The sequence below is a fragment of the Cupressus sempervirens genome, chromosome 4, assembly GCF_028749045.1.
Source record: "Cupressus sempervirens isolate cs-2001-9-10 chromosome 4, ASM2874904v1, whole genome shotgun sequence".
In the NCBI taxonomy this organism is placed as follows: Eukaryota; Viridiplantae; Streptophyta; class Pinopsida; order Cupressales; family Cupressaceae; genus Cupressus; species Cupressus sempervirens.
Window position 1 is genome coordinate 633,361,311 of NC_143121.1, and position 543,606 is coordinate 633,904,916.

Below are 543,606 nucleotides of genomic sequence, written 5' to 3' on the forward strand. Positions count from 1 at the left end.
CAAATCCGAGAAATTGGCGACACGGGGACAATGAAATTAGCAACCTTGGACGGACAAAAGATAACTCAGCCAGTTAACGGATCTAAGTTGAAACCATATCGTGTAAGGAAGTACTCCCCGGCGGTGAATCCTTCCGTGTCGTCAGTACAGCATTCCCTGGCGATGACGTCACTCAGAGGTACTGTTGTTGAGTAATGTATTCTTTAAAAAAAAATAAATAAATAAATAAATAAATAAAATAAAAAAATAAATTTTTTGCGGCCTCACAGCCCCGCGGACCCCGCGGACTTGAAGTCCCGCGGGAAGAAAGCCCCGTGGACTAAGAGTCCCGCGGGCCCCGCGGACTTAAAACCCCGCAGATCCGCAGACGGAAAACTTCCACGGCAGTAGCAAGACAGTTTGGGTGGGCATGTTGAAGAATTTGGTGAAGAATTTGACCAGCAGAAGGCCGCGGGTAGGAGAAGAATGGGTCACGGGAAGAAAAGAAAGGCCGCAGGGAGAACAGGAAGGCTGCGGGTGATGCAAAGTTAGAGGTTCAGTACTTTAAAAAAAAAAAAAAAAAAACGTCGACAGAATCAAGTTGTTCAGAATGAGTGACAGATGATGCCAAAGGGAAGGGGACGCATTCGTGGTTGCCAGAAAGAGTGCAGAATCGACAGATAATGACAGAAATGGTGTGATTTGTGCATTCCCGCGGGGGCGCTGCCCCTCGACCCCGCCGGGGGCGTTGCCCCCTGGACCCCCAATCGTGGCGGATATCAGTCGTGGGAGTCTGACTAGTTGAGAAGAGTTGAAGTTGCTGCAGGCATGGACTTTTTGTGTACCAGAGGTAGTGGGAGAAGGTGTTGGCTGTGAGGCTATCTAGGTGGATGCGTAGAGAGCTCGGGAGGAGCTGATCATCCGGTTGGAGGCAGTGCAGCGACACTTGGCTTAGGGTACCGAGGAATTGAAAACAGAGAAAGCAGCATAGGTGGCTATCAAGGTCAGCTTGAGGAGATAGTATTGTGTTAGCAAAGGCTACAGATGTAACGAGATGAATGTGGAAGTGATGTGACAAAAGTAGATTTCTCTTGTTGTAGTCACTCTGTTAATGTATTTTGTTTGTTAATTTGTCTCGGATATTTTTTCAGTCGTCAAGAGACGACTTTTCTTTTTGGGGGGGGATGGTGTTAGCCGACTGGATGGTTCCGACAGTATTTTGCATTCTGTAGTCGACGGTCTGGCGGTGTTCCTGTAGCCGACGGTCCGGCGGTGTTTCTGTAGCCGACGGTCTGGCGATGTTCCTGTAGCCGACGGTCCGGCGGTGTTTCTGTAGCCGACGGTCCAGTGGTAAATAGTTTGTAACGGATAGAACAATTGTGGCCGACAGACCCCTTCGGGAAGGTTCGGCAGTAGTATTTATATCCCGTCTGGGATCATTGTAAATGATCATTCACTTACTATTGCGAATATTATGCTACTATTCTGCTGTTACTTTCTGTATGTGTTCATTTACTTTACCTATACGGTAAACAATTCCTACCAGAGGAATGGAAGCAGCATAGAGCAGATGAGTTCCATAACCTGAGACAATACACTATGACCGTTATAGAGTATGAGCGCAAGTTCTTTGAGCTCATGCCCTTTTCAGGATTCAGTGACAACCCAACACAGTTGGCACAACATTTCATTAGAGGTTTGAACAACCGTTTAATTGGGGGTGTTAAGGTGTTTGAACCTAAAACCCTCAAGGATGCGGTACATCGAGCCGTCCTTGTAGAGCAGAGTGTGAACTCAGGACATGGGGGTTTTGTAGGAGCACCTTCAGCATCAGGATCGAAGGGTGGTCAGGGAGTAGGTGGCATTAGGAAACCTCCTTTAGGGGGTAATCAGCGACAGGAAAGAACTTATCCTCCAGCACAGAATGGTGGTGATGGTTCCAATGCTAAGAACTATCACAAGACTCATCGCAACAAGCCCAACCAATATGATCGGCCATCTCAGAGTGTTCAGTCTTATCCTAGTGGGGGTAGTTTTCAGCAGTCTAGTGCACCTAGAGTTCAGAGGAGCTTTGATGGAGAGTGTTTCACATGTGGACAACGTGGACACAAATCATCTCATTGCGCTCAAAGGAAACCACAGTTCTCGGGCCAGGGACCCGCAGCTTCAGAACCTACAGTTGGTGGCATGGGTAGAGCCCAGAGAGTGTACTCAGTGGAGTCTTATCCTCCTACAAGGGGAAAGGGTCCAATGGGACCCGCACAGTGAGTCCTTAGTTTTTCTTTTGTTGTAGGCTTCCAGGAGTAAGCCTAAGTCTAGGGGGGGTGGATGTAGTGCCTGCCCCTAAGTCGCATTTCAGTTATTCTTGCCAAACTCTTTTAGGCCATTTTTATGTTTGATAATTAGTAGCATTGTCTTGAGATTATCAGATATTGTTTTACATTCAGCTTATTATATGATGAGATTACTTGGTACTCTATATTTCATGCATGCATGATGATTATTTAGTATTTTCAGTTATCAATGATGATTAGTTAGATGGTTTATTATCACATGTGCTTTCTTATGGATACTTACCCCATACTGCATGTGTATGGTGTGCGTGGCTATTTTCTTTATGTATGATGTTTCTGATGTGGTAAGGAAGGGAGTCGTAGTCACCTGCTAGTCGGGATCTACACGATGCACCACTTCCTGCCATTGTTTGTTTATCTTAGAATATTGTGTCTGTACATGCGTGAATTTTATGCAGGGTGTAGGTACTGGGTATCGACTTCCCTGAATTGTCAAGATGAGCGTACCCTATCGCATTATCTCAATAGTAAGAGAGGGGAGATAAACTCTTAAGCCCAAATCCTAAACCCTTTAGCCGATTGTCCTAATTGATAATTAGGACAAGTATCTGAGTTAAGTACCCTCCGAATGCATCAAAGGATGTAATTTCATGATTATAACCCTTTTGTTTGATTTAGTATGTATTTTTCTATGATGGGTTTTAGTATGTTGGTTTATGAGTCCTTGGTGTACTTTCTATTAATTAAGTTTAATTAAAAAGATTAAATTAATGATTTAATTTAATGTGAATTATTATGTCACTTTAATATTTAATGGCATTTAATTAATTGAGAAATTAATTAAATAATAAGGAATTAAATTTAGAGATAAAAGCTTTAAGTCTAAATTTAGAACGTGATAATATTTAGTTAATTTAATAATAATATATTTAGAGATCATTTTTGAATAAATGCTAAATATTATTATTATTTGAGTTAATAAATATTTTATCAATTAAGTTTCTAAAATAATTTAAAAAGTGAAAATATAATTATTTAATAAAAGATGCTAGTTCGCATGACTTGTGCATAAGATTAAATATAAGAAATAAATTAAAAGATAAAATAAGAGAAAATTATAATGTTATTTTAATTTCATAAAGTGCACATGAGATTAAAGTAATTAATTAATTTAAAATAGAAGTCAAGTGGATTATTAAATAAAGTTATTTAATAATTCATTTAATGTGCATTAAAAGATAAAGCAAAGATTAATAAAAGTTAATTTGAGAGTTAACTCAGTTGAGTAAAGAGTCTTCTCGGGTGAACGCACAATTAAGTGCCCCGATTTGAGGGGAAAATTCTTTATCACAACTTGTGGGTTCATTTTAGAGGGACGGTAGATATTGGACACGATTTTGGGGGGGACCGTGTATTTTGGAGACGGAGAATTTTTGGGGAGACAACTTTTGGAAGCGAATTTCAGAAGAAGAATTCTAGGAAAGATTTTCAGAGGAAAATAATTGAAGAGGAGCAAATTCTCTCACAATTTTTCGAGGATTTCATATTAGCATCAGGACCAGGTAAGGTCTTGTGCTTTGATTGTTGATTAAATACACAATTACTCTTTCTTGTCTTCTTCGTGTTTGTGGATTGTAAATCCAAATTCTCTATGATGATAGTTTAAACTTTTCAATACAGTGAATTATTAATTGCTTGTCGATAATTTTTGTATACGTGAAGAATAGTAGAGTTATCAGAAACCCTCATTTTCTAGAATAAAGAAAATTAGAATTTAACTTGGGAAGGGTTTGGAATTAAGATTGAAAACTCGGGTGATTAAAAAAAAAATAATACTTTCTCCTTCAAAGTAAAAAAAAAAACAAAAAAAACAAAAAAAACGTATTTAATAAATTTTTTTAAATGAAGAACATTTATAAAATAATGGATATAACTAAATTTAATTTATTTTAAATAAAAAAATTTTTTTTTTAAAAAAAATGTTTTGGGAGGGGGGGGTTTTACCCCACCTACCAGCGGCTCTGCTGTCGCTGACCACAGAGTACTGCGGCAGCGGCAGTACAAAGTACTGCCCGCGGCCGCAGGCCTCTGCGACGATTTTAAATCGCAGGCAGCAGGCAATTTAACTATTAAATGTTTTTTTTTATTTTGTATTTTAAATTATTAGATATTTTAATATATATTTTTAATTAAAATTATTAAATGTTTTTAAAATTATAAACATGTTAAATTATTAAATATTTTAAATTTATTGTTATATTAAAATTAAATTATTAATATATTTAAGTTATTAAATTTTAATAAGTGTTAATTATCAAATGTTTGTTAATAGTAATAACGTCATAATTTATAATGATTGTCGATAGAGTAAGATTAATTTATTAATTAGTTTAATTAAACGAAATTTAATTAAGTCTAATTAATATACGAGAATATATAGTGGAAATCAGACATATAAATGTGACTTTAATAAAATCAAAATTATTTATATGGAAAGAATAATTATCATTACTTTAATAATTATCTATCCTTTGATTACATCTGGCAAATGTTTTAATGGGGTAATTTTATATTTAAATTTGAAAAGACGAATGGGTTTAACTATAAGGATTAAGATGTAATCTTTTAAACTTAAAAAAAATTTACACTGGGAATGGAAACTAGAAACCTTACTATAAATTAAAATATATGTGTTTTCAAGACTTGGCCAAACTGAAGAATTATCTTGTTTTTTTTTCATGTGTTGTCTATGTTTGGGGTTTGGGTGGTCCTAGAGTGTTGACCAGTTTAGGTTGTTACCAAAGGCTCGGGGTTTATGCGAATGTGATGACATGAGGATTTGTTCTTGATCTCTTTATACCTGACCTTGGTAATGTGATGCTATGCTCTATGATGGATGTGTTTACTAGTTGTTATTGTGTTCCAACCTCTTGAGAGGACTAAGGTGTTTTAAGTGATTGTTCTTGATGACGTCATGATTGTGACTTGTTTGACATAACCATTATGAGTCATTGATCAGTATTGTGTTTTAGTATTGGAATACTTTCTGGTTGCTCGTTGAAGAACCATTGGGTATTGTGACTTATCATTGATGCCTTCAGTTGCTGATAGAGAACTGTTGTGATCATTATGATTATTATTTGATGCTTTCCAGTTTCTCATGGAGAACTAATGTGATTATTGTGGCTTATTTTTTTATGCCTTCCAGTTGCTTGTATAGGACTGAGGTGATTTTGTGTTTTGTGATTTCATAAGCCTAGGGTAGGTTATCTATGTGTAGTATCGGGAAGTGGCTTGCAATGAGGGACGGGAGACCCGAAGTGGCTCTGGGGATGACTCATTGTAAGTTGTTTGTTTTAATAAGTGAAAACATCTCACCTAAATACTGACTTAAATGAACCTAATAAGATAATTGTATGTTCTCTCCCATGCCTTGAGTGCTAGTACAGGCTAGGATGGGGTAGAGAGAACGCTTGGTTATGACCTTGCATTCCATAGTATGCCGCGTCAGTACGAGAGGATACTAGTGTCCGCAGGATCAGTAGGGACCCGAGATTCCTAAGGGATTGCTCGGGTAACTTTTACATGACTTTTGCGATGACACTTTCCCGCTTGCATAGCAGGTTTCCTATGTGTCTTTGTGGTGCCTCTGGGTCCAGATGTCTATCTATGTTGGAACCTTTGAGTTAGTGTACTTTTAGGATTCCCTAGACTTAGAGAGTACTTGTGTTTTGTGTTTTGATATCTTGTTTGGGACTTGAGACTATCTCCTCAGCACAGTGGGAGTGGACCATTTAAGTTCCACGCGGTCGGGTGGTAGTGCTTTTACTCTTACCATTTGAGATCCGTCTGGTGCTACCATGGCTGGAGCTTCTTGGGATGCTTGTTCTTAAGGTTTAGGTGATGTGTTCTACTTTGGAGGATCATCTTATGCTTTATTCTAGTATGTTAGATTTCTTTATGCATATGAGGTAGTATGTTTTAGGAGTGATGTCCCTATTACTATACTACCGATGATCTCTTCGGTGACTTGGGATGTTACGCGTGGGGGATGGCTAGGGCCCATGACGGTCTAATGATGTTATTGATGGTTGGGAGGAACCACGCACTTAGATTAGTTGTGTTTTATGATAGATATTTTATCATTATGGATGTATGGATGTATCAAGTATGTTATTAGTTTCATTTATTTTACTGTACTTTGTATCGTGGATTTGAGGATGATGTATCTTTATCTTTACATATGTATATTCTTTTAAGCCTTTCATACCCTGTGACATGTACAGTGGATGATTGAGCATTCCGAATTAATTTGCCAAGAGGCATTCGGAGAAAATGTATATTATGGACATTGGACTTTCTGATTATTCTTTCATATGTATGTGGTAGTTGTTAGACTTAGAATTAATTAAATTTAAAAGTAACTCAATGTCTTGGGATCCTTAAGGAATGTAACATGTTATGTATGATTGTTGATGATTACATGTTATTGCTTCCGCTACTATGTGTTTGATGTGTATGTTATACATTCTTACTTTTGAAAAAAAAAAAAAAATGTTTAGCAAACTTAGTAAAACTTTAGGTTTATTCTTTTAGATCCCTTGGCGGGGCGTTACATTTGAATACATCAATTTGTCCCTCAAAATATCACATGTAGCAATTAGTATAAAATTTGAAGGCAAAAAAAAAGATTAATCAGATAGTAGAAAGAAAGTATGGAATTTACTACAAGATGGGCCAAACATTTGAATATTCACTGTGAAAACAAAGTCTTATCTTTAAAAAAAATTCTTTAAAAAAGAGATGTCAAAGAATATGTACCTAAGCTAAGAAGGAGAATAGATACGCGACGAAGGAGGAGCTTCACATTGAATGGTAGCACAAACTAAAAGTTAGTAACTACAAATATAAAAAATGTCCAGAACATAGAAAATTACAGAAAGAAGAAGAATGAAGGTGTTTGGAGTCTTCCATACAATGACAAAAATTATAAACTATTAATTTCATAATGAGAGTAGACATCCTTTGCTAAAGTATAATGTTGAACACCATTTTTATCCAAGGAATACATAACACACCACTCTAACTTGGAGTTTTCATTACTTGAAGAATATGAACTCTGTATAACTCTATTTTGATGTTCTTGAGAATGAAATCCCTATAACAAATACAAACCTTTTATAAAAATATATAAGGTTGTTGCAATACAATACAAATCCAATGTTGATGTGATGTGAACAAAAAAAGCCCAAATAATATTTAAAAGACAAGAAATCCATTAGGCATAATGAGCCATAGAATATAATGGAGAAAATAAAGAAAGACAACTACATTGATTTTACTTATCTCCAACCCAACCCAAAAAAACATCAAAACTTTGTGAGTATTTCAGAAAGGAAGTGTGAAATATAAAACAAGTGCCATATAATGGCTTAGTATGCCTTAGTTTTATAGTTTTTAATATAAATCTAATGTTAAAATAATAAATTTATAATAGTATATAAAATATTTTAATCAACACAAATCTTATATAATTAAATTCTATTAATATATATCATATATACTATTATAAACAAATTATAATATGAAAATAAAAATATTTTAATAATAATAATATATAATATAAGTATAGATAATTTTTTTTTAAAAATATTTTAGTTGAATGAAAAAAAAAAATTCTTAAAAACAGAATATTGAAAGTATAAACATCTAAACTTAGGCACGCATATAAGACTCAAAATGATTCACCCAATCAAATCATCAAAAAATATTTAATAGAAATTATTAGTTAAAAAACTTGCATCTAACTATGCATTTTATAATTAAATTTGAAAATGATAAATTTAAACTTGTAAAAACAATAAGTTTTAATCACCATTTAGGCATGAAATGCAATGCACAATAAAATGCATATATGAGGGAAGTTTTAATGAATATAATGCAACCATTAAGGCCAAATTAAATGTTGGTCCTTTATTTAAGCCACTTTTCTTTCAGATAACAATAAAAAAATTTCAATGGATTTTTAAAAATGTTTAAACTACTAGCAAAAATAGTAATAACCAATAAAAAAATAGCACTTAAGTGTGAAAAATATGTATTTTAATAATAATATTGACATACATTTACCATTTGGTAATGTTTTTACATTTTTGAAAAAAGTAGTAATAGTATAAATAGGGAAAAAACTATAGTCTCCTACTTATAAGGCAAGGACTAAAAAGCACAACTATAATGTAAACTATATGATATTTTGCTTGTTTTATGAAGTAGATTTGAGTTCAAGCAATGTAGACAACTAATTGAAAATGAAATTAAGTGTTTTTTCAAAGACTTTTTCTATTATTGTATTTGTCGTAGGTAATATATTATTCTAATCATTTTTACATAAGTTTGAAAATAAAATTAATTGTTTCTGTTTAGCTCTTTGTATTTTTATTTTAAATTTCTAAATTTGACTTTTAGAATGTACAAATGAGAGTTTTTTAATTTTTAAAATCAATTTAATCATTTTATTCCAATTTGATTGGTCAAATATTAGGAGTCTTATATGGACAGATTTTTAAGGCAATATTTTAGCATGCATCAAAATCAAGTTTAATTTAATGATCTTAATCAAATTTATATACTATTGTTTAAAAAAGGCTATTAACAATCATACCTAGTACTAATAATTAAAATAAGCAATAGATAAAACATATTGAATAGTGATTCAATTTAAATAATATACTAATACACTAAGATACAACTAATATAATAGTAGCATTACATTTATATTGTAAATTTGTAATTATAAATATTTTTATATTAAAAACTATTATTTATTTTGCAAAGTTCTATCTAGAAATGTTAAATATTAATCAAATATGAAATTATTAATTAATTGTACTAAACATTATCATGTTTTTGACTTTACTATCCTATTTAATTAAACTACTATAATACAAGTCACTATATGACACTTGTTTAAATACTAGTACTTGTATCTAAGTCTGAATTATTTAGTTTATTCCTTTATACATCTACATTTGAAATTACATATTTTTTGCATTAAGAAATTTTCAATAATTATATTTTTAAATATTGCATCATGATATTCAAGTACATAATAAATCAAAATAATTACTCAAAGCTTCTATCTTTTCAAGAAACTCTCAATATTCCAAAACATAGGACCATGAAACATAGAATTACTTTCTTTTCCATGAAGAGTGCACTAATCTATTCACTTATATCAAAATAATTACTCAAGCCTTTATCTTTTCAAGAAACTCTCAATATTCCAAAACATAGGGCCATGAAACATGGAATTACTTTCTTTGTCATGAAGAGTGCACTAATCTATTCACTTAATTAAGTATATAGAAAAATTTACTTGGAGGAATAAGAATAGCATATTATATTATAGAAAAATATATATAGAAACAATAAATAGCCTTAAATAAAAAATTGGAAGAAAAACTTCATTTCCCCAATCAAACTACATACACAACTTAAATTTACACAAATCCATCACACAAAAAAATCATCACATCTATCAATTAGACAAAATAAACACAACTAATCTACTAAACTTAACACATAATTAACAGAGGTTGATAAAAATATATATAATTAGTATATTCAAACTCATATCATTGCATCTAAAAAACAATTCTATATTGACAAATTTACAAATATCTCTAGTTTAACAATTTTTATATAAACAATATGACAAGAATTCCCAACAAAAAAAATTAGTATACTTCTAAGATCTACATTTTTAAAAAATTAGTATACTTCTAAGATCCACATTTTTCCTTTACCTTTAGTTACGAAATATGGACTTCATAGCCACAAAATCCAATTAAATTACCATAAAATATTCAAGATAGAAGAGCATATAATAAAGTAGGCACAACATTAACCACAAACATACACCCAACAACATCTAGAGCTAGCAAATATAAAGAAGGTGTGCACTATCACAAATAAGTACAATACCCAAAAGTAATGCTTAATTTATCAAATAAGGGAGACATTATTGATCTGTATGAGAACAAATAACAAGAAATGGGAATCTTGAAGCTAGTTGTAGGGTAACATCTTCAAGAAAAATGTACCACTTCATCAACAAGAAAACTTGGAAATAAATATCAACTCTCTAAAAAACATCACATAGACCATAACTTATCCCATTCTAATCTAGTTTAAGGAACAAAATACATATAATATAAGTGTACACCTTTAAGGAATGAAAAAAATAAAAATCAAGCATAGTGCATAACTTATGAGAAGATACATAAAGCAATATATACGAGATTCATGCTTCCACATATGGATAAAGAGTGTTTGCATTATGATGGTGAGATTGTTGTAATTGTGAAGGTTTTTGAGTGCAATCATAGGGAGTAACTTGTGTGGTTAATATTGATGGAAACTTAGTTAGGACAATCAATTAATATAATTAGTGAAGTGATGACACAATCAACAAGAAGGTTTTGTGATCGGTAGTGCAAGAAATCAACTAAGTTTAGAAGATCGGTAGATAATGTGAACATCAATTTGGTGGCAATGATGATCAAAGTGAAATTATGTAATGTGATCACATGTACATCATCAACATAGTTATTTTTTAGTACAATCATGACCACAACTCATTTGGTCAATCGGTAAGAGAGTTCATGTTGTCACAAATGCTAAGACAAATAAGAACACTTGAGTACTTGAATAACAGATAGTAGATTCTAGATCAGTGAGTGGTAAAGTGTGATAATCATTGTTGACATGATGATGAAGATTAGAGGTCATGATATGAAGAGTTGGGATTTTGGGGATTGATGGAAAAGTATAATGAAAATTTGAGATAGTGCATTGGAGAAGTCAAAACATGTTTAACTACCTTTGAAATATGACATACAGGTATTATTATTGGTAAATGTGGTCAAGGTAAAATAAGTTCTAACATTGAGGTGTGTGAATTATTTATGGTATTTGTGTGGAAAGAGTGAAATTTGAAGGAATGAAAAAAAACTAAGCAACATAAAGTAATGAATTATTCTTAAGAAGTCATGTGATGTGAAAAAGGAAGTAAATTTGAAGGGATAAGGTTGTGATCAAGGTATTGCTCAAGAAAGTAGTAGTAAGCAGTTGTAGGGTACAAAGAACAGATTGAATCTAAAAGGCAAGTAGTGCTACAACTAGATCATTTATCTTGTTGTTTCCTAGCAATATCAGCAAGAAAATCTCTTAATCGGGTGAACTTTAACATATTTTTATTTATAAATCTCTTAATTGGGTAAACTAATAGAAAGGTTTATGAAATCCCTATGTGAGGTTTATCGTAACATATCTGATTATACTTCTAGTAAGGTACAAATCACTCCTAACAGGGCAAACCCTCAAAAAGGGTTATTGTAGATCCTAGTAGGGAAAACTCGTTGTTTAGGGTGGAATGGAAGTGCTTAAATAAGATGTGTAAAATAATACTACCACTTTCAAAACATTCAACTATAAGAAAAAGAGGGTCTTCCAACCATAACTCTTAATATAACCCAAGTTAGATTAGAAAAACCTAAATAAGATGAAGGGATGCCAATACTAATTTCAAATTATATCAAGGAAGTACACAAGCAAGTCTTTTTTTTTAAAGCAAGGGATGGAGGGTAGATGACTCCAAGGAAGCATTCACTAGCCACCTTGCTAGATTACATACACACGAAAGCCATCACAAATAGGGAAGAAAAAACAATTGGTATTGATTTCAATGCAAATATGTTGAGACAATTACAATTCAATGTGTCAAGCATATGGCCTACCTAGTTGTAGCCATATACAATTGAATAACAATCAACAAGCTTAAAAGCTTGGGGTTACATAGACAAAATTATGTTATCTTTCTTCTATCTACACTACTTGGGGTAACAAAGACAAAATTATGTTATCTTTCTTCTATAGATACACTTACTCTAATCCTAGATCTCAAATATATAGCCATCAAGACCACAAGTCAGCCTGCTACGTGTATTTATTACAATATATAGGTTTTACACCAAAGGGTAAATTAGATATTGATCAATTAAGCTAACTAAGATCTACGGGCACTAAGATAGGTCCACATGTATTCTAACAAGATATCCCCACTTGCAACCAAGAAATTCCAAAAAGTGGTCTATTAAGTGTAGAAAGAGGAAAAAAAAGGGACGAGATTACAAATTGCAAAACTATGAGTATTCATGTTTCTGCAATTCAAAACTTCTATCTTTAGAATGTTTATCATCTCGTTCTAGAAACTAGACGGGAGAATACGAGCAAAAGGTGTATGATTTGAGTTGGCTCAAGGCCAAGTTTAGACGAAAAGATGAAATCTTGCAAGAAACTCGTAAGATGCTAGATTTCACAGGGAGAAATGTTATGAGTTGGAACAAATGCTCAAAGAATTTGATAATTTGAAAGTCACTCTAGATTTTGTAATTGATGATAATGGTAGAGTAATGAAACATAATGAGAATCTACTAGATCAGTTGAAGAAAGTCGATGATGAAATTGTATATTACATGTAGAAATATGATCAACTTAAATGTGAATTAGATGTTGTTGTTCAAAATAAAATGGCAATCTTCAAGGAATTAAAGAAGACTAAGAACATGTTGAAACAAAAGGAGATTGTTGAAGATGATTTTTTTTTCAATTGCCTTATTTGTATGGAGCCTTGCGTTGCTTCAGGATACCATAATACTTGGTATGTTTTCCTTTCGTCAATTCTTTGTTTTCAGTTTACGATTACTACATATACTATAATTTTAGTAATATTGTAGGGAAGACGCCTAATAATCAACAGGGCCACGATGGTGTCACTAGAATGCATTATTTTTCTTTTCTTGCATATTAACCTTACAAATAAGTGTTCACTTTTGGTCTATTGACTAATTTCATATGTATTAATAAGGTTCAATTTTATTTCCACTGAGCTTTTTTATTTACAATTGGGTTATTTGTAGACTATTAATAGAAATTTGCAGAACACTAGAATATTTGTGTATTACTATTGGAACATTTGTTCATAAGTATTGCACTGGTAATTTTGAGTGAATGGCTATTAGTGAACTAGGGTTTGCATTTTGAAATAGTTACTTTTTTACTATTCCATGTTCAACTTCTACAAATTTATCAGGGAATACCTTGAAATTAAAACCTTAGCTTCTAGTAACTAAATCCATGCAATAACAGAAAAGAATAAAGAAAAATCATCCAAATCCAACATATTGTTGGGTTATATTTGGATGCAAAATCACTTTGCTAGGGTTTTACATGTTGTATGTAACATTTTTTTTAAATTTAATTTTGGTTTTGCACCTATCATATGACATTAATTGTGAGATCATTAGGGTTTTCTAATTATGGCTTTGACCAACTTTAGCCCAGTAGGTTTTACTAGTGTTGGAGTTGTTGTGACGGATGCTCATGGCACCTCCTTTGAACAAACGGCTAAGAAAGTTTTTTTCTGAGAGTGTTTCATGAGGTAAGCCCTCTTCCCCTAATATCATCCTTAACATCAAAGAGTTTTAAAATTCATGTAGCTGGTTAGAGCACCATACCCTAATAGGGTATTTTATGGGTCACACTCCTCCTGAAAGCGTGCTCAAAGATTGGGTTGCCAAGACTTGGACTCCTCATGGAGTCCGGCTTGATGGCATTTAGAGCCTTACTCAAGGCTTTTTTTTTTCACTTTGCTAACCCTTCCCAAGCCAACATGGTTTTTAACCATGGGTCGTGGTTATTTAGGTCTTCACTACTAGTTCTCCAGCGATGGTCTCACAAATTCTCTGTGTCTAATGACAAGAAGCTTAAAGTCCCTATCTAGGTCAAGTATTTGGGGCTCGCCATACCCTACTGGAAGTTTATTCATTTTATTGCTCAAACCCTTGGAAGGGTACTTTGTGTGGATCCAAAGATTTTTTTCAATGTGCATCCTCAAAGGAGGGTTTGCATTGAAGTGGACCTTTCCCATGACCTCAAAGAATATGTGGATATTTAGGTCTGAGCACACACCTTCACTCAGAAGGTGTTTTACTTGAACATGCTAAATACTTGTTATAGATGTCAGTCAGCTAATCACAAGAGTAAAGACTACCCTCTAGATGTTCCTTACAAGACAACTCCTACTAAGGAGATGCAAGTAAAGCTTGTTGATAAGACCAAAAAGGATGAATGGACAATTGTGATGCGCAAAGGTAAGGCTTCCTTTCTGCCTAAGCATCAAGGGTCTTCTTCTTCCCAACCTTTTCTACTAATTATTCTAGTTACTACCTCTACTGTACTCATCACTTTGGTGGCTCAATCACCTATTTCAAACTCTGGTTCTCAAGGGATGGACTTGACTACGAGCGCTTCTTGACCCGCTTGGGTCCACACTCCACAAGTAGTTTCCATGGTTGTCCCTCATGGGTCCTAACCCTTGTGACATTCATGTAGCCCTAAAGTTTGTGGCGAAGAGCTTGATAGTGGCTCAGAGAAGAGGAGACTCATCTCTGTGGGAGTTTCCTCTCCTACACTTACCTCTAGTATGTTCTTGCACAACAATCTCTCCTCTCTTGGGGAAGAGGAAGATATGCAAAAGTTGTTTCCATGAATTTTCTCTAATGAAATGTGCGAGGTCTCACTAACCTCCCTCGTAAATACTATGTGCAAGATACTAGACACCAGATTGGTATCTTGAACATCCTTTGCCTCTATGAACTTAAGATTTTAGGGTTCTTACTGAATGTCGCTTGCCATGTTATTTGGCCAAACATCATTGTTTTTTCTTCCCAGCATGAAGCTAGTCGAGGTGGTGTAGTTTCTCTTCTCTCACCTCATTTGATTGCTTCTATTATTGTGCATGGTTATGACCCCATTCCATAGGATTATGTGGATTTTTTTTCCCTTTTGCAATCATTCATTATTTTTTGGATTGTTAATGTTTATGCTCCCAATGATGTTGTTGAGAGATACCAACTTTGGCATTGGATGGTAGATTCTCTTCCACCTGCCACTTGGGTAATATGGTTGAGTTGGCTTCTAATAAAGAAGGAATTATGCCATTTTGATGGACAATTGAAGAAAAAGAAGCCTAGTACTACATGCGAAATAAATTAGACCTTTTTGATCCCAATGCCCAGCATCATCATTCTAGTGGAACTTGGCATACTTGGTCTAATTTTAGAGTCAACTCTAATAGGATTTTTAAAAGGCTTGATCATACGATGATATCTGCACAATCTTTTTTTTCTTTTTCTGAAGAAAGGGAATTACCTATCATTCCTTTGTTGGATGCGACTCTATTAGATCATTTCCTCATTATCTTTACTATCACCTGGCAAACAACTTAAAGGCATCCTTCTAAAACTTACTTTTTCTCAACATGTCATTGCTGAGTCATGAACCCACAATGGCTCATATTTTGTTTGTCTGCAACTTAGAGCCTCAACCTCACACTCAATTTGGGTGGATACAGTGGTGGAATGATGCCATAAATCATATGACAAGATTTATTTGGATCTACGGTAGGCAACTTACTCTATACTAAAAGCACTTAATTATATGAAGCCACCACCAAAGATTTGTGTGCAACTTCTAATGCTCTAGCCTTGAATCCATTTGATAAGGACCAACAACTTCAACTTGCCAATCTTTGCTGTAAAAAATAAATTGCCAATAATTATGCTGCCAGGGGAGCCCAAATCAAGCCCGCCTTCACTAGCTCCAAGTTGGAGACTAGACTTCAAAAGAGTTTTTTTAGGCTCTTAGAGCTTGTCATACCTCTATGGGGATTAAAATAATCGAGGAAGGGCAATAGGTTCTTTCTAATCTTCCTAACATTCTTCAAGCCTTTGTTCATCACTACGAGAAGGTTTTCACTATCCAGGATTTCACTCTTGAGCATGAACAAGCCTTGAATGAATGCATTGTCGTTACTTCTAACCGTCTTACGGTTGAGCAACATTTTTTCTATGAGAAATTTCTTATCCTTGGTGACCTCAAGGAGACTTTATTTTCCATGGAAGATGACAAATCCCCTGAGTATGATGGGTTCCCCTGTAAAGTCTACAAAGCATTTTATGATTACATTGGGCTTGATCTTCATAAGGTGTACCTAGAATCATATCATTCCAAATCTCTAGGAAATATTATTAAAAAAGGAAACATAAATTTCATACCTAAAACTGGAGATCCAGAGGACATATGTAATTGGTGACCCATCATTGTGTTGAATGTGTCCCATAAAATTGCAGTGAAAGCCCTGGCACTCAAAATCCACCATCTATTTTCTTTGATTGTTTGTCTAGAACAAACTAGTTTTATCAAATCATGCTTCATCCTAGACAACATCATTGTTATCTGGGAAGGTATGGAATGGGCACGTAAATCTCAAAAGCAAGTTCTTTTTCTCAAAATTGACTTTACTAAAGCTTATGATCATATAGAATGGTTTTTCATTCTGGCTATGCTTTGTGCCCTCATATTCGGCCAAGTTTTACTCCAGTCTATGGAGATTTTTTTGGTGAAGATTTTGTGCGTATCACCATCACCAACAAGTAGTCTGAGGCCTTTGGATTTTTCAAATACATTCACCAAGGATTTCCTCTAGCTTCTTCTCTATATGTTCTGGTTGTCAAAGGGTTTGGTTACTTGTTGGCTTATTCCATCTCTTCTTGTTATGTTCATGGCATCTCTCTTTTGGAGTCCTTGTCTCGGCTAGTCAATGAACATTTTGTTGATGACTTGTTCCTCATCTTGATTGAGGATGAAGATAATATCAGTAATGTGCTTCAATGTTTAGAAACCTTATGATTAGTTTATACGTCTATCATTCAATGGCACAAGAGTCTTTGCTAAAGAAAATCCTTCCTCCTTGCTCCATCATGGCTTGCTCAATTCTAGTGGAGATGGATCCAAAATAGAGAATTTTTTTTCAATTTTTTGGTATCCTCTTTTCTTTTCAAGCCTTGTCGGTTGATCTCTAGAATGCCATGCTTGACAAAATTGCTAAAAAATTGGATTACTAGCTTAGCAAGCCTCTCTCACTTGCTAGCAAGTTTCAAATTTGCTCCAAAGTTTTGGCTACTACTCATCTTTATTACTCTTCGTGTTGGGCTCCCTCTAAAGCCTCATATACTAGGTTGGAAAAGCTCCTCGAAGACTTTCTCTGAGCCTTGAATGTGGAACACCATGGTTTCCACCAAGTTGCTTGGGAATATTGTTGCTTTCCCAAAGAGTTTGGTGGTATGGGCCTTATTTCCATTAAAAAACAAGGGATTTCATTGTGCGTCAAGTGGGTTCTCAGAGCCCTTACAAGGGATGAAGCCTAGAAAATCTTTTTGTAATGTTGTATCTCCTCTGGTTTCTTGCCAATAGGCCAGCGTGGAAGAGGATAGGGTTTTAGACCCTTCTCATCACCTTAGAACCTGTTCACATTCAAGGCTCCATTATGGTCAAAAGCATTTGAAGATATTAGGAAGTTGTTAAGTTGTGGATTCGTTGGGATGACAATAGCTTCAAAGATGGGCTCTCCAAAAATCATCCCAATTTATGGTGGTTAACCTTCTTTGCTATCAAGAGGGTGTGTCACATGCCAAGATTCAAGGTGTCAGTGCTCTACATTTTTTAAAACGTGGCATCAGGACGCCCAGAGATTTATTTTCTAGAGTCACCGTGAGTATGATCATCTTGGGAAGATATCCAAGTCCAATATCATTTGAATCACCCAGATCATCAAATGTTTGATTTAATGGTCTCTTCTTTTATCCTCACTAGCTTCAAAAGATAAGTATTCAATCTGTCAAGCCTTGGTGGAAGGGCTATAAATGGTATCAGTATACTCCTCTTGTCAATTACAAGCCTAAAATTTGATACTTTTGGTTGGTGCCTCACCTGCCCATGGTTGAGTCTCTCAACCACTGCTAACACCTTCAATCCCCACAACAAAATTAGAGATACTAGTTTAATATTATATGGAAATCTATTACTGAGTTGAAGATCACACATTATTCTTGGTGTTTCTTCTTCCATGACTTGCCTCTAGGACCTCAGCTTAAGCATCTGGGTATTCCTAACCCACAGTGTCCATTTAGCGAACAACCTAAGTCTTTCTTGCACATATTTTTGGTTTTGTCATAGAGTTCAACAATATTGTCTCTAGATACATGACTTCTTCAGGCCCTTTAGGCCATAGCCATTTTTTTGGCACATGGCCTTGCTTAGGGACTCCACTAGGATATCCTTTAAATGCTCTATGATTTGGCATGCTTTCAGACTAAATATTTTGTTTTCTTTATGGAAAGACAAAAATGTGCTACTTTTTACTCACACTTGTTTTCTTTATGCTTTCAGACTGATTTCTCTCATACTTTCAACTACGGTTCCTTAGTGATCTTCCTAGCAGTGATCTACCGCTACAAAAACTCTATGATCTACCTGTATCACCAACTATAGGCTCAGGTGTCACTAGCCTAGGTCCTAAATAGTGAGATGTGCATTGTGGACAGTTTGTTGCAATATGTCCAAACTGTCCATAGGAGAAACACCCTATGCCTCTACTAGAACCTTTCCCCATTGGAGGTGCACTTGACTACTGGTAAATATCTCTACTAGAAAAGGAGTGATTTCTCTATGTAGGCTAACTATTTTGATTTTGCCTAGTGCATTGCAAGTTATAGAAGTTTTGAGAATTGGAATCACCATCACCACTTTGTGCTAGAGGATAGGATCCCTTCTACTGTTGTGGTTGATGTTGTTGTCATTGTTGCCCTTGGCTTCCTTTGGGATAAGGAGGCTTCCTATTGGCACATGTTCCCCGATTGCCTTTGGACGTTGATGCTGTAGGTGCTCCCACAAAACCACAATGTCCCAAAGTGACATTTCGTTCCACAAGAATAGACCAATTTACCACATCCTTGAGATTTAGGCTAGAATACTTTTACACCCCCAATGAAATGGTTATTCAAAACCCAAATGAAATTTTGTACCATCAGTGGTGAACTGTTACTAATCCCCACATAAGTTATGAGCTCATAGAATTTACGTTCATACTTTGCCACAGTCATAGTATACCGCGTCATATTATGGAATTTGTGTGCCCTCTGCTAGTGCCACTCCTTTGGTAGGAAGAAATCACAAAAAATTTCAAAGAATAACTCCTGAGTAATAATGTTCATATCCACAACTAGTTTCTTTTCTTCAATGTTCCACCATGTAGCTGCAAAGACTTCTAGGTGTGTGATGACATACCTTGCTTAGACATTGGAGTCAAAGTCTTGCATAGTAAAACATCTACCTAAGGTAATTAACCACTACTCTGACACATATCCTGTACCTACTCCATTGAGAGGTTTGATCTTCGACCTCTATAGGTCCCTCATTTAAGCAGTCTTAGTCGACCTCTATCTATCACCGTGGAGGTCTCCCTGGGGACTCTTGGATCTTGGCCTCTCCTTATTCCCAACATGATGTGATTACTCCTGATCAACACCCCTAGGAGTAGGGAGGTGTTCTAAGATCATCTTCATCATCTATCTCAAAATAACCTCTTTTGAATCAACTTGATGTTCCCCATTTTGTTCCTTCCTATTCTCCTCCTGAATAGGACTTTTATGACCAGACTCAATCAAGCCAATATCTTTGCCTTGTCCATGACCTTTGCTATGGCCTGAGCTATGACCTCTCATTGTCAATCTAGTCCCAAATACCATCCTACAACAATATCCAAGAAAGAACAATGGAATTCCAATAGTATCAACATGGGCATACTATTGTAAAGCATAAATAGAAGAACATGTTTTGAAAATAATTCAAGATTTAGTCCAGTTTAAGTATTTAGAGGTTTAAGCATTTGAGTTTGAAGTTCAAGTGCTCAAGTTGAAAAAGATACATATAGTTGTTTAAGTATTTTTTTATGTTTAACTAGTTTTCATTTAGTGGTGTCCCAATATACCCAGAGCTCCCAATGTAGAAACTCAAGATTTGATACTAGATGTAACTATTGGTATCTCTAACCATTGTTTTCTATTAGTGCCAATCAATTAGTCATTCACAAGGAAGAGTAATATGGTTATCACTCTGACTAAGCTACTCTACATAGGCCAAGTTATACATAAGCTAGTGTGTATCGAGTAGTTCTATAGAAGCCAAGTAAGTGTATGGTCACAGGGTAATTCTCTATATGTATTAAGCTCATCAGTGACTGAGCAAGTCATCAACAATCAAGTGGATTCCAAGTATACAAGTATTAAGTGATATAGTATGTGTCGAGCACAATATATGTCAAGCATCATAAGGTTAACAAAGGTTGAGAAACATCAATGCCGAGCATTAGAAACAGTAAAGACTAAGCAATGTAGAGTTTACATAAAAGTTGGGAATGGAACAAAGTTGTAGGCAAATCGATTATCAAGCCGACTTGGAAGGTTTATTTAAGTTTTAAAGAGGTTGTTATAGAACATTTAATACTGGAAGAGGTTGGTATAGAATATTTACATGACGTGGATCACATATCCCTATGTGTATGTTCAACGATCAAGATGAAGAGGCAAAACATGGAACCATCTAGAAAACTCTTTACGAAAATCTTTAAATAATGATGATCTTAACCTAGATCATATAGTCAGAGAAGAGAAGAGTATATGTGCAAACATGGAGCATTATACAATAAAGGATTGAGAGGATCAGAAGACATTCAAGGGTTTCATTATCATCTAATAGAGAAAGTGACCTATTCATAAGAAGTGAAGTGAAAGGGAAAGATAAGTGTTATTAGACCATAAAGGAGAGGATCAGCTAGTAAGGAGAAGGCTCAAAATCATCTTCTAGAGAAAATTAAGAGTTAGGTACTGAATCAATTTTAATAGACTTGAATCAAGGTAAATCTCTTAACAAAACGATATTAACAAATCTTTGTAAATCTCCTAATAGAGTCCTTACTTAGTTGTAACTGTTAAATCCTCTAACAAGGTGAAACCTATCAATCTCTTAAGTCTTTAATAGGATAGACTCCTCACAGGGTAGATCATATTTTATGGTCAAACATTGTAACCTTAACTAGTTAACTTTATTACTACAATAGTGAAGATTTGTGGGTCTCATCCCCACCCCAATTTTACCTTCACCTTGGAGGGTTTATGGGTAACAAATATTGTGTTATGTGTTTTTACTTTCATGCATATGATTGAACTAATTTACATGTTATAACAAGTTTACATTAATAGTTTTACACGCATAAGTTTACACCTCCATAAATCAGCAGTAATGCCCAGCTAGGTAACCCATAAGAAATTAACCTAATATGTCACTAAGTTTGCCAAAAATTTCTTTTTAAAGATTAAAATAAGAGATAACACATCAGAAGCAATAACTCACATACATACAGACAATCCATAAACAAATTACATCTCTCAAGGGTTCCATGGTGTTGAGTCATATACATAAGTCTTATTAATACTAAATCTAATACATAATAAAGTCCACACATAGAATAACCATAAGCATGAATCAAATGAAATAATATACAATTACATAAGATGTCACATGGCATAATTAAAATGCATAATCATCTGATATACAAGTCACAAGGTATGAAAAGCTCAAAGAATATACAACATGAATAAATATAACATTTCATAAGATCTCCAGATAATCAAGTACAATATATTAGAATATGACCAGTGAATATAAACACAAGATCATAATGAAAGGAGCAACTGCACAAGTACATCCAGTAATGACATCCAACTGTCAGATCTCAATGGTATAAGAAACACTACCACCCAATCTCATGGAATCTAAATGGTCCACTCCCACCGTGCTAAAGAGATTATCTCAAGTACCATACATATAAAAATTCGATAGTCATAACCATCATCTAGGTCAAGGAAATCCTAATAGCAATCTATCTCAAAGGTACCAAGACACGAGTAACATCTAAACCTAGAGGCAAAAAAGACACGTAGGAAATCTACTATGTAAGTGGGCAAGTATCATCAAATCAGTCAACTCTAAGGTTACCCTAGCAACCTCTCTAGACTTCGACCCCCTAGTGATTCTATGCGGCATCAATATCCTTTTGTATAGACAAGGCATACTAATGAGGCAAGGTTTCAATCAAGCATCCTCTCTACTCCCATCCTAGCCTATACTAGAACTTGAGGCATGGGCAAGGTAAAACACTAACTCTTATTAATTCATTTTAAACTCATTTAATAAAATACTATCACTTATTAATACAACCTACAATGGGCTACCCAGGCAGCCTCTTTAGGGCTCTGGCCTCCATTGCAAGCCACTTCCCAACATGCATAAAGATAACCTACCCTAAGCTCATAGCATAAAATCTTATAAGGTCACAATGACCACATCAACACTATATAAGCAACTATAAATCAAAATATAACCATTGATCCATATCTCAACGATCAAATTACATAACCACAACATCACATACAACATCATAAAGCAATAACTACTAGGCCTATGATAAACATCCAAAATTGGTCAACATACTAAGTCAACCCCAACCCCAGTAAAATAAGCCATACATCACATTAAGTAATTACTAAGTGTAGTTTCATAGTTCATTTGGTTTGAAATTGTAAAAGTTTGATTTACAAAAAGGGTCCCAATTTTTTATTTTTTAATGTCTCATATTTGATAAAGTTTTCGAGTTCACAAAGATTTTCAAAATTCCTTTGTATTAAAAAAAAAATCATATAAAATGAAATCCCACTTAAAGAAAATAGAATTTCCTTAAAATTTCCCCAATTAAAATTGAATTACGGTTACCATTTTTTTAAAATATATACAAATTAAATGATAACTATACAACCAAAAGTTTTAATGAAATATTATTAAAATTAAATAATTATTATTAAATTATTAATAAAAATAATTACTAATTCTAATAATATAATAATATTATTATTATTAAATATTAATTATACTAATTAAAAACTATAATAAAAAATAATTTTTAAAAAAAGTAGTTTAAGGCCCATAGGCCGGCTACGATAGCAGTGAGTAGCCTTGGTTGCTTAGGTTGCTATGACTGCTAATGGTAGCCTTAGCTACCTTCATAGCCAAGCTATGTGGAGCAACAAGGGGAATGATGGAGGTCATTGCCTTTGTTTCCCTTTTTTTCTTAATATATTTTTTAAAATTAAAATCCCCTTCCCTAAAATAATACATGATGTCAATTTTTTTTATTGATTACAAAAAATTAAAGATTACCACTGTAATTTTTATTACTATGGTAATTTTTATAATATTCATTTATAAAAAAATTCCAGTATAGATCTGATAGTGAATTGTAAATAGTCAAATTTGTTAAATTAAATTATGGTTTCCTTTTCCAAACCCTATCCCAATCTTAGTTTCCTAAACATCCAATTTTCCAAGAGATTTTTCGGTTGATTTTTCTGATAGATAATCTAATAAGAAATAACCATAGTTTATCAAACAAGGGTTTCAACCAAAATCGATCTTTGAAAACATATTCATATACAAACATGGAGAAGATAGAGGGAAAATTCAAAGTAATCTACAATGATAATTTCAAAAACATTCCTACCTTGATCTGATGCAAATCAGACGAATACTCAAAAGTTGCAAGAACTCCCCTCTTTCGAAACCCTTTTCGAAAATTTGCTCCTCCAAACCTGTGTGTGGAAAAATGAGCTCTAATTTCTTAATAAAGAGCTTTCTCATTTAGGGTTTCAGTTTTACAAACACAAAAGCCTTTTCTTTTATTATTTTAATTTCATGTGCAAACTTTTTGCATTTTAATTAAAATAAACTTTATTTGATTTATTCTCTCTTGCATTTATTAAATAACAAGATGTGTTTTAAAGTATATTTATTAATTTAACTAATAATAATATTTGGAGTTCATTATTAAAATAAAACTCTTAAATTAATTATTATTAAATTAAATAAATATAATTATGCCAAATTTGGAACTTTAATTAAATATTTTTAAATTTAATTCTTTTAATTAATTAATTTATCAATTAACTAAATAATTAAAATTTGATTTTTTATTTATAATTTTTTTGTTAAATTAAATTATTTAATATTCTCTTAATTTGATTTAATTATAATTGAAAATCACAACAGACACACAAATTTAGATAAGAAACCTATCTGAAAGACAAAGTACAGATTCAAACTCAAGGGTCAAAATGTCGAATTCACATCACTTTGAAAAATTTGAAAGGGTGGATAACTCAGATACTTGTCCTACTTTCTAGGACAATTGGCTTAGGTTTAGAATTTGAACTCGAGAACTATCTCCCCTTTTTATACCATTGAGATTCGATAGCTAGATGTCGTTGATGGGTGCACTTGTGCAGTGGTTCCTTTCACTCTCATCTTGTATTTATGTTCGATGGTTATATTTTATTGTACTGTACTTGATTATTGGAGATCTTATGAGATTTTGTATTTATTCATGATGTATATTCTTTGAGCTTTAAATACCCTATGACTTGTTCAGAGGATGATTATGCATTCTGGTTATGCCATGTGGCATCTTATGTAATTGTATATTAGTTCATTGGATTTGTACTTATGGTTATTCTATGATGTGGATTTTGTTATGTATTAGATTTAGTATTGATAAAACTTTTGTATGTGATTCAACATCATGGAACCCTTAAGAAGTGCAATATGCATTATGTATTGTTTGTATGTATGTGAGTTATTGCTTCTGCTAGGTTATATCTTGTTGTTTTTATCTTTCAAAAAAAAAATTTTTGGCAAACCTAGGGACATTTTTGGTTAACTTATTTTGGGTTTCCTAACATGGTGTCGCATGTTCGGTCACTTCACATATTCTTACTGGCTGGATTTCATGTTCTCTTTTCAGACCTTTGACCTTTTCATTCATGGTATTGTTCTTCTCCAATAGATTTGCAATGGTTGCATCACTTTCACAGAAATTTCCATCATCAAGTAATCCTTGAGTATTAACTTCTTGATACAGTGTGTCATTATGTTGAATGAACATATCTTTTATCTTTCTTAGGAATTTTCTTAGTTCCTCTCTTGTTGCATCAAGTTGTTACAATATGAGTTGGATGTCAATCATTTGATTGCCAATAATATTTCCAAATTTGTAAGCCTCCATCTCCAAGATTTAAACTCTTAAGTTGATTTTCTTCTTTGAAGAGAACTCTACTCTGATACCAATTGTTGGAAGTCTTATTGGGATACAAGATACTGAAGCGGGGGGGAGGGTGGGGTGATGGTGAATCAGGATCTTCAAAACTTTTATCCTTCAAAAAAAATTGACTGTATTCACCATATTAACCATCTCATATCTAGTTTATGCATAACATAACTTGAAATATCAAATGCTGAAACAAATGCTGAAATAAATCTAGCTAAGTATCACATCCATAAAATGTAAACACACAACACAAAGGATTTGGTAACGCAAAAACCCTCTAAGGTGAATGTAAAACTAGGGTGGGGATGACACCCACAAATCTTCACTGCTATATAACAAAGTTATCCTGTTAGGACTATAATTTTGATTACTTCTGATGATCTAACCTATGAGGGGTTTTCCCTATTAAATTATTTACAATATTATTAGGTCTTACCTTGATTAAATGATTTTACACTTGCAATGAACTAAGGACTCAGTCAAGAGATTTATAAAGGTATGTTAAAGTGACTCTGTTAAGAGGTTTTCCCTAATTTAATCTGTCAAAACTGATTCAAGACTTAGTCCTTCGATCTGCACACACAATGATGATTGTGGATCTCCTCCTTCCAATCTCTAATATGGTCTCTTATCTGATATAACTTTTCTACATCCTTCACTACTTCATCAGGTTGCTAACTCTCTTTTCTTCACAACTTTCTCTTGTAGCCTCCAAAACTTAACTCCTCATAATTTTCACTATCTTCTACGATATCTCATTTTGTATATCAAAATAGAGTTTGGATTTGTCTATTTAAAGACATCTATAAAGTCTTCTAGAATAAGATTAACAATCTAGATATTTCTCTTTTTGCCTCTTCATCTGATTGGTTGTTCATCCCTCATAAGGATCAATGATCTGTGTCAAAATGCATAAAAACCTTAGTAATAAGCTCTATAATCATTAAATGTTATTTACATGTCAGCTCAAAATAGTTTACCTCAAAATTTTTACCATTCCATACATTTTTTTCACTTTGTGTGACTCGGCACATACTATCTCTAATGCTCAGTCGTAACTGTTCTACCTACTATTGCTCAACCTTAATTAGTTTTTCTTGTTCTGTATCACTCAACATTTATTTGCTCTTTCTCGTTTGGCATCAACTATACTCGGCTTATACTAAAATTACTTAGTGACTAAAGACTTGCGTAGCTCTTACAGAGCTCGACATATACATGATTATTTACAAGTCTTTACATTACTCGGCCTATAGAGTAACTTGGTCCTAGTGATGATCGACTGACTCTGCCTTATTTATGACTAAGTGTTTGACATTAATAGACTACAAAAATTAGAGAGACCAAAAATTCTTAATAATTTTGACTCATCTATATGAATCATAACTTAACAGTTGCATTGGATTTTGTGTATGTGAAATAGTAGGTTGATCTATTGATATTGTGCAGCATGAGTGTGAAGCTCTAATATGTTTACAATCACTTACTATAGTTATAGAACACATGTGGAAGTAACTAAAACAAGATCTATATATACTTTTGTTCCTATAAATGATGCATTTATCAATGAGATAGAAACCAAATGCATACATAAAATTGCACTCACCAATCTCTCAAGAATATGTTTTCTTCCAAACCATGAAAAAGGTGCCCAATCCTTCCCCATCTTGAGTATTTACAAATTCAAAGAAAGATGTAGATAGAACTAAGGGATTATATGTTCATGTAAACTATAATATAGGAATTTGCAATAAGGGATTGAGATTAAAAAAAATTGAATAAGGTCTCAAGGAGATTGAAAGACATAAGAGCAACAAATATATTAGTGTTAATGAGAAAATAGGGGCTTGATTCATGACACAACAACATTCACCAATAGCATGACAAGAAGAGAGTTTCCTAAATATAGAGGATTTCTTTTTGGCAAAATCACAACTAGTACACAAGAAGGTACTCATCTTTTAGCTCCATAGTGGGAATATTTCCCTTCAAACCTTCTTCTCTACTTTGATCTACTGAATCTAGGTTTGACAAATCAAAGCAGAGGAAGATGAATAATTTTAGATGTCCCTAATCCAAAAAATTACTGAATTTCTTGAATTCTTTTGTATTAAAGATAATGTGTCGGAAAGGCTATAGTTAAAACAAATTCTCTATTAGAAATGTTGTACAAAATAGTGTACACTCACCCTACCTCTCACTCTATATTCATATATATCTCTGTCTCTATCTTCCTCTTACACTCCATATTGAAACACATATCTATCTATCTATTTATCTATTTATCTATATATGCACATCATCTCTATCTACCCCTTTCTCATCTCTTAATGTATCCCTTATCTTGCCCACATAACCTTATCTTTAAAATAGATTTTTTTTCCCCCATGTCTCCCTCTATCTCTACTTCTTAACCGTGTGTGTGTATATATTTATGGATGTATATACCCTCTATTTCTTCCTTTCTCTTTATATCCATCACAAATTAATATATATTTGTATTTGTGTCAAATATAACATATCAAATAATTTATTTTTTTGGATAGGTAATCGGTCAAAGCCTAGATTATTTATTATTATTGTTAAGATTAATTATTACTATGTGTTAATCTCCAGTAGATTTGAACCGAAGACCTCTCGATGAGATGCTTGCAAACTACTGATGCATTGTAGGCTCGTGCCTATAACATATCAAATAATTATATATTTAAATTATTAATTATTAATTATTATTTTTTACAAATCATTTAAATTTATAGTTATTATATACCATTTTTAATCCATATTATTTATTATTTATCATTTGGCATAGTGAACCATATATTAAAAAAAAAATTAATGTTTACGTTCATTAACATATAATTCATAAGTATACATTTGAAGTAAAAAAAATATTGATAAGTAGGAGATAATTTCCATAGTAAGTCAAATTGTGATATTGCTATCAGGATTTTAACTGTGTGATTTTGAGTCAAACTCATTGACCCATTTTAACTGTGTGATTTTGCCCATTTTAACTGTGTGATTTTGAGTCAAACTCAAGTTTGACTCAAAATCACACAGTTAAAATGGGTCAATGAGTTTGACTCAAAATCACACAGTTAAAATCCTGATAGCAATATCACAAAAAAAAAAATTAAATTAAATTATTATTATATACAGAATTAATTCAACCTATTCAATTGAATAAAATTATATTTAACAATTATGATTATTTCTAAAATTTGTATAAATTCTTAATCTATCAAAAGTTTCAATTCAAATTTAATTTTCAAAGTGAATATTGTCTTAATCTAAAATATGTGATTTTAAATAAGTTAAAAATATTATAAGAGATAAACAATTTAAGTTTTAAATTCTATAAATTTATTAAGTCGATAGAATTATTTATTGTGACACACAATGACCTGAAAATTGTCATATATCATAAAATAAATTGTCAGATGTTAGATATCGGAAAATTATCTCATAACACCAAAAAAAATAGTTTGAAAAAAAAGTGGCACTTCAATGGGAGAGCCGGTAAATCAGAGATTTGGGGTATGGAGATAAAGGAAGGCTACCTGTCATTTTACGAATGCAGGGAATTGTTAGAAAAACAGATAAACAACTACCATTCTTGTGGGGTGCAAGTTCATTGGGTAGAGAGAATCAAGAAAGTATGAACAGGAAAACAGAGAAGGTTTTGGATGATATCATTGAATGGGAGGCTTCGGACTAGACATAAAAACTTCTTATTCCATATCTCTTATTATATGATGCATTCTTCACATTGAAAGCACAAGCAGGGGTTTATGGTAGCACACACCCGTCGACAAACTATCACTTCAGATGTGTTTTCCGGCCACACCATCTTCTGTAGCTATTGCACATACGAAATAGGTCAATTCGGGCTAACCAACATAAATCGATCACATGTCACCAAGTAGGGAGCATCGTAGAATAGCAGAAAATATATGAAGTGTTTCCTTCTGGAATTGGACCAGGTCAGGATCATCATTTGGACCAAACTGGGATCTGGGGTGATGATCAAGCTTTGTTGAATAATCAAATATCAATGGTCATCAATTTTCAGTCTTTCCAAGAATGGGAAAAAAGAAAAGAAAAAAGAAGCTCTGGGTGGGAGAGACGGGGACTAGAGCAGGAAGAGCTATTGCAGTAGAGGAGTTTTCTGGAGTAGTGCATCAGACCACGATATATGTCTTGATTTTTCTGATTCAGTTAGGCCTTCTATTGATGGATATCTTGCGTTAATTCACATGGGCTTCTGCAAATTCTTTCCCAATAACGTTTTGATATATCACAATTTAGCTTACATAAATCCCTGCATGTTCTTTGGCATTGATTAGATTTGATGCCGGAAAATTCTTTAGATTTCAAACATGCTTCATTACACATGTTTCTTTATTCATTCCTTCATTGTGGTGGTGGATGCTTAATAATTGTATGATTTCTTAAGAAAAGATCATTACATTTCTTCTGCTTCTACTGGAGTCCAATTTTACATGGCAACATTTTATTGATTAGGGGTAGACTGAAATTTAGTAACGATTATTAGTACTTACCATGTTGTACGTAAATAAATAAATAATGAAAGGCAGTGCTTAGTATATAAAGGATAGTACCCCTTTGTAAAATAATAGTCTCACTGAACAGGTGCGACTCCCTCTATTTACGCATATAAAAAAGAGAACAATTCATTTAGAGATATAATCGACATTTCAATTCATACCATCAAAATATAAAAACAAATCAAAAGTATAATTCAGTTGCATTACATCACTTCAGATTAGCATTGAACACACCAATTCATAAACAGGCCTAATCCAAAACTATAATTCAGAAAATAGAAATCAAGCATTACTCAATGTAGCAATCTGTCATGTGATATTAATCAACAATAGTCTAGAAAATATATCAAGTTATAATTCTTTGTAGATGAGAGAAGTTCTTCAGGCCCTTGACAAGCTAGGGATGGGTCCTTGATATTATCATTGTTGGAGTAAACAACATAATCCTTGAAATTCAATTTGTTTGCAAAATATTTCCAGAGAATTCATGATTTGATCAATTGTGGTTGTTGTGCTAAATAACTGACCTGAATATTCCTATAAATTCCTAAGCGAGATTTGAGAAAACAATTTTCATATTTTTGAATAAGTATTATTGTTTTAAAGCTAAAATAAGGAATATCTCTAAAGGGAGCATTACAAGATGCAGTTTCATCCAAATCGTTTATCTCTTAGAAGATTTCATTGTTTGGGAACTCAATTGTTGCAACTATTGAGCTGCAAGATTCTTCATGCATCAACATTCATTTTAGCAACTCTCCAAGCATATTAGGGATTGCTTAGGGATAATATTACAGATGAGGTTGATCTTATTAATGGTTGATTTCCACCTACACATTTGATTAATGAATATGATAAGGAAAAAAGTTTGCTTTCAGTGATAATTGAAAAAAAAAATACAGCATATGTTTTTATTGCTTAAACATTGCATCTTCTAATGCAAGTGCTAGTTTTAGATATATTTAAAGTATGTTATTTTATTTTGTATTTTTAAATAATTTTTTTAATATGTTAAGAAAAATGAGAAATGAAATTGATTTACATTGAAAAATGAATTTATTAAGAAATAATAATTATTGTAATGATGTTCATTCCACATTCCACACGAACAAAAATCTCCTACAATCAAAATAAAGCCTTGCATCATAGAGGCCAATGGATTAAAAAGCCCAAAAATAATGAACATGTTATCAACAATCTTATTTTTTTAATGGGAAATTGTCACCTATTACCTTCACTCATTGTTAATTTGTTTTCCAATATATTGATGTTGTCAAAATCATTTCAATTTGATGATAATTAATTTTCGTAATGTTTGAAAAATTGGAGAATATTGTAGACAAAACATGTGTATTCATATTAGCTATATCTTAAAATACAATTGAGTTTACGAAGCGGCATCTCTTTTTTACGAGTTCCCCATTGTTTCTCTCTAAATAAAATATTATATATTGAAAATATGAAACAAATCTATTCGCTCTATCCATTGAATTTGACCCTTGATTACATTATCTACCGAGTGGTGCTACATCTTCTTCAATGGTCCATACCGAGGTAGAAACTTGCAAGATGATTGTAACATATTTTTAGGTGCATAGGTTAAGAGCAATTTGTACAATTCTTGAGCATCTATAAATTGGTGAAAAGTGTTGTGAAAATATAAGTCTTTGTCTATAGATACACAAGACTAATAAATTACTACTTGTATGGAGCTTTGATTTTTTAGATTATCAAATGGACAATACTAGAAGTAAATCATTGACGGAAGAAATATAAAATATAAAATAGCAGCTTGATGGAAATAGTCTATGTTCTAGATAATTAAAAATAGTTTACATGCTAGTCTCCATAATTTTATAATTATAAATTATTTTTTTTAAAAATCATTTACAAATTAGGGTTTTATTGCTCCAATTGGAGTCCATGCCCAATGCAAAGATAGGAAAATTGACTTAGCTATACAAATATGATGCAAAGTAATTTGTAGCTTATCCACACAATGGGATCTCGCTACTTTTTGCTTTACTAAATCATCTAATGATTTTTTCTAGGAACCTTCCCAAGGTTTCCTCAAGTCTATGTTCTACATTCCCAAGGTATCCTCAGAACAATCCTAATACTTTGATTCCAAATCCACTATATTTAAACAAATTATCCCTCCAATTCACCAACATCCAAAAATGTTCCACCAACCAAGATTCCTACACACATGACTCCTTAAGGCCTTCAACTAATTGGTTTTGAAATATTCTTCCATAGGACTGATGGGTGATGTTCATATCCCAAGATTCAAACACCCTCATGAGATGACCTAGTAGACCTACTAGAATTAGGCCTCCTATTTGAGTGTTTCACCCTTAACTCTCAAGATTGTTGAAAAAACCAAAAATATTTCTACCATTCCAAGCACCCATTTGGAAGTTACAAACGATATCAAAAAATTGCATGTGGGGTTTCTTATTAGGTTAGGAAACCCTAACTAGGATTTTTTAAGGCTTATTAGGCCTTCTTGGGCAACATCTTGTTCCACTCCATTCTTGCTACCGATGCAAGAATTTATCAAACCAACACTTGTTTAGGCTTTGTACAAGTCTAAGGATTACTAATCCATCACCAAACTCTAGTAATAAATCTAGTTTGTCACTGTGATAACAACTTCACTAGCATTCCTTGGCTCAACACTACCAAGTGATTGGTCTAGGACTTACAAGTAAAAATAAAGAACCAAGTTGGACCACTACAAAACTACCAAATTTAAAACTATGCATTCTATCCTAACATCTCACGAAGCAATTTGAATTTCCAAGTGTGGAATATCAGTTTGAAGCCATTTTTGTGTCAAAAATCTAATTTGTGAGGTTTTGTGACCAGTAGCACTTCAAATGCATGGCTCTCTCAATTGATTAAAATTTTAAACCTACAATCAAGTGCAGCATAAAGCTAAAACAAAACACAACAACATTAAATTGCCAATATGACAAAATGCTCCAATGCAGTACAAATATTGTACAAAAAAGTATAGAAATAGAGAAAAAACTTCAAAAAAACTTATCTTGCTTGATTCAAGTAACTCAAAAATTAGTTTTCCAAGGCTTATATATCTTGGATCAGTTAGGACACCTTTCAACTATTTTTTGAGTTAGATGTTGCATTCTTGCAACACTTTATAGTAAGATGCAAAAGTTGTAAAGTTGCAACTTTTCAAGCAACATTTCAACTTCTTGTACACGTGATCTCAAACTTGACCAAGTGGGTCCAAAACACCTAGGAATCATCCTACCACCCTATGTAACACATGAAAAGCCTTATTTACATCAGTACACAACACTAACCACTCATGTTAGCACTAGGCCCAAAGTTACTCAAATGCAACTTTTAGGACTTGCAATCCAAAATTGAACTCCATAGGCTCAATCCAACTAGATTTGTTTTCATGGATTCTTATTACAACCAAAACACTTCAAAAAAATTAACTACATCCAACTATTCTTGAGGTGTTATTGCACCATACTCCTGGGTTATAAAGAAACTTATTTCCCATAAGTGAGCAAATCTTGCACAAATTTACCATGTTTGATGATATCTGCCTCAAACATCTAGGTGACTTTTTCTTTAGGGAGGTTAATCAATTTCACAAGGCACTCCTTGTAGACTCATTTCCTTGTTCTTTTGATCACCTTATTGTCTATAATGCTTTCTAGTTGTACAGGATTACAATGTGGTAGATATGTAACTTGGAATACTTCAATTAACTTATCTCCATAGGATTGGTTAACATTTGACATTTTGCCTCTACAAACATAAAAACCACTAACATTAAAGATGGGAGAGATTCCATTAAGGTCAGGAGATAGTTCTACCTCATAGGCATTATCTCCATACTTGTGAACAATTTTAAGGGGTCCAATCTTTTTCATGAGTAATTTGCGTGGTTGTCTTTTAGGCAATCTTTCTTTCCTCAAGTGGGCTATAACTACATATCCTAACTTAAATTTTTGTTCTCTCCTTGATTTATCTTCTTGTTCCTTGTACTTTTTTTCACTTTTTTATAGAGTCTTCTTGACTTTCTCATGGATGTCCTTTACATTTTCTGCAAAAAAAAATCCTAGTGTACTCCTCTAGTCGATAGATCTTATATCTTTGAGCTCCATGATTGTCCTAGGATGATAGCCATATACAATTTCAAAAGGGTTTTTACTAGTACTTTTATTCGCTGAGTCATTGTAAGTGTATTTTGTTTGGCCAATCACCAAGTTGTGTCAAGTTTCTCAATAGATTATCCAAAGACCTGTTCACAACTTTAGTTTGACCATATGACCATGGATGGTAAGCAGATGTAAATGCCAAGTTGGTACCTAATTTCTTCTAAAGATCTCTCCAAAAGTGCCCCATGAAATTTGAAGAAGAGGCCTACTATATAGGAAGCATCATTGACGCTCTTTCAAGGTATAAAGTGAGCTATTTTACTAAACATATCCACTAATATATAAACACTATCATATCCCCTTACTATTTTGAGAAACCCTAGCACAAAATCCATACTAAGACACCCCCAAGGCCTATTAGGTATAGTCAATGGTTGGTATAATCCTAGATTGGATGACATTCCCTTGGCTTTTTGATAAATGGAGCATTGTTCCACAAAGTGTTTGACATTATGTTGTACCTTAGACCAATAATAGAATCTAGTTATATGCTCAAGAGTCTTGCATAACCAAAATGTCCTCCTAGGATGGCTTAGTATTTCTCCTTAAATATATTCTCCCTCATGAACATTGAGGTATACATAATAATGGTCATTTGAAGAGTAAATGATCTTGCAACAAGTAGCCAACATATTCAACATGAAAGAAATTAGAAAAATTAGAGCATATTTTATGGATTTTTGAAAAATCTTTGTCCTTAGCATATAGGTCCTTTAGGGCTACTAATAACACACTCTTCAATTGGATCTCCTATATACCCCACATAGACCTACTCAAGGCATCTCTACCTTGTTTATATTCCCTTTTTTGTTCTTGATAGTAAAGGTATAAGCTTGCAAATATTCTACCATTTGAGACGCCTCTCGTTCAACTTCTCTTGTTTATTGAGTAAACTATGGGCATGGTTGTCAATGTAAACTATAAACTCCTTAGGTAAAAAATAATGCCTCTATTTCTACAAGGCTTGTGCCATTGCATATAGCCCCAAGTTATAAGTGGAATACTTCTATTTATCTTTATTTAACTTCACTGAAAAGAAATCCATAAGGTGATCTTCCTAACTTAACATTGATCATATGGCTAATTTGCTAGCATCACACTCCACTATGAAGACATTGTTGAAATCACTAATTTGCCAATGAATTCTACAAGTGCCTTGTTCATTAACCTCATAAAGGTACTAGGTGCATTTGTGAGCCCAAAAAACATCACCAACCATTCATATAAGCCCTCATTGGACTTTAAAGTTTTTTTCTACTCATCCCCTTGTCTAATCCTAATCTAATTGTGCCCTGACTTTAAGTCCTTTGAAAAGTAACATGCACCCCTTAGATAACCCATTAAGTTCTTAATTCTAGGCATGGGAAATCTATATCTTATATTGATTTTTTAATGGCTCTTGAATCAGTGTACATCCTCCATTTACCATCCTTTTTAGGTACTATGATTGTTGGAAATGCACATGGGCTCAAACTATTCCTTATAAGACCCTTGTTTAGGAGTTCTTGGACTTGCTTAGCTATCTCTTCTTTTTGGGTAGGAGTCATTTTATATGTAGCCTTGTCTGGTTGGGTGACCCCTATTATGAGATCTAATTGGTGGCTAACATCCCTCATTGGTGGCAAGTTGTCTAGTATCTGTTAGATTATGGTGACTGATCAGGAAAGTACTATACATACTTCATAATTAGTGGGGTTCGGGCCGTGGCCGACGTTGTAGCCGACATATTATGGCCGACATATGGATGACAAGTTGTAACCCTAAAACGGATAAAATACTTGTATAAAAGGGTTTAGGGTTAGGCATTTTTCATTATATTGTGATGCGAAATTGCTTCTTGCGGCAGTATTGTGTTGTAAGGGATTATGGATTGTAATCAGGTTGTAATCACTGGATTGTAATAATATTGGACTTGTTGTTTGGTGGACGTAGCCCAGGGATTGGGTGAACCATGTTAAATCTTGGTGCCTTGTGTTCATTTCTATGTGATCTATTATTTTTTGTTATTGGTTATATTTGCATTCAATTTTTTATTTCTATCTATGGTTTATCCTAACCAGTGGTATCAAAGCCTAGTTGTTTTTCAGTTATCCTCTACAGGAAAGTTTCACAATTGAGTGGGAGTATCATGGTTGCATGGGAGCGATGGCAGATGAGGGTAAGCTGAGGGTTGATAGGTTTAATGGGCAGAACTTCTAGTTATTGAAGATGCAAATGGAAGACTATATGTATTAGAAGGATTTATGGAAGCCGTTGGAAGGCAAAGCCAAGAATCAGGGAACTATGTCAGATGTTGAATGGGATCTTTTGGACAGAAAGGCACTTGGAAGCATTCAGTTATGCTTGGCACCATCAGTGGCATTTAATATTACAAAAGCAAAGACAAAAGAAGAGTTGATGAAAACCCTAGTGACACTGTATGAAAAGCCCTTCACTTCAAACAAGGTATTTCTCATTAAGTGTTTATTTAATATGAAAATGGCAGAAGGTGGATCTGTTGCTGATCATTTAAATGAGTTTAATACAATTACTAGTCAGTTATCTTCTGTGGGTATCAATTTTGATGAAGAAATTAGGGCTCTCTTTATTTTGTGTTCTTTGCCTGAAAGCTGGAATGGCTTGGTAATGGCTATGAGTAATTCTGTTCCTGGATCTAGTACCCTAAAATATGATGATGTGATCAGTGTTGTTTTGAGTGAGGAAACTCATAGGAAATCCTTAGGTGGATCTACATCAAGAAGTGCTTTGAATGCACAAAGTAGGGGCATAACACCTGAGAGAGGAAGTAACTTTGGAAATCATGGGAAATCAAGAGAAAAGTCAAAGGGGAAGAGGTCTCAATTAAGGAGACCAAATGATTGCTATACTGTGAGAAACCAGGGTACAAAAAGAAAGATTGTTGGAATCGAAAGAAAAATGAAGGAGATAAATCAGATGGAGACAAGGAGGAAAATGTGGTAAGTAACAAATCCGAAGAGGATTCTTTGCTTCTATTTTTAGAAAGTGTTGATGATTCATGGGTTTTAGATTTTGGTGCTTCATTTCATGCTACACCTCATAGAGGTTATTTCATTGATTATGTCCAAGGGGATTTTGGGCTTGTTTATTTGGAGGATAATGAACCTTATCAAATTGTTGGAAAGGGAAAAATTAAGATTAAGTTGCAGAATGGGAATCATTGGCTACTACATGAGGTAAGACATGTTCCAAGGCTGAGTAGGAATTTAATTTTAGCGGGGCAACTCGGTGATGAGGGTTGTGTAGTTACTTTTAATGATAAAAATTGGAAGGTTTCAAAAGGTTCCCTTGTAGTAGAAAAAGGTGTGAAAGTAGGCACCTTATATCTTTGTATAGGTCATATTGTTCCTTCTACTTTGATTGTTTCAGAGAAAAATGAATGTTCAGGAACAATTGTTGTAGTTGAGCAGGGAGAACAAATAGCTGCTGTAGATTCTGATACAACATTGTGGCACAATAGACTTGGGCACATGAGTGAGAAAGGTATGAAAGTACTTCACTCAAAGAAAGTTTTACCAGGTTTGAAATGTGTTAATATGGATTTCTGTGAAAGTTGTGTATATGGAAAACAAAAGAGAGTAAGTTTTGTAAAGACTAGGAAGGAAAACAAAAAGGAGAAATTAGAGCTTGTGCATACAGATGTATGGGGACTAGCTCAGGTATCTTCCCTTGGTGGCTCTCATTATTATGTTACATTTATTGATGGCACAACTAGAAAAGTATGGGTTTATTTCCTTAGACAAAAATTTGATGTATTTCAAACTTTTAAGAAATTGAAATGGTTGGTTGAAAATAAGACTGGTAAGAAATTAAAATGTCTTAGATCTGATAATGGTGGTGACTATTGTAGTCATGAATTTGAAGATTATTGCTCCACTAATTGTATTCATAGACAGAAAATTGTTCCAAGGACTCCACAGGAAAATGGAGTGGCTGAACGCATGAACAGGACTATAATGGAGTGCACAAGGAGCATGAGGTTGCATGCTTGGTTGCCCTTACACATGTGGGCGGAGGCTATCAATACTACAGTATATTTGATTAATAGAGGTCCCTCTACTCCTTTGGGTTGTGGTATTCCAGAGGAGGCATGGACTGGTAAGAAGGTGAGTTTTTCTTTTCTCAAGACCTTTGGTTGTGAAGCTTTTGCTCATATAGACTCTGAAAATAGAACCAAGCTAGAAGCTAAATCAAAGAAATGTGTCTTTGTTGGATATGGCATTAATGAATTTGGTTATGGGCTTTGGGATTTTGAAAATCATAAAATTGTTAGAAGTCAGGATGTCATATTCAATGAGAAAGGGTTGTACAAAGATCTATTGCAGCAACATGAGAAGAAAGAAGATGATTATGTAGTGCTGGATGATACTCCAAAAGCTGATGTTCCAGCCATTCCTCATGATGTGCAACGACCGCAACAAAAAATACCACACACGCCAGTGAATGTTAGACGGTCAACGAGGCAAATTAGACCTCCACAAAAATTTTCTCCCTCTTTGTATTCTAGTTTACTTACTGATGCTGGTGAACCTGAAAGTTATGATGAAGTTTTGTAGGTGATACTAAGATTCAATGGGAGTTTGCAATGAAAGATGAAATGGACTATTTGCTGAAGAATAAGACGTGGGATCTATGCAAGTTGCCTGTAGGTAAAAGGCTTTACAGAATAAGTGGGTTTACAGGTTGAAAGAAGAGGAAGGACGTCAAAAAAGGTTTAAGGCCAGGTTAGTTGTAAAAGGATTTGCACAGAAAAAGGGAATTGATTTTGATGAGATATTTTCTCCTATTGTTAAAATGACTTCTATTCGTATTGTTTTAAGTCTTGTGGCTGCTGAAGATTTGCATTTAGAGCAATTGGATATTAAAATAGCCTTTCTTCATGGTGATTTGGATAAAAAAATATATATGGCTCAACCACAAGGTTTTGAGGTCAAAGGTAAGGAGAACTTAGTGTGCAAATTGAAGAAAAGTTTATATGGCTTGAAGCAAGCACCTTGGCAATGGTATCTAAAATTTGACAGTTTTATGCATGAACATGGATATAATAGGTGTAATTCAGATTACTGTGTTTATTTTAAGAGGTTGGATGATGATAGCTACATTATTTTATGTTTATATGTTGATGATATGCTTGTAGCTAGGTCTAACATGGATCATATTAAGGGGCTAAAATGCCAGTTAGCACATGCATTTGCTATGAAGGATTTGGGGGTAGCAAAACAAATCCTTGGTATGAAGATTTGCAGAGATAGGAAGAATAGAAAATTAACACTATCTCAGGCTGATTATGTTGAGAAGGTGTTGCAATGTTTCTCTATGGAGAATGCTAAAGCTGTTAGTACACCTTTAATTGGTCATTTGAAGTTAACTAAGGAGATGTGTCATAAGACACATGAAGAGGAGGATAAGATGTCCAAGGTACCCTATGCTTCAGATGTAGGAAGCTTAATGTATGCTATGGTATGTACTAGGCCAGATATTGCACATGCAGTGGGAGTCGTTAGCAGGCATATGAGTCATCTAGGATTTGAGCATTGGAATGTTGTCAAGTGGATTCTCAGATATTTGAGAGGAACATCCAATAAATGTTTACACTTTGGGGGCTCTACTATTGATTTACAGGGCTATGTTGACTCAGATTTGGTAGGGGATATCGATACCAGGAAGAGTACTACAAGTTATGTCTATACTGTTGTTGGGGCAGCCGTGAGCTGGGTTTCTAGGTTACAAAAGATTAATGCTCTATCCACTAAAGAGGCAGAGTATGTTGCTGCTACAGAGGTAGCCAAGGAGATGATATGGCTTCAGTTCTTCTTGGAAGAATTGGGACATCCTCAGAAGGATAATTATTTGTTTACAGATAGTCAAAGTGTCATTCATCTTGCAAAGAATTCAGCTCTGCATTCTAAGACTAAACACATACAGTTGTGGTACCATTTCATTTGGTCAATTTTGGAGGATGGATAGTTAAAGCTGGAGAAGATCCATACAATTGACAATCTAGCAGATATGTTGACAAAGGTTGTAACAAGGGAGAAGTTAAACTCCTCTTCAACTTCGGTTGGTCTTTTAGACTGAACATGCATCAAAGAACAGTAAAGTCCAGGGTGGCTTGATCCAGTGGGAGCCCCATGTCACTAGTACATTTGAGACCATTTTTCGACCATTATTGGTCGAAATTTTGACCCAATTTTTGACCAAACTTCGACCAACTTTGACCAACCCATTGGTCAAAATTTTGACCAACCTTCTGGTTGGTCAAAATTTTGACCAATACGTTGGTTGAAAAACCTCAATAGCCATGTGCAAGTTCTAGCAGGAATTGGTCAAAATTTCGACCAATGAAAGAAAAAATTTTGACCGAAAAAGGTAAAAATTTCGACCAATGAAGGTAAAAAATTTTGACCAAGCAAGGTAGAAATTTTGACCAACGAGGGTTAAAAAATTTCGTGGATTAAAGGTAGAAATTTCGACCAGTGAAGGTCAAAAATTTTGACCAATGAAGGGAGAAATTTCGACCAATGAAGGTCAAAAAATTTGACCAAATAAGGTAGAAATTTCGACCAATGAAGGTCAAAAATTTTGACCAACAAAGGTAGAAATTTCTACCAACAGATAGGTGTAAATTTTTGTTCAAGCATTCTATAAAACAGTCACATGTCTTGCGTATGATATGACATTTTGCATGCATCCTGCACTCTCTCATCCGGCTGATGATGGATTACAGAGAGTGATCTGAAACCATGATGCTAAAAAAAACACACAATCAAATCCAAAACGAACTTGCATTACAAATAGATTGTGGAAATCTGATATTGTTAATTTTGCATCCATGTCTACCAGGACAAATATATGTTTAAGTCGTGATTTTCCTGGTAGACATGCATGCAATTTTACCAATATCAGATTTCCACAATCCATTTGTAGTGCAAGTTCATTTTGGATTTGATTGTGTCTTTTTTAGCATCATGGTTTTAGATCACTCTACGTAATCCATCATTAGCTGGATGAGAGAGAGTGCAGGATACATGCAAAATGTCATATCATACGCAAGGCATGTGAACTATTTTATAGAATGCCTGAAAAACATTGACAGTAACTAATATGAAAAATATATAATTAGTTATATGATTGAGACAAATCATGTACCAGTGAGTTGGTCAAAATTTTGACCAGATAAATTTTGACCAATGGGTTGGTCAAATTTGGTCAAAAATTGGGTCAAAAATTTGATCAATGAAGGTCGAAAAATGAACCCAAATGCACTAGTATGCTCACCAAGTTGACTCTTTGAGTTCGGTCATCAAGTCACCCCACCAAAGTGCCTCAACAAGGTTAATCTTTAGGTCTGCTCATCGAGCTTGCTCACCAAGGCAGCTCGCCCTGTCACATCTCTAAGTGGCCTCGCTAAGTCGGCTCACCAACTTGCCCCACCAAGTTGCCACTTTAAGTCCACTCATCATGTTAGATCACTAGGCCAGCTCCTGGCCAAGTCAGCTCGCCAAGCTAACAATTGAAGTACGCTCACCAAGTCGACTCTCTAAGTTCGCTCACCAAGTCCGCCCCCTAGGCCAACTCTCCAAGTCAGCTCACCAAGTCACCCCCACCCAGTCACCTCAACGAGTTGACTCATTAAGTCAGCTCACGAAGTCGACTCACCCAATGGTTTTACCACCTTGCCTCAGCAAGTGGGCTCACTCAGTGTGCTTACAAAGTTGCCCCATACAGTTGCTTCTCTAAGCTCGCTCACCATGTAAACTCACTTGGTTGGCACGCCAAGTTGACACTTTAAGTTTTCTCATCAAGTCACCCCACCAAAGCGCCTCATCAAGGTTAGTCTTTAAGTACACTTAGTAGGTCAGCTCACCAAGTCGCTTCGTGAATTTGCCTCAACAAGTGGCCTCGATAAGTCAGCTCACCAACTTGCACCACCAAGTTGCCACTTTAAGTCGACTCGCCATATCAGCTTGCCAAGCTGACTCCCATAGTCAGCTCGCCAAGCTGACAATTCAAGTATGCTCACCAAGTCAACTCTTTAAGTTCGCTCACCAAGTCCGCCCCCTAGGTCAACTCTCCAGGTCAGCCCACCAAGTCACCCCCACCGAGTCACCTCAATGAGTTGACTCTTTAAGTTAGCTCACCAAGTCTACTTTTCAAGTACGCACGCCAGGTCGGCTCGCCAAGCCCACCAAGTCATGTCACCAAGTTGATTGTTCGAGTACACTCACAAAGTTGACTCTTTAAGGTCGACTCGCCAAGCTAGCCTACCAATTCATGTCACCAAGTCGCCTCACCAAGTCAGCTCACCCACATGTCCCACCAAGTCCCCAAGTCTGCTCGCCAAGCCGACAATTCAAGTGCACTCACCAAGTTGACTCTTTAAGTTTTCTCACCAAGCCCATCCCCTAGGTCAACTCTCTAGGTCAGCTCACCAAGTCTATTGTTCAAGTACTCGAAGCACGCTCTGCCCCAACAATGTTTGTTATTCGAGATGTATATTCCCTGAAATACTGTACTTGCTTCCACAATGCTCATTTAACAATACCTACACCAATCAGTAGACACCAAAGAACCAACAAATTCAAAGCCAGATGTTACAAACACATTGCAGAGCTAAGTCTTATATGACAAAGCATTATCTACAAAATTTGTGTTGGCTTCGTTTAACAGAATTTGGAAAGACTTTAGCAAGAATATGATAAGGACCAGACTTTTGCAAGAATGAGACCAGACTTTGGGCTTGTCAATGAAGAATTTGATAACATAGTACTCAATGAAAAATTCCTGCAAAATATATACTTTCAAAAGAAATTTTGACCAGAAAGGCACCTGATAAGCTGAAGGTTCAAGACAAAATTTTGTAGGAAGATTAGAGCGGAAGACACCACTTTCAAGACATTCAACATGGCCTCCAATATATGTTTCACTCTCAAGTAGATGCCCATTGTAAAACTTTTCTGGTTCAGATTGATGCTTGTTGGAACAAATGATGTTTGCCTTGAATGCCTGCAAAGTTTCATACATTAATAAAAATCCAACAATAATATCATCAAAACCCTATATTATAATCACCAAAGCACTAATAATCATGTTTAAGCCTCAAAGCACCTTTCAAAAAACCTGTGAACAAAAAGGATGAAATCGCTAAAGAAAATAAACAAATTTTTCTAGAATGATAATCCGGGACTTGAAGAAAGCATTTAAGCATTATAACACTTAATAAGATCTAGCTTGGATTTAACCAATGTTGTACCAAAATAGTAGGGAACAACTAGGAATGTAATTATTTCAATAGCCATTTCATTTACAAAAAATCTTTAAAAGTATACATTATTGAATTTCAGTTTTCTAAATGTGTGAATATTCCAAAACATTGATAGATTTAAGTGACCCTAAATTAGATTGGAACAATTTATAAAAGATTTCAAGCCATTGAAAGATTAGTCACCTGAACCATAAGCAACATTTCACAAAGAGTTCCACTGCCTTTGCGTAAAACTTCATCAGGGGCATAGGGATTATTATTGCTAAATAAAAGATAAAAGGGTGTACATATGTCATGTAAAGGTAATATGTTGCAACTGCATCAAATACTAAATAGGAAGCCATTGTCTGCACAAAATAAGTATCAAAAGAACATATCATGGCACTCAAAAATGGAGAACAATGAAACCAGTACACTGACAAATAATTTAAACAAGCAATGTAAATAGCAATGCAATATTATCTTTTACTCCTACCAGTGAAATACAAAATGAGTGAATCAAGAAATCGGCATCAATATTCAAGTGTATCATTATGACTGACCTGTGGCTCTTCCATTGTAAAGCAGACCATATCCTCAGGATTTACTTCCAATGGATCATAACCATGAATGACCAAGAATAAGTCAACAGGCTGGAATGTACATAAGATATAATACAAGCAAACTAGGAAAACTTGTCCTAGGACAATTAACTGAATTGTTAAGCACTGACATAATACTTGCATATTTTTGATTCGTTGTCTACAGCTTAAAACAGGAATACATCTACTAAACAAAATACAAATTACTCAACAAATTTGAATGTGGTAGAAGAGTGATCAACAACACAATGAATCGAGTCTATAGGTTTGTGGCATTGACGACACTTGCTGGTTTGAGAATAGATTCAAAAGGAGGCCTGGTTGAGGATGCATTTCAACAGCAAGCAAGAGCGAAGACATGATGCATCCATCACTCTGATGAAAAGATTGGCAACGAATAACATGCAAACATATGCTTATTTTATAAACTTCAATGAAATCTATTTTCTCCTAATCAGATCAAAAGACTGCAAGACATCACTCAAGGCCGTAATTCAAAATGACATGTTCTAGGTACTACATTCAATATGGCATGTTCTCATTGCATGTGAAGCATGAGCTCTATACTAGGAGACGAAATCACCTCTCTAAGGGAGAACAAGTTCATCTTTCCCTCTCAACTAGTCTCCATTTTCTTGTCATATATTACTAATTTCTTCAAATATCGGTCAAGTTCAAAGATGATGTTTACAAAGCATTCAAATACGGTTACTTGACAGAGGAACAACTTATGTTCTGCTTGCAAAATTATGACATATCGTCAGGCTCAGCTCTGGTTGGGGGTATATTCCCATGTGAACATCTCAAGGACAATAGTGAGTTCATATTGATCATAAACGGTATTAGGGATTCTCTTCACCTATGTAATAGTTGTTAGTTTTTCTAAATTGTATAAAAGGTTGGTGGGCTTGTTCGGGTGGCCACCATTAGAGAGATTTTCACTAAGTTCCATGTCATTCTCACAATTCTGGACCATGTTCATCCGGTTGAGATATCAGCTACACCAGAGGCCTGGTTACCATTTACAACTCCTAAGAATTTGGTGAGGGACCAGACGGATCTTCTAGAACTTGTTCCGCAAATCTATTATATGCCTGAGCTTGCTTCTTTGTTCATTCATGTTCTCAAAGAGCTCATCTCCAAAAATATTGCTAAACATGGCTGTGGACATTGAAGTCCCCTCCAAAATCTGCAATTCTTCTAAAATTTTGAACTTGTCACCAATGTCTCATTGAAAGTACTTAATTATAACATATTTGAATCTTATGAAAAATATTTAATTATAATATATTTGTACTGCTTAAAGAAATGCATAGATAACTTCAAGGAAAGAAAATTATAATAACATAAATGCTATTACCTTGTTGCTCATCAAAAATTGCATTATGCTCTTTGTTGCCTATTAAGTTTTTAATATTGAGCTAATTGAGAAACATTATAGAAAGACAAATTCATTGTGAAGACCATTGCACCTATAAACAAAATATCAATGCACTAGCTTGGAAGCTATATTGAAAGAGAAACTGGTGATAACAATTATTCAGTTGCAGCGAAATTGAGTCATGTATGTGGGATCTGCATAATCAAGTTTGCTAACCTCATATTCTCATTCTCCATCTAAGACTTTTGTTGCCATTATTAATAAGGCCCAAAAGGTTTTTGAAAGCCAAGAAATGTCAGCCCCTAATTTCAATGCCCACGTGCATCATCATTATCTTGTGATGCAACTGGACTAGAAAAGCATATGCTTGTTTGAATCTTCCTCAACCTCTAGTTTGAAATATCTTTATCAAAGCAACAGTAACAGGACTTACCTATTTTTTATATATTTATAAATGCTCCATGGTCAAATATTTGTCATGAAAACAAGAATAAGAATAAGAAAATGCATAGTAAATATCACTATAAATCCACAATTTACAAAGGTGTTGAAGCTTCCATTGTGTACCCACGAAGCAAGCTAAACAGACTTATAGTAATAGAGATCAAATACTGCATAACTTCCTTTTGTTGTTCAGTCATCTTGATGTCACACTTCATTTCTGTGGATATTTAGTGCTAAGGCTTTTGGTACCTCTGCTGCATCTCCTGCTTGTAGTTGCTTCCAGTCTTTTTGATCTTAATAATTTTAGTCGTCTAGCTTGTCTTTTTGCTAGTTTTCTGATGGCATGTTTTTCTTGCAAACTTTGGGTTACAATTTCAATTACCTTGAGCTTCTTTATTACTTATAATTTCTACAAAATACAATGTTGGATGTTACTGTTTACTAGTTAAGTCTGCCTAGCAGTAATAACAGTATCATGACAAAGTTGATTAAAAGGTACAGTATGATGATGTGTGGCACAGTATGTTCATGTATGTTCATGTATGTTCATTTCTTGACATCTCTATTTCTCAGGCTTATCTAAGATTCTCATCTTACTCCAACAATCAATGCAGCGGGCCTTCTTAAAATGATGCTTTCCCTCATGAATAACCATAAAGTGACTGTGTGCTTTAGATAAATCGAACAGTGGATAGACATTTGTTTCTGAAAATTACCCATGCATGGGTAAACTCCAAATCGACAAAGAACGATACAACTTTGAGAAGCAACATTGATTAAAGCTCACACTAATGGTTCCTTAAATTACAATATGATGAGGTCCAGGCAAAGAACTAAACAATGTTATGGATCTTTAGTAGCCAATTGTAAAACATGAATGATGTTTTCTCTTCCTAAGTATTTCTATGGCAACACCTTAACCAAATCATAATGATTGTAGCTATCAGATCTCAATGACTGATCTATATCACCAATTTTGATGGATCTAATTGGTAGGAGTTACTTTGTGATGACCTAAAAAGAAGAGTCAAATCAAGGGAGAATCTTCTTGTGATTTTCATAAAAATAAGCTGATTTATGTTGGACTGCAATTATAGAAGGAAGAAAAAGAGAAACTAGATAGATAGAAATAGAAGAGTTGACAATGCAATCGAATAGAGCAATAGAGAAATAATAGAAGCAACAATTGAATAGCCACCTGTAGGTTTATGCATCTTTCTGGCCTTCATGGAGCATCACAAATCTTGGTGTTACTTTCATTTCATCTTGAAGCTTTTTTCTATTTGTTTGAAGCTATCCTGGGTCAATCATTTTTCTCTAAAAAATTAATGACTTGAACTAACAACTATGTAGAAACCACATATTTGTTAAAAAATAGTGCTATCATAACAAAAGCATTTTTGGTTCTAATGGGAAATTTTTCATACCCACACTTTCTTCTTCATTATGGACTTCGTTTGGTTGGTTGTTCTTTATGCAATGACTAGTGCAAGTGGCATCTTACAATGTGGAATAGTCCTATTGATCCCTAATCATGTACCCAACCTCATTGCCCCACTATGGGAAGTCCTTTTGAGAATATTAAACTATACATTCTCCTCCTAGGTGCTCTTAGCACTGCAACCAAAATGCACTGTCAAATTGTATAGTTGCACCATATTTTTTAGATTGTACCCTACTGCAAGACCTATTGATGAGCCCTAGAGATACAAGGGGCCTAGAAGGCATGATATATGTGCTCAAAGGTCATATGGACCTAAACTGATGTAATGAAGCCTTTAAAGACATTAATATATAATAAGCTCAACATTGGTGTCAAAGGACCCAATTGTCAAGAATAATGTAAAAATGGTCAAAATGACCAAATGATACAAATATGGGTGGTTAGGGTCTAGGAGTATTGGGATAATTTTTTTAAATCATAAAAATCATGATTAAGTCATTTTGATGCCTTCTCAATAGGTGGAAAGAGTGAAGCAAATTGAATACAAGCAGATGGGTTCAGAAGTTTGCAATTTTAAAATCTTGCTTCAGGAATGCAATATAGACACTAGTCACATGGTGCAGAGGATGAAGGATCTACCCACAAACTTTCAAACTCAAACATAATATGGACCCAAACCCCTATGTTTCAATGGTGTTCCCAAAAGCACACAATGCCACCAAAGACTCCAAACTTGGATTTACCTTCACCAAGTGTTTCCTCCACCTCTACACACCTTTAAAAACTTCAAACAACATGTTTCTAAGGTTTCCAAACCCACAAATCTTCGGTAGATACAAAAAAGAACAGTTTTCCCCTTTACTAGGCTATTCTCTTCTTTGGATCAGCAGACCCTATTTTCTTGATTTTTCTCTGAAAATTTCCAAAACACCAAGAAAATAAATAGGCTTTTCAGATACCCTTTTGGGATTTCTATAACATACTCAAAAATTAATATGGACTCCTTTGGAAAAATATGCCAAAAATCATGACTGTCACTATTTTTCAAGGGTAAAACATGAGGTTTTACAAAGCAACTATGCAATATACTTATCCCAACTCCACCAAATTCATAGATTCATCATATTTTGTGCCTAATTAGACAAATCCATCATCAATTTCATCCTACGAGGAATTTTGATATGAAACCCCCAAATTCAAGCCTTAAAACCCTTAAAATCAAGGGTATCACCAATCTAGGTCAAGCACACACTTCTAGGATCTAAAACTTAGGATTAAAAATCCACTCATCATGTATTCAAATAATATCAAATAAAAATTATACCTTGTTAAGCTAGATGTACGACTGCATAACACCTAGCACTCACTTGGGTACCCAAATTAGTCCTTCCAGCACTCAACTTTGCATTTCTCTCACAATAACCCGCAAATATTCACTTTTCTTGCATATTAGAGGTTATTTGGGCATGTTAGTGCTATGGGTTCCATCCCAAGAAGCAGTTAAGAGTACACATTGGATGGAACCCTCATTTCTTCATGTTAAACTAGGCAAAACTGTGACTTTCAGCGTGACTGCAGCAATAAAGATTTAAACCTGTTAATAAATGTATTAAATCTGATTCAAAGTCTCTTAATAACACTTTCCTAACATGAATGAAAGATTACACCACCAAAATATGCTTCAAATGTGCAAGAAAACTCAAAAATTTTATTCAATTCTTGGTTGTCCGTACAATTTCTATACTATTCCGTACATACCAATATAGACACTAGTCATATTAAAAGTAATTTACTTCGAGATTGAAGATGTTTGGTGATCAAATGTGTATGGGGGGATCAGTTATGAAGTGTTTATGCAATTATTTTGTTCTAGTGATATGGTTAGAGGTCCTGTTGAACAGGCCCTACATTAGTGACCCCAAAACCAAGGGTTTGGTGGCAAATGTGTTGTGTAAAGGGTAGAACCTTAAAATCTTGAAAATCTATTGTTTCTCAACCCCTAGAAGGACAATTTCACCCTTTGGAATCGTAGGGTTCAGTGGAGTTGTGGGTTGCTGTGTAAAATTGGAGAATTAGGCCTAGTGTGGATAGGCTAGGGCTATCGGATCTTGGGTATGGTCCAAAAGAGTTGATATTGAAACTTAGGGAGGATGTATAGATCCCAAAAGGGTATCTTAATCAGGTTTTAGTTTCCATATTTGTTTGGGAACTATTGGAGAGAAATCCAAATTAGTGACTGGTGAAGGCTACTAGCTTTAAGGCTAGATATGAATGTTGGGTAAGAGATTAGTTGTCCAAAATGAATGGATGGATGGAACATGGTGGAAAGGCCATGAGGAGATGATTCACAAAGGAAGAATGAAGGTTGAAGCCTTGGAAGAAGTTATGGTGTTTGGGAAACTCTAAGTGCACTTGGGGTAGCCTGGAAGGTAAGTCCTTGAGGGGACATAGGAGTAAAGAGTTGTTGCTAAATGAATGGATTTGCTATCTCATATGAAGAAGATGGATACCACACACCACCTCTGCATCATAGACTAAGAGTGCATTGCACTTGTTATGGCACTTGGGAATGTAGTTTCTTCATGTGATGCATTGGTCTTGGGGATCAATCTCGATTTGGTGTCAATGTTGGGATTTCTCAACAAGAAGTAACAGAACTGGTTGGGATTCACTGGAGTGACCTTGGAAGATATAAGGATGAAAGTTTCAGACATTTAGGTGTTATTCACCATTTTACTAGTCACTTTGTGTCCCTGTTTCATCTAGAGATTGATTGGGACAAGATTCTCAATAAGGATTGGAGCATTGATCAAATTGGTACACTTGAGATCGTTGCTTGGCAATCCTTGGTGAAGGAAGGCTCATTCCTTTAATTGTGAACTTATTGGTTGGTTGCAGACCAGCCACACCACTCTGTAGTTTTCCATAATAGTAGAGAGTTGGCAAGTTCTTCCTGGCCAAGGCGGGGAGAGTTCATAGTCTCAGATTTGTGCAGGCTTCTTCCAGCCACTTCTGAGGCAATCTAGACTGAGGCATTACTCAAAATTCATGCTAAGACTATAGGCCACTCCTATGCTTCGAATAGAGTGTTGAAATTGGTGATATCAAAATGTATTTCACAAATTCATGTTATGGGCAGCAGTAGTCATGGATCATTTTAGACCTACCACATGCGAAGTGTCCATTTTATGTTAGTTTGAGCTTCACTTGGTTTCAAGAATACTATAATATTCTCTACTTAACAAGGCCAACCACGTGAAGGTGGAAGCTCATCTAGCCTCACCCCCCTCCCCCTAACATCAATCTAAAGTACCCATTATCATCTAATTACATACTTCATTGATTCATTCATCCATTTATGAACCATAACATTCATTCAATACAATCACATAACATTCATTAATATGATATAAAATTCATTAATACACAATACTAATCAAGACTTCATTAAGACATAACAATATTCATTAACATAAGATAAAAATCAGTATTAATACGCATCATTCATACATAATTACTTAAAACAAAGTTCTTTCATTATCCAACAAGGTTTATCAAAGAAGATTTTTAAAACATCATTTCTTCTTTTTGTTTTTATGAGCTCTTTTAAGAAAAGCGCTCATAGGAGCATCCATATCTGCATCATTCTCCTCCTCTTCTAGCATGTGTAATGTCAAATTACGATGGCTCCTTCTCTTTGCAGGAGCAGGAGGCTGCTGCACTAAAGGGGGCTCTGTTGCAAGAACAAGTGAATGGGATAAATTGGCATACTCTTTTTCTTTTTTTAATTGTTACCAGTCTATAATTAAGTACTAGTACAACATAACATGCATTTTTCTTACCTGACAATGCCACATCATGTACATTAACATTTTGATCCGCCACCACGTCAAAATGTTGAACACTTGGAACATGTTCCACTCCTTCGACATGATGTTCAACATGCTCTGAAATATTCAAAAAAATATTATCATGAATGATGGATTCATTTTGAGCACTGCACATGAAATATGAGTCAATAAATTTGACTCAAATACTACACAGTTAAATCATGATAGCAATATAACAATATTTACTCTATGAGATTTGTTAGAACAAATGATTTATCAAAGTACAGAGTTGGAAATCATAATCAACTACTGATCAAAAGCTTAAAGATCCCTATTTTAAAATAATGAATATGTTTCAGCAACCAGAGATAATCTTTAAATTAGTGTTAGAGAAATAAGAACAAAACTATGTGAATGTTCCAAATCATATAATAAATTGCTTTTCCAATCTATAAACCTGATTGTCATTGCTCAAGAATACCCTAAATACATAATACAAGAAATGCAAACTACTATGATTTAATAAAAAACAAATAGCAAAGAATATATCAGCATAGAATATATGTTTGGATAAGACCATGCTTGGACAATAAATGGAAGGAGAACATTTCATATTTCTAATTGCATAATTAATTTCCAATAGCAAATTAATACCTCCACCACTATAATGCACATTATGGCCTTCCTCACGAGCAGGTTCTGTGGTAGGATATGAAGGCTGCAATAAAATGTTATGCACATTGTTATGTAGTCAATTTACGTTCAAAACTAATACCAAAAAAGAAAAGGATCAACTATTCAATTTCATTTACTTTTCATCTAACCAATTTACCTGTGAGATATCATTTGGTGAACTGGATTCTTGGGCAAGGCTTATAGATTCTTCGCGTAGGCGTGTAGCCACGACTTTATAGCCTTCCTTCAAGGCAAGTTTTCTATCTTCATCTGTGACCTCCACATTGAATTCAGTGCCCTGTATTTTTTGCTTAATATCATCAGTTTTGTATGTATGGTTTCACTAAACAAAATTGTTTGCAACATTATATTTAAAAAAATTATTTCATATCATTGCTCCTACTTACAACTCGAGACTGGAGATTCATATAGCCACCAGAGCCAAGTTTGTGTTGGCCAAACTTTTCTAGTCTTGCTTTTGTAACCACGGATGTGTCCTGCAATCTATGAACAATTTCAAACATCTTAGATTATATATTTACAAATATGAATAATTAGTGCATGATTACAATGTACTTAATACTATCATGACATACCTCTTTTTTCCCTGTGCTGCTTCATTACCTCTATCTTCACATAGCCTTTTCTCCTTTGCATCTTCTACTATTTCATTCCACTCCATTGGTGGAATCATAGCTGGATGATCGTACTTTGGGTTATCCTTAAGAGCCCTTCTATATTGATCCCTCACAGTCTTTAAATGCTTTGCTACTCTTTTGAGAAGTAGGCCATTGTCAAACATGTCTTTTCCAAATTTCTCGTCAAAAGATGTAATGAGCTGATTTTTGAATTCCACGGTTTGTAAATTCCACCTTTTTAAAAACAAATAGATTGTTAGATCAATAGCTTTAATATATTATAGTAAATGAAAGAAAAGAAAATTTATGTAGAAATGATATGAAACTACGTACCTTTTATGTATGGTGGGTCTGAATAGTCTCAATGTCATATGAAAAAGATGATCAAAGAAAACATTATTACCTACAAAAGCATAAAGGATTTATCAGTCCAAAATGAGTAATATAAAAATAAATTAAATTTACACTTTAAATAAAAACAATTTTAAAGCACCTGGAAGCTTTCGTTCTTTTAATGAAAACATAGTTTTCTTATTCAGCAATAATGTCCCTTCATATGAACCAGTACTAATCACATGAACTGCTCCAGGAAATGGATCAACTTCAGCAGTACTGCTCTTGCTAGTCTGTCAACTGAAACATCGTGACAATTAAAGTAGACACCAAATGAATTAAAGCATACTTATGGATATAATCAAATTGAAGAAATTGACTAGCAAAAATGTTTTTTCATTAGGTAGTCAGATTTGCAAAAATGCAAAAAGTTGCATATAAAAGTTGCTGACAACTTTTAAAAATGTTGCTCAGTATTGTTTAAAAGTTGTTATTGTTTGTTTTAAGTTGGGGAATGGCTACTTGGTTGTTCCAATGGTCCTATAGGCCTCTATATATATCATGTGTGATCTCAGAAGGTGAGGGAGATCAGGTTGTAGTCGATGCTTGGACAAAACGAATAAAAAACCTCTGATTTACTAGTAATTTTGCTGTTACAGTGGGTTGTACGGTTTCGTACGGTACTGTTATGATTGCTAAGTGTGTGGCTTAGTTGCAGGGGTGTTTTCATAAGTTTGTTGGCTTTGATTTGACATTAATTCAAAAAGTAGCACAAAATCTTGCCTACGTAGTACAATATATGTATGTGTGTATGTATGCCTGGTGTGTGTATGTATGTGTTTGTGTGTATGCAAGCTTTTGTAGACATCATTTAAGCACTGATATGCTACTTTTTTGTTCATCAACTTGTACAAATACATTACAAAATCTAGCAAAACAAGGTTTTACCAGTTCTAGTGGGTATAGATGAGGATGTTTGTGTGGCCCTTGTTGCCGACAATGCAGTAGGCAATAGTGGACCGACAACCGAAGGAGGAGTCTGCACGTCATCATGAGATGAGGAATACAATATTGTTAGCAAATACATTTGCAATGGATAAAGATCAAATGGGATACTAGCTAGAAATGTCCACACAAAAAAAGTAACTATTATAATGTTGATGAAAACAAACAAAGTGCTACTGACACGAAGGTTGTGCGCAATGACCATCACCATGTTCACCATGTGATGTCACAAATGGCACAAATGTCTATACAATTACAAATAAAATTAGAGATCAAGATCCATAAGATAGTATAAAATATTCATATCTATTGAACTTCTATTATTGCTTTAGTCGAATTACTGCTTACCTGCAAAGATTGGATTCTACGGCCCAATTTTGTTCTCAGTGCCTCTTTCTCCTCACTTTTGTCACCCTCGATGATAATGTTAACAAGTTCATCAGTGTATCTTTGCTTGATTTTTTGGGTGATGAACACAGGGTCAGTACTAAGGGTGATGTTATGTAGATATGAAGCCCGTATTTCATATTGCATTTGATCAGCGGTCATTCTAGCTTTTTCCTATCATTTGTGACATTAAATATCAGTAAAATTTCATCAAAACAACTCCAAATCCACAAAGAAAAGAACATAATAATACGACATATGTTTCTATATTAACATTAAAACTTACAATATTTAATGTTTACCTCTATTGAAGGTGTCTGAGATGGTGCATCCATATCGCCCTGTGAAAAAAATTAGTAAGTCTTAGAAATCAGCAGCGAAATTAAAGTAATAGACTTACCAAAAAAAAATATTAATAATAAAGTAGATTGTATATGTAAATCATTTGTCTTAAGTTAAAAATTTAGTGTAACTAATGTGTATATCTAAAAAAAAATTGACATGTTCTACTTAATGTTTATATGTGCACATATGGTTTAGAAAGAAAAGTTTGGTCGTACAAGACCCCATCATAGTTGACATTGATCCTAGCTAGACATTTCATTGATCATCATGATCTTCATCCATGTCATCATCATCATCATCATCACCATCATCGTACTTGTCACTTTGATCATCGTCGTCACCACCACCATCTTCTTTGCCATCATCACCATCTTCATTGCCATCATCATCATCTTCATCACCATCATCATCATGAGCATCATCGCCATGATCATGATCGTCATCAACATCATCATCATCATTATCACCATTATCATCAGCATGACCAAAATCATCACCATCTTCTTCATCTTCACCACTGGGTAACTGTTGTTCCTGATAATCATTTACTTCCTCTTCTGCTTCTTCAATTTCTTCTTCTTTGATCACATTATACTTTACCAACCTTCCTCTTGGGTCATGTGTAACAACAAATGACCAACCTAGTTTATGTGGAACACCAAAATAAAACACTTGCTCGCACTGGCTTGGAAGAACATAGGGCTCATCTCTAACTGGCTCAAATGACCTTGTATTAAGCATAGTAAATCCACTATCATGTTCAATAACAGTCCTATCAGGATCATTTCGATTCAGTCGTAACCTGAACCATTTGACGATAAATAGAACTATTTTTAATGAATTAAAGTCGCACTCAAGTATATCATCCAAAATTCCATAGTATCGATTTTTAGATCGTTGAGGATGTATGTCAGTTCTAGATGAAATATTGGTGACCACGAAGACAACACTTATCCCGGAATCACACGTTTTCTTCGTTTCATCTAACTTTTTTGTGCAGAATTTATAGCCATGGTAGTACATAGCTTTGTGGTGTTTGACCTGCAATTATTCAAACATATCAAGATTATTTGCATCGATCTGTGAGTTGATATTAAACTTATGTGTGATGATTAGTAATCTTATGCGTACCTTTGTATCTCTTAAGCCATATATTAGATCAAGTACCATTTGTGTAACATTGGGATCTCCATTATGATGAGCTTCTTTAACGAATGATACAACACCACCCCATGTTAATGAGTGACCATTTTCTTGAGACTGCTCAATCCATACCGTCATCCAATCAAGATTGTTTGCAATATACAAGTGTAGTGCATCCCACTCACGACCAACTATAAAGAAGACAATTACACTAGTTAGAAACAACTTATATATATATTGATGATGAATAATAATTATTAAACTACAAAAAAAAATACTTATAATTACCTCTCACCCTCCTCAATCTACCTTTCCCCCTCAGGTATAGTTGGGATCCCAAATGGAATCGACATGGATATCTGCTGCAAACTTTGGAAGATATTCAGTAATGTACACCATGGTTTGGTATATCATACATCCCTCTATCATAGAACCCTCAGGACTGCTCTTTATCGAACCAAGCCCTTCATAAATTTCAAGTGCCTCTCAACCATCCACATTGATCTAGCTTGTACAGGTCCACACAATTCAATCTCCTCAACTTGATGTATGAGGTAGTGTTCTTGAGCATTGAAAAAGGTTGGAGGTAAACACTTTTGCATTTCACACATAAGCTGTGGAATTTTTCTCTTCCAATATTTTATATCTTTTTTGTCAATTTCTTTAGATGATAACCACCTAAAAGAGATTCAACACACAAAACCACATAAACGAGATTTCAAATAAAATTATACAATGGATTTAAGAGAAAGCTACAAATCTAAGAAAAAACACTTCTAACCTCGTGTATTTTCCAAGATCATATATAACTTGTTTAATATTGTTGTCAAACTATTGTGGAAGGGATAGAGGTCGGACGAACTACAATCATTAAAAATGATCATTTCAATATATTATTAAATAATGCAATAGGTAGTACATTCAATCTTAAAAATATACTGTAAATAGAGAACATGACTTACCTTGACGAAGGTATGCCAATCATGTGTTTTCAACCCAGGCCCAAAATCACCTTTCTTTGATAGAAGAGTGCTTATATTTGCAGCAAATCTTGTTGGAAATTTTGTTTTTTTTATGACTTCTTTTAATGCATCACTCTGATGCTCCATTAATAACCAAGGAAGGGTGCTTGTATTTATGCAGTCTCCGTTGCTATTTGATTCAATGGAAGCTTTTAGTGCATGATTGGATTCATGAATGTCGGTACAAATTTTGGCAATTTTTTCTCTATCACACCTTCCATCCAACATTTTCCATAGTGTCTCTGTTACATTCTTTCCAATATGCATAGCATCAAACAAATGCGCAATTGGGAGATCGTTGTAGTACGGTAACCTACTAAATTAAGTAGGATAACTTTTCATTCCTCTAGGAAGTTGGTCATTGATGCCTTGACAACCTTCACAAGCATCAATTAGAACATTAGTAAATATAAGACAATATCAAAATACAAATTTTAAACTTCGGATGACAAATTGGATATTACCTCGACAATTTAGTCGATCATATTCCAACTTCCATAAATGAGGTGTCATTCTTCATGGCCTTGATGATGTCTCTTCTTTCCCATTGAAAAGATGTTTTTCGGAAATTCGATACCTATGATTATTGTGGAGAAAGTGTCTAAACTCATCAAACACCTGCTTTCTTAAAGTTCTCGAATGACGAGATTTCATCTTCAAACCACAAACTGGACATGCGAATTTTCCCTTTGTCTGAAGACCTACAAGATCATGTAGAAGTGGATCATGTACAATTATCATGCGCAACTTAAACATTTGATAGTAATGTGTAAGCACTATAATAGACCAAAAATATGTGATATTAACAATATAACATACCACAAAAATGAGTTAACCCAGGGGCATCATGTATTGTCCATACAAGCATTGCATGGAATTGAAATTGTCGATGTCCTATCGGTCTAGAGATGTCATACGTAGTGATGCCATTCCATAACTTCAACAACTCGTCAATTAGGGGCTCAATATACACGTTCATATCTTTCACTTGGTATTTACCTAGCAATTGAATGAACATAAACACTACATTATTATTATGACCATTTGCATGCACTATTTATAAATTAATTTAGATAACTATAAAATGATAAAAATACCTGGCACAATCATTGACAACATTATGTGCTCCCTCTTTATGGACATCCAAGGAGGAATGTTATTATTAATAACAAAAATAGACCACACCGAGTAAACAGATCTCATATCTCCATATGGATTGACACCGTCCGCTGCCAATGAAAGCTTCAAATTACGAGGTTCTTCTTTAAAGTGTGACCATGTTTCTTCTATCTCTTTAAATGCAAAACCATCGACAGGCATTCGCATAATGTCATCCTGACTTCTATTACGTGCATGGTAATCCATAAATTGTGCCAAGGTAGCGCACCTGAATAACCGTTGAAGACGTGGAATAATGGGAATGTACCAAAGAACCTTGTGAGGCACTTTTTTTGTTATTTGATCTGACCAATATCTACTACTATGACAATCAGGGCATTCTGCTGCAAATTCATTTTGTTTATGATATAGAATGTGATCATTGGGACATGCATGTATTGTTTTATACTTCATTCCAATCTGATCCATAATGTTAGATAATTCTCGGTATGAACGAGGAAAAATGTTTGATGGTGGTAACAAAAACTCACTAATCAACCTACAACAACAAATATGCATTGTTAATATAATGAATAGTAATTGTATGCTAACATTGAAGATGACAAAAATGACATACCTTAGCATACGTGACCATCTTCATCAAGTAAAGGTATATCAATACCATCTTCATCATCATTATCAGATTCGCTAGTACCATCATTGTGAGCCTCTTCATCACCTGCCCCAATACCATCTTCTTCAATCATGTCCTCTGGCACATTATCATCTTCTTCCGTGAGAGTGTTATCCTCAGCTTGGATATTCACACCTCCATGTTCCTCTAGTAGGAAATCCACATCCAGCAATGGATGAAAATCATGGCCCCCTTCAACATGACCATGTTGCCTACAATGACTCTGGGCTTTTGTGATTAGAATTCTTCAAGTCTTTAAGCCTTTACACTTCTTGCAAGGACAATAACATTTATTAGGTTTTCTTCGGAACTGAGCCCACAATGCAACCATTGTCTCATTTTTTTCAGCGTTCATATTGTCAAGCATGGTCTTTCTTCACAGGAAAATATATCTGCAAATAAATTGGACATGTTGTGATTAATGTTTATATCTGCACATATGGTTTTTCTTGATTAATGTTTTCAAATGTAACTAAAATGATCCTATAATTTCTAGAAGGTGTAGATGTTTGGTATGTATAATTTCCACATGTTCAGTTGATGGTATAAATAGCTATGTAGTTTGTACTTCTAGCCATCTTAAGCTAGGCATTACTTTCTTATGTCAATCATATTGCCTGAATTGGGCATAGCAAGTCAGCAAGAACAAGGCACATCAAAATCCTTTAAGAGCACTCAAAAGTTTTGGCACTAATTGGTGGATACTCGCTGTAACAACTTGGTCATCCATTGCTATCTAGGATCTTAGTCATCCATTACTATATCAAGAAAGATATTGGCAAATATTGTAGTTTGATGTGCACCAATATGAGGAATTAGAAGATAAGGAATCACATTAAGAAGTCAAATGATATGAAGGTATCATGTCGATACTAGTGATAAATTAATTCAATCAAATAAAACATATTCATATGGAATTATTGACTAAGACCACTCTTAAAGAGGAGAGATCCACTTTTAGAGTAGGCCTCCAATGTTCATCATTTACCTTGACATCCTAGTAGGTGCTTCTAGGTCTACCAAGACACAAAAAAATATGTTGCCATGCGTCCTCTTTTGAATCTAGAAATTTTGTATGAACCTAAGATCCACGATTGTTATTATGAAAAAAATGATGGAACGATGTGGAAGCATTGAGAAAACATTTTAACATAGCTTCTCCCCCAAAAATCTCACATTGAACCTCAAATGAAGTTTGAAAAATGTCCTCTAAAAAAATATTTGTACAAAAATAGATAAAAGAATGAAAATTTTGTCATTTAAGTGAAATGATACCACTATAACATAAATGCCTCATAAAGTCCATTTACCACTTTGTTAGGGTATTGAGTGCAAAGATGGCTTCAAAGGAAGAACTTGATGATTCAAGGTTCATCCAAAATATTAAGAAGAAGAAAATCTGCTTGGATAAAATTTTGAGTTAAGAGAATGAGGGGAGTGGCAAAGGCTTAAGCAAGTCTCCATACAGCAAAGGTAAGGCAATGGCTGCACCAAATGAAGGTGACTTTGGATCAACTGAACCATATGCCAATTGGCTTACCCTTGAAGAAGGCTTATACATTGAAGATGGAACCAGTAAGCATACAGATTTCATAGATGAGGCCAATGCTATAGAAAATAGAGGGGAGACTTCATCAAGCAGTGATGATGGATCAAATAAAAGAGTAGAAGGAAGGGAAGAATTTTTTTTTCCATGTCATATTCCAGAGGAAATCTTGACCTTGATGTTTTGCAAACTTCCTCTCCACACTGTTCCAAATGCAAATAGTTTCTACTTCATAGCAACGTACTATTTTTGGATCTGCTTACTTTCACAATCTATGGGAGTAGGGCAATGCACAAAGGTGGCTGGTGATGGAACTTTATGATGAAACTATTGGATCTTCCAAAGGTCTTGTTTTCTATGAGTCAATAGAAGACAAAGGTACAAGCAGATATTTAATGAAGACTGGAGATGTAGTGACTTGCAGTGGTGTCTAAGAGCTGGAGATGGAGGCCTATTGGCATATAGCTGTAAGAGAAATGGGAACCTTCAAGTGGTCAATCCACTGACTATGCAGTCCCATTATATTGAAGATGTAAGATTGAACAGAGAAACCAAACTTTCATATTACATAAAAGATTATAATGATGATGTGGCTATTCATCTCAACTGTGATCCCAAGACAAAAACCTATCAGGTAACCCTTATAATTGGAAATCTTTACCTTGTCAGAAGTAAGAAATGTGTTGTTCTGATTTATAAATCTGTGAATAAGAGAAGGGAAATAAGAGATGCTCCCTTCGAGAAAAGAAGGTCTTATGACTATATGCCAATTGGCTTTTTACAAGTATTTTCATGCAGAACTAGAAAATATATTGGGTTTCTAAAGATGGGACATATGTCTTTGTCTGTGATTTGAATAAAGATGGCAATATCAAGTATCTCTGGGTTCTACCGAGGACGCAAGGTAAACTGCATCAGATCTTGGGAATTTTAATGTACAATAGCAGAATTATAATGGTTTGTAGTGGTGAGACACGATATCCAAATACTCTTATTTTTAATGAGCTTGATGAGCTTGGGGAGATCTGGAGATTTAAATATGAACTAACTGTAGCTTCCAAAATTTTGTTTTTTGGAATAACTGTTGTAAATCTGTTAGCACTATCAACTTGATCTGTGGCTAATACTTCTTTAGAACTCTCATTCTACTCTAACATTAGTGAAGCAACATAAATCCCTCTAAGCTTGGCCTTTGGCGCTGCTTAAATAATAGAAGATGATGGTTCATATTATTATATGCAAAATTGGTCTTTGGTCAAGCTCCACACATTATTATTGCACCCTCATCATAGTCACCACATCAACAACACCTTTGATTTCTGAAAATACTTCTCAAATAGAGGAGTAACTGTATTGCAGATTTTGTACAGTATCACAGAAAAGTTCTAAATGCACTTATGTAGGGCCAACTTTCATGCAACATAAAATGAAGTAATGTGTAATTCGTTGTCTTAGATTCTATCATCAAGATACAGAGTTAGAATAGAATAATTTTTTTACATCAACATTTCAAATCCCATTTTGTCATTAGTATAATATAGAGTCAGAGATAAACATTTCTAGATTGACATTTTAAATCACATTCTATCGTCAGTATAACAGAGAGTTAAGGGAGAAGAATTTTTTTGCATTAACATTTCAAATCAGATGCTTGTATTGCACTAGCATAAATTGAGAATCCATCATCAGAATAATAGAGAGCTTGAAAAGAAGATATGTTTTTTAATAACTATCTAAAGCCCTATTATATAACTAGGATATTACAGGGGTTGCGAATGAGAACTTTTTGCATCAATGTTTCAATTGTATTGTATTTTCTGTGTCAATACTTTGAATCATCCTCTGATTTTTCATCCAAATAATAAAATCCTAAATAAAATAATAAATCACTTTCTTCCTCTAGTCCATCATATCATCCTTCCAAAACTATCTCATAGAATATAATCCTCTTCAAATAATGTTCCAAATTTGTCACAATCATATTAATAGTCTAATGTCTTGTTATTAAGAGATAGGAAAATATATGCTTGAACATATTGTACATTCTATTAGATAAACATCACAGAATGTTTAAAATGTAATTAGTTTTATGTATAAAAAGTAAATTAAAAGGAAGCACATAAGTAGTTGCACTACTTACAAATATTAAAAAAATACATTGCTTTTATTTGTGTAATCTTATAATCAAATTATAGGGGCCAAAGTATTTGATTTGTGTATTCATTTGCATTTCCTTATGGCTCAAAATATTTTTTGCTTCTGATTTCCTAAAACCATTGAGATGTTATCAAAGATTGTACATTTCTGCTTTCCCCTATCCAACTTATTTCTGATGGTTTGCAATGCTTGGTGGTGTGATGATTTTCTGCTCTATAAAGTAACTCATAACTGATCTCAATGCTTTCTGGTCAAAAAATTTACTGTGCTTATCATGTAATTTTTAATTGCTTTTTGCAAGATAAGTCTGCTCTATCTTTCTATCTATAATGAATGCTTGAATGCCAAACAAGAATATAGCATTTTTGATACGGACCTGTGAATGATTGATAAGTGCACAGAAATTATGGGAAGTGTGCGTTGTTGTATTGCCATGTTCCAACTGGGAAAAATGTGGTTGGCACACTACATTTTATACTAATTAATGGACCAGCTGAATGAGAGTACTTTTTAAAATTTTCTTGTCTAGGCACCAGTCTAATAGGTATCTCACGGACAATTAAGTATTATTCTCAGTACTTGAGATTAATGGAGAGTTCAATCTGGTCTGTTTTTGAGAAGGGAAAATATTTGTTTTTTCTTTAAGGCACACCTTGATTTCCATGTCCAATACAATGGTAGATAGAGCACCTGACACAGAGTACCTATTGAAAACATGTAAGGACTCTCCCTTTCTCTAATTATATAGTGTTGATCATTTTCTTGCAAAAGAAGTCTGGTCCATCTTCCACTCGATGTCGAATGCTTGAATTCCAAGTAAGTGTCGGTGCATTTTTTCTATTATTGTGGGTCTTCATAAAACTTACAAATAATCTTGATAATTACAAATGGGTGGGAGAAAAGGGAGAGACCTTCACTTCGCCTCCATGTCAGCAGGAGAAAGACAAGCAGTGTTAGGTCAAGGACACCCAAGTGACTCCTAAAGGTGAAAACCAGAAACAAGAAGAGAACTATCTCACCCTAGAGAAGCTTTAAGAAACTACAGGAGAGGCAAGAGATTATTGAACAAAGATTTGATGATGTGGCCAAGTTTGTGGTAGGGTTATGCACTCGATAACTAGGAATCTTCACCTGCTTCATGTTGAAAAATAAGGCCTCACTACTACAGTGGGGGTGGACATCACTAGTTCTATATATATGTTCTTAGCTGATGATTGGTTGTAGCTATTGTTAGACAAGCAGGAGGGAAAGGAGAAAAATTAGAAGAAATATCTCTTCTCTTCATTTGGGATTTTGTTATATGTTTTTTACTACAGCACTTGGCACAAGTGGGCTATGTTTGTGGTACTATATATCTCAAATGAAAATCTACACATCAAACAATATAAAATATTGACTAAAATCTTTATGAACTTAAGGAATTTTAAAAATTTAAATGCATGATGTGTCACTTTAATGTTTTATGGTATTTTTTCCGCTACAAATTTCATCATATCCCTAGCTAAAACAGTTTAGTAGATGACCACTATAAAACTCCCTCACCACTTTGTTAGGGTATTGAGCATAAAGATCACTTGAAGGAAGAACTCCATGATTCAAGGTTCAAGCAAATGAGAAATGTCTAGTACAAAAAAAGGCAAACATTGTATAGGGTGCATATAAATATATTCAAAACAAGGCAAGAAATGTCAATCTATAAAACAAAACTTCAACTCGCCTTTGTAACGCTGGAAAGGAGACTCTTCAACATTTCCAGCTGTTATTTGATCCTTTCACGCCGCCTTCTTTCTAAAATCTCTTTCAATGTGACGCTATTAAACCCTTTTGCCGCGTACTCCTGGCCACAAATCGCAGTGGTAGAAAATGGTTCAGTGCACGAGTCTTCTGGGTCACGTAACAATAAGATTAGGGCGGCAAACATAACATTTTTTCAATTTTTGCTTAGTGTGAGCCCGTGTTGGTCAAAATTTTGACCAACACGGGCTCATCTTTAACTAAAGCCATCACAATTCAACCAAAATTACCCCAAACTATCAGATGGTCGAAAGTTTTGGTCAAAAATTCGAGTCAAATGTACTAGTATGTAGTAGTGGTATTGCTACAAGATCAGTCTCCAAGTGGGAGATTGTTGTTTAGTGTGGAGCCTGATCAGTCCCCAAGTGGGAGATTGTTAGATTATGGTGACTGATTAGGAAAGTACTATACATACTTCATAATATGGTTGACGTTGTAGCCGACATATTATGGCCGACATGTTGTAACCCTAAAACAGATAAAAGACTTGTATAAAAGGGTTTAGGGTTAGGTATTTTTCATTATGTTGTGATGCGCAATTGCTTCTTGCGGCAGTATTGAGCTATAAGGGATTACGGATTGTAATCAAGTTGTAATCACTGGATTGTAATAATATTGGACTTGTTGTTTGGTGGATGTAGCCTAGGGATTGGGTGAACCACATTAAATCTTGGTGCCTTGTGTTCATTTCTATGTGATCTATTATTTTCTGTTATTGGTTATATTTGCATGTAGTTTTTTATTTCTTTCCATGGTTTATCCTAACAGTATCTTCTTGACCACTATATCTTTGTACTGATCAAACATTTATTATACTTTTGCAAGAACTTCAGAGCTTTCATTAGCTTTAGTCTCTATCTTAGGCTTAACCATAATGATATACCCTTATTCTCCTTCTATGTTTAGGACATTGAGGAACTCTTTCCTACTCAACATCATTACACTAGACCCCAAAAATTTATCTTCCCCTTGATTTGGTATCCATTTGAAATTTCTTATCCCCTTTTGTTAACATATAGGAATGATTTTCCCGTCATATAGCGCCTTTACATCATACTATCATGGACTCCCTAATAATAAATGGAATGCATCAATTGGAAGAATATCATGTAAAATTATATACTTATAGTCTTCCATCTCAAGTTCTACATTGGCTTAATCTACTAGGGTATGTTGACCCCTATTCAACCAAGATACCTTATATGGAGTAACATGAGGCAATTGTTTTAATTGTAATTTATCTACCATTTCTAGGGAGACAATATTTTAAGTAGACCCTAAATCCACAATGACCTTACATACCTTTTCATGGGACTTGCAAGTGGTTTTGAATAATGTCTTTATTTGAAAAGGCTCCTTGTGTTGAGGTACCTTCAAAAGGATTCTTCTAATAATCAGGTTCTCTCTATTAAGAACTAGTCTTTCTTCACCAACATATGAGTTGACACAAGAGATGTCTCCTTCTTGCACAAGATGATTTATCCTTTCACCCATGTGTGAGTAGGAATCCTTCTCTAGAAATCTTCTCATGGTGTGTCCTACTTGTCCATAATTATAGAATTTTCTAGTAAAAACTATGGCACCTCTACCTTGATTTCTAAATCTCCCTCTAGAGTTACTCCTTCCTCTATAACCTCCTCTATAAATAGTGGTGCTTCCACTACTTTCTCCACTACCCTTTGCTAAGGTATATTCTCCAATTTTACCAAATGGTCGGTTCCTACTAAAGGACCCTCTGCCTCTATATCATCTATTATCCCTTCCTCTGTGATTTTATTCTCCTCTTCATCTATGTTTGTCTTCAACCCTTAAAGACAATTGGAAGAATCTATGCATAGTATTTGGTGCCAAGATATTGAATTCATCTTGTATATTTTGCCTCAATCCATTTAGATACCTTGTCAACTTTTCTACTTCACTTTCCTACTTCTTAGACCTCAAATTGAGCTTATGAAAATTCTCTATGTAGGCATTGACTTATAGGTCTATTTTCTTGAATTTTTGCAACCTCTTATATAACTGGGCTTCATAATCTGCAGGAAAATTTTGATCTTAAGTTTTATTTACATTATTTCCCAAGAAGTTATCTTCTTTTTACTATATTGTACTCTCTCCTCTTACATGATATTCCATCAAACTAAAGTAGATCCTTTCAATCTTTATTTGGCTATAATAACTTTCTTTTCTTTTGATACCTCCTTGAGGTTAAAATGGTTGTTCATAGCATCAATCAAATCTAACAACTCTTCATTGAGATTATCATGAAACATAGGATATCCTTAAGAATGATCTTTACTAATTGATTTAGGATATCCTTAAGAATGATCTTTACTAATTGATTTAATGACATCTAATAAAACTTTTTATTCTTGTTACAACTTAGGAGACACAGTGACTTGTAATAAGGACTCTACTTCTTCTTCCTCTTCCTTGTCATCAACCACAAATCCCCATTCTGTAAACTTACCCTTCTCTTATTATTTTCTACCTTGACATCTTTCGTATGTGCTTTAAGCATTTCTTCAACTAGTTATTTCACAAACTCAACATTTAATGTTCTAGGAGGCATTGCGCCAATCTCTGATTCCTCAATGAAAATTGACTCTGTAGTGTCTGACATACACTAAGGTTTCATTTCATCTATTGTCTCTGATACCAATATGATGTAGACTGGTTTGTGGCTTCTCTTCACATTGGGGTCTCGCTACTTCTTTCTTTACTAAACTATCCAATGGTTGTCTCTACGAGCCTTCCCAAGGTCTCCTCAAGGTTGTCTCACTACATAGTTCTTTACTGAACTATCTAATGGTTGTTTGTAGGAGCCTTCCCAAGGTCTCCTCAAGGCTATGGTCTTCCTTCCCAAGGTATCCTCAAAAAAATCCTAGCACTTTGATTCCAAATAAATCTATTATTTTAGCCAATTACCCCTTAACCAAGATCCACAAATGCTCCACCAACTAGGATTCCTTCACACATTACTACTTAATTCCTTCAACTAACTAGCATTGAAACCTTTTGTTCATAGGATTGATGGGTTTTATTCATGATGCAGTGCAAGGTGGGAGAATACCCAAAGGAGATGTCCTAGCCCCTAGAAAATAACCACACAGTGGAAGCACAACAACAATGCAAGATCTAATACCAAATTATAACTCTTTATTCATAAAATAACTAATTACATGTAATGTGTTGGGTTGTAAGGCCTTCCCGGTTATGACCAAATACAAATCAAGTAATAGTTCTACAAGATCCATCAAGATCCAATCCAAACCCTAGCTATTCCAAATCCACACTCTGGTAGAAACCTCCAAGGAAGAGCTAAACTTGTGCTCACAAGCCCACCAAACAATCTCCTTATTTTCCAAGCCACAGTTACTAGCTCTTCTCAAACTTCACCCAAGATCCATGTGTAAACTACCTCACATTCGGTGCTATGTCCACACATTTAGGAAAACTTCACTCACCCAGCTACTTCATTTTCTCCATGCTTCTACTAAGAAGAGATCACACCTTTAGAGCTTGATTACAAATTCTCATATGCCTTGCTTAAATAGACACTTACCACCCAAGATGTTACAAACACAACCAATGTGGGATAAAAGGTAAATGTAACTACCTTACAACAAATATTTAACTCCCACCCAAATACAACTAAGCACCACCATGTGGCCTGAAAAATATTAAATGCATGATTTAAGGAAATTTCTGAAAACTTTTAGAATTCCACCTACACCTTGATAAATGGAATGATAACCATTTTTCTTATTTTTCTTTTTATGCCACTCATCCACCTTGGTAAACAAAAAAGCCTTTTCTCTCCATTTTTCCATTTTCTATTTTATTTAAATTATTTTTCCTCTAATTTTTGTCACTTTATCTCTCCTCCATTTTTTTTAATCAATTCATATCCCAATTTTCAAACACCCTCATGAGGTGATCTAGTAGACCTACTAGAATTAGACCTCCTTGTCAAGTTTCTCACCCTTAACTCTCAATATTGTTGAATAACCCAAAAATGTTTCTACCATTTTAAGTATCAATTTGGAAGTTACAAACATTATCAAAAAATTGGATGTGGATTTTTCTATTAGATTAAAAAACCTAAGTAGTCTTTTTATAGACTTATTAGGCCTTCCTGGACAACATCTTCGTGTTCTATTGCATTCTTGTTAACAATGTAATAAATTATCAAACCAAGACTTTTTGGGGATCTATACAAGTTTAAGGATTAATAATTCATCATCAAACTTCAAAATTCAATCTATTTTCTCACTGTGATAGCAACTACACTGGGATTTCTTGGCTCAACACTATCCAATGATCAACCTAGGACTTACAATTAAAAATAGAAAACCAAGTTGGACCAATCCAAAACTAGAAAAATTAAAAACTACAGGTTCTAATATAATATTCCACCAAACTATTTGAATTTCTAACTATGAAGTGTCACCTGTTGGAGCCATTTTTGTGGCAGAACCATGATTTGTGAGGGTTTGTGACCAATTGCACTTCAAATGCATGACTCTCTCAATTGATTGAACTTCTAAGTCTGCAATCAAGTGCAAAAGAAAGATTAAAAAAAATACAGAAACCTACAATCACCAATGTAAAAAATGCTACAATACAATATAGTAAGTGTACAGAAAAAGTGTAGAAACAAAGCAACAAATTTAGAAAATTTGTCTTGCTTGATTTACCTAACTCAAGAATTGGTTTTCCATGGCTTGCATGTGCTCTTGGATTAGTTGGTACACCTTCCAACTATGTGTAAGGTCAAATGTTGCATTCTTACAACATTTTGCAAAAAGATGCAAATTTTACAAAGTGCAAAGTTGCAACTTTGCAACTTTTCAAGTAGCATTGCAATTTCTCGTCCACATGACCTCAAAGTTGACTAAGTAGGTAAAAAATACCTAATAATCCTCAATAAAATCCTAACACTTAGATTCCAAATCAATCTATCATTTTAGCCAATTACCTCTTCAATTCACCAAGATCCACCAATGTTCCACTAACTAGGATTCCTTCACACATTACTCCTTAATTCCTTCAACTAGTTTTGAAATCCTTTGTTCATTGGATTGATGGGTTTTATTTATATCCCAAGATTCAAACACCCTCATGAGGTGACCTAGTAGACCTACTAGAATTAGGCCTCCTATTTGAGTTTTCCACCCTTAACTATCAAGATTGGTGAATAACCCAGACATATTTCTACCATTTTGAGTACCTATTTGGATGTTACAAACAATATCACAAAATTGGATGTGGGTTTTGTTGGCAATATGGCTAAGTAGGAAATTTTAGGGTTTTCATTTATGGCAACGCATATCTCAAGATGAGAAGGCACAATGTACAAATAAAGATCTCATAGTTTGATGCAATAAATTGTCTAAGTATCAGATAGTTTTGGGATGTGTAGTCTACAAATTGATATTCAACACGTGCATAGTTGAAGATAAATACTATAGAGTATCATGATGATGGGTGCAAGAGTGAAGTACAATATAGACAATACAACATCACATATAACCATTTTATTAGTAAACACAGTGAATAGAGCATAACAGAGAACATCAATAATTTGGTATTTATAGATTAATGAATTATTTTGGTGACAAAATAATTACTTAATTAATTAGGAATGACATCCTACATGTTAACCCTAAGAGGGAAAGAGTTCTTTTTGTATTATACCAAGCGTGTAAAATCTTGAAGGCTAACAGAACAAGTTTTTGTAAAATATAAGGGTATAAAGGAAAGATCAAGATATGCAAAGATGTGTAGATATGTAATGAATGATATGCAAGTGTTATGTGAACTATATGATGCAAATTCTAATGTATGATCAAAAGATTGTGAAGTATATCAGACATTAACAAGAGGCTTTTATGTCTATCTCTGTTGTATAGAAGAACTACATTGTATAATTGCATGTTTGAGCAGTGGGCTCATCTTGTTGGAAATATAAGGTAGGAAAGGTTACTGAGAGGGGAGGGGTGAATCAGGAACCAATAAAACTTTATATTACTTCACTAATTAATCCTTCATATAATATTTTGATCGAATTCCATGCATGAAAGAATGAAAACATTTAAACATTATAGGGTGGGGATGATACCCACAAGCTTTAGTACTACAGTATAAAGTTAACCTATTAAGGCTTATAATTAAATTCTTTTGATGATCTACCCTATTAGGAGCAATAAGGATTGTGAGGTCCATGTTGTTAAAGGATTTACAAACATACAATGAATTATGCACTTGGTTAAGAGATTTAGCAAAGACTGTTAAGTCTGCCTTGTTAAATGATTTGATTGATACACCTGTTAGGATGAACCAGTGGCTAATCTCTAATCTGCAACTCTAATTTGCTGGTTGAGATTCCTTGTATTGTAATGATCACCTGACTATGATAGATAAATATTTGTTGTCCCTTATACTACTTCTAGCCTTCTTTAATTCACACTTCTTCTCATCACATATTCTTCACATACATACTTGGATATGATACAATGCATTACATATATACCAATCCAAACCATAACTTATTGGAGTCAGCTACAATACCAATTTCATCATAATTCACAAAGTCGACCCAATTACTATAACTTGAAATCTAAAGACAAACTCAGTGATGTTCTAATACACAAAAAACACTGTCAATGTTTGAAAAACTTTGGCACTCGGTTGAACTTAAAACCTGATCCATAATAATCACTTCCAAGTAGCTTGAACTCTATCAGCACTGTGTGACTCAATGAACATTGAGAAACTCGATGGCAATTGAATCACTCAGTTGACACTACATGACTCGGTCAACACTAGATTCACATTGTTAACATAGTGTGCTCAATAGATACAATATAGCTTGGTTAACATACCATAGCTCGGTTAACACTATGATCTTCTTTACTTCTACTAACTAGCTCGATAGCCCCTAATATTAATGACACAAAAGATGCATATTAGATTCAGAGTACCCAAACACCTAGTTGATTATTATGAACAAGATATATGTTTCCTTGTGGACTGTGACAAGGTCCGTATTTAGGAAATTAGGCCAAGAGTGGCATGGGTAAAACCTCTTGGTTATGAGGTAAACATTGATGACACAAAAGATATCATTAAGGCTCTTGTCAATGAGCCTGTGGATCCAAAGGCACCATATTTTGGCATATATGAAGAGGCAAAGATCAACATTTCTTTGGAAATCAAGATACCTCAAGCTCTGAAGAGAGGAAGAAAGAAAGTTGAAAAGATTCAGAAGGAAAAGAAATATGGTTCCCCTCTTTTTCTCATAGAAGGAAAGGGAGATGACATTGAAGAAAAAGAAGGAGTAGAGGAACATGAAGAAGAAGAAGAAGAAGAAGAAGAAATTGCAGTGGCACGTCCAATAAAAAAGGGGAAAGTAACCATAACAAAGATAGCTACAAGGTCCTCTCTTGCATTCTTTACAAGAAGACCCGCAAAGTCAAGGAAGAAGCTCAAAATTCAAGATGAAGATGAAGAAGAAGAGTAGCAGGTAACTTTTCAGAAGTCTTCTCCTACCTTTGAAGAAAGATTGAGAAGACTCACAAAAGGAGGAGACATGACATACTACAAATATCTTAAGTATGAAGCTAGGAGTAAGGAAGAGAAAAAATATACTAAAGAATCCTTAGTGGCAAAAATGGCTAAATGGAAATACACTCCGAGTGAATTGAAAATCCAAGTTCCAGATATCATATAAAAGGCAGTTATACCTCAATGGGACAATGTTGTAGCAGTTGTGAAGGATATCAGGGAACAAACCTTGAGGAAGGTTATGCAAAATCTATCAAATAAGGAAGTGAAGGAATACTTGATAAAGCATGAACAAAAGTGAACTCCTAAGTTTAATGAATTTCTAATTTTGTCCAATAATATTGAATTTGTTGTGTAATCAAATACAAATGCATGGAAGAACATCTATGAATTGCATGTTGTAAAGACCATTGAGGAGGTTGTGAAAGTAGATGATGTTGATGATGAGGAAGATGATGATGAGAAAGATGATGAAGAGGATTAGGATGATCAAATAGTAAGTGAGGATCTTTCTAAGATTTAAGATATCCAAGATTCTAATCTTGAAAACATAGTAGCAGAGGTAATGGCCTCCCTTCCTAATTCTCTGAGAAAAACATTGGTTATATCAAGTTTGGAGAAGGATACTATCGAGTCATAGACAAATTGAGTTAAACATTGTTCCACTGATAACTCAATTGACTATTGGAGCTATCCTATCAATGGCAGTGATGAATATTGTTACTACCACTTCATCTATGAAGTAGCAGGCTCCACTCTTCACAACAAGAGGCCAGACTGAGTCACAACAAGGTATTCTAAATACTCTTACTATTGTTGCTATTTCTCAAATTAGTAATATTGTTTATGTTACTATTATTTCAATAGTAAGTGCAATGACAATTGAGGTTAACCCTCTACCAAGCACTGAAGATATGAGTAAAGGAAAGGAAATTATTCCTTCCTCTATTCCAAAGGAAAAGGGTACAAAGGTAGAAGCCTCCATTGATGAAACTAGCCTGCATGAGGATATATTTATTCCAAACTGGGATACCTCTAATCTCACTCCTGAAGAGATGGACACCCTTGGAGAGCTTTGGAAGAAAAGGAAAAAACAAAATAAGCTGAGAGTATAAAGGAAGAAGAGGAATCAAGTGCTAGAAGACATAAAAGGTATATTTGTTGATGCACTCAGTATTTAAATTGATGAAAAGAAGCCTATATTGGAACAACTTGTTGACATAGTTCACAAGTTTAATGAAGATCTCCTAACCGAGTGCATACTTCATTGTATTGTATAAATCCTTTCACAAGGTGGATCTAACTATCCTTATTGCTCCTAATAGGGCATATCACCAAAAGTGATCATTTGTAAGCCTTAATAGGTCAAATTTATACTTTAGTACTAAAGCTTGTGGGTATCATCTCCACCCTAGTTTTACTTTCTATTTGGAAGGTTTCTGGGTTACCAAACATTGTGTTTACTGTTATGAATGTTTTATTGCATTTAGTCTTACATGCAATTAGATTAGTTTAGCTTAAAGAGGATTCACTGGTGAATTAAAGTTAAAGTTTATTGGTTTCTGATTCACCCCCCCTAGTCACCTAGCCTACCATACATTTCCAATACTATAAAATTTGAGAACATGGTGAAAGTTAGTGGAAAGAAAAGAGTAAGAGGCTTACCAAATCTCCAAAACTAGAGAATGTTATGTATAAAGAATGCCAACTCGGTAAGATGACAAAGTCTTATTTTTCTTTCAAGACACACACTTCAAATGATATCTTGGAATTGGTTCTTACTGATCTATATGGTCCGATTGGTGTTGATAATTATTATGGTGACAAGTATTTCATACTGTCTATTCATGAGTAGTCAAAAATGATGACTATTCTTTTGATGAAGTTCAAATCAAATGATTGTTATATGTTCAAATGGTATAAATCTAGAGTTGAGAAAGAAATTGGAAAATCTTTGAAATGTTTAAGATTTGATAGAAGTGGTGAGCTTATGTCTATTGAATTTACTAACTTTTGTGCTTAGAATGGTATTAAGAGACAATTGTCTGCACTGAGCACCACAACAAAGTGGGATTGCTGAAAGGAGAAATAGAACAATTGTGAATTGTGCAAGAACATTAATGATTGAAAAGGAGATTTCCCAAATATTCCAAAGAGAAACAATTAGCATTTTTGTTTATACTCTCAATTGAGTTCAGTTGAAGAATGAAACAAACAATACACTCTATGAACTTTGGTATGGTCATACACCGAATGTAAATTATTTCAAAATCTTTGGAAGTAGGTGCTATATTCATAAGGATGCAAGGAATGGTAAATTTGATTATAAAGAAGATGAAGGTATATTCCTTGGTTATTCATCTAAGAGAAAACCTTAGAAGTGTTTGAACAAAGCTACTAACAAGATGATTGAAAGTGAAAATGTGAGATTTGATGAATTTGCATATAAGAATGATGTAGAAAGCAAGAGGCAACATGAAGATTACAACACATTTGTGTATATTTATAAAGAGGCACTTGACACATTACCCAAGATACAACAGAGACCCACTAAGCACCAGATAATAGCACCTAAGTTACATAATGTTTTACCCAAGCATTATATAGTTCAACCCAAGAAGGAAGCTACACCCCTACCAAGTGAAGGAATTGTTGAAAATCAAAGAACTGAACCTATATTAGTCAAATATGTGAGAAATAATCAATTTTCTAAACAAATTATTGGAGATAGAAATGTTGGAGTACAAAAATAAGTAATTTAAGATACAATACCTATTTGACTGCTGATTTTGAACCAAGAACAGTTAAGACTACATTAGATAATGGGGATTAGTTAAATACTATGAATGAGAAGATTGATCTGATTGAGAAGAACAATATCTAGACACTAGTACTGAGACAACCTAACAAGAATGTAATAGGAACCAAATGGATTTTCAGGAACAAACTAAATGAGAATCAAGAAGTGGTCAAAAATAAGGCAAGACTAGTTTGTAAAGGTTACACACAAGAAGAAGGAATAGATTATGGTGATACTTTTGCACTTGTGGAAAGATTGGAAGTAGTAAGAACATTGTTGGCTTATGATACCTATAAGGAGTTTGAGGTCTATCAAATGGATGGAAAATCTACATTTTTTAATGGGACACTCGAAGAGGAGGTATATATTGAACAACCTATAGGATTCATTGAACCTAAAAAAAAAACATGGTTTGTAAGATGAACAAGGCATTGTATGGATTGAAACCAACACTTAGAGAATAGTATGAAAGGTTACACTTGTATTTGATTAAGATTAGATTTCTAAGAAAAAGTGAAAACAATACTCTATATCTAAAAAATGAATTTGAAGATATGGTATTGATTGCTGAAATATTTTTGGATGATATTATATTTGGAGGAAATGACATGTTGTGTAAGACATTTGCTGATCAAATGAGTGCATAATTTGAAATGTCAATGTTTGGTGAGATCATTTTTTTCATTAGATTACAAGTATAGAAAAAAAAGGAAAGGTATTTTTGTGACTCAATCTAAGTATGTGAAAGAAATCTTGAAAACTTTTGGGATGGATGATTTTAAGTTAGTCGGTACACCTATAGTGACTAGAGTAAAATTATCAAAATAAGACACTTCTAGAGAGGTAAATTAGACACAATACAGATCTATGATTAGTAAATTATAAAATGTTGTGCATAGTAGACCAAATATTGCACTTATTCTTGGAATTGTTGCAAGGTTTTCATCTAACCCAAAGGAGACACACGTGACTTCTATAAAAAAATATGTTTAGATATTCAAAGGAACTGAAGACTATGACCTATGGTACAAACAAGATGTTGACTTTAATCTTAAAGTATACACAGATGTTGATTGGCTGGTAATGTTGATGACATAAAAAACACAAGTGGTGGAGCTTTCTTTTAGGAGAAAGAGTAATTATATAGACAAGCTACAAGAAAGAAAGTTATATTTCACAATCTACTTTTGAGGTTGAATATGTTCTTATTTCAATTAATTGTTCAAATATTGTATGGATTAAGCTGTTGGAAGGTATGCAAAAAGAGATAACTAAGCCTGTTACTATTTATTGTGATAATACTAGTCCAATAAATATTTCAAAAAATATAGTGATGCATTAAAAAACAAAGAACATATCAATCAAGTATATTATATGACGGAGAAGGTACAAGAAAAACAAGTGAGGATTGAATATGTGAACTCTGAAGAGAAAATTGATGAAATATTTACTAACTCATTACCCAAATATTCTTATGAGTATCTAAGAGGTAAATTGGGGGTCTTTCCCCTTTCTAAAATCCACTAGGTGAAGAGGCATGTTGCATCAATTCATAGATGAATTGTAATATGTTTGTGGAGTTGATGCAATAGTTCACACTTTAAGAGCATTTATGAAGTTGTGAAACTAATAGTGATGATGATGTATACTATACATGCAAGGTACAAGGACAACTACAAGGTTTTATAATTTTCATATTGAAATTTATAATGACCTTTGACATTGTTTTCAAAGGGGGAGAAGAGTACAAAAGAAGGATAAGTATAAGAAGATTATCAAATGAAAAATTTGAACCAAAGTGGGAGATAATTTACAAAGGGAGAAATGTTGATGAAGATTTTTGTTGTTGAAGGTACATAGTAAGTTACACAAAACCTGTTGATAAAGACAAAAAGATGAAAAGTTGTATTGTTGACAATGCATACATTTGATTATCTTATGTAATGTTGTGTAATGTAAAATCATATGTGTTTCCATCAAACCTAAAGTGGGAGATTATTATACCCAAGTGATAATGTAATTGGTCATGCTATGAATGTCTGTAAAAGAGTCATATCAATTATTATGTTATCATTGATGTCAAAGTCTTAGTTGGCTAGACATTATGCTAACTCAATAGAGTTCTATAATGATTGATGAGGAGGATTTGGTTGATGAAGAGGATTTGAATAAATTATTTTGAAGAGAGAGTCAATAAGTATGTTATACAATGAGAACATGAAGGAGTTGGAGGGTGATAATGTAATATTTGTTTGATTAGTTTACAATCATGCAATATTGTAATGTTTTGAGCTATGCAAGCTTAACTGAGTGATAAGGTTAAAGAAGGAAGACTATATTTTCCTAGTGACTATAGTGTTCACCTATCAAATGGAAAAGAAAATGGGAAATTTAGTATTGCCTAAGCAAGTTTAGTATTAATAAAGTACTAAATTACCTGAGTGAAATGTTATGTTTACCAATAAACAATTGGAAGAACAAGTTGAAGGAAATAGAATCTAAGGTTGACTTTTGATGGAAAAATGGAATGTTTGAGATGTTCAAAGGCACGAGTCAAAATTTTTTACGAGATCAATGAATGGGAAAATTTGATAAGGATATGATGATGGAGATTAAAGAAAGATAAGGAAGTGCATGAAGTTCTATGAAAGTTCTATTGTCTATGTGATTAGGTACATTGAATATAAGATTGACAATGGTGATTAAGAAAAAATAAATGGAATAATTTAGAAGCATCAAAATGACTATTTAAACAAATGTTCAAAACAACTTTTGGCTGGTAGTTGGAAGCTGATGTTGCTAATCGTATTGCTGGTTTTAATTGTTAAGTTGGTGATTGTGTGAACTTTTGAAGGAGTTAGAAGAAGATAGTTGAGCAAGAAAAATTGAACAGAGTTGAAGGGAGAAATAGAAGGAGTAAATCAGCAAGTTGAGTGAATAGAGAAAGAAGATTAGAAGAAAAATATCACACATAAACAAGAACAGAAAGGAGATATGAACAAGCAACGCAGTGCTATACCTAAACAAATTATTTTTACATTGTTACTTTCTAATCATTATAGGAAAAAATATCTTAGACCAAGTACACCTAACAAGTCTATTAAATCCTATATGGTAACATTGATTAGTGGTGTTTGCAAGTCCTTTAGAGAAGGCCACTCTTTAGAAAAGACCAAGGAGTGATAAGTTCTAGATGATATTTTGGTTAAATCCTCTAGTAAGGTCACATTAACAATGTGTTGTAACCTTTAACAAGGTTGGCTCCTAACAAATCTCACTTCAGAAGAGTAAAAATTCTTGGATTTCTAATCCCAACTGGTTTTTCACTTCATAGGGTTTCCACATTAAAATATTGGTGTTAAATATGTTGATGTTGTTATGTTGCAAGTTATTTTTATGTTATTTTCATTTTAATGCAACTCAATAAGTATATATTCATTAATAACTAAGTGGTTTTATTGTCAGACAATTATAACATAATAGTGAATGACAAGTTTGAAGTAAAGTGATTGAATATGTTAACTATGATGAAGAATGAATATACTGAGTGATTATTGATGATGTATTTGAAGTTTATTTGGTATTAAAGTTGTTTAAAGGGACTGTAGGATAATTAAACATAAATGATTCACCTCCCCCCCCCCAGTTATTTAACAGATGCTACTAAACAAATGTGTGAAGCCAAGTTTATAGATACCTGAAACTTATCAAAGGCATAGACTACTATTATAATTGATCAAACATATTGAGATAATGATATAGTAAAAATATTAGAAAAGAAAATACTTTTTTTTTACATTTAAGAAAGACAATGTTCGCTAAATATGGCTTAGTGATTTTGCTAACTAGTAAGAGTTTAAAGTATCTTAGTTTGTGATTCAATTTCCTCCATTCGTTATAAAATTTTAGCTCCTAAGTGGCTAGTTAATCAGTAGGAGTAAAAAGAAACATTCTTAATTTATCGGTAATTAGAAAGTGTATGTTTCCTTGTATTTTTGGCTCTCATGTCATAAATTTAATTAAATGTTGCAAGAAATTACTTCAAAGGCATGACAATTGAAGAGCACAAAAGATATGAATTGTTGCTGATTCAAATTTTGAACTTACTAATGGAATCAATTTAAATTCTAGATAGAATTAAGTTTTTTATTTTAGATATGGTTTGTGTCCTATGGCCAAAACCATATTCCTAATTTATTGAGAATATTTTTTGATTGGTTAAGGTTGATTCCTTGTTTAGAATCTATTTTCTATGGACAAGAGACTTCTAAATTATACACACACACACACGTGTGTGTGTGTGTGTGTGTGTGTGTGTGTGTGTGTGTGTGTGTGTGTGTGTGTGTGTGTGTGTGTGTGTGTGTGTGTGTGTGTGTGTGTGTGTGTAAAAATTTCAAACATATAATAAATAGAGATATGGTTATGAAGTATTAGAATTGATCATTATTGTGGATATATTTGTTCATGTGTTGAAACAACTTGTGTGATTAAGTATCTTCTCACCACGAGAACTAGAGGAAGGGGCCCCCTCAGAACCCAGGTGGGATTGTTCTAATTGCTTTTTTATTTATGATTCTATTTCATGATTCTTATTTGTGAATAAATCTTCATTTGGTGTGAAGTAATTCATCTTGAGTATTGAATAATTTGTTTAACAAATTTGTTATGATTTACTTTGAGTAGTGGACCTCAGATTTCATTGTGGCTATTTTACTTAAAGATTAACCTCATCATCTCTTGAAGACAATTTCTACATTTTTTTATAGCTTTATATTCCATGTTGTAATTCATATATTTTGTTGTGAAAAAATGAATCTCTTACCTTTACTATAACTCATATAATTACCTTATTCCCATGAAACTCTCAACCTCCTATCAGAATCCCATATTCCTTTCATAATTTGTAAGTTTCATGTCACTTTTCACTATTTTTCTCAATAATTGTTATCACGGGTCTCATATTTCCACCAACTATACTATCGCAACTGAGTTTACTCTATTTGTAGATTTTAATACATGTATATCAAAGCACTTAAAGAAGGAATCTCAGTACTTAATTAAGTGTGATTGTTAATTGTAAATTTTAGTATTGATATTTAATTGATTGGGTGTAATTATTAATTATGATTTCCACTATGGGTATTTCCTAGTAATTAATGTAATTTATTGCATCCATGTGTAAAGGTAGATCTCATTTTGTAAGTGTGAGTTCTATTAAGAGAGTTTTTTGGAGTGTTCATTTTGTTTCATTAGTTAAAAAGCTCTTTGATTTGATTCCTTAGTGTGTGAATTAGATTGCATCCACAAAAAATTGTCCTATTATCTTCATCCATTGAGAAAATTTCCACTATATCTCTCATTAGCTTACAAGTTCCAGATTAACACTTTTAAGGTATCCCAGTCTAGATTATATCTTAAAACAACTCATCAAAATAGACCCCAATTTTTTCCTACATTTTTTGCATCATTTTTAAGGAGATATTTTAAAGGCATAAAATCATAGTAAGTCAAGTTAGGAATAGTGCATCTTAGAGAGTATCTGATCAAGTGTCAAACTTACCTAGTTTGGTACCTTAGGTTTGTGATGTATAAATCATTTAGGTGCATGAATGGACCTATAAATAGTCAAGAAAGGTTTGTTAAGAAAGAGTTAGGAGGTATTTAAAAAACTCTCAAAACACACACAAAAAAAGGGCCATTGAACATAGAGATAAAAATCAGGGCACAAAAAGGAAACCCAAGCCCAACTCAACCAACATCAATTAGTGTTCCCCTTAGATATCTCAACAATTTCAAGAGTCTTTTGGTGCTAGTTGTAGTAAACATCCTGAAAAACCATTTAAAACTTACTATACACCTTGGGAAACCAAATTCTTCAAATATAATACCTCTATTAAGAATATACCTCACCAAATATTGCCTATCTTTAGAGGAGAAACTACTGAAGATCCTAATATGTTCATATTTGAGTTTAGTGTCATGTGTAATAGCTATGATTACCAAAGTGATGCACAAAAAACTAAAAATATTCCCATCCACATTAAAAGATGCTACATTACGATGGTTCATGAGCTTGAGGGACATTAGTACATGAGACAAAATGAAAGAATCTTTTCTAGAAAAATATCAGGAATATTGCAAAACCAAGGAAGTGTGGGATGAGATCTTTTGCATGACCCAACAAGAAGAAAAGTTTTTATAAGATTTCCTAGAATTTTTATCCTTTAGCTTAGGATGCTTGACATGCCTTGATTTAATGACTAATACTATCAAAATTCTCTTCCTTAGGGGAATTTGAGATGACACCATGGATGCCTTGAACCTAATTGGAAACGGTGACATTTCCAAACAAATTTTTATAGATATTTGTGATATTTGTAGTAACTATTATAGATCCTAGTAGTTGTGCAAGGATATTTAGGTAAGTATACTTCTTTGGGAAACACATCAGGTATAACAAAAAGAGAAATTAGTAATTCATTAGATTATATTAAAACGAATATTTTAAATCATATGGGAAAATAAATTTTTACACTCTATTCTTGCATAAAATAAGAGGAGGCAAAGTGTGCTTTGGTAATATTTTGTCCTACATATAGAAAGAAGCATGATAGTTAGGAATGTCCCTATAACAAAACTAACATCTTCTCTCTTGAAGAAGCTAGTTAAAGCTATAGTTTGAAAACTTTTCCTATAGGAACCACACATATAGAGTATTCTGAAGAACCTAAGTACTTCATAACACGTAGACGTCCTTTCTCCTATCCTACACATCCCAATATGAAAAATAATTACTCCATGTGACAACAACAATCAATGCCTTTTTTCAACCAATGTGGTGGCGGGCATGAAGACCACAACTGCCACAATCATTCTATCCACCTCCATAATCATATTCATTTACACAATACCAATCACCTCCAGTAATGATCCTATACTATCCAACATAGTAAATACTACCATCCATACCACCACCTCCTAATCAAGCATCCAATTCTTGTCAACCACATAAATCAACATCTATGCCAAGCACAACCAACACCAAATCCTAATAATAAGGTAAACCAACCTATATACAATAATGAGGTGGCCGATTATCCAACATATCCAATAAATTCTCTTGCAATCAATGGAGTTTAACTTTGGTCCAGTAAGGCCCTTCAAGGCCCAACTATTACAAAGATTGAGGATTTTCCTGATGATATTGTTGAGTCTGACAATCATAAACAAGAGCTTAAAGAACCTCATTTTCTTGAAAGACTGAAGGAACAATCACAAAAGTTCTCGAAGCCAATTTATGTATTTGATTTCATGGAAGAATTAAAGAATGTGAATATTTGAATCCCTTTGATGTAGGCAATTCAGGACGTACCAATCTATGAGAAAACTATCAAGGAACTATATGAGATAAAGTAAAAGAAGAAAGAAGATCCTAAATTTATCCAAGTCATTGGACAACTTGCAGATTTGATGCTAGGAAATATTTTTATTCCAAAGTATGCAGATCTAGGGAGTCCAATGATTAAGGTACATATCGGTGACTTAATTATTCCTAACACACTTGTAGATCTTGGGGCAACAATAAATGTCATAACTAATGGAACCAAGGAAAATTTAGATTTGAAAGGGCTTAGAGCTCCTCCCATGGTACTAAAAATGGTGTATTGATCTTTGGTAAAACCAAAAGGTGTGATTGAAGATGTTATCATTTGTATTAAATCTTGTGAGTATCCAACTAATTTTATGATATCGCAAGCTAAAATTAAGTTTGGGGTATACCCCCTCATTTTAGGAAGACCTTGGTTAGTTGTTGCTCATCCTTTTATTAACTGGAGGTCTAGAAACAAGGAAATTTCAAAGGGGGAACATACAAAGGAGTTAATTTTGTATTCTCTAGCACAACCTTTAGAAGAAACAAAAGAATCCTTGTGGGTTGACAGTGATTTGGAAGATTTTTTTGCCTATCTTGACCATCAAACAAAGTAGAGAGTTGGATGGTACTTCAGACGACACTATCATTAACCATTTATTACAAGATAATTATGAGGTTGATGATTTTGTTGAGTCAATTCTTTTTATCAATAATTCCAATAACAATTTCCCATTTGGGGACTTTTTGCTAGTAGGTACCTCATCATCAACTCAATATTTTATTACTCTATATCAGTTTTACCACACACTTGTTAGTATAGTTCATTCTTGTTGTCTAGTTCTAGTTTACCACTTCATGTTATAGAAGCTCTTATATAATCTTGTCCTAATGAAGTTATCCCTGGGAAAACACTTAAACTTAGCCCAAGTCTGAGTGAATCCCAAACTAAAGTGTTGATTGAAATGCTATGCAAATATAAAGAATCATTTACTTGGGATTATCAAGACATGTATGGTGTACATCCTTCTATATGTACTCATCATATCTATATAGACGAAGAAAGTAGATTAGTAAGGCAACTAGAAAGGAGATTAAATCCAATCCTCCAGGAAATTGTGATAGAGGAACTTCAAAAACTCCTCATAGTCAAATTTATTTATCCAATATCCAATAGCTAGTGGGTATCTCCTCTTATATTTGTACCTAAGAAGAATGGTAAATGGTGAATATGTGTTGATTATAGAGCCCTCAATAAAGCCATAAAGAAGGATCATTTCCCATTACCTTTTATTGATCAGGTTTTGGACACATTAGCTGGTAAAAAATTCTTCTCTTTTGTAGATGGATTTAGTGAATATAACCAAATTTAAATTGCCCCAAAAGACCAAGACAAAACTGCTTTCACATTCCCTTAGGGTATGTTCGCCTATAACATTTTGCCTTTTTTTTATGTAATGCTCCAACAACCTTTCAAATAGTAGTATTGAGTATTTTTGTTGATCTAATTCATTATTTTGTAGAAGCCTATATGGACAATTTTACTATGTATGGTGACACTTATGAGGAAGCTAAGGTAAATCTTAAAAATGTTCTTAAATGATGTATTGATACTAACCTTTTTCTAAGTCATGAAAAATGTCATCTTCTCATGAATGAAGGCATTGTTTTGGGTCACCATGTTTCCTCAAGAGGAATTGAAGAAAATCCCAAAAAGATTCAAATCATTCAAGATCTTCCTATATCTACTTGTTCCAAAATATTTTGTAGTTTCTTAGGGTATGCTGGTTATTATTGTCGATTTATTCAAATTTTAGTAAAATTTCCTCACCTCTCTTTGTGTTGTTAGGAAAAGATGCAGACTTCTCATAGACACCAAGATGCTAGCAAGCTTTTGAAAACATTAAAGGTATGATCATTTCTACCCAAGTGTTATGTGGGCCAAAATAGGAATTTCCTTTTCATATTCACACAGACGCATCTAGCATTACTATGAGAGTTGTCCTTGGGCAAAAAGAGGATAATATTTTCTATTATATTTATTACATAAGTAAAACATTTACTGGTGTTGAGGTAAATTATGCAATTATTAAAAAATAGTTCTTGGCTCTTGTATACACAATTAATAAGTTTCATCATTATATCACTAGTTCTACAATTTTTGTACATACTTATCATTCTTCTATTCTATTTTTGATAAATAAACTAATGGTAACTGGCTGAGTAATTCGATAGTTACATCTTTTGCAAGAATTCAATATTAACATACTTGATAAACTAGGATGTGAAAATGTTGTAGCTAACTTCCTATCCTAGTTATAAAATGAAGATGAACCCCACCCAGTTGATGATGCTTTTCTTAATGAACATTTGTTTGTGATTTCAGTTAAAAGTCCATGGTATTCTGATATTGCTAATTACCTTGTTACTTAAAAATTTCCATCTCATTGTTTGCACAAGAAAGATGAAAACTCATTGGGGTTAGTAGTTAGTATACTTGGATTAATGGTTTACTTTTTTGCACAAGTATCGATAATGTTATGTTCCTTTGTGTTACACAAGAATATTTTTTTTATGTTCACTGTGCTTGTCATTCCAAACTTTGTGGGGGGCACATTTTAGCCCAACGTACCACTAACAAAGTTTTGACTACAAGATATTATTGACCTACGTTACATAAGGATTATAAGAAGTTTGTTCAAGATTGTGACAAATGTCAACGGATGGCTCATCCTTCCCATTCTGATGAAATTTCTTTACACCCTCAATTATCTATTGTTCCATTTGAAAAATCGAGGTTAGATTTTGTAGGACCTATTAATCCTTGTTCTCAAAATAAGGAATATATCTTAGTATGCACATATTATGTTATAAAATGGGTGGAGGTAGTAGCGTTGAAACATGCTAGGGAAACAAAAGTTTCTAACTTCTTGTAATTACAATTTTTTACCAAGTATGGTAGTCCACACAAGGTTGTCATTAATCAAGGGGCACAATTCACTTCCAATTTTATCAATGCCTTGGTCCAAGAGAGTGAACTTAAGCATCACAAGTCCTCTCCTTACCATCCACAATCTAATGGGAAAGTGGAAGTGACCAATAGAGGGTTGGAAAATATTTTGACAAAGAGAGTAGCCTTTCATAAGAAAGACTAGGTTGATCATCTTCGTAAAGTTGTCTAGGCCTACTATACCATTTGGAAGACTACAACTGGGTTCACTCCATATGAGCTTTTTCATGCACAGAAACCTATTCTACCTATTGAATTTGAGATCAAGACTCTTTGTACTACTCTTGAACTTGGGATGAATCTTAGTGAAGCTCAAAAGGCCCGATTGGCTTGACTTCATTCCCTAGATAAATTACTCTAAGAAGCTCTTCACCATGCAGAAATAGTTCAACAATATCGTAAGAAATAACATAATAATTTCATCCATCCTCACACTTCCCAACTTGGTGATTGGGTATTACTCTATGACTCCCACTTCAAGGATTTCCAATGAAAGTTCCATACCCAATGGCTTGGCCCCTAGGAGATTCATATAGTTTATGATAATGGAGTTGTTTGCCTCTGTATAATGGAATCTAAACATCAAGCTCTTCTTGTGATGACCATCATCTAAAGCTATATAAACATCGTCTTTCCAAAGAGACCTTGTTTTTTGATATATCTCATGAATTCACCATTGTTCCTTTTGGCCTACTCTGTGATTAAAACCTCACAAATTCAAATTTTCAAAAAATAAAAATAAAAGGTCCAACAATAAAACAAGGTCTCTAGCATTGTTGGCCAACCATGAGTTGATTACTGGCTCACCAACTACGCTTAGATGCAATGATTTCTAATTGTGAAAATTAGGTTTCCAGTGTATCCCAATACAAGTTGAAGGGGCCACATATATGCCACTTTATGGTTTCCCTTGTTATATTTTACAATAGGATGATCTATCTTTCCTGTCGCTACTTCTTTGGGGACCCTTTCCACTTCTCTACATCATCCCAATGTAATTTATTGACCTTTGGGACACAAAACTTTCCCTCTCCTATCACTACATCCTTATCTTCTTGCACCCCTCTTCTTGACTAGTGGGACCCGTTCCATGTACATGAGTTCCAACTCTACCTCTTTTTCTTCATCCATCCATGTGGAAAAATTCATAGCACCTCATTCCATCTTTTTTTTTACACCTCCATGTGTTCAAGGAAAAATGACACTAATGATAATGATGCAAACCAGGTTAAGCAAGTTCAACACTCTCTCCCTGAGCCATTCAAAGTAAGAGAAAGAGGGGCTTCCGAGCTCAAATCTCAATAAGACCTAAGTTTGATTAACAAAAACCCCAATAGGATAAAGGGAGGCTAACACAAAATCTAGAAACTCATCAAGGAAGTATGCTAGCAAGTTCTTTTTCATGCAATATAAGAAAGAGATATGAAAAATATAGATCACATATAGCCCAATAGAGATCTGAAAGTAAATTCTTGCTAAGAAGAAGAATAAAAGATAAATTAATTATCTTGAAATGCATAGAGAAAGATGAATTTTCACTGAATAACTCACAGATCCAAACTATTTCAGAACTTCCAATCTCGGATCTCAAAATAAAATGACAAAATGAATAAAACCTAGAAATCTACTTGGAATCCAAGACTGAAGGACTGGGTTAGCTTGGGAAGACGTCCTACAACATAGCTGACATAGTCTGACAATTTGTAAGTGATAACTTCATAAAGCTCATGAACAATAGGTTTTAGATCTGTAACCCTTTTCAATGCCACCTTGCAAATAAACAGAAAGAAGAAAGATTTTGTGGTTGGGTTTGATGAGGGCTTGCCTTGATCAAGCCCTAGGTTAAGTATTTAATCATAATAGATAAATGTAAGTGTAAAGGAAATGCTTGCATGTAATAGGTCTGAATAATATCAAGTGAAAGATACAATTACGTTTGAAGATGCAATTGACTTTGATATATGATCAATTATGTAAGTGTAATATCCTCAACTCAAAGAAGCCAAAACATCATGTAAATAAATAGATCTTGGATGAATTGGAATGATGGATCTTCCCATTAGAGCCAAACTCCACTACCACCTTGAAGGAGGAAGCTTGATGCAAGGAGATGCTTGAAGAAGCTCAAAGAAGAATGCCTTGAACAATTTTGTGTATATGCATTAGCTTGTGAAGAAATGGTATGAAAATGAAGCCTCAAGCCTCCTTTTATACTATTTTTTAGGTGGGAAGACAACTCAGGCTGACTCGGGAGTTAATTAAATTAACTAACAAATTTGAGAACTTTCGAGCTCCAAACTCTAAAATCATCGTAGAATAGGTCGACCTAGTCCAAGTCAACATAGTCTAGGTCTACAGAGTCCTAGTGGACATGTCATAAGGTCATAGAAAATTCTAGTAGGTGGTGTAGATGTAACTAAGAAATAGTGAATTGAACAGGAGATATGGTCAAAAGGGTATCAAAAGGACACCTAAAAGTCCATTTCAAAAAGTGATAAATGACAAAGAATCATGAAATGGAAGAGAAGAGGAGAAAAAAAGATCGAAACCACACTAAGGAGGGATAAAATGTCTCAAAATGAAGTGTGTCCATTTTAAGATAGTACATTTAGCCTCCACTTTAGTGAGCATATGAGGCATGTTATACTCTTGGTAAAGGAAGGAGAGAAGAAAAACAATGTAACATCAAGGTGGAACATTACTAAGCTTAAGGAAATAAGACCCCAAACCAAGGATCCTAAGTTCATTCCCATGCATAAGAGCATGAAAACAATACAAAAAGAAAGCCAATGAAAAAGAAAAAAGTCAAAAAAGACACAAAAAGGTTCTTCCAACAACATCTTTTGTTTTTGTCTTCTTCAAAGAAATGGTTCTTTTTGTGGTCTCCTCAATAATGTTTGACCAATTTTTTGTATAGTCAAACTTTGCACTCGCAAAAGTAGGTACCAAAGATAACTATGTAGGTGTTATCTATCCGCACACAACTATAGAATATTTTTTTCTCTTGTTATCCTCTTCTTCTTTTGAACTAGCATAATCTACAATGTGGATTGATTCCAAATTACCATCTTCTTGGTCCTTTGTCCTATAGAGGGATCAACTTTTGCACTCACTAGTATCAATAGTGATTATGGCTCCCCCTATCATCATGGTGTCATCTTCTACTTCTAGTGCATCCTCTATATCCATCTTAGTATCTTCTTAGGGTTCATCTTCTACTACCACTACTAGAGTAGACTTTGTCATTACTTTTATTATTGCCTCCTTTATCTCCTTAACTACTTCATCATACAAGCCTCCCACTATTTTAATTTCTCTTATTTTCTTTCTCAATAGGGGCTCCAACTTCTTAAAATCCTCCATTTGATCATCATTTTTAAGGTACATAGTTTCAGAAAAAATATATTATTATCCTATTTTCTTCTCTTCCTCATTGACTCTCTTCTTCCTTATCTTTAACTTTTAATATAATTCATTTGGTATGTTCCCATGTATATGTATGAAATGTTGCTTGAAATCAATCATATACCTTTCCAATACATTCTCCTATAACCTCTTCTATATAGGATCATATAAACTATAATACTTGTTTAACTGAGTTAGATTTCCATCTTTGATTATCATTTGATTCATTTTTCTAATTTTTGGCTTCCAACTCTTTTTCTTCTTCTCATTTCTTTCTACTTGCTATGGTTGTGGTTGTGGCTATGATTGAGGCGGGGTAATTTCCCCTTATTCTCTTTAGTGTGCTCTCTTTTTCCTTTTTCTCTGTTGTCTTCCTCCCAAGAGGCATCATGTCTTTACGTTTCTTTCTAGGTCTTGAACCAGTAGCCATTTCTTTAATCCTTTTTGATCTCTTAAGTGATCTTTCTTCATTTTTATCTCCCTCCTTTTTCTTGTTTAATAGGTGCAAAGGTTATTGATGGTGAGATCCTTGATAAATGTTTCATTAAAGTTTTGCACTTGCTCCTTTACATTTTCTTCCTTCCTTTCATTACCATTTTTGTTTATTCATATATTGTTGTTTGTATTCCTCATATAGTTCATCTTTTGTGATTTCGTGCTTGGCATTCTCATGTTGTTCACTCTACAAAATCTTGTTGTATGTACCAAATTGTTGCAAATATGATATGATGTCACATTGTTTCCATATCTAGGTATGAATTGATTAGTCTGTACTCTACAATCTCTAGAAAAATGTCCAAAATTGGTGCACTTATAGCACATGATTCCATTTCTTATGAAATTTATTGCTCCAATAGCTCTACTAGCTACAAGGTTAGTACTTTCATGCATTCCATTATTTTTATATCTAGGTTTCTTACATTCATTGCTCTATGTCCATAAGAAAAACAAGTATAATAGTAACTAGAAAAGGGTTTATAATACTTACTTGTGCAGTCCTTCTTTATATGACCAAGTTCATTGCATGAAAGCACCTTCCATTAAATTGTTTCTTTACTTCCTTAGTTTGTTCAGGTTTATTAGGTTGATTAGGTACTTCCTTGTGAAGATGATCTTGTTGTTCAAGTTATTGATTCACTAGATCTAGTTCCTTAGTAACTTCAAATGCTTTAGATGATTCTCCTTTAGTATATACAATTCTTGTCTTGTCATAAATAGGTCTTTGTACTGTAATCTACTTATCAAGATTTTCAATGCTGGAATACAATGCTGCTTTGTTTGTGTAAGCTCTCCTTTAATAATATTGTTATACTTCTCAAATTTTGCATATTGTAGCTTTGTAATCAATAATTTTTTTTGCCAAACTATGGATATTATTAATAATATTTAAGCATGAATAATGATCAAACTAAAAAGTAAACATAACAGTAATACAACGCAACTCATAACACCAGTATTTGTTAACTAGGGAAATCCTAGCCAAGGGAAAACCCTAGTGCAGATGGTACACACAAAGTGATCCGCTAATCAAAAGTATCTTGTGAGAGATATTGACCATATTAGGAGTCTATTACATCTGTATAGTGTATATTTCCTTGTTAGAGGACTAAGCCTTGTTAGAAGCCTCAACCCTGTTAGGAGTTGGTCTTCCAATACAAAAGTAGAAAGCTAGGGCTACTGCTCAAACATGGATATTATTAACAATCTTTAAGTTTTCATAAATAATCAAACTAAAAAGTAAACATAACCATAATACAATGCAACTCATAACATCGTTATTTTCTAGCTAGGGAAACATCAACCAAGGGAAAACCCTAGTGGGGATGCTACCCACAAAATAATCTAGTAGTCAAAAGTATATTGCGAAAGATATTGACCCTATCAGGAGTCTATAACATCTATATAGTGTATATGTATGTGTTAGAGGACTGGGCCTTGTTAGAAGCCTCAACCCTATTAGGATTTGGTCTTGTAATAAAATAGTAGCATGCTAAGCCCACTACTCAAGCATGCATATACAATAGTACAATTTTTATACAAAAATGCATTGATACAAAAACCTTTATGAGTGTCACCTTAGGTGGCCAAATTCCTCCCTTCTTCATCTAGTCAAAGCTAAAGTTGTTTATGACTTTCTTTCTTTTGGACCTGTTATGCTTAACCACCTGAATTTTGTTTGGAATCTCTCCTTTTCCCAACTTGAATGGAAGAAGATCCTTAGTCAACTTTGGGCTAGACCTATTGAACCCAAGATTACCTACTTCCTTTGGTGGTTGCTTATTCATAAACTACCCTTCTCTAAACTTTGTGGTGGTGATCCCAACCCTTTCTCTCTTTGTACCCATCCTGAGTCTGTTAGTCGTCTCTTCTTTGAGTGCCCCTTTGCTTCTAGAGTTTGGAAATTATTTGGGTTTTGTTTGGGCTTTAAATTCTCTATTTTTAATGTTATATATGGTAAAATCTATTATGGCAGCAAGAAATTAAATGGGTTTTGGTCTATTCTTTCTTCTATTTTACTCTGGAATATTTGGAAATCTAGGAATAACAACATTTTTTAGGGGGTTGATCATATCCTTACTGAGTCTCTAAGGAAACTCATAGCTACTATATTTCCTTATAGGTAACAACAATCTTCAAGATGAAGGAGGATTAGTTTCAGGACTTTTTGAAAGCAGGAAAAGCTACCTTGTCAAAGGAGGACCTCTTTTATGGATATACCACCCTTAAAGATAAGGACGAAGGAAGTGTTGCTAGCTCGATAAAGGATGGTTTCAACATTCCTCTAACTCAGCTTCTAAAGAACATTAGAAAGGATGGACCATGGAGACCCCCCTCTAAGGATCTGGTTCTTGCTACCTCCTTCATGTCTTCCCTAGTGAGGCTCACCACATCAGAGTCGAGCGAAGAAGAAAGCGATTAATTTTGTGTTGTAATTTTGCTTCCTGTTCACCGATACTTGATGCTTCATCTGGGATAGCCTTTTTAATGGCTTACTGATTCGTCTGTTGCAGCCTTAGTTTTTTTTTTTTTTTTGGTTTGGGTATTTTTGATTTATAGGTTGATAGCATCTTGCTCTTGTTAAACTTTAGTTGTTTCTCTTTTTGACTTCTTGATATGCAATAGTAAAACTTTTCTGAGTGTGTTGATATCTTCAATATCTAATTTGTCCTTCGTAGCTCTCTTCACAAAATTGTTCATGCTTCCATACAATATTGTACTATCATTAGGTTTGCATCAATATTGATCATATAAAGTGCCTTAAAAAATATTCATGTGTTCTAATACTTGTTACGACCCCTTGTCATACTATAATATAAGGGGTCGCAAGGGCTCTTAAGTCATCTTAAATCTCATTAATGTATCCTATAACTCATTAAGAACCCTTGTGATCACTAAGATGTATGGTAAGGGGTCCTAAGAGGTCATAAGGGGTACTATAACACATTAATATGTCATAATAAAATGTTACTCTGTCCTAGCACTCCTTATGACCCCTTATGATCCCTTACCTTGCACTAATATTTTGTTTGAAAAGATCTAAACTGGCCCTAGGAGCCCTTACCATACATCTTATTTGTCTAAGGGTTGTTACGGGGTCTTGGGACATATTAATGTGTCCTAGAACCACTCAAGATCATTTAGGACATCTTATCATGCATCTTAGGGTTCATTAGGTTTGTTAAGGGGTCATTTAAATTATTAATGTGTTCAAGGACCCCTTAAGACATATTAGGACCAATTAGGATTTTTTCCAAATATTTATGCAAGGTAGTGGGTCCTAAGGGGTCCTAGGACACATTAAAGGATCCTATGACCCATTAGGACCCTAAACTCCTCTTCCTCATGTCACTCTCTCTCTCTCTCTCTCTCTCTCTCTCTCTCCGATCATCATCTTCATATATTCCCTCTCTCCCCCCCCTGCCCCCATCTATCTCTCTACCTCATAGGTGTAGGACATAAATAGAGATGAATTTAAAGAAATATAAAATGAAATTGAAAGAGAGAAGGATAGCAATAAGTAAATCAAGAGAGAGAAGGGTAGCAATAAGTAAATCAACAGAGGGGAAGATAGGCATAAATAGAAATTTTCTCTTAGAATATCTTGGACAATTTTGCACAAAGGATCAAAGAAAATAGTGAAGCCCTGCATGATGATTTATGATTTTTTAAATATCTCATTAATACATAAAATGTAAGTTTTTCATTAATTACTACTTATAACTATGTCAATTCTTGTGGGGAAAAAATGAACTTTAAAAAAAAGATTTTATAAGCAAAAGTTGTGATTAATATCAGTTTCAAAATTAATGATTCACTACGTTTTATTTTATTTTATTTTTTCATATATTATATATTACAATTACCTCATCCATATTGTAGGTCTCTTAATCACCTTTCCAATGCCTATAACAAGTCAAAATTTTGATAAGAAATGCAAATGTCATGCCCATTTTACTAAAATGTTTTTTTTTATATATATAATTTTGCAAATTAGATATCCGATCTGAAAATTGATATCCTACTTAAAAACATATTATCTAATTTCAAATCAAATATTCAATCTATAAACGAACATCTGATTTTCTTTTGTATTTGCCTCGAACATAGTATAATTCCTCATCTATTGTACTGATTTTTCCTTCAAGATTTTCCTAGGGACAATTTGTCCAAAATATTGTGTTTCTAGTATTGTATAATTTTTTCATTATTTTATTTGTCAAGTTACAATTGTGCTATTATTCAATATTTTCTTTTGAGCAATTAAAAAATCTATATCGGATAGTAGATTAATAATCAGGAAATGTAATAGAATTTTGACAAAAACAATGGTAAATAAAAAAATGAAACAAACTCTCCATGTAACAAAGAATTTTCCTTCGCCCTTCCTCACTCTTCCCTGCTATATTGAGGAAATAACCTAGTAGTCACCCAGGCTAACTTTGCACACCTATAGTTTTATATCCATATATCAAATTTTGTTGATTTTTTCAATGAACATGTAAGTGAAGAGCTTAAAGCTAACTTTCCACTTTCCCACATTTACGAAGCTCTTTGTAGAATTCATAGAGTGCGAGGTGGTCTAAAAGTGTCATTTTAAAATGTTCGCCCAAAACCCACCACTAAGACCCCCAATAGTTGCTCACCAAAAAAAAGTACTTTTGCACAAATGAACTAATCAACACCGAGAAAACTAAAAACTGAACAAAAAAAAACAACTATTGGTGTTCATGGTGATTTGTTTTAGCATGTTTGTGTGCAAGTACAAGGTTGGAAAGAAAAGGTAATAGTTAATGTGATGACATCCTGTACCAATGAAAATTAACTTATTTCCCTACTATTCAAAATTGTTATTCCCAATTTTTATTTTGTAAATTGTAAGAATTTTCCTTAGGGCAGAATTCACCCAAGACCAAGGAACTCAAACACAAGCACAATAGTAGACCAAAAAGAGTATGATTAGAATGATGATATATTCATTCAATATTAATTGATATGAAAGTACACTATGAGTGCTTGTATATAATGGCCTCTAGGATGCATAGGAATCAACAACATGATAACTCATACAACCAAACACATTTCCACCAAATATGGATTATCCTCCATTAAGCACAGGAGTAAGTGCGATGATAAGCGGATAAGCCTACAAAGGTGTAACACGTAAAATTATGTTATAGACACCATGTGTTGAATTAGAGTTTCTTACTCCAATGTTGTCAACATGACAACTCACAAGAGTACACAAACTCCTAAGAGTCTCACTTAAGAAATAATAAAATAATGCATAATAACAAAATAATGCATTAACCTAACTTATTTACACTAACACCCCCCCTTAAGTGCAACTTAGGGGAATGCACTTAAGCTTACGAAAGCTAGGATGAAATGCAAGATGGGTCCCGACTACTAGGCCATGTTAGGTACCCATGTACACAATGAAATGCAATCTCTCTGCAAACTGGGAAAGAGGGAAAACCTCATGGGAAAAACCCTCCCCCAAAAAGAGAGATGAAAAGACGAGATGCATGGATGGATGGAGTAATCAAGACCCCCCCATTATGACAAAAACCCCATAAGAGGAAAAAGTCCTCCTCATAAAAGAGAAAAAGAAGGAGACAAGGCAGTTCCCCGCCGCCCCCCCCCCCCCCCCCCCCCCCGCCCCCTTGCCCTAAATGTAGAGTGGCGATCAGTGCTAGCTGCTCCAATGTAGAAGTGGATGGTGGCTCCTTCCAATATTGTTGAAAAGAACATGTGTAAATCGAGCAAAGATGGATGTAGAGCCTGTCTCAAAGAACCATCTGTCTCCTCAAATGATAAAGAGACCTCCTGCAACTGTTGTACATAAGGATCCACAATCATATCAACCTGTGAAGATTGATCATGTAGAGAATGGACATGAGGGTCAGAGTGAGCCCTCGCAACAACTGAAGAAGCATCTTCGTCATCAAAAAGAAGATGTACATCATCAATGATGTCTTCCAAATCTGTTATGTATGACTCCACAAACAAACCTGTTCAATATCTGCTATGTAGTCATCCACTGATGCTGGAGCTAGAAGACAAGGTGTACACTGTTGTGCTAGACCTATCACTGTGGCAATATGTTCACGTAGAATTTGTTGATGTCCCTGTATTTGTCAATAGGACCCCACATATCTAAACCTATTGAAGCACTATTATTGTTGTCACAATCAGTTTCCATAATGCATGAAGTAGTCTCCTCAACAAAGAGAAGATGAATGTGATCGATGATGTCTCCCACATCTTCAATGTGAGACTCCATGAACAATGTTGCAATGGCTAGAAGGAATTCATCCCATGGAGCTGAAGTAGGAAAACATATAATTTCCTACTGCATTAAATCTGAAGCATATGTGGATGGAACTAGATTAGTAGAATCAATAGGAGTATCAGGAGGTGTGATCTTATCTAGAGTTGGACGTACCATAACAAGAGTGACTGAAGATAGAATCTCCTCAAGAAATAGAGGGACTTGTGGATCTCCATATGCTTTCCAAAGAGCCATCCAAACATCATGAGGAAAACTTGCCATAAGAAAAGCAAAAGATTCCTTACTCATACTATTATACATAAAGTGAAGAAGAAGATGAAGATATTCGAACAAAGGCGGTATCTTCGAGTATAGAGAAGGAAACACTTCCTTATGTTCTCTTAGATGAGCAATAATTAAGGCACTCCATTTCTTATAGTTCCTCGATGTCAACTTCGGTCTTATACTAGACTGACATATGTGACAAGACTCCATGAGATCAATGAATGTGTGCACCTCCCAAAATGAAGAAATAATCAATCAACCCCCCTAATGTATGATTTGGCACTTAGTGCAATAGCCGCATGCTAATTTAGGGCCTATTTCTAAAAGTAGTATTTATGTCCATATAACCTATAATCTGATTGTAGATTTGGAAAGTAGACAAAAAAATATGCACTCTAAAAAAAAAGGAACCTGATTATGTGTCCAGATGAGCCCGTACTAAGTATTTGAAGTGGCAAAAATTAGGATTTGCGAGTTGTAGAAAAATTCAGGAACGGAGATCTCAAACCACCTACACTAATGTGTAGATCACGAAATTCTACCCCAAAACAAAAAATAATTGCTCCCAAAAAAGAATTCGTATGAGGGAGATATCGCTGTTTGAAAATCACCTCTGTTGTTATTTTTCCTGAATCATTGTTGTCGTGCCTCAGAAAATCAAATGGGTCTAGATTTTGTCTCAGATATCCAATTTGGATGAAACAAAATCTGATCTAGGGGTTTTGGGACCTTTTGAATATGATGCCAATATCTGATTAGCACTTGCAAGCTCCAATCTTTGCCTGCAATAAATCTCTCCTATTGGCTTGATGGCCAATTTTTTTTTGGAAAATAATGTAGATCCAAAAAAAATAGTAGAGATTCAAATGATAAAATATGCAAATCTGAAATTTAAATTCAGAGATCTGAAATGATCATACCAATTCCACAAATCGGGTCTTTGAGTTTTGGTTTGCAAAATAAAATTTGCCTCAATTTTGACTATAGCCGAAGAGGCGAATTTATAGTCAAATTTCACTGAATCGACGTTCTAAATGAAATGGTGAGGTTTGCTTTGACTCTAGACGATCCCAATATCTGTGGATTCTCCAGATCTGGGTCGAGGTGCAGAAGCAATAATAGTCTCAAATGGCTATGTGAAGAGAATCTTCCTCAGTTCTGATACTATGTAAGAATTTGCCTTAGGGCAAAATTCACCTAAGACCAAAGAACTCAAACACAAGCACAATGGTAGACCAAAAAGAGTATGATTAGAATGATGATATATTCATTCAATATTGATTGATATGAATTGATATGAAAGTACATTAGGAGTCCATGTATATAAAGGCCTCTAAGATGCATTTAGAATGCATAGGAATCAACAATATGATAAGTCATACAACTAAGCACATGTCCACCAAACATGAGTTATCCTCCATTAAGCACAGGAGTAAGTGCGATGATGAGAGGATAAGCCTACAAAGGTGTAGCACGCAAAATTATGTTGTAGACACTATGTGTTGAATTAGAGTTGCTTATTCCAGTATTGACAACTCATAAGAGTATGCAAACTCTTAAGTGTCTCACTTAAGAAATAATAAAATAATGCATTAACTTAAGTAAACTTAAGTAAAGTGTAATAAGTAAATAATTATTTACACCAACACAAATCACAAATTTTAACACCCATCATGACTTTCACAAGCCAATGAATATGGGGCGACTTATATGCACCCGTATCAAGTGTTAAATAGTCTTAAGGACTCATATTTTCATTGAAAACGGGTGCATATAAGTTGCAATTAAACTTTCCTAATAACCTGTAGTGAAACCCAAAAAAAATTATCCCCAACATAATGTTTGACCATCCTTGATACTAGGTCATATTTCTTCGCTATCATTGTCAGTAATCGTCATTGAAGAAAACCCTAAAGGCAAATAACTTACCAATGTCGAACTCCTATACATTGCTCAGAGAAATATCAAGTTTTCTCTCTAAAAACCATTTCCAAAATATCTCTAAACCCCATAGATGTTTCAACATCTCTTAAACAATGGGCCTTGTCATAAAAACCTCACTAACCAGTAACTTATGGTTTTTCAGAACTTATTATTTTCCTTTAACAGCCTCATCAGCAGATTGTGGTAACTGTACTAGAAAATCATCATCCAGTTGCACCGTAGACTATGCGCTTTCACAATGCCCACCATGTTGAAAGCCTATTGCACTCTTTAAATTAATATAAATAACAAAGTTAACTTATAATTTTCAACAATATTACAAGGTTTGGTTCTCACAGACATATTCCTTTGTGAAAAATAGTACTACTACTGGACAATCTAGGCGACCTCTACGGTCATATTAAATGCGTTTTACACACGTAGGAGGCCAGTATCCATATTTATGAGGAAATATTGAAACCATTTAATTGTCTCTAAGGGCATAAACGGATTTGATTGCTGATATCAAGTAAACCAACTACACACTCAAAATCGCAAGCCTTGGAAGATATTATCCTGCATCGAATCTTATCACCATAATTTATCTGTACAAAAAATCTATTTCATTCATCAGATCTTTTCTGTCATACATACATTTAGCCCTTTTTGTTGTCGGTTAACTAAATTTCTCCAGGCATTCAATCATTTATCCCTCTTCTATCATAGTTTTCTTGTAGTTTGTGTGATGAGGTCGTGGGCTTCGGTTGTTTCAGGAGTTGCAGAGAATGAAGTCCCTTCGCCATTAATCAGCGAAGATTGGTTCAATGGTTTCCTTCACCCATTCAACGAAGATGGATTTTCAGCTGATTTCAAAAAAACTGAACTAAAAAGGCAACCAAGAAATACAAAAAAGCGGTCAAGTAAGCAGAGAAAGAGGAAAAACAAGGAACAAGATTACAATTTGGAAAATTATGAGTATTGTTTCAGCGATTTAAAACTTTCATCTGCAGATTGTTTATCATCTCGTGCTAGAAACTACAAGGGAAAATACGAACAAAAGGTGCATGATTTGAGTTTGCTTGAGGCCGAGTTTGGTCGAAAAGATGAAATCTTGCAAGAAACTCGTAAGATGCTTAGATTTCATAGGGAGAAGTGTTATGAGTCGGAACGAATGCTCAAAGAATTTGATAATTTGAAAGTCGCTCTGGATTTGGTTAATGATGATAATGGTAGAGTAATGAAAGAGAATGAGAAGCTATCAGATCAGCTGAAGAAAGCCGATGAGGAAATTGTATACTACATGCAGAAATCTGAGAAGCTTAGATGTGAATTAGATGCTGCTGCACAAGATAAAATGGCAGTCTCTGAGGAGTTAAAGAAGACTAAGAACATGTTGAAACAAAAGGAGATTGTTGAAGACGTTTTCGATTGCCTTATTTGCATGGAGCCTTGCGTTGCTTCAGGCTACCATAATACTTGGTATGTTGGCTTTCATCAAATCTTTCTTTTCAGTTTAAGATTAGATTATTTCATATACCAGTATGGTGTAACTAGAATGCATTATTGTTTTTGTCACAGTGATCTTTTATAACCGCTCACTTTTCATTCACTTGATTAATTTCATATATACTAATAGCAGCTCATTTGAAGTTTTTTTTTTTTCCAAAACTCTCTTTTCTTTCTGGGGAAACTACTCAGTAGCTGTTCAGATTAATTTCGGCCATCTAGTATGTTTTGTCGATTTTTTCAGTGAACTTCAGTAGAATAGTGAAGAGCTTAAGGAGAACATTTTAGCTTTTCTTCATTTACTGATCTCTCTCCCTAGAAATCATAGATGCCAGGTGGTGTAAAGATGTCATTTTAGAATGTTATGTTCACCCTCTAATAGCTGTTCACCAAAAAAAAAAAAGTATTTTTTGCACAAATGGACCCATCAGCAACAAAGAAAACTTTAAAATATCAGCTATTACTACATGTGTGATAGGCTATTAATATAAGCGCTATCATTTTGGGGGGTTTTTTATGAATGGCAATTGAGGTGTATCATTAGTTTATCATCTTTTAGCTTTTATGATTCACCATTGATCCATATGTGTACTACTACGAGAGATTTGTGGATCAATAGAATATTGTTCACCACTATTAGGACATTTGTCCATAAATAGTGGTGATTTAGAGTCAACGAGTATTTGATGAACTATTTATGAACTATTTAACTCACACAAAAAAAATTGTTCAAATTTAACATACTATTTACCATTTACTTTTCTTAGGGGAAATGACCGAGTAGCTGTTCAGGGCTTCGTGTACCTACAGTTCCTAATCTGTATGTCGAAATTTGCCCATTTCTTCGGTGAATCTCTTTAAGATAAAACTATCATTTTAAAATATTTGCCCAAAAGCCACCACCCTACCCAATAGCTGCTTACCCAAAAAATTGTACTTTTTACAAACATGGACCAATCAACAACCAAGAAAATTAAAAAATGATGAACTATTAGTACATGTGTGATTGTCTATTAGTACATGTGCAATCAGTTTTTGAACTGTCTTATTTCCCTATTTAATTGTTTTTAAATAATAATAATTGGATTAGAATTTTAGTTTGGGTTTTAAGCCTACACCCACCCATTCTTTACATTAAGGAGTTTTTATTTAATGTGAAAATTTGCAGCTCTCTTCCGTGTGGCCACTTTTTTGGCAGGTCTTGTATAGAGCAATGGATCAGTGCTAAGAAGGTTTCTAGGGTAAGATTTTTATCTTCTAAATTGTGTAAAATATATTGAATGTTTTTTTATCAATTATAATACTAACTCGTTGTTTTTGTGGTTTGAAAAATGTTTTCAGTGCCCAGTATGCCAGAAAAAAGCGTCCTTGGGAGGCATTAGAATTCACTATACATGACAGATACTGTCTGGTAATTAGAAATCCATTACTTAGTACTTGTTGTTTTCAAAGGATGCAATTATCTTTCTTACAAATTGTACTATTTACTAAATTTCAAAAAAACAAAAATACAATGAATTTTTTTGAAATTTTCAGCATTTGATCTTTATGATCTGTATATTTTGCGATCGAAAACAACAAAATTTTAGGAAAAAATTTGCTGTGTTTTCGTGTCTGAAAAAAATCATGTTTGACTTTTTTAATCTTTTGTACATTTTGTCAGCCAGTCTCGATTTGAAATATTCAAGATTCAACAAAAAGACATAACTCATGTTCCTTATTACATGATGATTTATTAATACAGAAATTAAGTCTAAAAGAATTTGAAAAAAAAAAATCTGAACGTATTTTTCTTTCTGTTTTATTATCACATTTTATAGTGAATAGAAGTCTAATAATAATGGTAAGTGACTCTTAACTATTCTATAATCATTTGGTATTTCATTATTTCAAATTTTTATACAATACAACATTGTAATAAACGATTGACTATTCTATACCTGATCGTTTGGTATTTTATTATTTCATATTTTTATGCACTAGAACATTGTAATAATGGACCATTTTGTGCAAAATTATTCTTTCGACCCACATTTTTTTATAAACAAAATCTCAGTATTAACACAGGCATTGCTATTTATTTGCAGATTTAATTGAGGGAAGTATATTACTGAGTGAAGGTCGCAATCAGACGCTAGAGGTTTTGCCAACATTTCAGTTGTCTGGAGTTGGAAATTGTTCGTTTAAATTTTCGTTGTATCATTTTACAATTATAGTTGAACTGGGACACAACGTGAACAATTAATAGCATCAAATACATTTTATGACTCCTCTCATTAATCTGTGATGTTTATTGTGTGCAAATTGTGAGAAAAAGAGCGCAAATATAGTGTAAACTATATAATATTTTGTTTGTTTTATGAAGTAGATTGGAGTTCAACAGATAAAAATCAGTGGCAATGCAGACAACTAAACAGTATAATATGTAAGAAAAAATTGAAAATAAATATATAAGAAACGTTTGAAAATGAAATTAAGTGTTTTTTTTAGACTTTTTCTATTATTTATTTGCTATAGGCAATATGCTATTGTAATCACTTTTACATAAGTTTTAAAATAAAATTAAGTGTTTTTGTTTAGCTCTTAAATTTTTTTAATTTGATTTTTATAATGTATAAATGAGAGTTTTTTAATTTATAAAATCAATTTAATCATATTTCTCCAATTTGATTGGGTCAAATATTATGAGTCTTATAGGGACGGATTTTCATGGACTAATACTCTATTATAAGGCAATATTTTAGCATGCATCAGTAAATAAATCAAGTTTAATTTAATGATCTTAATCAAATTTATATACTATTGTTTAAAAAAGGCTATTAACAATCATACCTAATACTAATAATTAAAATATGCAATAGATATTGAATAGTGATTCAATTTAAATAATATACTAATACACTAAGATACAACTAATATAATAGTAGCATTACATTTATATTGTAAATTTGTAATTATAAATATTTTTATATTACAAACTATTATTTATTTTGCAAAGTTCTATCGAAAAATGTTAAATATTAATCAAATATGAAATTATTAATTAATTATACTAAACATTATCATGTTTTTAACTTTACTATCCTATATAATTGAACTACTATAACTTAGGGAAAATACAAGTCACTATGTGACACTTGTTTAAATACTAGCACTTGTATCTAAGTCTAAATTATTTAGTTTATTCCTTTGTACATCTACATTTGAAATTACATGTTTTTTTTTATTAAGAAAATTTCAAGAATTATATTTTTAAATATTGTGTCATGATATTCAAGTACATAATAAATCAAAATAATTACTCAAGCCTCTATCTTTTCAAGAAGCTCTCCATATTCCAAAACATAAGACCATGAAACATAGAATTACTTTCTTTTCCATGAAGAGTGCACCAATCTATTCACTTAAATCAAAATAACTACTAAAGCCTTTATCTTTTCAAGAAACTCTCAATATTCCAAAACATAGGGCCATGAAACATGGAGTTACTTTCTTTGTCATGAAGAGTGCACTAATCTATTCACTTAATTAAGTATATAGAAAAATTTACTTGGGGGAATAAGACTAGCATATTATCTTATTAAAAATATATACATAAACAATAAATAGCCTATAAAATAGCCTTAAGTCAAAAATTGGAAGAAATTTTTTATTTCCCCAATCAAACTACATACACTACTTAAATTCACACAAATCCATCACACAAAAAAATTGTCACATCAATCAATTAAACAAAATAAATACAACTAATCCACTAAACTTAACACATATTTAACAGAGGTTGATAAAAATATGTATAATTAGTACATTCAAACTCATATCATTGCATCTGAAATACAATTCTATATTGACAAATTTACAAATATCTCTAGTTTAACAATTTTTATATAAACAATATGACAAGAATTTCCAACAAAAAAATTAGCATACTTCTAAAATCTACATTTTTCCTTTACCTTTAGTTATGAAATATGGACTTCATAGCCACAAAATCCAATTAAAATACCATAAAATAATCAAGATAGAAGAATATATAATAAAGTAGGCACAACATTAACCACAAGCATACACCCAACAACATCTAGAGCTAGCAAATACAAAGAAGGTGTGCACTATCACAAACAAGTACAATACCCAAAAGTAATGCTTAATTTATTGAATAAGGGAGACATTATTGATCTAAATGAGAACAAATAACAAGAAATGGGAATCTTGAAGCTAGCTAAAATTGGATCTTGAAGCTAGTTATAGAGTAACATCTTCAAAAAAAACGTACCACTTCATCAACAAGAAAACTTGGAAATAAATATCAGCTCTCTGAAAAACATCACATAAACCATAACTTATCTCATTCTAATCTAGTTTAGGGAACAAAATACATATATTATAAGTTTAAACCTCTAAGGAATGAAAAAAATAAAAATCAAGCACAATGCATAACTTATGAGAAGATACATAAAGCAATATATATGAGAGTCATGCTTCCACATATGGATAAAGAGTGTTTGCATTATGATGGTGAGATTGTTGGAATTGTGAAGGTTTCTGAGTGCAATCATAGGGAAAAAAATTTGTGGTTAATATTGATGGAAACTTAGTTAGGACAATCAGTTAACATAATCAGTGAAGTGAGGACACAATCAACAAGAAGGTTTTGTGATCGGTAATGCAAGAAATCAACTAAGTCTAGATAGAAGATTGGTAGATAATGTGAACATCAATTTGGTGGCAATGATGATCAAAGTGGAATTATGTAATGTGATCATGTGTACATCATCAACATAGTTATTTTTAAGTACAATCATGACCACAACTCATTTGGTCAATTGGTAAGAGAGTTTGTGTTGTCACAGTTGTTAAGACAAATAAGAACACTTGAGTACTTGAATAACAGATAGTGGATTCTAGATCAATGAGTGGTAAAGTGTGATAATCATTGTTGACATGGTGATGAAGACTAGAGGTCATGATATGATGAGTTGGGATTTTGGGGATCAATGGAAAAGTATAAGGCAAATTTGAGGTAGTGCATTGGAGAAGTCAAAACATGTTTAACTACCTTTGAAATATGACATACAAGTATTATAATTGGTAAATATGGTCATGGTAAAATAAGTTCTAACATTAAGATGTGTGAATTACTTATGGTATTTGTGTGGAAAGAGTGAAATTTGAAGGAATGAAAAAGATTAAGCAACATAGAGTAATGAATTATTCTTAAGAAGTCATGTGATGTGAAAAAGGAAGTAAATTTGAAGGGATAAAGTTATGATTGAGGTATTGCTCAAGAAAGTAGTAGTGAGCAGTTATAGAGTACAAAGGAAAGATTGAATCTAAAAGGCAAGTAGTGCTACAACTAGATCATTTATCTTGTTGTTTCCTAGCAATATCAACAAGAAAAACCCTTAATCGAGTGAACTTTAACATATTTTTATTTATAAACCTCTTAATTGGGTAAACTGATAGAAAGGGTTATGAAATCCTTATGTGACATTGATCGTAGCATATCCGATTATACTTCTAGTAAGGTAATTTAAATCACTCCTAATAGGGTGAACCCTCAAAAAGGGTTATTGTAGCTCCTAGTAGGGAAAAATTGTTGTTTAGGGTGGAATGGAAGCACTTAAATAAGATGTGTAAAATAATACTACCACTTTCAAAACATTCAAATATAAGAAAAAGAGGGTCTTCCAAACATAACTCTTAATACAACCCAAGTTAAATTAGGAAAACCTAAGTAAGATAAAGGGATGCCAATACTAATTTCAAATTATATCAAGGAAGTACACAAGAAAGTCTTTTTTTTTAAGCAAGGGATGGAGGGTAGATGACTCCAAGACAGCATTCACCAACCACCTTGCTAGAGTATACACAGGAAAGCCAACACAAATAGGGAAGAAATAAAAACTGGTATTGATATCAATGCAAATGTGTTGAGACAATTATAATTCAGTGTGTCAAGCATATGGCCTACCTGGTTGTAGCCGTATACAACTGACTAACAATCAACAAGCTTAAAAGCTTGGGGTTACATAGACAAAATTATGTTATCTTTCTTCTATCTACACTACTCGGGGTTACAGAGACAAAGTTATGTTATCTTTCTTCTATAGATACACTTACTCTAATCCTAGATCTCAAATATATAGCCATCAAGACCACTAGTCGGCCTACTATGTGTATTTATTACAATATACAGGTCCTACCCCAAAGAGGAAATTAGATATTGATCAATTAAGCTAACTAAGATCTACAGGCACTAAGATAGGTCCACATGTGTTCTAACAATATATCCCCACTCGCAACCAAGAAATTCCAAAAAGTAGTTTATTAAACTTGTAGAAAGAGGAAAAACAAGGGAGAAGATTACAAATTGGAAAACTATGAGTATTCATATTTCTACAATTCAAAACTTCTATCTTTAGAATGTTTATCATCTCATTCTAGAAACTACAAGGGAGAATATGAACAAAAGGTGCACATGATTTGAGAGGCTCAAGGCCAAGTTTAGATGAAAAGATGAAATCTTGCAAGAAACTAGTAAGATGCTTAGATTTCACAGGGAGAAATGTTATGAATTGGAACAAATGCTCAAAGAACTTGATAATTTGAAAGTCACTCTAGATTTTGTAATTGACGATAATGGTAGAGTAATGAAACATAATGAGAATCTACTAGATCAGTTGAAGAAAGTTGATGATGAAATTGTATATTACATGTAGAAATATGATCAACTTAAATGTGAATTAGATGTTGTTGTTCAAGATAAAATGACAGTCTCTAAGGAATTAAAGAAGACTAAGAACATGTTGAAACAAAAGGAGATTGTTGAAGATGATTTTTTTCCCGATTGCCTTATTTGTATGGAGCCTTGCGTTGCTTCAGGATACCATAATACTTGGTATGTTTACCTTTCATCAATTCTTTGTTTTCAATTTATGATTACTACATATACTAGAATTCCAGTAATATTTGTAGGGAAGACACCTAATAATCAATAGGGCAACTATGGTGTCACTAGAATGCATTATTTTTATTTTCTTGCATATTGACCTTACAAATAAGTGTTCACTTTTGGTCTATTAACTAATTTCATATGTATCAATAAGGCTCGATTTTATTTACACTTAGCTTTTTTATTTACAATTGGGTTATTTGTAGACTATTAATAGAAATTTACAAGCCACTGGAATATTTGTGTAATACTATTGGAACATTTGTTCATAAAAATGGCACTATTAATTTTGAGTGAGTGGCTATTAGTGAACTAGGGATTGCATTTTGAAATAGTTACTTTTTTACTATTTTATGTTCAACTTCTACAAATTTATCAGGGAATACCCTAGAATTAAAACATTAGCTTCTAGTAATTAAATTCATCCAATAATAGAAAAGAATAAAGAAAAATCATCCAAATTCAACATATTGTTCGATTATATCTGGATGCAAAATCACTTTGCTAGGGTTTTGTATGTTGTACACCATTTTTTTAAATTTACTTTTGGTTTCACACCTGTCATATGACATTAATTTTTGGATCATTAGTGGTTTTTAATTATGGCTTCGACCAACTTTAGCCTAGTAGGTTTTACTAGTGTTAGAGTTATTATGACGAATGCTCATGGCACCTCCTCTGAACAAATAGCCAAGAAAGTTTTTTTCTGAGAGTGTTTCATGAGGTAAGCCCTCTTCCCCTAATATAATCCTTAACATTTAAGAGATTGAAAATTCATGTAGCTGGTTAGAGCACCATACCCTAATAGGGTATTTTATGGGTCGCACTCCTCTTGAACGTGTGCTCAAAGATTGGGTTTCCAAGACTTGGACTCCTCGTGGAGTCTGACTCGATGGCATTTAGAGCCTTACTCAGGGCCTTTTTTTCACTTTGCTAACCCTTCCTAAGCCAATGTGGTTTTTAACCATGGGTCATGGTCAGTTAGGACTTCACTGCTAGTTTTCCAATGGTGCTCTCATGACTTCTCTGTGTTTAATGACAAGAAGCTTAAAGTCCCTATCTGGGTCAAGTTTTTGGGGCTCCCCATATGCTATTGGAAGTTTATTCATGTTATTGATCAAACCCTTGGAAGGGTAGTTTGTGTGGACCCAAATATTTTTTTTAATGTGCATCCTCAAAGGAGGTTTTGCATTGAGGTGAACCTTTCCCATGACCTCAAAGAATATGTGGATATTTAGGTTAGAGCACACGCCTTCACTCAGAAGGTGCTTTACTTGAACCTGTTGAATACCTATTGTAGATGTCAATTAGCTAATCACAAGAGCAAAGACTACCCTCTAGATGTGCCCCACAAGACAACTCCTACTAAGGAGATGTAGGCAAAGCCTATTGATAAGACTAAAAAGGATGAATGAAAAATCATGACGCACAAGGGTAAGGCTTTCTTTCCACCTAAGCATCAAGGATCTTCTTCTTCCCAACCTTTGCTAGAGATTATTTTGGTTACTACCTCTACTATGTTCATCACCTTGGTGGCTCAATCACCTATTTCAAACCCTAGTTCTCAAGGGATGGACTTGACTATGAGCGCTTCTCAACCTGCTTGGGTTTGCACTCCACAAGAGGTTTCCATGGTTGTCCCTCATGAGTCTCAACCCTTCCAACATTCATGTATCCCTAAAGGTCATGTTGAATACCCTGATAGTGGCTTAGAGAAGAGGAGACTCATCTCCATGGGAGTTTCCTCTCCTACACTTACCTCCAGTACATTCTTGCACAACAATCTCTCCTCTCTTGGGGAAGAGGAAGATAGGCAAGACTTATTTCCATGAATTTTCTATCATGAAATGTGCAGGGTCTCACCGACCTCCCTCATAAATACTGTGTGTGAGATACTAGACAACAGATTGGTATCCTGAACATCCTTTTCCTCTAGGAACATAAGATTTTAGGGTTCTTACTTAATGTTGCTTGCCATGTTATTTGGCCAAATAGTTATTTTTCTTCCCAGCATGAAGCTAGTCGAGGTGGTGTAGTTTCTCTTCTCTCACCTCATTTGATTACTTCTGTTATTGCTCATGGTTATGACCCCATTGCATAGGATTGTGTGGATTTTGTTGTCCTTTTGTAATCATTCTTTTTTATATTGTTAATGTTTATGCTCCCAATGATGTTTTTGAGATACCAAATTTGGCATTGGATGGTAGATTCTCTGCCACTTGCCACTTGGGGACATTAATATGGTTGAGTTGGCTTCTGAATAATAAGAAGCCTGGTACTACACATCAAATAAATTAGGCCTTTTTTATCCTTATGCCCAACGTCATCATTCTAGTGGAACTTGGCATACTTGGTCTAACTTTAGAGTTAGCTCTAATAGGATTTTTAAAAGGTTTGATCATATGATGATATCCGCACAATCTTCTTTTTCTTTTTCTAAAGAAAGGGAATTACCTATCATTCCTCTATCGAATGCGAGTTTGTCAGATCATTTCACCTTTTTTTTTACTGTTATTTGACAAACAATTCAAAGGTGTCCTAAAATTTATTTTTTTCTCAACATGTCATTGCTGAGTCATGGACCCACAATGGCTCATATTTTGTGTGTCTACAACTTAGAGCCTTAGCCTCAACTCAATTTGGGTGGATATAGTGATGGAATGATGCCATAAACCATATGACAAGATTTCTTTAGATCTATAGTAGGCAAATTACCCTATACTACAAGTTCTTAATTATATGGAGCCACCACCAAAGATTTGTGTGCAACTTCTAATGCTCTAGCCTTGAATCCATTTGATAAAGACCTACAACTTTGGCTTTCCAATCTTTGCTATAAAAAATAAATTGTCGATAATTATGCTACCAGGGGAGCCCAAATCAAGCTTGCCTTCACTAGCTCTAGGTTGGAGACCAAACGTCAAAAGAGTTTTTTTGGGCTCTTAGAGCTTGTCATACCTCTATGGGGATTAAAATAATCAAGGAAGGGCAACAATTTCTTTCTAACCTTCCTGACATTCTTCAAGCCTTTGTTCATCACTACAAGAAGGTTTTCATTATCCAAGATTTCATTCTCAAGCATGAGAAAGCCCTAAATGAATGCATTATCATTACTCCTAATCATCGTATGGTTTAGCAAAATGTTTTCTATGAGAAATTGCTTATCCCTGGTGACCTCAAGGAGGTTTTATTTTCCATGGAAGATGACAAAGCCGCTGAGTATGATGGGCTCCCCTATGAAGTCTACAAAGTGTTTTATAACTCCATTGGGCTTGATCTTCATAAGATGTACCTGGAAGCATATCATTCCAAATCTCTAGGAAATATTATTAGAAAAGGAAACATAAATTTCATACCTAAAACTAGAGATCTAGAATTGTTTTTCATTCTTGCTATGCTTTGTGCCCTCGTATTTGGCCAAGTTTTTCTCTAGTCTATGGAGATTTATTTTGGTGAAGATTTTGTGCATGTCATCATCACTGGCAAGTAGTCTGATGCCTTTGGCATTTTCAAATACATTCAATAGGGGTTTCCTCTGGCTTCTTCTCTATATGTTCTGGTTGTTGAAGGGTTTGGTTACTTGTTTGCTCATTCCATCTCTTCTTGTCGGGTTCATGGCATCTCTCTTCTGGAGCCCCTATCTCAACTAGTCAATGGACATTTTGTTGATGACTCCTTCCTCACCCTAATTAAGGATGAAGATAATATTAGTAATGTGCTTCAATGTTTGGAAACCTTATGCTTGGCTTATGGGTCTATCATTCATTGGCACAAGACTCTTTGCTACAAACAATCCTTCCTCCTTGCTTTGTTGTGGCTTGCTCAATACCAATGGAGATGGATCTAAAATGGAGAATTTTTTTTTTAATTTTTGGGTATCCCCTTTTCTTTTCAAGCCTCATTGGTTGATCTCTAGAATGCCATGCTTGACAAAATTGCTAAAAACTTGGATTATTGGCTTGCCACGCCTCTCTCACTTGCTAGCAAGTTTCAAATTTGCTCCAAAGTTTTGGTTGCTACTCATGTTTATTACTCTTCATGTCGGGCTCTCTCTAAAGCCTAATATACTAAGTTGGAAAAGCTCCTCAAAGACTTTCTCCAAACCTTGAATGTGGAACACCATGGTTTCCACTAAGTTGCTTGGGAATATTGTTGCTTTCCCAAAGAGTTTGGTGGTATGGGCCTTATTTCCATTAAAAAAAGAGGAATTTCATTGTGCGTCAAGTGGGTTCTCAAAGCCCTTTTAGGGGATGAAGCCTACAAAATCCTTCTCTAGTGTTGCATCTCCTCTGGTTTCCTGTCAATAGGCCAGCATGGGAGAGGATAGGGTTTCAGACCCTTCTCATCACCTTAGAACTTGTTCACATTCAAGGCTTCATTATGGTCAAGAGCATTTGGAAAGATTGGGAAGTTGTTAAGTTATGGATTCATTGCAATGGCAACGGCTTCAAAGATGGGCTCTCCATGAATCATCCCAATTTATGGCAATCGCCCTTCTTTGCTATCAAGGGTGTGTCACATGCCAAGATTCAAAGTGTCAGTGCTTTGCATTTTTTTAAACGTCATATCAAGATGCCCAGAGATTTATTCTCTAAAGTCACCGTGAGTATGATCATCATGGGGAGATATGTAGGTCCAATATCGTTTGACTCACCTAGACCATCAAAAGTTTGATTTAACAGTCTCTTCTTTTATCCTCACTTGCTTCAAAAGATAGGTATTCAATCTATCAAGCCTTGGTGGAAGGACTAGAAATGGTATCAGTGTACTCCTCTTGTCAATTAAAGGCCTAAAATGTGATACTTTTGGTTGGTGCCTCACCTGCCCATGGTTGAGTCTCTTAACCACCACTGACACCTTCAATCCACACAACAAAATTAGAGATACAGGTTTAATATTATATGGAAATCTATTACTAAGTTGAAGATCACACACTATTCTTGGTGTGTCCTTTTCCACAGCTTGCCTCTAGGACCTCAGCTCAAGCATCTTGGTATTCCTGACCCACAATGTCCATTTAGTGGATAACCTAAGTCTTTCTTGCACATATTTTGGTTTTGTCATAGAGCTCAACAATATTGACTTTGGATACATGAATTTTTTAGGCCCTTTAGGCCAGAGCCATTTTTTTAGCACATGGCCTTGCTTAGGGACTCCACTAGACTATCCTTCAAATATTCTATGATTTGGCATGCTTTCAGACTAAATATTTTGTTTTCTTTATGGAAAGATAGAAATGTGGTACTTTTTACTCACACTTTTTTTCCTTATGCTTTTAGACTAATCGCTCTTGTACTACTACAGTTCCTTAGTGATTTGCTTAGCGGTGATCTATGATTGCAAAAACTCTATGATCTACCTGTGTCACCAATTATAGGCTCAAATGTCACTGGCCTAGGTCTTGAATAGTGAGATGTACATTGTGGATAGTTGGTTGCAATATGTCCAAATTGTCCACAGGAGAAACACCCTATGCCTCTACCAAAACCTTTCCTTGCTAGAGGTGCACTATATCTACTAGAAAAGAAGTGATTTCTCTATGCAAGATGATTATTCTGATTTTTCCTAGTGCATTGCAAGTTACAAAAGTTTTTAGAATTGGAACCATCATCACCACTCTATGTTAGAGGATAGGATCCCTTCTATTGTTTTCGTTGTTGCCCCTAGTTTCCTTTCGGATAAGGAGGCTTCCTATTGTCGCATGTGCCCTAGTTGGCTTTGGACCCTGATGTTGAAGGTGCTCCCACAAAACCACAATGTTCCAAAGTGATATTTTGTTCCACAAGAATAAACTGATGTACCACATCCTTGAAATTTTTAGGCTAGAATACCTTTACACCCCCAATGAAATGGTTATTTAGAACCCAAATGAAATGTTGTACCATTAGTGGTGAACTGACACTGATCCCCATATAAGTCATGAGCTCATAGAATTTATGTTCGTACTTTTCTACGGTCATAGTAAACTACCTCATATTATGGAATTTGTGTGCCCTCTGCTAGTGCCACTCCTTTGGTAGGAAGTAATCACAAAACATTTCAAGGAATAACTCCTAAATAGCAATGTTCATATCCATACCCAGCTTCTTTTCTTCAATGTTCCACCATGTAGCCGTAAAGACTTCTAGGTGTGTGATGACATACCTTGCTTTGACATTGGAGTCAAAGTCTTGCATAGTAAAACATCTGTCTAAGGAAATTAACTACTACTCTACCACATATCCTATTCCTACTCTGCTGAAAGGTTTGATCTTGGACCTCTGTAGGTCCCTCATTTGAGTAGCCTTAGTCGACCTCTATCTATCACCATGGAGGTCTCCCAAAGGACTCTTGGATCTTTGTCTTTCTTCATTCCCAACATGATGTGATTACTCCTAATCAACACCCCTAGGAGGAGGTAGGCATTCTAAGATCATCCTCATCATCTATCTCAAATTAACCTCTTTTGAATCAACCTAATATTCCCCATTTTGTTCCTCCCTGTTCTCCTCCTAAACAAGACTTTCATGACCAAACTCAATCAAGCTGATATCTTTGCCTCGCCCATGACCTCGACTACAGCCTAAGCTATGACCTCTCATTGTCAATATAGTCCCAAATACCATCCTATGACAATATCCAAGAAAGAACAACGAAATGCCAATAATATCAACATGGGCATACTACTGTAAATCATAAACAGAAGATCATGTTTTGAAAACAATTCAATAATTATTCCAATTTAAGTATTTATAGGTTTAAGTATTTGAGTTTGAAGTTCAAGTGTTCAAGTTGAAAAAGATACATATAGTTGTTTAAGCTTTTTTAATGTTTAACTAGTTGTCATTTAGTGGCATTCTAATATACCCAGAGCTCCCAATGTAGAAACTCGAGATTTAATACTAGATGTAATTTTTGGTCTCTAACCATTGTTGTCTATTAGTGTCAATCAATTAGTCATTTACAAGGCAAAGTAATATGGGCATCACTCTAACTGAGCTACTCTACATAGGCCAAGTTATATATAAGCTAGTATGTATCTAGTAGTTTTATAGAAGCCGAGTAAGTGTATGGTCACAGAGTAATTCTCTATATATATCAAGCTCATCAGCAACCAAGTAAGTCATTAACGATTGAGTGGATTCCAAGTATACAAGTATTAAGTGATATAGTATGTGTCAAGCACAATATATGCCAAGCATCATAAGGTCAACAAAGGCCAAGCAACATCAATGTCAAGCATTAGAAATAGTAAAGACCAAGCAATGCAGAGTTTACAGAAAAGTTGGGAATGGAACAAAGTTTTAGGCAAATCAATTATCGGGCCAACTTGGAAGGTTTATTTAATTTTTGAAGAGGTTGTTACAGAACATTTAATACTAGAAGAGGTTGTTACAGAATATTTACATGACGTGGATCACATATCCCTATGTCTATGTTCAACAATCAAGATGAAGAGGCAAAACATGGAACCATCTAGAAAACTCTTTACAAAAATATTTAAATAGCGATGATCTTAACCTAGATTATATAGTCAGAGAAAAAAGAGTATATGTGTGAACATGGAGCATTATACTATAAAGGATTGAGAAGATCAAAAGACATTCACGGGTTTCATTATCATCTAACAGAGAAAGTGACCTATTCATAAGAAGTGAAGTGAAAGGGAAAGATAAGTGTTATCAGATCATAGAGGAGAGGATCAATTAGTAAGGAGAAGGCTCAAAATAATTTTCTAGAGAAAATTGAGAGTTAGGTACTCAATCAATTTTAATAGACTTGAATCAAGGTAAATCTCTTAACAACGTATCTTAACAAATCTTTGTAAATCTCCTAATGGAGTCTTTACTTAGTTGTAAGTGTTAAGTCCTCTAGCAAGGTGAAACCTATCAGTTTCTTAAGTCTTTAACAGGATAGACTCCTCATAAGGTAGATCATATTTTATGGTCAAACATTGTAACTTTAACTGGTTAACTTACTACAATAGTGAAGATTTGTGGGTCTCATCCCCACCCCAATTTTACTTTCACCTTGCAGGGTTTATGGGTAAAAAATATTGTGTTATGTGTTTTTACTTTCATGCATGTGATTGAACTAATTTACATGTTATAACAAGTTTACATTAATAGTTTTATATGCATAAGTTACTGATAGATGTGGATGAATTTGTGAAAAGTATAAAGTGTAATAGATTTTGATGCATCCTCTCCCTCCTCCCCCCCTAGTATCTAGTTTACACCTCCATAAATTAGTAGTAATTCCCTACTAGGTAACCCAAAAGAAATTAACCTAATATGTCACTAAGTTTGCCAAACATTTCTTTTTAAAGATTAAAACAAGAGATAACACAGTGGAAGTAATAACTCACATACATACAGACAATCCATAAACAAATTACATCTCTATAAGTTTTATTAATACCAAATCTAATACATAATAAAATCCATGCATAGAATAACCATAAGCACGAATCAAATGAAATAATATACAATTACATAAGATGCCACATGGCATAATTAAAATGTATAATCATCCAATGTACAAGTCACAGGGTATGAAAAGCTCAAAGAATACAACATGAATAAATATAACATTTCATAAGATCTCGAGATAATCAAGTACAAAATATCAGAATATGAGAACTGAATATAAACACAAGATCAGAATGAAAGGAGCAACTGCACAAGTACATCCAGTAATGACATCCAACTATCGGATCTCAATGGTATAAGAAACACTACCACCCAATCTCATGGAATCTAAATGGCCCACTCCCACTGTCCTAAGGAGATTATCTCAAGTACCATACAAATACAAATCTAATAGTCATAACCATCATCTAGGTCAAGGAAATATTGATAGCAATCTATCTCAAAAGTACTAAGACACAAGTAACATCTAAACCTAGAGGCAACAAAGAAACATAGGAAATCTACTATGTAAGTGGGAAAGTGTCATCAAATTAGTCAACTCTAAAGTTACCCTGGCAACCTCTCTAGACTCTAGCCCCCTAGTGACTCTATGTGGCATCAATATCCTTTTTTATAGACAAGGCATACTAACGAGCCAAGGTTACAACCAAGCATCCTCTCTACTCCCATCCTAGCCTATACTAGCTCTTAAGGCATGGCCAAGGTAAAACACTAACTCTTATTAATTCATTTTAAACCCATTTAATGAAATATTATCGCTTATTAATACAACCTACAATGGGCTACCCAAGCAACCTCTTTAGGGCTTTGGCCTCTATTGTAAGCCACTTCCCAACATTCATAAAGATAACCTACCCTAAGCTCATAGCATAAAATCTCATAAAATCTCATAAAGTCACAATGACTACATCAACACTATATAAGCAACTATAAATCACAATATAACTACTGATCCATATCTGAATGATCAAATTACATAACCACGACATCACATACAACATCATAAAGCAATAACCACCAAGCCTATGGTAAATATCCAAAACTGGTCAACATACTAAGTCAACCCCAACCCCAGTAAAATAAACCATACATCACGTCAAGTAATTAATAAGTGTAGTTTCATAGTTCATTTGGTTTGAAACTGTAAAAGTTTGATTTACAAAAAGGGTTCTAGTTTTAATTTCTTCAATGTCTCATATTTGTTAAAGTTTTCAAGTTCACAAAGATTTTTGAAATTCCTTTGTATAAAATAAATATTTTCATATAAAAATGAAATCCCACATAAACAAAACAAAATTTCCTTAAAATTTGTCCAATTAAAATTGAATTACAGTTATCATTTTTTAAAAATATATACAAATTAAATGATAACTATACAACAAAAACTTTTAATAAAATATTATTAAAATTAAATAATTATTATTAAATTATTATTAAAATAATATTAATTAATTTATTAATAACAATAATTACTAATTATAATAATATAATAATTATTATTAATATTAATAATATTATTAAATATTAATTATACTGATTAAAAACTATAATAAAAATTAATTTTAAAAAAGTAGTTTAAGGCCTGTAGGTGAACTATGATAGCAGTCATGCTGCTCACCACAACCTTGGTTGCTTAGGCTGCTACGACCGGTAATGGTTGTCTTGGCTGCCTTCACAACCAAGCTATGTGGAGCAACAAGGGGAACAGTGGAGGTCATTGCCTCTGTTTCCCTTTTTTTAGTTATATTTTTAAAACAAAAACCCCCTTCCCTAAAATAATACGTGATGTCAATTTTTTTATTAATTACAAAAAATAAAAGATTACCACTATAATTTTTATTACTATGGTAATTTTAATAATATTTTTTTATAAAAAAATTTCAATATAGATCTAATAGTGAAAATAATTGTAAACAGTCAAATTTGTTAAATTAAATTATGGTTTCCTTTTCCAAACCCTATCCCAATCTTAGTTTCCTAAAAATCCAATTTTCCAAGAGAGTTTTCGGTTGATTTTTCTCATAGATAATCCAATAATAAATAACCATAGTTTATCAAAAAAGGGTTTCAACCAAAATTGATCTCTGAAAACATATCCATCTACAAACACGAAGAAGATAAAGGGAAAATTCAAAGTAATTTACTGTGATAATTTCAACAACATTGCTACCTCGATCTGATGCTAACCAGATGAATGCTCAGAAGTTGCAAAAATTTCCCTCTCTCGAAATCCTATTCTAAAATTCACTCCTCGAAACCTATGTGTGGAGAAATGAGCTCTAATTTTTTAATAAAGAGCTTTCTCTTTTAGGGTTTCAGTTTTACAAACACTAAAGCCTTTTCTTTTATTATTTTAATTTCATGTGCAAACTTTTTGCATTTTAATTAAAATAAACATTATTTAATTTATTCTCTCTTGTGTTTATTAAATTACAAGACGTGTTTTAAAGTATATTTATTAATTTAACTAATAATAATATTTGGATTTCATTATTAAATTGAAATAACTAAATTAATTATTATTAAATTAAATAAATATAATTATGCCAAATTTGTAACTTTAATTAAATATTTTTAAATTTAATTCTTTTATTTAATTAATTTATCAATTAACTAAATAATTAAAATTTATTTTTTTCTTTATAGTTTTTTTGTTAAATTAAATCATTTAATATTCTCTTAATTTGATTTAATTATAATTGAAAATCACAACAGACCCACAAATCTAGATAAGAAAACGTATCTAAAGGACAAAGTATAGATTCAAACTCAAGGGTCAAAATCTCAAATTCACATCACTTTGACAAATTCAAAAGGGTGGATAACTCAGATACTTGTCCTACTTTCTAGCACAATTGGATTAGGTTTAGAATTTGGACTCAAGCACTATCTCACCTCTTTATACCATTGAGATCCGACAGCTAGATGTCATTGATGGGTGTACTTGTGCAGTTGTTCCTTTCATTCTGATCTTGTATTTATGTTTGATGGTTATATTTTGTTGTACTATACTTGATTATCAAAGATCTTATGAGATGCTATATTTATTCATGATGTATATTCTTTGAGCTTTTCATACCCTCTGACTTGTATAGAGGATGATTATTCATTCTGGTTATGCCATGTGGCATCTTATGTAATTGTATATTAGTTCATTGGATTCGTACTTATGGTTATTCTATGATGTGGATTTTGTTATGTATTAGATTTAGTATTGATAAAACTTTTGTATGTGATTCAACGTCATGGAATCCTTAAGAGATGTAATATGCATTATGTATTTTTTGTATGTATGTGAGTTATTGCTTCCACTAGGTTATCTCTTGTTGTTTTTATCTTTCAAAAAAAATGTTTGGCAAACCTAGGGACATTTTAGGTTAATTTATCTTGAGTTCCCTGGCATGGTGTTGCATGTTTGATCACTTCACATATTCTTACTGATTGGATTTCATGTTCTCTTTTCAGACCTTTGACTTTTTCATTCATGATATTGTTCTTCTCTAATAGATCTGCATTGGTTGCATCACTTTCACTGAAATTTCCATCATCAAGCAATCCTTGAGTATCAACTTCTTGATATAGTGTGTCATTGTGTTGAATGATCATATCTTTTCTCTTTCTTAGGAATTTCTTTAGTTCCTCTCTTGTTGCATCAAGTTGTTACAGTATGAGTTGGATGTCAATCAATTGATTGTCAATAATGTTTTCCAATTTGTAAGCCTCCATCTCCAAGATCTGAACTCTTAAGTTGATAGACTTCTTTGAAGAGAACTCTACTCCGATACCAATTGTTAGAAGTCTTATTGGGATACAAGATATTGAAGGGGGTGGGGGGTGGTGAATCAGGATCTTCAAAACAATTTGACTGTATTCACCATATTAACCATTTCATATCTAGTTTATGCATAACATAACTTGAAATATCAAATTCCGAAATAAATCTAGCTAAGTATCACATCCATAAAATGTAATCACACAACACAAAATATTTGGTAATGCGTGAAGGTAAAACTAGGGTGGAGATGACACCCACAGATCTTCACTATTGTAGTAACAAAGTTAGCTTGTTAGGACTATAATTTTGATTACTTCTAATGATCTATCCTATGAGGGGTTTGTCCTATTAAATTATTTACAATACTATTAGGCCTTACCTTGATTAAAGGATTCTACACTTGCAATGAAGTAAGGACTCGGTTAAGAGATTTATAAAGGTTTGTTAAAGTGACTCTATTAAGAAGTTTTCCCTTATTCAATCTATCAAAATTGATTCAATACTTAGTCCTTCAGTCTACACATACAATGATGATTATGGATCTCCTCCTCCCAATCTATGATCTGATCTCTTATCTGATATAGCTTTTTTATGTCATTCACTACTTCATTAGGTTTCTAACTCTGTTTTCTACATAACTTTCACTTGTAGCCTCCAAAACTTAACTCCTTTGCATCCTTCACATAATTTGCACTATCTTCTATGATATCTCACTCCGTATATCAAAATAGAGTTTGGATCTGTCTATTTAAAGACATCTGTAGAGTCTTCCAGAATAAGGTTAACAATCTAGATATTTCTCTTTTTGCCTTTTCATCTAATTGGTTGTTCATCCCTCATAGGGATCGATGATCTACATCAAAATGTGTAACAACCTTAGTAACAAACTCTATAATCCTTAAATGTTATTTACATGTCGGCTTAAAATAGTTTACCTCAAATTTTTTACCATTCCAAACATTTTGTTCACTTTGTATTACTCAACACATACTATCTGTAATGCTTAGTCATAATTGTTTTACCTACTATTGCTCAACCTTAACTAGTTTTCCTCATTCTATATCACTCGACATCTATGTGCTCTTTTTTGTTCGGAATTAACTGCACTCATCTTATACTGAAAGTACTCAGTGACTAAAGACTTTCTTAGCTCCTATAGAGCTCAACATATGCATGATTATTTACAAGTCTTTACATTACTTAGCCTATAGAGTAACTTGGTCGCAGTAATGACCGACTGACTCTGCCTTATTTATGACTAAGTGTTTAAAATTAATAGACTACAAAAATTAGAGAGACCAACAATTCTTAATAATTTTGACTCATCTATATGAATCATAACTTAATAGTTGCATTGGATTTTATGTATGTGAAATAGTAGATTGATCTGTTGATATTGTGCAACATGAGTGTGAAGCTCTACTATGTTTACAATCACTTACTATAGTTATGGAACACATGTGGAAGTAACTAAAACAAGATCTATATCTACTTTTGTTCCTATAAATTATGCATTTGTCAATGAGATAGAAACCAAATGCATACACAAAATTGCACTCACCAATCTCTCACGAATATTTTTTCTTGTAAACCATGAAATAGGTGCCCAATCCTTCCCCATCTTGAGTATTTACAAATTCAAAGAAAGATGTAGATAAGGGAATATATGTTCCTGTAAACTACAATATAGGAATTGGCAATAAGGGATCAGGATAGCAAAATTTGAATAAGGTCTCAAGGAGATTGAAAGACATAAGAGCAACAAATATATTGGTGTTAATGAGAAAATAGGGGGGGATGACAAGAAGAGAGTTTCCTAAATATAGAGGATTTTTTTTGCAAAATCACAACCATTACACAAGAAGGTACTCATCTTTTAGCTCCATGGTGGGAATATTTCCCTTTAGACCTTCTTCTCTACTTTGATCTACTGAATCTAGGTTTGACAAATCAAAGCAGAGGAAGATAAAATATTTTAGATGTCCCAAATCCAAAAAGTTACTTAATTGCTTGAAATTTTTTATATTAAAGATAATGTGTTGGAAAGGTTATAGTTAAAACAAATTCACTATTAGAAATGTTGTATGAAATAGTGTACACTCACTCTACCTTTCACTCTATATTCATATATATCTCTGTCTCTGTCCTCCTCTTCCATTCCATATTGAAACACATCTCTATCTATCTATCTATCTATCTATATATGCACATCATCTCTATCTACCTCTTTCTCATATCTTTATCTGTCCCTTATCTTGTCCACATAACCTTGTCTTTAAAATAGATATTTTTCTCCATGTCTCCCTCTATCTCTACTCCTTAACTGTGTGTGTATATATATGTATGTATGTATGTATATACCATCTATTTCTTCCTTTCTCTTTATATCCATCACAAATTAATATATATTTGTATTTGTGTCAAATATAACATATCAACTTCTTCTTTTTTTTGGATAGGTAATCAGTTGAAGCCTAGATTATTTATTATTCATTTATTATTATTGTTAAGATTAATTATTATTATGTGTTAATCTCAAGTAGATTTGAACCCAAGACCTTTTGATGAGATGCTCGCAAATTACCGATGCATTGTAGGCTCTTGCCTACAACATATCAAATAATTATATATTTAAATTATTATTTATTAATTTTTAAAAATTATTTAAATTTATAAGTTATTATATACCATTTTTAATCTATATTATTTATTATTTATCATTTTGCATAGTGAACCATATATAAATATTCATTTTTTATGTTTACGTTCATTAAAATATAATTCATGAGTATACATTTGAAGTAAAAAAAATATTGATAAGTAGGAGATAATTTCCATAGTAAGGTCAAATTGTGATATTGCTACCAGGATTTTAACTATGTGATTTTGAGTCAAACTCATTGACCCATGGGTCAATGAGTTTGACTCAAAATCACAAAGTTAAAATCCTGATAGCAATATCACAAAAAAAAAATATTTAAATTATTATTATTATTATTATTATTATTATTATATATATAATTAATTTAACCTATTCAATTAATTCAACCTATTCAATTGAATAATATTATATTTAACAATTATTATTATTTCTAAAATTTGTATAAATTCTTATTTTATCAAAAGTTTCAATTCAACTTTAATTTTTAAAGTGAATATTGTCTTAATCTCATATATTTGAATTTAAATAAGTAAAAAATATTATAAAAGATTTTAAAAATAAGTTTTAAATTCTATAAATTTATTAAGCCAATAGGCTTATTTATTGTGGCACACAATGGCGTGAAAATTGTCATATATCATAAAATTGTCAGATGTTAGATGTCGGAAAATTATCGTTAGCACCAAAAAAATTGTTTGAAAGAAAAGTGGCACTTAAATAGGAGAGCCAGTAAATTAGAGATTTGGGGTATGGGGATAAAGGAAGGCTACTTGTCATTTTACAAATGCAAGGAAATGTTATGAAAACAGATAAATAACTACCATTCTTGTGGGGTGCAAGTTCATTGGGTAGAGAGAATCAAGAAGTATGAACAGGAAAATGGAGAAGGTTTTGGATGATATCATTGAATGGGAGGCTCCAGACTAGACATAAAAACTTCTTATTCCATATCTTTTATTAAATGATGCATTCTTGGGTAAAAGCACAAACCTGTGTCACATTTTATAAAGAAACGGGATATCAGAATGTGACAGTTCAACATTAATGACAAAAAAAATGGTATTTGTATTTAAAATATGAAGATGATGTAAACTGATGAAATGTGTAGAATTGGATGAATTTTATGCCTATAATTTTTATAATTTTTTTGAGCAAGAATTTATTCATTTTATTTTATTTTGAAGTCCCTTTGTTAACTGTAAAAAATACAGGGTGTAGTTCCCATCAAACAAGTATATGCAAATCATCTTTTTTTGTTCTGATTTGAAAATATCTTATAGATGACATGTATAACTTGTGAACAATAAAAGAAATAATTATTTTTGATGTATATTTTCTTTGTTATAAGTACTCAAGTTTGACCTTATTAGAATCCAACAATTTTTTCCTCCCGTCAAAACTTCACTATAAAATCTATACCTCTTTAAAAAAATTACATATTCATGAAGAGGATTCTCTCCTCTAGAGATAAATATAATTTTTAAATTTTTTTGATATGATTTACTATTTTTTTTCGTTTTTGAGTGAGTATCTTCTGAAATGTTGAAATATTGACTTATAATATTTTGATATTATAATATATTATAACTAATCAAAACACTCAAAAATTTATATGATGATGATATTGAATTTGAGATCTATAAAAGGGTATTTTTATTTTTTGAAAAAAATTGAGCTTTGATAGAGAAATGAGATTTGACCAAAACAGGTTTTGGTATCATAAACAATGACATAGATCTATGCTTTTACCCTCTTCACATTGAGAGCACAAGTAGGGATTTATGGCAACACACACCCCTCAACGAACTATCTCTTTCGATGTGCTTTTTGGCCACACCATCTACTATAGCTATCACACGTACAAAATAGGTCAATTTGGGCTAACCAACATAAATCGATCACATGCCACCAAATAGGGGGCATTGTAGAATAGAAAAAAATAAAATCAAGTGTTTCCTTCTCGAATTGGACCTGGTCAAGATTGTCATTTGGACCAGATTGGGATTTGGGGTGATGATCAAGCTTTGTTGAATAATCAAATATCAATGGTCATCAACTTTCAATTTTCCCAAAAATGGAAAAAAAAAAGAAAAGAAAAAAGAAGCTCTGGGTGGGAGAGACGGGGACTAGAGCAGGAAGAGTTGTTGCAGTAGAGGAGTTTTCTAGAATAGTGCATTAGACCACGATATATGTCTTGATTTTTCTAATTTAGTTATGCCTTCTATTGATGGATATCTTGCATTAATTTACATGGGCTTCTACAAAATCTTTCCCAATAACATTTTGATAAATCACAATTTAGCTTACATAAATCCTGGCATGTTCTTTGGAATTGATTAGATTTGATGCTAGAAAAATCTTTAGATTTCAAACATGCTTCATTACTTGTGTTTCTTTATTCATTCCTTCATTGTGGTGGTGGGTGCTTAATAATTATATGATTTCTTAAGAAAAGATCATTACATTTCTTCTACTTCTGGTGGAGTCCAATTTTACATGGCAACATTTTATTGATTACAGGTAGACTAAAATTTAGTAAGGATTATTAGTAATTACCATGTTGCATGTAAATAAATAAATAATGAAAAGTAGTGCTTAGTATATGAAGGGTAGTACCCCTTAGCAAAATAATAGTCTCAATGAACAAGTGTGACTCCCTCTATTTACGCATATAAAAAGGAGAGAACAAATTATTTAGAGATATAATTGACATTTCAATTTGTACCATCAAAATATAAAAATAAATCAAAAGTATAATTCAATTGCATTACATCACTTCAGACTAGCATTGAACACACCAATTCATAAACAGGCCCAATCCAAAACTATAATTCAGAAAATAAAAGTCAAGCATCACTCAATGTAGCAATCTATCATGTGATATTAATCAACAATAGTTTGGAAAATATATCAACTTATGGATGAGAGAATTTATGGATGAGAGAATTTCTTCATGCCCTTGACAAGCTAGGGATGGGTCATTGATATTATCATTGTTGAGTAAACAACATAATCCTTGAAATTCAATTTGTTTGCAAAGCATTTCCAGAGAATTCATGATTTGATCAATTGTGGTTGTTGTGCTAAATAACTGACCTTAATATTCCTATAAATTCCTAAACAAGCTTTGAGAAAATAATTTTCATATTTTTGAATAAATATTATTGTTTTAAATCTAAAATAAGGAATATCTCTAAAGGGAGCATTACAAGATGCAGTTTCATCCAAGTCGTCTATCCCTTAGAAGATTTCATTGTTTGGGAACTCAATTGTTGAAACTATTGAGCTGCAAGATTCTTCATGCATCAACATTCATCTTAGCAACTCTTTAAGCATATTAGGGATTGCTTAGGGATAATATTATAGATGATGTTGATCTTATTAATGGTTGCTTTCCACCTACACATTTTATTAGTGAATATGATAAGAAAAAAAAGTGTGCTTTCAATGATAATTGAAAAAAAATTATAGCATATGTTTTTATCGACTTAAACATTGTATCTTCTAATGCAAGTGCTAGTTTTAGATATATTCAAATTATGTTATTTTATTTTGAATTTTCAAATTTATTTTTTAATATATTGAAAAAATTAGATATGAAATCGATTTACATTGAAAAATGAATTTATTAAGAAATAATAATTATTGTAATGATTAATTGTAACAAATTTTCACAATCCATAAAATTTTGTATTCGCTTCTGGGTGTGATTGTGTATGTTTTTTTAACATCAACGTTTCGGATCATACTCTATGATCCATCATCAGGATGATAAAGAGAGCTAAGAAACAAAATGATATGTTGTAGACCAAGCAAAGCAATAAGAGGAGAGGGAGAGGTAGGTGGGAGTGACACGCAAATCAAGAAAAACTACCCACTAAAGAGAGAGAAAAAACCCAAATAATAAGTTGAAAACTAAAACTAAAGAATTAAAATAACACTAATTAAAAACTAATAAGAGAAGAAAGGGAAACTAGCAAAAAGACACTTAAGGAAAAAAAGAAACCAAATAAAACGATAAGAAGAATACAAATTTGTCTATATAAATGTATATACAAAAAGGAAAGACAAAATAAAGAGGCAAAGGGAAGGATAGGGAGAAGGAAAGACAGAATGGAGAAAGACAATAACAAAAAGAGAGGGACAAGAAATGAATAAATAAAAATTAAAAAATTAAAATTAAAATTAAAAATTAAAAAATTAAAAATGACAATAAATTAATTAATTAAAGGGATGGAAAGACAAAAAGAGTAGGAAAAAGACCATAAAAGAGAAACCATATGTGTGTGTGTGTGTGTGTGTGTGTGTGTGTGTGTGTGTGTGTGTGTGTGTGTGTGTGTGTGTGTGTGTGTACCTTAAAAATAAAAGTCAATGCCTACAAAGGAAGCGATGGGGAAAAGGGAAAAAAGAAGAAGAAAAATTTAAAAAAATTTAAAAATTAAAAATAAGAATTAAAGAAAAGTTGAAAAAGAGGAAGAATAATAAAAATGGATAAATAAATAACTAAAAAATAAAATGAGAGAAATGGAAAAAAACTGAAAAAGATAAAGGAGGAACAAAAGGAGAAAGAAAGACAAGAAAAACCAACAAAGCAAGAAAGAGAAAAACGAGAACTGACAATTTTTTTTTCACAATATACAATAAAAGAACACAACGAACAAGATGACTAAAAACTAATAAAGATAAAACCTAGCCTATAAATCAACAGAACCACTTGAGGGAAAGGAGGGGGTGGGGAAGAACGAGGCCAAGGAAGGAAAGAGGAGGGTAGAGAGAGAAGGAGATTGGAGGCCGGAGGGAAAGGGAGGACGAGGGGGTAGGGGGGGGCAAGAAAGACGCAAGCGCTACAGAGACGAGAGAAGGAAGAGAACAGAGAAAGAAGGGGAGTCAACGGGGGGATCGATGGGGTCTATTGATGGAAGATAACAGAGGGTGCCACGCTAGGCTAAGGGCCCAACCATCATCTCGATTGAGGTTGGAAGGGTGGTTGAAAATTTCAATCGCTTCCTTCATCTTCCTCTTAAAATAGCTATCCTCTTTAGCGAGGATCTGAGTGTTCTCCAAACAAATGTGATGTTTGGTGGAGGAAGAATGCTCGGCAAGGGCCGATTTGTACACTCTATCATGCTTGATGTCAACACTATGCTCCCTAATTCTTGTGGAGAATGATCTACTCGTTTCTCCAATGTATGGAGTCCCACAAGAACAAGAAAATTTGTAGACACCCGAATCAGCGAGAGCATTTTGAGAGTCTTTGAGAGGGAGCGTTGTGCCTTCAAACCCCTTTCAACTATCAGGAATCATGTGCCCCCTCTCAAAGACTCTCGAAACACTCTCGCTGATTCGGGTGTCTACAAAGTTTCTTGTTCTTGTGGGACTTCGTACATTGGATAAATGGGTAGATCATTCTCCACAAGAATTAGGGAGCATAGTGCTGACATCAAGCATGATAGAGTGTACAAATCGGCCCTTGCCGAGCATTCTTCCTCCACCAAACATCACATTTGTTTGAAGAACACTCAGATCCTCGCTAAAGAGGATAGCTATTTTAAGAGGAAGATGAAGGAAGCGATTGAAATTTTCAACCACCCTTCCAACCTCATTTTGTTTCTTAGCTCTCTTTATCATCCTGATGATGGATCATAGAGTATGATCTGAAACGTTGATGTTAAAAAAACATACACAATCACACCCAGAAGCGAATACAGTATTGTAATGATGTTCATTCCATGTTCCACAGAACAAAAATCTCTCTACCAAAAAAATAAAGCCTCGCATCATAGAGACCAATAGATTAAAAAGCCTAAAAAATAATGAACATGTTATCAATAATCTTTTTTTTTAATGGGAAATTGTCACCTATTACCTTCACTCATTGTTAATTTGTTTACCAATATATCGATGTTGTCAAAGTCATTTCAATTTGATGATAATTAATTTTGTAATGTTTGAAAAATTGGAGAATATTGTAGACAAAACATGTGTATTCATATTAGCTATGTCTTAAAATACAATTGAGTTTACGAACTGGCATCTCTTTTTTACGAGTTCCCCATTGTTTCTCTCTAAATAAAATATTGGATATTGAAAATTTGAAACCAATCTGTTTGCTCTATCCATTGAATTTGACCCTTGATTACATTATCTACCGAGCGATGCTACATCTTCTTCAATGGTCCATACTGAGGTAGAAACTTGCAAGATGGTTGTAATGTGTTTTTGGGGTTCATAGGTTAAGAGCAATTTGCACAATTCTTGAGCATCTATAAATTGGTGAAAAGTGTTGTGAAAATATAAGTCTTTGTCTATAGATACACGAGACTAATAAATTAGTACTTGTATGGAGTTTTTATTTTTTAGATTATCAAATGGACAATACTAAGAGTAAATCATTGAAGGAAGAAATAAAAAATAAAAAATAAAAGCTTGATGGAAATTGTCTATGCTCTAGATAATTAAAAATAGTTTACATGCTAGTCTCCATAATTTTATAATTAAAAAAAATTATTTCATTTATGAATTAGGGTTGTATTGATCCATTTGGAGTTCATGCTCAATGCAAAGATAGGAAGATTGACTTAGCTATACAAATATGATGCAAAGCGACTTGTAGCTTATCTACACAATGGGGTCTCGCTACTTCTTGATTTACTAAACCATCCAATGGTTGTTTCTAGGAATCTTCCCAAGGTTTCCTCGAGTCTATGTTCTACATTCCCAAGGTATCCTCAGAACAATACTAATACTTTGATTCCAAATTAGTGATATTTAAGCCAATTACCCCTCCAATTTACCAAGATCCAAAAATGTTCCACCAACCAAGATTCCTACACACATGGCTCCTTAAGGCCTTCAACTAACTAGTTTTGAAATCTTTTTTTTCATAGGATTGATGGGTGATGTTTATATCCCAAGATTCAAACATCCTCATGAGATGACCTAGTAGACCTACTAGAATTAGGCCTCCTATTTGAGTGTTTCACCCAAGTTAACTCTCAAGATTGTTTAACAAACCAAAAATCTTTCTACCATTCCAAGCACCAATTTGGAAGTTACAAACGCTATCAAAAAATTGCATGTGGATTTTTTATTAGGTTAAGAAACCCTAGCTAGGATTTTTGAAGGCTTATTAGGCCTTCCTGGACAACATCTTATTCCACTCCATTCTTGCTACCAATGCAAGAATTTATCAAACCAACACTTGTTTAGGCTTTGTACAAGTCTAAGGATTACTAATCCATCACCAAACTCTAGTAATAAATCTAGTTTGTCACTGTGATAACAACTTCACTAGCATTCCTTGGCTCAACACTTACAAGTAAAAATAGAGAACCAAGTTGGACCATGACAAACTACCAAATTTAAAACTATACATTATATCCTAACATCTCACTAGGAAATTTTAATTTCCAAGTGTGGAATATTAGTTTGGAGCCATTTTTGTACCAAAAACCTAATTTGTGAGGGTTTGTGACCAGTTGCACTTCAAATGCATGGCTCTCTCAATTGATTAAAATTTTAAACCTACAATCACATGCAACATAAAGCTAAAACAAAACACTACAACCTTAAATTGCCAATCTGACAAAATGCTACAATGCAGTACAAATATCATACCAAAAGTATAGAAATAGAGAAAAAACTTCAAAAAACTTATCTTGCTTGATCCAAGTAACTCCAAAATCAATTTTCTAGGGCTTATATATCTTAGATAAGTTAGGACACCTTCCAAATATTTTTTGAGTTAGATGTTGCATTCTTGTGACACTTTACAGTAAGATGCAAAAGTTGTAAAGTTGCAACTTTTCAAGCAACATTGCAATTTCTTGTACATGTGACCTTAAACTTGACCAAGTGGGTCCAAAACACCTAGGAATAATCCTATCACCCTATGTAACACATGAAAAACTTTATTTACATCAGCACGCAACACTGACCACTCATGGTAGCATTAGGCCCAAAGTTACTCAAATGCAACTTGTAAGACTTGCAATCCAAAATCAAACTGTATAGGCTCAATCTAACTAGATTTTTTGTCATGGATTCTTATTACAACCAAAAAACTTCAAAAAAATTAACTACATCCAATTATTCTTGAGATGTTATTGCACCATACTCTTGGGTTATAAAGAAACTTATTTCCCATGAGTGAGCAAGACTTTTTCTTTAGGGAGGTTAATCAATTTCACAAGGCACTCCTTGTAGACTCATTTCCTTGTTCGTTTGATCACCTTATTGTCTATAATGCTTTCCAGTTGTATAGGATTACAAGGTGGTAGATAAATAACCTAGTATACTTCAATTAACTTATCTCCATAGGATTGGTTAACATTTGGCATTTTGCCTCTACAAACATAAAAAATCACTAACATTAAATATGGGAGAGATTGCATTAAGGTCAGGAGATAGTTTTGCCTCATAGGCATTATCTCCATACTTGTGAACAATTTTGAGGGGTCTAATCTTTTTCATGAGTAACTTACTTGGTTGTCTTTTAGGCAATCTTTCTTTCCTCAAGTGGGCCATAACTACATATTCTAACTTGAATTTTTGTTCTCTCCTTGATTTATCTTCTTCTTCCTTATAATTTTTTGAAATTTTTTGTAGAGTCTTCTTGACTTTCTCGTGGATGTCCTTTACATTTTCTACAAAAATTTATCCTAGTGTACTCCTCTAGTCCATAGCTCTTATATCTTTGAGCTCCATGATTGTCCTAGGATGATAGCCATATACAATTTCAAAAGGGTTTTTACCAATACTTTTATTCACTGAGTCATTGTAAGTGTATTTTGTTTGACCAATCACCAAGTCGTGTCAAGTTTCTCAATAGATTATCCAAACCTGTTCACAACTTTAGTTTGATCATATGACCATGGATGGTAAGCAGATGAAAATGCCAAGTTGGTACCTAATTTCTTCTAAAGATCTCTCCAAAAGTGCCCCATGAAATTTGAAGAAGAGGCCTACTATATAGGAAGCAACATTGGCACTCTTTCAAGGTATAAAGTGGGTTATTTTACTAAACATATCCACTACTATATAAACACTATCATATCCCCTTACTATTTTGAGAAATCCTAGCACTAAATCCATGACTGGATGACATTCCCTTGGATCTTTGATAAATTGAATATTGTTCCACAAATTTTTTGACATTATGTTGTACCTTAGACCAATAATAGAATCTAGTTATATGCTCAAGAGTCTTGTCATAACCAAAATGTCCTCCTAGGATCGCTTAGTGTTTCTCCTTAAGAATATTCTCCCTCATGGACATTGAGGTATACACAATAATGGTCATTTGAAGAGTGAACCATCTTGCAACAAGTAGCCAACATATTCAACATGAAATAAATTAGAAAAATCAGAGCATAGTTTATGGATTTTTGCAAAATCTTTGTCCTTAGCATATAGATCCTTTAGGGCTACTAATACCACGCTCTTCAATTGGATCTCCTATATACCCAACATAGACCTAATTAAGGCATCTTCTACCTTGTTCGTAGTCCCTTTCTTGTTCTTGATAGTAAAGATATAAGCTTGCAAATATTCTACCCATTTGAGATGCCTCTCATTCAACTTGTCTTGTCTATTGAGAAAATTGGGGGCATGGTTGTCAGTGTAAACTATAAACTAATTAGGTAAAAAAAATGCCTCCATTTCTTCAAGGCTTGTGCCATTGAATATAGCCCCAAGTCATATATAGAATGCTTCTATTTATCTTTATTTAACTTTTCTGAAAAGAAATCCATAAGGTGATCTTCCTAACTTAACATTGATCCTATGGCTAATTTGCTAGCATCACACTCCACTGTGAAGACATTGTTGAAATCACAAATTTCCAATGAATTCTAAAAGTGCCTCATTTGTTAACCTCATAAAGATACTAGGTGCATTTGTGAGCCAAAAAAACATCACCAACCATTCGTATAAGCCCTCATTGATCTTTAAAGATGTTTTTTACTCATCCCCTTGTCTAATCCTGATTTAATTGTGCCCTAACTTCAAGTCCTTTGAAAAGCAACATGCACCCCCTAGATAATCCATTAAGTTCTTAATTCTAGGCATGGGAAATCTATATCCTATAGTGAGTTGTTAATGGCTCTTGAATCAGTGTACATCCTCCATTTACCATCCTTTTTAGGTACTATGATTGTTGGAAATGCACATGGGCTCAAACTATTCCTTATAAGACCCTTGTCTAGGAGTTCTTGCACTTGCTTAGCTATCTCTTCTTTTTAGGTAGGAATCATTTTATATGTAGCCTTGTTTGGTTGGGTGACCCCTATTATGAGATCTATTTGGTGCCTAACGTCCTTCATTGGTGGCAAGTTGTCTAGTATCTCCTTGACCACTATATCTTTGTACTGATCAAACAAACTTTAGAGGTTTCATTAGACTTAGTCTCTATCTTAGGCTCAACCATAATGATATACCCTTGTTCCCCTTCTATGTTTAGGACCTTGAGGAACTCTTTCCCACTCAACATCATTACACTAGACCCCAAAAAATTATCTTCCCCTTGATTTGGTAACAAATATGTTTGAAATTTCTTATCCCCTTTGGTTACCATATAGGAATTATTTTCCTCAACGTACAAAGCCTTAACATCATACTATCATGGACTCCCTAATAATAAATGGAATGCAACTATTGGAAGAATATCACATAAAATTGTATCTTTAGTCTTCCATCTCAAGTTCTACATTGGCTTATTCATCTACTAGGATATGTTGACCCCTATTCAACCAAGATACCTTATATGGAGTAACATGAGGCAATCATTTTAATTGTAATTTATCTACCATTTCTAGGGAGACAATATTTTTAGTAGACCCTAAATCCACAATGACCTTACATACCTTTCCACGGGACTTGCAAGTGGTTGTGAATAATGTCTTTATTTGAGGAGGGTCCTTATGTTGAGGCACCTTTAAAAGGGTTCTTCTAATCATCAAGTTCTCTCTATTAAGAACTGGTCTTTCTTCACCAACATATGAGGTGACACAAGAGGTGTCTCCTTCTTGCAGGAGAAGATTTATCCTTTCACCCATGTGTGAGTAGGAATCCTTCTTTAGACATCTTCTCATGGTGTGTCCTACTTGTCCACAATTATAGAATTTTCTAGTAAAAACTATGGCACCTCTACCTTGATTTCTAAATCTCCCTCTAGAGTTACTCCTTCCTCTATAACCTCCTCTATGAATAGTGTCACTTCCATTTCTTTCTCCACTACCCTCTGCTAAGGTATATTCTCCATTTTTACCAAATGGTTGGTTCCTACTAAAGGACCCTCTGCCTCTATATCATCTATTATTTCTTCCTCTATGATTTTATTCTCCTCTTCATCTATGTTCAAGTCTTCAGCCCTCAAAGATAATTGGAAGAATCTATGCATAGTATCTGGTGCCAAGATATTGATTTCATCTTGTATATTTTGCCTCAACCCATTTAGATACCTTGTCATCTTTTCTACTTCACTTTCCTACTTCTTAGACCTCAAATTGAGCTTATGAAAATCCTCTATGTAGGCATTGACTTATAGGTCTCTTTTCTTGAATTTTTGCAACCACTTATATAACTAGACTTCATTATCTACAGGAAAAAAACGATCTTAAGTTTTATTTACATTATTTCCCAAGAATTTATCTTCTTTTTACTATCTTGTACTCTCTCCTCTTGCATGATATTCCACCAAACTAAAGTAGATCCTTTCAATCTTTATTTGGCTACACTAACTTTCTTGTCTTCTAATACCTCCTTGAGGTTAAAATGGTTGTTCATAGCATCAATCCAATCTAATAACTCTTCATTGAGATTACCATGAAAGATAGGATATCCTAAAGAATGATTTTACTAATTGATTTAATGACATCTAAGAAAAAAATTTATTCTTGTGACAACTTAGGAGATATAGTGACTTGTACTGAGGACTTTACTTCTTCTTCCTCTTCCTTGTCATCAGCCACCATTCTCCATTCTACAAACTTACCCTTCTCTTATTTTTTTCTACCTTGACTTCTTTCTTATGTGCTTTAAGCATTTTTTGAATTAGTTATTTCAGAAACTCAACATTTAATGTTCTAGGAGGCATTGTGCCAATCTCTAATTCCTCAATGAAAAGTGACTTTTTAGTGCCTGACATACACTAAGGTTTTATTTTATCTATTGGCTCTGATACCAATATGATGTAGACCAGTTTGTGGCTTCTCTTCACAATGGGGTCTCACTACTTCTTTCTTTATTAAACTATCCAATGGTTGTCTCTAAGAGCCTTCCCAAGGTCTCCTCAAGGTTGTCTCACTACTTAGTTCTTTACTAAACTATCCAATGGTTGTTTGTAGAAGCCTTCCCAAGGTATCCTGAAAAAAATCCTAGCACTTTGATTCCAAATCAATCTAGTATTTTAGCCAATTACCCCTTAACCAAGATCCACAAATTCTCCACCAACTAGGATTCCTTCACACATTACTACTTAATTCCTTCAACTAACTAGCATTGAAACCTTTTGTTCATAGGATTGATGGGTTTTATTCATGACATAGTGCAAGGTAGGAGAATCCCCAAAGGAGATGTCCTAGCCCCTAGCAAATAACCACACAACGGAAGCACAACAATGATGCAAGATCTGATACCAAATTACAACTCTTTATTCATAAAATAACTGATTACATATAATGTGTCAAGTTGTAAGGCCTTCTTGGTTACAACCAAATATAAATCAAGTAATAGTTCTACAAGATCCATCAAGATTCAATCCAAACCCTAGCTATTCTAGATCCACACTCTAATAGAAACCTCCAAGGAAGAACTTGTGCTCGCAAGCTCACTAAACAATCTTCTTATTTTCCAAGCCGTGGTTATTAGCTCTTCTCAAACTTTACCCAAGATCCACGTGTAAACTACCTCACATTCAGCACTATGTCCACATACTTAGGAAAGCTTCACTTACCCAATTACTTCATCTTCTCCATGCTTCTACTAAGAAGATATCACACCTTCAGAGCTTGATTACAAATGCTCATATGCTTTGCTTAAATAGACACTTACCACCCAAGATATTACAAACACAACCAATGTGGGATAAAAGGTAAATGTAACTACCTTACAACAAATATTTAACTCCCACCCAAATACAACTAAGCACCACCATGTGGCCCAAAAAATATTAAATACATGATTTAAGAAAATTTCCAAAAACTTCTAGAGTTCCACCTACACACCTCGATAAATGGAATGATAACCATTTTTCTTATTTTTCTTTTTATGCCACCCATCCACCTCGGTAACAAAAAAGCCTTTTCTCTCCATTTTTCCAGTTTCTATTTTATTTAAATTATTTTTCCTCTAATTTTTTTCACTTTCTCTCTCCTCCAATTTTTTTAATCAATTCATATCCCAATCTTCAAATACCCTCATGAGGTGACCTAGTGGACCTACTAGAATTAGGCCTCTTGGTTGAGTTTCTCACCCTTAACTCTCAAGATTGTTGAATAACACAAAAATGTCTCTACCATTTTGAGTATTAATTTGGAAGTTACAAACATTATCAAAAAATTGGATATCAATTTTTCTATTAGATTAAAAACCCTAAGTAGTCTTTTTATAGATGTATTAGGCCTTCTTGGACAACATCTTCTTGTTCTACTGCATTCTTGCTATCAATGCAATAAATTATCAAAACAACACTTTTTGGGGCTCTATACAAGTCTAAGAATTAATAATTCATCATCAAACTAAAAAATTCAATCTATTTTCTCACTGTGATAACAACCACACTAGCATTTCCTGGCTCAACACTATCCAATGATCAACCTAGGACTTACAACTAAAAATAGAAAAACCAAGTTGGACCAATCCAAAACAAGAAAAATTAAAAACTACACATTCTAATATAATATTCCACCAAACCATTTGAATTTATAACTATGAAGTTTTAGGTTGGAGCCATTTTTGTGGCAGAACCATGATTTGTGAGGGTTTGTGACCAATTGCACTTCAAATGTATGACTCTCTCAACTGATTGAACTTCTAAGCCTCCAATCAAGTGCAAAAGAAAGATAAAACAAAATATGCCAACCTACAATCACCAATGCAAAAAAATGCTACAATACAATATAGTAAGTGTACAGAAAAAGTGTAGAAACAAAGCAATAACTTTAGAAAATTTGCCTTGCTTGATTCAGCTAACTAAAGAATTGGTTTTCCAAGGTTTTTATGTGCTCTTGGACTAGTCAAGACACCTTCCAACTGTGTGTAAGGTCAAATGCTACATTCTTACAACATTTTTCAAAAAAATGCAAATTTTACAAAGTGTAAAGTTACAACTTTGCAACTTTTCAAGTAGCATTGCAATTTCTTGTTCCCGTAACCTTAAAGTTGACTAAGTAGGTACAAAACACCTAAGAATCCTCAAAATAAGCCTAACACTTAGATTCCAAATCAATCTATCATTTTAGCCAATTACTTCTTCAATTTACCAAGATTCACCAATGTTCTACTAACTAGGATTCCTTCACACATTACTCCTTAATTCCTTCAACTAACTAGTTTTGAAATCCTTTGTTCATTGGATTGATGGATTTTATTTATATCCCAAGATTCAAACACCCTCATGAGGTGACCTAGTAGACTTGCTAGAATTAGGCATCCTGTTTGAGTTTTTCACCCTTAACTCTCAAGATTGTTGAATAATCCAAACATATTTCTACCATTTTGAGTACCCATTTGGATGTTACAAACAATATCACAAAATTGGATGTGGGTTTTTTTGGAAATATGGCTAAGTAGGAAATTTTAGGGTTTTCATTTATGGCAACATATATCTTAGGATGAGAAGGCACAATGTATAGATAAAGATCTCATAGTTCGATGAAAAAAATTGTCTAAGTATCAGACAATTTTGGCATGCGCAGTCTACAAGTTGATATTCAACATGTGTGCAATTGAAGACAAATACTACATAGTATCATGATGATGGGTGCAAGAGTGCAATATGGTATAGACAATACAACATCATATATAACCATTTTATCAGTAAATGTAGTGAATAAAGCATAACAGAGAACATCAATAATTTGGTATTTACAGATTAATAAATTATATTGGTGAAAAAATATTACTTAATTATTTAGGGATGACATCCTATATGTTAACCTTAAGAGGGCAAGAGCTCATTTTGTATTATACCAAGCATGTGAAATCTTGAAAGCCGACAAGTTTTTGTAAAATATAAGGGTATAAAGGAAAGATCAAGATATGCAAAGATGTGTAGATATGTAATGAATGATATGTGAGTGTTATGTGAGCTATATGATGCAAAATCTGATGTATGATCAGAAGATTGTGAAGTATATCAAACATCAACAAGAGGTTTTTGTATCCATCTCTTTTGTATAGAAGAACTGCATTATATAATTGCATGTTTGAGCAGTGGGCTCATCTTGTTGGAAATATAAGGTAGGCAAGGTTACTGAGAGGGGAGGGGTGAATCAAAAACCAATAAAACTTTTTATTACTTCACTAATTAATCCTTCATATAATATTTTGATCTAATTGCATGTATGAAAGAATGAAAGCATTTAAACATTTATAACACTTTGACATAAGATATGATAACCCAAAAACCTTCCAATTAGAAAGTAAAACTGGGGTGGGGATGATACCCACAAGCTTTAGTACTTTAGTATAAATTTAACCTGTTAAGGCTTACAATTGACCACTTCTGATGATCTACCTTGTTAGAAGAAATAAGGGCTATGATGTACACATTGTTAAAGGATTTACAAACATACAATGAAGTATGCACTCAGTCAGGAGATTTAGCAAAGACTGTTAAGTCTACCCTATTAAAGGATTTGACTGATACACCTATTAGGATGAACCAATGGCTAATCTCTTATCTGTAACTTTGATTTGCTAGTTGAAATTCCTTCTTTTGTAATGATCACCTAACTGTGATAGATAAATATTTTTTGTCCCTTATACTGCTTGTAGCCTTCTTTAATTCACACTTCTCATCATATACTCTTCATATACATACTTGGATATGATACAGTGCATTACATATATACCAATCCAAACCATAACTTATTGAAGTTGGCTACAATACCAATTTCATCATAATTCACAAAGTCAACCGAACTACTATAACTCAAGTTCTGAAGACAAAATTGGTGATGTTCTGATACACAGAAAACACTATCAACATTTGGAAAACTTCGGCACTTGGTTGAACTTGAAGCCCGATCCATAATAATCACTTCCAAGTAGCTTGAACTCAGTCAGCACTATGTGACTTAATGAACACTGAGAAACTCGATAGCAACTGAATCCCTCAATTGGCACTGCATGACTTGGTCAACACTAGATTCACATTGTTAACATAGTGTGTTTAGTAGATATAGTATAGCTTGGTTAACATGCCATAGCTTGGTTAACACTATGATCTTCTTTACTTCTACTAACTAGCTCGTTAGCCTCTACTATGCTCAGTTTGTATTGAAATTTTTTTATGAAGCTAAGTAAACACTATGTAGGTCAGTAAACACTGCAAACTAACTCAAGTGCTTGGTAGACACTATATTCTAACTACTTGGCTCAAGAACAACTGAATCACTAGGTTAACACTACCAACTGAATGATAATGTTGGTACTAACTATAAAACTCAATAGCAATGTAACCAATTGACTAAGTGTTGAGTCACTGATAGACAAATTGACCTTAATGTCAACAATCTCCATCTTTGGCATTAGTGACAAAAAAACTGATCAAGACAAAAATATGATCATTCAAAACTATAAGTCAAAACTTTCTTTGCCATTATTTAGTGTCTTCAACTCGATTTTGACTTCCATCTACTATAGCTCGATAACATACTTTATTTTTCTAATTTTTCAAAATTGCTTTTGTAAAGGTATTTTCTGCTTATCCATACTACTATACTACTCCCCCATACATATATCTCTACTATATACATACAAATGGAGTACAATATACTTCTCCTCATTTATACATAAAATATATTCATTTCTCCCCATTTTTTGACATAAATGCCAATGGTGTATAATATATACATGTTAATACCAAAATGTGACAAGAATTCAAAATGTACCTTTAGTATTAGTACCATTGTCTTGTCCCAATTTTGTTGCAATACCTTGCTTACATGCAATGCGATCTGAACTTCTACTGATAATTCCATGTGATCAGCTATGGAGAAGTTGTTATCATGAATGAGTGTCTTTGCATGTGTAATATGTTTCTGCAATGCATACATGTTTGGAAGAATTATGCCCTGGATTTCTACAAGTGTGGCCCAAATTTTGGCTTCTTTCTTCAATAATTTTTCCTACAGATTTGTCAGATATTTGATCTTTGAATAATGTATAGAACTATGACTTGGTTTAAGTGACAACTGGTGTGCGCTTGCCTTCATATCTTCATCTATCTTGGAAATTCTATACATAACCTCCTTTGTGAAGATAGATGTGTCACTCATTTTGACAAATAGTGAAACAACATTATTAACAAAGGTTTCCTGTGAACCAAGAATATTAGCTAACTCTACTTGATCTATTGCAATTCTTTGTGCAACTTGTTCCAACACTTTGTTCTCAAATTTTATTTTAGCTCTTTGTAGCAGTTTATCTTGTCCGTTCAAGTCTTCATTATATTTATGGATAATTTTTGCTAACTAGTCCAAAATGGGTTGTTTTCCATCAACCTCAATACTCGAAGCATCAATAAATATGCTTTTAATGTCTTTGAGAACTAGATTTGTTTTATTCTTTTCTTCTCTAATATTTTTTTGCTTAGCTTTCTTCTTTAGTAGTTCGCCCATGGAATTCATTTGATCAAGGGTGAAGGTAGAGATATCCCACTTTGGAATAACTATTGTTAGGATTTGATTGAAATTATTATTGAAGAAGAGAGATTGTTTGCAAAGAGGGAAATTGTTGATAAAGAATGTTTTCAATCATTGTTTTGTCACTAATGTCAAACCTACGATTTGTTGGAATGATAATTGCTTATAAGATCTAAGTACTATCACTTAGTTGATTGATGAAGAGGATTTAATCAATAAATATATAACAAAAGCACCTAAGGGAAAGTTTAAGTTATGGTTTTGTAATGAAGTATAAGGATCAGTTAAGACAATGGTAAAATGATGCATTGATAATATACTTGAAGATATAGAGGTTGGCTACACTTAGAAACTTTGAAAGAATAAGTTGTAACAAAGCTATCTGCAAAGCTTGACTAAGTTCATTAGTGGATGCTAAGCAAGCTAGTTCATGTCGAGCAGATTATCAGTAAGTGTCAAGGAAATCCAAAATCTAGTGTTTGTTGAGTGAAATAGAAGGAGATGAGAAACCTCAAGTTCTAAGCAAGTAATAGGTGTTGAGCGTCAGTAAAAACTTAGTTGATGCCTAGTGAATCCACAATAGGTGATGAGCATCAATAAAACATAGTAGGTTCCAAGTAACATAGTATGTGCTGAGCATCAGGATTTCAACAGTGCCAAGTTGCTACATTATTTGAAAAGTCAAAGATTAACCAAATCTAAGCTAACAAGTTTGTTACCTTGAATTTTGTGAACCAAATGGAAGATAAGGACGATGAGCTAGTGGCACAAAATATTAGGTAAACCATTTTTGGGTGAATACAGTTGGATTCTTCATGATGTTTCTAGAAGGAAACAAGATTAAGGGTAGATTCATTGAATCAATCTTAATCCATTTGAACTGAAATTAAAAGTAGGAAGATTAGAGTAAGAAAAGTATTCCAAACTTCTATTTAAGGAGTTATAGTTCAAGAAGCAAGAGCGATCGTTGAAGTGGTTGGTAGGATGTCAAGGTGAAGGCATCGAGAGAGAAGAAGGAATAAAGTACAGAGACTCTACTTCGATAGGTGACCACAGAGGAGATTGCACTGGTACATTAAGCATGGAGACTCAAGGTGATGAATCTTGAAAGGAGGACAAGCTATCAGAGTTACAGTGATTGAAAGCCATGCAAATTTGAGAACTAAATCAAGATCTAAAATCTGCAAATTATGTTGTGAGTTGTATCAGATCAAAAGCCCTTATTGTTACTCTCTAACAATTGTATCAGCTAGGGTAAAATCCTATGGAATTAGGTTGGTTTAAAAACCATTTGTAAATCCTTTAATAGAGTGGCATTCCAAGTGACTGTTCTAAAGTCCTCTAACCAGGCTAATAGGTTGGTTAAATACTTTAACTAGGTCACAAATAACAATGTGTTGTAGCCTTTAACAGGGCAGGCCTTTCACAGGGTATCACTTTAGAAGAGTGAAAATTGAGTAGCATGTTACTGGTGGTTTTTCCCAAATTGGGTTTCCATGTAAATCACTATGTTATGTGTTGATTCTTCATGTGTTATTCTTGCATGTTGATTTTACAGTAACTTGCTAAGTAGGAAAGTTTAAGCTTGGATGCATGATTAGTTAAATGAGCTCACTATATTTAGTGAAAAAAATTTATTAGGACATTTGGACCTTGAATAACTGATTCACCCCCCCTCTCAGTTATTCTTAAGTATTTCTAACAATTAGTATCAGAGCCATCTACTGATTTGGTTTAAAGATACTAGAAATAGGAAGATCAAAATGTCCAAGAGAGAAGTTCCCAAGCTCAACAAAGATAACTTCATTGCATGGAAAGTTTAATGAAGCTGCACCTTGGATCAATAAGTGACCATGCACAAACCTCAATTGAAGTGGAACATGTTGATCCAGCTATACCCACTGTAGAAGATATGAAGAAAAAGAAGGATCATAATCAGGCAATGTTGGAGATTGCCTCTACCCTTAATTATGCTAAATTTGATGACATCAAGGGATGTGACTTTGCATTTAAGACGTGGAAAGCCTTGAATAATATTTATGGAGGAGATCAGAATGTTTAAAGAGAAAAAAGAGAAAGCCTCGGAGGAAACTTTGATGACATGAAAATGGATGAAGGTGAGAACAGTGCTCAATATGCCTCTAGAATGAAAGAAGTAGTAAGTGCAATAAGAAGTTTGGGTGGTCATTTAGATGATGAAACTGTCAATAAAAAATTCTTAAGAACCTTGCTCCCCATCTATGCTATTAGAGTTTCAACCATACAAGAATTAAGATGTGTATTAGGAAACACACTAACTCTTGAAGGTATAGTGAGAAGACTCACTGCATTTGAGTTGTCCAACTTTGATAAATACAGACCTGGGAATCTTGAATCTACTTTAAAGGCAAAGCTATCAATGAAAGATACTGAGGAGGTGAAACTAAAGAAGAAGAAGAAAAAGGTAAAGTATGCATCCAGTGATAGCAGCACAGATAAAGAAGATGTGGAACAATTGGAAGCACTACTGGCCAGAAGATTTCATAGAGGCAAAGGTAAATTCAAAGGTAAGCTACCCATCATATGTTTTAATTGCAATGAAGTAGGACATATTGCTTTAAGATGCACATAGAAAAAGAACTACAAAGAAGGTAACAAGAACAAGAACAGAAGAGAAGATGATAGTAGAGATTACAAAGACAAAGGCAAAAAGTGCTACGTTGTAGAAGAAGACAATTCTGATGAAAATGATGATGAGGTAGTCTATGTAGTCATGAAGGATGAATCAAATGAAGATGAGGCAATAGCACTAGTAACCTATGTGAATAAGAATGACAGATGGATCATAGATAGTGGATGCTCACATCACATGACAGGAGACAAAAGTAAGTTTGTTACCTTTACACAGTATGATGGAAATAGTGTTAGATTTGAAAATGATGCTCCATGTCTAATTAAAGGAAAAGGTTCTATTAAACTTACAGAGAAAATTTCATGTGATAATGCATAATATGTTGAAGGATTGAATTACAATCTGCTGAGTGTGTCATAGTTAGGCAATGTAGGATGCAAAGTAGAATTTGGAAACAAAATTGCTAAAATAAATGACACTGATGGAAATCTGATAGGAAAAGAAGAAAAAAGTAGGAGTAATTTGTTTTACCTAGACATGGAAGATGCATCTTTTTTATTGTTAGATTTGATGATGTGTGGCTATGCCACAAAAGGCTATGTCATGTCAACTTTGATAATCTGATTAACATCGACAAAATGAAGAAAGTCAGAGGTTTACCTAAACTGAAGAAGCATGAAAATACAATGTGCAAATAGTGTTAGCTAGGAAAGATGACCAAGTCAAGTTTCAAAAGCAAAACCTACACTTCCAAAGAAGTATTAGAGTTAGTCCATATAGATTATGTCACCGAATAGAAGTGCAAAGCTACAAAGAAGACATATATATATAATGTTGTTTGTTGATGACTACTTTAGGATGATGACTGCCATGTTCTTAAAGAAAAAATCTGATGCATTTCAAAATTTTAAGTGGTATTTAGCCAAGGTTGAGAAGGAAATAGGAAAGAGTCTAAAGTGTCTAAGATCAGACAGAGGAGGAGAGTTCACATCAAAAGAGTTTTAGACATTTTGCAATGACAAAGAAATTAAAAGACAAACATCAGCACCAAGAACTCCACCACAGAATGGCATTGCAAAGAGAAGGAATAGATCAATGATAGACTGTGCCAGAACATTAATGATGGAGAAGAATGTTGCTCTAAAGTACTAGAGAGAAGTTGTAAGTATAGTTGTCCACAACCTTAATCAAGTGCAAGACAAGAAAGGTACAAATGCAACACTTTTTGAATTATGGTATGTTCACTAGCCCAATGTAAAACATTTCAAAGTATTTGGTTGTAGATGTTATATTCTTAAAGATACTAGAAATGGAAAATTTGATGCAAAGACTGATGAAGGCATATTCCTTGGGAAGTAAAGCATATAAGTGTTTGAATACTAACACTAACAAGATTGTGGAGAGTGCAAATATAAATTTTGATGAGCATGTAGAAGTTCAAGATGATGAATCCAAGAAACTCGAAGAGTATAGATCCTTTGTATACTTCTATGAAGGAATGCTTGATGAAGAAGATGTTGCCAATCAAATTGGGAATCAGCAACAAGTTTTAGTATCAGCCGAGTCATAACCAGTGAATGCCAAGCTATATTCAAAACTTGAGTTGCAGAATGAAGATAATGCACATTTTGATTCTCAAATCAGTACATATGAAAGAGATGATGAAATACCATAAAGAAGTGTGCACAATGACTCTAAAGCTGAAAGAACAAACATGGAAACAAGAACAGAACCAAGGTTATCCAAATATATGAAAAGACATCACCCTGTAGAACAAATCATTGGTGACAAGGAAGCTAGACCAACGACAGGGAATAGACTTAGGAATGAATCATGTCTACTAAGCAGGATTGAACCCAAAATAGTGAAAGATGCACTACAAGATGATAATTGGTATAAAGCTATGGAAGAAGAGATAGATTAGATAGAGAAGAACAAGACCTGGACTTTAGTTCCAAGACCAATTGATAAAAATGTGATTGGTACCAAATGGACATTTAGCAACAAGTTAGATGAGAATGATGAGATCACAAGAAATAAGGCTAGACTAGTCTACAAAGGTTATGCACAAGAAGAAGGATTGGACTATGGGGAAACATTTGCACTTGTTGGAAGGATGGAAGGAGTTAGAAAATTACTTGCATATGTTCCTTACAAAGGTTTTAAAGTCTACCAAATCGATGTAAAGTCTACTTTTCTTGATGGTATATTGAAAGAGGAAGTCTACATCGAACAATCAAAGGGATTTGTTGATGACAACAACAAAGATATGGTTTGCAAACTATATAAAGCACTCTATGGTTTGAAAAAAGCACCTAGAGCATAGTATGAGAGACTACATGAATATCTTGTGAAGATAGGATTTGAGAGAACAGATGATAGCAACAACCTATATATCAAGGAAGAAAAATGTAAAGACATTTTGATATCTGAAATCTTTTTTGATGATATAATATTTGGAGGAAAAGATGCCCTATGCAAAAATTTTGTTGATCAAATGAAACATGAGTTTGAGATGTCAATATTTGGAGAAATAAAATTCTTTGTTGGATTGCAAGTACATCAACTAAAACATGGCATATTTGTGACCCAATCAAAATATATCAAGGAGATACTTAAGACGTTTGGCTTAGAAGATTCAAAACTAGTCAGTACACCAATGGTGACAGGAAATAACTTATCCAAGAATGATGAGTCAACTGAGGTAAATCAAACAATATATAGATCAATAATTGGAAAGTTACAATATGTTGTGCATAGTAGACCAGACATTACATGAGCTATTGGAATAGTGGCAAGATTTTCTAAAAACCCAAGAGAAAAATCATCGTATGGCAGTAAAAAGAATATTGAGGTACCTAAAAGGAACTGATGACTTTGGATTATATTACAAGAGGACTGAAAAGTTTGAATTTAGAGCCTACACTAATGCAGATTGGGGAGGTAATATTGATGACAGAAAAATCACCAATGGAAGAGCACTTTTCTTAGGTAAAAGATTGGTCACCTGGATTAGCAAAAAGCAAAGTTTTACCTCACAGTCCACAGCAGAAGCTGAGTATGTTGCTACTGCTATCAACTACACCAATATTGTATGGATCAAGCACCTGTTGAAAGGTATGAAAGAAGAGGTAACTAAACCTATCATACTCTATTATGATAACACAAGTGCCATCAACATATCAAAGAATCATATGATACATGCCAAAACAAAGCTCATTACAATTAAGTATCACTATGTAAGAGAATTGGTGGAAGACAGGCAAGTGAAGATGGAATATGTCAACTCAAAGGAACAAATTACTGACATCTTCACAAAAGCATTACCTAAAGATGCATTTGAATATCTTAGAGGTTAGTTAGGGGTAATATCCCTATCCAAGGCTGCTTGAGTAACAACAAGACTGTCCTACATCAAATGAATTGATTGCTAAAATGATACAAATTGATGCAGAGGATACTTACTTTGGGTTTTTTCCTGAACTAATCAAAGTACTAAAATTCCAAACAAGTCACAAGCAAGGTGACAAAGGGAGATATTGGAGTTCCTACAAATGTTGCACTTGCATGATAAGATGCTGAAATAATATGTTTATGGGATTGTGGTCAAAGAGGGAGAAATAGCAGAAACTCATCAATCCTATAAAATCAAATGGACAGAGGGAGAAATAGTAGCTAAGAGGTAGAAAAAAACTTATCAAAGTGGTAAGCTATAGAAAAGAGGGAGTCATATAGAAACTGATCAGACATGTAAAAGGAGAAATATAAGAGAAAGAAATAGAGCAAAGAAAGGAAACATTAGCTAAGAGGGAGAAGCAAAAGCAAAGGAATCAATCAAAGAGAGGGAGCAGAACAAAAAAGGGAGAAGACAGTTTATCGGCAAATTTTGAAAGAGAAACTTTCTTATAGAAGAATTCAAAAGGATACAAAAGTTTTATTTTTGGCATTTGATTTACTATTTTAACCTAGTTAGCATTTCGATAACTTAGTTGATCAATTTGGTTTGCCATCAATGCTAAAGAGGGAGATTGTTAGGATCTAATTGAAATCATTATTGAAGAAGAGAGATTATTTGCAAAGAGGGAGATTTTTGATAAAGAATGTTTTCAGTCATTGTTTTGTTACTGATGTCAAACCTACTATTTGTTGCAATGACAATTGCATATAAGATTCAAGTAATATCACTTAGTTGATTGATCAAGAGGATTTAATAAATAAAGATGTAACAAAAGCACCTAAGGGAAAGGTTGAGTTATGGTTTTGTAATGAAGTATAAGGATTAGTTAAGACAATGGTGAAATGATGCATTGATAATATACTTGAAGATACAAAGATTAGCTACACTTAGAAACTCTGGAAGAATAAGTTGTAACAAAGTTGTTTGCAAAGCTTGACTAAGTTCATTGGTGGATGCCAAGCAAGATAGTTCATGCTGAGCAGATTATCAGTAAGTGTTGAGCAAATACAAAATCTAGTGTGTGCTGAGTGAAACAGAAGGAGCTAAGCAACCTTAAGTGTTGAGCAAGTAATAGGTTTTGAGCATTAGTAAAAACTTAGTTGATGTCGAATGAATCCACAGTAGGTGTCGAGCACCAATAAAACATAGTAGGTGCTGAGTAACACAATATGTGTCAAGTATCAAGATTTCAATAGTGTCGAGTTGCTACATTATTTGAAAAGTCAAAGATTCACTAGATCTGAGCCAACAAGTTTGTTACCTTGAATTTTGTGAACCAGATGGAAGATAAGGATGATGAGCTGGTGGCACAAAATATTAGGTAAACCATTTTTGGGTGAATACAGGTGGATTGTTCATGATATTTCTAGAAGGAAACAAGATTAAGGGTAGATTCATTGAATCTTACCTAATCCATTCAAACTAAAATTAGAAGTGGGAAGATTAGAGCAGGAAACTATTCTAGACTTCTATTTAAGGAGTTACAAGTCAAGAAGCAAGAGTGGTTGTTAAAGTGGTTGGTAGGATGTCAAGGTGAAGGCATCAAGAGAGAAGAAGGAATAAAGTATAGAGACTCTGCTTTGATAGGTGACCATAGAGGAGATTGCACTGGTACATCGAGCATGGAGACTCAAGGAGGTGAAGCTTGAAAGGAGGACATGCTATTAAACCCGCAGTGATTGAAAGCTAGGCAAATTTGAGAACTAACTCAAGATCTAAAATCTGCAAGTTATGTTGTGAGTTGTATCAGATTAAAAGCCCTTATTGTTACTCTCTAACAATTGTATCAACTAGGGTAAAATCCTATGGACTTAGGTTGGTTTAACAACCATTTGTAAATCCTTTAACAGGGTGGCATTCCAAGTGAATTTTCTAAAGTCCTCTAACCAAGCCCACTTCTAACAGGGTGGTTAAATCCTTTAATTAGGTCACACTTAACAGTGTGTTGTAGTCTTTAACAAGGCAGGCCTTTCACAGGGCATCACTTTAGAAGAGTGAGAATTGAGTAGTATGTTATTGGTGGTTTTTCCTAAATTGGGTTTTTGATGTAAATCATTGTGTTATGTGTTGATTCTTCATGTGTTATTCTTGCATGTTGATTTTACAGTAACTTGCTAAATAGAAAAGTTTAAGCCTAGAGGCATGATTAGTTAAATGAGTTCACTATATTTAGTGAAAAAGCTTTATTAGGACATTTGGCCCTTGAATAACTGATTCACCCCCACTCTCAGTTATTCTAAAGCATTTCTAACAACTATATCCTCATCTAGATCAAGTGCTTTGACTTCTTCTTTACTCTTTTCTTTTAGAATAGTAGAAACAATTTGTTTACCCTTAAAAACTTCAGTGCTCGGTTGAGGCTGATTCTCAACTATCATTGCACTAGCTATGGATACACTTGGAATATATACAATTGTAGAAATTGATGGACTAACAACAAAAATGGCACTAACAACGAGAATACCTTGTTGCTTCTTGGTCAATCTTGATGATGGAAGACCTAGCTACTTGACAAATGAAGTGTTAGACACTTTAGTCAATGTAACATTCAGCTAAATAGATTCAAAGCTTGGTTAGGTTCTTAGTATAGTAGTGGTATCCACAACCAACTCGGTAGAAGCTATCTCTAAGCTAGATTGCGTTAAGGATGTGCTCAATGAGTGAGGTAATGAGGCTATGATTGTTGCTAGAATTGTCTCTGCATTAGTTTCCTCAATGCTTTGAATCTCTAGAAGGCTTCCTTCAGTAGCTTCCTATTCTTCCTCCTCATTATCCATATTGACATCATCTATCTCATCATCTTTTATTTTTACATCTTCATCATCCTTGTCATCAACATGTACAAAAAAATTACTAGGTCGATGCAACTTATAGATGTTCTTCCATATAGTTGTAGTTGCCTTCACCACATATTCAATGTCCCTAAACAATATCATACAAGTGTCTAACTTGAGAGTGAACTTCTTCTCATTCTTCTTCAAGGATTTCTTTATCTCCTTCTTATTGAGATTTGGCATGAGTTGCTTCAAGGTCTATTTAAAGATGTCCCTAGTAGTCTTTTGTGCATTTTCCCATCTAGGCTTTATTGCTTGCATGAGTTCAATAGGTATTTTTTGTGCAAGCTCATATGGTGAATACTTCCATTTTCCCAATTTGGTCATAATAGTATCCTCAATCTACCTTTTCTCTTCTACATTCCTTGTCTCATTCTTGAGAAATTTGAAACATGCCATGCTAGTTCCTTCTTCCATCTTCTTCAATATTTCTTGAAGTGTAGTTGTAGATCTCTTGAAATAACCTACTCGACTTCATCTTCACCTAACTTCAATTTCTTCCTGAACTCGGCTGCCCTTCTTGTGAATATAGTAGGGAATGACTTAGCAGGTCTGGTTATAATAACCTTACCTTTCTTTCTTAGAGGCTCTTCTTCCTTAGATTTGGCTACCTCTTCTTCATCAACTTCAACATCATCTTCTATATCATCACCTTTCCCCTCGGTGAGCATTAGATAAGAACTCTCTTAGTGCTTTTCAGTACTTGAGGTAGCTTGATTTCAATCTCAATTCTTACCTTTTTCTCATCATATGTACTAAAATATGTGGTTTAGGATCCATAGGCTCATTCAGTAGAGCCTCTATGATATCCTTAGTGTCATTAATGTTAACCTCATACTCTAGAGGCTTAACCCATGTCATTCTAGGTATGACTACCTGAATGTAAACTTTGTCACAATCCACCATGAAATAGACGTCATCCTTGTAATCTTCTACAAGTTTCTTAGGAATCCTAAATCTATTATGCATATTCTCTTTGAATGATTCAAAATAGTTGTCAATGATGCTATCAAAATTTTTACCCATTTCTGTTATATATTCATTGATCTGATATAAAATAGGAACATCCTTCCTCCATACAACTATACCTTTGGAAGGGAAAAATATCTTAACAAAGAAGAATAAACATGTCAAAAGAGATTTGAACTTACTTGGGTTACTCTTTGATCCTCTAATGCTTTTTGTTGAATTGGTTCAAAAACAACTTGGCAAGGTTGAAGGATAGGTTATTCTTCAGAACCTTGTATGCATGATTGATAGCTTCACATGACACGTTGTTTAACTGACTAGAGCTATAAATCTTGTGTGCAATTACATGTATGCCAAACTTTAGCTCCATGTTTTTTACTCCATTAAGCTTCATACCTATTTTGTCCCACTGAACAAGAGTCTTCTTGGTTAGTTCTTCTCGACCTAGGATTTTGGTTTTTTTAGCTTTGTTTAGCATTGGAAGCTAGTGATTCTATGAATAATTTTCTTCATAATCTAAATGGTTTGTTCCAACCATAACTAATGATTTTGAATATGGCTTAGAATATATCTAATCCATTTTATTTGAAAGTCTCTTGGCATATGTGAAATATGTGTCAAACCTTTGGTTTCTAAATGTTGATGCTTAGGTTTTAATGCACCATCCTCACACAATTCCTTGAATGCCTCATTCATCTCTAGGGTTCCAAGTTCTTGAATAGAATAGTGGTAAAAGGAATAGATGGCATGCATGAGTAATACCTTAGGCAAAATTTTAGACTATGCACTAGTTGGGTCAAGCACCTCTGTAATTGCTGGACTCAACTTGAAATTAGGTGCCTTGCAGTCAACTCCATGAACCAACATTTCAAAACCTTTCTTTGCTTTGTTTCTTGAAGATGCCATGCTCAATAGGGTTTTTGAAAATTTTGAGAATTCTTCAACAACAAATACTCGAATTGCTTAGGGGTTCTCAATTCGCTCTTCACAAATAGCTTGGAATTTGCGGTGAAACAATGCCTTTGATTTCTTCCTTTTGAAAAATTTCCTATGTTCGATCATCATTAATACTTCATACTTCATACTCACTCAGTGATAGGCTTTCCTCCACTCAACTTATTCTCTACAACTCAATAGAGTCACCATCACTCAATACGAACTACCAATTGTGTGTTTGCAACAATATGCAACCCGACCTTTCTCAGTAAGGTCTTGTGACCTAACCTTCCTCGGTATGATCTCCTACTTTTCATCATACTTGGTGAACCCTATGCATCTTAAATGATGATGTGGATCTTTCTTCTTATTAGCTAGAATTGATTTTAGATTTCTTTTTTTGAATCATAGTTCCAATGATCTCCATAAGGAACTAAGTTGAAATGGTTGAACCACCCAACTCATTTACTTGGGTGTCATGATCTTGGTTAGCATTCTCTGGAGATTTTGGTAACCACTGATGCCTCATTTTTTTTTGATATTTTCATCTTTGGCTTTCTTTTCATCTTCAATTATACCCATGTTCATACAGTTCTTGGCAAGATGTCCAAGTTCTGTACAAATAAAACACCTTTTTGTAGTATATTTTTTCCTCATGTGATGTTTCATATAGTTTTCTCCAATGTGTCAAAATTCACCATGGTAGTGACATCTACACCATGTATTGTAATCCCATCCTAATATTACTTTGACAATTTGTTCTATTGGGTTCCACTGCTTGGTTTTGCACTCTAAAGATTTATGTCCTTGTTTCTTACAATTGTGACATTTTACGTTGAATTTTTCTTTCCCATTACTCCATCATTTGTTTGATGTATGACCTATCTTACCCTAATGATTGAAAGTAATCCTTTTATTATTTTGAGCTCTTGCTGAGATGATTCACCTTCTTCTATGTATCTTATTCCAGCTTTGCCTTTGTGTCTGCACTGAATTTGTTCATTCAATTGATTCATGCTTTCCTGAGATTTCATCATTCTCTCAAGGTTTTATTTTCAATGTTGAGATCATTCTACATTCTTTCATTCTCTAATCTTAGATTCATAAGCTCTTCATTTGCATTAGTGAGTTGATCAATGAAGTCTTCTTGCTGAAGGGATAGTTGTTGAATTTCATTGTTCTTTTCTTCTATCTCTTCTTTGGCTTTGTCTTTTTCTTCCATGACTTCACATAATCTCACTGAATGGATTTCTTGTTCTCTTTTTAGCTTTATAACTTCTTCTTGAAGATTGGAATTCTTTTCTAATAGGTCTTTGATTGCTTCATCAACTTCATCTAAATTATATTTTTGGATATATCTCTTCAATTCTTTCTTCAGTGTAGAGATTGTCATTCATTTGTATTGTAGTAGAGATTGTAATTCATTTGTATTGCAAGATATTTCCTTTTTTTCAATGATTGAGAGAGTTACTCCTTTTCTTTCTTGAGTTTTCCAATGGCCAATTCAAGATCCAACTTTTCATTGTCAATAGCCTTATTTAGCTTGTATACCTCCATTTCCTTTGATATTTTCTCAAGTTGTTAAACTTTTGATGCGAGAACCAAACTACTATGATACCAATTATTGGAAATATAAGTTAGGCAAGGTTACTAAAAGGGGAGGGGTGAATCAGGAACCAATACAACTTTATCTTACTTCACCAATTAATGCTTCATATAATATTCTAATCTAATTGCATGCATGAAATAATGAAAGCATTTAAACATTCATAACACTTTGACACAAGATATGGTAACACATAAACCTTGCAAATAGAAAGTAAAACTGAGGTAGGGATGATACTCATAATTTTTAGCACTATAACATAAAGTTAACCTGTTAAAGCTTACAATTGACCACTTATGGTGATCTTCCATATTAGGAGCAATAAGTACTATGAGGTCCACCTTGTCAAAGGATTTACAAACATACAATGAAGTATGCACTCGATTACAAGATTTAGTAAAGAATATTAAGTCTACACTGTTAAAGGAATTGACTATTACACCCATTAGGATGAACTATTGGTTGATCTGTGTTCTACAACTCTGATTTGTTGGTTGAGATTCCTTGTATTGTAATGATCACTTGATTGTGATAGATAAATCTCTATTGTACATTATATTTCTTGTAGCCTTCTTTAATTTGTGCTTCTACTCATCATATACTCTTTACATACATACTTGGATATGATACAATGCATTACATATATACCAATCCAAACCATAACTTACTGGAGTTGACTACAATACCAATTTCATCATAATTCAAAAATCGGCCTAACTATTGTAACTCAAGTTTTGAAGACAAAATCGGTGATGTTCTGATACATGACAAATACTGTCAATGTTTGGAAAACTTTGGCACATGGTTTAACTTAAAGCCCGATCCATACTAATCACTTCCAAGTAGCTTGAACTCAATCAACATTGTGTGACTCAGTGAACACTGAGAAGCTCGGTAGCAATTGAATCACTTGGTTAACACTGCATGACTCGATCAACACTAGATTCACATTGTTAACACAGTGAGCTCGGTAGATATAGCATAGCATGGTTGACATACCATAGCTCAGTTAACACTATGAGCTTCTTTACTTCTACTGACTAGCTCAATAGCCTCTGCTACACTCGATTTTCATTGAACTTTGTCTTTGAAGTTAGATAAATACTATGTAGCTTGAAAAACACTACAAACTGACTCAAGTGCTTAGTAGACACTATATTCTGACTACTTGGCTCATGAACAATTGAATCGCTTGGTTAACATTGCCAACTCAATGATAAGCTCAGTAGCAATTGTAGAGCTCGGTAGCAATGTAACCAATTGACTAAGTGTTGAGTCACTGATAGACAAATTGACCTTAATGTCAATGCATCTTGCACACATTTATATTTGTATTTCCAACTCCTAACAGGGGTTGAGGCTTCTAGCAAGGCCTAGTCCTCTAACAAGGACCAAGACACTATATGTACTTCATAGACTCCTAATAGGGTCAATATCCTTAACTAGAGTCTTTTGTTTGGTAGATCATTTTGTGGGCATCATCCCTACCATGGTTTTCCCTTAGCTAGGGTTTCCCTAATTAACAAAATATGGTGTTATGAGTTCTTCTTGTGCTTATTGTTCAACATTGTTGGTTTACTTTCATATGTATGTTATAAAGTAATTAACAATATTCAATTGTGGGCAAAAATTTGTAGAATATTGATTAACACACCCCCCACCCCCCGTGTTGTTTACTGTGGAGCTTGATCAGTCCCCAAGTGGGAGATTGTTAGATTGTGGTGACTGATCAGGAAAGTACTATACATACTTCATAAATAGTGGGGTTCGGGGGGATTGTCATTGGTATGTATCTTCTCCAGCTTTAACTGTCCATCCTCCAAAATTGACCGAATAAAATGGTACCGCAACTGTATGTGTTTGGTCTTAGAATGCAGAGCTGAATTCTTAACAAGATGAATGCCACTCTGACTATCTGTGAACAAATAATTATCCTTCTGAGGATGTCCCAATTCTTCCAAGAAGAACTGAAGCCATATCATCTCTTTGGCTGCCTCTGTAGCAGCAACATACTCTGCCTCTGTAGTGGAGAGAGCATTAATCTTCTGTAACCTAGAAACCCAGCTCACGGCTGCCCCACCGACAGTAAAGACATAACCTATAGTACTCCACCTGGTATCAATATCCCCAGGAAAATCTGAGTCAACATAGCCTTGTAAATCAGTAGTAGAGCCCCCAAAGTGTAAACACTTATTGGATGTTCCTCTCAAATATCTGAGAATCCACTTGACAGCATTCCAATGCTCAAATCCTGGATGACTCATATACCTGCTAACGACTCCCACTGCATGTGCAATATCTAGCCTAGTGCATACCATAGCATACATCAAACTTCCTACAGCTGAAGCATAGGGTACCTTGGACATCTTATCCTCCTCTTCCTGTGTCTTGGAACACATCTCCTTAGTCAATTTCAAATGACCAGGTAAAGGTGTGCTGATAGCTTTAGCATTCTCCATAGAGAAACATTGCAACACCTTCTCAACATAATCAGCTTGAGATAGCGTCAATGTTCTGTCCTTCCTATCTCTGCAAATCTTCATACCAAGGATTTGTTTTGCTAACCCCAAATCCTTCATAGCAAATGCATGTGCTAATTGGCATTTCAGCCCCTTAATATGATCCACGTTAGACCCAGCTACAAGCATATCATCAACATATAAACATAAAATAATGTAGCTATCATCATCCAACCTCTTAAAATAAACACAGTAATCTGAATGACACCTATTATATCCATGCTCATGCATAAAACTGTCAGATTTCAGATACCATTTCTGAGGTGCTTGCTTCAAGCCATATAAACTTTTCTTCAATTTGCACACTAAGTTCTCCTTACCTTTGACCTCAAAACCCTGTGGTTGAGCCATATATATTTCTTCATCCAAATCACCATGAAGAAAGGCTGTTTTAACATCCATTTGCTCTAAATGAAAATCTTCAGTAGCCACAAGACTTAAAACAGTACGAATAGAAGTCATTTTAACAACAAGAGAAAATATCTCATCAAAATCAATTCCCTTTTTTTGTGCAAATCCTTTTACAACTAACCTGGCCTTAAATCTTTTCTTACCTCCTTCCTCTTCTTTCAACCTGTAAACCCATTTATTCTATAAAGCCTTTTTACCTGCAGGCAACTTGCACAAATCCCATGTCTTATTTTTCATCAAAGAGTCTATTTCATCTTTCATTGCAGACTCCCACTGAATCTTAGTATCCACCTGCACAGCTTCATCATAACTTTCAGGTTCACCAGCATCAGTAAGTAAAATAGAATACAAAGAGGGAGAAAACCTTTGTGGAGGTCTAATTTTCCTTGTTGACCGTCTAACATTCACTGGTGTGTGTGGTATTTGTTGTTGCAGTTGTTGCACATCATGAGGAATGGCTGGAACATCAGCTTTTGGAGTATCATCCAGTACTACATAATCATCTTCTTTCTTCTCATGTTGCTGCAACAGATCTTTGTACAACACTTTCTCATTGAATATGACATCCCGACTTCTAATCATTTTAAGATTTTCAAAATCCCAAAGCCTATAACCAAATTCATTAATGCCATATCCAACAAAGACACATTTCTTTGATTTAGCTTCTAGCTTGGTTCTATTTTCAGAGTCTATATGAGCAAAAGCTTCACAACCGAAGGTCTTGAGAAAAGAATAACTCACCTTCTTACCAGTCCATGCTTCCTCTGGAATACCACAGCCCAAAGGAGTAGAGGGACCTCTATTAATCAAATATATTGCAGTATTGACAGCCTCCACCCACATGTGTAAGGGCAACCCAGCACGCAACCTCATGCTCCTTGCGCGCTCCATTATAGTCTTGTTCATGCGTTCAACCACTCCATTTTCCTGTGGAGTCCTTGGAACAGTTTTTTGTCTACGAATACCATTAGTGGAGCAATAATCTTCAAATTCATGACTACAATACTCACCACCATTATCAGATCTGAGACATTTTAATTTCTTACCAGTCTCATTTTCAACCAAGCATTTCCATTTCTTAAAAGTTTGAAATACATCAGATTTATGTCTAAAGAAATAAAACCATACTTTTCTAGTTGCATCATCAATAAATGTCACATAATAATGAGAGCCACCAAGGGAAGATACCTGGACTGGTCCCCATACATCTGTATGCACAAGCTCTAATTTCTCCTTTTTGTTTTCCTTCCCTGTCTTTACAAAACTCACTCTCTTTTGTTTTCCATACACACAACTTTTATAGAAATCCATATTCACACATTTTAGACCTGGTAAAACTTTCCTTGAATGAAGTACTTTCATACCTTTCTCACTCATGTGCCCAAGTCTATTGTGCCACAGCGCTGTATCAGAATTTAGAGCAGCTATTTGTTCTCCCTGTTCAACTGCAGTAATTGTTCCTGAATATTCATTTTTCTCTGTAACAATCAAAGTAGAAGGAACAATATGACCTGTACAAAGGTATAAGGTGCCTACTTTCACACCTTTGGCTACTACAAGAGAACCTTTTGAAACCTTCCAATTTTTATCATTAAAAGTAACTACACAACCCTCATCACCGAGTTGCCCTATTGAAATTAAATTTCTACTTAGTTTTGGAACATGTCTTACCTCATGTAGTAGCCAATGATTCCCATTCTGCAACTTAATCTTAATTTTTCCCTTTCCAACAATCTGACAGGGTTCATTATCCCCCAAATAAACAAGCCCAAAATCCCCTTGGACATAATCAATGAAATAACCTCTATGAGATGTAGCATGAAATGAAGCACCAGAATCTAAAACCCATGAATCATCAACACTCTCTAAAGACAGAAGCAAAGCATCCTCTTCGGATTTGTTACTTACCACATTTGCCTCCTTGTCTCCATCTGATTTATCTCCTTCATTTTTCTTTCGATTCCAGCAATCTTTCTTTTTATGCCCTGGTTTCCCACAGTACCAGCAATCATTTGGTCCTCTCGATTGAGACCTCCTCCCCTTTGACTTTCCTCTTGATTTCCCACGATTTCCAGAGTTACTTCCTCTTTCAGTCATTCTGCCCCTGCTTTGTGCATTTAAAGCACTTCCTGATGTAGATCCACCTGAGGATTTTCTACGAGTTTCCTCACTTAAAATAACACCAATCACATCATCATATTTTAAGGTACTAGATCTAGGAATAGAATTACTCACCGCCATTACCAAGCCATTCCAGCTTTCAGGCAAAGAACACAAAATCAAGAGAGCCCTAATTTCTTCATCAAAATTGATACCCACAGAAGATAATTGACTAGTAATAGTATTAAACTCATTTAAATGATCTGCAACAGATCCACCTTCTGCCATTTTCATATTAAATAAATGCTTCATGAGAAATACCTTATTTGAAGCGGAGGGCTTTTCATACAGTGTCGCTAGGGTTTTCATCAAATCTTATGTCGTCTTTTCTTTTGTAATATTAAATGCCACCAATGGTGCCAAGCATAACCGAATGCTTCTGAGTGCCTTTCTGTCCAAAAGATCCCATTCAACCTCTGACATAGTTCCCTGATTCTTGGCTTTTCCTTCCAACGGCTTCCATAAATCCTTCTGATATAAATAGTCTTCCATTTGCATCTTCCATAACTGGAAGTTCTACCCATTAAACCTGTCAACCCTCAACTTACCCTCATCTGCCATCGCTCCCACTCAACTGTGAGACTCCCACTTAACCGTGAGACTTTCCTGCAGAGGATAACTGAAAGACAACCTTGCTCTGATACCACTTGTTAGGATAAACCACAGACAGAAATAAAAACTACATGCAAATATAACCAATAATAGAAAATAATAGAACACACAGAAATGAACACAAGGCACCAAGATTTAATGTGGTTCACCCAATCCCTAGGCTACGTCCACCAAACAGCAAGTATGATCTTATTACAATCTAGTGATTACAACCTGATTACAATCTGTAATCCCTTACAGCTCAATACCGCCGCAAGAACCAATTTCGTATCATAACATTATGAAAAATATCCAACCCTAAGCCCTTTTATACAAGTATTAAACCGCTTTAGGGTTATAACATGTCGGCCATATGTCGGCCATAATATGTCGGCTACTGCCCAAAAAAAAAAATTCAGGGTGATGCCCTGAACCCCACTATTTATGAAGTATGTACAGTACTTTCCTGATCAGTCACCACAATCTAACACCCTACTCCTCCTCAGTATTACCTATTTCTAATTGGTTTTTCTTTTAGGTTAGGAAACCTTGATTAGGTTTTTTCTAGGCTTACTAGTCCTTTCTAGACAACATCTATTTTTTCAACTCCATTCTTGCTATCAAAGCAACAAATTTTCAAACCAAAACTTGTTTGCTCTCTATACAAGTCTAAGGATTACTATTCTATTACCAAACTCTAACATTCACTCCATTTTCTCATTGTGATAACAACTTCAAAGTGATCAACCTAGGGCTTATAAGTAAAAATAGAAAACCAAGTTGGGCAAGTCCAAAACTAGAAAAATTGAAAACTACACATTCTAACCTAACATTCCACTAGGCCATTTGAATTTTTAACTATGGAATGTTAGGTAGGAACCATTTTTGTGGCAAGCCCCTTATTTGTGAGGATTTGTGACTATTTGCATTTTAACTGCATTACTCTCTTAATCAATTGAACTTCTAAACATGCAATCAAGTGAAAAATAAGCTAAAACAAAACACTACAACCTATAATCACCAATTTGACAAAATGCTACAATAAAATACATAACGGGCACGAGAAAAGTGCAAAGGTAGAGAAAAACCTTTTGAAAACTTATCTTTCTTGATTCAACTAACTCTAAAATTGGTTTTCAAGACCTATATGTGATATTAGATTAGTTGGGATACCTTCCAAATTTATGTAAAGTCAGATGTTGTATTCTTACAACATTTTGCAAAATGATTCAAATTTTGTGAAGTTTCCTTTTCAAGAAATATTGCAATTTCTTGTCAATATAACCTCAAATTTGACCAAGATGCCCCAAAATACCTAGGAATCCTCAAAAAATTTGGTATTTTAGCCAATTACCCCTTCAATTCACCAAGATCAACAAATGTTCCACCACCTAGTATTCCTTTACATGTTACTCCTTAATTCCTTCAACTAGCTATTTTTGAAACCTTTTATTCATAAGATTGATGGATTCTATTCATATCCCAAGATTTAAACACCCTGATGAGGTGGCCTAGTAGACCAACTAAAATTAGGCCTCTTGTTTGAGTTTTTCACCTTTAACTCTCAAGATTGTTGAGTAACACAAAATATTTCTACCATTATGTCTACCCATTTGAAATTTGCATACAATATCACAAAACTAGATGTACGTTTCTCTGTAAGCTTAGAAAACCCTAACTGGAATTTTTCTTGGCTTATTAGGCCTTTCCTAGACAACATCTTATTGTTTTATTCCATTCTTACTACCAATGCACCAACTTACCAAACCCACACTTATTTGGGCTCTATACAAGTTTAAGAATTGCTAATCCATCATCATACTATAGCATTCAATCCATTTTCTCACTGTGACACCAAATGTATTGGTGTTACCTAGCTCAAAACTACCAAGTGATCAACCTAGTGCTTGCAAGTAAAAATAGAAAACTATTTTGGACCAATCTATCACCTGGCTCAAAATTACCAAGTGATAAACCTAGGGCTTGCAAGTAAAAATAGAAAACTAATTTGGACCAATCTAAAACTAGAAAAATTGATAACTACACATTCTAACCTAACATTCCACCAAGCCATTTGAATTTCTAACAATGGAATGTCAAGTTGGAGCCATTTGTGTGGCAAACTCCTAAATTATGAGGATTTGTGACTAGTTGCACTTCAAATGCATGCCACTCTCAATTTATTGAACTTATAAACCTACAATCAAGTGAAAAATAAAGCTAAAACAAAACACTACAATCTACAATCACCAATTTAACAAAATGCTACAATGTAATACAAAAAGTGTATAGAAAAAGTGCAAAACATGGGAAAAACTTTTGAAAACTTGTCATGCTTGATTCAACTAACTCCAAAATTGGTTTTCCAAGGCCTATATTTGCTATTGGATCATTTGCAACATCTTCCAATTGTGTTTTAGGTCATATTTTTCATTCTTGCAACATTTTGCAAAAAGATGCAAAAGTTGCAAAGTTGTAACTTTTCAAGCAACATTGCAATTTCTTGTCCACATAACCTCAAACTTGACCAAGTGGGTCTAATACACCTAGTAATCATCCTAATACCCTATTTTAAACCCAAAAAACCTTGCTTACATTAGGACCTAACATTGGCCGCCCATGGTAGCACTAGGCCCAAAGTTGCTTAAATGCAACTTCTAGGACTTGTAATCCAAAATTGAACTCCATAGGCTCAATCTCACTATATTTCTTGCCATGGTTTCTTATTATAGCCAAAAAACTTCAAAGCACTTAACTACATCTGACTATGCTTGAGATGCCCCTACAACAAAATAAACACCTATTGCTTATATGTTTTAAGTACATGTAGTCATGAAGAAATAACAATACACATAGAAATAATACTTTATGTTAGATATATCTAATGAAATTTAATGAAAATTTTGAATTCAAATGAAAATATGTATTTTACATATGGTTTTTTGTTGAGAAGTACACCCCCCTAGTTTTCAATATTTTTGAACAATCAATAAACTATCTTTTAATTTTTATAAAGACACCAATTCTTGTTCTTTAAAAAAAAATATTATAGTCATAAACTTCATGTAGTTTTACACATTTCATTAGTTTACATCATCTTTGTAATTACCAAAAAATGGTCATCTAGACTATGAGCCCACTTTCTAGCAGTTTTGCTTTATTTATTTATCACTTATCTTTGATCAAATCATCACTTTGCTATTTATTCAATTATAACCTATGGTTTTACCACCTTATCCTAAGTCTTCTATTTAATTGAAATAATTTGCTCCCTTTTAATTAAATAAAGTCTCCAAGTTCCACTTATCCTAAGTGTGCACATCATTATTCTTATTTTTAAAATAAAATAAAAGGCTTTTTTTTTTTACACATAAGGGGCACACTTTTCCATGTGAGAGGAATATTTATTTTCAAAAAATCTTTAATTCTCCTCCACACATATTTTGCCTCTTAAAGTTAACCGTTGATCTTGATTAGGTGAGATGCTTGTGCACATGGATCACTCAAGATGCATCCTCCACCCTTGATTGTGCTTATTTTGCCTTTTAATCTCAATCATCCATTTCTCTTTAAAAAGGAGGGCTCTCTCCTCATTCTCCAACCCTTATGATTTGTATTAATGTTATGCTACAAGATTTCTAGGTGACTTTGGAAACTTTGGAGCATTCTTGAATTCATGTATCCACATCTTTGTATCCTTATAGTAGCTTCATAGTATGCTCAGTTTATCTTTCTTTTTTATGCTCTAAAATAGCTCACATAGACTAAGTAGGAAGGCTTTGTAATACCCCCATTTTGTTATCTTAGCTTTCATGTTGCACATCATATTAGTTTAGCTTGCATTGTATTGTATTCTCATTGTGGTTCTTGGATGCTAGCACTCTTGCTCTCATTTTTGAATCTCTCATTCTATGGTGCACCTTGTAAGGGTTGGATAGCTTGGTTCATTTGAAAGCCACTGTCTACTATTTTTCACCTTTGCACAACAAAGATAGAGAGCTACAATTCACCTCTTAATATGCTCTCTTCCATGGGTATTCTTGAGAACAAGGGTTTATAGAAGTGTGACAATTTTTATACACACATTTTTTTGGCACCCATTGTGGAGCTAGAACCAAGCTTCTAGCTCCATTTTCTTGTATTTCCTTTGAGTTTAGTAGCTTAATTTTCTTGTATTTTAGTCGCATTTCTCACTTCTAGTTTTTCATAACTTTTTATTGGATCTAATCAAGTGGTTTTGTAGGATTCTTGCTTTGGTTTTTAAGGCTAACCCATGTGCAAGTTGAGTTGAAGGCCAAAACCCTAGATTTTGAAAGATTTGATCACATCTTCCAAATGGATTGGTATTCAAATCTAAATTTATTTTTTCTTGTTGGTGACAGATCAGAGACGACTCGGTCCAAAATTCAATTTTTTTTGAGTTGATTTTTGTGAGTTATAATTTTTTCTTTGTTTTTCATGAAAAATTGTTTATGACTCAGTCCCAAAAATATTTTTTCTTGAAAAGCCACTTTAATATCTCTCTACTATCTTACAAAGTGAACACTCTACCTCTCTAGTTTGGACATCAATTTATCTTCACCTTATTAGCTTTTTATTTATAGTCTTGTTTATGCTTGACTTTTTATCTACCACCATGGGCTTCAAATCTTTTTCTTCCAAACCTCAACCAATTCCAAATGATCATGAGTTCCTACATGTTGCTAAAGAATTTTGAGACCTATACACTGAATGTAAAGAACTAGAATCTAGATAGATGATCTTGCTTACCTTCATCTCACTAGGCACATGATAGAAATAAAGTCTAAACTTGAGAAAAGTTTGGAGGAGAAGATGTCATCCTTACATGAATCTTCTTTAAGATCTTTACATACACATGGGTCATCTTATTCAAGGTCTACATGTTCTTCTCTAAGACATAATTGTCTTCATCTTCTAGATCTAACAACCTCTCTAGAGAGCAAGCAAGTAATACCTCCTTTGAACCTATGCCAAGATTTCATTATGGACCTACCTTTGACCAAGATGAGAATGACAAAAATGATCCTATAAATTCTATTAAGAGAACTTTTACTCCTTTGGGAGATTCATATGATATGGTTCTTAAGACCTTAGTTGCAAACAAGATCACAACTTTACCAAACTCTAGACCTTATGAACCCAAGATAAAACCTCCATGGTGGAAGGACAACCACTATTTAAAGTACCATAAACACAAAGGTCATAGTACTTCAGATTGGATAGAGTTAAAACATAAAGTCAAAGATCTTATTGATGATGGGATCATTAATGCTAGAACCTCTATGACAAGGATACTTCTCTTGGGAAAGATCATGTTGATGAACCTATGTCTAGCAATGGTTCCCTTGACACTTCCACTTCTTCCAACATGCATGAACTTCTTAAAACTTTAAATATTTCTCGCATGCCTCCATCAAACAAAGGACCTAATACTTTCCACACTAACTATGTGTACCCTCAAGGGCTACCTCTAAAAGAAACTCAAGCTAATCTTCACTTGGATACAAAGCTTTTCCACACTACTAAGAATAAAGATCGTCAACCTCCATGCATTACTATGCCTATTATGCCTACTCCATGCACTCCTTAATTCCCTCTTTATGATGCTTTTTCCTTAGAAGTGGCTCCACGTTAAGAGGACTCTCAAAAAGATGAAGCTATAAATAAAGATCAAAATCAAGCACCTTTCATCTCCTTCAAGATGTCACTCTTCCATATCCTATGTCTCACTCACATCCTAAGTATGATGAAGACACCACTTCTAATACTTCTAATGAGATTGTTTAAGATCAAGAAATATTCACTATGCCTATCCTATCCAAAAAAACACATCAAGATCAAAGTATCCCCTCTTTCTCTACTTCTCCATATCCACTTCAAATATATGCTCAAGCTTTAAATGCTCCTATCAAAGGTATTACATGCACCAAAGCTACTAATGAGTCTATTGATGTACTTGGCCATGTTGGTCACTCTAAAGATTTTGATATCCCTATCCATTATCCATTTTCATCTCCTAAGTCTATCCTTGGTCCTTATCCATCAAAGCTAAATCCTTCAAACCTTCTTTCCATATTGGGACATTATGTTCCTTCATTTCCTACATCTTCCTCTCCTAGTTTATCACCTAGATCTCCTATCATACCTCACACTACTACATTTGGAGCCAAATTATGATGACAAGTCTTCATAATTGCGATGTCTAACTGTCGAATTGGCTCCTATCGAACTTTTTCTGTTGCAAATTGTGACAAGGAGGTGATTTTTCATAGTGACGACAGATGACACTATGGTTTAAGATTCCAGTCATTCATCATAGAAGTGACATTCATCCATAAGGACTGGTTGTCATGATTATGACATTGTTGCAATGGTTATGTTGTGCAAGTGATGGCTAGCTGTTGGAACATTCGTCGTGATTGCAACGGCTAGTCAAATAATTAAAAAAAAGTTATTGTTTTTAACACATGTCTCAAAGAATTCTTCATATGACATATATTGTGGCCTTAATTTTGACTGATATGCCTCATATGTAACTTTTGTTTTAGAACACCAACATGGTTCAAAGCATTGCTACCTATGGGACACCTAATTCAAAAATTTATGTGAATTAGCCAAACAAATTAATATACGAGAAAAAGTTAATATTATTTTATTTTAAATTAAATTTTTTTAAATATTAAAATTGTTTTGGACAATAAGAAGGAAAAATATATTTTTCTCTTACAAAAGGTGAGATTTGGAAAAGGATCGAGATATCTCAATCATGAAACTATAGGATTATGTTGAGTCAAGAAAATACGCATAGAGGAAGCTACCAAATGTTGTGGAGTTTGACTTTCTCCCTACAAACTGCATTTTCTTTGAAGTTCCTAAAGCCTGCTAAATAGAGTATATAATTTGTAGTCATGATATCACATTTCATAGTTCAACATTTTTTGTAACAGTTCAAGTTGAATATTCATGATTCCATCTTTTGTATACAACTCTATGAGAGTAGTTGCAACTATCATATCATACCAAATCCATCTACTTATTTTATTTTGATGAATATTCATTCCCTATATCAAAGCTCCCATTTTGGCATAGGCATTTAGGATGACATTTTGTATAGGCATTTCATCAAATAGTTCGTGTGCCTTGTCTATGTTCTTATATTTCACATAATTGTCTATAGGTGTTGTTACTACTACAAAATCTAACATCAATAGCGCAACTTGGGCTTTGAAACTTTGGGCAAGATTCTCTAAGCTATTGGCCAATTGAATCTCATCCAATGTCTATGCAATATTTCTGCCTACTTTCTTTTCCATTTCAATTAGGATGTTAACTATGGGATCCCTTCCAAACATTATTGTATGAAGTATCATTCTAGTTCTAGGATTTTCTTAGTACAAAATGATTTATCACAAGCACTATATTGGAATCAAAAACTTTTGTAGTCTATTTGAATCTACCTAATTAAGACTAGTGTTCTAGATGGACAAGTGTGATGGCCTAGATCCAAAAACTTGAGGCAACCATTGAAGGGTTTATATGTAGCTGAGGCAACGAGACTTGAATTTTAACAAATTAGTGTTTTGCAATATGATAGGATGGTATTTTGAAATGGATAGGATTTTAGAGGCCATAGAGGTTTTCAAATATTCTTGTGAAGCTTTAGCTGACAATTTTCACTGTATGGATGATATATGTGCTATAGATACAATAGTGACACATTGAACTGCCTCTTTTTTCCTAGTCCTTATGCCCAATTTGATGCCTTCAATTACTTTTAGCTTCTCATGCACAATTTATCTAGAGTGGCTTGGATTCTCTCAGGCAGCACCTATGCTCCATGTGCTTCTTTGCACGATCTGTAAGGTTAGATATTGCTTTACACTAAGAGGCTTTTAGGGGCAACAAATCCCATGAGATGAGTTCTCTTTAACTATGAGGAAATTGTCCTATTTTTTCTTATAGAAGGTGAAATTTGTGAGAGGGAGACAAATGAGAATTGAGATTACGGTTGTAAGAAATGCATGTCAAACAGAGTATCAAAGACATGTCAAATAGAGTATCAAAGATAGTGGAAGTAGAGATCTCCATGTGTGCAATGAAATTAATTCCTTTAGTGTTACATTGAGACAATTCAAGTGTAATATCCTCCCCCACTTCTAAAATTTCATCTGCCTTATTGAATTGCTTACTTTTAGGATTCCATGCCAAATAGTTGGTTCTTTTGTTATTCATATATTGATGTTCTTCTATCCATGATAGCATAAGGATTGAAGTGAGTAAATCTTTGAAATTTGTATCCAAAATGATTTGTTACAAAACCTCTTATAGTTTTTTATGTATACATGCTACTCCAATTTAACTATAGATAGTAAATAGACATCCGCTAATTAAGAAAGAACTAATGAATGTGAATAATTGACACCATAAATTCTATGAGAGGAAGCTAGTGCATACTTTAGGAATTGTCCAAAAAGAGAGTTTTGCATAAAGCAAATCAATTGGTATTCCATTAAACTTAAATTTCATGATTGCATCTAGCACAAGCTACAACTTTGTCACTTCTAACATCTCTACTAACATTGTAAGTAGCTCAATAAAGAAATCCTCCTACATTCCCAGTATAGGGAAGGAAGGTTTTAACTTGTGAATGAAAGAGCATAGCCAAACAAATTAACTCCAGAAAATTAACTTTGTGGCTCACCTCTCAGGTTGCATGACAAGGCCCAACACAAAGTGTCACAATGTATGCATCAAGTACATGAACTTATATATAACAAGAAGTGTCAAATCAATGTAAAAGGCCTTTTTTGAGATTTTACAAGAGAGAATGATATCTAAAATAGAAGACAAAGTTACACAAAATAGATTTCTTCCGAAAAAAACATGCAACATCTTTAGTAGAGTTTGATGTTTAATAGTTTTTAAGATCATAGTTTCAAATCAATTTAAACATTATTTGTGGGACTTAAATTTGTAATGCATTTAGAATAAAATAGTATCTAAAAATGTTGCATGCTATGACATAAATAATGTGCAAAGAAAAATATGCTACATTGGATTGAATGTGACCCTAGAACATAAATTTCACTATGCAATTTGGAACCTAAAAATCTTACATTTGATGGTGATCCTGGATCTTGATTGCAATGAATGATGGGTACAATTTTAATATTCAACCACTATGGATAGAATTTATCAAATCAATTTTATTATCATTTGTGATTAAGAACATAATTTGTAGGGCTAAGCATAAATCTCATAAACTAAGAAACTATTGAAGGTCATCAACATTAAGCAATTTGATTGAATTGTTTCAACTTTCAATATTAAAAGCACATCAACAAAAACCCTCACCTTCAATCTCATTAGTATGAGCTTATATGTTATCTTAGGAGATACCGCTCTTTGTAATTATTTTTAAATATATAGAAGGACTCTATCATAGAAAAGGTGTGATAAAAAAAATCCGTATACAGGCGGATATTTACTGACTAAATTATTACTATATATAACTATAAGCTCAATTTTAGTAAACCATCATATTTCAAAATTATGAAGCTCCTACAAATGTGCATATCTATGTAAAGCTTATGCCTACTTACACTGGAATGAGATACATAATCAAATGTTAGAATATTATTTTGAGAAGAAAATGTTTAAATCAACACAAAAACAAAAAACAAAAAAACAAAAGAGAGAGATGCCTTCCTATGAAAATAAATGAATAACAAGCATAGAGAAGGAATTTAACTTACACCAAGTCGGTAGGACCCAAATGTAAATATTTTTGCATTAGCTTCATGGACAAGCTGCTCATTAAAGCCTTTCACCATGCATATCTTCTTCACCCATTTCTTAACAACCTAAAAATTTCATAATAAGAGATCAAAATATAGGCATGGCTTCTAAAATAACCCACAAATCATATTCAAAAATCCAACTTACCTGATCTAATCTACCAAGTATTTCTTCTCTACAAACAACTTCTTCTTGACTTTCATACAATCCAACATCGACAAGGATCTATCATCACATATATAATTGTCAATAGCCACATGATATTCCAAATGAATATTTTGTATTCCATTTCTAAAGTTAATTAGAACAATAACTGCATTGAAAAGATTATATTTTAAATAAGCAACCTGGGCATAATATTCACGATAAATTTATTTACAATCCTTCTCAAGCTCGGTAGTTTTGGCAATATCCAACTCAATAGGGCCCCCAAGAGATATTGGTTTTGTCACTCCTAGGTACTGAACTCTGCTCTGTGTCATTGTTTGAACAAGGCTTGCCATCGACCTTACAATAATTTATCTCTAAAATTTTATTTGGATATAAATTTATTAACTTACTAGTTTTATTCAATAAACTATTGACAAAAAAATCTCTGACACAATCTAATAAGAACAATTACAATATTCACTTTCATTATTTCAACTAATAGAATCATCTCTCTTAATGTAAAGATTTCTTTGATATGTCTAGAAATCCATCCAATCAACATAACAAAATGATACTATGATGTCTAAATTTTACAATAATAGATAGTTTCAAGAACAACTTTAAGTAAAAAGGTAGACATACATTAATGTATTTAAAATTGTATATATGTCATATTGACCAAAAACTGTCCTTTAAGAACTACTAATGTAGAATTCATTTCTAGTTTCTCAATTAGAGAGGCATGGTGCAAACCAAGAAAGTAATCTCAAGCTCCACAAAAGTAACCAAAAAAAGCCATATGGTCAACTTCTCATAACAAATCACATAAATAAGCCTAAGAAATATGAGGCAGTTCATCGCTAAGAGCTTTCTTGTGCATTTCAATTTAAAATGAGTCTATGGACAAAATTAATTTTATTCTGTATGTTAATGCAAAGAAATAAACCTATTTTACTATTTCCCTACAAAGAATAAATCTAATATCAACTTGAAAAACTTTGAAGTGAGCCACCAAAAGGTGAACTAGAAACATATGATCACCTATTTCAACCTGTAATATGAAGAAAAAAATGTTTTTAAATGATAGGTGTGACAAATTATTCATATTCATGTGGATACACGTGACAAAATATAACAAAAAAAGGGTCTAGACCTACAAGAGTGACATCATTTTCCCATCTTCTAGTGTATGTCATTTTTTTTTCTCATACAAAATAAGATTCTACCACTATGAATCAAGAATGCACATGGAACTGTGTTCTATATGCATGGACAATAGGTGGAGCTGAAAAATGCACCACATTTACATTTATTTATAAACTTATTAAGCTTTTAAAATTATATATCATCATAAACATTAGAACTCTAGCTGCTATGGCCAAGAGAATGTCCTCGTCAAGCCAGCACATAGAAAGTCTTGATTTTCTTGCATGTTGAGGATATTACCCTTGCCTATAAGAGTCAAAGTTACAATGTTCGTGATGGTCTATAACTTAAAAAACCTAATTAAAGACCTCTAACAAAAATTAAAACCTATTGCATTTTGCAGTTCTACCTGATGTTGTATGCATATGAATTGAGATTATATATTGAACTATGGCCTCCTTCTGCATTTCTTGAAACCAAGAGATTCACACAGTCAGTTGTCATGCAATCATGGGTTAATGTTGACCTTCACTTGGTTTCAAGAATAGTCTAATATTCTTTACTAATCAGGGAAAACCACGTAAAGGTGGAAGCTCATTTGGCCCCATCACACCCACCCCCTACCCTCCCAACCCCCAAACATTTAAATTCATCATTGACATATAAAATATTTAAGAAAGGATCAATCTTTAAACTACCTGGAAGTTGGGCTACTCTTAGGGGAAGTCCATCTTCATTGCTCACGAGTAATTCGTCACAATTCTTTAGTGTTCTCATACATCTAACATGGGTACGTCTAGGAATATCCTCATCGTCTCCTCCATAAAATGAATCCAATATTACAAAATAGCTACTAAGAAATAATAGTTCAAGTAAAATAAACACATGAAAAATGAGAGAGAAAAAGAGGATCTACTTACCAATAGGTGTTGCCATTACATCTATAGCCATGCTACATATTGAGTGAGTTTTATTGTTTTATTATTTGGATTCTGGAATATGTATACAGCTAGATCAATAAGCACCTTATAAAAGATCGCTTTGTACACACACACACACACACACACACACACACACACACACGTGTGTGTGTGTGTGTGTGTGTGTGTGTGTGTGTGTGTAGTTATATACGCATATACATACATGTACATACATATACAAAGATCACAAGGGTAGGACAATGAAATATAGAGATCACAAGGGCACAACAACGAAATGCAGTGATTACAAGGGAATGACAATGAAATCCTAGATCTCCATTGATCTCCACCAACATTAAGATGTAGTACCTCTCCCATTTGACTTCTGTAAGTCATCCTAATGGATGCAACCTTTTTTATCTCTCCTTGAGAAGGGATCATGATTGTGACCATGAGTAGTCTACACTTGTTGTTGTATCAGTTGCTTTGATTATGCTTTGGCTGATTTTTGAGATTATGATGTGATTTTTGGTTCACTGAGGTTTGTGTCAATGGTTACCAAGATCAATGTGGTATCATGAGGTTGTTCTGTGATTACCTTGAGATGTGTGTAGAGATTGCACTTGTGTACTATTACCGTGTTACATTGGACTAGGTTCCTATAGCAATGGTTAGTCATGTTATGACTGTGTTGGCTTATGTGTTTAAGTTCCTTTTTATGTTGTTTAAATAATCATTATTAAATGCTTAAATAATTAAAAATGGATTGTCCATGTTGGATTCATTGGTTTTGTGTTACGGATAATTACCTTGTTATATTCTAATCCGAGAGATATTTATTACTCATGTTATGTTTTACATTTGAGATGACCTGAGGGTCAGGTGTTATACCTTGATTTCAGTATCATAGTTGTTAGACTACTATGTTGTTCAGTTGATCATATTTCATGATGATGCCATTTTGAAATAACAATGTGTTTTATGATGATATCTAATTATCCAGTATTTAGACATATCTCTGATTATGTTATGTGATGGATTTAATGCTATGGTTATTTACTTCATTCCTGCATTGTTATGCTTTATTCGAATGTGAGTGATGTAAATAGATTATTTTAGTATAATTAAATAAATGGTTAAATTAGGTGGTTTAATGCATTTATTGCTTCAGCTATGTTATTATATGCAATTACACTTCGTGTTGTTTAGTGTGCATGATTTATATCCCTAGCAGTGGCACATTGAGTTAATGATCCAGCTCTTTATATTTTACCAATGTCATCCTAGTATGGTCAATGTATCCTTATTTTAATTGTTTAATTAATTCTTTTGGTGATTATTAAATTCAAACTCATTTGTATTATGTGATTAGACTAGTGAGCATGTCTGTATATTTAGAGGTTTGCATTGTCACAAAAGTTGTTTAGAAAATTTATGGGTTTTTGGGTTTTTGGGCTTTTATTTGTTTTATTTTAATTTCTAGCAACTTTTCAATAGGTGAATTCCTATTTCTAGGAATAACCTATTTTTGTTTGGGTCAATTCGAGGTTTAACTAGGTTGGCTAGTTATTTGCCCTGATCGATTATTTACTCAAGAAGTGAATAAATATCCAAAAAGGAATTTAATTCCTCACTTCTCACTTTTGAATTAGAAAGTTGGAGAGTAAAACTCAAAATCTTCTTCATGTGGATTTACTGCTTTGTTTATTGTAGGAGCTACAGGCGTGGGATTGTCACGAGATGGGGCTCATTGGATCCATTTTGGGGAGACCTTGATTGTCACGATTTTTGGCTACTTCTGCGGGATTTTTATTTTATGGTTCAGATTCCCATTTTTCCCTTTTGATTGTGAGGTAGGGCTCTCCCATTTTATTATTTCTACTCTATTTATGCTTTTTTTTTTGGTAGTCATTTGTTAGGAGGCTAAGAACTAGTGTTCTCCTCTGTTTTTGTATGCTAGCTCTACCTAGTTGGGCGGGAATGAGCATTTCCTTATTTTTCAAGTTGAGGGTTTGGGGTTTTGCACCATTATGCTGGCCATTTTTGCATACAAACTTCAAAACCAAATTTTATTTGATATTTGTGGCTTTTGTGCCCTAAGACCAAATGGGTTTTAATTTTGAAGTTTTTGAGTTTTGAGGTTTTTTTGTCTCAGTTTGTGTGTCACCCAATTTTCTTAGATTTTCTTGGCATGATGTTGGTCATGAACTTGGATTATCTGTAGGATGTCAGTCAGACCATTATTTTGTTTTTATGTTTGCATTTGGATGCATGCTACATCTGTTCTCATGACTTTGTGTTTGGTTGAGTGATTTTATACCTGGTGATATTATTTCTTTTGGACCCTTGTTATTGTTTGTGGACACTAGGATTCATGTAGAATCCATACTCCTAGATTGAGACCGATTGAGTAAGTTCATGATGTTTGGTCTTGTTGCATCATTGGGATTTGTGTAGAATCCATACTCTTAGATTGAGGTGAGTTGAGTGATTTCATGATGTATGGTTTTATTTTTTCTTGGGATTCGTGTAGAATCTATCCTCCCAAGTTTGTTTTTATAAGAGTGACATTTTTCTTGTGTTCTCATCCAGTACTTGTTTTATGATCTTTGTGATGGTGGTGTGCCACACACAAGTACGTGTGCATACATTTTTTGGGTGACTTGTGAGGTCCGATCTTCCATGGTACTTCTGAAAGTTATGATCATTGGGGTTGGGTTCAGAGGTTGCATGCCTTTAGACACTCATCATTAGATGAGCATGGGTAGGGTAGGGTAGCATATGGAGGGGGCTTCTATCTCGCAACTTGGAAATCATGGCACCATAGGTTGGTAGAGGGAGCTTTAAGTAAGTGATAACTAAATAAAATGAATGAATGGTAATAGATAATAAAAAATGTTATGTGCTTGAGCCTTCTGTTGAGGGAGTTGAATTCACACGATCTAAGCTTGGGCTTGTTGATGCCAAGAAACTCTCCATGATGTCAACCCTTTCTTAGTAGCCCATTGAGTGTTTGACTAGGACCTATAGTTTATGCATTGTCTATGTTCTTGGTTTTAGTCATAATACTGTCTGGCGTGAGTGTTAGCCATGGATGTGTTTTTTGTGTCTTTGTGGTTGGATCATTATCTCCATCAGCACAATGGGAGTGGACCTACAAGGTCCACATGGTTGGGATGCATAGCTACCCATATCGCTACTAGAGATTGGTGTACAAAGACGGTATTTTGTCTTAATGCGATCGTTGTTGGATGTTTTCACTTGATGTTTCAAGTTTCGGAGTATGCTTTCTTGTAATTTATGCTTTCATTGGAATGCTTGGATATCATGTTTAGATGATGTTAGTTTATTTGACACATTCCCATATTATGATGTTTAGCATATGATTAGATGATGTGAATTGTTTTATTAGCATATCTATTGCTTATTGGTTTAGCATGTTAGATTTCCTATTCATATGATGTTAGCATATGATAGATGATGTGGTTGATTTATGGGATTATCTAATGCTTTACTTTTAGCGCATTAGATTTCCTTAATCTTATGATGTAGCATGTTTTAGTAGTGATGTCCTCATAAGATAATACAAACGATCTAGTCAATAGTTTGGGATGTTATGCGCAGGGGATGGCTAGGATCCACGATGGTCTTATGATGCTATTGATGGTTGGGAGGAACCATGTACTTAGTTTGGTTGTTCAATTACTGCAATGTTACTTTCAGTACATCCCTTTTACTACCATGATTTAGATGGATAGATGTTCCTCTTTCTTGTTTCATGCTATCTTGTTGATTATGCACTCGAGCGTTTGTTCCTCGATCTACATGGATCTAGTACTCCCTAATGCGGAGGAAATTCATTCCTTAGCTATTTATCCTTTTGTTTTCTAACTTTTTGTTTTGGGATCTCACATGAAATTGTGCTTTCTTGTATAAGAATGCATGATATCGCGTGGTGTGATTGTTTCTTCGCATGGTATTGATCACTTTCTCGCACGAAACCCAACACCAATTTTGGATGTCTTGGATTTTTGGCCAAGTATCTTCTTGTGTTGGTTGGTGCATATCCTTGCATGAAAAATTATTTCTTCACGAGGCATGTTGCACATCTTCGCACGAAATTTTGTCTACTATTGGTCCTCGTGCGAAAAACAGGGGCATCTCCACTTGTTTTTAGGGATTGATTTTTGGTGACTCTAGTACCCATTGGGTTTACTTAATTTTCCATGTCTTGATAGATCTTAGCTTCTTAGTATTGTTGTCATTCTGGATTTCTAGTTCCTATTGTTAGTGTGTCAGTTGGTAGTGGTGTTTGGAGATTCGTTGGTTGCCAAGATTATGGTTAAGTCTTTCATTGTGATCTTTGTGATCCTTGTATGATGTTGACATGTGCATTCATACTTGTAAAAAAAAAAAAACTTGCCTTGAATTGAATCCTTGTTCCAAGGATCTTTGGGTGGGACATTACATCAGAGCTCTCCACCCTTGTTCGAAGCTCTCCACCATCTTTCGTGCTTACCTCTCCACAATCGATCAAAATAAATGGGGAATGATTAATGTCATATTTTTTTGTTTTGTTTTGTTTATAATCCACAATCCACAAGATCTCTCTGTATAGATACATACATGTATACATACATACATAGACACACACATATCTGTGTGTGTATGTATGTATATATATACATACACACACACACACACACACATACATACATTCATACATACATACATAAAGACATATATATATATATATATACACATACATACATACACACACACACATACATCTACATATGCAATGTTATTACCTTGGAAAACTATATTTGATCCTGCTAGTTGGGAACAACTAATTGTTCATTATATTGTACCTAATCTGATGATAGTTCTACAGCATTTTGTTACCAACCCAGCTGATCAACAACTAGACCAATTTAACTAGGTTATGACTTGTTTCTTTCTAAAAATATATCCTATGATATGTTTTTATAAAATTTCTTGTGAACTCTACCCAATTTTCTTGGTCTGCATTATTTTTGTGCACGATCTTGACCAATCTTGAAAACTTGAATGCTGAAATGAAAGCTATCAAGGATCAAACACCTATGCTAGAGTCACAACACAATGTGAAGTTGATTTTAGATATGGTAGAGGTCAATATTTAGAAGTTTGATCAAGATTTAAGGCATGATAGTATTTGGCAATATACTAGAAGGAGAAGGATCAACTTTAGAAAGAGACTGCATGGAAGAAACAATAGCTAGACAACATAGAGGATATTATGGGAGCATTGGATAGAATCTAGTAAAGTCTTGCGATAGTTACTATGACATTGGAATCACCTGCAAGTGTCTTTGAGAATTTGTAGTCCAAATATTGGGAGGACTACAAGTTGTGCAATTTGTCATGTATTGCATCTGCATTTGCTTTGCCATTGCTAGCTTATAAGTGTTTCAAGATTGGAAACCACTTCAAGATCCTCTGCATGGTTTATAGGTAATTTCATTATGGTAGAGGATTCTACAAGGGAATGAGCCTCATGATTATGGCATTTACATAGAAGTAGAACTTGCTTCTTCAACTCCTTACACTCAACTCTTCACTGAAGTTATTCTTCCAGTAGTGAGAATAGCTGCTACAAATTTTTGGGAGCCAAGGGACCCTGAACCTATGCTACAGTTTCTGGAGACATGGGATCTGACTTCAATACTTCATAACATTCTGGATCATATAGTGATGCCCAAATTAACAACAATTGTAGATACTTGGAATCCTCGTAGGGAGATTGTGCCAATACATGCATGGTTACATCCTTGGCTTCCATTGTTGGGCCAATGTATGGAGCCTTTATATCCAACCACTCATTATAAGTTGCAGAATGCACTTCACGCCTGACATGCAAGTAATGTATTTGCATATGCAATTTTATCACCTTGAAAATTTGTATTTAATCCTGCTGGCTAGGAACAACTACTAGTTTATTTTATTGTACCTAATTTGATGACAATTCTATAGGAATTTGTAATCAACCCAACTAATTTCAACAAGTAGACCAATTTAATTGGGTTATGGCTTGTTTCTTTCTAAAAATATCTTCTATGATATGTTTTTGTAAAATTTCTTGTGAACTCTACCCATTTTTCCTAGTCTGCATTATTTGTGTGTAGGATTTTGAGGTAAGTCACTTAGCATGGGTTGAGTGAGTTTTATTATTTTATTATTTGGATTATAGAATATGTATGTAGCTGGATCAATTTGTCTATTGTAATAAGATGTAATAAGCACCTTAAAAAAGATCTCTCTCTCTCTATATATATATACATACATATACATAAAGAGAAGCTTCTTTATATACACATACATACATATATAGACACACACATATGTGTGTATGTAGGTATATATACATAAAGAGAAGCTTCTCTAATCACTTGCTAGGGGAAATATAAAGAGATACATGTTTAGAAGGAAAAGAAAAAGAAAATTTACATAGGTGCCTCTTCTCCCCTCAAAGAAAATTGTAGAGCAAGGGCACAAAGATCACAAGGGCATGTCATGATAATGAAATCACAGAGCAAGGGCATAGAGATCACGAGGGCATGATGATGAAATAAAGAGATCACAATCAAGGGCATGGCAATAAAATACAATGATCATAAGAGCGTGATAACAAAATCCTAGATCTCCACTAATCTATGCCAAGGGCACAACAACAAAACACAAAGATCATGAGGGCAGGACAACAAAATGCATTGATCACAAAGACACAACAATGAACTATCCACCAATATTTAGAGCTCTCCATCCTTGTTCAAAGCTCTCCGCCCTCTTTTGTGTACAACTCTCCACAATTGATCAAAACAAATGGGGAATGATTTATGTCATGTTTTCTTCTTCTTTTGTTTATACTCATGTAGGCATTGCAATTGTGACACCAACATTGGTATGGTGATGACATCATGGAAAATTACAATTAAAAACATGAAAATCATGCATAAATTAGCCTGTCATCACAATTTGACCCCAAATATTATAGTGTCAAGATCAACAAAGATACACATCCTTCAACCCTTCACATCAATATTTCCATCTAAATCAGTCATATCATCCTTCTTCATTCACAAGTCTTTTGGAAGTAATTTGGATGATCAACATAAGATGAAATACAAGAATCCATTTACAAATGAAGATCACTATGTCTCATCTAATCGACATGTGAATGCAAAAAAAAGAAAAATCATTAAAAAGACCACAAAGGTCTACTAATAAAAGAACAAAATCAAAGAAAATATGGGTTCCTAAATTCATTATGAAGAAATGTGTTCTAAAGCATCCAAAGGAAAAGAATACTCTAAAGCTATATGGATTCCCAAATCTCTCTTGCAAGACTTGAATCTTGAAAACAAATCAAAGTTTACATTCAAGCTTCCAAAGGCTTCCACTCCATTTTTTTCCATACATATTCCTCAAAAGCTTTCAAAGCCTTCCATTCCATCTTCTTTCAAAAACCTTCCTTAAAAGGTTCCAAAGCCTTCCACTCCATCTTTTTCCAAAGCCCTCCTACTACCTCATATATCAAAACCTCAATCTATTTACTCAATGATTCGTCCATCATTCCAGCACCCTTCAAGGTGTTTGTCAATATTGATCTTGCCCACTTTATTGCCTATCGTTATACAATCCTTTCAAGCCTACACTTACTTGTTATCCATCCTCCTTCTATCCTTCCAAAGCCTAAAACCTTATCCATCATATACCTTTTCTACTATCTCCCTTCCATCATCCTATCAACATATTTGAGAATACCTTTCTATGGTCTTGACTTATCATGACTTATCCTTTCAATAGGAGCACTATTCAAATGGAAAAAGATTTAACTCTTTCCAACAATCCATATAAAATAAATAATAGAAAAATAAAGGAAAGTGTGCCTTGGTGAAAACCTGATCAATAGGTGCTTCGGTAGATAAAGTAAAGAGAAATAAATTCATCCTATGGTGAAAACCACTTCTTATAGGACCTTGGGAAAGTACCATGATGAAAACCTAGCAAACATGCATCATTTGTAATTTGTCCATCATCAAACTATTACCTGTTCGCTCTTTTATCTTGACAATGTTGAGTTATCCTTTAGTATTGGATATCTTATCCATCAGCTTCCCTATTGTGCTTGCTCATCCACTCATAGCCTTCATATCTAACTTCATTCTTATTGCTTTATCCTATCATTATCTTATCTGATTAACCCCTTAGTCTTGATCACACTAAGAAAAATGTTGTTCTCATAGTCCTCTTCTTATGTCAACTCTTTTATATTATATTCTTTTATGTTATCTCACTCATTAGTTTCCAATGCTTATCCTATATGCTATCTCACTTATTGGCTTTCACTACTTATCCTCTATGCTATCTTTCTTGTTGGCTTCCACTGCTTATCATACATGCTATCTCCTTTCTTGGCTTTCTTCACTTGTCCAAAACCTGATTTGTATGGTTATCTTTCCCTAGCTTGGGTATTCTTGAAGAGTTTTTTTCTTAAGGATTGCTTTCAATCACATCATATTCCTTGCCCTTCTATCTTTTCTTATCCACTAACTTTCTACTCCATCACACTCTTCACCTTTCTAGACATTGGGACAAAAATGATGTGATCTTGCTTAAGAGCTAGTAAATCCTACCAAGTGGTAAAAACCTAGAAACAAACACTACTTGGGACCCTTTAATTTATGTATATCAACATCTCCCTTTGTTCTCATGAATCCTCCATCTCATTTTTGCTTTTCCTTTCCTAGCTAGGAATTGACTCTCATTTAGGTCCAGGGGTAACAAACTACGTAGCTTATTAGAGTCTCCTTATTGTGTCGGTGTTTCTTTGGAAGCTTTCTCAACAATATTTTTCAACACTTTCCTTGAAATCAAGTGTTTCTCAACACTTATCAGACACTTTAGCTACAATCTAGGATGTTGTGATACTTCTCATTTGTAGACTTGAGTCCTAAGGAGACAATCATGAGACTTACACACATGTAGCTCAAGACTGAAAATGACTCAGATTTGTTGACTTATCTTCCTTTATGTGTTGTCTATGAAAATTTCTTTGCTAAATGTTTCCTCCCTAATAGCCTCTTCAGGATGTCATAACTAGAAGACTAGGGGCATGGGGCATGTTTACCTTTGATTTCTATTTGCGGGTGTGATTTGTTAGATCTTAGATGTCTTGAGCATTTTGCTTGACCTACCTAACATTTAGGAACTATAATGTTATATCCTTATCTTTTTTTGCAAGTGTGTGTTTATGGCCATCTTGACATTTTGTGTCTTGATGTGAGCATAATCTTGCAATATTAAACCCATAGAATCTAACTACACTAGTCATCGTAACTTTATATCTTTGATGCATAGGTTGGGTTCCCACATTCTTATCTGATATAGATCATATTCATATCCTCATAGTTATACTACTAATTATTGTATGATATTTTGATGGCCCTACTAAGGCTCAATGATAAAAACTAGGACCTAATTATATAACCATTGCAATTTCACCTTTGCATATTAGCTTGCATTTTAGGGTTCATTTTTAGCTTAGCTTTGCATTTTTAATCTTGAGAGAGTCTTCTTTATCTTTCATGGATGTGTCCACTAACTACATTCATCGCCTCTTTCTTCTTCTTGATCATGTATTCTACTTCTCTTCAATATTATCAACTTAATGCTTCTTTAATTCCTATCATCACAAGGGGTTAATCTCATCATCACATCTAATGTAATCTCTTTGGGCCCCTTATAGAACCTTTTGACCCTATTTTGACCTAATTTTTGAACTTATCAGATTTGTGCAAAAATTGTACCCATACCTAAATTTGATGTCTTGGATCCATTTTTGGGATCAAAATTAAAATATGAGCTCATCTTGCTAGTCAAAATTGTGTTCTAAAATTATTTCATCTTCTATGTAGTTAGCTAACTTTCTAAGGATTAATCTTTTGAATCTTTCTAAGGCATTCATCATTTATTCATTTCTTCATTATTTATACTCTCTTTCTATTTTATTTAATTTCATCTCTCCTGTTATTTTGACCTAATTTTGATGCCTTACCTTTCTTTGTCAAACATAGTCAAACAAGGGCATATCTTTATTTCTTGGTGGTCATACTTTGGTCATAATATCTTATTTGTCATCATAGGCCTTTCTTTATCTTGATTTGATCAGATCTAGCTTATTATTGTAGCTCCTCTATCTCATTTCAGTTTCAATCTCGAGGGGACATGAATATTCTATCATTTCTATAAATTTATTTTCTGCTATGACTATCTATTTGCTCTGACTCATTTTCTTACTTTGGCTGCTTGGCTTGGCATATTAGTGCTCATCCTGGGTATTGGTATTGTCTATTGCTCATTCATAGTGCCCAATCTTGTTGCTAATTGATTGTGTATTCAAGGTATGATAATTCTTTATGCTTCATTCTTTGGAGTCAGACTTATCCATCTACTACTTGCTTAGCTTCTTCATTCTTTGACTTAATGAGTTCCCATATCGATCGCACGCTAGTCAAAGAGGGGTAAATGTAATCACCCAAAAATGGTCATCTAGAGTATGAGCTCTTTTCTAGCATTTTTGTTTAATGTATTTATCATTTATCTTTGATCAAATCATCACTTTGCTATTTATTTGATTATAACATATGTTTTTACCACCTTATCCTAAGTCTTTTATTTAATTGAAAGAAATTGCTCCCTTTTAATTAAATAAAGTCCCCAAGTCCCACTTATCCTAAGTGTGCACATTAAAAACATTATTCCTATTTTAAAATAAAAGAAAAGGCTTTTTTGTCTACACACGAGGAGCACACTTTTCCATATGAGGAATATCTATTTAGAAAAAGGTTTGAATTCCCTTCTACACGTATTTTGCCTATTAAAGTCAACCTTTGACCTTGATTAAGTGAGATGCTTATGCACGTGGATCACCAGGACACATTCTCCACCCTTGATTATGCCTCTTTTGGCTCTTAATTTCAACCATCCATTTCTCTTTAAAAAGGAGGGCTCTCTCCTCATTCTCGAACCCTCATGCTTTGTATTAATGTTATGCTACATGATTTCTAGGTGACTTTGGAGCTTTGGAGACTTTGGAGCATTCTTGAACTCACTTCCACATCCTTGCATTCTCATAGTAGCTTCATGGCACACTTAGTTTAGCTTTCCATTCTATGCTATAGAATAGGTCACATAGACTAAGTAGGAAGGCTTTGTAATACCTTCACTTTGTTAGCTTAGCTTGCATCTTGCAAATGATATTAGATTAGCTTGCATTGCATTATATTTTCATTGTGGTTCTTCGATGCTAGCACTCTTGCTCTCATTTTTGAATCTCTTGTTCTATGGTGCACCTTGCAAGGGTTTCATAGCTTGGTTCATTTAAGAGCCACTATACTACTATTTTGCACCTTTACATGTCATAGATAGAGATCTATAAGCTGCCTCTTGAGATGCTCTCTTCCATCATGGGTATTGTTAACCTTTTCCTTTATAAAAGTGTGATGTCTAATTGTGCTTTTATCCAATCTCTATAATATAACTATCCACACTTATTAAATAAATTTATTATAAATCAATAATTTCCAAACAATTACAATTCTTAACACTCTCTAACTTTCCATAAACCATACAATTCATAATTTCTACTATATGACCTTTACATACTCTTATAAAATACCACAAAAAAATTAAAAATATTTTCCATTCCTCAAAACTTTATCATTTCATTCTCAAATTCACACCATAAAAAATTGCCCTTCCCTTTCAACACAACTATTCATCATACTTTTCAAACACGATTTCAACCATTCCTTTTAACTGCAACCTATTATACCTACTTAAACTAAACAACTTATTTATGAATTAAAGTATTATAATTGCTTAGATAATTTATTTTATAATAAACAAAGCAACCAACAACAACAAATTTTACCTATATCAAATCAAATTTGGCATATCACTTATCACTATAAACTTTATCCCATAAATCAATTACTACACACATCAATATGCTTTGGTATTTACATTGATTTATTTATAATTAATACAAAATATACACATTCACTAATTCATAACAATCTAAATATTTCACACCAAATATTGGTCACTCTTCCACACTCTACATTAAACTTTACCACACACTTAACAACACAATCCACCCCCACAAAAAAAATACATCCACTTCGACATTATGAAAATGTGAGGCTAACAAACCCTTGAAAACAAAAAATATTGGCAATTTCAAACACTAGAAAAACTGAGCTTTCCTACTTACAAATGTAGAAGAGAACACATATAATGACATCCAAACCGTCAATTTTTTTAAAAATATGTCACACATTTCAACAAATTTAGACTTCCTCTATTTTTTATTATTAGAAAATGACTTAAAAGTCTTTACATTATTTTAAATAAAATTTACAAATATTTTGACCCTGATCAAATGTGGGCACTGGAGGAAAAATAATGGGGAAGAAAATCCCTAATGTTGCCTGGTACTTTTTAGTCTCAAAAGAAATAGAGCATATTTGCCTCTGACTTTCTGCAAAGATCTTTGGAGGGGCATACCCTCCCTACCCCTGCCTTACATTCTTTTAGCATACATTTACATTTATTTCTTGGAAGGTATTCATTCCTTTGTATACTTTGTTGATTATATTAAAATGATTTTTTTAATCACTTTTTGTTTACTTCTTTGTTATGATTTAACTTCCTTTTTTGCAAAAAACTTCATCTATTGGTTTGTTACCCTTTGGTACCTCCATTATACATCTTCAAAACACTTTCATCTCACTATTTTGATTAAGTAAAAGCAGGTTTTAAAGGACCCAAAACCTATACAATAGCAGAGTTTAGGAAACAAGCAAGAGAAAAGAACTATAGAAAAGAGAAACTAAGACTAAAATGAAACAGACCTCAAACAACAAAAAAGAGGTCACAAAGGACAGTGCTGGAAAACAAAGCAAAAGTCCAGCAAAGGAACAACAACCGACCAGCTAAGGAGTGTTGATCAGATTCACCGCTTGGTCCACCAAAGAATGCATGGTTTCAGCAGCAACTTTGAGCTCGTCTTTCCTATTGGTTTCCTCAATCTTCTTCGAATGGGCCCGGGTACTCATACTTGGTCCTTGAGAATCCGCCCCCAATGGAGAATCTTGATCTTTACCCGCCTCATTCTTCTTCAAGAAGGTAAAAACATTTTCCACCATCTGCTTGAGCTGTTTGTCCATGTTGTCTAGTCTAGATTCAAGTTTTGACACCTTCCCTTGGACACTACTAATATCCTTGTCCATAAACCTCTGTTTAGCTTCCAACATAGGAATCTTATGCATCAAATTTTTAACTTCTTCAGCATTTCCTATGACCTCCGAGAGCTTGTGAATATGTTGTCCTAGAGTTCTTTCCCCTCTTGCCATTTTGGAAAATTGTTCCATTTCCTTGTTTAGCAGAAACATTTTGTGCTTTAAGATATCTATGTCCTTTCAAATAGAGCCCGGGTTGCCAAACATACCTTTAGAACACCCTAACCCACTATCACCCCCTTCAGATTTAGATCCCTGCTCATCAATATCAGCATCAGAATCATCTTTAACTTTCTTACCATTTTTATTGATCTGATACTGCGCAGGCTTCCTTTTCCTCTCCAAACGATGAGCCAAAGGCTCATCATCAGAATGCATGGACACTCTATCAACTAGAGAGCCCTTACCTTTACCTTTACTGTCTCCCCTATTTTTGATGTGCTCGCGAACAATTTCTTCAACAAAATCACTTTCCCTCTCCTGGTCAAAATCCTCCTTCTCAGTATTCTTCTTCTTTTTCTTATTGCTGCCACCAGAACCAATTTTAGGGCTAGCCAAACCTCCTTTAGCCTCATCTTGTGTATCAGAGTCATAGCCTTTTTCTTGAATACTCCCTTCCGTATCTTGATCTTCCACTTTTAAATTCCTTGGTTTCTAGATTTTTTAAGATTTGAGCATATTTATGATCAAAACCATAAGCCCTTCATGGCATACATATTCCCCAGTTGGGTCACGTTGAATGGCTTGAGTAGAAATTGCAAGAGATTGCGGCAAGTAGGAAGGAAAATTCACCCTAATATTATGTCGAAAATGGTTTGCAAGCACAAAGTGATAACCATACAATTTGGTATATCGACCATCCAAAGTTAAATATTCCATAATGATAAAGAAAATAAACTGCCACAGATGAGACATAGAAGCCGCGTTAAAGTAAGAAGTACCTATCTTAACCAAACAATTTCTTTCCTCTTCAGTTTCAACAAAATCATCAATTGCCTTGTCCAAAATCTTCCTTTCCCTGTAGAAATTCATCCCGTCCAAATCCAACCCAATAGTCTCCACAATGGTCTCAACCCTAACCTCCATCCTCTAGTTCCCGACCAAAATCGAGCCATCCTTCCAAGATTTTACAAACTGGTGCATGATAGCAGGATTATTTCCTTTAAGTCTCTCCATGTAGTTGGTAAAATTGCCATGCCTGAGGATATCCCAAACCTCTAGTTTATTCTTCCATTCTGCACAACTCGGTGGTTCAACCTATTCCCGCTTTCCCCCCCATAATATTTGCAACAAACACCCTAAATTGCTCTAACTGAAAAACCCCAAATTCTTTGTAAGATGAGGCTCTAGTTTCCTCACACTGAAGAACCCCAATCACCCTGCAATCACCACAAACAAAACACAAAAAGGTAACCCATAATCCATGCGAGCTGCCCGCATTTCCAAAAATAATAGCCCACTTCACTACAAAGAGGTAAGAATCATAATTCCCTAGTAGTGTCATTATTAAAAAAAGTTTGTTGGGATTTCCATTTGTCATGCTTGACAAACTCACGACCATCGGTAGGTAAAGTGGCATATGAATCCCATATGATTTTTTTGTCATTATAACACGCCACATTGGAAGCCCAATCGGCTAAGCCATTTGCTTCCCTATAATTATGGGAGATAATGAAATTTTGAAAAGAATTAATAATATCCCCAGCCTTAAATATAATGTTACTAATGTTCCATGATGGTTGATATATCTTCTTTAAGCAATTTATAATGTTGAGGGAATCACCTTCAATCCAAATATTGACTAGATTCAGGTCTTTGGCATACATAAGACCATAAAGAGTAGCTGAGGCTTCCACAACATGATTGGTTTGACACCCCAAAGGTATAGCCATACCACCAACAAAATCACCATTAGAATTCCTGATCACCACTCCACAACCAGCAAGGCCCGGATTCCCTTTCGAGGCCCCATCGAAGTTCAACTTAAACCAATTAGTCGGAGGACAATCCCATTTAGCACTTTCCCTTGGGTTAGGCTCCGTTGCATCTAGAATCAAGCTCCTTATATTCCAATTATTCATCACCCCCACATCCCAATCAATAGAAGGTTGCTGTCCCTTACCGCAAATTTTGATATTTTCATGCAGAAGGACCTTGATTTTATGAAAAACCTGAATAGAGTTGGATTCCACTCCTCTGAAGATCCTATCATTACATTCTTTCCAAAACCCCCAGCAAAGATAAGGAGGTATACAATCCCACAATTTAATAATCAGAGGGTTCTTAGAAGGAGCTTTCTAAGACAAAAAGAACAACTGGATATTAGCATGAGGGACCCAGTCCATATTCATTAAATCCCAAATTTGATCCCAAATCTCGGTAGTAAAGGGGCAATGGAGCATTAAATGATCCATCGATCCCTCATCATTCTTACAAAGAACACATCGATTAACAATGAAGAATCCTCTCTTCTTGAGATTATCAAGGGTTAAAATTTTATTTTGCAAAAGGATCCAAAAAAAGATATTAATTTTAGGAGTCATACCTTTTACCCAAGCCTTTGCCCAGCAGGGAACCTCATAATCTTCAAAAGAATTAGCAAAAGTTGACGAAGTAGAGTACACACCACTAGGATCCTTTTTCCAAAATAGAGCATCATCTTCATGGTTCAGACAATAAGAATTCAAGCAAATAATGAGCTTAGCAAGATTCAAATCCATGCCAAGTAAATTCACCCATGAGTCATTCTTCCAGTAATCACTAAGTAGAGTACCAAACTAAGTCTCGCACTGCTCCATAAACCCATTCCATCTTGGATCCTCATAGAGGGGGTAATCCAAAATCCAAACATCTTCCCAAAAAAGAATCTTCAACCCATTTCCAGCCTTCCATTTGACTCCTTTCCTTAAAATGTGTTTAATTTCTGAGCATTCTTCCAAATCTGAGATCCCCGTTGATCAGAATCAGAAAGAAGGAGATGTTGAAAATCAAAGTTATTCCAATTATATTTAAAATCCCAAATGTTCCTCCATTCCCCCTCTTCCTTATGCCATCTCCAAAGAAGTTTAGCCAATACAAGTTCATTCATAAAAGAAATCCTCCGAAGCCCAAGCCCTCCCTTCCCCTTGGGAATACAAACATTCTCCCAATCAATAAGAGGAAGTCTCTTTTTAGTCTCCACACCTGTCCACAAGAAAGTTTTCTGAATTTTCTCAATAGCGAGTGCAAACTTTCTCAGGATTTTAAAGACACTCAAAGCATAGAGCGGCACACTTTGGAGAATAGATTTCAAAACAATGACCTTCCCAGCCTGACTAAGGAGGGATCCCTTCCAACTAGCAAGTTTCAAGTGAATCTTGTCTATCAAAGAGTTCCAAAAAATATCAGGGGGAAATAAACCCAAAGGTAACCCCAAATAAGTTCCAGGCAAGGATCCACTTTCAAACCCAATAATCCTTTTAATCTTTAATTGTCTAGCCTCACTAACATTAATAAAATAAATCACACTTTTATTCCAATTTATGATTTGGCCAGAAGCATCCCCATAGTTAGTCAAGGCCTTCTTAATATTCCTAGCATTTCTCATCGAAGCCTCCCCCATGACAATAGAATCATCCACAAATTGCTCATGCGAGCACACTAGAGCAGAGGAGGAAGGGCTAAGACCAACAAAGTCTCCTTTAACAACCATTTTATTAATAAATCTTCCCAAGCATTCGGCCAGGATAATATAAAGAATAGGAGAAATTGGGTCTCCCTGTCTAAGGCTCCTAGAAGCCTTAAAAAAGGAGGAAGGGGAGCCATTAACCAGATTAGAAAAGGAAGCCGAAGAGATAAGCATAAAGATAATATCCTTGAATCTCTTATTAAAGCCAAACGCTTCCAAACACCTAAGGAGGAAGTTCTAGTCAACTATATCATACACTTTAGAGAGGTCAAGCTTAAGCGGAAACCCTTCCTTCTTAGATGCCACAAGAGAATGGATGTTTTCATGAACTATGATAATTGAATCTAGGATCTACCTACCAGGAACAAAGCCATTTTGCTAACTAGAAATAATAGCTAGAAGAATGGAGAGAATTCTGAGAGTCAAAACTTTGGAAATAATCTTATAAAAAGAATTGCATAAACTGATAGGCCTAAACTGATCCAAACTATCAGCACCCAACTTCTTAGGAATAAGGGCAATGAAAGTCCCATTTAATTCTCTAAGGATCTTTCTAGAGCCAAAAAATTCCTTAACACCATTACAAACATCAGGACCAATAATATGCCAATATTTATGAAAGAATAAGAGGGGAAAACCATCATGACCAAGGGCCTTATCGGCCTCAAAAGAAAAAATAGCCTTAGCAATCTCATCCGAAGAGGGAATGGAAGTCAAGACTGAGTTCTGAGCTTCAAAAATACTGGAAGGAATATTGTCCAAGAATATTTGCTGCTTTTCCATATTCAAGTTTGGGTCACACTGCAACAAGCTACCAAAGAACACCCTAGCCTCCCTTGTAATGACATCTTCATTATTAGTCATACCATTAGCCGCCATGAGTTTGGATATTCTATTAGCCATCTCATGCTTCAAGGTAGTCATATGAAAAAACTTGGTGTTTCTGTCACCTTCTTTAAGAAAATTTTTTCGAGAACGCTGTCTCCAAAAGGTCTCCTCCTTAGAAATGAGATCATGAAGTTCAACTAGTTTATTGCTTTCTTCTTCCCTAGAGACCATCTCATAGCCATAAGCTTGAATCTTATTTTGAATGTCTTTAAGCTCCTCCACTATCTTGGTTTTGTTTTGAAAGATATTACCAAAAGTAGTTTTATTCCAGATTTTAATGTGTTTCTTGACATTTTTTAGTTTGGCCGCCACTCTAAACATGGTTGTACCCTCGACATCAATATTCCACCACTCCTGAATGAGGATCTCCAAATTAGGATGAAGGGTCCACATTTTTTCAAATCTGAAAGGGTAATTCTTTTTAAAAGTAAAAGGGTCAGCAACAAAGAAAATTGGAAAGTGATCAGAGCCCACCAGAACCTGAGCATTAAGAGAGCATTCAAACTTCAAAATCCATTCATTGTTGATAAGGGCCCGATCTAGTGTAACTTGAATAAGCTCCTTGCCAGCTCTTCTATTCGTCCATGTATACTCAACCCCATGTAAGTCAAGGTCATGAAGCATATGGGAGTCAATCAAGTGCATAAGATCTAATCTATTGTCCAAAATGGACTGATTACCTCCCCTTTTTTCAGATTCCTTTAAAGCGGTCTTAAAATCCCCAATCACCAACCAGTTATCCTCAGCAAAAAGCTTTCTTTGATTAGAAATTTCTTCCCACAAAGATTTCCTCCCCCATTTAGTATTATGGGTGTAAACATTAGTGAGAACCCAACTAAAATTATCCTTAGAAATAACAAAACACACATTCATCATATTTCTATTTTGATAAATGAGTTCCCCTTGAATCCATTTGTTATTCCAGAACACTGCCAAGCCACCTGAAGCACCATCAGAGTCACTTCCAAAAATCTTTTCTCCCTTAAAAATAGAGAGGCGTTCCACCTTATCTTTAAGCATCTTAGTTTCCTGGATAACAAAAATATCAGGTCTATTATCCCAATGTTACTAGTGACTAGTTAGTCCTTAATCAATATTATTTTTCCAAATCCGATAATGCTCATTGTAGCTATTTTGACTCATAAAGGCTTAGGGTCCGTTTGGTTCGTGGAAGATGATAGGAATTGTCTTTTTCAAAACGTGGATTTGAAAATTTGTGCGTTTGTTTCAAAATTTGCAAAATGGAATTAGCATACACAACTTCCAATTTTGCCTCAAAACCAGGTTTTCCAAATTCCTACTAGCAGGCAGGAATTGAAAATCAAAACCTGGTTTTGTTTTTTAAAGAGTGTAAAAACAATAGATTGGACTACTTTTTGAAATTTGCCTTCAACTCCAAGCTTACACACTTCACATGCATCTTCCGAGTGAAACAAACAGTTTCAGTAAAATCCCAAAAATCGGAATGAAGATATGCAAAACCTTGATTTGGCTAAACCAAAGTTTGTAGAAATCCAGGTTATTTAAATTCCACGAACCAAACGGACCCTTAAAGGTTTGTTGTCTTAGAAATCTTCTTGAGATGTTTATTTGTTTGTATTTTTCTTAGGGATTAATTGTGACTTTTTAATTCTACTTTTTAATTTAAGTTTTCCTGCTATTAATTTAAAATCTATCTTGATTTGCTAAATGTAGTTTGATTTTTAATTTATTCCACTAGATAGGTTAATGCATCTTGCTACCCAAAGATTATATATAGATTGAAATTCTCTTTTGTCTATTTCCTCCTTACAAATTAATAATGTTTTAACTTTTATTAAATATACTATCATTTTTGTTAGAAGCTCTTATTATGTATTCTAAGAGATTATCCATGAGTACTAGATCATAATGTTACGTCTGAGTCCTGTCCCTTCTCTTTAATGGGTTTAAGGTCTCATTAAATATCCTTTGTATATTATTTTGTTTTGATTTTTAGTTTTATAGTTCCATATTAACTATCTTAAATTAGTGCCTCTTATGATGACTTGTAATCTACTATACTCAACTCTTTACTAGATGGATATGTTATCCAAATTTAGAATGAGGTAAATGTATATTTCCATTTCCTTCTTTTTCTTACATCATTGTTGCACCAAGGAAATAGAGGAATACATAGCAATATTGGGATTTTTATAGATTTAATCCATGGGCAAATTAAAGAAGAAAATGATTCACTTTCTTCTTGTTCCTCTTCACTCCTTGATACAGGTAGCTCTAGCAAGTTAGAATCCAATACTAAATTACTCTCCCAGACTCCTATATTTTCTTCTTCTAGGTAAGCGTTCATCCAATTGTTGATATTGGCTGGACTCACATGAAAAAATATCATAAGGATTATAAGATTTTTGTTTACCATCGGGAGCCATTGAATGAGGCAATTAGTATCAAAGGTCAAAATTACTAGATATAATGGAATGAGTTGTCTTTGATCCATTGGAATATCATAATGACAGGGTCATATAGATATACATGCTATTTTGAATGCTGGCTATCACCTTATTTAAGTTCCCAAGTTATTCCTAATTTAGACTTCCTCTTTTTGAAATGTGCAAAGCAACACCAATTTGATCTATTAATAATATGGAATAACAAACTTAACAACTCTACATATTTCTTAACCACCACAACATAACCTAGAACTCAAGTTCTCTTGCCACCAAACTTAACAAACAAATGAGAGGAACATGACACTTAATGACTTGTTTTACTTTTGTATCATGAAATAACTTGCAAATTGAATTGAGTAACTCTAAATCACTTTACGATTTGAATAATTATTCTTGCATTAGAGCTCTTTTGAAAACAAAAATAATGCTACTTTCCATAGATCCACTTGTTGGAAATGATTGATCTTAAAAACTTTGATTAAAAGAAAATGGTTCCATAATGTCATACAATTTAATCTTATGTAGGGCCGGAAGAAAAATGTTTACATATGAACAATGAATTAAATAGGAAATAAGAATGTTAATGCCTAGTTAAGGACTAGCTATCATTGTTTCAGTTGTAAGTCCAATACATGAACACCACCGAAGAAAGAGAGAAATGAAAACATACCTAGTGTAATAAGAAAATGATAAAGACAAATTAACGCTACTTTATAGAATGCTCAACTTATAAAAATATTCATATCAATTATAAAAATCACCTAAAAATAAACAAATTAAATATCTTATTTCAAAAGAATAAATAAATCAAGATAAAATTACAAACTTTTTTTAATCAAAATTTACAAATACAATTTTAAAAGTGAAATTTGAATTTCAAATTAATTTTTACTACTACTCATCCATGTTACTTTTATTCCAAATTTAGATTTTTTCATTTCAGTGCATTTCATTGTCAAAATTTGGATACTTCAAATCTTACGGTCTCTCAAATTCACATAAAAGGAGTATACCAATAATTGTATCTTTCAAGATTATGTCCAAAATAATATTGAATTGAATTGTGGAGCATTTTAATGATGTCTACTAGACTTTACAACATGACCTTCATAATTCAAGGAAAGCTTGAAGCTCGGGTATTAGCAAAAAAGATAGATAGATAGATAGATAAAATTTTAATGTCCACGAGGCTAAAAATAGCCTATGGGACAGCAAGACAACTCAAGTAGACTTAAGTAGCACTGTTCACTTCTTGTGCAAGATGATGATGAGTCCACCCAATTGCTCGATGTACTCTTCGTTGAATAGGTTATGCTAAGAACTGTCACATATAGTATCTGCAAATTTATCTGTGCTACTCTTGTAGGCCTCACATTCTAAAATAAAGTGCTGTAGGCCTCACATTCTAAAATAAAGTGCTGTTCAGTTTCCACTTTCCCACAATTGCAAAATTTGCAAATTCTCTCTTCCCAAGCCTCCTTTGGCCTCTTTCAACGCCCGATCTCACAACGAAGTTGGTGAGAGTTGATTCTCAGCTGAGCAATAAGAATTTTAGCACTCCAAAAAATGTTGGCTCCTATGTATGCTTTTTGGAGTTGATCACAAGTAGGGTTGAACTCTTTTATATAATATAGTTTCTTCCTCTCGATCTCGCTTCCCAATTTCTTTTGTAGAATTTCTTCAACCTTTACTTCTTTATTATTTGTGGAGTACATATTGAATTGAATATTCTATTTACTCATGCAAGAATTTTTTCATGGCGCCTCGCTTATTGAACTTACTCAAAATTAAGCGTATCAAAATACATGTTCAGCCATGGGGATTCTTCCTGGCCTTCACGGTGCCCGAACAGGTTATTTCATGACATTGATGCCAGGTACATTTCCACGCTGTTACATCTCGATAGCAGGAAAACAACATTTTACTTACGGATTGTATAGAGTTTTCACATTTCGTAGTACGCAATATTTTGGGATGGAATTAGTTTTGGTTGATTTTGGAGCTATTTCGGCAACACAGATACATCTGGTTCTGAAGGATTGGATTTGTTCACTAAATAATCAGGTTTAACGTAAAATGGCTTTATCCGTGATATTGATGGTAGAACAGAAATTTCCATTTAAACAAACTTAAGGACAACTTAGTTTTGATGGGAGAAACAGGGCTTCGTTTCGTGGAATAAGCATTGACTACAGTTGTTGGGAAGTTTTCGCATGAACATTGTGTGCCAAAGACGATACTGACGCATTTGCAAATTTACACGTGAGATTACCATTTATGTAGTAAATTACCGCAAATGTATTTACAAAATTACACATTGTATGAGAGTATGCATAGAATGGATCGTTTGCTTGAATTTAACTCTATGTTTGGAGACTTCAATTTTTTACAGGCTTTATGGGTTAAACACAATTCTAGAAACCCATTTGCTTATCAATGTTTTGGGTCACACTTCACTACTCATCACCACATTGATGACCTTTAACCTTTTCTGCATGCAACACTGACTCATTTTATCTTTACCTGTTTTATGTCTATCGAGTATAATGGTGGTCTTCGGGAAAATGTTATTCAATCTTCCCTTTGACAGTTTCAGGTGAAGAATAAGTTTATAACGTCTTGTTTAATATTCTGGTTTCATAAGATTTGATGAACTAGATTACTGTTTGCAAAAAAATTTGTAATTCACCTCGATGCAGTTAAGGCCTCTGCCCTGCAAAAAGTTTTAACAAGATTTCATAGAACAACAATAACGATTAAGAGATAGTCTTGCATAAACTCAGAAAATTCACTGGTATCGCGCATTTCATCGTCTTAACAGTACCAACATCATTACGGAGAAACAAAAGCTGAGGCACAATCTTCATCACCTCCTTCCCGTAGCTCCTACCTCCAAGCCAAAAACCCTTACATGACAACCAAACTACCACCAACTCACTAACAAACAAACAATACCAAAAGTAGGAATGTCACCTCAGGAAACAGAGGCGGTGACAGATACAAACCAAAAATAGGGAAATAAAAAATAAAGAGAACGCCTACCTGCAGAAGCTGAGTTGGCATTGGGAATCTTCGGTACATTATCCTTCCCATCTTTGAAATCTTCCGAATCTCCTGGTTCAAAAGAACCGGACAACATTGCCACCAACATGAGGGAACAAGACTATCAATAGGCCTCTTGGGATTCCTTGACACGAATTTAAGTCATTACCAAAATTTCCAACCCCAGTCTTCTTGGAGTGAGGCACCCAGTGTTGATTCCACTATTCAGCTGGGCCAATGAAAGTACGCAAAGTCTTTAATGTAGAATTCACATAATAATCACTAATAGACCTCAAATCTTTTCCTTCATTCCAATCGCACTTCACATCACTGCTCTCATACGTAGTTAGGCAGTCACTTTTAACCAATTTTTTTATCACTTCAATAAAAGATATTTTATGGTCATGCTTGTTTCTCCACAATTCACTATTCCCTTCAACCCCCTTACAGTCAGCTGAAACTTCAACATCTACCTTTTGAGGTTCACCTATGAGCTTGATCTTGTCAATCGAACCTTGATTTGGCTTCACATCAAATTTTGATTGTACCTCCCTCTTTAAATCGTGTGTCACTTTTGCTTCTAAGTTTTCCTTCAGCTTCTTCCTTGGCCGATCTATAATTCTATTGTTCTCTTCAAGTTCAAATCTAGGTTCTGCAAGAAGAGATAAAGATACCATTTCAAATGCTCCTTCCTCTTTCCGTGGTTTTAAGATGTTTTTCATTCCTACATCCTGAACCTTATATGTATTCTTTCTAGATGGTTTTAAGAATTCAACCCAACCAGGGATCATGGCCAGAAAGGGTACCTTGGGGCTGCTATTAAAGGTAAGCCAAGGTTGTTAGTGGCACAATTGAGGATGGGATCTCATTGCCTCAGGTGCGTGACAGGTAGATTGAAGAGGCCCAAAGAGGCTTGGGAGGAGAGGTTTTGCATGTTTTGTAGGACCAGAGCTACTGAAACAGAATGTCATTTCTCTCGGAATGCACAACTTATGACAACATCCGAACTTATTATGATGTCATCCTAAAGGCGGACAACATGTATAGCTTATTTGAAGTTAACAAGATCAAGCAAACTGCAGAATTCTTGGTTAAGATCCATATCAGAAGATTGGAAATGGAAAGAAATATGGAAATTGCTTAGTGCTGTGATCATTTGGTCCCCTAGACTGCTGAGGTATAGTGAATGCCATTAAAATCATTCATTCATTCATTCTATGCCAATGGATAACATTCTGATCACATTGCCAAGGCCTACCCAACAACAAATGACATATATTCATCAGTACCATATCACAGAGCACTTAATCTTGATATGAACTAATTTTGAAAGCAACAACACAAGTCTTATCCCCAGCCACACTATGATTCTTATTTAACCAAGAAATCTTGTCAGAATTAGCTTTTGAAATGCAAGCAAACTGTAAGTTATCCACCATTTCTATAATCACTTGATTGTCAGTAGATCCTTCATCTATGATCACCTTGCATGCCATATCCTTACATTTGCATTTTGTTCAAAAGACACTCTTCCTCCTTTAAACAACTTTGGGGGCTTCTTTGTCCCTAGATATTAAGGTTCTTCTCAACATCAAATTTTTTCTTGACTCAGCTTCAGCTCTTCTAACCAGGGTTATTCTTCTTCTTGGACTACCATCACTCTTTTGTTTCCAGGCAGTTTATGGTTCCCATCTCTTGGAGGCGTCTGTCCTCATCCTCTACATCCAAAGCCTTCCCTATCTCTAAAGTGAACCTTCACATTCTTGTGTTCTTCTGGCTCTTTCCGCATGATAGGTTCTAAAGAAATCTCTTTACCTTTATTTTTTAAGCTATCACCCCTCTACTCACTATTTTGTTTTTTCTAGTTTAGTTTCTTGTCAGATTTTAATGCATATTGATATTGCTCATCTAGAGTAGGAAATTATAGGAATGCAAGTTCATTTTGAAGTTGAAATTTAAGCCCATTGACATATCAGGTTGCCATTTGTCCACTTTCTCGTATATGTCAGATATTTCAACATCTTTTTCTTGTAGGTAAGTGTTGCCAGGGGCAGCTCCCTTCATTAAAACAGTTCAATAAAGTTACAGAGCTATAAGCTGAATAAACACGTGCCATTTGCTTATTTGCAGATCCTATCTATTTGGGCATGGGAGAATATATCCACATTTACACTCAAATGCCCTAAAAGCCTCAAGATTCCTACTTATGCAACGTTCCCTAACTGTGGTTAGTCTCAGTTATTACCAAATTAACACAAATTTCACATTTATGTCCCAAGCCAAGGGATATAAGACATTTGAAGTTAAAAGAACTATTTATTTATTTAATTAGATTAAGTTATCTGTATATTCATTAACACTAACATTCAAAATTATTACTATTCCAGCTCAAAGACGGAAGGAGTAGGTCCTATCCAAGGTGCCTAGATACAAACTACAATGGGCTCCCTCAAAGTTTACAGATCCAAGCCCTTAGCCTATCTTGGGACTATGCCCGCAAGGTGCTCAGAGTTGCTGATCCGTAACCTATCTTGCGACAAATAGCCATTGCTTGGATTTATACAAGCCCCTTTCGAAACATCACAACCTTCCCTTCTTAGATTAAAATAGTAATAGGTCTTGAATATATCTATAAAATATAACTGATATAATTCTTTATATATATATATGTTAGGCCCCATAAGGGTTCCTTATCAATACTAGAATTCTGATATGTCCTTTTGTAAAGCAATATTAAATCATAGTCAATTACAACATATCCTTGCTGTTACCCAATGCTTGCCAGTAAACAGATAGAGACTTATTTTCTGATATCTTCCATAGATTAGCAGATATGATATATAACATATACCCCTCCAAATCCATTTGATCAGAAACTACTATATTTATTTATACAATCTATAATTCCTCTTCTCCATTGCTGAAGTGGAAATGTGCCTTCATATATCTTCCAAGTGGAGCAATGAGTTGCTTCCCAAAAAACATGTTTCATGTCCATTCATGATGACCTTTACTAATCACACCACTTCATGACAATTATAGTTATTGATTAGACTTGCATTCATAATTGGTCTGATCTTATGCTAATCACATCCTTTCATTGATTGCTAATAGATACCATTCTTGTCTTAACCAACATTAAATGAATTATCGACAAACTAACTGCTGTTTGCATTCATAAACGATGCCCTTCTCTAAATATTGTTTTTTTTTGATCGGTAATATTTTGCTTTTGACTGGAGCTACGAACCAGTGAGGCCACAATTTGGGGTACCTCATCCCCAAAACCAATACTCAAGACCTGCATGCACGGAAGCCCAGCAGGGACACCGAGCCTGATGGGCACAACTATCACACTCCACTGTGGGTTCGGCACAAAGTCCGTGAGCACTCCTAGCCCAGCGATGATCTTGAGACTGACCACCATTGTTTCCATCTTCATCAGCCCGAACACCGGTCGGCATGAACACTGTCTAGCTGATGCCAGCCCCTTATATCTCCCTGCCACCTTATCTCTCCACTTTGGCGACCATCTTATATCTCCCTTTAGCCACGACGAGCATGCCTCCACCATCAACGAAACCACCAAGACATGTCTCCTTTTTGCAAGCAGGGTTCAAACATTGGACGCCGTATCAACATGGCTTGCAACGACAATGACTTTGCCATTGCACTGCAGGGTCAACCCCTCTATATATTGTTTATATTGTTTATTATTATTAATCATTGTTGTGGTTTGTAATTACCAACTCAATCGTATCTATTCCAAAATTATACTGATCGGTTTATTATGCAAGCTGCAGCAATATAGAATGTTTGTTTCCTCTAATACAGCAGCTAAATGTAATATCCCTTGACCAAACTGACTGATTTTAGCTCAAGGAATATTGTCAAACACTTGTATGCTGCCTTTCTCTTTTCTGATTTTGTGTTTTAGATTGTTTGATATAGTTTGAATGATGTTAAGAAATTTAGAATGTTTGCAAATGATATTACAATGCCTCTTACAATGAACTAATATTCAAGTGCAGTTCTTTTAGGTATTTTTTAATGCATATAACATTTCGACAAACAATTGGCATACAACTATTATGTGTTTACCGCATAGGGTAAGAAGTTCAACACAAGTATAACACGATTCAATTCCGAACAGGTACTTTATTCATGTATGCATTTGCAGATTACAATGACTACAATGATTTCCGATTATAATGATGCTTCCAAAGTCCATCTCGGAAGTGTACATATACCTTTCCGAAGGGGTGTCTCAAGCGTCACGCGCCCGTTCGGATACTACTCTACCCGTTGGCTACACTATACATTTTACCGACAACATCATCCCCCCCCCAAAAAAAGAAAAGTCGTCTCCGGATGACAATTACAAAATATCTGAGACAAATTAACAAAAAAATATATTAATTGACTAACTACAACAAGATAGATCTGTTTCTATCGCATCATTTTCACATTCATCCTATGCCTGCACCAAACTGGTCTCCAACCCACATTGTATCTGTAGCCTCTGCTAACACAATACTATCTCCTTAGCTGACCTTGATAGCCACCTGTGTTGTTTTCTCTGTTTCCAACTTCTGGTTACACTGAACCAAGTGTCGCCATACTGCCTTCAACTGGATGATCAGCTCCTCCCGAGCTCTCTACGCATCCACCAAGACAGCCTCATGTCCAACACCTACTCCGAGTGCCTCCTCTGGCACACAAACCCTCATGCCTACAGCAACAGCTCTCGGTCTCATCAACTAGTCACACTTCACATGACTGATATCCGCAACGACTAGGGGTCCAGGGAGCAACGCCCCCGGCGGGGTCGAGGGGCAGCGCCCTCGTGGGGTCCTAGGGTAGTGCCCCGGGTGCGCTCCTTGCCCCTCGCCGTCAAGACCAAATTAGCACTCTGAAACCCACACAAAACTGCATGGAACACACCATTTCTGTCATTTCCTGCTGATTCTACACTCTTTCTGGCAATTGCTGATGCTTCCCCTTTCCTATGGCATCATCTAATACTCATTCTGAGCATTCTTGATTTGTCGACATTTTTTTTCTTTTTTTTTGATAGCTCTTCCACTTCCTCTTTCCTGCAGACTTACTTTGTGAATCGGCTATAGCAATTCCTCTTCCTTTCCTGATACCCTTCGTCTCTGGCTATTCTTTTCCTTGCGGCTTTATTCTGGTCACCACTCAGTACGATTGCGTTTTAGTGTCTTGAGACCGTACGGTCTTTTTCACTTTGCCCTCAATCCGTACGGACAGGCCACATGGTCTTCTTACGCTATCCCTTATGTTTTGGGCCGTACGAACATCGACGATTCTCTGTATTTTGACTTGCCTTATGCTCGTACGGTCTTCCTTTGCACCCTTTGCTATTCCACCGTACGGTATGGTCTTTTCCACTTGGGGTCGTACTGTCTATCTTCCGTACGGTACGGTATGTTCCAGTACGGTTTAACAAAACTCAATGCCGTACAGTCATCTAGTGACCGTATGGTCATGTCAAATTTTAAGCTTGCTTTATTATTATTTCCAACATAACTCCGTTTGAGGCCGTACGGTCGTTCAACGAGGCCGTACGGTCATCAAAACTCTTATTTAATGAGCTCTCCCAGCCATACGCTTGTCTCTCCATTGTCCGTACGGCAACTTGTTCAGCCGTACCTCTGTTCCTTGTTGGCCGTACGGTTTATAATACCTGACGTCCTTGGTCGTACGGTACTGACATTTTTGGTCGTACGGTCTTCTTGTGGTGGCTGTACGGTCTATAATATCTCATGTCCTACTTCCTCTGGCTATACAAGTCTTAGCCTGTTCTTGTTATGTTCTTTGCCTGATCTGCTCCTTAAGTCCGTATATCTTAGTGTCAATACAATCTTCTTGATTTCCATTCCCAAGATGTCGTACAATGTTTTTAACTCCTGCACAATATATCCCTCAAGGCCCGTACAACATTTGTTACACATTTTTCTTTACTTTATTACTTCGTAGTGGCACTCAAAATTTATGTTTAACTCTTATCTTACATATGTACAGTATTTACATATATACAATATTTACAGTTGTTCTTTTCTTAGTTGTTCGTTCACGGAGGTGCGTTATTTCTTTCATGGTAGACTTTTAATTTCGAACCATTTACTGCATTGGCTGCTACTTCCTTCCTATTGAGTGTCCATAACTTAATTGTCCCGTTATATCCAACTTCCCGTATCTTGTATGGTCCGACCCATTTGACTTTGAACTTCCCAAGTCTAATTCCATTCCGTCTGTTATACTTCAGTACTAACTGGCCGGGTTGAAGATTGTTTAATTTTAAACGCTTGTGACACCACACCTTCCACTTGTTTTGTGCAATTTTCGTGGCCCATGCTGCATAGTTCTTATTCCTTCAATACGGCCGCTTCTGTACAGGTACCGCACCTTCGATTAATGGTATCCGATGGACACATAGCTCTGGTGGTACTCCTTTTAAGTCTTTATACGTCCAAGCTGCTACCTTCAATACTGGGTTCCAATCATTTCCTACAAGAATGTTCTTCGGATTTTCTTCATCACCCAAGTTCATTGCTTTCACTATCAGCTCTTCATATTTTATTGGTTTATCTTTACTGAACGTATGGGCAGGTGTTTCATCCACTTGCGCTTCCCCCTCCTTCAGTTCACTGTACTCCTTCGGAAACTCCTGGCCTTCTTTTCCCTCCTCGACACTCAAAATATTGCAGCTCGGAAAGACCTCATAGTCTTCCATTTGCCAATGCAACAGTCCATTCACAGAGTCTAAGTCATCATCAGTTGAGCCTCCTTCTAGTCTCAATACCCCTTCATCATTTGGTTCCATCCTTCTTTTCCCTTCGTCGTCACTCTCGCCATCGCCTTCTGAGTCCGACGACGCGGCTTCTTCTCCTACTATCTGTGTATGCAAATCGATTATAAATCTCCTACCTCCCTTCTCCATTGACAGGGTGTTCCTTTTCCAATCATGCTTTACCTTAGCCTGCACCAACCGCCCCCGTCCTAGGATGGCGTCATACCCTCTTCTCTTTAATGGAATGACTACAAAATCCAGCAAAAATGGTTGTGTCCCAATTGTTACCGGCTGCGCCATCAGAGTGCCCAAGGGTTTTATTCCATGTTGATTTGCTGTAAGTAACTGAAAGGTGGGTGGCCATAGTGTTGGTTGTCCAAGTTTTTTCCAGATATCTTCCGGCATCACATTCACTCTCGATCCTCTGTCTACTATTGTATCTGTTAGCACCGTACCCAGAATGCCCATCTCCACCACTGCTGGATGTCTACCTGTTGTAAGTGCTAGTAACATCGGATCTGTTGCTGTTGCTGTGGTTGTTTCTATACTATCCTTTGCTTCCTTCGTTACTCTCGGGGACGGTGTCATATTTATAATAGCCTTACGTAACTGTGGCATGGTAATAAGAAGATCATTTAATTTAACTAGCACCTCCATTTGCATTATTTGTTTCACCATACTTTGTTCTGCCAAGTTTCTTTTCAGAATTACAGTAGTGTCTTTTATTTGTGACTTCTCTGCTATCATCTGCTTTTCTATCTCCACTCGGGCTTTCTGTAACCTCTCCTTTTCTTCTTCCGCATTCGGATATTTTGCCTTCCTCGCCTGCTCCCGCGTGATTGCCAACACATTCTCATTACTTGTTTCAATACTTAATAAATTTACGCTTTGCTTTGGACACTTTGAATCTTCATAGTCCCCTGGACCACACCATCTACACAGTAGTTGCGGCGCCTCCTTCGTAGTACAGTCCCTCGCGAAGTGACCCCAAAGATTACATGCTCGACACTGTATCATCGGTCGTCCACTCGCATCATATTGTATTCTACTTCGGCCTCCATTGTTATTGTTATTGTTTCCACCCATTCCGCGTCTATTATTATTTCAATATCCACCTGAAGTTGCATCATTGCTCGCGTTATTGCTATTGTTCGACGCTTTCTGCGTGAGTAACACCTGTTGGTGTCCTTTTGCTTTCAAGTTAAACGGGCGCTCTTTTAGGGAATGCCCTGCCACCTGGTAGATGTCACAAAATTGCTTCTTCGGGCATGAACCCTTCGTATGTCCGTCCTCCTTGCAATCTATACACCACAGTTCTCCTTTTACTGTATCTGGATTCTTTTTCAAAATTTTGAATTCTTTCATCATCCGTAGCATGTCTTTCTGTAGCGTTGTCATCTTCTTGTTTGATTCCTCATCACTACTACTGCTCTCTGAGGATGAATCATCTGAATCAGAGGACTTATGCTTTTTCTTCTTACTCGTCTTCTGTTCACTTTCCAAATCCATAGTGCGAGTATACGCATCGGTGTACGATGCCGGTGGTACAATCTTCATTTTCTTTTTAAGAGCCGGCCGTAGCCCCTCCATGAACCACCGTTTCTTCAACCCATCCGCTGGTTGACTCTCCATCTTTCCGATCAATTCCTTCAGTTGCCTGGCATAGGTTCGGATTGTCTCATTTTTTCCTTGTTTGGTGCTGTAGATTTCTGCCACTATTTCATTATCATCTCGGAGTAATCTGAATTCTGCGATAAATTCTTTTTTAACATTCTCCCATGTATTAAGTTTCTGAGGACTAGTGTCAGAAAACCAGTCTATCACCACAACCCGTAGGGTCGCTGGAAATTGTCTTACCCAATCATCCTCATCTGTCACACCATTTGTTGTCCATATGGTTTCACACGTTTTACAACGTCTGATAGGGTCTGCTGAACCATCACCGTGAAACTTGGGTAACTTTTCTTTAGGGCCAGCCATCGTTACTTGTCTTTGATTCTGAGGTACTTGTGTACCCACGTTGTTTTGAGCTCCTGCACTGTTTTGTGCTTCCGCGCTGTTCTGGACTCTCGTGCTGTTTTGTGCTCCCGCGCTGTTCTGGACTCCTGCGCTGTTCTGGACAACAATTTTGTTCCCAACAACCGCGTTATCTGGTGACAGGTCTTCAAGTGATGTTCTATTCTCCGCCTGTATCCGTTCGTCCGGTGTGTCAGGAACGAAGAGATCCCTCCACACTCGTGCTCCCTCGGCACTCTGAGCCGTGCGAGTTGCTTCCCTTTCGTTCGGACACTCTCCCCTCAGCATATACAGGTTAAGGAACTCTTCCCTTGTTTCCTCCACCAAATTCAAGCGTTGTCGAGTTTCTTCTAGCAATTCCTCGGCACTCCTCAACCTACTAGGTGAGTGCACTCCCTCCGTCTGTGCCTCTTCACCCCTTCGGTGCCCCTCGGCAATCTCTTGAAGTCTCTGTCTGCGTTCTGCTTGCTATGTTAAGATTAAAATTTCTTTTGCTGTACTTAGTTCATTCTTATCTTTCACCTTATTCCGATCTTTGTTTGGCAAATTCGGCATCAATCTTCATATCATTCCTTCGTTCCAGGTACGTCTGGCAACGGCGCCAAATGTTTACCGCATAGGGTAAGAAGTTCAACACAAGTATAACACGATTCAATTCCGTACAGGTACTTTATTCATGTATGCATTTGCAGATTACAATGACTACAATGATTTCCGATTACAATAATGCTTCCAAAGTCCATCTCAAACGTGTACATATACCTTTCCGAAGGGGTGACTTCCGAAGGGGTGACTCAAGTGTCACGCGCCTGTTCGGATACTGATCTACCCGTCGGCTACACTATACATTTTACCGACAACATTATGCTGATCATATATGCTATTACATGGACATTTCGTCAAACAAATGGTGTGCAACATATATCTCCTTTCATGTACAATGTTACTATGAGTTTGCCAAGACAAATGGGCTTACAATAATGACTACAATAATGCCAAATATGATTCTGAATTATCACTTACAACAACAAAATTATATGCCTAAAATTATAATGCTAACTACTAATAGTTGCAAGAGGAACTTGATAATAGTGATGCTCAAGGATGGAGATGAAAGTTGCAATTGGAATCAAGCATAAATATTGTAGCTCGGGTACTATAGTGCGGCACTGTTCACACGTACTGTACCAGCCAACAATAAATGTATTCTCCAATTTAAGCACAAATAGAACTCCAGAATGAAGCTCTCTTGAATGCCAAATTCAGTGGATAGTTCACCATGTCAAATGGTTGTCACACTGAAGAATTGACGCTCTCCAATGGCTAATTGAAATTAGAAACTTTAGTTTCTTCTCCCAAGTTTATATCAAATGCAATTGACAATAATCGGATGCTTAGCAATGAAGCTTTCGCCTCTATTTATTCTTTTCCCTCACCCTTCTAGAAGGAAATAAAATATTATTTAATTGCACTCTCTAGAAGCTTTCCCCTTTCTAAGGCAATAATTAGTTGTACTTCTAGAAAAATCACCCTCTAGAAGCTTCCCCCTTTCCAATACAATAATTAGTTGTGCTTCTAGAAAATTAAATTAATTAAATATAAAGTCACCTTTTAATTTTAATTTATTTAACGACTTTATAAGAAACTAATTTAATCAATTTCTCCTTATTTCTCCACTTAGCCTTCGGAGAATTTAAAGGCTAAGAACTCCACTGAGATGCTAAAAAGATGGGGACATTACTGTCCGCCCCTCTTGAAATTGCTTGTCCCCAAGCAATCTCAACTTTGGATGCTGCAAAATTTATTCACTCTCCCAAGTGGCATCCTCTACTGGTAGGTCCTTCCACTTCACCAAGTACTCCCTGATAGTACGTCTCCTCAAACTCCTCTCCCTGAACTCAATGATAGCCTCTGGTATTAAGACCAATTTCCCCTCATCATCCAAGGTTGGAAGCACTGTAGAAGGAACAATTTGGTGTCCTAATGTCTTTTTGAGACGTGACACATGAAAAATATTATGGACTTTGCTCTTTGTTGGCAAATCCAACTCATAAGCCACCTCTCCAACTCTCCTGATCACACTAAAAAGCCCATAATAATGTGGCTTAAGTTTTTCGGCACCACTCTTCTTGAGAGTGGACTGGCGGTAAGGCTGCAACATCAAATACACCATATCACCTACCTCAAAAGTTCGCTCAGTCCTCTTCTGATCAACATATTGTTTCTTTTGATTCTGTGCCTTAGTGATATTATCCTTAAGAGCCTTCACAATGTCCTGGCTCTCCTTTAATAAGTCTCCAGCATTGAGCACTCTACTATTTGATAGCAACAAATCCATGAAACTGGGTGCCTTATATCCATACAATGCCATGAATGGTGACATTTGGATAGACATGTGATAAGTGGAATTATAACAATATTCACATAGATATATCCACTTAACCCAAACCTTCTGTTGCCTTGCTATGTAATTCTTAAAGTATCCCTCCACCCATTTGTTCACTATCTCTGTCTGACCATCTGTTTGGGGGTGGTAGCTAATACTTGGAGTGAGCTTTGTCCTGCACAATCTGAACAACTCCTGCTAGAAGTGACTCATAAACCTACTATCCTTGTCGCTGACAATGCTCTGAGGTAAACCATGCAACCTAAATACCTCTCTGAGAATAAATCTGCCACCTGTGTAGCAGTGTATGTAGTATTGATTGGGAAGAAGTGGGCAAATTTTGTAAACCAATCAACAACATAATATATATAGTCTCTACCCTGGGCTCTCGACAATCTTGTGATGAAGTCCATGGATAAACACTCCCACTTCCTGTTAGGAATTGAAAGTGGCTTAAGTAAGCTAGTTGGATAAGAGTGCTCTTATTTATTCTGTTGGTAAGTAGGACACTCTCTAACATATTGCAACACCTCATCTTTGAGCCCTTTCCAAGAAAAATGCTCACGAATCTGCTAGTAGTTTTTGTAAAAACTTGGATGTCTTGCCATAGGTGAGTCATGATAAACTCTCAACACCATCCTCTTCACCTTTGACCTTGGCACCAAATAAATGTGCCCTTTGTAAATGATGATCTCATTCACAAGGGTGAAATCACTATTTTGGATCAATCCATCTATGAATCTTGATGCCTATGTATCCTTTGCATATTCTGTAAGGATCGAATGTCTCCAATCCTTTGATATATCGGTCATCAAGCTCAAGTGGGGACTCCGTGACAAGGCATCTGCTACTACATTCTGTGCCCCCTTGAAATAGGTAATATCGAAATCATATGCCTGTAATTTATTTACCCATTTTTGTTGTCTGTCATTAAGATCTCATTGCCTCAGGAAATGTTTCAGGCTATTGTGGTCGGTTTTTATGTTGAATTTGTTACCCACTAAATACTGCCTAAATTTGGCCAAAGCATGCATTATGGCCAACATTTCCTTATCACAAATGCTGAAGCTCCTCTCAGCCCCCCTAAGCTTCCTACTTTCATAAGCAATCGGGTGCTTGTCCTGTATAAGCACTGCTCCAACACCCTCGCTAGATGCATCACAATGCAACTCAAAAGGTTGCTAAAATCTGGTAATGCTAGCACTGGACAAGAAGTCATCAACTCCTTGAATTTATCAAAACACTCCTGCACCTCAAGAGTCCATAAGAAAGCCCCCTTTCTCATCAAGTCCGTCAAGGGTGCTGCATGCTTGGAATATCCACTAACAAACCTCCTGTAGAATCCACACAACCCCAAAAATCCTCTCAACTATGTCAGGTTCACTGGAGTAGGTCATTCAATAAAAGCACGAACCTTTTCAGGATCCATGTGTACTCCCTAAGCACTGATAATGTGACCCAAATATAATAACTTTGATAATCCCAAATCACATTCGAACTCCTCTGCATACAAGGACTCCCTACTCAGAATGCTCAACACAGTGTCTAAGTGCTGCACATGCTCATGCCATGTCCTACTATACACCAAGATGTCATCAAAGAAGACTAACATGGATTTCCTCAACTGATTCTGAAAAACCCTTTTCATTGTGGACTGAAAAGTAGCTAGAGCATTAGTTAGCTCAAATGGCATAACTACAAATTCAAAATGGCCACAATGACATCTAAATATCGTCTTCTCTATATCCTGCTGTCTAACTCGGATCTGATGATAGCCTGATCTCAAATCAATTTTGGAGAAGAAACATGCTCCATGTAGCTCATCTAATAACTCATCAATCCGTGGGATGGGGTACCTATTTTTTATAGTCTTCTTGTTTAGGACCCTGTAATCTATGCACATCCTAAGAGTTCCATCCTTCTTCTTCACCAAAACCACAGAAGATGCGAAAGGCGACTTACTTGGTCTAATGTGCCCCATAGCAAGTAGTTCTTTGATGGTTTTCTTGATCTCATCCTTTTTGTTCAGGACCCTATAATCTATGCACATCCTAAGAGTTCCATCCCTCTTCTTCATCAAAACCACAGAAGAAGTGAAAGGCGACTTACTTGGTCTAATGTGCCCCATAGCAAGTAGTTCTTTGATGATTTTCTCGATCTCATCCTTCAATCTCTTTGGATGCCTATAGGGTGTGATCATGATGGGTTTAACACCCTCCTCTAACTCAATAATATGCTCAATACCTTTATCTGGAGGTCTACTTGGTGGTATTTCATTGAAAACCTTGTAGTGCTTGATTCTCAGTTCCTGTATGTCTGGGTGATATTCTGATTTTTGCTGCCCTTGTGATGGCATTAAAGTGCAATGGGCTGCCCACTCAACCTGGTCATGTCTCAACAAGCTCTCTATGTGTCTACAAGACATCATCCTAAACTCACTGCCACGAATGACCTTAAGTATATGGGTCTTCCCCTTTGACTGAAACTTCATCTCCATATCTCTCAAATTGAGAGTGAACTCCCCTATGTCATGTAACCAAGTCATACCCAAGACCAAATCTGTATCACCCATGTTAACAACATAAAAATCTGCTTTGAAATCAAAATTGTTGATTTTTAGGGCAAACCTGTAATCTTCTTGTCACATTTGAGGATGTAGCCATCAGCTACCCTCACTCTCAGACCCTCAAATTGCTTTGTTTGTCTCCCACTCATTTCAATCAATCTGGAATTAATAAAATTGTGAATAGCACCTGTATCAAGCAAAGTAATAACTTGCTGACCAGCTAATATCGCTTTCATCCTGAATGATCCCTCTTGTTGTACACCAGTGAGACGGGCCTCCTTAAGTCTACCCTCATTCCTCTCATCACCTATATCATCTGTGCCTTCCTTTTCTTCAATTGATTCCTCATTTTCAGATTGCTGATCTGAATTTTCAGAATCAGAATCCTCATGATAAGCCCACATAACCCTGTTTTCTTTCCCCTTTGGCCTCAAAGGACAGTCATGGCTCATGTCATAAGGTCCTTTACAATAAAAACAAAATCATTCAATGTCTCTCTATCCAAAGGAGCAAATTATTTATCTTTATTTTCAGGCTTTGTTTTATTCCTCTCAAGTTTTTTGAAGAATGGTTTGTCTTTGCTAGGTGATGCACTCTTTGACCGAAATTTATTTGCTGAGGCTGCTTGTTCCATACTTCTAGCCTTCTTAATCGCTTCTTGCAAATTGAATGGATCAAAGGCGTTTACCCAACCCTTCAGTGGTTTGGATAATCCCTTTGTGAACAAAACAACCAATTTCCTATCTGATATATTTGACACCATAATGGATAGCCTTTGAAAGTCACTAATGAAATACTCCAATCTGCCTGTCTGTTTTAACTGTGCCAACTGCCTGAAGTAGACTTCTGGATCCTTCTTATCAAACCTCCCTACCAACCTGTCCATGAATACTGATATGAAGTCACTTGGTTATACTGAAGGGTAACCATTCTATGGTACTACCAATCATGTGCAGCTCCCTCTAAATGTAGCGTGGCATATTTTATTGCCTCCACTTCTGTCATAAGTCTCAGTGCTAAGAAGGTATCAAGCTTGTGAATCCAAGCTTGCACTGTTATTCTGCTACTCCCATCAAATGTAGTCAAGGAAAGCTTCCCTATAGCCCGCTTTAATTCATTATTTTCACCACGAGCTCTCCTATTCTGTCTGACTGTACGGTAGTGTTCTCTTCTTTGGTTCACAAACTTCTCAAAAGCCATTCTCTCCTGTACCTGCAATGCCGATAATTCCCATTCATCATTAGTAGCCATAAGGATATCTGCAAATGTCCTATCCTCAGCTTCCTTTGCTGGCTCCTATACTGGTTCCTCTCTAACAAAGGTAGGACGTGTGGGCCTGTCTACTGTTTTGGAAAGAGTTCTATGAGCTCTAGGTGATCCCACTGCACTCTTGTTATCCCCTTGTTCCTGATTCCGTCTGTCTTGTGGGTTCATGTGCTCAACCATGATGGTGAATGCTTGCAAAGCCTGAGCCATCCGCTCTTGTCTTATAACCATTGCTTTGAAAAATTCCCTTGTTTCTTGATGCTCATTCCTATTGTCTCTTGGTGGGCTACGCTCTTGCCTATCACCCATGGTGTCTGGTTGCTTGTCAAAATCTTGTTCTCTATCAAAGTTTGCCTGCGAGTGTAAAATCTGTGAGAGCCAACCCTAGGTGGCTGTATGTGATTGCTAAACCCTTAGGATGGTAGGATTTTGCTTTGATACCAATGTAATATCCCTTGATCAAACTGACTGATTTTAGCTCAAGGAATATTGTCAAACACTTGTATGCTGCCTTTCTCTTTTCTGATTTTTTTGTGTTTTAGATTGTTTGATATAGTTTGAATGATGCTAAGAAATTTAGAATGTTCACAAATGATATTACAATGCCTCTTACAATAAACTAATATGCAAGTGCAATCTTTTTTGTTATTTTTTTTAATGCATATACATGGAAACTAGATATGGAATGCATACCTACAACCAATTGACATTTTGACAAACAATTGGCATACAACTATTATGCTAATCATATATACTATTAGATGGACATTCTTCAAACAAATGGTATGCACCATATATCTCCTTTCATGTACAATGTTGCTATGAGTTTGCCAAGACAAATGGGCTTACAATAATGACTACAATAATGCCAAATTTGATTTTGAATTATCACTTACAACAGCAAAATTATATGCCTAAAATTACAATGCTAACTGCTAATAGTTGCAAGAGGAACCTGATAATAGTGATGCCCAAGGATGGAGATGAAAGTTGCAATCGGAATCAAGCATAAATATTGTAGTGCAAGTACTGTAGCGCGGCACTGTTCACACATACTGTAGCAGCCAACAATAAATGTATTCTCCAATTTAAGCACAAATAAAACTCCAGAATGAAGCTCTCCTGAATGCCAAATTTAGTGGATATTTCACCACTTCAAATGGTTGCAACATTGAAGAATCGACACTCTCCAATGGCTAATTGAAATCATAAATGCTTAGTTTCTTCTCCCAAGTTTATATCAAATGCAATTGACAATAATCGGATGCCTAGCAATGAAGCTTTCGCCTCTATTTATTCTTTTCCCTCACCCTTCTAGAAGGAAATAAAATATTATTTAATTGCACTCTCTAGAAGCTTCCCCCTTTCCAAGGCAATAATTAGTTGTACTTCTAGAAAAAACACTCTCTAGAAGCTTCCCTTTTCCAATACAATAATTAGTTGTGCTTTTAGAAAGCTAAATTAATAAAATATAAAGTCACCTTTTAATTTTAATTTATTTTACGACTTTATAAGAAATTAATTTAATCAATTTCTCCTTATTTTTCCATTTAGCCTTCGGAGAATGTAAAGGCTAAGAACTCCACTGAGATGCTAAAAAGATGGGGACATTACACTAAACTGAGTCTTTAATCATTTGACTAGTCTCTACATACGTACGCTTAGCCATCGCTAGACATTCCACATTACTGTTTGCCTTCGACACATGTATATGTGAACAACGCTGCATAACAAAAGGTTCTTGTGATGCCAATCTTTGTCAATAGTCAACTTTTTGTAACAAATAATTTTTTTTACCTTGGAGAACTTGCGCTTCTCTGTTGATATCTTGGTTCATATCCCATCTTTGTGCGACATAGTTTCTGCTCCTTTTATACGTTAATAAATCCATAGTTAGGCTCATGTTCTGTATCGTTGAAAATGAGAGTGAGTTATGATAGTTTGGCTCCTCCATAATTGCTATTACTTAAATATGCGATAGCCTTTTCTTGGTAAAGGGATTCCATCTTAAGACTTTGTTGCTGTTAATGATCCTCTTTAATATTTTAATATTATTATTTGCCAATCCATTTTTATATGCTCTGTTGTAACATCTTTATTAGTTAGTAATATATTACTGTTGTCTTTCTTTGACATTGTAATTAACATATTGTTCCTTTGGTACTGCACATAATGCTAATGATTATTATAATTTATTATAAAATTTTATTTTGGGGAGGGGATATCACAATCCTACCATCCCCAAAATGGCTTGTTGTCAAGCAATTGCTTGTTTTTCATTATCTGATAATGGCATTTGGTAACTTCAGGCAATTTTTCTCTCATTTTCTAGAGAGATGATATTAAACTATATTATAATTGTGCCAATTGAATTTAAAAAAAAAAGTTCTCAAATTCCACCGTCTAATTATTCTGTTATATTAGATAAACCAAACTTGAACCACACATGAGATATGTACTTGAAAATATGAAATGAATGAAGACATAAAGCATACACATTGATGTAGGAAGACACGAGGCACACATGATGTATGCACATTGATGCATGAAGACACTAAGTATACACGAAGCATACACATAATACACATATGGTTAGATTCCTTAATATTTCATTAGAATGTTTCCTTGTTTAATCTCTTACCTTGCAAAATGGTAGGATCATGCTTTGATACCATTCATAATGTCCCCTAATTGGGTTGTTTACCATATGGGGTAAATAGTTTAATGCATACAAACAATAGACAAGAACAACAGTACTCCTTTTATTATTCGCATATATGTTGAACAGATTACGTAGTGCTTACAATGATGATTACAACAATGATCCAAAGTTGTACATATACCATTCCGAAGAACCTTCCCGAAGGGGCCCGTCGGCTACATAACAATTACCGACTACATGCTAATCTACCCGTCGGCTGTTTTATAATTTTACTGACAAAACTATCCCCCCCAAAAGAAAAGTCGTCTTCGGATGACAATTACAAAATATCTGAGACAGATTAACAAAACGGGATACATTAACTGACTAACTATAATAAGATAGATATGTTTCTGTCACACCACTTTCACATTCGTTCCATACTTGCATCAAACTGGTCTCCAAAATATGTTGCATCTGCAACCTTTGCTAACCCAATATTGTTTCCTTAGCTGACCTTGATAGCCACCCGTGCCTCTTTCTCTGCTTTCAACTCCTGGGTACACTGAGCCAAGTGCGCTGAACTACCTTCAACTGGATGATCAGCTCCTCCTGAGCTCTATGCATCCACCAAGACAGCTTTACGTCCAACACCTACTCCAAGTGCCTCAAAGCGTATCACCCCTCTTGAAAGACTTGCTCTAATGCTCTCTATACCTCTGGTACACAGACACTCTATGCCTGCAGCAACTCCAAGTCTCATCAATTGGTCACACTTCCCACAACTAATAACTGAAGCGATTGGGGGTCTAGGGGGCATCACCCCCAGCGGGGTCGAGGGGCAGTGCCTCCGCCACCAAGACTAAATTAGCACCCTCAAATCCACACAAAACTCCATGGAACACACCATTTTTGTGATTTTCTTCCGATCCCACACTCTTTCTGGCAACTGCTTATGTTTTACTACTTGTTTATGTCTTTCCCTTCGCTTGGGCATCATGCGTTATTTATTCTAAATATTTTTGATTTGTCGTCTTTTTCTTTTCTTTTTTCTTTTTGCTCCTCTGTTGACTGCTTCCTTCTGCTAATCTGTGAGCTTCAGTTGTATGGTTAAACAATTCCTCAATTGTACAGCTGAATGATATAGACTTTTGCTGTAATTTGTGCAGGTTACTTCATTTTCCTAGCCGTACGGCCTTTACTTTTGTACTCTTTCTCCTCGAACGGCCATACTAGCTTCTCTTTGACTGCAATGGGGTTTCCTCTTTTTTTGGTTCTCTTCAAATCATGTCATACAGCCTTTGCTTTATCTTCCACTTGCCGTGCTTTTCCTTGGTTTCCTTCTGTTTCTTCTTCACCGTACGAACTTTGTTATTTACTTGCCCTCTATTTTCCTACCGTACAGTGTCTACCAATGCCTCAGATGTACGGTCTTCTTCATTCTCTTTAGGCTAATCTTCCTGATGCAGACAAGCCGTACGGTGCCATTACTATGCAGGGGGCCGTACAATGTTTATAACACATTCACTTGAGCAATTGCCATAATAGGAAATCCGTATGGTGAAATTCTTTGTTGACTCCTGCTAGCTGTATGGTTATGGTAGGGTACTTAAAAGAGCCGTATGAGTTTTACTATGCTCCTCATCGTATGGTAGCCTTCAACCTGACGCCGTACGGTGCTAGCAGCTTCACCCTATGGTAATGGCAGTCCAAGTACCGTACGGTGACTTTCACCTTCCTGAGGGAAGCTGTACAGTGATTATAACTTCTTCATTTAAATTTTTTTTTAAAAAAAAATTTTAAATTTTTTTACTACTCAATATTTGCTGACGACTGAATAGGTTGCGCATGATATATTTTCAATTTGGAACCATTCACCGTTTTTGAAATTTCTTGCTCGTCCAATGTGCATAGCTTTATTGCTCCGTTATCACCTACTTTCCGGATCTGGTATGGCCTGACTCATTTGACTTTAAACTTCCCCGGTTTGATTTCGTTCTGTTTGTTATACTTTAACACTAGCTGTCCTGGTTGGGACTTGTTTAGTTTCAGGTGTTTATCATGCCACGCTTTGCGCTTGTTCTGTGTAACCTCCGTGGCCCATTGTGCTTGCAATCGTCACTTATCAAGTTTATTTAAGTTACACGATCTCTCCCTTAGGTTTTCCATATCGCCTAGTTTGTTCTCGAAACTTGGTACCATGAATTCCGTCGGCTGCCACTCCTTGTTGTCAATAATTGTATTCTTGATTTTAGAACCTTTACTTCGTACTGCTGAAGCTTTTATTAAACCCTTCCTCTTTGTTTCCTGTGCAGACCATATGATGTGTTTTTCTTCCTGCCAACACCTTTCTACTATATTCGTGGTTCGACGTAACATTTTCTTTCTGCTTGGTTTGTTTATTGTGCACCGTACAATGGAATCTTTCCTTTTTCTAGGTTCGTACTATATGTTCTTCCCTTAAGTTTTTGTCGTAATTGCCTTTCCTTCTTCCGCTTCTCTGTATTCCTTCGGACATTCATTTCCCTTTTCTTTCTCACCTTTGTCGACCCTTAACATATTACAGCTCAGAAAGAGCTCGTAATCCTCCATCTGCTAGTGGAAAAGGTTGTTCACCGAATCCAAATTATCGTTCGTTGATCCACCTTCCAACTGTAGGACTCCTTCCTCATTGGGTTCCAATCGTTGCTTTCCTTCATCCTCTTCTTTGGAATCAGATGATACGGCTTCTTTGCTCACCATTTGTGTGTGTAAATCAATAATGAACTTTCATCCTTTGCTTTCTATTGATAGTGTATTCTTCTTCCAGTCATGCTCAACCTTTGCTTGTACAAGCCATCTCCAGCCCAAAATGGCATCATATCCTCTCCTCTTCAGCGGGATGACGATGAAATCGAGTAGGAACGACTGTGTTCCAATAGTCATTGGTTGTGCCATTAGGACTCCGAGAGGTTTAATGCCGTGTTGGTCCGCCATTAGTAATTGGAACATAGGTGGCCATAGCGTTAGCTGTCCCAACTTCTTCCAGGTATCTTTTGGTAGGATGTTTACCCTTGAACCTTTGTCCACAATTGTGTCTGAAAGGACCATTCCTAATATACCCATCTCTACGACCATCGAATGCTGTCCAGATGTGAGGGCTAGCAGCACTGGGTCCGCTGTACTTGCTCCGCTTTCCTTTTCCCTTCCATTTTCTCCCAGTGGTTTGGTAGTTGGAGCGATGTTTGTGAGTGCCGATCGAAGTTGAGGCATTGTGAGTAGGAGATTGTTTATTTTGACTGGTACTTCAGTTTGTAATATCTGTCATACGATATTCTGTTTTGTGCAGTTCCTTGTTGAGGTACTGGTAGTGTCCTTCATTGTGATTTCTTTGCCTGCGTTGCTTTCTCAATTTCCGCCCGCTCTTCTTCCAATCTCTTTTTTTTTTCCGTTGGGTCGAGGTACAGTTTTGCTTGTTTACGGGTGATTGCTAAGACTTCTTCTTCGTCCGTGCCAATGTTGATCAGATTCACTCCTTATTTCGGGCACTTGGCATCTTCATGATCTCTAGGACCGCACCATCGGCATAACAACTTTGGTGTATTCGCTAATGTACAGTTTCGTGCAAAGTGGCTTCACAAATTGCATGCTCGGCATTGAACCATCGGGCGGCTGTTCACATCGTACTGAATTCGGTTGCGGCCTCCATTATTATTGTTGTTATTGTTATTGGTATTCTTGTTGGTATTGTTGTTTTGCCCTTTTCTCTTATTTTTGTACCCACTTGAAGTGGCACCATCATTGCTGGTGTTTCCGCTCCCTCTTGACGCGAAAGCCTACTGTGTCAAGAGCACTTGTTGATGCCCTCTTATTTTCATATTGAAGGGGCATTCTTTTGTGGAATGTCCTATAATTTGGCAGATCTCACAGAACTGGTTCTTCGGATAGGATCCCTTCGTGTGACCTTCTATTTTGCATTCTGTGCACCATAACTCGTTTCACTTTGTCTCGTTTTGCATATTTTTAAATTCTTTCATCATTCTGATCATATCCTTCTGGAGAGCTTGGACCTTCTTGCTACCTTTTTCGTCACCACTGCTATCTTCTTCCGAAGATGCGTCATCTGAGTCGGATGAGCTACTTTTTTTTTTTTTTTTTCGTTTTCTGTTCACTCTCTAAGTCCATCGCCCGATTGTATGCTTTGGTGTATGATGATGGCAGCACAATCTTCATTTTCTTCCTTAACTCCAGGCGTAGTCCTTCAATGAACCATCGCTTTTTCCGCTCATCTGCCGGCTTACTTTCGATTTTATTTATTAATTCTTTTAGTTTCCTGGCATATACACGGACTGTTTCATTTTTCCCTTGCTTTGTGGTATAGATTTCTACTACTATCTCATTGTTGTCTCGCAGCAATTGAAACTCGGTGATAAACTCCTTTTTAACTCCTGCTCATGTAGTTAATTTTTGGGGATCAATGTCGGCAAACCAATCAATTGCTACACCCCTTAGGGTTGCTGGAAATTGTTAGACCATTCATCTGTGTCGGTTACGCCATTTGCCATCCAAATTGTTTCGCATGTCTTATACTGTTTAATTGGATCGGCCATTCCATCACCATCAAACTTTGACAATTTTTCCTTTGGTCTAACCATCACTATTCGAGTTGGAGGTACTTGTGTGCCCGCATTGTTTTGCACTCTCGTGTTGTTTTGCACATCTGCGCTGTTCTGCACACCCACGCTATTTCAGACAATCGTCTTATTTCCAACAGTCGCATTACTTGGTGAAAAAGGGTTTTCCTCAATCGAAGTTGTTCGTTTCGGAAGTGTATCGCGGACGAAGAGTTCACTCCACGCTTGTGCTCCCTCGGCACTCCGAGCCGTGCGAGTTAATTCCCTTCTGTCTAGATTCTCTTCCCTCGGCGTATACAGGTTAAGGAATTCCTCCCTTGTTTCTTCCACCAAGTTCAACTGTTGTCAAGTCTCTTCCAACAATTCCTCAGTGCTTCGGTGTCCGTTGGCAATATGCTGAAACCTTCGTCTGCGGTCGGCCTGTTGTGCCAAAATTAAAATTTCTTGTGCGGTGCATATTTCATCTTTTTCCTTTAGCTTATTCTTATTTTTGTTTAGCTGATTCGGCATTAGTCTTCATTCCTCTGCCTTCGTTCCAGGTCCATGGGGCAACGACGTCAAATGTTTACTGTATGGGGTAAATAGTTTAATGCATACAGACAATAGACAAGAACAACAGTACTCTTTTTATTATTCGCATATATGCCGAAGAGATTACATAGTGCTTACAATAATGATTGCAACAATGATCCAAAGTTGTACATATACCATTTCGAAGAACCTTCCCGAAGGGGCCCGTCGGCTACATAACAATTACCGACTATATGCTAATCTACCTGTCGGCTGTTTTATAATTTTACCGACAACATGGGTTTAGTCTCAGTTATTACCAAATTAACACAAATTCAATATTTGTGTCCCAAGCTAAGGGATATAAGACATTTGAAGTTAAAAGAACTATTTATTTATATAATTGGATTAAGTTATCTATATATTAGTTAACACTCTCATACCATTCCAACTCAAAGGCAGAAGGAGTATGTGTTATTCAAGGTGCCTAGATACCAACTGGAATGAGCTCCCCCAAAGTTTGTAGATCCAAGCCCTTAGCCTATCTTGGGACTATGGCTGCAAGGTGCTCAAGGTCACCGAACCTTATCCTATCTTGGGACAGATAGCCATACAAGCCCCTCCTTGGAAACATCACAGCCTTCTCTTCTTAGTTTAAAATAGTAATACGTCTTGAATATATATAGTATATACATCTATATATAATAAAATTCTGATATTATTCTTATATATATATATATATTAGACCCTCTAAGGGTTCCTTATTAATGCTAGAATTTTGATATATCCTTTTGTAAAGTGATATTAAATCATAGTTAGTTACAACATATCCTTGTTGTTACCCAACGCTTGTCAGTAAACAGATAGAGACTTATTTTCTGATATCTTCCAAGAACAGTAGATACGATATAAAACATTTATCCTACCAAATCCATTCAATCAGAAATCAGTATATTCATTTATACAATCAATAATTCCTCTCCTCCATTGCTGAAGTGGAAATGTGCCTTAATATATCTTCCAAGTGGAATGATGAGTTGCTTCCCAAAAGACATGTTTTATGTCCATTCATTATGATCTCCTTTACTAATTGCACCACTTCATGACAATTGTAGTTATCAGTTAGGCTTGCATTCATAATCAATCTGGTCTAATGCTAATTGCATCCTTTCATTGATTTGTTAATAGATATTATTCTTGCCTTAACCAATATTAAATAAGTTGCTGACAAAGTAAGTACAGTTTGCATTCATAAACAATATCCTTCTCTAAATATTGTTTATTATTATTGATCATTGTTGTGGTTTGTAATTACTAACTCAATCATATCTAATCCAAAATTATACTGATTGGTTTATTATGCAAGCTGCAGTAATATAGGATGTTTGTTTTCTCTAATATGGCAGTTAAACTGAGATTTTAATAATTTGACTAGTCTCCACATGCATACGCATAGCCATCTCTAGACATTCCACAATACTGATTGCCTTCGACATGTATACATGCCAACAATGGTGCATAACAGAAGGTTGCAGGGATGGCAATTTTTGTCAATAGTCAGCTTTTTGAAATGAATAAGTTTTTACCTTGGAAAATTTTCCTAAGCTTCTCTGATGATATCTCCATTCATATCCAATCTCCTTGTGACACAGTTGCTGTGCCTTTCATACAATAATAAATCCACAGGGTCGTGTTCTGCAGCACTGAGGATGAGAGTGAGCTACGATAGTTTGGCTCCTCCATAATTGCTATTACTTAGTTATCTGATAGTCTTTTCTTGGTAACATGATTCTGTCTTAAGACTTTGTTGTTGTGAATGATCCTCTTAAATATTTTAATATTATTATTTGCTAATCCATGCTTATTTGCTCAGTTGTAACATCTTTATTAGTTAGTAATATGTTATTGTTGCTTTCATTTGACTCAGTAATTAACATATTGTACCTTCGGTACTGCACCTAACGATAATGATTATTATAATTTAATATTAAATCTTAATATTTTATATTTGGAAGGGGATATCACACTCTAATCCTTCCCTATAAAGCTTTAGACCCTGCTCTATTGTCTGCTTTCTGTTTACAATGCTTGCATCAAATATTCTGATAATGGAACCCTCCTAAGGCAACAGTGCGATGGACATAGTGGTCTCCTTAACTGGGTCTTCATCGTCTTTAGTGATCAGGCAGTGAATGAATATTGCCCCCCATCACATCGATCCCCTGATCTAGATGGCATTTAAGAATAAAGCTTCATACACGCACCCATCATGCATGGTCATTCAACTATGACGAGGCTTTGCAACCTTGAAAATAGCCCTCCTCCCACCCGGGCAACCTCTTTAGCCAAATAGAAGAGCCTCCTGATTTGTTGCTCCATTGATTCCGCCATGCATTTCCGGTGGACACTTAAAAACTGTGAGACAACCATTATCTTGTGTTGGCATCTTCTAGCTTAGCTGGAATTTAAAGTGCAATAGGAAAAGATAAGATAGATAGGAAATCCAGATGAAGATAACTGCTGACAGAGAGGAGCTGCCACAATAGAAGGGAAGATTGTGGCATGTCTATGATCCAAAGACAAGACCGATGGGAGTGTAAGAGTGAACAGGAAAAATCTCCACCACTGTTCTCGGGGAAAGTAGACAAATTAGTCAAGAAAGGGCTTAATGAAGATCCATGGTTCCACTATAAGATTTGGCCTAGACCATTCTAGTTCATGCAGCCAAATGAGACACAATCCATCCCAACAACATTGAATTTTATTAGGAGGTCAGCAGCCATGTTGGATTCCTTGTATATATGGGGTATTGTGGTGTCCTCGAAGTGAGCAAGCTTGTCTCAAGCAAAGTTTAACTATTGATTTTCCAATGTTTGATGGCCTCGATAGTAATTAATGGGTCTCCTTTGATATGAACCTCCTTAAGTCCTTTCATGATACATAGGTCAAGGCCAGCTAAAATGGCTGTCAACTCTGCCAGCTTCTCAGAAAGATCCCATATAAGATTGTCCACATGGTTCTTGATTTTACAACCTGCACCAGCTACCCCAGGTTTGCCTTTAGAGGCACCGTCGAAATTGATCTTATGTCCACTGGGGGGGAAGGGACCACTTGGCCTCTTTTCACAAATCATGTTGATCAGGAGGGCCAAAGTTGAAGCCTATGAGAATTTTGAGACGGTTCTACTTAGTTGGTCATCCCAATTGGAAAATATGCTAGAGAACAATTCTGAGGCTTTAGAATTGAGTTTCTCCAAGATGTCATTCTCAATCAGACTTATGATGCGTAGAATTGAGAATATTCATGATTATGATTGGCAAAATCAATTAATTGTGTTTGGATTCAATTCAGCAAGAGGAGTGTGAGAGATTTAGAGTTTTACAGGATTTCGTCATGATTAGCACAAAAACTTCATCAAGATTATCTAGAGCCACCTATCCAGATATCTATTTTCAGCCCTCACTAAATAGCTTGTGCTATTTTCAGTTGTCAACTTTCTCTGGGCAAGATGCATATTCTTACATGTGCTAGTTTCAGTCGGAGCTATTTACAGCCCATGGTATTTATGGTGGTCTCTAATTTTAGTGCATGGTGCTCTTTGAGGAGTCTGGGATTGTTACAGTATCTACATTTTGATCAAGAGATGCGAGTTTTAAGTAATAGTTTATGATAATTCCTATTGTCAGTCTAACTGGTAGTGGCATGATTTTAGATTATAATTACTAAATAGGACTCTGTAATGAAGATTGCATTGTATTCAATCAAGTTTGTTTTAGAGTAGAAGTTTTAGTTAGCTTTTTTATTGTTTTCTATAAATATTTTGTAAATTTTATAAATAAATGCCATTTGTATTATGTTTGCTTGATTATAATTTTCATGCCCATCTTTTGCCAAAATCTTCTATTCATTAAGTATATGTTTCTGTTTCCGTAATTTATTATTCATTCAATAAATTGTAGTAATGTGTGTCTTGTTTCAAATTGCTATTGAGATTTTATGTGTTTCAAGTTCGATTAAATTGTTTCTACCAAATTTGTAACCTTTGCGTTTCAGGGTTATCTGAAGTTGGAGATTATGTCGTATTACTGATCTCATTGATTAATTTACGAAAGTGTTCATGATTTCATGTTTAAACCTATTCAATCATTATGTACTTGCGTTGTTCAATATCTTTTAGTTGAATATTGTATATGTGTATTGGTAGGATTTATTTTAGTCAAAAAACATAAAAATCTTTTACCTTTGTCGTCGGTAGAAACTGTGTCAGCCGACGGAGTGATTGTCGTCGGTGTTTCTGTATTCTGTAGCTGATGGGTAAATAGTTTGTAGTGGACAATGTTTGTGGCCAACGGACTCCTTCGAGAAGGTTCGACAGATAGTATTGATATCCCATTTGTGATCATTGTAAATCATCATTGATCTTATCTTATGAAGCATAACGTAATGTTTTGGCATATGCGAATAATCTAAGTTCTGTTGTTCGTGTTCATTATCTGTGTGTATTAATTAACTTATGTGGTAAACATTTGGCGCCGTTGTCCTATGAACCTGGAAGGTGTGAGGAATGAAGATTAATGCCAAATCAGCTTAACAAGGATCGAAATAAGGCTAAGGGAAAAGATGGAATCCGTACTGCGCACGAAAATTTAATTCTGGCACAGCAAGCCGAACGTCGAAGGAGATTCCAGAAGATTGTCGACGGAAACCGGAGCACGGAAGAATTGTTGGAGGAAACTTGGTAGCGGGTGGAATTGGTGGAAGAAGCACGGGAGGAGTTTTTGAATTTGTGTTCGCCGAGGGAAGAGAATCCAGACGGAAGAGCATCGACTCGCATGGCTTGAAGTGCCAACGGAGCAAGAGTGTGGAGTGAACTCTTCATCCGGGATATACTTCCGCAGGGGACAACTTCAGAACACCCTTCTTCACCAAGGTTCGCAGCTGTTGAGTTTGACGGTGTGGGAAAATAGTTCGCCGGTGTGGGAGTGCAGTCTGCCGGTGTGGGAGACCAATTCGTCGGTGAGGGAGTGCAGACCGCCGGTGTGGGAGAATAGTCAGCCGGTGTGGGAGTGCAGTCTGTCGATGTGGGAGTGCAGTCCGCCGGTGTGGGATTGAACAACACCAGTATTGCAGGACCGAGCAATGTCTGTTTACAGAAACCAATCGTGATGGCGGGACCGAAAGAGAAACTCCGAAGTTCAATGGCGATGGTACAGCCGATCCCATTCGACATTGTAAAACATGTGAAACCATCTAGAAGGCAAATGGGATAACTGATGAAGACGACTGGATGAGGCAATTTCCGGCCATCCTACGAGGCGTAGCAATTGATTGGTTCATTGATACAGATCCACAAAAGCTAAACAGTTGGGGTAACATTGAAAAGGAGTTTCTGGCAGAATTTAAACTATTGCGGGATGATAATGAAATTGTAGCAGAGATCTTCAATACTAAGTAGGGGAAGAATGAAACCGTCCGCGTTTATGCCAGGAAATTAGAAGACTTGATAAACAAAATGGAAAGTAAGTCGGCGGACGGACTTCAGAAAAGATGGTTCGTGGAAGGCCTACGCTCGAAGTTGTGGAGGAAAATGAAAATTGTGCCATCGTTGTCATATACGGAAGCTTATAACAGAGCATTGGACCTCGAAAGTGAGCTGAAGACAAAGAAGAAGACAAAGACTAGCTCATCTGATTCGGATGACGACAAGCCTGCCGGAGGTGATAGTAGCAACGATGAAGGCAACAGTAAGAGGGTTCGTGCCCTACAAAAGGACATGATCCGCATGATGGAGTTTAAAAACATGCAGAAGGAGCCAAAAGGCAGTGAGTTGTGGTGCACGGAGTGTAAGACCGACGGTCATACTAAAGGATCGTGTCCAAAGAACCAATTTTGTGACATTTGTCAGATCATAGGCCATTCGACAAAAGAGTGCCCCTTTAACATGAAGACAAGAGGATCTTCGCAAGTGCTTACACAGGAGGCTTCCCCGTCGGGCAGTAGCGGAAATACGAATAGCGTAGGTGCCACATTGGGAGGGTACATGAATAATAACAGAGGGAAAAATAACAACAATGCGAACAATAACAATAATAATTGGAGCCGAAGTCGAACCCAATATGATGCAAACGGACGGCCGATCATTCAATGCCGAGCATGTAATTTGTGGGGTCATTTTGTGCAGGATTGTACAGCGGCAATCACACCGAAATTATTATGCAGATGGTGCGGACTTGGTGACCATGAAGATGCCAAGTGCCCAAAGTCTGGAGTAAACTTGATCACTGTCGGCACGGATGAAGAGGAGGTTTTGGCAATTACGTGGAGGCAAGCAAAACTGCCGGCGGAGGAAAAAAGAAAATTGGGGGAAGCGCAGGTGGAAATTGGAAAGGCATCGTCGGCAGGGACATCTCAGTTGAAGGACATCACCGACACCTTGGCAAGGAACTTCGTAGAACAAAACATTGTACGACAGATCTTACAAACGGAGATACCGGTCAAGATAAGTGACCTCCTCACAATGCCCAAGTTACGGACGACCATTCTGAATCATACACCATTTCCGAAAGCAACGGAGGACACAAGAAGGGACAGTAGGGAAGTGACGACAACAGACCCAATACTGCTGGCACTCACATCCGGACGGCATCCGACGGTGGTCGAGATGGGGATTTTGGGAAATGTTTTGACAGACACAATTGTTGACGGAGGCTCCGGCGTGAATGTGTTGCCGGAGGATACTTGGAAGAAGTTGGGAAAGCCGACGCTGTGGCCACCTACATTTCAGTTGCTCATGGCAGACCAACACGGGATCAAACCGTTGGGAACCTTAAGGGCGCAACCGGTAACTATTGGAACACAACCATTTTTATTGAACTTCGTGGTCATTCCATTGAAAAGAAAAGGATATGATGCTATTCTGGGACGAGATTGGTTGGTGCAAGCAAAAGTAAAACATAATTGGAAACGAAATACCCTATCAATGGAGCGCGGAGGCAAAAGATTCATAATTGACTTGCACACACAAATGGTAGGTGAGGAGGCAGCATCGTCAGACTCAGAAGGTGAAGGCGACAGTGACGACGAAGGAAGTGACGAAGAGAGAAAGAGGAGAATGGAACCAAACGAAGGAGTATTGACACTAGAAGGAGGATCGAATGACGACGACCTAGATTCGGTGAATGGCCTTCTCCACTGGCAGATAGAAGACTACGAATTGTTTCCGAGTTGTAATATGTTAAGGGTCGATGAAGGTGAGAAAACAAAAGAAAATGAATTTCCAAAGGAATATAGAGAAGCGGAAGAAGGAAAGGCGGTTACGGCTGAAGTTGAGGGGAAGAACATACAGTCCAAACCCAGAAAAAAGAAAGATCCCACCATTCGGTACGCGGTGAATAGACCACATAGAAAGAAAAGAATGCATCGTACCATAAAATTACTTGAAGGGTGCCGACAGCAAGGAAATAAGCTAGATGCACGACGACCGCAGGCATAGTGGGCGACAGAGGTGACACAGAACAGACATAAGGCGTGGGATGACAAACTCAACAGGTTTCAGCCGAAGCAGTTGGTACTCAAGTACGATGGTCGGAATGAAATCAAACAGGAAAAGTTTAAGGCCAGATGGGTTGGACCTTATCAGATCTGGGAGGTCAGCGACAATCGAGCGATAAAATTCGGGATGTTGGACGAGCAAGAGGCACTTCACGCAGCGAACGGATCCAATTTGAAAATATACTGTGCCAGGAAGTCTTCGTCGCCGTTGCAAAAGGATCAGATGACTTCTTCGTCGTCGTTGCAAAAGGATTAGATGACTTCCTCATTGTCGTTGTTGCTGAATGGCGACGCCTGGAGGCAAAATTGAGGTGCTGTATGTTTCAAAAAAAAAAGAAGAAAAAAAAAAAAAAAAAGAAAAAAAGAAAAAGAAAAAAAAAAAATTTAACCAAAAAAAAAAAATCCTGTGGGCTGTGTTCCCCAAGCAGTCTATGGTTCCCGCGGGCAGACTGTCCCACGGACACATGCCCGTGGCAGTTTGTTGTTTCTGCTGGCTGTGTCCCGCGGGCAGATTCCCTCCGGACACACGTCCGTGAGTGTCTTCCCGCGGATTCGGAATCTTCTTGCGCTCGGAGTCTTTTCTCATTCCTGTGGAGATTTTTTTTCATTGCCGCGGACTCTCTTTTGCGTGTAGACTGTTCATTTTTGCCACAGACTTCCTTCAAGCAGTGGATGATTTGCTTCTCCCGTGCGTGCGTTACAGGGTTGACTATTCTCTGCGGCCTTCTACCTCCGCGTGGAGCTTTCCGCGGACCTTTTGTCCCGCGCGTTTAACTGACTTCCGCGAACTTTGTTTTGCCGCAAGTCGTCCTTTGCTTCAACTCTCCCGCTGATTCCCTTCTCTTTCTCTGTCTCTTTTTAAAACCTTCTGTCTGGATGTTTTTCACAAACTAGGCAGGTGAGAGTCGCAAATTATTGTAAAATTTGAAGCCGAAGAAATGAAAGATTTGCATGACTGTCTTATTCTTTCATTAGCAAGCTCCGAAAGCGTCTGCGGTCGAATACATACAGTTTGCACCACTCTGCATGGAAGCAAGTGATGTAGCACTTCGCCAAAATTTAGCTCAAATTAGTGAGAATCGAATGGAAAATCTCTTCCGAACAATTCTCAGTCACAAGGTTCGTGCTTGGGCGAAAGAAAATTTTGGAACAAGCTTGGAGGTTTGATGGCGCCCCACCTTATTTGCCGCGGGCATAAAGTTTCAGTTGGTAATCTATGATATTGTATTGTTGGGGAGATCTGTTGCAGTTAAACGACAAATTATTACCTTCAAGGAACATCTTCTATTTTCCCTAGATTTCAGCTCTCCTAACAAGAAGTTTTCTATTAAAAAAAAAAAAAAAACGACGACAAATTCAAGTTGTTCGGAATGAGTAGCAGATGATGCCAAAGGGAAGGGGAAGCATCAGTGGTTGCCAGAAAGAGTGTAGAATCGATAGAAAATGACAAAAATAGTGTGTTCTGTGCATTTTTGTGTGGTTTCGGAGTGTTAATTTGGTCTTGGCGGCCCCGTCGAGGGCGTTGCCCCCTGGACCCCCAGTCGTTGCAAATATCAATCGTGGGAGTCTGACCAGTCATCGGAGTTTGACTAGTTGAGAAGACTTGGACCTGCTGCAGGCATGGACTATCTATGTATCAGAGGCACTGGGAGTAGGTGTTGGCCGAGAGGCTGTCTTGGTGGATGCATAGAGAGCTCGGGAGGAGTGGGTCATCCAGAAGGCAGTACAGCGACACTTAGCTCAGTGGACCCAGTGTTGGAAGCAGAGAAAGCAGCACTGGTGGCTATCAAGGTCAGCTTGAGCATCAGTGGTTGCCAGAAAGAGTGTGGAATTGGCAGAAAATGACAGAAACAGTGTGTTTCATGCAATTTTGTGTGGGTTCCGGAGTGCTAATTTGGGCTTGGCGGCGAGGGGTACTGCCCCTTGACCTCGCCCTGTATTGCGACAGGGAGCGCACCTGGGGCAGAGCCCCAGGACCCCGTGGGGGCGTTGCCCCTTGGACCCCCAATCGTTGCGGATATCAATCGTGGGAGTCTGACCAGTGAGAAAACTTAGGGCTGCTATAGGTATGGATTGTTTGTGTACCAAAGGCACTGGGAGTAGGTGTTGGCCGAGAGGCTGTCTTGGTGGATGCATAGAGAGTTCGGGAGGAGTGGGTCATCCAGAAGGCAGTACAGTGACAATTAGCTCAGTGGACCCAATGTTGGAAGCAGAGAAAGAAGCATGGGTGGCAATCAAGGTCAGCTTGAGGAGACAGTATTGTGTTAGCAGAGGCTACAGATGTAACGGGATGAATGTGGATGTGATGTGACAGAAGCAGATTTTTTGTTGTAGTCACCCTGTTAATGTATTTTGTTTGTCAATTTATCTCAGATATTTTGTAATTGTCATCCGAAGACGACTTTTTCTTTTGGGGGGGGGATGATGTCGTCGGTAGAAATTGTGTCAGCAGACGATGTGATTGTCGTCGATGTTTTTGTAGCCGACGGTGTGATTGTCGTCGGTGTTTCTGTAGCCGACGGGGTGATTGTCGTCGGTGTTTCTGTAGCCGATGGGATGATTGTTGTCGGTGTTTTTGTAGCCGACGAGATGATTGTCGTCCGTGTTTTTGTAGCCGACGGAGTGATTGTCGTCGGTGTTTCTGTAGCCAACAGGGTGATTGTCGTCGGTGTTTCTGTATTCTGTAGCCAACAGGTAAATAGTTTGTAGCGGACATAATGTTTGTGGCCAACGGACTCCTTCGGGAAGGTTCGACAGATAGTATTTATATCCCGTCTGGGATCATTGTAAATCGTCATTGATTTTATCTTATGAAGCATAATGTAATGTTTTGGCATATGCAAATAATCTAAGGAGTTTTGTTGTTCGTGTTCATTATCTGTGTGCATTAATTAACTTATGCAGTAAACAACCTTTAGTTGAAGAGCACATCATCCTGTTGCCCTAACTGAATAACTAAACACTTTTTAATATTATCTAGCATGAGTATGAACTGCACTGAAAATCATTTTACCTATTGTAAATAAAAAGCATACATTTTCTAGATTGGGTTAGTTTTAATTTGTAGGGAGCTTCCCCTTTTAATTCGAAGAGCAGATCTGCCATAAATCGATCCCATTTTGTGTTCTACTGAAACATACAAATTAAAATGCTAACACTGATACAATTGTGATGTTTCCGTAGTAGATAAAAATATAGCAAGCAAATTTAAATGGAGGAGTTAGAGTTGGTCTTTATGACAAAGTTGATGTATCATTTAATTTATATATAATTTCAAAAATTAGACGAAAACATTTCTCGTGTAGGATGATCAGTGGCTACGATTGTTTCCTTGGATATGCTAAACATCTTTTGCAATAATCATTATCATAATGAAAAGTAATTTTTGGCAAAAAATAGGCATGGAATTATCATTAAGAGAATTTAATGCAAATGGCATTTATTACAATTTTTACATAATATGTATGAAATTGCAATAAAAAGTCTAACTACAATATCTACTTAAAAAAAACTTGACTGAATGCAATAGTCTTTATTACAAAACTGTATCTACTAATTGTAAATTGAAAAAGATGCTACACCCAATTTGATTGACTATAGGAATTATTGCAAACTATCACAGAAAACACAGAAAAGTCACATATCTTGATCTGAAGGTAGATATTCCAACATAAATGCAATAATCTGCAAAAAATCTCGATTATACCTGATTAATCCTGAATCTGATTATACCCAATTAAATCCTAAATCCTAGAGCTAGCTGATTTTTTCCCTGAAAAAACCCGATGCACGAAAAAATCATTGACAAATTGTTGACCCAATTTTCAGTGACCTTTTTGCATTTAAAGCTCATTAAAATTATATAAAAATTATTGAAAAATGCATAAAACATCATTGCAAAAACTATGAAACCCTACAAAAACTCACAAAAATGACGAATTACTAGTGTAACACCATAGGGGGACAAGTCTTTGGGACGGGAAAAATGACCTCAATACGGCCATGGGGGCAGGTTTTTTTTGACCGGGGGGGTGCATGCTATACATATAGAACGAGAAATGGTAGTTATTGTAAAATTTTATAGTAGTGCTCATTAACCACAAACTAACCATTAGAGTTGTTGCCTTCCCAACCATAGATGATAAGCTCCTATCATCACCCCCCAACACACTACATAATTTTCATAACTAATGATGCAAGAATGGCCTTGCATATATATGAATCAACGCCTCCTAATATACCTCCAGTCGACCTTGTAGTTTTGGCATCAACAATAGGATCAAAGCTATTAATTACAAGTTACATTCATATAGGTCTTGCCCAATCACATAATTGCATATTACATGAATTGGCCAAATAGGGCTTGACCCAATTAAGGATTGAAATGACAAAGTTTATTAGCAACATGGCTAAGGACGATAGGCCAATTAGCCATTAGGTGTACTAGGTCGACCCTAGAAGGGATCTGACCAAACTACACATCAACACTTCCTCTTAGCTAGGGAGGATTCCTTCAATATTTGAATTACATAGTGACAACCATCATGGCTGCTCCCATGAAAATGCAAGTGAATATAACCATCATGGCTACTCCCATAGGGTGGATCCATCATGGTTACTTCCATGAATGGAAACCGAAGTGCTCATCATGGCTCCTCCAAGAGGGTGAATAAACAAAAGTGCTACATCATGGAATTTCTTCCATGACATCCACCATTCCTATTCATAGAGGGTGGAATGAGGGCTTTCACCTCAGACTTCTTCTGGAGAAGAATGCATCTTCACCATGCCTACTTGTAGATGGTGGATTAACCATACTTACTCGCCAAGGGTGGAATGGGGGCTTTCACCTCAGACTATTCCAGAGAAGATTACATCTCCACCATGCCTACTCGCAGAGGGTGGATCCACCATACCTACTTGCAAAGGATGGAACATGGAATTTCACCTCAGACTTATCCTAGAGAAGAATGCATCTTCACAATGCTCATTCACAAAGGGTGGATCCATCATACCTACTTGCAGAGGGTGGAATGAGTGCTTTCACCTTAGACTTCTCTTAGAGAAGAATGCATATCCACCATGCTTGCTTGTAGAGGGTGTACCCACAATACCTGTTCGTAGAGGGTGGAAGGAGGTTTTCACCCCAGACTTCTCTAGTAGAGGAATACATCTTGACCATGCCTACTTGCAGAGGGTGGATCCCCCATACCTACTCCCAGAGGTGGAACGAGGGTTTTCACCTTAGACTTCTCTTACAAAGAAGAATGCATTAACAATGGATTGCACCTTGAACCTCTCCCTCTCAGAGAAGAACTCATTAACAAGGGATTGCACCTCAAACTTCTCCCTCACGAAGAACTCATTAACAAGGGATTGCACCTCAAACTTCTCCCTCAAAGAACTCATTAACAAGAAATGTCAGCTCAAACTTCTCTCGTAGAGAAGAACTCATTAACAAGGGATTGCACTTCAAACTCCTCTCGCAAAGAACTCATTAAAGCACATAAAGGATCATCTAAAAGTTAAGTTTCCCTTTCAACAAGGGCAGCATTCTCATAGTTTGATTAACACAATATCAGGAAATTGGCTCTAATGGTTTTCCAAAAATGAGCTTTTGCAGTCACACTGGTACAAAAGCTTGTTGATCCTATACAAAGGACTTGTCATTCTACATCTGCCACTCAAGCTACCTTTGAATCTGATTTCTACATTGAATAGCCTACCTTTAAATGTTATTTCTCACTCTTCGAAGAAACTAATCACAATGACAGTCTGAATAGGTTCTTTCTCTTAAATTTCTCTCAGCATGCAATTAGCAAGAATTTTTTTGTCTCAAGTAATCCATTGAACCGCATATTTGACACCCATTAGTCATCATAAGTGTTCTAGAATCCAATTTTACTATTCTGGTTCAGATTGTTTCCTTAGATCCTCTTTGATACCATGTTAAATTTTATGGTAGTGCTCGTTAATGACATGCAAACCCTTAGATTTGTTGTCTTCCCAACCATAGATGAAAAGCTCTTATCATTAGCCAAAGCACACTACATATTCTATATATTGCAAAATTCATTACTATTAATGTAAGAATGGCCTTGCATATATATGAATCAGTGCCTCCTAATAGATCTCCAATCGACCTTGTAGTTTTAGTGCCAAGAATAGGACCAGACCTATTAATTACAAGTTATATTCATATTGGTCTTGCCCAACTACATTATTGCAAGTTACATGAATTGCCCAAGTAGGGTCAGAACTAATTAAGGGTTGAAATGACAAAGTTCATTAGTAACATGGCTAAGGCCGACATGCCAATTAGCCATTAGAGGTACTAGGTCAACCCTAGAAGGAATCTGACCTAGCTACACATCAACATTTATGAAATGATGGTATAGTATAAAATTACCAAATTGATTCTTGAAATACTTGAACATATAAAAGCTCCAACATGAATCAAAACCATTGAACATTCAACATAGTAACATTCAAAAATAAAAAATCAGATTATTAGCAAATATGATTTTCATTTATATTAGTTCTATCAAAGATTCAAATATCATAAAGATGATTACAATGAGTAGCGTGATATGAATCACGATCAATGCCCGGGAGTTCCCCAGCCTTCGTAGGACGTCTTGGAGTCCCCAAGAAGCCGACTGGTGTGGTAAGGGTGTGATTGAGAAACGACGAAGCTTAGGCCGTGGTGGGAGTACTTGGGTACTCCAAGTACCTGTCTTGATGATGTCTTTCGGGTACTCCAGGGTTCTGGGCCTTGTGTGGGTCCTGGGGTTTCACTAAAAAATAGGGTTGATTCTAGGATACAAGCAAAGTCTATGCAGCTTTGGCATGGAAACAACAATTTCCAGTTGTTTCCAATATAGAACTCAAAATCTTCCAATTTCAGAGTGGATGACTCCCTTGATTGAAAATTTTACTTCTATGTTGTCTCCCTAGAATGTAGATTGCTACAAGTCTTATAGTTTTAAAGTGTCCTTTTCATGAACTGACCATGCAAGTCTCTTTGTAGTAAGATGTAATTGTGATGTCTTTTTATGCTCTAAATACAACATCAATTTTATTTTCTTAAATGAATGTCCTGGATATGCAGATCATGAATCTATATGCTGTTGGAAAATTCTTGAAGTACACTTTTTTCATTCTGCATTTGCTGTTCTATTCTAGGAATGGGGGTCATATTCTTTTCATCCAGAGCAATCAACAATTACATTTGATGATATTTTAGTCTTGTCCATTTATTGACATTTTTTTTGGTGTTATTGAGTATGCAAAGTGCTTAGGACCAGACAGTTGTGAACAAAGAGCTCCTTGATCTTGTTTAACTTTGGATCATTAGATTTTCGGTTCAATGTGATTGAGGCAATATAACTGTAAACATAGGAAATAACATATGATGGAAACATCTTACATTGCAGATTTAGGATGGAGAACTGCTCCCCTTCATGATAGTAATAAAAAACTACACTTGGTTGAAGCAGTTTCAATGGACAGAACTCACCTTGAGAAGGATGACCTCAAGGGAAAAACTGTTACGGTAAAGAATCAATATTTTCAGTAGGCATTTGTCTTATAATTTTTTCCTACTAGATCAGTCTGTGATAAAATAGTATTCAATAAAATATCATTTACTTCTTTTGTTCTCTATCATTCATTTTGATAATGGATCACGGAGTGTGATCCAAAACGTTGATGAAGAAAACAGCGACACAATTGAATCCAGAAAAATTCAAAGATAATCTCCTGAGTTCCAAAATTTTTGAAGTATGCACAATATTGTGATATTTGAAGAGCACACAAATATGCTAAGAGGGAGGATGAATCTGTATATCAAATAAATTTTAACCTTTGAAAATCTTGATTATGTAATAGCTAAGTTACCAATATGGGTACAGGTATGAGAACCTGGTACACAGGTGCATGCAAATATCTTCTTGGAGATTCAGGTATGCATGTGTGTGTGTATATATAGTTATAAATATAAAAAATCAAATAAATATACAGAATTATAAAAAATAATAATTTGGTAGTATGATAATCATTGACCAAAAAAGAAAAAATACTTAATACTGATTTTCAAGTCACTTTTTGTGACTGGCCTGTGGATGCACTTGAATGTGCTTGGTGCGTAACCACAGTCTGGCATGTGCATCTGAGACACATCCAGACCACATCTGGACCACAATGCATCTTGACCCAGTTTGTAGGATGCGAATCCGGTAACTAAGAGTAATAGCAAGGTTTTTTAAAACCTTAATCAACACATATACAAGCTATAAATAAGTGCACCAAAGAAGATTTTTTAAAATGTGGAAACCCTAATCGGGAAAACCATGGCAATTAATGCTTGTATATGAATAAAACTTTTACAATTTATGTAATTACCAACCCATAAATGTGAAGCACCAACTTCACCAAGATGAGGCACGAACCTCCTTAGTACGAAGCACCAACCTCACCAATAAATTCTGCTATAATGATCATCGCAACAGTGGTAAACCTTGATTACTAGATCCTCATAGAATCTGCACATAAACTTCTCCAATCTATCTCAAACCAGGTCACAAATCTGCCCAAAGAGATCTTAAACTCTTATTTATAATTTGCTTATGGATTTCTCATATGCTCCTAAAATAATCTTTGCTCTCTCTCTTGGTGTATGTATTTTATGTTCTTTGTTCACACAACACACTGTTCAATCTCCAAGATTGTCCTCTTATAAATCTTGTATTTCTAAAGATCACACCACTTAACAATTAAAGAGACAAATCCGTTATTTATTCTTTACACCATTACTTAACAAATAAATTGTCATTGGTAAATATTGTGTAGCCGACGGGTTGATGTCGTTGGTAAAAATTGTGTAGCCGACAGGTTGATGTCATTGGTAATTGTTATGTAGCTGACAGACCCCTTTGGTAATTGTCATCTAATTGACGGACCCTTTCGGGAAGGTTCTTCGGAACGGTATATGTACACTGTGGGAGATCATTGTAATCATCATCATAAGCATTATGTAATCTCTTGGCACATGCGAATAATAAAAAGGAGTTCTACTGTTCTTGTTCAAAAAAAAAAAAATTAAAGAGAGAGAGAGAGAAAAGTGGAGGAAAAAAAAAAAAAAAATTGAAGTAAGCATGCCGTGGATAGTTCTACAGACACCTGTCCCGTGGACAGTGTGTCCCGCTGGCTGTTTTGCGGGAAGTCTCCATGGGTGACTTTTTAATGCCCCGCGGCCTGATATTTCCATACTTACGTAGACGTTGACTTGTGCGGGTTGCAATTTATTTTCTCCGCGGCGTGTCTTTTGTTCCAGAGGTGTGTCTCTTGCTTCCGCAGCAATACACTTCATGCTTCCGCGAAGATGGTTATGAGTTCGGTGTTATAATCACAACATAAACTCTAGGCCCCCCCACGGACAGAGTATTAATCCGCGGATGTTTACCATATATTTGCAGTGGTGTAAACTCTTATCTTTCGGGGATGTTAACTTTATACCAGAACGTCCATGCGTAGGAGGAAAGAAGTTATTGATAGTTGTTTTAACAAGATGTGCACAACACCACTTCCGTGGACTAGTAATCTTCTAGCCGAGGTTAAAAGAAAACTGACGGGAAAGGAAAGAGGCAATGGAAAGGAAAAAATTATATGTAAGGCATGTTCTTCGCGGGCAAGCAAAAGCATCAGAGCAGTTAGGAGTGATAGAGAGACAGAATAGGTAGAAGAAGGAGCCAACCTAAAAAAAAAAAATGATGACAACTCAAAGATGTTTAGAATGAATAATGTATGATATCGAGGGGAAGGGAAAGATATAAACAGGTAGGAAACACAAGCGGTTGCTAGAAAGAGCGTGGGAGGTATGACCAGTGGATGACACCTGGAGCTGCTGCAGGCATGGAATGTCTGTGTACAATGATGGAGAGAACACCAGAGCAAGCCTTTTAAGAGGAGGCACTTGGAGTAGGACGTGAAGCTCTCTTGGTGGATGCATAGTGAGCTCGGGAGGAGCTGATCATCCAGTTGAAGGCAGTACGACGACACTTGGCTCAGTTTACCTAGAGTTGGAAATAGAGAAAGCGGCACAGGTGGCTATCAAGGTCAGCTTGATTAAGGAGACAGTATTGTGTTAGCAGAGGCTACAAATGCAACGTGGTTTGGAGACCAGTTTGGTATAGGCACGGGACGAATGTGAAAGTGATGTGACAGAAATAGATCTATCTTGTTGTAGTTAGTCAGTTAATGTATTTTGTTTGTTAATTTGTCTCGAATATTTTGTAATTGTCGTCTGGAGATGACTTTTTCTTTTTGGGGGGGATGATCTCATCGGTAAATATTGTGTAGCCGACGGGTTGATGTCATCGGTAATTGTTATGTAGTTGACGGACCCCTTCGGTAATTGTCATGTAATTGACGGACCCCTTCAGGAAGGTTCTTCAGAACAGTATATGTACACCGTGGGAAATCATTGTAATCATCATCATAAGCATTATGTAATCTCTTGGCACATGCAAATAATAAAAAGGAGTTTTGCTGTTCTTGTTCATTGTCTATGTGCATTGATCCATTTATCTATGCGGTAAACATAAATTATATCATTTCTTGCATTCTTCAGACTTATTGATTGCACCTAGCAACTTTATTCTAATGTCATCTTGGCTTTTCTTAATGAACCTCCATCTTGTCTTTAGATAAATCACACCCTTTGGTTGTCATTCCCTAATCAATGTTTATTACTAATTCATTGGTGATTTTTAAATTTTTAAAATTTAATGTTTTATGACTTCTAATCACATTTTTCACTTCATATATTGTTTATATGTTTTTATTGCCGACTTTCATCACTCAAACAAATTGCTATTTCCTTCACACCTTTTCATTAACTAAGTCACACCTTTCTTGAAGATTATGTGGCACCTTTTTGGCTGTTTATTCATTTTTTTGAAGATTACATGGCACCGTTTTAGCTGTTTAGTGTTAGTGAATAATAAAAAATGATTTTTCCTTTTAGGCCATTGCAACCTCTTCAAGGATAATCACATTCCTTTATAACTAATAGTTTTCTGCTTTCAATAAGGTTATTTAAACGTAAAGTTTGTTTTGTTTTTGAAAAAAGGGTTATGAAATATTGAGAACAAAGCAAAAGGCTGCATGCCAAACTAAGAACACCCTACGCACTGCAAGAAGTAGTTCTGTCCATAATTAACCTTTCCAAAGTCTCCGAATACTTTAGGGACAAGAGTTGCCAATCATCCACATCCCACCTATTCGGATTCTCATGAGCCCATTTTGCGAGAGTCTGCCGTTCTATTCCATTCACGAGGAATATGATAGAATAAATTTTAAAATGTGATCCAAAGAAGAGCATAGATTCAATATCTGCTTTGCCACTTAAGCATATCAATCATAATTTGAGAATCCGATTCACAAGCAATAATTCTTCAATCAAGAGACACCCTCTTTCTATTGCATGAAGAATAGATAGAGCCTTCATAAGGTTATTAAAATGCTGCCCTCTATAAATAGAGGAAAATAACACAACACCTTCATCACTACTTCCGTTAATAGCGCTAGTACTCGCATGCCCAGGATTCCTCCTAGAAGAACTTTTAGTATTAATTTATAAAACTCCCTCAAGATGGGGAAACCACCTTCCCTCTCTACGAATATTCCACCCTACCTGCCACGTCCTGACAAAGGAACACACACCATTGCTGACTATATCCAAATTCTTTATCACAGCGAAATCCCTAATTTCACAGAAACAATAGATCACATTTTGCTGAAATAGTCTCTTGGAGCCTATTGACAATCTTTCTCCACTCATGAATTTCGGCCATTTTTGAATCTTAGAAGATCCTTCGATTCCTTTAAGACCACAGATTCCAGATTATGAAAGTTGGGCCAAGAATGCAAGCAACCTATGGAAAAGAGGTTTGAGTTGGAGGATGGTCCAAACTTTTCCAAAACTCTACTAAAGAGGTGGCATAGACACAAGCATGATTCCACTCTTTCCACTAAAGGTGCCAAATTTGCCTACAATAAGGACACTATAAGAAGAGATTAGAAATACATCATCACTAGTTTTATAGAGGATACAAATAGAAAGGCCTTGAAAGCCTCTCTTCTGCAAATTCTCCTAGGTGAGGCACTTATTCTATGCAACTCACCAAAGAAAAAAGTTGCAATTAGATTGAGAAAAATTATTCCAAATCTACTACCACCAAGGCACTTAGACTCAATCATACAATTGTCTACTCCAATTCTAGGAAATTTGAGGCACCATAATTTTATTCCTTGGGATCTAGACTCCACATGTAATGTCCCCTTCCTAGAGTAAGATTTAATAATAATAATATTAAAGAAATTATTGTTAACTCTATTATAAATATAAAATAATATATAATTTATGTTATCAATAAATAGAGTAAAATAATAATTTACTAAAATACATTGAATGAGTAATTATTGAGATATAAATAAGTTATATCCAATAAACAAAAGATTGAATAAATTTAATATATAGAGTATTTGATAAACAACTATAATATATGAATCAATAAGTACTGATAAATAATCATATATTGAACATATAAATATGATCATATATTGTTAAAGTATAAATGTTATAATCTGAATATATAAAATATACTAACAAATGAATATCATAATGAATAGATTATAATACAAGTCATTTTTACATTATCTATAATATTGATAGTAAAAATAATATAAAAATAATATAATGATAAAAATAATAAATGATAAAATAATAATTTTAAATATTCTATTTATTATCAAAATTAACTTAATATGATAATGGAAAAATATAAATGTCAATTAATATAATGTAATATTATAATTTTGATAAATAATAGTATAAGAACTAAATATAAATTATTTATGATAAATATTATTAAAATATTAATTAGAATCAAGCATACCATATTAGTTTAATTTCTTATAATATTAATCATATTATACTAAATGTAACTTTTGAGAAGAGATGTATCTCTTCATACTTCATAGTATTAAAAGACTAAGAACGGGGAATACTTGAAAGGAGGACGGTAGGGAATAACAAGTTAATCTAGTATAATGAAGACCAAATTAAAGGGAGATCACAGTTCATGTAAAGAAAGGAAAAGCATAGGGAAATAACAGATGAATAGAAGGGATTCAGGCAAAAGCAGACAGACGTGTCAGGTGTAGATGGTCAAACCAAGAGCAAAGACATAACCAGGCATCACAGAGATAAGAAAATCAGTCAGCGATTAGTGGTTGTTCCTCTTTCTGCCAAGTCTGTGCAGAAATAAAAGATGGAAACAATATCATTGCAACTGAGGAAGTACAGTTACTATGCAAATCATACAAAGGACATCAAAATTGGATATGATAACTAATATAGAAATATCCTCAGAGAGGATTGACCATACATAGAAAAAGAAGATACAAACCATCGAACAATTCTTATTGGTACCTAGATCTCTGGAAGCGGAGCAGGTACCTCCTTGGACATCAGTTGCACATTTCCATTAAAAAAGAAGAAGTTTGGAACCATATATATACACAGAGCCATTGAGATAGAGAATCTCTCAGGGACTGAATAAGGGTAGAAACCCTCTAAATGTCATATCATCCAATCCTGAATCTTTGATCATAGACTGGAAATAGAATGCTACATCAGGCAGATAAGAGGACTATCCTTACATCTTAAGGCCGTATAAGCAAGGGGAATAATATTTGTCCACAATCATTAACATGATCAGATTGCCAAGGAATAAGAGCAGTGATATCTTTACTGTAGATTGTCAATTCATATGTATGCTCTTGAAATTACTAATGTATCATATCAGATTAACAAAAACTACTAAATTTAATAATATTCATCCAAGGTAATCGATAACAGTTTCAGACAATATTCATCAAAGGCTTGACCTTAGTCAGGGAAGTCAATCAACTATAGGATCGAATGTTAGTAAATAGGAATTAAGATTGCATATTTCATATTTGTTACTGCATTAGGCATCTGACTCAGCAAAAGAGAACTACAAAGCAGTCTCCTAGTGAGAGCATCGGGGGTTCTAGACACGGGAAGCTGTTTAATGCTAAGGGGAATATACAGAATAACTCCAGTCAATATACAGATCATAACTCCCATTTCCCTATTAGTACATAAGAAAATATTCTCATACCAATTGTAGACATTTATATCATAATACACTCACAAACACCTGCAGATATCCTATGCAAATAATCATTCTCCATATTGCCATCCTTCTGTAACCTGAGAAAATCATTCTAGTTATATCAAATTATCCAGACACTACTATATTTCTCTAAATAAATAAAACAAACATTCCCAGCCAAAGATTAAGATTCTGAAAGACTTCAAGAGAAAATCATTTAAGGGTCTATTAATAAAAAAAGAAATTTGATCCTTTTGCTGGAAACCAAGGTAGAGATCTAAGGATCTTTGAAAGGCTTCAATTTGGAAATTCCATAGAGGAGTTTCAAACTAAAGCATGTTGTCAGTAACTATTGAGTAGCCGACAGGTTGGTGTTGTCGGTAATTGTTATGTAGCCGATGGGCCCTTCAGAAAGGTTCTTGTTATGTAGTTGACGGGTCCCTTCGGGAAGGTTAGTGTTATGTAGCCGACGGACCCCTTTGGGAAGGTTCTTCGAAAAGTATATATACACCCTTTGGGATCATTGTAATCATCATCATAAGCATTATGTAATCCCTTTGGCATATGCGAATAATAAAAGGAGTACTGCTGTTCTATTTTATTGTGTCTGCATTAATCTATTTACCCATACAGTAAACATTTGGCGCTGTTGCCTGATGGACCTGGAACGAAGGTAGAGGAATGCAGACTAATGCCAAATCAGCTTAACAAGGATAGAAATAAGCTAAAGGGAAAAGATGGAATAGGCACCGCACAAGAAAATTTAATCTTGGCACAATAGGCCGAACACAGACGAAGGTTTCAACAAATTGCCGACGGACATCGAAGCACTGAAGAATTGTTGGAAGAGACTCGATAGTGGTTTGATTTGGTGGAAGAAGCAAGGGAGGAGTTTTTGAACCTGCATACGCCGAGGGAAGAGAATCCAGACGGAAGGGGATTAACTTACACGGCTTGGAGTGCCAAGGGAGCATGAGCGTGGAGTGAACTCTTCGTCCGAGATACACTTTCAGAACGGACAACTTCGGTTGACGAAAACTCTTCTTCACCAAATAGAACGATTGTCGGAAATAGCGTGGGTGTTCAAAGTAGCGCGGGTGTGCAAAACAGTGCGGGTGTGCAGAACAATGTGGGTGTTCGAAACAGTGTGAGTGTGCAGAATAGCGCGAGTACGTAACAAATCCCTCAACCTCGAATAGCAATGGCTGGACCAAAGGAGAAGTTGCCAACGTTTGATGGTGATGGAACAGCCGATCCAATTTGACACTGTAAAACATGCGAAACAATTTGGAGGGTGAATGGCATAACAGATACAAATGAATGGGTCCGACAATTTCTGGCAATCCTATGGGGTGTTGCAATTGATTGGTTTGCTGATACGGATCCCCCAAAATTAAACAATTGGGACAACATTAAAAAAGAGTTTATCATCGAATATCAACTGTTGCGCGACGACAATGAAACCGTAGCGGAGATATACAACACAAAGTAGGGAAAAAATGAAACAGTTCGAGTATATGCCAGAAAATTAAAAGACTTAATAAACAAGATGGAAAGTAAGCCAGCGGATGGATTGCAAAAGAGATGGTTCATTGAAGGACTATGCCCGAAGTTACGGAAAAAGATGAAAATTGTGCCGCCATCGTCATATACTTAAGCATACAATCCAGCGATGAACCTGAAAAGTGAGCAGAAAACAAAAAAGAAGAACGAGAGTAGCTCATCCGAGTCAGATGACGAAGCGTCTTCGGAAGAAAGAGTAGCAAGAAGGTCCGAGCTCTCCAGAAGGATATGATCCGAATGATGGAAGAATTTAAGAACATGCAGAAAGAGCTGAAGGAAAATGACCTTTGGTGCACGGAATGTAAGATAGAAGGTCACATGAAGGGATCTTGTCCAAAGAACCAGTTCTGTGAGATCTGCCAAATCATGGGACATTATACAAAGGAACGCCCCTTCAATATGAAAATAAGAGGACCTCAACAAGTGCTCTTGACTTAGGAGGCTTCTGTGTCAGGAGGGAGTGGAAACACCAGTAATGAGGGTGCCATATCGGAGGGTATAGAAATAATAGGCGAGGGCAAAACAACAATGTCAACAATAATAATGGAAGCCACAGCCGAATTTAGTACGATGTGAACGGCCGCCCGATGGTTCAATGCCAAGCATACAATTTGTGGGGCCACATTGCTCGAGACTGTACAACGACAAACACATCAAAGTTGTTATGTAGATGGTGCGGTCCTGGAGATCATGAAGATGTTAAGTGCCCGAAATCAGGAGTAAATTTGATCACCATTAGGACAGACGAGGAAGAGGTTTTGGCAATCACACGCAAGAAAGCAAAACTGTACCCTGACCTGACGGAGGAAAAAAAGAGATTAGAGGAAGCACGGTTGAAAATTGAGAAGGCAACATAGGCGGACAAAGCACACTTGAAGGACACTACTGGTACCTTACCAAGAAATTGTGCTGAATAGAACATTGTACGGTAGATATTACAAACGAAAGTGCCAATCAAGATAAATGATCTGCTGCTCACAATGCCTCAGCTCCGATCGGCACTCACAAACATCGCTCCAATGGTTAAATTACTAGAAGAACACGAAAGGGAGAAGGAAAGTGGAGCAAGTATAGCGGACCGAAGGGAGAAGGAAAGCGGAGCAAGTGCAGCAGATCCAATGCTGTTAGCCCTCACATCCGGACAGCATCCGGCGATCGTCGAGATGGGAATTTTGGGAACTGTTCTAATAGACATAGTTGTGGACGGAGGTTCAGGGGTAAATGTCCTACCAGAAGATACTTGGAAGAAGTTGGGATAGCCAACGTTGTGGCCACCTACCTTCCAGTTGCTCATGACAAACCAGCACGGTATCAAACCATTGGGAATCCTGATGGCACAACTAGTGACTATTGGAACACAACTATTCCTACTCGACTTAGTCGTCATCCTGCTGAAGAGGAGAGGATATGATGCCATTTTGGGCCGTAGATGGCTTGTACAAGAAAGGGTTAAGCATGACTGGAAGAAGAATACACTATCAATGGAAAGTAGGGGATGACGATTCACTATTGATTTACACACAAATGGTGGGTGAAGAAGCCATATCATCTGATTCCGAGGAAGAGGATGAAGGAAAGTAGCGATTGGAACCCAATGAGGAAAGAGTCTTATGGTTGGAAGGTGGATTGACGAACGATGATTTGGATTCGGTGAACGGCCCTTTCCACTGGCAAATGAAGGATTATGAGCTTTTTTTGAGCTGTAATATGTTAAGGGTCGACGAATTTGAGAAAGAAGAGGAAAATGAATGTTCGAAGGAATACAGAGAAGCGAAAGAAGGAAAGGCGGTTACAACTGAAGTTGAAGGGAAGAACATACAGTACAAACTTAGAAAAAGGAAAGATCCCACCATACGGAACATAATAAACGAACTGCGCGGAAAGAAAATGTTACGTTGAACCACGGATATAGTAGAAAGGTGCCAGTAGCAAGGAAAACACATCATACGGTTTGCACAAGAAACAAAGAGGAGGGGCTTAATAAAAGCTTCAGCATTACGGAGTAAAAGTTCTAAAATCAAGAATACAGTTATTAATGGCAAGGAGTGGCAGCCGACGAAAGTCATGGTATTGAGTGTCAAGAACAAATTGGGCGATATGGAAAACCAGAGGGAGAGATTGTGTAACTTAAATAAACTTAATGAGCGACAATTGCAGGCACAATGGGCCACGGAGGTGACATAGAATAGGCGCAAAGCATGGCATGATAGACACCTGAAACTAAACAAGTTCCAACCGAGACAGTGGGTGTTGAAGTATGATGGAAAGAATGAGATCAAACCAAGCCATACCAAATTCGGAAAGTAGGTGACAACGGAGCAATAAAGTTGTGGACATTAGACGGACATGAAATACCCGAGGCAGTCAATAGTTCGAAGCTAAAAATGTACCATGCTAGAACAACTCCCTCGTCATCACAGGATGATGCTCATTTTGCGTAATTTGCAAAAAAAAAAAAGAAAAAAAGAAGAGAGAAAGAGTCACTGTACGGTGACTTAAGTTGTGTTGGAGGGAACTGTACGACAATTACAAAGTACTGTATGACGGATTTTAATTTAAAAATTTGCAAAGCATCGTACGACCAATTTGAAGGAGGTATAGCGTATGGATTTAAGGGATAAGCTTTCAATTTGCTGGTGTACAGATTTGAAGAATATAGTGCCGATTACCACCGTATGGATTTGAGAGTTAAGCTTCCAATTTGCTATCGTGTGGACTTCAAAGATTAAGGAACTTTCTGATTGCAACTTGTACGGATTTCAAATTAAGTTCTCTAATAGCATACGGGTTCTGGAAATTAGCTGCTCTGGGGGTCGTACGGCTTTTAGAGACTGTCTTCTTTGATGGTACTGTAGGGCATTTGGAGGATTACCTTCATGTTGCTGGCGTACGGATTTCACACGGATCTGGAGATTCAATTTTTTGTGGATTTGCAGGTTAAGTGTTCTAGTTGTTGTACGGATTTTGAAGGATAAGTTGCCTGCTTGCTATTGTATGGGGTTGTTTTAGTACGGATTTAGAGGTTTAAATTCTATTTGTTGTCTGTACGACCTGGTTATTCAAGCATCGTACGGCATTTTCAGATTGAATTCTCTACCGATTTGGGGTTAAGTCTTCTAGTTGACACCATACGGATTGTGGAGAGCTTTCAGAAGTGTTTAAAATATTACAATTACCATTGCATGGCTTCCTAGTGATGCATCCGTATGGCAACTTAGTGAAGAGAAAATATATATCAGCCAGTACGGCAATTGCAATTTATTTTCTGAGGTGAAGCTGACAAAGGAAGAAGTACGATAGGGAGCAAGATAGAAACCTGTACGAAAAAAGGGAAGCCAAGTATCTTCAATGTAGGAAGGGAGCCATTCCATACGGTAGGAACTGGAGAGGGAGAAGAAGATTGCAGTACACCGGTAGACGCAGAAGAAGGGTGATAGGAGGTTTTCTGAAAAAAAAAAATGACGACAGATTAAAACAGTTCAGAATGAGTAACGTATGATGTCGAAGGAAAGGGAGAGACATAAATAGGTAGAAAATGCAAGCAGTTGCCAGAAAAAGTGTGTGATCGGAAGAAAATCACAAAAATGGTGTGTTCCATAGGCTTTTGTATGGGTTTGAGAGTGCTAATTTGGTCTTGGCGACAGGGGCGCTACCCCTTGACCCACCTAGGGACGATGCTCCCTAGACCCCCAGTCGGTGCGGTTATCAGTCGTGGGAAGTGTGACCAGTTGATGAGACCTAGACCTGCTGTAGGCATGGAGTGTCTGTGTACTAGAGGCACTTGGAGTAGGTGTTAGACATGAAGCTGTTTTGATGGATGCATAGAGAGCTCAGGAGGAGCTGATCATCTAGTTGAAGGCAGTTCAGCGACACTTGGCTCGAGGTACCCAGGAGTTGGAAGCAGAGAAAGCAACACGGGTGGCTATCAAGATCAGCTTGATTAAGGAAACAGTATTGTGTTAGCAGAGGCTGCAAATGCAATGTGGTTTGGAGACTAGTTTGATGCAAGCATAGAACGAATGTGAAAGTGGTGTCAAAGAAACAGATCTATTTTGTTGTAATTAGTCAGTTAATATATTCCGTTTTATTAATCTGTTTCGGATATTTTGTAACTGTCGTCCGGAGACAACTTTTTCTTTTGGGGGGATGATGTCATTGGTAAATATTGAGTAGCCGATGGGTTGGTGCCGTCAGTAATTGTTATGTAGCCGACGGGCCCTTCGGAAAGGTTCTTGTTATGTAGCCGACGGGTCCCTTCGGGAAGGTTAGTGTTATGTAACCGACAGACCCCTTCGGGAAGGTTCTTCAGAAAGTATATATACACCCTTTGGGATCATTGTAATCATCATCATAAGCATTATGTAATCCCTTTGGCATATGTGAACAATAAAAGGAGTATTGCTGTTCTATTCTATTGTCTGTGTGCATTAATCTATTTACCCATGCATATATACACCCTTCGGGATCATTGTAATCATCATCATAAGCATTATGTAATCCCTTTGGTATATGCGAATAATAAAAGGAGTATTGCTGTTTTATTCTATTGTCTGTGTGCATTAATCTATTTACCCATGTGGTAAACAAAGCAAGGTAGTGACTGAATATCTTGGAAGGTTGATTAGGAGATTTTATACAACAAAAGACTAGGGAAATTACAGCACACAAAATCATCCCTCCCCGTAAGGGCACTTCAAAGTCTACCAGCTAAAATTTCAGCCAGCTCTTGATGTTTCTTGAGTACCACCCTACTGCCATCCTTGAGGATCTTTCGAGCATGTCACCTCTAGTTGACCCTTGAACTTTGGTGATTTTAAAGTTCCCGACCCTACTCCAAACAACTTAGAATAAAATGTTATAAAGGGGTTGAAGGTGAGGAAATTGAGAAATAATTAGGGGTGACCATCCTGAGAATCATGCCAAAAAAGAGCTTTGATCTTCTATTACATATCCGAAAAAGACCCTCCTTGATGTGTTGTGGCCCTATTTCGAGGGTGTCCCAAGTTATGGAGCCCTTCCCCCCTATGAGGTTCATCAAAGTTGTTAGCTCCTCTACGGTACTTAAGGGTAAGGATTTTTGCGCAGTCTTGATCTTGACAGTTACACCATCTCCACTTTAACTTAGAGGATAAAACCTGACCAATCAAACCTACTCGTTGAAGCCCAAGACCACCCTCTTGCTTCAGCCTAGAAACTAAATCCAATTTGTCCAAGCTCCATTTTGAAGAAAACTACCAAACCAAAGAAATTGAAAAGAGAATGTCAAACTCTTTGATAAATCTAGATGGGGAAACCTACACAAAGCATATGTAAGTAAAAAGAGCTTGCACCATAGACATCAAAAGGGTCAACCTTCTAGTGGATGAAAGCCATCTACAAGTCTAGTAGCTCACCCTCTTCTAAAACTTCTCTAGAATCTCTTGCCAAAACTGTTTGCGTTAAAAACTCACACTGAGGCGAATCCTAAGATGAACAAGAGGAATATAACTTATTTAAAATCAGAGAATTGAGGCAATCTTGGAAGAAATCACAGAGTATCAGAGAAAAAGATAGAAGACTTAGCCTCATTAATTTCTTGTCCCAAGTTGGCTAAGTGTCCAAAATTCTCCTGAAATTAACAACTTAATTTATTTTGGCCATGCCCATCAAAACTATATCATCACAAAACTAAAGGTGAGAATAAGGAGGCAAACTATTACACCATCTCCAATTTTGACTTAGATCGTGTCTAACCCTAGATTTAATAAATCTATAGAGCCCTTTAGCCATGATGGTAAAGAAATAAGAAGAAAGAGGGTTCCCTTTTTGGAGACCTCTAGTGTTAGGACAAGGAAGCACCGAAGGGTGTGGGGGTTTGAATTGGTGCAACATTATTATTTAACCATCTTGATTCTAAACCACAATTTAAACCTGAATGTAAAAGCAACTAAACCAAACAAGATCCAACACATAACATTACAACACCAAAATTTGTTATTGAGGAAAACTCGGTTAAGGGAAAAACCCCGGTAGGGATGATACCCACAAATGACTTACTAATGTAGTAATAAGGTGCGCTGTTAAAGGCTTTTTGGTTAGAGGCATAAGTACAAAATAGGAATGCACTTGTATTTAGGACTACAACCTATAGCTCACTACTTAGTTACACAATTCATATACATCAGGGCATAAAGCCAATTACATGATGGAATGGACTTATAGTCCTATATCGAGCTGACTGGTAGCATAAATAATGCTTGTAGATTTCCAATGAAGCTCTAGTAAGAAATACAATCTCTAATTACTGGATTTGCATCTACACATCATTTTAGCGAACCATACTTTGCATTCATCACATCTCTCTCCATCATAATCATAATTTGATCTCATATATCAAATCATAACTCAAAAATATAACTTTGTTGACTTCCAAAATGAAATGTATATAATCCTGAACTCATGTACAATCAAATCATCAAAAGCTAATGTGCTAACCAAGGTAAATCATCTATGATGTTGGCTCAACCAAAATTTACAATTTATTCGAAATTTAATACATGATTAACCATGCATGTCAGTGCATTATACCAAATTGCTTTGTTATTCGCAAAAACTATCAACTAGATATTCAATAGTGAATATCTCATGCATACGCCAACGTTTAGATCTGCAATCATCGGATTAGAGATAAGCCTATGTCTACTTGCTTTATTTGTCATCACATCCTCTAACTTGCCAAGATCTATACGATCCATCCTTTACTAATTGACTTTCTTGTATGCTACTTCTAGTACTCAATTAATTATAACTATCAAAAACTTTATTAGAATATCTTATTTGCAATCATGGTCAAGAGTAAATCTAAGTAGTTTCCCTCAATGACAACATATTATGCATATACGTCACTCTTGCCAACAATCTCCCCATTTGATTGTGGGCAACTCTTAGCAAAAAATGGCTAAGTGTCCATCCCAAAATATGCCAAATCAAAACTTCTCAAAATTGAACCCCCCCGAGTTGATAAGTCATTTTTCACATATACTTTTATACATCTTCCCCTTTGACATCAATGGCAAAGGTAGGGCCAAAAGAGCAAAATTGTCTACCAAATTCTTATTCTGTCTGCATATACATATGTAGAAGTGATAAGAAAAACTCACATCATCTATATCTACATAACTGCTCCTCAATGTAATGATGTCAACTGTCCAAGTTTTCCTCAAGCTGTCTAATATCTGGATTTGACCATTCAATGCATAAGGTTTCTCCTTAGTATGTATAATATCCAGTGGAGTTGGACCATTGCTCAAAGTCACAACATCCTCAAGAGTTCTCTGAAGAACATCTAACTTAGGAACTATTAGATTGCTCAAGTCAACTAACTGTCCAAATACTGTCTTCTTCTCAACTTCAAGTGTATCAATTATATCATGAAGCTTTACAATATATCTCATATAAGGAAAAGAAATTGCCTTTGATGAATCAAAGCCCTTTGCTTGATTTTCCTTAATATACCTATTAGTATCCTTCACTTTAGAAAATGAATCAATACAAGCTCTCAAAATTTTACTACCTTCTTTAATATCCTCCTTGATTTGGACTATACTGGTATCCAAAGATAGTTTGTCATTAGCAATTAAAGTACAAAGATGCATGAATCATTTTGCACCAATCTCCTTCCATACCTTGTCTTCATCACACTTTTCTAAAGTCTCAAACTAAATATCAAAACCATTTAATAGGACTTGTAATTGCTTCCATGGAGAATTACTAGTGTTGATATGAATATTAGGCATTACCTTACCAAGAATATCAACTGCTTTACAAATCAATTTGTTTTCTTTGTCCTTTTTGCTTAATGATTTCTCATGAACCTTAACTTGTGCAAGAATTGCAATCTTCATCCATATTCTCCAAATTTATTTGATGCCATGTCCCCTTTCTAGGCTAGTGAACATTGTTGCGGCATTAGCCTGTGTTGCCTTGGTCCTGTGGGATAACTGTGTTTTTCTTTGGGATTAGATCATGTTTTGGCCTAGGCAGTTCCCATTGTCAGTCAATCAAGGTTGTTTCAGTGGGGGTTCCAGACACTTCCTATTTTTCATAAGTCATTAGGCTCAACATTCTTGGCATTTCAGGGTTGGACTAAGAGTGTCTTGTTGAGACCTTTTTGGCAAGCTACCCCACATGCACATCTGAGTCCATTTGATCAATCATTTTAATGCTTGAAGATTTCACTGAGTCATTATAAATGCGACTCTATAATTAAAGTTCATATTATTAATGTCACTTCATCATATATGAGCACTTTATTTTCTTAAGTGGGGAAAATGTATTATTTTAGAAAGGAAATAAAGAATCAGAGAAGGGAATGTGAAGAGTCATCAGGTTGGTTTTAAAAGAGGAGTGAGGGCTCATTTGCTGCATACTTGGTTTTGTGATTTGAATTTCTTCTCTCTTGTGGAGAGTCCTGTAACGCAACTTGTATAATGTCCCCGATTTAGCAGGATTCTTGGAGTTTGGATTTTTCAGCGCATCAACATGACCCCTGTGAATTGATGTTTGGTTTTTGGGGTCTTTTGATATGGATTTGCTATTTTTGGACTTACTATTTTTAGTAAGTCACTTTTGGCCAATTCCTATTCTAGTCAAGGCAGTTTTGACATTGTTGGTTATTTATCATTTTGCTTTTGGGCTCTGGGCAAATTGATCTAGTGAAGTCATATTTATTGCAATTATATTGAGACTTAATGATTATTTAATGCATTGGTGATTAATTATGGTGCTTTATATTATAAAGTAATTAGATTTTATATTATAAAGGGATGTTTAAGTGAGAACTGTCAAGGTGAAGCCAGGTTGCACAAAGTCTTACAAATATGGCTTCACTTGAAGAGAAAAGCATCTTGAATTTTATATATTTCTAGCTCTTTCCATTGCCTAAGGGTTTTGAAGAAGTTCTAAGTTTTTTCCATCGATAATTGTGCTGAGGTAAACAATAATCCCAATCTCCAATTGTATCGACTGTGGCTCTAGAGATTAATTATTCTGAAGAAAATTGTTAGTGCTGGGTTTGCAAACTAGCAAACAATTTACATATCGATTGCAAGATTATAATGCTGTGGCAGCTCCTCTGAAAGCAGTGTCTGAGATTTCTGGGAGTCACGCTTAAGGTGTTGCCATTGTTCTCCCAAGGTGGTAGGCGAAGTGTGTAATATTCTAGCTGGCAGAACCAAAACTACTGCTTGGAAGTTGTAACGCCCACGTGAGCCTACAAACACGTCTTCACTAGACATTATTACTTGGTCGCCAATTCATTGTTGGTGCAACACGCAGAGTAATTAGTCCATTTTCCATTCCTTAGTTCAGCGTTGACATTCTCTCATGATATACTACGTGTGGGATCATCCAATTGCATAGCGTGGGGCCTTTCCTTTCATCCGGTAGGGGCTAGATTGTGGTTTGCATATTTGATCAGGTTCTACTTTTTTTTTAAGAAAGGAAATTTGGTTATGATAATGCTGTTATTTCCTTTTAATTACATATGATGTTTAGAGGTTAGTTGATGAGGAAAATTGGTTGTATTTGCTATATCTTTTAAATATCAAATAAAATCAAGAACTTTGTTCCCTGTTTCTTGGTAATTCTATTGGAGTCAACTTGGGGTCATTATAGTGGTATCAGAGAGGTTTCCTGCCAATCTGTAGGAATTGGGCTCAAATATTTCAGAGGCATATTTCTGTTATTCTGCATCTTGAGATATGGATGGTGATCGTAGGTTCGTGCTAGGTATTCACTACACCTGACGGGATCAGAATGTACCTCTCGAAGAGGGAGAGCCAGAGATTCAGTTTGGCTCAATGGGTAGTCCAGGTGGTTTTGGTGGCTTCGGACAACGTGCTATTGATGCTCAGGTTGATAGAGATGCCTTGCAAGCATTTCAGAATATCGCAGTTGGGCAACAACAGATGATAGGTGTTCTCCAATAGTTGTCTAACACTTTGTAGCAGTTAGCTTTGCCTCGGGATTGGGGTAGAGAGAGACCGAGATGTTTTTGTAGGTTCCCATAGGTCATGTGTAGATGCAGGGCCCATGGTTGATGACAGGCACAAGATCGAGGATCATGTTAGGATGGATGACAGGATGGACAGGATAGGCTATATTGGTGCTCAGGACAAGCCACAAAGACCCACTTTTCTGAGACCTGAATTAGATGCAGTTAACACTACTTTTGATGTTGCTCCATTTGCTGATGATGTACTGACTCATTTTCATGAGTGGGATGCTCTTCCTCAGGCATTAAAGGATAACTTGAGTTTTCACAGACATCTGACATAGAAGCGTGAGCATTCCAGGGGTAGGCCTGCTATTGATAGACAACGGCCTAGGTATACTGAGCTCTAGTAGGCAGCTAGTAAGATGACATTGGCTCATTTTGATGGGTGTGGTAGAGTGACTGCTAGAGCTTGGGTCCACAAGCTCGAGACCTACCTTGCTTTGTGTCCTATGATTGAGGAGGACGCCATCAGGTTTGCTGTGCTACACCTTAATGGAGTTGCACACGATTGGTGGTATCATGGTTTAGTATCTCTCCATCATTATCATATCATATCATCTCATATTAAGAGTTTGTTGACAGATTGATAGAACGTTTTGACAAGAAGGATCTTGAGGTTTATATTAGGGAGTTGGCTTAGTTACGACAGACAATTGGTTTGGAGGTGTTCATTAGTGAGTTCTAGAGGTTGTCAGTGATAGTGTATGACATATTTGAGTGGAGGAGGGTTATGCTTTTCATTGAGGGCATTGCTGAGCCACTTAGAGGGTGGGTTAAGTCATTAGATCCCCTATCATTACATGAGGCAATGAAAAAGGCCCATAATTTAGAGGCCTCTACACCTAGAGGCAAGTTTACCTCAAAGCCTGCTATGTCCTCCTATGATAGGACACCTTCCTGAAGAGAGGAGAAGACTGAGGGTAAGCATTCTGCTGCACCACCTTTGGACCGGGAAACAATTAATGATTTGAGGAAAAAGTTGTGTTTCTATTGCAAGGGTCCTTATGATGTCGACCATGATTGTCCCATGAAGCCTAAGGGTAAAAATAGGATGATGGAGCGGTTCTACGATGATGATGGCAGTGCTGATTTTCAGGAGCAATTTGGGGATTGTGATCAGGATCAGCATAGGAGTGATGATGAGGTGGATGACTCCAATCTCAAGGTAGCTTACTTATCTAGTGTGAGGAAGGAGGGAGCTTTCAGGATGCGTGGGCTCATAGTTGGACAGGGTATTGTTGCTTTATTTGATATTGGAGCTACTCATAATTTTATTGATGCCTGTTTGTTTACCTGGAGAGGTATGCAGTCTGAGGATTTTGAGGGCCTACGGGTACAGGTAGCTAATGGTTACACCTTGAAGTGTAACAAGATAATTTCAGATCTTCCTCTGAAACTTAATACATATGCTTTCACTGCAGATTTTTATGTGGTAGACATGGGGGGGACAGATATAGTTCCTGGTATGACATGGTTACACACACTTAAGGATATCTACTTGAGCACAAAGAAGATGGAGATGTGGTTCATTAAGGACGGGCAGCCCCAAGTTCTTAAAGCAATCTGCAATGATGAGCTGAAGCAGATTTCACTTAGGCATATGCAACACTGGTTCATCATGAGGATATTATTGATTGGTCAATGGAGTGTAGGATTATGCCAATTCAAAAGAATATTGAGGAGACAGAATATCATCCAGATATCTAGCAGTTGAGGATTAAACACTCTAAAGTGTTTAATGATTTACCTCCTGGTAGGCCGCCAGATCGTGAGATTGAGCATATTATTGAGTTGGAGGAGGGCACTAAGCCTATTGTGATTACTCCTTATTGCCATCCAAAGAGGCTCAAAGATGAGATTGAGAAGACCATACATGAGCTACTTGATCAGGGGCATATTAGGCCAAGTAAGTCCTCATTCGCTTCTTCGGTCGTTTTGGTGAAGAAGGATGGCACCCTCCGGATGTGCATTGATTACCGGATGCTGAATAAGAGGACCATAAAAAATCGGTATCCCATTCTATGAATTGATGAGCTCATTGATGAATTGCATCAGGCAAAGTATTTTTCGAAGATTGATTTGAGATCCGGCTATCATCAAATCCGGGTTAGAGGGCAGGACATAGAGAAGAGTCAAGACAACATTCAGGTGTCACTGTGGGCATTTTGAGTTCTTGGTCATGCCTTTTGGTCTCACCAATGCTGTTGCCACTTTTCAGTCTTCTATGAACAGGGTGTTCCACTGTCAGCTTTGTAGGTTTGTGTTGGTCTTCTTTGACGACATTCTGATTTATAGCAAGACTTGGGATGATTATGTGGTTCATTTGGATGCAGTTTTGGGTATATTGCATCAGGCTTCCTTGTATGCCAAAGAGTCCAAGTGTGCTCTTGTTATGACAAAGTTACTTTATCTAGGACATATAATCAGTGCCGATGGAGTTCGCATGGACCTAGATAAGATCTGTGCTATTGTGGAGTGGCCTACACTAGAGACCTTGATGCAGTTAAGAGGGTTTATTGGTCTTTGTGCCTTTTACCGTAGGTTTATGGTAGGTTTCTCACAACATGCTGCTCCCCTTACAGATTTGACATGTAAGGGTGCTTTCCAGTGGTCGGTTCAGGCGTAGAAATGTTTTGAGAAGTTTAAAACTATCATGACTTCATGTCCGATGTTGGTTTTACCTGATTTTTCTAGGCCCTTTGATTTGCACTGTGATGCTTCCGGAGAGGGTATTGGTGCAATTTTATCCTAGGATCGACATCCCATAGTCTTTGAGAGTAGGAAATTGCGAGGTCCTAAGAGATCTTTCAGTGTTTATGATAAAGAGATGTTGGCTATCATGCACGCTTTGGCCAAGTTCAGGCAATATTTAGTGGGCAGCAAGTTTTGCATTAAGACCGATCATAATAGTCTGAGACATTTCCTAGGGCAAAGAGATTTAAATGAGAGGCAGCAGAAGTGGGTCAGCAAGCTACAGTCATACGATTTTGATATCTCTTATATGAAGGGAACTCAAAATGTTGTTGTAGATGCCCTTTCTAAGAGACCTCATCTTCGTATAGTTTCCGATATAGCATTGGACTGGAGACACTTAATTCTTGCTGAATATGCCAGGGATCAGTGGGCCTCAGGTATTGTAGATGGTAGTATTTAAGATGATAGATATTCGCTTTCACGAGAGTTGATTATAGAGAGGATATACTTGTTTCCTGAGTCAAATGTGCGTAAGATTATCTTACGAGCATTTCATGATTCTCCTATGGCTGGTCACCCCGGGTTTTTTAAAACTTATAGACAGGTTCGGGAGAGATTTACATGGAAGGGGTTGAAGGCTGATGTTCATCACTATGTTCTAGAGTGTTTGGTTTGTCATCAGAACAAACACGGGAACACATATCCGGTTGGTTTATTACAGCCACTTCCTATCCTTGAAAGGAAGTGGGAGGGAATTTCCATGAGCTTCATTGTGGGCTTGCCCAAAGCTCAAGGATGGGATTGTATATATGTGGTGGTAGATAGGCTCACAAAGTATGCTCATTTCTTTCCTATTACTACTACTCATTCAGCTGTGCAGTTGGCTGAATTATTTTTTAGAGAGATCTTCAGGTTGCATGGTTTACCTAAAACCATCGTCAGTAACCGTGACAACAGATTCGTAAGTCATTTTTGGGAAGAGATTTTTAGATTGTGTGGGATTGAGTTGACCTCTAGCACCAACTACCATCCGCAGACGGATGGACTGACAGAGATAGTGAACAATGTGCTACACAATATTTACAGACGACAAACAAGTGGGTTGAAGGTTATCTGTGGAATTATGTCTCTTCTCAATAGAAGGCATGGGTAAAGTGGATTCACTTATGTGAGTATTGCTACAATTCTACTCATCACATGACTACACAGATGTCGCCTTTTAGGGCTTTGTATGGATACGACCCACCTAGTTTTATGGATTTATTATGCGGTGATAGTAGGGTGCCATGTGCAGGCAATATGTTGTAGAATAGTCAGGATGTAGCTAGATCATTGAGAGATAACATACAGAGAGCTCAAAATCAGCAAAAACAATATGCTGATCAGCGAAGGACAGGCTAAACATTTCAGGTGGGTGACATGGTTTATTTGATGTTGGAGCCGTATGGGCAATCTTCGATTAAAAAGAGTGGTGCTAAGAAACTTAAACCACGTTATTATGGTCCCTTTCGGATTGTGCCTAAGGTTGGTGAGGTGGCATATGAATTGCAATTGCCTGATGATAGCAAAGTTCATAATGTGTTTCAAGTTTCGTGGCTCAAGGGGGCATTGGGTCATCATGTGATAACCTCTCATGTATTGCCTCTGTTGGATGATGAAGGTAGATTGGAGTTGATTCCGAAAGCAATTCTTGATACTAGAGAAAGGCAGTTGCGACGGAGGACCATTCATGAATTTTTGGTTAAGTGGTAGAATCTTCCAGACGAGGACGCCACTTGGGAGCCTAAGGATATTCTACAGCATCTCGGTTTGCGATTGCTTGAGGACAAGCAATCTTGGGGAGGGAGGATTGTAATGTCCTCAATTTAGCAAGATTCCTAGAGCTTGGATTTGTCAGCTCATCAATGCGACCCCCGTGAGTTGACGTTTGGTTTTGAGGGTCTTTTGATATGTATTTGCTATTTTTGGACTTACTATTTTAGTAAGTCACTTTTGGCCAGTTCCTATTCTGGTCAAGGCAGTTCTAACATTGTTGGTTACTTATCATTTTGCTTTTGGGCTCTGGGTGAATTGATTTGGTGAAGTCATATTTATTGAAATTATATTGAGACTTAATGAGTATTTAATGCATTGGTGATTAATTATGGTGCTTTATATTATAAAGTAATTGGACTTTATATTATAAAGGGATGTTTAAGTGAGAAGTGTCAAGGTGAAGCCAGGTTGCACAAAGTCTTATAAATATGACTTCATTCAAAGAGAAAAGCATCCTGAATTTTATATATATTTCTAGCTCTTTCCATTGCCTGAGGGTTTTGAAGAAGTTCTGAGTTTTTTCCATTGATAATTGTGCTGAGGTAAACAATTATCCCAATCTCCAATTGTATCGATTGTGGCTCTAGAGATTAGTTATTCTGAAGAAAATTTAGTGTTGGGTTTGCAAACTAGCAAACAATTTACACTTTGATTGCAAGATTATAATGCTATGGCGGCTCCTCTGAAGGTAGCGTTTGAGATTTCTAGGATCACGCTTAAGCTGTTGCTGTTGTTCTCCCAAGGTGGTAGGTGGAGTGTGTCATATTGTGGCCGACAGAACCAAAACTACAGCCTGGAAGTTGTAACGCCCACATGAACCTGCAAACATGTCTTCACTAGACGTTATTACTTGGTCGTTGATTCATTGCTGGTGCAACATGCAGAGTAATTAGTCCATTTTCCATTCCTTAGTTCGGCGTTAGCATTCTCTCATTGTAAACTACGGGTGGGATCATCCAATTGCATAGTGTGGGGCCTTTCCTTTCAGCCGGCGAGGGCTAGATTGTGGTTTGCATATTTGATCAGGTTCTACTTTTTTTTAAGAAAGGAAATTTGGTTATGATAATGCCTATTGTCCTGCATTTTGTCACCACAAAATGTAGGTAACAGTACGAAACTTTTTCAAGCTTAGTTTTGCATTTCTCTGAGTTTAGTTCGTTATTTAATTGGTTAGTATTGATCAACCAATCAGTACCAATTGATATAATGTATCCTTTTATTAAAGGTCTTCGTCAAGTCTTTTTCGTTTTGCTTTCTGTCGAGCCTTTGCTTGATTTTTTAAGCCTTCATAGTCCGTTCTTTGCTTTTGAGTTTGCGTTTGCTTGTTTTTAGTCTTTTGGATTTGCTCATGTCATGCCTTTCGTTTTCTCCTTCGATTCGGTCTAACTTAGAGGTCATTAGAGTTGTCAGTCAAGAGATATGGTCATTTTAGTGCCTCAAAAGTGGACATTTTAGGTGCAACAGCACGAATTAAAAATATGATGTAATATTTTTATTTTGACATTCACTTTTTGAAAATATAACATTTTACTCACTTATTGTTATGTTTTTAAGTTACTTTATCTTTTAAATTATAACTTAAAGTGACTATAGTGCACTTTATGTTATAATTTTAAGTTGAGTTACTTTTTAATTTCACTTAAAGTGACTATAGAACTATATGGTTACTTTTTACATTTTTTATTTTAAAATGAAATACTTATATAAATGTCACTTTAATATAATGTCTATGTATTATATTGATTAATATGATGCATAAATGTTATTTTTGACCCATATTGATAACAGTTTTATAAAATTAAGTGAAATACATGACTTAAATGCCTTAAAGTGGACTTTTTATGTGCAAATGCATGTAAAAACTATGAAAAGTGGAAACTTTTTATGTTTTTGCACACAACAAACTCACTTTGAGGATACTTTTCATGCCATTACATCAAAAGCTTGTAAAAGTGGACCTTTTTGATGCAATGACATGAAAAGTTGAGTTTTTGTGCTTATGGATCAAAAAGGTGAGACATGTTTTTAAAACATGTAATAGACCCTAAAAGGTCCGATTTTGCCTTCCAACATGTTTTAAAATATGTAATGAACATGAAAATGTTCTATTTTGTGAAGGAAATATGTTCTTGCTCCAAAAACCTCCAATTTTGATCATAATTAGAGTTTTTCTCCATGGATTTGGATGAAATCACTTGCATTCAAGGCATTTTGGATTGGAGATCATTTTGCCTCCATAAAAAATGAGTTTAATGAGCCAAAAAACGTTTTTAGATCTCTTAAGCTAGGGCACTTTTTGCAAAAAAAACTCTATAAATCTTCAAATTTTGAAAACATTTTTTCTTGGAGACAAGTTGTTTTGGGCTTATTAGTTGTTTACATTGCATTGTGATACACATTTTCAACTTTAGAAGCTAAAAACGAATTCATTTCAAGTCTTTTATGAATCACGTTTTTGCTGGAAATGCCCGGAAAATTGGGGTTTTAATCCACTTTTATGTGTTTTAAAGCAACTTTTTTGCATTTGGATCCATGTATATCCGTTTGGGGAAGTTGTTTTTGCATTGACAATTCAAAAATGACTTAAAAACATGCATTTTTTTGGTCACGTTTTTGCAAAAACGGCCCAGATTTTTGAATAAAAAAGCCATGTTTTTGTTCAAAAAACTCAAAAAAATGCATTTCGAGTCCATACCTTTGATCAAGAGGGATTGTTTTTGAGTTTTAAATGCATGATATTGTCTTTGGAGACCATTTATTTGGCACTTTCATGTCAAATTCGACCATTGAATGTCCATTACATGCAAGTGCGGAAAAAGTCAAAAGGTTGTTTAAAAATCCGGATTTAAGGGAGAATTGGTCTTAAGTCTTTAAAATTTGCTATTTTGACTCTTTCTCCTTCATTTTTGGCACTTAATCTTCATGCAAGTGGACTCTTTCTTTCTTGCTATTTAATTTGTGCTTATCTTGCTATTTCCAGGCATATTTTAGCTTGAAATTGCCCATTTGTCCATATATATGCCATGAAAAGTGCATTTTTCCTTTACAAAGAATGAAAACTCTAATTTTCACACTTTTGAAATTTTACCAAACTCCAAATTCGAATTTGCATGTTGAAGTGGCTTCCTAGTTGACATGTTTGAGTCTTTTGCCAAAGGCATGTGTTTATTTTGTGTTTGTTTTTGTGTTTTGCTTGTTTGCATTTCGGTTTTTTCTTCATTTGGAAGAAATGGCAAGTTCTTTCCCAAGAACTTGAGCATGTTTCACTTCACTCCACTTTTCATTTCTATGTCACAACACTTCATCTCTCACTCAATGAAATGCGATTACATGTTTTTCATCCCATTCACCATCCGCATATGCATGTAATCCCATTTTCCACTTCCGTTTTCACCCATCTCACCTTTCGTTTCCATTCGCACGACACGATTATATGAAATGTCTTATGTGTAATTGCATCTAAAAGGTCCGATTTTGACTAAAAGTCACTTTTTGAAAAGTCAAAAAGATGCCATTTTTGCCTCTCCATATGCATCCGCACCTGCATGAGCAAATATATGTTTCTGCATGTTTCCACACTTTCCATCTTAGCCTTCATCCGCATATACATGTAAAGTTTATCTTTCACTCACACTTGCATCTCATTTCACCCTCCACCTTCCATTACATGTTGCATTTACGTGTAATCCGTTTTTTGTGCAATGACATCATTAAAAGCCCAAGTTACTTTTTGAAAATCAGCAATCTCCATTTACATGCATTCCTATGCGCCAAGCACTTTATTTCGAAAAAAAGAGAGTTAAAGGTGCTGATGGAAAGTTGTTCCGAGTGTACATCCGAACATCGTCAAGAAGGTTTTCAAAGTGTCAAACTCTAGTTTGTGCTGATGTACAAAGGAGAATTCACGACAAATTGAGCGAGAAAAGATGGATCACATCAAATTTCCACATGACAATGGACAATTCATCAAAGAGAGCTCGAGGTTATCAAAAGATGCAACACTATGGTTATCAACGTGAATGCAGCAGTACAAGGTACAAGAACTCCCAATCCTGTTATCATTTGGGATTGCATCGTCAAGTACAAGGCCCTTCAGAATTGTTCTTTTATCTTCCATCTTCTTTCTTCTTCTTTCATGTTTGTAGTTGGAAAAGATGCATTACATGAAAAAGTGTAATTACATGTAATGCGAGTTACATGTATGTAAAAGGATGTAATGCGAGTTGCATGTGCAGTTGCATGTAACCCTTTATTTTCTTCTGTAGTTAGACTAGGTCAAAGTTGGTTGAGTTGCTCCCACTTTTTCCTTCACTTTTTTGTCAACTTCTTTGCCTATATAAAGGAGTGCCCTCTCATTGTAAAAATTATCTTTTGTTAGATGCAAGAAAACTTTGCCACATTTGTGCAAGCATAACTTTGATTGTGTAGTACGAATTTGGGAGAAAAGTGAATAAAAGAATCAATTTGATTCGAATCTTTGACTGGAAACAATTGTGATAGAGAAAATTAGAAGCTTTGTCTGTAATTTGTGCCTATTGTCTTGATTCATGTTATTATTATGTGTTCAATAAAAGAGCATAGTGATTTAAAAAACAATTGAAGCCCGAGCTTTGACTAGGAGCAATTGTGAAAATCCATAGCTAGAAGCTTTGTCTTTAGCTTGTATTTTCAACTTGATTCGCAAAATAGTTAGATTGTTTTTACTTTTAGGAGTCTTTGTGCCCTAATTGTAAAGATTTTACTAAATAGAAGTACAATAGGACTTAGAGCCAAACTGGTACGTTTTGGCTAACCTTTGAGTTAGTTAAAATTTATCGATATCACTGTTTCTAGCTCGTGATAGAAGTGTAATTAGAGATTCACCTTGCCCATTATTTGCCTTACAAATAAGTGGATCCTTTCTTGAAAGTTAAGAAGAAAGGATAATAGTAACACCCTATTCATAAATCTCTCAATTTCTTGCTTACCTTGATTTGATCTAAGGAACAGTGAGAAGTGGGAGCCTTCCCTTTAAGGTAGGAGAGACTCTGTCTCACACGTTGTGGCTAGTGATCCTATTTTGCGATTGGATTTTTACCCAAAACTGTCGGTTGCAAAATATCCACCCAACAATGCCATTATTTCCTTTTAATTAGATATGATGTTTGGAGGTTAGTTGATGAGGAAAATTGGTTGTATTTGCTATATCTCTTAAATATCAAATAAAATCAAGAATTTTGTTCCCTTTTTCTTGGTAATTTTATTGAAGTCAACTTAGGGTCATTGTAGCTTGGAGGTCGGAAACCCTCAAGCTTAGAGACAATGGACAAAAACCCATTGTCTGCTAGAGATATCACATAGGTATCTCAGTTGTGCTCAAATCTTTATTTTCTTAGTACCAATTTGAGTATCATTTCTGTATTTGTGATGGGATCTTGATTTTATACTATAGATGATTAATTAAATATTCATTTATGAAAATATGCTTTCATCGGGATGTTTTTTGGGTTTTGCTAGTTAAATCTAAAATTTATTGCATACAATTATTTGTTTAAATTTTTTGAGGTTGCATTGGGAATTTTGGGGCAAATATCTAGATAGGGATATTACATTTGACCATGAGTTTCAGTTAAATGAAGGGATTCTAATGACTCTTTCCATTAATGACTATCTTAGTGGATGATGTACCTTTTTCATTGTGAGTGAGATCACTCTCATTTGGTTTCTTAACATTGACAGGCATCTCTTCAAAATTATCTAACTTTTTAGTTTCCGTAGGAACTTACACATCCGGAAGATCATCTGTCATTATCTTTTCTGCTTCAGTGGCCTTTGTGTCCATTACATCATGCACATTAGTTTCCTTATCCGTTTCATCTTCAACTATCACAAGCTTAGTTGTAGAATGTCATTTGTCAGTCATCATATCTCTGAGCTCATCTTTCTCAAAACTAGTATCTTCTTGTGAATCAATTGTTAGGGGAACTTCTGCTATAAATGCATCTGGTTCTCTTATTGTGGAAAATAATTGATCAATAGTGAATTTCTTATCTTCCTTCTTGGTTCTAGTCGCTTTCCTCTTAGAAACATTCAGTCTCACTTTCACAAGCATCTTGGTAATAACATCATTTGTCTCAACAATGATTTCATTTGTCCTTCCAACCATTAAAAGGTTTATTCTTCTTTTTGTGATAAGCCTGCTCTAGCTTGCGTTAACAAATTGTTCATCTCCTTATTACTGATTAACAAAAACATCCAAGATATAGATGCTTCTCGAATTGTTTGACCTTCTTCCAAAGCAACCAATGTTTTCTCTTCTAGTATACTATACGAGTGTTTAGGTAATTGATCTTGTATCTCTACTAAAGCTTTCTTGAACTTAATCATATGTCTTGTTGCTCCTTTGTCTAATTTCTTTCTATCTTCTTCATTGAATAACTGATAGTATTTCTTTACAGGAACTAAGATACCATGTTTAACAACCTTATCAATTGTCCTAGCATTTTCACCCTTGCCTGTAGCACCTTCAGTTTGAAACCAACTTCTTTAATTGATCCAATTTAGTAGACGATTCTTCATCTTGTGTCTTCTTTCTCTTTAGTCCTATGACCTACTTAGTTCGTCTCACTAGTTCCGACTTAGCTTTCTCAACCTTTGGTGAAGAAGTGGCTTTCTTCATTGGAGGTGAAGATGTAGTATGAGCAGATTTCCTAGTTGTCATTGCCATAGGAACAGGTATAGGAGTGGATGATTTCTCATCTACATCAATTTTTACATGCCAAATTTTAACCTAATTAAAAGAAGTTTATAGCTATTGCAATGATTAGTTAAAATTGTCAAATGTCATGATCTTGTGAAAAAAGAGATTATGGTTAATTGTTTATTTCATGTGAAATTGATTCGTTATAATCTTGTGAAATGGAAATTGGTTAACTGTTTATCATATATACTTATTTATTGTTAATGGTAGTTAGTCGTTGTTACATTTATTAGTTAATATATTTTGATGTTCAATTTGAATTGAGGAACATGTTATTATTGTGGAAATGTTGCAATGGTCGTTGTAGGAGCAGATGAAGAGGAGAAAGCATTGCTAAACGAGATTCAAGGAATTGGGTACTATCCTAGTCCATCGTCAGATCATTAGGTATGACCTCTAACTACCTTGATGAAGGATTTAATGACTTCATAGTAGAATACACCTTTGGACAATCATGAGCTACTTGATCAACATTTAAAATCAGTAGACATCCAAATTTCATGATAAGAGCAATTACCTCTCTATTGTTCTGAGACCCCGACAGTGTTGTCATTATAAGTTATTATATATATATATATATATATATATATATATATATATATATATATATATATATATATATATATATGTGATCACCTTGATTCATTGATGATATTGATAAATCATACATATACGTATATTTATATATATGTATATATGTGCGTGTGTATATAGAGGGAAAATGATGTTAGAAATAAATCATATGTACTCTCTGAATCACATATGTATACAGATGTACGTATACATATAGGTATGATTGTTGTTGGTAAAAACTATACCACAGCTAAGAGGATTAGCTAGTGTCCTAAAGGTTGCGTGACGGTTGAGTCACCCCTTTGGGAGATATGTACATTGTCCAGATTGAACTATGAAGCATCATTGTACTCATGATTGTATACTTTGTTTATATGAATAAAGTACTATCTTGTTTTGTGTTACATTCTCGTCTCTTAATGCAATAACTATTTGTTTACCCTGTATGGTAAACATTTGGCGCCGTTGCTTGTCGAACCTGGTATAAAAGATGTACTTTGAAGATTAATGCCGAATTTGCTCAATAAAGGTCGAAATAAAATAAAATAAAAGGATGATATACGCACAACACGGGAAGCATTAACTCTCACACAATAGGCATAACAAAGGCAAAAATTTCAATAGCTTGCTGACGGGTAGTGAAGTGATGAAGGAGCACAAATTGATGGAGTGCATTCACCTAGTAGACCGATGAGTGCCGAGGACTTGCTTGAGGAGATGTGACAAAGATTGAATTTGGTGGACGAGACAAGGGAATCCCTAAACTTGTATACGCCAAGGGTAGAGAATCCAGATGGGAGAGAAGGAATCCACATGGCTCAAGGTGCCAAAGGAGCACGAGCGTGGGGTGAACTCTTCTTTGTGATAAACCAGATGAACAGATACAAGTTGAGAATCAAACAACTTCACTTATAGAAGATCTCTTCACACCATAGTGTAACGTGGTTGTCCGGAGTAGCGCGATTGAGAAGAACAACGTGAGTATATAGAACAACGTAGGTACTCAGAACAACTCAGGTGTACAAAACAATGCAGGTGTGCAACAGAACGTGGGTACACAACAAGCACAACAATTATGGAAGAAGATAACAATGGCAGGGCCAAAGGAAAAACTACCAAAATTTAATGGCGATGGGACGGTCGATCTAGTTCGACATTGTAAAATGTGTGAAACGATATGGACTACGAATGTATAATGATCTGAAGTCCAATCCACCATCAGGGATTGGGTTGCCCATGTAGGAGTTTGATGAATACTAGATACCAACTTAAAAATAATGCATATATTGGGTCTTCTTACGTACATCAATGATCTCGACCGCTTCCAATACGAGCTTCCCTTCTTCATTGAGTAGCGAAAGGTCTGCAGTTACCGTGATGTTCTATCCCACAACTTCCTTTAGGTAGGAGACATGAAAAACGTTATGAATGCGGCTTTCCTCTGAAAGTTCTAGCTTATAGGCAACTTCATTGATGTGGCGAGTTACACGATAAGGGCCATAAAATCGTGGCTTCAGCTTTTCTTTCCCTTTTGCATTTAATGAGGGCTGCTTATATGGCTGGAGCCTGAGATAGATGAAGTCTCCCACTTCGAAACATCTCTCGATTCGGTGTTTGTTGGCATACATCTTTTGTTGATTCTACGCCCTTTTTAAGTTCTCTTTCAAGAATCTTAGGATGTCTTGCCCTTCCTGAAGGCAGTCCTTGGCCCTTGGTGGGCGACTATCACCCAACACCATATTCACAAATAAAAGGGGTTCATACCCATATAGCGCTTTGAAGGGTGCCATTCCGACGGACATGTGGTAAGTGGTGTTGTAACAATACTCCCCCAGATGCATACATTTGCCCCATGCCCATTGTTGTGCTAAAACATAGTTTCAAAGGTAGCCTTCTAGCCACTTGTTCACAATCTCCATCTGTCTGTCTGTTTGAGGGTGGTAGCTATTACTTGGCAACAACTCTGTTCCTGCAAATCGAAACAATTTTGTCTAGAAAATACCGATAAATTGACCATCTCAATCACTAACAATATTTCATGGTAACCCATGTAGATGAAAGACTTCTCTGAAAAATAATTCAGCTACCTATGCGGCTTGAAAATCTGAAGAGATGGCGAAGAAGTGTGCATATTTCATTAGTCTGTCAATTACCACGAAGATACAATCCTTTCCGTTCACCTTGGGAAGTTCAATGATGAAGTCCATCGAGATACTTTACCAATTCTGTTCTGGTATAGGCAAAGGTTGCAGTAACCCGATGGGTAGAGTATGTTCGGATTTGTTTTGTTGGTAGACTGCACACTCTTTTACATACTGTAATATGTCTCCTTTAAGGCATTTCCATGAAAACCTTTCCTTGAGTTGTCCGTAAGTTTTGAGGAAACTTGGGTCTAGCCAAGGGTGAGGCATCTATCTCCTTCAAGATTTTCTACTTTGGTTTGGATTCGAACACTAAGTATATCCGATTTTTATAGTAAATGATGTCATCCACCACTTTGTACCGATCATCCTGAGTGTTGCCATCCATTAGCTCACTGGCAAATGTGTTTTTGGAGTATTCCACCAATAAATGTGCTTTCTAGTCAGCTGAAATTTGAGTCAGTAAGTAGATGGTAGTTTCCTGGACAAGGCATCTGCAACCACATTGTTCTTTCCTTTCACATATTCAATGTCGAAATCAAAAGTCTGAATCTTTTTTACCCATTTTTGTTGCCTTTTGTTCAAGTCCTGTTGCTCCAAAAAATATCTCAAGTTGTTATGATTAGTACGGATGACAAACTTGGCACCCAACAGATATTGTCGGAACTTGTACGGATGACAAACTTGACATCTCTTTATCATACATGGAATATAGACGCTTTGCTTGTGTAAGCTTCTGACTTTCATAGGTTATGGGGTGTCTATCTTGCATTAGTACTGTGCCAGTGCCTTCTTCGGATGTGTCACACTTTAGAATGAATGGTTGAGTGAAGTTAGGTAAGGCGACTACTGGGCAAGTGCTCATTACTTCTTTCGATTTTTCAAAAGTGTGTTGCCCCTTTTCATTCCATTGGAAGGAGCCTTTTTTTGTCAGATCTGTTAATGGTGCACTAAGCTAAGAGAATCCTTTTACAAATCTCCAATAATAACTACACAATCCAAAAATCCCTCGCAACTTAGAGAGCGATTTTGGGGGGACCAATCAAGGATAGCCTGAATCTTCTCTTGATGAACTTGTACTCCATATTTATTGACAATGTGCCCCAGGTACAATATTTTTGTCATCCTAAATTCACACTTGGATTGCTTGGTGAACAAGGATTGAGCCTTCGCGATCCTTAAGACTTCATTAAGATGCTTCACGTTCTTCCCACATCTTACTATAAATAAGGATATCATTATGCAATTGTTTGTTGAAGATGTGATTCATAGATAACTGGAACGTAGTAGGTGCATTTGTTAATCCGAACAACATGACCAGGAACTCATAATGTCTGTAGTGACAATCAAAAACCTTCTTCTCTACGTCTTCTCCCCTCATGTGGATCTGATGGTATCCGGAACGAAGATCTATTTTTGAAAAATAAATTGCACCATGTAATTCATCCAACAATAGATACCTATTTTTTGTCTTGTTGTTCAACGCATGGTAGTCCACAAACATGTGCATTGTTCCGTCTTTTTTAACCAATACTACTGAGGATGCAAAAGGGCTAGAACTAGGACGGATCCAACCTTTCTCAAGTAGTTCCTGAATCGTCTTTTCCATCTCATCTTTGAATTTTTTGGGATGGCGATAGGGTCTGGTTATGACTGGTTTGGTGCTTGCTTCCAACTCGATGGTATGCTCAAACCCACAATGGGGTGGAATGCCAGGAGGAATGTCTAAAAAAACTTTATCTTGAGCACTCAAGATATTTTGAAGATCGTCATCCTGGTGATGTGTTCGTTGGCTTTTTATAGGTTCTACATAAGCAAAACAGTGTGCAGCCCATGCAATGTCATCGTGCCGAAAGATTGCCTCCATCCTCTGTACCAAAACTTCTTTTGGTCCCTCGTTGGCCATTCCACAGAGAACAAATTTTCCCCATCGAGAACAAAGGTGAAGTCCATCTATTTGAAGCTTTGAGTGTATTAATTAAGTGTCTCCATCCATTGTATGCCCAAAATAACCTCCATATCATCTAGGTCCACTATAAAGAAATCCTCCGTCACAGTGTGTTTAGACATGGTTATACTTAGTTGGGGAACAAAGTGTGTGTTGGGTGGATATTTTGCAACTGACAATTTTGGGTAAAAATCCAGTCTTAAAATAGAATGATTAGCCATAGCGTGTGAGACAGAGTCTCTTCTACCTTAAAGGGAAGGCTCACCTTTCTCATTGTTCCTTAGATCAACTCAAGGTAAGCAAGAAGTCAAGAGATTTTCATAAAATGGGTGTTATCAATATCCTTTTTTATCTTTCAAGAAAGAATCCACTTACTCGTGGAGCGAGTAATGGGCAGGGTGAATCTCTAACTACACTTCTATTAAGAGTTGGAAGCATTGAAAAATGTATCGGTTTGGCTCTAAATCCGGTTGTACTTCTATATGGAAAAACTTTACAATTAGGGCACAAAGACTCCTAAGTGTAAAAATAATTTAACTATTTTGCGAATTAAAAAAGAAGTATAAGCTATAGACAAAGCTTCTAGCTATATATTTCCACAACTGCTCCCAATCAAGCTTCAGCTCAGATTGCTTCTTAAATCACTATGCTCTTTTATTGAACACACGATAATAACACGAATCAGGAAAATAGGCACAAATTACAGTCAAAGTTTCTAATTTTCTCTATCACAATTGCTTCCAGTCAAAGCTTCAATTCAATTGCTTCTTTTATTCACTTTTATCCCAAATTCGTACTACATAATCAAAGTTATGCTTGCACAAATGTGGTAAAGCTTTCTTGCATACAAAAAGAAATGATTTTTACAATGAGGGGGCACTTCTTTATATAGGCACAAGAATTGAGAAAAAAGTGGAGGAAAAAGTGGGAGCGACTCAACTAACTTTGACCTAGTCTAACTAAAAGAGAAAATATAGAGATACATGTAACTGCACATGCAACTCACATTACATCTTTTACATACACATGCAACTCACATTACATGTAATTACATATTTTCATGTAATACATCCTCTTCAATTACAAACATGAAAGAAGAAGAAAGACGGAAGATAAGGAAACAATCCTAAGGATTTTTCTGAAGGGCTTTGTACTTGGCGATGCTATCCCCAATAATATCAGGATTGAGAGTTCCTGTATTTTGTGCCACTACATTCACCTTGATAATCACGGTGTTGTGTCTTTTGATAGTTTAATGTGATCAAACTTTTCTCGCTCAAGTTCTCGTAAATTCTCCTTTTGTAGATTGACATATTCCGGATTCTCTGACACTTTGAAAACCTTCTTGACGATGTTTGGATGTAAACTCAGAGTAACTTTCCATCAACACCTTTAACTTTTTTTTTTGAAGTAAAGTGCTTGGCGCATGGGAATGCGTGCAAATGAGAACTTTTGACTTCTAAAAAGTGACTTGGGCTTTCAAGATGTCATTGCATGGAAAATGGATTACATGTAAATGCAATATGCAACGATAGATGAAAAGCATGGAAAGATGTGGAAACATGTATTTGCTCATGGAGGCGCGAATGCATGAGGAATGAAAATGGAAAATGGAAAAGGATAATGAGCTTTATAGTCACTTTTGGTAAAAAGGGGAAGTCAAAGTATGTAGGAGATGAAAATGACATCTTTTTGACTTTTCAAAAAGTGCATTTTAATCAAAATCAGACCTTTAAGATGCAATTACACGTAAGACATTTTATGTAATCGTGTTGTGCAAATGGATATAGAAAGTGAGATGAGTGAAAATAGAAGCGGAAAATGAGATTATATGCATGTGCGGATGGTGAATGAGATGGAAAACATGTAATCACATTTGTTGGATGGGATGTGATGTGTTGTGACATGGAAGATGGGAGTGGAACGTGATGTTACTTTCGCATGAAGTGAAAGAACAAGTTCTTGGGAAAGAACTTGTAATTTCTCCAAAGTGGAGAAAATCGGCAAGCAAGCACAAAATACAAAAACATAAAGAAAAACGTACCTTTGAAAAGTGACTCAAACATGCCAAGATGCAAAACACCTCAACACTCAAATTTGAAATTGGAACTTGGGAATGAACCAAAAATAGGAAAATGAACAAATTCTTCATTTTTAAAGGAACAATGCACTTTCCATGGCATAAATTTCAACAAGTGGCAATCATCAAGAAATTATGTGCACGGAAATTACAAGATAAGCATGAATTGATGAGCAAGTTTGAAAATGTCCACTTACTTGGAGGTTAAAGAGCCAAAGTAGCAAGAATCATAGAGTTTGAAGACCAATTCTCTTCAAAATCCGGACTCTCAAACAATAATTTGACTTTTTTTGTACTTGCATTCAACAAATATTAATGAGCCATGAAGGGTCGAATTTGACATGAGAAGGCCAAAAACGTGGTGTCTAAAGACAAGAGCACGCATTAAAATTCGAAAACGACCCCTCTTGATCCAAATGTATGGGCTGAAATGCCATTTTTTGAGTTTTTTGAACAAAAATATGACTTTTTGATGCAAAAATCTGGGTCGTTTTTGCAAAAACGTGGCAAAAAAATGCATGTTTTTGAGTCATTTTTGACTTGTGAATTCAAAAATGACTTCCCCAAATGCATATACATGGTTCAAAATACAAAAAAAGTGACTCCAAAATGCAAAAAAGTGGATAAAAACCTCAATTTTCTGGGTGTTTTTAGCAAAAACGTGATTGAAAAAAAAGACATGAAACAAAATGTTTTGGCTTCTAGAGTTGAAAATTTGTATCACAATGCAATGGCAAACACTTAACATGCCAAATCTATTCCTCTTTGGGCAAAAACATGAGCCAAAATTGGTGTATTTTTGCTGATTTCTCCAAAAACGTGGCATAGATGGGAGCTTGGAAAAATGTTTTTTAGCAAGATAAATCCATTTTTGATGGAAGAAAATCCATTTCCAAGCAAGAACAACCCTATTGGAGAAAATCTCATGCAAAACCATCAATTAAATCTCTCACAATCTCCAAAATTGGGTTCTTGGAGGGCAAAGACATGTTCTTCAAAATTGGACTTTTTGGAGGTCATTGCACATATTAAAACATGTTTTTGGTTAAAATCAAACCTTTTTGGGTCAATTGCATATTTTAAAATGTGCAAGTCATCAAAACCAGACCTTTTGGGTGCTATTACATATTTTAAGTTACATCTCACATTTTAAATGCAAAGACATGAAAACCTACCTTTTGATGCAATGCCATAAGAAAGGTCTACTTTTGATAATCTTTTGATGTAATGACATCAAAAAGGTCCACCAAGTTGAATTTTATATGCAGTGACATATAAAATGGCCACTTTTGATGGATTTTACATGTAATTGCATATAAAAGGTCCACTATTGATGACTTAAATATGCAAAGACATGAAAAAGGTCCACTTTTGATAATCTTTTGATGTAATGACATCAAAAAGGCCCACCAAGTTGAATTTTATATGTAATGACATGTAAAAGGTCCACTTTTGATGGATTTTACATGTAATGACACATAAAATGTCCACTTTTGATGACTTTAAGTGATTTAATAAGCACATGTCAATTTAAATTCATTAAAAAAATACTTAAATGGGACATAAATTGTATTTATTTATCATATTAACAATATAACATGTAAATATCATTTAAAAAGTAATATTTACTAGAGCATTTGATTTAAATGCTAAAAATTAAATTGAACTATTTAGTTAATATAGTCACTTAAGTGAAAAATCAAAAAGTAACTCAACTTAAAAATATAACATAAAGTGCACTACAGTTACTTTAAGTGAAATTAAAAGATAAAGTAACTTAAAAACATAACATAAAGTGAATTTAAGTTATATTTTTCAAAAAGTGAATGTCAAATTAGAAATATAACATTATATTTTTAATTCGTGCTATTACATCAAAAAGGTCCACTTTTTGGACACTAAATGACCATATCTTTTGACCAACAACTTCGATTATACTCTAGGTCAGACCAAATCGAAAGGCATGACATGAGTAAAACCAAAGGACTAAAAAACCAACAGATGCAATCTCAAAAGAAAAGAAAGGACGATGAAGGCCTAAAAACTCAAGCAAAGGCTCGATAGAAAGAAAAACGAAAAAGACTTGACGAAAGCCTTTAATAAAAGGATTCATTATATCAATTTGTGTTTTTTGATTGATCAATACAACCTAATTACATAATGAAATAAGTTTAGAGAAATGCGAAACTAGTTTGAAAAAGCTTCGTACTGCTACTTACATTTTGTCACAACAAAATGTAGGACAACAGTTGGCTCTGTCTGGGGAACGTGACTCGTTTGTTCTTGGAAACAAAGAGTAACATAGAATCTAGTTCTCTAAGTGCCTTTATCCACTCCATTGGGCCATAGAGTCAGGTGACCAAAACCAAAAAGAAATCTAACGCAACTATAGCAAAGCAAATATACTAAAACAAAAATGTGCAAGCACACTTATTGAAAACAAAGGAAAACCTACTTAATTAAAACTGGCAAAAAATGCAAATTTTAGTTGAAACCATTTACTAGCTCAATAGCTACCTTTTTTCAATAGCTTGTAGTACCTTGCATGTTCACATGCAACTTCATATTGATGAAACACGAACAACTGGAGCAATGATGTCAAAGCCTAATGTCACATCTCTTGGAAGAGATGTACGGTATGGCCTTGGGAGGCCATACAGTTAGTGCAAAAGGTCGTACAGTAGCTGAGGAGAGGGTGTACAGTGATGGTTTTGAAGTCAGAGGTAGATGAATGCGCTCTTACCCAAACACAGACAATGTTAGTTTAAAGTAGTTGAACATAGAATATATATTAGAAATTATATAGCTTGCAAACAATAATGATGCTCCAATTTGTCAGATCCGAGCCAGGAAATACAATGATGGAATAGGGTGAGGGTTGAATCCCACTGAAATTGCAAGAGCCAAACATGGAAGATCTTTCACTTCCGAAATGGCAAACAATCCAAAACTCCAACAGGAATTCACAATACAAAGAAATAATCCATATCGCATACCTACTACTACTTACAAGCTATGCTTAAATACCCGTCAGAGAAACCTTTCCGAGGGTGTACAAAGATAACCAATGAGCACACCTACCTACGGAAGCAATTAAATAAAAATGGGTGTGAGATATACTAAATTAATTAGCCCACTAACAAAGGTTTGACTAATTATCTATTTTATGATGGGAACATTACAGAATGGCGCAACGGACCAAGATGACTGGATTCAACAGTTTCCAGCTACTCTACGAGGTGTAGCAATTGATTGGTTTTCAGACATCGACCCGAATAAACTAACTACATGGGCAGACGTCAAGAAATAATTTATAGCAGAATTTTGATTACTTAGGGATGGCAATGAGATCATAGCCAAAATTTACAGTAGAAAGTAGGGGAAGAATGAAACAATCCACTTATATGCGAGGAGGCTAAAGGAGCTGGGAGGAAAGATGGAAAGCCCACCAGCAGACGGGTTGAAGAAAATATGGTTTGTCGAAGGGCTATTACCAACACTATGGAAAAAGATGAAAATAGTACCTCCAAGATCATACATTGATGCATATAACCATGTGAAGAACTTAGAGAGCGAACACAAAACTGACAAAAAGAAGAAAGATCTTCGGATCCTGAAGACTCATCCTCCGAAAGCAACGATGAGGAATCGAGTAAAAGGGTCTAGGCATTACAGAAAGATATGCTACGTATGATGAAAGAATTTAAAAACATGAAAAAGAACCTTGGCCAAAACATGGAAGGGGAACTATGGTGTACGGATTGCAAGGATGAGGGCCACACAAAGGGCTCTTGCCCCAAGAACCAATTTTGTGATATTTGCTAGATTGCGGGACATTCCACCAAGGAATGCCCGTTCAATATGAAAATAAAAGGACACTAGCAAGTGCTACTAACGCAAGAAGTGTTCGCCTTGGGAGCAGGAACAAATACAAACAATGACATGACAACTTCAGAAGGGTATTGAAACAACAACCGGCGCAGAAGAGGTGGCAATAACAATAACAATAACAATAACAATAGCAACAACAATAATGGGGGCTGTAGCTAAATATAATACGATCCATCCAGACGGCCAATGATACAATGCAGTGTGTGCAACCTCTAGGGCCGCCCAGAGACTGTAATACAAAGGAACATGACAACTGTTGTGTAGATGGTGTGGTCCTGGAGACCATGATGACTAAAAATGCCCTAAACCCGAGGTGAACCTGTTGACCATTGAAAGATGTGAGGAAGAAACATTAACAATCACTCGTGCACAAGTGAAGAAGGCGACATACCTAAATTCAGAAGAGGAAAAGAGAAGGATGCACCAGGCAGAAACAAAAATAGAAAAAGAGATGGAGGCCGAAAAAACGCAAATGAAGGACACTACTACCACCTCAAGGAGGAACTAGGCAGAACAAAACATCATATGGCAGGGAATGCAAGTTGTGGTGCCTATGAAACTAAATGACCTTCTTGCAATGCCTTAGTTACAAACAACAATCTTAAACATGACACCATCCCTGAAGGCGGTGGACGAGCCAGGGAAGAACACAAGGTGGATGTGGAACTACCATGGTAGACCCAATGCTACTCACATTGTACACAAGAAGACACCCTGTAGTAGTTGAGATGGGTATTCTCGAAACTATCCTCATGGACACCATTGTAGATGGAGGGTCAGGTGTGAATGTATTGCCTGAGGCAATGTGGAAGAAGTTGGGACAACCAACCCTATGGTTGCCTACATTCCAATTGCTTACCGCTGATCAACACAAAATCAAACCCCTTGGAACTCTAATGGCGCAAATCGTAACGATTGGGACACAACCCTTCTTGCTTGACTTTGTGGTCACTTCGTTGAAAAGGAAAGGTTACGATGCCATCCTTAGAAAGGGCTGGTTGGTACAGGCAAAGGTGAAATATGATTAGAAAAAGAACACTTAGTCCATGGAAAGAGGAGGTCGTAGGTTCGAAATTGACCTACACACCCAAATGGTGGGAGAAGATGCGGCATCGTCAGATTTCGAAGGTGAAGGAGAGGACGAAGGAAAGAAAAGAATGGAACCCAATGAAGAAGGAATCCTGAAATTGGAAGGAGGATCCGACAATGACGACTTGGACTTGATGAATGGTCTACTCCATTTGCAAATGGAGGACTATGAACTCTTTCCGAGCTGTCACATGTTAGGGCTTGAAGAAGAAAGGGAGAGGAAAAGAACGAATTTCCAATAGAATATAGAGAAGTCAAAGAAGGTGAGATGTAGATAGATGAAACACTTAAACATACGCTCAACAATGAGAAGTCTATTAAATACGAAGAACCCACGGTGAAGACAATGAATTTAGGAGATGAGGTCAACTCTAAAAACATTTTGGTGGGAGATGATTGGAATCTGGTACTGAAAGCAGCAACATTTAAGATACTAATGGAGTATAAGGATGTTTTCACGTAGAGATACAAAGACCTGAAGGGGGTATCGCCAGAATTGTGTCTATCGCATCCCACTAATACGAGGAGCAGTACCTGTACAAAAGCGACCATACTGCGTGAACAAAAACTTTGCTGCATGGGTAACAGACAAGATTAATGGAATACTTGATTCAGGCATTATTTCTGGGTATAGAGAAGTGAGTGGGTATCCCCAATTGTGATATCAGTGAAAAAGGATACCGATCAAATAAGAATGTGTAGATTTTCGCCGTTTGAACGCAGTAACAATTAAGGATCCATTCCCAATACTGTTTACTGATAGTATTTTGGAGGAAGTTGTGGGGCATGAAATATACTCATTCATGGATGGATTTTCTAGTTAGAACCAGATATCCATCGCAGAGGAAGATAAGCTCAAAACAACCTTTGTGGTGGATGATGGAGTATACGCCTACAATAGGATGTCATTCGGTTTGTGCAACGTCCTGACAACATTTGAAAGAATCATCTTGCACATTTTTGACAAGATGTCAGTAGGAAACTTCAAAGTGTTCTTGGATGATTGGTCAGTTCCAGTGCAGAGGACAAGCATCTGACCGCACTCAAGGAATGCATGGAAAGATGCAGACAGACACAACTAGCACTAAACCCTATGAAGTGTAGATTTATGGTACCTCTAGGAAAATTGTTGGGACACATCATGTGCAAGGTAGGATTGAAGACAGATTTGGATAAGATCCGAGTGATTTTGGAAATGCCACCCTCGATAGATGTGACTGAAGTGAAATCATTCCTAGGACACATAGGGTAGTATCGAAGGTTTATTTAAAAATTTGTGAAAATATCTTACCCTCTCGACAAGCTAACTTGCAAAGGAGAACCTTACAAATGGGAAACAAAATAGGATGAAGCCTTTTAGGGATTAAAAACACGACTAGCCACAACACCTATTTTGGCTTACCTATACTAGGACAAAGAGTTCCATGTACATGTTGATGCGTCAAATTTCGCAATAGGAGCAACATTGGTGCAAATAGGTGATCATGGATTAGACCACTCGGTGTACTTCGCAAGTAGACTATTGTCAAAAGTAGAAAAAACCTACAACATGACGGAGTGGGATACTGAGAATGGTATACATCGTACAAAAGTTTAGCACTACTTACTAGCAACCCATTTGTGTTCTATGTAGACCATCAAGCCTTGCTATCCTTGGTGAATAAACCGATCATTCAAGGACGAATAAGTAGATGGTTACTTGTCCTGCAAGAACTCACATTTAAAATTGTGGTATAGCCTGGGAAAAGCCATGTGAGCATGGATCATCTATCTAGAATCAAGTCAGGAGAACCTCTAGAGGAAGTTAATGATGACTTTTCGGATGCACAACTATTTTAGATTGTCGTACTACCATCTTGGTACATGAGTATCAAAGAGTATCTTTCAACGGGGAAATTCCCTAGGGAAATGCAACCAAATGAAAGACAAAAACTCATACTAAGAAGCTTAATATTCCAATTGATCAACTAGCTACTATACAAAATGGGACTTGACTAAATCTTCTAGCGATGTGTGCTCAAGAAGGAAATACCAAGAGTATTGAGGGAAGCACATGAAGGGCTTGCAGGCCAACATATGGGGCTAAACACAATTGCGTGCAAGATACTTCGCAAGATTGTGGTGGCCGATCATGCACAACGACGCTAGGGAGTGGGTTGTTGCATGTGGTACATGCCAGAGAGTCGCGAAGCCACTGAAGAGGGATTTTATGCCTCTAAACCCCTCACATGCGTCAGAACTATTCGAATGGTGGGGGCTGGACTTTCTCGGGCGCTGGAAGGTAAGCAAAGTCTGGAGATGCAGGTACATTATTGTAGCAACCGAGTACCTTACAAAATGGGCAGAGGCATGAGCCTTACCAAACAACTCTGCACTAAGCACAGTGAGATTTATCTATGAACAAGTCATTACAAGGTATGGAATCTTGATACAACTAACAAGCGATTGTGGAGGACATTTTGTCAACCATGTCATTTGACTACTCACCACAGAATTCAAAATCCACCATTCCCTGTCAAGCTCGTACTACTCGAGAACAAACGGGCAAGCAAAATCGACAAATATAATCTTGGTTGTAGTAATTTATAAGTCTTGCATAGTTGAAAGATTGGGAGGAAATGTTGTCATCAACATTATGGGATTACCGCACTTCCTACAAAGTCACTATTGGACACACTCCATTTCAACTAATGTATGTTAGGAAGCAGTAGTACCAACAGAGTTCATAGTACCTAGCTTAAGAATAGCTATAGAAAACAAGTTGGGAGACATGGAGATCTTAGAGAGAGGTTATATAACCTAAATAAGCTCGGTGAATGGAGACTACAAGCACAAGGGCTTATGGAGGTTTCGCAACTTAGGCGGAAGGTTTGGCATGACAAACACTTGAAGCTGAACAGGTTCCAACTAGGACAATTGGTATTGAAATATAACGAACAAAATGAGATCAAGCCTAGCAAATTCAAAATAATCTAGGTAGGACCATACAAGATTCATGAAGTGGGCGATAATGGAGCAATCAAGCTATGGACGTTGGATGGGAAGGAGGTGGTCGATGTAGTAAATGGGTCTAAATAAAAAATCTCTCAAAGGGATGGAAGCTGGGAAGATGATGTTAAAATGTATTTTGTAAAAAGTACATTACAATCAATTAAATTCATGAACCTCTTTAATAATATAATGAGAATGTAATGAACCGAACTAATAAAGGAACTTAGTAGCATACCGTACGATCCACCAGGAGGAAACAATGTGTGAATTTGCCTATTGTATGACCAGTGGCGAGAAGGAACCAATGCATGAATTTGACTACTAGACGGCTAGTGGTAGGAAGTAATGTGCGAATTTGACTAGTGTACGACCAGTGATAAGAAGTAGTGTGTGAATTGCCTATCGTACTGACTGTGACAAAAAGTAATATGTGCCTACCATACGACCCATCATAGCAAAGGTTAGTTGGAACCTATGACACTACAAAGATTAGAAGAGGAAAGCAGTGGGAGTTATTTACCGTACGACATCCCAAACAAAAACTCATAGGAGCAGTTATAGCATGACAAATACAAAGAAGAACACCTCGAGTAAGTCCACCGTGCGGTCGTACGGAATGAAAGAAAGAAAAACTAGGGAAAAAACACCCTACATTTTTTGGGAGAAGCCAATACCATACGGTAGTGAAGGAAGACAAAGGAACATCGCTAAATGATAAGGAGCAATAATGGTATTGTATGGGCATGGCACTGCCATGAAATTATAATGTGGAGGAACTTGTTCATCACGGGAACTATGCTCCAAATCGTCATTGCTTGAGATGGGATTATAGTGGAGGATGTGGCATCAAGTTGTCAAGTACGAGGAAGGCGATCATTCGTCACTGCTAGAGGATCATGGAAAAGGTCTCTTGTTGGATTGATAGGGAATCCGAACAATCAGAATTGGCTGAAAGAGCTATAAGGAACTACATGGAGGAGTTGCGAGAAGAGTAGCAGAAAATTCATTACATATGGACAAGCTCTAGGTATGGTAGTTTTGAAATGGTTTCAACCATTCGTGGACAAAAGAGAAGACCGTTATGCAGTCAGCAGGGAAGAGAGCCTGGAAGAAAAAATTGGAAGAAGACTCAGCTACTGGCACGAAGATGAACCAAAATGTGAAGACATTGCCTTCAGGTGTTTGTGTTGCAGGAGGCACAAGCACAAGCACAAGCAAAAGGAAGGGCAAATAGGCAGCATAGACAACAGTTGTAGTAGTGCAACTCTAACTACAAAACATTTCTTTCGAAGGCTTGAATGGAGTTGAATGTAGGAAATGGTGGCAGGATACACCTCTGGATCATTCGTTGAAGAATGGCATCAGAAAGGCACAGGTAGAGTGGGTGATACAAATGCCAGTCTTTTGCACTCGTGATTACAAGGGCTTTTTTCGCACGATGGTAGAGACCTATGACTGGTTCTCTAGAACCAGTTTGTTTTCCTATCTCAGACGAGACTTGGTCATCTCCTTCAGGGTACCAGACTTCACTAGGGTATTTGGCATACCCGACCATGCATAGTAGGAAAATTTATAGCAAACCAAAGAAGTTAAGTTGAGAGGTGAAGACGCATTCGATAGAGCTTGTATGCGGTGAACTACCTCCGGCAGAAAAAGAAGCATTGATGAACACTTCTAAAGGCAGAGGATTGAAAAAGTCTAATATCTAGGAAGGACATTGGCGCTACCTCATGGACTTGGTTAAGAGTAGGCTCATGGGATTGAACCATGTGTCTAATATTTCCTTTTTGCAAGTAGCAATGATGAATGGGAACATGAACGGAAGTGTATGACTAGGCCGCATTACTGGTGGAATGAATGTATGAGTTCATGATGCTATAGCACAAGACATTCTACACGACCCACTATGCTATTGGATTATTCTTGGATGCAATAGTGCAGATGATTCCTGTTGATAGGTTGGAGGTCAAGCCTGGGCCACTTGCGCTAGGTGAGCCCCCCATCATGCACTGGAGACATTTAGACACACTAGGTGGGCATAAGGCCATGGTCGGGCAGAAGCGACCTAGACAAGAGTTGGATGTAGGTTTGGAGGATGGGAATACTGATAGCAGTCGATAGGAAACATCATCTGACAATAGTGAGACAGATGAAGAGGAAGAGGATGTGGAGGATGACAAAGAGGTTGAAGTTATTATCATGACACCATTGCTATTCCCACGCCCTGCACTCTCGGTGACAACATATTTGGGCCCTATGGGTGCGCACAGTGCACACATTCCAGGTTTTGGACAGCTCAGACAACCCATAGTGATGACCCCTGTCATAATTGCGACTTAGCCAGTACTTGCAAGGACCCCGACCATTGCAGAGGCCGTAGCTACGGTTCAAATAGAGTCACACCCATCACCGCCTACAACCTTGCTAGACGAGGTGATGGAGATACTAGCATAGGAAGTTCCTGAGAGTTCGAGGGCACCTCAAGTCAGGCTGGAGGTAGTGGGATCCGATGCAGTGGTCACTATATATAATGCATTATTGACTACCAGTGAGGGTACTGCATCACAGAACTTGAGTGAGTAGGACTTGAGTGCATAATTGAGTAGGAGATTCAACATTAGACCAGTAGTGTCGACATTTAACACTCTCTCATCGATGAGAGAAGTATCTCAGGAGATGGATCCTCAAGCTCCACTAGAGGAGAGTCATCCTATCGTTGTAGTTGAGCTACCACCCCCACCTTCGACGGGAAGTACCGCTGAGAGGATGTTAGAAGTAGTAGAGACAACGATGGCCATGGAGGAACCCTCATCATCAGGTTCATCGACAGCCATAGGGGAGGATATAGAGGTGTACTTGGCGGACATGGTGACTCGAGGTTGCCAAGTAGTATTTTTTAGCATAGCCATGTGCATTGAAGACAATGGTGCAGGAGTTGGAGCAGGTTTTGTCCTTTATGCGAGTTGGTTGCCCAATGACCTTTTTAGTATGCTTCGAGGCATGAGGATGGTTGAACACAGAGACCCCAGAGATGTGGCTGGAGTGGATTGCTAAGGAGCTTGAGGTAGAGAGCAGAACTGAGAACCTTACGCAAGAGATAATACCGGTGTATTGGTATGCGTACTATGCTCTACGAAGGAGTGAGGCGGATTAGGTAGTAGCAGAGAGGGCTCGGGAGGAGACAACTATTGGTTTAGTCGTAGTACAAGCTAGTTTGGCCATGCAGCAGTTAGCTTGGGAGATAGAGCAGGCAACACTCATTGTTGAGAAGGAATTAGAGATGGCAACATTCGTATTTCGGTTGGCGGACACGAAGGTGGAGTCGGATGCAAAAGAGGTGGAGCTTCGAAACATAGTTGAGATGATGAAGAGAGCCTTAGAGATTCAAATGCAGGCTAAGGTGGACCTGAATGCCCGGATATCGTAGGTGCACGAGTTGCAGGCACAATTGAACGAGTTACAGGCCCAAAGGACAACTACTACACCCACCACACCAAGAACGCGCCCTTCTTAGTTTTGTCTTGATGTACTTTGTAGTTTAGTTGTCTCTATTTTTTCATCCAAAGATGACTATTCTTTTGGGGTGATGATGTTGTAGGTAAAAACTATACTACAGTCGATGAGATTAGTTAGTGATGGCTGAATCACCCCTTTGGGAGATTTATGTACCTCGTCCGAATTGATCTATGAAGCATAATTGTACTCGTGATTGTATACTCTACTTATATGAATAAAGTACTATCTTGTTTTGTGTTACATTGTAGTCTCTTAGTGCAATAACTATCCGTTTACCTTGTATAGTAAACAACGATTATAGATATAAACAAAGTAGCCTGATGACTCCTTATATGTATATAATGTTTTTAAAAAAGAAACCATGGAACAAATAACTTTATATTATTTCTTCTTCTCATCAAGTTGGCGACCATTCCAAGTTGACGCTCTTTCCTTGTAATCAGTGAGCTTTTAAAAAAAACCAAATGATCTTGATAATAGATACTAAGATTGGAGCTATAAGCAACCGCAAATGTGAGTGAGCATATTCATTCAAACTTCATTTCCACAGAAGCAAATAAAAGATCATTATTGTTACCTTCCTCTAACTCCCCTTCTCTCCTCCACTATTCTTTCTCACTACACAAATACCTTGATCAACATTCTTATCACGTGGGTGGTGCTTCTGGGTCGAGTGGATTGCCTTGACACTATATTCAGGTTATGAATGTTAATTCCTTGATCACTGATCAGCATCATTGATTTCTAGTTATGTCACTGTTATCATGCATTATAGGCATGGATTAACAATGTTTTAGAGTCCTAGACTTTGCATCTTTTATGTTCTTTCCCTTGATCATTAACTTGTGAGAGTTATGTTACAAATTCTGAATGTAATATGCAGTATACTGATGTGCATGTGGGTGTATGCTGTACATCTGATATGGATTTCTTTTTAATCAATGAAACCATGTGAATGGATCTCAAAGTGATTGATAATCTCCAAGGACTCACCAAGGCTAGTGAAGCCATAGTTAATGGGTGAAGAGGAGAGGTTTCCTGCAAGAAGGAAAAGAGATACATTATGATCAGAACTTCCATATTTGACAATTTTATTTTAAAAAGAAACTATTGAAAACAAGTCAGCTCATGATTTTCCAAAGTTATACTCCGTTGTCAAGTCGAGCGGTGGTGATCAAGTTATCTGATGCCCATCTAAATCCTTGGCCAAGGTTGATTAGAGGCATGCTTGCCTATTTTGGATCAGAGAAAGGTTAGTGGTGCCAGCTGACAGAGCAATGGTTGGTGGAGGAATATCCTCAACTTTGCCTACTGCTGAGTGGACACTCTAACACCGGTAAGCTCAGATGATTGGACTATTATGCCTCAAGCCTAACCTGGGGTAGGGAAGGCCTTTCTTGTAAAAGATTGTGTGGGGATAATATAAGGTCTGCGGTTGGGGGTTTAAGCCTATGTCAATGCTTCTTCTCTTCTTTGCAAGCCAAGGCTTGTACAATACATCGACAGTTATTTTAGTTGCATGTATGCGATCTGAATTCTTCTCTACTTCCCTGTTTACTTTTCAGCATAGATTTCATTTCTAGTTTTCCTTCCGAATGAATAAAAAGAAGTTAGATTATATTATCTTTCTTTATAGTAGTAGCCATTATCATGATAATACTTTCTAGATGTAGATATATGATCATTTCCTTAATGTTATTATCTTAACAGTTATAATTTTAGGGCACAATTATCTATTTTCAGCTTTGGGAAAATTCTTATGTTACATCAATAGTAATAGTCTCTGCCCTGCCTTGCTTCAAGCATTTCCTTCTTAAAGGTTCCTGCCTTTTCTGTAACTTTGTCAACCATCCTCTTAGTCTTCCCGTTCCTCACCTTCATAGCCAACTCAGACCAAACTTGCCCATACTTTTCTGAAAAGGTGCCAAACTTCTTTGCATTAGTATCAATTGTGTTCTGGAGCATTTCATCAACATACTTGGCAACAAGTTTTGGGATCACTTCATATACCATCAGTGGTATCCACATTTGCCTCGGTTTAACTGCCTCCATTCATCATTGATCTATTTCCAATATTCCACCATAAAGCATACTGTATCAGCATAATGTCAACTATACTTTTCAATATCCTTTCTCTTTTGAAGCATCTTAATCTGACTTGAGATTGTAATGTCCCCTTTCTAGCATTCATAGCATGATGTGTCGTTAGCCTATTTCCCCATGGTCCCATAGGCTAACCAGGACATCAAAGGGACTTAGAGGCCATTTGACCTAGATAGTTTCAGTTGCAGGTGTCTTTGAGGGGTTTTGAGGTAGTTTTGGGCATACTTACTATTTATAGTAAGTCATTCTGGACATCCTATGGCAGCAACATATCGATGGCAAATGTTTAAAATCGACAAAAAGATTCATTTATTATTGATATGATTTATTTTGCATTAATAAAGTCATTTTATAAAGTTTAATTCAAATATTTAACTTTGTTAATGCTTAGACTATAGTTGGTGGGAAATATTTAAATAAAAGAGTCCCCTTTATTTTATAATACATTGGAGACATAAGTTACATAAGGGAGTTATGTTTTATCCCGCATTGACAAGACGAAGGCATGGGTTTCGTGAGAACAAAATAAAAGAGGTAGAAGAGCTTCCATTGAGGCATGCTTTTGTTGATTGAAGAAATTACTTGTTTAGTTTGGAGATAATCTTTTTGGGGCTTTGAGGACAAAATCCCTTTCAGCTATCAATCTCCACACTGTTGCAATATACAGTCTGGGGGTTTATTTGGTCCCTGCAAGTGAGAAACTAATATGCAAAGTGAATGGTGAACAGTGATAGCGCTATAGTGTCGAGCTACAGTGACAGCGCTACAGTAGCACCTGGCACAACAGCAGGGTATGGACAGCTTTCTTGGCTGCAACATACAGTTCGGGTTTTTGTCTACAATGCTTGTATTGCAATTCCAGGTTCTTCTACTTCTATTGTATTTGCTAGATTATTGTCAAAGTTTGTAATAAGGGTTTGTATTTGTCAGTCATTGCTGTAACAGTTCATAGAAATCAGTCATTATCTACATTGCATATTTCAAATCTGAGTCTATCATATGTGACAAACATTAATGTTCAATTCAAACCATAAGGTCTATTTATAGTGCATACTTATAGTAGTTTTTAGTGCCAAACAATTGCAAGTTTGAAAGTTGTCAGAATCTGGAAGTTATAATTAGCGATTGTATTGAACACTTAAATATATTGGTACAGTTATTACATCAGTTTACTGTGGATTTGTTGCACAACAATTTCTTGAGTACGGAATTAAACTCTAACAGTACAAATTAGTTTGCTTGCCAAGTGTTTGACGGAATTTCCATAGTACATATTTAGTTTCATTTTCTTCAGTAGTACAGTTCAGATTACATGCCAAGTGTTTGACGAAATTCAATTGTACAAAGAATCAATGTTTTAGTGATCCTATTAGTAAGGTTCTTTACAGTGGTATCAGAGCTTGTTTATCCTGCCATCCTAGTGGGTACAAACACAATGAACAGGTGGTGATATGACAGATTGGAGTGTTCAACCTTTAACTCATCACTATAATTTAAGAAGAACTAGGGCTCGTCTTAACACAGGACAAGAGGAACAAGGAAATCTAGAGGATCATATTGATACAGGTGAACAGGTTATTGGCAATATGGGAGACAGGAATGCTCGGGATCCTGGAGAGGAAAGATTCTTACAGTTATTAGAGACCTTGGCATAGGGACAGCAATTAGCAGAACAGAGGGCACAGGAACAAAATCAGAGATTGGAGCTTATGATGCAGATGATGGCTCGTCAAATGGGGTTGAACGCTAACATGGGTGGAGGAAATAATCAGAATGGTAACAATCAGAATGGGAATAATCGGGATGGGACACATAATGGAGGTGAACAAGTTGGGAACAATTTCGGTCATGCACCCTAGCAAGCTAGGACAGTGAGTTCGAGGCCCATGATTCCCACATTTCCTCCTAGAGCTCCAGAGCAGCCCGTACCAGAGCCCCAAATCACTGATATACAGGACCAGTTGAGGAGAGATTGTGAAGCCAGAGGTCCAAATTTTACTGTTGCAATTACCTTTAGGGAGTATATGGATGTGTGGATGAAACATATGCCACGTGGACATGACAGGAACCAGAGCTATGAGCTACGAAAGAAAGTAGGGAAACTTTAGTTACCATATTATGATGGCTCGGGGAAGTCTACAACAAGAGCTTGGGTTCAAAAGCTTGACACATACTTTCAATTGAACCCTATGCCTAAGGAAGAAGCTATTAAGTATGCATCAATTCATCTGGATGGGTTAGCACACGAGTGGTGGCATCAGGGTATGGTCACTAGGGGTCATGCACACATTACCTCATATGTGGAGTTTACAGAGAGACTAATTGAACATTTTGATAGGAACGATCCAAAACTCCATTTCAAGGAGTTAGCTCAGCTTAAACAGTGGGGATCATTGGAAACATACATTTTAGAGTTTTAGAAACTTGTAGTGTTAGTAATAGATGTATTTGAACGGAGGATACTGGTTCTATTTATGGATGGGTTAGCTGATCCGTTGAGAGGGTGGATTAAAGTTCTCAACCCTCCCACTTTGCAGGAAGCCATTAAGAAAGCTCGTGACATGGATTCCTCTTCAGCTTTTAAAAATAAATTCCAGGCAAAGAGTTTCCCTTCGAGGAAAGATAAGGACAGTAAACCTTTTCATAAAGAGGCTCAACCACCTAAGGAGGAAAGTAAGAGGTTGGACAATGAGACACTTAATGATCTCAGGAAGAAGAAGCTTTGTTTTTATTGCAGGGAGCCTTGGGATTTGTCACATAAGTGTCCATTGAAAGAAAAAGCTAAGTAGATGGAGTACTTTTCAGCCGAAGAGTCAATGGATGGAGATTCAGAGCAGTCATCAGAATCGGATGGAGATGATAATTCTTCACATGAGGAAGCACGCAGTGATAGCATGATAGCTTAGTTGTCCAGTATACAGGAGGTCGTCACTTTCAGAGTTAGGGGAACTTTGGATGGACAAAGATTTGTGGCACTTATTGATACAGGGGCAACACATAACTTCATTGATGAGAAGTTTGTGTCACGCAGAGGGCTACATACAGAAGAGCATAGGGGATTTAAGGTGATGGTTGTCGATGGCTTCAAAATCGAATGTACCAAGAAAATCTCCAACTTGCAGCTTCGTTTGGGAGATTATGACATGGTGGGAGATTTCTTTGTGGTCAACATTGGTGATCAGGATATGGTGCTTGGGATGAATTGGATGAAGTCTGTGGAAGAGTTTACATTTAACCTCCAGAAAATGGAAATGAGGTTTGAGGCAAGTGGTAAGAAGATAGTGCTCAGAGGGTTATCAGATGGGAGACTTCGAGTGGTGTCACTCAAGCAGATGCAGAGTTTCTTCAGACACGACCAGGTGCAGTGGACAACAGAGTTTAGAGTAATGCTTGAGTTGACAGAGCAGCATAAACAGGAGTATCCACTTGATGTACAAAAAATAATAACCAAACATACTAAGGTGTTTGGTGAGATACCTCCAGGGAGACCCCCGGATAGGGGAATCGAGCATATTATTGAGTTAGAGGAAGGGGCTAAGCCAGTCATCATCACACCCTACCGCCATCCAAAGAGATATGAGGATGAAATAGAAAAGACAATCAAGGAGTTGATTGACATGGGGCACATACGGCCAAGCAAGAGTCCTTTCGCTTCTTCAGTAGTATTGGTGAAGAAGAAGGATGGTACAATGAGGATGTGCATTGGTTATAGGGAGTTAAACAAGAAGACAATCAAGAACCAATACCCTATCCCGCGCATCGATGAGCTTAGTGATGAATTGCATGGTGCATGCTACTTCTCTAAGATTGATTTGAGATCCGGCTACCACCAAATACGGGTTAGAGAGGTGGATGTGGAGAAGATAGCTTTTAGATGCCATTACGGACATTTTGAGTTCTTAGTCATGCCCTTTGGGTTGACTACTGCCCCCGCCACTTTCCAGTCCTGTATGACTAGAGTGTTCAGAGATCAGTTGAGGAAGTTTGTGTTGATATTTTTTGATGATATACTGATATATAGCCGTACTTGGGAGGAACATTTGAAGCATATTGATACAGTGCTCAGTATTCTAGAAAGGGGGTCATTATATGCCAAGATGAGTAAATGCGAGTTCGGGATGACAGAGTTGCTCTATCTAGGGTATATTATTAGTGCAGGAAGTGTTCGGGTTGACCTCGGCAAGATCAGGGCTATTCTGGATTGGCCACCGCTGAGGAACACTTCACAACTCAAGGGATTTTTCGGGCTTTGTGGGTTCTACGGCAGATTTGTGAAGGGATTTTCACAGATAGCAGCACCACTTACAGACTTGACACAGAAAGACAGTTTCAAGTGGTCAGAGAGGGCTCAAAATTGTTTTGACAAGTTCAAGGAGCTAATGAGTACATATCCTGCTTTAGCCATTCCAAATTTCACGAGGCCTTTTGAGCTGCAGTGTGATGCCTCGGGAGAGGGCATAGGAGCTGTTCTCATGCAAGACAAACATCCCATCGCATATGAGAGCAGGAAATTACGAGGTGTTGAGAGAACTTACAACATCTATGACAAAGAAATGCTAGCAATCATGCACGCACTAGCTAAGCTCAGGCAGTACTTAGTAGGAAGCCGATTCACAGTAAAAACAGATCATAATAGCTTGAAACATTTCCTTGGACAGAAGGATCTTAATGACAGGCAACAGAAATGGGTGAGTAAATTACAAGCCTATGATTTCGACATAGTCTATGTCAAAGGGAAGAAAAATATTGTTGCAGATGCTTTATCCAGAGGCCTCATTTGCTTGCTGTTGGGATAGTCATGGATGATTGGAGAGAGATGATCTTGGCAGAATATGCTAAGGATAGATGGGTATTTGGCGTTATTGAGGGGGCTATTCAAGATAGCCAATATACCGTTGTAAATGATCTGATCATCTACAAGGAAAGGATTTATTTAGTACCCGGGTTTGCTATGAAGCAGAAGATTTTGAAGGCATTTCATGATTCACCATTGGCAAGACATCCTGGATTCTTTAAGACATATCGGCAGGTGAGAGAGCGCTTCACTTGGAAAGGACTCAAATTAGAGGTGCTTTAGTTTGTTAGGGAGTGCCCAGTGTGTCAGCAGAACAAACAGGAACATTCCTTTCCGGGTGGGTTACTACAGCCCCTACCCATACCAGGGAAGAAGTGGGATAGCATTTCCATGGATTTTATCACAGGCCTCCCCAAGGTACAGGGTCGGGATTGTATTTTTGTTGTGGTAGACAGATTGACGAAATTTGCACATTTGTTTGCAATTTCGACTACATACTCAACAGCACAAACAACAGAACTATGTTTTTGAGAGGCATTCAAACTACATGGGATACCACGGAGCATTGTCAGTGACAGAGACAGCAGATTTATGAGCCACTTTTGGCAGGAGTTGTTCAAGTTATGTGGAACAGAGCTCACTCCGAGTACTAGTTACCACCCCCAAACCGATGGGCAGACAGAGATAGTGAACAAGTGGGTTGAGGGATATCTTTGAAACTACATTGCAGGGCAGCAGAGGGCTTGGGTGAAGTGGCTACATCTAGGGGAGTACTGCTATAATACCTCTTTCCATATGTCTATTCAAATGTCCCCTTTCATGGCACTGTACGGGTATGATGCTCCTAATTTCTTGAATTTGTTATTTGGGGACAGTAGGGTGCCTGAGGCCAAGGATACTTTGTAGGAGTGTCAGGACATTATGCGATCCTTGAAGGAAAATTTGCAAAAGGCACAAAATCAGCAGAAGCAATATGCTGATCAGCACAGGGTTGAGAGGTCATTTGAGGTGGGAGACATAGTGTACCTCATGTTACAACCGTATAGACAGTCCTCTCTTAAGAGGAGTGGAGTAGAGAAATTGATACCACGCTACTATGGATCATTCAAAGTAATCAGGAGAGTGCACGAGGTAGCTTATGAGTTGGAGCTGCTTGCAGATAGTAAAGTGCATAATGTGTTCCACGTGTCACGCTTTAAGAAGGCATTGGGGCACAATGTGGTGCCTTTAGTAGTATTGCCACCTCTTGATGATGAGAGGAAGCTTATCTTGGTTCCTGAAGCTATACTTGACACCAAGGAGAGGGTGCTTCGTAGGAGGACTATCAAGGAGTATCTAGTGAGGTGGAGGAACCTACCTGTTGAGGATGCCACTTGGGAAAATGAATAGATATTGCAGCATCCAGAGCTGAAATTGCTTGAGGACAAGCAATTTTGGGAAGGGCGGACTGTAATGTCCCCTTTCTAGCATTCATAGCATGATGTGTCGTTAGCCTATTTCCCCATGGTCCCATAGGCTAACTAGGACATCAAAGGGACTTAGAGGCCATTTGACCTAGACAGTTTCAGTTGTAGGTGTCTTTGAGGGGTTTTGAGGTAGTTTTGGGCATACTTACTATTTATAGTAAGTCATTCTGGACATCCTATGGCAGCAACATATCGATGGTAAATAATTAAAATCGACAAAAAATTCATTTATTATTGATATGATTTATTTTGCATTAATAAAGTCATTTTATAAAGTTAAATTTAAATATTTAACTTTGTTAATGCTTAGACTATAGTTGGTGGGAAATATTTAAATAAAAGAGTCCCCTTTATTTTATAATACATTGGAGACATAAGTTACATAAGGGAGTTATGTTTTATCCCACATTGACAAGACGAAGGCATGGGTTTTGTAAGAACAAAATAAAAGAGGTGGAAGAACTTCCATTGAGGCATGCTTTTGTTGATTGAAGAAATTACTTGTTTAGTTTGGAGATAATCTTCCTGGGGCTTTGAGGACGAAATCCCTCTCAGCTATCAATCTCCACGCTGTTGCAATATACAGTTTGGGGGTTTATTTAGTGCTTGCAAGTCAGAAACTAATATGCAAAGTGAATGGTGAACAGTGACAGCGCTACAGTGTCGAGCTACAGTGCCGAGCTATAGTGACAGCGCTACAGTGCCGAGCTACAGTAACACCTGGCACAGCAGCAAGGTACGGACAGCTTTCTTGGGTGCAACATACAGTTCGGGTTTTTCTCTACAGTGCTTGTATTGCAATTCCAGGTTCTAATTCTATTGTATTTGCTAGATTATGGTCAAAGTTTGTAATAAGGGTTTGTATTTGTCAGTCATTGCTGTAACGGTTCATAGAAATCAGTCATTATCTACATTGCATATTTCAAATCTGAGTCTATCATATGTGACAAACATTAATGTTCAATTCAAACCATAAGGTCTATTTACAGTGCATACTTATAGTAGTTTTTAGTTCCAAACAATTGCAAGTCTGAAAGTTGTCAGAATTTGGAAGTTATAATTAGCGATTGTATTGAACACTTAAATATATAGGTACTGTTATTACATCAGTTTACTGTGGATTTGTTGCACAACAATTTCTTGAGTATGGAATTAAACTCTAACAGTACAAATCAGTTTGCTTGCCAAGTGTTTGACGGAATTTCCATAGTACATATTCAGTTTCATTTTCTTCAGTAGTACAGTTCAGATTACATGCCAAGTGTTTGACGAAATTCAATTGTACAAAGAATCAGTGTTTTAGTAATCCTGTTAGTAAGGGTCTTTACAGAGATTAATACATAAATTTGATCCTTGAATCCGGTAAAATTGTGAAATCTGAAGTGTTGCAGGGTTATCCTTCTTTTTGGTTTGTTCACAAATTTAGTCGGTAGCCTCAAATCTCTGTTGAAGCTCTCATTGCTAGGTTCTCCACTCTATCTCTATAAGGAAAAATATCGAATGTAAGTGTAAAGATGCCTTTTTAACTCCATAATCCAATCAGGTATATTCATTTAATGCCATCGTACTTTGTCTTGCCAAAAAAGATGACATAACCAGTGAACAAAAAATTCCTTGGGAACCTTGATATGATCATGCAATCATCGGAAATTTTGCATGTAGATTGTTCAAATTAATTCATAGCTGATATTACCTTCATAGTGCATACTACTTCATTAGGGGTGCCAATAAATTTTCTTATGAAAACTCCCCTTGAGGTCTAATAAACTAATTGTTTGATAATAAAGGATCCACGCCAGGAAGTGGTGCAATCTGTCCAGAAGTATCAATATGTTCCTTTCTTACCCAAATCTTATTCATCTCATCTCTAACATCACTTACATAAATTGGCATTCCTTTATTGTCATTATTTCCATTATTTTTCTTAGCCAAACCATTTACTTTCATTCCATTACCACTATATCTGCAATTCTTTGCAATGCGTCCATAGTTATTGTAATTGTAACACACAACATTCTGATTTACATATCTTTTGATTATTAAGATCTGTCTTCGTCTGCAGTTCCTTGCAATGTGTCAAAAGTTGTTACATTTGTAGCATATAGGGTTATTTCTATTCACATTAGGTCTAGTCTTTGGTCTTGCTATGGACTTGCATTCCTTAGATCTATGTCCATACCGTCAGCATGTGAAACAATATCCAAAAAGAGTGTAGAGTTTGAATTGTCCCGCCATTCCTTTACCATATGACCAAGTTTATTGCATGTAAGACATCTCCCATTGAATCTGTGTGCTTGTTTGCTTACAAGGTGTTTCCTTAGGTTTCTCAGTCTAATCTACCCATTCTTCTGCAGTTTTATAAGATTCTCCTTGTTCATATCCCAAACCTTGCTTTTGACCATGTGCTCTTTGACTTGCAATTTGTTCATCATGCTTTGCAATGGTAGATCTGAACTTTTCTTGAATCTCTCTTGCCTCAGCCAAATCTCTCGTCAGTATCTCATTCATTCTTTCCAATTCTTGCTCCTTATACTTAGATTCTTCGAGAAATATCTGCAACTGTCCAATCTCACTGTTTAGCTTATGACATTCTTTGGTTTTAGCTTGTAGAGATTGTTCGAATGTTCTCTTATCCTCAATTTCTTCAGTCATCTTGATTGCCATTGCTTGCATCTCATTTTTCAGGTTATCTCTCTCCAACAAAATTTTCTTGTAGTCCTTAGCTTTGCCATCATTTGAAGTATTTCTTTTATCTGATAACTGGTCAACAAGATCTTTCCTCTTATCTCTGAATTGCTTCAGATGATCTCTCAGATTGTCAATGAACTTCTCAAATTCTCTCAACTTGTCCTCTAGTTCAAGAATGCGAGCATTTGATTTGTCAATATCATCAAAAGTTCTTAGGAGATGAGTTTGAATACTGCTAGATGCTGCCATCAAGACTCTCCTCAAGCTGTTAGACTTCTTCCAAGGAACCAAGCTCTAATACCACTTGTTAGCATGAGGAAGCACCTGGAGGGGGGAGTGGGTGAATCGGTGCAACAATATTCTTTAACCTTCTTGATTCTAAACCACAACAATATTCTTTAACCTTCTTGATTCTAAACCACAATTTAAAACTGAATGTAAAAGAAATTAACCAAACAAGATCCAACACATAAACATCATAACATCATGATTTTTTCTTGAGAAAAGTCCAGTTAAGGGAAAAACTTCATTGGGATGATACCACAAATAATTCACTGCTGTAGTAATAAGGTGCCATATTAAAGGCTCAAGTACAAAAGGGAAATGAACTTGCATTCAGACCTACAACCTAGAGCTCACTTCTCAATTACACAATTCATATACATTATGACATAAAGCCAATTACATTATCAAAATTGACTCAGTCTGTAATATCCCTGTCCAAATCTGATTGAAACTTGCTATATTTGCTTTTAGGAATTTTGTCAAACACTTGTACAGCAGAGGGATATATGACTGATTTTATTTTCAGTTTGTTTTCAGAATAAGAAAGATGACTTCTAATATCATAGGATGACTAAAAAATGACTTCTCTTCTGCTTAGTCTACATTTAACATGAAATGCAACTCTTTTTTTTTTTTTGTTTTTTTCTTGATGCAATATATGACATCTATTCAATGCAAATTAACACTTACAACCAAGTAACATTATGTCAAATAGTAGGCATGCAAACTAACATTATACTTCAAACTTCAAAATTGACATTTTGCTGATATAAAAATTCTGATATAAAATTAGGTTACAATGCCTTCAACAATCTAACCAGACTGTCCATATAGAACCATGTAGATGTATTTTCAGATAATGCATAAACATGAAGATAAAATGAAGGGAACCTGAGATTGGTAGGCAGCTTTAAAACTGATCAAAATCTGTCATGCACTGTAGTGGTATTGTTCACAGCATTGTAGCAATACTATTCACGACGACTATAGCGATAACACTATTTATGGTTCCTGTAGTGATGACACTATAGCAGATGGGTATAAACTTCCTAATATGCCTCTGAATTAGCTACTTAACTCCTTCCAAAGTGTAGATAAATGAGGGCATTGAATGACCCTTAAATCTGAAGTGTATCTTCTTCATGAATTGCTGCAAAAAACTCAATAAGCTTCAATGAGATGACTGAAATATCACCTCCAGCAAATGCAACAATATCAGCTGATAGTTTCATAGTCTTAAAGTTGCCAATCAAAGAGAATTATCGTTCTCAATGACTGAAATGTCTTGCAAAAACCCTTGGCTCCACAAGTGCACAAGCAAATTTCAATATCAAATATAGATGCCCTACAATGAGGCTCTCTCCTCTATTTATTCTATTCCTTCACCCCTTCTAGAAGAACAAAAATATTATTTTATTGCACTTTTTCTAGAAGCATCGTCATTTCCAACAATAATTAGTTGTGCTTCTAGAAGATTTCCTTTTCTTTTTCCATATAATATAATATTATTTTAGTGACTTATGATTTAATATTTATTGTAATCACTTTTTAATTAAATTAATTAAATATCAAGTCACCATTTTAATTTTTAAATTATTTAATGACTTTATAATAAATTAATTTAATTATTTCACCTTATTTCTCCACTTAGCCTTCAAAGAATGAAAGGCTAAGAACTCCATTGAGAGGCTAAAAAGATGGGGACATTACATAGTCTTAAACCGAAATGACTAGTAGCATCAATAATGCTTGTACGGTTCCTATGAAGCTCTAGTAACAAATATAGTCTCTAATCACTGGATTGCATTTGCATATCATGTTTTCCAACCATACTTTGCATCCATCACATCTGTCTCTCTATTACAATAAAAAATTGACCTCATATGTCGAATATAACTCTGTCGGCTTCCAAAATGAAAAGTGTATAGTCAACTCTTGCAATATTAAATCATCAAAACATAATGTGCTAACCAAGATAAATCATCTATGATGTCGACTCGACCAAAATGTACCATTTATTCAAAACTTAACATTGATTAACCATGCATATTGGTGGATTATACATTATTGTTCTGTTCTTCACCAAAACTGTCAACCAGACATTTAATAGTGAATATCTCCTGCATATGTCAACATCTAGATCTGCAATCATTGGATTAGACATAATCCTATGACTACTTACTTTGTCTGCAATTGCATTATTCAAAACTTAACATTGATTAACCATGCATATTGGTGGATTATACATTATTGTTCTGTTCTTCACCAAAACTGTTGACCAGACATTTGATAGTGAATATCTCCTGCATATGTCAACATCTAGATCTGCAATCATTGGATTAGACATAATCCTATGACTGCTTACTTCGTCTGCAATTGCATCCTCTAACTTGCTAAAATATGTCCGATCCATCCTTTACTAACCTACTGTCCTGTATACTGCTTCTGGTACTCAATTAATTATAAGTATCAAAAACTCTGGTAGAATATCTTATCTGCAATCATGATCAAGAGTAAATTTAAGTAGTTTCCATCAATGACAACATACTATGCATATCTCTCACTCTTGCCATCACCTAGAAGCACTAAATATCTCCGAAGGTTCACCATTAACTGAAATCAAGATGGAAGTAATGGAGACACAGCTCATAACCCAACTAATTCAATCACCATTGGATCCATAAGCTGGAAGAGCTTCCTGTAAAAATGCCCATTTAACTCTTTGATAAGCTTTTGCCATGTCAAGATTGATGAACACAACCTTCTCCATAGAAGTCGTCATAGAATGAATGGCCTTCACAACAAGCACTATCCAATTAGGAATCTGTCTACCAACCACAAATCCATATTTTTCTCATTAGAAATCAAAGGTTTGAGGTACAACTTGAGCCTTCCAATATCAATTTAATGATCATTTTGTAAACCACATTACAAAGAGCAATGGGTCTAAATTGGTCTAGACTATTCATGCTATCCTTTTTATGAATAAGAGCAAAAAATGTAACATTTATAGCTCTTAACATCTGCTTATTTCTTTGAGACTCCTGAACCACCTCAAAAAGGTCTCATTTGATAATTTACCAAAACTCTTGAAAAAAATCAATTGGGAAGCCATCAAGGCCTAGGGCTTTAGCTTTTTTCATGCTCAACACAACATCTTCCACATCTTGTAGTGAGATGAGGTGAATAAGAGCCTCATTCATCTCATTCAAAAATAGAGGAGGAATGCAATCCAATATAGAGACTTGACCTTCACTTGCAACAGTGCAGTCTTCCACAAAAAAAGAAGAGAAGTACTAAAATGCTTCCCAAGAATTTATCCCATTGAGGAAAGCTAAGCACCTTCAAAAGACACAAGAGAGGTAATGAGATTGCCATTTCTTCTTGCCTTACTAGAATTATGAAATAAAATAGTATTTCAATCTCTTTATTGTAACCAATCAATTCTAGACTTTTGGTTCCAGAAGATATCTTCACAAATTTCCCGTTCCTCTGATTCCTTAATTGACATAGCCTCCTACCTCATATCCATGGTAAACCCTTGATCTTAGATAAGCAGGTGATAAAATCAAGTCTTGCTTGAGCTGCTGATTTGCTATAGTTATGGTTTCCAAAGAATTGCTTATTCTACCTCTTGAGCTTATACATCACATATTGCAATCTTTTGACAGAAGAATACATTGCTCTACCATAAGAAAGCTTCCCTTCATACCAACAATCGGTAACCAAATCTTGGAGAGAAAGATCTTACAACCACATAAGTTGAGACTTAAAAAAGGGATTTCTTTAAAGTTCTAGAAGAAACCATTGCAATTTTGATTGGCTAGTGATTAGAAACTCTCCAAGGTCTTTGAGCTAGTATTCCATCTATTCTCCATCTAATAATAAGAGACCAAAATCTTTTAAAGCCTCTCCGAAATCACATTCTATTGTTGTTCCAAGCGAAGATGCCATTGTTAGGCTTTGCATCAATAACATTCAAGAAATCAATATTATCATTGGGGATAGCAAAATGATCTTCTAACCATGCTGCCTCTTTGTTTCCTCTAGGTTGCAAACCACATTAAAGTCACCAATCATAACCTAAGGGAGAAAGAGCACCACAGAGAGAGAGAGAGAGAGAGAGAGAGAGAGAGAGAGAGAGAGAGAGAATCAAATATAGTCCTAAAGTTGTGGCTTGGCCAAGAGCTCAAGTGGAGCATAAACTGTAATGCCCCGCTCGGAGATCCTTGGAAACAAGGATAAATGCATACTAACTTTTATTATTTTAATTTTATTAAAAGCATATTTACATGCAACTACAAACATAAGATCACAAAGATCACAATGGAAGACTAAACACCAAACAACCAAAGATCCCCAAGCGTTCATCACTACAACGCATTCATTTTAAAACCCAAAGCACAATTCCTATATGATCAAAACTTACAAGTTTATTCCAATTAATGCGCACAATATAAGCACCAGAAGTATATCAATGTAAGGAAGCTGAATGTACATGAATAATAGTATATGCACAATATACACACAATATACCATACAGAAGAATTGAGGATAAAAATACAGAAGACTCACAATATACATACGATATACTATACAGAAGAATAAAAAATAAATACAGAAAAAAATCTGGACTTCTCGTGTCAGATTTATCCTTTTTTATGCCTGTGCCTGCAAATCCTCTGCCCTGCAAGTCTGCTCTGCATATGTTTACCGCGTTTATAAGAAATGATTGCTTGATGCTGCCTTTATGAGAAAAAGTCCTGCATTTTATGGATTTTTGGCACATTTTTTTGTGATTATTCTTGTTTTTTTGGCAAATTTTTACTGATTTAATTGCATTTTTTTCATAAAAATTGTTGACCGACTTTATGTGATTTTTTTTGGGGAAAAACTCAGGGTGGACCTGATTCCTGATTAATTGTGTATAATTGGGAATCTTCCCCGATTCCTGCTTCTATGGTACAACCTAACTTCTAGAGATTATGTATTTGACTGCAGAAATGCGTTGAATGTTAGACCAAAGTTCTGCTTGAGCCACTTACAAAGTCATTAGACTTTCAACTGGATGGAATCCGTGTTGATAGCTAGCTGCAAAATCTAAACTTTATTAGGTGCTAGTTTGCTTCAGAAATTTCTATGAATTTAAAGTTTAGTGGAGGTTAGGTCCTGGCCATCTTAGTTGGGGTTCAATTGATACTTCTTTCTATTAAATATCTTATTCTTGTTCCCTTTGCATTAGAGTCCCTTTTCTGACCTTTAATATTAAGATACACGATGTAGTTGTCACATATAAGATCCCATTATACAATTTTTGAGTAATATGACATGAAATTGCTTTCTTTTGCTCAGGTGGTGATGAAATATTTATTCACATATAATTTAGTTAACATTGAGTGCACGAATGCCATAGGATCCTCATGTTTTCTCCCTATCTCTTGAAACAGGTTTTGGGCCTTGGAGTTTCAGGTCGGGCAGCAACACGGCTTGCTCTTGCAAGGGGCGCAACTGTTGTCGCTGTTGATTGTAATGAAAGTATGATTCCTTTGGAGGTATGCAAGTGCTTATTCTTTATGCAAGTGCTTATTCTTTTAGAAGACCTTTAATAAACACACCCCTTTTGCTTGGGTTATTTCATACTATGTCCTATTTGTTCCTGTATTGTTTCTATACATATGCGTTGAAAGTCTAGGTCTGAAGTTATTAAAATTGTGTTGGAATCACACAATGCCTTTTTTTCAACTGATAGTAGAATACCAAGAATAAAAGATTCAAAATACAATCACTAGCTTGGGTGGAGATGCATTCTAGGGGATACACGAAGACCTAACAAAGTTTATAGACCACTTCAGGTCATTTAAAATGAGATATATCACTGGCTGAAAGAGCAGAGATAGGCCATGCAAGGCCACAAACACTATAATATAACCAAAAAGCCATGCAAGGTCATCACAAGCAGAGTTTGCAGAGAAGGTGATAGAACATGAGTAAATAACACGGTAGCCAGTAGATCCTACAATGAATCAATAAGTTGAAACTGAGCCACATCCTTATGGAGACAGGTCCCCTCAAAAATTGCAACTTCATTGTAAATATCAAAGTTACTCCAATTCCATTCAATAGGTGGGTCAATCTCTGAAATGTTATCATTTGAGCTCACCACATCAAGTGCAATGGCCTCATGACGCTATACTTAATCATGTTGAAGCCCCAAGTCCTTTCCCAAACTCTCATGTTTCTATTTTTTGTTATACATCTTTTGTAAGGCCAGATAGTTCCTAAGAAAAAGCTCATTGTTGTCCCTTACAGAGGCCCAATATCTGGCACTCTTGACATCAAATCTGTTTATGTCCACCTACCTAGTTTTAGAATCTTGAAATTTGTCTTTGGAGATCTCTAAGATTATAGTCACCTACATTTAAATATCAGGAAATATGAGTCTTCTAAAGGGATCATCCTTTCAAAAGGACAAAGAAAAATAACCTTTCCAAAAGGAATCACTAAAAAGTAACAAAACTGCTGAAGAAACTAGGCAAGAACTAAGGAGGAAGAAACTTCATTTTTACAAGCAAATAAATTTGGGAATTAGGGCATAAATGCCTAGGCAAAGGGAAGCTTCATTATATAAAGACAGTGCTGGATATTGATGAAGAAAAATCTAATCAGATAGTAAGCAAGATAGAATAAACGAAGAAGTGTTGGAAAACCTCCACATAAACAAAAGAAGAGTAGTATAATTGCCTCTATGACTGGAGCTCCAAGATTCAATTCTTTTGAGGTTTGTGGTGTTTTACAAGGACAAAAGATATCTGTGCTAATTGATAGCGGAGCTACCCGTAACTTTATTAATTCAGCCATGGTCACAAAAAAGGGACATCAACAATAGAACATGAAGGGTTTAGTGTGATGGTGGCATGGCTACCAAATGTCTTGTTCAACAAAGGTAGCAAAATTGAATATCCCAATTGGGTGATTATACAATCTTTAATGACCTATATGTTGTAGAACTGGGTGACACCAATGATATATTGGGTATCAAATGAATGATGTCCATTGGTAAATACTCACAAAATTTGCAAACCTTGAAATTCAAATTCGAGGTAGATGATAGAAAGTGGGATTTAGGACAATTTCGAATGGAGCTTCTCGAGTTATATCAACCAAGAAGATGGAGAGCATATGTAGTGCAGAGGAACTTGTGGTTTACTCAGCAAGGCTTTATTAGCCAATTAGGTCACAATAAACATCCAATGGTTAAGAGACTAGTGGCCTTCCTAAGGTCCCACTAAGGACTTGTCTAACCTTCCCAAGGTTTCTTGGTGGACAATCCCACTATCTTTTAGGTTGGTACTCAATACAACCTTCTAATCTAACAAGTTGCTCCTTCCAAAGGACAACTACCACACCTCCTCTACCAACTAGGATATCAATGCTTTCATACCTTCCATGGTATCCAAATAGATTGAATGCCTTCCATTTTACTAATAGTCCAATGGGTTTTGCACAAACAAACTTGATACTTAAGATGCTGCAGGAAGACCTAGTAGGCCTAATTCAGTTAGCCCCGCCTATCGAGTATTTGGCTTCTAACTTGACAACCACCTAAACAACCCCAACAACAAATTGCAGTTTCTAACATGTAATGCCCCTTTTTTTTGTTTATGTTCAAATGTTGTAACCTGCAACCATTTGTCAGTACAATATTGAAAATTGTATGTAAAACATATTAGCAATATTTGATTTAAGTAAATACTAATCTAAACACTACCCAAGCTACCCTTCCCAATTTTTCAGGAGAGATCCTTTCTCCAATCACCTAACCTCTGGTGAGAACTACGTCTCGATTAGGTAATTGTCATAGAAAGTGCTTCTCCCTTAGGCCTCTTTGGGATCTCTAGTAACAATACTTGGTAGAGATCCCACCTCTACCAATTCTCTTTTCTCTAACATATGCATATGCTTGACCACTACAATATATATTGTCTCTAGAGATTCTTAACAAATCTCTCTCTAGGATTCCCTTTAGAAATCCTGACATTCATTTTTGAATGCCCTCTGATCTCTGAGTTCCAACAGAACTCGACACCCCCAAATGGATGTCCTCTACCAAGATTAGCTTGGTCTCTATAATAGGATCTAAGTAGTTAAATGTATCCTAATCAATTGATAACAACTCTTAGTGTCACCCTCAAGCTGAAAAATACTCAAATTGCTTCTTACCTCCAATGTCCCTCTTATTCTCTCACTATATATATCTCTATCATTATCAACTATATATATATATAAGACAAGCTGCTACTGTTCTTATTACCAATGACACTATATTATTTATGTCCTATATTCTGCTGGTGATCTCATGACCAATTCTTCTCTCCTTGATTGTAATTTAAGTGTAGTGTAACACTTGTCTTGCCACAACTGAATCGTTCTTATATTTCCAACCACATTGCTTTTACTGTTTTTTTGTTCATTGTGCATGATAGCTGGGCCTTCTATTTGCTACGTATGTTATTCACGTTGAGGATGATTGGACTGTGGCTTTGCCGTCATTGTCTCTTGGTTTGACTGTTGCATTCACTTGGCTTTGTAAGTAATTTCTCTCCTGCCAGCAAGGTTACCTGTAGGTGGTGATGGATCCGCACGCATGGTCCCCCATTTTATCATCCAAATGTGGCTGTCTTCTTAATAATTGGTGGCTCGCTCTCTATTATCTTATATTACATGTATGATGGGTGCCTCCTTTTATAGTTTGCCAGGTATGTGTATTGTTATTCACATGCTGGTTAAATTGAATAACCAATTGCCTCAATTCCCTTTTGGTGCCTGGATACATATTTGTTGCTGATTTCCAATCTTCAGATTGTACCTCTGTCACTGTTGGCCAGTGTTTGTGATGATCTTCCAGCGATGATTAATTGGTTCTGCTACCAGTGGTCTTGGTTTGATTGCAACTATATTTCTAAGTCACTTGATAGCAGATATATTTATGATTTTCGACTATGGATATATGTCTCTGCATTTCTGCTGTGGTTTGATATAAACAGGACTGTCTGTTTTTGTTTTCTCTTCTATCCACCAATGGCAGTCATAGCTGCTTCCTTGTGCAAGGTATATCCTTAATCGCAGATGTATTTTTCTCTCCCCCCTCCAATCTTCCAATATCCCTAGATTAATATGTTTTGGAACGACTCCTATAGTCGTGCCTTCTCATTAGTGATTATATTTGTATTATTTTCCCTTATAACTTAATCAGTTTATCATTTCTTGAATAAAAGTTAATTTATTGTATCAATTTATTCTTTTATTTGTTTATTCATTTATAATATTATATTGTAGTATATTATTTAAGGGTTCTTACAAGAAATATATGTTTATATACATATATAGGTACTCTTCATTTCATATTATTGATTTATTCTTACATTTCCTTGTATTTTCAATTATTAAGTTATCATTGACTTTTATCTCTTATAAGTCAATATCTTCATTAGTCACGAATGTTGTGGGTTAAGGTTATTTTGATATTTGATGCTAATGATTGCCATCTTTATGAAACATTCATTTTATATTCAATATCATTGTTATCATTTATTAAGCATACTTATTTGTAATATTTGATAAATATCATTGACAAAAGTATTTAGAGGATTCATTATATGTAAGTGTAGGGTTATGACATAACACCCATTTGGAAGCTCTATACAATATCTAGGAATTGCACTTGGGTTTCGCCCTTAACAAATTGAGCAATATTAGGCTTAATGAGCAACCTTGGAGTAGTTTTCCAAACAACACCTACAAACCTTCATCAATTCACTTTTCTTGAAGTCTAGGCACTTGAATTGGGTTTGTACATATTTGAGGAATCCAAAACTAACCTTAGATTCCACCAATCAGTCTATTGTTCATTGTAATCAACTTATCTTTCTCTTTTCTTGGCTCACCACAACCCAGTGATCAGCCTAGGGCATCATTGCAAAAATAGAGAATTGAGCTTGGCAAGTCCAAAATCAAAATAAAAACAAACTATACGAGTAACCCTAGCATTCTAATAAGGCATTTTGAATTCTGAACGTGGAATGATAGGTAAATTTCATTTTAAGTACAAAACTCTAGGTTTGGAGGGTTTCAAACTTGTTTGAGTTCAAAACCATGACTCTTCACGCAAGTCACTTCAGAGCCCCAAACCAACTTCTTTAGGAAATTAAAACACTAAGCTAGAAGATCCAATCAATAGCTTTACGAAACTAATCAATGTGCTATGAATTGCAGTACAAAATATGACAAGCTATTAGGATAAATAGAGTAAAACTGAACACACAAACTTGCTAACTTTCCTTGATCGATTCAACCAACTTGAAAAATAGTTTCCAAGGCCTTATATATGTGGTTGGATCAGTTGTACCCACTTATAACTGATTGGCGGGATCAAAATTGCTATCTTGCATCATTGTTGCAAAAGTTGCAAAGTTTGCAACTTTTAAGGAACTTTGCAATTTTCAACTTCTAATGCTCAATTTCACTCTGAAGTGTACCAAATCAACTAGGAACCATCCCAAACTCTAGTTAATACTGGAACACGCCTCCTAAGCAAGATTTACATCCTGACCACCCTTGGTGGCTCAAGCCTAAAGAGCCAAAACTCGGAATCGGATCGGACTTGGCAAGGCCGACTCAACTGGTGAATGGGCTATGAATCAGCAAAGTGAAAAAACTCTTGAAATTTAGAGATTTTAACGATTTATAACTTATTTCATGCACCCTTTATTGAATATAACTTCAAAAACACACTATAATATCATCAAATAGAGGCTAAATTGCTGTTGGTTGGTTAGGACATAAATGATAAATCCATCACATACATAAAATGTGAATTGTAGTTGAAGGAAATAGAAAACATAGATTCATATGACATAGATATATAGAATTATAAGTGCCGTCAAATCATAAATGTATGTAAAATCCATGAAACCAATGACTTCAAATGTTCCATGAAACATGTATATGTAATAGTTAAGTGTAAATATAAATAGTAATATGGTAACTTTGAATACAAACATCTTGATATCTTTACTTCTAATTATTGGAAAATTTTAGTTCTTTTAATTTTGTTAGTGCATCGAATTATCTTTCCATTGGTTTTGATCCCATGTTAAGTGATTCTGTATTTGAGGAGATACGAAGAGCCCTAGAGCAAGAATTCATTGCAAATTAATGGCTAATTTTTATTGCTTTGGTAATATGATATATGATATATCTGATCTAATGAAAGGTTTTGAATGCTGCATATGATTGAAAGAAGTTAAGGAGGATCTGATTAATTTTCTAACAATGTTGGAGTTCATGGTATGTTCGGTCAAAGAAGGAGTTCTCAAAGTTATTTGTAACTATATATCTGATGTGTTTCCAAAACACCAATATCTATTGGTTGAACAATAAAAATAATCATAACTCATAATTGAGATGCAAAACCCCAAAAAGAAACCAACAAAAAAAAAATTAGCTATCATGAGGCACATAATTTGGTGATTTAGGCAAAAATTGCCCAAACTTGCCTAACTCTGCCATCTCTAGTGATTACTTGCCAATCCAGTTTACCCAATCACAAAAAATTGGGATGGGTTGTTTGTATCACCAGATCGCCTAAACCGAGACGATTCTAGGATCTTTGCTCAAGACCCCAAGATGGACTAGTCCCTCAATCAGGGCTTGTCAACAAAATGGGTCTAATTAGGCTCAACTGTGCATGATTTGTTTCCTTTAGACCTTATTAAAACACTTAATTACATTTCACAACAAAATTGTTAAGGTGCTCTTGCTCCATACTCTTGAGGTAGAGACAAAAACTCAAGTCCCTTGAGTTGATAGGTCCTAAATAGTTGTTTCATATTTTATAATGTTTGCTTCTGTCATCCATGTAGCTTCTGCATTAGGTTAGGTAGCCCATTTTACTAGATATAACTTGTAAACCCCTTTTCTAGTCTTCTTGATTACCTTAGAATCTAAAATGCAGTCCAACTATAATGGTTAGCTGGGAGGTAGATTTGTTATCCAATTTGTCTAAACTGATGCTGTAACATCATCTTGCCCTATATTGGTCACTTCCCCTTTGAAAGGATGGAGGTCACTAACATTAAAATATAGGTGAAATGCATCTAAGGTAGGTCTTGGATGACTGATTAGCCATAGCATCAGCCTATGAGGTGCCTCTACGAGTACGATCATCTGTAGTCTTTGGCTCTGCCAGTGCCTGTGAGGTGCCACTAGGAACAACCGAAGCTCTCTAGTCCTTTGCTATCATAGCCACGACCTCATCCTCTCTGTCTGCCTCATCAACCCACTCTAGGTCCTCATCATCAAAGACAGGATCAATAGCCTCAATGATCCACTTAGACTCTGGATCAACCTCCTCTAGAGTAATCAGAGAGGTGTCACTATCCAAAATCTCCCTGGTCCTAATGTGCAAGTTGTAATGCACAAAGGCTAGCTTATTCATTTTCTCCACAGACAAACTATTATGCCTCTTCGAGTGGATGTGCTCGAACATGCTCCATTTGCGCTACTTGGTTGGCTCATTATGCGGATGGCGATTTGTTGAAGGTTTTTGGTTGAAGGCCCAAACATTTGTCACCATCTATCTGAATTTTGAAAAAAGGAAAAGAAAAAAATATTAGTCTCATTTCAAAATTTGAACTTTAAAGCTAGAAATTTAGAAACTAGATTGTATAAGGCTTAAGCTGCAATTTTGTACGACCTTTGCAAATTTGACTTGAAAAAATGGGCCTTGATGCATTATTATAGGCATCCATCTCAAGCAATATATCTGTGGCATTAGTGGCCATTTTCGATATCACAGTGTATAGGCCACTAAGAACCTCCTCATCTGCCTTGAAATCTTTATGGAAACAGTATGCCGGATTGAGGTAATAGGTTGCTGCTTGGATGAGATTCTGAAGCTGATTTTGCCATCTATCAATTATGTCCCAAATAGGGCCATACTTGTCCTCAACCCCTACATATTTGGCCTTAATAGCCTCCTTGGCCCTATCTATGCCCTCATATATGTAGCCCATAGCGGGCTTCTCCCCATCAGCAACAAGTAGGAGGGCTACAAGGGGCTCAGTGATCTACAAAACAATTAAACAAAAAAACAATTTAGTGAATGATGAAACTTTGCAAAGTTGCACAATGAAAATAAAACAAAAATATGTATGAGATAAATTAATCTATAAAATTTTAAGACTTAAGCTTTTAAAATTTAAATTACCTCCACAATCTTCATACATGGCTTCCAAAAACCTTCTTTATCATAAATGCATTTTGTTGCATCTATCTCTGCAAGGGTGGTAGCAAAGGAGGAGAAACTCCATTGTGGATCAAAAAATATGCACCTCAAAGCTAACCTTGAACTCAACCATGCCTTTAGTGTGATAAAATTAGAGGTAAATCTTGTGATACCGGGACGAGCCAACTCCTTTCCTTTCGTGTATTCTCTCATAATGCTGAGGACCAAGGCATGATTATAGATGAATTTGCAAAGATTTTTGGCCTTAGCAACACATGATTTCACCCATTTAAGCTTGCCAATATCATCTAACATGAGGTCGAGGCAATGCACATGGAGTCTAAAAGATTCTTGGGTGTCTCTCCATCAAAAGTTTTCCTGCAACAATTTTAAATTAGTTAGTAAACAATAAATTTTTTTGATGTATTAAAAACTTTTAATTTTCAAAATTTAATGAAAAACTAAAATAGTTTTTTTAGAAGTTAAAATTTTACTTGCAGCAACATAATTAGCTGCATTATCAGTCACCACTTGGACAACATTCTCTTCCCCCACCTCCCTTATGACCTCCTCAATAGCATCACATAAGAATTTTGCATTTTTGAAATGTGAGGAAGCATCTATAGACTTCAAAAACATGGTGGATCCTGAAAGTGAAAATTAAACAAAATAATTATCATTCAGTAGTTAATAAAAGAGAATTTTAGTTATTCAATAATACATTAAATTTTAGACTTCGAGAAGTAGAGGATGATGAATTACGTCTGCTAGAAACAATAAAATTTAGGAGGGTCCTATTCATTCTATCTATCCATCCATCTGTCATAATGGTACATCCCCTTTGGCTCCAAATCTTTGTATAGTCCTCCAACTCAAGTTTCGTCTCCTCAACCATTTTTAGTAAGAGGGGGCCACTCAACTTATCTTCAGTGGGGGCTTTAAACCTTGCACGCTTTAAACCTTGCACCATAGATGGAAACCGCATCAATCATCCCCTGCCAATAAGGAGTCCTATTACATTTATAAAAACATTTTAATTAACATATTTCAAATTTTCAACATCAAGTTAAAATTATTAAATTGAATTTCAAACTTAAAAGTTTAAAATGTTAAACAATCAAATGTAAATGAAGTTGAAGTACCTGGTTGCTATAAATGGAATGTTGCAGAAAAACCAAAACTTGCAAATTGCTCTTACTTCAACTTCATAGATCTCCCTATTCCAACCGAAGCTTTCAAGTGAGGGTTGTGCACCAGGAGTGGAATGTGGTACAAAAAAATTGTCGAACTTAAATTTTTTGACTCTAAGATAAAAGGTAAAGCCAATACTACTAGTAGAGGCAACACCACTAGCAGTGCAAGGAATAGATGTAGAAGAAGTACAACTAGTAGAAGCACTATGACGATAGGGGGAAGGGAAGAACCTTCTCCAACACAACCTATTGAACCTAGCCTGGTTGTAAAACTAGATACAGAAACATTTCCAGATGAGCATGGAAGGGAATTGGAACCAATCTGAGCTAACTCTACTAATTTTTTTTGTTTTAATTCCTTTTCTTGTTCATATTTTTCCAAGGCAACATAATAAAAACGTTGAGCCTCAACAGTTGCAACTTTACAAGGCTCAACGTCATGACCACGTATGCCAGCAATATGGTATTTCAATCTATTTATCCCCCCACTATTAATGACCTTACAAAATAGGCATTTTGTTTGAGTTCTACGTCTACCTGGAAAGTCTATGGTGTACTTCCAGCGCTCATCTTTTTTATTGCCTTTAGAGAGCTTGAGTTTTTTTTTTACCTCCAGGAGCCATTATGAGTAAGGAAAAATGTAAAGGTTGCTGCAATAAGACATTTTAGACCAAATATTACCATTTAAGTATTGTATTTTATGAAGATCTAAAGTAAAACAAAACCTGTAAACATACAAAAAAACTTCATTCAAAAAACCCATATGCATAAAGACAAAAACATCAAAATCTAAAAATCAACTCTTAACTCTTTGAGATGCGTTGAGAAGTGTTGAGAAGAGCTCCTATAAACTCCTTGATGATCTAAATGCAAGTGTATAGTTGCTCCAATGTCACAAATGCAAGTTTTTCTCCTCTTCCTTTCAGCTGGTTGCAAAACAATAACACTCTATTTCTCTTATTCTCTCTCTCTCTCTCTCTCTCTCTCTCTCTCTCTCTCTCTCTCTCTCTCTCTTAGAGTGTTATGAAAGCCCTTTTAGGGTTATAAGAATTTAAAAAAAAAAAAAAAAAAAAAAAAAATTGTTTTTGAGTTATTTTAACTCAACTGGAAGCTTGTTGCCGTGACCGGGTCACGTGAGTCGTGACCCGCGAGTCATGATGTGACTTGCAAGTCAGGCGAGTCAGGCGAGTCACATCACCTGACCCATTGGGCCCGAATGACCCGGCAAGCCATTGGTGACTCGCCGACTTGAAAGACTCGCCCGACTCGCGACGAGTCTCATTACTCTGGATTTAATACATACCATGTTTCAAATTCTATTAGGTGCAATCAGGGAAGAACATGATGCAGATATTATTGCAGCCATTGAAGACATTATGGTTACAGCAATTAATGAGAGTGATGCTTGTTTACAGCCACTCCTACAAATAATTGTTAGTAGTTTCAAACAGAGAACAAAAGGCTTCAAATGTTGCTTGTAACTTGGCCAACAAAGTGCTTAAACAATGTGAGCTAAAAGTTGAGAAGTACAAACAACATCAGGCTAAACAAAGTAAAAGTGAGGGAATACAGGTCGTAGAACCTCAGAAAATGAGCAAGAACCAAATGAGGGAAGAGCAGATTTGTTTTACTTGCACACAATTTCGGTCACTTGGTCACGTTTGTGGAGGTAACAAGTAGGAGGAATCAGCTCAAGAAGTGCAGATCAGCATTGAGGAAGTTGAGGGCTTCTTAGTGCAACTTCTAGCTAATGAAGGCCATAAGAATGAACCCACCAGGTTAATGATAAGAATTATTCTAGCATTCTATTTGGTGAATGGGAGTTTTTATTGACAAACATTATGGTGATCATAAGGCTGAAAATGAGTCTCTCCATAAGGATGAATTATGTGGAGAATTTGAGGTAATGGTTGAGGAGACAATTTATTTGGAGATGGAGGAAAATCATGAATTTGGTGCAGCTGAAAAAGAAGCCATTTCTAGCATTCAAGAACTAGAGCAAGATAATATTACTATAGGGGCTGATTTGAAGGACCAATCAGAAATGTCATTTCCTGATTATGATGTTGGAGCGTATAATTTGGAGAATAAGCTGAAAGTATCAAATTATATGATCATTGCAGCCTTAGTGCATTTTTATAACACCCATAAAAACATTGAAGAAACCATGTGGGAAGTTAAAAGTGATGAAAAGGAGAAGGAAATAATGAGTGAAATTAACAATACCTTGCTTCACACTCTAAAGGGGGTAGTGGAAAGAATGAAATCAGATTATAAGAAGCTGCTCAAAGAGAGGGATATGGCTTGTTAGAGTGGGGTTGTTGTTACACCAAAAGACCAATCTGTCAATGTTCGATACAACCACTCAACTTATACTACATAGGAGGCAGTTAAACCCTTGTCATGAATCTCGAGGGGAATGCTGAACATTTTTCCAACAATATCCTCCTCAACGTTACTCGAGGGTCTGAGGATTCAAATCTGTGAGCAAGCTCTAATACCACTTGTTAGAGTGGGGTTGTCATTACACCAAAAGACCGATCTATCAATACCCGATACAACCACAAAAGTTATAATACAGAAGAGGCGATTAAGCCCTTTTCATGAATCCCGAGGGGAGTGCTGAACATTTTTCCAACAATGTTCATCAAACATGCAAAAGATAAAGAAAGGGAGATAGATGAACTTTGCCTTCAATTGAGTATGACACATTACTCCTTATACCAAGCTGAAAACCAAACTTCTGTGACAGCCACTCCTATGGAAGATAGTCTTAATTCTAAAGCCAAGGAAATCTTACAAATAGTAGAAGAGATTCATACTCTTGGGACAAATGATGGTGAATTTAGTATTCTCACTTCACCTTATCTATATGAGGCTCATTATGTTGAGGAATACCTTAAGGATCAACAAGAAATGAACAATGAGAATTCTGATTTTTATGACAGCACAGCAGTTATATATCTACACAATGTCACATGGATAGGGATGAAATAAGTGAAAATGATGCAGAGATTTCACTTCATGGTGATCATTTCATTGATGGAGACGCTGGTTTGAGTATTGGTACTTATGGTGGCATTGATAGGTTCTACCAATTATCGAGACATATCACCTAGTCTTTATGAGATGGACGCTATTTATTTGCCAACTGGTGATTTTATTTTTGTGCTTACTCCAACTATCAGTGGTTTCTACACGTGGTCTACTATTATATTTTCAGATACGGCTCAAGTTTTGGAAGATAACCAATAAAGTTTGATTTCCTCTTGATGCACATACCTCATGAGATGATTTCTATTCTGTTTTCATATTATAGCAGCAGCATGTGGGGGTCTAATGAGTTGGTTTCCTTGCATATGGGTAGTGTTTTGGGCATCTATTTATTTAGTTGGCTGATTTTGGAGGTTGGAGATTCATCGATCATCTTTTTCTTCACTCAGGATTGTGTTGATAAGTGATTTTGGGATGTAGGTGATAGCAGGATGCATTTTTTTTCATTTTGTGGGTTATATTGTTATACTACGGAGTTCGAGATTCATGATTAGAGTTGGGCAACATACACATGTATCGATACTCCATAAATTGAGTTGGGATCCAAGTATCATAGTGATAAACGGGTTGCATTCCCACTTTGGGTACTACAGCATGGCCGTTCATGACTTCAGAGTTACTAGAGGGATATGGGACCTTGGTATTAGTTTGTAGACTCATGATTGCTTGAGGGCAAGCAATCTCGAGGAGGGAGGACTTGTAATGTACTCTTTTTTGTAAGAATCTAAAGTCAAATTCATGAAATATTTAATTTGGCTTATGAGAGCTTAATGCAAATTTATAAAAATTGTCAATTTAATGTAAAAGGGGCATTAATAAGAGATGAAATGACAAGATGACAAGGAGATAGGGTAGAGGAAGCTGAAGATTCATGGCATTGGGCAATAAAAGGAGGGGAGATGGTTTCATTTGAGCTTGCTTTGTTTATGATTTAGTTTTCAGTTTCTCTCTTGGAGAGTATCTTGGAAAGCTTCAGCTTTCATCCAGCCAGGGGACGGAAACCCTTGTGTTGGTAGATAGTGGATGCAACTCCATTGTCTGTGGAGACATCACACTAGGTGTCTCATGTGTACTTACAGGTTCTTTTCTTAGTTATCCAATCTAATAGTAAAATTGTGTTTAAGATTGGATTTTTGAATGCCTGTTATTGTATTGCTAATGTATAATGCAGTAATGTATTATGAAGAGTTTATATGCGTTAGAAAGTAAAGTCCACCAAGATAACTGAGAGGCGGGGGGGGTGAATCAGTTATGCAACTATTAAAACACTTATCAACCTTATTAACCTTTAAGCATGCGAACGATATAATCAGCAACCATAAGAAGATACTCATACACAAGAACACCAAATATATTAACTAGGGAAAACCGCAGTGGGGATGGCACTCACAAAATGATTTACTAATATAAATGTTCCTTGTTAGAGGATAGACTCTTTTAGGAGCCAATAAAATACATTCAGTACATATCAGTCCCTGTCAGGAGACTTTGAATCCCTGCTAGGAGATTCCAACTCTGTTAGGAGTTGTAGAAGGTAGATGGACCCATTGTCCAAATAGCTTCAAAGGCAAGACCATTGAACTCACTATCCAACTAGTCTCTGTATTATTCCTTGCAGAATAATAGAAATGTATAGCTCCTTCTATGTCCTCTGACCAGACTTCTCTTCAGATCTCGATACCAGATCACCAACATTGCATCCAGTAACCCCTTGGATCGCTTAGTAGCATTTACCAAATACTTCTCATATCACTTATCAATTTCACACTTCATTAAAAGGAAAATAACCTTCCTTTATACTATATCCTCAAAATAATTCCTTGAGTCAGCCTTGAGGCTTTCCCAATTAATTATAATAGGACCTCTTTAAGATAATTAATTATTTTACAATTACACAACATTGTCGGCTCATAGTCTTTACAACTTCTCACACGTACGACCTTAGACCTTGCACACTCGCTGATGTCATCATCAGGCTGTCTACAGTCATTGTCTAACTGCGTGTATTATAATTCTATCTTTGTTAGAAGATACAATCCAAACATCAGAAACTGCTTCGTAGGTACTTTGCTTGTAAACTGTCCTCTGTAAATCAAACATATCTTTTGCATGTCTTTGACTCTTTATGCGCACTTGACCACTTCATTAGAACACAGTGTAGAAGACGTCCTTAATTGCGCTTGACTTGATCATCAATACATAGTTCGTACGACCTTGTTCTCTATCTGCTACACTGCTAGTATTTACAGAAACAATACTATGTTGACATTAATGACAAACACAATCATGAATGCAACATGTCAATCATGCTAAAAATCTCCTCAAGTGCTCTAGCAATGCTTGGAATACTCCCCCAAAGGAATAGCATCAGCATTTATGCTAACAATATGAGCTTTACTGGTCATACTATTGTATTGCTGAATATTATAATACAATAGAAATGCTGAAGTTTCTTGTTTGAGCATTTGTCATTTAAATCTGAAAGTTTATTGCATGAACCATTTGTTTATGATTCTGAAAAAATTAATTGAGGAAAAATTGGAGAGAATATCCGACTGGGATATTACAATCTGCTATTACTTTCTTGTAGAAAATTATATGTATAACTACTTTCTAGGACATGCCTCTGATTAGCTTTGCACATTTGAAGCTTTTCAAATAAATTTTTACCGATCTTGTGGAAGTAAAGTTAGCATGGATTTGTAGATTTGTTAACTCTTGGTTGTGGCTTAGGGATAGATACTGTCCTTTGATATTCCATTTGTGTAGTCAAGCTGCATCATCCTGCATGCTCCCCACCCCCTGAAAACACACACACACACAAGAGAGAATTGTTGTTTTAGAAGTGATGGTCATCCAGCAGAGAAAGTCAAAATATTTATTATAAAGAACGACAAGAAATGAGTCTACGATGGTATTAAATATTTAACACAGTTTTCACTTTGTCTCAATTCCTAGGAGTTATATGAGAAATGTATCTTGTAAAGTGTGTAGATTATTAAAAAAAAAATCTTTTTTATTTTGTGTTCAGGCAAGTCCAATCTATAATTACCATTACTATTTTATCATAAGTAACAGATGAAATAAATGCAGTGCTGCCATCTTATAACTCAATATCTTTTTCTATATTTTTATCTGTCCTACTCTTCAATTTCAGAAGCATCTCTCTAGAAAGAAATTTATATCTTTGACATGTTCATTTGCTTTGCTCTGGATAGGGAGGCATTCTTAAATTGTCTAATATGGCTATAATATACAAATAAAGTCTGTTGAGTTGGCTTTTTACTTTATTGTCTTATAATTTTGTCTTTCAAATATCCTGGTACTACGTTTTGTATTGCTCTTTGAATACCATAGAGAGAGAGAGTTATATATGACAAGCAATATTTTTCAGCATGATCCTTTATTTGGACGGTGGGATCTTACAAATCTGAGGACAGAACTTGGGCGATGCAATATACAGTCTCTAAGCAATTCTGACAGGGTGGTTGTCTCTCCAGGGATTTCTCTTGAGAAGTACAATCTTACTGCTTTGATGCAGTCAGTAAGTTTCTGAATCTTGTTATGCTGCAGACGGACTATATTGTAGAATATCATAAATTTTACACTAGCTCTTGAATTTATTACCGAACCTTGTTATTATCTCTTATTTAAAATAAAAAATGGTGCGACTTAACTCACTTCCCATGCATAAAATGCAGGGAGTGCAGGTAATGTCTGAGTTGGATTTTGCAGCTGAATCGATTCCAACCACTGTTAAAGTTGTTGCTGTAACTGGAACAAATGGAAAATCTACTGTCACTACATTTACTGGACAGGTATCTATTCTTTTGAACAAGTAAATATTTGGATTAATTAATGGAAAAATAGTTACAATGAAGAGGTATATTAATATATTATATCAGTTCCATGAAGTGTTAAATTTGCAGATGGAGAGTAAATCATGAAGGAGCTCTGCTGGAGTATACAAAAGAGGAGCATAATAGAACCAGCCAGCCATTAATATAGTGTTTCCTTAGAAAAAGGAGAGTACAGAAACATTGGATAGCCAACTATTACTACGAAAAAGGCTCCTGCGCCTACATATCTCCTCAAAGAGAAGAGTGTATAGATCTGTACTAAGAGAACCTATATAAAAGCCTCACAACTATTAAAAAAAAGAGAGCACAAGAAATAGATTTTCATTTGCCTGAGCAATGATAGCCATGAGGAGGTTAGAGCAACTATCCTTATTCATTATTTGTAATTGCCTCGAGTGTCATTGGACCATGGGGTGGACCCCACTTCTAATTATTGGCTTGCATGTGGGTGCGATTTGAGCTTTTCTTATTAAATACTTGATGCTGTGAGGGAAGTAAGCTTTCTTTGATAATCTAGTATTTTCATTTTGTGTTGTGCATTTTTCAGTAGGAGTGGAGGCTTAATTGTTACCAGTGTTTGTTCATGGATTTCAGTAATCACTTTCAACTTATTGATGTCCGTTGTGTCAATATGCTCCTGTTATATTCTAGGTGCATGAGAGAGCCTTAAATTGCTGGTCTCCACAAAAGGACTGTGGCTATGAGCTTCTCTTATTGGCATATTCTGGTTTTGGATAGCCTTGAGATTCAATAGAGTATGACAAATGAGTTGGATCAAAATTTTCATAGTTATTGACTTGAGAATCCTGAAAGCTAAAGGGGTCGTTTACAGAAAGTTCTGAAGATATAAGTGAAAACTATGCAGAAGGGTTCCATGGGCTGAAATACAGTAGGGTGGGCAGGATGGTGTTTGGTTGACTGGGTGAAGCCACTGTTAAAGCCAGGGTGAAGGATGTGTAAAGGGAAAAAGTGCTTTTGGAAATGGTGCATGGTGCATTGGTCATTATCATGGAATATAGGGCTGCACTCTATGTGGCAGGCGAAGGGGGTCTGATTAGTAGGGGGGGGCTTCAACACCATAGGAGAGGTTGTCTTTTTATTCCAAATTATCCCCAAAAGACTTTTTGATTTGCATGAGTGTGTAGAGTAGGATGCCTGAGCTAAGGAAGAATTTTACCAAAGTTGGTGAACCTTCTAGTTCTCGCAGTCAGCAGATATGGGATGCTTGGATATGCTGGTGGAGCACCCTTTTCTCTTTATACTAATCTTGGGTCTTTTTCTTATATTGACTTTTAAACTTAAGTCACTTTCTTTGTCTTTTTGCCTCTCCCCCGCTACTTATAGATAGGATAGTGTTTAGTCTGGAGCTTCTTCTTAGAGGCACAATTTTAGAAAAATCTAGGTCAATTAGATTGCATAGTTGAGGAAGTGATGATTTTAAGCAGCTTGCTAAAAATTGTTGCAACATAGACTTTGGAATAGAAAGTCATTTGTTATGTAATGTCCCGTTCATAAAATAAATGTATTTAATTAAACTTTGTATCGGGCCAATTGATTTAATTTATCTCGGTCCCATTTTATTTTTGTGTTCGAAGTTTGTGTTGCAATCGGCTATTTTTGTACACCCTCGGAATGGTTTCCCGACGGGTATGTAAGCACGGCTTGTAGGAAGTCTTAGGTATGCTTTAGATTATTTGTTTTTGTACTGCAAATTCCTGTTGGAGTTCTAGAGTGTTCGTCATTTCAGAAGTGAAAGATCTTCCCTATTTGGCTAGTGCAGTTTCGGTGGGATTCAACCCTCACCCTATTCCGTTGTTGCATGTAATTCTTTGTTCGGATTTGGCAAATTGGAGCATTCTCTTCTGCAATTATTCATATTCAAGTCTCTATTATTGTGTGGATTTTATCAAAGATCTATTATGTTTTGTGCATGAACCAGATTGTATTCTATATTGAGTTCGGATATCTCACTAATCTCTGTACTGCCTCCTTGGTTGTACGGCCTTCACCTCCATAAACCTTACCGCATATTATTCCTCTCACACCAAGAGTAGCCTACCGTACACCCATACTCCCCACTGTACTCCTTCTACAAGCACTGTATGGACTCTTGTTGTGCAATGTGCAAACACCCTTCATCTTCCACTGTATGGAAATCTACATACCTTGTACTATCCTTTCCCCATCATCGTACGAACCTTATTGTTCTATGTAGCCCACTGTACGGCCTCAATTAAACCACCGTACAACCCTCTAATATATCCATACAGGTTGTCCTGTATAGTGCTCGGCGGATTTTGCTTCCCATGACCCCGTACATACCTCCGGAAACCAGAATACCAGCATACCATTGTCTTCTTTAGACCCTCGAGGAAGGTGGGACATTACAGTGGTATTAGAGCCTTTGATCTTGCCAGCCTGTGGACAGAGAATGAGAGTTTATAGCTAGAAGAGAAGTACACATTCCGTTGATCGAATGGTTGATGAACGAGAACTGATCGCTACCGAACTTGTGGCACTACTAAGGGAACTTGCCAGGAATTAGGCACAGATCATTGATACGCAACAACTCATGGAAGAAACTCTCAAGAAATTGGCAGAGAACAAAATATTTGGAGAACAAAATGGTCACAGCACAGACTCGGTGTTGGGTAAACCAAACGCTCAGCCTGCACGCTCTTGACCTTCCATACCGACTTTTCCACCACGGACGGAGGCACAATGCGGAGGGATACAACCAACCTTCAAAGAGATGAGAGAAGACTAGAAGAATGCAAACCTTGAAGAAGATATATCTTACAAAGATTACGCAGATTTGAGAATGAGATATTCCGGAGGTGGAAACAGAGGATAATTTAACGATGATCTCAGGAGAAAGTTGAGTAAGGTAAATTTGTCTCCATTTGACAGATCGGGTTCCATATCAGCGCAAGCGTGGGTTATGAAAGCCAATACCTACTTCCAGCTGAATCCTATGCCAGAAGAAGCAATCAAATTTGTTGTGTTACACTTAGAGGGAGTTGCGCACGAATGGTGGCACCACGACGCCATCACATTAGGGCATGATCAAATAAAGACTTATGCGAAATTCACGAAGAGATTGATAGAATGATTTGATGGTAAAGATCCGAAGCTCAATTTCAAAGAGTTGATGCAACAGAGGCAAATTGGATTGGTAGATCAGTTCATTGCAGAATTTCAGAAACTCTCTGTTTTGGTCACAGACATGTCCGAAAGAAGGTCGGTAGTGCTCTTAATGGACGGACTGTCTGAACCTTTGAAAGGTTGGGTGAAGGGATTCAATCCGGCTACCCTGTCGGAAGCAATTAGTAAAGCACGAAGTATGGCATCGCCATCGGCATCATCCTCATCCTCTCGAAGTTACATCCTAAACCGCCGACGTTTCTGAGGGACAAACCTTTGCCCAAGAAGCCGTCGTTGGATGAAGTTACCAGACAGGAACTCTGAAGGAAGAAATTGTGTTTCAACTGCAAGGGACCTTGGGAGCCAGGTCACTGATGCCTCGGAAGGGGGAAGACCCATTACATTGAGGTCGTGTCCGATGATGAGGACGAATAGGAAGAAATGCCGGCCGAAGATAACCAACCCCACCATGACACCAACATTAGCTTGAACCGTATGGAGAGAATCACCACTTTGTTACAGCGCGGAGGAGCTATTGCATTGGTTGGTAGCCCGAGGTGCATAGTTTTTTGTATATGGGGTACCCTTCAAGGACAAAGGGTTACGGTGATGTTAGATAGCGGCGCTACTCTAAATTTTATCAACTTATCCTTGGTAAAATAGAGAAGTCTTCCTACGGAGGCGCACGCAGGCTTTCAGGTCAAGGTTGGTAGAGGGACCTTCCTGCCTTGCATGCATCTTGTTCCTCAACTGAGCATCACAATGGCGATGACACGGTGATGGAGGACTTTTTCATAGTGGACCTTGCTGACATAGAAGTCATTCTTGGCATATAGTGGATGGAGACCCTTGATGAATACACTTAGAGTTTCAAGCGGATGGACTTCACTTTTGTGGTTGACGGAAAGAAGGTTGTCCTCCAAAGAATGGCAAATGAAGGTCTGAAGGAAGTTACTGCGCATCGGATGGAGGCAATCGTTCGGCACGATAATGTTGTGTGGGTTGCGCATTGTTTTATCTCGACAGAACCTATAAAAGGGCAAAGAACACCTCCACACGATGATGAACTCCAAGATATTTTAAGTAGGCATGAAAAGGTCTTCATGGATATTCCTCTTGACATACCACCTCACCGGGGGTTTGAACACACTATCGAGTTGGAATCAGGGGCAAAGCCGGTCATAACCACACCATACCGCCATTCCACGAAATTCAAAGATGAGATCGAAAAGACGATTTAGGAATTGCTAGAGAAAGGATGGATTCATCCCAATTCTAGCCCATTTGCGTCATTTGTGGTCTTGGTCAAAAAGGAGGACGGGATGCTACGCATGTGCGTGGACTATCGCGCATTGAACAAAAAAACAATAAAGAACAAATATCCAATTCCAAGGATAGATGAGCTGTTGGATGAACTGCATGGCGCAGTCTATTTTTCAAAAATAGATTTCCGTTCCGGATACCATCAGATCCACATGAAGGAAGATGTGGAGAAAATGGCTTTTCGCTGCCACTATAGACATTATGAGTTCCTGGTCATGCCGTTCGGATTGACCAACGCACCTGCTACATTTCAATCATGCATGAACCGCATCTTTAACAAACAACTACGTATCTATTGGTATTCTTTGATGATCTAATTTATAGCAGGTCATGGGAGGAGCACCTGAACCATTTGAATGAAGTTCTAAGTATCATGGAGGAATAGTCCTTGTTCGCCAAGTAGTCCAAATGTGAGTTTGGTATGATAGAGATATTGTACTTGGGGCATGTTTTCAGTAAATACGGGTTCAAGTGCATCAGGAGAAGATTCAGGCTATCCTCTACTGGCCTGCCCCAAAATCACTCATGGATTTGCGAGGATTCTTCGGATTGTGCAATTACTACAGGAGGTTTGTTAAAGGATTCTCTCAGCTCAGCACACCTTTAATGGATCTGACGAAGAAGGGGTCATTCTAGTGGAACGAAAAGGCACAACTCACCTTTGATAAGCTAAAAGAAGCCATGAGCACTTGTCCCGTACTTGTAGTACCTGACTTCACTCGGTCATTCATTTTGGAGTGCGACGCATCTAGGGAAGGCATTGGAGCAGTACTGATGCAAGATAGACACCCCATCGCTTATGAGAGCAGAAAGCTTACACTAGCAGAACGCCTGTATTCCATATACGACAAAGAAATGTTGGCCATCGCGCACGCGCTAACCAAGTTCTGGCAGTATTTGGTAGGTGCCAAGTTTGTCGTCGGTATGGATCACAACAGTCAGATATTTTTTGGAGCAGCAGGACTTGAACGAACGACAACAAAAATGGGTAAGCAAAGTTCAAGCTTTTGATTTTGATATTGAGTATGTAAAAGGGAAGAACAATGTTGTTGTAGATGCCTTGTCTAGGAAACCCACCATCTACTCACTAGACCGGATTTTAGCTAATTGGAAAACACTTCTGCTAGTGGAATATTCCAAAAATACATTTGCTTGTGAAATAATGGATGGCCGCACCCACGATGATCGGTACCGAGTGGTGGATGATATCATCTACTATAAAGACCAGATATACCTGGTGCCGGAATCCAAATTGAAGTAGATCTTGAAGGAGGGCTGGACATCTCGGTTTCCTCAAAACTTATAGAAGCCTTTGGGAGAGGTTTTCATGGAAAGGACAAAAAGGGGACGTGTTGCAACATGTAAGAGAATGTATGTTTTGCCATTAGAACAAGTTCAAACATACTCTTCCTGTCGGGCTACTACAACCTTTGCCAATTCTTGAACATAAATGGGAAAGTATATTGATGGACTTCATAACAAGTCTTTCGAAGGTGAACAGAAATGATTGTATCTTCATGGTGGTTGACAGATTGACAAAGTATGCACATTTCATCGCCATCCCCTCGAACCTTCAGGCTACACAAGTTGCTGATCTGTTTTTAGAGAAGTCTTTTGTCTGCATGGGTTACCCCGAAACATTGTCAGTGATCGGGATGGATGATTTGTTAGTATCTTCTGGACATAATTTTTTCGGATGGCAGGAACAGAATTATCACCAAGCACAAGTTACCACCCACAGACGGACAGTCAAACCGAGATTGTGAACAACTGGCTCGAAGGCTACCTTTGAAACTACGTCTTGGAACAACGACGAGCGTGGGTGAAATGGATCCATCTGGGGGAATATTGCTACAATACCACATATCACATGTTTATCGAGATGACACCATTCAAGGCTTTGTACGGGTACAAACCCCTCTCCTTCATTGACTCAGTTCTAGGGGACAATCGCGCACTAAGGGCAAGGGACTGGCTTTAGGAAGAACAGGACATACTGAGGGGCCTGAAAGAAAACCTACAATGCGCACAAAATCAACAAAAGATGTATGCCGACAGGCACCGAATAGAGAGGAGTTTCGAAGTGGGGGATCTAGTCTATCTCCAGCTCCAACCATATCGACAATCTTCATTAAAGGGAACAGTGAAGGAAAAATTGAAACCACGATTTTATGACCCCTATCACGTGGTTCGTCGCATTGGTGAGGTAGCATATGAACTAGAACTCTCGGAGGGAAGCCGCATTCATAATGTCTTCCATGTTTCTAGTTTGAAGAAAGCCATAGGGCAAAATGTCATAGTTGCTACCGACCTTCTGTCGCTCAACGAAGAAGGAAAGCTCATTTTGGAACCTGTCGAGATCCTTGAAGTACGTGAAAAGACCTTACAGAATTGCACTGTGAGGGAATACTTGGTACATTGGCGACACCTACCATTGGATGACGCAACATGGGAAGGTGAGCACATTCTCTAACATTTGGCACTGCATTTACTCGAGGACAAGAAAATTTCGAGACGAGACGATTGTAATGTTCTTGTCATAAAATAAATGTATTTAATTAAACTTTGTAACATGTCGATTGATTTAATTTATCTTGGTCCCATTTTATTTTTGTGTTCAAAGTTTGTGTCACCATTGGCTATCTTTGTACACCCTCGAAATGGTTTCCTGATGGGAATTTAAGCACGGTTTGTAGGAAGTCTTAGGTATGCTTTGGATTATTTGTTTCTATACTGCGAATTCCTATTGGAGTTCTAGAGTGTTTGCCATTTCGGAAGTGAAAGATTTTCCCTATTTGGCTCGTGCGGTTTTGGTGGGATTCAACCCTCACCCTATTTTGTTGTTGCATTTAATTCTTTATTCGGATTTCGCAAATTGGAACATTCTCTTCTGCAATTATTCGTATTCGAGTCTCTATTATTGTGTGGATTTTATCAAAGATCTATTATGTTTTGCGCATGAACTAGATTGAGTTCGGATATCTCACTAATCTCCATATTGCCTCCTTGGTTGTACAACCTTCACCTCCATACACCTTACCACACATTACTCCTGTCACGCCAAGAGCAGCCTGCCATAAACCCATACTCCCTAGCGTACTTCTACAAGCACTGTATGGCATTCATTAAGCTACCCCCGTATGGACTCCTATTGTGCAACGTGCAAACACCCTTCGTCTTCCACCATACGGAAATCTACATACCTCGTACTATCCTTTCCCTATCATCATATGGACCTTACTGTGCTGTGTAGCCTATCATACGGCCTCAATTAAACCACCGTACAACCCTTTGATATATCCGTACGGGTTGTCCTGTATAGTGCTCGGTGGATTTTGCTTTTGGTGACTTCGTACATACCTCTGGAAGCCAGAATACCAGTATACCATTGTCTTCTTTAGACCCCGGAGGAAGGAGGGACATTATATATTAAAGGAGTGTTGGGCTATTTTGAAGCTTAATGAATCATAAAAGGCAATAAAGTTTGGATGACTAGGGCTTGCTTTTTGGTATTGTCTTTCAATTTTTCAATAAGTACATTTTCAAAATTTTATCAACCCTCTTACAGTGCTTGTGAAGGTTATCACTATACTCTGCAACAAAAGAAATTTTTCTCTAGAATGGCTTTGCAATTGTAGTATGATAATGTGTTGGAGATCAGAAGGCTTAGGTGTTTGAGAACTTATGTTTGTCTATTGCTGCAGCCCTAACTGTGGAATGCTTAATAGAAGAATATGCATTCTTCCTAGGACTGCTGTTGAGCACCATTGAAAGTGGTTGCTGTCGGAATTGATTAAGTAGGAAAAAGTTGATGTGATGCATTCTATAATTTTTGACAAGTAACCATGAGGAGATAACAATTCCATGATGTGGGAGGTTGAGGATGGAGAGAGGATGTGGCAAAGTAGAAAGGCATTGAAAGGAAGGAGACTACACGAGGAAGCTATAAGGGATGCAAATCTAAGGAAATTGAACATGAATTAAAATAGAGCTGTTATTTGTATTATATGGGGTTGGGAGCATGCATGACGATGTGAGGAACATTTGGGGAAGATAAATAATAATACGATAATTTAAAGGGACACTCAGGGCCATGGGTATGGAAGTTGGCAGTAACAATTAAGAAGTTATGACAAGGATTAAAAAAAATGAAATGTATGGATTTAAAATAGTCTAAATGAGAGTTGTTGGAACATTAGAGATAGCCAGGGTGACAAAACTTGGATGGCTAAGACATGAACAGTGAAGGCATAGTGGAAGCTATTTGGATTGACCATTTGTTTCCAGGAGAATGATGCGGTATCCAACTAGGAAGTGCTTTTGTGAATTTCAAAACATTCAAAAGTGAGTTTATTGAGGACCATATACAATGTTTGATTTTGCAACTCCATTATAATGCTGCCTTTAGATTTGAGCTTGAACTTTCTTGAAACCCCTTGGCAATTTAAATAGCTTATGAGCAATAACCTAAATGGAATAATGAATACCTATTGAGGGGCAACTAGAGTTTGTTGAACATGTGTTGAGGAGGATAGATTACCAATGATGAAATCCTTTCGATTAATATAAATTTTATTTTTCTATCTAGTTGGCCATATTATTTGAATGAATTCCCATCTCATGCAAAAAGCATGGTGCAGTGTGGATTATGATATATTACTCTGAATCTCTGATTTTGTCTAGCGTGACATATTATGCAAAAAAAATCAGAAATCCGCTTGCTATAATGATTCTGAGGAGAATGAATGAATTAAGGATTTTAATAATGTCCACGACGCCAAAGCAGCTAATGGGACTTGCCTGCTAACAACTAGCCTAATCCAATTGTAATCCTTTGACTAATTCTTCTTTTCTTCGATGTATTTTGATGATCATGTTTGCGGTCTTATCCAACTGCTTTTCTTCGAAGAGGTGGTCCATACTGTTGTTTTATAACATCTTTGAATACCTGGATATAATGTTGCTGTAAGCCAAGCATTCCATGAAAAAGTGATGTTCTGTTTCAATTGCTCCCGTGTCACAAAATAGGCAGGTCCTATCTTCCCATTCCTCTTTGGGCACTTTCCATCTACTCGTCTTGCATTTCAACTGGTGAGAACTAGCTGGGCTATAAGCATTTTGGCCTTCCATTTAATTGCTGCGCCTAAGTATAGTTTTTCCTCGTGGCATGTGTGTGGGTTAAATTCCTTAATATAGTGGAATTTTTTCCTCCCCATGTGCCTTGTCCACATGATGTTACAGAATCTTTCGTGAACAAATTTCTTAATTATATAGTTTGTGGACATTGATATAACCATTGTCCTCAGTAAATATTGTGTAGCCGAAAGGTTGATGTCGTCGGTAATTGTTATGTAGCTGACGGGCCCCTTTGGGAAGGTTCTTCGGAATGGTATATGTACAACTTTGGATCATCATTGTAATCATCATTGGAAGCACTATGTAATCTCTTTGGCATATATGCAAATAATAAAAGGAGTACTGCTGTTCTTGTATATTGTTTGTATGCGTTAAAATCTTTACCCCATACGGTAAACATTTGGCATTCCATTTTGTTAATCTGTCTCGGATATTTTGTAATTGTCATCCGTAGACGACTTTTTCTTTTGGGGGGGATGATGTCGTCGGTAAATATTGTGTAGTCGACAGGTTGATGTTGTCGGTAATTGTTATGTAACCGATGGGCCCCTTTGGGAAGGTTCTTCAGAATGGTATATGTACAACTTTGGATCATCATTGTAATCATCATTGGAAGCACTATGTAATCTCTTTGGCATATATGTGAATAATAAAAGGAGTACTGCTGTTCTTGTCTATTGTTTGTATGTGTTGAACTCTTTATCACATACAGTAAACATTTGGCGTTGTTGCCCAATGGACCTAGAACGAAGGCAGAGGAATGAAGTCTAATGTTGAATCAGCTTAACAAGGATAGAAATAAGATAAAGGAAAAAGATGGAATACGCACCGCACAAGAAATTTTAATTTTGACACAATAGGCTGAGCGGAGACAGAGGTTTTAGTAGATTGCCGACAGACACCGAAGCACCGAGGAATTGTTGGAAGAGACTCAACAGCGGTTGGATTTGGTGCAAGAAACAAGGGAGAAAATTCTAAACCTGTATATGTCGATGGAAGAGAATCCAGATGGAAGGGAATCAACTTGCGCGGCTCGGAGTGACGAGGGAGCACGAGCATACAGTGAACTGTTTGTCCGCGATACACTTCCGGAAGGAACAACTTTGTTGGAGGAAAACCTTTTTTTCACCAAGTAATGCGGCTGTTGGAAATAAGACGACTGTCTGAAATAGCGCGGGTGTTCAAAACAGTGCGGGTGTGCAGAATAGTGCAGGTACACAACAAGTACCTCCAACTCAAATAGTAATGGCTGGACCAAAGGAAAAATTGCCAAAGTTTGATGGTGATGGAACGACTGATCCAATCTGACATTGTAAGACATGCGAAACAATTTGGATGGCAAATGGCATAACTGGCACAGATGAATGGGTCCGACAATTTTCGAGAACCCTAAGAGGTGTAGCAATTGATTGGTTTGCCAACGTAGATCCTCAAAAATTAATTAATTGGACGGGAGTTAAAAAGAAGTTTATCACCAAGTTTCAATTGTTGCGAGACGACAATGAGATCGTAGTAGAAATACACAACACAAAGCAAGGGAAAAATGAAACAGTTTGTGCATATGCCAAGAAACTAAAAGAATTAATAAATAAAATGGAAAGTAAGCTGATAGATGGACTGAAAAAGCGATGGTTCATTGAAGGACTACGCTTGGAGTGAAGGAAGAGAATGAAGATTGTGCTGCCATCATCATACACTGAGGCATACAATTGGGTGATGGACTTAGAGAGAACAAAAAACAAAAAAGAAGAAGAAAAGTAGCTCATCCGACTCAAATGACTCGTCTTCGAAAGGAGATAGTAGTGATGACGAAAAGGGCAACAAGAAGGTCCAAGGTCTCTAGGAGGATATGATCAGAATGCTGATGGAATTTAAGAATGTGCAGAAAAAGATGAAGGGAAATGAGCTATGGTGAACAGAATGCAAGATAGACGGTCACTCGAAGGGATCTTGTCCGAAGAACCAATTTTGTGAGATCTGCCAAATTATGGGACATTCCACAAAGGAATGCCAGTTCAATATGAAGACAAGAGGGCATCAACAAGTGCTCCTGACACAGGCAGCTTCCACATCAGGAGGGAACGGAAACACAAACAATGATGGTGCCACTTCGGGTGGGTATAAAAATAATAACAGAGGGCAAAACAACAATACCAACAATAATAATGGGGGCTGTAGTTGAATTTAGTACGATGCAAACAAGCGCCCGATGGTTCAATACTGAGCATGCAATTTGTGGGGCCATTTGCACAGAACTCTACATCAACAAACGCACCAAAGTTGTTATGCAGATGGTACGGTCCTGGAGATCATAAAAATGTCTAGTGCCTGAAATCAGGAGTCAATTTGATCACCATCAGGACGGATGAAGGGGAGGTTCTGGCAATCACACGAAAACAAACAAAACTATACCCCGACTCGATGGAAGAAAAGAAGAGATTGGAAGAAGTGCAGGTGGAAATTGAGAAAGCAATGCAAGCAAAGAAACCACAATTGAAGGACACTACCGGTAACTCAACAAGGAATTGCGCAGAACAGATAATCATACGGTAGATATTACAAACTGAAATACCAGTCAAGTTAAATGATCTGATCTTCACAATGCCTCAACTACGGACAACACTCACAAACATAGCCTCGGTTGCTAAACTACCAGGAGAATATGGAAGGGAAAAGGAAAGCGGAGCAAGTGCAGCGGACCTAATGCTGTTAGCCCTCACATCCGGACGACATTTGACGGTTGTCGAAATGGGTATATTAGGAACGGTCCTTTCAGACACAATTATGGACGAAGGTTCAAGGTTAAATGTCCTATCAGAAGATACCTGGAAGAAGTTGGGACAGTCGATGTTGTAGCCACCTACATTCTAGTTGCTCACGACAGACCAGCATGTGATCAAACCATTGGGAATCCTGATGGCACAACCAGTGACTATTGGAACTCAATCGTTCGATTTTGTCATCATCCCGTTGAAGAGGAGAGGATATGACGCCATTTTGGGCCGGGGATGTCTTGTACAAACAAAGGTTAAGTATGACTGGAAGAAGAATACACTATCAATGGAAAGTAGGGGACGACGATTCATTATTGATTTACACACACAAATGGTGGGTGAAGAAGCCATATCATCTGATTCCAAAGAAGAGGATGAAGGAAAGCAGCGATTGGAACCCAATGAGGAAGGAGTCCTATGGTTGGAAGGTGGATTGACGAATGATGATTTGGATTCGGTGAATGGCCTTTTCCACTAGCAGATGGAGGATTACGAGCTCTTTCCGAGCTTTAATATGTTAAAGGTCAACGAAGGTGAAAAAAAAGAGGGAAATGAATGTTCGAAGGAATACAAAGAATCAGAAGAAGGAAAGGTAGTTACAGCTGAAGCTAAAAGGAAGAACATACAGTGTGAACCCCAAAAAAGGAAAGATTCCGCCGTACGGAACACAGTAAACGGACCACGCTGAAAGAAAAGGTTACAACACACTACGAATTTACTAGAAAGGTGTCGGTAGCAAGGAAAACACGTCCTACGGTCTGCGCAGGAAACAAAGAGGAAGGGCTTAATAAAAACTTTAGTAGTACAGAGTGAAGGTTTTAAAATAAAAAATACAGTTATTGACGGCAAGGAGTGGCAGCCCATGTAATTCATGGTACCGAGTTTCGAGAACAAAGTGGGCGATATGGAAAACCTGAAGGAGAGATTGTGTAACTTAAATAAACTTGATGAGCGATGACTGCAGGCACAATGGGCCACGAAGGTTACATAGAATAGGCATAAGGCATGGCACGATAAGCACTTGAAGTTGAACAGATTTCAATTGGAACAACTAGTGTTGAAATATAATGGGCACAACGATATCAGACCAGACAAGTTTAAAGTCAAATGGGTCGGGCCATACCAGATCCGGGAAGTAGGTGATAACAGAGCAATAAAGTTATGGACATTGGACAAGTAGGAAATTCCGGAAATGGTGAATGGTTCCAAGTTGAAAATATATCATGCACGACCTGTTCTGTCGTCGACGAATATCGAGGAGCAGTAAAATTCATTGAAATTTTTTTTGAAAAAAGAGTCATCAAAGTCATTGTATGGCAGCTTCAGCAATCACCGTACGGCCTTTTCAGGGACATGTCCGTACAGATTATACAGTCAAGGATCCCTGTTATTCACCATACGATAGTATGAGTTGTCCTGGTAAGCACTGTACGGCTGGGTTCAGGAGATTACTAGAACACCGTACACTAATCTTCTAGTTTACTGTACGGCTTTCAAAAAGTGTTTCATGGCCGTACGACACATCATAATCATCAATTGGCATTGTACGACCTTGTTCATTCCTTCGTACGGCTGAGAGGGTTGAACCAGAGCTAGTGGTGACACCGTACGATGAATGAAGGGCACAAGATGTAATCACTGTACGACTGATTACTTGAATGGGCTAGGACCGTACAACATCCAGTGTTTTAACCAGGAGTTCGTACAACATTCTCTACACTTGTTCCATATGCAATTTCCTTGTTTTTACATGCACTATATTTTTTTTTATGTTCTACATGGTCCGTATAGCATGTACGTTTCATTACTGGACAAATACAGAAGGATAGCAAAAGCCAGAAGCCATTCATGAAGTTTGGAAGGATGGCTGTACGGACGCTAGAAAGGAGAAAAATTTGCAGAGGGATAACTAAACTAATTAAGCAGAAGAATAAATGGAGTCTGCAGGAAAGAGACAGTGGAAGAAAAACTTAGAGGAAGAATCTATAGCTAAAAAAAAAAACGACGACAAATTAAAAATGTTCAAAATGAATAATGTATGATGTTGAAGGGAAGGGAAAGACAAAAAAAGGTAGTAAAACATAAGCAGTTGCCAGAAAGAGTGTGGAATCGGAAGAAAATGACAAAAATGGTGTGTTCCATGGACTTTTGTGTGAGTTTGAGGGTGCTGATTTGGTCTTGGCGGCGGGGCCGCTACCCCTCGACCCCGCTGGAGGCGATGCCCCCTAGACCCCTAGTCAGTGCAGTTATCAATCTTGAGAAGTGTGACTAGTTGGTGAGACTTGGAGTTATTGCAGGCATAGAGTGTCTGTGTACCAGAGGTAGAGAAAACAACAGAGCAAGCTTTCGAGAGGAGTGATATGCTTTGAGGCACTTGGAGAAGTATTAGACGTGAAGCTATCTTGGTGGATGCATAGAGAGCTTGGGAGGAGCTGATCATCTAGTTGAAGGCAGTGCAACAACACTTGGCTCAGGGTACCTAGGAGTTGGAAGCAGAGAAAGCAACACGGGTGGCTATCAAGGTTAGCTTGATTAAGGAGACAGTATTGTGTTAGCAGAGACTACAGATGCAATGTGGTTTGGAGACCAGTTTGGTGCAAGCATGGGACGAATGTGAAACTGGTGTGATAGAAATAGATCTATCTTGTTGTAGTTAGTTAATGTATTCCATTTTGTTAATCAGTCTCGGATATTTTGTAATTGTCGTCTAGAGATGACTTTTTCTTTTGGGGGGGATAATGTCGCCAGTAAATATTGTTTAGCTGACAGGTTGATGTCGTCGATAATTGTTATGTAGCGGATGGGTCCCTTTGGGAAGGTTCTTCGGAATGGTATATATACAACTTTGGATCATCATTGTAATCATCATTGGAAGCACTATGTAATCTCTTCGGCATATATGCGAATAATAAAAGGAGTACTGCTGTTCTTGTCTATTGTCAGTATGTGTTAAACTCTTTACCCCATACAGTAAACAACCATACAGATCAACTCAACTTATATAGGCATTTTTTTGATATTGAATTGTGTAATTTCTTTCCTTCTAGAAGTATTGAATTTTTATATTCTTTTAGTGGAGATGCAATTCCTTCCAAAGTTGCTTAGGAAGAGGGCATTTCTAAAGGAAATGATTAGTAGTTTCTTGGCTTCTTTTGCAGTTAGGATATTTGTCAGGTCCATATGCTCCAACTTGGATAAGATTGTCAGCTAAGAGACATAATTATCTGATGTTCGATATTAGTAATTGAGAATTTTTCTGGCATAACAGTGTGAGATTTTTTTTGTCAAGAGTATTGATGAAAAACCTTCATGAATTTTTTAAATTTTGTTGCAACTTTTGGATAATAATATCTTGTTTGACCTGAAAGAAAATTGGTTATCATCAATTATTTGTACAGCCATAAGCTGTAGTTACTGTATATTCTATTTCAATGTAAGCCCCAAGTCAACTTTGCATTTGCAGAGCAGCAAGATATATCTGATGTAATCATTTATTCTTAGATCTTGGGTTTCTTGAACAAGTGGGTTGGAACTCAATTCCAATATGAGAATTCCAAGTACAAGAACCTGGCCGATTTAGGCTACAATAATCTGTGATTTGGAATCTGATCCATATTCAACAAGAGTTTGCAGAATTGTCAAAGTAGGCCTATGTAATCCATGAATATTATTGCCTTTTTTCTTCACATAACCTCAATACCTTTTCCTATAGTCCAAGACAGATCTTTGGCAAGCAGCTAGATATCTTGTTTGGGAAATTTGGATATTGAAGCATATGTAGTCTTCTAAATGGAAGAGATCAGTATGTCATATTGATGTTGAGCATACATCATGGTGATTGTATGTGCCCAAAAATAGTTTCTTAAATGCTGGGAGTCTCATGCTGTTCTCTTAGACAGAGCATTGTTGAAAAGAACAAGCTTTCAGAGATTGGTTTCTATGCTATCAAAGAGAGTTTTATTTTGTGGATCTCTGCCTTCCATAAAGTTATTGACTGAATTTTCTTAAATTTCAAAAGCAATTGCCAATAATGAATAACCATTGGAAATGGTAAGAGAGATAGTAGCCTATCATTATGTAGGATTTTGAATTTCCTTTACCAGAGATTGGCGGGTTCAATTCTACATGCAGAGGACTTGGTCCAGTTTGATAACCTAACTTGTATGAAGCTTAATGTAGAATCTCACAGTGCTTTGTTGATTTTCTTGAGTGTGAGTGTGAGGGGAAGCCAAAGTATTTCAAAGGGAGATTGCATCTTTAATTCTAGAAGTTTCAGTATTACCACATTTCTTCTGGGAGGAATATTGAGAAAAAGAAACCTGGATTTGGCATTACATATTTTCTACTTGGAACCCATTTGGTACATGTAAAGTGTTGTTTAGAGATGCCTAATTTCATTGAGAATAAAGGGCTAGCATATAAGGGTGCGATCTGACAAAGAAAAATGGTATTATCTTCCCACTAGTCTTGAATAATGTAGAAGAGAATAAAATATCATATATATTATTATGCAGCCCAAATTAACTTCTTTCCTAATGCTAAAAGGACAAAGAGTAAGAGGATTACCTTGGAAAAGCCTTAATGAAGATTAGAATAGGCAAGAGATATCACCATTTGTAGGGACTACAAAAATGGATGGGATTTTGGAGTTAAAGTAGAACTTATTGGTTGGCTAGAAGGCTGAATCCAAATCAGTAAAGGATTTGTAATATTAGAGAAATGTTACCGAGGTAAGGGAAGGGAGGTCCTTTTCCCTAGGGGCCATGAGGTTCCTCTTATGGAATGTTAAGGGACAAACTGCATTTGTTAAATTCTTATTGTCAAGTTAAGATAACCATGTTGCTGAGGTATGGGAAGGGAGGCCCCCTTGCCTAGGGGCCATGAGGTTCCTCTTATGCATGTTAAGGGATTGAATGCCCCTAGATAGAGTAGTTGGTCAAACACAAGGTATAGCTTGAGAAGGCAAATCTTATACTTCTACAAGTAACCAAATTGAGCATTAGGGAAATGAAGATTTTCTCTAATAAACCAAGAAACTTCAAAGCAGATGCAGGTTAGTCTAAAGGGATGTTGGGTGGCTTGGCTATTTTCTAGAAATCTACCTTAGCTATAGTGGAAAATTTTGCAGGGGGCAAACAATGGTAGGGATTTTGGGTCAAGAGCCCTTCTTTTAGTTTCATTTCATTATGGTAAATGACTATGGGCCTATTGCATGTATGATGAAGTAGGAAATCTAGGGTCTTTTGGATGGATTTGTAGCTGCCTACCCTTCCTCAAATTGTGTTTTTGGTGATGATTTCAATGCTATTCCACACAATCAAGATAAGAGGAGAGGTGTTTAGAGGTTTAATTAGTTTTACAAAGATTTCAGTGACTGGATTGTCTAGAATTATCTTGTGGAAGTTGGCTTAGGAAATGGTACCTACACGTTGTAACATACAAATTTTCATAACCAATTTTAATCTGAAATTAATCTAATTTTCACAAGTAATTGTTTACATTTCACATGAAAATGATTTCTACCAACTGATTATAACTGAAGAAACTCTTTTCATTCTATCTTACATATTCAGCTAATTTCACGAGAAACAAAAGAGATACTTATGTATTGCTAACAATTTAACTACTTTTAATTATTCTACTGAAAATAAAGTAGCGACTAATTATATCAATTGAAATGCTTATTCAACATGAAAGTAAATGTTTTCTCTTTCAAAAAAAAAAAAGCAATTATCTATCTATTCTTGCAGAGGTTAAAAGTGAAAGAACATACAACATTAACAAAGAATCTCTTTAATCTCATTGTCCAAGCCTCGACATTGGTGAGAGGAGAAGCATTGACATAGGCTTAACCTCCCAACCGCGGACCAATACTTATCCCCACACATCCTAAATTAATAGAACGACCCTCCCTACCTCGGGATCGGGCTTGGGATGTTCATGAGCCTTAGCCATTTGAGTAATCAGGTTGGTTGAAGTCCCAACAGTTATTCTCCAAAATAACTAAAGTGTCTGGACAATCAACAAAGATCACATGTTTGGCATATCTGCCTAATTTTTACCCTGGCCAAGGATTTCAAGTTGGGTCTACAAACCTGATCTCCACCACTCGACAACGTATTACATAACTGGAACATGCATGAGCTATTATAGTTTTTAACATTTTGTTTATTGATCTGATTCCAATCTTATTTGTGTAGACTCTCTACACCTCCTCACCATTCTCGGCTATCATGCCAGTGATTCCTAGGTACTTGCGAGTTTATATCCACTGCATTTGCTTTACATCTCTTCACCTATAATGGCAATATTGCCGGTGAATTCCTCGGTGTTCAGATTACAAGATATCATTTCCACCTTTGTGTGATATAAATGGATGTAAATAAATTAGAGCTGAGATAATTGTTTATGCATGATTGATACACTATCATGGTCAAGTAACATCAATGATATAACTGACATATTCCATGTTCTAAAATCTATTTAGTATCCCCTTGAATTCGGTCTGAAATAAATAGGCATTCAAAATGATTAAAGAGGAGGGAAAGAAAAGATAGAAAATAAGAAGTTAAAGAGTTATTATTATTATATATCCTTATCTATGTTCATGTGTATGTATAGATAAGGTGGCATAATTAGATTATAATTTATAATGTATTGGTGTCAACTTATTTTTATATACATATGTTCATATTTGAGAGTGTATAATAATGATTAAATAATAAATTCTTTGATAATTCTTTTAAAGGTATGAATTATGTTTTACTTTTTATGATTTATTATAATGTTCCTTTTATAGCTCATGTAGTTCCACTATGTAACATGTTCTCAAATCCTAATAATCTTGCCAGGGTAGTTTTAGGTCAAACCTGTCGAATCTGATGATTGGAACAATTGACCATCCCCTTCCAATGACCTCATTTAGCAATGCTTCCCCTCTCTTCAGTCTTCTTCCTACAATCTCTCAAACAGACATTCTTGCCAAGACATTAATTCAAGATATGTTAATTGTTAATTCAAAGCCATTGTCGATCATCTAGTGACCATTAGAGATTTCATTAACGTCTAAATAACTAACTCATTTCACATGATTAGGAAGAAATAAATTAATTCAACAACTATAATTCACTAACTCACTTCTCATGATAAAAAATAAATAAATTGATACAATGGCTATGATTAACCAATTCACTTCACATGATCAAAAGGAAATAAATTGATACAACGACTATAATCAACTAACTCACTTCACATGATATTAATTCGTAAAATAAACGTCTATGATCAAAATAAAAATTTAGTGCAAAAATTTGGGATGTAACATACCCACCCCCTTAAAATTTTTCATCGTCCTCGATGAAAATAACAACAAATTTTAAGTAATACTTAGTCAGTTATATGAAAAGAAAAGAAAATTTTCAGTTTTCAATCTTAGAGAAAAGGTAGGGATATCTTTGAAAAATTTCACGATAATCCTCCCAGGTGGCATTATCTTCAGCATAGTGGTCCCACTGGACCTTGCACTGTGTTACTTCTCGATTTCGTAAGCGTAGCGTATGTACCTCAAGTATTCTGAGCAGTCTTACCTCTACCACTCCTATTCTCGCACCTGCAATAATTTCCAATCAATCATATGTTCATGGTGGGTAATATATTTCTTAAGATATGACACATGGAGGACGTCATGCATCCTAGTAAGGGCTGTGGTAAAGCAATCCTGTATGCCACTGGGTTTACAACTTCCAGAACTTCAAAGTGTCCTACATATCTTGGGGCTAACTTAGCATTCTTGCCAAACTTAATGGTACTTTTTTGAGGTTGAACTCTTAATAACACCTTGTCCCCTACTGAGAATTCTTTGGGTGTTCTTTTGGCATCAGCATAACTCCTCTGTCTGTCGTTTGCTTCCTTTAACCTCTGATGAATCTGGATTACCTATTCCTCTACTTCCTGAAGCATTTCGATTTTCCAACCGATTCAAACTCACGAGGTTCTGCACTTACAATCCTACAAAGCCTCAAATGGAGCCATTCTAAAAGTGGACTGATAGGAGTTGTTATATGCAAATTCTATCAGGGGTAAGTATGTTTCCCATTGGTATTGCCGGTCCATACAGTATACTCTCAGGAAATCTTTTAATACTTGATTTACTTGTTCTATCTCTCCATCTGTCTCAGGATGATAGGCCGAACTAATATTCAATTTTGTGCTCAAAGCTGTAATGTTTATCAGAATCTGGAAGTTATCCTAGCATCCCTATCTAAAATAATTTTCTCCAGAATTTCATGCAACCTAAAGATCTCTTTTATGAACTTATGGGCAATTTTGGGTGCTCCATCGGATAAATTTCCTATTATGAAATGAGCAACCTTAGTCAATCTGTCAACCACAACCAAAATAGTGTTGTGTTGATTTTGGGTCATTGGTAACCCTTGTACAAAATCCATGGATATTACTTACCATTTCCATTTGGGTACTTCATTTGGGTGCAACAGACTTGTTGGGTACTGATCTTCTGCCTTTACTCTTTGACATTCTAAGCATCCTGCTACAAACTCGATTATTTCCCTTTTCATCCCCTTCCAAAAATATAAAGGTTTTATATTAGATAACATTTTCGTTACTCTCGAATGTTCTGAATATGGGGCGGAGTGAAATTCACCTAAAATCTGTCTTCAGAGTTCAGGGTCGTTGGGCACATAAATTCCATGGTGGTATCTTAATAATCCATTCTCTTCTAAACTAAACTCTGAATACTTAGGATCTTGCGGGTCTTTGATAAGAGCCAAGCTGATTTTTGTATAAAACTCATCATGCTCTGTGTCGTAAAATTTGGTCCTTCAATCTGAAGTTTATAGTAGTTATTGCCGATATGTGTCTTCTCCGGTTTAGGGCATCAACTACCTTGTTTTCTTTACCTTTAATGTATCTTATGTTGAACTCATAATCGGCTAAGAATTCCAGCCATCTCCTTTGTCTAGCATTAAGATTCTATTGGGTTAAAATATACTTCAAACTATGGTGATCATACCTAAGCTCAAAAGATTTTCCAATTAAGCAATGTCTCCACATTTGTAACACATGCACAATTGTTGCTAATTCAAGATCATGAGGTGTGTGATTTTGTTCATAAATTTTTCAACTTTCTAGACGCATAAGCAATGACTTGTTCATCTTGCATTAACGCACTCCCTAATCCTTCTCCGAATGCATCTGTTATGACTACAAACTATTTTTGTGGATCAGGTACCCTTAGAATAAGTGTAGTAGTCAATTTTCTTTCAGAAACTCGAAGGCTGACTTACACTTCTCTGTCCAAATGAATTTCTTTCCCTTTCTCTAAAGTGAGGTAATTGTTTCCTGCATTTTGTCACCACAAAATGTAGGTAACAGTATGAAACTTTTTCAAGCTTATTTTCGCATTTCTCTGAGTTTAGTTTGTTATTTAATTGGTTAGTACTGATCAACCAATCAGTACCAATTGATATAATGAATCCTTTTACTAAAGGCCTTCGTTAAGTCTTTTTCGTTTTGCTTTCTATCGAGTCTTTGCTTGATTTTTTAAGCCTTCATAGTCCGTACTTTGCTTTTGAGTTTGCGTTTGCTTGTTTTTAGTCTTTTGGATTTGATCATGTCATGCCTTTCGTTTTCTCCTTCGATTCGGTCTAACCTAGAGGTCAATCGGAGTTGTCAGTCAAAAGATATAGTCATTTTAGTACCTCAAAAGTGGACATTTTACGTGCAACAACATGAATTAAAAATATGATATATTTTCATTTTGACATTCACTTTTTGAAAATATAACATTTTACTCACTTTTTGTTATGTTTTTAAATTACTTTATCTTTTAAATTATAACTTAAAGTGACTATAGAACTATATAGTTACTTTTTAAATTTTTGATTTTTAAATGAAATACTTATATAAATATCACTTTAATATAATGTTTATGTATTATATTGATTAATATGATGCATAAATGTTATTTTTTACCCATATTGATGACATTTTTATAAAATTAAGTGAAATATATAACTTAAATGCCTCAAAGTGGACTTTTTATGTGCAAATGCATGTAAAAATCTATGAAAAGTGGAAACTTTTCATGTTTTTGTGCACTTTGAGGATACTTTTCATGCCATTACATCAAAAGCTTTTAAAAGTGGACCTGTTTGATGCAATGACATGAAAAGTTGAGTTTTTGTGCTTATGGATGAAAAAGGTGAGACATGTTTTTAAAACATGTAATAGACTCTAAAAGGTCCATTTTTGCCTTCCAACATGTTTTACAATATGTAATGAACATTAAAATGTCCTATTTTGTGAAGGAAATATGTTTTTGCTCCAAAAACCTCCGATTTTGATCATAACTAGAGTTTTTCTCCATGGATTTGGATGAAATTACTTGCATTCAAGACATTTTGGATTGGAGATCATTTTGCCTCCATAAAAAATGAGTTTAATGAGCCAAAAAACGTTTTTGGATCTCTCAAGCTAGGGCACGTTTTTGCAAAAAAACTCCATAAATCTTCAAATTTTGAAAACATTTTTTCTTGGAGACAAGTTGTTTTGGCCTTATTAGTTGTTTACATTGCATGGTGATACACATTTACAACTTTAGAAGCTAAAGACGAATTCATTTCAAGTCTTTTATGAATCACGTTTTTGTTGGAAATGCCCAGAAAATTGGAGTTTTAATCCACTTTTATGTGTTTTAAAGCAACTTTTTTGCGTTTGGATCCATGTATATCCATTTGGGGAAGTCGTTTTTGCATTCACAAGTCAAAAATGACTTAAAAACATGCATTTTTTTGGTCACGTTTTTGCAAAAAGGGCCTAGATTTTTGAATAAAAAGTCATGTTTTTGTTCAAAAAACTAAAAAAATTGCATTTCCAGCCCATACCTTTGATCAAGAGGGATTGTTTTTGAGTTTTAAATACATGATATTGTCTTTGGAGACCATTTATTTGGCACTTTCATGTCAAATTCGACCATTGAATGTCCATTACATGCAAGTGCGAAAAAAGTCAAAAGGTTGTTTAAAAATCTGGATTTAAAGGAGAATTGGTCTTAAGTCTATAAAACTTGCTATTTTGGCTTTTTCTCCTTCATTTTTGGCACGTAATCTTCATGCAAGTGGACTCTTTCTTTCTTACTATTTAATTTTTGCTTATCTTGCTATTTCCATGCATATTTTAGCTTGAAATTGCCCATTTGTCCATATATATGCCATGAAAAGTGCATTTTGCCTTTAAAAAGAATGAAAACTCTCATTTTCACACTTTTGAAATTTCCCCAAACTCCAAATTTGAATTTGCATGTTGAAGTGGCTTCCTTATTGACATGTTTGAGTCTTTTGTCAAAGGCATGTGTTTATTTTGTGTTTGTTTTTGTGTTTTTCTTGTTTGCATTTCGATTTTTTCTCCATTTGGAAGAAATTGCAAGTTCTTTCCCAAGAACTTGAGCACTTTTCACTTCACTCCACTTTCCATTTCCATGTCACAACACTTCATCTCTCACTCAATGAAATGCAATTACATGTTTTTCATCTCATTCGCCATCCGCATATGCATGTAATCCCATTTTCCACTTCTTTTTTCACCCATCTCACCTTTTGTTGCCATTCGCACGACACGATTACATGAAATGTCTTATGTGTAATTGCATCTAAAAGGTCCGATTTTGACTAAAAGTCACTTTTTGAAAAGTCAAGAAAATTCTATTTTCGCCTCTCCATATGCATTCGCACCTCCATGAGAAAATACATGTTTCCGCATCTTTCCATGCTTTCCATTTTAGCTTTCATCTGCATATACATGTAAAGGGTATCTTTCATTCACACTTGCATCTAATTTCACCCTCCACCTTCCATTACATGTTGCATTTACATGTAATCCGTTTTTCGTGCAATGACATCTTGAAAGCCCAAGTCACTTTTTGAAAATCATCCATCTCCATTTACACACATTCCCATGCGCCAAACACTTTACTTCAAAAAAAAAAAGAGTTGAAGGTGCTAATGGAAACTTGTTCCGAGTGTACATCTAAACATCGTCAAGAAGGTTTTCAAAGTGTCCAAGACTCCAATTTGTGTTGATGTACAAAGGAGAATTCACGACAAATTGAGCGAGAAAAGATGGATCACATCAAATTTCCACATAATAATGGACAATTCATCAAATAGAGCTAGAGGTTATCAAAAGACGCAACACTATGGTTATCAATGTGAATGCAGCAGTACAAGGTACAAGAACTCCCAATCCTGTTATCATTGTGGATTGCATCGTCAAGTACAAGGCGCTTCAGAATTGTTCTTTTTTCTTCCATCTTCTTTCTTCTTCTTTCATGTTTGTAGTTGGAGAAGATGCATTACATGAAAAAGCGTAATTACATGTAATGCGAGTTACATGTATGTAAAAGGATGTAATGTGAGTTGCATGTAACCCTTTATTTTCTTCTGTAGTTAGACTAGGTCAAAGTTGGTTGAGTTGCTTCCACTTTTTCCTTCACTTTTTTCTCAACTTCTTTGCCTATATAAAGGAGTGCCCCCTCATTGTAAAAATTATCTTTTGTTATATGCAAGAAAAATCTGCCACATTTGTGCAAGCATAACTTTGATTGTGTAGTATGAATTTGGGAGAAAAGTGAATAAAAGAAGCAAGTGGATTCGAATCTTTGACTGGAAACAATTGTGATAGAGCAAATTAGAAGCTTTGACTGTAATTTGTGCCTATTGTCTTGATTCATGTTATTATTGTGTGTTCATTAAAAGAGCATAGTGATTTAAGAAACAATTGAAGCCTGAGTTTTGACTAGGAGCAATTGTGAAAATCCATAGCTAGAAGCTTTGTCTTTAGCTTGTAATTTCAACTTGATTCGCAAATAATTAGATTGTTTTTACTTTTAGGAGTCTTTGTGCCCTAATTGTAAAGATTTTACTATATAGAAGTACAATAGGACTTAGAGCCAAACTGGTACGTTTTGGCTAACCTTTGAGTTAGTAAAATTTACTGGTATCACCGTTTCTAGCTCGTGATAGAAGTGTAATTAGAGATTCACCTTGCCCATTATTCGCCTTACGAATAAGTGGATCCTTTCTTGAAAGTTAAGAAGAAAGGATAATAGTAACACCCTGTTCATAAATCTCTCAATTTCTTGCTTACCTTGAGTTGATCCAAGGAACAGTGAGAAAGGGGAGCCTTCCCTTTAAGGTAGGAGAGACTTTGTCTCACACGCTGTGGTTGGGCATCCTATTTTGAAACTAGATTTTGACCCAAAATTGTCGGTTGCAAAATATCCATCCAACAGTAATCGGATAAACTATCTTTGAAAAATTCCTGACAACCTTTCTATAGAATCCAACTAATCCCATAAAGCTCCTAACTTCGGATACATTTCTAGGTATGGGCCATTCCTTAATTGCTTTAATCTTAGTTGGATCCACTTCTATACCTTGGGTTGATACAATGTGCCCTAGATACTGAATTTCCTTTTGGTAAAAAGCACACTTAGATAGTTTCCCATATAACTTGTGTTCTTTTAGTCTTTGCAGAACTATTTCTAAGTGCCTTTGATGTTCTTCTTCATTCTTAGAGTATATTAAAATGTCATCTATAAAGACTAATACAAACTTGTCCAAACAATCCTGAAATATACTGTTCATTAAATTCATGAAAGCTACTGGGGCATTGGTTAATTCGAAAGGCAATACTGTAAACTCATAATGTTCATACCTGGTTCTGAATGTAGTTTTATGTATATCTTCATCTTTAATTCACAGCTGATGATATCTTGACCTTAAATTAATTTTTGAAAATACCATTACACCCTTCATTTGGTCAAAAAGATCATCTATCCTCGGCAATGGCTATCGATTTTTGATGGTGACTTTATTAAGCATCTTGTAATTTATACATAGTCTCATGGTTCCATCCTTCTTCCTTACAAACAACACTGGGGCTCCCCATGGTGAGACGCTAGGTCGAATCATCTTCTTATCTAGCATATCCTGTAGTTGGATTTATAACTCCATTAACTCTATGGTCATCATTCTATATGGAGTTTGGGATATGGGTTCTGCTTTTGGTATCAAGTCTATGGTAAAATCAAGTGCTTGGGAAGGGGGTAGTGTAGGAAGTTCCTCAGGAAACACATCTTGATAATTTTTCAAATAAGGGTATTTTCGTTCAAATGATTCCTTTGACTTTTGCCTGATTTCTCCGTCTTCATAAATCTAATCGTCTCCATATGTAGTTGTTTTAGATTTTCTTGTATTCTCAATCCTAACTGCAAAAATATCACAACCTTTCCTCCCATATCTCTTAAGTTGCATTGCAGAAATCTGTTTTGATTTAATTTCATGTTTAATCCATGAAATACTTGTTGGTTTTCCTTAATCATCCACACAGTTTACAATTTTGGAAAGACAATCTACTTTAGTCTTATGTTCATTGGGCCAATTAATTCCTATGATAATATCGTATGAGCCCAGCGGTGCTACATATAAGTTCAATTCCATTGAGAAATTTGGAAAGTCAACCCAAGCTTCAAATAGGCATTGCTCTACGTTAGCCCTTGATTGGTTTGCATATTCGACTATCCATGGTTTTTCCATAAAACTAGATCTTTTCAGGAACCTACTTAACAACCTAGGTGATATAAAACATTCAGATGCTCCAATATCAATTAGTATGGACATAGGGTTCCCATAAATCTTACTTGGAGTTTCAATGGGGCCTATCTGCTGCTCTTCTTGTCTATTATCCAAGGCTGCATGAATCCTTTGCTGAAAGGCTTGTTGCTATTGCGGCAAAGGTGGTTGTTGTGGTTGGTTGATGTTGGGTTTAATGGGGCACTGTTTCACAAAATGATCCCCTCCACAGTTAAAACATCCTCCCGATGATCCCTTCTTCTCATTATTCCTGTTGTTCTTATTTGTATAAAAATTGCTTTTGACATCCCTTGTTCCATTGCTTTTTAATTCAAGTTTATTGCTTTTGTAATCCTTAAACTACTTTTTCTGAGGCCCGAAGTCAGTACCTTCTGAATTCCAGTTTGTGTTTTTTTTGTTGTTTCAAATAGAGTCATCCTTTTTGATCTTGTGTTCTTGTTGGATAGCCTTTTCTAGGGCCTCTACCATGGTTTGGGGAGCAAGAACATAAACAACTCCTATCCTATTGTTCAACCCCATGATAAATTTTCTCACCTTCAAATTAGTATCTTGCTGATAAGGTGGCACGTATTTAAGTAATCATGTGAACCTCTCCCAGTCCTTATGCACTGACATGTCTCCTTGCTTTAAGCTCTGGAAATCTAAAAGCTTCTGGTCATAAAAGTTCTGAGGCAGCCAACGTTTCTGAAAAATGCTCACGAATTTCTCCTAGGTGATTTCAGTGGTTCTAATGTTTTGCTCGACCTTGGTATTTCCCCACCAGGTTGCAGCTTCTCCGGTGAAATGATATATCCCCCAAACCACCTTTTAGGTCTCGGAGAAATTTCTAATCTCAAAGTATTGTTCCATCTTTGTTAACCATGCTTCTACTTCCTCGGATTCAGATCCGGAAAGCTTAGTTGGTTTTATTTTCTTTGTTTGTTGATAAATCAACCACTATCTATTTCTTCTTTTGCTTCTCCGAATGTTTGGGAGAGGGAGTTTTGTTAGGTTCAGAGACTTTTGTCTCTACTCTAAAAGTGGATGTGGTTTGCACTTCCTCACGGTTCTGCCCTATCTAGGATGCCATTTCACTCATCCTTCTTTCCATGGTTTCTAGCTTTAATTGTGTTTCTTGCAAGATTTGGAGTAGCAGTTCATTGGAAGATTGAGGGTTCTTGCATATTATATCTTGGTTTTCAATATTCTCGCTGTTATTCATTTTTATGTTTAGGATTGCCACCTGTTAATTTGAAATTGTGTCAATTATGTGGATAAAAGATATCTTTTATAATAAAGAAAAAGTCTTACAATCACATGATTTCAAATAACTTAATTTATTTCATTACTTCACTAAGCAACCTTATTTACGAAATTTCCTCTAGTGAGGAGGTTTACATCAACATAACATTTAATCTTGCTTTGTAGCACTACATTTAGGTTCAGATTGGTATATATCTCGCACCATCCAGGATCTATGAAACTATAAAAGAGGGCTGCTCTGTTGAGCATTCTAGCTTTGTGTCAGCTTGTTTCTATATGCCGCCTTTCTGGCAGGAGTCCACCTGACTCTTTCTTTCTTCATCTGCTGAATTGTTTGATTCAGGGTTTCATTATCTCGGGGTACAGAACAACAGGTCTAGTCATATTTAGTCATGTTTTTAATGAGATAGGGAAAGATGGGGCGCCGAGTTTTCTTGCGAGAGGTTTTACGTAGTAGTCAATTTTGATTTCTATCAGGTTTCAAAAAGGTAGGGTGCCTTAGGTTCAGTGTCGAACCCAATGCTCTGATACCATATGTAACATATGAATTTTCATAACTAATTTTAATCTCAAATTAATCTAATTTTCACAAGTAACTATTTACATTTCACATGAAAATGATTTCTACCAATTGATTATAACTGAAGAAACTCTTTTCAATCTATCTTACATATTCAACTGATTTCACGAGAAACAAAAGAGATACTTATGTATTGCTAACAATTTAAGTACTAATTATTCTACTGAAAATAAAGTAATGACTAATTATATTAGTTGAAACGCTTATTCAACATAAAAGTAAATGTTTTCTCTTTAAAAAAGAAGAAGAAATTATCTATCTATTCTTGCAGAGGTTAAAAGTGAAAGAACATACAACATTAACAAAGAATCTCTTTAATCTCATTGTCCATTGACATCGACTTAACCTCCCAAACATGGACCAATAATTATCCCCACACATCCTAAATTAATAGAATGACCCTCCCTAGTTTGGGATCGGGCTTGGGATGGTCGTGAGCCCAGCCATTTGAGTAATCAGGTGGGTTGAAGTCCGAACAGTTATTCTTCAAAATAATTGAAGCGTCTGGACAATCAACAAAGATCACATGTTCTGCATATCTGCCTAATTTCTACCTTGGCCAAGGATTTCAAGTTGGGTCTACAAACCCGATCTCCACCACCCAACTTGACAACGTATTATGTAACTGGAACATGCGTGAGCTATTATAGTTTTTAGCATTTTGTTTATTGATTTGATTCCGTTCTTATTTGTGTAGACTCTCTACACCTCCTCACCATTTTCGGCTATCATGCCGGTGATTCCTAGGTGCTCGCGAGTTTATATCCACTGCATTTGCTTTATAGCTCTTCACCTATAATGGCAATATTGCCAGTGAATTCCTTGGTGTTCAGATTATAGGATATCATTTCCACCTCTGTGATATAAATGGATGTAAATAAATCAGAGTTGAGATAATTGTTTATGCATGATTGATACACTATCATGGTCGAGTAACATCAATGATATAATTGACATATTCCATGTTCTAGAATCTATTTAGTATCCCCTTGAATTCGGTTTTAAATAAATAGGCATCAGTATTATGGATTCTATGCATCAAGGGCTCAAAGATATACGACTGGTGCAATACTGTGGAAAGAAATACATAAAGGATTCAACGGTATATGAGTTGTATTCTATATGAATCACTACTGACTTAGCATTAAGAAGGAATACAAAAGAAATCATGGTTCAACAATTGTCTTACATGACACCTTTGTTATAATCTAGAATGCTCTATGGATGGGAGAAAGGACTCTACTTCTTGTTTTGATTCCCGTAGACAAGAAATATGAAGGTGATATGGAAAAGGACAGAGGAGCAGCAATGTCAATCTGAATTGATCTCAGTCGTTTTGAGAGCCTCTGATAGCAAAGAAAAAGGAATGAAGAGAGAGCATGGTATGATACAATTATGAGACTTTAATAAAAAGAGAAAGATTGACTCTACGGCTTCCTTTAGTTACAAGAATTCATTCAGAAGTTATTCAAAACGATTAAAGAGAAGAAGAAGCGAAAGAAAAGAAAGAAAATAAGAAGTTAAAGAGTTATTATTATTTTATTATTATTATATATCCTTATCTACGTTCATGTATATGTATTGATATGGTGGTATCATTAGATTATAATTTATAATGTATTGGTGTCATCTTATTTTTATATACATATGTTCGTATTTGAGAGTGTATAATAATGATTAAATAATAAATTCTTTGATAATTCTTTTAAAGGTATGAATTGTGTTTTATTTTTATTATTTATTATAATGTTCCTTTTATAGCTCATGCGGTTCCACCATGTAACATGTCAAATCCTAATAATCTTGCTAGGGTAGTTTTAGGTCAAACCTGTTGAATCTGATGACTGGACCAATCGACCATCCCCTTCCGATGACCCCGTTTAGCAATGCTTCCCGTCTCTTTAGTCTTCTTCCTGCAATCTCTCAAATAAACATTCTTGCCAAGACATTAATTCAGGATATGTTAATTGTTAATTCAAAACCATTGTCGATCATTTAGTGATTGTTAGAGATTTCATCAACGTCTAAATAACTAACTCATTTCACATGATTAGGAAAAATAAATTGATTCAATGGCTATAATTAACTAACTCACTTCTCATGATCAAGAAGAAATAAATTGATACAACGGCTATGATAAACCAACTCACTTCACATGATCAAGAAGAAATAAATTGATACAATGGCTATAGTTAACTAACTCACTTCACATGATATTAATTCGTAAAACCAACGGCTATGATCAAAATATAAATTTAGGGCAAAAATTTGGAATGTAACACATGTGGAATAATAGATGACTTGGATTTCACAATGTTATAGATAATTTGGATAGGTTTATACTTTGTGGTATTCTAACCTCGTCTTTTAGATTGGAAACATCAATCCTTCCCTGCTTCGAGTTTGATCACTATTCTATTCGGTTGGAAATTTGGGTGGCTGAGGGCCAAATAGAAGCCCATTTAAATTTGAGAATGTGGATGAAGAATTTGACATGTTAGTAGAATGGTGGGGTGAGAGCGTTGTTTGGAGTCAAATGTAGTTTGCCTTATGTCAAAGATTTAATTAATCAAATTGAAGTTATAGTAGTGGAATAAGGAAGACTTCTAAAAATCTTTGAAACCAAGTTGGAGTTGGAAGAAAATATGGTTGGTTTGGATGGGATAGTTTCAAAGGAAGGTATGGACCAGAACAACTTATTGAAGAAAAAAAGAGCCTCTCAAATATTATGAAGATATTCTTGCTAAGGAGTCCTTTTGGAGATTGAAGTTAGGGAAACTTGGATTGATGAAAGGAATAAGAACTCGAAGTTCCTCCATAATGTGACTAGGCACCAAAGAGACTACAAAGAAAATATTGGTTCTGAAGAAGGCAAATGGTTTGGTCGTTGATGATCCAAAGATGATAGAAGATTAAGCTATCTCCTATAATTTGTTGAATAAGACTTGCTGGCATATGTTTCTCTCATACACCACATTCCCAAACGAGTTAGTGAGTAGAATGAGTTGTTCACCTTTGAGGAGGTCACTATAATTTTGAAGCAATTTCAACCAGACAAGGCACCAAATCTTGATGAGTTCCTTGTTGGTTTCTTTCAAAAATGATGTCATGACGTAGTCCCCGATTGGAGAGACCTCAAAGAGATCAACCCAATCGTGCAACAAGAGTAAACACAATGGAAACAACAAATATATGGAGAGAACCAAACGAGATCGTCATTCATTCATAGAAAATAGATGTACAAAGGTTCAACAATGTGCCTTCCTATATGCCAGTCTCATACATGGTTGCTTGCTTACAATCTTTGGTCAGAGACCTTAGATCCAATTCTAGTGAGCTATTACTCCTTACTATGGTACAATTATCATTCTTAGGATCACCAATCAAAAGGAACAATACTTTTTTCATCCCATTTTCTACTTTGGTATATCTTTTTAATCTACCATCATGTGTAGCTTGTCTATCATACTGCCAAGGTCTACCCAACAAGATATGATAGCAATCCATGGACATAATATCACAAAGAAATTCATCATGATAAGATCTATTTTTATTTCACTACATATTGCTCATTTACCAGTATCTTATGATCATCTCTTATCCTTGCAATTTGATATGGCTTCAAATGCTTCATCTTTGGTAATTGCAACTTCGTAACCAATTCCTTCATCGCTAGGTTATCTGAACTCTCACTAGCAATGATGACTTTACAACATTTTCTTGCAACTTTACATATGGTTTTGAACAAACTTTTCCTCAATAGTAGTTCTTGATCAAGTTCCTCATTACATAATACTCTCCTAACCATCAGGGCTTCTCCATCTTCCAGTTGATGCATAGTGTTACATCCCAAAATTTTGACCTAATGAAATTTAATTTATAGCCGTTGATATGATAAGTCTAAAACCATCATTTCCTCTGATCATGTGAAAAGTTATAATTAACTGTTTATTTCATGAAAACTTGATTGTTTATAGTTATGTTGTATAATTGCTTATTGATGATGGTAGTTAACCGTTGCTCATCATGTATTTGATAATGGTAGTTAACAATTGCTTGTTATGTTTACTAGAGCATGGCAATTAGCCATTGTTACAATTCTCTATGTTACATTTTGGTATTGATTTAAAATGGGAGAAAGCATTGCTAAACGAGATTTAAGGAATGAGGCACTACTCTAGTCCATTTGTTTGATTGTTAGGTATGGCTTCTAACTACCTTAGTAAGAATCTAGTGACTTCATATCAGGGTACATACATTGGACACGCATGAGCCACTTGGGTAACACATAAAATATTTATATATTTAAACATAGTTAAAATTCGTACCTTTGTTGTTCTATGTTGGCATCTTCATTTTCTTCATATATATATATATAAATATATGCACATATGTATAAAGGTGTAATGCCACCGTGATATAAGTCTCCAAGTTTGTCTGTATTAACATATGTATAAATATATACATGCATATATATACATCAGGAGGATATGGGGTTAAGATAAATCATAATGCTCCAAATTATGCACATATATAGATATGCGTATTTTAATAGGTATGACCTTGGACATAATAATAGTATGATGACATCATTTTGGAATATATATATGAGTTTTCTTCTTTCAATAACTCTTCAAAGCAGCCCGTTGATATTTGTTTTAAAATTATAAATCTTTAGGGGAGACATTGAGTACATTTGGTGCCTCTTTCTTTTTCGGTGAATTCAAGAAAACTGAGAATCTTGTTCTTTAAAACTGCTACCTCGAGCCACATTGTCAAGAACAACATTTAGCCTTTCTTCCCTCTCAACTTTCTTTTTATTAAAAGGATTGAGCTTCATCTGTCTCATGGGATTTTACATACCAAATTCTAGCATTTTTCTCTACAGTTCAAATGGCTTAAGCCGCTTGGTCAAGACCTCTTGAGTCTCACTGATCAACGATCAAGTTATGTTCACTTTGATTCTTCTTATTCAAAAATCGATGCTAGCAATTATCTTGATAAATCTAAACCTACCATTGTTCCTCAGTTATTTTATGTTTCAATATTACAAGTGAAGTATAAGTACTTGACTCATGTCTGCCGGCCTTTCTTGTTCTTTCTTCATGATTAAATGCCAACTGTTTAGCATCTAAAAGAGTCAGTATGCACAATCGTGAATCCCACAAAGAACAGTTCTATGTACATCTGTGAAACATTTTATTTTATGATTTCTGATTCATCAGAACAGCTTACTGCCAGAGCTGTTTTATCTCATGTTTTCAGCTGAGAGTCAGCAATATATTGCTAATGGAGGAATTCCATGCTTAGCAACGTAATCAATCACCAAGGATTCACCTTGGTTGGAAGGACCAATAAAAGAGGGTAAAGAGGTGGAGGAAATCCTTGCAAAAGGAAGAACACAAATCAGAACTATTAAAACATGATATAATATATAATTAAACTCTGAGAACATCCAAGTAGGCTCATGTTGTCCAATCCATAAGACCCATTTGAATCCTCGGCCAAGGTCGTTAAAGGCATGCTTGTAATGTTTCGTTGCTCTTTTGTCGCCATCCTATCGGGAGACTATCAACCTTTTACCAGAGACATCAATCAATGATGACCGTACACTAGTACTTGATGGCAAAATGCTACTGTACAATGACTATAATGCAGTGAGGGGAGGCCATATGGGATAATAACAGGTCCGTACGGTATAGATGGATTGGTGTACAGAGCGGAAGGTTGATGTCGTGGGGCTATATGCTCGTATGGTGAAATAGTGGGCTGTACGGTTGGAGACTAAGTGGGTTGTATAGGGGAAGACTAAGTGGGTTGTACAATGGTTTGGTGAGTTGGCCGTACACTAAGTTCAAGGAAGGCCGTATGTAGGGTGGAACTCTTGGCCGTATTGTGTGCCTGAAGGGGGGAATGCCTAGGCCGTACGGTGTGCCTGAAGGGGGGATGTGTAGGCCGTATGGGAGATGGACGGAGTTGAAGGCAATGGAGTAGGGCTAAGGGTGGTGAAACAGAGAGTTAAAAATGCAGATAACAAAGAGATTGAATTATCCAGTTACACAATAGACAATTGATCAATTTAAACACAGTGACTTCTTCAATTTGCAAAATGAAAGTGCTCTGATATGCTAGATCTGAGCGAAATATCACAGGCGACGGAATAGGGTGAGTGTTGAATGCCACCAAAATAAAAAACAAGCCAAATAGGGAAGATCTGTCACTTTCGAAATGGCGAACAATAGAGAATCCCAACAGGAATTCGTAGTACAAGAAGTATAATCAAATCGCATCTTAATGACTACCTACAAGCCGTGCTTAATTACCCGTCGGAGAAAACTTTCCAAGGGTGTACGAAGATAGCCGATGGCAACACAAACTACGGAAACAAAAATAAAAATGGGTCTGAGATATATTAAATCAATTGGTCCAATTACAATAGCTTAATTAAAATTTATTTTATAACACAAACATTACAGTCCTCCCATCCCAAATTTTGCTTGTCTTCAAGAAAATGTAATGCCGGATGCTGTAGAATGTGCTCGCCCTCCTATGTCGCGCTGTCCAACAGCATGTGTTTCCAATGTACCAAATATTCCTTCACCGTGCGGTTCCATAGGGTTTTCTCACATACTTCAATGATCTTAGCTAGTTCCAATACAAGCTTTCCTTCTTCATTGAGCAGTGGAAGGTCTGTTGCTGCCGTGATGTTTTGTCCCACAACTTTCTTAAGGTAGGAGACATGAAAAATGTTATGAACACTACTCCCCTCTGGAAGTTCCAACTCATAGGCAACTTCATTGATGCGGGGAACTACCTGATAAGGACCATAAAATCATGGCTTCAATTTTTCTTTCCCTTTTTCCTTCAATGAGGATTGCAGGTATGGTTGAAGTCTGAGATAGACTAAGTCTCCCACTTCGAAAGTTCTCTCGTTTCGATGTCTATTGGCATAGATTTTTTGTTGATTCTGTGCCCGTTGTATGTTTTCCTTCAAGCATCTCAGTATGTTCTATCTCTCCTGAAGCCAGTCCCTCGCCCTTAGTGCTCGATTGTCACCTAGAATTGTGTCGATGAAGGAAAGGGGTTCATACTCATATAGTGTTTTAAATAGTGCCATCCTGATGGACATGTGGTAAGTGGTATTGTGACAATATTTCCCTAGGTGCATCCATTTGACCCACGCTCATTACTGTGCTGAAACATAATTCTGAAGGTAACCTTCAAACCACTTGTTCACAATCTCCGTTTATCCGTCTGTCTAAGGGTGATAACTAGTGCTTGGCGACAATTCTGTTTCTACTAGGTGAAACAGTTTTGTCCATAAGATACTGATAAATTGTCCATCTTGATCATTGACAATGTTTCGAGGTAATTCGTGCAGATGAAAAACTTCTCTAAAAAATAGATCGGCTACCTGTGCAGCCTGAAAGTCCGAGGAGATGGCGAAGAAATGTACGTACTTGGTCAGTTTGTCAACCACCACGTAAATACAATCCTTTCCGTTCACCTTGGGAAGTCCAGTAATGAAATCCATCGAGATACTTTCCCAGTTCTGTTCAGGAATTGGCAGAGGTTGCAGTAACCCGGTAGGTAGAGTATGTTCGGATTTGTTCTACTAGCAGACTGCACACTCTCTTACATATTGAAATACGTCTCCTTTAAGAATCTTCCATGAAAACTTCTCTTTGAGACGTTTGTAAGTTTTGAGGAAGCTTGGGTGTCTTGCCAAGGGTGAGTTGCGGACTTCAAGAATTTTTGCTTCAATTTGGATTTCGGCACTAAAAATATCCAATTCTTATAGTAAATGATGTCATCAACCACTTTGTACCGATCATCCAAGGTGTTGCCATCCATTTGTTTACAGGCAAATGTGTTTTTGGAATATTCTATCAACAAATGTGTTTTCCAGTCAGTTGAAATCTAAGTCTGTAAGCAGATAGTGGGTTTTTTGGGCAAAGCATCTGCAACCACATTGTTCTTTCCTTTCACATAGTCAATGTCAAAATCAAACCTTGAACCTTGCTTACCCATTTTTGTTGCCTCTCGTTCAAGTCTCATTGCTCTAGAAAAAATCTCAGACTATTGTGATCTGTATGAATAACAAACTTGGCACCCACCAGATACTGCTGGAACTTGGTTAGTGCATGTACGATGGCCAACATCTCTTTGTCATAAATGAAATATAAGCATTTTGTTTGTGTAAGCTTCCTACTCTCATAGGCTATGGGGTGTTTATCTTGCATCAATGCCTTCTCTGGATGCATCGCACTCCAGAATGAAAGGTTGAGTGAAATCAGGCAATGCAAGTACGGGACAAGTGCTCATTGCTTCTTTCAACTTATCAAGAGTGAGTTGTGCTTTTTCATTCCACTAGAAGGAACCCTTTCTTGTTAGATCTATTAATGGGGTGTTGAGCTGAGAGAATCCTTTTACAAACCTCTAGTAATAATTGCACAGTCCAAAAAATCCTCGCAGCTCTATGAGTGATTTTGGGGGAGGCCAATGAAGGATAGCTTGAATCTTCTTTTGATGAACTTGAACTCCATATTTACTGACAACATGCCCCAAGTACAATATTTACATCATACTGAATTCATACTTGGATCGCTTGGCGAATAAGGATTGATCCTTAATGATCCATAAGACTTTGTCCAGATGCTGTAGGTACTCTTCCCATGTCTTGCTATAAATAAGAATATTATTAAAAAATACTATTAAGTACTTACGCAATTGTTTGTTGAAGATGTGATTCATGCATGATTGGAATGTAGAAGGTGTATTTGTTAATCCAAACGGCACCAGGAACTCATAATGCCTGTAGTGACAATGAAAGGCCGTTTTTCCCACGTCTTCCTCCCTCACGCGGATCTGGTGGTATTCAGAACGAAGATCTATTTTAGAAAAATAGACCGCGCCATGTAATTCATCTAACAACTCATCTATCCCTGGAATGGGATATCTATTCTTTATTTATTTTCTGTTCAACGCACGGTAGTCCACACACATGTGCATTGTCCCGTCCTTTTTTTGGACCACTACTGGCTAGAACTGGGACGGATCCATCCTTTCTCCAATAGTTCTTGAATAGTCTTTTCGATCTCATTTTTGAATTTCTTTGGATGGCGTAGGGTGTGGTTATGACCGGATTGACTCCAGCTTCCAACTCGATAGTATGTTGAAACCCTCGATTGGGCACTATGCCAGGAGCAATGTCAATAAAAACTTTATCATGTTCACTCAAAATATTTTGGAGATCATCATCCTGGAGAGGTGTCCATTGCCCTTTTATGGGTTCTGCTGAGACAAAACATTGTGCAGCCTGAGCAACGTCATCATGCCAAAAAATTGCCTCCATCCGATGTGTAGAAACTTCCTTCGGACCTTTATTTGCCATTCTGCGGAGAACAACCTTCTTTCCATTGACAACAAAAGTGAAGTCCATCCGTTTGAAGCTCTAAGTGTATTCATCAAGTGTTTCCATCCACAGTATGCCAAGGATAACCTCCGATCATCAAGGTCCACTATGAAGAAATCCTCGGTCACTGTGTGATTCGCCATTGTGATACTTAGCTAAGGAACAAGGTGTGTGCAAGGCAAGAGAGTCCCTCCGACAACTTTGACCTGAAATCCTGCATGCATCTTCGTAGGTAGACCTCTTCGTTTCACCAGAGAGGAGTTTATGAAGTTTAGAGTAGTTCTGCTATCAAGCATCACCATAACCCTTTGTCCTTGAAGGTTTACCCGTACACGAAACACTATGCACCTCGGGCTATCGGCTAGGGCAATAGTTCCTCCGCGCTATATCAATGTTGCAATTCTTTCCGTACGATCCAAACTAACCGTTTTGGTGTCCTCATGGGGTTGGCTATCTTCAGTGGGTATATCTTCGTGTTCGTCCTCATCATCGAACATGACCTCAATATAGTGGATCTTTCCTTTCTTGAGGCATCTGTGTCCAGCTCCCATGGTCCTTTGCAGTTGAGACATAGTTTTTTGCTTCAAACCTCTTGTCTAGTGCTTCGTCCAACTATGGCTTCCTCGGCAGAGGTTTATTATCTTTGTTCCTCGAAAACATTGCCGATTTGGAATGTGAGTAACCCCTAGAGGATGATGTTAGTGATGATGTCATACTCTGTGCTTTCTTAATGGCCTCCGACAAGGTGGCAAGATTGAACCCCTTTACCCAACCCTTTAGTGGTTCTGTCAGCCCGTCCATGGAGAGCACTATCCATCTTCTTTCAGAAATGTCTATGACCAAAACAGAGAGTTTCTGAAATTTTGCAATGTTTTGGTCAACCGATCCATTTTGTCTTAGCTATGACAAATCTTTGAAATTGAGTTCTAGATCTTTACCATCAAATCGATCTATCAATGTCTAAGTAAATTCCACATAGGTATTTATTTGATCATGCCCCTATGTGATGGTGCCGTGATGCCACCATTCATGAGCACCTCCCTCCAGGTATAATGCCGCAAATTTATTTGCATCTTTTGGCATAGGATTCAGTTGGAAATAAGTATCGACCTTCATTACCCACGCTTGTGCATATACGGATCCAGATCCATCAAATGGAGACAAATTTACTTTACTCAACTTCCTCTTGAGATCATCGTTAAAATATCCTCGGTTTTCGTGTCCAAAATATCTCATTCTTAGATCTGCGTAGTCTTTGTGAGATATATCTTCCTCAAAATTCGCATTCTTCCAGTCCTCTCTCAGTTGTTCTTGAACGCTTCCATCCCTATGTGCATCCGTCCGTGGGAGAGAAGACGACATGGAAGGTTGTGAACATGTAGGATGAGGGTTTGCTTTACCCGACGCAGAGTCTGCGCTGTGACTATTCTGTTCATTGGAAACTTTATTGTTTGCCAATTTCTTAAGAGTTTCTTCCATGAGTCACAGAGTATCATTGATCTGTATGGATTCCTCGCAGGTTCTCTTAGCAGTGCCATGAGTTTGGCCGCTGTGGGTTTTGGTTCTGCCACTATTCTATCAACCGAATGGGTTCTCCTTCTCTTCCGGCTATAAACTCTCATTCATTGTTCACAAGCTGGTAGGATCAAAGCTCTGATACCACTGTAATGTTCCATTGCCCTTCTGTTGCCACCCTATCGGGAGACTATCAACCTTTTATCAGAGATGTCAATCAATGGTGACCATACGCTAGTACCTAATGGAAAAATGCTACTATATGGTGACTACAATGCAACGAGGGGAGACCGTACGGTATAAAAACAAGTCCGTACGGTATGGATGGATTGGTGCACAGAGGGGAAGGTCGATGTTGTGGGGTTGTATGGTTGTACAGTGAAACAGTGAGCCGTACGGTTGGAGACTAAGTGGGTCGTACAGAGGCAGACTAAGTGGCTCATATGGTGGTTTGGTGAGTTGGCCGTAGGCCTTACGTAGGGTAGAACTCCTAGTTGTACAGTGTGCTTGAAAGGGGGGAATGCCTAGGCTGTACGGTGTGCTTGAAGGGGGGATCCCTAGGCCGTACGGGAGATGGAAGGAGTTGAAGGCAATGGAGTAGGGGTAAGGGTGGTGAAACAAAGAGAGTTAAAAATGCAGATGACAAAGAGATTGCATTATGCAGTTACACAACAAATAATTGATCAATTTAAACACAATGACTTCTCCAATTTGCAAAATGAAAGTGCTCCAATTTGCTAGATCCGAGCAAAATATCACAGGCGACAGAATAGGATGAGGTTTGAATCCCACCGAAATCAGAAACAAGCCAAATAGGGAAGATCTTTTACTTCCGAAATGGCGAACAATAGAGAATCTCAACAAGAATTATAATCAAATTGCATCCTAATGACTATCTAGAAGCCGTGCTTAAATACCCATCGGGGAAAACTTTCTGAGGGTGTACAAAGATAGCCGGCGACAACACAAACTACGGAAACAAAAATAAAAATGGGTCTGAGATATATTAAATCAACTGACCCAATTACAATAGCTTAATTAAAATTTATTTTATAACAGAAACATTACAATGCTTGCCTTCTATAGATCACATGATGTTGGTGGTGACAATTAATCAAGCTTGTCCGTCTATAAACTGAGTGGACATTCTAAACACGGGTATTGTTCGGATGGCTGGATTGATAGTACCCCAAGCCTAACCTTAGGGTAGAGAGGGCCTTTCTTGTCAAAACATTGTGTGGGGATGAAAAAAGTTCGTGGTTTGGAGGTTAAGCCTAAGCTAATGCTTCTCTTCTTTCCTAAAAGCTGAGGCTTGGACAACATCAACAGATACCTCAGCTAGGATTTTATGTTTTCTTTTCAAGTCTTTATCATGCAATATATATTTCTTTCTTTCTCGTAATTAATTCATGAAAAGAATGGAAATGATTGAGTTTATGTTGTATAAAACAGTTAGTTAGTTCATTTTTTCAGTTACTTTTCACATGAAATGGATTCTAAGGTGTTATGAATATTTACTTTGGTAATATGATTATGTATGCTTCTTTCATTGCTGCTTTTATTTTTTGTATTTAGTAATCCTAGAAAATTTGTATATTACAGATAGATTCAAGTGTTTCTTCTCCATATATGCATTCCTACTACCACTATTTGTCTTCTTGCTTGAACTTCCTTGTGTGCACTCAAATGCTCTATGACCTCCACTTTTGAAACAAGTGCCTTTGAACAAGCTCTTCTCTTCTCTTCTCTAATTATTATCTCTAGGGTAACCTCCTCTTCCACAGTATGAACTTTCGTCTTTCCATTCTGATTTACCTTTGTTCGGGGTCTAAATAATATCTACCTCTAGTAAATGTCCTATCTCTTTGTCATGTCCCCAATTTCTGCCCTTCTTTAGTGACAACATTTCTAGCAGGGTTGGTCTATTATCTGGTTCCCATAGGCCAACAGAGTGTAGAGGGAACCAACCTAGGGGCTTTGAGAGTCATGCATGAGCTTCCCAAGTAGTTTGGAGCAATAGACAACAGTTTCCTACAATTTAGGAGGGATTCCTAATTTGTAGGGATTGACTAGGAGTGGTCTAGGAGGCATTTGGAGACCTCGGCGAACATTTTGGAGACTTAGAGTGCATCTCCTATTTTTTAGGAGGCATTCCTATTTTTTAGGAGGAACTCCTAGTTCAGTGACAGTTCTCTCAGAGGTACACACAGTAGGGGAGAGTCATTGGGACTCAATTTTGGTTGATTGGGGCTGTCTTCTACTTTTTAGGAGCATCCCTAGATTTTAGGGATGGACTGCCAGTTGACCCATCTTGTCCGACATCAGTCACAGATAGGTGACAAGGTTAGATTCATGTTTGATTGGTCATTTTGGACCTTTTGGGACCATTTGGGAAATATTTTAATATATTCTAATATTTCCTAAATTGGTGATTAAATAAATTAAAATAAGGTTAATAATATAACCATTTTGGAGTAATAAGGAGATTCTGGCTTTAGTTGATCAGGTACACCTATGTGTTATAGCTCGTTGGAAAGGTCTCGAATTATTGTACATGACCTTTACTGTCTGTAGACTTTTTGGTGCCTTCAGCTATGGAATTTTAATAAAGTAATGTTTTTCCTATAGCATGGACGATTTTAATTGGGAAAATGTTATTTTATTATATTTTATTTAAAGGGCAAAGTGTAATTTCCCTTTAGGGTTTGATTTACAGTTGGAAGGGGATATAAGGAGATGGAGACCTAATTTCTTATTATCTTTTTCATATTGAAAAACTTGTTTTTGTGAATTGGCTCTGAGAGAGCAATTCTTCATTTGGGACGCAAACCCCAGATTTTGGATTGGCTGGGACATAGCCCTTAGTAGTTATTGGCATTGGATTTTTCAGTGGTATCAGTTGCTATCAGGGATAGAGTACACCATTCTTTATTGTGGATTCAGGTTGCAGATTTATAGTTTCAGCGTTGCAAATTGATTCTTTCAGCTAGGACGTGATCCTTGTAGTCTTAGGGCTGCCATTTGCAGCAGGTACACCCCACGTGGAATATAGGGAATGCTTGTATTCAGCCTCACATGTATCCTTGATTCATGTTCATTATTCACCATCCTGTTTGGCATCATTGTTGGATGTAAGCTCCTTGGAACTGCATTGGATTTATTATTTGGCTTTATAAATCAGAAATTTGCTTGGTATGATTTATAGCAATTCTGATTTGGCTCTATGCTCTTATTTATTTTCAGTCTTCTTTCATGTTTATTGTTCATTATTCATTACTATTGTGAAAACTATCAAAAAACACAAAACAAAAACAAAACCTTCTGCAACTTCTGTCTATTCTCAAAGACCATCAAAGAAATCACAGGAAAATATAGTTTATTAATTTAAAAACTACAGCAGATCAGCAAGGGCATCCATCAGGGATCTTTCACTCTTTAAAGTGTGTGCCTCTTCCTCTTTGTCTACGTTCTTGTTGCTTGTTCAATTTCTCCTCATCCTTTAGGGCAAACTAATAAGCTTCCTCAATACTTTCCATCTTAACTAAACTAATCTCATCCTGAATAAATGTTCTGAAACCATGACTGCATCTTGCAATTCCTTCAACCTCATCATCCATATGTCTAGATCTGATATCCAACCTATAAAATTCTTTGGTATACTCCTTTACAATAGATTATTTTTGCTTTAAATTTTGCATCTTCCTTAACAAATTGACTTGATAATCACTAGGTAAGAATTTATCTTTCCACTTATTCACCATTTTGTCCCATGACTTGTTCTTTTCCTTTCCTTTCCTCTTCTCCGTCTCTCGGTTGGCAAATGTTCCACCATAATGATGCATGTCCTTTCAATTTAGTGCTAGCAATTTTCACCACCTTATTTGCATTTGTACTTTTATACTCAAAATACTTATCTATGTCAATAATCCAATCAAGCAATTCATTTGAATCTAGCTACCATTATAATTAGGTAAATTGAAATGTGGTCTAGCATTAACTCTAGTCAGAGCTCATAGAAATCTGGTATCCCCTTTCTTAAGTATAGTTTCAACATTCTCTGCATTAGCTTCCTTCATCACTTACACTTCAATATCAGGGATAGAGTACACCATCCTTGTGACCCTCTGCAATTGTAGGTCATATCTCAAATCTGCCACCCTACAACCAAACTCAATTAGGGCTTCACAACCTTAGATTCGCAATGCAAATTCACAAGGAACACAACCTGCTCTAATACCACTTTACACAGTTTCCGGTTGGAGAGAACTCAAAGAGATCTCCTTAAACGTGCAACAAGAGTAAACACAACGAAAACAAGTATATGGAGAGAACCAAACGAGATCAACATTCATTCATAGAAAATTAGATGTATTAAGGGTTGGCAATGTGCCTTCCTACATGCCAGGGTTATACATGCCTACTTGCTTACAATCTTCAGTCAGAAACCTTAGATGCAGTTCTAGTGAGCTATTAATCGTTATTAAGGAATTGATTAATTTTTCCCCTCAAGAGATACATCACATTATAAGATACAGACATCGTGACACGAAAGTTGGCCTCAAGATCCAAAACATTCTCTAAGAATAGGAAATGTATTGCAACAAATAGGTCTAGTCCCAAATCATGAGGAGCAAGTTACGTAAACCATTTAAAAACTTGCAGTTTTAAATTTAGGTCCTTGCATGATCCAAGAACATTGCTAGAAGCAGATTGAAGATCCATGATTGTAGATTTCCATCCAAGATTGAAAACCTCTAACGGTCTTGAAAATTGGCAAGAACAAGCTACTCAAGAGAGAATGAATCACACATCGAGCAACAAAGATCCAAACAGGCTATGAACCTAGGAATAGGAACCAAACAAGGTCTAGATCATATCACAAACATCGCAAGAGCTGACTAAAACAAATCAAGAATTGCTGTAGCGATCAACAAAGTGGAATAAACTAGTAAACTAGTAAAATTGTGAACAAAATATTTTTAGTTAATGCAAGATTACTCCAAACCCAAGATGCTTCCGCATCATGGCATATGGTGGGAGATATGTTAGTGGATCCCTTAAGGCATTGAGAAACTCAGGGAGAATATTAAGGGGGATCAGCCACACTTAAATTTCTTTGGTACGAAATGAAGAGAAAGACATCACTCTAGTGGAGTTTTGTCCTACAGCTTGTAGTAGCTTCACTTATAAGATTATGATGAAAGTGATGGTCAATAGAGTCAAGAAAATTCAGTGGTATCAGAGCTTTGATCTTGCCAGCCTATGAATTTTATTGACACTTCTATGCATCCGGGTACAATTGAGATAAACAAATTTTACATAGGAGATCTCAATTCGAGCAAGGGTTTGGAATTGAACAAGAAACTATTGTGGCAGATGAACAGAGAGGTGCTATACAGAACCAAATGAAGGAGAAGAGAGGGAGATGATACAAACTCTCATCACTACATAGCCTAGGATAGTTTAGACCTTGGAAAGGTTATAGGGTACCTTGGAACAGATGGAGTTGGATAGACATGGAAGCACGCATGAGAGACATGGGCGTAGCAGATCACCTTCAATCGCAGGAAGTCAGCATAGTCATAGATCCCACACATCAATTGGGAGCTTCCTTCATTCCAACAGGCAAACATGCCCTCGTACATCAGTTAGGGATAGACCCCTACTTTCGCTGCTTTTACTAGGTGAGCAATTGACATAGGTAGAGCCACTCGAGGTGGGATTCTAGAATTCAATTATGGCAGCCACGGATGAGTGGAGAGCCCTACCTCCGGAGGTTAGGGATGCTTTTTCTCTTCCCCAGTATTGTGCACAACGGAGAGATGCTGTCAGGTTTAGAGAAGACAGGGGCCATAGGCCACAGTAGAACATGACCTCACTAGAGCTACTAGGAAGATCACGTTGGCTACGTATGATGGTAGTGGTATGAGTGCACGAGCTTGGGTGCACAAGCTGGACATATATCTATCTTTGAGGCCGATGCCTGAGCATGATGCAATTCGGTTTGCGGTCTTACATTTAGATAGGGTTGCTTATGACTGGTGGCACCATGGATTGGTCACCCGAGATCACACCAAAGTTCATTCCTATACAGAGTTCACTGAATGCCTCATTATCTAGTTTGAGTGTAAGGACATAGAACTCTACAATAGGGAGTTGGTGCATCTTAGACAAACTAGACATGCAAAGGCATATGTTAATGAGTTCCAGCGTATTGCAGTTATGGTACCTGATATGCCTTAGAGGCATAGCATGATCTTATTTATTGAGGGACTGTAGGATAGGCTTAAGGGACTGGTACGTGCTTTCAAGCCGGCCATTTTTAAGGATGCCATTGATGTGACATTGAGACTGGACACTACCCCTACTTCCTATTAGACAGATAAGAAGGCATGCAAGGATTCTCGGCCTCCACAAAAGGCTAATACATCCTAGGGTAGAGGTGGATTATCACCTCAACCTCTCGGGATGGACCAGGAGACGAGGAATGATTTAAGAAGGAGAAAGCTATGCTTCTCCTATAAGGAGCCATGGGAGCTTGAACATTGTTGCCTTGGTAAAGGCAAAGTTCATTCATTTGATTGAGGTGACATCTGAGATGAGAAATGAGGAGATTCTTGACACCGATACAAAGGATAGTCCAGAGGAGATTGAGAAGGAGCATCCACAGTTGGAATTAGACACTTCTGAGCCCTTGGCATTAGTTAAAGTGACTATGACTTCTCTATCCAATTATCCTAGATTTCACGCCTTTCATTTGAAGGGAACATTTCAAGGCCAGTGGGTTATGACCTTGGTATACACAGGTGCCACGCACAATTTTATTGATCAGAAATTAGTGGATAGGCGTGGCTTGCAGTATGAGGTGTTTGTTGGTTTTGTGGTGAAGGATGCAGATGGTGCAGTATTGGGTTGTACTAGGAGGATTCCTCAGTGTAGCATTCAGATGGGGGATTATACCTTGACAGATGATTTCTATGAACTCCCACTAGAGGATTATGATGTAGTTTTGGGCATGCAGTGGTTATAGGGTATTGGAAGGTACATTATTGGCCACCGCCATATGCAATTAGAGTTCCTTTCTAGAGGAAAGAAGACTATTTTGAGGTTAGCATTAGATGGTGGACCTAGGGAGGTGTCTTCTCGCAGGAAGGAGACTATCATTAGACATGATGATGTGATTTGGGCTACACATTGTTATGTGAAGTCCAAGACACCTACACCTCAGGATGGCAGGGCATTTCATGTTGATATACAGTCAGTGATGGATCAGCATGGTCGAATGTTTGGTGATATACCCTTGGGTGTACCTCCTGATAGAGGATTTTAGCATGGGATAGAGATGGAAGATGGAGCTAAGCCAGTAATCACCACTCCATATCGTCATCCTAGAGTATACAAGGATGAGATTGAGAAGACCATTCATGAGTTGTTAGACATGTGGTTTATTCACCCTAGCTCTAGTCCTTTTGCTTCTTTTGTGGTATTGGTTAAGAAGGATGGGACTCTGTGGATATGTATAGATTATAGGGCCTTGAACAAGAAGATTATCAAAAATAGATATCCCATTCCATGCCTTGATGAGTTGTTGGATGAGCTTCATTGAGCTAACTACTTCTCTAATTGATCTTCGTTTAGGCTATCATCATATATGTGTGCGAGATGAGAACGTACATAAGACTGCGTTTCGTTGTCGCTATGAGCATTATGAGTTCTTAGTGATGCCTTTTGGTCTCACAAATGTACTGAACACTTTCCATTTCTATATGAACCATATCTTCAACAAACAGTTGAGAAAATCCATTATAGTGTTTTTCGATGATATCTTGATTTATAGTTGTACTTGGGAGGATCATCTCAGACACCTAGAGGAGGTACTTAGCATCATGGAGAGTCAGTTTCTATTTGCTAAGCGGTCCAAATGCGAGTTTGGACTCGGTGAGATTTTATATTTGGGCCATGTGATCAGTATTGATGGAGTGAAGGTGCATGAGGATAAAATTCAAGCAATTTGGGATTGGCCCTATCCTGGAAACATTACTGAGTTACATGGATTCCTTGGTTTATGTGCATATTATCGGAGGTTTGTGAGGAGATTCTCTCAGTTAGCAGTACCCTTGACAGATCTCCCAAAGAAGGGAGCCTTCAGATGGACAGAGCAAGCACAGGGAGTCTTTGATAGACTTGAGGAGGTTATGAGCACATCTTCGGTTTTAGTACTCCCAGATTTCTTGCAACCTTTTGGGCTTGAGTGTGATGCTTCAGGTGAGGTAATAGGGGTTGTTTTGATGCAGGACAAACAACCCATTGCCTATGAAAGTAGGAAGCTGCGTGATAATGAGAGGTTGTATTCTACTTATGATAAGGAAATGTTGGTTATTATGCATGCATAAGTCAAATTCAGATAGTATCTTGTTGGCAACAAATTCATGGTAAGAATAGACCACAATAGTTTGAAATATTTCCTTGATAAAAAAGAGCTCAGTGATCGTCAACAAAAGTGGGTAAGAAAGATTCAAGCCTATTTATGACATAGAATTTATTAAGGGGAAGAAGAATACTAATGCTGATGCACTTTCTAAGAAACCATCACTTGCTGCCCTAGGTTCATTGAGTGAGATTTCAGCAGATTGGAAGGCTCGACTTTTAGTTGGGTATTCAAAAAATCAGCATGCTTGTGAGATCATAGATGGATTGGTACAGGATAATAAATACAAGGTGATTGATGATGTCATCTACTACAAAATAGAGTCTACCTTGTTCCTAAGTCACATTTAAAGGGATAGATTTTGCATACCCTCCATGATACTCCTACAACAAGGCACCCTGGTTATAGTAGACATATAGAGCGGTACAGGTGAGATTCTCTTGGAAGGGTCTCAAGGATGATGTCTTACGTCATGTTCATGAATGCATGACTTGCTAGCAGAACAAGACAGAGCATCCTTTCCCAGCTGGTTTGTTGCAACCCTTGCCTATACCGGAATAGAAGTGAACGGGACTCTCTATGGACTTCATTGCAGGTCTTCCTTGAGTGCAAGGGAAGGATTGTATTTACATTGTGGTGGATAAGTTGACTAAATATGCCCACTTTTTTCCGACTGTAGTTGATTGCACAACAGCCCAGGTAGCTGAGTTATTCTTTAGGGAGGTGTTCAAACTCCATGGTCTCCCCAAGACCATAGTGAGTTAGACTAGTGAAAGATTACTATGATAATTTTGATACCTATTGAATCAAGCAATAGAGCTAGATGTTTTAAAGGATTGAATCTGACTATAAGGCATCTCGAAAATAAGAAAAGAACATCTATCATATGTAATAGTATGGCAGCGACATAGAAGGACGGACTTATAATACTATGCAAGTTTAATACCTTAATAAAAAACATAAGATGGTATGGTTTCATCTCTATGAAGGATATATTTTATGATATTTTCCAGAAATAATATTACAGAGGACTCTATGTTAGATAATCTCCCATCAGCAATGAAATTTCTATGAAACAAAATGGCAAAGTCAGACTTCATCCCAGTCAGTCTACGAGACACATAAGACAAAAGGTGTTATGCACATATCGAGTAAAATATATGCAAGGTATCAAAAGGTAGAAATAAGCATGTAAAAATAAGAAGACAAAAACAGTGTCCTATGTGAAGACAACAATTCCTTTTTAGCACCAAGCAACCACACAAACACAGATACAAACAAAAACTGTGATATCATATGCAAAGGAATAGAGTACAGGAAGTCTAATCAAACAATCTTTCAATAAAAACCATATTAGAAGACAAGGCCCAATAGAATAGAAGGAAATAAACATTGAAACTAAGAAGTTCTATTGAGCAATCAGAATGAATAGACATTCTCGATGAATGATGGAGTGATTTCGTAAACAAATTTTGGTTACCAATAAGTCAAATCAGAAGGCCATCATTAGAAATCAAACCCACGGTGATGTGCCTTATGAAGATAAAAAGAAGAAGATGAAAAGCTATGCATGCATAAACAACTTGTAATAAAACACATCGATTGTAAACAATGACTGCATATGGAAAACAGGTTAAGTGTATACACGGTCATATTTGCCAATACGCGCATGAGGATTATAATCGTCGATGGCTGGGAATGTAGCATGAATTAGAGATGTGTCTAAAAGATATCCACGTAATTATGAAAGACATCCAAAATTATATGTTAATAGAGAACAACATCAAGCAATATCCTTGCCAAACAGTTTGATTAATGTCGTCGATTAAAGAAAGCATTAATACGGCAAGATGATACGACTTGTGGAGCTGTCATGAATTTCTCTAGGAGCCGTCAAGGATTCTGAAAATAAACAAAAAGTTGACATATTTTAATAATGATTTGCTAATTAAAATATATTTATTACATTCACAATAGTTGGAGTTTAAAAGATGCGAACATTTGAAAGAGATGTCTTTTCACTCAAATGAAAAGATATACATATGTACAAGAAGATCCTTTTAAATGATGAATGGGGGAAATGATCAATTAGAAGAGTAGAGCAGAGCACTAATAAGAAGCAAGCTGTTGTGAAGTGAAAGTGAAGAAATACATGTGGAAGTGAGGAAAGAGCAAGGGCAGCAGTGAAATATGGAGCAGAGCAGTGAAAAGAAGAAGGTTTTTGAGGAGTGAGTGTGGAGCGGATTGAAGAGTAAAAGAATAAGTGAAGCGTGGAAGAAAGCAGAATGGTAAAGAATATATATGAGATAGAAGGGTGATAAGAATCCAGAAAAGTTGTGATAAGAATACAGAGCAAATCTGAAAAAGTATTGATATGTAAATAGAATATAAAAGAATTTGTGAAGGTATATATAAGTGCGTGTGTGTGTGTGTGTTTGTTTGTGTGTGTGCGCACGCGTGCTAAGTTAGAAGATTATGCAGATATAAAATAAGAAAGGAGAAATATAAAGGAGAATAAAGAATTAACTAAATTGTCCATCATTAGTTGAGTTGGCAATATTATCAGGGTGGAACATAAGTGTGTGTGCACTAAGTTGGTGCTTGCAAAGATAATAGTGGGGAGTTGGTACTTCAAGTAGGTCGGAGCCTGTGAAGTGCGGGAATTTGAGCTTCCAATGAGTCAGTGCTCATAAACATAGGGGTTGGAGCCTCTAGTAGGTTGAAGCCTACAAAACATTGTAAAAGGACAAGTTTATATAAGAAAGCATTTATTTTTTGTGGTTTTCTTGCACATTGGGTTTCCGCATAAATGTTTTTGTGTTCATGTGCATGATTGTTCATTTCAGCAATTGAAGTTAATTGTTTAGATAAAAGTTTTAAATTGGTAAATTCATTATTATACTGATTCACCCCTCCTCCCCCCTCTCAGTATAATAGTGTGCTCTTCACATGTATGAGTCGACAGGTATGAATTCTAACCACTAAGGCTAAGGGGTAAATGACTAGGCAAGCAAGAGTATACTAGGGACTACCGTGAGCTACCCAGTCAAAAAATATTCATTATTAAAAAGATCATTGAACATTTAATTAAAATGTGTTACCTTATGAATTGGATGATCTCAAAGCTTCATATCATATTGTCATGCCTTAATACAATAATACCATAGTATCTACATATGCTTGCATACATATATACACACACACATATATGTATGTATGCATGAATTTAGAATAAGATGTATGTATATGCCCACTTGAGATAAGACGTATATGCTAGATACGTTGTTATAATGTCATGCATATACACACACACACATATATACACACACAAGTATAGGTAGGTATGGTATGATATTATTATATTAAGATATGAACATGAGTTGATTTAATTCTTTGTCAATCATTTTATTATTCAACTTGAGTGACCATAATTCTATACTTCATTTCATCAGCCTTATAATATTCGATGGCCACTTTAATGTTATTGCCATATTGAGCTTATGGCCTTTCCTCTTGTAACTCTTAGCCACCTTTACAATCTTGCTCATAACTGAGCATGCAGCGAAGAAGGCAAAGATTATGGAGTGATAGCTCATTTAGAATACAACATTCTTACCTCCACTAGAGATACCAACACCTGTGATCAGAATTACTTCTTCTCATTCTTGCTTCACATTCTTTTCTACAAGCTCCATACACATATCCAGCAGACACACCATCCACTAGTTCCATTCTACTTTAGAGAGTACTTATGCCTTCTTCAAACGTGTATCATATTTAGTATTTCGGTGCCGAGCTTCTTGCACCAGAACGATGGTAGCTGATTGACACCATTCTTATTTTTCATATCAATCAATGATCGTGCATTCCAACATTTCTCAGGAATCATTCAAACCTTTGCAAAGGATGACCTTCAATCAGGTCATAAAACCACTATTGCAAAACTTCATGTTTTTATTCCTTTTAAAATGATATAGTAAGGCATAGCTGAAGCCTGTTTTGAAAAGCTATAATAATGTAATTAGAACCAATCAAGATTTCCTCCAATTTCTTCTTTCTTTATGTATAATATTGTAAGTATGCATCAGAATTATGGCATATCTCATATAAGAGATTCTCCATTTAGAATCTTACTGGAGTGCAAGCTTATATAGTGATATCTGAAATATATTCCTTGAGCTAAGAGACTGCACCATTGTGAATCAAGAATAGATTTTCCTAAATTTAACTATCTTTTATAATGCCAAGGCCAAAACGATAGATGCATTGGCTGTGAATATAAAAGCTTAGTATCCAAATCATATTTTTTAATGCCAAGGCCAGGTCGACAGATGTGAATTTAACTATCTTTTATAATGCCAAGGCCAAATCGATAGATGCATTGGCTGTGAATATAAAGGCTTAGTATCCAAATCATATTTTTTAATGCCAAGGCCAGGTCGACAGATGCATTGGCTACGAATATAAATGCTTAAAGATCCATATTATCTTTTATAATGCCAAGGCCAGGTCAGTAGATACACTGGCTGTGATTGCAAATGCTTATACAACCACCCAGTGATTCATCCAGGAAGACCAGCATGGTCAAGATGGAGGGTGTGAAATGACAATCCATGAACTATGGTTTATTCCTGCATGATGAAAGAAAAGAGCAATCATGTAATGTCCCCTTTTTAGCATTCATAGCATGATGTTGTCGTTAGCCTATTTCCCCACAGTTCCATAGGCTAACCAGGACATTAAAGGGAGTTAGAGGCCATTTGGCCTAGATAGTTTCAGTTGCAGGTCTTTCTGAGGGGTTTTGAGGCAACTTTGGGCATACTTACTATTTATAGTAAGTCATCTTGGACATGGTCGGACATCCAGTGGCAGCGGTATGTCGATGGTAATTGTTTAAAATCGACAAGAAGACTTGTTTATCATTGATAAGATTTGTTATGCATTAATAAAGCTATTTTATAAAGTTAAATTTAAATATTTAACTTTATTAATGCATAGAGTATAGTTTGTGGAAAATATTTAAATTAAAAGAGTCCCCTTTATTTTATAACACATTGGAGACATAAGTTATATAAAGGGAGTTATGTTTTATCCCACATTGAGAAAACGAAGGATTGAGCTCTTGTGAGAACACTATAAAAGAAATGGAAGAGCTTCTTTTTAGTATGCTTGGATGAAGATTAATGTTATGTTGTTGGATATTTGTTTATCGGGCTTGGAGGATGGAATCCCTCTTTGGTAGCATTCTCTTCATTGTTGAAAGACACAGTCAGGAGGATTAACGGTGTTTCCAAACATACTGGGTTTCATATAGTGTTTTGCTACAGTACGGATGAATAGTGTTTTGCTACAGTGCGAATGAATAGTGAATTTGCTACAGTGCGTGAACAGTATTTGCAACAAGTTTATTGTTTATTCTTGCTGATTTGAGGGTTTGGAAGGCTGCCAACTACATCTACAAAAATACTACAGCAACTAATTTCAGGTTTCTTTTGTCAAATTTTAATACTTTTGCATTGTAGTGTTGAATACGAGACTGATATTTGTTGCAGCATGTTAAACAATTGTATGAGCACATTTACATGGCAAAAATCAATATTTAATTAGCAAATAAGAAGTTTCAGATTTTCCTATATATTGTAGTATGTGTGCCAAGTGTTTGACAAAAATGCTATGTTGAGTTATTAAGAAAATTAATTGATATCATAAAGTAGCTTGCAAGTTTCTTTATTTGGGAAAAATAGGGGAGGATATTACAAATCAGTAACTTAAGCAAGTAATAAGAGATGTGTAAAGTCCATGTCAGCTCATGATAGTCCTTAGTATAGTCTTGTTGTCGAGTCGAGTGGTGGGTGATTAGGTACATAGTGCCCTCATAAATCCTTGGCCAAGATAGGTTAGTGGTATGCTTGTTGCTGTGATCACTATAGGTTAAGGTTTGCTAACAGTTGGCAGATAGGTGAGTGGAAGGTATCCTTAACCTAGCTGGTTGTTTAGTTGACACTGTAACACTAGGATGCTTAGTGGCTCGATAGTGGTGCCCCAAGTCTAATCCCTTAGGAAGGCCTTTTCTAGTAGAGATTGTGTGGGGATACTTAAGGGTCTACGGTTGGGAGGTTAAGCCCTTGGTGATGCTTTTGCTCTCCTCCGATAGCCAAGGCTTGCACAACTCAAGGTTAAAGTCTATTTGCAAGATATTTGAAATTTGGGTACTTGACTTTATATTTTTGTTCTAAATTTTCAGTTATGTATTGTAGTTAGATAATATGGTTAAGATCAGTTTCTCTTTATTTGGATTAAGAAGTAGTTAAATTAGTTATTTCTTTACTTGAATATGTATAAATTGAAATGAAACGATAATCATGCACATATGATACTATGGTTGTTATAAATGTCTTTTATGTTACCTTGAGAAGAAATGTTATTTTGGTTATTTCCAATTTATTAAATTAGTATGAAATTTTAGCATATTACAAGAAGTATAGCAAGGTGAGAGAAGAGCTTATTAGAGGCTTAAGGACAAGGCAAATAGAGAAGATATTTGATAAGATAGCAGAGAAAGAAGGAATCACCAAGGAACAAATGACAACTCTAAGGTAAGAGAGTGAAGTAGCTAAGCAAGCAAAAATTGAAGTCTCTACCTTCAAGAGACCAATAGAGGAAGAAAGCACTGGTATGCAACCACTTGAGGTGCCATATATACCATTAGAAGTGGTTGCAAATTCTGAGGTCACTCCTATACCTCAAAGAGCCACAAGGAAATCTTTAGGGATAAGTCCACTTGCCAAGGTAGAGAAAGCTAAAGCAAAATCAACGAAGACTTCTAGGACTTCCATACCCAACACTAAGGTTAAGGGACCTAGTCCAAAGAATCCTAAAGTTACTGAGGCTAAGAAGACAACCAACATAAACAAAAGTACAATCAGAGGCAGAAAAAGACGATCAGAAGAATAAATGGAAACTTGAAATGAGGAGGATAATAGAAAGGATTGAAAAGTATGGTTTGATCAGTTAATTGAATAATTATTATCACAGGTATGAGCTTGAAGATTAGAAGTTGCTATAGGATTTTTAAAGTGCTGATTTGTTAAACTTGAAGAGGAATTCGATAGAGACTCAGGGAAGTATTCATGATCAGTTGTTTGAAAGATCTAATAGAAGAAGATCAAAGAATCAAAGAAAAGAGATTGTGATTTGTGTGCTCTAATTACTTCTAATGAGATGCATAATATTCCAAATAAGACAAAGGATAAGATGAGATAAAAAATGAGGATTATCAAGCTCTTAATCCTCATGTATGATGAGATTGGAGAAGAAAAAGAGGGCAATCTCTAAGGTGTTCATGGAGGTTGATTATAAGGGTGTGCCAACACCTACACCTAACCCTAAGGGGATCAAAATTAGAGATCGATTAGTTGCACCCATGGATCAAGGTACCGATGACATAAAGCATGTAAATCAAGTTTTTAGTACAGTGCAACAACCAAATTTCTTTGTTTTAGGTGTACCAATAACCTTAGAACCTGCTAAGGAGGAGCAGGAAAATAATACCTTCATGGGAAACTTTATTTCCAATGAAGAATTAAGGAAATAATGCTTGAAGCACAAGGTATGGCTGAGGAAGCATAAGAGAAAGAAGAACAAGAGAAAGAAAAGGAGCAGAAAGGAAAAGAAGATATAATGACAGAGGTAGAAATCAGAGAGCTGATCAGTGAAGGTTAGGCTTCAGTCCTTTCAGTTGATGAAGCAAACAATGACATTGTTTAGTAGGAGCATTCATCTCTACATTATGTTGAGCTTAGCATTGACCCTAATGATAAGGGTAATGTTCCTGAGAAGACTGAAATGGTAATGGGCAAAGTTGAAAGTCTCATGGAGACTCCCACTACATTTAACATAACTTTAGGCACTTGCGAGTATTGACAAGGAAGGAGGCTTGGAGACATTTGATGAGGATAAACTAATGAAGATATCTATTATGGCTTTTGCTAAGGCAAAAGAGAGATTTGAGAGGAAAATTGAGAAGGCTAGGTAGAGTACTGGACAATTTTTACAAGATTTTGCCTATTCCTTATGCTTTTTAGAGTGACGAGGTTGTAGATAACTTAGATAAAGTAGCGTATGAGTTTTCTACTCACATTCAGTTTTTGGAACAAGCAGTTGAGGCCAAGACAAGCAAGGATTATAAAGTAGGGAGGTTTAATAAGGTATGTGCCTCCATCACTAGTGATACTAAGCTAGTTGATGTGCATATTAAAGAAGTAAAGGCTTGTAATTTTGAGGGCAAACAAGTATATATTCATTGCATTAGATTAGCTAATTGAGAAGATGATTAAAGAAGAAGAAGAATGCCTAGATACGTTGGCTACTGTGTATGAGAAGTCTAGTCAAGCAATGATTAATTTTGACAAAGAAGTGAATAAGGTTATGGAATATCAATGCACTTTAGAGTGAAAAGGATGGAGTTTTAAGTAGGCTTGCACAGTTGTTGAGTCTCATTACTCCTAAGATTGAGAGCATGCATGAGCTGGAATTTCTTGAGACAACCAAAAGTCATATGCATTTGTCAGACTTACCGACTTAGAGGCAGCTGAGATAGGAACTTATGCTTTGTGCAGTGAGATTCAAGTTGTAGAGAGCTTGAAGAAGACTTGGGATAGTAGCTTTGAAGCATTGAAAGTCAATTTTGTAGATCTTTTGAGGTTTTTGTAGATACAATTTTCGTAGATGCAAAATTTGATCATTGTACATAATTTTTGATATCCTTCCTTTTCCATTGATGTCGAAGGGTGACTGATAGTGCAAAAAGTGATACATGACAATATATTGATAGATCAAGCTACTAAGAGTCTTTTTGCTTTTGGTACTAACAGTCATTTTTCACTAAGTGTTTCCATCAATGCCAAAGGGGGAGATTGTTGCCAAGTGAAGTTAGGTGAATGTGTAAGTGTTGTCATTGATGGCAACATATCTCATTTGCATGTTCGCTTGGATTAACAATTAGTTTTGTTAAGGTTTGTATATGAAAAATGTCCATGTCCAGAGAAGATATACAGGATGCAGTCAGATAGCTTTGGTCACTGACGATAATAGAGTTATCAAATATGGCTATAGCTTTGGGCATATGGTATATAAAATGTATATAAGTTTTTGGTATGATCACCAATGTTTATGTGGTGAATAGCATGTGTTTTGGTGATGCGAAGTGCAACAGGTTCAGTGTAGCAGAGTTATAGGACAAATTATTAGATTAGGCAATTTGGCTTAGCTAATTGAATTGTTTTGACAATTTAATTTCTTGGCATTGGACGGATGATATGCAAGGACCCAACTCTTGGATAGCATGGTCCTATTTTGCTTATTGATATTTGTGTGGAAACATTTGGTGGAAGTGTTATGTAAGCCAATAGGATAAATTATTTTGAAATGTATAAAGGAAGGACTAATTTGATATGTGAACATGGGATATATGATGTATGTGATATATGATAGATGTGATATATGTGACATATGATGTGCAAGCCTTCATGCTGGATCAAAGAAGATGCGAGCTTCATGGGACTAATCAGAGACATGATGTCATTTATAGTTCACTATAGTTTTCATACATTCTTTGTAGTTGGACAGTAAGTCTAGAAGGTGGATTTGATCTTCACTCTTGAGCAAGTGTGCTTTCTTTTGTTCTAAACTCGTAATAGTGTTTTAGACCTCTAACAAGGTCTTGTCCTTTAATAGGGACCAATGTACTAAATGCTATGTAACAACTCCTAATAGGGTCAAATCGTTATAGTGATATTTTCATACTAGTGCACCATCTCCTAGGTTCAATCTATATTGGGGGTTTCCCTTGGCCAGGGTTCCTTCGAGAACAAAATCATGTTGATATGAGTTCTCATTTAATGTATGCTTTACTTTTGTGCATTGCAATTTGTGGATGTTTATGGTTAAGTTATAAAGTGTGAAATTGGTTTAAAAGTGCTACAACATTGATTCACCCCCACCCTCCGTAGTGTTGCTTGTTCCTAACAAAGGCATGGTCTAGTGACAAGGGTTCAAATTACCAATATTGTATCATTCCTCACTATTCAACAATTTTCTAATGATGCTGTGTAGACCTTGAATTTGAAAAGAATACTAAACTCCTCATAATACCTTGCAACTACTCAGTCATATTCTCCAACCTTGAAAACATTGTTTAATCTTAAAGCTGTGGTTCTAAATGCAATTATGCAGCTATGCTTCCATTTATGAGGTAGGTAAGTTTGCAACTCCAAGGATATTTGTTCCATTCTAATTGTTCATGTAGCAAATTTTGTAAGCCTTTTCATTCATTGTACTCCCAGGTGATTTTGTCCATTTCTCCAATGTATCAATTGTAATGATTTTTGACCTAAAGCACAACCTAGAAAGCATCAATGAGCTCAATGATGAATGTTGTTGTCTTGCATTTTGTCGCCACAAAATGTAGGCAACAATACAAAAAATTTTAAACTTAGTTTTGCATTTTTCTGAGTTTAGTTCATTATTTAATTGGATAACATTGATTAATCAATTGACCACAATCTACGTAATGAACTCTTTTATTGAAGGCTTTCATCAAGTCTTTTATATTTTTCTTTTTGTTAAGCCTATGCTTGATTTATGAAGCCTTGGACTTCCTTTTTCTCATTTTTTAGTGTGTTTGTTTGCTTTTGGTTTTGTTCAATCTCTTGCTTTTGATTTTCCCTTCAATTCGGTGTAGAGAAGCAGAGTGGATTCTCACACTAGCCTTACTATCTATAGGCCCGGCAGGTGGAATTGAATTCGTGATGATGCTTTGACCATGTAGGGGAATAATATAATAATAGGCAATCGTGATAGCCTAGCCCCCCGTGGGCTTGATCGGGCTTGGCAGTCAAAATATATGACCATTTTAGTGCCCAAAAGGTGGACTCTCCGGATGCAATTGCATGGTTTAAAAAATTATGTTATATTTTCATGTCGACATTCACTTTTTGAAAAATATAACATGAATTCACTTTATGTTATGTTTTTAAGTTACCTTATCACTTAAATTTATCACTGAAGTGACTATAGGGCACTTTATGTCATATTTCCATCTTGAGTTGCTTTTTAAACTTTACACTTAAGTGACTTTGTTAACTATATAGTTTGATTTATTTTTAAGTTACTTTATGTTTTATTTAAAACATCTAAGTTAAATATTACTTTTTGAAATGATATTTGCACATAATATATAAATTATATAGTGTAAATGTTATTTTTGACCCAATTAAGTGACATTTCCTCAAAAATCAATTAGACAAGTCTTAATTTATCACTTAAGTTGTGGATATACATGTTTTCTAACCCATTATTCTCTAGAGAATGAGATTTTGCGCTAGAGTCATTTTGAATTTTGAAATACTAAAATATTTAAGTACATGTAATTTAAAACATGCAATGGGTCTCCTACAATGTGATTTGCATCTAAAGGCTCAAAGACATGAATATGCATTGTTTTTAAAATGTGCAATGACCATTGAAGATTGCGTTCTGCATAAGAGACCAAATCCTATACATTTTAAAACATGCAAATGCCCTTCTAGAGTGCAATTTGCACTAAAACATGCAAATATGCAAATGCATAGATTTTGGTTTTAAACATGTAAATGCATATTTGAAATATGTAATGGACTTCTAAGAGTCCATTCACATGTAAATGCACTTCTAACCAATGGATTTAATATGTAATGTGTCTTGAAGAATCCAATTTTGCATTCAAAACTCATGTAATCACCCTCCAAGACTCCGTTTTTGCACTCCAAAGCCAAAAATGTCCAAACACATGGCATGTATTACATATTTTAAATGTGTAATGAGGTCTTGAGAGTGCGATTTGCACTTCCAGCCATCATATGAACACATTTTAAACATGGAAATGCATCCATAGATCCCAATTTTGCATTCCAACTACATTTGAGGAACCCATTTTTGCTTTTCTAAGTCAATTACACTTCAAAACTTCTATTTTTGGGCCACGCTTTTGCTGAAAACGCCCAAAAAATTGGATTTTTGTCCATGTTTTTGCATTTTGAAGCCATGTATTTGCATTTGGATCCATGTTTTATTATTTGGGGAAGACGTTTTTGCATCCGAAGTAAAAAATGACCAATATATATGCATTTTGAAACCACGTTTTTGTCAAAAACCCCAGATTTTGGCATTTCCAGCTCACGTTTTTTATCCAATAGGAGTCATTTTGGAGTTTTGATGCATGTGCTATGCATTTCGTAATCACATTTTTATCAATTTTGGTCAAACATTTCATTTTCTTGCAAAACAAGGGTACGTGTTTGCAAAAACGTCCAAATACATGGTGTTTTTGAAAACGTTTAGTATTTTGAGTGTTTGAAGATCACGTTTTTGGCATCCCCATCCAAAAACGGCTCGTGCATAGCTGATTTGAATCCATCATTTGCAAGTTTTGAAAAGGTTAAGAAGTTGTTTGGAGATTCGATTTTGGAGGAAAGTCAATCATTCAAACCTATCAATCCTCCACATTGACTCTTTGGGCTCCAAGTAAGTTAAAGTTTTCAATCTTTGCTATTTCATTGCATATTTTGGTTCATCCTTGTACAATTGTCCAAAGATATGCCATGTATTTTGCAAATCTACTTAAATAAGATGAGAACCACCAGTTTTCAAGTGTTTGAAATTTCCCCAAATTCCAAATTCGAAATTGCATAGGAAAGCAACTTGTTTTTTTGACATGTTTGAATCAAAGACCAAAGGTATGTTTTTGCTTGCTTGCATGTTTGCTTACTTGTTTTGGCTTCCTTTTTTGTAAGAAATTGAGAATTCTCACCCAAGAATGCAAGTGCATATTACATCCTTTTACTTTTGACCAACACATGTCAATGCATTTTACATCCATTTCCAATATATGCAATTACATTCCAAGAGCATTTACATGTAATTCCATCCTTCAAACCTTATTACACATTTACATCAAGTAACAATTACATGTAAATTACTTTACATGTAATTACCTCTAGAGAACCTGATTTTGGTAGGTCACTTTTTGAACACCAAAGTCACCATTTGCACACATCCATATGCATCCCAACTTGCATTCTTGGCCATACCCACAAAAGCCCATCTTTGCCCACATACAATCCACCCTTGAGAGTCTGATTTTGGTCCTTTTTGCCCAAATACATATGCTTTCCGATTCATTTTGAGCCATCATACGTGTTTCATAAGTAACTAATCCTTACTTTGAACACTCATCCATCATGGATTTGTCATTGTAACTCAAGTCCCAAAGTTTTCATCTTCATGTTATGACACACTTTTCAAGATATGTCAAAACTTTTTCAAAGAATAAAAACATCTAGTAAAGAAGACATGCTTCAAACCTAAAGAAGCAACAATGCATTTGGTCTCCATTTTCCCAATGGTTGTTCGAGAACCACAATTCGTGTGGGAATGCACCAAGCACTTTGCTTCAAATAAAAAAAAAAGTTAAAGGTGCTGATGGAAAGTTATTTTGAGTTAACATCCGGACACCATCAAGAAGGTTTTCAAAGTGTTAGAGACACTAAAATGTGTCTATCTACAAAGGAAAATTCACAACAACTCGAACGTGAAAAAGCTTGATTACATCAAGTTTTCAAATGACAACTAGAAACTCATCAAAGAGAATGCAGTGGTGCAGAATACAAGAATCCTTGATCCAACAAGCATTGCCAAGCATAACGCCCTTGAGAACAATCCCTAGGATTGTTTCAACTCTCTTCCATCTTCTTCTTTAGTGTTCATGTTTATAGTTGGAGAGAATGAATTGCATGAAAATATGTAATTACAAGTAATTTGATTGCATATCCTTATGACATGTAATCCAATAATTTCTTTTGCCTAGTTTGACTAGTTCAAAGTTGGTTGAGTTGCTCCCACTTTTTTTTCCACTTTTTTCTCAACTCCTTTGCGTATATAAAGGAGTGCCCTCTCATTATAAAAATCATTTTTTGTTGTGTGCAAGAAAGCCCTGCCAAACTTGTGCAAACATAACTTTGATTGTGTAGTATGAACTTGGGAGAAAAGTGAATAAAAGAAATAATTGAATTCAAAGCTTTGACTGGAATCAATTGTGATAGAGTAAATTAGAAGCTTTGACTATAGTTTGTGCCTATTGTCTTTGATTCATGTTATTATTGCGTGTTCAATAATAGAGCACAGTGAGTTAAAAGTAATTGGAGCCAAAGCTTTGACTAGGAGCAGTTGTGCTAATGCATTGACTAGAAGCTTTGGCTCTGGCTTGCGTTACCATCTCAAATTCACAAAAAAAAATTAGAATTTCCCTACTTGTGGAAGTTTGTGCGCCCCCAATGGTAGAGGTTTTTCTTATAGAATAGTTTAAAACTAAAAATAAGTTATAGAATAGAGATCATCTACTTCTAGAAGTCTTTGCGCCCTAATGGTAGTGATTTTTCTTATACGTTAGACAAACAAGACTTAGAGCCAAACTGGTACACTTTCACTCAGCCTTTGAGTTGGTGTTGGTTTATTGGTATCACCATTTCCATCTACTAGATAGAAGTGTAGTCAGAGATTTCATCTTGCGCATTACTCGCTTCGCCAGTAAGTGGGTCCTTTCCTAAAAGTTAAGAGGAAAGAATATTGGTAACACCCCTTATGAATCTCTCAATTTCTTGCTTACCTTCAGTTGATCCAAAGAATGGTGAGAAGGGGGAACCTTCTTTTTAAGGTAGGAGAGACTTTGTCTTATACGCTGTGGCTGGTCATCCTATTTTGCAACTAGATTTTCACAAAACTGTTGGTTGCAAAATATCCACCCAACAAATGTGACTCTAACATGGGCTATCTTTGCAATTGTAGGTGATTGTGATTCTTCTTTTTGGTTAGTTAAAAGAAATAAGACAATGCATATTTGGAAAGCTTTGCAAAATAATGTTTCATTTGTATTGAAACACTGTAGTTCTAGGAGAATTGCAGTGGCCTCTATTGAATTTGTTTAACAAACTTGCTATTTCTATAGTTTCCAATTGATAGGTATTTCACCATATACTTGGTAGAATAGTAAATCAAACAATATTTATGAGATTTACGATGTAGAATAGCTATAACTAACATCAACGATTATAGATATTCCAACCTTAGAAGCAAAAATCTCGAAAGGATCTTGATTATCGTCGATTTTTTAGGAAACAATCCTATGGATGATTTATTAATTGTTGATTTTATTTTTTACTACCTATTTATGTTTTCAATAATATTTTACTTTTAAATCACATTTTAAGTGTGCCTAAAACATGAATTGACTTTACCAACTTGTGAAATGCTCAAAATCTGCAACATGGGGAAATATATAATAATGTAGTGGTAGGATATTCTTAGGGCATGGCTACAAATGGGAGCTTGTAGGGATGCATATAGAAGACACAACTACTTGCAAACTTGTAGGAAGTTAGGATGTGGTACATTTGACTCAAAGGTAGGCAATTTTTGTTGTAAGCAGTGCTGCAAATACATTCTGTCATTTCACGCCATACAAATAGTGTTTAGACAAAAATCAACCAATACATACAAGTAGATAAATAATTTGTTAAATAAAAAATTCAATGTGCTTAAAAGGATCTTTCAATTTAAATTAACAAGATAAAAAAACATTAAATCTATTTTATCTTAATGGGGATTCCACATAAAGAGAGTATTTTATGTTCATGACAAGTGGATGGTCTATTTTTTGATGTTACTTAGCTCATTGTTCATACATATATTGGATCTACTTCATCATGGTTTAATTTTATCTATATTTAGATGCTACAATTTTTGTCAATATCGTGAATATGCTGTCACACATGGTTCAATTTTGTGTCATCTACATTGAATTTAAAATAAGGATCTTCCAACCTAAATTAACAAAATAAAAAAAGATTAAACTATTTTATTTGGTGGGGTTTCCATTGAAAGAGATATTATAGTAATTGTATGACATGTGAATGGTCTATACTCCGAGGTTGTATTTTAGCTTGCTGTATCTTCTTAATATTTATTTACTTTATCATTGTTTAATTTTGTATCTACTTCTTATCTTGATTTTCTACACAGCTAAATTGTTATTTTGAAGATTGGTAGGTTATTTGGCCCAGGCAACATTTGGTCGTCAATCTATTTCTATGTGGTAGCCTTGTAAATTAGTTATTTGGAAAGAAATAATCCATCCTAGCTAAATGGCTTGAATTTAAAGCTAATTAAGGCTCTCTTTCATATCATTGCTTTGTTTGATGAATATGATAATGCTATAATTTCATTAGTGAAAGTGAAGAGGTATTATGTTTAGGTTATATTTGTCTAATAACATTTAATTCTTCTATCAAGTTGTAGTAGAAAAACCCTTGGTTGCGTAGAAACATCAGCCTAGTTTTTATGTGTAACCTAGTATTGGATTGAGATGCCTAATCTTTGGGGACATCAAGATCTCGGTTGTGATTTTGTATGCTTATTCAGATATTATGCATATATCCTAAAAATGTGCATTTTGTCTATCTTCTACTTCTATACACAAGTCGTCTTAGGTTAAATTTGAAGTTTTTAATGGAAAAGCTTTTCAATGTCAGATAGACACAGAAACACACACATAGATACACACACAAATAGACATACACACATTCATGGAATCTATAAACAGAGAGAGAGAGAGAGAGAGAGAGAGAGAGAGAGAGAGAGAGAGAGAGATTTTCCGAAAATGTCTATATATATTCCATTGGAATCAAGATCCAGCCCAAATGTTTTTTGCCAAATTTCTGAATCCAAACCAGAATCATAGTCAACCACTCAGAAGTTAATTAGTCTCTAAACAATGTATTGCCAAGAGGTAGATATTTCATTGATGTTGACTGAATAATTGCAATCTTCTACTTTTGCTTTTTTTGGGACATATGCATTCTTTCCTTAAAAAAAGGATATGAAGGTTCAAGCACTCAGTGTTGCCATTTGGCCAACCAAAACATCCAATTTATAGGCAAACCAATCCCTATTAATGGTGGAAGCATATAGATGGAACTATTGTACTATAACATGTCAATATACTGGAAAGAAAGACATTAGGCAGGTGTATATGGAATGACAAGCACTGTTACTGTCAATAAGTGGGTTATGCTTATAACCTCTCTAAAAGTAAACTAGTAATAAATTTTGGAGAATTATATAAAATTCCAAACACAAGTGTTTCTAGAAGATCTATTGGTGCACGTAGTCACTTTATCAAAACTAGTTAGTTAGCTATTAGCATATCTAGAGATGTCCTATTCACATAACTCATGTTTCCACATAGGGACTTTTAGGCTTTTGTCTCACCTCATGTGGTTCGAGATGTATATTCACTTAGTGAGACACCTATTGCATGTACATTAGCCACTTGTTCACACACTTGTCAAGTGTTCCATGTTTGTAGGGTTAGTCCCTTTTTGTTCCCTATCTTGTCACTTCACTTGCTTGTCTCTGAATGCAAGCTCTTTTTGTACTTCTAAACCAACTCTTTGATAATATTCATTTGGGTTTTTGTGTGCTCATAGTTTTTGGTTTGGTCTTTACTTTCTAATCCTGGCTTATCCCAAGTTTTATAAGCATTTGGGCAATAGGCAACTGGTTGTGCTATTGATGATTTACACATTTTCAAATGTAGAGATTATTAATGAACTTTCTTAATAGAAGATGTCCATGTTTTATAAGTTGTCAGAAAATGATTTTGTATTTATCTTTTCATCTATACACTATAATTTTTACTATTTGATTGTCTTATGGAAGGAAGATTCTTCGTCATGCTGGAATTGAAGCATTTGTTGGGGGAAATCTTGGAAAGCCTCTTTCAGATGCTGCTTTGCAATGCTTATCATCATCAAAAACAGAACCAGAATTTGCGGCAAGTTTCCTTCTCCTGTTTATTTAATTCAGAGATCTCAATAAATGTCTCGCAGATATTGACAGACTGTTTTGAATTTATCAATCTAGTCAAGAAACATATTTTGTCTGGATTAAATTATTTTATTGTTATATTGAAAATCTGTGAAGCAGATCATTTGTTTATTTATTTCAATAAATATATTGAGCTAGAGTTTATGTTGAAAAGCCTGAAGATATAAGAAGTTTAAAGAGAAAATCTCTCAAAAGTATTATTCATCTGAGTTGCTGCCTTGATAATTTTGTATAATGTAGGCTGCCGTGGTTGAGGTGAGCAGCTACCAGATGGAGATTCCTAACAGGCATTTTAAACCATCGGTTAGAAGAATTATTATATCTTGCTTTCTCTTTTATTTGATTTTTGTCATGTCTTAACGTGTGTGTTTGCTTTATATTCATGTAAATGAGAGCACATTCTTGTATCGATCTTCAGGTAGCTGTAGTTTTGAATCTTACTCCAGATCATTTGGAGAGGCACAAGACAATGCAGAACTATGCAATGATGAAGTGTCGTATTTTCTCAAATATGGATCCTTGCCATCTTGCAGTAATTCCAAGTGGTATAACTATAAACAGACTCATAACTTGGAAGTACTGAAAATCCTAATGCTTACACATTTTCTTTAGCTAGACAATAATTATCCCAGAGTATGTATTGCCAAAGAAACATATAATTTTTTTATATTTATGTCTTTTCATATCATATCCTTTGTCCTATAATTTATCATCTTCTTTGGTTCCAATGCCTTGTACCGATTGTAAAATGAGTCACACCCTGATTGTAAATGGACCAGGGACAAAGTGGAATGATAGCCCATTGGTAGAGCACACCAGCAGCAAATGGGAGGCCCTAGGTTTGAATTTTAGCTGGTAAATGGAAAATTGAACATGGTATCCTAACAGCCCACATTCTGAGACTGTAAAGCCAAAAGATTAGCTTCTTCAACAGTTACAAAACCCCTCAATGCTGCAGGAGAAAATGAGCACCTTTTCTGTAAAAAATGTTTTGATTGAGAAAGCCAAACTACAGTTTTGTCAAGGGCTGACTAAGAGAGCTGCTACATCATTTGTTCATTGCTCTCTGATTTGATCAGTACCCTATAAGTATGCTCCATTGAAAACAAATGGCAGCTTGGTGAAATAGCTTAGAGGAGAGCACTGATAAACTCAGTTTTGAGAACTTAACGTCACAATGATTGAAACTTAATGGCAGTTAGTATTCAAGGGAAACCAATCTTCAGAACTATCAGATGATAATTGTGTAACAACTTTGTGCTGCTGTAAGGGAACATTTGGGGATCTTTTTGGTCATTGTATTACATAGAGAAAACCATATAAATACATTAAAAATTCACACAACTGGTGAGTTGTGGCCATTATTTTGATTCTTGTTTCTGTTTGATATGAGAATAGGTGATCAGCTGCTAAAAGAAGTTGCTTATTGTTGTGGAAACCAAGGTACACGAGCTTGGATTGGTGACCTCCCTGGTGTTAAGGTAAACATTCTAGGATGGCACTTTGTGCATCACTTGTGTTCTAGTAGTTTCTTGTTGGCTGGACTTTGAACTGTTTTGTGTTCATTATTGATGTTCTTTTAGCTCATATGTATATTATGTTTGAAAGCTGGACAGCAAGGCAGCACAAGCCACGATACTTGTACCGACTTTGGGGATAATGTCACAGATATATCTAGGTAAACTGAAGACAATAGGCATTCACAATGCATATAATGCAGGCACAGCTGCCCTACTTGCCCTTGGGTTGGATCTTGGAGTTGACACTGAAGCTGTTAATCATGCAATGGAGGTTTTGGAGCCACCTCCACATCGAATGCAAGTTGGTATGCTGTCATTTGTTATTCTTTTGGGCTGAACATATTTTTGAGCCATTGGTTCATTAAGTTGCTATTTGTGCTTCTTAGAAACCAACCCAATTACTAATTGAGCTGAACATGTTGAAAACCGATGCTTACTGTATATTCAGTTGAAGTCCAAATGTTGAACTGAATTTTTTTATGAAATTTCATTTGTGACAAAATTGTTAGAAATTCAAAAAATTTGAGCAAAATTAGGATTCTTTTCCAGTGCTAGGTCAAAGAATAAGTAAATTGACTTTCTTTAATTATTGTATGTGGTACTTCAAGAAGAATGCCACACACTGCAGCTCTTGATCAGGGTTATTTAATATGATCTGAAAAATTTGAAAGAATTCTGTGTTAAACCCAAAGTTATTTTGTTAGAAATTATCTGAATGGATTTATGAATGCATCTACAGTACAAGCTCTGTTTCTCTCTAATAATGTGATATACAATGTTTGAAGGAATTGTTGTAGAGACAGGCTGAGCCCTTCAACGAAAGTGACTTAGGTTTGCACTGATCAATACATCATCTATTTTGTAGTTGATTCTCAATTGTTCATTGTTTTGATGCTATTCCGATACTGTGCAGCTTCTTATTCTCTGGAGTATAACCAGTACAAATGTCAAAAAAGTTACCTCAAGAAATGATATTTCAACTTCAGTTCCTTTAAATTTTTTACTTTTGAACGAAATTGACTGTATACTGCTTCCATTTTTCTTAGGTGAGCAAGAGATTAAAACTTGTAGAATATCTGTATCCTTGCCACTTCAACTACTTGCATTGATGTCATAATGGATGCTACAATGCTTGTTTGTATCTACATTGTGAGTTTAGAGCACAAAAAGGGTCATTTGGTTAGTTATTGGTAGGTGTAGGGCAAAACTAGCTGGTAGATGGAACCCTAATTGTAATCAACTTTTTCCATCAAAAATTGCTCTTGGGTGCCAAATCCATGGAGAGAGGTGCTTGAGCAGTGAAATGATGCCCTTATTAGTTGTCAGCACCTTTCTCATGTACTGACTTTTCTCCAATGCCAATGTGACCTTTTTGGGCCATTTTTGGCAAATTAACAGAAAGTTGATGAAACACAAGTTGGAATTTTGAATTGGGGAAAAAATAATACCTCATGCACTTACTTGAGCTGTCGGGATGTGAGGATGGCAGGAAATGCCTGACATATGGAAATTTGGTGGCTTGACTCTAATGTGAAGATGTAGTGCAGTCTATTGGGCATTTGGAGTTTCGGGATGCCTTGGAATATGGATTTTGGGAGAAGTGTAGAGAGGCCAGGGAGGGGAAAATCCAATTAGCCAGCAAGAGTAAATATGTGGGATGGTGCGATTAGGAAGTTAAGTTGGAAATGTCAACAAGGAAAAGAGGAAAGAAAGATGGGAGGAAATGTATACTTGGCAAGGAAAATCCAGCAACTTTAACAAAACATTATAACAGCTAGGAACAATCCAAACTTGGAATTTTCAGACTTAAAGCAGATTTTTGGCTTTAACAGCATGCACAGATGTTCATACTAAGGAAAAGCTTAAAAATGGAAACCTACACAAGTTATTCTCAAATTAGTTATAAATAGGGTTCACCAGAATCCTAAACGAACAAACTAAGAGGAACAAATGAAAAATATTGACTCTAGAGTCCCAACATATGCATAGGTATCTGATTCTCAATCAAGATACCCATTAAGATTTGATATTGTTTGTGGAAATTTGAAGTCATGGTAATCAAATGCACAAATCTAGATTATTTTCTGATTTAGATTTGTATTCAAATAATGATTGAAGGAATTTCAAAGATTATTTTTGGAAAATAGCCTTTAAAATTGAACCTAGGCCTTAAATGTCTTTACTGCTTACAAATTGATGATGAAAAATCATCTCAATAGAATTTGTAAGTGGGTTACTGAGGACATGGTCTAGAAATAAGTATTTATTTATAGTGTTCAAACTTCAATATGTTAAGAAAAATGGTCATTGCTAATACCTACATTAAGACAATTGAAAGGATGCTACCAAATGTTTTTAGCATGTATGGTTGCTTTTATCTTGTTCCTTTTAGAGCACAACAAGATTTTATTGCAGTAATTTTGGACAGATATCAAGACTAGTTGCTCTTAGCTAAAATGTTCAATAATGTTTCATCTACTTATGGATTGAGAAACAAATTAGTATGCTTAAGGTATAGATTCAAAATTTGTAGAGTTCTTGTGTGAAAATATCAGAGTTGAGAATTCACCCCTTTACTTGCCTTTGTCAAGTTGCCAACTCCAATCAATATTGCGTCAAAAGAGTTTTGCCAAGTCATGAGTTTCGAAACTATGCTTTAGGTGAGCATCCAAATAATTGGAACTTAAATGTAATTGTATCCTTAAGATCCCTATGATCATGTGGTGCATGGACCCATTAGTGCGTTTTCATTGAGAGTTTTTTTGAGCTTTTGCTTTGATCATTAGATGATTCAACATTTGTGCAAGATGGGCACAAGACAATGACAATTGAAAGCAATATGGAGTAGGGTGGCTACAATTGCCACAAGTTCACTCCTAAATGTAGGGTCAGTTAGAGCAATCCATATGGTATAAAGCCTTATGATGGCTTTGACCAAGTAATTATTACGAAGTAATTGGAAAATATTTGCTTTTTATTAATAGAGACCAAGAGATGAATTTATACAAGAGATTGAATGATGTTTCCTTAAGAAGCAATCATAAAGAATAGAAAGATTCTATTCTAGCTAAGAGAAAACTAATAGTTATCTACAACTAACTAAAGAATGGAAACATTCTATTCCAGAAATAGAAAATTTAATATTAGAAACATTCTAATATTTACAGAAGTGTAACAAACGGATTTTCTAAACTAAAAAGATAGAGCTATATTCTGAATTAAATAGATATGCAATCAATACTTCAAATCCAAATTACTGAATTGAACATCTTTAATTCCATTTCATGTGAAATTAACTGAATTAACAACCAACTGAAATAACTGATTGCTATCATAATTACAAAAGAAAACTTAAATCGTTACCATTAATTCTATGATATTCAATAATTACAAGAGAAAGTAAATGCATAGTAAAAAATGGTAGAAGATCATATAAGTTTAACTGAAGAGTCTCGTAATTGTTATGCAAGCCTTGGCTTTTGGATAAGATGACAAGCATTAGCTTAGGCTTAACCTCCCACCCACGGACCATATCAATCCCCACACAATCTTTTGACAAGAAAAGCCCTGCCTACCTCGGGGCTAGGCTTGGGGCACTATTAGTCCAGCCATCTGAGGTATACCAGTGTTTAGAATGTCTGCTCAGTAATAGACGAGCATGTCTCATTAACTAGCGCCGCTGATATCATGTGATCTATAGATGGCAAGTATGCCTTTAACAACCTTGGCCAAGGTTTTAGATGGGTTTATAATACCTGATCACCACCACTCGACTTGACAACAGGGTAAGTAGATTGGACATCCATGAGCTTATTAGATAGTTCTTAAAGTTATAATATCAAATCTGATTCCAGTTCCTTGTTTTTGCGGAACTTCCTTTCTCCCTCTTCACCCTCTTTCTTGGCCATTCTTGGGTGAGTCCTTGGTGTCTACTCATTAATGAAATTAGTTCATTTGTTGAAACTCAGCTGATGGAAATATGATAATTTAGTACTAGCATGAAGTCGTCCTTGTGACTCAAGGACTTCTCTCAAAGGAATTGGAGAATTATATTTTCAGAATTAAAAGACAAGCTGATTCGAAAATGAAAACATAAACATGGCACATTCATTCAGTTTCATACTCGAACATGGTGAGATTACTTGGTAAGCTTGATTGAATGAACTATTTGATAATCATCTTTTACTTCATAGTTATGCATTGAATAAATAACATTGGAAGTCCTTAAAACTCCCATTGCATTTAGATTTTAGATGCAATATATATACCAGATAAAAGAATTGAAGTTGTTCACATAACTTGATCAATGATGGATTTGAACTTGGTTAATCTCGACTGGCTGACTCAATAATTTGGGTTGCCAAAACAGATATTAGAATACAGAGTCCCTTGATAAAAGAAACAACACGCTCAAATTCACTTCCAGTATCGAGCCGTATGGAAAGAGTAAGAACATGAAGAAGGAAGAAATGGTGAAGGAGAGCAGTATCGATGATAGCTGCAAGAAATGCAGTCGAGCTTATATGTCTAAACAATAGAAAAGGCTTCAATTGAAACCGTGGCTCATAATGGTAGTTCCAAAAAACGATTATTGGCTTCTTGGTTCACCGATTCAAAAGAAGGAAATATCGCCAAGTGTACTCATCATCCCTCATAGAGACATAATTTAAAAAATAGAATTCGAAGGACTCCTTATTAAAAGAATAATTTATATATATATATATATATAAAATTTTCGAATGATGTCCTCATAATATTATTGTGTCCAAAGTTATACCTATTAGGTTACGCATATCTATATATGTGTATAATTTGGAGAATTTATTTTATCTTCATATCCTCCCAATGTATATATATATATGTATGTATATGTATGTTAATAGAGATGAGCTTGGATAATTTAATACCATGGTGGCACCATACATTTGTACATATGTGCATTTATGGGTGTACATATATATATTGAAATGATGAGGATACCAACATAAGCCATCAAAAGGTATGAATTTTGATTATGTTTAAGTATTTATATATATTATATGTTGTCCAAGTAGCTCATGCATGTCCAATGTATGTATTTTGTTATGCAATTGCTAGGTCCTTACCAAGGTAGTTAGAGGTCATACCTGTCGATTGGATAAATGGACTAAAGTAATGCCCCATTCCGTAGATCCCATTAAGCAATGCTTTCCCCCCTTCGTCTGCTTCTGCAACCACCCATGCAAAAATTTTCATAATAATAACAAGCTCTCCATGATAAATCCATACCAACATATAACACAAATAGTTGTAAAGAAAATAGTTAGCTACCATCATTCAGTAAACTAGTAACTGCTAACTACCATCATTAATAAGCAGTTATACATAATAATTGATAACAACCAAATTCATATGAAACAATGGTTGCGTATAACTACCCTTTTCACATGAACAAAGAAAAACAATAGTTTTTAACTAATCATCTCAATGGCTATAATTAATTTTTAAATAGGTCAAAATTTTGGGATGTAACATACCCTTCCCCTTATGTTTTCATTGTCCCCTATGAATTCCACAAATAAAACTTAAAAGTAACATTTGATCAAGGGTTTTTTTTTCAAACATTGCAACTATAAAAGAAATTGAAAGAAAAAAGATCAAGCTCTAGCCTTGGAGAAAAGATGAGGGTATTTTTGGAAAATCTCATTGTAGTCTTCCCAAGTAGCATTATCCTCTGCATATTGATCCCACTAGACCTTGGACTGAGTCATTACTCGATTTTGTAAGCATAGCTTACGTATCTCAAGTATTATGAATTATTCTATTTCGACCACCCCTGGATCTTGTACCTGTAGTAGGTTCCAATCAATTATGTGATCATGATGAGTGATATATTTCTTAAGATATGACACATGAAAGATGTCATCAAAGTAACGTGACTCAGACCCGGCTCGGACTCGGCAAGGGTAACTTGACTCATGACCCGGCTTGGACTCGGCAGTGACTCGACCGTGACTTGGCAAAGTGAAAAAACTCCGAAATTTTGAGATTTTTTTAGGATTTAAAGAACATTCCATGCACCCATTATTGAATAAAGCTTAAAGACACAATAAAATCATTAAATAGAAGATAATTTGATCATGGTGCACATACTTAAAAGTCAAACATACATCGATTACATAAGTACAATACTATAAAGGTAAATTGCTAAATACTAGTAGCTAAATAGTGACTAAAGGAAATAATATAAATTTAAAACATATAATCATATATAAAATGATAAATCCATGCAACCCATCAAAATGTATATGTATTATGAAATCCAACACATCGATAGTCATCATCAAATGTTCCAAATTTTGATCATATGTTAAGTTAAACAAAAAGTTAAAACAAGACTATAGCTATGGCTCCTAGTCCTCATCGTCATCGTCATTGTCATCCTCATTCCCAACCTCAACCTCAGGGTCAGTATAATCTATAAAATGCCTCTTAGTAAGGCATTTAAGGTAGGTCCTGGATGACTGATTAGCCATAGTATCAGCCTATGAGGTGCCTCTAGAATCAACTGTAGTCTCTGGCTCTGCCAATGCCTCTAAGGTGCCACTAGGAACAACTGGAGCTCTCTGGTCCTCTGCGGCCATAGCCACAGCCTCAGCTTGGCCCTCTCTAGTTGCCTCGTCAACCCATTGTAGGTCCTCATCATCAAAGATAGGATCAGTAGCCTTAGTGATCCACTTAGACTCTGGATCAACCTCCTCTAGAGTAATCAGAGAGGTGTCACTATCCAAAATCTCCCTAGTCCTAATGCACAGGTTGTAATGCACAAAGACTAGCCTATTGATTTTCTCCACAGACAATCTGTTACGCCTCTTCAACTAGATGTGCTCGAACATGCTCCAATTGAGCTCACATCTTGAAGCGCTACTTGGTTGGCTCATTATGTGGATGGCGATTTGCTGAAAGTTTTTGGTTGAAGGCCCAAACATTTGCCACCATCTATCTGAATTTTGAAAAAAGGAAAAGAAAAATATATTAGTCTTATTTCAAAATTTGAACTTTAAAGCTAGAAATTTAGAAACTACATTGTATAAGGCTTAAGTTGCAATTTTTACCTGGTTGCAATTTTGTACGACCTTGTTTGCAAATTTGACTTAAAAAAATGGGCCCTGATGCATTACTATAGGCATCCATCTCAAGCAATATATCAGTGGCATTAGTGGCCATCTTCGATATCACAGTGTATAGGGCACTAAGAACCTCCACATCTGTCTTGAAATCTTCATGGAAACGGTATGCCGGATTGAGGTAATAAGTTGCTGCGTGGATGGGTTTATGAAATTGATTCTGCCATTTCCTATCATGTCCCAAATAGGGCCATAGTTTTGCACAACTCCTACATATTTGGCCTTAATATCCTCCTTGGCCCTATCCATGCCCTCATATATGTAGCCCATAGAGGGCTTCTCCCCATCAACAACTCGTAGGAGGGCTACAAGGGGTTCAATGATCTACAAAACAATTAAACAAACAAACAATTTAGTGAACGATGAAACTTTGCAATGTTGCACAATGAAAATAAAACAAAAATAGGTATGAGATAAATTAATTTATAAAATTATAAGATTTAAGATTTTAAAATTTAAAATTTAAAATTACTTCCACAATCTTCGAACATGGCTCCCAAAAACCTTCTTCATCATAAATGCATTTTTTTGCATCTACCCCTGCAGGGGTTGTGGCAAAGGAGGAACTCCATTCTGGACTAACAAACATACACCTCAAAGCTAACCTTGAACTCAACAAAGATTTTAGTGTGATAAAATTAGAGGCAAATCTTGTGATATCAGGACGAGCCAACTCCTTTCTCTTCGTGTATTGCCTCATAATGCTGAGGACCAAGGCATGATTATAGATGAACTTACAAAGATTTTTGGCCTTGGCAACACATGATTTCACCCATTCAAGCTTGCCAATATCCTCTAACATGAGGTCGAGGCAATGGGCAGCACATGGAGTCCAAAAGATTCTTGGGTGTCTCTCTATCAAAACTTTTCTTGGAGCAATTTCAAATTAGTTAGTAAACAATGAAATTTTTTGATGTATTAAATTTTTTTTAATTTTCAAAATTTAATGAAAAACTAAAATAAATTTTTTAGAACTTAGAAAGTTAGAAACTTAGAAGTTAAAATTTTACTTGCAACAACATAATTAGCTACATTATCAGTCACCACTTTGACAACATTCTCTTCCCCCACCTCCCTTATGACCTCCTCAATAGCCTCACATAAGAATTTTGCATTTTTGACATGTGAGGAAGCATCTATAGACTTAAAAAACATGGTGGATCCTGAAAGTGAAAATTAAACAAAATAATTATCATTCAAGAATCAATAGTCAATAAAACAAAATTTTAGTTATTCAATAATGCATTAAATTTTAGACTTCAAGAAGTAGAGGATGATGAATTACCTCCGCTAGAAACAAAAAAATTTAGGAGGGTCCTATTCCTCCTATCTGTCCATCCATCCATCATAATGGTACATCCCTTTTGGCTCCAAATCTTTCTATGGTCCTCCAACTCAAGTTTTGACTCCTCAACCATTTCTAGTAAGAGGGGCCACTCAACTCATCTTCACTGGGGGCTTTAAACCCCGCATCACAGATGGAAACCGCATCAATCATCCCTTGCCAATAAGGAGTCCTATTACATTTATAAAAACATTTTAATTAGCATATTTCAAAATTCAAATTTTCAACATCAAGTTAAAATTATAAAATTGAATTTAAATTTTAAAACTTAAAAGTTTAAAACGTAAAATAATCAAATGTAAATGAAGTTGAAGTACCTGGCTACTATAAATGGAATGTTGCAGAAAAATCAAAACTTGCAAATTGCTCTTACTCTAGCTACATGGATCTCCCTATTCCAGCCCAAGCTCTCAAGTGAGGGTTGTGCACCAGGAGTGGAACGTGGTTCAAAAAAATTGTCCAACCTAGATATTCTAACTCTAGGACGAAAGGTAAAGCCAGTCCTACTAGAAGGGGCAGCAACTGTAGCACCACTAGCAGTGCAAGGAATAGATGTAGAAGAAGTACGACTAGCAGAGGCACTAGAACGATAGGGGGGAAGGGAAGAACCTTCTCCAACACAACCTACTAAGCCTAGCCTGGGTGTAAAACTAGACACAAAAACATTTCTAAATGAGCGTGGAAGGGAATTGAAACCAATCTGAGCTAACTCTGCTAATTGTTTTTGTTTTAATTCCTTTTCTTGTTCATATTTTTCTAAGGCAACATAACAAAAACGTTGAGGCTCAACAGTTGCAGCTCTACAAGGCTCAGTATCATGACCATGTATGCGAGCAATATGGTATTTCAATCTATTTATCCCTCCACTATTAACGACTTTACAAAATAGGCATTTTGTTTGAGTTCTACCTCTACCCAGAAAGTCTATGGTGTACTTCCAACATGCATCTCTTTTATTGCCTTTAGAGAGCTTGGGTTTTTTACCTCCAGGAGCCATTATGAGTAAGGAAAAATGTAAAAGTTTCTGCAATAAGACATTTTAGACCAAATATCACCATTTAAGCATTGTATTTAATGAAGATCTAAAGCAAAAAAAAAATCTATAAACATACAAAAAAATTCATCCAAAAAATCCATAAGCATAGAGAAAAAAATCATCAAAATCTAAAAAATCAACTCTTACCTCTTTGAAATGCTTTGCAAAGTGTTGAGAAGAACTTCTATAAATTCTTTGATGATCTAAATGCAAGCTCCAATGTCACAAGTGCGAGCTTTTCTCCTCTTCCTTTCAGCTGGTTGCAATACAATGACACTCTATTTCTCTTCTGCCTCTCTCTCTCTCTCTTTCTTCTCACAATAGAGTGTTATAAAAGCCCTTTTAGGGTTATAAGAATAACAAAGAAGAAAAAATATATATTAAAAAAACACGATTTTTATCATATTTTAACCCAACCGAACATTTGCTATCGCAGCCAGGTCAAGTTGCTCGTGACCTACGAGTTAGGCGAGTCAGGCGAGTCATGTCATCTGACCCGCCAAGCCCTGGTCACGGCAGCAGGCCATCTGTGACTCATCGACTTGGGTGACTCGCCTAACTCACAGCAAGTCACGTTACATTGGATGTCATGCATCCTGGCAAGAGGTGGAGGTAGTACAATTCTGTAGGCTACCGGGTTCATGATTTCCAATACCTCAAAGGGTCCCACATATCTTTGGGCTAACTTGGCATTGTTACCAAACTTGATGGTACTCTTTTTGAGTTTTACCTTTAGTAGCACCTTTTCTCCTACTGAGAATTCTCTAGGTGTCCTTTTAGTATCTGCATAAATTTTTTGTCTATCATTTGCTTATTTCAATCTTTGACAAATTTGAATTACCTATTCTTCCATCTCCTTGAGCATTTCCGGTGCGATAATAATTTTGTCCTCAACACGGTTCCAACTTATAGGGGTTGTACATTTGTGACCATATAGGGCCTCAAAGCGGGCCATCATAATGGTGGATTGATAGGAATTATTATAAGCAAATTCCACCAAGTGTAGATACATTTCCCATTGATATTGCCAATCCATACAATAAACTCTTAGAGGATCCTCCAAAACCTTATTTGCTCTTTCTGTTTGACCATCAGTCTCGAGATGATAAGTTGAGCTAATGTTTAACTTAGTTCCTAATGCTTCGAAGAATGTTTTCCAAAATCTGAAGGTTATTCTAGCATCCCTGTCTGAGATAATTTTCTCTAGAATTTCATGAAGTCCAAAAATCTCTTTCATGAACTTGTGAGTGATTTTTGGAGTTGCATCGGTTAGGTTTCCCGGTATGAAGTGAACAACCTTAGTCAATTTATCCACTGCTACTAGGATGGTGTTGTGTTTGTTTCATGTCATAGGTAGTCCTTGTATGAAATCCATGGAAGTTATCTGCCATTTTCACTCTGGTACTTTGTTTGGGTGTAGGAGGCCAGCTAGGTAACGATGTTTTGCCTTTACACTTTGGCATTCCAGGCATCCTGCCACAAAATCCATTATCTCTTTTTTCATTCCTTTCCAAAAATATAGTGGTTTTATATTTGACAACATTTTAGTCACCCCAAGGTGTCTTGAATAAGGAGCTAAGTGGGATTCCTCTAAAATCATTCTTCAGAGTTCGGGTTTGTTGGGTATGTATATTCTATCATGATACTTTGACAATCCATCTTCTTCTATTCTTAAATCTGTGTACTTGGGATCCTATGGGTCTTTGATAAGAGCATGGTTGACCTCTGTATAGAATTCATCTTGCTTTAGATGTTGTAGTACCTAATCCCTTAATCTGAAATTTATAACAGCCATTGTGGAAATATGCCTTCTTCTGCTTAAGGCATATGTGACCTTGTTTTTTTTACCCTTAATATAACTAATGTCAAAGTCGTAATGTGCTAGAAATTCCAACCATCTCCTCTGCTTGGTGTTAAGGTTGGGTTGTGTAAAGATATATTTTAGGCCACGGTGATCAGATCGAAGTTTGAAAGGCTTCCCAATCAAATAGTGCCTCCACGTTTGAAGGGCATGCACAATATTCGCTAGTTCCAAATCATGAGGAACACAATTTTTCTCATAGTTCTTTAACTTCCTTGACTCATACACAATCACTTTCTCTTCCTGCATTAGTACACCTCGTACTTCTTCCCTAGATGCATTAGTTATAACTACAAATTTCTTTTGAGGGTCAGGTACTCTTAGTATAGGTGCAGTAGTTAACTTCTCTTTCAAATACTCAAAAGCTGATTGACATTTTTCAGTCCATATAAATTTCTTTCCCTTCCTTTGAAGTGAAGTGATCAAAGAAGCTATTTTGGAGAAATTTCTAACAAACTTCCTATAGAATCCTGGCAACCCCACAAAACTTCTGATTTCTATCACATTCTTAGGTATAGGCCATTTCCTAATTGCTTTGATTTTTGAAGGATCTACGACTATTCCTTTAGCTGAAATAATATGTCCTAAATACTAGATTTCTTTCTGATAAAAAGCACACTTAGATAACTTCTCATATAGTTTATGTTCTTTCAGCCTTTGTAGGACCTTTTCTAGATGCTCTTGATGTTATTTTTTGTTTTTTGAGTAGATCAGAATATCATCTATGAAGACCAATACAAACTTATCCAAACAATCTTGAAAAATGTTGTTCATCAAATTCATGAAAGCTTCCAGAGCGTTAGTTAACCCGAAGGGCAATACCGTGAACTCATAATGCCTGTATCTAGTTTTGAATGTAGTCTTGTTAATGTCCTCATCCTTGATGCAGAGCTGATGATATCCCGACCTTAAGTCAATCTTTGAAAATACTTTAGCACCTTTCATTTGATCAAAGAGGTCGTCAATTCTAGGAAGTGGGTATCGGTTCTTAATGGTTACCTTATTGAGCATCTTATAGTCTATGCACAATCTCATAGTTTCGTCCTTTCTAACGAACAATATTGTGGCTCCCCAAGGCGAAACAATGGGTCAAATAAGTTTCTTATCTAACATATCCTACAACTGCAATTGTAATTTCATTAATTTCGTGGCGGTCATCCGATAAGGAGCTCGAGAAATTGGTTCTGCTCCTGGTACTAAATCTATGGTAAAATCAAAAACTCTAGATGGAGGTAATCCGAGAAGTTCTTTAGGAAACACATCTTGGAATTTCTTAAGGTATGGATACTTCCCCTCGATGGATTACTTCAATTTTTCTCTAATTTCTCCCTCTTCAAAAATGTGGTCCTCTATACGTGGCATCCGTAGGTTTTCTCAAATCTTCAATCCTTATTGCAAAGATCTCACAACCTTTTCTTCCACATTTCTTGAGTTGCATGGTAGATATTTGTCTTGGTTTAATTTCATGTATTACTCCCTTAATGCTTACAGGTTTGCCTTGGTCATCCAAATAGTCTATAGTTTTGGCAAGACAATCAACCTTGGCCCTATGCTCACTGAGCTAGTTAATGCCTATAATAATGTCGTAAGACCCAAGAGTTGCTACATACAAGTTCAGTTCGGTGGAAAAGTTTGGAAAATCAACTCGTGCCTCAAACAGACACTATTCTACCTTAGCCCTTGACTAGTTTGCATAGTCGACTATCCATGGTTTTGCCATAAAACTAGAGCTCTTTGGAAATTTACTTAATAACTTAGGTGATATAAAGCATTTAGAGGCTCCAGTATCAATTAATATAGAAATAGGGTTTCCATAGATCTTACCTAGAGTTTCAATTGGGCCTATTTGTTGATCTGCCTACCGATTATCAAGTGCCTCATGAATCTTTTGTTGATAAACATGTTGTTGTGGTGGAAGGGGTGGTCGGGGTATTTGGTGTTTGTCTTACCAGGGCATTTGTTAGCATAGTGATCTCCACCACAATCGTAGCATCCTGAAGGTGGCCCCTTCTTCTCACTTCTTTTGTCGTTCTTACTTGTATTAAGGTTATTTTTGAAATCCTTAATACCATTCCCTCTTGGTTCCGGTTTGTGAGATTTGTAGTCCTTAAATTGCTTCTTGTGGGATCTAGTATCTGCACCTTCTGTGTTCCAACTTGTTTTCCTTTTGTTATCTCGGATGGAATCATTTCTTTTGATTTTATATTCCTAACGGACAACTTTTTCTAGGGCTTCTTCCACAATTCGAAGCGTGAGAACATCCACTGCCCCATTGATCCTATTCTTTAACCCCATGATAAATTTTCTCACCTTCAAATTCCTATCTTGTTGGTACAGAGGTACACATTTCAGCGGACGGGTGAATTTCTCCCAATACTTATGTATGGTCATATCTCCTTGTTTGAGGTTCTGGAAATCCAACAGCTTTTGGTCGTGGAAAGTTTGGGGTAACCAACGGTTTCTAAAGATGGTTAGAAACTTCTCCTAGGTAATTTGAGTTGTTTTTATATTCAGCTAAACCTTGGTGTTTCCCCACCATGTGGTAGTTTCTCTTGAAAAATGGTATATTCCCCAAATTGCCTTTGAGGTCTCTAAAAAAATTCTAATCTCAAAATACTGTTCCATTTCTGTTAACCAAACCTCTGCATCCTCTCCGGATTCAGAACCAGAGAACTTGGGTGGTTTGATCTTTTTAATGTCCACAGATAGGTCACTCACTATTTCAAGTTTCTTCTGTTTCTTAGTTTAGGTAAGTGAGGCTTAAATGTTTTTCTCGTTGTGCTCAGAGATTCCTAGTTTTGCTCTAGGAGGGGGCGAGGATTGCATTTCCTCTTGGTTTTGCCCAATTTGGGCTGCCAATTCGTTCATCCTCTTCTCCATATTGTCTAACTTCATTTGCGTGTCTTGCCAAACCTGAAGTAGTAGATCAGTAGGAGGTAGTGAATTGTTCTCGGGGACCATGTCGTGGTCTGCAACATTCTCATCAGTGTTCATGTTTTCTTAATTATTTGTCCTGAAAATATTTGCAAGCCCCTTACTTCAATTTTTCTATTGTTTTTTTTACATGTTTACACAATAAAATAAAAGGAATTACGAGTAGAAGGAATACAGGAATAGACCAATTTATTTATTCAATTTTAAAACTTTTCTGCTACATTTACAATAGCCTTTATTTACAAAAATTTCCTCTTTTGAGGGTGTTATATTATAGATTCAGTCACTTTGAAATTTTATTTTCAGCTTCTTGTTCAGTTTCGATTTTGGTTTTATACATATCTTGCACCATCCAAGCTCTATGGAAGTACATAAGAGAGTTGGCCTGGCGGACGTTCCAAGTTTGAATCAGTTTGTTTCTATAGGCTGCTTTTCTGGTAAGAGTCTACCTAACTCTTTCCTTCCTCATTCATTGCAGAGCTTGTTTTAAGGTTTCGTCATCTTGAGGCATGGGACAACAAGTATAATCATAGTTTGGCATGGTCTTAATCAAGTATGGGAAGATGGGATGTCGTGCTTTCTTGTGAGGTGTCTTTCGTACATACATCCTGTTACATTTAATCTAAGAAAATCTCAAGTTTACTAATCTTGTTAGGTAGTGTGCCCAAGGTTCAATGTCGAACCCAGTGCTCTGATACCATATGTAACAGACGAAATTTCTTAACTAAAATTATAGAGCTTTAGTTTGAATTAAACAGATATGCAATCAATACTTCAAATCCAAATCACCAAATTGAACATCTTTAATTCCATTTCATGTGAAATTAACTGAATTAACAACCAACTAAAATAATTGATTTCTATCATAATTACAAAAGAAAACTTAAATCATTAACTATTAATTCTATGATATTCAATAATTACAAGAGAAAGTAAATGCATAGTAAAGAATGGAAGAAGAACATACAAGTCTAACTGAAGAGTGTCGTAATTTTTATGCAAGCCTTGGCTTTCAGATAAGAGGAGAAGCATTAGCTTAGGCTTAACCTCCCAACCATAGACCATATCAATCTCCATACAATCTTTTGACAAGAAAGGCCCTCCCTACCCCGGGGCTAGGCTTGGGGCACGATTAGTCTCGCCATCTGAGCTATACTGGTGTTTAGAATGTCCGCTTGGTAATAGATGGGCATGTTTGATTAACTAGCGCCACAGACATCATGTGATCTATAGATGGAAAGCATGCTTTTAACAACTTTGGCCAAGGTTTTAGATGGGTTTATAATACTCAATCACCAACGGTCGACTTAACAACAAGGTAAGTAGATTGGACATGCATGAGCTTATTAGATAGTTCTTAAAGTTAAAGTTATCATATCAAATTTGATTCCTGTTATTTGTTTTTGCAGAACTTCCTTTCTACCTCTTCACCCTCTTTCTTGGCCATTCCAAACCCGGTGAGTCCTTGGTGTTTGCTCGTTAATGAAATCGGTTCATTTACTGAAACTCAACTGATGGAAAGATGATAATTTAGTACTGGCATGAAGCCATCCCTTTGACTCAAGGACTTCTCTCAAAAGAATTAGAGAATTATATTTTCAGAATTAAAAGACAAGCTGATTCAAAAATGAAAACATAAACATGGCATATTCATTCAGTTTCAGACTCAAACATGGTGAGATTACTTGGTAAGCTTGATCGAATGAACTATTCGATAATCATCTTTTACTTCACAATCATGTATTGAATAAAAACATTGGAAATCCTTAAAACTCCCTTGCATCTAGATTTCAGATGCAATATATACACTAGATAAAAGAGTAGAAGTTGTTTACAGAACTTGATCAATGATGGATTTGAACTTGGTTAATCCGACTTGCCGGCTCTCAATAATTTGGGTTGCCAAAACGGATATCAAAATTCAAAGTCCCTTGATAAAAGAAACAAGCTTGGATTCACTTCCAATATCAGGTTGTATGGAAAGAGTAAGAACATGAAAAAGAAAGAAATGGTAAAGGAGAGTAGTATCAATGATAGCTGCAAGAAATGCATTCGAGCTTATATGTCTAAACAATAGAAAATGCTTCAATTGAAACCACGGTTCATGATGGTAGTTGCAAAACAAGATTATTGGCTTCTTGGTTCACCGATTCAAAAGAAGGAAATATCGCCAAGTGTACTCATCTCCCTTATAGAGACTTATACTTTAAAAAACAAAATTCGAATGACTCCTTCTTAAAAGAATTATTTATAATTATATATATATATATATACACGTGCATAATTTGGAGAATTTTTTTTTTTCATATCCTCCCAATGTATATGCATATATATGTATACATATGTTAATAGAGATGAGCTTGGATAATTTAATACCATGGTGGCACCATACCTTTGTACATATGTGCATAATGAAATGATGAGGATATTGACATAAACCATCAAAAGTTACACATTTTGATTATGTTTAAATATTTATATGTTGTCCAAGTAGCTCATGCTTGTTCAATGTATGTACCCTGTTATGTAGTCACTAGGTCCTTACCAAGGTAGTTAGAGGTTATACCTATCAATCAAATAAATGGACTAAAGTAGTGCCCCATTGCGTAAATTTCGTTAAGCATTGCTTCCCCCCTTCATCTGCTCTTGCAACCACTTGTGCAACATTTTCCACAATAATAACAAATTCTCCATGATAAATCCATACCAACATATAACACAGATAGTTGTAAAGAAAATAGTTAGCTAGCATCATTTAGTAAACTAGTAACTGTTAACTACCATCATCAACATATGACAAGTAATGACTAACTACTATCATCAACAAGAAGTTATACATAATAATTGATAACAACCAAATTCATATGAAACAACAGTTACACATAACCTTTTCACATGAACAAGGAAAAACAATAGTTTTTAACTAATCATCTCAACTGCTATAATTAATTTTTAAATAGGTGAAAATTTTGGGATGTAACAAGAAGATTAGAATAGATGACCAATAGATACTAAACAAAGATAATAGAAACTATCTATTATCGTAATACCCTCCCTTAATAATTAATCTATCAAGAGCACGAAGCTATAAAAAAGCAAAAAAGAAAAATTCTGTTTGGTCAAGGTGCTCCGTACTGTTCACTGTGGGTTGCAAACCAAATTGCTTAGATAGGCCAGCTAAGCACTTCCAACATTCAACCTCTATGTACCCAAACTTGTGGCAATAGTTGCATTGAATGTTTTTCTTCCTGGAGCCTTCCAAAGCTGGAGCAAAGGACATCTGCTAAAAGGAATTCCTTGCACCAGAACCACCTTATCGTTGTCACAATATTGGAAGACGGTTAACATTCACTGTTTCCACAAGCCTTAATTGCAAATGCTGAACTTCTGATTTCCCTCTAGCAAAATATTAGTTAGAGATGCCATCGTATGTTTTTCAATCAAAAAGTGTGAAAATCTATGTAGTGAAATTCTTCAAGGCAAAAAAAATGGAAGGCCTAGAAAATTTGAAGGGTGCCCTAGAGGAGATCTCGAAAAACTTAGAAAGAATATGTTGTCTGTTTCTGGATCGACTAGCTCAAAAATCGAGGCACCTAGAAAAAACAGAGAACCTAATTGAGCTTTGAAAAAAACCCACCAAGAATCTATAATTATTTAATCCGATATAGAAAATTAGGGTTTTGAACAAAAATGGCCCTGTTGCAAGAAAAAGCCACAAAAAATTGTGGAAATGTGCATAAAAAATAGACGGATCTAGATAGAAATGGGTTACAAAATTGAACTAGAAGTTGGCGGATTCAGATCTCTCAACGAAAACCCTAGTTGGATTATAGAGAGGGTTGGAAGCAAATATGCATGTAAATAATTTTGAAAATAAAAGACAGATAATTTCAACCAAGAAAATATTTTTATTTTCAAAAATATTTAGAGTATTGGCTTTGATACAATATTACGAAGTATTGGAAAATAGTTGCTTGTTATTAACAGAGACCAAGAGTTCAATTTTTACAAGAGACTGATTGATGTTTCCTTGAGAAACAATCATAAAGGATAGAAACATTCTATTCTAGCTAAGAGATAACTCATAGTTATCTACAACTAACTAAAGAATATAAACATTCTATTCTAGAAACAGAAAACTAAATATTAGAAACATTCTAATATTTATAGAAGATTAGAATAGATAACCATTAGATACTAAATAGAGATAATAGAAACTAAACATAAACCAAGGGAAGGAGCTTTTCAACATTGAAGGATATAAACTAAGTGTGATCGTGTATGGTTTGTGCACACTACATATTGATTAAAAATATTGTGGAGATTACCATCAAGCTTGATTTTCCAAGGTATATGAGTGTATATGCAATAGAAACTATAGACTGCTTGATATGTCCGTACGGTTAGAAAGTCTGAGTTGCTCCCATCTCACCTAATCATCCATTACCAAGGTTGTTGCTAAATTCCAATGACAAATTTTGCCTAGGCTAAAGAGAACATAAGGAGGCCATGACATCCAATTACAATCTCAAAGAAACTATTGTCTAGGGAACTTCCAGGACCTATTAAGAGGAACAATTGACAATTTCAAGTCCATTTCATATCAAAGAGGTAAAACAAATGTTATCTGGAAATTGGGTAATCTCTCTAGGATTTTTTTCTCCATGGAACCAATGAAACACTGGCTATGGTTACTCAAAGAGAGTGTCCTTAATTTATAGGTTTCTATTGGCTTTGACTATACCCAAAACATTGATAGTCAGGACACAGTAACAAAAAACCAACCAAATCTGTGGAACTTCTATCAATGTCAAAAGGTTAATTCATTTGAGGTTTTCGCTGCAAAATATCAAAAGGATCGAGTCTTCCACGGAAGAATCTAGTTTCTAAGGGAATTGAGATCATTTATCTAGCTTGGTTACTAGCCTTTAATATGTCCCAAGTACCTCCAAGTACAATCTCAATTTGGGTAACATTGCCCTTAACATCGAGTGAGTATTGGCAAGGTTCAACCTTAAAAATATGGTCATTGTGGGGAAGTATTAGTATCGGTTGATATCTATATGAGTCTAGGAATCGTAAACTATGTCAAAATACGTCTTAATATAGATCTAGATAAGGCCCTTCTAGACAACCACATCATATACATACTAGTGATAAAGTTAAGAATCTTTAATGCTCTGCACTAATGAAATTTATTGAGGCTTGAACAATGATATTTCAAGAGACCAATATCAAATGCCAAACATGATCCTTGTTAATTATGTTTTTGAAACATGTTAATGTCAATTTGAAAATTATGTAATTGTAATAACCCCAACTGGTTATAACTTCGTGAAACACCAAATCCTTCTCAAATTCAATTGTTTGACATTTTGTCAAACACTTTGCAAGCAAGCTTTGATGCCACTGTAATATCCCTTGTCAATGCGAACCTTAACTTGTTGATTTGTAGGTCAAGGAAAATTGTCAAACACTTCCAATACGATCTCTATGTTTGTTGTTTCTCAGTTTTAGATTGATTATGCTTGCTTGAAATTATATCAAAGGGAATCTAAAAGCCTGTAATTGATTACTACTATATCTAAGAAAAGAACCAAATGCATATGCAATTCTCTTTTGGCTTTTGAAATGCATATAGATTTCTAAATGAAAAATGTGCACTTAGGCAATTGGTATTTTGTCAAATACTTGACATGCATACTATTATGTTGATCATTTATGCTATTAGATGGACATTTTGTCAAACAAATGGTATGCAACATATATCTCCTTTATTGAATTCATTGCCATGTACAATGTTGCTATGAATTTGCCAAGACAAATGGACTTACAGTCATGACTACAACAATGTCAAATCTGATTCTAAGTTATCACTTACAATAATAAAATTATATGCCTAAGATTACAATGCTAACTACTAATAGTTGCAAGAGGAACCTGATAATAGTGATGCCCAAGGATGGAGACGATAGTTGCAATCGAAATCAAGCATAAATACTGTAGTGCAGGTATATTAGCATGACACTATTCATGTGTACTATAGCAGCAAGAAAAAAACGATTACTAATGGCTGCCAAAGATGAATCTTCAGGTCTGCACTTGATTTAGGTAATGCCGATAGAAACTCCCAATCTCATCATCATCAAACTAGGAATTAGAAGATGGCTCCACTCTCTGACTCCAAACTATTGGTCAAGCAATATCCTGGGCAACCCTCACAACAAACCCAACCACTAAATTCCTATTGGGAAGCATTGTAGCCAAGGTATCTACAATCTTCCTCACCTATCGTCGTATAGCACAAGAGCCCCGAATGGGAGTACCCTTAGATACACTGTATGAAACCTCGTACAAATCCGAGCTCTCAAGCAAATACTCCATGAATAACTCAGTACAGTAGAAATTATAAGTGGAAGCATCAATCTGCTCCCCCGCAATCCTCAACTGATCCCTCTGAAAATGTGATAATGCCAACTGTCCAATGTTACTAGCTGTATGAAATGAAGAAATAGATTCACTTCCAATAGAAGGAAGCAAATCACCATGAGAGCCTGTCTCCACTGATGATCTCACCTCCTTTGTACATACTACACTCATATCCTAGAGGAATGTGTTTGCCACATCATCACATCCCTTATCCTCAACCGTAGAAGCAATCTCACCACCAACCACAATATGTAATTGAATAGGGTCTAGGGCTAGTGTTGTTTGTACCTGTTCTAACTCCACGGTAACCTCATCCAACTATGACTGTGACTCCTGGAGAGCCAACTAAGTATACTAAAGAGAGTCCACAGTCACCTCAAGCTCCTGGGTGAGCTCAGCCACCTCCTCTTTTCCCAACAACATCTCATAGCAGGTGCTACCCCACTCCAGAAGGTAATCCCTGTCAGCAACTAACTGAGAGTAACTATGCTTCAAGATCCTAACAGCCTCTTGAAGCGCATGAACCTCTGCTAGAGAAAGAGTACTATCACCATACTCATCAAACATAGTAGCACCCCAACCAAATGCAGCTAACATCTGACGAATAGCATCATAATGCTCAAGAGCTAAAGAAATGTTACGATCACTCACCTTTAGCTGACAAGTCACATGATGCCTCTATAATCCCTGACTCCTATGCAAGCTCTCTGTCTCACTAACTGCATTGAGATAGGAAACTGAATTAGAACTCTCCACCACAAGATAGCTCATACATTTGCTATCTTCCTTGCACAATTTTGCATCCGATATACAACTGCCATGTACTTTAACCAACTCCTCATCTGAAGAAATGGAAGCCCTTGCAGTATCAATCTCCTCACATGTCTCAGCTTCCACCTCAATAGTAAGACCCTATAAGCATTGATCTTGGGACCCATCCAAAACCTCCTCGGAGTCATCACCCAATATTTGACAAGGGGTGTCATACCCAGTACATCTCATAGCATCATCAAATGGATCGTTAGATGTGTCCATACTATCTACATTGACATCTCTTGTCAAAGCCTCAACTGCGAACTCCTGACTCTGCATACATGTCTCAATGTTAGGTTGTGAATCAGTAATACTAGAGCATAAACCCACATCTATTGACTCCACTGAAACACCCACATCACCAACATCACAGCTGGGTGACTCTATACATGCCTCGGTCCCACGTGAGGAATCAATTGCCTCCTGCACTAGAGCAACACCATGAGATCTCACACACAAATCTCCAATAATAATCTTGTTCTCGAGAGAGTCGAAAGTAGTAGTGGTAACAACTGCATCAACTATCTCTGCACTAACTGTAGCAACAGCTCTAGGAGCCTGAACTTGTTGAAGCTCTATGTCGCTATCCTCTACTGCCATTGACAAAACCACATGCTCTTGTGAAATAAGTCCATTGTCAACACTGTAGATAGGACTATTTGGTGTCATACTAAATATAGGTACATTTGTAGCAGGGACTCCTATCGGGATAACTCAAGCTTCCTTCCTTGCAACCTCGATGTCAGCCTTCTAAAAATGAAAACCATATACCTTGTTGCCCTCTCAATTGTCTTTGGATCCGACAAATTCTCCGCCAATCTCTATTGATGAAGCTTAAGTTTCTCTATACTCTCCTGCAAAGCATTCATCTTTGCACTAACTTCTTCATTACTCCATCGACTTCTAGAACTGCTAGTCATCCTATGTCTGTCCATGGCTAGGAAATGCTAGTGCGCTGGTCACTCCAAATGCAATAGCAAATCTGACAATAATTAATATTTTCCTACCCCACAGGATGGCAAGAAACCGCTCTAATACCACTGTAATAACTCCAACCGGTTATAATGTAATGAGCTTGCCTGACTCTCTTCTGAAGTAATTATTAATTGCTGAATTCGCTTGCAAAAGTCTTGTGTTTCACTTTTAATAAAAATTAACTTGTTGAATTTTGTCCAGAATTGAATAATAAAGATAACAATTTATTATAAAATTCAACACTTTGCTGGAAATGATCACAATTATCAAATTTATTCTAATTTCAATTGTCATATAACACAACAATTAAATATATTAAATGAGCACCTTTTTTTTTGAATTAAGAACCCAGCTGGAATGAGACACAGACCTCCATGAATGTGCACTAACTCTAATGCTAGTCACATAGCCATTAAAAAGTGACGCTGCTCTTTCAAATCTGATATGCAGCTCAGAATTACTGAATCTTCTCCAAAATAAAAAAAACGCAGCACCTTGAGTCCTCACCAATTTCCAGAATTATATTGCAGCCTGTCAGGAAGATAAAACAACCTTCTAGACAATGAGATATTCTGAGAAAATCGAATCAAAATTATGTATACCTCTGTAATAGCAGCAATTTAACAGTTCTCTTCAAATTTGGTATACAACAACACCAAATTTGCATCCACAGAATCAGAATAGTATTCTGAGAATTCAGTTTGCAAAATTCATCATCAGTCAATGATGATTCAGATTGCCAAGAGAGGATTCAGTCCTCAAACCCTAGCCATTTCTCACAACCAAGAAACTTAATAAATTTTCATCAAATGAACAATGGATATCTTAGAATGAGCTCTCAAGTCCCTTTTTATTCTTTCTTGTGAGAGCTCAAACACAATTCTTACCAATGTGGGATAAAAAGATATATATATTTTTAAAATAATTCATTTATTCCAATACTTTAAATTAATACTTGGCTTAGGCTTCCATGAATTAATTAAATAAATGGCCCCTCCCCATGGTGACTCAACCCTCAACTTAAGTGAAATTATAAAGTTAAATTATAACTTTATAATAATCCATTTAATGATTTAATAATAACTTGGCCACCAAAATAATAATAACTCCCAAAATACTTATCCTTTTAATATAATAACTCTCAAACTTACTACAAATAATAAACATGGCAAACTATAGGAAACGAAGTCCGAATGACGCCAAACAAAAGCCAAACCAAAGGATACTGAATCTTGAAGTAGATGCCCACTGAAAGAGACCCTCTGTCCAATCTCATTAGCCTACGAGGGTCACACGATAGGGTAATCCCAAGAGCCTGAAAAATGGGGACATTACATATAACTTCATGAAACACCAAATCCTTCTCAAATTCAATTGTTTGACATTTTGTCAAACACTTTACAAGCAAGCTCTAATGCCATTATAATATCCCTTGTCAATGCGAACCTCAACTTGTTGATTTGTAGGTCAAGGAAAATTGTCAAACACTTCCAATACAATCTCTATGCTTGTTTCTGAGTTTTAGACTGATTATGCTTGCTTGAAATGATATCAAAGGGAATCTAAAAGATTGTAATTGATTACTACTATATCTAAGAAAAGAACTAAATGCATATGCAATTCTCTTTTGGCTTTTCAAACGCATATAGATGAATTCTAAATGAAAAATGTGCACTTATAAACAATTGGTATTTTGTCAAACACTTGGCATGCATATTATTATGCTGATCATATATGTTATTAGATGGACATTTCATCAAACAAATGGTATGTAACATATATCTCCTTATTGAATTCATTCCCATGTACAATGTTGCTATGAATTTGTCAAGACAAATGGGCTTACAATAATGATTACAACAATGCCAAATCTGATTCTATGTTATCACTTACAATTACAAAATTATATGCCTAAGATTACAATGCTAACTACTAATAGTTGCAAGAGGAACTTGATAATAGTGATGCCCAAGGATGGAGACGAAAGTTGCAATCAGAATCAAGCATAAATACTGTAGTGCAGGTATTTTAGCATGACACTGTTCACATGTACTATAGCAGCAAGGAAAAAATGATTACTAATGGCTGCCAAAGATGAATCTTCAGGTCTGCACTCGATGGTCCTTCAATATTTTTCAAACCCTTTGGTCATTCCTTAACTTTAAGCACAAATAGAACTCCAGAATGAAGCTCTCCTGAATGCCAAATTTAGTGGATATTTCACCACCTCAAATGGTTGCAACACTGAAGAATTGGCGCTCTCCAATGGCTAACTGAAATCAGAAACCCTTAGTTTCTTCTCCTAGGTTTATATCAAATGCAATTGACAATAATCGGATGCCTAACAATGAATCTCTCACCTCTATTTATTTGTTTCCTTCATCCTTCTAGAAGGAAATAAAATATTATTTAATTGCACTCTTTAGAAGCTTCCCCCTTTCCAATACAATAATTAGTTGTGCTTCTAGAAAATTAAATTAATTAAATATAAAGACCTTTGGATTTATTTATTTATTGACTTTAATTTAATTTATTTCTCTTTATTTCTCTACTTAGCCTTCGGAGAAAGATTGAGGACATTACAGTTTTGATGGGCTGTTGTATAGCATCTGATAGATTTGTTATAAACCTTTACAATCTTTGCAGTGACCAAAGATGATAAAGGGGTCCTTTGGGTGGATGATAGTAAGGCAACAAATGTGCAAGCAGCATATGCAGGTGTTGAGGGACTAAGGGATCAGCCTTCAATTGTCCTTCTTGGAGGGATAGCTAAGGTAGCATGTCTTATCCTATTGAGAACAATTTTATCTTATTTTACTTTTATCCTTTTAAACAAAGTTTTTTGTTGTCTTTGAATTGAATTGGGGTTTATTTACATTTATTGCATGTTCAACGAGTAATAAAATTATTTTCTTAAAAGATCATATGTGTTTTTTACTTCCAAAAACTCATGTTATACTCCATCAAAGAGAAAAATGATTTTAACAGCTGAATGATGCCTATAGAAGCCATTCAAATGGTTGGATAACTGGTTGTGATGCTACTAAAAATTCTGCAACCAACGAGAACCACTAAAATGTCAATAGCTTTTTTCTTTCCTTCTAAGTACAATTCAATTTTTGTTATTGACTTTCCCGGTGTCCAAAATTTTATGCAGCACATTATTTGAAACATTTTACACTAAGAAAATGTACTTTTGAATTTTTTTGCATAATGTTCAATAAGAAAAATATAAGGAATTTTTTAAAAATGTTAATAATCTGAAGTTGTAACATATCAAATATAAAAAGAAACATTACAGAAGCTGAAATGCAAGCTCTATAAAGAGCAACGTGTGCCCAATTTTTGTCCAAATGCAAGGGGCACAATTAGAATCTTTATAACAATCTGCTTACAATGTTTAGGATAATCTCTCAATTGATCTTACAGCTTCAATGAGGCCACAATTGTCCCTACTCTTTGGTGCACCTAAAAGAAAAAGGAACTAAAATAAAAATGAACTTTCTAGCTGAGATTCATTTGGAAGAGAAACAACTTCTTCCTTAAGACTTCATTGCATCAAACAGGTTCTCTTAAAGAGTTTTAAGACAATGAAAAATGTAAAAGGGCAATTAGACATCCTTTGGGATGAATATCTGAAAGTTGAAAGGCTTGGTCATTGAGTGACCAACTTCCTTTCTTGCTGAAGCATTGTTAAAAATATGCACACGCGGAAGATAAGCTTTTTTCCAAATCCAAGCTACTTGGAGAATGCCAGATATGAAATACCATTTGAATTTGTGATTTGCTTTACCAAAATTAAAGTTTATCATCATCACTTTCTAGTTGTGAAATGCTTAGTTCATTTCAGAGCCTTCACAAACAAAATAGGCTGCAAAGAATTAATCTTTCCTTACGAAAGAAACTCTTCTTCTTCTAATGATTCCTTAAGCTATATTCTGAACCTTTGACCTATTGCTTTGAGTCTTTGAGAATGTGTTCATTTGTCACATTAAGTAGGGTGATTGGTGGCTGATGAACAATTTGATCCTGCTTGGGTTCCTTGGGAATAAGCTTCATTTTGCCAACAATAACCTATAGGGTTAGGCTACAGTTCTTTTTGCTTGTATATAATAAATATCTTTGGTTGAATCCCACATGGGTTTGTTGAACTTCCCAGCTTTCATGGAGAAGTGTGTTGTGCTTAGCTCTTTGAATTCAAAGTTCCAACTTCTCCAGATTTTTTTATCTCTTATAAGGTCAATTTTTGTTTGATATTTGCAGGCTTTTCTCCTATCACTTTTTTGGGTACAAAAAAGTTAAAATCTTTATGAAAACTTGTTTCAAGTCCCATTCATATTTGCAGAACTAACTTTGGGCTAATCCTTAAGAATTGATAGCAGTTGCCTATGGCATGTTTTTCATTTTGTAAATATGATATATGCTAGCCATTAAGCTGATAAATTTAGCAATATATTGATCTTTTATGCTTGGATTTAAATAGCCCCTCTAAATTAACATGTTGATGTACTACTCTACCAAGTGACTTTCCCACAGTTCAAACACACCCTTCTCCGTTTTTCCGATTGGAGAGACTAATTTGATGCACACATGGAATTGAAAGAAGAATTCAAAATAATTCAATTATATTATAGTACTTCATTGTGTTAGGATCAGGTATTGTCTAGCAAAGTCCTAGGAACAAACTGTGATTATTTAATGTTGCATGTTTTGTAATTGTTTGCTCATATATCATACTTTGGCATAATTACAGAAACATATATCATTCTTTGGCATAATTACAGAGCAGACAGAAGTAATAGAATAACAGAACTTTTATATAAATCAATTGCAAACATATTCAGAAAGATTCAATTCTGTTATCAATGTTAGATATGCAATGTGTACAGGATCCCATAAGTATGGTCTCCAACTCCATGTACAATATGAAACATATAGGCAGGCCAATGGTGGTTGAGGATGTCAACTGTCAGTATTGTTTTGTTCTAAGTTGCCATTTCCGATTCGGGTTCGAGATTTGTTCAAATTATTTTTGGGTTGGGTTCAGATTTGTTTTGGGTCTGTACATACAAGAATATTTTTTAAAAATAAAAAATATATATGTGCATAGATGCAGCAGCAAATAAATTCATACACCACTATGCTAATATTAAAGCAACATACCAAAATACACCACCAAGTCAATGTTTCAGTTCAAAAACAATAATGTCAACATTAATAATCAATCATCATTGATCAAATATCATAAAAAACCATCAAACAAATCATCATCGTTCTGCTGTTACAAATATGTAGCTCAAAAAAGTAATGCTATAGGCCCATTTAAGGCAAAGGTTGTGATTGTTACTAGATTGTAAGCTTCACACATCAGTTATCATACTCAGTGATTCAAAGAAAGCAGCTTTGGATCCGATTGGATAAGCCAAGAAAACAGGCTTTGGATTCAGAATCATCCAGATATTGTTCAATCCATAGTTTGCTATACATGTTAGGCTATATGCATGAATTGTGCTGTATTACATACATTCCATAATAAATGTGTGGCACTTTTATACATCCCGATTCCTCTTCTAAAGTAGCATTTAATTCAAATTAAATATGACTAGTAATTTGAATCTAATCATGTGCTTAAGTCTATTTTGGCAATAAAAACATTTCAAAAAAGTAAACATAGGGTGTTTTTCAACCAAATTCTCTCAAAATTCTCCAAAATTCTGTCTGGGTTCCTTTTTTGGAAACCAAAGTTGCTGAAAAGTCATTTGGATTGTGCCCGGGTTCCTTTCAGAGAATTCCTATGAATTGTTATGTATTACATACATTCCATAATAAATATGTGGCACTTTTATACGTACTGATTCCTCTTTTAAAGTAGCATTTAATTCAAATTAAATATGACTAATAATTTGAATCTAATCATGTGCTTAAGTCTATTTTGGCAAAAAAAAACATTTAGAAAAAGTAAACATAGGGTGTTTTTCAACCAAATTCTCTCAAAATTCTCCAAAATTCTGTTTGGGTTCCTTTTTTGGAAACCCTCGGGTTCCTCTCAGAGAATTCTTAGTGAAATTTGGTTGTTGTTGAAGACTTCTGATAGAATTTGACAAGGACCAGACTTTTGAGAGAATTGAACCAGGAATTCCTAGGTCCAAGAGAGAATCTGGTGACTTAGATTTTATTTTATTTTTTATCAAGGTTACCCCTAGTTTCTTGGACGGGTATGACGGGGGATAGGGGGATGAGTTTCCAAGACAAAATTGTTTTGGTCAATTTTGAGGACGGCTAGGGCATGACAAAAAGGGACAGCTATATAAAATTATTGAAATTCAAAATATTCATAATAAACATGAATAAAGCATGAACTTATACATTATAGAACCTTAAAATATAAGAATAAACAAAAATTCTTAAGCCAGATTTGTGTTATTTTGAGTCAGCAGTCAAATTTCCTCTAGAATTGGAAGTCAAAGGCCCCTAGGCATCCCTTGACCCTAGCATGTTACTAGGTTGGGGATGGCTGAAAATAATCTAGGGGATGCATCTCTGGGTTATGTAGATTTTCATTGCAGGCAGACTATGCCCCCCTCCCCGCTTCAAAAAAGGAGTCATTTTCGAAATGATTGTCAAAAAATGGGAGCAAAATCAACATAGAATAAGATTATGAGAAGGGGCATGAGAGGACATCCTTAGATAAACAAATGAGATGGAGTGACCAAATTCGTTTCAGCCAATGAACCTCAATACGTTGAGCTGCTGCCAACACTTGTTTTCACATGGGCTTCACAATGTAAGCAGCCTCCATCAATTGGCACATAGTTTATTCCACCACCTCCTTTGGAGCTAGCTGTGTCTCCTTATCCAATTTGTCCTTTACTACTATTGCCTTTCCTCATTTTTTTCTTTTTAAGATATGCTTGGTGTGGCAACTATTCTTGAAACTTTTGAATCCTATCAGCCATTGTTGCACAAATAGTTTGTACCATAGTTGAAAATCTCTCCAAGACCAAAAAAAAGAAACTCAGCAAAAAACTTGGAAACTTAAAAGTTTTCTTGAATTTAAGTAGCGTATTTCTTTTTGCAAAATTCAATGAGGAGATACATCTAATGAGTGAATAAATGAGTAAACAAAATAAACAAGCTGAATCTAGATATATTTAAATACAAACTGGGTAGAAAATGACATCCTTGTGGAGATGTTGATGGTTGGTAGCATGATAGTCTAAAGAAAAACTAACATAGCAAATTGTCTTTGTAAAAATATAACTAAACACCCTCAAAATGGTTTACATGTTTTTCTTCCCAACTCTAGAAAAAACTAGGGGAGAGGTGGAGGGCCTTGGCCCTAGGAATCTGTTGTGGTTTTGCCTCTTCCCTCAACATGACTAGTTGTGGCTTGGCTTCCATCTTAGAATAAATGGTGTAAAATCTTGTTTGTTATACTCTAAAGCAATTTAGAGTAATTAAGAAATTCCATTATTGAGTTTCTATAAATCTAGATGCAACAAAAAGGAGATAAAACAATGTTCCATCACCTGCCAAACGTTGGGGGATGTCAAAAGTAGTTTTTGGGATGGGGGGAGAAAGGACCTAAGATTGGGGATGTTGAGGCGACAACACTAGTGGGGAGGGGGGGAGCAGTGTGTATATACTATGTGCTATACATATAGTACTTGAAATATTAGTTATGAAATATGTACAAGTAAAATAGAAAATACACAAATACTTGAACATTGAATATCAATAGAATATTAGAATACTAAATATGATTCCAATTTGACAAATATTAGAGAATTGAATATTTCTATTACATCAAAAATATCCTAAAGATGATTACTGTTGGGTGGATATTTTGCAATTGATAGTTTTTGTTAAAATCCAATTGCAAAATAGGTAGAGGGTCTCTCCTACCTTTAAGGGAAGGCTCCACCTTCTCACTAGTTATTGGATCAACTCAATGTAAGCAAGAATTAAGAGATTTTGTAAGGGGTGCTATCAATATACTTTCCTCCTATCTTTAAGGAAAGAATCCGCTTATCTATGGAGCGAGTAATGGGCAAGATAAAATCTCTAACTACACTTCTATCTAATAGTTGGAAATGGTGATAATGATACCAAACACCAACTCAAAGGCTCGTTGAAAGCATACCAGTTTGGCTCTAAGTCTCGTTTTAATCTATTCTATAAGAATAACCTCAACCATTGGGGCACAAAGACTTCCACAAATAGAGAATTCTAACTATTTTGTGAATTGAGACGACAATACAAGCTACAGTCAAGGCTTCTAGTCTATCTATCACCACAATCGCTCCCAGTTAAAGCTTCTTCTCTAATTTCTTCTTAACTCATCATGCTCTATTATTAAATATACAATAACAATATGAATCAAAGATAGCAGATGCAAATTACAGTCAACGCTTCTAATTTGCAATATCACAACTTCTGTCAATCAAGGTTTCAACTCCAATTGCTTCTTTGTATTCAGTCTTCTTCAACACAGTACTACACAATCAAACTTATGCTTGCACAATTATAGTAGAGCTTTCTTGCATACAATACAAGATGATTTTTACAATGAGGAGGGCACTTATTATATATGAAAAACAAGTGAGAAAAAGGAGGATGTCAGCCGACTGGATGGTTCCGGCAGTGTTTCTGTAGCCGACAGAATGATGGTCATCGGTGTTTTGTATTCTGTAGCCGACGGGGTGATGTTCGGCGGTGTTTTTGTATTCTGTAGCCGACGGGGTGATGTCCGGCAGTATTTTTGTATTCTATAGCCGACGGGGTGATGTCCGGCGGTGTTTCTGTATTCTGTAGCCGACGGGGTGATGTCCGGCGGTGTTTCTATATTCTGTAGCCGATGGGGTGATGTCCGGCGGTGTTTTTGTATTCTGTAGCCGACGTCATCGGTAAATAGTTTGTAGCGGATAGAATATTTGTGGCCGACGGACTCCGTCGGGAAAGTTCGGCGGTAGTATTTATATCCCGTCTGGGATCATTGTAAATCATCATTCATCTACTATTGCGAATATAATTCTGTTGTTCGTGTTCATTGTCTGTATGCGTTCATTTACTTTACCTGTATGGTAAACATTTGGCGCCATTGCCTTATGAATCTGGAAGGTGGAAGGAATGAACATTAATGCCAAATCAGCTTAACAAGGATCGGAATAAGGAGAAGGGAAAAGATGGAATCCGTACTGCGCAGGTGAATTTAATTCTGGCACAGCAAGCCGAACGTCGACGAAGATTTCAGAAGATTGCCGACGGAAACCGAAGTGCGGAGGAATTGTTGGAGGAGACTCGGCAGCGGGTGGAATTGGTGGAAGAAGCACGGGAGGAGTTCTTGAATTTGTGTTCACCGAGGGAAGAAAATTCCGACGGAAGAGCATCAACTCACACGGCTCGCAGTGCCGAGGGAGCACGAGCGTGGAGTGACCTCTTCGTGCGAGATAGACTTCTGCGGGAAACAATTTCAGAGGATCCTTCTTCTTCACCAAGGTTCCCAGTTGTCGACACCTCCGTTGCGGGAGTGCAGACCGCCGGTGTGGGAGTTCAGACTGCCGGTGTGCAAGTGCCGACCGCCGGTGTGGGAGTGCCGACCGTCGGTGTAGGAGTGCAGACCTCCGGTGTGACAGTGCAGACCTCTGCTGTGATAGTGCAGACCTCCAATGTGGTGATGGCGGGACCCAAAGAAAAGCTGCCGAAATTTGAAGGCAATGGTACAGCCGACCCCATCCGACATTGTAAGACATGTGAGACGATCTGGCGAGCAAATGGAATCATAGATGCCGGCGAATGGGCCAAGCAATTTTCGGCAACCCTACGAGGTGTTGCGATTGATTGGTTTTCGGATATGGATCCGCAAAAGCTAGATACCTGGGATAAGATTAAAAAGGAGTTCTTGGCGGAATTTAAACTCTTGTGGGATGATAATAAAATTGTAGCAGAGATTTTCAATACAAAACAGGGGAAGCACGAAATTGTCCGCGTCTATGCTAGGAGATTAAAAGACTTAATAAACAAAATGGAAAGCAAGCCAGCGGACGAATTGCAGAAAAGATGGTTTGTGGACGGCCTACGCTCGAAGTTGCGGAGGAAAATGAAAATTGTGCCACCGTCATCATATGTGGACGCGTATAACAGAGCACTGGACCTTGAAAGTGAGCAAAAGACAAAGAAGAAGAAAACTAGCTCCTCTGATTCGGATGACAACGAGCCTGACGAAGATGATAGTAGCGACGACAAAGGCAACAGCAAGAAAGTTCGTGCCCTACAGAAGGATATGGTTCGCATGATGAAGGAGTTTAAAACATGCAGAAGGAGCCAAAAGGCAGCGAGCTGTGATGCACGGAGTGTAAGACAGACGGGCATACTAAAGGATCATGTCCAAAGAACCAATTCTGTGACATTTTTCAGATCATGGGCCATTCGACAAAGGAGTGCCCCTTTAACATGAAGACAAGAGGATCTCTGCAGGTGTTTCTCACACAAGAGGCTTCCCCGTCGGGTAGTAGCGGAAACACGAATACTGCCGGTGCTACATCTGGAGGATATAGGAATAATAGCAGAGGGCAAAACAACAACAATGCAAATAATAACAATAATAATGGGAGCCGAAGTCGAACTCAGTATGATGCAAACGGACGACTGATCGTTCAATGTCGAGCGTGTAATTTGTGGGGTCATTTTGCGCGCGATTGTACAACGGCAAACACACTGAAATTATTATGCAGATGGTGCGGACCCGGCGATCACGAAGATTCCAAGTGTCCAAAGGCTGGAGTAAACTTGATCATTGTTGGCATGGATGTAAAGGAGGTTCTGGCAATTACACGGAGGCAAGCGGAGGAAAAGAGGAAATTGGGGGAAGCGTAGGCGGAAATTGCAAAGGCATCATCGGCGGGGACATCTCAGTTGAAGGACATCACCGACACCTTGGCAAGGAACTTCGCAGAACAAAACATTGTACGACAGATCTTACAAATGGAGATACCGGTCAAGATAAGTGACCTCCTTCTCACAATGCCCCAGTTACGAACGGCCATTCTGAATCATACACCGTTTTCAAAAGCAACAGAGGACACAGGAAGGGACAGTAGGGAAGCGATGGCAACAGACCCAATGCTGCTGGCACTCACCTCCGGACGACATCCGGCGGTCGTCGAGATGGGGATTTTGGGAAATGTTTTGACAAAGACAATTGTTGACGGAGGGTCCGGCGTGAATGTCTTACCGGAGGATACCTGGAAGAAGTTGGGAAAGCCGACGCTGTGGCCACTTACATTCTAGTTGCTCACAGTGGACCAACACGGGATCAAACCGTTGGGAACCTTGAGGGCGCAACCGGTAACTATTGGTATGCAACCATTTTTATTGGATTTCGTAGTCATTCCATTAAAAAGAAAAGGATATGATGCTATTCTGGGATGGGATTGGTTGGTACAAGCAAAAGTAAAACATGATTGGAAACGAAATACCCTATCAATGGAGCGCGGAGGCAAAAGATTCACAATTGACCTGCATACACAAATGGTCGGTGAGGAGGCAACATCGTCAGATTTAGAAAGTGATGGCGAAAGTGACGACGAAGCAAAGAGGAGAATGGAACTAGACAAAGGAGTATTGAGACTTGACGGAGGATCGAATGATGACGACCTGGACTCAGTGAATGGCCTGTTCCACTGGCAGATAGAAGACTACGAACTGTTTCCGAGTTGCAATATGTTAACGGTTGACGAACGTGACAAAACACAGGAAAATGAATGTCCGGAGGAATGCAGGGAAGCAGAAGAAGGAAAAGTTGCCATGGCTAAAGCTGAGGGGAAGAACATACAGTCTGAACACAGAAAAACAAAAGATCCCACTGTTCGGTACATGGTGAATGGACCACGCGGAAAGAAAAGGTTACACTGCAGCATACAATTGGTGGAAGGGTGCCAACAGCAAGGAAATAAGCTAGATGCGCGACGATCGTAGGCACAGTGGGCGACAGAGGTAACACAGAACAGACATAAGGCGCGGCATGACAAACTCAGTAGGTTTCAGCCAGGGCAGTTGGTACTCAAGTACGATGGTCGGGATGAAATCAAACAGGAAAAGTTTAAGGCAAGATGGGTTGGACCATATCAGATCCGGGAGGTCGGCAACAATCGGGTGATAAAATTGGAGACATTGGATGAGCAAGAGGTGCCTCCGGTAGTCAACAGATTTACATTACAAATATATGGTGCCAGGAAGACTCCGTCGCTATCACAGAATGGCCAGCTAACTCCGTCGTCGTTGCAAAATGGCGACATTTGGAGGCAAAATTAAGGTGTTGTCTTTTAATTTTATTTTTGTCAAAAAAAAAAAGAAAATTGAAAAAAAAAAATTGGAAAAAAAAAAAAGAAAAAAAAATTTGGAAAGAAAAAAAAAGAAAAAAGTGAAAAAAACCTGTCCGGAGGTCAACGGGAGGTGTCCCGCAGGCACTTGTCCGGAGGTCAACGGGAGGTTTCTCGCGGGCACCTGTTCGGAGGTCCGCGGGAGGTGTTCCACGAGCACCTGTTCGAAGGTCGATGGGAGATGTCCCGCGGGCACTTGTCCGAAGGTCTGCGGGAGATGTTCCACGGGCACCTGTCCGGAGGTTGACAGGAGGTGTTACGCGGGCACCTGTCCGGAGGTCCGCAGGAGGTGTTCCATGGGCACCTGTCCGGAGGTTGACGGGAGGTGTTTTGCGGGCGCCTGTCCGGAGGTCGACGGGAGGTGTTTCACGGGCACCTGTCCGGAGGTCGATGGGAGGTGTCCCACGAGCACCTGTCCGGAGGTTTGGGGGAGGTGTCCTGGGGGCAACTGTCTGGAGGTGCTCCGCGGGCACCTGTTCGGAGGTCCACGGGAGGTTCTTTCGTGGGGAAAAAAAAAAAGAAAAAAGAGAGATTAAGCCAGAGGTATTGTTGGTGTTCCGCACAGAACATGGCCGAGGAAAACAAAAGCGATGGCGTTGCCCTTGGACCCCCAGTTGTGGCGGATATTAGTCGTGGGAGTCTGACCAGTTGAGAAGAGTTGAAGTGGCTGCAGGCATGGACTTTCTGTGTACCAAAGGCACTGGGAGTAGGTGTTGACCGGGAGGCTATCTTGGTGGATGCGTAGAGAGCTGGGGAGGAGCTAATCATCCAGTTGGAGGCAGTGCAACGACACTTAGCTCAGTGGACCCAGCGTTGGAAGCAAAGAAAGCAGCACAGGTGGCTATCAAGGTCAACTTGAGGAGACAGTATTGTGTTAGCAGAGGCTATAGGCATGGGACGAAGTGAAGTGATGTGACAAGTAGATTTTTCTTGTTGTAGTCACTCTGATGATATATTTTGTTTGTTAATTTGTCTCAGATATTTTGTAATTGTCATCCGGAGACGACTTTTCTTTTTGGGGGGGGGATGGTGTCAGTCGACTGGATGGTTCCGGCAGTGTTTCTGTAGCCGATAGAATGATGATCATCGGTGTTTTGTATTCTGTAGCCGAAGGGGTGATGTCCGATGGTGTTTTTGTATTCTGTAGCCGACGGGGTGATAGCCAGCGGTATTTTTGTATTTTGTAGCCGAAGGGGTGATGTCCGGCGGTGTTTTTGTATGCTGTAGCCGACGGGGTGATGTCTGGCGGTGTTTCTGTATTTTGTAGCCGATGAGGTGATGTCCGGCGGTGTTTTTGTATTCTGTAGCCGATGTCGTCGATAAATAGTTTGTAGCAGATAGAATATTTGTGGCCGATGGACTCCGTCGGGAAGGTTCGGCGGTAGTATTTATATCCCGTCTGGGATCATTGTAAATCATCATTCATCTACTATTGCGAATATAATTTTGTTGTTCGTGTTCATTGTCTGTATGCGTTCATTTACTTTACCTGTACGGTAAACAGAGGAAAATGTGGGATCAACTCAACCACTTTGACCTAGTAAAACTAGGTGAGAAGAATTATTGGATTACATGTCATGAGGACATGCAATCAAATTACATGCAATTGCATCGCATGCAATTCATCATCTCCAACTACAAACTAAAAACAAGAAGATGGAGAAAGTTGAATCAATCTTGGAGATTGTGAAGGAAAACCTTGTATTTGGCAATACAATCATGAACCATAGGAAGATCTAGGATCTCCATCGTCTTTGAAATGGCTTCAATTCTGACTGCATTTGCATGTGCTGATTTTTACAACTTTGTAATTCTTAGCAAGAGAAACCCATAAGTGTTTTGCCACAGACTTATATGTAGTGAGCCTATTCATCATATGTGATTTGAATTTTCAGAATCAAAATCAGTATTGACTTTGTTGGTGTACCTTGAGTTCATATCTTCTTCAGTGAACAAGTTATCATGTTAAGTAATGACCTTGCATTCCATCTGCTCCAAATCGTTCATGATCTCCATTTCCATCGCTTGAGAGCCTTCCAAGGTTTACCTACTCCGTATGACCCAAGAGTCCCTGATATTTTTAGAACATATCAGGGGGTGGAATGACGTCGCATGAAATGAAGACATCTAGATCAATGTTTTCCATTTGATCCCAAATACCCAAAATTTCTTTCAAGGTATTGGTTTCTTGGTTATTGGAAGCAATTATGTCATGGATCATCTCGTCAACAACTCTGATATGTTTAAGAACTTTGACCGCATCTTTGATGGATTGAACTCCTTCGGAGATAATTTCTTCAAACCAAACTCTTGTTGCTTCAGCTCTCCGATTTATCTAGGCTGTAAGAGATGTGATGATTGTGGGCTGTGAGGATTGTTGGCAGGTGACATCATGAAGACATGCAACCTTCGGCTTCAGTTGATTCTTCTATTCCTAAAGCTCGTGATTTTTTTTGACAAATTGGTGAGTGCATCTTGGGCTTCCTACAAGCACCCCAGCCGTGACAGTTTATCAAGCTCAATTTTGGTGAACTTGTAATTTGAGCGGTTAAGCTCCTCATTTGGTTCGTCTACCAAATGCTTTGCAATTTCGACATATTTAGTCTGTAATGATTCGATTTCGTACACGATACACAATCTTTCTCTAGATAATTTTGGCAATCAGATGGAATACGTACGGTGAACAGTCACGGAAGAAGGTCGTGCGGTGTGCTATTGGACACAATATATGCCGTACGATGGGGGCGAATTAGATGGTGTACGATGAGCAGCCTTAGCCATATGGTGATTGAAGGGAGGATGATGAGTACAATGTGAGGGCCAATAAGGCCGTATGGTAGGAGGAAATAGATTGGAGATGATAAATGATACAATTAATCTAAGCTATATGGTAGGGATGGTGAAGCCACAACAATTGTCGAGTCCGTATAATAAGAACGATGCAATCATAAACTTATAGATTCATACTTATGAAATAAACCAACAAGAATAAAGATTGGAACACATGAAAATTTCATTAATATATGCCATAAGATGATGCTCCGATTTGCCAGATCCAAGTGAAGTGTTACAGGCGACGGAATAGGGTGAGGGTTAAATTCCATCAAAACTGGAAACAAACCAAATAGGGAAGATCTTTCACTTCTGAAATGGCAAACTACAGAGAATCCTAGCTGGAATTCATAGTACAAAAAATAATCCAAATTGCATACCTAATGACAACCTACAAGCCATGCTTAAATATCCATCGGGGAAAACTTTTTGAGGGTGTACAAAGATAGCCAATGGCGACACAAACTACGGAAACAAAATAAGAATGGATCTAAGATATATTAAATCAATTGGCCCATTAACAATAGTTTGATTAATGATTAATTTTATAACTGGAACATTACATAGTCTTTTTAGAGTCAACAACGAATCTTAAAACAACCTTGGGCTTTGAGGGTTTGGATTTATTCTTCTTGACAGGGAGTTAGTTGGGGGTACTACAACCTTTCTTCTTTTCATGGTGATTTTTCCCAACCATGTTGGCAAACTAAAATCTCCATCTATTGAAATTGGAACAGTGGCTACAATAGACATTGATCTTGATTGTATTTTTGTTGTAACCATGCATGCTTCAGTTTGCATGGCTGGAACCATGGGTGTCCTTTGAGATCACTCTGTCATGAACATCACAAACACTGTGTAATGTCCCCTCTTTAATTCGACATGGCATTAATCATGGATTTGCCTATTCCAGACTCTCGTAGGCAAATAGTGTGGAGAGGGAGTCAATTTTGCGGATCAGATGGTCGTATCTTGCTCTTGAAGAAGTGTTAAGAAGTTATATTTCATTATTATGTTATAATTATAAGTTGAGCTGCACTTTTTATTTTATAAAATTACTTTATTATAAAAAGTGCATTATAATGAGATTTTATAAAGGGAGTTTCTAGAAGTTCTAGAAAAAGTGCATTATAATGAGATTTAATAAAGGATGTTTCTAGAAGTTCTAGCAACTTCTTAGAAAAGTGAATAAATAGGGGGCTGGGCCTCTCATTTGGGGGGACGGGAATATGATAAGTCAATTACATCTTCTATGAGCATTTGTGGAGCTTGATGGTCTGCAAATATTCGACATAATCCTTGAGAACGATACCTCTCAAGAGATTGCATAACTGAGGGAGTGAAAGACCTTCTGAAGGGTTGCACATTGGAAGTGGTGCTCTGCCATTTCATGTTGAGCTTCATGGTGATTTCAGATTAGGGTTGGAAGTGAACATTTAGGGAGTCATTTCAGAGAGAAGATTTCACTATACTTGTAGAAGGACTGTTGCAAAGAGAGGGGCGGATTACACATACAATTCTGATACAAAACTGGCTATTCTAGAAGATCAGATCGGGAGCGAACTTGGAGACATAAACCCCTCATTTTTGATTTGGAATTCAACTACCAAATTTCCTTGAATTTAAAAGACCTGGGCGACTCAATTTCAGCAAGAATCGGCATCCATTTGGCAGGGAATTAATTCATATTAAAATCGTACAGCAGCCGTACAGGTGCGGCCGTACCTGCAGTCCGTACAGTCACTGGTTTTGGACAGAATAAAAGTCGCAGGCTTCCAATGGGATCTCCAGCACGTGAACATAAATTAATAACAATTTCCAGGTTCTTCTAATCTGATTTAATTTGCCAAATCATTGATAAATTAGTAGCAAGGGTTGGCATTGCTGTAACAGTCCATAATAATCAGTTGCTATCTGAACTTATCTTATGTAACAAGCATTGATTATCAATTTATATCATAAGTTTTTATCTGCTGAAGGAATTTTGGAAGTTGTATTTAGGCAATTGTTTTGAATATTCTATATTATTTCTTGAGTACGGAAACTAGTTGTATTGCCAAGTGTTTGACAGAATTCCTACTTCAGCCTTGGTAGTTTATTTGGTGTTTTTAGCAAGGATCTTTACAGTGGTATCAGAGCTAAAGTCCTGCCATCCTGTGGAGTTCTTCTCGGGAATTTGGAACAGCTGGGAAAGTGTTTGACGAAATGTCAAAACACTAAAATCAGAGCATGCGACAAAGGCATTATAATTTCCGTAACACCAAAGCAAGACAAGATAGGACTTCAGATCTGCAGAGCGATCAGTCTAGTTCATCTATCCAGGTAGACATAGAATCCAGTCATACAGACACAGGAGAGGTATTCTTTGATCAAGACTACGACTACAATATGGATAGGGGCGGGAATGCCGGTCCAGATCAGCGAGAGGAAAGATTTTTACAGTTATTAGACACCTTGGCACAGGGACAGCGATTAGCAGAGCAGAGAGCACAGGAACAGAATCAGAGAATGGAGCTTATGATGCAGATGATGGCTCGTCAAATGGGGTTGAACGCTAACCTAGGGGAAGGAAATAATCAGAATGGTAACAATCGGAATGGGAATAATCAGGATGAGATACATAATAGAGGAGAACAAATGGGGAACAATTTCGGTCATGTACCCCAGCAAGCTAGGACAGTAAGTTCAAGGCCTATGATTCCCACGTTCCTCTCTAGAGCTCCAGAGCAGCCGGTACCAGAACCCCAGATCACTGACATACAGGATCAGTTGAGGAGAGATTGGGAAGCCGGAGGTCCAGATTTTACTGCTGCAATCACCTTTAGAGAATATATGGATGTGAGGATGAAGCATATGCCCCGTGGACATGACAGGACTCAGAGCTATGAGCTACGGAAGAAAGTAGGGAAACTTCAATTACCATATTATGATGGCTCGGGGAAGTCTACAGCAAGAGCTTGGGTTCAAAAACTTGACACATACTTTCAATTGAACCCTATGTCTGAGGAAGAAGCTATTAAGTATGTAGCAATTCACCTGGATGGGTTAGCACACGAGTGGTGGCATCATGGTATGGTCACTATGGGTCATGCACACATTACCTCATATGTGGAGTTCACGGAGAGACTGATTGAACGATTTGATAAGAAGGATCCAGAACTCCATTTCAAGGAATTAGCTCAGCTTAAACAGTGGGGATCATTGGAAACATACATTTCAGAGTTTCAGAAACTTGCAGTGTTAGTAACAGATGTATCTGAACGAAGGCTATTGGTTTTATTTATGGATGGGTTAGTTGATCCGTTGAGAGGGTGGATTAAAGCTCTCAACCCTCCCACTTTGCAGGAAGCCATCAAGAAAGCTCGTGACATGGATTCCTCTTCAGCTTCTAAAAATAAATTTCAGGCAAAGAGTTTCCCTTCAGGAAGAGATAAGGACAGGAAACCCTTTCATAGAGAGGCACAGCTACCTAAGGAAGAAAGTAAGAAGCTGGACAAGGAGACACTTAATGACTTGCGTAGGAAGAAGCTATGCTTCTATTGCAAAGGACCGTATGAGTACGGCCATGACTGTCCTATGAGGCCAAAAGGGAAGGCCAACCGGGCAATGTGGGCTTATTACGAAGAATCAGATTCAGATGGTTCGGAACATCATGATGAGGATCCTGATGAAGCAGAGGGAGAGCATGAGATAGACAGTGCAGGGAAAAGGCAAGAAACAGAGTTACATTTACAGGAAGCACGACTGTCCAGTATCCAGAGAGAGGGATCTTTCAGACTTCGGGGAGTCTTGGTTGGGCAGAAGGTTATTACATTGTTGGACACAGGTGCCACACATAATTTCATTGATGCACAATTTGTGGAGAAGCGTGGACTCATTACTGAGGAGTTCGAGGGACTAAGAGTCAAGGTAGCTGATGGCTACACTCTTCGTTGTGACAGGATGGTACGAGACCTACCTTTGCGCCTGAACAACTATGAGTTTAAGGCGGACTATCATGTGGTCAACATGGGTGACATGGACATAGTACTTGGAATGCAGTGGCTACATTCATTGAAGGTGGTTACCTTGAGATTAGAAGATATGGAGATACAATTTGAGGTGAATGGTAGAACTCATGTGCTTAAGGCTATCCGTAATGGTGATATCAGGACTATCTCATTTAGGCGGCTGGAGAGATTAACTAGGCATAATGATATAGAGTGGGCAGCAGTTTGTACTTTGATACCTACACAGGAGGAGCAACACAAGGCGGAATATCATCCTGATATTCAGAAATTGAGGATTAAGTACGAAAAGGTATTCAGTGAGATTCCACCAGGCAGGCCACCAGACAGAGGCATTGAGCATATTATTGAGCTGGAGGAAGGTGCTAAACCTATCATGATCACACCATATCGACATCCAAAGCGACTCAAGGATGAGATCGAAAGGACCATTGAGGAGTTGCTAGCTATGGGGCACATCCGACCAAGTAAGTCACCTTTTGCATCTTCTGTTGTTTTGGTAAAAAAGAAGGATGGAACGCTTCGGATGTGTATTGATTACAGGGCATTAAATAAGAGAACCATTAAGAACAGGTATCCTATTCCTCGCATTGATGAGTTGATAGATGAATTGCATGGGGCCTGTTATTTCACAAAAATTGATTTGAGATCAGGATATCACCAGATCAGAGTCCGTGAACAGGATATTGAGAAAACTGCTTTTAGATGTCATTGTGGGCACTTTGAGTTTGTAGTCATGCCTTTCGGCCTGACCAATGCACCTGCCACTTTCCAGTCCACTATGAACAGAGTTTTCCACCATCAGTTGAGGAAATTCGTGCTGGTGTTTTTTGATGACATTTTGATCTATAGCCGATCATGGCAGGAGCATCTAGAGCATTTGGAGACGGTGTTGAGCATTCTACAGAAGGAGTCCTTGTATGCAAAGGAGTCCAAATGTGACTTAGGGATGACCGAGCTATTATATTTGGGACACATCATTAGTGCAGATGGAGTGCGGATGGATCCTGAAAAGATTCGCGCCATTGTTGATTGGCCTCCACCAGAGAACCTTACACAGTTGAGGGGGTTCCTTGGTTTATGTGGTTTCTATCGCAGGTTTGTCAGTGGCTACTCACGACATGCAGCTCCCATGACAGATCTATTGAAAAAAGGGGAATTTGTGTGGACTCAAAAGGCACAGGACTGTTTTATGAGATTTAAGGAGATAATGACTACGTGCCCAGTTCTAGCACTACCTGATTTCACGAAACCATTTGAGCTTCAATGTGATGCATCTGGAGAGGGAGTAGGTGCTGTACTTATGCAGAATAAGCACCCCATAGCTTATGAGAGCAGGAAGCTCAGAGGACCCGAGCGATCATTCAGTATGTATGATAAGGAGATGTTGGCTATCATGCATGCTTTGGCCAAATTCAGACAATATCTTGTGGGTAGCAAGTTTTGTATTAAAACTGATCATAACAGTCTGAGGCATTTCTTGGGACAGCGGGACCTGAATGATCGCCAGCAAAAGTGGGTAAGTAAGTTGCAGGCATATGATTTTGACATCTCATATGTCAAGGGAACTCAGAATGTTGTTGCAGATGCTCTATCTCGAAGTCCACACCTCACCATTATGGTTCAGATATCAGAGGATTGGCGACACTTGATTATAGCAGAGTATGCCAGGGATACATGGGCCTCCGATATAGTAGAGGGAACAGTGATTGATACTAGATACACACTTGTAGATGATTTGATCATTTACAAGAACAGGATTTACCTAGTCCCAGGATCGAAGGTTAAGCGACTGATCTTGAGAGCACTTCATGACTCACCGACAGCAGGCCATCCCGGGTACTTCAAGACTTACAGATCAGTTCGAGAGCGGTTCACTTGGAAAGGGCTGAAAGCTGATGTTTTGCAGTACGTTCGAGAGTGTCTTGTTTGCCAGCAAAACAAACAAGAACATACCTATCCGGCAGGGCTCTTACAGCCACTTCCGATCCCTGACAGGAAGTGGGAGTGCATATCCATGGACTTTATCACAGGTTTGCCCAAGGTACAAGGACGGGATTGTATTTATGTGGTGGTAGATAGATTAACGAAATATGCTCATTTCTTTCCTGTCACTACTACACACTCAGCAGCTCAGGTGGCAGAAGTTTTCTTTCGGGAGGTTTTCAGATTGCACGGATTGCCTCGAAACATTGTGAGTGACAGGGATAGCCGTTTCATGAGTCACTTTTGGCAGGAGGTATTCCGGTTATGTGGCACGGAGCTTACACCCAGCACTAGCTATCACCCACAAACCGATGGTCAGACAGAGATTGTGAACAAATGGGTGGAAGGGTATTTAAGAAATTATGTAGCAGCTCAGCAGCGAGCTTGGGTCAGATGGATATATCTCTGCGAATATTGTTACAATACTACATATCACATGACTATACAGATGACACCCTTCATGGCACTTTACGGTTATGAAGCACCTAGCTTCTTGGATTTGTTGTTGAGCGACAGCCGGGTACCCAGTGCAGGTGAATTATTACAGGAGAGTAAGGATATAGTTGCTACCCTCAAAGACAATATTGCAAGAGCTCAGAACCAGCAGAAGCAGTATGCAGACCAGAAGAGAACTGAGCGTAGTTTTGAGGTAGATGATATGGTTTACCTCATGTTGCAGCCATACAGGCAATCTACTCTTAAGAAGAGTGGTGCAGAGAAACTTAAGCCACGCTATTATGGACCATTCAGGATTATTAGGCGAGTTGGTGAAGTGGCTTATGAGTTGGAGCTTCCCGCAGATAGCAGAGTGCACAATGTGTTTCATGTGTCACGCCTCAAGAAGGCTTTGGGTCAGAATGTGGTGCCTTCTGCAGTATTACCTCCTTTAGATGATGAGGGAAAATTGATTTTAGTACCAGAGTCCATCCTGGAGAGCAGAGAAAAGCAGCTTCGCAGAAGAGTGATCAGAGAATACTTGGTTAAGTGGAAAGATCTACCTGTTGAGGATGCTACTTGGGAGGGGGAAGCTATTTTGCAACACCCGGTGTTGAGATTGCTTGAGGCCAAGCAATTTCAGGAAGGGCGGGCTGTAATGTCCCCTCTTTAATTCGACATGGCATTAATCATGGATTTGCCTATTCCAGACTCTCGTAGGCAAATAGTGTGGAGAGGGAGTCAATTTTGCGGATCAGATGGTCGTATCTTGCTCTTGAAGAAGTGTTAAGAAGTTATATTTCATTATTATGTTATAATTATAAGTTGAGCTGCACTTTTTATTTTATAAAATTACTTTATTATAAAAAGTGCATTATAATGAGATTTTATAAAGGGAGTTTCTAGAAGTTCTAGAAAAAGTGCATTATAATGAGATTTAATAAAGGATGTTTCTAGAAGTTCTAGCAACTTCTTAGAAAAGTGAATAAATAGGGGGCTGGGCCTCTCATTTGGGGGGACGGGAATATGATAAGTCAATTACATCTTCTATGAGCATTTGTGGAGCTTGATGGTCTGCAAATATTCGACATAATCCTTGAGAACGATACCTCTCAAGAGATTGCATAACTGAGGGAGTGAAAGACCTTCTGAAGGGTTGCACATTGGAAGTGGTGCTCTGCCATTTCATGTTGAGCTTCATGGTGATTTCAGATTAGGGTTGGAAGTGAACATTTAGGGAGTCATTTCAGAGAGAAGATTTCACTATACTTGTAGAAGGACTGTTGCAAAGAGAGGGGCGGATTACACATACAATTCTGATACAAAATTGGCTATTCTAGAAGATCAGATCGGGAGCGAACTTGGAGACATAAACCCCTCATTTTTGATTTGGAATTCAACTACCAAATTTCCTTGAATTTAAAAGACCTGGGCGACTCAATTTCAGCAAGAATCGGCATCCATTTGGCAGGGAATTAATTCATATTAAAATCGTACAGCAGCCGTACAGGTGCGGCCGTACCTGCAGTCCGTACAGTCACTGGTTTTGGACAGAATAAAAGTCGCAGGCTTCCAGTGGGATCTCCAGCACGTGAACATAAATTAATAACAATTTCCAGGTTCTTCTAATCTGATTTAATTTGCCAAATCATTGATAAATTAGTAGCAAGGGTTGGCATTGCTGTAACAGTCCATAATAATCAGTTGCTATCTGAACTTATCTTATGTAACAAGCATTGATTATCAATTTATATCATAAGTTTTTATCTGCTGAAGGAATTTTGGAAGTTGTATTTAGGCAATTGTTTTGAATATTCTATATTATTTCTTGAGTACGGAAACTAGTTGTATTGCCAAGTGTTTGACAGAATTCCTACTTCAGCCTTGGTAGTTTATTTGGTGTTTTTAGCAAGGATCTTTACACACTGTGACTGAGGTATCAATTTGGGAAACTTGACCCAATGTGAGAGTTGGAAAATCATCAAATGCATTTTCCAAGTTTTCACATTGCTCCACTGTGAGGATAGGAGGAACTATTGAAGAGATGGGGAGTGCCAACATGTTGTAAAGAACCCGAATTGGTTCGGACCAAATATATGTGAATGTTTTACTTCAAAGTTTAGATCCAGAAATGTGAACTTAGTTTTTCCCAAAGATAGGAGGAACTACTGAAGAGGTGGGGAGTGCTGACATGTTGTAAAGAACCCGAATTGGCTCGGACCAAATATATGTGAATTTTTTGTGAATGTTTTACTTCAAAGTTTAAATGCAAAAATGTGAACTTAGTTTTTCCCAAATAGACCATAAAGATCCCACTAATTATAATCAAACTAGATATAATGTCAAGTGGCAATCATATCAAATGAACATATTCCATTTCTAATCCTACTTTAGCATACTTTCCCAATTCCCTCATACAAGAGACAATTAAATATCTCACTAGTGATATCACAAATGGCCTCTCAAATGGATTAATACTAAAAAATGAGCTGGAGATGAAATGATTGATTGTATTATATCAACTTAACTCGGATAGTTCTGGTAATGCTCATACAAACAATCTATAGAAGCAACTGAAATTATGATTATAATTTAAATTGAATGGAACTTGTAAACTACTTAGAACTGATCAGTTTGGTAAATGAGCAATAGCAGTTCCATTTCTCCAAAATGCAGGTCCAACCTGCCAGCTACAACAATAAATAAATGATGCCAATAATGGCATTCAATGACAACCCTCAAGGAAGACACACTGGAGGTATTTTATCAATCATGGGCAAGTCTATACATAGCTCCAACTCCTTATCTTCATTCACAAACAACACCCAAAGATTCTCTGTTGAGGCACATGAAATCAATCAGACCCCAGCCCTTGCGATTTCAATATACTGACACTTATTTGCAGATGATAATGGTGCTACTGTAGAGATATTCGCGCTCACATCTGGTAGTCAGAGCAAACAAGAGCAACAAGTGAATGATTGTCCAAGCATTTGCAGACCACAGTCGAACCTCCAAACCAAATGTGTCCAACAGTGATAGAAATAATGCCCCTCAATGCAGATTAAATCCGCCCCTTAAAGAAGAAATAAGGTCATACAGATTTGCTACTTAATAGGACGCTTCTTTGCAGAGAAAATGCACTTGTTTAGGGTTTCTCAGGCGCCTGTCTGTTGAATGATACCTCTTCAATTTGCAAGGTAAATCTCAGATCAATCTCATCCAATCATTGTCTCCTTAGCAATAGTAATTACAGAAAGGAAAGACACTACAATAATTCTCAAATATGCAATCCACAATACTACAACTGTAGATTGAGTTACACTTCTCAAACACAGTAAATACAAAAGAGAAGTAATCGTAATTTCGCTATACTTCAGCAGCAAATTTGCAAAGACACCACTCAGAAATCAAACCCTTATACCTCAAAAAGGTCATGAAAAATCAAAACTTTAGGAATGCCACAAAGACAATAAGAAAATAAGATAATCAAATAATCAAATGCTTTTTCCAGTGAAATTAGCTCATATTTATAATCCCTTGTTGACAAAAGTTTTCCAAGATAACTCAGTTTCAAAAATTGCAAAATTTTCCCAAAAGAACTCAACTCTTGAAACTTTTCAACACAACTCTCTGAGTAATACTTGGCTTAGGCATATAATTAGTTAAATAAATGGGCCCTTCCAATGTTGACTCAACCCTCAACTTAAGTGAAGTTATAAGTTAAATTATAACTTTATAATAAACCATTTAATTATTTAATCATACTTTGGTCACTAAATATATAGTAACTCCCAAAATACACATCATTTAAATATGTTGTCTGAAATAGGAGCCACACCTATTATTTCTCCATGTGATCAAATTCACTTTCCAAAAATAGAAAGGATCCATCTCAATCAACACCTAACTTACCTCAAATAGTAAGTACATAAAACTAGGCCCAAACAAAGTCCAATCTGAGCCAAACGAAGTCCAACCTATAACTTACTGAATTGTGGAGAAGACAAAACCCTCCCAAGCCAAGCCACCACCTCAGAAGACCCTCTATCTACAATAATTGGCCTATGAGGATCGCAATAATAGGCTACTATCTTAAACTCCGATGTTGACAAAAATGGGGACATTACACATGTTCACTTCTGAGACATAAATGGTAAGCATGAAAATAGTGGAGAATGAATCGACATCGTTGTCTATGACATCCAAGAAAGGTCTCTCCTGAGTAGATGGATCTTGGTTGTGTGGCACCTGTGGGGTAGATTTGATCATTAGCTCTCCCTCTTCTTGTTCGTCTTCTTCATCAAGTTCTTCCTCTAATTCTTCCTTCGATCCTTGAGCTTGCATGGGTGCTTGAGAAGAATCTACAGGTGGTTTTGATCTTTTTCGTCCTTTGAGCTTAAACTTGAGCGTTTTAACTAGTCCTTAAGAGGATGAACTATCCTTCTTTGTGATCTCCACCTACAATTTTCTTCCAACAGGTCTAAAGTGATTGTAATCTATCCCAAGTTTTTGATGTACTCTCCTAAGAGGCCTTTGATTTTCAGCCACTTGTTAGTATTCACTAAGATAGATTGGAATCTATCAAAGATAGAATCGCCTCCCTTCTGTTGCCACTAGCAAAGCTTGACAAGCTTTGCCCTTTCCCTATTTTAGTATTCACTAAGATAGGGAAAGCATAAAGCTTGTGAAACTGAGCTTTGTTATAGTCTAGATCTAGGATCATGGCATCATCTTCAATCCGAAAGCCTTCTAGTATTTCAACCATGTCGAGGTTAATGATTTATCGTTATGTGAGCTTGCAGTAGTCCATTTTTATGATTTCTACCTCTGTGCACAAGTCAACCCACACATCTTCCATGTGATGAACATGGGTGAATGCCCTTTTGATCTTTAAACACATCCCTCAGTAGTCAAAGTCAAATCTAGTCTTGAATCTCTTTCGAGTAATGAGCTGAAGTTTTGCTTCTATAGCTTTTTCTTTGTACACTAAATTGAGTGTATATTGACAGATTACAAGGGATTTAGCAATGGTAATTCTTGAATCCTGGCTTGTGTTGACTATGTTGGTATGATTGCACCTCCATGAGTTGTCTAACCAACTCCATCAGAATAATCCTATCAACATGATATCTCGATAAGGTATACAGTTCTCCTTGAAAATAACCAACTCTCAAATAGGTGAAAGTTGGAAATCGCAAGAAAGAGTAACCGAACTGATTTACCCTCTCGCAGGCTTCATCTGATACTCTTTTGATTACCAACTCTTTGTCAAACTAACACCTGAAATGTCCAAAGAGTGGATCTTGGACCCTCATACAATGATACTTTCTCTTTGTCAATGTAATCTTGTCATAATAGTTCAATATGGGAACTAGAGTCTGATCTCCCTTGGTGGAAAGTCCTAAGAACGTTCCCATGGCTACAACAATGTAAACCAAATACGAATTCATGTAGAACGGTGCCAATGTTCTCACATGAACCAACTGTACACATAGTGTTGTGATTTTAAGCTCTCCCCAGTAGATGGGTTCCTTGTTATCAAAGATTTGAAGGATAAACTTATACATCCACGGTTCAAATTTACCAAATACCTTGAGGCCATAGACTCTAAAAAGGAGAGTTATCAAATCATTAACCTCTATGTATTGTTCTAGGCCATCTAGAGAAATTGGATCTCTTATTCTCCAACTAGTTTACATTTGTGTGCCTTTGATAATCCAATTTGCTCTGATTCCACAGTCGCAAGGACATTTCTTTAGACAAGTCCACACGTTTAGAAGTTTGAGGTACTATGAAAATTTTCTCAATAACATCGGGATCCAGGTGGATAATGACTTTCCCATCCACATTCTTAATTGTTTTTGTCTTAGGGTAGAAATGTTGAGCAAATCCCAAGATGAACTCAAGTTCTAGGGAAGCAATGGGAAAAGTGGACACTAGATGAATATTACTCCATTTGCTGTGTTTCATCTTGTTGTTGGCAGGAGCTTCGATTCTCTGTAAAAAATCAGCCATGGACTACATACCCAATTGCAGTATCTAATACTTGATCTAGAGGAGATGAAACGAGTGATGCAGTCATGTGAGCCAACTCTTTGTCATACTGGTATTCCATCTTCCTCTTGGATTTTGATGGCATGGACATGTCTTGTGCTGCAACATGGAAATTCCAAAGAGTAAATATATCATCTAAAGGGATTGGCTCCCTAAAGATGTTAGACTTTGATTGGCAAAAACAAATTTATGAGGAAAAAGGTGTTCGGAGTATTGATTAGATACTCATGGAACACATGTGATAGCTGGAAATTATCTGGAAAGCATATTTATTTGGAAAAAAAAGGCCAAAATTGGACTTAGAAGGATGGATTGCATGTGGACAAAGATGGGCTTTTGCTTGTATGGCCAAGACTGCAAGTTGGACGCATATGAATGTGTGCAAAATGATGACATTGATATTTAAAAGTGTGAGTTTTTACCAAAATTGGGTTCTCTAGAGGTAATTACGTGTGGTAAAAATGAATCATTTTTAGTTGAGGTAAACATGTAATTGGGTTCAGAGGATGTAACAGCATGTGATGGAAAATGGATGAAGTATGGATTGGCATGGAAGGTGAAAGCATGTATATGCACTTGCATTCTTGGATAGGAATCCTCAACTTCCTTCCAAAAAGAAAACAAAACAAGCAATCAAAGAAACAAGAAAAGCTAAGAACAAAAAACAAACATACCTCCTGTAATGTCCCCCATCTTTTAGGCCCTCAATGGAGTTCTTAGCTTTTCATTCTCCGAAGGCTTAGTGGAGAAATAAGGGGAAACAAATTAAATGGAAGTCAAATAAATAAATCTAAAGGTTACTTTATATTTAATTAATGTAATTTTCTAGAAGCACAACTAACAAGTGGTTAGAAAGTAGATTTTGTTAAAAAAATATAAATAAGTGTAAATTTTGTAGAAGTTATGAGTTAGAATAATGATATAGATTTTGGATTTATAAATATCTACATAAAATTTTAAAACATAAAAGGATATTTATAAATAAGAAAATGTGCAATATATATTCAAATTGTTCAGAATTAAAAGACACTTAATAATTTAATTTGAAATATCTAAATGATGCTAATATTAAAATACAAGATGCAAATATTATTATCAAATTAGAAGAAATATTTATTAATGCCGATGGGATGGTGTGAGCGTGTTAATGTTAACTTTTGTTCTTCTAGGTTAAATTTGACAACCATCTACATGTCAAAAGTTTAAATCTTATTATAGATAGAAAATACTTTTAATAAAAATTTAATAAATACCACATAAAGTATTTGTTTAAATTATAATATTTGGAGATATAAATCATCATTTTTTAGAAATTAAAATAAAAAGCTTAAGTTTGTAAAAAACTAAATAAATGGAAATAAAAGAAATATAAATAATTTTAGATGTAGGAAATTAAATTACAATTATTTTGTAGTGGATATCTATCGGCATTTATTAGATAGATTTATTTAAGATATCTATACTAGTTTATGTGATTGTAGTTCAATAAATTCAAATTTGTGAATATTCAATAGTAGATCTTAGCTGTATTGAAATTGTGAACCTAAATCTTTTGATGAGATTGGTCCTAAATTGGAATAGATCACATGTTCCGGAAAACATCTATTTGACATACTATGCTATTTTTCACACTAGAAGCTTTGGGTGCTTGAGATTCTATTTTTTTCTTTGGTAGTCTAGGAAATGAAATATTATAAAAATGAAAGCTTCATAGAGCAAGTATGCCACTGCATACTGCGCCTTTAAATTGAAGAGAGTTTTTGCCATCTTTCTTGACCCACACTCTTCCTCCACTCTTTGCATTAGTGACCCATTTTCACAGTCCATGTTGAATGCTTTTCTTGAGGATGGTGTATGGTTAAGTTTGGCACTCGTATAAAAATAAATATGATGGGGTCTTAAGAATGGATATGATGGGGTCTTAATACTTCCAACATTCATTGATTCTATTGTGCCAAAATGTAATTTGATTACTATTTGATAAAATCGTGAGAAAACTAACCTTAATGGATTGAGAAGCATAGAATGGAAATCATTGCAATCAGGATAAAACTGAATGTAATGAGTGGAGATTCCAAAAATAGACCATTTTTTCTCATATTTGAGGGTCACTTCCTCTTGATATTTTCTACCATGTTGATTGTTAAATGCTTCAATGTTACTTTTATGAAAATAATTATAATTAATATAATATTAGTTATACTATTGAATTATTTCTTATTTTTTATTTATTGTATATATATTATAGGAGTATAAAATTGGCTTAAAGTAAAAAAAATCAAATTATGTTATGAAAAATCATGTAATCAAATAGAAATAATTATTTAAATTTATAATTAAAACCATATTTATTACTAATACTTAGAAGAGTAAAGCTTTTCAAAAATATACTAAACTTTGATATATTAGTTATATTTAATTAAACATATTATATATGATTTTGAATTTGGGCTTCAAAAAGTCCAGGCGCGGCTTTTGGAAAAAATATTTATGTTCAAAATGGTCAATTTGAAAAATAGACAAAAAATTATTGTCCTCTGGAAAGTTCCACTAAGTTCGTCCTAGCTGAAGAATCTGCGATAGTAGCAGTGAGGGAAAACACCGAGTGCCGCCCAGCTGCCCCATATCCAGTTCAAGGACCAAGACCACCTTTACAGATTGCCAATATAAAACTACTACGGTTTGCACATTTATGAATTTTTCTCATTTTTTTTATTAATGTCATTTTTCTAAAATTGAATTGTTTCTCAAAAGCTATTCCTCAATCAAACTTCAGTACCCATGATTCTTCCAAAAAAAATTGAAAATAAAAAGATAAGAGCCCACAGAGAAAAGGCACAATGAATTAGATAGAACAACAGGTGGTAGACATTTTAGAGTAGGAGGTGGGACTTGGCTTATGGAAAAGACTATTAAAAATCAAATAGAAAATGCCCTCAACCGTTTGGCTGGATGCATGAGGAACTGATCATTTGAAACCTATGCTGACATTCTAGAGTCTTTTCCAATTATTACAATGTCAAATGAGAGCATTACTAGTCTTCACATTCAATGCTTGTGTGTCCTTGCTTGCACTATGTGGTAGTAATACATTACACACACAAGTCAAATGAAAATCAGTAATAAATGTTGCTGTCAGTTCAATAAATATAGTTTTTATCATTGCAGATTTTTCTTCAATTTTTTATTTTTATAAATAAATTTAGCCCCTAGGAAAAATGCTTCTAGCCAATCAGGAAAAAGAAAATTATATATGAAAAAATGATTAAAAAAATATTACCATTGAAACCTTAGAACTGTGAAATTTATTTTCCATGCTAATAAATGAAAGGGGGTCTAATGAAAATATTAGTTCCCTGCCTATAAATAGGCAGGGACTAATTATTGTATTGGAAAGGGGGAAGCTTCTAAAGAGTGTAATTAAACAATATTTTATTTCCTTCTAGAAGGGTGAAGGAATAAATAGAGGTGAGAGCTTTATTGCTAGGCATCCATTATTTGCTTATTTGATTTCTTTGAGCTCTGAGCAAGGGTTTCAGCATTTGCCGCTAGAGAACGAAGCTCTTTTGCGTGCCTCCATTTGAGTTGGTGAAATATCCAGTGAATTTGGTATTGGGAGGACATCATATAGGTGTTCTATTCGAGCATATTGGTGAAAGATCTTTCGAAGGGTTGCAGCTATTGGAGAAGACAAATCAGTCTTTTCACTGTACCAAATTTGTGGCCTAGGGCCAAATTGTGGAGTACAATTGAAGGAATAAGTCGGATATTGCTATAGTGTCACCACTGTTACAGTGACTCGCTACAATAAAATCTAGATTTCTTGAGCGGTTTCTAGGTTCCTATCCATTTCATTTTGCATTGCATATCTTAGGGCATGTGTAAGAATTTAGAAATCAATTGTGAGGTATTGCAATCTAATTTATATTAGAGTTTTACATTAGAATTCGTTATAAGGGATTAGGGTATCATTGAACATCATAGAAGGCGTTGCCTTAATGTCTTATTGCTATAGATGCATATTTTCTCATTTGTAGTCAATGCTTAGATATTTCAAAAAGATATATAAAAATACTTGCATTTTTATTGTTGGTTGTTTGGAGTTTTGCAAGCGTATCAATTCAAGTTTGGCTTTTAGACAAAATAGCAGAATTTAGATCAGCGATATATTCCTTGGGTGCAAAGTGTTTGACAAAATTCTTAGGTTTACGAAATTAGAAAATTAAAATCAAAATTGCAAGGGATATTACATTGGTATCAGAGCTAAATCCTGCCATCTTGAGGGTTTAGCAATTGCATGCAGCCGTCTGAGGTTGGTTATCACAGATTTTACACTTCCAAGCGATCTTTGTTTGATAGGGAACAAGAATTTGGTAGACAGTCGGATACCATGGGTGACAAGCAAGAGGGTAGCCCACCCGAATACAATAGGAATGAGGATCAGGAAACAAGGTAATTTTTCAGAGCAATGGTTACAATATAGGAACAAATGACTTAGGCTTTGTAGGCACTCTCCAGCATGGTTTAACACATGAACCCACAAAACCGATAGAATCGGGAGCAAGGGGATAATAGGGGTGCAGTAGGGTCACCTAGAGCTCATAGGATGCACTCCAGGACAGCAAACAGGCCTACCCGTCCTTCCTTCATTAGAGATGAGCCTCAAATAGCAACTACAGAAGCAACAAGAGAGGAGATGTTCACAGATATCCTCATGGCTGCAAATGACGAATGGGATTTATTAGCTCCACAGGTGTGAGAGAGGATGACATTCTAGTGGATTGTTAACCTAAGGAGAGAGCATTACAGGGCAGCGAGACAGGATAGGAGACCTCGTGACGAGGATAATGAATTAAAGCGTGCTACAGGGAAGCTTTCCTTAACTACATTTGTTGGTAATAGCAGAATGACAACGCAAGCTTGGATTCAGAAGCTTGATACCTTCTTAGCACTAAGACCTATGACAAAAGTGGAGGCAATATAATATGCCACACTACATTTAGAGGGAGTTGCACATGATTGGTGGTACCATGGGATGGTTACCCTTCAGCATAACCAGGTGACTTCATATCAAGACTTCATGGACAGGTTGGTAGAGCGGTTTGATAAGAAGGATCCAGAAGCCTACTTTAGGGAGTTGGCATAGTTGAGACAGACAAACGGATTGGAGTATTTCATTAGTGACTTTCAGAAGCTATCCGTTATGGTGCCAGATATCTCAAATAGGAGATTGGTTGTTATGTTCATTGAGGGATTATTTGAACCACTAAAGAGTTGGGTAAAAGCCTTTGATCCATTCAATTTGCAAGAAGCGATTAAGAAGGCTAGAAGTATGGAACAAGCAGCCCTAGTAAATAAATTTCAGTCAAAGGGTGCATCATCTAGCAAAGACAACAAACCATTCTTCAAGAAACTTGAAAGGAATGAAACAAAGGCTGAAAATAAAGATAAATCATTTGCTTTCTTGGATAGAGAGACATTGAATGATTTAAGGAAGAAAAACCTCTTTTTTTATTGCAAAGGACACTATGACTATCCTTTAAGGAAAAAGGGGAAAGCCAACAGGGTTATGTGGGCTTATTATAAGGATTTTGATTCTGAAAATGAGGAATCAATTGAAGAAAAGGAAGGCACGCATGATGAAAAGTTGAACAAAATGGCTATAAGGATGAGAAGACTGAGGGTAGACTTAAGGAGGCCCACCTCACTAGTGTACAAGAAGAGGGATCATTCAGGATGAGAGTTGTATTGGCTGGTCAGCGAGTTATCACTTTGCTTGATACAGGTGCTACTCACAATTTTATTGATTCCAGATTGATTGAAAGGCATGGGATACAGACAAAGCAGTTTGAGGGCCTGAGAGTGAGAGTAGCCGATGGCTACATCCTCATATGTGATAGGAAGATTACAAGTCTGCCCCTAAATATCAACAACTTTGATTTCAAAGCAGATTTTTATGTTATTAACATGGGTGATATAGATTTGGTTTTGGGTATGACTTGGTTATATGATATTGGGGAGTTCACTCTAAATTTGAGAGATATGGAGATGAAGTTTCAGTTAGATGGGAATACCCATATACTTAAGGCCATTCGTGATAGTGGGTTTAGGATGATGTCTTGCAAGCACATGTAGAGCTTGTTGAGACATGACCAGGTTGAATGGGCGGCCCGTTGCACTTTAATGCCATCACAAGGGCAGCAAAAATCAGAATATCACCCAGACGTATAGGAACTAAGAATCAAACACTACAAGGTTTTCAGTGAAATACCACTAGTTAGACTTTCAGATAGAGGTATTGAGCATATTATTAAGATATAGGAGGGAGATATAGGAGGGTGCTAAACCCATCATGATCACACCCTATAGGCATCCAAAGAGATTGAAGCATGAGATCGAGAAGACCATCAAGGAACTACTTGCTATGGGGCACATTAGACTAAGTAAGTCGTCTTTCGCTTCTTTTGTGGTTTTGGTGAAGAAGAAGGATGGAACTCTTCAAATGTGCATAGATTACAAGGTCTTGAAAGGATGGAACTCTTAGGATGTGCATAGATTACAGGGTCCTGAACAAGAAGACTATCAAAAATAGGTACCTCATCCCACAGATTCATGAGTTATTGAATGAGCTACATGGAACATGTTTTTTCTCCATAATTAATTTGAGATCAGGATATCATCAGATCCGAGTCAGAGAGTGGGATGTAGAGAAGATGACATTCAGGTGTCATTGTGGCCATTTTGAGTTTTTTGTTATGCCATTTGGGCTAACTAATGCTCCAGCTACTTTTCAGTCCACAATGAACATGGTCTTTTAGTCTCAGTTGAGGAAATTTGTGTTAGTTTTCTTTGATGACATCCTATTGTATAGTAGGACATGGGATGAGCATGTGCGACACTTAGACACTGTGTTGAGCATTCTGAGAAGGGAGTCCTTGTATGCAAAGGAGTCCAAATGTGATTTGGAATTATCAAAGTTATCATATCTTGGTCACATTATTAGTGCTCAGGGAGCATGCATGGATCCTAAAAAGATTCGTGTTATTATTGAGTGGCCTACTCTAGTGAACCTGACACAATTGAGAGGATTCTTTGTGTTGTGTGGGTTCTACAGGAGGTTTGTTAGTGGATATTCCAGGCATGCAGCACCCTTGATGAACTTGATGAGAAAGGAGGCTTTCTTATGGACTCTTGAGGCACAAGAGTGTTTTTATAAATTCAAGGAGTTGATGACTTCTGGTCTAGTGCTAGTATTACAAGATTTTAGAAAACCTTTTGAGCTGCATTGAGATGCATCTACTGAAGGTGTTGGAGTGGTTCTTATGTAGGACAAGCATCCTATTGCTTATGAGAGTAGGAAGCTCAGGGGGGTTGAGAGGAGCTTCAACATTTATAATAAGGAAATGTGATGTAGGAGCATCCTGGGTTGCCTTGTTGTCCTGCTCATTTTGTTCACCTAGTAGTTCCTTTATGTGCCTAGCAGTCCTTCATGTGCCTAGCAGTTATTCATGTGCCTAGCAATTCCTTCATGTGCCTAGCAATCCTTTTTTCTTCATGTGCCTAGTAACCCTGTTGCCTTCATGTGCCTAGTAACCCTGTTTTCTTCATGTGTCAAGTTACTGTAGCAATTCCTTCATGTGCCGAGTTACTGTAGCATTCCTTCATGTGTCGAGTTACCCAGTGTATGCCGAGTGATTCTTCATGTGCCGAGTTACTCAGTGTATGCTGAGTGTTTCTTCATGTGTCGAGTTACCCAGTGTATGCCGAGTGTTTCTTCATGTGCCGAGTTACTCAGTGCATGCCGAGTGTTTCTTCATGTGTCGAGTTAACCAGTATATGCCGAGTGTCAGTATTTGGACGTGATTTTGCGAGCCAACTTGCGGGATTTATTTCATTCGCGACATTTATGTTAACCATCGGATATTCTTACTTATATTATTTTATTCTGTACGGACTCCTCAGACCCCTCTCAATAATGAAAAACATGAGAAATGATTGACAAGGTAGAAGGATATCAATTGTGAACCAAAAAAAATGGAAGGAGAAATTCACTGCAATCCGTAGTTCCAGCTGAAGCCAACATTTTGGGATAAAGGCAATCACACCCACAGTATTGTCAGCATCTTTATCAGAGCTGCATTGATCATGTTATGCATTTTTGCATTTGAGGAGAATAGGAGTTATTCTGTAGATTAGTATTGAGGGAAGACAAATAGAATCAGATCTTCTCAGTAGTTCAAGAGGAAGACATTAATCCATGGTAGAATGCAAGAACAGTAAGCTATAGAGTAACAAGATTTAGACAGACACATAATAAGAAATACATCTGAGGCATTAAAGAGAAGAATCAATTGGAGGAAGATGTAAGGCAATTTGAAAATGAAGAATAATTGATAAGGGGATACACAGCTATGAATATAATAAATATTGTATACAAATTATATTATTTCATGGAGAGAGAAGATATATAGAATCAACCACATAATAGGTTATAGACAACAGAATATGGAAAGGATATATATAGTTATAATATTTGCAAGTTATACTTGTCCTGACATTCCTAGGATTCACAAGACATATATATTTGGAGAGAAGATATCAATAACATCGTATATGCCTAGAACAATTAAAGCACAAATTGAAGTTACATAAAAATCAAGGATAGCAGCATTATTTATATATGATAAAAAAGATGAGTGTTAATTTCCTATACTGAGAAAACCACAACAATCTAAGTACATCAACAAACCATAAATAAGTTAGAAAACAAGAGCATTTATATTACCAGCAAACCGTTGACAAAAATTCCTCTCAGTAGGACATAACAGAAATAATTCAAGTACGGAGTATCAAAGTATAACATTACCGATTGACGTGTAGTGACATCAAAATATCAAACTTAGTAATTATATTCTATGTTATTGACAAGGGACATTACAATTAGATAGTAGAGGGCCTAGTGTTGGAGATTTATTACAAGAGAGTCAGGACATTGTAAAGGCTCTTAAGGAGAATATCACTAAGTCATAGAATCAACAAAAGCGATATGCTGATCAGAAGAGAACTGAGTGGACTTTTGAGGTAGGTGATATGGTATATTTGACTTTGCAACCTTATCACCAGTCCACTCTCAAAAAGAGTGGTGATGAGAAACTTAAGCCACATTATTATGGGTCTTTCAAGGTGATCAAGAGAGTTGGAGAAGTGGCTTATGAGTTGGATTTGTCGGTAGAAAACAAAGTTCATAATGTTTTTCATGTTTCACATCTGAAAAAAGCATTAGGACCCCATATGTTTCCTTCTATAGTGCTTCCACCCTTGGATGATGAGGGAAAATTGGTATTGGTGCTAGAAGCTATCATTGATTTCAGGGAAAGGAACTTGAGACGGCGTACTATAAGGGAGTATTTGGTGAAATGGAAGGACTTGCCAGTAGACGATGCGACATGGGAGAATGAGGAGATTTTGCAGCACCCGAAGTTGAAGTTGCTTGAGGACAAGCAATTTTAGGGAGGATAGACTGTAATCTCCCCCATCTTTTAGGCCCTCAAAAGAGTCCTTAGCTTTTCATTCTCCGAAGGCTAAGTGGAGAAATAAATTCAATTCAAGTCAATTAATAAATAAATCTAAAGGTGACTTTATATTTAATTTATTTATTTTTCTAGAAGCACAACTAATTATTTTATTGGAAAGGGGGACACTTCTAGAGAGTGCAATTAAATAATATTTTATTTCCTTCTAGAAGGGTGAAGGAAAAGAATAAATAGAGGCAAGAGCTTCATTATTAGGCATCCATTATTTGCTTATTTGATTTCTTTGAGCTCTGAGCAAGGGTTTCAGCATTTGCCACTACAGAACGGAGTTCTTTTGTGTGTCTCCATTTGAGCTGGTGAAATACCTAGTGAATTTGGTATTGGGAGGACATCATACAGGTGTCTATTCGAGCATATTGGTGAAAGATCTTCTGAAGGGTTGCAGCTATTGGAGAAGAGAAATCAGTCTTTTCATTGTGCCAAATTTGTGGCCTAGGGCCAGATTGTGGTGTACGATTGAAGGAATAAGTCAAATATTACTACAATGTTGCCACTACTATAGTAAAATCCAGATTTCTTGAGTGGTTTACAAGTTCTTATCCATTTCATTTTGCATTACATGTCTTAGGGCATGTGTAAGAATTTAGAAACCAATTGTGAGGTGTTGTAATATGATTTATAGCAGAGTTTTACATCAGAATTTGTTATAAGGGATTAGGATATCATTGAACATCATAGAAGGCATTGCCTTAATGTCTTATTGCTGTAGATGCATATTTTCTCATTTGTAGTCAATGCTTATATATTTCAAAAAAATGTAAAAATAGTTGCATCTTTATTATTGGTTGTTTGGAGTTTTGCAAGCGTATCAATTCAAGTTTGGCATTTAGACAAAAAAACAGAATTTAGATCAGCAATGTATTCTTTGTGTGCAAAGTGTTTGATGAAATTCACAAGTTAAGAAATCAGAAAATTATAATCAAAATTGCAAGGGATATTACATTGCTATTGACTAAGACATGACAAACTTCAAGATATCCCTTTACATGCAATCTCATTTTTCAAGTGTGGTAGAGTTTTAACATTTGCAAATTACAAGATTTCACACTTAAAGAAAAATTGCAAACAATTGTTAGAGTAAATAATTAATTAATTATTAATTATTTATTCTATTTACTTAAGCTTACTTAGGTTAATGCATTTATTTAATATTTAGTATTTAATGCATGTAGTGATGAGTTGTTGACAACACGGGAGTTTGTTCCCTTCTAGAATGTTCCACTTTTTTGTGGATGCTTGGTTGTCAACCTTATCTTCTACCTCCTTCCAGCTTGTTCTACAAGCTTCCTTGAGGCCTTTATAAGCGGTCTCTCTCTCATTGTAAATTCATCCATTCACATAGCAATTTCATTTTCCTATTGTGAAATATTTTCTCTTGCATTGTTTGCTTCAAGCTCTTGCTCCTTCGATTTCTCTTCAACAAGCTATTTGCATGTAGGTGATCTTTGCGACTGCGGAATTGGATTTCATCAACTCCTACAACAATATGGGTTGCCTTTGAACAAATGGACAAATATGAGCCAAATAATGCAATAATGTAGCAAAATAAGTAAGAAACATAAGCAAAGTTGAAATCTTCTACTTACTTGGAGCTCAATGAGCCGAAAAAGGAGGAAAGAGAATTTGAAATGAACAAGTCTTGTATAAGTGTCATTGCATGTTTTATATTGCCCTTGAAATGCAAACATTTTTGCTTGGAGAGATAAATAGGACCCTAGACATGCAATTACATGTTTGAAGTAAAAATGTATGCAAGTTGGAATTGCAAATCGCACTCTATGAGGGTCATTACATAAAATGTTTGGATGGAAATGCATGTGTTGGGTGCAAATTGCACTCTCCCAGCCATATTACATATTTAAAATGTGCAATAGGTGTCATGCCTTGGGCGTCTTTGGCTTCTTAGTGCAAAATCAGGGTCTTAGAGGGTCACTTCATATGCTTGTAGTGCAAAATCACACTCTATTGGTTTAATTACATATGACGTTTTTTCATGAAGAAGGGAGTTTTCATATAAATCAGACTCTTGGAAGCCCATTACATATTTAAAAAGATTTGCTTTTGTCATTTGCCTTAGTCAATCTTTCCATCCAAGTGCAAAATCACACTCTATAGATGCAATTTCATGAAGCATATTTGAAAAAAGACATGTTATTGAGTTGATCAACTTAAGTGATCTATTTAACACATGTCTAATTGATTGTTGAGCAAATATTACTTAAATGGGTCAAATATAATACTTACATTAAATAGTTTATATATCGTGTGTAAGTATTATTCAAAAACTAATATTTTACTTAAGTGTTTTAAAATAAAACATGAAGTAAATCTTAACATTAAATTAGAACTATATATAGTGATAAATTCACTTAAAAATTAAAAAGCAACTCAACATGAAAATATAACATAAAGTGTACTATAGTTACTAAAGTGATAAAGTAACTTAAAAACATAACCTCAATATCATTGTCATCGAATGTCCTCGACTAGGCTTATCTGGCAGTTTTTCAGCTTTGTATTTTTTATTCACAAGAAATCTTCAGGGCAAGTTCTAGCTATATAGGTAGGGGGGGCCCATGCTACCAGGTGGCCCTCTATCTCTTGTTGAGCGGGCCCTACTATTCTATGGCATAGGGCATAAAGTGAATTTATGTTATATTTTTCAAAAAGTGCAACTCAAGATTAAAATATAACATCCATATTTTAAATATGTGATTGCACCTGGAGAGTCCACTTTTTAGGCACTTAAATGGTCATATCTTTTGACTACTAAGTCTGATTAAGCTCTAAGATATACCAAATTGAAGGGAAAACTGAAGTAAGAGATTGATCGAAACAAAAAGCTTAAAGCAAAATAAACAAACACTCGAGAATGTAAATAAGGACTTTGAAGGCTTCAAAAATCAAGCATAGGAAGACAAACTGAAAAAACAAGGACTCAATGAAAGCCTTCAGTAAAAGAATACAGTATGCAAATTGGGATTGATTGGTTGATCAATGTTGGCCAACTAAATAGTGAACTATCTCGGAGAAATGCAAAACTAAGTTGAAAAATTTTCGTACTATTGCCTGCATTTTGTGCTGACAAAATGTAAGACAACAATTACAATGTGTAGCATGATATCAAAACATGAAGAAATGTCAAAATGTAGTGAAGGAAAGCCCTAAATCATCCTTGAAGGAAAACTCCTCATCACTGGAAGTTAGTAAAGTGAGTATAAAAACATCAACTTGATTCGACATGATTTTCCCATGAGTCTTCTTTCATTTCCAATTTGAAAGTTGGGTTTTGGAGTTAGCAACCCCTAGTGGGGTCAAAGGGTAGTGGCCTTTGCGAGGTCCTGGAGCAACACCCTAGATATGCTTCTTTTTCCAAGCACATTTTTCCTCTTGCGCGACCTTTGGATTCTTCATTGTTGAAGCATTTCTCTCCCAAAATTGATGTATTTGAATTCCCTTGAAATTATAACATTTTTAATATTTTTGCATGCAAATTCACTTAAGAGGTTGTTGTCGCTGGGCAACCAAAGCCAAACAAAACATATTATTTGAGTTTGTTGGGTGTCTTATACAACCATTGCCAAGTTTTTGGCTCAAACTTGCCAATGTTTCTAAAGAATTCATGATTATTGAAAGAAACTTTGTGAGTTTTTAAATATCCCTACGAGTTTAAAGAAAAACTCAAGTTTTTGACTTATCAATGAGTTTTGCATCTATGGTTTGTCCCATGCGAGGAGCCTCATCTTGGTGTTGTGTAGTTGCCTTGGTGGAAATAATTTTGCACTTTGACGAAAGGAAGAGGCCCCTAAACAAGTCACCATAACAAATAAAAAATTGAGTACTCAACCATGTTTACCTCCAAGCATTGGCCCAGTAGGGTGTCGAGGCACCATTAACTCTAGAAGCTCAACTCTAAGCCGTATCCAAGTAGTGAAGCACCTTGCAAATTCTCCTTTGCACTCCATTTGACCAATATGCAATGAACTTTACTGACTACTAAGGAAGATTTTCCATTGTCTAGTTTCTAGAAGATATCCCTTGACTTTTGCATCATGGCAACCATGGATCAAAGACCTCATAGATGCCTTTTCATGTACTGATTAGATAGTCCTCACCCAGTTCTCCAATCCAAATGAAGATGCCTTTAGACCCATTAGCACTTTACTCCTTTGATGAATTGATCATGGACAACTCCTCCGCTATGAATGTTTGTCGTGCAGGAGTTGTTGATGGTGGCTACTTAGGAGCTGCAGATGCTAATTGTGCAGGAGTTGATGATGGAGTTGTTGATGATGGTTGTGGCACAATCTCCTATGGGTCACACTCAACAACCATGATTGACTCCCACTGGTGAATAACCTTGACCAAGGGCCTTGTAGATGAAAGGAAGGTTGGAGCCTCTACTTAGACCTTGGGTTGGTCCAACCATTGGTCAATCTAGTCTTCCACAAAAGTAGTATAACTAGGTAATGTGCTATCCTTAGGCAATCTAACCTGAATAGATAACAATGTAGTTGGTTGTGTTAGTAGTTTGATAGGCACTACTTTTAGTTGTGTGACACTTGTTGATGTGACATATGGCAATGAGACAATTGTCATTGTTTTTTATGCTAATGTGTAATATCCCCATCATAAAATAGTTTATTAATCAAATCTTTGTTAATGAGCCGATTGATTTAAAATATCTCGTACCCATTTTAGTTTTGTTTCTGTAGGTAAGTGTGGTTGTCGGCTATCTTTGTACACCCTCGGAAAGGTTTCTCTGACAAGTATTTAAGCGTGACTTGTAGGTAGTCATAGGTATGCAATTTGGATTATTTCTTTGTACTGCAAATTCCAATTGGGATTCTTTGTTGTTCACCATTTTGGAAGTGAAAGATCTTCCCTACTTGGTTATTCCAATTTTAGTGGGATTCAACCCTCACTCTATTTTGTCGCCTATATTACTTCGCTCGAATTTGGCAAATCAGAGCACCATCATATTGCGAATTGGAGAAGTCATTATGTTTAATTTGATTAAGTTCGCTTTGTATTGAATGAATAAGGCATTTTATAGGATGTTCTGTGTTTCTCTTGCACATTCTGTACATTTTGTTGTCTGCACTTCCGTTCTCTCCAAGCTCCGTACTCCATCCCGTATGACCTCCATTACTTCCACCGTACGGCTTCCATATCTATCACTATACGACCCTCCTCCATTCCACCATACAGCCTTCCTATTTCGTTGTCTACACCCACAATACAACCTTCCCTATCTCCCTTCATCTACCGTATAGCCTCCTTGGTCACTATACTATCATAGCTTCTCACTGTGCCTCTCTCTTCCATCACCATACAATGCACTTGTTACCCCACACTATATCGTACGGCCTGTACCGTATGGCCTCCCCTTTGCCCGTACGTTAGCGCCTAGCATCCGTTCACCAATTTCACCCTATTTGTACTACCATCTAGAAGTTCGTACGTGACATTTTTTTGGAGAAAGAGTTAATTGAGAGTAGCTGTAGGAACGGATCATTACATAATGGAAATGTTGTTTCCTTATCGATCTCATCCTTAGGCAAAGATTGAGATTTGGTAGCCTATGATACCTCCTTTGTGGGTGTCATGGCTGACATAGATGATGATAGTTTTAATGGCTTATATTCTTTTGTTCTTTCTCCACCATTACTAGAAACCTCATTTTGTTTCCGTTTATTTCTTGGCAATTGTGTTGTCTTATCTCTTATTGCATGCATGTCCATTTTGGTATGGTAGAATGTGTCAAACACAACAGGTCAATCTAAAATATTGGTTGTAATTTCTCCCACTTATTGACAACATGTTGGTGAAGGGTGTCTAAATATAATGCAATGGCGTGTTGCATCATGTGCAATGCCTTATGTCTCTATGATAAAAGCTCTTGCATGCTTTGTGGCAATTTGTGGCAATAAGTGTCCCCGGTTATACACTTTGCCAATAGTCCACCCAATTACAAAATCTGTCATCCATATGGCTACATTTGACACATGAATGGCGCAATCAGCTTGCATTTCACTAGGTTTAGAATGCATCACAATTAGTAGTTGCTAAGAAACTTTTCCTCAACTTTTGGTTGTTTGCACTCCATATGTTGTCCCATTCTTTTTAAGTCTATCCTGCAAATTATCCAAATGGATGCCTCCTTACTATGGGGGGTAAATTGACTAGTTGGCTCACATATTGACACTCTTGGGGAAGGTATACCAAATACCCTTGTAAAATCTCCTAGCCAAAAGGAGATTGTCACCTCACATCCCTTGTAGTCAGTTACGAATTCGTGCACTTTCTAGTTATAGTTAGCGACCATGGATCTTAAGTATGGTTCAAATTCCCTAGAGTTGAAAAATAGGAATAGCACAACCTTGTCCACCTACGCATGTTGTAGATCTATCTTAGGTTCATTTTTCCTTCATATCCTACATTCTTTACTAGTTTAACTTACTAGGATATTGTGTTTGCAGAGGTTTTTTTGTATTTCCCTTTACTAGACTTCCCAAACACAATGTAGGGCATTTAATGGTGTCATTTGCTCTTCCCCTTGCTACTATCAAATTCAATGACTAGAAAACATACTTGCAGAAAATATAGTTTTGAGAATATATAATGAACTTTAAATGCTTTATGCTCACAAGAAAGCAATTTTGATAATGACCCAATAATGTTAGTAACTGGCCAATGGTAAATTTGTTCTTTTGCACCAGACATTTGAAATGATGTTTAATGCCAATGGAAAACATTTTACCATACCAAAAGCTAGCGTTTGAATCAATTAATGTCCAAGGAATCTATTGTTAGTGAAAGAAGAGGTTGTGCATTGAAAAATTTGCAAGGTTTTCGTTCATTGTATGTTGGAACAAAAAGAAAGTGTTGTATGATGTGAACAAGTATTGGAGTAGTGCATCATAGAGTGTAGTACTGCCAATGATGGGATTGTACATGTGTAAAACTATAATAACCCCAACCGGTTATAACTTCATCAAACACCAAATTCTTTTATAATTTAGTTGTTTGACATTTTGTCAAACACTTTGCAAGCAAGCTTTGATAACATTGTAATGAGCCCTGCTGGCTCTCAAACAATCTATGCCAAAGAAATGATTTCTTTCTTTTCTTTTTTTGTTTTTGAGGTTTTTGGAATTTATGATACAACAATGTAGCAGAAAAATAGAAGATATTACAATAATTATTTCAACTCAAATGTTTGAACTTTGGATATTAAATAGGGAATATACAACTAAAAATCCCAAATTTTAATATCAACTTAGATACTGAGTATTTTCACAAAATATCAACAACCTAGTTGATAAATATCCCCTATTATCTAAATCAACAATACCCAGAAAAATTAGAAGTTAGAATCCATGAACTTACAGGTAAGACATGCCTTGAAATACTTTGAAATGAAGTCTAGCAGCAACAAAAGAATTCTCCAACAAACGAATGCAACTGCAAATATGTAAAACGCTGCTCCCAAAGTGCAGATAGGAAATAACCTCTAGCAGCAAAAATAAATGGGTGCTCAACCAACTCCAAATTAACCAACACCCAACTGCTTCTCAGCAACAGTAATAACAGTATAAGAATATGCCAAATTCCAAATTGCCAACACCACAGTATCTCCCAACCACAGTGTTGTATACAGCAATGAAGATAAAGACTAATTCTCAGAAAACTAATTCACAATACCTCAGTTGTGAATTAAAATGAACTTCTCAAAACCAAATCCTTATACTTCACAGCAAGGGCATAGAAAAAATCAGACTTCAGAAACGTCACAAAGACGACAAAGCAAAATAAGATAATCAAATAATCGGATGCTTTTCTCATCAAATGTCCTTATATTTATAGTTTCCAAATGGCACCAATTTCCCAAAGGAACTCCACTTAAGAAGCTTCCTCTACACAACATCAAAATATAATAAAGTGCCATTAATATAATTTATTAATTGCTTTAGGCTCCAAAAATGACTTTTTTCCACCATAAACTAATATTTTGACACGCAAGGCCACTATTTCTTGTTCCCACGATTTAAAACTTTTTGTCTCGGTTCTAACGAGCTATGATACTGAGGTGACCAACCAACAACACCAACAAAAATAACAACCTCAACGTATTTAGATGAATAATAATAATAATTCGCCCTTCTTGCGAAAACAACTGAAGAAGCATCATAATCGAAATCTGACAACATCAAAGTGATCCTGATGATGAAAGACGATGAATGAACCTGACGGGGTGACTTACTATAAATAGACGCTCCCTCCAAGATTCTTGGAGCCCAAACCAGAAGCCTGAAATAGAAATTGAGAGCATCACCCAACTCTAACTCAACTAAGCTCATCAGAACCAACAGTTTGACTTACTATAAATAGTAACACACCATAGGCTGCTGAAAAGCCTATAACCCTACAACCAAGACCCTCAAATCTCACTGTCAACTCACGAGGGTCCCAATGGTGAATTGATCTAGTCAACTTCAGGAACCTGCTAAAAATGGGGACATTACAAGAACTCTTCACCAATCGTAAATTGCAAGTGAAGTTAGTCCTACATCATATGTTGTGAAATTGATCATGAACCCTTATATTGAAAAGAGGGAGTCATTTAAATTGTATAATTGACTTAACTTCAATTAGACCTCGTCAGCCAATACTTGCTAACTCTCGCACCAAAACTTCAAATTGTGTGGCTAGGAAATGTTTATAAGGACATCATTCTTATTAGATCATTCTAATGAGGCAAGAAATTTTATCATTTGGACAAGCTCTCTAAATCAATTTGTCATATAAATCACTCAACACCCATCTTCTGTATTAGTTTTGTCATCCACATTAGGCCTTGCATCAACCAATGTTAGGAACATAGTTCTAGCACTAAGTCACTCTAACACACATTGCATCACACTTAATCAATCTCAACCACATCATCATTATTTTTTGCATTTGTCGATTTTCCTTGTTGTGAGGTTTTCACACCATTTTTCTATTGCAAATGGGGATCCACTCTTTTTTCTGTGGTAGTAGTAGTGGTCTTAGGTGGTCTTAGCTAGCGGCAATTTTCAAGTCTCCATGCCTTGGAGATGGGTTTGGGTAACTTTGGCTTGCTGGGTAGTCAAGTCAGTCAGAGGGAGTGAATATTATGGAATTTGGACAATGCACGAAGATAGCAATGAAGATATACGAGTATGGGCAGCAACATTCAAATCAAAGATGAAGCCAATTGAAATGGAGACAAAGACAGCTATCACAAACCTAGTTTCGATGAGGAATCACCAAGAAAAGGGTATGCTTGAGAAGGAGAGTTATGAGGGAGTTTGAATGAGGCTGCACCAAAACAGTTAATCCTGAGAATGGGTTGGATTCCAACATTTACTCAGGATTCTAAATTTCAACTCTCCTCTCAATTCCACCCAAGTATAGAGGCTCTATAAGGCAAGATTTCAGCTTAGTATGATGCATGGTGATCAATTCCTAAGGAGGAAGGTGTAAAATCAGTTGTGAGTTGAAGGTAAATACATAAATTCTGGAAATAAGACAAGAAAGGGATCAAATTTCAATCACCCAAAGGGTAGATTAGGTAAGACAAAATATGAAATTACCTTTTGAAACTCAAACTGAATTGGTAATTGGGGTCTGGAAGGAAGAGAGTTAACCCAAGGAAATACCAAGTTGAAAGGGGTAGTCCCAAGGAAGGGAGGGAATCCACCCTTGGGATTCTTGATCTCAAGAGGGGGTAAAATTACACCCCGAAATGAAGGCACAATCCCAACTCACAAGTGAATTCTGCCATGAGTTTAGTAGAAGTGGAAACACACTCTTGACTTCCAATCATTTGAAATATAGGAGAAAACGAAGGCTAGAAGCAGCGGCAATGAAATTTTTGGTGAATAAGAATGAAACCTTAAGCAAGCAATGATCAAGAACAAATTGGATTGACCTCAAAACATCTCGATCACAACTTGAAATTAGTAAACTTTAAACAACGATTGTTGAAAGGGGGAAAGCTGGAAACAAAATGGTGACAAAATTCAAGAAACTGATATTAAATTAATTGTGAGTAAGGGGAGGAATTCCCTCCCCACCCCCCCCACCCTCTCTCCCGAGTTAGGATTTGTAATCCTAAGAACTCGCTAATCTTGGCCCAAACTTAATCTTAAACAAAAGATTGGTGGGGGATCGGAAAAGAGACACCTCACATAATTTGGAGACAAAAATGTGCCTTTTCATCTTACTCCAAGTCAGCCTTGATGGAAGCATCAAATGTTTAATTTAAGATGATTTTTATTGGCCAAAGAGAAAGCAAGTTGGCCCAAATGTAATGCCTCTTCATCTTTTTTGAATCACCTATATGAGAGAGTTGGAGGCAATTCATTTTTCATCAAACTCAAGAAAGATATCCCTCTCTTCCAAGGCAGCAACTTCCTTCAAGAGCAGATCTACACACTATAGTGGTAGCAATTTCCTATAGGGGCAGTGACGACTTCTTTACCAGAGATTTTATGATCAAGGGTGATTTTGGGGGAGGTTTGAAGTGAGAATAGCACTGATTTTCTCTAAAATCAGAGATAAAGTGCAGAAACAAAGTTGAATCTGAACATATGATTGTGTCTCAAACTTGTTTAAATCCCAAATTTTGAAGAAATTTCATTTCAATTCAAAAGAGTAAAACCATCTTTTTTCAAAATCAGAACTTAGGATTTGCAAAAAAGGAATAAATTTGGTCTTGAACCAAAGAAAATCCATAATCAAAATGCATTTTGCTTCCTTGTTTTGCTGTAGAATAGAAGGTTGATTTAAAGAAAATATAGATGCAATTTCATTTCATGAAAACTTTAAGATTTCCTTCCATCATTTCATATATTATTATCATTTTGTGAGCTTAATGCAATTTCCCTTTTGTTTTTGCAAGGTAATTGTTGGAGAAGGAGAAACTCGAAGAAGAAAAGGTTGTGGGTAGATCAAGGTCAAGCTTAAGGACTTCAAATGAGGAGGTTCAAAATCAGATTATCAATTAGAGTGTGAGTTCAAGGCAAGATCGAGATGGAGTTCAAGAAAGCAAAGAACAAGGAGAAACAAAAAAATCAAAGAAAATTATCATCAACCTGAATTTCCTTTGGAAATCGATGTTTACTTTGAACGATCTAATTGCATGAAGACTTCATCACTCCAAGAAGATCAAGTTCAAAGAAACTAAAGAGATAAAGTTTTCAAGTACAATCAAGTTCAAATCATGGCAAGGAGAAAATTTCGAGGAACATGGGATGGAGAAAACTTGAGAAGATGAAGCAATATGGGGATATGTTACCACAATTGAAGGCTTGATAATGTTGAGTATCAAGAGATATTTTCCCATCATCAAATGATATTGTTCAAGTCTAGGAGATAAGGATGTTCAAGTTGCACCCACTTATCGTCAACCAATCAGAAAATTCTAGTGACACATGTTCAAGCACATTCAATCATATTATGCCAAGTGTACAATTTTCTCATCGGCTCTCAAGAGCATTGTAATTTTCTTATTGGGCCATAGGGTGGTGCCTTCATGTAATTGGATGATTGTGTAACAACCCTAATTAGGGTTTGTAACGGATGAATCTCGGTCCTTGATCTTGAATCAACCTTGGCCCTTCATTGTAATTGAACAACTAGAAAAGGCTAAGGCCTTCTCATTTGTAACTCATTAGATTAGATTAGATTAGCTAAGGGAGACACTTGTTGAAATTGTTGATTCAATGTTGATCTTCATGGGTGATTACTTGTGTTGCTATGGAGTATTGCATGGTTTCTTCATTCCCTTATTTAAAATAGGATTTCATTTCATGTAAATTAGAAGTAGTGTTTAGTTGAATGGAAGTGATTTGGATGTATCTTTGGTGAACTTGCTTAGACCGAACCACTAGCTTCTTGCTGATTATAAGTTTTCCTTGCATGGACGAATGACATTTATATGAACTTAACTTTGATTTTTTCTTGCATATTGATATGCATCAGTGGATGGTGTTAATGAAATGATGGTACTTTGAACATCTTACATTTACCTTAGGAGACTTCACTAGGTTAGTAATGTCGATGGCTAAAATAAGTCTAGTAGAGTCACAAAGACATCCACAGTTTCTTGCATTCTACTAGTAGATTAGCTAATTAAACCCTTCCCCTTGTAGTTGTTGATTAAAAGAAGTTAAAGTCAAGTTGATATCCATTTAACAATCAATGTAAGTCCCTTCATGGCAACCAACATATCACATCAAAAGAATTGAGTGAAAATCCATGATTAAGAAGGAATGGTGTTCCATCCCGAAGCATTGAGTGTTTGATTCTGCATGTTGTAGTGGAACAAAATCCACATCAATAGTTCTATTCCAACTTGACAAAATTGTTGATTCAATCTATAAAGCTTGATTGCAATTGAGGAACTCTTAGGGTTTCTACATTGCCATAGAAAGTTCCAATGGTGTTCTTGAATGCCACTAGATTTCCAACTGCGGGTGCAAACATGAGATGGAATTTGATTGCATGTACCTAACGTATGAGAATCATAGTGTCATATCCACACTAAAGATTCAAATCCATACCAAAAGGGTCAAAGCTGCAGCTTTAGATTTGACTCTAGACTAATTCTAAGAATGACCTAGTTCATATTTGTCATCTTACTTCAAACACATTCAGTTTGAAGTGATGTTTCAAAAGTTATGGTCAAAATGGTTTTCAGCTATCTACCAATCTTTAAACTCAGCGAAGTCCATTCCTCTTAATTCCCAGGTTTCTAGATCCTGTCATATAATTTGTCACAACTCTTAATTGTGTTGATGGAATTTTATTGTTTCTTATGTTCATTAGACCTAATTTTAGAGGAGGAATATTTTTATTTCTTTTCAATTGTAAAGATATAATAAATTGGTAATAATTTATGTAGTGGACATCAAATGAAAGAAAATGTTATGTGTACTGGACAAAACACCATGCTGATTTTTAGAGAAACATATATCTCCCCCATTATTTCAAATATTATTTGATGCTCTCCATAAAGTTCTTCATAATTAGGATTTATTATTATGACCAAAATAGAGTTTAATTAGAATGAGAAGTCCCATATTTCTATATCCATTCTTTATATTATTGTATTAGATGACACAATATATGTGGCTAAAATGATGAAAATGCAATTATCTTTTTGAATATGATTATTTTTTATTCTTTATTTTTGTATCATGTTCTCTAAACATGCCCCATTTGGCCACAATGAAGGTGATTTTTCATACACAATGTTAGTATTAATTTAACAGGGGATCATCTATTATTTTAGCTGAATGAAAAACTCTATGTGCCACAAGAATGCCTGTAGAGCTTACTCTCCAATGGCATGATCATCATTTAATGATTGTCTCTGAGTTTCTAACCCATTTTCACTGCAGGATGCAATGTCCCCCAGAAGTAAGATTTAAGAACTAATAATAATTAAATGATGGAATATAAAATAATTACTAAATCAAGGACCAAAGTTGCACAAAGGATCCAATTGCTTGAAGACGAGCAATTTGAGGAAGGGTGGACTGTCATGTCCCCTGTGTTCCTCTAATAGAGTTTTGAAATAAATGATAATAAAATAATAATAAAAATAAATAAATAAATTATAATATAATTAAAGTAAATAAATAAATATACTTATATAATTGATTTGATTAATTCAATTTAACTCTATTTATATACACATATAATCTAATAAACAATTAATATGAAATAATTAGTAAACAAATTATATGGTGTTATAATATACATAACGAAATATTATCATTTATAATAATAATTAAAATATTTATAAATAAATGAAAATCCTAACAAAGAGATGTGACCTATCTAGCAACACTTTTCCACTAAATATATATGGAAATGATTAGATAAACTAGGATGGCCTTTATTACAGAGATATTCAGAGAATGGAGCAGTGAATATATGAAGGAAAGAGACAATTCAGAATGAAGCCGTAAGAAGGATAGTATGGGGGAAGTATTAAGAAATAGAGATTACGGAGAAGACAATTTAGCAAAGGAGAACATCGTTAATATTCCCAGTGAGAAAATAAGAATAAAAAATTCAGAAAGAATAAAGGAATGAGAACAGACCTTCCTAATTGGAAGGAACATAGACGAATCAGAGAAATTCATACCAAGCAGATTAGGAGAGAATCGATTAGGGATAAGGAGGATCGAAGGAGCAATAGAAAATTAAAAAGCTGGTCAATACGTTCAATCCAGAAATATATCTAATAGTAAATACATGGCAGTAGGAAGATTTGGATCCTTAGCACATACTACATGGAGAAAATAATGAATAGGAAATGATATAGGCATCAGATAAATTATCAAGAAAACAGTAAAACAAACACTTAGTCAAGCAGCAATTCCTTCTCATAGTCACTGTCAATCAATATAAAAGATAGATGGATAGAACAAAGAACTATAGCAATATAGGTAAGTATCGATAGCAATGAATTGACCCAGCATTATTTAAGATTACACAAATATGGGACTGTACCAAGGAGAATTAATAAGCAGTGCGGAAGGAAGATTGATGGGGTGATGATTCATATTGTGAAGCTGTAAACATATCGAATGATCCTTAAAAGTTCTAGATTATAAATGAGAGAGTGATGATTTTATCTATAATCAAATATGGCTAAGGCTCTTAGAGGAGACGCTCTTGTACCATTATTGGACACATGGATATTAAGAGTATAATCAATGCTAGTACCACTAAATATCAACCGACATGAACACATGGATCAGACTTTTCATGATTAAGAATCAAAACTATAACTCACTTATCATGTCCATGCAAAGAGAGTTACATTTTGCACCAATATAAATGATTTTCAACACCCATTTACCAAAGAATTCTCTTCATTGATTCAGAATTTCAAAGAGAAACTTTAGGACTCATCGTTAGGCACATTTATTAGTTTTAATAAATACCACATTGTTCACAAGAGAAACTTTCCATACACAATTGTACTTCTTTGATTTCCTAGTAACATGAGTGAATATAATTAACTGTGGATTTATTCCCTGATTTGGCTACATTAGGCATTCATATTAATTTGGCTTCCTTCTAAAGCTCTAGCTACATTCATCAACCTCCTGACCTCATCCAAGGTTGCTTCTAATGTAATGTTAGTTTCTTCTTCTTCGAAAAATGTTTCAGTCATCAACTTAGTCACATGAATGTAAGCATTTAAGTATCCATCTATCGTCGAAGATCAATTTAATCAGACCCTCTAGCTGCTCCCTATTGTCATAGAAAGATATCCAATCATAGAAGATAATTTTCTATAATAGCCTCACATCTAAGGTACCATTTTTCTTTTCTTATATGCACATCAACATCCTTGATACAAGTTGCTTCAATGAAGGTCCATCAGAAGACGCCTCCATATAAGCATATGTTAAACAATGGGAATGAGACATTGGTTATTATTCCCCCCCGCAATGTAAAATTTCCACTTCATTTTATTAAGTTTTCAGTCACTATCAGGTCCAACGAGAGGCCATCAATCAAATTTCACTCATCTCTGCTGTATATGGTGGCAGAAAAAGCTAGTTGAAGGATTATGCCGCCTAGATAGAATTCTTCAACATCTCACATTTATGCTATAGAAATGCCAAGTAATTCTATAATTGCAATTACATATATATATTCTTGTCCAAACTCCCTTCAATAGGAACCAATGTTATGGTAATATATATTTTATTTATTCAAAAACTGTTGAGGTCCCGTGTTGCTCTTAATAAATCATGTCTATCATTGAGATTTCAAAGAAGGCAATCAATATGCAACTCTCTCTTTGGAAATTAAGTCAATTCTCAAACATCAATACCCTGTATTAATGCTGGAAAGACTGCAACCTAAATCTCTACAGCCTTTTGATTATATTAATAAATCTTGCCTTGACATAATACTCTTATGTCAGATATTTCAAAGCTGTATATCATAGAATGATGACCTTATTCAGTTGTGACTTCTGCATCTTATTTCTGAATAATCAATCCGATAGCAGGCTGTGATCGTAGAACACATATTGTCTTAGGCAATACATATTTATACAATACAATTAATAATATAGAGCTCAAAGGAGGGGGAGAAATGCGTAGTTCCAATGACATTCTCATATTGTATCAGTAGAAGAAATTGAACAAATCAGTGGTCTGATCAGAAATTCTGCAGATCCCTTTAGTCCAAAATATCATCCATTCTTTTAAATTTCAACACTTCTAAATTGCAAGCTTCAATAGGTAAGGTTCAACTCACCTGCTCTACTATCAAAATTATGAAATATGTAAAATCTTTGACACTTAAATGAATATCAAATCCTTCAAGCTTCATGGATGGGAAGCTTGACAATTCCAAGACCAATACAAGGAAGTGCAAAATCATTTTGGGAAATCAAACAGTTAATGGCGTTCTTCCAATCCTCCTAATGGGGCAAGACAGAGGGCCTCTCCTTTCTTCTGATGTTTGTCCACAAAGCAATAAGAAACAAATGCCTACTTACACCTGCATTCAGATTTATAAACTAGCCCAAAATATTAGTCCTTCTACCATTGTCTCAAATAGATACCTCTATCGGGTGATCAGTTACAAACCAGTTTAAATTGCTGAGAACTGCTTACACAGCTATAAGTGAATTCCCCCAATCCTATGCAAGCTTGTTATGTCAAAGAAATCTTCAATATCATACCAATAGATATTCACAAGAAACTCTGATGAGACTTTCCACAAAAAGATATCTGATTTTGTTATTGATGTGCTGATAAATAAACATCTTGCATAATGACACTCAATGTCTTTATTCATTCTTCGGCAATGTTTTAATATGACAAATATTATCATTACCTTCAAAACTCTAAGAATATTAGAGTATTATCTCATTAAAAGCTTCAGATTATAGACTATGAGTTTTCCACACATTAGAAATCAGCGAAAGTAATGCAACCACGCACTGTGAATATAGAGCACGAACATATCATTCTCTCCTGTGAAAGGAGCATCCAACATATCTCATATATTCCAATTATCACAGTGGTGATGGATAATTCTACCAATCGTTCACAAAGTTTGAAATATTGCAGGCCCCAAATCATGTCACATTCTTGCAGTATGATGAAGAAGCCTCTATTGAATGCTATGGACAACCGACACTAGATTGTGGTTGGTGTTTCAGACTGCTTGTTTGTGTAAAGGAAAAATAAAATATGCATATCACACAGGAAATAATAGTGATCATCATAACCTTTGTTGTGAGTGCCAGTAGCATAAATCTCCAACCACAGATATAAATACCGTATTACATTTTGCATAAGTCGCTTTTCAAACAATCCTGAAATATCATTAGATCTCATAGTAATATAGAATTAGATGACATATCCATGGCTTCCAACATGAAATTGGCAACCATATCCCTCAGAAATTAATCTAATGTCTTTAGTATCAGCCAAATCGTCAAAGTAAATTGCCAGGAATCTGGAAAGAAGATTATCTCTGAGTGGTCCACTTTTATTACTTTGAAAAATACCTAGTGCAAATTTGTCCAAATTCATCCACCACAGTGATTGCTTCAGGCTAAAACCAATTGAGATAGAGGAGGATGCAGATGTGCAGGATCCAGGCCAAATGCTACTCAGCAAGTGTTATCGAAATCTGTGCAGAACATCCTACAGATTTACAGTACTCTTTTGTTGCAGACATCAAAGAGGGCGAACATGAGGTGACCTGTAACCTCGCACCATCTCAAGCACAAAATTTATGAGGCATGTGGTATTGATTTCATAGCTGGCAGCCTTACTCTCTTAAGGTGATATCTTAATATAGCTCTGATACCATGTTAAATAATGAAGGATCTTTGCACATGTAATGGATCTCTGTAGGTGATAATCAATATAGAATGGATATGAATTAATTCAATACTGAAAATTGTTTGCCAGGTCTGAATATATAATTCGATCACTGATTAGAAGTCCCAACCTGAAGAGATAGAATCATTTATGAATTTCGATGATCCATCTCTTGTGATCGGTCATCTTATATATTGCAATCAAGAGGCATATAAGGGGCAGTTGTGACTGTTCAACTACAAAGGCATAAACTTAATTAGCCAATTAACGCAAAGGTTATCAGGTATGATTAGTCACCAAACAAATTGTTTGCTAAGCCAATTTCAACATTAAAGCCTCTGATCTGAATATAGAGGATCATAACTCGATCACATATGATTGTCATTCAATCAATCTTGATCAGGGATTTACTGCTTGATCCAAGAGATAGATATAATCTGATTGCTCAGATTTTCATACTTAGCTGGATAATAATAATATCAGCTCAATACAGGGATGATACCGGCAAGATAATTTTAATGTCTATGCATATGTGTGTGTATGCAGGTATATCAGTTCACACGGTGAATTGGTATACATACATGCACACACATGTGCATACAGTAGTCATGTTGTTATATCCTTGAATTCTGACTGACGCTATCATATTTTAACAAGCATATTGTCTATTTAATTTTGTTGAGATGGGATGTAACAAGCATCAAGAAAAATGATCCACTTCTCTTGAGTAATCTAATTTCCATTTTAACAATTGCAGGTGCTTAATAAAGAGGGCAACATTGGGTTTGAACGCTTAGTGGATTGCTTAAAATATCACAAAGCTGTGATCACTGTAAGTGATTCTTTAAATCTCTTTTCCGTTAAACATTTTTCTTGTTAGCAGCCTTAGATTGACAGGGTTTTTTGTTTCTTTTGCTGATTATTGTATATATGAATGACAATTCTCAATACAAAATCACTCATAGGAGGCTAACTTTAAGCACATATAGTGCTATACTATATTTCCTTAAGCGAGATATAAGAGCAGCACAATTGTTTCCAATAATCATGCCTTGACTTGATGCAATGTCTATTTGAGATTTTTTTTGTAGATTAAGACTGTCTAAGTTTGCCTTGGTGTGATCTGGTCTGTTTGGGGAAATTTTGTCAAGTAACTAGAGGCTGACAAGGAAACATGGCTAGTTTGGTGCTTCAGGGAAGAAAATTAAGCAAACTCTTGTTGGCGCTGGAATTTCAATTCCTTGTGTGGAAGTTACAAGCATGAGGCATGCTGTAAACACAGCAAAAAGTTTTGCAAAACATGGTTCATTTCTTACCCTCAATCTACTTGATTCTTGGATGTGTTTTAACTTTTGACATTTCGAGAACTTTTTTCTTATAGTTGAAGAATTAAATTATAGTTATAGTGAATATTCTGACCTTTTGAAAATGCTAATTATGGTAGATTAGAAATCATTGTCTTTTTCTTTCTAGTTGTTGTGACAATCTAGTTAGTACACATTTTTGTTATTCATCTAATTGAACCCAATCATGTCAAGAGTCATTTAATAGGTATCATGAAACTTCCTAAAATTAAAGTTTTTATTCAGGCGCAACTAAAACAGAAACTGCAATTATTGGCTGGCAGTCTCCATAATTTCCTTTAAAGGCGAATACATTTTCTTTTCATATATCTTGCATGATAGCTATATATCTTGAATTTGAGTTGCACTTCCTTTTCATTCTTTTCTTAGAAAATGGTCAATGGATATCGGAGATTATAGGCTTGATTCTAGACTTATTTGATCGACTATGAGTAGAAGTAAATCCTTTAAATCGTTAAATACAGAAAATAAAAAAATGCAAAAAATTTCAAGTTTGAAAAAAATAGGAAATTTTGATTCCATGTGTTGTAATCAATAACAAAATTTTACCAAAAAATATATATATATGTTTCTCAATTTCTAGGACAAAACATATTCTGAAGATAGACTTTTTTTGAAGGTTTCAGGAAAGTAGAAGTGTGACAAATTATGTACATTTTAAATATAATAGTTTTTTTTTTAAATGTAGTTTATAGCCTTTAGATGCACGATCAAACTGTTAAAGATGAGTGAGCATTATAAGGCACTGAAATTCAAAATTATAACATCTGTGAGAATGACCATTGAAAATTGAGTGAGACAGTAAAGGACACGTATGATATCTTGAACATTGAATATCTAATTGTTTTATTCTCCATGGTGTTGAGATAAACTAAACTCACGTTAAAATTAAAAAACCCTAGGTCTCAGTGGTGGCTCCTAGTTGAGACTTCAGGCCTAGCTTATCACCCATGCTAAAGTAATTTTTCAACTCAACTTTTGATTTAGTAAAAGAAGTCTCAATAAGAAGCTATTATTTCTTTCAATTTGAATATGTATAATTAGATGCCTTAGCATGATAGAACCTAGTGTCAAGGATAAAATGAAAGAATGATACTAAAAGATATAAACATGGAGCCCAAGAAATAGAAAATTCTTATGTACTGTAGTCTCAAGCTAAGAAACGCTAAGGAAGAGGATTTTAACAAATTAAGGCATGGAATAGACTAAGATATTAAAACTAGTTAGGCAATTATTGGCAAATTTTGGATTGGTGAAGATTTGGACTCTTACATCAAGCTTGTTTTTGAATTTTAATGCTCAGAATTTAAGGGGTAGTGGGTGGCAGACTTTGTCAAAATTTTGTAAAAATGTTCCTAAACTGTATCCTATTACATGCTTCTATTATAAAAGAACGCTAACTATTTGAGATGGGTCAAGTCATCCCAAACATTAGAAAGGGTTTTGAAGTGATGGCTGAAGCTACCTAGGATGCATCAAGCTAGATTGTTTCCTATTTGAATTTCAAGAAAGTGGCAATTTAGGAAATTCGACTCTTTGCTGTGGGAAAATGCAGTGTCTCACAAATAAGATTTTTGGCCTTCAATGTTTGTGGCCTAGTATGATTTAGTTTAAGGCTTTCCAACGGATGAATGTTCTAAATTTCAAGCTATGCATGATCTTTCATCTCTCTTGCTAATTACATTGTATGTTCTTACACGATTAAAACAACTTTACATGCTCTCAAGTTTATGTAGGATCTCTTATCTACCATGCTCTTCATTTATATACAAAATAGTACAAATCCTTTGTAGAAGTTTTGTAAACATAAACAAAGTTCATGTAGGATCTCTCATCTATCATGCTCTTAGTATCTATCCAAAATAGTACAAACAAAGTTTATGATAGATGAAAGATCCTCATTATTTATGTATCTAATTACATTGAATGTTCTTACACAATGAAGCAAAATTTCATTCTGTTCATGGCAAAATTAAAACACTGCAATATGAAATGAACCATACTCATACACATCTGAAATTTATGGATATTAGTATTGTTGTTAGTCATCTGAACCTGCTTAAATAGAATTATTCACAGATGCCTTACTCTTTTGTTTGTGCTGATTAGGAGATGCCATCTTGTTGAGTCCAGGATGTGCTAGTTTTGATGAGTTTGAAAATTTTGAGCATAGAGGAAAAGTATTTCAAGAACTGGCAACATCTTGGTCGAGATCTGAACAGGAACATTGATCCAATGGCTATATTGTAATGGCATAAATGTTTTGCTTTGTTTATTTCATTGTTTTCACCGTGAATTGTGTATCTTCAATATAAGAGAAGGGAAGAAAACACTTGTGAAACCTGTCTCAAATCAGAGACTTGTCTTGTTTACTGTATGATGAAAAATAGAGAATTTAATTGTCTCTAGTATCTCTACACAAGAGACTTATAAATCCTAATATTTATCTGTGTAACTATTGAATTGGAAGCCAATAAATAGGTTAGTTTTGTATGTTTACTATGATAGACTCATTTCCCATGTTTACTATGATAGACTCATTTCCCTGAAACTAAAGAAATTTCAGTAATCTGTTAGAGATTGACGCTGTAGCTAGAATGCATTTTTCATTTTGAATCAGTCTCGTCTTGTTTATTGTATGTAGAAGAAAAAAGACAATTTTTCTGTCTCTGCAGAAGAGAGATATAACTCCTAATATTTATCTGTATCACTGCAAAATCTACAGCTAATAAAAGGATTAATTTTTATGTTTCCTAAGATAGACTCATTTGCACTGGTATAGTCAGTTTTCTGGATATGAAGTGACATTGTATAAAAAATTGTCAAACAGTTGAATAGCAAAGTGGTAAATTGATTGCTAAGTTCCCTCCTTGCACCATATTTGAAACAAATGAGGTTTCTCAATGCAATTTATGAAAAATGATGTGTTCCTTCGTTGGAAAAGGTGATTTCAGTTGTCAGCCGTTGTAATGTAAGGATTTGGTTAGCTCTTTACGCATTTTTTGAATTGATCAACCAAATAATATGGTTTTAGTAAAAGTTAAATAGATGTAAATATTTGTTCAAATGTTAAATAGGTAAATGTGTTATTATTTGATGAAAATGTTTTTTATGTTTAGTTTTATAAAATTTATTTTTTATTATAAAAAAATATATTGAAGTTTGATGAAGTCAAATATAATGTTACATCAATCTGTTTATTTGTTGCAATGTTCAAAGTAGTTTCAAAGGAAGTAAGTTATGCACCAAGTCATAATTATGGTTGTATTAAATAATAGAGGGTCTTAAAATTTTAAAGAATCTTTTTAGAGGTAAGTATTACATGTCATTTCAAATTGATTACTAAAGAAATTCATTTTGTCCACCTATTATATGTATTGGACTACCTTACATTATAAACTAATGTTCTTTGGTAGAGAGGGGCTTGTGCATACTTACCCTAACTTGTCAAAATCTTATGTGGATATTTCAGATTACTATCAATTCTTTACAGCAGTTTATTTGTCAAGTCCCCTTCTTAAATTTCGAGTCCATATGATCAAATATGATGCCACATCAGCATGTGTTATTGTGAAGGTGTCCAAAATTATCCCAAAAAATGATAAGAGTAATATAGTTGTGCACTATATTATTATGTTTCATAGTATACTGATATGACACCAAATGAATAGTTTTTTCGAAATATAGAAACATGAAATATTCTAGTGCACCACTATATTATACCTAACATATATTTGACCCAACACAAGTATGAACTCCAATCAAAATCTTCAAATAAAAAATAATTAATTAAATGCACGCTACTAAAATCACTCTTAATGAGGACATCCAATTAAAAAACCAAAAAAAATGAAGTGGTACCCATCCAAGACAGTATTTCTCAAAATGGCACACTTTTCTGGACGTTTTTTAAAATGACGCACTTTTCCAGACATTATTTTTTAAACTACACGCTTTTCTTCCGGCGCAAGACACTGTAATTCTTGCGCTCCAAGATACTAAAACCAGTCAAACTTATATTCTTTAATCCATGGTTGGATGTTGGCTATATAAGCTGTTTTGCAGAGAAAGCTTGTCCAACAAAACAAAACGAAAATGGAGGAGGTGAGATTAATTGGGTTCTGGGCAAGCGGATTCAGCAAGAGAGTAGAGCTTGCTCTCAGAGCCAAAGGCATTCAATTTGACTACGTTGAAGAAGACATTTTTAATAAGAGCGAGCATTTACTGAGCAGCAATCCGGTGTACAAGAAAGTCCCTGTTCTTGTCCACAATGGCAAATCCATCTGCGAATCTCGTTTGATAATCGAATACATAGATGAGACGTGGCCTACGGAGCCTCGCCTGCTGCCCCACCATCCATATGACCGTTATCTCCTGCGTTTCTGGTCCGACTTCATTGATAAAAAGGTCAGCAAATTTATCTGTTCTGTTTTTGTTAAATTCAGTTCGAGTAGATTGAATTTTTTTTTTATGAGCTGCTTGATTCTGTGAAAATGATAGGCTGGATCTATAAATCTACAAATCATATAGATATGTGACGAACCGTTTCTTATTATTGCCAATTATGTAGAGATGGGTTTGATCTGTATTTACCTATAGATCAAATAGATATCTGAAATATGGACTGTTTCTTTGTACTGCTGATAACAGTAATGAAATTTAGTCTTTCAGCATAAAAAATGGAGTTACTAAACAGTAAAATGGGAAGACTAGATAGTAAGAACTCTTTGACTTCTGTATTTTATCGTCTGTGTTTGGATGAAATCATTAGTTTTGCCAAGGGGTATTTTGAATTTTGTATTTCGATTGCCAAGGGTGTTTTGATATTCAGAGTGATATTTAGCACAATTTAAGTAATTTAGGGGAGTGCATTCGAATAGATGGACAATATTTGACATTAAATCAAAAATAATTTAGGTAGATTAGTTCGATGTTACAAAAACAATAAATCTTGATGATGGAGTACAGAATGTGATCTGAAATGTTGATGTTAAAAATTTTAACACAATTAAATCTTGAAGCTAATCACTGTTAATATAAATGTAGTTCAGGATAATTCACTCTGATAACTGGATAATTTGGAGAGGTTTTTGGATTCGATTGTGCATGTATTTTTAGCATTAACTTTTTTACAACTCACTTTTTACACATTTTTGCTATCTTTCATTCTAATGATAGATCACCGAGTGTGATTTAAAACGTTGATACTAAAAATACATATGACTCAGTTTTTACACATCTCTTACTATCTTTCATTGTGATGTGATCTGAAACATTGATGATAAAAATATATACACAATCAAATCTAAAAATTTATATAATATTTATAATAGATTGTAAAAATCTGATATCACTCATTGCGATAGATTCGATTTGAAAGTATACCAGTCTCAAAAACTTACTTTTATTTAACTAAAACTAAAAACCTTTTTTTATATTTAACATTTACTAGGTATTTTGATGTTGCAGTTCACGGGGATAATGAGGGAAGCTTTCAAGCATAAGTTTAAGAGTGAAGAAGAGGAGGTAGTGATGAAAAAGATGGGGGAGGACTACACTGAAATAGGATTGACTCTGGAGCGAGGGTTGGAAGAACTAGAGAAGAGAGGGTGTTTATATCATGAAGGAAATCTCAAGTACATGGATGTCTTTTTTGCCCCATCTATTCCATGGTTTAATCCCACTAGAGAGCTCTTGGGATTCAATTTACCTGAGAGAGACAAAAGTCCACACTTGCACAGATGGATTCAGAATTTGCTTGCAAATGAATTGGTGAAGTCAACGCTTCAAGATGACAGTAAATTGATGGAGTATGCTAAAACCCTGTGGTGTTAGTTGCATCAATTCAAGCATCTTTCTTTATCTAATAATATAGACTTGATAATTTAGTTACTAGTATATGGACAGTGGACTTATTTGTCTATCTAAAACCCATTGTTGTGTTTTTATGTTTTGAATTAACTTATTTCTTTATCTTAATTAGATATTAAGTTAGTTATTTTTAATTTAATATTATCTAACTTGATAGATCTCAAAATATTGATGCAATAGTTGAATGTGCAAATTCTTTAGTTCAAATTTTAAATTTATGTTAATAAATATCACTTGTTGATATCTATATCTGATTTTAATTTGTTTAATTTTTTAAAATAATAAAATTTTATGATTTTTTTAAATCGGTAAACGGTTGAAGTCTTTGATTATATTAATTAAATAAAAATAAATACAATAGAGTATCTCCTTTCAAAAGGCACTGGTAGGAAAGAACGGAGAAGAAAACCTCCAATCTTGCCTAGGACCTAAATCCTTTATTTTTACAAAATAAAAGGGGCATACCTCAGTTTAAAATTCAAAATTTATTACAAAATAGCAGACATTAGTCCTATTCTACATTTAATCTATTCTAATTAGTCAACTTTAGATAAGTTCTTGATCCAAGAGAACCCCTCTAGCCAGAGCATTAGCTTTCTATGAGCATTGCTACTTTCTTGAAATATCTGTTTCACACATGCCTTACTGATCTGCTTAAACAATAGATTGCTAAGAGGATATGGTTAGTATTCTTCCTAAGGAAACTATATAATCAACATCCCTGGTTGGATATTGCCAAGCTTTGCAACCTAATTAAAGGAAAAATCATTCCATAATTGATTAAAACTTGTCTAAATCTTGAAAAACTTTAGTCCTAGCATTAATAAGTTCGAATATAATTGAAAACCTTCTAAGACTATGTTTTAATTTATCTTTTGGAAACCATAGAGAAGTTAGTGCAGAACATTATCATGTAGAGGCTACTGAGCAGAATGCCTTAGCCAGAGCCCTATTATTAACACTGATCTCGTTAGGAAAGATACTAAACTCTTTTATTAAATTTATTTAGAAACTAGTTCTTCCCAAGCTGGCAATGCTATAGCCTACAGAGTAACAACTCTACTTAGGAAAGGAAAAGGATTGAATAGGGCTTCTTCATCATCTATAATATTGAGATTTGCTAAACTTAAATTAACAGTGAATAATATAACTTCAAAAATTTTGATTCATTTAGCAATTACTGAAAGCTAAACTCATTACCTTCGTTATACTTAAAAAACTTCTTAGTTGTTTATTGCAGAAGGAAAGAGTAGAACCTCACCATCAACAGAGATTGATAGAGACCAATAAATTGAGAGAACGAAACCACAAATTTGTAAACCATCTATATATATAAGATAATTACATGTTGAAAGGATACGAAAGAAAGCAAAACCCTAAGAGCAAATGATACAAAAAGGAACCAAGAAAAAAGTTGAAGCCAAGAAAAAAATCCTTCCAAGCTATACATTAAGGTAGATACAAAAAGGAAGGAGAAAAACAGAGAGCAAACAAGAGAAAGAACTAACACATAGCCATGGAGAGAACAGGGAATAAAAACAAGGGAAACCCACACCCAACCTAGCAAGAGAAGACACAACACAGCAAATGAGAGCCTACTTACTTTCAATAAACCATGATGATCTCTAAAATATCGTTAGGCTTCTTCGGCTAGAAGAATGGTGGGAATTCAAACTCTTTCTTCTCCTTGCTAGACTTCTCTGTGTCTGGAGTGTAGAAATTCAAAGCCTCTATGTTATCCAAAATCACCCCCGAATGGATGTAGGCATTAAAAATATTAAGGTAGTTCCTCAACCAATCTTTGTTGTCGTCTTTGACAATCCCTCTCCACCAAAGGAGGAACTGTATGATGGACTCCATTCGTGGCTATTCCTTGTAGAAGGCCAAGTTCTCGCGGATGAGTAGAGGAGGGCATTGATAAGCTACCTCCAATTCCAAACTGCTTGGTGAGTGTGACATGTACTTTCCCAGGAGGGGGATTTTGAATTTATCATCAATGCTACTGATGGCTTCTTCCAATCCCTTTCGCCATACTAGGTCAAAAATATTACAACAAAGCTTGATCATAGCCCATGACTCCACCTTGGCTCTGGCCAAACAGCCAATAAATGTCCCAATAATGTCATTGTTGGTCCACCATGTATAACAATAGTTGAAAGAACCTTCACCGATGGCCCGAATGACTGCTATCCTAGTCATATCATTGACAAGCTTCAAAACTCTACTCCATCTTTCTGGCTTAACATTACCCTAGAATGTCATTGTCCTCACCTTTGAGGTATGAAAGCGACAAATATTTGAATCCATCTCAAAAGGAAAAGCTCACAATGCCAGGGAAGGAAAACAACAATAGGGATAAAATAGAAGGCCAAACGTGGAAGGACCTAGAAGCACCTGGAGGCAATGACATCATACATAGATGATGCCAGTAAGACAAAATCACGAGGGAGGCCAAGGCCAACTGATGATGAAAATCAGAGAAGATAAATAATAAAGTAATCATGAAAAGATAGTGCTAAAAGCCACACAAGGGTTCACATAAAGGGGCTAACAACTAAGCCCAAGTGATAATCAAGGAAAAAAAGAGGGCAACATAACAATAACTAGACAAAACTAAAGATATGACCAAACAATTAAAACTCCAAACCCCAAAATACTAACCTACCAAGTGTTTAAAGGGGAGGAAAAAACAATAAGAGAATTGTAAGGAAAACAATCTTAGAAAAGTAAGGGAGAAGAAAGAAATCAACTTTGGAACCCTTGAAAAAAATTTAAGGTGATATTACCTATCTCGGATAACCAAGTAAGTTTTACCATTAGCCCCCTGATTCTCCAACAGGCCAGCCTTCTTATTGCCTTCCCAAAAGATATGATGAATCTGAGTGTCTTCAAACCTATCTAGAATATAAAGAACCTCTTCTAATTTTGAGTTCAAAACCCAATTGGATGTAGCTCTCTTCCTTATAGCATTTAATACGATTTGGGAATCTTCTTCAATGATAATTTTGGATAGTTCTAGTTCTTGGCAGAGTTGAAGCCCTCCTTGCAGAGCTTCAAGCTCAACTAAGTTATTAGTAGTAGGATTAATAGATTTAGCCCTTTTAGCTATCCAATTGCCTGATTCGTTAGTAATAATGCAACCGATGCTTGCTAAGCCCGGGTTGCCTCTAGAGGAACTATCAAAATTTAACTTAGACCATCCAATTGGAGGGGGAATCCATCTAGAATTTTCCCTTGCCTCCTTGTTCTTCATTTTATAAATGAGCAGGGGGTTAATGAGATTAGTCCAATTTTTCTTGATGAAGCCATCCCAACATGAGAATGATCCTTCTTCTTTCTGAGACTTCTTGAGGTGGGAATTTAGTGTCCCGACTATGGTTGCTTCTATCTTTTTAACAATCTCTTCTGGTTGCATTACCTAGTCCCTAAACAATCTTCTATTTCTTTCCTTCCATACCTCCCACATGAGGATAGATGGGCAAATATTCCAAATTCTATTATAAACACCTCTACAAATATTAGTAGGCCAGCTTTTAAGAAGATCCACTAGAGAGTTTGGCAAAGGGGCATGCCAACGCAACATGTGTCTGAGCTAATCCCAAGAATGTTGGGTGTAAGGGCAACTAAATAAGATGTGATTTGTATCTTCACTATTTTGTCTACATAACACACATCTAGAAGGACCTTCATATCCCAGTTTTCTGAATCTGTCAGCGGTGAGGATCCTATTTTGGTATGCCAACCATAAAAAGAACCCATGCTTTGGCAGACAAGACAGGTCCCAACACAGATTGAGTGGGAGATCCCCTTCATCCCAATTTTGGGAGTTAATAAGAGTTTTATATCCATTTTTAACACTATACTTTATATCTTTAGATGTTGCCAAATTAGTTTATCATTCCTCTCTACTTGTTTGATTTTTCTACTTTTGATGATCTTTTCATATTTCTCTTTTGCCTTGGGTTACAAATCTATATCTTCCAAAGATTTCCACACCCAACAAGTAGTACTGTTTGTTGAGATCTTAGTCTTATAATTACTGACCTTGCAACCCCATAAGGAGATTAACTTCTCTTTGAGCTCTACAAGAATCTCCAAGCTGTCTATAGGAGGAAGTTCGTCCATGAGTCCTCCTAGAATAAAGCTTCACCTCCTTTACTAGTATCCCACATGAGATATTTACTAATGAGGGGTCTGCATCTAACAATAAAATCTCAACTCTCTTATCCTTTAGGGAGAGTCTTCATCCTAAAAATGGACAAGGGGTCCATTGCATTAAGATACTTACAATATATAATTTTAACCCATTTGCTACTACTTTCAATGAAGAGACGCCATATTAGTTTGGCCCCAAATGCTTTGTTTTGCCAAAGTAAGTTTTTAATGCCTAAGCCTCTAGAGTCCTTAGGTTTACAAATGTTATCCCACCTTATGAGTGCAAGATTATTAGAATCCTCATCATTATTCCAAAGGAAGCTTCTAAGAATCATTTCCAACTTCTTATTGGTGTTCTTAGGGTAGCGGGAGATAGGATAAAAGATAACTAGGGATGGCAGACAGGACATATTTAATCTTGGTAATTTTGCCCGCTTTTGAGAGCCATTTATCCTTCCATCCACCTATCTTAGTCTCTAATCTGTCCCAAATATTTTGCCATACCTTGTTGGATTGGCTTGCTTTTTCCAAATCAATTCCCAAGTACTTGCATGGAAATTCACCCCTCTTATAACCCATGATATGACATATTTTCTTTTCTAATTTTGGTTTTGTGTTAATGAAGAAGATTTTAGATTTTCCTGCATTTACTTTTTGACCTAGGGCTGCCATATATAATCGAATGATAGGCCTGATGTTCAAAGCCTCCTTTGGAGAGCTTTCACTTGGCAGAATAGTATCATCTGCAAATTGTTGATAAGTAATATTAAGGATATTATCTATAATAGTAATACCCTTGATATCCCCTTTATTGTAAGCCTTGGTGAGTGTTCTACCGAAGGCTTCTACCATAATGATAAATAGGAATGGAGAAAGGGGGTTTCCTTGTCTGATCCCTCTTGAGGTTTCGAAGAAGCCCTCTGGGGTGCCATTTAGAAGGATGGAGATCTTAGTGGTTGAGATACATTGATAAATGAGGTTGATCCATTGGCACGAAAAACCAAAAGCTTCAAGGGTTTTACATAGGAACCTCCAATCCACCATGTCATATGCCTTTTGGATATCTAATTTCATGAACATGCTTGCCCTTTTATTCTTGTATGCTAAATGGATTGTTTCTTGTATAATAAGAATACCATCTAGGATTGACCTACCTAGAATAGACCCGGTTTGTTCTTCAGAAATATTTTTTGGAAGAATTTGTTTAAGTCTATTTGCTAAAATTTTAGCTAAAATTTTATATATAGTATTACATAAGGCAATAGGTCTAAAATCCTCTAGATTTTCGTGGTCCTCTTTCTTGGGAATCAAAGTAAGAAAGGTGTGGTTAATTTCAGACCGCAGCGAGCCGCCATTTGTAGAAGCTTCAATAGCTTTCCAGAGGTCTTCACCCAAGATATCCTAGCATTTCTGATAGAAAAATGTCTGGAAACCATCAAGACCTGGCGATATGTCAGGGTTCATATCAAATACTACCAATTTGACATCATCCAAGGTGATGGACTTATTTAATAGTTTGTTGTCCTCAGATGATAATACTTTAGGAATGCCTTCCAACATTTTTGATTGGGTTGTCTTGTTGGAGTAGTCATAATTATTTAATATATTCTTAAATTGATTAACTAAGATTTTTGATATTTTAACCAGATCCTCAGTAGTAGTACCTAGTTGATCTTTAATTTTAACTATTTTGCTTTTAGCTCTATTAAGGAGAGTGGAGTTATGGAAGAACTTTGTGTTGTGATCTCTTCATCTAGCCATTTTTCTCTTGACTTTTGTCTCCAGAAAACTTCCTCCTTAGCCAATATGTTTTCTTATTTGGCGAGTAATTACTTTTCCAACAGATAGTTATCATTATTCATACCTTTCTTGATTACTTCTATATTTAGTTCTTTCAATCTTTCCTCAATTTCTAGTTTTTCTTTAAAGATGTTATTGAAATGATCTTTGTTCCATTTAAGAATATTTTCTTTAAGCATTTTCATTTTTTAGACAAAGATATACATTTTAGATCCTTTGAAGCTACCTAGATTCCACCAATCTTTAACGTGTTCTAGAAAATTTGAGTCTAAAAACCACATTTTTTCGCACTTGAATGGGTTTCTAGCTAGTTTAGAAGGTTCTGAAAGAACTAATCTAACCGAAAAGTGATCAGATCCAACTATTGGCAGGATTAAGGATTGGATGTTAGTATTAATTCCACTCGATTCACCTTTGAGGAAAAACCTGTCCAGCTTCTCAACAATATGTGCAAAGTCCTTCCTTTTATTGCTCCATGTATATTTTCCATTATTAAGCGGGATATCAATCAAATTATTGGTATTGCACCAATGTTTGAAGTCTTTAGAAGCTTGAGAGGCTCACTGAATACCTCCCACTTTTTCATCAATATTTAATATGGTATTAAAGTCTCCTCCTAGAAGGATTAGATCATTCTTATGACTACTAATGAATAAAGTGATTTTATCCCATAAGCATTTCTTGTCTATATTATAGGTTGGACCATATACATTCACCAAAATAAACTAAAGGTTAGATTTGGTGCTTTTGACTCTACTACTTACCCAATTGTTATTGGAGTTTAAAATTTCCAAAGTGACTTTCTTAGGGTTTCATATGAAACCTAAACCTCCAAAAGCCCCTTTAGATTCATGTAATATGGTATTCCAGCTCCCTATTTTCTTTTCTAACTTGGTTCTCGCTTCTTTATCTAACTTATTTTCCTGAATTAGAATATTTTAGATACGAATAGTTTTGAATTTTGTTTTAGTAGTCTTTTCTTGTTGGGTGCATTTAAGCCCCTAGCATTCCAAGTAGTGATCTTCATAGTTCCTTGAGAATGATCTTCCCCTTCCCTGAGTTAAATAGTTGATTGATCTTTTGCTACTCTTTGGCCTGACCATCTACTTCTCTGAGTTCCTTGAGGGATTTTCTACCTCTTTTAGATTTCACCTTGCCATATTTAGGGGATTTAACTCCTTCCTGATTCATTTGGATACCCAGCTATTCTATATTCTTATGTGCACTTAAAGAAATTTTGAATTGATTACCTTCTTTACCATCCATTTCTTCGCTTTCCAACTCATGTATTAACTGCTCTACAATGTTTAGGTGGTCATTTGTGGCTCTATCCTCTGTAGATGTAAACCTCCTAATCTCAATTTCCTAGGAATCCTTATCTTGCATAATCTCTAGAAATGCATTGATTGGCTGTAGAGTTTCCTCATTTTTATCATCACCTTCTATCTTTAATAAGTCTCTTTTTAGATCTTCATAGGTATAATTATCTCCTCCTAATTTTAAAACTTTCTTAATCAAACTCTCCTTGTAGGTAAAGTTAGAATATTGATATTTATCCTTCCATTTTATATATCATTTTAAATAAAAGTTGTAAATTAAGTTTGAAAAATGTATCTTGATATATGGTGAAATTGCTTTATAATCACATTTTTATTGTTAATTGTGACAGTAATGTTCAATATTATATAAAAATATTTTTACTTATTTAAATATAATAAATGTGTTAATATAATGCAAATAAAGAACTAGATTTTTTTTAAATAGATAAAAGAGAGTTAAAAAAGAATCTTGTTTTTGTCACAAAAAAAAATGTGTTTTCAGTATTGTATTAAAACAATATTTATTAGCTGGGCGGGGGCCCTAGCTCGGTTGGCTAAATCTTCCCTGTTGCAAGGGGTTGGTCACGAGTTCTAGTCTCCCCTGTCCCCGTGGTACCGATGGGCGTGTCGCGCCAGCGCTACCGGTCACGTTAAAAAGTTTACCCGGCGCACTGCAGTTTATAGGGGGGGCTGTGCTGCACTCGATTCCTGCAGTCTTAAAAAAAAAAAAAAAAAAAAAAAAACCAATATTTATTAGCTAGTTGAAAGATGAGTTATACAATATGACTTTAAGCCCATAAGGAATAATAGTTTGAAAGCAATACGTTGTTGTATGTATTTTAATTTTATTGGTTCAATGTAAACTTTAGTTATTTGGATGGTCAAGGGCTTAAAATTGGATTCATTTGATTGATTTTATATTAGCACAACCGCATTCATCCTAGGAACAACTATGACTAGTACAGAGTTATTTCTAAGAATTATAATTTGTAAGTTTTGTTGTGTTAATTACTTGTTCGTAAGAGATAGTTACAGAATTATCAATAATATGTGACATCCCAAATAAAAAATTGTGGATGGCACATGTGAGGAGAGGGGAGTTAAAGAGACAAGGGTTTCAAAGAAAGGATTCGACAATGTTTTATTACAGATTGTCATGGAATGGAAATCAAGGAAGTTTATTTAGGGCTTATAGAGATGCACATGGTTGCTTCTAATTTGGCCCATGTCACGTTCCTGAATAGCATTGACATTAGAGGAGCTCCTTTCAAACCAAATTGGTACCCAAATGGAAAAATCTAGATGGAGGAAAAAATGGAAAGGTTGCATAAAAAATATGTGGAATAAAGGGGAGAGATGTTGGAGGAAAACCAAACCCCAATGGAATGGATCATATCAAAGATAAGAATTTAAATAAAAACAAGATAATAGATCGGTTTAAAGAGGTTTATGAAGAGGAACATAAGAATGTGTTTACAAAAGAAATGTTGTGGACAAACTTTGGATCTAAAGAAGCGTCCCCTAGTTGGTAAGTTTTGGCATTTTCAACCTAACAATGGAAATATTTTTTATTTGTGTTAAGGAAAATTGGGAGGGCATTGTAGAAGCCTTCTATATAAAGGAAGGGATGGGGTTTTTTATTTCTATTTTTGTAGGGAGAGAGGAAATAGACCATATCAATAAGTGTAAATCATTGTTTATGGTTGGGGTAGGTTTGTTCACTTAGATCTTCAATCCAAATCTAAGTGATCCACATTTTTACCCATTTTGGGTCTCTCTTCCATCCATGCCATTGGAGTTCAGAGATATAGATTAATGGAAATAGTAGGGTACTATTTGGGAATTTTCATGAAACATGATCTATTTTCGTTTTATGATTGCAAATATTTGGTAAGGATGTGCTTTGAACGATATGAAGAAACCTTGGTTGGAGTATATATTAGACATATAAATTTGACCACATAAATTCGTAATCAAATTTAGTCATCTTCTAAAGCATGTTGTAATTAAATATTAAATATTAAATTATTTTAGCATTATCCCCTAATTAATTAATTAATTATAGCCTAGTTAATAAATTAACAGACAACCAATAGTCGAATTTATTAATAAAATCCATCTTTCTCTATTAAATTAAATACATGTAAAACCCATTTAATTTAATCTCCAAAACCTCTATCTTTTTAATTAATTAAATCCCTTCAACCACAAACTCATCCTTGGTTATCCAAAGTCAACTCATGCATCAATAATTTCTCTTTCAATTAAAAAATTCATTTATATAATTAAATCTCATGCACCAATAATTTTTATTTTAATTAAATCATTCATTCATTTAATTAAATCTCATGCACAAATAATTCTTCTTTTAATTAATTAATTCATATATTTAATTAAATCGCATGCACTAATAATTCCTCTTCTAATTAAATAGTTCATTTATTTCATTAAACACCAATAATTCCCCTTTTAATTAAATTATTTATTTATTTAAGCTCGCCCACCAACCATTTTTCTAACAAATCCATTGTAATGTCCTGCTTTAGGACATTTTGGATTTTCTTTCTATTTTTGTATCCATTTCATAATAATGTTCTTATCTGATGCATTTCATTATTTAGTAACCTATATTTATAGACATATTTCTAAGAGTCATGCCCTTTCATTAATTATATTAATAAAAGAATCATATTATAAATATATATGATTATATATTATGATAGTATATAATTATATATTATATTATTTTAATATATAATAAAGATATAATATCATATCCTATTGTCATATAGATATATACTAAGTATTTATGACATTAATATCTTATTATATATAAATATATAATATATGTGTGTGCGTGTGTGCGTGCATTTATATAATATTTAGAATTATATTATTATGATATATAATAATTTATATTTTCATCTTAGTATAATTATAATATTTTATATACATTATCAATTATTTTAATATTATAAACTTTGTATATAATATTTATTTAATGTAAAATTATATGTCAAAATGGGGACATCACAGTGCTCCCCTCTCAAATTTGCTTGTCCTCAAGCAAAATTATTCATACACAACTCCTTCACAGATACAAACATATTTGCATACAAAAGTCCTAAATTTTTTATAAAATATACATCTTAATGAATGAAAACACAAAGCAAACACGGTGTAGACAAATGAAGACATGAAGCAAACACGATGCAGAGATATCATACATTCTTTGTGATTTTTTTGCAATGAAGTAGAGGGAATGATTTATAGCATATAGTTCCCCAATACATCTTTTGATCATAGATCCTGCAACACAAACAATTATTAGCATGTACATGTATATAATAGCTCCAAAGAAGAGTTCAATCATGATAAATTAGTTCTAAACCAATATCCTACTAAGCCCAAGAGCGAAACTTTGGCCTTAATGGCAGCCATTGACATCCATCAAGGTGGTCTACTTGGAAAATTCTTAACTGAATAGAGTTGACATGATATCAAGTCTTAATCAATCTAAGCCTAGGAGCGGAACTTTGGCCCTCCTAGCATTGATGGCAACCATTGACATCCATCAAGGTGGTCTACTTAGATGGCAATCTTATTCTTCCTGCCTAAGCCCAAGAGCGGAACTTTGGCCCTCTTGGCCTTGAATGCAGCTAGTGAAATCCATCAAGGTGGTCTGCTTAAGAGGTAATCTTATTCTCCTTAAATATCCTACCTAAGTCCAAGAGCAGAACTTTGGCCCTCTTGGCCTTGATGGCAGCCAGTGACATCCATCAAGGTGGTCTACTTAGGAGGTAATTTGATTCACCACTTGATATCTTCTCTAGTTGGATATTTTATTCTTCCTTTTTTTTTCTTTTTCTTTTTCTTTTTCAACTATCTCAGAGAATGAAATGCCTTAAAATTGAATCTTGTCATCCTTCAAATTTGAGGGCAAGACGAGTCCTTCCAGTCAAGATCTTTGGGGATTGTACTACACCATCTTTGGTGGTCGGGCCTTCTACTCTATTTGACTCAGTATCTTTCACCACTTTTCGATGACTTCTATTTCCCTTAAATGTGTTGATGATCTATACTTCACGTAATATGAAGAGGGTGGCCTATTGATAGGTTACGGGTCAAGGAAGTCCATGTCACCATTTTGATTATAGTCTTTGCTTCCCTTTCTATATTATTTTGATGAACCTTTGAATATGTTGTGTTTCACGTTCTTTATCCAATGCCTTCAACATTGATTCACGTCAGATATCTCAGGTGGCATGTTTGCAATGTTCTCCTATCCATATTCACTGACTTCTAACCAAAGATCAATATGCCCTCCATGTCACCAATTGGTATTTCGTACAACTCATGATTTAGTTCGTCCTAATGATGCCTAATCCCTAACAAGAATTGTTGTTTATCTGTGCATACCTGATAAGAGACAATATACTTATGTTCACAGGCTGTGCTTTTCTGATAACAGACTGAAACCTTTGAATTTATATTCTGCAATGTTAAAGTATTATGTCATTTCTCTATGACTTGCACTCTTATTATTTTACTATTCTTTTCCAATATTCTTTCTAATACTTATAATTATACTCGCACTTTTTAAGGCATTGGAGAAATCATTAGAATTTGAGTCAATCGGTTTGTCCAAGTTCTTCAATTTGGTTTCATTTCATTTGCTTCTTAAATTTCCTTCTTCAGATCTACCTCAAATTTCTCCTTCTAATTTTCATTTTCCGTATCATACACCATGTTCCATATACTGTCAAAAACATCGACGCCTTCCTGTACTTTTTTTTCAATAATCTATCGATCTCGCCCTGGAGTTTTCAGCTAGCACCCATCTCGAATTACAGTGACTCTCGCAGTCCCATTCAAACACAAGAACAAGAATCATTCTTTTTCACTGCAACCTCGGACAATAATAATAGTGACAGCTGCAGCTTGTGAAAAACGCCATTGGAAAAGTTGAATTATTTAATGTAGTTTGGTGACTGGCTCTTCTTTCATTGTATGGTTTAATTCTTTGTAAGAAGGCATTTGCAGATGCTTCGACTGGAGCTTGCAAACGTTCTAAATGATTGTATGCTTTCAGTCATTATGGATTAATTAGTGCTCAATCACTAGTTATTGCAGAAATTTGAGGTTTCCAAGAGGGATCCTATCATCGCAATCAATTATATTTACCAAAGCATAGCTTGTACGGCCCTTCATTTCTCCTTAGTATTTCTTATCCGAACGATCCCATACAATAAGTTAACGTTTTTCTGTGTTATTTTTCTCTCACGAGGCTTACATACACCATGTATTTTTTTATATAATGTTGCACAGGCAGTTGAAACGCACAGATGTGTTCTGGAAAAATGATTTTGTGCAATTTTAATCTTACTTGTTCTTAATTCTAATTATCACAAATTCTTGTAGCTTTAATAGCCATTTCACAGCTAGCAGGATCTAAGCTCTGATACCACTTGTAATGTCCCGCTTTAGGACATTTTGAATTTTCCTTCTATTTTTGTATCCATTTCGTAATAATGTTCTCATCTGATGCATTTCATTATTTAGTAACCTATATTTATAGGCATATTTCTAAGAGTCATGCCCTTTCATTAATTATATTAATAAAAGAATCATATTACAAATATATATATGACTATATATTATGATAGTATATAATTATATATTATATTATTTTAATATATAATAAAGATATAATATCATGTATTATTGTCATACAAATATATATTAATTATTTATGACATTAATATCTTATTTTATGTGTGTGTGTGTGTGTGTGTGTGTGTGTGTGTGCGTATGTGTGCGTGCATTTATATAATATTTAGAATTATATTATTATGATATATAATAATTTATATTTTCATCTTAGTATAATTATAATATTATAAACTTTGTATATAATATTTATTTAATGTAAAATTATATGTCAAAGCAAGGACATCACATCCATCCACCTCCCACGTCATCCAAACAACTAAGCCACTTCACCCACCTTAACTAAAATACATCACCTCCTCTTCCATGTCTAAAATCCCTCTCCAGATCACTTGCACAAATTAAGGCATGATTTATTCCCTTTGACTCAAGCCCAAGTCCACTCTCATGACACATCTTCCTCATCCACTTCTAAACATAGAAGTCCATCTCTTCCACCTATCTTAGTCAATTCAAGTCTATCTCACACCTCACACAATTATAGATCATCATCACTTATCTCCTCCTCATCCAATTGCCTATAAATTGAACCCTTTCCTCCTCACAAATCATTTAGTTTATCCTAGATTTTTAGCTTATGTATGTATGTATGTATCTACATGTATGATTTTTTATAAATTTTGTAGGTGGACATGTTTATTGTCAAAAGTCATTTTGTCTTTCCTTGATGCTTGATAAATTTATTGGAATGACCTATGGAAATATATTGATCAACAAAGTAACATACACTATCAGAGTAAAGGATTTCTAGTCATTTTGACACCCAATGGGGTTAGCAAGATAACATACACTGAACTAATAAATGAAAAGGAGGGTGATCGACCAATGAAATGTTGAAGGAGGAAATAAATGGAGTCATACATATTGGTGTCTTAGAAGCATATGTCGATGAGAAAACTAGACCAATAAATTCTCATTGGTATAGCTCTCACCATTAGTGTATTACTATTTCAAGTTGGCCAATTCTCCATAGAATCATCAATGTCACCTATGTCGATTTTATGATGACAATGCTTTTTTGGAGAAAGATATACCAATGGTGCCAAAAAAACATTACGTGTCAAAAAAGTTAGGCCAATGGAGAACTATTGTCCTATCATTTCAAATTTCAAAATTGAAGCTAATGGTTCCTATTTAATGCTTGCATCAAGAAAACCTAAAGATCAAACAGGGAAAGTCTGTGGATATATTTTAGTAATTACTTTGGTGCATTTTTCATAAAATTGAGAAAATAAAAACATGGATTTTTGTAGAAACAAGCTCAGCTCGCGAATAGAGAGAAATTGCAAGAAAGCTTTTAGGGAATTACAATCGCATAAAAATGGAGGCATATGGTTTTTATGGGAAGTGAAAGCCCACAAAGATAACATAATCAAAGGGGAAGAAATCTAAAAAAGAGAATAGTGCTCTTGTTTTGGCTAAATCGGGACATGATAGACCAAATGCAAGCCCCAGTCCAAAATCAAGAAGGTCAAAGCAACATTTACCAAAAGTGACCAATTGAAGGATAAGTACAAGGAAGTTGTGGATGTATGGAATAAAGTCAAAGGATATGAGGTGTTTCTATTCCATTATTTGAGGAGAAATGAGGAGGTGCCACTACACAATACATGGGAGATAAGTTTGGGTAAGTTATTTGTCTCAAATGTCTTTGTGAATTCAGTATTAGATTTTTGGTAAGGAATTACAAATCAACAAAAAGATGCATTTGTGATCATGAGGGAAATGTACTTATTAAATTTTATGTAGAGAATGTAGAGAAATTTTTTAACCTAGATCCCAGACACAACAAACCCTTGGCATTTGTGGAGTTAGAAAAAGACTATCATAGAATGGATACCGCTTACACTAGTTGGAACTAAATGTTCATAAAAGTGAATCTGGTAAACTCACAACATAGGATGGGCCACCTTGTAGTATGAATTTGTTTCATCATTACTTGCAAATTACTTACATATCTTGTGGGCAATTAGGAGGAATTGAAGTACCTAATCTTATGAAGTTCTTATGGTTTTGGAAATGAACATTTAAATGTATGAACCAAGACCTTTTGACTATGTAGCTTATCTTGTAGAGAGGTTACATGAGGGTTTTTTGAACCTTAGGGATAAAGAATACCCTAGTTTCAAATATTATTCTTTTTTGATGCATTTTGTCCTATCTTTTGGAGACAAAAGGGTCATGTTGCAAAAAATAATTGAGACTCAATCTTAAGAAAAAAGATGGAGAAGAAAGACTGGTGCAATTGTGGACTTCTTTGTGGGATTCTTGATATCCACAATCAAATTATATTAAGTTTGAAGAGTGAGTTGTAAAACCAATCTACCAAATGTTTGGTATTCCCAGTGATAAATCTATTTCTAAAGAAGTTAAGGCATTCCTAAGGCCTAAAGATTTTGATAAGAGAAATATTGTGAGTCATAACTAGGGAGATTGACACATCTATTAGGATTTCACTTGTTTACAAATCTATGGGTTAGAAGGAGCCCCCTACATGTTGCCAAATGTTGTTCCTAATAGAGTGGCTTATTAAGAAATTGTGAGACAATTGAGTGTTTCAAGCACTAAACATTTTGGAGGAAGCTTCCATAAAAAGACTTTTATGCCTAGAAGACTTAATTTTGGAGATTTCACAATTGCCTCAACAAAGGCATATATAGAAATTGATAAGAAATTTAAAGAAGATTTTAAATTTTTTCACATACCCCAAGAATAAATTATGACGTAGAGGGCTACATTCACACATGTAAGAAGTGTTTAGGGGAAAAGGGAGACATTTTAATAGGATTGTAGATCTTCACTTTTTGAGCTGCTAAGCCATTCTAATATGTATGTGAGGGAAAGAGGGAAATTTCCAAATACGATTCCACTTTATAACCCATATTAGATTAGCTAGGACCCAAAGTGGAAACGGTACCAATTTTGAATGCAATACAATGAAATACACTCTTTGACCCTTATAGGATAATGTGTACACAGAATTGAACTAATTGCTTAAATAATGTAGATCTAGATGCTAAGTGTGTACAATTAGCCCAATTAAGATGTGAATCTAGAGTTAAAGATATGAAAAGAAATACAATATAAAAGACTTGCCTTGGAATATGTAGTAGAAGATTTGTTTTGGCTCTGATAGTCATGGATTTGAGCTTGTTTCTAAATATTCGACTACAAATTCCTAAGAGAAATGATGAAAAGAACAAAACCCAAATATTGTTCATCCATAAAAGTAGCAGGGACCAGGTCAACTTGGAAGGATGGATTCCTATGGAGTTGGTGTGGTCTAGGGGCACTATAGAAAATTTGAACCAACTTCTCTAAGAAGCTATTGAGCAGTTATTTCAAGATCCACATGCAAAATTTGTTAGGAATAAGGTGTCTCAACCTTGGATAATTCCTATTATTATTATTTGTTTTGTAAATGTATTTTTTGTAAATAATGTAATTAAGTGTGAGTGTACATATCTAGTTGGTATGTTGATGTGTCACTCCACTTGCATGTGTCGGCATATTGAATTATGACAAATTCCTATGATGCATAAGAGCTATCTTTGGAATATTTAATTGTGTGTAAGGAGGTCATGACTGAAAATGGTTATGACGGATTCCTATGATGCCTAAGAACTATCTTTGGAAGATTTAATTGTGTGTAAGGAAATCATGACTGAAATAGTTATGATGGATTCCGATGACGCGTAAGAGCTATCTTTAGAAGATGCCCTAACAATGGAAAGCGCATTATATAAGCAATTTGAGGGCTATAGATAGTGGAGGGAGTGAGTGAGTAGTGTATTGTTGGTTGCTATTAGATAAGTCTTATGTGTCCTAAAAGAGCTTGCACTACAAGTGTGTTGTAACCTTTGAGTTGAAGATAATACATTGTGCAAGTTTTGGAGGGGTGGAGTTGTTTTACCGAAAGATTTTTCCCCACTGACATATATTTGTGTTTATATGTTATTATTTCTCTATCTGTTTTTTGTATTCATGGTTGGCAACAATATTATTGTTTACATAATATCTAATCTAAAATTGTAAGGATTTGAAAGAATTTGCACAATACTTTCCTTAAGGGATTAGTGTAGGAAGTTGTTTCTGCACCTAAGTTTCCTTACAAGTGGTATCAGAGCTTGATCAACTTTTGATTCTGGTTGTTGGGTAGGGTTTTTTGAGCTAATCTCAAGTTTGAGTGGGAGTTTTGTGTAGAGCATTCTAAATCTTATTTGTAGATTGAGATGGCTAGTTCATCATATGAAAAAATGGAGGTGGAGAAATTTAATGGCAATAATTTCAAGTTTTGGAAACTCAAGATGGAAGACTTGCTTGAATATCGTGATCTATAGGAGGTGACTTCACTTGATGTGAGACCCACAACAATATCTCAAGCAGATTGGGAGCTCAAGGATCAGAAAGCTAAGGGTCTTATTAGACTCTGTCTAGTTGATTCAGTCCTCTTGAATGTTCTTGATGAGAAGACCACAAACAATTTGTGGACATGGCTTGGGTCTACATATCAAGCCAAATCTCTAGCAAACAAGTTGTTCCTGAGAAAGAAGTTGTATTCTCTAAGAATGGAGGAAGGAGGATGTATTATAGATCATATAAATGCTTTTAATTTACTAATTGCCCAGTTGACATCATCTGGTGTTAAGATAGAAGAGGAGGATCGATGTATGACTTTGTTATGTTTCTTGTCGGATTCATGGGACCATCTTGTGATGGCTCTTGGAAGTACTTTAGTCGCTTTCAAAGTGGATGATGTGGTGTCTTCATTATTATCTGAGGAGACAATGAGAAAGTCATCAGATTCAACTAAGGAAGATCTTGTTATTCATGGTAGATCCAACGACATAGGCAAGAAAAATGACAACAAGTTTGGAAAGGGTAGATCCAAATCCTGTGGAAAATCAAAGACTACTGGAAAGTCCAAGGCAAAATGCTAGAGCTGTGATAAGACTGGGCACTTCCTTAAATACTATAAAGAGCCAAAGAAAAAGAAGAAGGCCTCATATTCAAGTTTAGAAAAATCTCAAGAAGATGGCAATGCTTTCATTGCAGCCTTGGTAGCACATGCATCTGATGATGTGTGGTTGATAGACTCGAGTGCTTCTTTCCAAAAGACTTCTCATTGAAGTTGGTTCTCAAAATATGAAGTTTTTTATGGTGGAAAGGTGTACTTGGGTGATGATTCTCACCTAAATATAGTTGGATGAGGATGGGTCACTATCAGATTCCCCAATGGACGAGTAAAGGGGATCAATTGGGTAATGCACATCCCTGGTTTAGCACAAAACCTATTATCTATAAGTATGTTGAATGATGTATGTGTGCAAGTTGTTTTTTCTAAAGATGGATGTAAGATGATGAGAGGAGCTATGGTGCTTGCTAAGGGTACTAGGAGAGGTACTCTGTTTCAACTTGATGCATGCATTTCTTAGTGCAATAGTTCTTTTGTTTCAAAGAAGACAACAACTATCATTTCATCCCCACCATCTGAACAAGCAGTAAAGAAGACCATGGTTATTGGTTCTGATGGTAGTGCAACATGTGTACCTAAGGGTGCAAACACATTGGAAGTAAAGCTTCCTATAGAAAAGACAATGTTGTGGCATATGAGATTTGGCCACATTGGTGAGAAGGTTCTTAGAACCCTGAAAAGAAAGAACCTCTTTGAGGGGTTAAATGACTGTAATCTTGAGTTCAACTTTTGTGAACATTGTGTCTATGGTAAACAAAATCATGTTCAATTTTACTCTAGTTCTCACAGATCTTTTGATGTTTTGGATCTTATTCATTCTGATGTATTTGGTCCTGTAAAAGTTCCTTCAATCTCCAAGTCTATATTTTTTGTATCTTTCATAGATGATTATAGTAAAAGGACATGGATTTATTTCCTGAAAAGTAAGACACAAGTCTTTAGTCGGTTTAAGGAATTTAAAGCCCTATAGAGAAGCAGACTAGTAGAAGATTAAGTGTGTGAGAATTGACAATGGTGGTGAGTTTTTCTCAGTAGAGTTCGAACAATTCTATAAAGAATGAGGTATCGAGAGGCATAAGACAACTCCATATACCCCACAACAAAATGGAGTTGTAGAAAGAATAAACAAGACATTGATGGAGAAGGCTAGGAGTATGCTTAGTGGAACTAGTCTTGAACAAAAGTTTTGGGCTGAAGCTATGGCCACTACTTGCTATCTAGTTAATAGATCTCCTACATCAACTCTTTTTGTTAAGACACCCATGGAGGTGTGGTATGGTAAGAAGCCTTCAATTAGACATCTTCATGTTTTTCATTGTGAAGCTTATGCACATGTTCCAAAGGAGAAAAGATCTAAGTTGGAAAATAAAGCTATCAAATGTATTTTTGTCAGATATAGTGTTGGTATGAAAGGATACAAACTTTGGGACCCTATGACTAGTAAGGTGTTGTATGGAAAAAATGTTATTTTTAGAGAGCTAACATCTTCTCCTATTGTGCTACAACCAAACGAAAAAGAGAAGAAAGAAGATATTGTTCAGTTGTCTCCTACCCCTGAGAAGACTAAACAGAAAGACCATGTTGGGTCTAATGATGAGGAGAGCTCTAGTAGCTCTGATAGTTCAGAAGAAGAGGAAAACAACCTCAACCTCAGCCCTTGAGGAGATCCACATGAGTAAGAAAGTAGCCAGAAAGGTTTGGTTATTCTATGTTAGATTCCAGTTGTGCCTTTGCTTTGATTACTAACACTAATGACCCTAGATCTATGAAAGAGGATTTGGATATGGAAGATGTAGGTTCCTATATTGAGGCCATGGATGATGAGATGGCTTCATTGGATAAAAAAAAAACTTGGGACCTTGTATCATTGCCTAAAGGACAAAAACCTGTTGGTAGCAAATGGGTGTTCAAGAAGAAATTATGTGCAGATGGTAGTGTTCAAATGTACAAAGCTAGAATGGTTGCGAAGGGGTATTCATAGGTAGAGGGAATAGATTATGGTGAAATATTCTCTCCTACTGCAAAGTTAACATCCACTAGATTTTTTTTATCTCTTGCTACATCATATGATTTAGAGATAGAACAGATGGATGTGAACGAAACTTTCCTTCATGGTGATTTGGAGGAAGAGATTTATATGTCACAGCCTGAGCACTACATTGTTAAAGGTAAAGAATCTTTGGTTTGCAAATTAAAGAAGTCTCTACATGGTTTGAAACAATCTCCTATAATGTGGTACCTTAAGTTTGATGCCCTTGTGTTGTCAATTGGATTTGTAAGATTGAAATCAAATCATTGTGTTTACTTTGGAGTTGAAAATGATCGCCTTCTTATCGTTGCATTATATGTTGATGATATGTTGCTATTTGGGAAGGGTAAGCATATGATTTCTAATTTTAAATATCAATTGTTAGCATAGTTTGAGATGAAAGATCTTGGGGCAGAAAGGTACATCTTGGGTATGAAAATTAGTAGAGATAGGTCCAACAGAAAACTTTGGTTGAGTCAAAGTAAGTATGTGAAGTCTATGTTGGAAAGGTTCAGCATGGCAAATTGTAAACCATTGTGTGTTCTTGTTTCTATTGAAACAAAGTTATCTGTAGATGATTGTCCAAAATCTCCTAGTGAGGTGGAGGACATAAGTAGAGTACCTTATGCTAGTGTAGTTGGTAGTCTTATGTATTCTATGGTTTGTACTAGACCAGACATTGCCTAAGTAGTGGGAGTTCTGATCCAATTTATGGCTAATCTTGGATGGGTACATTGGGATGTAGTTAAGTGAGTATTCAAATATTTGAGGGGTGCATCAAATTACTCCATTTTTTATCATGGTGACTCTTCTAGAGCTCTGCATTCAGTTTCTATTCACGGGTTTGTGGATTCAGATTGGGCAAGTGATATTGATAGTAGGAGATCCACCAATGCTTATGTGTTCACTATGTTGGTGGTGCCATTAGTTGGATGAGTAAGTGACAACTTGTGGTTGCTTTGTCCACTGCAGAAGCTGAGTACATGGCTGCTACTCATGCTTGTAAAGAAGCCATTTGGCTTAGGAGATTGTGTTCTAATATTGATGTCAATGCAAAAAATATTTGTTGTGACAGTTAGAGTACTATTTTCCTTGCAAAGAATCCAACTCTCCATGCCAAAATGAAACACATTGATGTGTAGTTTCACTTTGTGAAAGATATGGTGGAAGATGGAAAGGTAAATTTAGAGAAGGTAGATACTATAAAGAATGTTGCAAATGCATTGATGAAACTAGTGGGCACAAAGAAGTTCAGATGGTGTTCAGAGTCTATGAGTGCTCTTACAAGGTGTTTGACAAGTGAGAGAATGTTAGGAATAAGGTGTCTTAACCTTGGATAATTCCTATTCTTATTATTTGTTTTGTAAATGTATTTTTTGCAAATAATGTAATTAAGTGTGAGTGTACATGTCTAGTTGGCATGTTGATGTGTCACTCCACTTGCATGTGTTGGCATCTTGAATTATGATGGATTCCTATGATGTGTAAGAGCTATCTTTGGAATATTTAATTGTGTGTAAGGAGATCATGACTAAAAATGGTTATGATGGATTCCTATGGCACATAAGAACTATCTTTGGAAGATTTAATTGTGTGTAAGGAAATCATGACTAAAATAGTTATGACGGATTCCTATGATGCGTAAGAGCTATCTTTGGAAGATACCCTAATAATAAAAAGCACATTATATAAGCACTTTGAGGGTTGTAGATACTGGAGGGAGTGAGTGAGTATTGTATTGTTGGTTGCTACTAGATAAGTCTTCCGTGTCCTAAAAGATCTTGCATTGCAAGTGTGTTGTAACCTTTGAGTTGAAGATAATACATTGTGCAAGTTTTGGATGGTGAGGTTGTTTTACTGAAAAGTTTTTCTCCATCGGCATATCTTTGTGTTTATGTGTTATTATTTCTCTATCTATTTTTTGTATTCATGGTTGGCTACAATATTATTGTTTACATAATATCTAATCTAAAATTGTAAGGATTTGAAAGAATTTGCACAATACTTTCCTTAAGGGATTAGTGTAGGAAGTTGTTTCCACACTTGAGTTTCCTTACAAAATTATGTTATATCACTCCTACACATAGAAAATGAGGTATTTTTTTTGTTTACTTGATGAGGGCTTGCCTTGGTCAAGCCTTGGATTGAGGAATCAACCTTGTAAATGAAAAATATAAATGTGAATGACTGAAAACAAGATAAATGTTAGGATTCACCTTTCTTAAGACCCTTGTGAACAAGGATATTGTTTTGTATTGTGTTGTAGATCTTAAATTAGGTATAGGAATGTAGGATATCTCCATAATTTGCAACGAGTCTACAATAATCCAATCATGGTTCCATGGATGTAAGTGTACATCAATGTAGAAGATAACAAATGCTTCAATGAAGATCTCTTCCCTTGGTGGCCAACAATAATCTAGATCATGAAGAGGAAATACCCACAAAGGATCCTTCAATGCTTAATAGAAATCTCCCTTGCTTGAATGCTTGAACTCCTTGAATAGATTTATTGTCTTCAAAAGGATATGAATTCTTGAGATTAAGAGATGGAGTTGGATTTCATGTTATTTTATGTTATGAATAAGAAGCCTCCAAGCCTCCTTATCTATTATTTTTTAGGTGAGAAAATAATGCAAGCCAATTGGAGAATGGAGTTAAACCAATTAAACCCCCAAGGCTTTTTGGGCCTTGAGCTCTGCAATATCTGGGGACAAGGTTGGCCTAGTCAATCTTGACCTAGATAAGGTGAACCTATGTTGAGCTAGTCCAATCTAGGTTGACTCAGGTTGACCTAGTCCCAGAGGTCAGGATGGGATATCCATAGAGAGAGCTTAGGCAATCACTAGAAGGAATAGAGAAGAAAGTGGAAGAAAATAGGGAAAAGAAGGTACTGAGCATAGGTTCATCCATGGTCCAAGAAAGGAATTATAGAAAAGGGTGCTAAATGGTCTTAAAAGGAAAGTATGTCCATCTTAAGATGGTACATTTAGCCCCCACTTTAGTAAGTGTATGAGGTAATTAAGTCACACTCATGGTAAAGTAGATCAAGAGAAAAGAGTCGAACTTATTATGATCTAGGAGACAAATAAATCATCAAGCCCCCAAGAGACTTGAGTTTTCATTACACTTGAAATCACAATAAGAGAGATAAGCACTACAAAAGGGTGTACTTATTCACCCAATACAATTTTTGTGTCTTATTGTGAACAACACAAGAAAGGGGGAAGAAAATAAAGGGGTCAAGGTCTCTGCAAAAGAGGATGGGATTGAACAATCTAGCAAGTGTGTGTGGCATGTTAGTTAACTCATTGAAAGATGAACCAAGTGGTCTAGCAAGTGTGTGTAACATGCTAGTTAGTCCATCAAAGGATACAACTTCAAGGGAACTCCATTTCCCAAAAAGAAGAATAAAAAAAGAAACCCAGACATAAGGATGTGTGTGTCCTTAAGGGATCAAAACAACACTAGGCTTCCCAGACTATCAATTGTCAAAAGAAGGGTCAAAAGGATAGAATCAGGCCTCCCAAACTATCAATAATTTAGAGAGAGATCCAAAGAGACCAAGCCTCCTAGATCTAACATTAGTTCTAATAAATTAGAGAGGAGAGAGAGAGAGAGAGAGAGAGAGAGAGAGAGAGAGAGAGAGAGAGAGAGAGAGAGAGAGAGAGAGAGAGAGAGAGAGAGAGGCAAACATGAAGTGAAAATGCATAGATTTTGGAATAACTTAGAAATCATACCAAGCACTTAAGGATGAGGTACTCCCAGCTATACACATAATCCATATTTACAACTTCATGGTCAAAGGATGAGCAGAGTGTATGCCCCTACATTAAAAAAATTGCAAACACCTTAATAGGAGTAATAGTTTTAATGGAAGCTTACATGCATCCATTCAAGAATGTTTCCACTATGAGACACCCTTGAGAAGAGAAATGTATCAAGGGAAATGAGAACATTAAAAAAAAGAACATGAAGGGATCTATTATTCTAGGGTTAGTATGATCATATGATAATATCGAGTATAAAATATCGTCATTCCCCAAAGGAAGTAGAACTACAACACAATGGAGGAAAATACATGTAACAGTTATGAAGAAGAATCTTTTTTCAGCTAATAACATAGAGACCAAAAAGAATTGGTGCTATCATATCATAAGCAACCAAGAAAACTATACAAGATCATTGGTACAAACAATAGCACAAGTGAAACATATAGAAGAAAATATATACAAATAGAAGAGTATATAGGATAGGATGATCACTTTATCCTCTTGTGCTCAACAAAGCAACAAGGATTGTTTAAAGCAATCAAATCAGAACATATAGAAAAAATACAACACATGAGAAAACATAGAACAAGAACACAAAGACTACCATTGTAAATGAATTCCACATCAACCATTTTGTGTGTGCACCCCATCTTGGTTAGAAATTCTAGGGAAAGGATGGTGACTCGTGAGAGGAATGACATCCATCAGAGTAAAACTCACATCCAGCTCTAAGAAAGGAAATTGAGAGTCACTATGCTCATTCTAGAAGTGAGTGTAAGTTGTGTAGAAAGCATGTTAGGTAAATCATGATCCATATCAATTAATTCTTCATCACTACTAACATGTTCATCATCTAAAGTATCTTCCATATCTAGATTAATAGAATCTAAAATACAAACAAAGTCATCACTTTTATCCATATGCATAATGTAACCTTATTTAGCTTCCTCTGAAGCTTTGTGCATGATTTGATCAAAGGAATTTAAAGGTTGAGATGAATATATGGGCTGAGAAGCAAGAGAATGATCTTTAACCTTAACTTTAGCTTGACAGTTCTTGCAACATTGATAGGCATGTTGGCTATAAAGAGTCTTATGAGACAAAATAGAAGGGTAGGATCAACTACCATAAGTTGCAAAGAGGGAACAACAATAGTTTTTGATATAGTAGATGGAGGAATAGATAGAGTGGTAAATATAGGTATAGGGGAATAACCCTTAGGAAGACTAAGGTCCATGATCTTGTCTACTTTATATTGTTGATAGTTTCTATAAAGATGATCAAGATGAGTAGGTGTTGCAAGAGAATACCAGATGGATTATGCTACAGGAACTAACATGGTGAAATATGCTATAGGAACAAACAAAGATGAAACAATACTTTAGAATTGTGCAACAGGAAGATATAACAAAGATGATGTTACAGGAAGTTGTAGGAACTATGAAGGAAGTTGATGTCATATTTTAGTGTGTTTGTTAGTAGGATTAGAATTTATGTGTTTGTAATAAAGTCCTATGGTGTGATGGCATAAATGGAGTAGTGATTCTATAAGCTCTCCAATTATAGCCACTTACGACAAAGTTAATTTCATTTTTGGTTTAGGTAGTTTTTGTTTCTAAGTGTTTGTGTGTGTGTGTGTGTTTGAAATAATAAAGCCAGCTAAGTAATTGATGACTATAGGAAGCTTAAAACAGTTGGAAAAGTTGGTGACAGATTCTGATTTCTGACCAATCCTTCATGATCTGAAAAATGCTTTTGGGCTTTCTTGATTTTGTGTTAATGTTTCATCTTCCTAATCACTGAGATAGAAAAGCATGAAAAGGTAGATACTATAACTGGATAGAGAGATTGAGCACGACATAAGAGAATAGAAATAATTTTGAGTTTTCTAATTTTTTTTTGGGTTTTCGAGTTGAATATGTTTTTCTTGTTTTCTTTCCTAAAATTGAAACTCTAAAATCTAGAGGGTATGTCGATGATTTCATTGTAGAAGAACAAGATATATGGCTGATTTTGAATACAAAGTAATTTTCTATTTGAAATTTGTTAGAGGAGACCTAATTTTCTAAGTTGTCAAATGTAATTACGTGTTATTTTGAGGATCGCAATAGTAGATGGGAGTCTTTTAGACTCGTTGCGATCTATTTTCTATGATTGTAGGGGGTTATGTATTATATGTATTTTTTTTTGTTTGTGTTTACTTTTTTAGTTGGTTCTATTTGTGTCCACGCAGAAGGAAACTCATGATCATGTTGAATATCTACATGTATTCATCGATGTGTTGAAATCACATATTTGACATGTGATAGTGGTAAAATTTGGTTCGCATAAGGGATTTGAAAATGTTGCTAATGATTGGGAAATTCTTGATTGATGGTTAGTCTATTAGCGAGCTCCAAAACTACACATGTAGTAAGGTCGTATAGGTTCAAAAATGAATAAATATGGTCTAATAGTCTAGTTAGTTTCTATTAAATATGTGTAGGAAAACTAATGTTAATGTTGCTACAGAAGGTTGAATGGGCTCCTATTGCATGTCTGCATATTAGTCGCTATTAAGAGAATTAGAAAGACCCAATCTGGGTTAAGGAGAATTATCAATCGTGAAGGTACATGAACCCTTTGATGCAGACTTAGTTGAGTGATTTATTTCCTCCTAAGTTTTCCAAGGTGAGGCTCTACATCAGTAGGTGGCTTTTCAGGATGACATGGCCAATAAAAATCAATATCTCCACAAACTTGAGGACACAACAACTTCTAAAGAGAATGATTGATGGTGATAACTTCTCTAATATGGGGAAATTTAATGCACTTATGAATAGGAGAAGTTACACCTTGGATAGAAGAAAGCCATGGAATACCAAGCTTAACTAGAATTTTCCCAGAAGTAGGAATATCAACAAAGTTAGTATAAACAACTTTCTCTAAAAGAGTAATAGGTAAAGTGATAGAACCTTGAGGAAAATAAAGAAAATCATTACAAGTTTAAATCCATATAGGATTTTTTATCATAGGTATCTATATGCAACCCTTTATTGAAAAGGCGTTCTTCAGTGATAACATTCATAGCAGAAGAAGGATCTTCCAAAGTATCACAACAAAGAATATAAGAAACTCTAGTAGTATTGTAAAGAGGACCATTGGGTACCTTAGAAATTGGATTAACTTAAGCTAATAGAAGGTGTCAGCTTAGATTCAGGTGGAGAGAAAATCATAGGTTGAGGTCCTAACTCAACATGATTAAGCACATGATTTGATTCTTCTATCTTATCATTTTAATTAATATGGTGGTCAGAAGAAGGTTTATTAATAACATTTGATGAGTGTGAAGGTAAAGGAATAGTGTAAACTATAAATTTTTATTGGGTGGTGCAAATATTTATTCACATTATTAACTTGAGCATCAATAGATATAACATTAGAGTAAATAAGGTCTTGAATAGAATTCTTCAAAGCATAACACTTTTGAGTATCATGACCAGGTTGACAGTGGTATTAATAGAAAGAATTTGAATTAGAAGATTTAGGCATCATTTTAATAGTATCAAAATGACAAATAGGAGAAATTTTAAGAATTACAACATGAACTAATTTAGTCATCACCTCAAACAAAGGTTAAAATAATTGAGTGTACTTATGATTAGGATGATATACAGAGGAAAAAGTAGTTGTACTTGTAAAAGTAGTAGTCGCTTGATCATCAACTGTATTGGTTGACTTGATTTTGATGAAATTGTTAGATTTAGAGAACTTGTTTGAATTAACAACATCACTCTTATCACTAGAAATGGGATACATCAGAGTAGAGATCTCAAGTTGACTCACTGAAGAAACAGGATCCTTTAGAGTAAATCTCTTGAATAATGGTGAAGCACTGCACAAAGATGTGACAAGGGGGTATACTTTGTGAGGAGAATCTTATCTCTAATATATTTTTATAAATAGAAATAAAGATACATTGAATATCATGATCAGGTACAAGATAAGAAATCTGAGCATACAAATGTTTAAATCTACTAATAAAAGTAGTAAATTTATGTTAAATAATTTGCTTACAATGCATTAAATGAGTCAAATAAATTTTTGGACCAATATTATTTGGAAATCATTAAATGAACACATTAGCAAGAGTTTGAAAGGAATCAATAGAATAAGGAGGTAGAGATCAATACCATTGCAAGGCTTTATCCCTAAAAGTACATGGAAACAACTTAGTCATAAGCCTATAGTCATGAGAAAAATCACTACATATAGTCTACAAAGTTTTAACATGAATCACGAGATCTCTCTTACCAATATAAGTCTCAAGACGAGGTACCTCAACATGTTGTCATATAATAGAACAAAGGAAAATTAAGGAAAGGGGATTATCAATGTCACATGTAGGAATGTTGTACTTAGATTAAGTGAATTGAGTCACTTATTATTGTAACACAATGACTATTTGAACCAAACTACTAACAGTAGGATTGAAAGATGTGATAGTAAACGTAGATATGCTAGATGTATTAGGAAATTTATAGGAAGTGGAAGGAAGATGTAAGGATGTCAGAAGACAATTAGAAGAAATGGGTAAAGGGTTTGAATAAGTAAAAGGAACCAAATTATATGAAAGTAATGAAGGGATGAAATTAGGAGGGACACTCACACAAAGTGAAAGGCTAGGAATACCAACACTTAACAGAGTGGTCACTTGTGTTGAAGTAGTCATAACATGTGGATCATATATAGGTATGCTAGGAAGAGTGGTAGAAATTGGAATAGAAGATTCAACAGTTGTAAAAGGGGGATATCCTAACTCTTGGACACACTCCATCAAAGATTTAACACGAGTATTAATAAGGTGAGAGATACCACACAAGATAAATAATTTATTATCATCATTATTAACAAGTTTCTTAAGAGCCTCAATATAATCAACACTATTGAGATTCTGAGTTTCTTGTGTAAGCCAAGTTTCCAACTTATTAATTCATGAGATAAATTATCTATTTGCAAAAGAGGAACTCTTAAAGCTTCATTAAGAAGGAGATTAACTTATGCCAGAATATGTGTGGGATTCATTCAAGGGGTTGTTGATATGTCAGAGTCCATTACACTTCAATCTAAACTGGGTGTATGGCACTACAAGATCAAATATGAATCCATCCCTTTTGCATGTTTTCATTGTAAAAAATTAGGTCACTAGGCAAAGAAATGTCGTAATAAAGTCAGCATCCTGAAGAAATATAAAAAATAATGGAATCAAAAAGGCACCAAGGTTTTTGAGTTTGTGCAACAAAACCAAATAGAGAAGGGGGTAAAAGTGGGTAAAAATGGCACTCAAGGAAAGCCTATTGAGATGATTAGTAAAGACATTGAGAATGGGAATCTTATGGATCAAATATAGGTTCTAGAAAAGGACCCAATCAGTCCCATTAAGCATATAATGATAAAGGATAACTATGATGAAGAAGGCTAGAGTAGAAGGATGGAAGTGGTAGAGACCAAGGAGATAAATGATGTGAATATTGTTGAGAGAGAAATGCTAGGTGTTAGTAGCAAGAGTACTATTAACAGAAAGGAAATGGATTACCAAGAGGCACAAGATTGTATTATTTTGGGGCTGAATTTATCTGAATGCTCTCATATGAACATCAACGATAATAGGAACTCACCACACAGGGATGGAATCTTATTAGCAATAGAAGAAAGAACATCCAAGTAGGGGGGGGTGCTGAAGATATTGATAGAGCTTTGCAGGGTGAGGAAGAAGTAAATGGAGAAGAATTGACAATATGTGGATCACAAGAAGAAAGTGAGGAGAATAAAAAGGATAACAATATAAAAAATAATAAAGAAAATTAAACTCTTAGTAGAAACACAAGTAAGAAAACAAGGGATGTTGGTCATAACCAAAATCTAGTAGGGAGGCCTCCAAATCAGCAAAAAAGAATTTTGGAGACCAACAAAAGTATAGCAAATGGTAGTCAAAGGACTATCTTGGAATCAAAAGTGTTCCATAAGAAATGAAGATTATCTCATGGAGTATTAGAGGATTGAATAATCCTCATAAGTAAGACATGGTTAGGAATATGATTAGAGATAATAAACTAGATATTGTGCTTCTTCAAGAAACCAAGATGCCAAAGGATAAAGTAGAAAGCCTATTTTCTTTAGTAGTAGTAAGATCTTAGGTGGTGATGAAGATGGGGCCTCTACTGGTATAGAATTTTTATGGAATGATAAAAATATTCATGGGAAACTTTTATCTAAGAAAAGGAATATGATTAATATCATATATTCAAATATTGAGGATGGCACTTCGTGGGTGCAAACTAATGTCTATGGACCTAACACCAAATAGGGAAGGAAAGCTTGTTGGATGGAAATGACTAATCTTATGAAGGAATTTGAGGATGAGGACTAGATCATTATGGGGGATTTCAACACACCTTTGAAGGAAAATGAAAAGATGGGGGAAAAGTCAGAACAATTTGGATAGCAATATGGATTTGGCCAAATTTATTGATAATCATATGTTGCATGACATGGACTTGTAAGGTATAGACTATACTTGGATGAGCAGAAGACTGGGTAAGGATCTCATACAAGTTAGACTAGATAGATCCCTTATCAGTAATGATTGGTTTCAAATTTATAAATGCTCTTTAACGGCTCATGTTAGAGTGGATTCTGATCATTATCTTGTTTCTCTCTTAGCTGACCCAATTTCCACTAAAAAGAAATTTCCTTTCTGATTTGCAAAAATGTGAATTTTACACCTTGGGATGGAAAACCTTATTAAATATTTGTGGAGGGTTAAGGTTGAGGGAACTGCTATGTTCAAAGTGGAAAAAAAGCTTAGAAATGTTAAGGAAAACATTAAAAGATGGAATGGAGAAAATTTTGGGAATATATTTGAAAGAAAAATAAAATTTATGAGGAACTTGAAGAGATCCAAGGTAGCATTCAATCTAAGGGTTATGAGAAAATGTCTAGAAAGGAGTAGGACTTGAATCTGATTGAGTTACATGATATTATTACCAAGGAGGAGATTTATTGGAAGTAGCGATCTAGGAGATATTTTATTAAAGAAGGGGACATGAACACAAAGTATTTCTATATGACCACTTTCAAGCATAGAATGGTCAACAAAATTTCCAAACTAAAAGCCAATAATGTTCTCACTAAGGATGATGAGGATATCAAAAGAGAAGTTATGATATTTTTTAGTGCTCTTCTAGAGAGAGAACATAATTTTTATAAGGAAAAGAAGAAGGAATTCCTGAGATATATTCCAAAGAGTGTATCGAAAGATCAGAACAAAGACCTCATTGTCATTCCTTCTAAAGAGGAAATAACAAAGGTTATTTTTTCCTTTCATGGAGACAAGACACCTAGCTTGGATGGGTTTCCCTTTCTCTTTTTACAAACTAATTGGCACATTATACAAGAGGATGTTATTAAAGGGGTCAAAGAATTCTTTGGATCTAGAAAACTCCTTAAAGAATTGAATGGTGCTTTTTTGGCCCTAATACCCAAAAAACTTGGAGCAAATAGTATGGATCAATTTAGACCCATCAGCTTGTGTAATTGTTTTTTATAAGATCATTTCAAAAGTCCTCAATCTTAGGATTTTGACTTTATTACCTAATTTGATTTTGAGACAATAGGATGGATTTGTTCTAGGTAGACAGATTCTAAACTCTATTGTCTCAGTTCATGAAAATATTCACTCCTTCATCAAATCAAAGAAAGAAGGGTTTTACAGAAGTTGGATTTGTCTAAGGCCTATGGCAAGGTGGATTGGGACTTTTTAAGGTGTGGATTGGAAGCCTTTGGATTCAATAATAGGTTTTTGGATTTGGTTTATATGTTGGTTTCCTCTGCCACTTTTTTTGTTCTTGTAAATGGGTCCCCCACTCCTTTTTCCAGGCTTCCCAAGGTTTAAGACAAGGGGACCCTTTATCCCCAATCTTATTCATTCTAATGGTTGAATTTTTTGGGTAGATTTGTAGAGAAAATGGTGCAAAACGGGGATTTTGTGGGGTTAAGACCTTCATCAAAGGAACTAATATGTTCTAACCAACAATTTGTGGATGACTTGATTGTAATGGAAGAAGCTTTAGTCAAAATGCTAGGAATATTAAAAAGGCTATTGGTGATTATGGGTAAGCCACATGATAGATTATAAATTGGAATGAAAGTTCTATTTATTTCATAAATTGTTAATGTGAATAGACAAATCAAAATTCAAAGAATTATGGGGTGTGAGATTGGAAGCCTTTTAGGTTCATATCTTGGTTTACCTCTATGTCTAGATCCTTTTGAGTCTTTCTAAAGTTCTCCAATTGATAAAATTCGTACAAAGTTAGCTAGTTGGAAAGGATCCCTCCTTAGCCAGATTGGTAAGATAATTGCACTAAAATCTATCATTCAAAGTATCCCCTTGATGCTTTGAGTATTTTTAAGATACCCAAAAAATTTGCTATGGCCATTGAAAGAATTTAGAGGAACTTCTTATGGATTGGAATGAAAAAGCAGAAAAGAATGGCATTGATTGCCTTGGATAAGGTTTGTAAGCCCATTTAAAAAGGTAGTCAAGGATTAAGAAATATAAATAATATGAATTATTTCTTACTTGCTAAGCTCATTTGGAGATTCCATAATGATGTTGGAGAATGGAAAGATATATGGAATAAAAAATATAATTTGGAGAGAAAAAGTTTCAATCTTTTGCTTAGTAGTGATGAAGTTCAAGGGGGATCAGCTATCTAGAAGTAGGCTAAAAAAAAAAGCAAATTATAAATAAAGGAGTGAGATGGAAGGTAGGCAATGATAAAACTATTCAATTTTGGGAGGACATATGTGTTAAGCGGTCGTTTTACATGAGGTCAACAGTAAGAATCCATTGTGCAATTCCTCTCTTGAAAAGCTAATCCTTTTGGGATCAACTCCAAGGTTCAGTATTTGTCCTGTGTCGTACCAAAATCCACTCAGTTGAAGATAAATGTGATTCTTCATGAGGAGGGATTTTCTGGTTCTACTATGATCTCGAAATGAAGTAAATTTTTTTTGTCTCAAAAATAGTGCAACTAAATGAGTTCCTATTCTAACAAGGGGTTAGCAAAGAAAATAACAAAACTAAAAGAAAATAACATGAAATTGAAATAACTTGAAATTGAAATCCTAAACGAACATAAGCTACAGAAAACAACATGATGTGAGTTAAAATTTTGAAAAAATTGGTAAGAAACTAATGAAAATAGGAGCAGTGCTTCCTAGAATCCACTAATGCAATCGTCGATGGGAAATTTCAATAACCAAATGATGTTTCACTCTTCATCAAATTGCAAGGCCATGAAAAGTGCACTTATGCGAGACAAACAGTTATGCAAGCACAATTTGTGATCTCTCCTCAAGCTAGACATGTCAGTAAAATTTGTAAATCTATAGCAAACACTAGAACTAAAAGATTGCACAACCAAAAACAACACAATAAACCTTTGGCTCAATCACAATCTATGAATAAAATCCACAAAACAATGACCCATTCAGGCAAGAATCACTACACTCCAAATGCGAGCACCAAAAGCATAATTTTATTGCATAATAATGGTGGCCTTTGTTACATCTTATAATGAGGTATTTATAAGAAATTGTCTCCTCAATTTGTGTTGAGAGTGAGAGATATCTTCATGCAATAAAATGCTTTTAAAATATTTTAAAAAACTAAATATATACAAACTAACCATTAATTTGGTGCTTAGAGGGACTCCATCCATATTTTATTCATTTATTAGACGCATGAGCCCTTTACATGTCAAAAATAGAGAAAGCATGAGAGAGAAAGTAGGAGGAAGCCATCAGTTGAAGTGGAAGTGTATGGAGGCACAAAAAATAGAAGTTGGTCCTCTACTAAGTATGTGTCAGCGTTAAACTGCCATTAGAATGCGCTCCCGATGCATGGAAGGTGCTATTTTTGGAACTGGTAGTTAATTGTCGGTGCATTTCTGAACTACAGAGCTACATACCTATGCACCTGTGGACCTATGTGAAAATACAGAGCTGTGGACCTACATGAAAATGCAGATCTGTGGACCTCGACAGGATCAAATTCTCAAAATTTTACTAAGTGTCAAAATTGAAATTCTCGCATCTGGGTTTTGTTCTTCTTCATCCCAAAGCTATGTTTGGATGTTTTCCCTTGAATTTCTCTATCATCTCAGTAATTTTAGCCACATATGGAAGACCTAAAGCCTCATACTTGTCCTTGACCTTCTTTCTATAGTTTTTTACCCCAATTCGAGTCTCTGCAAAGTCTCTGAGTTTGGTGTCCACCTCTAACAATGCTTCTTCTATCCTGAAGGCTTCTTTGATATCTTCAAAATTGGATGCTTCCTCTAACATCTTCTTGAAATTATCCACTACTACCTCAACTGGCAATAGCTTCTCTCATTCTTCATCTTCAAAAATGTCCAAGCATGCATCATTGTACAACTTTTTTGCTTCCAAAATTTTCTCTCGGGCTTGGTTTTTTGAGCCGATGAATCTCCTCGTATAATGTTTCCATCACTTTATTGCCATCCACTATCTTCTCTATTCAATCATCAATCAAGTCTAGCTCTTCTCCGGTATATAAATTGATCAAAGTGTGGTACCTTTTCCCTTTTATGACTTGTAAAGTTTGCAAATCGTTGCTCCATGCTCGTACCTCATCCATGATTCTAAAGTCCTGCCTCAAAATTGCTATGATCTTATTCACGTTCTCCTACGTGGCATGTAGTAACTTCAAATTCCCTATGATTGTAGTAACACCTCTATCCTCAAGGCTTTCTCATCATTCCTGACAAGCTCTCAAAAATGGATTGAGCCGTACACCTTCCCCTTCTCTAAGAATGGTATTTAGAGTCTCCTCAGGGTGCTTAAGATCAAGAAGACCAACAACTTCGGCTAGATATCCTTTTAGGATCTCAACTTGCCTTCAAAACATTCAGAATTCAATCTCATCTTGCTCCATGTGCCTGAGAACCTCTTTGACTCCCATAGTCATCATTTGCTGGGCTGAATCCCGAGTAGGCTTTCCCAACATAACATCATACACTTCATAATCCTCCATACTAATAGCTTTTGCATATGTACCTTTAGGAGGGAGAGCCACTTGTGCAAATAAATCCTAGTTCTGTATGGTAGTGAAAAACATGAATGGCGTTGCATCATGTAATGGAGACTTAGGTTTATTCAAGATCTCTACAATATTACAAATATCATCCTCCAAAGCACGAAATTAAGGCTTAGCACTCCTCATTATCTCCTTTCATAACCATCTCAGAATGTCCTTCTCTACAACCTTGCATTTTGATGACGAAGGGGTGTGTTCAACAACCTCCTTCCCTTTATCGCTCTTTCTTGGAGTCACCTCCTATTGTGAGGACTCTCCTTCTATAACTTCAGTCTCCATAGATCCTGTAGCTTGCTCCTCAGCATCTTGGGAAGGTTTTTGTGCATATTCTACCATCAGTCCCTCTTTTGATGCTTCATCAATAGCCCTCGGCTCTGGTTGCTCTTGTGGTGATGATTCCTTTTGAACTTGTTCCTCTTCTGAACTCAGAGGTGGGGGAGTTACTGAAACCTTATCTACCACCGTAATATGTGGTAGAGATGGAGGAGTAAGATTAGGACCCTATGTATTTGGTAGCATTTGCATCCAGTCTTCCTATTGGAGTTCACTAGTAGGGGTGTCTCTAATCTTATCTCCAACCAACTCTTTACCCACGAGCATGAAATCAAAATTTGTCATGGAGAAAACATTGTCACCTCCTTCCCTATGCTCATTCACCCAGTGTTCCACTTCGTCTTCCAAAGAAGAGAGTTCTAATGGTTCTACTTGAGTGAATGGCAGGGTACCTGTGGCACTCTTTCTTCTTTCTAACTCTGTAGCTTTCACTAACTGAGTTCTTCTTTTTAGGGGTACTTGTTCCTCCTCTTCTGATTCTATTTCTTCCTCATCTTCTTCTTTCTCTGAAATAGTTTGAGGAATAGATGGATTAGACACTAATATTCTATTGATCCTTTGTCTTTTCTTCATCTTAATCTTGATCCTCTTATGTTTCTTGAGGACAGAAGGAAAAAAGGGCTCTTCTTGTATAGGAGAAATGGATGCTTCTGGAATCTCTCTCACTTTTGGTTGGCTTGGCACAATAGGAGGCGACTGAGGTTCATCCTAGATTTGAGTAGCTCCAATACCTTGGGACTCTTGTGAGCTCTATTCCTGTTGCTGAGGAGACACATGTTCTACAACCTATTCTATCTAAATCTTGTGAGGAGATTTTCTCTTCCTCTTTCCCTTTCTCTTTGGAGGGTGATAGTATCCAACTGGCTGATCAAGCTCATAGACTATCTCTGGCCTAATAGGATACTAGAGTGCAAAGATAGAAACTATGACTTTCCTTCCTTTACCCCTTTCTGGACAAGCATGTGCATGGAATATTACAGTATCAAGAATTGGATCAAGTGGAAAAGGTTTCTTCATCCAATCCTTTTTCATTCTAATGACATGTTTCGCTCGATAATTGATTTCATCTCCTTCCTCTTTATCAACCTCTACATTCAAAATGGGTCTTTCACTGACTTTATATGCATTGAACAGGGGATCCAATAATTCTTTAGAGTCGTGTAGTCTTATCTCATCAAGGATATTCAAATGGAGAGCCTTTTCTGCTAAATACAAAGTCATCCTACAATAGTTCCTGATGCGAACATCATAGTCATTTGTGGCATTCATCCATTGATCTTCAATGGCATCCTCATGATGGAAGTCCTTTCTTGCCAAGCTTTCCACTTTACCCACATTGTCAAAGTAGGGCCGAGGAGAGTTTCTTGGTTGGTATAAGACACACAATCATCAAAATGTTTTGACAAAGAAATACCTCTTCCTGAAATCGAAACTAAAGGGTGGTTAGTGAAATCTTTGAGAAAATCTCAAGTACGCCTTACCCCCAAGACTGACACAACTTTGAAAGCAAACACACAACATGAAAGAAAGCACACTCGCATAAATGAACACACTTGCAAAAATGAAAATCTAAGCTAAATGCAGAAATAAAATCTAACTAATTTTTTTTTGTCTTTTAAGCTTCAAAATAATGCTTCAGAAACTACCCATTTACGGACAAGGGAAGAAATTCCCCTTGTAAGGAACTAAGCCTAAAAGTGTTTTCTCCCAAAAAAAAATTGATTTGATAAGGGCCTATCCACAAGCGTTGAAACTTGGTATGACTGCCCAGCTTTTCTTTTGCCTTATCCCAAAGTAGAATAAGGTTAGAAATCCTAAATGATTTGATTGTGGCCCTCTTATTGCACCATCTTTTGAAAATAGCTAGATGTTTGGCCATATGCTTAGCAGTTGTCTATTTCTCATCCATCTATAGACGATTCATCAATCATATTTGTACTCTGTCAGCATCTTCAGGATACCCATTCATGAATTTCAAAACCAAAATTCTAAGATTAAGTGGGAACACTTGTTCTTGTCTGTAAACAAGCATGGAGAAGTCCCCAAGGCATTTTTGACTCTCACTCGATCCATCCACAAGGTGTATTTTAGTTGTGTATGCAAATCCCTAGGATTCCCCTTCAACAATCATTTTATCACCGTGATCAATTTTTTCTTTGTAGACTCTGCTACCCCATTTCCTTGTGGGTAGTAATTGGAAGAAAACTTGATAATGACTTTTTTTTCAAATGCCCATTGGGTCAAGAATGAAGACGCAAATGCAAACCTATTATCACACACAAGAGCAAATGGCATTCCAAATCTAGTAACAATGTGTTCTTCCAAAAAGTCATTCACCACCTTAGCAATGCAATTTCTAAATGTCTTTGCCTCTGTCCATCGTGTGCAGTAATCTGTAGTTGTAAGAATAAATGTGTGTCCAGTTGACGATAGTGGATTGACTAGACCAATGAAATCCAACCCCCACTTTGCAAAGGGATGCACCTTGTATATCGGTTGTAGTGGCATTTTTAGGTGCCTCTCTTTGTTAGCACTGGTTTGACATATATGGCAAGAACACACATGCTAAAAAGTATCTTTGAATATCAAGGGCCAAAAGTAACCCGATCTTAAAATCATGTGATCTATTGCTTCTACTGAACCATGTCCTATACCATACTTTTCATGGAAATGTTCTAAGACATCCTTGACTTTTACATGTCCTAAGCATTTTAGATAAATCCCTTTGTAGTTCCTTTTATACAGCTTGTTAGTAAGTAGCATGTAAGACTTGCATTTCATCTTAAGTCCCCTACATTATGAACTATTCATCCATTTGGGGCATTTGTCTTGTAGGAGATAGTAAACAATGTCCTAGTACCACACATATGTCACCACTCCTTGATTAACATTGACTTGCAACACAACCATCCTTTTCTAATCATCCTCATCTGTCTCATCATCAAACTTGAAGTCCTTTTCATCTCCATCATGGTTGTCTGCTATCATCTTTGACAACCCTTGACCTCTAACTAATCTCATAGATTGAATTTCGAGATTGAATTCATGAAGTATGGTCATCCACTTTCCTCTCCTTTCACCAAGTTCATTCTGCATCAAAAGCGTCTTTACTCCTGGATCAGGTACAATTGCATACACCTTACTTCTAAGAATGTAGTGACAGAACTTCTTTACTACCTTGATCAATGCAAAGGACTATTTATCAAGGTTTAAATATTTTAACTCTTCATTCTTCAAAGGACAACTCACAAAATCAATTGATCTCTCAACTTCTTTCTCTTGTTTTTGTGTCAGGATCCCTACAGAAGAATGTTCAGAAGCAAAGGAACAGATCTTCAATGATAACTCGTAATCTAGACTCACCAAAATTGGGGCCATTGAAATGGAAACCTTGATATCTTCAAATGACTTCTTTATCTTAGGCACCCATTCCTTCTTAGCCCCTTTCTTGAGTAAGTCATTAAGGGGATGAACTATCTTTGCAAATACACTTATGAATTTTCACACAAAGTTTATCTTTTCGAAGAAAGACTTCAATTCCTTCGAAATTTGTGGAGGTGCTAACTTCAAAATAGACTCAAATCTATCCAAATCAATGGACATTCCAGCCTTACAAATAACATGTCCTAGGACCTTTCCTTTAGTAACGCCAAATGAACATTTCTTGGGATTGAGAGATATGTAGTATTACGACATCTATTGAATACCTGCCTTATATCAGCAATATGGGTACTTTGATCTTTTAAAAAGATAGTCAAGTCATCCATGTAGATAACTATACACCTATTAATCAATCCTTTGAAAGCTTCGTCCATTGCACGTTGAAATGTAGTGCCTGCGTTAATTAGTCCAAAAGGCATCCTTCTGTAGGCAAGAGTTCCCCACTTCATTATGAAAGCCATCTTTAGCCTATCTTCTTTGTCAACCATCACCTGATTATATCCTAAGTAACCATCCAAGAATGACATCATTTTCAAACCATTAACAATTTGCAATACCTCATCCAAAGAGGGTAGAAAATAGTTATCCTTCTGAGATGCTAGATTCAAGTTACAAAAGTCAACACAAAGATGAATCTCTCCTGTCTTCTTCCACACGGGAACCAAATTTTTCACCCATGTGGAATGGCAGATGGGAAATATGATCTTAGCATCTAGTAACTTCTTTACTTCTTTCATGATCAGTGGTTCAATGAGAGGATTTACCAGTCTTTGTCTTTGTCAGAATGGCTTAGCATCAAGCTTCAGCGGGATGCCATGTGTGATAATCTTAGGATAATAAGTCTTCAGCTCTTCATAGCTCCAGGCAATGACATCCTTATACTCGGTGAGTAATTTGAGCATGTCATCCCTTTCCTATGAGTTGCACACTTTTCCTATCTGTACCATTCTTGGTTCTTCATCATGAGTACCCAAATTGTATGAGTCACATTGTTCAATTCCCTTTTCTTGGGTTTCCCTTCTATTGAGTGTTGATTCATCATAGTCAAAGATGTGTTCTAGTTCAACCATTCCTTTCAGAATAGTGTTAGTTTTTAAATTCAGAATCTCATCTTCATCTCCAAGTCCATCATCTTCAGGTCTATCATCTGGTGTATCATCAATTTCTTTTTCCTCAAAATGGCGATTGCACATGATAAACTCAAGTATATGTTGGTCATCTTGAAAGACCTGAAAGTTTGTGATATTATTAGGGATGGATGGAATGGCGACCAATTCTACTGAAAATCTTTTCCACTTGGTTCTTTCAACTAGTTGCAATGCACTAGCTGAGATGGCAAGAGCATCCGCTACCATGTTCTTTCTTCTTGGAATGGACTTGATGTTTAAGGCCTCAAAGTCATCCAATATGTCCCATACCCTTTTCTTGTAAGCAAGTAATCTTTTTTCATTGCAAGAGTATATGGATTTTACTTTTCATATAACTAATTGGGAATCCTCTTTATATATGAGTTTTTCGGCACAAAAGCAATACAAGTTGACTGGAGAGCAGAGATAAACCAATTGAAGAAAAGTTTAGGAGATTATTTGGATGAGAAGTTGGAAACTGGGGACATATTTAGAGATCTTGAGGATAATGAGGCCTAGAAGGTGATTGATTCCTGTAAAAAGAAATGAGGGAAAAATGTATAGTTATTAGAGAAAATGGAATCAGAAGAACAAATAGCAAGAAAAGAACCAGATGAGGAGGCTATCTCCATATATCAAGTAAAAGAGGTGGAGGAAGGATTACAAAAGGATGAAGAGATTATTTCCAAATTATATATTCATAAGGTTATCAAATTGGATGAACATATTTCTTTTTTTTGAGATGATATTTTTGTAAAGCCCAAAGAATTTTGGACTTTTTTGTATAATTTCAAAGGAAGGTGCTCTAGGAATCCATCCCTAATGTAACACCTAAAAATGACTTTGAATTTTTAAGAAGCTCAAGGATGATATAAATATTGAGATTACTTCTATGACCCCACAAAAAGGGAGACAAGTTATCATAGGCTAGAGGAATTTTATTTCCTAGTATCTAAGTACTTCTTTCATTTTTGGCAACTTATTGCATTATGAGATCAATGAGTTCAAATTAGATATAAAAGGTGGAAATGATGTTTTATTGGTTCTATATTTGGTCAAGATGAAGAGGCATTATTTTTATGGGAATTATATCCACCCAATGAGAGGCCTAAGATCATTGATATTGACAAGGCTTTTGGTCACATGATGAAGCTTAAGGTAGGTGAAATTGATCCAATGATTACAACAAATGTATGGATTGACCTTTCAAAGATTAAGGGGTCTCATGCATTAAGATTGACGAAAGCAAGGGATCAAGATAATTTATACATAAGTGAGATGAAGAGTCTTGTCTCAATGATGGTGAGGACGAAAGAAAATATTGATACAATTTTCTTACATGAGCCAGATTGTTGAGGAGTCTGAATATTGATATTCTATTTAAATCAATAAGTTTATTTTATATAGATCATTTAGACCTTTTTCCTTTTATAATTTTATTCATATTTATTATTAGTATATTCAAAATTATATTGTTCACATATTTTGGTAATTTGTATGAATGAAAGTTTTTCTTTCATCTTTCTCAAATTGTTTTTATTTGGTAACGATAAATGTCAAAATAGGAAGAGTTCATTTTTTATACAAATGTTTATAAGACTTGAGTATAAAAAATAAAGTACTTTACCTTTGTTAAGTTTAAACTGTTAAATTCAATTTGCATGTGAGAAAATATTATAACTATTTTCAACAATATCAGTGTAGACTAAAAATCATTAAAGTACAACAAGACTAATATTCATTGGAAATCATTAATGCATGTACATATATTGACTATTTTAGAAACTATAGCTCATTTGGATCAAGTGATTAATTATTCATGTAGACCAACTATATTGGTATGTTTTGTAGTGGGGCTCAATTTATATAGAGGTATATAGAATATATTATTTTTATAGTCATCCAGAATAAAAGATGGCATCACATTCTACTAAGTAGTGAATTCAGTAAGAACTAGGGTAAGAACATGTTTCCCTCCAATAGTCCCTTGTCTTTCAACTTGTCATTTCCATTTGGCTCTTATTTACCTAGGCTAGCCCCTAATTCTAGAATCCCCATGCTATACATTTAGACAAACCTAGCTCAAGCAAAAAGAAATGTCTTTAAAACCCCAAGTTAAAGACTCACCATGGTTCTCTTAAAAACGTACCTTTATTGTTATTAAGGTGTATGTTGATCACAATTGAAAATCACAGCCCACAAAAGGAAAATCCTCAGCTTAAGAAACCAAGTTTACAATACAAGATATAGACTCTAACATTGAGGCTACTAAGGTAAATAGTACCCCCAAAATTTCCAGTAGGCTTGTTACTCACCTTAAAGGAAAGGGGAATAAGGAAATTCTGGAGTCAGATTGTAAAGAAGAGGAAGAGGAAGAGGAAGAGACTAGGAGTGAGGAGAAAGAAGATAAAGGAAAGGGTTTCCAATTGAAAGTTATAAAGATAAGGAGATGGAAGATAGTTTAGAGACTATGAACACTTCCTCCAATATTTCAATAAACATCAAATGGGACCCATAGACCTTTAAAATGAGATGATATTGGAGGAAATTGTTGATATCAAACTTACTATTGTCATGACCTATGGAAACCTTCATTTAGGGACCTATGATAAAAATTTCATTGTGACAATAGAGATTGAGGATACAAGGGCCACAATTTGAGAACTTGAAAGGGTATTGAGAGTATTCCTAGGTTTCTTATGCATGCGATGCATTGTTCAGTGACTTCTTTTTGTTTGCTTCAAAAGAAAGTTTTGGGAGATAATGACAGTAAAGAACATAATTGTAAGGACCTATTCAAGTTCCTCCTAGAGGATTCATCTTCTACACAACATTAAGTGAGATGTATTTTCACATGATCTCAATTGGGACAACATCCCTTTTTTTTCTTATCTTCTTTACTATTATTTTCCACCCCAAGCATAGTTTGAAGGAAGTTAGTGTCATTTTAGTTTTTAATTATGACATTGATATTAAATGTTTTTATTTTTTACTAGGGATGACCCTAATTAGCCCTATTATCATACTTTTAATAAATTAAATGGTATACTAGATAGAAATATTAGTGAGTTTTTTATGGTTTGCATGATTGTTAAAAAAAATTATGTTTTTTTTTTTTAATGTTAGCAATTACTGATTAATGTGATGCTTATATGTTGCTACCATCTGTTTGTTGACTTGAGCACCCTCTAAGTTATTTTATTAAAGGGACAACACCCTTAATTTGTTTCTTTTAATATAAAAAACAAGTGGCATCACATTAATTAATTTAGATAATTATTTTAATAAATGAAATATGTATGCTAACAATTTCATTTGTTTCCACTACTCTACTAACATGCACACAATTTTAGTTCTTTCTATTTTAATGTTGTAAAGTGTGTCTATTGACACCCCGCCAGTATAACTATTTTGAAGAGATGCTTAAAACAATTTATTCATTTCCAACCATGCAACTGTTATTTTTTATTAAATTGATTTTTCACTATAGAGATTTTAGCTTCCATTGTAGACCACCTCTCAACAAAAAGAATACAATGCAAGTTTCTAAAGGGTAAATCCATGGACCTAGTCAAATTCACACTACATAGTTCAGATCTATAAATGAAATAATTATAGTCATAGAAATTATTTAAATTATAAACCAAATATTCAATAACTTGAAGCATTCATCTGATATTCACCAATATCTATACATTAACAATGGATAACTTTCTATCATCTAAATTAACCTTTTCCACTAAGTGTCATTTTTTATTTATTTTTACTAAGTGTCATTTTTTATATATTGTATTTTTTAATTGTTGTAATTAAATACATTCATTTATATCGTATCTCTTTTAATGTATTGTGAACTCTAAATCCTTATGTTCTCTATTTATTCACCCCAGATATATGCATTTAAGAGACTTTATTCATTGCACTTGAATTTGAAAAAATTTATGCAAAGTTTTGTATTCTACCCAAAAAAATGAATAATTGATGTAGAGCAAGGCAGGAGTATCCCCAGAGGAGATGTCCTAGCTCCCAACTATACAAATAACCACACAGCGGAAACAAGAAACAACATTGCAAGATCTAATACCAAATTACAATAATATAATCATAAAAAATAATTGATTACATGCAATGTGTTAGGCTGTAAGGCCTTCCTGGTTACGGCCAAATACAAAGCAAGTAATAGTTCTACAAGATCCCTCAAGATCCAATAAAACCATAGCTAGTCCAGAACCACACTCTAGTAGTAAACCCCAAGGAAGATCTCAACTTGTGCTGGCAAGCCCACCAAGCAATCTACTTGTTTTCCAAGTTGCAGCTACTAGCTCTGCTCCAACTTTATCCAAGATCCAAGTGTAAATTGGCTCACATTTGGTGCTTTTTTTATAGACTTGGGAAAAAACTCGCTCTTCAGCTACCTCCTCTTCTCAAAGATGGATGAATTATGACTAAAGACTTCCCCATGACCCCTACTTATACAAATTTAAGCCACAAGTCAGCCCAGAATATAAATTAAATACAAATACATAAATTAAATGCCACAAGTCAACCAACAACAGAAATTAAATGCTCAAAATTGATGTCTTAGAAAAATTGTGATATCTCCTAGCTCCAAATGAATTAGAACTCATGCTTCAAACTATAGGGAGAAATCTAGGCCCTCTTCAATTACTAAAATATTTATTCTCTAACTCATTGTGGAAAATTAGTTACATAGCCTGAAATAGACACCAAATTCCTAGACCATGCCAAGCAACCAAAGACCATGCCGAGCTCCAAGACCATGCCGAGCTCCAAAGACCAGGCTGAGCTCCATAGACCATGTCGAGCTCCATAGACCATGCCAAGCTCATAGACCATGTTGAGCTCCATAGACCATGCCAAGCTCCTAAAACATGTCATGCTCCATAGACCATCTTTGACCAAGTACCAGTCCAAGTACCCACCAAAGAAACTATCGAGCCTCCTCCCATGAACTCCAAAGTAGTCACCAAGAAAACCCAAGATGCTCCTACATCAAACTCCCTAGGTAAATTGAAAAGTGTGTCCCACACTTTGATGCCCAAAGAAAGATCAACAACCATCTTCATCTTCACCAAAGGCTTCGACTCCAATAGGAACAAGAAAACCAATCTTCTCATCATCCACATCTACATCATGCTATCAAACACCAGAATCTCAACCATCCAATCAACATGATCACACCCAAGAACAAACTAAACATAATGCTTCATTAGCAAACCCTCATCCATATCAACAACTAGTGAATCCACACCAGCAGCAACCAACTCCACATTAGCAGCAATATGAAGATCTCCATCAACACATGCCAAACTCACAACCCTAGCAATCTCAATGCTCACAACAAGATGCTCTGCAATATACAACTCACCACCAATAGCAACTGGATCATCTACAACCAAGTGCTTTGTAATTTCCATGTTAGATCCAACCAACTAATCATGAAAACCAACCTCTATCCCAACATCAACAAGGTTAGGAATATCTTTAGCAACAACCTCTAGTCGCTCTACAAGTTCTATATCAGACTCTACAATTTGATCAACAAAACCAACCTCTTCCACCTCAACCTTGGTATGCCATCTTCACTCACGAACAAGTCTCTTAACTGGCCAAACAACTCTCTTCTAGATCGGTAGACTCCAACTCCACAAATAGCTACAAAATTCCTTCCTCACCCCATCCTTAACTCGATCAGCCAAGCTAGTCTCAAACTGAGCAACCACCTTCTTAGTTTGATCAGCCAAACTAGCTTCAACTCAAGTAGACATCTCAGAAAACTTCCTCTCCCCTATATCATGGAGTTTTGCAATCATCTTAGGGTCTAATCCTCTCAAGGCCATCTCCCAAGATCTTCACAAACCCTCTGCAATAAATCCTTCCCATGCTCCTTGTGACAACCTCGAATTGTTTGCAAGTTAGATCACAACCTGCCACCTCATGTGAACAATCAGGAACCACATCACAAGTCTAGGATTACAAATCTATAATCCACAAACTCTCTACAATCATGCCTCAACAAGATCAATCTTCCATCTTTTCATCCATCAATCCATCTGCAAGCCCTCTGCAATTGCAAGTTAGAACCATGATCTACCACCTCAAAAAAAGAGATCTAGGATTCCAGTAAGAAAATCCACCAACAAATCAAGATCAAATCAGATCTACTTCTCCAACCCAAGTCTTGGTGCAAATTGCTATTAGCATAAACCACGAACAGAAATAAAAACTACATGCAAATATAACCAATAACAGAAAATAATAGATCACATAGAAATGAACACAAGGCACGAAGATTTAACGTGGTTTACCCAATCCCTGGGCTACGTCCACCAAATAGCAAGTCCAATATTATTACAATCTAGTGATTACAACCTGATTACAGTCTATAATCCCCTACAGCTCAATACCGCCACAAGAAGCAATTTCACATCACAACATAATGAAAATACCAAACCCTAAACCCTTTTATACAAGTATTAAACCACTTTAGGGTTATAACATGTCGTCCATAAATTAGCCATAACTGTAGTGGTGAATCTATGAATAGTACCCAGAAAAAAAAAATTTGAACCCCACTAATTATGAAGTATGTACAGTACTTTCCTAATCAATCACCACAATCTAACAATCTCCCACTTGGGGACTGATCAGGCTCCACACTAAACAACAATCTCCCACTTGGAGATGGATCATATAGTAATACTACTACAACATGGGGCTCCCACTAGATCAAACCAACCTAGACTCTGTTGTTCTTTTATTCATGTTTAGTCTAAAAGACCAACCGAAGCTAAAGAGGAGTTTAGCTTCTCCCTTGTTACAACCTTTGTCAAAATATCTATTGGATTTTCATTTGTATGTATCTTCTCTAGCTTTAATTGTCCATCCTTCAAAACTGACTGAATGAAATGGTACCGCAACTATATGTGTTTGGTCTTAGAATGCAGAGCTGAATTCTTTGCAAGATGAATGGCACTCTGACTATCTGTGAACAAATAATTATCCTTCTAAGGATGTCCCAATTCTTCCAAGAAGAACTAAAACCATATCATCTCCTTGGTTGCCTCCTTAGCAGCAACATACTCTGCCTTTGTAGTGGATAGAGCATTAATCTTCTGTAACCTAGAAACCCAACTCATGGCTACCCCACCAACAGTAAAGACATAACCTATAGTACTCCACCTGGTATCAATATCCCTTGCCAAATCTGAATCAACATAGCCCTGTAAATCAATAGTAGAGCCCCAAAGTGTAAACACTTATTGGATGTTCCTCTCAAATATCTGAGAATCCACTTGACAGCATTCCAATGCTCAAATCTTGGATGACTCATATACCTGCTAACGACTCCTACTGCATGTGCAATATATGGCCTAGTGCATACCATAGCATACATCAAGCTTTTGATAGTTGAAGCATAGGGTACCTTGGACATCTTATCCTCCTCTTCTTGTGTCTTAGGACACATCTCCTTAGTCAATTTCAAATGACCAGGTAAAGGTGTGCTAATAGCTTTAGCATTCTCCATAGAGAAATGTTGCAATACCTTCTCAACATGATCAGCCCGAGATAGCGTCAATGTTCTGTTCTTCCTATCTCTGCAAATCTTCATACCAAGGATTTGTTTTGCTGCCCCAAATCCTTCATAGAAAATGCATGTGCTAACTGGAATTTCAACCCCTTAATAGGATCCATGTTAGACCTGGCTACAAGCATATCATCAACATATAAACATAAAATAATGTAGCTATCATCATCCAACCTCTTAAAATAAACACAATAATCTGAATGACACCTATGATAGCCATCCTCATGCATAAACCTATCAAATTTTAGATACCATTGCCGAGGTGCTTGCTTCAAGCCATATAAACTTTTCTTCAATTTGCACACTAAGTTCTCCTTACCTTTGACCTCAAATCCCTATGGTTGAGCCATATATATTTCTTCATCCAAATCACCATGAAGAAAGGTTGTTTTAACATCCAACTGCTCTAAATGTAAATCTTCAGAAGCCACAAGACTTAAAATAGTATGAATAGAAGTCACTTTAACAATAGGAGAAAATATCTCATCAAAATCAATTCTCTTTTTCTATGCAAATCCTTTTACAACTAACCTGTTCTTAAATCTTTTCTGACCTCCTTCCTCTTCTTTCAACCTGTAAACCCACTTATTCGGTAAATATTTTTTACCTGAAAGAAACTTGCATAGATCCCATGTCTTATTCTTTAGCAAAGAGTCCATTTCATCTTTCATTGCAGACTCCCACTGAATCTTAGTATCCACTTGCACAGCTTCATCATAACTTTCAGGTTCACCACCATCAATAAGTAAAATAGAATACAAAGAGGGAAAAAATCTTTGTGGAGGTCTAATTTTCCTCGTTGACCATCTAACATTCACTGGTGTTTTTGGTATTTTTTGTTGCAGTTGTTGCACATCATGAGGAATGGTTGTAACATCATCTTTTGGAGTATCATCCAACACTACATAATCATCTTCTTTCTTCTCATGTTGCTGCAATAGATCTTTGTACAACACTTTCTCATTGAATATGATATCCTGACTTCTAACAATTTTATGATTTTCAAAATCCCAAAGCCTATAACCAAATTCATTAATTTCATATCCAACAAAGACACTTTTCTTTGATTTAGCTTCTAGCTTGGTTCTATTTTCAGAGTCTATATGAGCAAAAGCTTCACAACCGAAGCTATTAAGAATAGAATAACTCACCTTCTTACCATTCCATGCCTCCTCAAGAATACCATAGCCCAAAGGAGTAGAGGGACCTCTATTAATCAAAAATACTACAATATTGATAGCCTTCACCCACATGTGTAAGGGCAATCCAGCATGCAACCTCATGCTCCTTGCGCGCTCCATTATAGTCTTGTTCATGCGTTCAGCCACTCCATTTTCCTGTGGAGTCCTTGGAATAGTTTTCTATCTACGAATACCATTAGTGGAGAAATAATCTTCAAATTCATGACTGCAATACTCACCACCATTATCAAATCTGAGACATTTTAATTTCTTGCCAGTCTCATTTTCAACCAAGCATTTCCATTTCTTAAAAGTTTGAAATACATCAAATTTTGGTCTAAGGAAATAAACCATACTTTTCTAGTTGCATCATCAATAAATGTAACATAATAATGAGAGCCACCAAGGGAAGATACCTGAGCTAGTCCCCATACATCTGTATGCACAAGCTCTAATTTCTCTTTATTGTTTTCCTTCCCAGTCTTTACAAAACTCACTCTCTTTTCTTTTCCATACACACAACTTTCACAGAAATCCATATTAACACATTTCAAACCTGGTAAAACTTTCTTTGAATGAAGTACTTTCATACCTTTCTCATTCATGTGCCCAACTCTGTTGTGCCACAGTGATGTATCAGAATCTACAACAGCTATATGTTCTCCCTGCTCAACTGCAGTAATTGTTCCTGAACATTCATTTTTCTCTTAAACAATCAAACTAGAAGGAACAATATGACATGTACAAAGATATAAAGTGCCTACTTTCACACCTTTTGCTACTACAAGGGAACCTTTTGAAACTTTCCAATTTTTATCATTAAAAGTAACTACACAACCCTCATCACCGAGTTGCCCCGCTGAAATTAAATTCCTACTCAGCTTTGGAACATGTCTTATCTCATGCAGTAGCCAATGATTCCCATTCTACAACTTAATCTTAATTTTTCACTTTCCAACAATTTGATAGGGTTCATTATCTCCCAAATAAACAAGCCCAAAATCCCCTTGGACATAATCAACGAAATAACCTCTATGAGGTGTAGCATCAAATGAAGCACCAGAATCTAAAACCCATGAATCATCAACACTTTCTAAAGATAGAAGAAAAGCATCCTCTTCGGATTTTTTACTTACCACATTTGCCTCCTTGTCTCCATCTAATTTATCTCCTTCATTTTTCTTTTGATTCTAGCAATCTTTCTTTTTGTGCCCTAGTTTCCCATAGTACCAACAATCATTTGGTCCTCTCGATTGAGACCTCTTCCCCTTTGACTTTCCACTTGATTTTCTACGATTTCCAGAGTTACTTCCTCTCTTAGTCATTCTACCCCTACTTTGTGCATTCAAAGCACTTCCTGATGTAGATCCACTTGAGAATTTCCTACGAGTTTCCTCACTCAAAACAACACTGATCACATCATCATATTTTAGGGTAATAGATCCAGGAACAGAATTACTCACCGCCATTACCAAGTCATTCCAGCTTTAAGGCAAAGAACACAAAATCAAGAGAGCCCTAATTTCTTCATCAAAATTGATACCCACAAAAGATAACTGACTAGTAATAGTATTAAACTCATTTAAATGATCTGCAATAGATCCACCTTTTGCCATTTTCATATTAAATAAATGCTTCATCAGAAATACCTTGTTTGAAGTAGAGGGCATTTCATATAGTGTCGCTAGGGTTTTCATCAAATCTTTTGACATCTTTGATTTTGTAATATTAAATGCCACTGATGGTGCCAAGCATAACCAAATGCTTTCGAGTGTCTTTCTGTCCAAAAGATCTTGTTCAATATCTGACATAGTTCCCTAATTCTTGGCTTTACCTTCCAATGGCTTCCATAAATCCTTCTGATATAGATAGTCTTCTATTTGCATCTTCTATAACTAGAAGTTGTGCCCATTAAACTTGTCAACCCTCAGCTTACCCTCATTTGCCATCGCTCCCACTCAACCATGAGACTCCCACTTAACTGTGAGACTTTCCTGCAAAGGATAACTGAATGACAACCTCACTCTAATACCACTTGTTAGGATAAACCACGGAAAGAAATAAAAACTACATGCAAATATAACCAATAACAAAAAATAATAGATCACACAGAAATGAACACAAGGCACCAAGATTTAACGTGGTTTACCCAATCCTTGGGCCACATCCACCAAACAGCAAGTCCAATATTATTACAATCCAATGATTACAACCTTATTATAGTTTGTAATCCCTTACAACTCAATACCGCCGCAAGAAGCAATTTCGCATCACAACATAATGAAAATACCCAACCCTAAACCCTTTTAGACAAGTATTAAACCGCTTAGGGTTATAACATGTCAGCCATAAATTAGCCATAACTTTAGTAGAAAATCTATGAATGGTGAATCTATGAATAGTACCCAAAAAAAAAAAATTCGAACCCCACTAATTATGAAGTATGTACAGTATTTTCTTGATCAGTCACCACAATCTAAACCCTGCCACAACTTCGGTGATATGTCTACATGTTCAGGAACAACCTTCACTCTAATACCACTTGACACAATGCAAGGTAGGAGTATCCCCAAAGGAGATGTCCTACCCCCAGCTATACAAATAACCATGTAGTGAAAACAAGAAACAACATTGCAAGATCTGATACCAAATTATAATAATATATTCATAAAATATAACTAATTACATGCAATGTGCCAGGTTGTAAGGCTTTCTTATTTATGGCCAAATACAAAGCAAGTAATAGTTCTGCAAGATCCCTCAAGATCCAATCCACACCCTAGCTAGTCCAGATCCACACTCTAGTAGAAACCCCCAAGGAAGATCTCAACTTGTGCTTGCAAGCCCACTAAGCAATCTCCTTATTTTCCAAGCCACAACTACTAGCTCTACTCCAACTTTATCCAAGATCCAAGCGTAAACTGCCTCACATTTAGTGTTCTATCCACACATTCACAACTCCATCACAATCCTATTGTAAACTACCTCACATTCGGCGCTCTATTCACAGACTTAAGAAAAAACTCGCTCTTCAGCTACTTCTCTTCTCCAAGATGGATGAATTATGACTAAATACTTCCCCACAACCCCTAATTCTACAAATCTAAGCCATAAGTTGGCCCAGAATATAGATTAAATACAAATACATAAATTAAATACCACAAGTTGGCCAACAATAGAAATTAAATGCCCAAAATATATGTCTAAGAAAAATCATGATATCTCCTAGCTTTGAATGAATTAGAACTTGTACTTCGAATCATAGGTAGAAATCTAGACCCTCTTCAATCCTTGAAATTTTCATCCTCTAACATGGCCTAAAATAGACACCAAATTCTCATACCATGTCGAGCAACCAAAGACCATGTCGAGCTCCAAGAACATGCTGAGCTCCAAAGACTAGGTCGAGCTCTATCGACCATGTTGAACTCTAAGACCATGTTGAGATCCATAGACCATGTCGAGTTCCCAGACCATGTCGAGTTCCATAGACCATGCCGAGCTCCGAGACCATGCTGAGCTCCTAGAACATGCCAAGCTCCATAGACCATCTTCAACTGAGTACCAGTCTAAGTACCCACTGTAGACACCTAAAAACTTTTAGAAAATAAAGTATTTTTATTTTCTGAAAAAATCCTGATGACATCATCATTTATTAATTAATTAATTATTTTATTTATTTATTTATTTTTATGCCATTAAATCCCTTTATCTTAATTATAAATATTTAATTAAGGAATCCCTCCCAAAAATGTTTAAATCTTATTTAAACATTATTTCCTTATTTATTAATTATTTAATTAATAAATTGACCAAAAAACCCAAAATAAATAAAAAATTTATTTTTTGCCCAAAACTTGGCCAATTTCCTTAAGACCACTAACCTCTTCCAAAATCTTCTAATCCTTCTTTAATTTTGATTAAAGGCTAATCCCATCATTTCCTACCCCTAATCCCAACTCAAAATATTTAATTAAGATTAAATATTAATCCTCATGTTTATTAAAAAAAGTTTTAATAAATATCTCCTCAACCCAAACCCTTGAAATAAATAAAACTTTATTTATTTCCTAAAAATCTAATTTATCCTCATCCTAAGAAGTTCTAGACTCTTCTAGAAAGTCTTCATCCTCATCTTAGGAAGTTCTAGACTATTCTAGAAAGTCTTTATCCTCGTCCAAAGTCTAGACTCTTCTAGAAGATGTCTTTAAACCTAATCCTAATCCCCTCCTAACCTTGTCACATTCCCTAAACATGGGTTAAAACTTACTAACCCAAGCCAAAGTTAACAAATATCTCCTCCTTCACCCACCCTCATTAAATGCCATCCACTTGCCTATCCCTAAGCTAATCCTAAACCATCCTAATCCATCCTCTAATCATTTGCACAATCCTAATCAAGCTTAAAACCTTCCTAATCAAGCCCAAGTCGAAATTCCTCTCATCTCCTTCAAAATATCCCAACTATAAAACTTTATGAAGCCCACTAAGCCATAAATGACTCTTCCAAGCCCTTTTATTGCTCTTCCAAGCCATTATGAGGGTCTTTATGAAGATTTTATCCCTTGAGCCTCCTTTGTTGACTCATCCTTCCCCTTTCCTCCATCCTCTCACCCTATGACATGTGTCACTCCCTGATTGGTTGTAAGAAAGCACAATCCATGTGCTCTCCTCTCATGCAATCTGAGCCCTCCATGAGCTTTTCCCCATCCTTGCATCTTAGCCCTCAATCTCTCAAGCCTCTTGCCTATAAATTGGATCCTTCCCCTTTGCAAAACAACACAATCCATGAAGTAAAGTCATAATGCCATTTTACATCAAAACCATACACTCACATCCAAATTCCAACTCCATTTGAAGCCCTTTTTGAAGCATAAAGCTTGAGCATACATCCTATCTATTTAGACAAAGCTACTCAACAAGAGAGCTCCTCATTGAAGAGAGCCCATTAATGGCTCATATTCTCAATTGAGAGCTCATCTTAGTCTATCTTGAAGTTTATGAATTTTGTTTAGTTTGTAGAAGCTTTATTTAAATTTGGTTTCTATTAGCATACTAACATTGCTCATATACACCCACCAAATAAACTACCATGCCTCCTCACATGAACTCCAAAGTAGTCACCAAGCAAACCCAAGATGATCCTGCATCAATAATAGGGGAAAACTTCATGTGTACATATAGCCATGCAAATAAATAAGGTAATTATGGAAATCATTAATAAGGTGATTGGGGTTTCCAATTATGGGGCATTTTTCCATTAATGTAAAGGTCATTACATGTCAAAGGGAACAAATAAATAAAGTAATTATGATGACCATTAATAAGGTAATTAGGATTTCCAATTATGGGGTATTTTTAAATTATTGTAAGGGAAATTACAAATCACAGGAAACACTCCTCTTTCTTCTCAAATAGATCCAAAAATATATGGCATAATTTTAAGTGTGACTTAAGGGGAAATAGAGCTTAAAGGTATGAAAACTCTCTTTTATGTACTAGTCATGTTATATTGGTAGTCTTCAACATTCTTTTATGGGATTAAGGATTTAAAGAATGAATTATAGAAAATTCATGAATAATATTTAGAACTCTAATTGAAAAAAGTTGTGAGAACTTCTACGCAAACTCCTACAACAAAGGATAAAGTATCTTATATATATTGGAGAGTGAAGGAAAAAATCCTCTTGTTGATGTAATCACCTAAAATTTGTCTAGTTTAGGTCAATTTCCCTAAAGTTTTAATTAGGTGATCAAACCCTATTCAAGGTCACCAAATCAAGTGAAGCATAAGCATAATTGTGTAATTGACTTGGATCAATTCAATTGCATCATTCATAAAATCATACATATATGTGTGTGTGTGTGTATATACATACATACATATATATATATATATATATATATATATATATATATATATATATATATATATATATATATATATATATGTGTGTGTGTGTGTGTGTGTGTGTGTGTGTGTGTGTGTGTATATGGATATATATAGATATACATAGATATATAGATAGATATATATATATATATATATATATACATATGTATACATATTATTATATGTATATATACACACACACATATATGTGTGTGTATATAGGCATATATACATGTATATAGATATATATACACATATACATATATATGTATGTACACATATATGTATATGTATATATACATATACATTGTTGAAAATATAAGAGTAATTAAGAGGGGAAGGGTGAATTAATTACTACTAAAATAAATCCTAGATCCCTTAGATGTCAAATAAAATCTAGACTGATAAAATTGGTTACTGTTGATACTCAGTAAGCATATAGAAATTGTTGAAACTCGGTAAATGCATAATGTGAATAACTTGTAAGCATAAAAGATAATACATGAACACATATGACACTAGGATTTAACATGGAAACCCAATTTGGAAAAAACCACAAAATGCAACTAGTTACTATTTTTCACTCTTCTGAAGTGAGCCCTGTTAGGAGCCAACCCTGTTAAAGGTTACAAAACACACTGTTAGGTGTGACCCTGTTAAAAGATTTAATCACCTTGTTAGGAGTGGCCTTGTAAGAGGTATTGAAACAATTCAATGAAATTGCCACCTTGTTAGAGGATTTACAAATGATTGTTAAACCAACTCTGCTAAGAGATTTTAGATCACTGCTACAATGGTTAAAGAGTAACAATAAAATGACCTGATTATGATGCAACTGAATTACTGATTATAGATCTCTGTTCTGGCTTTTACTTGATCCTTCTTGTTTGAATAATACTTTTTTGATCCACAAGGATATCAACCTATCCTTCAAGTTCACTTCCTTTCTCTTTATCTCTTTCAACTCATTCAACTTACATATCACACACTCTGAAATCACAACTTGATCTTTTCCTTATACCTTCTAGATTGTCAAGTCAACTCAAATACAAATTAGAATAACCAATATTCATCACCTCATTCGGCTAGAATCAATAGGTAAAATAATTAAGCTTTATATGCAAAAATAAGAAAATCCTTTGGTAGCTGACCCAGCTTCGTAGAAATTGATTCTAAATCAATTTCCTGTGTTAACCAACAGATGCTCGTTTAACACTAAGAACTCACGAAATTCCTTTCATAACTATGTGAACTTGGTTAATACTAACTTTGTTCAACTTTCCCTATGTTAATCGAGTGAGCTTGGTTAACACTCTTTTCTACATAACTTCCTTCGACACCCAAGTGAGCTTGGTAGATACTTCCTTTTGTTCATAGAAAACTCAAGAATGCTCAGTAGACTAGGAAAATTATCTTCACTGACCAAGTGAACTCGGAATGTGCAGACTGTCAACTGATATGACATTTTGTGTAACATCAAAGACAACACACAATTAATCAATTGCATCCAAAAATCTCCCTCATTGGCATTGATGGCAACACAACATGTCATAGCACAATGAAATTCTGAGAACAAGACTCCCTCTATCAAAAAGTTTCTTTTATTTTACACAAAAAACTTATCCCTCTATGAATGAACTACTTAACTTCTCCTTCTTGAAATTAAAAAATTTTAGAAAAGATAGGATAGTAAACTTCTCCCTCTTTAACAACACATGCCAAAGACAATTATGATTAGTGTCAATGTACCTTGAGTATGGATTCATCTACAATATGTTCTTATCAATACTGCATCAACTAATTGATCTTCAACTTAGTTCCTGTTGATGCATCACTAAACTTTATTTAGTGAGCTTTAGATAGGTTAATGACCCCTAGCTTACCTCTTAGATACAAAAATGCATCCTTAGGTAATGGCTTTGTGAATATATCTGCAATTTTTTCTTTTGTATGCACATATTCCAATCTATTTTTTTTGTCTTGTACTAATTCTCTTATAAAGTGATATTTTATAGCAATGTGCTTTTTTTTGGAATGCATCACTAAGTTCTTTGGATATGTTGATTGCACTCATGTTATCACAATACATGACTATTGGCTCTTTGACTTCAACCTTCATTCTTTCCAACAATTGTTTGAACCAAACAATGTTAGAGCAATTTACTATTGCAGCCACATATTTTGCTTCTATTGTGGATTGAGATGTGCAGTTTTGTTTCTTGCTTGTCCAAGATACCAACCTTTTACCAAGAAATAATGCTCCACCACTAGTACTTTTCTTGTCATCAAGATCTCCTTTTAGATATCTCAAGATTCTTTTTATCGCCACTCATGTGGTTTTCTCTAGGTTTAGCTAAGAATCTTGCTACTATCCCAACTACTAAGGCAATATCAAGCCTTGTATGCACTATGTACTGTAATTTTTCAATCATTGATCTGTATAAGGTTTGATCTACTTCTTTGGAGTCATCATCTTTTGTAAGCTTTAGTCCAATACACATGGGGTTCAAACTGGTTTTGAATCTTCCATTCCAAATTTCTTTAGTATCTCTTTGATGCACTTAGATTGAGTGATATAGATACCATTCTTGTTCTATTGTATCTGCAATCCAAAAAAGAATTTTATTCCACCAAACATGGACATTTCAAATTATTTATTCATTTGTTCTGAAAATGTTTTGCATAAGTCATCATTTCCTATGAATAGAGTATCATCCACAAATATTTTTGCTAACACAATCTTCTTATCTGGTCCTTTCTTGATGTACAGACTACTATTATCATTTATTCTTTGAAAACCAATATGTATCAAATAGTTATGTAATCTTTCATACCAGGCTCTAGAAGCTTATTTAAGACCATATAGGGCTTTGTGTAATTTGCAAACCATGTCCCTTTTGTCAATATCAACAAAACCTTCTAGTTGTTTAATGTAGACTTCCTCATCAAGAATTCTATTCAAGAATGCAAATTTAACATCCATCTGATATACTTTTAATCCTCTATGAGATGCATATGCCAGTAAAGTCCTAACACCTTCTAGTCTAGCAATGGGGGCAATATTTTCAACATAATCAATACCTTCTTCTTGAGAATAGCCTTTACATACCAACCTTGCTTTGTTTCTTGTCACTTTTCCATCTTCATTCAGCTTATTTTTGAATACCCAGTTTGTACCAATCACATTCTTATCTTTGGTCCTAGAAACAAGAGCCCAAGTTTTATTCTTTTCTATTTATTCTATTTTTTCATTCATAGCCTCAATCCAACTTTCATTTTCTAGTGCATCTTTAACACTTCTAGGTTCAAATTTAGCAAGTAAACATGTACCTTTTAGTTTGCTTCTTGTCATTATTCCATCTAATTTGTCTCCAATGATCTTATCAGGTGCATGATGCCTTTTGACATATTTAGCCAATATAGGTTCTTTGACTTTTGAATGAATTGTACTATCTTCATTTTGAATCTCAACTTCAGACTCAAATCCTTCTATCTATGGCTTAGGCTCTTTAGACTCAGTATGCACTAACTCGGTAGCCTCTAAAGACTCAAGTCCCTATGACTCGATTTGCACTTCCTGCAACTCAGTAACTATTGGAGACTTGGAGAGCTCAGGAGATGAAGTTTTCTTTTTTTCAAATGTTTTTGGAAATGTATCAAGTTCATAGTAGAAAAATCTTATGTAATCTTCTGGCTCCTTTTTACTCTCTTCTTCACTCTTTTCTGCAAACTTATCAATTCTCACATGTGCACTTTCTATGATTTTGTGAGTGGACAAATTCAGACATTTGTATGCTTTACTTCTGCAAGAATATCTTAGAAATATACCTTCATCACCTTTTACATCAAATTTTCCTTTTCTAGATTCTTTCAAGATATAACATTTTCTGCCAAATACTTTCAAGTAACTTACATTGGGTTTGTAGCCATACCATAGTTCATAGAGAGTTTGTTTGAGTCCTTCAATTCAACTCGGTTCAAAGTATAAATTGCAGTGTTGATAGCTTCCTTCTAGTATTTGATAGCAACATTCTTCTCAATCATTAGTGTCCTTGCACAATCCATGATGGATCTATTTCTTCTTTCAGCTATTCCATTCTGCTTAGGAGTACCAAGGGCTGATACTTGTATTTTGATCCCTCTTTCAATGTAGAAATTGTTGAATTCATTTGATATGAATACACCACCTCTATCTGATCTTAAGTATTTCAATCTTTTTCCAGTTTCTTTTTCTACTCTAGCCAAATACCATTTGAATTTTTCAAAAGCTTCTAATTTTTATTTGAGATACATAACAATCATCATTCTAGAATAATCATCAACAAAAAGAATGAAAAAAAATTCTTCACTATAAGTTTCTATTTCAATGGGTCCACATAATTCAATATGCATAATTTCCAAGACATCTTCTAACTAATAGTTTTTTCTCTTAAAACTTTTCTTTCCCATTTTACCAATTTGGCAATTTTTGCATAATCCAACATTAATTTTATTCAAACTAAGAATACCTCTTACTCTTCTGAGTTTTCTTATCTTGACCATATTATCAAAGTTTACATGACACAGTCTTCTGTGCCATAACTAGCTTTCTTCTACTTGAGGAATAATGATGCATAAGTTGTTGGATACAATTGTTCAATTGTGTGTTGTCTTTGATGTCACACAAATGTCATATTAGTCATCAAATAGAGTATACCAAGCTCAGAAGGTTAGCAAGGCAAAGGACAGTGTCTACCAAGCTCAAAAGGTCAGCAAGACAAAAGATACAGTCTACCGAGCTCAGAAGGTCAGCAAGGCAAAGAATAGAGTTTATTGAGCTTAGATGGTTAGAGAGGAAAAAGGATAGAATCTACCAAACCCAAAAGGTTAGTAAAGAAACTTGTAGTATCTACCGAGTAAACACTTCTTACTGAGCTCACTCAATCATCAAAGGAAATGTGGCATAAATAGTTCTTGCCGAGCTCACTCGGTCATCAAAAGAAATGTGGCAAAAACAGTTCTTACCGAATAAACTTGACAGCCAAAGGATTTTAAAGATATTGCAATGTTAACCGAGTCAAGAAGGTTAACTTAAGAAATTTTTGGAAGCAGTATTTATCGAGCAGGGTCTGCCAGTAAAGGATTTCATTATTTTATGAAATAACCTTTATTTATTTAGAGTAATATTTGTAGCTGACTAATGTATGGTTTATTGGTAAATATAACACGTAAATGGGCTGACTTGACAAACTTGAATGGCATAATTAAGAGGTCAAGTTGCGAATTCTAAGTGGAAGTGGAAGTGTGTGGAATTAATGTGATATGAAGACTAATTATTGTGGAAGCGAATTTGAAGGATGATCAAAGATCATTGAGGAGCAGCAAAGCTATATTTGATCAAGAAGGATCTAATGATGCTAAACAGAGACCTATAGCCAGCAAATTCAGTTGCATCTTATTTAGGTCAATTCATTGTTGCTTTCTAACCATTGTAGCAATGATTTCAAATCTCTTAATAGAGTTGGTTTAATAGCCATTTTGTAAATCCTCTAACAAGATGACAATTCAGTTGAATTGTTCTAAAGACCTCTAGCAAGGCCACTCCTAATAGGGTGATTAAATTCTTTAACAGGGTCACACCTAATAGTGTGTATTGTAACCTTTAACAAGGTTGGCTCCTAATAGGGCTCACTTTAGAAGAGTGAAAAATTGGTGACTAGTTACTTGGTGCTTTTTTCAATATTGGGTTTCCACGTTAAATCCGGTGTCTCTTGTGTTCTTTTGTTTTTAGTTACATGCATGAATTCTTGAAGATAAGTAATAGTTTAATTTAACGAGTTACAGCATTTGCTTACTGAGTATCAGCAGTAACTAGATCTTTAAGACATCTAAGAGATCTGTGGATTAATTTTTGTTAGTAACTGATTCACCCCCCTCTCAGTTACTCTATCTTTAATCTCAACAATTGGTATCAGAGTGTTTGGTGCTTACAAGAAAAGATTTCAAGCATCTAAGCTAAAGATCAGGATGTCTTACAAAAGGAAATTCCAAGACTTAATAGGGACAACTTCTCAGCATGGCAAGGATTGATGAGGCTTCATCTGGCTTCTATTAGTGATACAGGGCTAAAGTACCTTGATGAAAAATATGAAGAACCTTCTGGTACATTATCTGTCAATGATATTGCTGAAAAGAAGACTCGAAACATGATGATAGATATAGCATCTGCTCTGAGTTATGAAGAATTTGATGACATCAAGGATTGAAAAAATGCCTTTCAAATGTGCAACAATCTAAAAGGGATATATGGAGGAGATGATAATGTGAGAAGAGCCAAAGCAGAAATTTTGAGAGGACAATTTGATCAAATGAGGATGAGAGAGGATGAAAACATTGCAAAGTATGTTGAAAGAGTTAAAGCATGTGTTAGTACAATCAAAGCATCTGGAGGAGATATCAATGATGAGATAGTTATAAGTAAAGTTCTTAGATCTCTACTTCCCATTTATGCAATCAGAGTCTCTGCAATTCAAGAAAGAAGATGTGAGGCAAATCATAAAATAAATTTAGAGGCCATAGTTGGAAGATTGACTACATTGAGCTAGAAAACTATGACAATTATGTTTCAGCTACCAAGAACATTGATTCAACATTTCAATCCAAAATTTCACTCAAAGAAAAAGGGAAAAAGATGAAGGATCCACAATCAAAAAGTGATAAAGAAACAAAAAAAATTTCAGACAGTGATCTTGAGGTGGTTGAAGCTCTACTAGCAAGAAAATATTCAAGAGGCAAAGGGAAATACAAAGGTAAGGTTCCTCTAATCTGCTTTTCTTGTGAAGAAATTGGACATATTGCTATTAGATGCCCAAATAAGTAGAACAAGGATGTAAAGAAAGGTCACAAATACAATGGCAAGAAAGACTTCAAATCATTTGAGGATAAGGTTAAGAAAAGAAAACATGTTTCATGGCTAAAGATTCTAATGATTCTGATGATGAAGAAGAAGATGAAATTGTCTACATTGATGTGAAAGATGAGTCTAATAATGATGAAAAAATGGCACTCATTTCTCATATGATTAGAAATGATACATGGATCATAGATAGTGGTTGTTCTCATCACATGACTGGTGATAAAACTAAGTTTGAATACTTTGAAGACTATGATGGTAGCAGTGTAAGATTTGGTAACAATGAATCTTGTTGTATAAGAGGAAAAGGAAGAATCTCACTAACCAAAGAACTTGTATGTGATAATGCATATTAGGTAGAAGGACTAAAGAATAATTTGTTGAGTGTGCAATAGCTACTCAATAATGGATTCAAAGTGGAATTTATGCATGGAAAAGCAAGATTGTTGGATGGCAAAGGAAAGATGATTGGATCAGACACTCAAACAAAAGGTAACTTATTTTATCTTGAACTTGGTGAATGTTCATGTTTCATTGCTCAAATTGAAGAAAGTTGGTTATGGCATAGGAGGCTATGTCATGTAAACTTTGACAACTTGATAAAGATCAGTAAATTCAGGAAAGTAAGAATTATTCCTAACATAAAGAAACCTGAGGTTGGTCTATGCAAGAATTGTCAAATTGGTAAAATGAGAAAGACTAGTTTTAAAAGCAAGAACTATCAGACTAAAGAAGTTCTAAAAATTGTGCATACTGATTTGTGTGGACCTATTGGCATTGAAAGTTATACTGGTGAAAAATTCTTCATTCTATTTGTTGATGATTATTCAAGAATGATAACTATCATGTACCTAAGAGAGAAATCAAAAGCATTTGAAAAGTTCAAATGGTATTTGGCCAGAGTAGAAAAGGAAATAGGCAAAAGACTAAAATGCTTAAGGTCTAACATAGGTGGTGAATTCATTTCACATGAGTTCAATAACTTTTTCATTGAAAGGGGAATCAAAAGATAGGTTTCAGCACTTAGAACTCCTAAACAAAATAGAATAGCAGAAAGAAGGAAAAGATCTATCATGGATTGTACAAGAACCTTAATGATTGAGAAAGGGATTGCTATCAAATACTAGAAGGAAGCTATCGGCACTACAGTTCATACCTTGAACCAAGTACAGCTAAAAAAGGAATCATTTGAAACACCCTATGAGTTGTGGTATGGCTACAAACCCAATGTAAGTTATATAAAAGTATTTGGAAGAAAATGTTACATTTTGAAATAATCTAGAAAAGGTAAATTTGATGTAAAAAGTGATGAAGAAATATTTTTGGGATACTCTTGCAAAAGCAAAGCATATAGATGTTTGAACTTATCTACTCACAAAGTCATAGAAAGTGCACATGTGAAAGTTGATGAGTTTGCAAAAAGAATAGAAGAAGAAAGCAAAAAGGAACCTGAAGACTACAAAAGATTTGTTTACATGAAACCTGATACAATGCCAAGTATACCTATTAATCAGGAATCCTCAACTCCAGAGTCTTCATTAACCAAGTCACAAGAAGTTCAAACTGAGTGAGTACCTACCGAGCTGCAAGAACCTGAGTTGAAAATAGAAGCTACCGAGTTAGCATCTACCAAGCCTGAGCAACCAAAATTAGAACCAGAAGTTGAGACACAGAAGGATAACAATGCAAGTCATTCAAAAGGCAAGGAGCCCGTGTCAGCCAAGTATGTCAAAAAGCATCATGCACCAGATCAAATCATTGGAGATAAATTAGAAGGAACAATGACAAGAAGTAAGTTGAAAAGCACTTGTTTACTTGCTAATTTTGAACGTAGAAATGTCAAAGATGCACTAGACAATGAAAGTTGGATTGAAGCTATGAATGAAGAGATAGAACAAATAGAGAAAAACAAAACATGGACTCTTATACCAAGACCCAAAGACAAAAATGTGATTGGAACAAAGTGGGTATTCAAAAAAAAAACTAAATGAAGATGGTAAGGTATCAAGGAACAAAGCTAGACTGGTATGCAAAGGATACTCTCAAAAAGAAGGTGTAGACTATGAAGAAACTTTTGCTCCTGTTACAAGATTGGAAGGTGTCAGAACCTTACTTCCATATGCTACATTCAAAAGATTCAAAGTTTATCAAATGGATGTCAAGTCAGCATTTTTCAATGGCATATTGGATGAAGAGGTTTACATTGAACAACCTAAAAGTTTTGTTGATCCAGACAAGAAGGACATGGTCTAAAAATTGCATAAAGCATTATATGGTCTGAAATAAGCCCCTAGAGCATGGTATGAAAGATTGCATAACTATCTTATTCAGATTGGTTTTCAAAGAACTAATGACAACAGTAGTTTTTACATAAAGGAAGAACTAGATAATAAGATTGTTTTGGCAAAAATATTTGTAGATGATACTTTGTTCATAGGAAATGATGATCTTTGCAAAGAATTCTCAGAACAAATAAACAAGGAATTTGAAATGTCAATGTTTGGTGAAATCAAATTCTTTGTTGGTCTTCAAATTGAACAAAGTAAGAATGGCATCTACATCACTCAATCTAAATACATCAAGGAGATACTAAAAAATTTTGGTATGGAAGATTGCAAATCAGTTGGGACCCCTATGTCTACTAGATTAAAACTTACCAAGGATGATGAATCAAAGGAAGTAGATCAGACATTGTATAGATCTATGATTGGAAAGTTTCAATATGTAGTGCACACAAGACTAGACATTGCCCTTGTAGTAGGAATTGTAGCAAGATTCTCAGCAAAACCAAAAGAAAATCACATGATGGCAATCAAAAGGATCATGAAATACTTAAAAGGAACTAAAGATTATGGATTATGGTATAAACTTGGAAGAAATCTGGATTTAAAGGTGTTCATTGATGCAGATTGGGCAAAAAATATTGATGACAGAAAGAGCACAAGTGGAGGAGCTTTCTTTCTTGGATAAAGGTTGGTTTCTTAGACAAGCAAAAAGTAGAATTGTACATCTCAATCCACAACAGAGGCTGAATATGTTGCAGTAGCAGTAAATTGCTCAAACATTGTGTGGTTTAAACAATTATTGGAAGGTATGAAGCAAGAAATCAAAGAATCTGTTGTTATGTTTTGTGATAACACAAGTGCAATTAACATCTCCAAGAATCTAGTGATGCATTCAAAAACCAAGCATATTGCCATAAAGTATCACTTTGTTAGAGAATTGGTGCAAGAAAAAGAAATAAGATTAGAATATGTCCATACAAAGGAACAAATTGCTGGCATATTCACAAAGCCTTTACCTAAGGATGCATTTTTGTATCTAAGAGGTAAGTTAGGGGTCATTCCCCTATCTGAAGCTCACTAAAATACAGTTCTAGTGATGCATCAACAGGAACAGAATTGAAGATCTATCTAGTTGATGCAGCAAACCAATGAAGACATTGCATATGAATCAGTACATTAGGTACAATGCTATTCAATTATTTTGAGTTGTCTTTGGCATGTGTTTTCAAAGAGGGAGAGTATACTGTCATATCTTTCTAAAATTTGCAAAATAATAAAAGTTTGTGTAAAAGGGAGAGATTATTATGAAAGAGGGAGTTTGATTTAGAAAGTGAATTATTCTATCAGTAAAAGACTTGTTTTCAAATTTCATTCTGCTATGACATGTTGTGTTGCCATCAATGCCAAAGAGGGAGATTTTTGGATACAATTATTTAATTGTGTGTTGTCTTTGATGTCACACAAATGTCATATCAATCATCAAATAGAGTCTACTAAGCTCAAAAGGTCAGCAAGGCAAATGACAGTGTCTATCGAGCTTAGAAGGTCAGCAAGGCAAAGAATAGAGTCTACCGAGCTCAAAAGGTTAGCAAGGCAAAGGACAGAGTCTACCAAGCTTAGACGATCAGCGAGGAAAAAGGACAGAATCTATCGAACCTAGAAGGTTAGTAACGAAACTTGCAGTATGTACTAAGTAAATGGTTCTTACTGACCTCACTCAATCATCAAAGAAAATGTGGCAGAAGCAGTTCTTACTAAGCTCACTCAGTCATCAAAGGAAGTGTGGCAGAAACAGTTCTTATTAAGCTCACTTGGTCATCAAAGCAAATGTGGCAGAAATAGTTCTTACCGAGTAAACTCGACAACCAAAGAATTTTAAGGATATTGCAATGTTAACCAAGTCAAGAAGGTTAACTTAGGAAATTTTTGGAAGCATTATTTATCGAGCAAGGTCGGTCAGTAAAGGATTTTATTATTTTATGAAATAACTTTTATTTGTTTAGAGTAATATTTGTAGCTAACTGATGTGTGGTTTATTGGTAAATGTAACATGTAAATGGGCTGACTTGACAATCTAAATGGTATAATTAAGAGGTAAAGTTGCAAATTCTAAGTGGAAGTGGAAGTGTGTGTGGAATTAATGTGATATGAAGACTGATTATTGTGGAAGCAAATTTGAAGGATGATCAGAGATCATTGAGGAGCAGCAAAGCTATATTTGATCAAGGAAGATCTAATGATGCTAAACAGAGACCTATAGCCAACAAATTTAGTTGCATCTTGTTCAATTCAATTCATTGTTGCTTTCTAACCATTGTAGTAGTGATTTCAAATCTCTTAACAGAGTTGGTTTAATAGCCATTTTTTAAATCCTCTAACAAGGTAACAGTTTAGTTGAATTGTTCTAAAGACCTTTAGCAAGGCCGCTCCTAACAAGGTGACTAAATCCTCTAACAAGGTCACACCTAAAAGTGTGTATTGTAACCTTTAATAGGGTTGGCTCCTAACAAAGCTCACTTTAGAAGAGTGAAAAATTGGTGACTAGTTACTTGGTGGTTTTTCCCATATTGGGTTTCCACATTAAATCTGGTGTTTCTTGTATTTTTTTGTTTTTAGTTACATGCATGAATGCTTGAAGATAAGTAATAGTTTAATTTACTGAGTTACAACATTTATTTACTGAGTATTAGTAGTAACTAGATCTTTAATACATCTAAGGGATTTATGGATTAATTTTTGTTAGTAACTGATTCACCCCCCTCTCAGTTACTCTATCTTTAATCCCAACATAAGCATCTTGGGTTTTCTTGTTGACTACTTTGGAGTTCATGGGAGGAGGCTTAGTAGTTGCTTTGGAGGGTACTTGGACTAGTACTCAGTCAAAGAAGGACTGGAGCTTGGCATGCTTTGGGAGCTTGGCATGTTCTATGGAACTCAACATGGTCTTGGAGCTTGGCATGTTGTATAGAGCTCGGCATGGTCTTAGAGCTCAGCATGGTTTATGGAGCTCAACGTGGTCTGGGAGCTCAGCATGGTCTATTGGACTCAGCATGTTCTTTGGAGCTCGGCATGGTCTATGGTTTCTTAGCATGGTCTTGGGACTTGGCGTGGTCTTTGGTTACTTGGCATGGTCTGGGAGGAGCTCGGCCTTGCTTAGGAATCTGGTGCTTTTTGTAGGCCATATAACTAATTTTCTACAATGAGTTAGAGGATAAAAATTTCATGGATTGAAGAGGGCCTATATTTCTACCTAAAATTTGAAGATCGAGTTCTAATTCATTCAGAGCTAGGAGATATCACAATTTTACTAAGACATAGATTTTGGGCATTTAATTGTTGTTGTTGGCTGACTTGTGGCATTTAATTTATGTAGTTATATTTAATTTGTGTTACAGGCCAACTTTTGGCTTAGAATGGTATAAGTAGGGGTTGGGGGGAATTATTTAGTCATTATTCATTCACTCAGAAGAGGTGTGGGTGTGGAAAATAGCTAGGGAGCGAGATTTCTGAATTTTTTGGACAAAGCACTAAATGTGAGGCAGTTTATAGCAGGATTATAATTCATCCATCTTGGAGAAGAGGAGGTAGCTAAAGAGAAAAAAAAAATTCCTAAGTCTGTGAATAGAGTGTTGAATGTGAGGTATTTTATAGCAAGATTGTGATGGAGTTGTGAATGTGTGGATAGAGTGTTGAATGTGAGGCAGTTTACACTTGGATCTTGGATAAAGTTGGAGCAAAGCTAGTAGCTACAGCTTGGAAAACAAGGAGATTGCTTGGTGGGCTTATGAGCACAAGTTAAGATCTTCCTTGGGGGTTTCTACCAAAGTATGGATCTGGACTAGCTAGGGTTTGGATTGGATCTTGAGGGATCTTGCAGAACCGTTATTGTAATTGCTATTGTATTTGGTCGTAACTGGGAAGGCCTTAGAGCCTGACACATTGCATGTAATAGATATTTTATGAATATATTATTGTAATTTGGCATCAGATCTTATGTTATTACTTCTTGTTGTTGTGTTTTTGTTGCATGGTTATTTGCTAGGAGCTGGGACATCTCCTTTCGAGATTCTCCTACCTTGCGTTGTGTCGAATAAAACATGAGCAATCACCAAGATCAAGATAAAATAGGTTACCTTTTGTTTGCCTGCCTAATCCAATCAAATTTCCTTGGTTATCTAGCAATCTTGCTTTTCCATTCATGAATTCTACCTTGAATCCATTGTTGTTCAACTGTGCCACACTCGGTAAATTATGTTTTAGTCCTTCAACCCAATAGGCATTGTCACATATAAGTTCACTTGTTAATGAGATATGGCCTTTTCCTTTTGTGCAACAAGGTTCGTTGTTTCCAAACCTTACACTACCTCCATCATAGTGTTCAAAATGTACAAACTTAGTTTTATCTTCAGTCATATGGTGAGAACATCCACTATCTACAATCCATTTGTCATTTTTACTAACATGAGAGACAAGTGCCATCTTATCTCCTTCATCATCAGATTCATCTTTTATGGAAATATACACTATTTCATCTTCACTATTATCAAAATCTTTAGCCATAAAACAAGTTTTCTTACCTTTGTCTTTGTAAGATTTGTGACCTTTGAATTCCTTCTTGCCTTTTTACTTGTGGTTTTTCTTCTCTTCCTTGCCTTCTTTTTTTGGACACCTAGTAGAAATATGACCATTTTCTTCACAAGAAAAATAGATTAAAGAAATTTTACCTTTGTACTTTCCTCTGCTCCTAGAATATTTCTTTGCAAGTAGAGATTCAACAATTTCAAGATCACTATTAGAACTTTCTTTTGTTTCTTCCTCACTTTCTGATTGATTATCTTTTATTTTCTTGTCTTTTTCTTTGAGTGAGATTTTATCTTCAAATGAAAACTCAATATTTTTGTAAGCATGAACATAGTTTTCAAAGTTGTCTTGTTCAAAAGCTATCAATCTTCCTACTAGGGTATCCAAGTCTATCTTGTTATTTGGGTTGCATCTCTTGTCTTGAATAGCAGACACTCTGATTGCATAGATGGGAAAGCAAAGTTATGAGTATTTTAATTATAACAATTTCCTCTTTGATTTCTCCTCTAGGCGCTCTAATTGCACTAACACTGGCCTTAATTCTTTCCACATATTTTGCAACATTTTCATCTTCTCTCATTCTCATTTGATCAAATTGTCCTCTAAGGCTTTCTACTTTGGCTCTTCTTACATTGTCATCTCCTCCATAGATTTCTTTTAGTTTGTTCCACATATCAAAAGTAGTTTACAGTCTTTGACCTCATCAAATTTAGCATAACTAAGAGCACATGCAATATCAATCATCATGATGTTATGGTTCTTCTTCTCAGCAATTTCTTCAATTGACAATATTCTCGTGGGAGTTTTATATTCTTCATCAAGATATTTTCAACTTGAATCACTGATGGTAGCCAGATGAAGCCTCATAAGTCCTTGCCATGCTACAAAGTTGTCTCTGTTCAGCTTTAGAATCTCTCTTTATAAGACATCCTAATCTTTAGCTTAGGTCCTTAAAACCTTCTCTACAAGCACCAAAAGATCTGATACCGATTGTTGGAAATATAAGAGGAGTAATTGAGAGGGGAGGGGTGACTCAATTACTACTAAAATAAAATCCTCGATCCCTTAGATGTCAAATAAAATTCATACGGATAAAACTGATTACTACTAATACTTGGTAAGCATACAAAAATTGCTGAAACTTGGTAAATGCATAATGTGAATAACTTCCAAGCACAAAAGAAATAACATGAACACATATGACACCAGGATTTAACATGGAAACCCAATTTGGGAAAAACCACCAAATGCAACTAGTTACTATTTTTCACTCTTCTAAAGTGAGCCTTGTTAGGAGCTAGCCCTGTTAAAGGTTACAAAACACATTGTTAGGTGTGCTCCTGTTAAAGGATTTAATCACCCTATTAGGAGTGGTCTTGTAAGAGGTCTTAAAATAGTTCAATGGAATTTCTATCTTGTTAGAGGATTTACAAATGGCTATTATACCAATTCTGCTAAGAGATTTTAGACCACTGCTACAATGGTTAGAGAGTAACAATGAAATGACCTAATTGTGATGCAACTGAATTTCTGATTATAGATCTCTATTCTGGCTTATACTTGATCCTTCTTGATTGAATAATACTTTTTGCTCTACAAGGATACCAGCTTATCCTTCAAGTTCACTTCCTTTCTCTTTATCTCTTTCAACTCATTCAACTTGCATATCACACACTTTGAAATCATAACTTGACCCTTTACTTGTACCTTCTAGATTGTCAATTTGGCTCAAATATAAATTAGAATAACCAATATTCATCACTTTAGTTGGCTAGAATAAATAGGTAAAATAAATAAGCTTTACATGCAAAAATGAGAAAATCATTTGATAGCCGACCCAGGTCGGTAGAAACTAATTCTGAAGTGATTTCATGTGTTAACCAATAGAAGCTTGGTTAACACTATGAACTTACAAAATTCCTTTGGTAACTGAGTGAACTCAGTTATTACTAACTTTTTCCAACTCACCCGAGTGAGCTCGGTAGATACTGCCTTATATTCATAGCAGACTTAGGAACACTCGATAGACTAGGAAAACTGTCTTCACTAACCAAGTGAACTTGGCATGCACAAACTATCAACTGATATGATATTTTGTGTAACATCAAAGACAACACACAATTAATTAGTGTTTTCACTTAGGTTTGCACCCTTTTCCAAAGCCTATGCATGAGGACAACCTACTGAAACATGGAAACAACCTCCAAGCTGTGGGACTTGAACTGTGAGGTTGAGTCTCCGGAGAAGGCCGGCTTCCTCTTACTATTAGAATGCACCTAAATACTCTTGGGGGGGAAAAGGAAGAAGAAGAGCATGAAAGAAAATCTACCTAATCTAATCTAAAGAGGTGATGCACCAAAATAGCGTGTTCAGATCAAACTCTGTCCATATATGCACTATTGAACTAGAATGAAACTAAGGATATACACATTCAGACTTGCTTTAATCTAATAATCACATGCATATCAAAGAACCAAGAGGAATGACACAAGGAAAGAGATATTCACTTACATTATCATTCATAGGCCAAGGAGATACAGTCATGCAGATTGCAGATATCCACAAAACATCAGTGAGAGGCAAGGGTTCTTACACTTTCATACCAATGGCTGAAGGAGATAAGCTAGAATATCATTTGGTTCAAAGGCAAAGGGATTTTTACACTGAAATTGCAAAAATAATAGCAGAGAACAACAGAGAATAGTCTAACCTTTTACAAAGTTCACAAAATTGCCTTTATAGTTCAAGCATAACTGGGATGTCCTCTTCCTACAGTTACTTTGCAACAACCTGCCATCAAGTTCTTCAGAGAATAATCATGAAGAAAATCTTATTTGGATGCAATCATATTTGATATTCTATGTCAATAATTCTTTGAGAAGACAAGAACGGTGCCACAACTATGCTCTAACCAGGTAGATAGATCTGCTGGGGTGGTGGAGTGTTCCTCTTGTCTCTCATTTACTTTTGGTGGTTGAAAATGATCACAAAGATCAAATCGTGCAGCAAAACCTAATTTCTTATCATTTTCTAATGCATGAATCAGTGGTGTCAGCAAGTCAACTAACTCTAGCATCAGAATGAGCCATGTGGACCAATACTTTCTTTTATTTCTACCACCTCGTAAGGGGTCTTACATGGTTGACCACCTCCTTTGTTACTAACTGCACCACCTTCTCAAACTCCAACTGCAATGGTCATATTAACTATCGGTGCTTCTAACTATTACCGCATCCACCGGACCCACTGAGACACGTGGTGAAAGGGCACTATGTCACCATGGATAAAATTCTTATAGCTTTTCATGGCAATATAATGCCTACTATCGATCTCGATAGATCTAACGACCGTGAAGACTCGCCATTACCATACTTAGCCCTTAAAATGTTTTGGGCCCACGAAACACATGGTTTCCAACTGGCAATCCACAGAGAAACTGGTCTCGTAGAGACACGTGGCGATAAAGCATTATGTCACTAAGGTAACATCCTCACAGCTTTTCATGGCGACATAACACCAATTGTGGATCAGATCACATCATATGGTGAGGGCTCATCAAGTATCTTTCTGCGAGGAGGGCGAGCCCATGATGTCATCTGGGATAGGTGTCACCAGGGTGCTATGTCACTGTGGGTAACTCCCAAGCACTTTCCCATGGTGAGATAGCGCCCGACATTGATTTGGGTTGATCTAACAGTGAGCAAGATGGATTGATCTATCAGTGTACCAACCAGCGAGAACTGGCCACATGCCAAGCTGTCTGACAAACCTCGTAGGGCCCACATTCTATAGTCATACCTTAGCCAATGGGAAGATGACCAACTGCCAGCATTTCTAAAAAACTCATCTCTGACGAAGCACTTGGGACCCACCTTCTTGACGTCGCCACAGTACCACTTTCTGACTAGGTGCTATGTCACTATGGGCGAGGAACATGGACTTTTCGATAGCGCCATAGTGCCCACTATAGACTCAGAAAAAAATCAGCGTCAGAGAAACAATAAAGAATAGGAGGACCCACCTTGCAATGTGGAAAAAGGGCACTATGTCACTATGGTAAAATAACATGCAATTCTCAATAGTGACCTAGCGCCAACCATAGATCAATCTGAGATCTAACGATGGAGACTTGCAGGCTCGTGAAACATTAAAATGTGCAAGGACAAAATATAATAAGGTTGGATCATTTGATTTTTTCTAATAATTCGTGACCCCTTTGAATATTTGAATTTTTAAAACTTGTAAACATTACCACTTCAAATTCAAATATGGTGATTTTGGCAAGAAGGCAAAATGACTAACAAATCTAGCGACTCAGAGGGGATGCAAGCCAACTATGCATAAGACTAGTGGCCTAAAGCATCCATTGCGCTACAGAGTTAAAAAGACATGGATCCTATGTACACCATGAAACCAAACCCTACTTCTGAGATAGCAAAGCACTGAAAAACCCTGTCTCTGCAACTAGAACCAGAGAACAAAAACCTTCTGCAACCTTCAAAATTTTGAAAACCTGTTATCTCATAGTGAGGCAGTTATGCTCATGCACTTCTTGGAAAAGCAAGGAACAACTGCAAACAAAACTAAGCTAATTATGTACACAAAATCTCAAACCCTCATAAACATGGCTTGAGATAGATCTCGTTGACTAGGATAGGCAAAATTTCATCACCAAGCTTGCTTAGCTAGAAAGCATTGGCCTGCTTGCAATTGACAATCAGATAGGGACCACTCCACAATGCATCAAACTTTGAGTGTCTTCCTAATTTTTCCCTATCTACATCCCATTTCAAAACCAAATCTCCCTCCCTAAAGATTTTGACCCTAGCCTTCCTGTAAAAACTCCTTTTTACTTGCTTTTGGTGTATCTCTAGGGTCTACATGGCTTTACTTCTCTTCTCTTCCAGCTCCATCAGTTCTGCCACTCTTACTATCATTGCATCATCTTCAATTAGTTCCAACTGATGTGCTAACTCCAAGGCTGGGAACTTCAATGAAATTGGAAGCCTTGCTTCTTTGCCATAGACTAACATAAATGGTGAATTCCCTATTGACCTTTTAGGAATTATCCCGTCAGCCCATAGTGCAGTCTTCAATATTTTATGCCAACCCCTCTAGTTATCCTCTATTGTCATTTTCATGATCCTGATCAGGTTCTTGTTGGAGGACTCAGCCAAACCATTACCCTGAGGGTAGTAATTTGAGGATGTGCTCAAATAAATATTATGATCCACTGCCCATGCACAAATTTGAGCTCCAACAAAAGACTTTGCATTATCTGAAATAATAGTTGAAGGAGCACCAAATCTGGTCACAATTCCATCAAGGAACTCAGCAACTGAAGATTCAGTGGCATCCTTCAACGCAACTACCTCTGTCCACGTAGTGAAGTAATCTGTAGCAGCTGAAATTCATTTGTGACCAGAACTAGAAAGAGGATTGATAGGACCTATGAAATCCAATCCCCACTGAGAAAAAAGTTGGTCCACCTGAATAGGATGAAGGGGAAGAGCTGCAAGCCTTTTTTTTCCAGAGAAAAAGGTACATTTTTCACACTTCCTCACATACTTATGACAATCATGAAATAGAGATGGCCAATAATAACTGGCTCTCATGATCTTCATTGTAGTTGTTCTAGCTGAGAAGTGGCCACCTTCAGGACCATCATGAAGTTCTTTGATCATTCTTTCAGCCTGGTCTGTATCAATACATCTCAATAAGGCTCTATTAAAATCTCTCCTGAATAGGATACCATCAACTATGACATAAGGAATTGATTTTAATCTATATTGTCTCCTTTTAGTTCTATCCAATCCCTGAGGGTATCGATTGCCTAGCAAGAAACTCTTCATGTCATCCATCCAACTCCTTGGGTCACCATTTCTCACCTCTTGTTGCTCTATTAATACCATGGAAACTTCCTCATCAGGTTCCTGAGATGATAGCATCTATTTACACAACCTCCTCCCTCTTACCAGCTTGGTAATCTGAATGTCAACATCATATTCCATTACCTTAGTAATCCAGCCAACTCTTTTCTCACTAATATCTTTGTTCAAAAGGAAATCCTTTACACTGACATGGGGTACTAACAAATGAATCTTATTATGAGACAGGAGGTGTCTGAATTTCTTCAAAGCTTTGATGACTACAAGGGCTTGCTTCTCAACATAACTGTACTTATCTCCATACTCTTTAAGCCCCTCACTAAAGAAAGCTATGGGTTGCTCTTCATTCTTTTCATTTGTTTGAGTCAAGACAGCAGAGATACTTGACTCACCACCCAAGGTATAAAGAATGAAATCTTTCTCAAAATTTGGATTCATGAGAGTAGGGGCTGAGGCTATGGCTACCTTGATCTCTTCAAAACTTTCCTTCCCTTCCTTGGTCCATGCAAAGACCATACCTTTCTTGAGCATAGTTGTAAGAGGTTTTACCATGGTGGCAAGATTAGGGATAAACCTTCTCACAAAATTTATCCTACCAAGGAAACTTTGCAGCCCTTTCTTGTGCTTAGGGAGAGGGAGGGCAAGTATTGCTTTTATTCTCTCTGGATCAATGGTTAAACCATCCTTAGATACAATGTGTCCTAATAATTTTCCTTGGTTAGTAGCAAAGATACGCTTGCTTAGGTTAAGGGAAACCCCAAGCTCTCTGCATCTTAGGAATACCTATCTCAGATGATTAAAATGATCTTCTACATCCTTTGAATACATAGTGATATCATCAAGGTAAACTAAGACAAACTTGTTAATCAATCTTTTGAAGGCCATCTCCATTGCCTTCTAAAATGTAACACCTACATTGGTTAGTTCAAATGGCATCTTACAATAAGCATAGGTACCCCATTTAGTGGTAAATGCAGTCTTGTACCTATCAGACTCTTTAACCAGCACTTGATTGTACCCAGAAAATCCATCAAGAAATGAAAACCTCTTTGAACCACTGACCTTGGACAAAATCTACTCCATAGAAGGGAGAGGATGGTGATCTTTAAGGGAAGCTTGGTTAAGATCCCTAAAGTCCACACACAATCTAATTTCTCCATTCTTCTTCCTAACAGGGACAAGGTTTGCTACCCATGATGAGTGCTTGATAGGGAAAATTATGTGGGCCTCAATCAATTTGGATAGCTCCTTTCTCATTAAGGGTTTAATTTTAGGATTCATCGGCCTCTGCTTTTGTCTTACTAGTTTTACATTATCAACTAGATCTATGGTATGCTGAAATAACCTTGGGTCAAAGCCCTTTAAGTCATCATCTTTCCAAGAAAATACATCATTAAATTCTTGACATAGATGAATAAAATTTTCTTGTTCAATTTTAGAACATACCTTCCCCATGTTTAAGGATTTTCCATCAGCAACCATGACTGGAATGTAGTCACCTTCATCAGCAACTAGGTTCATGGCCCTGCCTCTTGCTTGATCATCAGGATTAAAAACACTCTCTAGAGTAATGAGACCTTTAGGTAGCTTGTTGGAGCTGAGGTTAATAATTTGGTCACCATACTGATCCTGCAGTCTTGACTGATTTCTCTCTGAAAATTCTGCCTCATTCTGCAAGAAACTGACAATTTTCTCATCAGACTCAAACAATTGCCAATGGATGTTTTTATCAGGGATGGCAGGCCTTACTACCACTCTGATTTGTTGCTTCTTCTCCTCCTCAAGATTCCCTGGCACATCATAAGATGCACCTATTGTTGCAAGTCTATCAGCATGTCTATTATCTTTTCTAGGGATGCTTTGAGTATTAAATGCATTGAAACCTTCAAGCAAATCCCATACCCTATATTTATAAGACTTGAACAAACCATTTTTGGTGATATTCTTATTTCTCACTTGATTAACCACCAACTCACTATCCCCATACACCCTTAAGGCTTGGATTCCTCTCTTTTGAGCAAGTAGGAGACCTTGAATCAAGGATTCATACTCAGCTACATTGTTAGTGCAGCTGAACTGGAGCCTAAAGGAGAAGTAGTACCTTACTTGTGTAGGAGAAACTAACATCACACCATCCCCTAATCCATTTTTATTCCTTGATCCATCAAAGTAGATACTCCATATCCCACTAACATCTTCTTCGGTCTCCACAAGATTGGGAACTAGAGCATATTTTTCCAATATACAATATGTACTGAGACCTGTCTCAAGGATCTCTAATGTAGAATCAAATTGATATGCATCAGCCCACTCATCCAAGAAGAAATCAGGTATCTCTGCTAGGGAAGTGGTGGGCTCATTCACTATGTCATTTTCATCCATCTCTAGAATAGGGCAATTCATGTTGATGGTATTAGGGGTGTAGGTTTCAGTATGATGGAGAGCTTGAGGCTCTACTCTAATTGAAGCATTGGCTCCATACCTTGTTCTAAAAAACATATATGACCAGTCAGAAGATATGTAACCACCTATTTGGGCAGTGAAGTCCCTTGACAGATAGATGGCAAAATATGGCTTGACCTCAGCAACAGAGATATCTTGGGTCACAATACAACCAGGGCATGCATGTAAGGCCATCTCCACATTCCTAAGGATCCCTACAGTCTTGATAGTACTACCATCCAACTGTAATACATCCCTAACAATGGGCTCATATTTCATTCCCAAAGCATCAGCAACACACCTAGGCATCACTGAACTGCTAGCCCCTGAATCAATCATGCAATTATGGACTAGTTTGCCTCCTATAATTAGAGAAATATAGAATAGAGGAGGTCTAACCTTTTTTCTTGTTTCTACCTCCCTTGATGATTGTACTAGGCTTGTGGCACTTTCCATGCTGAGTGTCTAATCCTTTGGTTCAATCTTTTCCAATTCTTGCTGCAGCAACCTCTTTTGCATGGGTATAGTAGCAACAGCATCCCACATAGAGATATTCACATTTGTCTTCTTCATTTTCTCTACCACACTAAATGGCATAGTAGGTGTTTTGGTAGAAACTTTGGGAGCTACAATTGTATGAGATTGAGATGGAATCACCTGGGGATCACTTGTATTTTTTTTTCATGATTTTTCCTTTGCTGCTGAAAGGTACTTGATTGATTATTTTTTGCTTGCTCAGGAGATATTGCACTTGAAGTTGAGGCCTAATTAGGGGGAGGAGGGACAACATCTTCCATAGCTCTTCTTTTACTTCTAGTGTTATGAGCAATGAAATCCTGGTTTACATTACAATGCTCCTCCATTTGATGATTCATAAAAGAGCAATCACCCTGTCTTTGCATAACTAAGGAATCTTTAAATTGGTCCTCTTTGGGTGACTATTTTGTTGTAGGTTCTTGGACTGTCAAGGCCATAAAAGATTCAGCCTTCTAACACATGCAATAGGCATAGGAGTAATTGCAGAATGGACAAAAATCTTGATCTTGAGCCATATTGTTTTGAGGGACTATGGCCCTACTTTGGTTTACATTTGAGGTTGAAGCATGGCCACCCTAACTACTCTGATCAAAAGAACTATTCCAGTGATTAGGATTTGGAGGCCTACCATTGTTTGGAATTTGATATTGCAATTGATGAGGCTTACTACTTTGAGCTTTTTGTCTTTCTAAAGTCACCACCTTGTTGCTTACTTTCTGCATCATAGAGGAGTTATCCTCTAGCTTCTTCCAATGATCTTGCAATCTTTTCTCTAGATTCTTTTCTCTTTTATCCATGTTTTGCATCAGAGATTGCATCATCTCTTTGATTTCATCTATCCCATTTGAGGATGTGGAAGTTTGAGGGACTGGAGTAAGGGATTGTGATGTAGAAGTTGTGGAAAGGAGAGCCATTGCTAGCTGATGGTTTGGAACATCAGGAAAGAAAGGCATAGGAGGCCTTGGAGCTAGTTTACCTCCTTGTATCAATATATTTTCTGCCCTTATCACTATATCATAAGCATCAAGCAAGGTATCTCCTCCCATAGTTTGGATTATAGTGGCAATATCACTATTAAAAGCTCTAAGGTAATGCAAGAAGGCATTACCAAGGTTTCATTGAAGTAGGTATTCTATCCCATGTCTTTTGAAATATATATTTAAAATCAGTCATACATTCATGGAGGGCTCTTTTTATAGTAGTCAACTGCTCTAGGAGTGACAAATAGTCACTTTTATCCTCAAAATGTTTGCACAATCCTACTCCTAATCCATCCCAATCTATTATAGAACCATGAGCTAAACCTCTATACCATTGTAGTTCTTTTCCTTTCAAGGATGAGGCTAGGAGCCTAACTGCAACATCATCCTCTGTAGCACCATGAATATTGCAAACATTTGCAACCTCTTGAATATGTTATGAGGGAGAGATAGAAGTTTCACCAGTAAACTCTGGTATACTTTTGAGGGTAGCTATTGGTATGTCATGTCTTTGGGCTAATAGGAGAGGGCTCCCACCATTAAAGGTGGCAAAGATATGAGCTCTAGTCAATGCCATATACACAAGTGACCTATTGATATGTATTGATGGCAATCTAGGCTAAGATCTAATGGCAAGAGGAGTAGAGATAGATCTTGTAGGGGTATTTGTTACTACTACACTCCTAACTGGTGATAAAGATATTCTAGTCTACCTTCTTTTAGAGTTTGAAAGTGAGAGCTCTTGATAATGAAACTTACCTCTAGAAGATGCCTTGTCTCAGCTCTGGGCATGAATCATTGCAACTTTGGTCTGGAACTAGACATTTATTGAAGCTCAAAGTCACCAAGTTCTTTGAAGAATGAGCCTCTTAAAGGCTTAAACACCGAAGCTAGTACTATCTCCTCGGTATTGATCTTGAAATCTTCCCTTTTGACACCAGTAGGCTTGAATTTTTTTGAAAAGGTGGGTCCCATCGAGCGTGCCAAAAATTGTTGTCACTTAGGTTTTCACCCTTGTCCAAAGCCTATGCATGAGGACAACCTAGTGAAACATGGAAACAACCTCCAAGTTGTGGGACTTGAACTGTGAGGTTGAGTCTTCGGAGAAGGCCGGCTTCCTCTTACTATCAAGATGCACCTAACTACTCTTGGAGGGGAAAAGGAAGAAGGAGAGCATGAAAGAAAATCTACCTAATCTAATCTAAAGAGGTGATGCACCAAAATAGTGTGTTTAGACCAAACTCTACCCATATATGCACTATTGAACCAGAATGAAACTAAGGATATACATATCCAGACTAGGCGCTATGTCATTGTGGGCGAGGAACATGGACTTTTCGATAGCGCCATAGCGCCCACTGTAGACTTAGACAAAACCTAACATCAGAGAAACAATAAAGAACAGGAGGACCCACCTTGCAACGTGTCAAAAGGGTGCTATGTTGCTATGGTAAAATAACGTGCAATTCTCAATAGCGACATAGCGCCAACCATAGATCAATCTGAGATCTGACGATGGGGACTTGCGAGCCCGTGAAACATTAAAATGTGTAGGGAAAAAATATAATAAGGTTGGATCATTTGATTTTTCTATATAATTCGTGACCCCTTTGAATATTTGAATTTTTAAAACTTGTAAACATTACCACTTCAAATTCAAATATGGTGACTTTGGCAGGAAGGCAAAATGACTAACAATTAGTTGTATCCAACAATACATATATATATACACATATATGTATATGTATATATATACATATACATATATGTGTACATATATATTTATATGTATATATGTATATATATATACACATGCATATACATATATGTATGTATATATGTCTGTATATATGTATATATATACACACATATATACATATACACACATATATTACATCAAATCACAAGCTATACCTAGATCCTAAGTGTGCCAATTTGGATTGGAAGGGACATATGACTCCCTAATATTCTAAGTGTATTGGATGGCTATGTCATAGGTTGAATCTTCACTAGCCATAGAGATAAAGGTGTGGAAGGAGTTAGAATAGGAGACCATGTTAGTAAGTGTGGTGCTAGTGTAGTAACTATAGGGAAAAGTGAATCTTCTTGTTGTGTCCACTTCTCTCTCCCTACCTCCCCTTAGTTGGCATCTTCTCTCTAGAATTCCCACTGGTGAGCCATCCCCTTCTATCTATATTGGTGGTTTTCCATCCCCATTTTCATCTAGCTATGATCTTAGGTCTCTAGGTTCTACATCTAATGGGAAGATAGGCCTTGAACATCACTCATCTAACCACTACATGTAACCATCAATGACCCTGACACCATTGATGTCTAATGTTGATGGTGCGACATCATTATCCCTTCTATTCAAAATCTCTAGAATATCTCCAATTATGGGCCTCTACATGTCTTGGTCACCTCACTACACTCTAAGAATATTAGTTATAGGTAGTCACTATTATTGGCATAATTTTTTCTTGACTAAATAGATTCATATGATACCTCCAATAGTATAACACCACAATATATTCATGGAACCCTATGAAGAAT

General features: G+C 35.9%; 2 protein-coding genes and 1 long non-coding RNA gene across 10 annotated transcripts; 2 read left to right on the forward strand and 1 right to left on the reverse strand.

The window, feature by feature from the left end:
• The first annotated feature begins 190,478 nt into the window (after nt 1–190,478).
• On the forward strand, nt 190,479–459,547 carry LOC149562832 (uncharacterized). 8 transcript variants are annotated; one of them, XM_089826279.1, is made up of 14 exons: nt 190,479–190,663; nt 229,629–229,747; nt 294,257–294,361; nt 309,736–309,885; nt 310,043–310,159; nt 376,246–376,356; nt 376,650–376,712; nt 376,828–376,954; nt 377,808–377,890; nt 378,018–378,234; nt 403,135–403,262; nt 456,442–456,516; nt 456,867–456,987; nt 459,182–459,482. In XM_089826279.1, the coding sequence occupies exons 1-14, from the start codon at nt 190,603–190,605 to the stop codon at nt 459,277–459,279; spliced, it is 1,575 nt and encodes a 524-aa protein (XP_089682405.1). In that variant the 5' UTR covers nt 190,479–190,602; the 3' UTR covers nt 459,280–459,482. The 8 variants fall into 8 exon arrangements, with proteins under 8 accessions (XP_089682405.1, XP_089682409.1, XP_089682411.1 ...); XM_089826283.1 differs by having other exon boundaries at nt 456,880–456,987; nt 459,182–459,389; XM_089826282.1 differs by having other exon boundaries at nt 190,480–190,663; nt 456,880–456,987; nt 459,158–459,547.
• Nucleotides 191,453–191,970, reverse strand: LOC149562833 (uncharacterized). The gene is made up of 2 exons (XR_016363995.1): nt 191,830–191,970; nt 191,453–191,693 (listed from the first exon to the last, which is right to left on the reverse strand). It is a non-coding gene; the product is annotated as an uncharacterized LOC149562833 (long non-coding RNA).
• Nucleotides 459,548–461,005: 1,458 nt separating the features above from the next.
• Nucleotides 461,006–463,071, forward strand: LOC149562834 (glutathione S-transferase U7-like). The gene is made up of 2 exons (XM_089826286.1): nt 461,006–461,455; nt 462,518–463,071. The coding sequence occupies exons 1-2, from the start codon at nt 461,144–461,146 to the stop codon at nt 462,881–462,883; spliced, it is 678 nt and encodes a 225-aa protein (XP_089682412.1). The 5' UTR covers nt 461,006–461,143; the 3' UTR covers nt 462,884–463,071.
• Nucleotides 463,072–543,606: the final 80,535 nt, after the last annotated feature.

What these genes read in the sequence shown, in the direction of transcription:
- LOC149562832 (XM_089826278.1), top strand. Translation starts at nt 190,603, where the DNA reads ATGGGGATTCTTCCTGGCCTTCACGGTGCCCGAACAGGTTATTTCATG. An exon ending in AAAGTATGATTCCTTTGGAG is followed by an intron (nt 294,362 to 309,735) that starts GTATGCAAGTGC and finishes AATATTTTTCAG; the next exon opens with CATGATCCTTTATTTGGACG. An exon ending in TTCTTGGAGGGATAGCTAAG is followed by an intron (nt 403,263 to 456,441) that starts GTAGCATGTCTT and finishes TAACAATTGCAG; the next exon opens with GTGCTTAATAAAGAGGGCAA.
- LOC149562834 (XM_089826286.1), top strand. Translation starts at nt 461,144, where the DNA reads ATGGAGGAGGTGAGATTAATTGGGTTCTGGGCAAGCGGATTCAGCAAG. An exon ending in CCGACTTCATTGATAAAAAG is followed by an intron (nt 461,456 to 462,517) that starts GTCAGCAAATTT and finishes TTGATGTTGCAG; the next exon opens with TTCACGGGGATAATGAGGGA.